At 42.7% G+C, this 576,716-nt stretch overlaps 2 protein-coding genes, 1 long non-coding RNA gene and 1 pseudogene across 37 annotated transcripts; 3 read left to right on the top strand and 1 right to left on the bottom strand.

Moving 5' to 3' along the window:
- Positions 1-146,010: 146,010 nt before the first annotated feature.
- LOC115838584 lies at positions 146,011-150,206 on the bottom strand. Its single transcript, XR_004033618.1, has 3 exons — positions 149,956-150,206; positions 148,121-148,230; positions 146,011-147,584 (listed from the first exon to the last, which is right to left on the bottom strand). It is a non-coding gene; the product is annotated as an uncharacterized LOC115838584 (long non-coding RNA).
- Positions 148,126-471,907, top strand: NCAM1 (neural cell adhesion molecule 1). Of its 27 annotated transcripts, none has more exons than XM_030829208.1 (23): positions 148,126-148,418; positions 397,106-397,180; positions 398,999-399,217; positions 400,235-400,378; positions 400,755-400,892; positions 401,976-402,093; positions 402,546-402,715; positions 409,053-409,195; positions 415,675-415,704; positions 425,987-426,137; positions 426,508-426,692; positions 427,055-427,151; positions 427,475-427,645; positions 429,645-429,776; positions 430,912-430,926; positions 435,207-435,254; positions 440,810-440,812; positions 450,311-450,435; positions 454,293-454,470; positions 464,323-464,530; positions 465,862-465,978; positions 467,053-467,868; positions 469,305-471,907. In XM_030829208.1, the coding sequence occupies exons 1-23, from the start codon at positions 148,367-148,369 to the stop codon at positions 469,423-469,425; spliced, it is 3,456 nt and encodes a 1,151-aa protein (XP_030685068.1). In that variant the 5' UTR covers positions 148,126-148,366; the 3' UTR covers positions 469,426-471,907. The 27 variants fall into 27 exon arrangements, with proteins under 27 accessions (XP_030685068.1, XP_030685067.1, XP_030685069.1 ...); XM_030829207.1 differs by having other exon boundaries at positions 454,290-454,470; XM_030829209.1 differs by lacking the exon at positions 415,675-415,704 and having other exon boundaries at positions 454,290-454,470.
- Positions 165,952-166,019, top strand: LOC115830527 (annotated as a pseudogene).
- Positions 471,908-495,889: 23,982 nt separating the features above from the next.
- Positions 495,890-557,651, top strand: TTC12 (tetratricopeptide repeat domain 12). Of its 9 annotated transcripts, none has more exons than XM_030829063.1 (25): positions 495,890-495,942; positions 496,560-496,668; positions 497,432-497,532; positions 497,722-497,794; positions 505,054-505,217; positions 505,770-505,791; positions 506,382-506,459; positions 507,296-507,417; positions 511,691-511,750; positions 522,910-522,981; positions 526,720-526,780; positions 527,234-527,422; positions 528,611-528,680; positions 529,778-529,866; positions 532,211-532,379; positions 537,981-538,073; positions 539,150-539,210; positions 539,982-540,119; positions 545,721-545,819; positions 546,292-546,360; positions 548,743-548,844; positions 555,090-555,189; positions 556,090-556,315; positions 556,700-556,829; positions 557,470-557,651. In XM_030829063.1, the coding sequence occupies exons 4-25, from the start codon at positions 497,737-497,739 to the stop codon at positions 557,536-557,538; spliced, it is 2,241 nt and encodes a 746-aa protein (XP_030684923.1). In that variant the 5' UTR covers positions 495,890-495,942; positions 496,560-496,668; positions 497,432-497,532; positions 497,722-497,736; the 3' UTR covers positions 557,539-557,651. The 9 variants fall into 9 exon arrangements, with proteins under 9 accessions (XP_030684923.1, XP_030684925.1, XP_030684926.1 ...); XM_030829065.1 differs by having other exon boundaries at positions 497,432-497,536; XM_030829066.1 differs by lacking the exon at positions 511,691-511,750.
- The last annotated feature ends 19,065 nt before the right edge of the window (positions 557,652-576,716 follow it).

The raw sequence follows: 576,716 nt of genomic DNA, 5'->3' as shown, positions 1-576,716 counted from the left end.
AAAGGATTATAGGGTGGAGGAGCAGAGGCTGAGGAAGAATTGGGACCTAGCTCAGCCTGGCGAGGAGGGGAGAGGTCAGATGGGTCTGTAGAAAAGGAAGATTAGAAAGACTCAGTGACGCTTGGGGTTGGGACTGAGGGAACAGGTGAGAGGGAAAGGAGGAAGATTTGGGATGAGTTGCATTGGGCACAGAGACTAGGAAGGGACCGATGTGTAAAAGAATGCCTGGACATCAGGCACCCCAGACCGTTTGCCTATTTTACAACAAGAATTATTCAGATCTTGCAGGATGGAAAAATTGAAAGTGCCATTTTCTGGCTATTTGGAACTACTGTCGAGTATGTATTGGAGTCAAGCGGCATTGCAGAAGAAAAGGCATTTAGGTTTTAGGTCAGGTGTGAGTTGAAGAGGTTTTAAGTTTTTGAGAACACAGGCTAAGGGAGAAGAAGGAGGAATGGAGGGTGGAAGGTTGCCTATAGTGAAGGAGGCAAGTTTAAAGAAATGGAAGAGTAGAGACACAGAGGGAAGTGGTTCGGGGGTTCTTACCCTCCAGAAAAGCGGGAAGGGGGTCGCGGCACAGAAACAAGAGGTTGGGGCATGGAAATAAGGGATCGGGGTGCAGAGATATGAGGTTGGGGTGTGGAAATAAGGAATTAGGGCACAGAGATATAAAAGGTCGGGGCATGGAAATAAGGGATCAGGGTGCAGAGATACCAGGTTGGAGTACTTGCCCCTCCCCTAGAAAAGCGGGACTTGCCGCTAAGGGTGAAGGAGAAGGGGTTGGGGGTTTCTTGCCCCCCAGAAAGGCAGAGAAGGGGTAGGCACATGGAGAGAAGGGGTTGGGGTACTTGCCTCTCTCCCAGAAAAGTGGGACTTGCCGCTGAGGGTGAAGGACCAAGGCAGGCATCCCTGCATGGTCTGACACCTTTGAAAAGTGGGTGAATAATCAGAGAGGTGTCCCTGCAATGATTAAACACCAAGGGAAGGCTGCCTTCCCAGTCCATGACCAGCGCCGGAGTTTTGGGTCCATGGATAAAACGTGTCTCCTTTGTCTCTACCAGAAAATGAAAGGAATTGAGATTAAGAGAAGGGAGAGATTGAAGTGTGGCGCCAAGAATGAAAGGAGAAAGAGGTTGAAGTATAGTGAGGAAGTTGGAGAAGAGAGTAAAAAGAGGCCGCTTACCGGATTTGAAATTGGTGAGATGTTTCTTGGGCTGGTAGGTCTGAGGACCTGAGGTTGTAGGTGGATCTTTCTCATGGTGCAAAGGGCAGGAGGACAGGGGATTGATCTCCCAAGAGAGGTCCCCTAATCCGAGTCATGGCACCAAATTTCATGTGCGTCCATATGAAGAGACCACCAAACAGGCTTTGTGTGAGCAACATGGCTGTTTATTTCACCTGGGTGCAGGGGGGCTGAGTCCGAAAAGAGAGTCAGCGAAGGGAGATAGGGGTGGGGCCATTTTATAAGATTTGGGCAGGTAAAGGAAAATTACAGTCAAAGGGGGTTTGTTCTCTGGTGGGCAGGAGTGGTGGTCGCAAGGTGCTCAGTGGGGGAGCTTTTTGAGCCAGGATGAGCCAGGAAAGACTTTCACAAGGTAATGTCATCACTTAAGGCAAGGACCAGCCATTTACACTTCTTTTGTGGTGGAATGTCATCAGTTAAGGTGGGGCAGGGCATTTTCACTACCATTTATTGACCATACACTATATTCCAGACATTGTTCATATTTACGTTCTCACCCTTATCACAGCACTGAAAGGTAAATAATATCATATCAGTCAGGATGCTCAGGTGCAAGTATGCAAAAGCATAATTCCAACAGGCTAACAGAAAAGGAGAGCGGGGTGTCGACTCATGTAACTAAAAACATCCAAATCCAGGGGACTTTTGGTGTCAAGTCCTTCTGGATTGAACTGAACAAATGATGTCATCAGGACATTGTCTCTCTCAGCTCTGCTTTCTCTTATTAGGAGTCACTCTGACAGCCTTCCTCAACTCAGTAGCTCACAGCAGCTCCAGGACTAAATCTTTCTGAACAATTTGAATCCAGGTCTTAGCCATAATTTCCATAGGCATAGATTGGGTCACATGGTCACTCATGAACTCACTGCTTTACTGGGAGACACAGTGGCCTAATAGGGCCATGCCTGAGTCACATGTCCATCTCCAGAGAGAAAGGGTAGGCATCAATGCTTCCTCCTTTACAAAGCTCCAGGCCTCCAGGCCAGCAGAGGGATTCTCAGCAGAAAACAGGGTTTCTGTTACAGAAGAAAGCAGAAGAAAGAGGAATACATGCTGGGTAGCAAAAACAATAAATATCCACTCCAGATATCATGCCTCTTTGTAGACAGGGAAAAACATGCTCAGAAAGATAAGTTCTTTATCTGGGGTCATGTAGCTAGTAAATGCAAATTGATATTTAAATTTAGGATTTATCATCTACAAAGCCACATGTTGATACAGACAGGAGGCAGGGAAATACTGGGTAGAAGAGGGTGGTTCCTCGTCAAGGGCCCCACCTTCAAGCCTGGAAACCCAAGGCCCTAAATGGGAACAGGCATTCCTGTTTTTGTGCCAAAATGTGGCATTTTAGCCTGCCACGCCACCCATCCTATACCCATATAAACCCCAAACCCCAGGCTCCACAAGCAGATGGACAGAAGGGCAGAGCAGCAGGGCAGCAGAGAGGTGCAGCAAAGAAAGAAGAAAAGGAGTGTCTGAACATCGAGAGGAGTTCGGATAGGGACGGTCAGAGAGGAGATAGCCATGGGACGGCCAAACTCCAGGGGAAGATCATCTTCCCACTCTATCCTCTTTCTAGCTCCCCATCCATCCTGCTGAGAGCCACCTCCATCCAGCAATAAAATCTTCCCCATTTACCATCCTTCAGTTTGTCCATGTGGACTGATTCATCCTGGACACGAGACAAGAACCTGGGTACAAAGAAGGCACTGAGCTGGTTAACACTTAAGCCATCTGCGGATGGCAACTGCTCAAAGAGCACTGTCACACACCCACTGGGGCTTTGGAAGTCACAGGCACCCACCCCAGATGCTACCGTGGGGCTGGAGCCCAAAAGCACTCTCCCCAGCTCCTGCACCTGCTTATCTACATGTTCCTCCTCCCATAAAGGGTTTGAGCATGCACAGCAGCCAAACAGATGAGCTACACCCCTGTTGGACGTCCTGTCAGGGGGGCCAGTGAGCTCTCCCATTTCAATATTATACCTCCTCCTTCCTCTTACTTTGACTATGAAGAGGGAAGGGAGATAGACAAGCAGGGAGGGTATTAAAAGCAGAAAAATATGTTCAAAAGAAAAAAAATTGCTGGCTTAGTGAAGACTGAGATTCCAAAATGCTCTGATATGGTGCAAATATGTCATGGGTGAAGGAGAAACCCATTAATCCAATGGAACTCACTACCTCATGATGGAAATAAATAAACAAGTTTAATTAAATGATTTTATATGCCAGAACAAGAAGGAATCTTGGGAGATTTGAAATCATCTGGGCTGACATAAGCCATCTGACACAGTTCCTTTTTGTCCCCTCCCTCACCTGCCCCCTCAACAGGTACAGAAGGCTAACTGTGATCTGAGTGGCAAGATCCCTCCTCTTCTGCCTTGAAGAGGTGTGTGTGTGTTTGCGTGTGTGTGTGTGCACCTGTATGTATGTCTGTGTGTATGTCAGTCTATGAGAAAAAATATCAGGGAATTGACTTTTATAATTCCCTGTGACTCAGTTATTATTTGGGCCACTGACGTCCCATAAGTATCCCCAGTTTTGCTTCAGTTGAATAATTCACAATGGGAGCTGGTGCTCCCTCAGGTCTGTCTCTATAATATGACTGCTATGTATCTCTTAGGGGTTATTTGATAGCAAGCAACAGAAACATACTCTGGCTAACTTAAGTTGAAAGGTATGGGGCAGTAAGAGAATTGAAAGAAAATCTGAACAACTAGGTTTCCAAAAGTAGAGGAAAGGATATAGGGGTTTCAGGGTCATCAGGGTACCTGGCTGACCAGGTAAATTAGGGTCGATTTAGTTTGCTGTCTGCTCACCAAGACTTGCCTCTCTGTAAGGGGTTTTGTCTGCCTGGAGAAAGGGTGACTTTTTCTTTGTTGAAAGATGCTTCAATTCCCTGAGCTCCATGTCTTTTCTAAGCATCACAAAGAGTTAGGAGTGGCACTGGAAGTAATCAACAATCTTCTCAGGGAGTTGCTGTAAAATGCATCAGCTCCAACAATTTCTGGCCTTGTGTAATTCTACTCACAGTTCAGATTTTAAGGAGAGATTGGCTAGCTTGAATCCCCACTAGAGAGTCCCAGGAAGACTTCACGGAATTGGGGGTAAAGTGGGGAAGGGAGAGTTCCCAGGGTAAAAACAACATTCTTAGCTAAAAGAATGAGAAGCATTCCTAGGCAGACCAGACCAGCAGGTGTTCATCATACCCTGAAGGCTGAACAGGAAGCAAATATTCTCCCTTACTCAGGGGTGCTATGTTGCCAAATGCCAGAACGAGTCCTCTACGTTGAATCCCATGTGTATGGTACCCCCTGCAGTTGTGCAATGTAGAAGCCTTGCCTTTTCCCTATATACTTCCTGCCTCACCAGTCTTTCCAGATACAACATTTACTAGGCTATGATAAATATATTCTGAGTCCTTTTGCTGAAGGGTCAGGTAGATCTCTCAGCCTAGTATGATGTAGGAAGACCCCAGGTGATAACTCTTCCTGTTTTGCTTGTTCCATTTTATCACCCAAGGAAAGGAGGCCTAGGTCTTCAGAAGAAATCTATTCCACTTGGATGAACCCCTGCATCCCCCTCTTTCAAGCCCACAAATCTGTATCACATACACGTCTTTCTAGAAACTACCCCTGCTGCACCTAAGGAAGATGTCTTCTCCTCCTTTGCTTTGCAAACTCAGAGCCTTAAGTTTAGTAGGATGCTAGTCCTACTAAAGGTTTTTTTTTTTTTCTATTTTTAAGAGGAATGGAAATGATGAGTGCTCTAATTTCAGTCCACTGATCTAGTTTCTTTACTAGTTATCTTAGAAACAAAAACACTAACACTAATGTAAGGGCTATTTTTCCCTCTATCTGACCTCATCTGAGGATAATAGAGCTTTTCCTTTAATGTGTCTTTGACCTTGCTCCTTGCAGAAAAATTACCCTTGAATTACTGTGCTAAACAACTTTTGACCCCTTCCTCAGCCTGACTTACATTACACGAGCCTCACATTAACCATGAGCAGCTGTGCCTGAGCCATCTGGAATGGCAGATACCAGCACCTATTAGATAATTTCCAATCCTCAGATCTCTTTCCTGATAGAAGAAAGCAGGAGCTGGTCTCAGTTCATCACCACACATTGTCCACTTAATTCTGGTTCACTCTGGTTTTGATTCTCCTAACTAGTAATCCTGCTATTCATTCCTCTCTTTTCCACCCTTAGCTTGGCCTTTAGACTTAGTTTATGGCACTGCTTTTGTACCTACTTCCTTGGTACCTCTCAATAACCGTTCTTCTTTTCCCACCTGGCCCACTAACGCTGGACCTAGATATCATCCTAAGGAATTTGTCATATTAGGGAGCTGTCTGGAAAGCAGGATGAAAGGATGTAAGAAAATGAAGCAAAGGATATGTATGTTTTAATGAAATGTAATTTCATCAAAATGTAAGGGTCCTGTTCAGAGAGCCATAAGGGTGGGGAGGTCCCTAGTCACCCTTGACCAGATGGATAGTATTAGGTGAGGCTGGGAGAAAAAGGTTAGAAGCAGGAAAGAACCATTAGAGTCAATTTCAAGCATAGAGCAGGCTGTGCCTAACCCTCTTTAACTATCAGGATTCACTATGCACTATCAACCCATCTAGGATTAAACCCCCACTGCAATATCAACCCAACAAGAAGAGAATTGGAGAGTGAGAAAGAGCTGGAATACTTGGGAATAGTGAAGACACAGAAGACAGTAATCATTTCCCCTGCATCACTGCTAGATCCAACAATTCTTTGCCATTTCTATGTCAGGAAATGTGGGGAAGGAGTTCTAGAGTTATACTGCTGCCAGTGGATCTTCCTGTGTAATCCCAAGGGGGCTATACTTGTGGAGTAGAAGAACTGGAAACATCTGGCTGTTATGGTTTGAATGTTTTTGTTCCCTCCAAAATTCAGGTTGAAACTTAATCCTCAATGTAACAGTACTGGGAGGTAAAGCTTTTAGAGGTGATTAAGTCATGAAGCCTCTGCCCTCATGAATGGGATTAGGTGCCCATACAAAAGGGCTTGAAGGAGAGACTCTGCCTCTTTTCACCCCTTTGGACCCTTCTGCCATGTGAGGACACAGCACTCATTCCCTCTGGAGGATGCAGCAACAGGTGCCATCTTGGAAGCAGAGACTGGGCACTTGCCTGCTGGTACATTGATCTTGGACTTCCCAGCCACCAGAACTATGAGAAAATACATTTTTATTCTTTACAGATTGCCCAGTCTCAGATATTTCATTATAGCAGCACAAATGGACTAAGACAGTGGCCTCACTGAGGATCAGAGAGATAAGCTCAGGTATAGCAATCAGGGATTTGATTCTACCCTAGAGACAGAGTTGGGCAAGAGTGGTAAGACGCTGAGCGTGGGCATGCACTGCACATGGACTCTTCTCCAACAACCACCACCTCGGGTGATCCTAAATATCCTTAGTATCTCAGTTGTTATCAGGATGCTCCAAGTGGCTTTTGTAGGCCCTATATCTCATACCCAACTGTGTATTACATATTTGCACCTAGGTATTCCATAGTAATGCGACACTCAACATGTCCCAAACTGAACCACACCCTGTCCCCAGGCCTTATGTGTAAATAACATGTCATTACCCATATCAAATTTTCTAAGGCAGAGATTTGAGTGCTATTCCTGACTCCTCCCCGTCCCTCAAGCCTCTTATATTTAGACAACCACTGAGGGCTGCCAATTCTGCCTCCCAAATGGGTATCAGATATGTCCCCTATCTCCATCCCTACAACTATTGTTCACATTCAGGCCACCACCATTCTTGCCCAAGCTACTGCATCAGCCTCTAGCCACCATTCACTCATCAGCTACCAATCTCACTTGTGTCAATCTCATCTTCCATGCCATTCCTGTGCTTTAAAGTCTGTCAGGAGCCCCATTTTGCTGAGAATAAAGTCCAAGCTCCCTTGCCTTGCCTATCAGACCCTCTGTGACCTACTTTCACCTTCCCCTAGCTTCATTCCTCACTAGTACCTGCCCCACATTTCATGCTTTACAAACAGAAACATACTTGTAGTCCTCCCTTCACACACCTTGCTGTATCTCACCTCCGAGTCATTGCTCCAAGTGACCCTGCAACCAGCAGTGCCCCTCCCCTGCTACTTTTACCTAACACAGACTATTCCTTGAGGCTTAGTTCGTGCAGTGCATCCTCCAGGAAGCCTTCACCATCGACTGCAGTTCACTTCCTCACTGACTAAAAAGGCTTAAAAAATATTTCCAAAAAGGACTGAGAGATTAAAAGATTCTGTCATGTTTTTACGGTACTATCATGTCTAGTACCATAGACCATACTAACTTTTATTATAGTTATCTGTTTATATTATCTCATCACTTAATGACAGCCTCTAAGGGAGCAAGAACAATATATGACATCCCCAAACCCAGTCCACAGTAGATGTTAAATAAACCATAAATAAATATCTTTATTAATAAATGATGAACAAAACCTTTGTTGATTTTCTTCTTCTCCCCCGCTTTTGAAGAAGCAAGACTGTTGAGTACCATCCTTCCTGCACTCCCTTCCAAGGAATTCAGTGCCATAGTTAAGATCATGGGCTCTGGATTCAGGCACAGCTGAAGCATCCTAGCTCTTTCATTTATTAACTGGAGGAACTTGGGCAAGTTACTTAACCCCTCTGAATTTCACTCTCCCACATATGCAAAATGAGGATAATAGAATCCACCTTATGTGGTTCTTGTGAGGCTTAAACAAGGTTGTGTATGGTTCTGTGTTTGGTACCTAGTAAACATTCCCCTAGAATTCTGGTTATGATTATTCCTCTACCCTACTCCTTTCTTCGATTCCAGCCTGTGTTGTCCAAAGTCTGAGGAGAAGGCATGATTAAGATTGGGAACGTGAAACAAAATCTTTTTAGTGTAACTTTAACCTGAAGTTTCTGCATTTGTTCCAAGAAATGTTAAAAGAAAAGGGACTTCGTTGTAATTCTAGCTGTCTTTATTTTTCTTCCAAGACAAAAGCATCAGAAAAATGCACAGCAGCAGCTAGCACACTGAGCCACCGCCAGTGAGCCTGGACCAAAGCAATGGTGCTGCTGCTCACGGCAGAGGGACTGAGCCACAGAGACAGAGCTCATTAATGCTAATGGCCTTTGTGCAGCTAATTAGCACCATATCACACTCAATATTTACCCTTGTGTGCCGACAAAGTTCTTTCTCCTTGGGAAGCAAGCTGTTTTTCTACCTGACCCACAACAAGGAAAACCTCTGATGCCAGACAACAGCTCCATGTCTGCCTAGAGAGATTGGCTAGAGAGAAGCTGAGGGCCTGCCACCCTGGGGAGGAAGGGAGCCTGTGGTTCTCATTCCAACCCTGGGTGAAGTATTGGGCAGCTGAAGTCTTCACCCAGTGAGGGTGCCATTTTCATGATTCAACCGTGCAGCTGTCAGCCCCAAGTGTCCTTCCACAACCACCATGTGCTTAGCCTCCTCCTCCTTGCTTTGGAGGAGGTGTTTCTCTGGGAGAAACAGGGCCTAAGAGAAGGAGATGAACCACTAAGAAAGGGATTTTGAGGGCCTGTCAAGGCAGAAAGCTCCGAGAGACCTGCCCATAATCCACTCAACCACCTTCAACAACCTTTAACAGAGCTCCTAAGCTGAGCCATGCCATATGCCAAGGGCTGGGGACACAAAGATGGGCAAGACAGTGGGAAAGTCCCTGTTCTTGGGAGCTCTTAATCCACCTGAAGACTGACCTGTAGCAATTATGATACAATGTGATAAGGAAGTTGCAGAGCTGAGTATGAGGAAAGGACCACTCATGTCAGACCAGGGGGATCAAGAAGGGCTGGATGGAGGAGGAATCACTAAACTGTTGAAGCACCTCGAGCCCACCTCTATCAGAGACCACTGGCACATTCCCTGTCCTCTGAAGCAACAGACTTGGAATCTGAGGATGTATCACAGCTCTGGTCTGGCATGAAGTGATGCAGACACGGATGCTGCTTTAGGTTATAGGATGTGCTTTGGAGACCAGCAGGCTAATAATTGCTCCATTAGCAGGAACCTGGGCTTGATTTTCTCAGAGGTCTCCCCTCTCAGCTCACTGCAGCATTCTTCTACGGTCCTTCCCAGCTCCCACCCACCATCTTGCTCTACAAGCAAATACTCATCATATAGATGACCGCAGGGCTGGTGGTTTCTCATCATGCCCCAAGGGATGCTGGCTTGAAGCCAGTCCCTCAACCCTGTAAATTGCTTGGTTGGCCAATGCCCAGCTGCTAAATGCATTGGCATTCCCCCCACGTCACCAACCATATCCAAGTTGAAGCTGTCTTGGGACCATCCATGTAGAGCACCAAGAAAGAGAGTCTGAACTCACCACCCCCTCCACCCCCGGAGATGTGGAGGATTGGGCAGTCTCTGCTTTAAGATAGGAGCTGAGGGCCAGGCGAGGTGGCTCACGCCTCTAATCCCAGCACTTTGGCAGGCTGAGACGGGTGGATCATGAGGTCAGGAGATCGAGACCATCCTGGCTAACATGGTGAAACCCTGTCTCTACTAAAAATACAAAAAATTAGCCGGGTGTGTTGGCAGGCGCCTGTAGTCCCAGCTACTCGGGAGGCTGAGGCAGGAGAATGGTGTGAACCTGGGAGGCAGAGCTTGCAGCTTGCAGTGAGCCGAGATCATGCCACTGCACTCCAACCTGGGCAACAGTGTGAGACTCTGTCTCAAAAACAAAAAAAAAAGATAGGATCTGAGACTGGATGATGGTATCTTGCTGCAAAGGTAACCACAACCAGTGGCTTCTCATCAAACACCAGTGCCTGACCACCCACTCATCACACTCATAGACACACACATACCATAGCCTCTTGTCAGCTTCTGTTCTCCAGAGCACCACTGAAGACTGTGGAGGTGGAGTTGTCCAATGAGGCCCCATGAATGGGCTCCGTGCTGGCCATTCCCTTTGAGATGAAAGGACTGCAGATCAAGCTGTATTGTCAGAGAAGGACTCAGTTTCAGTCACCACATTATGTGCTGCTAGATAGCTGAGGCTACACAAGGAAGTTGCAGGATCAATGTTGGGGCTGGCTTTTCCCCACTGGATCATTCCCATGGAGCTCTCCATAGGCCTGAACTGGCCCAAGGAATTGAATTAGACCACAAAAGGATGTCTGGCCCCACCTAGCCCTGCCAAGCCTGCTACCTGGAGCTGGCTTCTAAGTAGAAAAGAAGACTGTACAGTTGGCAAAAGCTGGTGCCTACTTCTAGGTCTCTGTTGCCCAGAAGCTGTTTCTAGGTTATCCCCACAACTTTCCTAGTCTCTATGCCTTTCATTCTCTCCTTAGGTGAGCCTAAGGGCATTGTTTCAGGACAAAACCAGACAAACAGCTGAGACAGAAACAGCCTTGGTTTCAGTGCAAGTCCTGCCCTCGTAAGTCCCAACCCTTCCCCACTGGCCTGGCCTGGGATGCACCCAGACTTACAGCAGCCACACACAAATGCCCAGCCTGACTTGGGCTGGGGCTACTTCCCCCACATATAACTGTCCTCTCCCCTATGACATACACACATAAACACAGACAGAGCCTCCAGGAAACTGCCTCAGCTTGCTCAGAAAGGGAAATGCACATAATTTTCAAATGTCAGAGTTGAGAAGAAATCTAGAAGTCATCCAGCTTAGCATCCCCTTGACAGATGGCTGGAACCAAAGCCTTGAAAGGAGGATCAACTTGCCTACTGTCACCTGGCATGTTCCTAGCACATCCTTGTCTCCTGATTCCCAGAGCAGTGCTCTTCACAGACCATCAGGTTGCCTCCTGACCTGTACCTTCAGCAACCACCACATCAGCTTCTGCTCAGCTTCTTCCTCTACTGCAGAGTTGGTCAGAAGCTGGCAATTATGACTGATAAGGAGTTTTGAGATTTAGCCTCCATCTGAAGAAGCTGGGCTATATATATCGTATGCTGGTTAGCAAAGGGAATCACAATATGCCATCCAAAGTATACCACTGAAGGCAATTAAGATGCACCAAATGCGGCAAGAGCTCTCTACCTTCTCTCTGCCTAGAAGCAGTGCATAATTTTCCCTTTGTGAAGGTGTTCCCCCTTCCCTGTTCTGTACAGTGAACAAGTCTTATATTAGAGACAAAACATCAGTGCCCACATGGGTCTACATAGGTAAACCTCACTAAAATAACTCTTATCTTACCTCAAATATTAGTTTTCCTTGTATATGTACCTTCCCACAGTAAACTGTAGCCCAGCCACCCCTTAACCTATTTCCCTTGTTCTCCACATTTTATTATCCTTTGTTAAGATGGTACATAAGCCCCAAATTCTAATACTCCTTTGAGTTACTCATCACAGAGCTCTCCCACATGTATGCCTGTTACACGTGTACCTAAACTCTATTTTTCCTCCTGCTAATCTACCTTTCGTCAGTTTAATTCAAAGGCTCCAGGCACTAAACATAAGATAGCAGAGGACAAATATTTTTCCTCTCCTACATTAGAAACCCAACTATAGCAGCACCTAGGTCTGAATCCCAGTTCAATCACTAAGTAGTGATATAACCTTGGCAGGTTACTTTACCTCTCTGGGTCTCAGTTTCATCATTTGCTAAATGGAATAATAATATAACCTACCTCACAAATTGTTGTACTTATTATTATTATTATTATTATTATTATTATTTTTGTTTTCATATTTTTTACTTTTATTTCAGATTCATGGGGTACATGTGCAGGTTTGTTACATGGGTATATTGCATGACATTGAGGTTTGGGATATGACTGGTCCCATCACCCAGGCAGTGAGCACAGTGCCTAATAGGCAGTTTTCCAGCCTGTGACCCTCTCTGTCTCCCCACTAGGGATCTCCAGTTTATTGTTCCCGTATTTATGTCCATGCTTTCCCAAGGTTTAACTCCTTCTTGTAAGTGAAAACGTGGTATTTGGTTTTCTGATCTTTTTTTTTTTTTAATTATACTTTAGGTTTTAGGGTACATGTGCACAATGTGCAGGTTTGTTACATATGTATTCATGTGCCATGTTGGTTTGCTGCACCCATTAACTCTTCATTTAGCATTAGGTATATCTCCTAATGCTGTCCCTCCCCCCTCCCCACACCCCACAGCAGTCCCCGGAGTGTGATGTTCCCCTTCCTGTGTCCATGAGTTCTCATTGTTCAATTCCTACCTATGAGTGAGAACATGCGGTGTTTGGTTTTTTGTCCTTGCGATAGTTTACTGAGAATGATGTTTTCCAGTTTCATCCATGTCCCTACAAAGGACATGAACTCATCATTTTTTATGGCTGCATAGTATTACATGGTGTATATGTGCCACATTTTCTTAATCCAGTCTATCATTGTTGGACATTTGGGTTGGTTCCAAGTCTTCACTATTGTGAATAGTGTGGTAATAAACATACGTGTGCATGTGTCTTTATAGCAGCATGATTTATAGTCCTTTGGGTATATACCCAGTAATGGGATGGCTGGGTCAAATGGTATTTCTAGTTCTAAGTCCCTGAGGAATCGCCACACTGACTTCCACAACAGTTGAACTAGTTTACAGTCCCACCAACAGTGTAAAAGTGTTCCTATTTCTCCATATCCTCTCCAGCACCTGTTGTTTCCTGACTTTAATGATGGCCATTCTAACTGGTATGAGATGGTATCTCATTGTGGTTATGATTTGCATTTCTCTGATGGCCAGTGATGATGAGCATTTTTTCATGTGTTTTTTGGCTGCATAAATGTCTTCTTTTGAGAAGTGTCTGTTCATGTCCTTCGCCAACTTTTTGATGGGGTTGTTTGTTTTTTTCTTGTAAATTTGTTTGAGTTCATTGTAGATTCTGGATATTAGCCCTTTGTCAGGTGAGTAGGTTGCAAAAATTTTCTCCCATTTTGTAGGTTGCCTGTTCACTCTGATGGTAGTTTCTTTTGCTGTGCAGAAGCTCCTTAGCTTAATGAGATCCCATTTGTAAATTTTGGCTTTTGTTGCCATTGCTTTTGGTGTTTTAGACATGAAGTCCTTGCCCATGCCTATGTCCTGAATGGTATTGCCTAGGTTTTCTTGTACGGTTTTTATGGTTTTAGGTCTAACATGTAAGTCTTAAATCCATCTTGAATTAATTTTTGTGTAAGGTGTAAGGAAGGGATCCAGTTTCAGCTTTCTACATATGGCTAGCCAGTTTTCCCAGCACCATTTATTAAATAGGGAATCCTTTCCCCATTTCTTGTTTTTGTCAGGTTTGTCAAAGATCAGATAGTTGTAGATATGTGGCATTATTTCTGAGAGCTCCGTTCTGTTCCATTGATCTATGTCTCTGTTGTGGTACCAGTACCATGCTGTTTTGGTTACTGTAGCCTTGTAGCATAGTTTGAAGTCAGGTAGCGTGATGCCTCCAGCTTTGTTCTTTTGGCTTAGGATTGACTTGGCGATGCGGGCTCTTTTTTGATTCCATATGAACTTTAAAGTAGTTTTTTCCAATTCTGTGAAGAGAGTCATTGGTAGCTTGATGGGGATGGCATTGAATCTATAAATTACCTTGGGCAGAATGGCCATTTTCACAATATTGATTCTTCCAACCCAGGAGCATGGAATGTTCTTCCATTTGTTTGTATCCTCTTTTATTTCATTGAGCAGTGGTTTATAGTTCTCCTTGAAGAGGTCCTTCACGTCCCTTGTAAGTTGATTCCTACGTATTTTATTCTCTTTGAAGCAATTGTGAATGGGAGTTCACTCATGATTTGGCTCTCTGTTTGTCAGTGATTGGTGTACAAGAATGCTTGTGATTTTTGTACATTGATTTTGTATCCTGAGACTTTGCTGAAGTTGCTAATCAGCTTAAGGAGATTTTGGGCTGAGACAATGGGGTTTTCTAGATATACAATCATGTCATCTGCAAACAGGGACAATTTGACTTCCTCTTTTCCTAATTGAATACCCTTTATTTCCTTCTCCTGCCTGATTGCCCTGGCCAGAACTTCCAGCACTATGTTGAATAGGAGTGGTGAGAGAGGGAATCCCTGTCTTGTGCCAGATTTCAAAGGGAATGCTTCCAGTTTTTGCCCATTCAGTATGATATTGGCTGTGGGTTTGTCATAGATAGCTCTTATTATTTTGAGATACGTCCCATCAATACCTAATTTCTTGAGAGTTTTTAGCATGAAGCGTTGTTAAATTTTGTCAAAGGCCTTTTCTGCATCTATTGAGATAATCATGTGGTTTTTGTCTTTGGTTCTGTTTATGTGCTGGATTACATTTATTGATTTGCGTATGTTGAACCAGCCTTGCATCCCAGGGATGAAGCCTACTTGATCATGGTGTATAAGCTTTTTGATGTGCTGCTGGATTTGGTTTGCCAGTATTTTATTGAGGATTTTTGCATCAATGTTCATCAAGGATATTGGTCTGAAATTCTCTTTTTTGGTTGTGTCTCTGCCAGGCTTTGGTATCAGGATGATGCTGGCCTCATAAAATGTGTTAGGGAGGATTCCCTCTTTTTCTATTGATTGGAATAGTTTCCGAAGGAATGGTACCAGTTCCTCCTTGTACCTCTGGTAGAATTCGGCTGTGAATCCATCAGGTCCTGGAGTCTTTTTTGTTGGTAAGCTATTGATTATTGTCACAATTTCAGAGCCTGTTATTTGTCTATTCAGAGATTCAACTTCTTCCTGGTTTAGTCTTGGGAGGGTGTATTTGTCGAGGAATTTATCCATTTCTTCTAGATTTTCTAGTTTATTTGAGTAGAGGTGTTTGTAGTATTCTCTGATGGTAGATTGTATTTCTGTGGGATCGGAGGTGATATCCCCTTTTTCATTTTTTATTTCATCTATTTGATTCTTCTCTCTTTTCTTCTTTATTAGTCTTGCTAGCAGTCTATCAATTTTGTTGATCTTTTCAAAAAACCAGCTCCTGGATTCATTAATTTTTTGAAGGGTTTTTTGTGTCTCTATTTCCTTCAGTTCTGCCCTGATTTTAGTTATTTCTAGCCTTCTGCTGGCTTTTGAATGTGTTTGCTCTTGCTTTTCTAGTTCTTTTAATTGTGATGTTAGGGTGTCAATTTTGGATCTTTCCTGCTTTCTCTTGTGGGCATTTAGTGCTATAAATTTCCCTCTACACACTGCTTTAAATGTGTCCCAGAGATTCTGGTATGTTGTGTCTTTGTTCTCGTTGGTTTCAAAGAACATCTTTATTTCTGCCTTCATTTCATTATGTACCCAATAGTCATTCAGGAGCAGGTTGTTCAGTTTCCATGTAGTTGAGCAGTTTTGAGTGAGTTTCTTAATCCTGAGTTCTAGTTTGATTGCACTGTGGTCTGAGAGACAGTTTGTTATAATTTCTGTTCTTTTACATTTGCTGAGGAGTGCATTACTTCCAACTATGTGGTCAATTTTGGAATAAGTGTGGTGTGGTGCTGAGAAGAATGTATATTCTGTTGATTTGGGGTGGAGAGTTCTGTAGATGTCTATTAGGTCCACTTTGTGCAGAGCTGAGTTCAATTCCTGGATATCCTTATTAACTTTCTGTCTCGTTGATCTGTCTCATGTTGACAGTGGGGTGTTAAAATCTCCCATTATTATTGTGTGGGAGTTTAAGTCCCTTTGTAGGTCACTCAGGACTTGCTTTATGAACCTGGGTGCTCCTGTGTTGGGTGCATATATATTTAGGATAGTTAGATCTTCTTGTTGAATTGATCCCTTTACCATTGTGTAATGGCCTTGTCTCTTTTAATCTTTGTTGGTTTAAAGTCTATTTTATCAGAGACTAGGATTGCAACCCCTGCCTTTTTTTGTTTTCCAGTTGCTTGATAGATCTTCCTCCATCCCTTTATTTTGAGTCTATGTGTGTCTCTGCACATGAGATGGGTTTCCTGAATACAGCACACTGATGGGTCTTGACTCCTTATCCAGTTTGCCAGTCTGTGTCTTTTAATTGGAGTATTTAGCCCATTTACATTTAAAGTTAATATTGTTATGTGTGAATCTGATCCTGTCATTATGATGTTAGTTGGTTATTTTGCTCGTTAGTTAATGCAGTTTCTTCCTAGCCTTGATGGTCTTCACAATTTGGCATGTTTTTGCAGTGGCTGGTACCAGTTGTTCCTTTCCATGTTTAGTGCTTCCTTCAGGAGCTCTTTTAGGGCAGGCCTGGTGGTGACAAAATCACTCAGCATTTGCTTGTCTGTAAATTATTTTATTTCTCCTTCACTTATGAAGCTTAGTTTGGCTGGATATGAAATTCTGGGTTGAAAATTCTTTTCTTTAAGAATGTTGAATATCGACCCCCACTCTCTTCTGGCTTGTAGAGTTTCTGCCAAGAGATCAGCAGTTAGTCTGATGGGCTTCCCTTTGTGGGTAACCCAACCTTTCTCTCTGGCCACGCTTAACATTTTTTCCTTCATTTCAAGTTTGGTGAATCTGACAATTATGTGTCTTGGAGTTGCTCTTCTCGAGGAGTATCTTTGTGGCGTTCTCTGTATTTCCTGAATCTGAATGTTGGCCTGCCTTGCTGGATTGGGGAAGTTCTTCTGGATAATATCTTGCAGAGTGTTTTCCAACTTGGTTCCATTCTCCCCGTCACCTTCAGGTACACCAATCATACGTAGGTTTGGTCTTTTCACATAGTCCCATATTTCTTGGAGGCTTTGTTCATTTCTTTTTATTCTTTTTTCTCTAAACTTCCCTTCTCGCTTCATTTCATTCATTTCATCTTCCATCAGCAATACTCTTTCTTCCAGTTGATTGCATTGGCTACCGAGGCTTCTGCAATCTTTGTGTAGTTCTCGAAACTTGGCTTTCAGCTCCATCAGCTCCTTTAAGCCCTTCTCTTCATTGGTTATTCTAGTTATCCATTTGTCTAATTTTTTTTCCAAAGTTTTTAACTTCTTTGCTATTGTTTTGAATTTCCTCCTGTAGCTCAGAGTAGTTTGATCTTCTGAAGCCTTCTTCTCTCAACTCGTCAAAGTCACTCTCCGTCCAGCTTTGTTCCGTTGCTGGTGAGGAACTGTGTTCCTTTGGAGGAGGAGAGGTGCTCTGCTTTTTAGAGTTTCCAGTTTTTCTGCTCTGTTTTTTCCCCATCTTTGTGGTTTTATCTACTTTTGGTCTTTGATGATGGTGATGTACAGATGGGTTTTTGGTGTGGATATCCTGTTTGTTAGTTTTCCTTCTACCAGACAGGACCCTCAGCTGCAGGTCTGTTGGAGTTTGCTAGAGGTCCACTCCAGACCCTGTTTGGCTGTGATGGCTGCGGTGGCTGCCGAACAGCGGAATTTTCGTGAGACCGCAAATTCAGCTGTCTGATACTTCCTCTGGAAGTTTTGTCTCAGAGGAGTACCTGGCCAAGCGAGGTGTCAGTCTGTCCCTACTGGGGGCTGCCTCCCAGTTAGGCTGCTCAGGGGTCAGGGACCCACTTTAGGAGGCAGTCTGCCCGTTCTCAGATCTCCAGCTGTGTGCTGGGAGAACCACTACTGTCTTCAAAGCTGTCAGTCAGACAGGGACATTTAAGTCTGCAGAGGTTCCTGCTGACTTTTTGTTGGTCTGTGCCCTGCCCCCAGAGGTGGAGCCTACAGAGGCAGGCAGGCCTCCTTGAGCTGTGGTGGGCTCCACCCAGTTCGAGCTTCCTGGCTGCATTGTTTACCTAAGCAAGCCTGGGCAATGGCGGGCACCCCTCCCCCAGCCTCGCTGCTGCCTTGCAGTGTGATCTCAGACTGCTGTGCTAGCAATCAGCAAGACTCCGTGGGCATAGGACCCTCTGAGCCAGGTGTGGGACACAATCTCCTGGTGTGCCATTTTCTAAGCCCTTTGGAAAAGCGCAGTATTAGGGTGGGGCTGACCCGATTTTCCAGGTGCCATCTGTTACCCCTTTCTTTGACTAGGAAAGGGAACTCCCTGATCCCTTGTGCTTCCTGAGTGAGGCAATGCCTCACCCTGCTTTGGCTCATGCACAGTGTGCTGCACCGACTGTCCTGCAGCCACTGTTTGGCACTCCCTAGTGAGATGAACCTGGTACCTCAAATAGAAATGCAGAAATTACCCATCTTCTGTGTCACTCATCCTGGGAGCTGTAGACCGGAGCTGTTCCTATTTGGCCATCTTGGCTCCACCTCCCCTGGTTTTCTGTTGTACATATTAAATGAGCTAATATTAAAGAACACATCACAGAGTAAGCACTATATGAACCTAGGCTATTGTTATTATTAGGGTGCTTATTATAAATGTGTATTCAAGTCCTCACCCTTAGAGAATCTGATTCAATACATCTGTGTTGGGAACCCATAATCTGCATTTTAGCAAACACCGCTAGTGGCTTTAATAGGAGTGTGGGTGTTGGGTGGCTCCAAGGACAGTATTAGGAGAACTCTTGCTTTCAAAGTTGGGGAAGTGTGTATTGATCCCATTCTGGTAGGTAAAAGGCTTTCAATGACCCTATTAGCTTTCTTGTCTGAATCTCTACACCCACATTTCTCAAAGTCATCTCCTGCCAGGACGGCTTATTAAAAGACTAATTATCAGGCTTCATCCCGAACTTCCTGATCCAACTCTTGAGCTAGACTTTGGGAAACGGCCTTTTAAATACTACCCTCCTGCCAAAGTGATTCAGAGGTGCACTGAAATTTGGGATTCGCTGACAAAGAGTGGGTTTCCATGGCCTGGCCCGGCCCAACATGTTGGAATGCTGACCACTGAAGATCCCTGTGGACTGGCACTGCTGACAAGTGAGCCCTGAGTTGTCCTTTACTCCCCCTCACCTCACCCACTCAGGCTGCCACTCCATAGATCTTGTTCCCAGCCTGGGTGGCATTTCCATGCCAGCCCCTCATTTCCTGCCAAGAACAGAGCCGGCCTCTCTGATCCACTGGCTCTCTGCCCAGCTAGGCAGTAGGTGGCATCAGTGAAGACCGCTTTGCCCTCTTCTCCCTCCAGACTGCGAAGCTGTGCTGCAGAAGGGGAAGAAGAGATCAGGAGCATCATTTAAGAGGCTGCTCAGGCCAAGCACAGGGAGCGGCCAGGAAGACAATCCTCAGCCCAGACAGCCCCTCCCACCCTGCCCAGACCTCTGTGTACTCATGTAAAGATAATTCAGTTACTGGGAATGCAGACCGGAGGGATAACCTGATTTAGAAGCTGAAACCATGTGAACAAGGGAGGGAGGCTGGGGTGCAGGAAACAGCTCTTACCAACCCAGGAAGGCTGAAATAGTAAACAGGGAAAGGGGGATTGGGTAGAGAAACAGTGGGTGGCTGCCTAGAAAGGATTATTGCTGGTTTGGGTGTTGGCAGGTGGAACCCCCACCCTCAGCCAATCCAAGGGTTCACTCATCCCTGTGAAAGCCTCTGTGAATTCACTTTTTCTAGAGTGTTCAGGTAGCCATCATCTGGCTTATACAGCCATCCAGGGAGGAGATAAGTAGAGAAACCTATAAAGTGTCAGGAAGAAAAAAAACTTTCCTAAGGTTTAATTTGAGTCATTGATCACCAACTACCCTGGGAACAAGTTATTTCAGTGTGAACCGTCATCTGTGAAAGCTGGTGGCTTGGCTGCTGCAGGATCCTCAGGGGAGGAGCGTTCTGTGATGCTCAGATCAAGGTCAGAGGCTTGGGGACCCTTCCTTCCCCACTTCTTCCTTCATATCAGAAAGCCAGCATCCCCTGGGCAAAGTCCAGAGCGGCCTCCCTCCTCCATGAGCCCAGCTGTAGCGCCTCTTCTATAGTCGCACATCCTTTGTTGCCTGGAAGTTCTCCCCGCAGTCTTGTTTCCACACACCTGCATCTTTGGAGGCAGATGCTCTGGTGGAAAGCAGGCTAGCTTGCCCCTGTAAAGAAAAGGAAGTGACTAAGAATCTTGGAGGGCAGTTTCTTCCATTTATCTCTGTCTACTCCTTCTCCTGGCATAGGGAGATCTTTCTCTGCAAATGATTTGTCTTTTTTATAACGTGACTAATTCCATAGCAGATGAGTTCAAGACAGTGAAGATCAGTCCTCAGACATTTTAGACTAGATTTGTACACTGAAACAACAGAGCAGGGACCCACCCACTCTGCAGGTGCCAGCTAGTGAGATGCATAGCCACCAGATTCACTGCGGGGCGTTGGGGCGGGGAGGTGGCTGCACCCTGCTCTGGGGAACAGCTGCCTCTGAGCGGCACTGGACGCTCCTACATTAACTAGGCAGAGGACAAACCAGTAATAAAGGAGTTAAGCAACAACCAGACACTCCCCACAACCCCCTCTCTCTGGACCCAGATGAATAACCAGTCAGTAAAATGACCCCAATGGAAGGAGTCCAGAATCGTCCACGCTGATCTCAGGAGGTGTCTGCACTACTCACAGCACAAATCAGATCACTCAGAGTGAAGGTGGGGGTGGGGGTGGAGGGGAGACCAGGCAGAAGACATTGCCTGAGCAGGGACTGGCCCAGGGCAGAACCTTCAGCTCCTGGGCCTGAACCTGGAATTTTTATTAGAAGAGAGAGATCTCTGATGGACCTGGCCCCTTTGAGTCTGCGTGTGTGCACTTTTTTCTTGAGAATTTGTTAGTGCTCAAGAAGAGGCGTTCCCTGTTGACTTGGCTTTCCCTGGTGTGGTAAGGCAACAGAGAGCCTTCTCCTGGCAGCTAATCCTTCACCGAAGGTGTCAGGATGAGATGAATTACTAGGAGGAAAAAAAATCAGATTTGCGAGAGCATCGGAAAGGCTGAGCCCCCAGAGTCTGACGGAAACCAGAGACCCCCACCTTTCCATTCTGGCGGAAGCACCCACTCACCCACTCAGGGGCCTTGACTGTCCCCACAGCTCCGCCCTCTCCCGGCCCCAGCTTCTGCCCAATGAGAGGAGAGAGCTGCCCCTTGGCTTCTTCCCCCAATGTCCCACGGGCTCCTCTGCCTGAGGCTTGGTCCCTGGGAAAGGCCTGCAGATTTATAGGCCTCAGCTGCGGACATTCCACCTTGCCATTCCTTCCCCTCATGGCCTCTGAGCAGCCTTCTGAGTCCCTCTCTCTCTCAGCAATGCCCACAGTGTCTGATGGGCATGGGGCAGGAAGAGGAGGCTGACCTCTGGATCCAGAGACTCCCAGCTTGGAGGGGTCACTCCTTCCTCAGGCTAGAGTGCCACACTCCTGGGACCTGCACTGCTGTGACCTGCTATTAGCTCAGAGGTGCCTTTCCAAAAAAAAGCAGGACTATTCTTTCATTACAGGCCCAGCCGCGGAGCAGGGGCCCTTTCCTCTCTAGAATATTCTACCCTGTAATAATCTTCAGGCTAAGCCTGCAGCGACAGTACTCAGGAAACCCCACCTCCTCAAACGAAATTACATGTCCCCAGTTTGAGAACAATGTGAGCTAAGTCTAATAAAGTTATAAAAATGTCAATGGGTTGTTTGTGTGGGAAGAGAATGGCTGGAGGTGGAAATGTGTTGTCATGAAAAAGGCTGCAGACTTGGAGTCAGGAGTCATGGATCTGGGCCTCATGGCTCATTATCTCAGCAGGGACCCAGGGCTGGGTTCCTCCTGACCTGGAAGAAGGCCGGGTTCCATCATTGGCTGCTGAGGTCTCTCTGATGATGAATTAGGGAGCCTCCTTGAAAGCTAAAGTCGTTGTTAAAATAATTGTTAAAGAATAATGGGTGTAGAAAGCAAATTGAGAATGAAGGGAGAGAATGAGGAATGAGAGATCAGGGACACAATCTGAGAGCTGGGAGCTGGCACCCAGCCCAGGAAGCAGTGCTGTGTTCCTAGGGCCAAGAGGCCCAAGAGTTCCGCCAGCCATCCTTACCCAGAGCCGGGTCCTGGAGAAGCACTTGGTGGGTGATGCTCCAGGGTAAGGCCAGGGACCAGGGAGCTCCCGATAGGTGCCTCAGGCTCCTCCCTAGGAAAGCTGCATCCTCGGTTGGCTCAGGGTCTGGTGGGGCTTGGCCACCTGACTGGGGAACCTGGCTATCATCATGCCTGAACTGTCCGACCTGCGTGTGATTTAGCTCAAACCTCCACTGGGTGGCAGAGCAGTTGGGCATGATGGAAAGAGCACCAGGTTAGCTGGGCACTCTTGAGCAGGCTGTTGACCCTTGTGAGCCCCAGCTGGCCATCTGAAAACATCGCTAAAACATCTGTACTTTGCAGAGTTGTTCTAAGGATCAGATGCAATGAATGAGGAGCACTGCAGACAGCCTTTAGCAGCAATGGGTAGTCATCTTGTGTTAGTTATTAGATAATATTGTTTATTTTATGCAGTCTCATAAACAGTATGAATAAATAAGGAGGAGAACAATGCCCACCCCTCAGGGTAACCGTTCTTCGGGTGCAGATGAGGCCAGGAGCAATGGTAGCTCCCTCTCCTGTCCAACTTCCTCCACTCTCTGCACCCCTTCCTCTCCCAGGCAGGACCCAGGAAGCCAGAAAGCGCAGGTGAGCCCAGCGGTGGATCCAGCTGTGTAAATCTGGAGGAAGCAGAGAGAGGCAGGAAAACTGAGGTGTCTTAGGACCATTCGTGTAAACTGTTTAGACTCTGAGGGAGCAAGGATTAATGTGAAAATCCCATTCCAAGAAGCTAGTGGCCATACATCAGCAGTGCCTTCAAGATTGGATACGAATCCGAGGTTTGGGGGAAAGTAAGGAATGTGCCGATTAACAAATCACGGCTCTGAGAGAGATGAGAGAAAAATCTCTCTCTCCTCTTCACTCAGTCAAGCCCAATTTACTGCTCATATTTCTGGCATAAGTGTCTGAGAGAAGCAGAGCCCCGCAGGCACGGAGAGTGGTCTGACCGGGGAGTGGACCTCTCTGGAAGGAAGGAGGAAGCAGACCTCTGCATTCATGGCTACAAGAAGGAGCCAGTGTGAGGGCAGCCAGTGGGCCCTGGCAGAGGGACGCCTTTGGCCGGGCAGCCAGAGAAGCTAAAAGTACTTCAATTGAAAGAAAAATGTCCTTATCCACCTAACTATTCTTTGAGACCAGGAGGAGAAATTGACAATGCTGATTCATTTAGCTCAGCAGTATTCAGGTCAAAATCAATCTTGTCAAAAATCCATCACCACACTCAATAAGTAAGAAAAGGGATACAGGATCCAGGGGGAATCAATCACACCCCAACAGGGAGCAGCCAAAAACAGATTTATCATGGCCCCTTGACGAAGGCTTCCATTACTTAACATGCTAGTTCCTGAATGCACCCTGGGGACCCCACCCAAGGTCATGGGCACCAACCCCCAGCAGCAGCCAGAACTAAGATGGGCCAAGAACAGGTGGTCACTCTACTGATTATCTCTCTGCTTCCCGAGCATCAACATTCAGCAGGCTGGCAAGGCCCAGCAGAAGTCATTTCATACATTCCTTAACTTCAAGAATCATTGTCACGTAACTCTCCTGCTGTCCCCAAATCACTGTGGCTGCCTCATATGTGTAGTAAAGGGAAATAATAGTCTAGCAGCTTCTCCACTGGACCAAGCTCAGGCTGCTTCAGTCCCCTGCTGGGAAAAGCAGAGTGGTCCCTGCAGAGCTCAGTCTTAAGGAATCACAAGATGCAGAAGTCAAGACTTGCTTCTTTGTCCCTGGGCCAGAATCCAGCATCTCCTGAGGGTCACATTATGGCAACCTTGACTCCTCCAGACTCAAAGGAAGTGTGTGAGTGGGGCCACAGAATGTTCCCTGGGAGCCCAGTGATGGCGAGGCCTGGGTCCCATCCCCACCATTCACTAGCTATGTGAGTTTGAGCCAAATATTAAATTTCCATATGCCTCACTTTCTCGTATGTAAAATAGAAATCATAACAATGCATACCTCTTAGGATTGTTGAAGATTCAGTGGAACTTCTCATGCGGAGAACTGACATACAGATAGTGCTAAGTAGGTGAAAACTCTCATTAGACAATGGTCCCTTCGGGCACTGGGTTTTTGCTTCTCTTCTCATCTTTCTACCACAAACAACTTCTAGAAAGTGTTCATTCATTTATTCATTCAGCAAGTATATATTGAACATCGACTGTTCTAGACCTGTTCTAAATGCTGGAGGGACAGTGTACACAGGAGGTGGCAGGGGACAGATAACCTATAATCAAATCAAATAATTGCAGATAATAATAAACAGGAAAATGAACTAGAGATTGACTGGGATGTCATGAGGGAATATTTAAAATTGATACACCAAAGGCCTCTCTGAGCTGGAGATACTTGAGTTGAAGCCCAAGTGCTAGGAAGAAGTCAGCCACATGGAGATCTGGAAGGGCGATGTTCCAGGCAGTGAGAATGTTGGGGGCTACTGGGGGGAGTTGGGGAGAGCTGAAGGAGGGAATGGCACAGAGAGGTAGGTGGGACAGATCAGGCAGGCCCGAGGAGGTCATGCCAAGACACCGTGTCTTTAGTCTAGATGTAATGTGAAGCTGCTGGAAGTGATGTCTGATAATGTATTTTCAAAAGCACATGAAAAGTGCTATTTGGAAAATGGATTGAAGCAGGACAAGAGCAGAAGGAAGATAACTTAGGAGGCTTTTGCAGAGCTCAGGGGAGGAAGGTGATAGTTTTGTTTCGGGAGGTAGTGTAAATAAGTACTAGGGTATAGGAAATATTTTGGAGGTGGAGACGATAGCACTTGCTGATAAATTAGATGTGGAAGATGAGAGATGACAGGAATCAAGGATTTCTCCAGTTTCTGTCTTGAACCACTAGATAGATGGGATGCTAATTATTGTTATGGGGATGACTCAAGGAACAGGTTGGGATGCGGAAGTGCAATTAAGAGCTCTGTGAGAGTTAAAGTGCGTATATTTTAAAATTTTATTATTATACTTCAAGTTTTAGGGTACATGTGCACAACGTGCAGGTTTGTTACATATGTATACATGTGCCATGTTGGTGTGCTGCACCCATTAACTTGTCATTTAGCATTAGGTATATCTCCTAATGCTATCCCTCCCCCCTCCCCGCACCCCACAACAGTCCCTGGTGTGTGATGTTCCCCTTCCTGTGTCCATGTGTTCTCATTGTTCAATTCCAACCTAAGAGTGAGAACATGCAGTATTTGCTTTTTTGTTCTTGGGATAGTTTGCTGAGAATGATGGTTTCCAGCTTCATCCATGTTCCTACGAAGGACATGAACTCATCATTTTTTATGCCTGCATAGTATTCCACGGTGTATATGTGCCACATTTTCTTAATCCAGTCTACCGTTGTTGGACATTTGGGTTGGTTCCAAGTCTTTGCTATTGTGAATAGTGCCGCAATAAACATATGTGTGCATGTGTCTTTATAGCAGCATGATTTATTATCCAAGTGGGGATGTCATGTATGAGTGGTGAGACTTGAGAGTCATTGGCTAATGGATGTTATTTAGAGTCACAGGACTGGGTGAAATCAGCAAGGCAGAGAGTGTAGCCAGAGAAGGGAGGAGGAGAAGTCTGAGTCCCCAGGAAGTTCATTTGGAGGAATTCTGATCCAAAGCCCCCATCCTTTTGGAGGTATATGGTGGCCAGAACAGAGTCACATGAGTAAGGGGTATGAGTAATGGGTTGGGATGGGGATTTGAGGCAAAGGATTCTTGGGAGAACACCACCTGGAAGAGAGGGATGACAGTTGCCTTCTGAACACACATGTAGGGGCACATGTTATGCTGGTCCAGCCCCATCCTAGAGGAAGGTGGGATGCTATTGTATGCAAACTTTGCTTGCTGAGCGAATATTCCCGAAAGGTAGGTGGCATCAGGCCCCTTATGCCACCAACATATGAATTTGGGGAAGAGGGGAAAATGGAAGGGGGATGGTGAATTTCCACTCTGAGTGCAATGTGGCTCTCTTCTAGGGAAACCCATATTTCCCCAGGCTTCCGCAGCCTATGCAAAAAGCAGGACACATTAACATGAATACCCAAAGGCTTGTTGATTTCCAGAACTGCAAGATCTCAGCCCCCTTCACCTGTAGCAACATCTTCCTTAGTTATTTTTGGGAGTCTTCAGGACCCTTGACTGTGCTCATGGTCTCTTCATATTGTGTCTATCATAGAACTCCCTGAAGCCACAAAAGGCAGGTAGCTCCCTTCTTCCAATGCATTCCATTCCTCCCTGCTGAGTTACCATGCCCCCAAAGCTGTAGCACAGGAGGAACCACCTTACACCCCCCTTGCTATGCTGGGGTCCACCTGAAATCAACAAGATTCTGCTTTTTCCTTCCATGTGCTGCTGTCACCAGGGGATGGGGGTGCCCACTGACCAGCAGTTCATCACATTCAGCCACATCTTGAGTCCCTTCAGGGTCTGTCAGATGACTGAATAACTCGAGGAACCACAATATGTTTACCCTTGTGTCCCCAGCACCTAACACAGGATCTGTCCCCCACCCGGCATCTGGTTAATTAATAGCTGACTGAGTGAACGAATGGACAAACAGCTACTAGTGTGTGTAAGGAGAGGAGACCTTTGGAGGTGGCTTAAGGAGTGTGTGGAAGTCCTTGTCTAAATGACAGCCATAGGGAAGAGAGAGATGACTGCAGAAGAACTCTCTACAGGAAACAGAGGGGTCCCAGGCAGATGTAGGGCTAAGGGGCTGCATGCGGATTATATCATGCCTCCACATACACCTGTTTTAGGAATGATGAGAGAACCAGTAAAGGGAGCAGTGAGGAAGTAGGTAATGATCTCAATTTCACAGCTGGGTGGGTTGGGATCATGCTGAGGGAGTTAGTTTCTGGGACAGCAAAGAAGCTTTGACTTTGCTCTGTCTTCCTATCTGGTTCATCCAGTCAGGTGCCAAGATGAGTCCAGCCAGAGAATCCAGGCTCCAGTGCCCTCCTGTAGACCCCTTCACTGCACGCAGCCTCCGCCTTCTCAGATGTACTCTGGTTCCAGACTCATGCCCCTCTGCTCCCCAATATGGCCTCTTGGAAAGACACATACGATGTTAATAACAACAGCCATCATTTATTAAGTTCTTTCTGAGTGCTACACACACACAGCCTCCCTCGTTTAGTCTTAATGTCAACCTCGAGAGGTGAGCACTATTTTTCCTACTTCACAGATGTAGAAACTGGGTTCAGAAAGGTTAATTTGCTCAAGGTTTTATAGCTAGTAAGCAATAAAGCCAGAATTCTAGCCACCTATGTCCAGTTCCAAATTTCATACTCCAAAGTATTTTGTTATATTAATTCTCAGAATAAACAAATCACCACACATCACATAAAGTAGCTAGAGAGGGGGAAGGGACACTTGACCCACAAGCCATTAGCCATGGTATAATCGGCATGCATGAATTCATGTGCCCTGGATTCTACATTGAGACATCCAGTCACAAAGGCATCGTCAGATACTGCCTCCTTTTCCCTTAGGTGTTGAACCAATTCTCCTCCTCTCAAGGCAGAATCTCCTGTCCAGCTGGGCATAGGAAAGCAGATGGACATTCTTCTCCCAGAGCTGAGATTTTGGATCTTATCAAATAGAGTTTCTCCTATTCTTCCCCCAAAGATAGGCAAAATGATTGCTGTGTAGAATGGAACTGGAAGTCTAGGTGCATCCCCAAAGGTTTGGAAAGGTTACCAAGTTCCAAGACCAGATCCTCAAATATCTCCAAAAAAAGAACCAGTCCATCTTCACGTGGCCAGTCTGGCCTCTCTCATCCTAGGGATCGGAGGCCCCCCAGAGCCCCTCCTGAGAACCTTTCTCAATCCCTGTGAGGCAAGTGCATTCAATCAGTCCCTACAGACCTCCTGGACCAATTTCTGCTGCCCTTTGTGTAGACCACTTTGTTCAGCCAAAGGGCAGTTGTGGTTCTTAACCCTGTACCCTGACTGGGATCCTGCCGAGCACTTTCCATTGAGGCCTGCAGGTTTCCTCTTAGTTGTAGTAATTTTCTGTTCCTTGGGGCACCTTTACCTTATCTCTAGGGGAGCTCCATGGATTATAACAATCTCTCTGATTTATCCATTCTGGAGTGCAGACTCCACTTGGAGACATCAGGGTGGGCACTTGCCTTCTGGAATCTTGAATCAAATGAATATGCTTAGAATCCTAAGAAAACCTGAGCCTGGGGTATGCTACCAGTCAGCATGCTTTAGAATGCATATTTCAAAAAAATCTGACTAGCCATGACTTAAACCAGTGCTTTTCAAAGTGTAACATGTATTGGAATCACCTGGAGGATCTTTTTGAAATGCAGTTTCTGATTCAGTACGTCTGGAGTGAAGCCTGAGAATGCATTTCTAGCAAGCTTCCAGGTGATGCTGATGCCTTAAACAACAAAGACTTAACTTTTTAAACATCAAGGATATGTATTGCTTGTTTACAGAAAGTCTAGAGATAGGTGACCCCAGGATTGCCACAGCACTCACCGATGTCTCTACCAGACTTTGTCTTCTGCTCTGTCACCCTCATCATCACAAGATGGTTGCCAAAGCTCCAAGCATCATGTCTTCACATATCGGTGTCTCAACCAAGAAGGAAAAGTGCAGGGGCAAAAAAGTAACTTTCCCCTTTATCTCTCTTATAATCAGATAGTAAAATCTTTCTCAGAATCCCCCCAGACTTTCACTTACATCTAGGCCGCAACAGGGTCTTATTGCCCATCCCTGGACCAATCACTGTCAACAGGGGTCAGATTGCCACCACTGGCTTAAACCAATTAGGATTCACTCCCTGGGGCTGGGAACATTTTCACCTGAACAAAAATCAGAATAATCTTAGCAAGAAAGAAAAATGGCTAACATGTAGGCAGCCAACAGTGGGCTTCCCAGATGTGTAGAAGCCATCTTCGACCCCACTGCCAAGCCTCTAAACCACTTTGCCCTTCCCTCCAGAGAAGCTTTCAGGCAAAAGGAGAGAGAGGAGGGCAGACCAGCAAAAATTAAAGATGGAAAAAATGCAATGTTTTAGGGAGCAGAGTGGGCCGCATGGGATCATGCACATAACAACATTTCACAGACAGTAAAATGCCCCAGGAATGCAAGCAGTTGTGGTGGTAGCAATTAGTATCACTCCTAGTCATGTGGAATGTGGGGAACAATGGAAGCAGAAAGAATGTCCTCCCCACAGCCTGTCCCCTAAGCCAGATGACCTCTGTGACTCTGGTGGGAATTTTCCCTGCTTCTAATTCTCTCCCTCTTTGTTGATTGTAACTGCCCAGTGATCAGCTGATGCTGCTGGCAGGGCCGGATGGGCTGGCATGAGGCTTCTGCCAGAGGAGAAAGAGGCATTTGTTGTGGAGGAAGGATTCCTATTCCCCAGTGGTGAGAAGTCAAAGAGCCAGAGGCTGAGGGTACACTGGGGGCACCATGTCTCTGCCAAAAGGCACGGCCCTTTGGGCAGAGCCCCTGCTGCCTAGGACTTCACACATACTGCTCCTTTCTTCAGAGACCCTCTTCCCAATATACTGCTCATGTCTGGCATCTGGCTCCTTCCCAGCTTTAAAAGAAATTGTGCCTCCCTCATCCAAAAATCTAAAATCCAAAGTGCTCCAAAATCTGAAACTTTTTGAGCACTGACATATTACCTAAAGGAAATGCACATTTGGAGCGTTTCAGATTTCAGACTTTCAGATTTGGAATATTCAACTGGTAAGCAGATAATACAAATATTCTAAAATCTGAAATCTGAAACACTTCTGGTCCCAAGCGTTTCAGATAAGGGATACTCAACCTGTATCCCCTCTGTAGAGAGGCCTTCCTTGGCCTCCAACTCAAAAGCAGCTCCTCCCTTTTCCTCCTTCACCTCCCCTACTTGTTACTCTCTCTCTGACAGTGGCTAATTTTTCTTCCTCAGCTTATTCACTACGATTCATAATTATTTGCTTGTTTATTGTCAATTAACCTGAAAATAAAAAGCATGGACCATTTTCCTCATGATACCACCTCCTCAGCCCAGGGTATGGCCCATAGTATTCACACAGAAAACATTTGTTCAATGAATGAATGAATACAATCAAAGCTGTTCTCAGCCTCCAGCATGGGAGAGCCAGAGCCAGCATTTAAATGAGGCAAAAGAAATTTAGTGTAGCTTCAAGAGGTGAACTTTCCAACCATGGTGCTAGACAATTTCTAGAAGGGATGGGCAAAGCACTGTGACCACACATATATCTGACATTCTGGATGAGGTGAGGAGGAGGCTCTAATGGTTGATTTCAGGTGTCAACTTGACTGGATGGAGGGATGCCCAGATAGCTGGGCAAAGCATTATTTCTGGGTGTGTCCGTGCAGGTGTTTCTGGGAAAGACTGGCATTTGGATCAGTGGACTGAGTAAGGAAGATCTGTCCTCACCCGATGTGGGTAGGCACCATCCAATCCACTGAGGGCTGGGTAGAAAAAAAAGCAGAGGAGGGGCAAACTCTCTCTCCTACTTCCGGAGTTGACACCCTTCTCCTGCACTTGGATACAAAAACTCCAGCTTTTCTGCCTTTGGAACTCTGGGATTCATATCAACAGCCCCTTGGATTTTCAGGCTGAGAGTTACACCATCAGTTTCTCCAGCTTGCCGTCTATGTGAGACTTCTCAGCCTCCACAATCACATAAGCCAATTCCCCTAATAAGTCCCTTTCATGTCCCCTATGTATCTATGCATCTGTGTATTTATCCATTCATTCATCTAGCTAGATAGCTAGCTAGATGAGAGAGCCAGTCTCTCTCTCTCTCTCTCTCTCTCTCTCCATCCATCTATCCATCCACATCTATGGATCTCATCAATGGATCTATCTATCTAATATATGTCTCTCCATCCATCCATATCTATCTATCTATCTATCCATATCTATCTATCTATTATCTATCTATCTATCTATCTATCTATCTATCTATCTATCTATCTATGTATGTATCTATGTATCCATCCATCCATCCTATTGCTTCTGCCTCTCTGGAGAGCCCTGACTAGTATAGAGGCCCACTTCACTTCATGGTTAGACAGCTTCCAGAAGGTGCCACTGGCCTAAGGAAGACATATGATGCAAGTGTCACCCCCACCAGCATCCCCATTTTTAACAGCAGTAATAAATTACCTCATGGTTAGCTCCTCTGATCCTTGATGTTCCAGCTTCTGCTTCCAGAAACCCCATCAGTTTTGGATGGGTGGGAGGGTTGGGTGGGATCAAGGCTAGGATCCTGGCTCTAGGTCCTGGTTCACTGGGCCATGTGATGAGTGGGAAATTGACTGGAATGCCAAAACCATGAACCAGAACAGTGAATTCATTCCCCAGCAAGATGGAAGCTTGATGACAGGGCAGAGCAGAGAGAAACACCAATTACTCATACCTGGCTTAAAGTTTTCACTTAGCTGTCCTGGTTGTAGCTTGAAAGAGCTCCTGGTGCATCCTGCCTGGTCCACAGCAACAGGAATAACCACCCAGGTCAGTGAGTGCACAGGAGCTAAATCAAGCAGCAAGTCTTAGAGAAACAATCAGTTGACCCCGACCCCTTTCCTGCTCATCTTTACTGGTGTGCAGAGAAATCATCCAGAAGCTTCATGTGATTCCACCATCACATTGTGATATTAGCCTATGCCAATAAGCACTGCAGAAAATAAGAGCTAAACGAAGCTGCAAGTAAAAGCACACTCTGTGTGTGTGTGTGTGTGTGTGTGTTTGTGTGTGTGTGTTGGGGTACAGGTGGGCAGCCTACACAGAGGTAAGTTAAAGGAACAGATAGGAAGGAGGACTTGTGTCAAGCAGTTGGATATACAATGGTTGGCTACTTTAGGGGAGCACTGTATTCATTCACAATGAAGGAAGAATTCATTCATTTATCCTTCATTCATTCCATGTGTTCTAAGCACACACTTTTCCCCAGGCACTGTGCCAGCTATTGCGTTTGAACAATGAACGCAGTCCCTGCCCTTGTGGAGCTTGTAGGGAGACTCAGAAATTAATCAAAGATTTCCAAATTAAAACTGTGGTAAGTGCCATGATGAGACGAGAGTGTGTAAAAGATGTCGGTCGGAGCAAGCTTTCTCAAAGATGTAAGGACAGAACTGACTCTGCAGGAAGAGGAAGAGTACGGCAAAAAGTATTCTGTGCAGCAGGAATAATATGTGCGAATATTCGGAGGTAGGAAGGAACAGGATGAAGGTGAATGATGACTTTGAATCTCTTTTGTGATCCAGGAGGATCCAGGGAAGGCAGGCATAAGCGGAGCCCTCCCCAGTGCCCAGCCCCTACTCCACCCCAAGGTGAGGGCTGGCCAACAGCTGACCAGGAACATGGAAGACCCTGTAGCCTTGGGTCTCCCTGGAGAGGGAGCTTTGAAGGGTCCCCTAGAAATGTGCTGTGCTGGTCTTGCTTATCCTATACTGTCCTGGGCATCACAAAAAGATATGGGAAGCCACACTGCTGGCTGACTGGTAATGTAGAGGGCAAGTTACCTGTCAGCATCTCCATCCACCCCCACCTTGCTAGGAAGGAAGGCACTGTGTGTCTTCTCCAGGATTCCCTGGCCAAGAACCAGGGAGCCAAAATGGCTTTTCTTGAACCAGCGTTCCAAGATTGCCAGGTGTTTGTTCAAGGCCGGACTTCACACTTCACAGGACCTCATAGGCCATGCTATGGATTTTCTTTTTCTTTATTCTTTTCTCCTCCTGCTTCCGCCTGCTATGTTTTAAATAAACTTTTTAAAAATTGAAGTGTGACTTACAGGAAAGGACACAAATCCTAAGCATTCACTTATTTTTCACAAAGTTAGCACACCCTAACATGTGAACACTAAAAGACTCCTGGAATGTTCCTAGCAACATCATTGTAACAGCCCTCAAACTGGGAGAAAAACCGCTGATCAGCAATAGAATGAATGAATTAAACATGGTATATTCATACAATGGAATACTATTCAGCAATAAAAGATGAAAAAACCACAGCTCCATGCAACAAAATGGATGAAACTTGAAAACATCATACTGAGTGAAATAAGCCAGACTCAAAAGGACAAATATTGTATGAGTCCACTTACATGAAATATCTAAAATAGACAAATTCATAGAAAGTAGTTCCTATCCTTGGCAGAAAATAGGTTAGAGAGGCTGGGCAGAAAAGGAAGGGGAATTATTGTTTAATGGGTATACAGTTCCTGTTTGGAGAGACGAAAGTATTTTGGAAATGGATAATTGCAACATTCTGACAGTCATGTATTATACATATGCACTATTTTATTTTATTTTATTTCGTTTTATTTTATTTTATTTTATTTTGTGATTATACACCAAGAACTGGAATTGCTGGGTCATGATACTCATACATGTAACTACAGACAGCTTTGCCACAAAGTTTTCTAAATTGGTTGTACCAATTTATACTCATATGAATATATGATATTATTCCTTATCTATGCCAAACCAACAACTGATGTCCATTTTTTTACAAATTTACTTAATTTTGTATGTATAGTGATATTTTATCATGATTTTAATTTATCCCAGATGACCAATTGGTTGAGCACATTTTCAGGTGTTTATTGGCCATTTGGATATTCTTTTTAGTGAAGTGCCTTTTCAAGCTTTTGCCCATTGGAGAAGAAGGGTGTCTGTCTCTTTCTTCCTTCCTTCCTTGTTTTATTTCTTCCTTTCCATTTCTTTCCTTCCCTTCCTTTCTCTCCCTTCCTCCCTCCCTCCCTCCCTCCCTTCCTTCCTTCCTTCCTTCCTTTCCTTCCTTCCCTTTTTTCCTTCTTCCTTCCTCTTGTCCTTCATCCCTCTCTTCCTTTCTTCCTTCCTACCATTCATTCTTTCATTCTTTCTTCTTTTGATGTTTTAAAAATATTCTAGAAAAGAATTTTTGTTTTATGTAAGTGTATGCTATAGAGAATTACTTAGTATTAATAATATGCTATTTATTTTAATCTTTTTTTTATGGTTAGTTTCTTTTGTGTGTCTCAAGAAATCATCCATATTGGGGTTATGAAGACAGTCTTCTATGTTACTCTCTAAATGCTTTATTGTTTTACATTTCACTTGAAGTCTATTATCCCTCTTGGGTAGGTTTTTGCCTTTAGTGAGAGATCGAATTCAAGATTCACTTACCATATACTTATCCAATTGATCTAATACCCTTTATTGAAAAGAATACTTTTGCCCTCTGCACAACAGTGTGTTTTTGCCATAGATCTGTGGGCAATATATATTTAGGTCTGTTCCTGGACTCTACATTCGACTTGGCTCATGCCATGAATAAGATATTACTTTAATTACTTTTGTAATAAATCTTGATGTCTAATCTTTTTCTTCTTCTTCAACTGTGTTAAGATTGTCTCAGCTATTCTTGAATCTTTGCATGTTCGTGTAAATTTAAGAATCAGCCTGTCGAGCTTCGCATAAGAAATGTTGCTGGCATTTTGGTTGGAAGCACACTAAGCTTCTAGGGCAATTCAAGGAAAAGTGACAAACTTATACAATTGAGTCTTCCAGTAAGAGAACATGTCACATTCCTCCATTACTTAGTTTTTCTATTTTTTTTCTCAGTAATGTTTTATAGTTTTCTTTATATTTGTTTCACTTATTTTAAGTTATTTGATAGCTTTAATACCATTGTAATAGCATCTTTCTTGAATTTCATTTCCTAACTGCTTTCTCCTGTTAAATAGAAATGCCAAGACCTTGCTAAAATTACTTATCAATTCTGATAATTTATTTGCATATGCTTCTGGATATTATGCCTAGCAATCATGTCATTTGTAAATAGTGACAGTTTTCTTTCTTTTCAATCCATATCCTTTTTATTTTTTCATGGCACTATTGCACCTGCTAGTATATCTAATATAATGCTGAGGAGAAACTGATAGCAGACATTCTTGTCTCATTACTAATCTCAGGAGGAAGGTTTCAATATTTCACCATTAAGTTGAAGTTTGGAAGAGAGCCTTTATTAGAAAAGCAAGTTCCCTTCCATTCCTAGCTTCCTAAGAGCTTCTTTTTTTTTTTATCATGAACAATTGCAAAATTTGTGAAATGCTTTTTCAACATAAATTGAGATGATTATATAATATGTCCCCTTTATGATATGAATATAATAGTTATGTTGTTTGACTTTCTAATATTAAAACATTCTTGAATTTCCAGAATAAACCCTGCATGACCATGATTTATTATTCTTTATATAAATATATTTCTGAATGGAGATTTCTTATCTTTTCTTTATTAGAGCTGTATCTATCTACACGAGAGATATTACTCTGTAATCTTCTTTTCTTGTAGTATCCTTATCAAATCTGACATCAAAGTTATGCCGGACTCATAAAATGGTTGAGATATGTCTCTTTTTTTATTTTTTGAAAGAGCTTATTTAAGATTGGCAGAGTTTGTTTTTCTAAAATTTTGAAATAATTTACCAGCGAAGTCATTTGGGTCCAGAGTGTTGTTTGCAGAAAGTTTAAAATAATTAATTTTTAGCAGTATGTAACAGTTCAGATTTCCTACTTTTTAATGCCAGTTTTGGTAAATTGTGCTTTTTTTCTAGGAATTTGTCCATTTCATCTAGGTTTTTAAATTTTTTAGTTAAAGTCATTCATAACCTCATCTTATTGTCTTTGTAATATCTATAGGGTTTGTAGTGATTACTCCTTTTTTATTTCTAATATAGGTTATTTGTTCTTCTCCTACTTTCCTGATCAGTCCAGCTAGAGCTTTATAAATTTTCTTAGGCTTTTCAAAGACTCAAAGTTTGGCTTTATTTATTTTTTATTGTACATTTGTTTTCTATCTATTGATTTCTCCTTTTTATTTTTTTCCTTTAACTTTCCTTGAGATTAATTATTGTTCTTTTTTTGAGGCTTCTGAAAGGGACACTTAAGTAATTGACATTCAGCCTTTCTTTTCTTACATGCATTTAACATTATAAAGTTATCTCTTCAGATTTCTAACCCTTAATGTCCTGGCTGCCTTGAGTGGTCTCTTATACTCCACATAGCCATTTTATAATTTTATGCAGGTTTATACTTCTCACTGGGAGTGTTAGCCTAATACATAATAGTCCATCAGAACAAGAAGTATATCATGGATTTTTAAAAAACATAGTCATAATGGGAAGGAACTGAAATGTTTTAGGTAGTAGATGTTCTAATACTGTTTTTAACTTAATAGACTTTATTCTACAAAGTATGACCACTGGAGACTTTTAGCAAAATGATCACATCTGCACTTAAGGATATTGATTATTAGTATAATGAACATTTATTGAGTAACTACTATGTTAGGAGGCAGGATAGCAGAGTCATTAGGTATAGACTAGGTATAGTGGAATCAAACTGCCTGGAGTTTAACACTAGCTCTGATACTTACTAGCTATGTAACCTTGGACAAATTATTTGAATTTTTTGAGCTTTCTAATTTGTAAACTAAGAATAATTATAATAGCTACCTCATAAGGTTATTGTGGGAGAGTGAATGAGATAATATCTACCACATCTTGGACAATGCCTAGAATATAGTAATAATAGCTAGCACTTACTGATTTCTTAATTATTATTCATTGTATTCAAGAGAGAAAGTGGGATTCAGAGAGGTAAAGTAATTTGGCCAAGGTCACACAGCTTATAAATAATAGTGCTAGGATTTGAATACAGGTCTAGATGTCTCTAAATCCAATGGCTTAGTGTGAATTAATGTAAGATGAATTGGTGGAAGAGAAAACCTAGCAGGTTGGCTCCTGCAATAGTCCAAGAATAAAGCCACAGGGACTTCAATTTGAGTAGTGACAGTGCAAAAAGGAAAGGAAGAAAAAGATCTGAGAGAAATGACAAAGGACGCACGGGACTTGATGACTAATTTTGGGATGGGAGGATGGAAAAGGAGAGTGAGGAGTCAGAGCTGAATCATAGTGTTAAGCCTGAGTGACTAGAAGGTTGATGAAACAATAGACAGAAATAGGAGAACCAAGAGGGGGAGTGAGTTTTGGAGGGAGGTGTTATGCTCAGTTTTAGCCATTTAGAGATGAAGTCGTCAGTTACAGATGCAAAATTGGAGCTCTCGATAGAGGGCAGGGCTGTAGAGATCATCCCTGGAGAAGAGGCAGTTAAGGCTTTAACAGTAGATATGATCCTCAAGTGAGCGAATGAAGGGACAGGAATGAGCCCCAAGGATGGAACTTTGGGACTGAGCCAATGTTTATTTATAGATGTTCTAGAAGGGAATAAATAGCCATGTAGATAAAGGAACTAGTGGATGTAATCTACTCAGACTTTCAATAAGCCTTTTGGAAAGATTCCATTTCAAACACTATAAGAAATCAGGGCATGATGAGTACAGGAGGAAAGTGGTTTTGTCAGGAGCAAGGAATGGGCTCAGAAACAGAAATAAAGGATAAGGATAAATGGATGGCCACTTCTCCAGGGAGATAAAGGATCAGGGCTAGGTCTTTACCTATGACCTTGATAAGGGCATTTCCAATAAAATCTCGATGTTTGCAGTTGACATTAAATTATTTCCAGGAGTAAAGTACCAAGCCAAAGAGATTAGACTACAGGGAAACCTTAGACATCTGTGTGGATGGGCAAAACCCAACAGTCTTGCTGGGTTCTCAACTCCTTCAGTCTCCCTCTCCCCATAACCAAGGCCTGAACCGTCATCTCAGTCCTGCTTTTAGGACCAATTACATCTGTAATCTGAGGAGTTTTAAGGAGTTCTAGTTCAACCTCCTCGGCCTCAGTATATAGTCAGCCCTCTTTGTGAGATCCAATGGCCATCCTGGGCCCCAACTCTGGTATCTGTGTTAGCAATTGCTTATTAAGCACCCTGGTGTGTTGGGTGCCATATAAGTGCTAGTACAGTCTCAGTCCTCAAGGAATTCACAGTTGAGAGTCCTTGCCTTTATTAACTTCTGGAACAAAATTCCTCATAGGGCAAGGAAACTACCTTGCTCTTTCTAGTTGTAGAGATAGTTAGTGCTTATATATAATATAATAAAATATATATACACACACACACACATACATATACGGATGCTCCTTTACATCTGCCAGCCTCTCTCTTGATGAGTTGGGGCCCTGTGATTAGCTTTCACAAATACACCGTGAGCTAAAGGAAAGGTTTTCACTTCTGAGTCAAGACCGTTAAGAGTGTGCACCATCTCCTAATTCCTCTGCAAGCTTTGAAAAGGGTCATCCCACCCTCACTAGACTCCCTGAGAGAGAAATAAACCTTCGATGTGTTTAAGCTACTGAGTTTGGGAGCTTTTGTCTGTCCCACAGCCAAGCCCAGTCTTTCTATACCAATTAACACACTATTCTGCCCCAGGAGCTGCAGTCCTGTCCCAAAAGTCCAGCTTACTGATTGGGCCACTGCCACCTGCAGTTGTCTTCAAATATCACCTTTTCTGAGGGTTACCATCTTTCTTGCTTCTATTCAGGAAACCCTCTCAAGGTCTTCTGGATTTATTGGCTGTGCCGGCTTCCCTAAACTGGATACTGGGTCTCGTCAAGCAGCCTTGTCCAATGGCAATTTCTGCAATGATGGAAAAAACCTATATCTGCACTAATATAGTAGCCACATGTGGTTATTGAGGATTTGAAAAGTGGCCAGTAGAAATGAAAAATGGAATGTTTAATTTAACTTAATTTTAATTAGCTTACATTTAAGTAGCCACTTGTTTTTTTTTTTTTTTTTTTTTTTTTTTGAGACGGAGTCTCGCTCTGTCACCCAGGCTGGAGTGCAGTGGCGTGATCTTGGCTCACTGCAAGCTCCGCCTCCCGGGTTCACACCATTCTCCTGCCTCAGCCTCTCCGAGTAGCTGGGACTACAGGCGCCTGCCACCACGCCCGGCTAATTTTTTTGTATTTTTAGTAGAGACGGGGTTTCACCGTGGTCTCGATCTCCTGACCTCATGATCCACCCGCCTCAGCCTCCCAAAGTGCTGGGATTACAAGCGTGAGCCACCGCACCCGGCTTGTGTCTACCATGGACCTACCTGTGGGTAGTACAGCAAAAGTATCCCCAGAGCAGTGCCCACCCCAGGGCTCCACTGTGCTTTCCCTTAATGTGCTCTGACACATTCTTGCTGATGGCTAATGCTTCCAAGTGCAACCAACTCATGAGAGTGGTTAAAAAAAAGTGATGGGTCTGTTTTAAGATAGGCAATGTTTAGGAATAAAAATTCTAGACATTTAAATAAATGGAAGGATTTGGAGCCAATTCCACGAAGCAACTTACATTCATCAAAGATTATTTCTGAGCTCAATGTCTGCTTGCTATAGCCTGAAGGATCAGCAAAATAGTGGGTACCTGAAACCATACAAAGAATTAGTGTTCCCTTAAACTTAAAAATTGTGTGATAATTCAGACTTTTTTTTTTCTTTTTAAGGGAGAAAACACAAGGAAGGGGAGAATTTCCACTAAAAAGAAAGCTGGAGGGAGGAGGAAAAAACTGCCACTTGAAGAAAAACTTAAACATTTCAAAATTCCTACAACCTAAATCCATATAGAAAAAAAAAAAACCCTAAATGAGGTTACCATAATATTCCTTTACCAAATTCTGAAATAAGACACCGAAAGGAGCGAATAAAACTCTAGTGTGTGGTTTTCAGAGGTGGAAAGGAACCTTGCTGGAGGACGTGGACCCACACAAGCTAGTTTTTAAAGGGGCTTAATATACAGACACAGTCCATTTCATTGACATACAAAGATAGGGCACAAGGCTTTGCCAGAAATCAAGGGACCAAAACTGGAATCTCAGGTGTTGAAATTGTTTAATCCCACAGGGCAGAATGTTCTCTTTCCCATTTGCTCCCTCTCTTCTGCTCTCTGCTTTCAGACTTACTTTTTCTCTGTATACTGCATGGTTTTCCCACAACATAGACTTATGTTTTCTGACCTTGGCTTTGACTTCCAACTCAATTCCATCCTTTCCATGTTCCCTTCATCATCCGAGTCAGTGTCTCAGTATCCAAGTCCCACACTTCTGGGAACAGACTCTGATTGACTCAACTGGAGTGAAGTGTCCCTCTCTGTTCCCATCAGTTTTGGTCAAGGTGAGCAGCATCTCAAGGCACAGAGAGCTTCTCCAAAGAGTTGTGGGTTGGTTGCTTCTCTAGGAAGAGTGTTCAGTGAGAAGGTAATGGTGATCGCATCTACCTTCCCCTTACTTTACACAGGAAGAAACCAAAGCCAAGGGAGTTTCAGTGGTTTACCTAAGGCCTTAATTCCTGTGACTTTTCCCACAGACACTCTTTGATACTTGTGTAATAATAACAAGAGTTATCACCTATTGAGAACTTACAATGTGCCATCACTGCTTTTAGAGGTGCTTACAAATATTATCACATAGGATACCCGTACACATTTTAGGAATTAGGTATCCTTATTCTCTCCCTTTTGCTTATAAGGAAACTGAAGTTCACTGAAGTAAAGTAATTAGACCAAAGTCAAATATCTAGTGTGTAGGAGAGCCAGGTTTCAACTGTAATATTTCTAAATCTTAACTACTATATGAGATTCCTTCCTACTTCACATAATGGGTAATAATTTATGGAATTTATCATTTCAGAAGATGATAGCAGAAAATATGAATGTATTTGGATAGCTGTTGAATTACAGAACAGCTAATAGACTAGGACTACCAAGTCCAGATAAGGTGAAAGACCCTGTCCATCATCGATTTTCAATGTTCGGCAAAGCACATATAAGGATATAATGCATATTTATTAATGGGGGGAAAAAGGAAGGAAGATGCATACCAGGGAGGATAGCTATGCCTTCTAACAATATGTTCCTTAAGTTGTCTGTTGCCGGCAGATAGATTTCTAGGCTGGGCAAAACCTGTCTAGAAATGCTAAGTTTCCTTTTGGGGGAAACTCGACATGCATTTGGGGAAACGGAAAAATAAGCAACAACCATCAAACACTGTGGAAGTGCAGTACTGGAGACATGCTCCAGGTATTCAGAAAGGTTCATCCAGCCAATGGCATGGTGGGATGAGGCTTCACACTCCAGGTAGTAGGATCAGTGTGGGCAAAGGTGGAGACACAGGCAGTGGCAGAGGGTATGTGGAAAGCAGAACAGGGGTGGCTGCAAGCAGTTCCATGTCACTGAGAATGATGGTTAGAGGAGGCCAGGGTGGGAGGTGAGTGTCAAGGGGTTGGCAGGGGGAGACCATGCAGGGCCCTTTACAACATGTTAAACAGCTTGGATTTTATCCAAGTGATTAAAGCAGAAGAATAACAGGGTTAGATTCATGTTTTAAAAATAGATCTTCCTGCTCTGAGGAGGTTTGATTTGAGGAGGAAAGGCCTAGGGGCAGGGAGAACCTATTGGGAATCCAGGCAAGAAATGATGAGGGTCCAAACTGGGGCAGAAGTTCCAGGGAGGAATGGAAGGAAGAATTTTGAGAAATTCTTAATAGGTACATTGGCAGGACTAGTAACTGATAACAAATAGAGGCAAGGGAAAGGAGATGAAGATGTGGGAGCTTCTGACTCGGAGCCTGCATGGATGGGAGAGCCAGTCACTGAGAGAGGAAAGCGAGGAGGGGCACGTTTGGGAGAGAAAACGTGAAGTCCTTACTTGAAGTGTTGGGGAGGCTAGGAGGCTGGTAGGAGAAGATGTCTAGAAGGAAGTTCAGGAGAGAGGCTTGGCTCGAGGATGCTGATTTGGGGGTTACCTGTTAGAGTTTGAGCAGGTGAGATCACCATTCAAGAGCATATAAAGTGAGGGCCCAGGACTGAACTTTAGAGAGGAGGTTGGGAAAAGGATCAAAAGGAGACAGATGCAGAACAACCAAGGAATAAAAGGCTAATAAGCAAAGAGGTGCAAAGAGCAGAGTTTCACCAAGGCTAGAGAGACCAACCAGCCAAGTGTAGTAGAAAGACCCAGTGAGGTAAGAACTAAGTTCATTCATTAAATTTGGCAATTAGCAAGTCATTGGTAATCATATTGACTCTAGTATCCATGAATTAGTGAATCATGGGCAGGCTTCATTGGATTAAGAAGACAGTGGGGGTCTTTAAAGTCAAAGGAAGGGAAGACTACCCTCACCCAGATTAACATTATGGCTATGACATCCAGATGTCCAAGAGGAGCCAAGTAGAAAGTGGTTTGTTAGAAATGATAAATATAAAAGTACCAGTGATTCTGCAGAGAGCACTTTCTCTAGAGCAGTGAAACAGAAATCAGATAACAAGTGGGAAAAGTTCGCTGGTGGTGAGGACATACAGGCTTAGTGAGTTGACTGGTAATTTGAGATAGAAAAGCATAAGAAAGAATGAAAGACAAAGGGAAGGCAGGGTCAAGGCAGAGGTCTTTTGTTTATATGTTTGAGTTTTTATTTTGCTTTACCTTCCAGTAGGCATAACCTGAATATCTTGGCAGACACACAGGAAGGAGAAAGTGGAGACAGGAAATATTGTGGGGAGAGTGTCTGATGAAACCATCTCAGGGGCAACAAGAGAAGGAAGGGCGAGCACAGCTAAGGATGTTTAGCCATGAAAGTTAGAAGAACTACTCTTTTTAGACAAGACAAAAGCATGAAAATAGAGATGGGAATGCATAAAAATGGAAGAGAAGAGCCTAGACATGGTGTCCTCAGCCTTCTTAGTAAAGAAGGAGGTGAAGTCACCTCTACTTTGGGGCAGATATGTGAGCTTAGAGACTTGAAGTTGGCAATGATGTCAAGAGGGACGCGTGAGGGAGCACTTGCAAGGTGAGGTAAAGCATCTGCTAAGCCAGAGGGGAGACTCACTTGAAATTAGACTGCAGTTAGTAATAGCATCAAAGGCTACAGAAAAGTCAACTCAAACAAGCAAATAAGACTTAGCGATCAAGAGAGACTGATCAAAATTCCTACACAAGATTGCAGGTACAAACAAATGGAGAAAAAGTAAAAGGCCCATTTACAGATAACATGAAGAGCTTAACGCTTTCACAGACATTTGACCTTCTTCCTTCCCTGCCCCTCCAACAAAAAGCTCTATGTTGGTGATTACACGTCATTTTAGGGAAGGGGTTGTGGGGATAAACGGAGTCAAGGTTTCTGATCTTCAGACAACACAGGTCAACTTTGGTAGTCACTCTCTGCTCCAAAGCTGAAAATGGCTGCATTGGCAGCTTTAGCCTGCCTGCCCTAAAACTGCCAATTCAATTCATTAAACATTATTAGGTACCTTCAAGGTATCAGCCCTAAGCTCGTTAGGGATGGTGGGGAAAACACAGCAAATGAGATGCTCTCCTTTGCTTTATGGTTTGGTGCAAGGACTTACAATCCAGTGCTCAGCCTCCTCCCAGAGGGGTCCCCGGGGCCCATTTTTAGTTACATCTACAGCCAGCCAATAAACACTAAACCTTCCCCAGACAGCATCAGGGACATGGGAGGGGCTTTTCTTCCTCTGGAACTGCCTCATAAGACCAGCCCACATAATAACAGTCTTTCATTTTACTGACTGCTTAAAATATCAGAAGACACGTCTATGAAGTGGATGAATCTGCTAATAATAAAGAAATACCCATGGCAGGCAGAAAGGCTGCCAAAAATAAATCAGTGAGTACAACCCACAGAGCTAGTTATGGTGAAGACTCTGAACCTCATAGCTATCTCTCTCTGGAAGCCTCTATGTGCCTCGTATACAGGCAAATAGGTTTCCAAGAGTTCTTACCACACAAACCATCTATGTCATTAGTTTTTCTTGTTACCCCAAAGTTTCCACAATTATCTCACACAAGAGTGAATCAGACAGAAAAGCACATGCAAAAATATATGCATATTTGTCAGGATTGATAGTTAATTACCATGACAGCTTATGTTCAAAATGCTTACTGAAGAGTGAGTATTTCCATGCTAACTCTGGAGGACTGGCTGCATCTTGGCCCCAGCTTTGTCTTCTCTAGCACATCCAAATAATAGCTACAAGCCATTCATTCCACCTTCTCGGTCTAAATCCTGCCCTTCCTCCAGAACTCACCTTTACCATGAAGTCTCCAATTACTTGAGTCTAGCTCACATCAACTCTGTCTGCCAACCTGGTGTAACATGTATACAATTAGTATCTATTGTGTGATGTTTTCTTTATTTCATTTACCTGAATTTTAGATCTCTAAACCAACTCAACTTCTGAAAGGCAAAAATTATTTCTTTCCCCCACCCCCCCCATGAGTTATGACTTAATGCTTCTCTTTGTCACTCATTCACTTGAACATCAATTATTCTGGGTAAAACATATTAGGAAGAAGATTGATCATTTGGTACCCACCTGTGACTTACCAAGAAGCCTGGTTAGACTGAAAGAAGCAAGCATTACTTGGTGAATAGATCTTTTAAGGTTTTTGTTGTTGTTATTGTTGTTGTTCTTACCACACAAACCATCTATGTCATTAGTTTTTCTTGTTACCCCAAAGTTTCCACAGTTACCTCACACAAGAGTGAATCTTGAATGATTCACTGGGATACAACGGTGAACCAAAAAAATCCCGCCCTCATGGAGTTTAATGTGAGGGAAAGGCAAGGAAATAAACCATTCTTAATGAAATGCATTAGGTATCAAGGTAAGGAAGTGCTGGGTGCTCTGGGGGCATTGATGACTGGCACCCAATCCAGTCTTAGTTTGTGTGGTCAACAGGGGGTAGTGATGGTGGGACCTCATGTAGGATGCACTGTCTGGGCTGAGTCCTAGGAGGGGAATAGGAATCATCCAATATCTGTGGTAGTGGGTGAGGGCAGGGGAGTCCCATGAGAAGGAGAATTTTTAGTGTTCAAAAATCCTCAAGTTGGTCCATTCTGGGAGACATATGTGATTTTGCAAAGGGGAAAAGTGAAATGGAGAGTGACAGAAAAGGCTTTGAGGAGCTGACAGTCTGATCCAAGAGATGAGACAGACCAGAATACAAGAAATGTGATATGAGCAGACTGGACAGGCACCTAACCTAGTTTGAGGGTTAGGGGAAGGTTTCTCCAGGAGATAACATCTCAGCTGAAACATCAAGGACGGGTAGTGTTTAACCAGGAAAGAAGACAAGCGCATTCCAGGCAGAGAGGGCTGCACAGTCAAGATCCTGGAGAGTCTGTGAGCTGCAAGGGATATAGCATTATCAGGATATTTTTTTCTTTTAGTCCCTCCTGATACATTTAAATCTTTGGCCTTTCTCTGGCTTTGTTGACCTCAGCTCCACAGCCAAACCACTTCAATATCTTCCTACTGGAGAGAGGAAGAGAAACCAGGAGAATGGTAAATAAAGAAAAAGTCTCCCTGGGAGGTGTGTTGGACCCCCGGAGTTGGGAGGAATTCTAGTGAGGAGAGGTTATCCGTTGGCTACTGAATTTTGCTCTCAGAGCAATTAGCAATTAGCAGCAATTAACCCCTTTAAACCCTCACCTTTATACTATGAGCTTCTTGAGGGAAGAGGCCATGATTTTTATTTTTTATGCTCAGTGCCTAACATATCACCTTGTATTATGTTATATAGGCAGCTAATAAGTGTTGAATGATTGACTGAACTCCTGGTTCGTATAAGACTCTGTCTCTTGCTGAGTATTAACCAGGATGCCTCTTATCTGAACAACAGCAATAACAACAACGACAACAACAAAAACCTTAAAAGATCTATTTACCAAGTAATGCTTGCTTCTTTCGGTCTAACCAGGCTTCTTGGTAAGTCACAGGTGGGTACCAAATGATCAATCTTCTTTCTAATATGTTTTACCAACTCAGATTACCTGGGACAGGTAAAACAGAGAATGATTATTTATATGGCCTCATATTTTTTGCTTTCACTAGTATCTATTGATACTCCTTTTTTTCCCATCTGGTAACTTGGAAGCGATATACTTTTAATTTTTAGTGATTACCTAGCTTTTCTTTTTTTTAACAAGCATGTTTATTTATACATTTTAAAACATATCTAAGTTATTTAATATTTATACTCTCTAAACATGTCTAGGACAGTAAAATATTTAGCAACTTACTAAACACACCTCTTCTTGCATCTTGTTATTGTCATCTAGAGCAGGGCTGGACAAAGCACAATCCTCCAGCCAAATCTGGCTGACAATCTGTTTTTGTAAATAAAGTTGCATTGAAACACAGCCACATCCACTGATTTATGTATTGTCAATGGTTGCTTTCACTCTACAATGGCAGAGTTAAGCAGTTGTGACAGAAACTACATGACCAAAAGCCTAACATATTTACTGTCTGGCTCTCTACAGAAAAAGATCACAGACTTTTGGTCTATAGATTTGACTTTACCCTTTTTTCAGTACAAAACAGAGTGTTTTGTTTTAAAATAGTTAATGGTTAATTAGATTAATTGCCATACTATTTTTTTCTGTGCTTACTATCTTTTCTAGTATTCTAGATCTTCTTTCTGGATTCTTCTCCTTTTTTCTTTAATAATTTCTGTATTATTACGGAAATAATGGTTGGTACATTCTTTTAGCTTTTGCTTAAAGAATGAAAGTTTAGCTGGATATAAAATTTTAAGTTGATGGTCAATTTGCCTTAGCACTTTGAAGATATTATTCCATTGTTTTTCTTTCTCTATAATTAGTATTGAGATAACTGTTGTTAGTTTAATTTTGTTCCTTATTGAATAGAATCCTATTTTCCAATAGACTTATTATTTTTCTTCATCTTTCATGTTCTATATTTAACTAAAATTTAACTTAAATTGATAAGTGTATGTTTATCTTTATTCTGTTGAGGTTAAAATTTAATTTTTTCTAAGTGTGTGTTTATCTTTATTCTGCTCAGTACTCAAAATGCATTTTCAATTGGAGGATTCATGTCTTTCTTTAATTCTGGGGGGAATAAATCTCAGCTATTTTTTCTTCAAGTATTCCTTCTCTACCATTATCTCTATTCTTCATTTATAAGATTCTTTTTTTTTTTTTTTTTTCAAGATGGAGTCTTGCTCTGTTGCCCAGGCTGGAGTGCAGTGGCACAATCTCGGCTCACTGCAAGCTCTGCCTCCCGGGTTCACGCCATTCTCCTGCCTCAGCCTCTCTGAGTAGCTGGGACTACAGGCACCCGCCACCACGCCCGGCTAACTTTTTGTATTTTTAGTAGAGTCGGGGTTTCACCGTGGTCTTGATCTCCTGACCTCGTGATCCGCCTGCCTCGGCCTCCCAAAGTGCTGGGATTACAAGCTTGAGCCACTGTGCCCGGCCCATTTATAAGATTCTTAAGTTCTTTTTCATAGCCTTCCCTTCTTTTTCCACTTCTGCCTATTTTATTTCATAACATTTGTTCATTTTTAATAAATGTTACTTCTTTTATCTGTGAAGATTCTAAGCATATTTCTTTTTAAAGCTTTGTTAGACAGATCCATGTAATTAGTTTAATTTGGAGTTAATTCATGTTCTGATTGCTTATTTTGTTGGTTTTTTTTCTTATTATTAGAATCATTCACATATTTTAAAATTTTACTTTCCAGGGATCATTTTTTTAGTGGGAAGTTTCTGTTTTGTTTTGTGTCTTACTTTTCTCCTTTGCTATCTAGTAGTTTACTGTTTTCCCCAACTTTATCTCCTGGGACCCAAGTACAGAACCAGGGTTGAATAATAATATTGCTGGCTCTGTAGTGATACTGAGGATATTGCAGATCCAGACATGAAGCCAGTGGGTGGCACAATGCTGTACCTGCTTACAAGGCTATGTCCATTTTCTTCCAGCTCCTCAGTCCACAGCTTCCTATTAAATGTGCTCCTAGAGCAGTAGCATCAGCTCCCTGGAAACCAGTTGGAAATGCAAATATTTATTCTGGACCTACTGAATCATACACTCTGGAGACAGGGTCCAGCAATTTGTATCTTAACAGAATCACCTCCTGGTGATTCTGATGCACGCTCAGGTTTGATAGACACTGCAACCATCCCCCAAGCAATGGTTGCTTTTTCAGCCTCTTTGCATCAAGGGGGACAATCACCCAAGTCAGCCCCATAATTCAAATAGTGAAACTCATCTGGTCCCCCATCTCATTAGTGTCAGTTTCCAGCCCCAGAATCAGCAACCTCCTTGTGTTTTCTTCTGGTTCTGGTCCACAGAAATGTTTGTCTTTTTTTTGAGCCAATTGGCTTCTTGTTGGCTTCCTCTTCTCATATATTTGTAATTTCTGTAGTTAAGGTAAAAGGCGTATACTGAATCTTGAAGTGACAGAGACATCCTTAAAGAAGTCCACAAGCATAATCCACACTCATCTCTTGGGTTCTTTAGCCACAATATTACTATATTCATTGTGTGCCATCTGATTGAATAACCAAAATATTAACCACCTTCGTATACCACATACATTTCACTATGCTTTGTGACCTAGGATAAGCAACTTGACCCTTATGAACCTCAGCTAATTCATTTGTAAAAGGACAACAATGATAACTACATGAAAGCTTTAATGTGAGCATTAAATCCAGTAATATATGTGAAATAACCTAGCATAGTGTCTGGCTCATATATTGGTTCTCAAGGGTTGTTAATCTCCTCCCTTTCTGAATCTAGAACTTGCGTTAAGTTAAATTTAACACTGTTAAGATTTAGACAACCCAGTTTCCAGCTCACTTACCAATTTGCTTCTTATCCAAACTCCTTTCATCACAATTCCAGTTCACCAGAACATAATGATATTCTAAAATAGAAATGTTAAGAGGCTCCTCCCCAGCTATAAATAGTGGGGGCCCATCCCCGTGCCTCCAGTGGCTGAAGGATTGGGGTGGTTAGCAATACCACTCTAAACAGCCTCAGAAGTGATGAATACTAACAGCTGGGGTCTCGAAATAGAAATTGGCTCCATGTGAATCCCCCAGATTAGGCAAAGAATAGCAATAACAATAATAGCAGGCACAATATGGATAATAATAATAAAGTTAATGTGTGCCAGGCACTGTTCTAAGCACTTTTGTTATTTCATTTTTCACAAGAGCCTGTACAGTAGATACTATTATTATCCTCATTTTATAGATAAGGAAATCTGTTAGAGAAAAGTTAAATCACTTGTCCAGGGTCACTCAGCTAATGAGTTACAGAGCTGAATTTGAACCAGGCAGTGTGACAAGGCCGTTAATCTACAGGGAATCCAAAGAAACAGGAATAATATCCCCCTTGGTCACTGATCTGGGTCTAACCCCCTTCATTTTGCAGCTCTGATTATTCACAGCCATCAGATCACATTTTCATTCAGTATCAGAAATTAGATGTTACTCAGGCTCTGTTTCCATCAAAAAATTGCAGCATTTCTGCAGGAAACAGGGAAGAACAGTTCTCTTAGGCAAAATCAGTGGCTCCTCAGGACTCCTCCCCGATGGAAGTGCGTGGCTGTCTTGATGAATGTCACTGGCTGCCTGTCCGTGCGTATTTTAGACCTCTTTGTTCCTTTCTGTCTGTTGTGGGTCTGTCTCTGCCTAGCCTTCCCTTGGACTGACTCTGTTTCTGGCAGTCTCCTCTTTTTTCTTTAGCAAAATTGCTTTCACAATGCAGCAACAACTTCCCACCTGCAGTGGAACCACATATTTTGAAAGGAACATGAGTTTACAGATAAAGAATCCTTTACTTTCACCAATTCTTGATTTCTTCCCCCTCAGGCACTTTTGTCACAGATGAATTTTTTGTCCATATTGCTGACAAGGGTGGTCAAGCCTGGCTTATAGGGTCAGGATTGGGGTGGCAGGAGTACAGACAGAGCTGCACTGGGTGTTGGGGTCACTAGCAACTCTGGGTTCCACACCAGACATTAGTGTTTCCAGCTGGGATAATTTCATCTTGCATTGACTCAAAAATTGCTGTGATTTTGGTCTATAAACAGCTCAGAGAATGGGTTACGGAAGAAAAAGCAGAGGCCTTTGATTCCAGCATTTAGAGAAGTTTCAGGCTTCCACACCTGGGACGAGGCAGAAAAATGAAAGGAAGATCACTCTCCACTCGGGCATAAATGAAGGCAGCTGATACCCACTCACTAGCTGTAACATCATCCCCTCCTTTTCCAAAGTGCTAATTCATTAAAACTAATGAGGCCCCTATGCTGCCTAAGCTGAATGCTGATCAGACTCCCGGCATGCACCTGCCGTCATGCTGGCTCTTAGTCCTCCCGTGCCCAGAGTGGGGAGTGACAGAGGCTCTGGGGCCTCTAGGGCAACGCGGAGAACTGGTGTGGACTCGACAGAGCCGGCACTTGATTTGCATACAATGACATGCCGCCTGGTTCATGTTGAAACGCACAGATGGACTTACCCTCATTCTGCAACGGACCTACTTCCCGCCGAGCCCCATTGTCCCGTCTGTTGAGCAGTCATCTGAGAACACCTTTCCTACACGTGGCATAGGTGCATTTCCAAAAGTCACCCACACTTCCTGCCTGATCATAGGTGGAAGGGAGGAGCACTGCTAGGGAGGAGTGGACTAGGGAGGTGGCAATTCATGTTTTGTCATCCTCAGAAGAGTGGAATTCCCATTGTGACCCTGTTTGAAAAGCGGGCATGAAGGCAGGTGCAAGGTGAGAAAAAGATAGAGGCGAGATATACCTGATCCTCCTTCATGTGGCAGCTTATCTCCTTCATCCCATAAGTGTTTACTGAGCACCTACAGTGGGCCAAGAAATGCTCTAGGCGCTGCAGAAATGTGTCAAGGGTGACAGCAGTGTCCCTTGTTCTCTCAGAGCTTATTCTCTTGGGTGAGATAGACAATTTAAGCAGTAAAATAATATGAAATTGAATAAGTTAGGGACATATACTGAGAGTGATGGAGGTGGGCAGTTCATGGAGGACAGCATCAGTCTGAGTGGTTGGGGAAGGCTTATCTGAGCTGACGTGAGAGCCACGACTGACAGAACGAGAAGTTTAGGTTTGCAGGAAGTGAATACGTACAGTGGGGGCAAGCCCTCAGGACTGAATACGCCCCCCTTTTTGAGCAAGGTTGAGGGTGGGCAGTAGGCGGGGGTCAGAACAGGTAGGTTTCCTAGGCCATAGTAAGGAGATTTTTATTCTTCATTCACCACATCTGCAAGGATGAAATCTTACAGCACATGGGATATGCATTCTAAATTGTCTTAAGACATCCTCCAGGGTCTCGCCTAATATGTTCTACTGTGGATAAAGTCAGGCCTTCCTGGTCTGTCCGCTTTTACTCCCCTCAGAGTCAGCACAGCTTCGATCCAGACACAGACCCTAAAATACCAGGAGAGTATAGTCCCCTCAAATCCCGGGGACCATTAATAGCAACATCCACCACCACTGGCTTCCAGTGTGGAAGAAAGGAAGTCTCTGCTTGGCAGCCAGTTCCCCTGACAAACTTCTCTATTTTGAGGCAAGGATTTCCAGCTCCTTTCACCAGAATTTTGAAACATCTTGCAGACAGAGGACCAAGGTTTCACTCAACAATGGTTAAAAGGGGACCTAGGAGCCTCCAAAGATGCCGGGCATGTCCCTGAATTTGCCTCCTGTCAGGTCAGCAGACAGCAAACAAGAAAATCATGGGGTTCGGCCCCTTTGGCTTTGGTCACAGCCTGTCCCCTCATCCCTCTTCCTTCCACTTCTAAGAGTCTGGCTTCTTCTGTATCTCCTCCACCTCCTTCAATCAGCTCCCAGAGGTTTTTGATTCTGTATCCATAACACCGTTGGTGTCTATCCTATTTTTTTCATGTCAGTTACAACTATCCAAGTTCAGGCTCTAGTTGATTGTCTCCAGACTAGTTTTTTTTTACACTTAACAATTGTTCTCTGCCTCCAGCCATAAACTCTTCACACCTGTGCTCCTTGGTGGAACTTCCTCCAACACAGATGTAATCATGTTACCTGCCCACTTAGGAAACCATGGAAGATTCCTCAATGTCTATGTTAAAGGATAAAAATCAAGATTCCTTGGCGTGGGGTTTTTTAATTTAATTTTTTTGTTTTTTTTAGGAACAGTGTCTCATTCTGTCACCCAGGCTGCAGTGCAACTGCACGATCACAGCTCACTGCAGCCTCCAACTCCTGAGATCACACATTCCTCCTCCCTCAGCCTCCCCAGTAGCTGAGACTTCAGGTGCAACCCACCACACCTGGCTAATTTTTAAGTTTTTTTTGTATAGTCAGGGACTCACTATGATGCTCAGGCTGGTCTTAAATCCTTGGGTTCATGCAATCCTCTCCTATCAGCCTCCCAAAGCACGGGGATTATAGGTGTGAGCCACCACACCCAGCCCTAGTTTTTAAATCTGATCCACCTCTCATTTCTAGTTTTACTGATCCCCACCCTCACACCCAATCCTTGCTACAGCCATCTATAATATTCCTACTCATTCCTTAAGTTCTAGCTAGAGTACGAGGTCCTCCATGTTTTGAGTGCTCTGGAAGTGGAACTGGTCTCAGCGATGTGCACATCCCTAGCGCATAATGTGGTGACTGGGAGCTACAGCCATGCCCATGAACTTGCTGTGTGACCATGAGCAAATAACTAAACCTCTATGACTCAGTGTTTCCTTTTCTGTAAAATGGGACAATAATTTCATCATCATAGAATGATAGTTAAGCATTAAATAAAATCCATATAAAGAAGAACGCCTTGCACATAATATGCGTTTAATAAAAATCTGTCAGTCAACAAATATTTATTCAGTGCCTACAATTTTCTAGCACAGAGTTGTATAAGACAGGCAGCATCCCTCATGGAACTTACAATAAACGTGGGAACAAATAAATCAATTAGATAAGTTTAGGTACGGACGAGAAAGGATAAAATAAGGATCTATGGTAGATAGTGCCTTTAGCTATGGGATTTGAGAAAGGCTACACTGTGGAATAACATTTTAGTTAGTTTTAGTACCTCTATCATAGTGCTTAATATAGTCAGCCTATGTTGATTCTGTTTAATGGGCCACAAATCGATTTCCCAAAAGACAATGCATTGATGTGGACAAATTGACTGCCTCCTCTTATATTAGAGGTTGTGGCAGAGAGTTCCAGTACTCACCTCATATCTGTTCTTCTACCCTCAGCTATATTAACAGAGCCCAGGTTTTATTTGGGGTGTCAGAGGGGTATATTTCCCAGCTTGCCTTGTAGATAGGAAAGTCAGTATAATACTATTTTTGCCAATATGTAAGAGGAAGTTCTAGTGTAAGACCTCCAGGAGAGCTCCCTAAAAGAGGAGGGGTGGATACAGCTGCCATGTGCTTTTGCCCTTTGCTTTTCCCTGTTTCCAGCCTAGGAGACAGATGTAAAGCTGGAGGTACAACAGGCATCTTGGGTCCACAAGGCAACAACATTATCCTATTCTGAATGAAAACACAGAAGGATTCTGGGTTCTTGAAGACATCTTGGAGTCACTATACTATCCCTGGACTCACCCCTTATTTCAGAATAAAAATTAAACCCCTAATTTGTCATTGAAAGCAATTCCAAATACAAAGGTATTTTTGCATCAATCAATTCTTCCCACTTACCTAGGCTTGCCCAAGAAGCAGGTCATACTACACTTTGGTTATTTTTGTAGGCCTCACTTTGCTTTGCATGATTCTTTCCCCGTAGCATATGTTTAAGAAATGCTTGCTTATTTATTTTTGTTGTGGTTGTTGTTGTTGAGACAGAGCCTCACTCTGTCAGGCTGGAGTGCACTGGCACGATCTCAACTCACTGCAACTTCTGCCTCCCAGGTTCAAGTGATTCTCCTTCCTCAGCCTCCTGAATAGCTGGGACTACAGGTGTCCACCACCGCATCTGGCTAATTTTTGTATTTTTAGTAGAGACGGGGTTTAGCCATGTTGGCCAGGCTGATCTCGAACTCCTGGCTTCAAGTGATCTGCTTGCCTCAGCCTCCCAAAGTGCTGGGATTACAGGTGTGAGCCACTATGCCTGACCTGTTTGTTGAATTTTAATGACAGGTACTTATGCTCAGATTTTTCATAAAATTTTCAAGAAGTCTGGACCTCTTTCATTATCTTTCACTCACAGGATTGTGGCCTGATGTTCTCGTGTCAGGGATAAGGGATTTCTAATACCCTTTCTGGCTGAAAACCCCCGTTCCATGTAGATGTCCTTCTCTCCAAGGTCACTGGAACCCCAAGTTTATTGTTTATGCTCCTGTAGCATGATCAGAATATTTGGACTGCTTTCATCCTGTGGCCTCAGATGAAAGTGAGCCTTGTGCCAGCTTCCCTGCTCAATCTCACCATCTGTATTCCTCATACAGTATTATATACATATATACATTCAGTAATACACATGAGCTCCCTGGGGGTACAGAGGTTCACCTGCTGCCCCTGGCAGGATGACCTGGATTCCACTCCTGGCTCTGGATCTTACATATTTTGTGACTTTGAGAAAGTTTACTTTCCCTCCCTGTCCCTGAATATTCCCATCTCTCACAAAGATAATGATTCCTTCTTATGCCACACCAGCTTAATGTGTGGGTTAAATAAACTTATCTTATTTTCAAAAGCTTCGGGTGTAAAATACTCAATAGTAAAAACAAACAAAACACTCAATAGTCGTGATACTCGGTGAGAGGATGCTAAGTGTTCCCACCACAAAAATAATAACTACGTGACATAATGCATTTGTAAATTAGCTAGACTGAACCATGCCACAATGTTGCTTTACATCAAAACATGGTATATGTGATAATTACATGTAACCTTATATCTGTCAATTTAAAAATAAATAAATGTAGCTTTGATTAATATAAGAAAAAAGTGATGCTCAACAGTTCATGTCATTTCCATTCCTCTTAATTCTGATTTCCTTTCCCCAAAGGTCTTAGCTTCTTTTCTTTAGCATCCTTGCTGCAGAAACTGCCTAGCACATTTTATTTCTCTATTATTGTCTTCATCATCATCTTACCTATCTAAGGCTTGGTTCTTGTAGTGGCAATTTTGCATTTGGTTGTGAATAACAGAAGTCCCAATTATTGTGCAGCATTTTAAAAAATAGGTGTTTGTAAGAGTCACTTATTAAGGAGCCTAGAGGTGGGCAGTCCAGGGCTTACACAGCCAATCAAAAGTGCCCCAGGAACCCAGGGTGTCTCTTTTTGCTCTGCCACTATACATGCAGATGGACTGCTGTGTGGTGGAGGTTTTGCACCTACAAGGCAAATGTCCAAACTACAGGAAGAAAGAAGTGGGAACAACAACCGGGAAAACGATTTTGTGCTAATGAAGAGTTCTCTTTTTATTCAAAAGGGTGAGCTCTTTCTAGATGTTCCTCCCACCAGTATCTCATTGACCAGAACTGTGCCATGAACCTCTTGCTTCAAGAGAATGAGGAGAAATGGATATTTTTAGCTGGACACATTGTCTTCCTGAATGCAGAAAGGTATTCTGTCCATAAAGAAGAAGGTAGAAATTAGGTAGGCAATTAGCGGTGTCCACCACGATTCTTTACTCAGTTTCAAAATGACAAAGCAACTCTACTCAGGTTTGAACTAGTCAAATGACTTAATTAGAAACACATGATCTTGGCAGAATTTTTTAAAAATAAACTTTATTTTTTAGAACAGTTTTAGAATCACAGAAAGATTGTGAAGATAGCATAGAGTTTCCTCGATACTTGGTACCCCATTTCCCCTATTGCTAACATTTTACATTAGTAAGGTATGTTTGTTACAATGAATGAACTAACATTGACACATTGTTATTAATTAAAATTTATAGTTCATTCAGATTTCCTCATGTCCTTTTTCTGTTTAAGGATCCCATCCAAGATACCACATTGCGTTTAGTTGTAATGTCTCTTTAGGTTCCTGTGGGCTGTGAGAGTTTCTCAGACTCCTCTTGCTTTTGATGATCTTGGCAGTTTTGAGGAATACTGATTAGATATTTTGTAGACTGTGCCTTAGTTGGGGTTTGTCTGCTGTCTTACAATTAGACTGGGGTAATGGGTTTTTGGGAGGAAGATCACAGAGGTAAAGTGCCATTTTCATCACGTGATTTCAAGAGTATATATTATAAACATAACCTATCACTGTTTAATCTTAACATTGATCACCCGTCTGAGACAGTGTTCAGGCTTTCTTACTCTGAAGTTGCTCTTTCTCTCTCCTTTCCATACTGTACTCTTTGGAAGGAAATTTCTATATGTGGTCCACAATTAAAGAGTAAAGGGATTTGCTCACCCTTCTTGAAGGCAGAGTTCACATAAATCATTTGGAATTCTGTGCACAAGAGATCAATCTTTTCTACCTTATTTATGTATGTATGTATATATTCAATTATTTATTTACATTAATATTGACTTATGAACTTGAATTCTATACCTTGCATTATCATCCAATATTTTCTTATTTATTTTCTTTCTTAAATTCTTCCAGCTATGGCTGGGACACACAGACACACAGACAGACAGACAGACACACGCACACACACACACACACACACATATACACACACACTATGGTGGAGGTAAGTCAAAGGGACAAAGGAGCCAACTGAAAGAGCTTAGGGGCTCTAACACTACAAGATGCTTTGGGATCCTTGTATATTCCTTACCCCAATCCTAGAATCAGCCATTTCTCCAAGGAAACTTCCTTTTATTGGAGAATATTAAAAACCAAGATCTGAGGAATAGATGTGCTGATTGTGCTCAGTAGCCTTTAATTACAGACTTCAGACTTCCTTCTCCATCTCTCAAGTAAGTAATTATTTTGCTCCTCTGCCCACCTGTGGGTTCTTTCTCTCTGACTACATGGAATTGAGATCAACAGGAATACTGGGCTCCCAAAAGTTAGGGTAGAATGAATATGAAAAAAAAGAGGCACGTCTCCATAAAAAAGAATTTGCTTGGAAAGACTTGTAAGAAATAATTTGCTTGGAAGAATGCTGAACTGAGAGGTTCCTGAATGTTAGAGAAATTTGCTAGCCCAAACTTTCACATTTCTCAACTCTTAAGAAGTAAAGTGATTGATCCAGGGTCATGCAACCAGTTAGTGGCAGGACCGTGGTTAGACTCTAAATCTCCAGATTTTTCCCTATTGCTCTCTTCCCCGAAACACTCTGCTGGTGAATTTCAATGATTTTTTCACCCCCCAGGTTAGTGCAGGTCTGGCCACTGCCTTGATGTGACCCTTACCAGGCAGAAACCTCAGTTTGCTGAGGGCAGAGCTGGATGTTGACACTCTGCACTACATTTTCAGGGCTGTGTGATAAGAAACCACAGAGATGTTAGACACCAAGCTAACCATGTAGAGAGCAACTCTGTGCCCGGGCAGGGGGGCAGCATCTGTCGTGCTGACAATGAGGCACCAACACAGGTGTCTTACCTCAGCGGTCCCCAGGGTCCCCCCTACCTCTGCCACTCCTATTGGAAGAAGAACACTGAGTTGGGATGTGAGGCTGTTTGCATGATGTTGTTTTTCTGATGTAACCTCTCTTGGTTTCCTACCTCCCTTTTCTCTGCCTCCTGCCCTCCCTCTTGGGAGCAATTTATGTGTCTCTGGCTCCTTTTAGACAGGGAAAGAGTGCTAATTAGCTGTCTGATTCATCCCAGGCCAGCTGTCCCAGGACACTTGACAGTAAGACCAGACTGGGTGTGGTCCTGAACACCAGGGCAGGGAGAGTCCCAGGGGTCCAAACAATCCCCCCATCTGACATTGGCCGTACATCATGTCACATGATGGGTGAGAAGGAATATTCTGATCCCAGAAAGATTGTCCCCAACACCCCATTTCCTGTACTCTAGTCACGTGGGCATGACAGATGCCGCCCCCACCCCCTGCCCATGTGGGGGCTTTTAATTCATTTCTCCCCTCAAGTGAAATTCACCCCCATAGGATGCCTCACCAGCTGATGGTTCTGGGGAGTGGGACAGCGCATTTGCCTACGGAATTCCCGCCCATTCAGTCCTCAGGGAGAAATCTCAGGAAAACATCTTGAAAGAGTTGTCTGTACTGATGGTAGCGACTCTCTCACCTCCCTTCTTTCCACATCCCACCAAATCAGGCATCCGTGCCTGCTCCCACCATGAAACTGCCCCAGTCGAGGTCTGAACAACCTCACAATGCCAGGCGCAATATCCCCTCCTGCCCTTCCCCTCACTCTCTCTGCAGCATTCAATGCCATTGGCATCTCCTTTCTTGAATCGTTGTTTCCTCCTGGCCTTGGGCACAACTGGCTCTCCTTCCACCTTGCTGTCTATTCCTTCCCCGTCTCCTTTACTGGTCCCCAGTCCTCTGTCGAGCCACTTCCCATCTCCATCTCTCTTTCTCATGAAATGCGATTTACCCAGCCCCATGGCTTAATACTGTCTATATGCTGAGGACTCCTCAACCTTTCCCCTGTGTCCAAATTCAAATGCCCAGCAATTTAGTATCTTTGCTTGGTCAGCAAGCCACAGGCCTGGAATCCCCTAATAAAATTTGGACTCTTGCAGTAATCATCGTTAAGCTAACGTAAACACCATGACCAGGCCCTAAGTAGATTTCTATTCTTTATATGACTTTGGATTACTTCTTATTCCTTGGGTTTCCTGTCTTATTATATATTGATTAATGAAAATAATAATAATAACAGCATCAACAACTAAGCTGTTAATTTCTTACTATGTGCCACAAACTGTGCCCAACACCTCATATGCACCAATTCATGTGGACCCACACGCAACCCATGAGGGAGATATTTTTATCCCCATTTTGCAGCTCACAACACTCAGGCTCAGAGAGATTCAAGTGCTTGTTTAGGTCACAGGACTGGAAGTAACAGAGGCAGAATTAAAACCTGTTTGCTTGACTCACTCTCCTTACTAACTGCCTCTTCTTATTAACCCATTCCTCAGCCACAACCAATTTTGGGCCCAAACCTGCTTTTTGAGGCCACTGGTGTGCCTTTCCAGGCTTGCTATGTCTTTTCACCTCTGAGTCTCAGCTTGGGAGTTCCTGTACATGTCTAATACAGTGTAGATGTCAGACAGTCTAATAAAATAATTTTTGCCCCCCTGATGAACTGAGCACAATTTGTGCAGAAGAGAAGGGGTAGAGGGCAATTATAAGAAGGATTCAGGAGAAAACCTAGGTCCAGAGAGTGTTGAACCCTAGTCCACCAGCAGTGAATTGCCCAGGGAACAGTCTGTCCAGATCTGTGCCATCAGAGCCACCAAATGTAATCAGATGTCAAAGAAATCTGTTAAGCTGAGTGAGGTGAGAGCCCAGAGAGGGCAGAGGACTTGCATTGAGATGGATATCTCACAGATCTCTCCAGAGAAAGTGTTTCTATCCATTCCCTTTCTTGGGAACAAATAGAGAAAATTTTATTCAGGTCCCTAAGAGCTCCTAATCCATAAAGATCCATAATCCCAATGCATCATCATCACGATGCATCTCAGAGAAAATGAAAAGACCTGATTCTTACTGTTTTCAATCTGGGTTCCATGGGGACCTGGGGTTCCAATAGAACCTGGAGACCTAGAGAGTCTTAGGCCTTCAAGAACATCCCTACTGTTATCTTTTGTATGTTGATGTTTCACAGACAATTTCATTAATTGATTAATTTATTTATTTTTATATTTATTTATTTGTTTATTTTGAGATGGAGTCTCACTCTGTCTCCAGGTTGGAGTGCAGTTGCAAGATCTCGGCTCATTGCAACCTCTGCCTTCCGAGTTCAAGAGATTCTCGTGCTTCAGCCTCCTGAGTAGCTGGGATTACAGGTGCACACCACCACGCCCAGCTAATTTTTGTATTTTTAGTAGAGATGGGGTTTCACCATGTTGGCCAGGATGGTCTCAATCTCTTGACCTCATGATCTCTCCCCCTCAGCCTCCAAAAGTGCTGGGATTACAGGCATGAGCCACCACACCTGGCCAAAATTAAAAAGAGTTTTTTTTTTTTTGAAGAAGAAGGATGAGTATAAAGACAATAGGTTTTAACATCAGAAAGGCCTAAGTTGGCCTTTTGATTCTGTAGCTTACTAAAGTCTTTAAGCCTCCATTTTCTCATGAGTAAAATAGGGATGATATCCTGTACATCCCCAAGTCATAGTGAGAAGCAAATGAAATAGTGTGTGAATGTGCCTGGCAGAACGCTTGCCATGGAATACATGTCCAGTCAACTCCACCCTTCTTCCTTGTCTTTTCATCCATGACATCCACCAAGGCACCGCAGAAATGGCCGAGGGTTTCAACGGGTGCAGGCTGCCCCTAAACAGAAAATGATGTTTCTGTGGTCTCTCTCAACATCAGTTCAATAAGACAGAAACATCCAATTTAATAAGCCAAAAAGCCTCTGAACACACAAAGCAGCCATCACAAAGCCTGCCTCTGTTAAACCCAGCAGCAGACCCCTTCAGGATGTCATTGAGGGCCTCACTGATTCATCTTGAACGTATCAGCTCAGGAAGTGGGTCTTATAGCTCCCAGCGCTCACAGCAGCACATACAGTAACAACCCAGCAGAAGAAAGGCAGCAAGGCTGTTAGAGATAGATATCCTCACAGCAAGGGCAGTGGAAGCTTATCTGACATGAAGAGAGGAGTTGGAGCAACTACCAAGCAGGTGCAGATAGATCACAGCTCAGTGAAATGATGATCAGTAACCTCTGTTTAAGGAGGAAGGAGAGTGTGTAATGTGTTTTTGAAAAATGTCTACTAAAAATGATTGATTTTTTTAAAGAAATGAGTTTGGCTCCTGAAAGGATAGGATTCCGTTATCGAGTTAGTTTGTGTAAATTCTAACTATGCACAGATAAATGAGGCGTCACTCCACTTAAACTCAGTCTCTAGACTTGTGGGGTCCATTCCAGGCAATGGAGTGAACGGGAACAAGACTATTATTGGTTGATCTCCGGCAGAGGGGAAGATGCCAGGCTTCTTGAAGAAGTTCCTCGCAGCAAAATCTAGCAATAGGGACCACCCTCTGGAACCGAGTGAGGGAAGGAGGATGGGGAGACATCCAAGCTTGAAATGGCAGATGGTTTAGTCCAGAGCAAAGTGTGATTCATTAAGTTTTATGTGAACAGAGATGGGAAGAAAGGTGCAAGTGTCCAATCACTCATTTAATTATTTCATAAACCTCTTCTGAGGGTCCTGCATGGTTGCAACATAGACTATCACGTATCCACAGGTGTGAAATTCCTTTGGAGCAGGGGCTTCAGAACAACAGTCAGTCCATGAGGACTGCTGAGGGTGTTAGGGTCAAAGCGTGTCCCCTGACTTCCCAAGGGGTGGAGCCCACACACCTGAACGTAGTTTGCAAAGGAGCCTTGCAGCTGCCCACACCCCTTGAGGTGGGGAGACCCAGTGGCTTTCTCCTAGACTTGGCAGAGAGCAATCTTGGCTTCCACCACTCTAGAAGAGCTGCCACACCACATTAGGCACACATTTGTCCCTTGCTGGGAACAGTTTGGGACAATAGTTCTTCTTTGTTTGGGTCCCACCCTAGTGAGAAACTAATCAGGGCTGGGGGAGGGGGACATGGTGGGATCTTGATCCAAATGTGTGAATGCCCCAAATTTGCATTTAATTTCAGGGAAGCCCCAATCTTCTTGAAGCCCTGGTCAAAAGGCCTTTCCAAGCCCAGCATCAAGGGCTTTCCAAGTCCTCTTGGCTTCCACTCTGACCAGCTTTCTGATTCCCTGTCCTGCCCTTGTCAAAGGCTCCTCCAGCTCCTGCCTCTTGCCCGGCAGCTGTGGTCTCCATACCCTTGGCTGAAACTCTTAACTGCTCATTAAGAATCTTCCACAGTGACATCTGGAGGGAACAGTGATTGCCGCCCTTTTCCTTACCCTTCTCCTTGGTTGAAATTCTGCGACACGTGGTTCTCTTCTTACAAGGAATGAGTCATTCTTGGGGAAACTGCCTAAGCCCCACACCCTTGCAGGGTCCCCAGACTCCCTGGTGGACCCTGAACTCACAGTGTAGCACTCACATACTCTCTTGCAGAGGGGTTTCACAAGAGTCATGGGTGTCCCTCTCTCCAGCCCCAGCTCCCCAGGCACTCTCGATAAAGCCAGGTGCCTGCAGCCATGTCAAACTCTAAGGGCCCTAGAGGGTTACCTGTGAGCATCGGTGAGCTATCTGCCCAGACACAGTGAGGCTGAGACCAATACACCGGGCATTCAACCCCACACCAGCTGTTCTCAGGCTCATTCATAAGGGGTTGTCACAAGCAATTTGTTACCTAAAGTGAGCACCAACATTTGCAAGTTGCTTGCTTTATCAAACACGGTTTGGGAAGCAGAATAGCAAAGTTGTTTTGAGCATACACTTTGGAGTCCAGCAAAGTCAAAATTCTGGCCCCGCTTTTGTGACCTTGGGCAAGTTACTTTACCTCTTTAACTCTCAGTCTACCTGTTAGTAAAATGGCATTAAAGTGTCTGCCTCCTAAGGGTTATTGTGAGGATTAAGTGAGGCAAAATGTCAAGTGCTCAGCACAACATCTAGCATAGATGCTACCAATAAATGCTGGCTAAAGTTAGTGTTTGCATTTATACTTGGATTCATATATAGATATAAATTCAGCAGTCTCCCTGTAAAAACTGTAGCTTCTTTCCCTTTGACAGGCTTTCCTACAGCAAAGAGAGCAAAAAGGTGAAATTGCAGGCTATACATAAAGAATTGAACCTAATAACAGCCTATCTTATTTTTTGTCACATCTACAAGTGAGTTATCATCACTGATGACTAATAGTATTTGTGGTGGTTATGGTTTATTATAATCCCTTATTTTTCCACAAAACAATTATAAATTATGAGAGAGAGAGAGCGAGAATGTGTGTGTGTGTGTGTGTGTGTGTGTGTGTGTGTGTGTGTGTGTGTGTGTGTGTCTTTCCTCCCTCATTGTGGCTACACTCAGAGCATGTGTCTCAGGCACAAGCCTCATCTGCCAAGGATGTCGGGCAGATGGAGGCTGACAACAGCAACACACCCGTGGTCTCTGTGTGTCCCTCTGTAAGGCCTGAGCCATGATGTCCTGCAGGTGGGGGCAGCAGGCTGCTCAGGATGTGGAGCGGGTAGCTGTCCCCGGCAGCCAGCCCCAGGCCCTGTTGGCCCCGGCAGAGCCAGGCCATCCCTCAGCTGCTGTCTCCCCTCTGATGAATATGGAGGAGGCTTCACCCGGCTCTGATTGCTGTTGGGCTTTGTTTCTCTTCGCTGCTCCCCTGCTCTCTGATCGGATGTCACTCTTTTTATTATTATTATTCCCTCTGTGTTGACAAGTGATTTAAACACTTCACGGGTGGGGAGAAAGGGTGGGGGTTGGTGGGGAATGTTTTCTTTGAATCCAGGGTGTTCATTTTTCAGATTAGCAGATAAATGACTATGGGTGTATAATTAAAACTAATAGGTTAATTAGAGAACATTTAGATCTTTCTGAAAAAAAAAAAAATAATGAGAGCCAATGACTGTCTCTTTCTGAGACAAACTGTGAGTGTATTAGGTAAAGCTGCATGAGGAGATGGCACACTTACAGTCTACTCTGTCCCTTCCTTCAGGACCACATGATCATTGTGAGTGGCTGGGTAACCCAGGCCAGGCACTCCCCACAGACCTGAGGAAGAGGACCCTGGGAAGCAGAACCAGGTCTTCCTCCAGGGAGGCTGGCAGCTGCTGGGGGAGCCAAGCTGTCCCTCTCTGTCTCTCTGAGCTCCAGCTCTCACTCTGTTCTCTCTCCTCTCTCTCTGCCCCTTTTTGCTCAGCTGTGACCGTCACTCAGCCTGAGCCAGTCTCGCTGTTCTCCAGACAATGGGATTTGAGAGAGTGTCTCTGCTGTGTCTATGCTGTGACAACTTTTTCTGGCAGTGGAGTAAGCGGACGTGAGGCGGGCAGCAGCGCAGGGAGGAAAAGCCCGGCAGATGAATTACGTCCGCTTCAGCAGGCTGACCCTCTCAGGCAGGAGGGCTCTGGCCTGGGAGAGTGGCCTTGATTAGAACTCTTAAGAGTGCCCCGCAGATCACTTGAGGTTAGGAGTTCGAGACCGGCCTGACCAACATGGTGAAACTCCATCTCTACTAAAATACAAAAATTATCCGGGCGTGGTGGTGGGCTCCTGTAATCTCAGCTACTCAGGAGGCTGAGGTAGGAGAATCGCTTGAACCCATGAGGCGGAGGTCATAGTGAGCCGAGATCATGCCACTGCACTCCAGTATAGGTGACAGAGTAAGACTCTGTCTCAAAAAAAAAAAAAAGGGTGACCCACATTCTACTCACCAAGCCCAAGATGTATGGGATGCAATGGGACAGGGATATGTGTGCAGTGTTTCACCCCCTCTGGCTGTGGCAGGGCCCCAAACTAGGCAATGCGGAGGGAAAACTGGCTGTCATGGACAGGGCCTTCTTCCTGGAATAGCATATCTGGAAGTGAGTTTGAGATGTGCCCTGGAACCCTGCTGGCTTCAAGGCCTGTTGTGATGGACAGCGGAAGGGCCCTGATATGGGTGGAATCATATCCCCCCAAAGAGGATGTGTTGAGGTCCTAATCCCCAATACCTCAGAAGGTGAACTTCTTTGGAAATAGAGTCATTGTAGATGTAATTAGTTAAGCTAAACTGAGGTCATACTGGAGGAAGGTGAGGCCCAATCCAATGACTGGTGTCCTCAGAAGAAGAGGAAACAGATACCAAGCAGATGACCATGTGATGATAGAAGCACAGATTGAAGTGATGTTGCCACAAGCCAAGAAATGCCTGCAGCTACCAGAGGCTGGAGGAAAAAAGAAAGAATCCTCTTCTACAGACTTCCAAGAAAGCACTGTCCTTTTGGCACCTTCGTTTTGGACTTGTAGCCTCCACAACTGTGAGACAGTAAAATTTCTACTGTAAGCCACCTGTTCTGTTGAAATTTATTATGGCAGCACCAGGAAACATACAAGCCTTCAGCAGTCACCTGAACTAGTGACTAGTAAAACCTCAGGTTCAGTCTGGAAGTGAAATCTCAAATCAAATACTTAGAAGAAAATCACTGGGTCTCAGAGTGATCACTCAGGCTACTATATCATGGAAGGTTCAAGAAGCCAGACCCCGGCCCCATCCTTGGAGTATCTCATTGTGCAGTTCGACACTCAGCAGATTTCAGATTCAGATACTCAGATTTCCTTATCTTCTGAGATGGACATTCTAAACCCTGAATGAAAGGGACTATCTCAGGAGTTCAGAGAAAAGGAGACAGATTAAATCTTTTTCTTTCATTGTTCCATTTTTACCAATAACAATTGTGATGCCTATGAATTATGGAGTGTTTACCATGTGCCATGCAGTGTCAAACACTTTATAAGGATTTTCTCATGTATGGCTGCCCTTAAGTGAGCCCTGAATCTCCTGGGGTCCACAAAAGAAGATGTCTACACATATCACAGGCACGCACCAACCCATGTTAACACTGAGGACGGTGAGCGCCGGGCCATGGAATTCAAGTCTTTTCAAAGTCTTACACAGGGCCTTGGAATTCAAGTTTATGCTGCCAGTATTTCCCTCCACATATATCCCTGTATTTGTCCTTGTTCTCATTTTCCATAGTTATTTTTTTAACTTGGTGTTACTTTTACAAAATTAAAACAAACAGAAAGCCTACCTGGCATGACAGAAAGTCCAGAAAAGACTAGAAAAGTACCAGGAACCCAAGGCACAGTCGCACCAGCTCAGCTGTTCAAATCCTATTAAAAATAAATGATCTAAGAAGTACTCTCTGGGGGACCCCTACGCAAACAGAGGGGGAAAGAGAGCAGGGAGTACAGGAATGTCTCTGTGAATAAATGACAAACATCGTCACCTTCCTATTGCTTCTGCAAGAGCGCTGACCAGAAGAGAAGAGAGAGGTGGGGACAGGAAACCTTCTTTCTAGTCATCACCCTCACTTGGCATGTACTGTGGTTGTCACCCCCTCAAGGCCTGTCCGGTGCAGGAACCACTCGGGAAACAGACAAACCCCACTCTTGGAGTAAGCAGAACTAACAGCTCCTGGAAACTAGGTCGGGTGTTGATTTTCTAGTCCGCAGAGGTAAACTTAGTAGACTGGCCTCCCTTGTCCTCCATATACATTTCCCCGCCAGCCACAGTGGTAGCCATACTACTACTTCATGTAAGGTGTCTGCAAGCTCCCTCTGCATTAGAGCTGTGGTCTCAGCTAAGTCATTTAACCTCCCAGCCAACGTTTTCCTTATCTGCAGAATGTAAAATGTGAAGCAAAAAAAAAAAAGTAAATTATGTCAGAGTTTTCAGGACAAATGAAAAATGCCTATTAATGTAGGATCAAAATTGTATACAGAATCATTATAATGTGTGAACTGTTGGAGGCTTCAATATGCAAATAGTAACAATAATTATTATCACCATAGACTCCCAAATATCCCTGCAGCTGCTGGAATAGTAAAGAACATTTCTAGGCTGCTAAGGGCAGGAAAGCCACTCATTCTAACTGCTAGTCCCTCCTAATTTGACAGCCCAGCCTGTAACCTACATTTTCAATTTGCAGAAAAAGAAAAATACAGGTCTAACCCCAGGAGAGAAACCAAAGTAAAAGAGAAGTGAACATAGGGGATTGAATTTAGATGGTTTGCTTTTCTGCCTTGAGTTAAAGGTGTCAACTCCAGAGAGCAGGTATATCAATGGTGGTTTTGTCTACCCAACAGAAAGATTGTGTTAGACCCCTATTGACCCGTAGCTAATCCCCTTCCCGGGCAGGTCTAGCGAAGGACTGTTTGTCTAGCGCTCTGAGCATTTTCTGCACCTTGAGGTTGCAGCACACAAGGACCAGACTAGAGCGACAGCCACCACCCTGCTCTCCCTGCCAAAAAGCTAGCAGGAAACGCCTAAAGGGAAGGGATTCATTAGCCTCGCTCTGCTGCCTGGGGAGCCAATCACAGGAGCCTGTTCGGACAGACAGCCAATCACATCGCTGGACAGGACAGGGCCCAATCGTCCTGCTCCCCCATCCCGGCCATTTCGTCTGGAGCCTCCTCCCTCGGTGGGCTTGTTTCCCAGCCCTGCCAGTTACCCGCGAAAGCTGCTGGGAAGGGGACGCTGCGAGCCCCCACCCGAGCCAGGCCAGCCTGGGGAGCAGACTCTGGCAGAAGAGCGGGACAGCGAGACTGATGGGAAACACCCAGGGCAGAGACCAACTCCAGTTCATCAATTCCACAAATATGTGTTTACTGCACACGATTTCTGTGGCAGGCACTGGGAAGAAGAAGGGCACAATCCCTACCCTCAAAGAATTCAGAGTCGAGTGAGGGAGACAGAAGTAAGGAAATGCAGTACTTCTATGAGAGTGTGATGACAGCCAGGCAAGAGAAATAAGATGTTTATGAGCAGGTGACAGGGCGACAGGGCGCTACCTAATGGGTCAGGAGACCCACCCACCCCCAGAGGAGGTGCAGTGACCCACAGTGGCAAATCACAGAACAAAAGCCCCTGCATGGGGGCTGGAGACCCTCACCACCCCCTACCCATCTGTACTAGTTGACTAGGGTGTCCTAACCAAGGACCACAGATTAGGTGGCTTGAACAAGGAAAATATATCTTTTCACTCTTCTGGAGGCTGCAAGTTGAAGACGAACGTGCAAGCAGGGTTAATTTCATCTGAGCCCTCTCTCCTTGGCTTGCCTTCCCAATGTGCCCTCACATAGCCTTTCCCTCTGTAAGCATGTCTTTGTCCAAATTTCCTCTTCTTATAAGGACACAAGTTATACTGGGTTAGGGCCATTTTACCTCTTTAAAATACAGTCTGTCTCTAAATGCAGTCACATGCTGAGGTATTGGGGGTTGGAAGTTCAACATACAAATTTTAGGTGGAACACAAGTGAGCTCATAACACCATTATTTTCCACAACTATTGTGAAGCTCCTATTTAGCCACTTCCTCCCCCAAAGACCACAGTGACCAGGGCTTTTTGTCTTCTAAATCTCCTGTACTAAGTGCCTGTTGACTCAGACTTAAACCAGCTCCTGTCAGACGAGAGGTGTGATGAAGCCGCATCTGGCTCTTGAGACAAATGCCTTATTGGTCATCTTTCCTTCCCAAAGCTGTATGTCTATTAGAGTCTTATAGCAACTTCTTTGCACTGCGCAACAGCCCTGCTCACTGGCCTCATGCCCAAGATATTTAGTACGGCATTTCATTCAAGATAAGGGCTGGTCTTTCCTAGAGGCCTGGCGGGGAGAGAGCAAGTGAAACAGCTGTTTATCAACTAGGGCCCACACAGGCAAGCCAGAATCCCCTGGAGGCAATGCCAGGCATCCTGAGTCTGCTGCTATGGGACATCAGGGCACACTCTGTGATCTCTGAGATTATAGGCAACACAGCAGGAATCTGGACGGTCTACATGACAGTGGGGGAGGCACCTGTCTGCAACCTACAGTTGAGTACACTGAAGATTTGTTTGCTGAGTATCCACTGGGTGACAGGCAGGAGCACTGTGCCGGGAGCTAAAGATGGAGATGCACGAGTCACAGCCCAGTCCTCAGGGTCTCCTGGGGAAGGCTCTACACACAATTTAACATAGGCCTGCCATCGAATTCCAACCCTGGAGCTGAGGGAACAGAGAGTTGAGACAGCTGGCCCTGCTTGGGGGTTAGAGAGGCCTCTGGAAGAAGCTGACATCTGAACAGAATCTGGAGAGATCCATGGAGTTAGGCAGATGATGGGGCAAGTGAGGAGAACAGGATGGTCCAAGCAGGGGAGTCATATGGACAAGAGGATGGAGGCATGAAGCATTGGATGCATGGGAAGAACCACATGCTGGTCAGAGTCACTGGAGCCTAAAATGTGAGAGAGAGAGAGAGAGAGTGGCAGGAAGTGGGACATGGGAGATGGCCCATGACTAGATTGCAGAGGGAGATGTAAACCCTGCTAAGTGGCTCCAACATTCCCTGGGAGTTTTCAGACTGTATTTGTGGGTGCACCTGGGCTCTTTAATGGTGCCTTGGATAAAGAGCAAGATTGACCAAACAAGACGCTCATCGATGTCTAAACTCTTACCTCTTTTATATTTGGTGTTTCACTTGCAAAAAAAAAAATGTTCTAAAGCTTAAAATATCCATAGTTACTATTGTCTTAGCTATGAGGAGTCTGTGTAGAGTTTTAAGCAGGGGATGATATGGTGGTAGTGTGGGGTCTGAAACTGAGGGGCACAGGCCAGGAGGCAGGGGCATCAGTGGGGAGACTAGTGTAATACTCAAAGTAAGGAAAATAGAAAGGAGTGGAGAGATTGAAGGAAGGATTGCCTGGTGAAACTATGGGACTTGCTAATAATTATTAACATAGAGAGTGAGGGGGGTACCCAAAATGAATACTGGGTTTATGGCTCGGATAACTAGGTGCACGCTGGTGCCATTAACTGGGTAAAGGACTAAAGGGGAAGGAACATATTTAGGCAAACAGATGAGAACTAGAATGTTGACCATGTGAAGTCTACTGTGCCAGTGGAACATCCAGATGGAGATACGCAGGTGGCCATTTGAGAGTCTGATACTTTGCAGTACATCCCAGCCTCCTAAATTTAGGGCCTTGCATATTGCAGAGAGGTGCCAGTAAATGTATTTTTTTTCCTTTTAAAATTTACAGTTAATGCCTTCCAGGTTCTCCACACTCTCTTCTGGATCTACCATTCACTTTTTTTCTGATACTTCTCACAAGTGTGTAAAATCAGAATTGGCTGACCTGCCCTGTCCACAGATGCTTGGCTCCACCAGATCTGCTGTGTTACTGGCCCTTAAACATGTGTCTCTTTGGAGCCTGGAATAGAGAGAGGATTGAGAGACATAAACTGATTATTCCCACATGGGATGCTTGTGGCATGCAAGATGAGCTACAATCTATGGTACCCTGACCCTCTGTTTCTGTGCGTGTCCCCCTCCCACTCCTCTGTCCATCTGATGTGAGTCACCCTCTCAAATCCAGTGCTAATTTCACTTTCTCCATGAATTGTTCTCTGCTCTACTCCCCTGAAGAAGATAGTTCTTTGGAGGAACTGTGAGTTCTGTAGGGAAAATTCATTATTTAGAATACGCCCTTGTCCAGGGCCCTTTTGCCTGGAGACCCACCGACTGGGCATCCTGGGCCTGCAGCATCTGGCACAGTTGCGCTTGTCCCTACAGAAGGGGAGTGCTGACCCAGCAGGGTCCCTTTGTCACTGTACTAGGTATTCCCAGAGCACTGGGGCCCCTCCTTCTGGATCAAAAGCAGCCTGCTCACGGAAATATCCTGGACTGTCTGTCTAGCCTCTGTCCAGCCTCTGTCTGTGTAGCCATAACAGGGCCTGTTTCTAACCTGTTTGGTGTGTTTCTCTGCCACATATCAGTATTACTGGGTTTCCGTCGCACACATGGGCTAAGCTTTCTTTCCCCTGCCTTATTTTTAGTCTTTTCCTTCTCTAGAATGAATTCTAATTCGCCAGGCTTGGTCAAATGCTTAGCAACAAAGCCCAGTAGCCCAGGGCCTCTTTCCAACTCTCCAAGCAGCACCTCTTCCTACAAAGATCTACCTCTTCAGTGAGCAGCAATGTCCCTTGTTCTAGTAGCAAATATGGAGGGTTCCCCTTAGTTCCACAACAGTGGTGGGTGGCTCTTCCCCACTTCTCCTCCCCCTTTTTAGTTCTCTACTTTTCAGGGTGCCCAGAGGGAACCCTGAAATGATTCCAGCTTTTTTTTTCCATGCACCGTCTTGCATCAGATCAATAGAGATTCCATCTACCCCTCCCAAATATAGAAAGAGTTACATAGCCCACATGGTATACTTGTAAAATACACATGAGGCCTGATAAATTGCACACTATTTATTATGCTACTAAAATGATACCCTTTGCTTAATTAAAGTAGCCATATGCTATAGTGCAAATCATTCTCATTCATTAAAATCCCCAAATATGTTTAAACAAAAAAAGAGAACAGTCAGCAGCAGATAGGAAGAATACAATCAGATCACACAGGTTTCAGGGCATAACTGCACTAAAAATAGGCTTGATGTTTCACTCTGCAGAACACCAAACATGTCCATCTATTCACCCATTCATTCATTCATTCACTTAACCAACAATTGTTGAACACCTACGCTGTGTCAGACACCTTATAGGTGCCAGGGACAATACCTGGCCCTTGTCCTCAAGGAGCAGACAGGCTAAGGGACAGACAGATAAGTAAACAAACAGGCAGTGTGCTTGTAATGACAGTGGTAAGCCCGGTGCCCTGGGAGCATATTAGAGACTTGTCTATCCTAGACTTGTTGGGTCAGGAAGACTTCCCTGAGGAGGTGCTATCTGGGTTATATCTCAAAGGATAGTTAGGTCTGGGAAGTATTCCAACTTACTCTTTTTTCCATTACCTTGTTTATTTTCTTCTTAGTGATTCATAGATCACAAATCTGGGATAATCTTCTCACTGATTTTGTTTACATGAATATTATCTGCCTCCCCCTTACCCCTACAGCTTGAAGGTAGGTTTCAAGGGAGTACAACACCATGTCAGGTATTCTTATCCCAGCATATATAGTAGTGATTAGCACATAAAAGAGGCTCAAAAACATTTACTGAATGAATAAATGAATAGTGACAAAACAATAGCACGTGCAAAGGCCCAGTGCTGAGAGAGCACATGATACGTTCTGAGAAAGTTAAAGGCTGAGATGCCACATCCCCCGGTGTTTCATCCGGTCCCCACCATTCCCTCCCCTTATCACCCGTCTCCCCTCTGTCCACCCACCCTTTCCCACAGGAACTGGTATTTCCCCACTGGCTAGAGTAAGTAAGCACATTTGCTTCTGGAACAACAATAGCTATGTTTTGCATGACCTCGGGGTTAATGGCCAGTGACTCCCGGTACCATCTGCAGTGAACCATGAAGGAGCACACTGGGCTATGACCACCCGACAGCCTCCCTGTCTCCCAGAGCCACCACTGAGGTCCCTCGCCCACACTTGCTCTTGGGAAGCCCTGTCCAATGTGGGAACAGCTCCGAGGTCATTGAACTAAACCTGGAGTTAAACCTAACCTGCCTGGTCTTAGGCAGTGGACTTAATCTCTCTGAGCCCTTTCTTCATTCTTAAAATGGATATAAAAATACTCACATCATAAAACTTTCAGGGATTAAAGTAGTCAATGTATGTGAAGTGCCTGACATACAAGAAACACTCAATACATGTAATTATTATAATTAGATGATACCTAACCCTCTTCCAGTTCTAAGTCATTTTCCCTTGCCACAAACACCCACACACAAGCAGTTTTCTCTCCATTACGTCACTGAATCCTCACAGCAACCCTGTGAACCATGTGCTTTTACCGTTATCTGCACTTAACTGATGAGGCCCCTGAGCCTTGGTGAAGTTGAGAAATGTTTCTAAAGCCACAACCTTGGCAGGGCTGGGATTCCAACCCAAGTGCATCTGACTGTAGGAGCCTCTTTCTCAGCCCCACGTTGTGTACTAACTTCCCAGGGAACCTGAGGTGGTTGCAGGCTGCCCTCAGCTTTAGCACATTCCCCCTGGAGGCAGAAGGCAGAAGGAAAAGAAGTGTGTGGCCAGGGGAACTTGCTCCAGGAACAAAAATGGAATGCCAAGGAGAAGAGGATTGGCATGCATGGGAATACAGGCAGGCCCACTGCATGCTCCATCATCCTCTCCTGCTCAGGCCAAGTTATTCTCTAGCACTTTTCATAAGTGGGAAGGAGGATGTCAAAGCTCGGTCCACCTTGGCCTAGATGGCCAGCTACATTAGAACCTTTCTGTCCAGCTAGATTATCCCCAGGTGCTTGCTGTGATGGAGGGGAGGAAAAGGAGAGCCTGTTTTGCCTATGTATCCTAAATATAATTTACATATGTATTAATATATGAAGATCTTGAAATGTATGTGAAATCCATGAAATGGATTGTGAAAATTTCTGTTTCTCAAAAATGGTCATGACAATGTTATCCATCCTGCATGCTCTTCTAGAACCTTGTCATTGCCCACCCCTAATCCCCATCAAAAAGCGGATTCCTTGTCTCCTCCTGAACCTGGATGGACTATCGATTTTAACTAAGTAGGATAGTTCCAGAGCCCATGTTTTTAACCACTATTAAAGGGAGTATTTGTAGGCCTTTTTGACAAAGCAGTGAGCCTCTGTTGGGAAGGAGGAAAAATAAGTCTGGAAGGATAGGTTGAGGCAAAATCGAGGAGGGCTTTGAATGCCACTCTTCAGTCATTCCCTTACCACTTAGTGGCTGTTGCCACATCCAAGTACCACCTGTATTATTATTTACATAGTCATTTTCTTTAAATCAAATTTAAAGCTACTCACTTTTTAACAACTTGGCCTCATTCTAAGAAATAACCATAACATTACAGGTTTTATATCCTATTAGTATTTATCTAATAATATAAAATAAGTACACAATTATCTTTTTAAAAATTTTTTTCACCAACCCTCTAATGTAATCTCGTATATACACCTGGGCATCTGTGCCCTGTTTCAGAATCAGCATACCAGGCAATGGAGGCCACCACATTGAGCAAAGAAAAGATCAAAGCAACCTCTTAGGAAAACTGACCTGTGACATTTGTAAATGTCAGCGAACACATCCTCAGACCTGCAGGTAAAAGGCATTCTAGGAGGTGCATGCAGGTAGATGGGCCACAGTTTGCATTACTGGGGTTCCTCTGGGCCGTGGAGCCTGGGTTGTGTGATAGCATGGGAGGCACAGGAAAAGTAGGGTGCACCTTCTTGGAGTAGAAATTTGACTCATTGGTAAGCAGTTTAAAATATTACAATTATATTATGGATATATTAACTTTAGCTAGCAAAAGTCACAGGCACATTTAATTAAAAACAAGCAAAGTCTAAGAAATTCTATGCTGGTTGTGGGCAGCTTTGGCCCATGCCCAGAGCAGAGGGGCTCATGGTCTTCTTGTAGCCCATGGTTCTCAACACTGGCTGCATTTCAGGGTCATCGAAGCAACTTTTAAAAATCACTCTGGCTCAGACTCTACCCTAAACCATTTACCCAGACTCCAGCCTCTGAGGATGCTGCCAAGGAGTCTGTATTTTTAAAGGGTCCCCAGCTGATTTTAATGGGCAGTCAGTATTCAGAACTACCATTTTAGGGATGCTTTGGTGGGAAAGTGTGAGGAACTCTGAAAGAGAGCACCAAGGGATTGAAGATAGGAAGCCTGGTGGGGACGAGATTCTCATAGTCTAAGGAAGAGTCCACACATTTTCCTTCATGTATGTTGGGATCTCTGTGAATGTATGGCTAGCACACCTACAACAGAGGCACACACAAACAATGGCAAATGCATGTGAACTGTTAAGTGTATATACATACGAGACATTTAAGCCAGGCTTTATTTGTCAAGCAAACAGAGCTTGCCTACACAATCTAGTCAATTCACTATAATGACTCCATAGGGCAAAGCCATAAGACCAAGAAATGGGAATCTAATTAGATTTAGGCTTCTATGAGGTTGGGTCAATTTCTGACAAATTTGGACTTCTAATTCTATTTATTAATAATCAAGAAGTCACAGAAAAAGGGGAATATATATATATTTATATTTATATTTAATTTATATATTAATTCATTCACAGGGTCACACATATTCATATTTATAGACAGGTGCACACATACACATACATACATGGGCTCATATTCATACACATGCGCATTAGGTTAGGCAGAACAATTCTCAAACTCTCATACCTCAAACTGCCCCGAGGGATCTGTGAGGGTTTTGTTACTACTACCTCTGGTCCCACTTCCCCAGAGACTGAAGGCCAGCTGGGAGCGGGCCCTCTGTCCTAGATCGGAGGGGCATTTGGCAGGGGAAAAAAGAAATTTCATCCCAGCTCTGGGTGCAGAGCTTTCCTTGCTTCACAGTTAGTTCTTGCACTCTGGGCCCCCAAACAAGAGGCCACTCAGAAATCACAGTTTGAGAACAAGGCAGCATTGTCCCCTGAGTCTGGGCTTTCCTGAGGCTTGGGTAAGAGAAAGAGAGATGAGAAGGCTCCCTGGGCTACAGAGGTCTGGAGAGAAGCTGGCACCTGGGAAGAACAATTTCCCAAGCAGCTAGCCAAGCTGGGGTCTTCCAAGTGGATGCAGAGACCTGCCCTGCTGCCCTCCCCATCCTCTGAGAGCACCTTCTCTGGGCCTTTGCTTCAAAGAGCCATCTTTTTCCACGTGGCACTCATCTTCCTTGTCCTTTGCTTTATGACACCTTGAGCATGTTAGAAGCATAGAAGGGGCACTGGGGTAGGAGCTGCAGTGGCACCACCTGAGGGGCCAGCTTTACCTCCCCCAAAGATCCACTGCCCAGAAGGGAAGACCCAGGGGCCTCCCTGGTGCCAAGGGCTGAGAGTATGCATCCAATGCAGCTAGGTCCTCCACACACTGTGATGGGGCCCCTCACCCTCAGATCAGCATCTTACTCTCAGTATTGGTAGCATCAGGTAGTGAGGAATTTCTGAGGATCAGTAATTATGAGGAAGGCTCAACTGCCCAAATTTTCCACTGAACAACCACAAAAATCTGAGGCTCTCCCCTCCAACCTGAGCCTGGGCCAATGGCCCTGCTGACCCTGTAGATGTCCACCATGCAATGTGCTCATTATCCTCATTTTAGAGGACACTCTCCTGGGTGCTTAGCATTCCTTCTGTTTTCTGGAACAGTGCTCTTTCCATCCCCACTCACCCCATACCAGGTAAGGTGCTTTTGGCTGCAAGTTACAAAACAACCAACTGAAACTGGCTTAAAGAACAAGGAAAGTGATGGGCTCAAGACCCAAAAAGGGCTAACTTCAGAGTTGGATCAGCACAGAGCTCTTGCTCCATTTTTCTGCCACATCCACAGTTGCACCCGCTTCCATGGGTTGGCTAAGCTCCCTCATTGTTGCAAAATGGCTTTAGCAACCGCATACCTCACAGACATATGGCCAATACCCAGAAGAGAGAGAGTTTCTTTGGGTGACACTTCATAGAGAACAAAGATACTTTTCTCCCAGCAAACTTCCTTTGGGGACTACTGGAGACTGGCATCTTCTTACGGTATCCTACCTTTGTTGTTAGTGATCGATTGAGGAGTGGATACCAAACCCAAAATGAACTAATTATAGAACGTAATCCCATCGGCCACATCATGGTCTGTGGATGGGCATATAACCCAAGCCCAGGTGATTATAATATTTTCTTAGGAATTTTCTAACTGAAGCCGGGGTCAAGAGACACCTCTCTTTGGTTGTGATGCTGTATGGATCTTAATCTGGGCTACTGCCAGCCACCAGCACCTCCTCATTGGAGAAGCCATCTGCGAGAATGATGTCAATAATCAGAAAGACCTAGTCAAGAGATAGAGACCAGACCCTGATAGAGTGTGAGTTCCAGGTTCTAGTGGTGCCTAACACCAGTTTCACCTCTTCTTTTCTAGTATTTTGCTTTTCTCAGAGAGTAACTCCCTGCTGGAGACTTCCCCTTACATCTCACACACCCATTATTAAGTCCATAAGTGCAAAGGGAAGAAAGAACGAGGACTGGCTCAGGCTAACCAGATCTGCCCCTAGAGTGGAAGAGGGGATCACCTTCCCTTAAGCCGCATGAGGTAGGGATGGGTTTCAGAACACATTTAGAATTCTATTACAGAAGAAGAAGCAGGCAGGGATTGGATGTTGAGTGAGTAACGCAGTGTCCACTGTAGCAACCAGATGAGTCCCGGGATCAGTCCATTATCCAAATGTATTTGGATAGTTCTCTCTGAGCGATAAAACAAAGGCTTCTGAGTCAACCCACTCTGGGTGCTCCTGTGGCATCTCATCCACTAGTTTCCAAAGACAGCCAAATTGGTTACATCCTTGCAAAGCACAAGCTCAGGGGCATCATTTACTACCAAGATGCCCTTTGGGGTTCAGCCCGTTGGAATCAGAGATATTCCAGCAAGCATGGGAAGAAGAGCACATCACTACAATACAGGAGGCTCGGGTGGCAGCCACGCCACCCAGAAGACATCTCACCTTACCTGCTGGAATAGGCCAGGATTGAGTCCACAACTTGAAGCCTTCTCTGGATCACAGATGGAAGAGGGCAAAGGGTACCCTTCAGCAGAGGGTCCTCATAGAAGGCTGGATTTGCAGCAGCTCCTTGTTTTCTCTTGTTTTTATTTTATTCATTTAGTCAACAACCATTTTAGGAACACCAGTAAGTACGTCTAAGAATATTTCACTTTTGTATCTTTCTGTACCATCCTTTTCCCCTCCTTGTTCATTTGCTACTTTCTCCCTAGCTGGTTAGTTAATCTACGGCTCTTTTCTGCAGTATCTTTTCCTCTCTGTTTCTTTCTTCTCTGCTTGATGAATTTCCCTGTGTACTCTAAGTTGTAGCTTCCCAACTTGTTTTATAAAATACCTCAAATCAAGAGCCCTAAAGCTCACTCCTGGGCATGGAAGGAAACAAGTGCAACAAAAAAGAGAAAGAAACAGGGCATTATCCTTAGAAGCAAGCTCCCTGTGAGCTGAAAAATTCTGTACTCAGACCTCTGGACAGGAGGCTGCTTCTGAAGTGACAAGACCAGCCACTGAAGTCCCAAACTCACCAGCTGAGAAAATAGTCTTCCAGAGAAGGTCTTTCCCAGGAACCAGCCATTACCATGCAGGGATGCCGTAGACAGTGAAGTGTTGGGGGCAGATATTAACTGTACTGAACATCCAACCAAAAGAGCAGATTGAACCACACTAATATGTGAAAGCTTGGACCAACTGGACCTATGTCAGTGTGCTTTGTTTTATTTTTTAAAAAACTCAATCAAAAGTGTTTGTTCATAGGTTTTTGGTCTTTTGGTTGTTGTTTGTTTGTTTTTGCCTCTTCCAAGGAAGGTCCTCATTAACCAGATTGAACTAGGAAGTAACCGTATGTCTTCTAAAACTTGATTGAATTGCGCCAAGTTCAACAGTGATCTCTTAATTGCCAAATCAAGAGCTTCTTTTGTTCTTTTGAGTCCTCATCTGCTTGCCTCTATAAAGCACTTTCCTTCCTTCCTTCCATTTCTTTTTATTTTTATTTCTTTTTATTTTTGTAAGGCATTTCTTTCTGCATTCCTACTTTCTTGAAACTTTCTCTACCACTGGTTTCTGAAAAAGAATACTTTTCTGGCTCCCTATCTCTTTGGTTTCCTTTTCTTCTTGGTGCTTTTCCTGACTTCTTTTTAATAGCCTTAGTCCCTTAAGTATTACTGTCCTTGTGCTTCCTCTTTTACCTGGTTTTCTTCTCACACAAGCTCTTCCATGTTCTCATCTACCCACTTGATTTTTTTTTTTTTTTTTTTTTTTTTGAGACAGGGTCTCAGTCTGTCACCTAGGCTGGAATGCAGTAGCACAATCATAGCTTACTACAGCCTCAGCCTCCCTGGGGTCATGTGATCCTCCCACCTCAGCCTCCCAAATAGCTGGGACCACAGGTGCATGCCACCACACCTAGCTAATTTTTTGCATTTTTTGTGGGGATGAGGTTTTGCCATGTTGCCCATGCTTGTCTCAAATTCCTGAGCTCAAGTGATCTGCCCACCTCAGCCTCCCAAAGTGCTGAGATTACAGGTGTGGGCCATTACTCCCAGCCACCACCCCCCCTTGATTTTTATTACCACCTGTGAAGATAATTCTTTATATAATACCACCAAATCCAGCCTTTTTCCCAAACTCAAGACCTACATTTCTGGCTGACCCCAAAACAACCTCACAGACATTTCAAATGTAAGTTGTTCAAAACATAACTCATTGCCCTCCTTCCCTAAATTTTCTCCTGTTGCAGTCTTCTCTAACCCAGTAAAAGGCTTCTATTCCAGCTGGCCATTAAAGCCTGAAAATTTAGAGTCATTCTGGAGCCTTTTCATTTACTGTCTCCTTCACCTACTATAGTAAATTAGGCATAACCCCTAAACTCTAAACGTGTTCACACTTACACTGTCTTCTTCAATCCAATGTCATTGCCTTCATCCAAATCCAAGCCAGCACTCTCCTCCATTAATTATAGCAATAGTTTCCTAACTGCTTTTCCTTCTTCAAATCAAGTCTCCACCCAGACCATCCTTAAGCAGGACAGGGCTATCTTTCTAAAATGCATACCTGATTATGTCACTATTAAGAACCTTCAAAGGTTCCCCTCATACTCAGAAGAAAGTTCAACTCCTTTATCATTGAATCATCACGCTGCTATATCCCATCTCTGGCCTTTTCACTCCCCTCGTGCATTTATACTGTAGCAGTTTCCTGGATGCAATACCTTCTATTGCCTATCTATGTCTCGGTTCATAATCATCCCTCTTCCTGGCATTTCTTTATCCACCAAACATAATTTTCATGTCTCCTCCACACACTCGCTGCAGTCCTTATCTTATCTACCTAACACATGGAAATTGTGATATTTTTGAATGAATGAAAACTTTAAAAAATTCATACTTTTCCTTTACATTTGGCTCTATTATCATTATCTCTAGAAAGACCTCCTTCTCTTACCCTAACAGAATTAGCATCCCTCTTCCTTGAATCCATAGTAACTTCTAAGTTTCTTCTTGCAGATTGCTTTAAACTCATTTTAATTTAGCTTATTTAATTTCTTTTTCTACCATAGGCTGTTAGCTCCTTGAGGACAGAAACAATAATTTTGTTTCTGTGCAACCCAAGGGCAGGTGAAGAATAGGTCCTAAACAAATATTTGTTGAAATAAAATGAGATTAACCAAACCAGTGTATCAAAATATTCTACAAATATTTCCCAGACTATTTTGTTCAACTTACATGCACAATTTTGGAATGAAGGTATATGTGAGGGAGGGAGAGCATCTGACTTCAGTTGGGGAGGGCTGAGTTGGCTGTTGGCTCTGAGAGAGCAAACAACAAAAGGGCTCCCACTTTGTCATTCTTAATAATGTGTAGGCAGCAATCAGGGTTTGACAGCAGCAGTTAGAGCATGTCCTCTTATGTTCTGTGTGCAAACTGGGGAAAATAAACAAACACAACAGTAGAAACCAACGCAGTCCCCCTGTTTCCTATTTAACAGCACCAGCAAGCAGCCCATTGATGCTAATTGCATAGGGGGTAAGGGGCCTTCCTGGTACCCAGGGAAAGGTGAAATAATGCTACACAAAAACCTGGAACTACAGGCTTACATGTCAATATTTATACCTTTTTAAGGGCAGGCAACAGAGTCATGAAGTGATAACAGAAGCAGTTTTGTGCCAACCAAGGAAGATGTCACCCAGGGTAAGCCAAGAAAAGCAGCTTTCTGTCAGGATGATCCTGTGCTTTGCTGCTGTTCAAAAGTACTGGCTTGCAAATGGTTATTTCATTCACAATAAGGGGACTGAATTCTTACAGGGTAATCTGGTGATGGGAGACCCAAGTCCTACCCAAGAAAGCTAGGTAAAGAAGAAGAATGAAGAAGAGGAGAAGGAGGAGGAGGAAATCAAGTGCTGGCTTTCTTGTTTGTCTGCTTTTTGACCTTGGCTAAAGCTACCAAGAAGGTACATACTAGCTTTACTCAGGAAAATTCTACTTGCAACCACGTACAGTAACTTTTACTTCCATCTCACACCAAGGAATATCAATACCAAATAGATGAGTCTGGTCCTGAAACCAGTGGCATCTAGGGAGTGAGTGATGATGTGGAGGGGATGGAAGGAGGAGATCGATGCTGAGAATTTTTAGGGAATTTGGTGGTCTCACTTAAGAACATGGTAGCTGTAAAGGGTTAAACTCAGAATGTGGCACAGGGGACATTCTCATGTGTTTTCTAGAGTTGCTTTGGAGTCGTGCACTAGAGATATTTTCATCTAGTAGTGACAGTCTAGAAACCGTTCTTTTCTTCTTTTCATTCGTTACATGCACTTCCTTTGGACCATTATTCATGGAGTGGGTAATGTAGTGGTTATGCACTGGGGCAATTATTAGCTTGTTTTGCTCTATAAAGCTTGGTCATAATGTTCTTACTGTTTTCCTTAGAGTACACCCATACAACAAGCAGATGGGCCATTGAGGACTGAGAGCTCCCAAGATTGGTTGGAGCTGAAAAAAGTGGGGATTCATGTAGGGAGGGCCAGGGGTGAGTTAAACAGTATTATGGCAAAGGCTGCCGCTACAATTTGGTATGTCAAAGTTTCTACCAGTAGGCCAGCTCTCAATGAAATAAACCCCCATCAGCCCAGATGTCCACAAACCAGAGATCTCAAATAACCGTTTTAACATAGAGTTTATTTACAAAGCTATAAAACAGCAAGTTAGAAAACTAATATCAGGGATTATGCAGAAAAGCACACTTCAGTATATAATCAAATACTATTATTCTTCTTTACTGTCTTGTAGAATCTCAGAACATCTAAATATTTATAATCAAAGACAGTATAAATACTATATGCAGCTTGTTAGTGTTTTATTATGTTTGAATTATTTGAAAACTTGTTGTCTATATAGCCAAATGGCACCTGCAAGCTAGTCCAAATAAATCAGAATACATCAAATAGAGAAACATAGTGTTATCTATGTGTTCTCTGCCCCACTGCTACTGCCCCCACCTCCCACTCCCGCTCCTGGCCTGTCCCCTTGCATCTTACTAAGAAGTGGTCCTTCCTTCATACAAAGATTGCCATAGAAACTGCTTAGGTAGGGCAGTAGTATCCACACCATGGAGGCAGTTGCTTGATTGGACTGTGGCAGGCACCCAGGCCCAAAGTCATCCTGCCAGAGCCCTTCTTGGGTTGTTTTTTAAACAGCTTTGATGAAATATAATTGATATACAAAAAGCTGCACATATTTAGTGTATACGATTTGATGGGTTTAAACATATGCATACACCCATGATATCTCACCACAATCATCGTGGTAATAAATGTATCTATCACCTCCAAAAATTTCATCATACCTCTTTGTTGCTTTGTGTTTGGATTTGCTTTTGATTTTGTTGTGTGTGTATATGGTAAGAGCACAATATGAGATCTAGCCTCAAAATTTTTTTAAGTAAACAACACTGTATTGTTAGCTCTACACATTCCTTTTTTTTTAAATTATACTTTAAGTTTTAGGGTACATGTGCACAACGTGCAGGTTTGTTACATATGTATACATGTGCCATGTTGGTGTGCTGCACCCATTAACTCATCATTTAACATTAGGTATATCTCCTAATGCTATCCCTCCCCCTCCCCCCACCCCACAACAGGCCCTGGTGTGTGACGTTCCCCTTCCTGTGTCCATGTGTTCTCATTGTTCAATTCCCGCCTATGAGTGAGAACATGAGGTGTTTGGTTTTTTGTCCTTGTGATAGTTTGCTGAGAATGATGGTTTCCAGCTTTATCCATGTCCCCACAAAGGACATGAATTCATCATTTTTATGGCTGCATAGTATTCCATGGAGCTCTACACATTCTTAAATGAAGAATTTCGAACCTTCGCACACTGTTGCTGAGAATGTAAAATGGTGCACCCACCATGGAAAACATTGTGATAATGCCTCAAAAAAAAAAAAAAAAAGAGACTACCATGTGATCCAGCATTTCTGCTTCTGGGTATCCAAAAGAATTGATACCAGTAGCCGGGCATGGTATCAACACTTTGGGAGGCTGAGGCAGGTGAATCACCTGAGGTCGAGAGCTCGAGACCAGCCTGACCAACATGGAGAAACCCCATCTCTACTAAAAATACAAAATTAGCTGGGTGTGATGGAGCATGCCTGTAATCCCAGCTACTCAGGAGGCAGGAGAATCGCTTGAACCCAGGAGGCAGAGGTTGCAGTGAGCTGAGATCGCACCATTGCACTCCAGCCTGGGCAACAAGAGTAAAACTCCGTCTAAAAAAAAAAAAACGGGGACCAATATCTCAAAGAGATATCTCCACTTTCACTTCACTGTTGCATTATTCACAGTAGTCTTTTTCAGGGTTTCTCTGACTGAAAACTGAGGAAGAGAAGATGATCTTTCTTCTGGTGCAGAGTCAAGAAAATAAGTTTAGTGATGTAGGCATCACTCCCAATGGGGGCAGAGTTTGAAAATACAAAGGATTGTATCCCAAGTTACAGAGAAAATATATCTTGACCTAAGAAAAGCCAGTTTTATTTCTGGTACGAAGAAGGAAACTCATGAAGTATTCCAATGACTTGTGACCCTAAGCATATCCCAGCACCCAGCACTGTATTAAATGTTTACTAACACAACATCAGAATGCATGGCACTCTCACTGGACATGGAAGTCTGCCAACCACTCTGTTCCAAAGAATCTGTCTGTCAACCAGGGCAGATCTGTCAATATCAGTGATCAATGTGATGATTATGGTCAGTAAAGCAGACCAGTATTGTTTAATGGGGATTTGTCCTTATGACCCTTGGTTTGGCTGACTTCCACCCCATGCAAGTGGGAAGACTGGACAACCTACAACTTTCAAAGGAGGCTGAGTAAAATCTTAGGGGTCTGACATCTGGGTCCTTTTCATAGCAGTGGGAATGCACATTCCCGACTTGGCCCAGGGGACACCAGAGACAGGGGTTTTGACAAAGCATACTAGAGAAATACTGGGTTTTCCAGTACATTCAAGGTTGGTATTTTTGGTAGATTGACTGAAAAAAATGGCCTCACTTATTCTTTTCCCAGAGTTTGTGACCTTGGCAATGTGACTTTGTAGCTCTTCCGGTGAAGAAGTGGAATCTATTTCCCCACCCTTGAATCTGGGCTGACTGACTTGCTTTGGCCTATTGATTATGACACGGTGATGGTATGTCAGTGCTGAGCCTAGGCCTCAAGAGGCACTTTATGCTTTTACTTGCAGTCTTGGAACCTCGACACCATGTGAACAAAGCCAGGCTAGCCGGCTGGAGGATGAGAGACCATGTGGAAGAAAGCCCACTCATCCCAATCAAAGCCATCCCAGATCAACCAATAGCCAACAACCACCACCCCCCTAAAAATGTGAGAGAGACCAGCCAAGACCCTCAGAGCTGTCCACCTGACCCACAGATGACTCCTAGTGAATAAGTGAGCCCAGCTGAGACCAGAGGATCCACCCAGCTGATCCATACTCAAAAGCCATAATACTTGCTAGTTCAAGCAATTCATCTTTGGGGTGGGTGGCTGTTATGCAGCAACAGCTAACTGAGACACTATTTTTTTAAAATGTTGAAGTCAGATAAGTGGCTCTGTGAATGAATTTGCTGAAGCTTCCTTAAATTACAGTATATCACACCTTAAAAGGGAAGCAGTTTCCGCTTCTACACCACATCGATCCAGTTAGACACCACAACTGCCCTCATGGGAAAGAAGTAAAGTCGTGTCTCCCTGGCTGCAGGCCACTTCCCATTTTGCCTTCCATTGTGCCTCTCACTCTGCTCTCTTTTTCCTAAGTCTTGCTCACTTCATACCTTGATTCCTTCTTTCCATCTAGACCTTTAAGTATAGAGACCTAAATAATATTCTACCTTGTCTTTATAGAAAGACAAAGAAATATGTGCTATATTCTAGAATAATTTTCATTGACATTGGCTAATATAGTAAAAGTTTTACTACTTAAAAGAGTAAGTTCCAGTCATTGGACCAGTGAGGCACCATTGAACCTCTCTGTAAAGCAACTAGCACATGGTATTCTTCCAATTCACAGTACATAACAGTGATCTGGAATGGGGCAACTGAGTACTGACTGACCTCCCATGTGCTTGGCATTATACCAGGTGCTGTGGGGAAGATACAAGAAGTAATGCAAACAGGCAAGTCAGTGCAAAGCCAGGAACCAAAGTGAGATCTCTGCCACATTCACTATTAGTTGGGCTCAAGGGATCATGTGAACCCATTTCTATCCCAAACACAGTCTGTTAACTTCAAAATCCCTTTCAACAACATTATGGAATATTTAGATGCCCTCTCACCACAGTCTCTGATTTCATAAACACACATCTTCATGAAATAGGGATGCTGTTTCTAGCTCCCTTAGGTTTCTGAGAAGGCAAAATTAAAATTCACTGATTTAAGAAATGGAATCTGCTTTATGCAAAAACACAAAGCCTGTCCCTGCACAGTCATGGTGTAGTGTCCCAAGGGAATATTCTATGTGTTTTTATTCAATTTTATGTGCATATCTGTGGTTGAATTTTCATGAGATTTTATTTACTTTTTTTTGCAAAGTCCAAATTCTCTCCAAGATACACCTTAATGAAAAGTAGCAAACCACTTATAAGGTTTATAAGATGCTCTAGTAATGGGAATTAGATGTCATTATCTTTTGTGAAGGCAGCAAATGGTTGTCTGAATTGAGTTGATTTTGGTGATACATATTATAATGGAACAAATTACTAATGAAGTGCTAAATTACTGGAAACATCCTTGTTACTTATGAAACACTTTAGTTAATTAGGATGGGAAAAATAAAGGGTTGAAGCACATTTTAATACCTCTTTTGAGGCCAGGTCAAAAGTGAACAGATGTGTAAACCCACAGCCCAGCCCAACATAGGCTTCCAACTACCTGTGAGAGATGCTCTAGGGAGGAGCTTCTGACCTTCCGAGTCCTGAGCAGACCTTGAAGGTATCAGCAGATGCCCTTCTCTGTCTAAAATTGGTGGCATTGGCCAATCTGCCTCTATCTATGTTTGTTTTTAATGAGCACGGAAAAATACAGCTGGAAATAAAGGAAAATGGAGCTGGCTGGTGGGGCGGCGGGGGGGTGGGGTGGTGGGATATGGAGATAGAATAATAAGGGGATGTTTAATATCGTCTATTTTGAAATCTCTTACTTTTCAGAATGCAACGTAGCTGAGAAGCAAGGATGTTACTTAAGCCGTCCCTATTCACAACGTCCCTCTTCCATTTTTCTCCATTTCGTAGCCTTCTTCTGGGTAACTGGCTTCTAGTCATGTCACCTGTGCCCAAGTTCTTCTATACTGGGTATACTTCTGGCTTATGAGTTTACAAACCAAGCTCACCCTGCCCCACCCCATAGGACAGTTGAATTTCAGGCCCCAGCCATTATGCAGTAAATGAGGTACAGGAACAAAGTCAGAAGATCCCAGCTGTAGCCCAGAAACTGCCGCTGGCTAGCCGTGTTGTTAGAGAAATCCACTTCACCTCTCTGAACCTCCATGGTCTACTAGGTATTGGTAATTTGAAAGATAAAAAACAGCAAGCTCCTTGCCCAAAAGGAGCATTGTAGCTGGGGAAACAGTCTTGAAAATACATAATTATTAAGTTATAGGATACATATTAATAAAGCCTTAGTCAAAATGTTATGAAAATACTGAGAACAGAGCAATTAACTGTGGCTGGGAGAGACCAAAGAAGAATGTATAGAGGAGATGTTTGAGCAATACTCAAGGGTGAGTGGCTGCTAACCAGGAAGTCAAGAACCTTCAAGGCAGATAAAATAAATCATGCCAAGCTGTAGGATAAGCAGGACTGCATGAGAGATGCCAGAAACTAAGCATGACCTTGAACAACTACACAAGTTACAAGTGGCTACCAGTTGGGTTCAAAGGTAGACAACATCTAAGTAAGGATGGGCCTCTTCTGTCAGGCTAAGGAGGTTGCATTTAACTTATAGATAGCAAAGACTCATCAAGGGTTTTTGAACAGTAAGATTGTCAGACGAGAGCAGTGCATACAGGAGCACTCCGACCTACCTATGGCACATGGGTTGGAGAAGTAGGCTGTGGAAGCAGGGAGGTCAATGAGAAGAGTACTATGATAGGGCAGTTAAGAGACAGAAAGTAGTGGTGGTGCAGGAGGCAGAGCTCAGAGATTCATAGAATGAAGAACTGGGAGAACTTGGTGCTTAATTAGATGCAGGGTGTGTGGGAGAAGCAGATGTCAGATTACCCACAAAGGTTCTGGTTTGGAATCGCTGATAGAGATGCAAGAGCTCTGCAGAAAAGACTGAATGGGAGAAGATGACAAGCGATTTCTATATGGGACCATTTGTGTTTAAAGTGCCTAAGAGGAAGCCAGGTGAAGATACCTGTGGGCTGTAAGAGATCCCACTGTGGAGCTGGGGATTCTGAGTTAATGGCACATTTGAGGGGCATCTGTGGAGGTGATGGTTGATGTCATAAGAGTTGATGAGACCGGTCAAACAGAATGCAGAGTGAAAAAAGAACAAGATCGAGGACAGGCTTATATGGAAGGGGTGGTATTTAAAGACTTGGTGAAAGAGGAACCAGCAAGACCCTGAGCAAGGGCTGTCAAGGAAGTGGGAGTTCCAGAAGAAGGGGGTCTCTGAAGCCTAAAGGAGAGTTTCCTAAGGAAGCAATGAGCAGCATCCAAGTGGCAAAAAATTCAAGCACTAACTGGGAAAGCGTTCATTGGTTTTGACAACTGGAGGGTTATTGATGACTTTGCAATGAGTGGTTTCTAGGAATGATACCTAAAAGATGGATTGCAGAAAGGCAAGGCAGGGTTACAGGCAGGCTGTGTGGTATTCGAGTCAGTGAGTATCAGCTACATTTCAATGTATTTGCACTGAAGGGAAGAAGACAATTAAAGAGGTGGCTGGAGAACAACACAAAGTATAGGAGATTTTTTTTATTTAAAGTGGAAGAGATTTTAAGCATATTTACAGTAAGAAGACTGGACACGGTGATGGCCAAGATTCCTTCCAACTCTCTTGTCCTTTGCTCCTAAGAACAGAGGGGAACCATCTCCTGTTACGGGAGGAATTCCAATACAAGAAGAAATATGAGCTGGAAAATGCCAAGTTACTCAACATGGTTACTAGTGTTTCTGCCTGCCTGACCCTCTCTCCTTCCCCAAACCAGGCCATTCTCATGAGCTGTGAGCACAATCAGTACTTTAGGGAGGCTCATCAGGGTCCAAAGGCATTTCAGCCTGTCAAAATTTACACCATAGATTCCTATCACATCCACCTTCTCATCCAGTATTGGCAGACGAAGGCTTCTCTGACCTCAAAGAGTCACCCAGAGTCCTGCCTGGTATTCATCCAAGGTCCTGAAAGCAAGTGAAACCATGACCAGAGTCAAATGGAAAGCAAGAAGCAAGAGAGTATGGGTGGGAGAAGGAAAAAGAGAAGAAAGCTCATGCAAAATTCATTTCCCTCTCTCTTATGAGTTTCCAGCAGATCTTACATTAGTTATCTCTGCAGCTTTTCCCCTCCTGTTAGGTTTAACATTCCCAAGAGAATACCCAGTTGAACATGAACAACAGAAGACTTAAGCACTCAATCTATTTTAATCCTTTAGCAACATAGCTCTGAAATAATTTTTAGAAGGCGTTTAGACTTTCAGGAGGAAGAATCTTATCTTCAGTGAATTACTATTTATTGAGGCTTTAATAAATGTTTTTTTTTTTTTTTTTTTTTTTTGCTGGCAGGCTGCTTTCTGTAGCTCATTAAAGTGAAGATTATCTCTGGAGGAAGAAAAGCACAAGTCTGGTTTTCAGCCTGGGTAACGGAGTGCTGGAAATACAAGTAAAAACTTCCACATGATCAGTTTTAATCTCACCTGCTGAGGTGGTTTTTGCTACTTAATGATATATTTCGGAAATGGATGTGACATCAAAGGTCATCCATAAATAGAGCTCAGAGTGAAGGGAATGAAAATCACAAATTAGATTCACTTGTTGTGCTAGATAGGGAAGTTTCCAATCTTCATTCAGTTGTGACATAGAGAATCAAGCAATGGTTCTGGAGCCTGCCTTCCGAAGAGGAGGCTTGGGGGAGGCTCAGTCATTTTTGTGTTTGCTTGTTTTCTCTGTCCAGTCATGTGAAAAAAGTTGGCTGGGAGGTTTTTTCTTTATTATTGTTGTCTATGACACAATCGCTACATTATACTGGAGGCTTTTGAAAAGCCGGTGTACAGCTCAATCGCCCCATTACCATTGTGCTTGAATGGAACACGGTGTAGCCTTAGGGAAGCCCAGGGTTCTCTACAGTGGTATGGGAGAGGGGCTGCTGTCTTCAGAATTTTCAGAGAATACGCCAAAACCTGTAACAGGCAACACAGAATTCTTAAGGGCCTCTGTTCTGTTTTTTATGCAAAGAATGAATCTCAGCTCTTGAAAATGCTGCTTTTGAAATCGCATAAATGATTACAGGCACCCTAACTTACAATGGTTCAATTTACTTTTTTTTTTTTTTTTTTTTTTTTTTTTTTTAACTTTACCATGGTGCAAAAGCGCTATGCTTCCAGTACAAACCATACTTCGAGTACCCATACAACCATTTTGTTTTTCACTTTTTATAGAGTACTTAATAACATTAGATATTCAGCCAGGCTCAGTGGCTCACGCCTATAATCCCAGCACTTTGGGAGGCCGAGGCAGGTGGATCACCTGAGGTCAGGAGTTCGAGAGCAGCCTGGCCAATGTAGTGAAATCCCCTCTCTGCTAAAAATAGAAAAATTAGATGCGCATGGTGGCAGGCGCCTATAATTCCAGCTATTCGGGAGCCTGAGGCAGGAGAATTGCTTGAATCCGGGAGGCAAAGTTTGCAGTGAGCTGAGATTGTGCCACTGCACTCCAGCCTGGGCAACGAGAGTAAAACTCTGTCTCAAAAAAATTTTTTTTAAATCATGAGATATTCAACTGTTTATTATAAAATAGGCTTCAGGTTGGATGATTTTGCCTAACTGTAGGCTACTGTAAGTGTTCTGAGCACGTTTAAGGTAGGCTAGGCTAAGCTATGATGTTTGGCAGGTTAGGTGTATTAAATGCATTTTTGATGCAATGATATTTTCGACTCGTCAATTGGTTTACCAGGACATGACTCCATCATAAGTCAGAGAGTATCTGTACACCCTGGGAAATAGTGACCCAAGAAGTTTGTCCTCTGATACATTTCTAGAACTGAAATAACAAAGGTGAGGATGTTACACCCCAAATGGAGTTCCTCTCTGCCCAAATCTTGGTAATCTTGATGTCATGGACAGAACACAGGCTTCCAAACCAAAAAGTTCTGGCTTAACTCTTGTCCATGACACTGGCCAGCTGTACTGCAGAGCTTTCCTGGCCCTGCTTACTCATCTGTAAGATGGGGGAAGGTAGGGCATAGCTCACAAGTGGTGAAAAGAATGACAGAAAACAATTCAAATGAATTTTCATTAACAAATCTTTCTTGAGTGCCTACCATGCATCAGGCACCAGGCACTGTTCTAGATACATAGGATACAGCAACAGTGAGCAAAACTGATTGTGGCCAGGTGCAGTGGTTCATGCCTGTAATTCCAGCACTTTGGGAGACTGAGGCAAGAGGATTGCTTTACCCCAGGGATTTGAGACCAGCTTGGGCAACATAGCAAGACTTCATTGCTACAAAAATCAAAAAACAAAAATTAGCTGGATTTGGTGGTGTGTGCCTGTAGTCCCAGCTACTCAGGAGGCTGAGGTAGGAGGATCACTTGAGCCTGGGAGATGAAGGTTGCAGTGAGCTGAGATCGTGCCACTGCACTACAGCCTAGGCAACAGAGCCAGACCCTATCTCAAGGCCAAAAAAAAAAAGGAAAGAAAACCAATGTATGCAAACTGCCTAGCACAGTGCCTGATCACTGAAATGACCAACAGACAGGTCTGAGCCCTCATGTCAGACTAGTGCTTTGCTTCTAGAAAGTCCGGTCTAAATCCATGATCTATCTCTGAAATCATTAGACTCAACCATCAAAACTTATTGAAAGCAATATAACTACAGGACTAAACCAAGATTGCAGTGCCTTACAGGAGTCTGTAAACTTTTCTGCTCTTTTGGGAGGAATAGTAGGCAGAAACTCTAGCCCATGTTGCTGAAAGATGGGTTGCATTATTGGGGTGTATAGGTTACAGGCAATGCCACCCCTAGGCATGATGAATCAAGGTGTTTGGGACTCTACCAGTAAAAGGAGCTAAGCATTGCTGAGTAATAATAGTGGAGGTCATCATCTGAGAGGGAAAGAGGTGACCTCAACATCTGCTCATAGGTGTATAGAAATCAGGCTGTGACTCATCTTCCTTAGTACCATTGAGCCAGTCACAAGAGGTAGGTTGTTCCAACATACACACAGCACACTTTGTATTTATGTTCCAAGCACTGTTCTAGATCCCAGGGATTCAGCAATCACATAAACTCTCTTCCACACCCTTGATATGTTTATGGGCCAGAACACGGTCTACAACTTTTTCTATAAAGGGCCAGGTAATAAATACTTTAGGATTTATGAGCCACCCCATCGTTGTTGGACTTCCTCAGCTCCATTCTTGTGTGGGGAAAAATGCCAGCCCTATATACTGTGTAAGTGATTGTGCATGGCTGTCATCCAATTAAACTTTCTTTACAAGAACAGGTGGCAGGCCAGATTTGGCCATCAGGCTTTAGTTTACTGACCCTTGGTCAAGAGAGGAAGACAAATATGTTACTAGATAAGGATAACAAAATGTGAAAAATGCTATGATAGGGATAAGCAGGGAATGGGTACTGCTATGGTCTGAATGTTTTTGCTCCTCCTCTAAATCCATATGTTTAAACTTGATTACCGTGGCAGCAGTATTAAGAAGTGGGGCCTTTGTGGGATGATTAGGTTATGAGGGTTCTGTCCTCATGAATGAGATTAGTGACCTTGTAAAATAGGCCTGAGGAACCTGTTTGGCCCTTCCAACCTTGTACCAGGTGAAGACAAAATTTGCCCCTTCCATCATATGAATACTCAGCAGGAAGGTGCCATCTAAAAAGCAAAGAAGAGGGCTTCACCAAATACTGAATCTGCAGGCCTTTGATCTTAGACTTCCCAGTCTCCAGAACTGTGAGCAATAAATTTGTTGTTTATAAATTACCCAGTCTAAAGTATTTTGTTTTAACAGCACAAATGGACTAAGAAAGGTGCCTAACCTGCCTGGGGGTTTCAGGTAGGGCTTCCTGTTGAGGAGATTGTCTTGCAGTTGAGCATGGGAAAAGGGGGGATGTTTCTCATTTCTTTGCCCTGTCTGAAAGAGCAGACCCTCTGAGGACCACTACTTTTCAGTTTGGAAGGCTACTGCAAAAGTCAGGGGAGAGAATATGAAGACCTGAATTGGAGCAATAATTTTAGGAATGGAGCAGAGGGGAAGATTTCAGGACTATTTTACAGGTAAAACGGACAGGTCATGGTGATAGAATATGGGGAAGGAGGAAACTGAAGTGTGTCAAGAGTGGTTACCATGTTTCTGACTAGGGTGGTTGGGCAATTTTCATCAAGGCAGGGAATTCAGAAGAAGTATGATTTTGAGGTAAGAGGATAAGGTTTTATTTCTTTGTGGAAAACCAATGTGGAAGAGTCCAACAGGTGGCTAGATATCCCTGAGTCCTGATGCTGTCAACCCAGCTATCAATAGAAACTCCTAACTGGCCTCCCTGTCCCCTCTCTTGCCCGCCTGATATCAACCCATCCTCACTCAGCTGCCATGATGTTCAATCTGAAACACCAATCTGACTGTTATTCCCTAGTTAAATATTCTTCAATGATTGTCCATCCTCTATAGGATCAAAATTTGATGTGTTACCTTGCCATGGATGGTTCTCTAAAGATGGCCCCTGCCAACCTCTTCAGCCTCATCCATCACTACCTGCTTCCCCTGAGTTCCTCCGCAAGAAGTCAGAGCCCGGCCCAGGCCCAGGCCAGGAGTGTGATGATTCAATGCAAATAAGGAGTGCTAAGTCTGTGCCTTTGGAAATTGGACCCTTTCAACATGAGCAGAATTAGAAATGCTTATCCTCAGTTGCAGAAATAGAATTTCAGTTTCAGCCCAGGAATCCTCAGCAAGGCTATAAAACTCAGCCTGGCAAACAGGTTATCACAGTCAAGCCCCGTCAACCACATGCCCTGCATCTTCCACGTTTCCAAAATTTGCAGAGGAAAGAAGAACACCATCAGGAGTGAAGGCTCCTCTCCCATTCTTTTCTACCATTAGATATACCTGGTGAACTCAAGCCACCAAGGACATAAAAATGAGCTCCTCCTCCCATAAACTCCTGGGACCCCATTAAACACAAACTGCCTAGCACTCACTTCACTGCTCCTGAAAAAGGAGTGGGATCGATTTTTCTCGGTTGGGGAGCAAAGGCTCACAGTCTGGAGCTGAGGTTTAGACTCATCAGACATCTCTTCAGAAGAGGATTCACTCTCTGTGAGGCTCCTGGCATTCACCGCTGACGTTTAGGTTGTCAAATCAATGCTGAGGGGAGCAGCATCCTCCTCAAAGATTATAGGTCAAAGGAACAAAAAGAAAAATTTTTAGAGAAACATTTACAGAAAGGATGAGCCCCGACAAGAGGCTTGTTCTAGCTGAGCAGAGACACACAGTTGAGGAAAAAGAAATCTTCTGGCCACCTGTGGAATGTTTCTACCTTTATTTTGCATGCAGGGAGGATTTGCCTGCTTGCCTGGAGGTTGAGTTACCAGCACTATGAGAGAAAGGGTGATTCCAGGCCATCTTTCATGGTTCAATAAACTGCAAATCTTTCTCTCCTGGTGTAATGATTCCAAAGAGCCTTTGCCATTCCCATTTGTTCAACATTAAATGACTTTTAGCAATGAGAGTGGTGCCCCTGGGATGAAAGCTGTTAGCTTGGCCATGGCTCCGGCACCTATGCTGGCCCTTCCCCTCCGAGGTGTTCCTTTTTCATAGTGTCTTTGACCTAGCCTTGACTCGAGGCACCACATGCCCACAAGTCTAGCCTCAGGAGAAATTGGTCTGAATAAAAACATCTGTTTCACCTTCACTCTCAGTCTCGGTTTTGTCCCTTTATGGACAGATGGGACTTACTGCCCCCAGACACTGCTGTCCTCAGCAGTGTGGGACATTCAGTAAGGCTTATTTCTTTGCATAAGCAAGGATTTTAGAATTCATTTCCCCAGATTTTTTTCTTACAAGAGCAATAAACATTTTTAAATGTCTGTAAAGTGCCAGAACAAATATATATCAGGAGTTTGATGATAACCTCTACTGCACTGTGGGTAGCTAGCAATTTTAAGGTCAGTGAGAGGAAACAGTGGAATTGGACACACAGATGTTTGCCTTCACACCTAATCTAAGTCCTGTTCTGCTCCTTGATGCTATGCCTTCATTGTTATTTCTTCCGCTGCCTTTCCGTGTGCTCTGGTAAATGTGTAGAAAATTCCAGGCAGCAGGAGGATTTTTGCTGCAGTGCACTGCGAGTGCCATTGCCTGGATCATTAATTATCTCTGCTAGTGAAAACATGGAATTGGACAATTGGTAAAAAGTAATTATTTACCATCTGTTATAGGTTCTCACATGTAGTTACTTAACAATGGAAGTGATTGTAAAGTAAAGGTAATGATAGCAGAAAAGTGAATGGCAGACAATACCAGAAAAAAAGATTTCATCCTTCTAACAGTGGACACTGCTTTTTCTTTCTTTCCTTCCTTCCTTCCTTCCTTCCTTCCTTCCTTCCTTCCTTCCTTCCTTCCTTCCTTCCTTGGTTATCTCTCTCCCTTCTTCCCTTCTCTTCTTCCTTCTCCTTCTCCTCCTCCTCCTCCTTCTCTCACATAGCTGAAGTACACTGACCATCCATTTGTTTGCTCAAACCTCCTCTTGAGTGAACTTTTCTAGAAGTCCCTGGATTCTCTCTTGTAGGCTACCCTAGCAATATGTGAGCATGTTTGTCTCTATTTGGGCATATGTCATGTTATATCATAATATTTTGTTTTCATGTCACAGCCAGGTCTCTTGTGCATCCCACTTACCTATCTGCTTACTCACTGAATCATGAATTCCTGAAGCAAAGAGATGTTTGTCTTTCCAGTGCCCACATGGTACCTGACATGAAACACACATTTAATAATTTTTTTAAGGAAGATATACATGAATTTCCCTCTCTGAGTCAAACCATTTAAAACCCAAATTATTCATCAACATAAAATATTGAAGTTGATCATCAGTGTTGATGGGAAATTTAATAAGTATTTCTAGAGGGAAAGACCCCTGTCCTTGGCTCCTTATCAACTAGAGCCCCTGGGTACAATTCCCATTGGTATTTAGGCTCCTTCATTGTACACAAATGGACAAGATTTATAGATCCAGGTACCAGAGTAGTTCTGAGGCTGTTGTAAGTGGGCTCCCTGACATACCTGTTTTCCCTTTATTTGTGTTATAAGGGGATGGATATGTAGAGAAAGGAGCTCCTCCCCAAAATATCATCATTCACTCATCCATTCATTCAGTACTTATTTCTTGAGTGCCTATTGTGTGCCAGGTACTGTGAGAGGTGATGATGAACACACACTTTGAAGTCTTTCTTTTCAATGCCTCAGTCTACTAAGGGAAACATCTTATTAAAATATTTGTAAATGATGGTATAGCAGCCTAACTTTGATACCTAGTAAGGTATAAGGTACTGGGAGAGCACAGAAAAGGAGAAAGATCTTGATTAACCGTATACTAAGCAAGCATAGCTGTGAAATGGATTGTAGGGTGGCCAGGCTGGACTTGGGAGGCTGAGGCTGGAATCCGTGCATTACCCGTGCATTATCTGTTCATAAAATGAACAGGTTAAATTTGTTAGGAAGCACCATGCGTGAGGCCAGACTGTAAAGAGAGACACAACTTCAGGGAAAGTTCCCTGGACTCCCAGGGCAATATAGCACAGCTGAGTTGGACATACTGCCTGGGAAATGTCCCTGCACCCCTTTCATTCAGAATGTCCAATAATGCCTAGCATGGTCACTAAGGACTACTGAGAGAAGGCTGCCAGGAGGGTATGTTTTATAGAACATCTTGAGCCTCTGGAGTTATTTTGGCCTCCCTCCCAATTCCCCTTTACCTTCCCTTCCATAGAAAGCTGCTGGTGATAAGCATTGGGGTCCAAGAATATAATTTAACCTGAGTTCTCAATCTCTCCAGCTTTCCGAAGATCCAAGTCAAGAAACGCTTTGCAATTTACAACCCCTACCTTGTGGTACTGCCAAATCTTTCTTAAGAAGGCTGTTTTATATTCCCTCTTGAGTTTAGTATGCCATGTTTTCCTTTGCCTATTAAAGGATGAAAATCAAGGTGATGGACATATTCCCTTAGTACCAGAGTCAGCTGCCAAGTTTCTCTGGCTGACTTTTTCTCCTCCTACAACACTTCATTGCCAGTATGGTCTTCACAGGGAGAACCTAGGAGAGTACATATGTCTCTCTCACTTTCATCACCTGGGAGGTGACCAGAAAAAAAGAAAGTGAAATTCATACACAAGTGGGTCCAAAATACTGTTGATTTTATAAGATTTTAATGCTGTACTGAACTGAGAGAACAAATTGTGTTTTATATTTAACTGTAGCAAGAGACTTTATGCTTAATAGGTTTTTTAATATAGTTTGACCTAGTACTGTCAAGAGAAAAACTACATTTGTTCCCACCTTACATTCAGGACATGATTTCTGCAGATAAATAATTTGCAACGCAGTTTCTATTACTAAGCCAGTGTTTCACACATCTGTTTTATGTTTCATTAGTGGTACAACAAATGAAACCACCAACCATCCTGCTTCTCTACATTAATTCAATGTATAAGAAAAATGTGTGATGACTCTAGACAGTAAGGCTGATTACCATGTCAGGGAAATCTACTAGTTTACTTATGGATCTGCGAAGGCTGCCAAAGCACAAATCACCACTCCAGCAAATGGCTATCCAAGTTCTCGTTTAAATTAAGAAGGAGCACCATGGTCTAATCCACAGCAGAGCAGTTTAGAACCCATTAAGTACTAATTTAACTTAATATCCAGTACCAAACTGATGATGAATAAGTCAATTGGAATGGGAAGTAATGGCAGGAGACAGGCATCCTGAGGAAGGTGGTGGAGCGGACTTCCCAACCTTCTTAAAAAGGAGGCAGTCTTGGGCTGGACCAAAGAGATCGTGTTATTTTCTGTAGTAATGAGTATAAGAGGAGCACGTTATACGCATCTCTCACGCTGCACAAGTATTGCAAAAGACCTAGAAGGATGGGGCACTCAGTTGGCTTGGGTTGCAAAGAAAATCAAGGGTTGGCTGGGTGCGGTGGCTCATGCCTGTAATCCCAGCACTTTGGGAGGCCGAGGCGGGTGGATCACGAGGTCAGGAGACCAAGACTATCCCGGCTAACACGGTGAAACCCCGTCTCTACTATAAAATACAAAAAATTAGCCGGGCGTGGTGGTGGGCGCCTGTAGTCCCAGCTACTCGGGAGGCTGAGGCAGGAGAATGGAGTGAACCCGGGAGGCGGAGCTTGCAGTGAGCCGAGTTCGCGCCACTGCACTCCAGCCTGGGCGACAGAGCGAGACTCCGTCCAAAAGTAAATAAATAAATAAATAAATAAATAAGGGGTTGAGCCAAGCGCTCAATTCTGAATTTAGTATGGGCTTGACCCGTTCTTCTTCATACACAGCCATGATGTCTCTGAGGTGCTCTGTAGATCATTTCCCTTGTATCTATGTTCCAACAATGATAATACTTTTGTACTAGGAAGGTCACATCCCTTCCTTCAGCTTTTCTTCTAACAAGAATGTGCACTTATTGGGGAGTTGGCTTAGACTATGGAAATGGAGTGATCTGGTTTGGACTGGGGGGACACAGCTCTGCAGAGAATATCTCAAGCCCACCCACTTCACTGGCTCCTTTTCCTTCAGTTCCCCTGAATAGAGCCTTTCATGATGCCTACTGCTGATTTCTAACATCCTGAATGGCTCTATGTGTGGTACTTGCCACCCACTGACATCCTGCTGACTCTTTTATCTCAGAATATTTTATAAGGTCCTTTGTGATTGGGTGCAGAAAAAAAGTCAGAGTCGCAGTTTTTACCTTCTTTACATTTGATTGCAACATGACTGTGATGCATAACATGTTAATGAGGGATGTTGAGAGGGAAGTGTGTGGATTTGAGTGGTAATGCTGGAGAAAAGATATCAGGGGAACCCAAGTCTAGATGAAGCTTAAGAGTTGACCTGCCAGAGCCAAGTGTCATAATATGCCAAGGAGCACAAAAGACAGGCATCAAATCTAACCTGTCCTGGGGGATCGTGATTAGGAAATGTTCCCAAGAAAAATACGATAGTTGGCCAAATAAGAAGTATGAAGGTTGGGAAGGTATTAAAGGCAAATATGATGGTATCAGAGAAGCATGGAGTGAGAAAGAGCATGCTGGGGCTGGGGGCCTCGAGTGTAAAGTTCAGGTAGGAAATAGCAAACATGGAGCCCAGAGGAAGAGAAGAGGTGAATTTGTGCAAGGCCTTGTATGCAGTGGTAAGGAGGCTGTGCCTTATTTAACAAGCAATAGGAAGTACTGACTGGGTTACATAGGGGAGTGAAGGAACAAGTGGAGTTTCAGGATGTGCTGGATGAATCTGGAGGAACAAGCCAGGAGGCAGGGAGAGTGACCAGGAAGGCGTATCCAGTCGTCTGGATAGGGGATAACGAGGGCCCAAACTATGGCTGTGAAGTTGGAATGAAACAGAGAATCATGAATCATTTAAGAGGATTGGGGTCCCCAGTAGGCTAGGAGGGGAGGAAAGGCATCTGGAACAGGCAAAGGCCATGGGCACTCCCTTTGTAGCAGGTCACTGAGAGATCAGAACTGGGATTCCAGGCGCTATAATAGCCAAGGCCCAGGTCAAACCAGCAATACGGAGGACCTGCTGCCCAGACAGGAGGCCTTCCTCCACCTCAGCCAGCCCTCTTTGCCCACTGCTGCCATGAGTTGGAGTTGGGCTGGAACCAAGAGGAGCTCGTGTTGTGGGAAGTGGTGAGGTCAGCAAGTCTGGGAGTAGAAAGCGAGGGAGGCCAGAGTCAGGAGAAAGAGGCTGGAGCTGCAGATTCAGGCTGCAGATGGTCTGTCACTTCTGTCTCCTGCTGCTCTGGAAGAGAACCCTGAAAATCAGCTCCAGTGCATGGCACCTGCTCAATGCCCTCCTCTGACTGCAGCACACAGGTTAGGCCTCATACACCCTGACTCCTCACCAAGGATGTCCTGGCAAAAAAAGATCACATGATGGTACCAGCAGCTAGCCCAGACCTGACTTTTTCAGAGACAATAGGGACTTGACCACTGTTGCCCCCAAATCTACAGGGATCATTCACTTGTGTTGTCATTCTCTAAACATTTACTGTGGCTTACAATGTGTCCAGCACTATGCCATCAGGCATTACAGGGTATGGGATGCCACAAAGAAGATTTGAATGTGGAACTTACCCTTAAGGTAGACTGCAGATATTACAGTCCAGTGGGGGAGACAAGGTAGGCACAGGAATGACTATGAAACAATGTTCAGATCCACTAGAGGGTGAGACATAAGTTACAGACATTCTAAGGAGGAAGCCGTGGAAATTTAAGGAGCTAAAGAGGTCCAGGGGAGAAAGGGCCATTGAACTGGCCCTTGATGAATAGGGAGAACTAACCATCCTGGTGGAAGAAAATGTCTAGAAAAGCATCAGAAATAGGAAGGCTCAGGGAAGGAACATTGAGTAGATGGGCTTATTTACTATGAAGGGCACAAAACAAAGCTGAGGGGAACAGGCTGAATGGTGGACCCAAAGGACCTGAAATGTCAGACTGCATGTCTGGACTTGATTCTGCCAGCAGCAAAAAAAAAGCCAGTGGGTCATTTTGAGCAAAGAATGATATTTTCAGGAGATACCCGGAGAAAGCTGGTTTTTTGCTCATGACTTAGCCCTAAACCATGAGAAATGTCCCACTCCTTAATTTTCCCCTGCTCTGGCTATAAACGCCAATACAACATTTGCCTGGCTATAAATGCCAGTACTCCTTTTAAGCTTGCAAAAACCCAGTTCTGCTTTGAGTATGGTGAGCTATTGACTGAATTAAGTATCTCCTCTTTTCTTTCACAAGAATGACTTTTGTGCCCAGCTGATAAGTCTAAAAGGACATATGCTCAGCAGGTGCCAAGACCAAGCCATATTTGGGGATGTAGAGCATTTGTGGAAATTAGAGCTCAGTAATATACATGAAGAACTGTTGTGTAACAAGCACAATGAAATATTCATCTCATTCATAAGGTTCAGAAAAATACAATAAAAGTCCCCCAGGGACAACTTGCAATATTGGAGAAATGTTAATGGTGTCTTCTGATCTCAGAATGCACACATCGGTCTTAAAATAGAACACCCTGAAGGTGACAGTGATCTTATAAGAAAAGGCAAAAGGAAAAGGACATGGGGCAGGGATTCCTAATACCTGACAACAAAGCTCCAGCTGTCACTGGGCTAAGAGGCAACCGCCAGGGTCAGGCCACGGATCTCAAAAACGGGAAGTGAGGAAGATGAGGACAGCTATTCCTCCAAGATCAGGTGAGAAAAAGGATTACATTTTCCTCCTTAAAGTTCTCTTTTTATTTATTGGATGAAAATTACCTTCATCCAGGATTTAGACTCCTTGTCTCTGATAAGATCATTTAAGCCTTTATCTGTTCAAAATTTCTTCCATTTATTCTATTCTTTCTCTGTAGTTAGGTGCCATGTTTGTAAACTGGATGCCCCGGCCTTACTGGACTGCATGTAGAAAAGATGTCTTATTAATCCTAACAGTATAAGACTCCCTGCTCATGTGGGCCTCCAGCCCTCCTGAGAAGTGCTCCAAGCATGTTTCAGAATCACCATAAACATGTGCTCATAAACATCCCTGTCAGCCTCCATCCCCTACCACCAGATACTCACACCAGTGTTCTCTGCATGTGAGGTAGCTTGAAGTCATACCCTTGCAAGTGCTAAGTAGACTTTTCAAAAAAAAAAAAAAGTTGAAGTCAAGGGTGCTGCTGTTAAATGATCCCCAAATCTCCATGCCTCAAGGCACCAGGTAGGTGCTAGGTAGCTGATATGGATTGGTTCTGTGTCCCCACCCAAATCTCATCTCAAATTGTCATCTCCACGTGTCGATGACGGACCTGTAATCACCACATGTCAAGGGAGGGAGGTGACTGGATCATGGGGGTGGATTCCCCCATGCTGTTCTCATGATAGTGAGTGAGTTCTCTTGAGATCTGATGGTTTTATAAGTATTTAACATTTCCTCTTGCCTGCTGCCATGTAAGATATGCCCATTTTCCCTTCTGCCATGATTGTAAGTTTCCTGAGGCCTCCTCAGCCATGTGGAACTGTAAGTCAATTAAACCTCTTTCTTTTATAATTAATTACCCAGTCTCAGGTAGGATTCTTTATAGCAGTGTGAGAATGAACTCATACAGTAGCACATCAAAGTGGGAAACATGGCCTTCCATGGCTCCATGCCCCCTTTTTCCTGCTCTACCTGTAATAACGTTGCTTATGCCCAAATAACACAACTTTCCTTCAGCTTCTCTCTTATCCCTTGTTCCCAAGGAGTAGGGTGGGGATAAGACAGGATACCATCCTATCCCATCCTCTGTATTGTCTTCATGTCTATAATCTCCCTATACTGTATCCTAGGTTAAAAACATTAAACATCAAGTTCATGAAAAATTTTTAAAAAGACATATACACTCAAATACACATGCCATCTCCTTCCTTCCTCCTTGTCTTAGTTTGTTTCTATATCAGAATACCTGAGACTGAGTAATTTATAATTCTGAGTTCTAGAAGCTGGGAAGTCTAAGACTGAGGTGCCAGTGTCTTGGGAGGGACGTCTTGCTGCATTATCAAGTGAAAAGGCAAGAGGCAGAGAGGGATAGTGTGAGCATGAGGGGGCGAACTTACTCCTATGATAACAGCCTTATTCTATTTATAAGTGTGATGCCCTAACCCAAACACCTCTTATTAGGCCCCAACTCTCAACACATTGGGGATCAAGTTTCCAACACATAAACTTTGGGAAGACACATTCAAATGATAGCACTTGATCTTCTACAAAAAAAAAAAAAATACGTATCAAGTAATGTAGATAATTGAGATCCAAAAGCCTCTCAGCTCCACAGTCAACTCTAAATTCCATGCAGGGCTCATCTAGGCTTCCCTGCTACAAGATCCCCCCACCTTGTCATAAGGCTGGTTTTCTATAATCATTTATAGTCTAAAACCAGTTTTCACAATTGGCACTCTTCTGGTATCAACTGTTGAAATCTGTTTGCCAAAACACTGCCTCATGCAAGGCTCCAATTTGTTGCTGAATTGCTGCTCTTTGTTGTGAAAGGACAGTTTACCAGTTTGGGCAAAGAACTGGGTTTATAAGTGTTTCTATAGCAATTTGTAGAATAGCATTTTAAGATGACTTCAGCAGTTAGCTGTCAGGACAATATTTGCCTTCTGCAGAGCGATGAATTGGAACAAGCATGAGCTTTGGTGTCAGATAGACATAGGTTTGAATCTCAGCTCCACCAGTTACTGTCTGTGAGAATTTAACTCTTCTGAGACTCAAATGTGAACTACAGCCAATAAAATATTGTCATGAGGATTAAATTAGATGACATATGTAAGGCTCTTAGAGTAAAGGGACTCTATAAATGGTGGCTACCATTATTTATGTTATTACTAAATCATATTGCCTAAGGCTACAGAAGAAAAACATTTCTAAACACTTAGGGCAAACCAAGAAGGTACATGGATGGCATTTATGCATCTGTCTCTACTTCTACACTCACAGCAAACATTATTAATTAATAACCATACTCTTTCCTGCTGAGGTGAAATGTGGCCTCGGAATCCTCAACACAGTGTCACAAGCAGCCACTAACTACTTCTATTTATTTTGTAAATAAAATACAGCAGGCCCAGTTACAGTTGAATGTTAAACAGTGAATTTAGTATATGTCTGTCCCTTGTAATATTTGGGATATACTTACACTAAAAATACACTAAAAATTATTACACTAACATTATTCATTGTTCATCTGAAATTCAAATGTAACTGGGAATCCTGTATTCTATTTGACAACCCTTATTATAGTCTGCACCTGAGTTGGAGTTGACTTGCCGTCTCTGACCTCTACATTAATCATCACTTCAGGCAGTCAAATGATTAAAACTCAGTTCTAATTAGTTTTAGGGGTAACTATTAGATTATTAGATTATGTAGCTTGGAATTACATCAGGCACTGATGGATTCAAGAGCTTAAACAATAGGGGAGGTCTCTATCCCTCTCTTCAGCCCTCAGTCCCACTTCTCTGTTCGCTTCTTCTACAGTCTAGCTCTTTCCACCTGACAAAGAGGAAGGCTCCCCCAATGGCAGATTTATTTATTCCCAACTTAACGATGAGGGAATTTCCTTCTCTCAACTTCTCTATAGGACTCCAGGGCAACTCTGATTGGCCTAGCGTGGCTTCTGCGCCCATCTCTAAACCTGTAACTCTTTCTATCAGGACAGGCCTGGACTGGACCATGGGTCTGTGCCTATGGTGGGGGTTGGATTAAGATACCTAGCTGGGTAGTCCCACCAGGATCATTTGGCATGGGATGGGTACCATCCCCAAAAGAAGCAGGGTGTCGGGCAGGAAAAAAACAACAAGGTCCATTTCCACCCTGTATTGTCTAATCCAATTAGAGAAAGACTTTAATATATAGAAGGTCAAAATCTGCAAATGAGAAACAAATATGTAATAAACCATAGTAAACCCAAGGTACTAGGGCATTTATGAAGACAAAAAAATAGTAACCTGTCATAACCAAATATCTTATTGCAAGAAAGATGCAGGCAGAGAGAGAGAGAGAAAAAAGAGAGAGAGAGAGAGTTGTTGTAAGTGATTCACAGAGACAGTAAGAATTGCTAGTAAATGCCCCTTAGGGAAACATTTCTGACTCAGTGTTGGTTTTCAAACAGTCTCAAAGCATGGGAAAAAATTCCAAGGTTTCCTCACACCATTGAAGCACCTGTCTGTCAGAACCCAAAAAGTTGACTATGAAAGGTACTTAAAGAGTCATTCCCCTTGCAATGTTTGTAGCTGTATAGAGAGTAAATGCAAGGGTATGCAGGATACTGTCAGGTTTTGAATCCCAGCTCCACCACTTGCCTGCTGATGAACTTGGACACACTGACTAATACATCCAGCATTTCTGCACTGAGGTGAGCTGCTGCTGGGACAAGGGCCCATCCTGGGGATAGGCAGGGATGTCTTGGGCAACAAGGTCTACAGCCAAAGAAAGTCTCCACAGAAAGGGGCTATGGGCAGGGCAGGAAATAAAACTTAAACAGACCACCTATTTAAGAAAGTAAGCTTACCCTATCCCCATCCCCATCCCCATCCCCATCCCCATCCCCGTCCCGTCCCCATCCCCATCCCCATCCCCATTCTTGCGTGGAATCCCAGGATCTCATGGAACACTTTTTATGCACACCATCTATAACAAAAGATAAGTGTCCCAAGAGGGGTATATTTAAGATGTTATAGGGAAACAGAGAAGAGATGAAGGTGGGGGAGAGGGGAATAAGGCCAGAGGAGTTTGAAGATGTGTTCACTGAAAGAAAAGATGAGATCTAAGTGTGATTTTGAAGGATGACTATGAGTCCCCCAAACAGAAAAGAGAAGCCACAGCCCAAGAAAACACAGAAGCATGAATATGCATGGCAACATCTTCCAACATTTTTGACTCTTAAATCTCACATGTTCACCTGTTACACACTCAAAGGCTCTTCTGTCCTGTTTTGAAAGAGAAAAATAGGTAAATAATTTTGTGTATTGATTTGTTTAGAAATTAGGAATTAAAACAGCAACCATAGCCTCTTCTAATGACATAAATCTCCTGGAGCATCATTGTGAATCCTGGAATGTCTGGACAACATGTCAAGAAGAAACTAGAGGAGCAAAAGGGGCCAGGGCTACGAAGTCTTATGTGTTATGCAAGGCATGTGGACTTTATGTGATAAACAAAGGGGAATCAAGGAAAGTTTTCCAGTAGAGGTTTGACAAAATGTGGTGCTGTGAAATGGAAAGTTACTTTTTCATAATATTAATAACTATAGCTGTGGTAGGCAGCTTCTAAGATGGACCCCCAGTGAAACTCACTCCCTTGTGGTCCACATTCCCCTTGAATGTGGTCTATACCTAGTGATTTTCTTCGGATAAATAGATTATAACAAAAGGAGTGGAATGCCACTTCTGAGATTATTACAAAAAGACCGTGTCTCCCATCTTGCTGGCCCTCCCGTGCCCTCTTGCTTTCTCACACTGATAAAAGCCAGTTGCCATGTTTGAGCTGCACAGTACAGAGGTTCACATTTCAAGAAATTGAGGAAGCCCTCCAGTCAACAGCTGGGGGAAACTGAGTCCCTTAGTCCAGCAGCCCACAGGGAACTGACTCTTTCCAACAATCACAAGAGTGAATCTGGAAGCAGATCCAACCTCAGTCAAGCCTTCAGATGAGACTGCAGCCCCACCAACACCTTGATTATTAGCCTTGTCAGAGACCCTGAGGTAGAGACACATAACTTAGTTGTACCCAGATCCTGTGCCACAGACAATACGAGATCATAAATGTTGGTTGTTTTAAGCCACTAAGATTTGGGAAAATTTGTTCCACAATAATATATAACTAATACAATAGCTAACATTATTTAGTTCATACTCCCTGCCAGGCACCTTGTTAAGCACCGTGTGTACATTAACAATCTCATCCAATCTTTGGGGGAAACTGTATGAGGTAGGATAATGATCTCATTTTATAGATAAGCATCCTGAGGCTTAAGCCTAGTTAAGAAACTCTTCCAAGCTCATATAGGTGGCTCAGCTAGGATCCTAATTTTAATCTTTCTTATCCCAGAATGCTAGTTCTGAACTACTACACTGTAGTTTGTCTTGAATGCAGCACAGTGTTGTGAGAGTGGGGAATCGTGTTGGGGATGGGGGGCAAGGGAGGCATTGACTTATAGAAAGTCCCCCATTGAGCCTAAAGAAAGTTGGGGGACAGTGACTAAGAGCTGATAATTTCATTGAGCCTAAAGAAAGTTGGAGGAGAGTAACTAAGAGCTGATAATTTCATTTCGCTTTTAAAGGCTATTAAACACAACATATTGTAGTGGAGCTAGGGACCTTATTAAAATATTTACTGGCACATTACTACTTGATAAAATTATGAGTTAATAAATCTTTTTACACCTGCAAAGGTATAACAAACCATTCATCTGAAGGAAAATCATCTGGTTGCACTGACAGACTCATTTCAGGATATATTAAAATCTCTAAAAAGCCAATGAGAGACTTTGGGAAGAAAGACATCTCTCTAAGCCTGCCAGTACCCTCTAATCCAGAAGCACATAGCAAGACATCCTTTAAGCCAGCCCACCTATCCACCCTTTCCTCTCACTCACCCTTCATCTGTTCCTCTGGCAGAGTGTTGGGAATGCCCTCTTTAGCCAAAAGTATCTTCAGCATCTTCACAGTCACCTGGGAAAAACAGGTGATTGATAGGGGTACAGAAATGTGAGAGATGAAAGCAAAGGAAAATTATCTGCCCTCTAATTTTGCTGGTACAATGCAAAACCTTCTTTCAGAGAAGACCGGAAGGCTGGGCATGAGAGGGAGACATCCAAGCCCTTAGCAGCAGGTGCAGATATACAGGCAGTGGGAGGAGGGGATGGGCATGTTCAAGATGGCTTCAAGATTATTAAAAAATATCGTGTCCCCTGTCTTGCTGGCCCTCTCCAGCCCACATATAGGCATCTCCTTTCTCAGTGAAAGAATATACTAGCCTTTATCAGCCTCTTGCTTGAATCCCTTCACAATCTCCTTTCTCCCACTACTCGTCCATTCCTCATTATCCTCCAACTTAGGAGCTCTTTGTTTTTCCTTCAGGATCTCTGACAAAATGGCTGTTAGGCAATTTTCCAGAGATACCCCAGAATCAGCCATGCATTGTAAATGAAAGGTACAAGGAACTTTTGACTGACTAGGATAATTAGAGAGAAGGAGGCGTTGGTTAAAACAAAACTAGCCAAAGCGTGGTACAAAATGTATAGGGATGTCAATTTTTTAGTTAAAATTATATCCAGCATTTAAGAACACATTTGTCATCCTACAGAAGTAGTCTAAATGTGTAAACATAATGCAATACTTTAAAAACACAGACATGTTATAAATTGCTTAGTAAAAAAAAGTGACCAAAAGTTTAACATCTGTTAAAATAATTAGTTGTTATTACTTCATTCTTAGCAGAATTCTCCTTTTTATGTCCCTAATGTTCAAGCTAGACCCAGGTTGGGCAGAGGCCTAGCAGCCCCTTCATGCTTATTCCTCTTCATCTCCTCTCATTTAAAACCAACAGCCTCACTGCTCTAACCCATCACGAAGAAATCAATAACTTACTGCAGAGCTAGAATTGGCTGCATACCTGCTACATGTCAGGTGGCATAATAAGACCATTACATGCATTTTTTTTTCATTGAGTCTTCATAATGACTCTAAGAAGATTTCCACATTTCAAAGAGAAAGAAACTGAGTCTTGGTGAGATTTGGTAGTTTACCCAGCTAGAAGTAACAGAGCAAGGAGTGAATTCAGGCAGTCTGACCTGCACCTGGTGGAGCTCCCACCCTGAGATGTGCCTACCTTTCATGTGCAGGGTGGTCCCTGTGTTCTCTCTCAGGGGAACTATTGGCAGAGGGATGGAGCCACACACATTAGGTTACAATCTCAGGGAGGGATCATTTGCTATTGTCTGCCCAAAGCCTAGCTCTGCACCTGGCTCTAGCTAAACTCTGACAAATATTAGTTGCAATAAATTTCAAACAATTGAGTTTATCTTAATTGTTCACAAATACTCTGCCAAATTTCTGTTTTATAAATTTTAGTCTGTAAACATGTTAATCCTCCCTTGAACAGCACGAAGGTGAATGGCCAGGTGGAGGTTTACTGGTCTTTGGCACTGTTTTAACCTGCGTTCCCTCCAGAAAGCAGGGAGTCTATTTTGATAAGTGATCTCAGGGAACAGGAGTGGGGAAATGGGGAGAGAGGGCCCCAGAAGAGGAAAACCTGATTCAAACGTGAGTTCTGGAGTTGGTCAACCTGTGGGCCATGCCACAGGGGCAAAATCCCACAAGGACTCTGGACAACCAGGTAGAATGTGCCTCAGAAATGCCCATGTGAAAGAAGAGGAGAGATTTACTAATGGGCTCCAGTCTCCCTGGGGCATTAAAGCACCCTCACTTCCAGGCTACACAGCATGAATGCCAAATGGATTCTATAGGTATCAGAGAAGCTCTGGGGAGAAAAGTGAGAGGTATGAACGCAACTAAGGTCAGGGGCTTTCAGGTTGCACCAGTGGGAAGCAGGTTGCTACAGTGCTCACTAGAAAAAGCAGAGGGGTGAGAGGATGTGAGGCTGGCCACAGAAAGTGTCCCATACATACCCACCTAGGCCACCTTGGTGCTGGGGGCTTGAGGGAGAGGAGAGGGACTGGTGAAAATGCGGGAGGGCACCTGAGGTCCAGCCTAGCTCTATTCCACAGGCCATTTCAAAAGTGCATTTCCTCACTCTCCAATCAACAAATTAGAAGCCTATTCAGATTAAAAACTCTCCTTTTAAAATGCAAATAAGAGAGAGGCCAAGGTTAATTCAACTGGTCATTCAAATCTACTGTGAAAGCTTTAATGGGATTGCCTCTTTAAAATCCTAGGAGGCATACTAAGAGCAGGAGTTTGGATGGAAAATGATGGGAGGGGGATAAAGGAAGGTAATGAATGACTGCCCGTATCTGATAAATGCGAAGCAGCGTGCTTTGTGCCTAAAACACTGGTCACACCATGTAAGGCATGTGTAATGTATCAGTGTACCGTGAAGCTGCATTGCTGAAGTGGCAACTCCATGTTAGCATTAAGCCTGTTTTTTGTTGTTGCTGTTTGTTTACCTCTCTTGTGAGACGTGTAAAAATACACCCACCAGAGAAATGGCAGATGACACATGTTTTACAATTTTAGAGAAGTTTCAGAATTCTCAACCGTGCTTATAATGAGGACTTTCTATTTCCCTGGGAATCATTGGGCTACGCAGGTAATTTGAAGTTTATCAAAATCATTACCTCTTGTTTTAGCAACTTGGTTGTTCAATGTGCGGTGGAGTGTGGGAGGAAGGGGCAACAGGACTTGTGGGAGGAGAGGACAACTGGCTGATGCTTATCTGAAAGGATTCTGCTGGAAGAGCTGTAATCACTGGACATATTAATGGGAAAACAACTGGCTCCTCCCACTCATAATAATTGTCATAATAACAATCATAGCAAACTCTAATAGTACATGGAATCGGTGCCAGGTACTGTTCTAAGCACTTATATATATAAACTACAGTGGCCCAATCATCCACAGGAGACCATCCAAGCCCCTCAGTGGATGCCTGAAACCATGGATAGTACCAAACCCTACATGTTCTGTTTTTTTTTTTTCCATACATACATACATACTTATACCTAAGGTTAATTTCTAAATTAGGCACAGTAAGAGATTAACAATAACTAGTAATAAAATAGAACAATTCTGACAATATGCTAGCATCACTACTCTTGTGTTTTGGGGACATTATTCAGTAAAATATGGGTGATTTGAATACAAGTACTGTGATACCATGATGATCGGATAACTGAAACAGCTACTAAGAGACAAATAGACAGGAAGTGTAGACAGTGTGGAAACGCTGGGGCAAAGGGGATTCATGTCCTGGGTGAGACAGAGGAGGGTGGCATGAGATTTCATCACACTACTCAAAATGGCAGGCAATTTAAAACCTCTGAATTGTTTCTTTCTGGAATTTTCCATTTCATACTTTCTGACCTCAGAAAACTGAAACTGTCCCAAGCAAAACCACAGGTAAGAGGGAACTGCTGTAATTATGAACTAGGTACTATCATTATCTATATTTTATAGGTTAGGAAACTAAGGCAAGGAGACATCAAGGAATTTGTCCAAAGTCACACAGTGAGTAATGGTAGAGCTGTAATTCAAACCCAGGCCACCAGGCTCCAGAGTCCAGCACTTAGGAAATGAGACCCAGGGAGACCTGTGTGAAGTCTTCATGGCTGAGAAAAGTCAGGGACTAGAAGGTAAACCCCTGGAAACCCATTGAGCCACAGGGCACCTGGGACAGGGGCTGAGGCTGGGGCAAAGCCCTCAGCATCCTGGCATTCATGTTTCCCCAAGGGAAGCCGATCAGAGAAGAATGCTGGGTTCTACTAACTGTGTAAAAGTAAGAACTGGAGGACATGTAAAAACCTGACTCCTCCTATCTCCCTAGTGTGGAATTGTAACCCGCATGGACCTACTGGACTGAACAAAGCGGGTGAACGCAGGAATAAAAGACAAGAGATAAAAGAGTATATTTGGAAGAAGGGGTCGGAGGCACCTTGCCTCTAGTGGACAAGGGCCCTGAGCTTTACACAGCCCTCCAAATTTATTAGGCAAAAGAGATAGTGAGAAGGGGATGGAAGAAGGGGTCAGCTGCTTGGTCCAGGGTAGGCTTGCAGGACTGCCTTCTCTAGATGTCACAGTAGATAACCTCTGCAAAGCCAGGGAGTAATTGCCTCCACCAAACCTTCCGTCGGCAGGAGCCGTCGTGAGTTTGCTCACATCCTGCATTCATAATAAACAGTTTGCTGTTTGATCATATAGCCTCCAGTGGAATGCTGAGTTGGTCATGTCCCATGGGCTTTGGCTCCCTGCATATCCCCCTTTCTGTTTATGAATTAATTGAAAGAATGTAAGGCCAGGCTGGGCAGCTCTTTCTCCGATTGGCAGTCCATCCGATTTTACAGACTATAAACAGAAGACAGAGACAAAACAACATTATTCCAAGAACTACATATAAGATGTTAATGTGGTGCCTTAGTTAGGTCCAAGGGTTGAGGCTCCCCAGGCCTTGCTGGAATTTGGTCCAGTCTTCTAAAGAAGGCTGAAACTCTTGAGTTTGCCTATTTAAATTAAGAATTTTGTTTTGTTTTATAATTCACCAATATCAAGGTGATGTTGGATGTGGAAGCTCCCTGAAAATGGGCTTTCACAAGGTCCCACGGATACTCACTTTGGTTATATTCTAAGTTGGTTACACAAATATGGGTGTGATTAAAATGACAACGCAATTGCTGCTGAAAGTGCAAGCTTTGTACTTTTCCTTTAACCATAGAATCGTGGATTATAATGTTGCCACTTCAGTTTGTAACTCAGTGTTAATTTTATTCTGAAGTAGCTATGCTTGGTTAGCTGTATGTGTCCAGTTCTCCTCGTACTGAGCTGTTTAAACAGAACTATGCAAAGCTACAGAAGATTTCACAATGGAAGTTATTAGTGTGGCCAAGGAAACAATAGCAAAAATTATCATGCCTAAGGCTCTACGGACACGATGATTAAGCTGAGTTAGAAGAAGTTTCACACAGTGCAAAGCAGGTGTGGCAGCTCAAGTCTTGGAAGGATTAACAGGAATCCATAGCCCACGGATGAGATCTAAAATAATCAAAGTAGAGATATTATGTGTTTGCAATGTGCTATGATTAATGCAGTGATATAACTGGCAAGTTTTACAGGTCAATTGGGTATTGTTTACCTGAAGCTGGTCCTTCTTAGTTGCCCAAAAGACATAATGATTAAAAACACAAACAGTAAATTGAGTGGTGATATTCTTTACAAATGTAACATTAGAACTGTGTCGCGACTCCAGTTGGCCTTCTCTCTGTCTTCGCACTCAGGCTCATCTGACTCATGGCTCGTACCAGAGAGACCAGGCCCATGGTTGGCCACCCTGGGTTCCTCCAGTCCCCCATTTCATGGTCCCATGCACCTTGAGGGCACCCACACGGCTTGTCCATCTCCTATAAAAACACAAGCTTACCCTCGTCCCCATGTCAGTAAATCCGCTGGACCTTTCCATTGTCCTTCTTCCAGGGATTTCCATAACACTTTCAGATAAACTTTCTTCTTTTCCTCTAACACTTGCCAATTTCTTTCTGCTGCAGTCTTACCATCCATACCAGGAGTCAAAAAATTTAAAGTAAATAAGGCTAAGTGTAGTTTTGACTGAGGTGGTAGTTGGCCTCCTATACCCTTTTTGTCTTTCCAACATGTGTTGTAATGTTTGATGTGCCCACTCTATAATGCTTTGTCCTCTAGTATTATAAGGAATTCCTGTTTTATGGGTTATAGACCAAAGCTGTAAGAAATTTTTTAAAGCATGACTAGTGTAAGAAAACTGTAAAATTTTGTCTGGGCTGGGTGCGGTGGCTCACGCCTGTAATCCCAGCACTTTGGGAGGCCAAGGCAAGCGGATCACGAGGTCAGGAGATCAAGATCGTCCTGGCTAACAGGGTGAAACCCCGTCTCTGCTAAAAATACAAAAAATTAGCCAGGCGTGGTGGCAGGCGCCTGTAGTCCCAGCTGCTCGAGAGGCTGAGGCAGGAGAATGGCCTGAACCTGGGAGGTGGAGCTTGCAGTAAGCCGAGATCACGCCACTGCACTCCAGCCTGGGCGACACAGCGAGCCTCCATCTCAAAAAAAAAAAATTTTTTTTTGTCTGAGGGATAGTGAAAGCAAAGGTTTTTTAGGCTGTAGCCTGGAGGCCTGCCATTGCTGAACTCAGCTTCTGTTTTACAAGTTGCAACTCTGCCCCTGCCTCTTTGGTTAATTGCTGCGGGGAATTTAAAGAAGAATCTCCTTGCAGGGTTTAACCTGTCTTTCCAGTTATTGATAGCAGGTTAGAGTCTCCTTATCGGAATTTTCCCTAAACCTTTTTCACTCTGATATCCCATGTTCTTCAATACTTTAAATCCTGGGTTATCAAAGTTTTCATTTGTAAGTCTCATATCCCATGCTGTAAGTAAGTCTCAACCCCATAAATTGATAGCTATATTTGCAACCTAAGGCTGAAAAGTACATGATTGTCCATCTGGACCAAGACAAGGTAAAATCTCAGCACTCTGTTGAACACTTTGAGCTGTTCCTACTCCCACTAAGGACGTAGAAGTTAATTGCAAGGGCCAGGATGGGGGCCAATTGTCTCTAGATATTACTGATACATCAGCTCCTGTATCCATAAGCCCATAAAATTTCTTTCCTTTAATTTGTACTACACAGGTGGGTCTCTTAGAGGCTATGGGTTGGGATAGATAGATTTCCCAAATCCTTTATTTCCTCACTTCTCCTTTCATGGAGAAGGGTGTAATTTGCAGGGAATAAGCAGTAATTGAGCAATATATTCTCCCGGTTCAAAAACCCAAAGATCTTGTGACATAAAAACTACTTGAATTTCTCCTTCATAATCGGAGTCAATCACTCTTGAAACTACAGTGATGCTTTGCAGGTTAAGACGGCTTTTGCCTAAAATTAGTCCCATATATCCTGCTGGTAAAGGTCCCCAAATGCCAGTGGGAATCTTGGTGGGTTTATCTCCCCCAACTAATGTAACCCTTTCTCTGGCTGGGAGATCTAATCCTGCACTTCCTGGTGTTCCTGGGGTGAGGGAATCAATGTGCCTCCAGGAACCTGTGCCTGAAACGGGGTTGAGGTCTGGACTGGGAATGCTTTCACTGTTTCTGGGGCCCAGGTCCAGGCCCCTGTCTCGTTTCCCAGCGTGGGGTGCGCAGGTGCCATTCTGATGAAATTTTGAGCGGCGCTGATTAGCCCAGTGATTTTCCTTGTTACAGCAAGGACAAAATCCTGGTGTTTTTTCCACTGGGTGGGCCTCTGCCTTGTAAGGTCCTTTCTGTCCTGAGATCTGGAGGCATTCCTTTTTAAAATGTTCAGTTTTTCCACAAGTATAACATTTTCCCATTTTAGGGTTTGACCCTTGGCTCCTTTTGGATTTGTCAACAGCTAAATTAGCCATTGCTTCAGCTAACATTGAAGAGTGATGACGTCAGGTCCTACATCCTGACAAGCTCTGAGAAAATTTCCCAAATTCTTTGTACACCTCACTGGAGCCAGTGCACATTAACAATCCACATTTGCATTCTCAAAAGTTAGAGTTAAGGTCAGCATTTCTGCAGCCGTGATATGAGGAATCTGACGCTTCACTGCCTCTTGTAATCTTGCAAGAAATTGTGTATAGGGTTCCTGCGACCCTTGCATGATATGTAAAAAGGATTGTACTGGGAATTCCTCTTCAGCAATTGTGGCCCAGGTGCGTTTAGCAGCCTGCGCACACTGCTGATAAGCAGCGTCTGGGAGTGCCATTTGACATCCCAGGTCTGAATAAGGGCCATTACCTATCAGCATATCCTCTGTAATGTCTGCAGGTCCAGCAACATGATTCTGTTTAGCCTAGTCTGCACACATTTCTTGCCAATTTAAATTCCATGTCAGATATGCACTGGTGGACAAGTAAGTTCACTCCAAGTGTTTCACGTCAAAGGGTAAAAGCCGCATAGCACCAAACACAGATTCTAGCAATCCTAAGGTGAATGGGCTCTGTATGCCATTATTTACCACACTCACTTTTAATTCCTTCAACAACTTAAACTCTAGTGGAGTATATTCTTGAATAAGCTGCTGTGGATTATTTGGATCAGGCCTTATGGAAATAGGAAAAGTGCAAGGTCCTAAGGGCTCTCCAGTTATGGCAGCAGAGTGTAAAATTCTTTGTATTGGGGTCTCAATTTCTGCTACCGAAGGAGGTGATACAGATGTTTCTGCAACTGGAGAAGGCGGTATAGACCAATTTTTATCCTTCCTCTCCTGTTTTTTATTTTCAACTGGAGCTGTGGGTGGGACAACAGATTCTTTCAGATTTTTAGATTCAGCCTGGTGTCCCACAGAATAATAAGGAGATAATGGCAGAAGTACAGTACAAACTAAACTCCAAGTGGAAAAAACTGAAGAATCAACTTTAAAACCTTCATGATGAGCCTGTTTTAATACTTCTCCTGCTCTATCCCAATTTTCCACATCAACAGTGCCTGCCTGCAGAAACCATGGGTTGTGCGTAATAACTTTTTGTGGCCTCTGCAGCAGGTTAGTTAGTGTCTGCAAATTAACCTGAGCTCCAGACTATCTCAGCAGAACTTTAAGCAACTGCACATAATGTTTGTCTTCAATAGACAAATTCTTCCCCTTGTTACCCTGACTCAGAAAGCTTCCTGTTCCCGGTACTTCTTTAAAGCACTTCTCCCAGTACCTCTTTAGGGCACTGATCAACACCTCTTTAGGGCACTGATCAGTACCTCTTTAGGGCACTCACCTTATATCCACTGCCGGCAGACTAGTCCCAGGGTCCCAGTTCACCTTGTCAATTTCAGCTCCTCTGCTCCAGCAGACCTTCTTTGTTCACGCCCTTGAAGTCCCGTATTTGGACCTTCCCTGTTCAGACGCTGTAACCCGCACAGACCTACTGGACTGAACAAAGTGGGTGAACGCGGGAATAAAAGACAAGAGACAAAAGAGTATATTTGGAAGAAGGGGTCCGGGGGCACCTTGCCTCTAGTGGACAAGGGCCCTGAGCTTGACGCAGCCCTCCATATTTATTAGGCAAAAGAGATAGTGAGAAGGGGGTGGAAGAAGGGGTCAGCTGTTCGGTCCAGAGTAGGCTTGCAGGACTGCCTTCTCTAGATGTCGCAGTAGATAACTTCAGTGCCAGGGAGTGATTGCCTCCACCAAACCTTCTGTCAGCAGGAGCAGTTGTGAGTTTGCTCACATCCTTCATTCATGATAAACAGTTTGTTGTTTGATTATATAGCCTCCAGTGGAATGCTGGGTTGGTCACATCCCACAGGCCTTCGGCTCCCTGCACAGAAGCATGGGGGTGTGTGCCTGTAGATGTGTCCAAATGCTCACTTCCATGCATGTGGCTACCTAGGCCCAAGTTACCACCAGCATCTCATCAATGGTGTCTCTGGTTTTATTCCTGCGCCCTCCTGTTTATGGTTTGTATCACAAACAAGATGATCTATTAAAAATGTCAAGTAAGTCATGTCACCCCTTTGCTTAAAATATTTTAGCGGCCTCCCATTGCATTTTTTTTTTTTTTTTGAGATGGAGTCTTGCTCCGTTGCCCAGGCTGGAGTGCAGTGGCATGATCTCAGCTCACTGCAACCTCCGCCTCCCAGGTTGAAGCAATTCACCTGTCTCAGCCTCCCACGTAGCTGGGATTACAGGCGCCCACCATAATGCCAGCTAACTTTTTGTATTTTTAGTAGAGATGGGGTTTCGCCATGTTGGCCATGCTGGTCTCAAACTTCTGACTGCAGATGATCCACCTGCCTCAGCCTCCCAAAGCATTGAGATTTCAGTCATGAGCCACCACACCCGGCTCTCATTGCACTTCGAATAACATCTAAATGTCTTTGCCATGGCCTACGAAGGCCTTGCATAATCGAGCTCCTACCCGCCTCTCCAACTTCATGTCTTGTGCCTTGCTGTTGAAAGGACAATCACACTGGCTGTCCTTCAGTCAGGCCTGTGGCCTACTGTGAGGCCCTCCAGAGGCTGCATTTCTCCCATTGCTCTTGATCTGGCCAGCTTCTCTTTCCCCTTCAGTTTTGTTTTCATCTCAGGGGCAGATCTGAGTCCATCATACTCTTAAGTTCATATCACACCATCGGGACTGGATCTTCAAGGCCCTTCCTTGGTTCCTTTCATTAAAAGTTGCTTTCCCCTTTTTCCCTCATCCTTGTTCTCATGTCCCCATCCCCACAGAGGGCATTGAGACTGGCTCTGACTCATCCTTGTTACATGCGTTGTGATGTTTCTGGTGTGTACTTTCAGTGCACATAAAGGCATTGCTCATTGAGTCTTATTCTGTGCCCTGCCTGTTTTTACTTCACATTATGATTTCTGGAGCTGCTATCCATGTTCCTGTGCCTCCTGTGCACTGCATCTTCATGTTCCGTGGTAATCCACAGCAATCATCCGCCCTTGTGAAAGACCCCTCTACCTCCCTCCTATCACAACATTGTCCTAAGAAACATTCTTACAGACCTAAGCAAGACCATCTCTGGTACATGTATCTACGAGTGATACCGTGGGGTTCCAGGGACACATATATTCAACTTTGGTAAATACTACAAGTTTGCTTTCCAGAATGGCAACAGCATTTTATAGTCCTTCCCTGAGCCTCAGAGAATCTTTTCCTAGACTTCAAACATAATTCTATCTTCCCTTATTCTATGTTTCAGTTCCTTCCTGCCTTCATAAAATGTGTTGCACTTTGTATCTGCTCTGTTTGCCTGTTTGCTTGTATTTTGATGGTCTTTTCCTCTACAATGTAAGCTTCTTAAGGTCAGGGACTTTGCTTGTTTTATTCTCTACTATAATTTCAGAATCTAGCATAGTAGCTGTCACATAATACGGACTCAATAAAAATATGTCAAACAAATGCATAAATAAAAAGTGTGGTATGGTGGGTAAATAATGGCTAAAATGTGCATGGCAAGTCCCATTATCAGGAGTAGCACTGTACTAGACCATTATGCTAAGAGTTCCTTAAACTCATGAAAGACTTTTCAAGTCAGGTGGAAGAATATCTGGGAAAGACATGAACCTTCAGCAATCTACATATATCCAGTGGATCTGGGGTTAAATGTATTTATGAGATATGCAAAGGCCTATGTTTGCATGCAGGGTATATTCTAGGCTTGTCTGTAGGACTGAGAAAGCTCTCTAGCCATGTTATTGCTCACATTCCTTTCTATGAAGCTGCCTTTTCCTGTTTCCAATAACAACCACAATCCCCTCTGCTATGTGTTAACCTCATTTCCCCTTCCCCTTTCCTAGCCTTGGACATTCTCCCCATCATTTACAATCTTCCAGCTCACCTAAGGTGGACTTTTCTCCCTTAGGCTGTTGTTCACCCAATGCAGGGCCAGTTTCTCTATGTAGGTAGCTCAGATCTGGTAGGAATTTAGCAGTAATTGTGCAAGAGAAGAGAGTCTAATTGGGATATTCGTGTTATTATTCTTAAAGGTCACCTTCCTTGTCCAAGTCATTGGAGCTTTCAGGGCTATTTCTAAAGCCTTGTTTTAATGGCATGACACTACTGGGGTCACATCCCTCTGTGTTGTACCCCGGAAAGAAGTCAGCACCGTCCCCTCCCCCTGCTTCCAATGCTTGGTTTTATTAGTTAGTTCAAAGTCTTCGTCTCAGCTCCAAAGTGCCATCTGGGAGTGTCTGCTGCTGCAGCTGCCCTGTGCAAAGTCACCACGTGGGCCTGGGATGCTGTGTCCACACCCTCCACTTGATTTCTTCAGCAGAACAACTAAGCTGACATGAAACAAGGAGGCTTTTTCTGATTTCTGGGACAGCTGCCTCACTTTGATTGAATTATATTTAAATAACTTAGGTTTTAGGAGGATCAAATGAAGAATGCTTTCTGAATGGGTTCAAAATCAACTTCCTTGAATTCCTGCTCTCAAAACTGTTTGCTTAAAGATTTACTGGGTGGCTCATCAGTCAGCCAAGAAGTTCTGGCCCAGATTTGGGTCTCCTTTTGAAAATATTTTGCAAACCCACAGCCCCTCACTAGATGATGCAGGAAGGGCCCATTTGTTCTTCACCACACATGTGTAGCCCGAGTTTTTCTGTTCCTGTTCATCATTTTATTCCCCAGGGGAAGCCTAAACTTCTTTACCAAACCCTAAGGTGTCAATTAGGTTGCCATAAAAAAAAAAAAAAGACAGTGCTGCCTGGAAATGATTTCACTTCTGATCTCTTTCATTTGTTTTTAAAGAGGTGCCTGGGTCTGGGACTTAGATTCCTGAAAACCTAACACCTGGCCCAAGGACCTACCTTGGTGAACTCATCACAGCTGCACTCGGATATGGCTGTCTTCAAGAAAAGAAGTAGAAGTCACTGCTTCATTCCATTTCCAGAATGTCAGTGAATGAAAACAAAGATAATGATGATTAAAGAACTAAAGTGAACTTGCTATGTGCCAGGTTCTGTATTGAGTTCGTATTATCTCACTTCATAGTCTAAGCATCCCTGGCATGGCTCAGCCGAAGCTTGGAGACCTTACATAACACACCCAAGTTCCCACAGCTGGTAAGTACTGGTAGCTGACTGTGGAATGAGGCCTGATTCCAAAGCCAGTTCTCTTAAGCCCTACACAGCTCTCTTTCCTGAAGTACCTCTGGAAGGCCCTCAGCATCCTTGATAAGCCCTTGCTAATTAAGACAAGCTTCCTTCCTATCTGCCATTGTTCCTAAGCTTCTAAGAAATAGCTCGTTGTTGTTCTTGGGAATTGGGAATGTTGGGCACAGCTTATGAAAAACAAACAAACAAACAAACAAAAAAAAACCAGCAAATAAATACATAACCAGATGACCATTGTTCTTTGCTTTAAGTGCATTTTAAAAATCTTTAAGCTCCTAGAGGAAGCTGCAGTGGCCATAATAAAATGTGTAAAGAGCTGGAATATTGAACCATGCAGAAGTAATCATTTTTATATGGTATGGCATCCAGGGATGAATTTAGTAGGGAAAATAACCTCCCATGTATAAAGGCAGATTTAAAGAAATAATTATTTACAAGTTGGTAAGAAAATGGAAAATTGTAAAAATGTCTAGTTCCATAGCTACTATGTTCCAAGAACATGGCTAATTTGTCTTCAGTTTCACTGTGTGAGGAAGACAGAAGCATAGACAGCCAGAAAATAGGGGGATTTTGGGTCAGCAAACTTCACCAGAGTTGAGACATTTTCTTTCATTCAATCAAAATATTGATTGACCATCTACTCTGTACCAAGTATTAGTTGGCGAACAACACAGAAATTGCTGCAATTTTAAAAAGTTTAGGATTAGGCCGGGCACAGTGGCTCACGCTTGTAATCCCAGCACTTTGGGAGGCCGAGGCAGGCAGATCATGAAGTCAGGAGATCGAGACCATGGTGAAACCCCATCTCTACTAAAAATACAAAAAAATTAGCCGGGCGTGGTGGCGGGCGCCTGTAGTCCCAGCTACTCGGAGAGGCTGAGGCAGGAGAATTGCTTGAACCCGGGAGGCGGAGCTTGCAGTGAGCCAAGATTGCACCACTGCACTCCAGCCTGGGCCACAGAGCGAGACTCCATCTCAAAAAAAAAAAAAAAAAAGTTTAGGATTACACCTGGTTTAATTTCACTATAATGAAACACAGGGGTGCAAATCTGAAACTTTATTCTTTTATAACAATTGATTTCAAACCTTATATCTTTTGGTGGCAGAAAACAATCTTGCTTATTCAAGGTAAAACTCAGTTTCTTCTGGATTAAAATACAGTCTCTTTGGGGCAAAAAAATCAGCTCAAGTTTTTCTCTTTTCCTTTTCACCTTTCCATGGGAGTAATTTAAGTTTTGGCCATTCTAGGGAAAAAATGGGGCCACATTTCAAACAGTCTGTTGTCCACACTGGCCTTCACTGGGTTGAATCTCAGCTTATTTTCCCCTTATCTTTAGGTCCTGGACTTCCCTCCTGAGGGCCAGGCTTTCACACTGGCCTTTGGACTCCAGACATAACCGCTCAGAGTCATCCTTGTCCCAAATCCAGACCGCTTTGAGTCAGCCCATATTCTCTCAGCGTTCTTCTACCCGTGGTGGGTCTGAGAACTTGTGTTTGCTTTCTCCTTTTTCCCTAACAGTAACAGTACTTCCCAAGGCTTCCCCCAAGCCCATACCCCTGTATCCCTTATCCGCCATTGCTCCCCTCTGTGAGGTTCTTCTATAAGCCTCTCAGTGTCTCTGGGTTTTTCCTGGGGAAACCAGGCATAAGTCTTCTCTGCTCTGGGATCTGCATACACTGACCAAGGCATTGGTCACTTGCCCCAAGGCAAGGGGCAGGATTCCATTTTTTTCCCTTGATTTTCCTCTCCCAATGCCCAGACTCCTTTTCTCCAGGCCAGAAAGAGGCTTTAATCTTGAGTAGTAAAGAAAACTGGCTCTTAAATCATCATGAATTCTTTCAAAGGTATTGTTTGTGGAATAAACTGTATGATTAGTTTCTTTGGCACTTAACTTTTTGATTCTCAAAACTCTTTTTGTAAATTGTTAAACTGAACTTTGTTGAAATTAAAAGCCTCTTCTTCTCAAAAGACAGTTAAGAAAATGAAAACAGGAATCACAGAGGCGGAGAAGATATTCACAATACATATATCTACCTAAGGACTTATCTCCAGAATGTATTTAAAACTTCTACAACTCAACAATGCAAAAACAAACAATCCAATTTTTAAAATAGCCCAGAAGACTTGAATAGCACTTCATAAAAGAAGTTATGTAAATGGCCAAAGAGCACATGAAAAGATACTGAACATCACCACTCAACATGGAAATGTAAACTAAAGTTGTCATTAGATATCACTTATCCATTAGAATGGCTAACATTTAAAAGACTGATGACTAAGTCAAGCAAAGATGTGGAGCACTAGGACTCTCTTATACTGCTGGTGAGACTGTGGAATGATACAACTACTTTGGAAAAGTTTGCCATTTTCTTACGAAATTAAACATACACCAATCCTATGACATCATCCTAAGAGAAATGAAAACATATGTCCACAAAAATCTTTGTATAAGAATGTTCATGGCAGTGTTAGACACAATAACTCACACCTGAAAATTTCAAGTATCCATTCTCAGAAGAATGAGTAAATTGCGGTGTATCCATACAGTGGAATACTGCTTAGCAATAAAAAAGAACAAATTACTCATACATGCAACAACATGGGCAAAGCTCAAAGACAACATGTTGAATGAAATTAGCCAGACACAAAATTACGATTCCATGTATATCAAGTCCTAGAACAGATAAAGCAGACTATTATGGTAGAATGAAATGAGAATAGTGGTTGCCTCTGGTTGTAGGGTCTAAAATGAGCTTTGACGGTAATGACACAAGGGTACTTAACAGAGTGAAGAAATGTTCTCTGTCTTCAACATGTTGGGGATTACCCAGGTGTAAATGTTTTTCAGAACTTAAAATTTGTACATCTTGCTGCGTGTAAATCCTGCCCAACTTAAAAAGAATAGGGGAACCATTTTTTTTCTCTCAAAATCTCAACTCTTGCAAATCAAAACTTTGGCTTTTGAAGCAGTTGTTTCTTGCTTTGATTTTTAAAATAAAACATTCAGAAAATCCATTGATTTTTGTTGTTATTCCAGACTGCATGTGCCCTCTCCTGAAGGTGGTTGGTAGCATTGTCTGTTGCTGGAGGGGGAACAGGAATAACAATTGCCCTACATTCTCACTAAAACTTCATATACTAATTCTTTGTGATTTTAGACATTGTAATAAGCACCTAGTCGTGTCTTATTGTGGTTTTATGAGGTCGATCATCTTTTCATATGTTTGTTATCTGTATATTCCTTGGCAAAGTATTTGTTCAAATCTTTGTTATTTGGTTGTCTTGTTATTGCATTATTAGAGTTCTTTATATGCTCTGGATCCAAGCTGTTTATCAGACATGTGAATTGCATTTCTTTTTAGTTTATTTTTATTCTCTTAACGCTCTTTTGGAAGAGTAAGTGTTCTTAATTTGATGAAGTTCAATTTGTTCTTTCATGGGTCATACTTTTGGTGTCAAAGAAGTCTGCATAACACTAAGTCACATAGACTTACTTCTATGCTTTATTCTTGAAATTTTATAGATTTAAGTTTTACCTTCAGGTATATAATCTATTTAGAGTTAATTTTTTTTACAAGGTGTCACCTTTTCTATTGCTTATGAGTAATTATTCCAGTAGCATTTTTAAAAAGACTAATCTTTCTCTACCGAATTGCCTTGCCTTAAAAAATTGGTAGATTGGCTGGGAGTGGTGGCTCATGCCTTTAATCCCAGCACTTTGGGAGGCTGAGGTGGGTTGATCACCTGAGGTAGGGAGTTCGAGACCAGCCTGACCAACATAGAGAAACCCCGTCTCTACTAAAAATACAAAATTAGCTGGGTGTTGTGGTGCATGTCTGTAATCCCAGCTACTTGGGAGGCTGAGGCAGGAGATTCGCTTGAACCGGGGAGGCAGAGGTTGCAGTGAGCCGAGATCATGTCATTGCACTCCAGCCTGGGCAGCAACAAGAGCAAAACTCAGTCTCAAAAAAAATGAAAAAAAAAAAATCAGTAGATCCCATATGTGTAGGTCTATTTCTGAATAGACCTCTATTCTCCATAACTCTCTATTCTGTTTCCTTGATCTGTTTGTCTACCTTTGAACTAGCGCTGCACTGTCTTAGTTACTATAGCTTTATAGCAAGACTTAAAATCAGGTAGTGTAAATCCTCTGTTATTTTACTTTTAACGTATTTGTGTTTTCATATTTAAAGTGTGTTTCTTGTTGGCCAAGTACAATTCTTGCTTTTGTATGTAATCTGCTAATCTCTGTCTTCTAATTGGAATACTTAGGCTATTTACACTTCATGTGTTTTTTTAAAATGTGTTTGAGTTTAAACTACCATCTTGATATGTGATGTCTAATTTGTCTTATCTGTTTTTCTCACTTTTTTTCTCTTTTCCTTCCTTTTAAGAAATTGAGTATCTTTATGATTATATTTTATCTCCTTTGTTAGTTTATTAGCTATAACTCTTTGTTTTATTACTGTAATGGTTGTTTTAGAGTTTATAGTATACATGTTTACCTTATTAATATCTACCCACAAGTGATATTAGACCGCTTCATGTATAGTATAAGATCTTTATGTTTGTATACTTGTCATTCTCTCCTTTTTTATGTGCTATTTTTGTCACACATTTCATGTTATGTGTTATAATCTGCATGATATTTTTTATTATTTTTGTTTTAAATGATCAATTATTTTTAAAGAGATTTAAGCAATAAGAAAAAGTATTTTTTGTTTACCTGAGTTGTCATTTCTGGTCAGCAACATTCCTTTGCATTGCTTCAGATTTCCTTTAGTCTCACTTCTTCTTGAAGGACATCCTTTAACATTTTTTGCAGCATAGATCTACTGGTGATAAATTCTTTTTTAAAAAATGCTTTATTTTGTCTTCCTTCCTGAAAAACATTCTTACTGGATATAGAATTTGGGGTTGACTTTTTTCTTTCAAAACTTTAAAGCTATTGTTTTACTGTATTTTGCCTTGCATTGTTCTGACTGGAATTTTGCTTTTATTCTTATCTTGACCCTCTCTAAGTAATGTGTCTTTTATTCTCTGTGTACTTTAACATACAGTAGTCCTCCTTTATCTGCAGGGGATATTTTCCACGACCCCCAATGGATGTCTGAAACTGTGGATAGTATTGAACCTGTATATGCTATGTTTATTTTTATACATACATACCTATGGTAAAGTTTAATTTATAAATTAGGCACAGTAAGAATTTAACAGCAATACTTAATAATAAAATAGAATAATTATAGAATAACAAAATAGAATAGTATAACAACATACTATAAAAAAGTTATTTGAATGTGCTCTCTCTTCTCTTTTTTCTCCTCTCTCTCTCAAAATATCTGAGTGCACTGTACTCACCTATTTTCAAACTATGTTTGACCACGGGTAACTGAAACCATGGAAAGGGAAACCACAGATAAGTGGTAATTACTGTATTATCTTTATCACTGATTTTAAGTAATTTGATTATGCTGTGCCTTGGTGATGTTTTCTTCATGCTTTTGTGATTGGAGTTCATTGAAAGTCTTTGAACAGTGGGTTTATAGTTTTCATCGACTTTGAAAAATGTTATATTTGACCATTATTTTGTCAAATATTTTTCTGCTCCTCCCATTTTGAAGACTCTAATTACATGTGTATTAGGCCATTTGAAGATGTCCTACAGTTCACTACTGCTAATTATTTTTAGTCTTTTTCTGTTTGTTTAACTTTGGATAGTCTTTATTGTTTTATGAATCTTTCTCCTGCAATATCTAATCTGCTGTTAATCTGCCCCACACCAGTGTATTTTGCTTACTCTGAGACATTATAGATTTTACCTTTAGAAATTAAAATTTGGGTTTTGAAATATTTTCTGTCTACTTAGCTATTCAATATTTCCTGTAGCTTCTTGAGTGTGGGGAAAAGAAAGAGAGATCAGCCTGTTACTGTGTCTATATAGAAGGAAGTAGACATAAGAGACTCCATTTAGTTCTGTATTTGAGATGCTGTTAATCTGTGACCCTACCCCCAACCTTGTCCTTGCAAGAGACATGTGCTATGGTGACTTAAGGTTAAAAGGATTTTGGGCGGTGCAGAATGTGCTTTGTTTACTGAGTAAGGAGAAAACCGCCTTTAGGAATAAGGTGGGGCTTGCTGGAGCAATACTGCTGAAAGGTTTATGGAGATGTTCGCATATACATCTCAAAGCACAGCACGGGTGATGGTAAAGATAATTATGAGTAAATACTAAGGGAACTCAGAGGCCGGGGCCGGTGTGGGTCCTCTGTAAGCACAGCACCGGTCCCCTGGGCCCCGCTTTTCCTTCTCTACACTTTGTCTCTGTGTCTTATTCCTTTTCTCAAGTCTTTCGTCCCACCTAACGAGAAGCACCCACAGGTATGTAGGGGCAGGCCACCCCTACACTTGAGTATATGGAACATGGTATAATACATTTTAATGTCCTTGTTTATGAATTCTATCTTGTGTGTTATTTCTGGGCCAGTTTAATTAATTGCCTTTTCTCCTTATGAATTCATATTGTCTTCATTTTTTTGCTGGCTTATTAATTTTTGATTGGATAGTAGGCATGAATTTTACTTTGTTGGGTGCCAGATATTTTTGTATCCCATACCTATTCTTAAGTTTTGTTCTGAGACACAGTAGAGTTACTCGGAAACAGCTTGAACCTTTTATTTCTTGCTTTTATTTTTTTTTTAGGTGAGGCCAGAATAGCAGTTTGTCTCCGATGAAATTTTACTCTACTTCTGAGGCATAATGTTTTTGAGTACACTACTCAATGCCCCATTAATTATGAGGTGTTTCCAATCTGGCTGATGGGAAAGGTAACTATTCCTGATCCTGTATGATCTCCAGTGATTGCTCCCTATAAATCTTCTGCAATGCTTTTCCCAGCCTCGGGCAATTTCTTCACATGCATAATCTGATCAGTTCTTGGCTGAAGACTTAATGAGACCCTTTGTAGATCACCAGAGCTTCCTGCAGTAGAGTTTACTCTTCTCCCATAATTTGTTCTAAGAACTATAGCCGCCTTGGCTTCTCTAAATTCCTGGCTCTGTCTATTCAACTCAGAGGAGTCCTTGTGCCATGACATAGAAATTAGTAGGGTAATAAGACAAAGTGACTGTAGAGCTCATCTCTGTTGTTTCCTATTTCTCAGAGATCACTGTCCTTAATTGCCTGGTATCTAATGTCTTAAAAATCATTGTCTCTATTTTGTCCAGTTTTTAATTGCTTCAGGTGGGAGGTTAAATTGAGTCAAGTGATTACATCTTGGCTGAAAACATTTCAATGTATGTTTGTAAAGATGACTTTGCTCTGTGGATAATAAATGGGAAGGCAAGTGAGTTTTGCTGGACATCAGGTTTAAAAAAAATCAGTAAAATATAGCCAATATAGGTAAAGCCTACCCCATATTGTTATTATGAAAATTAAGTTAGATAATACATACAGTATACAAAGAAGATCAGCTCCACTCTTTTCTTCATGGTATAAAAATGATAAATAATTTAAAGAATATTCATTTCATATCCCCAGATAAAAACACTTAATATATGTTTGTTGTTGGTAATTCAATCCCCTTGTAAGATGGCAAAATAATCTAGCCAACAATGACATCAAGATGTCAAGGTAAATAAAAGTGGTTAAAAAACAATAGCTGCATGGCCAGGCATGGTGGCTCATGCCTGTAATCCCAGCACTTTGGGAGGCCAAGGCAGGTGGATTACTTGAAGTCAGGAGTTTGAGACCAGCCTGGCCAACATGGTGAAACGCTGTCTCTACTAAAAATACAAAAATTAGCCAGGCATGGTGGCGCTCACCTGTAATCCCAGCTACTCAGGAGGCTGAGGCACAAGAATCACTAGAACCCAGGAGGAGAAGGTTGCAATGAGCTGAGATTGCCCCACTGCATTTCAGCCTGGGCGATAGAATGAGACTCTGTCTCAAAACAAAAACAAAACACAGTAACAGCATACGTATACCTATTACCCTGGTAAGTTCTTACAGGAGGGTCCCACCATGGATGGAGGAGCCCCAGATAATTGTAAAGGGACTCGAGAGATAAAACCGACAGAGATCTTTTACAAACAGTTCGCTTGTAGACTTGAAAGAAATCTGTAGGACAATAATGCCACCTTGGAACACCTGTGATGAACATGTTAGCAGAAATAATGCAAGCTTATTATTTCAGAGTACACAATGCCTCTAAAAGAAAACTTCCTCAAGAGGAACACATTTAAAGACATAGCTGTTTATTGTCAAAACAGAGGGAAAAGATAGAAATTGTCTGAATTTTAAAATTAGAGTCTTAATATTTATAGTTCCTGAGTATTTGAGCACACATGAAACCTCTTCTTTATTGCACATGAGAATTGATTCTCACTCCCCTGTTCCTTCTAAACAAATGGCTACAACAAAACCATCTTCATGTCCAGCTACACTGAAGAAAATTCTTGCTTTGTTCTTAGGCTATTTCATTTCCAACATGCACTGTCTTGAGCCAACTCTAAGATAAGCAGTTATTATTTGAACAGTTTGTCAAATAATTTCCAAGAGGCTTCCCTTTGCTGTTTATGTTGGAAAGTTGTTTCTGCCTGAGTTTATATTGATTCTAAGCAGTGTATGTGGTGAGAGTTCATGCTGATCCAATGCGGCTTACTCCAAGCTTTCACTTATATGAGAGCTCATTTTGGGTACATCTATATTTTTTAAACAAAAATAGCTGATTAGCAAATCCCACAGCAAGGTAAGTCCCCAGCTCAGCCCTCCAAATGTTTACTACTACTTTTTGGCTGCTGGAATATTTACCATAATAAGCAAAACTTTTAATCAAATCAGCAAAGGTTTTTCAATTGCAGTATTCAAGTTCCCTCATTCTGAATTCATGCTGACTGTCTCCATTAGCACTGATAACCGGATGCAAAGAACAAGGGATGGGATAAAACCCTTTTTTCACTGAAAAGGGAAGTTACAAATAATGATAAGTTTTCCTAGCTTTTGAATTTAACAGCTCAGCTAACAAAAATGAGCATATTGTTGTCTCTCTAACCAAAGTGATCTAATTCCCTGAAAATAGTTGATCATATCTGCTGAACTGGTGCTACTCTCTGACATATTTTCTATTTTGATCCTCATTTTGTTCATGAAAGAGCAACGATGATTTAGAGTGACATGTTGTTGCTATGGAATCTTATTTCTCTCTGCTTTTAGTCTATTGAGGACTTGTGAGCTCTTAAATGTCTTTGCATGAGTTACTGCTCAAACGCACTGATGCACTGATGGGCTGGGCAGCTGTTCAAACCCAAACTCAAACCAGGGATGGTTACAGAGTCAAAGGTTGGGTTTTGAGCTGTGTAACACATAAAATAAAAACAAGTCAAATGTTTAAGTCATGGCCTGTAACTATATCTTGAAGGATTTTGATGATTCGAGCATTACTGCTGTGGTTTGGGACTGTTTTAGCCCCAGCATTTACAGTTATTCTTTTTTATTCCATGTATGGCGCTCTGAGTTACTTCTCCTGCCTGATTTTCCTAAGGCAAAGTGGTACAGATTGACAAAGGCTCCTCCTCTCCTGGCCTGGCAACAGATATCTTTACATCTAAAGGAAAAATTCAGCTCAGTTGCTCTGATATCAAACATTGGATGTTTGTTACTCTGCTGAGGGGTTCCATAGGAAATTCACTGGAGTGCAGTCTTCACAAGGATAGGGACATTGTTTTATTTACTGCTGTCTAGCTAGCAGTTTGAATTGGAACTTAATCCAGAATAGGTAATCAATTAATATTTGCTTAAATGATTGAATGTAATCAAGGAAGCTTATTATTGAAAGGGAACTGAGCCCTGCTGATTCTATCTCCCAGTCACTTTAAGTGTCTCTTCTACAGAATGATGACTGCTGATCTATATCTTCTGGAACCCCTACAGCCACAAGACCCTTCACTACCTAAAAAGTAATCCATTCCATTTGTGGAGGTCTTCCATTATTCAAAAGCTTCATCTTACATCAGATCACAATCTATCTCTTTCTGTATTTCTTCTTTAATTCTTATTTTTTCCCTCTAGAAGGACACCTTCTTTCTCCTAACAATGCTTCAGATAGCAGGAGATAGGCCCCACATTCCCTGTAGAGCCCAAATGGCATAGAGTATAAGTGGCTAAATGGTGTAACCCGTAAAACCAGGAAGGCGCTCTCTTCTCTTACAAAACAGCTGATTTTTAGGACAGTTTTCAGATCTACCAATTTTAAAGGTTGCATGATACTAATAGGGTAATCAGGATTCATTACAGTATAAGAAATTACTGGACCTTAGTGGGGAAATCTCCATTTTAATTTTGCCTGACACAAAGCTTTAGGGAACTGAGATGATCAAGGAATTATATGTTAATTTTTGATTGGTAAAGACCTTGGAATTGAAATCTTAATTAATTAATCATCCAACTCTTTCTTAATTGAGCACCTACTCTGTGCCATCACTTAATTTTCCTATATTGAATTAAGGCTTTATTACTAAACCTTAAGATTTATTGAGTGCTATTGCTCTGCAAATGTTATCATACTGAATTCTCATAAAAACCTGTGATGATGATTCTATTATTATCCTCATTCTCATAAAAGGAAACTTAAGTTCAGCAAGGATGAGGAATTAATCCAAGGTCAATAACAGGAATGTCAAAGATTGAGGCTTCAAACTCAGATGTATCTTGGCACAAAAGTGCTCTTAATCTCTAGGCCATATATTTTTAAAGAGAAATAAATTATTGCAGGGAAAAATCCGGGTTCAATTAATTTTTGTATTTCTCATAGTGCCTTTCATAGTCAATGCTCAATAAATATACGTTGAGTAAGTAAACACATTTGGTGAATGTGGACCTTGGGACAAAGCATGAGCCACAACTTAACACTTTATGCCTCAAATTTCATCTCCATGAAAAGAGAGAATCAGGCTGAATCATCTAAGATTTTCCCCAGTCTTAAGCGTGTCTGCTGCTAGTCTAAAAATGAGGATGAAGTGGAGTTTAACAGCCACAGACAAGAGTGAAGAGCATTTCTAGAGGAGCAATATGACCTAATAGAGCATTCCTTCGAACAGAATGTCCCTCTGCCCAAAATACCCTTTCTCCACTTGTTCACTTGGCAAATGTCCAATGACCAGCTCAGCTTGCCACCCCTCTGAAGCTGTCCTTGACCTCTCCCTCAATACACATCTCCCCCTACCACACACACACAATTATCTCTTTTTGAGGGGCCCCAAGTACACTGTGCACGATTAGTCGTTATTTCACCTGCCTGTCTCTGTACTCTCACATCCTAGACCATGAGTTCCTTAAAGACAAAAACTGCATCATATTTCTCTCCAGGCCCATCACAGAGCCTGGCACATAAAGCAAGGCTTCAGTAAGTGTTTTTTGAGTGCCCATATGAATCAGCAGGGCATATGTTTGGGAACTGGAGGGGAACAATTTGACCTTAATAGAGGATTCATGCCAGGAAAGAGGGAGAAATCAACTTAGTAGGATAGGGTGAGGCTTGAAGTCCAGAAAGGGAAACTTGAGCTTGGTGCCCCAGGCATTAAAAAGCCACTGTACCATTCTTAGGGGAGAAGTGATGATAAAAACAAAATCCTATTGGGAAGATTAGTGTAAATATGGTTTCTCATTAAAAAAAAAAAACGAGTAAAGGTTATGAACTTACTTTCTTCCTTTACATACTGTTAATAAATCCACATCTCATTTACTATAGCTAACACTTGCACACATAAAAAACACAGGCTACCCTGGTTTGAAGGTGTTTTTCTTATTTTAAGTAAATGAATTTTTAATAAATTACTAACACAGTAAACAAACATCTTCACTAGGATGAACCAAATGTGAATAAGTCTAAACTGTTGTTATCACGTATGTAGCACCTAGCTCAGTGCCTTACACATATTAAGTGTTCAATGAGTATTTGTGGGATGTCGAGTTGATATTGCATTGTGGTTACTTTACTCTGGTTACTCACACAGATAGAGAAAAACAGCAGTCCCCAGATCTAAAACACAGTGATTATTTTAGAAGATTAAAAGATTAAAAAATAAATTAGGCTGGTCACGGTGGCTCATGCCTATAATCCAAGCAATTTGGGAGGCTGAGGTGAGCAGATCTCTTGAGCTCAGGAGTTCAAGACCAGCTTGGGCAACATGGTGAAACCCTATCTCTACAAAAAAATACAAAAATTAGCCAAGCGTGGTGGCGCATGTCTGTAGTTCCAGCTACTTGGGAGGCTAAGGTGGGAGGATCGCTTGAGCCCAAGAGGTTGATGCTGCGGTGAGTCATGAATACACCACTGCACTCCAGCCTGGGTGACAGAGCAAGACCCTGTCTCAATAAATAAATAAATAAATAATAAAATAATTAATTAATTAAAGATGGAAAGACTTTAGCCTTTGTGTTTAGAATACAGAACAAATCTTTTTATTCATATCAATGCTTGCCTTTTAATTCTCTAAAATGTAAAGTAATATTAAAATATGTGCATTGTTACGGCACATGTCAAATGACCACAGCAGATCGTAGCTCAAAAATGCATTCCATCACAGCAAGACACCCACCCCAGTGTAAGCAACCAAGTGGATCAAATTTCTCCAAAATCCAAACGGACCCCTTTATCCTCTGGTGTCTTGAAGAAGCTGGCCCTGGAAAAGAGTCCTCTCAGTTCAAGTGCATTGACAGAGGTGTTTTAGCCATCTTCCCCTGGGTAGTAATCCATATTACCATGTAGTTCTATCATTTTGCAGTCTTGGGATTTAAACTCATAAGCGGTTTCAGAATGTACAATTTTCTTCCTAACTTGAAGAGCAGAAAGGGGCGTGTGTGTGTGTGTGTGTGTGTGTGTGTGTGTGTGTGTGTGTGTGTGTGTTTTAAAGTAGGGAGGGCCTAAGAGGGCTCCTCTGTGATATTTGGTGTCTGATTTTGAGTAATTGAGCTTCTCAGTGACTAAGCACGGTGCTATTAGATGAACAATATGTGACGTTGCCTGATGTAGTGCATAATGATCTCATTTGGACCACCTATGAATCAACATTTATGCCTAGGAAAGGGTGAGGCTTTACCTTTTTTCCTAGATTATGATAAGGATTTCCATAATTTTGCAGCTCTACGGATGGCTTATCTCTATCTGTGTGGAGCTATGCAGCTCTTCCAAGCTTGGCTCTCATGCATATTTATCACTTTTAAATTTACAGCTAATTACTAGGATATTATGTCAGAAATAAATGGAAATCAACCGCAGTCTCCAGTAGTTTCATCTATAGTGAAAGGGCAAAGGAAAGAACTGAGGAAAGGTGGCAGGCTCTTTCCTTATACTTGGAAACCTTGTCACAACATAAATTTTAGCCAGAAATTTGCTATTGTATAACAGGTCTTTGAACCACGTCCTAGTTATTAAAATCCTAAAAGATCTCATGATAGCAAGGTCTCACTTCTTGTGTGTATTATTATAGGTGCTTATAAATTTGGAGGGTAAATCTGAATCATGTCAAAAAGGATCTCATTCCTCATTGATGTTCATGTATATTTCAAAGATAACTTATCTTCATTCCTGATTTTGATCTTTCTTTGGTATTGGCTTGTAGCTCTCTGGATTTATGTATCTCTGCCCCTGTCCCTTTTGAAAGTAGTTAATCTTCCCCAACAGTTGTGAATATAATGTACTGGAAAAGAATGTAGGCTTTGGAGCCTGTGGTAGTTATTAGGCTGTTTATTAAATATTTCTGATTCTCCCTCTGGGCATAATAGATTTTTACCTCCCTGCCTCCTTAAAGGTAGGAATATTCATATGGCTTGTATTGGTCAAGAAACTGGAAGTGTAAGGGATGTGGCCACTTCCAGATGGAAAGTTTAAGGGCCTACGTGTGATTCAACTCACCACTCTCCTTTTTAACTTCTGCTTCTATAATCATGGAATCATGGAGATGGAGCCTTCCTCAGATTGAGTCTCCTAGTGAGGACAACATAGAACACAACCCTCAACAAATAACCTTAGTTGTTTTTAAGTCACTGAGACTTAGAGGTTGGCTGTTACCCCTGCAGAACCCAGCTTCCACAGTGCCAAAGACAGTCCTAGACTCAGATCCTTGAACAAAGTATGGAATTTCTTTGACTCCCTTAGGGAGTCATATGAAGAGTAAATAAATGTATGTAAGTAGAATGGTTTGCCCCCAAAAATGCACATACCAATGTTGATTTCCTCTGTCCTCTTTCTTCCTCTTTATCCATGAGGAGAGAAAGGGTGTCCTGATTATCACTTGATTGTGCCTAGCATAAGCCCTGAAATGTAGAGGTGCTTAAACAAATAAGTAAAAGCATAGAACTATCTGAATGAACTTAGAGAGTAATTTTTTACATGATCCTTTAGCAATCATTGTGCAACATAAATATTCTTTTCTTTCTATCAATTTTCTCACGTCAGGTTTTCCAAGGCACATTCGGACAGTGAGACAGGTTGGATAGGAAGAGAGGTCTGTATTGGGATTTTAATTCCTGCATAACTAGTTGCAAATCAGAGTGACTCTGGACTGAATGGGACAATTTGTAGCATTCTGAGCTGAAGTGGCAATGGCTCCACTGGCCTCCACATTGACTGGACCTCTTTTGGAGAAATAAGCTCTGCTCTGAGCAACACATTGAGAATGATCTTAACAAACTAGAAAACACACAAGTAGCAGGTAAGGGGACAGACATTGTAGGCAGAGCAAGATGCTAAGAAGTTGGAAAGGTATTGTTTATTGCTCCAAACTCCCTCATGCTGTTGGGAGGTTAATTGAACACAGAAACTATTTGTATTCTCACTACTTTAGCAGACAAAGTGAGTAAAAATGTTGCCAGTGGATAAATTAGTCTGTACTGTGACCCAGGGACACAGAGTTTTTAAGAAGGGAAATAATGTCCCCATCCACTTGTTTAGAAATCATACAGGAAGAAAAGAAACCTAAAATTATCCAGCAAACAGAAAGATAGAAAATCATTAACACAGAGTTTTGCTGCCCTATTTCATCATGAACTGCATTTGCAAAGCAAAAAGGGACCCAGCATTAGACAGGAGGAAAAGAGGACAATGTGAAGAAGAGAGGAGGAAATACGAGCAGTGAGCCATCAGCCAGGACAGGTCTCTTTGCAGAGATCTTTTTGCACAGATCTGGGGGCTGCTAATCCAGGGTTTCAAGGAGGCACCAAGATACCAGAGGAAACTACTGTCGAGATGGGCATGGTGCCGGGGCACCTGAGCTTCATCAGGAGAAAAAGAATGACATTAGTGAGAAAATATAATCTTCTTGATTAATCTGGGATAGGAGAATCAGAACCATAAAAGATTGGTTTTAGAGACTGGCCTGAGATTCTCTAAGATTTTCTAAGACATCTTAAGATGAAATTCGACTTTACCTGCTAAACCTATAACTGTTGTCACCATTGAATGCATTTTTCCCTTAGCAACTCCTACATAGTTTTATTAGGTCATGCTCATGCTGCTAATGAAGACATACCTGAGACTGGGATAATTTATAAAGAAGAGGTTTAATTTACTCACAGTACTGCATTGCTAGGGAGGCCTCAGGAAATGTACAATCATGGCAGAAGGCACCTTTTCACAGGGCAGCAGGAAAGACAATGAGTGCTGAGCAAAGGGGGAAGCCCCTTATAAAACCATCAGATCTCATGAGAACTCACTCACTATCATAAGAACAGCATGGGGGAAACCACCCCCATGATTCAATTATCTCCACCTGCTCCTGCCATTGACATGTTGGGATTATTACAATTCAAGGTGAGATTTGGGTAGGGATACAGAGCCAAACCATGTCATTCCACCCCTGGACCCTCTCAAATCTCATGTCCTCACATTTCAAAACACAATCATGCCCTTCCAACAGTCACCCAAAGTGTTAACTAATTTCATTGTTAACTCAAAAGTCCACAGTCCACAGTCTCATCTGAGACAAGGCAAGTCCCTTCCGCCTATGAGCCTATAAAATCAAAAACAGGTTAATTACTTCCTAGATACAAGGGTGTACAGGCATTGGGTAAATACACTCATTCCAAATGGGATAAATTGGCCAAAAACTACATTGGCTACAGGTTCCATGCAAGTATTAAATCTGACAGGGCAGTCATTAAACCTTAAAGTTCCAAAACGATCTCCTTTGACTCCATGGCTCACATCCAGGTCATGCTGATGCAAGAGGTGGGTTCCCATGGTCTTAGGCAGCTCCATCCCTGTGACTTTGCTTTCCCGTCTCCACTGCTTTCATGGCTGGCATTGAGTGCTTGCAGCTTTTCCAAGGGCACAGTGCAAGCTGTGGGTGGATCTATCATTCTGGGGGATGGAGGATGTCACAGCCCCACTAGTCAGTGCCCCAGTGGGGACTCTGTGTGGGGGTTCTGACCCCACATTTCCCTTCTGCACTGTCCTAACAGAGGTTCTCCATGAGGGCTGTACCCCTGCAGCAAACTTCTGCTTGGAAATCCAGGCATTTCCATACATCTTCTGAAATCTAAGTGGAGGTTCCCAAACCTCAATTCTTGTCTTCTGTGTACTGATAGGACCAACACCACATGGAAGCTGCCAAGGCTAGGGGCTTACACCCTCTGAAGCAATGGCCTGAGCTGTACTTTGGCCCCTTTTAGCCATGGCTAGAGCAGCTGGGATGCAGAGCTTGAATATTTCCCCAGAAAATGGGCTTTTCTTTTCTACTGCATGGTCAGGCTGCAAATTTTCTAAACGTTTATGTTCTGTCACCTCTTGAATGATTGCTGCTTAGAAATTTATTCCACCAGATACCCTAAATCATCTCTCTCAAGTTCAAAGTTCCACAGATCTCTAGGGCAGGGGCAAAAAGCCACCCGTCTCTTTGCTAAGCATAATAAGAGTATCTTTTACTCCATTTCCCAAAAAGTTCCTCATCGCACCTGAGACCACCTCAGCCTGGACTTCATTTTCCATATCACTATCAGCATTTTGGCCAAAGCCATTCAGTAAGTCTCTAGGAAGTTGCAAACTTTCCCACATCTTCCTGTCTTCTAAGTCCTCCAAGTTTCTATGTAAAATTCCAAACTTTCCCAGATTTTCCTGTCTTCTGAGCCCTCCAAACTGTTCCAACCTCTGCCTGTTACCCAGTTCCAAAGTTGCTTCCATATTTTGGGGTATCCTTATCGTAGTGCCCCACACCCTTGGTACCAATTTACTGTGTTAGTTTGTTCTCACACTGCTAATAAGGACATACCTGGGACTGAGTAATTTATACAGGAACGAGGTTTAATTGACTCAGTTCTGCATTGCTGAGGAGACCTCAGGAAAATTACAAGCATGGCAGAAGGCATCTCTTCACAGGGTGGCAGGAGAGAGAATGAGTGCTGAGCAAAGGGGGAAGCCCCTTATAAAACCATCAGATCTCACGAGAACTCACTCACTATCATGAGAACAGCATGGAGGAAACTACCCTCATGAGTTCAATTATCTCCACCTGGTCCTGCCCTTGACATGTGGGGACTATTATAATTCAAAGTGAGATTTGAGTGGGGACAGAGAGCCAAACTATATCAATAGTGTAAAGGTAGCTTTTACCACATCCAAGGCAAGTGGTCTATGAAGAATTTATTGATGACATTATTTATTCATTCCATCATAAGCATTGAACACCTACTACGTGCCAGCCAACATGCTAGGTACTAGTGATACATAAAATTAAAGTCTGTCCTATAGAATTTCACTGGCTCGTGGAGGAGAAAGAGCCAGAAACAGACAATTAGATTGCAATGTGTGATCTGGGTGCCGTGATAGGGGGGAGTACAAGAGATCCTGGAAGCTTCTGGGAAGAGCACCCAACCCAAGGGAGGAGGGTAAGGAGCAAGAGGTGGGAAGGGAAGGGTCAGGGAAGAGATTATTCCATAAAAGCTTGGAGGATGAGCTGGAGTCTTCCTACACAGGATGGTGCTGGTGTGTGCTATTACTCAGGTCTACCATGTTACATAAGAAGAGGTGAGAGGTAAGACTGAGAGAGCAGGGGCCTGGTCCCTCAGAAGGCCTTCATGGGGCTTGGACTTCATTCCAGGGGGAAATGGGGAGCCACGACAGGGTTTTAGGTAGGGACGTGAAACGTTCAGCTTCTCATAATTATTCTTTGAAGGAGATGGCTCTGGGGGTTGGGGGAGATGGATTTGAAAAGGGGAGAGTGGAGGTGGGGAGATTAGTCAGGAGGCTTGGCAGCAAACTATGTGAGATATGACAAGTGCCTGAACAGCAGCCATGGGAGCTGGGGAAGGAATCCTGGGCCGAAGCCCCAGAGCAAAGGAACCTTGAGCTATTTGAGGGTTTGCTTGTTGATTCCATTCTTTCAACAAACATTCAGAGTGATATTTATGGTGGAACACTGGGTGGGGCAGTGACAGTCAATGGGAGGAGAGGTCTGGTGTTTGTCACAGTTCTCTCCTGCTCAGACTCACTGAGTAGAATCTTTCTTCTTGATTTCTTCTTTGCTTGTGCAAGGATAGATGGTGGTTGGCGTGGGAGCCTCCCATGCTGGAACATGCCTGGCTCACTCTACACTCCACGGTCCTTGCAGATGTATCAAGGAATTTCTTTTTCAGAGCATGTGACTGGAATGAATGCTGTGTCTCCTTGGAGCCCCTGGAAGCTGTCAGGCTCTATGGAAATCTTGGCACCCAAGGAGCAAAGGAGCAAGGATAAAAATGTCTGCCAGCCTTTGGAAGGCATAGGTGGGGATTCATTTATATCCATGTTGACTTCCAATTCTAAGCTCTTTAGGATTCTGTAACAATTGTAGAGCTAACAACATCATCTAGGCACTCTGTTTCCTCAGGATGGTGCCAGAGCATTGAGACATTGTGCCATGGTTGTGTCAAGGTTGGGGAAACAGTTCAGTTTTTTTAGCAAAGAAAGGGGGGAAGATGAGATGAATGACTTTGTCAGCCATAGTGAATAGCAGCCTTCTTGCTTCCTCCTCTTCCTATCTCTTTCCTCACTCTCTAGGGTGCTTGTGCTTAGGAGAAAAGGTGGCATGGGCTCCCTGGATGGGCATCTTTCTGGTCCCAAAGACATAGATGAATCTAGACAGACCTACATTTAGCCTTGGCTCTGCCTACAAGACCCCTCTCTTTGGTGCTGGGGCTGATGCCAAATGGTATTCTGATGCACACAAAGGGAAGCAGTACAATCACAGAAAGCACAGAGGAACAGTGGTAAAGACGATGGGCAGGATTAAATTGGAGAAATAAAGATAGCAGGGGAGAAACAAAAATATTTTTTCCTTTTCCTCCAAGTACTGATGTAATCAAATCTTCTAAAACATCAGTTGCCCACAACTGCTATGACAATTATTCATAGAAGGCAATGGAGTCCTAGCCTACTCCTTAAATGAAACCAACTTCTACTTGTGAATAGCTAATTGTCCAGTGCTGCACTCCTGTCCCTTGATGAGGCCTCACATGTCTTTCTATCATCACACAAGCTCAAATAAGGAAAAAGCAGGGACCTTATTATTGTTACTGTTATAGTTAACATCTATTAGGCACTCACTTTGATCCCAGAGAGTGTGAATTCATTCTTGTGAAGGTTCCTAATGACTTTCATGTTCCCATACCCAGTGGATTTTCTTCTCTGTCCTCCTTTTACTTAGCCTCTTAGCAGCATTCACCAGAGTGACACCTCCTTCCTTTACAAAACTCTCACTTTTCTTGGTGCTGAGACACTGCTCTCCTCTGGTTGGCCTCCTACTTCAATAGTGTCTCATCTCAGTCTTTTTGCTTGTTGTTCTTTCTCTATCTGAACTCATGATATGGATGTTTCTCAGAGTCAAAGCCTGGGCTTTCTTCTTTTCTCTTTCCATATTTTTGCCTAGGTGGTCTCATTTTTTCCCATGGTTTAGGTACTGTGAATGCTGATGACTCTGAAATTCATATCTGCTGCTAAGACTTTTCCTCTGACTTTGAGGCTCTCATATCTGACCATCATCTTTATGTCTCCATTTGGATGTCTCAAAGGTAGACCTAACTTGTCCCAAATTGAACTCCTGCTTTCCCCTCCCCTCCAAGCAAACGTACCCTGCATTTTCTACATGTTGACTTCTCCTCACTGCTCTTCACATCCATCTGCAAGCTTGGTCAATTCTGTCTCCACTTGTCTGCATCCCTTCCACCGCCTCCCCAGCCTCCACCATCTCTTTCCTGGATTTCGGCAGTGGTTTCTGATTGGCCTCTCCACACCCACTCCTGCCTCCCTACAAGATGTTCTCCACTCAGCAGTTGGAGTGCATATTAAAACATGTAAAATAATTCATGTCTCCAAACTGATATCCTATTTAAGAACTTTTGGAAGCTTAGCGATATTTATTTATTTTTTTTATTTTTTGAGATGGAGTCTTGCTCCATCACCCAGGCTGGAGTGCAGTGGTGCGATCTTGGCTCACTGAAACCCCCACCTCCTGGGTTCAGGCGATTCTCCTACCTCAGCCTTCCAAGTAGCTGGGACTACAGGCACCTGCCACCACACCTGGTTCATTTTTGTACTTTTAGTAGAGACAAAGTTTCACCATGTTGGCCAGGCTGGTCTCAAACTCCTGACCTCAGGTGATCTACCCACCTTGGCCTCCCAAAGTGATGGGATTACTGGCGTGAGCCACTGCACCCGGCCATGATTTTTACTTGTTAAACTAAAAGCCTTTACACACACACGCACACACACACACACACACACACACAGAGATGTCACTCTGCTGCTGAAAATCCTCTAGGGACTTTCTTTGAACTTTGAATAAAATATAAACTCCTTACTTTAGCCTTCAAGGTAGCTATTGTGCTTAGCTCATGCCTTATTTTGTGTGCTTCCTCCCCTTGCTTTTTCTATCCTGGCCACCCTGGAATTCTATTAGTTTCTGAAACCATCCATGCTTTTCTGCCCTCAGGATCTTTGCACACTCCTGGAATGCAACTCCACTTGCTATTTCCATGGCTGCGTATTTCTCATTACGTAGGTTGTAACTTACATGTCATCTCCTCCAGGAAGCCTTCCTGATCTCTGCTGTCATACTTTATCAAGGAATCCTGTTACTTCTTTCATGGATCTAGTTACAACTTAAAATTTTTTCATCTCTTTGTTTAGTTATTTATCTTCTTGACAAGTCTGTAAACATGTGTATTTTGTTCACTTTTTGTATTCCCAACTACTAACAGTGATTTGCATGTGATAGGTGTTCACTATATACTTGTTGAATAAAAGAGTGTCAGGCTTGCACTAAATTCTACATACCTTATTCTAATTAATGTTCACAAGGAGTCTGAGAGTTAGATGTCACACTAATCCCGTTTTATGGACAAGAAAAATTAGGTTTACAGGCGTCAAGGTAATATACCCAAATCCAGAGAGCCTACAGGTAAATAAGTTCGGATTTAAACTTGGATTGTCAAACTCCTGGAGCTGAACACTCATCCACATCACTTCATTGCCACTGGGGAGTGGGAGGATACACAGAAGGGAGCTAGGAAGTTATTGTGTCTTTAACATAAGTTCAGTCATGCTTTCTGATTTTTAAGATCTTGACATGGAGACCCTAGCTCCTTCCTCGTCTATTAAGTGACTGGTTTCGGAGGGTTTTGTTTGTTTCTTCAGGGACAAAACAGGGAGTTAGGCAGCCTGGAGTTTGAATTCAGCTCAGCGCCCAGGAACCATTTATAACTATCTCTCCCTTGCTAGTTCACTTTAACTTCCTAAAGCTGTGCACACTCCATGACCTGATTCTTGTGATTTGATTCTCCCTCATCCCTCAATATTTACATTGAAACAAATAGATTGCCCAAATGGTAATCTGTGAGAGTTCTCTGTGACTCAGTTTCCGTAACTCTGGAGTAACTTGTCTAAATATACTCATCTCTGAGATGTCAGCATGATTCTAACACTTAGTCCAAGTAACAACTCTGGTAGATTAGAAAACAGGACCCCTCAATTCCTATCAAAATCTCAATGATAGTTTATGTAGAAATAGAAAAGTACATGCTAACATTCATATAGAGGCTTAAGAGACTGCATATAACCAATACAGTCTTGAAAAAGAAGAATGAAATTGGAAGGCTCACACTTCCTCATTTCAAAGCTTACTACAAAGACGAAGTAATCAAAAGAGTGTGGTACTGGTATAAAGACAGATATGCAGACCAGTAGAATAGAATAGAGACTTTAGAAATAAACCCTTGCATATATGGTCAAACAATTTTTGACAAGGGTGCCAAAACTATTAAAGGAGAAAAGGTAGCCTTTTCTACAAATGGTATTGGGAAAACTGGATATCCACACGTGCATGAATAAATAAATAAATTTGGATCCTTATCTTATACCACATACAAATATTAACTTAAAATAGATCAGAATGTAATAACTAAAACTATAAAGCCCTTAGAAGAAAACATAGGGGAAAAGCTACAAGACATATATTTCACAATGATTTCTTGGATATGGCAATAAAAGAATAGGCAACAAAAGAAAACATAGATAAGTTGGACTTTCTTAAAATTAAAATGTTTCTATATGGGAAAAACACTATTAAACAGAGTGAAAAGGCAACCCATGGAATGGGAAAATATTTTCAAATCATGTATCTGATGAGAGATTGGTATATACCACATATAAATAATTCCTACAACTTAACAAAAACAGAACAAACAACCCAATTAAAAAATGGGGAATAGGCTTGAAAAGACGTTTCTTTAAGGAAGATATATAAATGGTCAATAAGCACATGGAAAGATGTTTAATATCATTAGACATTAGGAAAATGCAAGTCAACACTATAATAAATTACCACTTTACACTAAGTTACCACTTTACAACATTATAATATATTACCACTTTACACTAGGATGACTACTATCAGAAAAAAAAAAGGAAGAAAAGAAGACAAAGAAAATACAAGTATTAGCAAGAATACATTGCAAGTGGGAATGTAAGATGGAATGCAGTCCCTGTGGAAAGTGGCATGGAAATTCCTTGAAAAATTAAGTGTAGTTACTATATGTTTCAGAAATTCTACTTTTGGATATATACCAAAAAGAAGTGAAAGCAGAGACTTGCACAGATATTTGTATATTTGTATACTCATGTTCATAGCAACATTATTCACAATAGCCAAAAGGTGGATGCAACCCAAGTCACCATCAATAGATGAACGGATAAAGAAAATGTGGTACACACATACAATGAAATATTATTTAGCCTCAAAAAGGAAATACATTATTACATGTTACAACATGGATGAGCCATGAAAACATTATGGTAAGTGAAAGTAACTATTCACAAGAGGATAAATACTGTATGATTCTCCTTAGTCCAGGTACCTAGAGTAGTCAAGTTTATAGAGACAGGAAGTGGAATGGTGGCTGCTAGGGGCTGAGCAGGAGGAGGGAATTGAGAATTACTGTTTCATGTGTACGGAGGTTCAGTTGGGGAAGATGAAAAAGCTCTGGAGATGGATGATAGTGATGGTTGCACAACAATGTAAATATGCTTGATGCCACAGAACTGTACATATTAAATGGTAAATGTTATGTCATGTGTGTTTTATATTTTCCAACAATAAAACAAAAGAAAAGAAAAAAACCTGATGATATATTTGTCTACCTAGGAAACCCTAAAGGCTACTACAAAATCTCATAGAACTGATAAAAGAATTCAGCAAAGTTTCCTGATACAAAATTAATGTACACAAATCAGTAGCTCTCCTATACACCACCAGCAACCAAGCTGAGAATCAAATCAAGATCTCAACTCCTTTTACAATAGCTGCAAAAAAATAATACTTAGGAGTATACCTAACCAAGGAGGTGAAAGACCTCTACAAGGAAAACTACAGAACACTGCTGAAAGAAATCATAGATGACACAAACAAATGGAAACACATCCCATGCTCATGGATGGGTAGAATCAATGTTGTGAAAATGGCCATACTGCCAAAAAAAATCTACAAATTCAATGTAATTCCCATCAAAATACCACCATCATTCTTCACAGAACTAGAAAAAAAAAATCCTAAAATTCATATGGAACCCAAAAGGAGCCCGCATAGTCAAAGCAAGGCTAAACCAAATTTACTATTTTGAAGTATAGCTAAAATCACGTAGTGGGTACTATGCTAAGTTGTTCAAAGTCCCCCTTCAGGGCTGGAGGGCTTACTCCAGATGCTGGGGATGCCCTGCTTCAGCTGAAATGAATGACCTCTCATAAGGCCAGGTTGCATTCTTGGGGTGGCTTGAATCGGGTGATTGGTCAATGTGAGGATATTACAACTATTTTCAGAGCTCTCAAGGTGGGGCTCAGGCTTTGTGGTGCCTGCCCTGAGGCCCAATTTCCTCCTCTTTATTAGTAACCTGTTTATTTCCCTTCCCACACAGATGTCGATCCTGAAAGTAATTCCTAATAAACTTTCTGCACAATAAAAAAAAAGGAAAATGAAAACAGCACCTCTTCCTTGATGCTTTACTTCCACTGATGCCAGAAAAAAATCATCATAACAACCGTATAAATATATGACGGGTGGGATTTGCAAAACACTCCTTGAAGCTGTGCAGTGCACAACCGCACAAAGGAGCACTGGTTCTGTTAACCTCTGTCTCATTTCTCCCACGTTTGGGAGTCCCCAGCACCACTGAGCTGGATTGACTGATGAGTGCCCGCTAGTCCTTAACCAGTGCCTGAGCCAGCCTTGAACAGGGAGGAAGCACATCAGTTGCCCCAGCCCTGCCATGCGTTAGAGTTTGTAGGTAATTTCTCAGGTCAATCAGATTTGGAAGATGAGAAGCTAAGAGTGAGCTGGGAGGGTCCCGGGAGACTTTCACTCTTTAGCTTTGTGGGCTCAAGTTTACCTCCTGGTCCTTACACTTTCCTGGCTCATGCTCAGCTCTTTGGATAAGCCAGAGAATAAACAGATTAATTCTCAAAATTAAAAATGTTGCTATATGGAAAAAGCACTATAAACAGAGTGAAAAGGCAACCCACGGAATAGGAAAATATTTTCAAATCATATATCTGATGAGAGATTGGTATCTACCACATATAAAGAATTCCTATGACTTAACAGTAACAGAACAAACAACCCAGTTTAAAAAACAAAACAAAACAAACAAACAAAAAATGGGAAGAAGATTTTCAGCCTCTCTTAGCCTCAGGTCTTAAGTTGTCTTAAGACCCGTCTCTTGTATTGGTCTTAAGATGCTGTGTTTCTCAGACTCCATTTTGCCTGTATCAATAGTGAAATAAAGTTCTTAGGGTATCTGTGAGTCCTAAGATCACACCTGGGGTCTCCATTGTCAATAACAATAGGACAGAAGCCCTAAATTAGGGCACTTTATTCCAAGTTCATTTTTCAAGTTGTGTAAGTCAAGCTAGTGCATAAGGTTTTGGTGGTGCTGAGCAAGAGTTAACACCAATTTAATTTCCTTTATAACCTGATAAGCTTGCCTCTCTGTCATTATCCCACTACTCTTTCAACATCACACTGCTGGACAGAGTAGTCCACACCCCCGGCTTCTCTCTCCTCCCCTCCCTTTCATTCCTGGGACCATGATGTCTCCTTTCCCCTCCATTCCATGAATACTGTTCCCCCAGGGGCCACTAAGGACTTTCCAATGGTCAAATTCAGGAAATTCTTTTAAATCTTCCTCTTTTTGACCACCTCAAAGCTTTCTTCTTTAGGTATTGTGACATTGTCATGTTTCAGTTTTCTTTCTAGCTGTCTGTTTTTCATATTTCATTGGTAAGTCCTTCTGCCTGTACCTCAAACATTGATGTCCTCTGGGCCCTCTCTCTGTCTGCCTTCCACACATTTCCACTTGGACGTCTCTGAAACATGTCAGACTTAGTATGTGCAGAGCTGACATCATTGCTCCTTTGCTTATCACCTGGCCTGAATCTGCCCCTCTTCTTCCACTCCCTGTCAATGTTACCAGCAACTATTCAATCGCCCACACTGGACCCTTAGCAGTTGTCACTTTCTCAAGATCTCTATCACATACACCCATATAGCTCCACTAAGCAAAATGGTAATCCCTCTCCGTCCCAGACTCTCTGTCCCCTTATCTCTCCTTATTGCTTTCCTTAGCACTTATCACCATCTGTACACTACTAGATGTTTAAGGATTTATTCTCTGTCTTCTCCCATGAGGGCAAAGGCTCTACTTTGTCCACGGCTACATCCCCAGTGTCTAGAGCAGTGCCAGGACTTAGTTAGGAATTCATAAATACTTGTTGAATGAAAGAAAGGAACTTGGATTTCTTCCTCTGCCTCATACTTCCATCTTCACAACATACCCAGGTCCACCTGTTCTTATCTTATCTTGGAATTGCAAATCTGGGCCCCTTTTTGCTTCCTTTCCCACTGTCGCTTTCTTAATTAGGCCCTGTCACTCCATCCAGAGCTATCATGGCCTCCTAGCTTATCTCCTTGCCGTGGCTGTCTTCTTAGACCATTCTCTGCTTCCTCTCTAAAGAACTTTCTCTCTAAAGCACAGTCTGGAGTCTCCTTCCTCTGCCTCAATCCCATGGATGTTCACTTTGTAGATGCTCATTAATGTGTGCCTGACAGCCCGGGCCTCTCTCTGGGGAGAGAGGTCCAGTGAGGGCCACAGTTTTGTCCCATTTTAAAATGAGGATCAGGGAGGGATTGAAACGCAACACAGAGCTCACAGATGTAGGCACCAACTAGCGGAGATATACAGAATTAGAGACAAGTGACACATCCTGTTAAAAGAACTTGGGAGAGATACCAGGCATGTGGACTGGAATGACTGGGACAGCATTCTAGAATGAATCATCACAACAGAGATCAACAACCACACGGGGTAGGGAGCGGTTGGAGAGAGAGAGGGAAAAAAAGAAATTCAGTCATGCTTTAGTGAGATTGGATTTCCACACTTGTCTACATTGAAAAGCTAAAAATAGGGACATTTGGGGAGAAAAATAGTGAGGAGTCTTTTAATTCTACTGATATAGACTATAAGGAGGGAGGTTTTCAGGGAAGAATGTGTCTCTCCCTCTTAGGGGCAAAATTGGTAAAATTTTTATTTTGGGGGCCCCAAACTTCACTCTCCCCACTCCACCCCCTGCCTGTTTTCTCTATCTTTCCTCACCATCAAAACCTCTTTTTAAAGGAAAGAGTCTGATAACATTCATTTATATAAATCTATAATATTTAATGTGGTGATTTTAGATGTTAGAAGCAGAAGTCTGAAATCAAAGACACTTAAATACAGCAACCATTAAAAAAAGACGTATATAATTCACTGCATCCAGCACAGGGCTAAACGCAGTGGTTGCTCCACAAATATTTGTTGAAAGATGTTCAAAAAAGCATTATTTATATTATCAAACTCCACAAACAATATAAGTATCCAAAAATGGGGAAACCATTGCAAAATCATCCATATGAAGAAATATTACATAGCTATAAAACTATCTAGAAAGGCTTTTTAATGATCCAGAGGAATAAATGCTTATACTGATGTTAGGCAAAATCAGCAGGATTCAAATAGCTACTATAATATGTCAATTATAAAAATCATATGCACATACAGAAGACAAAATCTATGAGTATCTCTGGAATCTGTGGAATTTGGGGTTATTTTTAGTTCTTTCTACTTTTCTGTATTTTTGAATCGTTTATACTTGGTATGAGAGAAATAGCCCAAAGTAAACGTTGTGGAAGATTTACTTGGGGGAAGAAATACTTTTCAGGGGTTCCCGCTAATTACACTGTACTGGTGTGGCCCAGTTGGTCTATTATAGAGGAGGAAAGCGGGGAAAAGATGGGGCTTGTCCAGTAAGGAAGGATGGATGGTTTGCCAGCAGAGGATGGACTTTTAAAAACTGCTACAGCGGCTGGGCACGGTAGCTCACGCCTGTAATCCTAGCACTTTGGGAGGCTGAGGCGGGCAGATCACGAGGTCAGGAGTTTGAGACAGGCCTAATCAACATGGTGAAACACCGTTTCTACTAAAAATACAAAAATTAGCTGGGCGTGGTGGCACGCGCCTGTAATCCCAGCTACTCAGGAGGCTGAGGCAGGAGAATCGCTTGAACAAGGAGGGGAGGTTGCAGTGAGCAGAGATGGCGCCACTGCACTCCAGCCTGGGCGACAGAGCGAGGCTCCGTCTCAAAAAAACAAAACAAAAACAAAACAAAACAAAAAACAAAAAATCTGCTACAGGAGTGGGGAGGAGTGGGGAGACCTTTGATGAAAAAGGGAGTACCGGTAACATTAGTGCTTTAGTGCCTTTGAACTTACGCAGACTTCCTCTGTTAGAGGGTGTCAGCGTTCTGGGCTAATAGGTTAACCTGACATCTAGAACACCTTCCTCACATTAGTTCCTTACATACCCAAGCCTTCAGGTGCTGAGACTTGATTCGTTTCACCCTGCTCTTTCCACCTCCTACTTTTGAAAACACAGGTGGAATTTTAATTAAAGCTTATTGTGTTGGTACCTCAGTAATATTCTACATTAATATCTTTAAGAATTAAGGTCAGGTCCCCATGTAAGAAAATATTATCTAATGTCGCTTCTATATCATAATACCTATATAAAAGCCTTGGCTATTTTAATAAAGAGACCACAGATTTCAGAATTTATAAACAGGAAAATATTTTCTTCGGGTTATTTCTGGAAATCTCTTCCAAACATCGGAGTTTTCTTCTAACTTAAGTTCTTCCCACCTCCTTCCCAGGGGATCTGCTGAAGGATGTTGTATGTCTATCTGTGGGAGAGCAAACTTCACAGTCAGGATAAAACAAACAAACAAACAAACAAACAAACAATATCCAAACAACACCCAGCAACGGCAACCCCCATCCCTCTCCAAAGTTCTAATTCCCCGCACTTAAAATTAAGCCCTGGGCTATCCTTGTGTTGCAAGGATCTTAGAATCGAAATGGAGGGATTTGACAACTTTAAATACCTAACCAAATCTACAATTTTGCTTTTATTATTTACTAGTTATCAAAATATGCAAACTCCTGATTAAGGAAGGCTGGGTGGCAGGAGCGCCTGCGAAGGCGTAGGGTAGAAGTGTGAAAATAAATCCCAGATCTCCCCTGGAGACTGCGCGTGAAAGAGCCCGGCTCCCCCGAAAGCTCCAGGCCGCGTTTTGCAGGCTGCCGCATCTGCCTCCCCTGTCTCTCTTACCTCCTTGATGTTCGGCACTATTTGTGGCCGGCGTGGTGGAAGGACACAGTGAGGTTCTCACCCCCGCCCCCCGCTCCTCGCTCCCATCCCAGTTCCATCAAAACGAACCCGGGCCAGCGCAAGGATCTCCGAGTTGCGAGTGTGCTGAGGCTGGGACTGTCACTCATTCTCCGATCAGCGCGTGAACGCAGATCGGCTGCCGCTGGCAGGAAACAATTCTGCAAAAATAATCATACTCAGCCTGGCAATTGTCTGCCCCTAGGTCTGTCGCTCTGCCGCCGTCCACACTCGCTGCAGGGGGGGGGGCACAGAATTTACCGCGGCAAGAACATCCCTCCCAGCCAGCAGATTACAATGCTGCAAACTAAGGATCTCATCTGGACTTTGTTTTTCCTGGGAACTGCAGGTACATTTTTTTTTTTTTTAAATTCTCAATCTGGTTTGCTAATTACCCCTTCCTCCTACTCCTAGGAGGAACGCTATTATTTTGGGTGGTTTTACGTGGACTGCTAAGGCTGGTCATTTTCGTTTAGCTGTGAAAGGAGCGCGTCGCCCTTGCTGCCCAGCCGAACCCCGCTCCCTCCCGGGCTGCGCTGCACGGGGCTGCCTCCCCGCGCCGCCAGCGCCCGGCGCCCCTCCGGCGCGTCCGCCCTTCCCACTTTGTGCGCCCGAGGCGATGGGAGCAGAGCCGGCCGGCTCCTGGGGACTCAGCGGCCGCGCTGGTGATGGGCAGCGCTCCTTCCCCAAAGGCGGGCGGCGGGGCGGGGGACGTCGCGGCTCGGGTGGTGCCGCCGCACGGGCTCGGATTCCGAGGGGGAAGTGGCTTGTCAGCCCCGGCTCCGGGAAGAGTGAACAATAAGGCTAGGGCAGCCGCCCCAGATCGTTATATCCCTGGGTCTAATAAAGTCAGGATCGCTGCTTTGCCTCCCCCGCCCCAGACGAATAACGGTTTGCAAAATGGGGCAAAATGGGCAGAATCGCAGGGCTGTGTGGCCGTTGTTGCACCCCAGTCGATATGACGTTAGTTTTTCATTTGCCAAATTGCTGGTTAGTTGCAATGCCTACCCTCGGCCGCGAGCACTGAAGGATGGGAGGGTCGAGCGCCGCGTTTTGACAGGAGGAAGTGCGGAGGGGCGGAGGGCGAGGAGGGCGTGATCGGAGCTGCCTGGTGTGTGTGCGCGTGTGTGCGCGCGTGTGCCTTTACACGCGCCGCGTGCCCAGTGTTTCACGGGGCGGGAGAAGAATGGCAGGTAGCCGCCCGAATCACCTCGCCCTGTCTCCTTTCTTTGGGCGAGGTTCCCGATCCTGGCAAAGTGTGAACAATAGGGAGCTGGGAGGAAGACAGTAGTGATGCTGCCGCGGGTGGCGGGGGTTGCGCCGCCGCCCAGAGAACCTCGGCAGTGGGGAGGGAGGTGCATTTTATTTTGGCTATTTCCATCCCAGCCTCCCTGGAAAATTCTTCTGTGCGTGCCCACCCTCCCCTCCAGCTGTCATCCCCCCACCTCCACCCAAGGATTTGCGCTTTGGCTCTGATGGACGGGAGGGAAGGAAGAAAAGCAGGGGCCGCAGAGAGCTGAGTGGGTTGGGCGGACATTCTGGGCGGGGGGCGTGTGCTGGGAAGCGATCGAGGAAAGCCGGGCGGAGGGGCTGTGTGTCGCAGTCGCAGCTGCCAGGTGCCGTTGTATCTACCCTGAACGGCCGAGCCCCGGTTGGGGAGAGCACGGGGCGGGCCAGGGAGCACCCAGTGCGCCCCCTCCGCGGGCGGCAATAGAGCAGCGCTCGTCCGCCGCCTCCAGCCAACTCGGGTCCCTCCCATGGCGACCAATCAGCGCGAGGCTGGCTGGGCGGGAAGCCGCGAGAGGCTTTTATTGCGGCGCGGGTGGCGGCCAGGAGCTGCCAGGACAGTCTCCCGGTGCTCCAGCCTAACGGTCTTGCTCACTCACCGCCAAGAGAAACCCCGCCCTGCGGCCGGTCCCCCGCCTGCCCGGCAGTTTCCGAGGAAATAAAATGGAGACTAGGTGGTCACCGGGAGTGCTCCTGGTCCGGCCGCCCGTGCTCGCCCGCTCTTGCCTCTTTCACGCCGACTTGGAGCATCCTACCGCCCCCGCCAGCGCTCACTCTCGCGCCGCGGAATCCGGGCCTGAGCGCGTCGCCGGGGAGGGCACCCTGGCAGGCACACCGACGCGCGTGCGCTGACCCGCCGGCCGCGGGCCGGGGGCGCTACTGGCGGCGGGGCGGGGCCGTGGCAGGGCCCGGAGGGGTGGGGACCACGCCTAGTCCGCCTGGCGCTGGGTCTCCGCTGCCACCCTGGCGGGGGCCACCCCGGTTATGCCCCTTTCCGCGGTGCCCGTGAGTGCCGCGTCGCGACCTGTCGACATGGGGCGGGGGAAGCGGGGTGTTTTTGAGACCTCCTCGCCCCCGAGTGGGAGCGTGACAATGGAGCCCGGATATTTGGTGGGCCTTTTGGGTGATCGCCTGGCGGTCCTTTCCATCATCGTAATGGGTACAGTCATCAGTATTTGGATCCCCTGGAAGTTGCAGGCCCAGGAATTCCCGCTGGGATGTTCCTGGATGCCCAGGCAGGGGAGGCATTCTAACCAGTGTTCCCCGGAATGAAAGCGACCTCTTTCCTGGCCCGGTACCTTGAGGATGGGAAGAAGGCAGAACGTGAAACACATACAAGGTTGCTTAACAAAAAAAAGAAGTTGGATGGTTTTCCAAAGAGAAATAATTTCCCATTAAAATGTCTTTTGTACCATAGTTTAAAAAAAAAAATCAAAGAATTCAAGTCAAAGGGTCAGAATGAAAATGAAAATAAAACAACAGGTATATATACATATGTATATATATCTGAGGGGTTTTTTTTTTTTTTTTGGACTCAAATGTAGCATGTCCAGGGCAGTGGTAACTGAGTTTGTGTGCTCCGCTGGGTGCCTATGAAAATTTACATATAAAGCAAGCTAACCTTAATATATCAAGGAGTCCGATGGGCTGCCCCTCTCCTCTTTTGGTGTCCTCTGCTCTTTAGAAATATAATGAAAGGTTGTGCAATTGCATAGTAAATTTGAGTTTATTCTAGTATAAATTTTGGATGTTTTGAAGAATTGTTTGCTTGAACGATCTGGAATGGTTAAGTCACATGTTTACTTGATAATTTTACAGTCTTCTGCCAGTTAAACTTGCAAGAGTCAAGGAATGGATAGGACTGGGTTTCTAACAAGATACCACCGGTTAAGAACAAAGAGCTACTTTACAAAAGCTAATATTGAAATCAAGTAGTATATAGAATATCTCTCACTAAGCAAATTCAGGTGCGCCTCCACAAAGTTTACTGTGAGCACAGTTATAGTGAGCCATATATTTTTGTTGATTTTCATTTTAAGATTGAGAATGTGTGTTTTTAAACAGAATTTCACTGAATGTAATAAAGGCTATATAAGAATGTGGAAAACCTTTCACAACTCTAACCAAACCCTATAAAGATTATTTTCTTTCAATAAATACTAGCATATTTAAAAAATTAATAACTGATAATTTGTTTAAAATCCAACAGAGTTACTAAAAACAGGGAATATAATCTAGATATTGTAGACGTGTGGGCTATGATGTATGTAAGTTTTTGAGTTACTATTCCCTCTATAAAGATCTTAAAGATCTGCTAACCTAGCTAAGCTTTCATTAGTCTTTAATTGTTTTCTCAAGTTAATGCTTTATGAACTCCCTCCTTCTTTCCCTAAATTGTTGAACCTGATAACTTCCTACCAGATACCTTTATCTAGGATTTTTTTTTTAAATGGAATACCAGAAAACAGCAGGACATATTCTTGTTTAGTAAAGGAGGGTCCTCTAAGTCTTACTATGATAATTGATTAAACTAAGAATATGTTGATTTAACTGGTGACTGGTTTCTTGAGTTTGATAGTTCAAGAATTAAGATAGCAATTGCAAAGATTAAAAACCCCACATCAAAACTAAAAAAAAAAATAGTGTGGGTGTGCTATTTGTAAGGGATGTGGGTGTTTACTGAAGGCAGCAGTAAGAAGGAGAAATTAGTCTGTAGCACCCCCAAATTCCAGGTTTTGAACAGTGCTTCTGTTTGGAATCCATTTATCATTAATTGAATTCCTCAGATAGGTAATATGTAATTTAATGGAAGTAACCTATATCTGTATTTTTCTGTCACAAGGAACAATGTCTTAATTGCCTTTCAAAATAAATAGCACCATTTTGTCACTCAAAAGCTAATCTTTAGACATGTTTTTGTTCACTACAGAACCCAGTTTCTCAAATTATAGAGAGCATTTTGTAAAATTTACACTGCTTAAATAATGGACTCTGGAATTTCTGATGCAACCACTTAATTTTTCAAGGTGATGAAGCCTCTGTTAAGTATGAGTCTGATAAATTTCTCATAATTTTGTCTTTACTATTAAAGAACTGTGGCTGCTCTCCAGACTGAAAGTGGCTTCAATACTACTGGCAGACTTGCAAAGACATTTTACAGACAGTCCTTTCTGACTTAGTGTAAAATAAGTGATTGAGTACCTGTTGCTAAAGAACGGGTTGCACTTTTAGGATCTTGAGCTTGTGATGGAGAGCAGAACCAATTGGCAGGCCAGGGAGAGAAGGGATCGCACCTGCCCCCGTCAGTCTGCGGGAAGAGTCATAGACTAGGAGGCGACAAAGACATTTTATAAAGGCTCTCCTGCACCAGTTCAGCATTGCTTTTTTGAGCACACACATGTTTTCTGGTGTCAAGATAAATATTTTAGTGTAAATTCCATAATTGATCATTTTTCAGTTTAGCAGTTGTAACATATAGACTAAGGAATGTCTGGAACTTTAAAACAAATGGCAGCACATTACAGGGAACATTTTACTGATCTTAAAACTGGGTTACAAATTACACAAAATTGAAAACATTAATCATGTGGCTGTATAAAATGAGGTCATTTGAGCTTTTAATAAAAGTCACCAAGGTGAAAATTCCTTTGGTTAAAAAGAAAGAATTCTAAGTAAAATTCGGAAGAAGAAAATTTTATACGTTTCATAATATACTCAGTGACTCTGAGCAGTGCTGTAAGAGATGGCCTCTTAGGAAGAAGGAAATGTCCAAGGACCTCTCTGAATCCTAATGATTAGGTTTCTATGAGCTCCAGAGTTTTTACTATTTGAAAACATTGTAGTGAAGCTATTTTTAACAATACGGGTAGATATGCTTACTACTTACTGTAAGGTAATAGAATGCAGAAGTCAATCTGAAGGTCATAGTCCTGTTACCTCTAGCCTCTTTTGTTATTAACTCTTGGGGCCAAACCTTAAAACCATTTGCTGATGTAAAGGGATGTAAATTATTTGGCGTTGGCAGTGGTGCCATTATGCCCTTTCATTTCATGTTGTTGAAATACTGTCTCTCAGCTGCAGATGCTCATTAGGAGCACTGCCTTTTGATGTTGGTCTGGGTGCCAAATGGCGGCCTTTCAGGCAGTTTCAATACATTACATTTAAAACGTGCTCAGGCCATGTCTACATGCAGCCGCTGAGTTAACGGATTTTCAGTTGGGTAGACACACTTTTCCTTTCCTGCAGTATTAATTTAGCTTCTAAGCAATTGGAGACTCCAAGAGGACTGCACTAAAAGGATAAGCCATTTGGTGTATCTTGTGTATGTATGCTTTTGAAAAACAGATTGTAGTAAACCCATTATGCATTCTATTTTCTTCCAAATATTCACTTTCTTGAATTCAAAGATTGCATGGCTGATATGATTTAAAAGGCTTCTATGTAACCCATATTCCACTTCGTACTCTGAGGACTTTTTGATTTGTAGCTGCAAACACGGGTAACAGCTGATCTTCCGTTTTCTATTTGGCGTCATTCCTGAGATAAGGTGTAAAATGCCTTTTGTTGTACATTAATCTCCTCCTTTGGTATCTGATTACCTCATCACTTAAGAATATTCATAGTAATGTCACACTGTTTGAGATTGTGTTACATTAGGTATTCTCTTTAATAGTTGATCAAATATGTTTATTGAGTGCCAGCTTTTTATCATCTGCTCTGTGGGGAATTAAAAGGAGTGAGATGACACAATTTCTGCTGTCAGGGAACCTTGGGAGTAGTAGAGACTAGAGATTAAGAGAGGTAGATAACCCTGGGTTGAAACCCCAGACATATCCCTTACTAGCTGTCTGATCTTGGACAAATGATTTAACTCCTCCAAGCTTCAGTTTCTTCTTCCGTGAGATTGGAAAATTAGTAATGCCTACTTGTTAGAGTTATAAATATTTTAGAGATCTTAGGACTTCAGTGCATGTAAGCAGTGTTCATTAGTGAGCAAGAAGGATATATATGGATCTAGAAAAAATAATTATTTAGACATAGTGCCCTCTTTTTAGAAGGATTTTACAAAGGGTATTATGATAACATGACTCCTTCAGAGATTAGAACTAGGCTTAAAGAATTGGTCACAAAATTATGCTTGCAATTCCATGTTGGTTGTGAATACTTCAGAGAAAAAAATGGCCTGATTATAAGGTTGAAAACCGTCAGCACAAGGGTGGATCTAGGTTTTGTTGGACCTGAAGGGTATATAATTTTGAGGACCTTCTTTAAGGAAAATACAAAACTCTCTTGCTTTTGCAAAGTTTGGTTGAATACATGACCATGAGAACACATTGCCAAGTCCCAGTCCCCCAGAGCCTTGGAAGGAGTCCATGCAATTGAGGAACCCTGAAAACTTCTGGCCCTTCTTTAGCAACTATCCTTTGGTCCACTTGGACCCACTTGCTTGGGAATATAAACTAATCGTTCCAGTTTATTAAACGTGGACCTCATAGAGGTTGTTTGTGTAGTGCTTTGAAGATCAGAATCATATACTGAAGTCAAAGTCATTTTTAGAAAGAAGTATTTCACTTTTGTTTGACAGAAAATCTTAAATGAGATCTGAGCTGATTTGATATTTGTCACTGCCGATATTCTTGTAAATTACTAACTAGAAGAAAATAAAGCAATTGCTATTATTATTCAAATGAGTGAGACGTAAGTGCCCGATTGGCAGGGCAAGAAGTAGTTTTGCCAGCTAAAGGCATATGATATTGGAGAGGAGACTGAAGATTTTGTTTTAGCTATCTAAAAGGAGATAAACTGGATATATAATACCAATAATTATATCTTAATCATCACGTTATGGTTTACAAAACACTTTGATATGTGCTTAATCTTCACACTAATTATTTAGTAAATATTGACTGAGTACGTGCTCTGTGCTGGGTGCTGGGAATATAGCGGTGAACTAAACGTACATTGTCCCTGTTTTCATAGAGTTTCCAGTCTAGTAGTACAGAGAAATATAGACATTAAAAAGTAACACATACATTTATAATTACATATTCAGATTCAAGTATAAGAAAAACCCAGGATGAGAGGTTATCAAGAGGAATTGGGTGGTTGGGGAGGTGAAGATGTAACATTTAAACAACTGTGAAATAGGAAGAACAGATGGTATTCTCATTTTAGGGCATGATTGATTGACTACTTAGTTCAACAAACGTTGAATTACAACAAACATTCCTGAATTCCTTAATTCAACAAGCCTTTGTGAAGTCTGGAGAAGGTCAGATAGCTTCAGGAATCATGTGGAGTTTCACGTTATGAAGTCCAGGAAAATATACATCTGCCTTTAGAGCTTACCACCTGGAAGGAGGGGAGAGAGACATACTATACTTATAAATAGAGGCATGAAGTAAATGCTGTTGGGCTACAAGAAAGGAAGCAATTAATTCTGCCTGGGACTCCCTCGAGCTGGGCTTGGGGAAGAGTTGCTTTCATTAGATGGAGCAGGAAGAAGGGGTGATCTGGGCAGAGCAGACACCCTGAGCATTGGTTGAGATCTGAATCTGGTTGTACATGGGGAAACAGTGTGAGAGTAGTGGGGAGTAGTAGCCAGAGATAAGGAGCAAAAAAAAAATTCTGCAAGTCCAGATTGTAAGTCTTTAAATGGAAACTGAGACTGAGAAAGGTTAAGTGACTTATGCAGGTGGAGCTGGGACTGCAACTTGCATTTGTTGTCTGAATTTTATCCTTTTCTCAGGCAAGGATAATTTGAATATATATAGCATCTGAATACGTGCCAAGCAAACAGGAGTTCCTGTGGCTTCTGGACTGAGTCTGACCAAAGTGTGGGAGGAGTGATGGGGAGGAAGGGCACTATTCAGAGCTGTGGTCTGAAGGAACCATCCTGCCATTCTGCAAGTTGCTGTCGTTCTGAGCCTTTTTCCCCATCTGTAAAATGGGGTTAATGACACTTCCCTTGTGGGTCTTGGTGAGCTGAAATAAAACCACATATGTAAAGCAGATATGAAGTATGTACTCATTATGTGCTTTAAAAAAGTTCCCCGTGGCCAGATATTTTATTTGAAATGTTTGTCTAAAAAGATGTACAGTACTGTGAATATGATGTGCAAAGTTCTGTGCTAGAAGCTTAGAGGAAAAACAAAATAAATTTAAGGTTACTATACTGACCCTTTCAGGTGGTTGGAGAGGAAGCACTTTTGCTTAGTTCAAGCTGTGAAGAAATCATGAAAGATATTATATCAATAAGTGCCCGAATGAAACAGGCAGGTAATAACTGGGAAAATTGAGAGGCAAAAATCATGTCTATTGGTTTTAATGTCTGGGGAAAAAAAAAGGTATAGAAAAGCTAGAACGTGACCTGGACCTCCACAGATATGAAGATAAATAGGGAGAGAGGGCCTGTTTTCCTATAGGATGAGATGGATCTGGCCAAAGAATTGCTATTGAAGAGCAGTTAAAGGCTGGATCTTGGGGCAAGCCATAATTAAATCTTAAATGTCAGACAAAGGAGAGGAGTCCTGCTGGAGATGATAGAGAAATTAAACATACATATATATGTATATATATATGTTTAAGAGGATAGTTAGCAGAGAAATTTAAAAAAAAAAAATATATATATATGTTTAAGAGGATAGTTAGCAATAGCAACTGAGCGTGTGCTGCCTCAGGCTCTATGTTTGGGACTAGCTAGGAATTAGCAGAGAGTTAAGTGGGAACAAATTCATAGAGTTCATTGCAGCACTGAAAGGGAATTCTGGTTTTATATAGCATCCACTATGGTGGTCGGACAAAATGAAGGGCTAACGAAAGGATTTTTATTGCTGTGTGAAACATCAACTAGATGATACTAGGAGAAGGGATGCTAGTGAAGTCCAGTGAAAGTATCTTGCTTAATTAGTAGGAGCACTTGTATGTGGGGAAAGGATACCATCGGGCTTAGATTCAAAAGATCTGGTTCAAGAAGTTGCTCTGCTACTAACTAGCCAAGTGAATTTATATTAGTTATGTAACCTCTTTGAACTGTAACTTCCGCAATTGAATATAAGAACAAAATAAGATAATATATGGGAAATGCATTGTAAATGAAATATTTCACAGCTATGCATTTTATTAGTAGACATGTTGCTGAAAAAATAAAAATCAAATTTTATGTACTGCTAGAGGTGCTTGTTTGATTAAAGAAACCCAACTATGATATATTTTCTAAAGCAGGTAATTTTGGAAAGATACACTTGTAATGATTTTGGATAAGGATAAAAGGGGCATAGCTGAGATGTTAGAAATAACAAAGCAAGCAAGGGTAGATGATAGATCCCAAATGGTAGATGACTGAGAGGGAGAAAGATCTTTGAAGTTACAAACTCGAGAAAATTAAATAATCATGGTACTGTAAATATGATGGAGAAATTAAGAGACGGGTTAGGTTTTAGTAAAAGTTTGGGCCTCCTAATACCTTAGCTTGTAGGTCAGTATTTTTCAAACTATGGATGATGAAATCTGTTTAACGGGCTTCCATATACATTAAAAAAGAAAGAAGTAAGGGAGGAAGGAAAAAGGGGAGGAAGAAGGGAGAGAAGGAGGGAAGAAGTGGAAAAAGAGAGTGTGTTTTATATAAGGGTAAGTACTGCTTTGAATACCTCAATTTCTCTCTCTCGCTCTCTCTCTCTCTCTCTCTCTTTCTGTGTGTGTGTGTGTGTGTGTGTGTGTGTGTAATATGTAACTTGGTTGTAATGGAAAATACATTCTTTTGGCTCAGGTCAAAAGAGTTTGGAAGCTACTGTCATCGAAGGAAGAATGTAGGATCAAAGAGAGGGTGAAGCGGTCTGTAGTGGAGTGAGAGTACGTCAGAAGGTATAGAATAGAAACTGAGTGGGTTGTGAGGGAGGGGAGGAAGAAATGACAGCAAAGTTACGTATTGAGCATCTAAGCAGTCAGTTAACGACAGAGTGTGAAAAAAACAAAACAAATCAAACTCTAAATGTTATACCTTTTTTTGAAATGGTATCTCACTGTGTTGCCCAGACTGGCCTCAAACTCCTGGGCTCCTGCCTCAGCCTCCTGAGTAGCTGGGACTGAAGGCGCACATTACTGTGCCCTAAATATGGTACCTTGACCTTACAGAGCTTACTGGCTATTTGGGAATGAAAAGATAACTGGGAATACCAGGTAGCATCTACAGCCAAAATATGAGGCGCTTAACCTTTCAGAGTCAGGATAAATATTGCCTGGGAACCAGGGGGTGGTTACAGCTGTATATTCTATTAGTAGACATGTAGCTGAAAATTATATAAAAATCAAATTTTATGTACTGCCAGAGGTCCTTGTTAGATTAAAGAAACCCAACTGTGATATATTTTCTTTTTTTTTTGGAGACAGAGTCTTGCTGTGTCACCCAGGCTGGAGTGCAGTGGCGCGATCTCGGCTCACTGCAAGCTCCGCCTCCCGGGTTCACGCCATTCTCCTGCCTCAGCCTCTCCGAGTAGCTGGGACTACAGGCGCCCGTCACCACGCCCGGCTAATTTTTTTTTGTATTTTTAGTAGAGACGGGGTTTCACCCTAGTCTCGATCTCCTGACCTCGTGATCCGCCCGCCTCGGCCTCCCGAAGTGCTGGGATTACAAGCGTGAGCCACCGCGCCCGGCCCCAACTGTGATATATTTTCTAAAGCAGATAATTTTGGAAAGACACACTTGTAATGACTTTGGATAAGGATAAAACGGGCATAGCTGAGATGTTAGAAATAACAAAGCAACCAGGAAGGGTGGATGATGGATCCCAAATGGTAGACGACGGAGAGAGAGAAAGCTCTTTAAAGTTATAAGCTTGAGGGAATGAAATAAATATGCAGACACTGGAGAATTCACACAACTTCAGGTGAGACTTGAAGGAGACTTTGAAGGAAGAATTTATCTCCACTGAGAGGAAGGGTGGATGAGGTAAGTATGTGTGTTCCATGTTTGGGAGGTGACTGGAGGAAGCCCGGTTAAAGAGACCAGGAAGACTCAAAGATGGTAGTAATCTATATTTTTATATGTTCAGTGGAGAGAAAAACACCATGAGTTATGGTCAGTACTTTGCGGGGTTTTTATCACACCCACAAGTATTTATGTGGCAATGTTTATGTAGCACACAGAATGATATCTTGCCTATAATTCGGAAAGTAATAGTGAACAAACGAAGAGAACCAGAGCTTAGTGGTACAAAAGCCTAGGTTAGAAAAGTGTAATAAAGTGAAGTGAAAGAAAGTTGGAAACAAATAGTATATATAGGTATAATCCCAATCTTGTTAAAAAACATGTCTTTCACTCACCCTATAATCAAGACTGGAAGACGGTAAATCACTATTTATGTTGTCTGAGTTTTTGATAATGAGCACATATTGCTTTGCAAAACAAATAGTGCAGTAAAAACAAGGGCAGCAGTACTAAGGGTGGTTAAAAGTATAAAGAAGGTGAGAATTAAGTAGAAATGTGGGATTTGTGTCAGAGGAGAGTGGTGATGTCAGAGGGATTTCAGTTGAATGGTGAAATTCAAGTTCTTTACTTAGAGTCAAAGCCTGAGGAAGAGCTGATGTCCAGGACACTTGGCAAAGAAAGAAGGAAAGGAGGGCTGCTAGTTTGGGTGACGGCTTCATCATGAAGGTTCCTGGGCGCATTGAACTATGCATCACCATGGACAAGAGTCAGAGGGAGGGGAGAGGTGATGAGCAACCTTTGCAAAGGACAACAGGACAATTTTATGCCAGAGGAAATGAATAAAGTTAGGGGTTTTCCCCAGCGACTTCATTTATCATATGAGTTGATTATTTTTAGATTCAGTTTTGTCTTCTTACCTCATTGCCTGTGGTATTCATACATTTATTTCTAGACCTTTAAAAAATGTTTCTATAGCAAAATCTTTTGAAGCTTGTTCTGCATGTGACAAATTGGATGTGCTGTTTTTATCAGATCAGCACATGAGTGATTGATTACCTTTCTAATGTTCTTTTATTCATTTTCAATTTGAGTGTCCATTCTGTTCACATGAGAGGCTGCCAGTCACCAGTTAAGCTGCAATTGCTGTATGAGAATTGGACTTACAGTACACCATAAAGGTGTACTTTAAGCAGCCTTAAAGGCCTGTTATCTTGGGCATAAGAAGATGGAAATTCAATGAAAGCTCTTTGGTTTGCGTACATAATTGTAAATTATCTTTCTTTCTCTCTGAATTTAGTGTCTCCTTTTGGTGTTGGAGGCAGTGCATACTGCACAGGGTGCCCCATGGACCTTTGGTATCAAACCCACATTTCAAACCATGACTCTCCTGCTTTTCATGACCTTGAGCCAGTTATTTAATCTCCAACGGTCAGTTTATTTATCTGTGAATCAGGGATAATACCCAACTAATAGGGTTATTGTGAGGATGAAATGAGGTACTTTATACAACTGTCTGGCACATAGCGAGCTCAGTAATTTTTTCCCATGTCCTTTCTTTCTACTAAAGTTCACAGTGAAGGGGTATACAGTTCATGTTGGATTTAAGTAATGATTCTAATAAGAATCACATTTTCCATTTATTTTTCATTTTCTGAGAGTTCAGGATCATTGTGAATTGCAACTGAGTTGGAAATGCCATGCTTAATTGTGGAGCTGTTTCACCTCCCGTGAAAGCAAATCCTAGTAGATCTTGATTTTGACAAAAGTAATATTTAAAAAATTAAAAGTGGTTTATCTAGATTCTCCTTTCCATTTGCATGCGGTTAATATCAAACCTGTCAATTCACTATAATGGTTGAGCCATAAAATTTAGTATATTTAAATAATGGTTGCTGCTAAAGATCATATTGGTGACACTTCATTAATCTGGAAGTCACTTACCTGGCAACTTGATTCTTTGAAACATGAAGAATGAAGAAGTAAGGAAAAGAAGCCTCTGAAGAGCTAGCATAGCATCTTTTTCTTTCTTGATGCAGTATCTTTCATATCGCTGAGGAGTTACATTTCTCTTGCTTCTTGTCTCCTTTTGTCTGAATTCCTCTTTATTATGTTTGCGGTAGTATCTCCTTTTGTGTTTCATGTTGTTTCATTTAACTCCTTAAATTCTAATGACCCCTGGCTGCCTATTAGTAAATAGTGAGACCCTGAAGAGCTTTTGGGCTCAGTGTGGGGTGTCACGCTGAACGACTGTGCAGAAACTTGGTTCATTGGGTGGGGGACATCCATGTATATTCATGAGTACTTTTTCTTTTGGACTGATTGACTTAAGAGAATCCAGAATTTTGCAGCAGGCAGGGTATAAGTCCGACTACTATTTTTCTCTAAGCTGAATAGGAAGAATCGGATTGGGGTATTTTTTTCTTCTGTAGTCTAGACTTCGTTTAATTCTCCTATTTTCAGTAGGGTGCTTCTGCCCTCAACAAAGTCTAGTATACTCAAGGACAAAGTGCATCTGGTTCAATCTCTCTATTTATAAAAATTGAGTCTTCTGCTGGGATGAGGGGAGTATGGTAGAAGAGACATATGGCTGCCACCCTCCTGTAGCTTACAGTTTGTGTGTGTGTGTGTGTGTTTGAATTAGTGGTATGAGAGACTTTAATTTTGGAGCAGACTCAGAACCCACTGATGACCTATCTCCTTCAGGGTTTCTAATTGCTAAAGTCCAAAGCGGACTTTTAAAATCTTTTTTTGAAATCTTTTATCTTGCACGTTTTAGGGTAGGATCGTTGAGACTGAAAGAAGCTTGCAGTTCTTAAAGGAAAGGGGACATGCTCTAGGGGTGCATCAAAGGCAAAAACCCAAGCAGAGGAATGTTCAGACAACTTCAAGGGACTGACAATTTAAAGAGTTTTGAGGAAACTTTTCTGAACTGAAGCATTCTCAAGAGATTCCAAGGTGGCCTGAGATTCCACATTTCTTAGATAGAAAGACGTGGACTTGGCAGTGATTTTGCAAATCAGAACAGGAACAATTTCACAAACACATTGGCAAGTGGCCATGTCTCAGACTTGTTGGGTAGTTAAATGTTCACTAGAAACATTGACTTAATTCAGTATTTATGAAATAACTCCCATGTTCTATGTAGTTGGTCTAGGAATTGGAGGTAAAAGATGAATACCATTCAGTAGCTTTGTGAAAAATCCTTGACCACGTTTGGAAAGTTTTTGGTTTACACTTGTAATATTTATTCCTGTGGAATGACACAAAAGACAATCTTGAAATGTCAGAAAATGATAACTAAGTTATTTATTATTTTGTTTTTTTCCTTTTGTGTATGTAACTGAAAGTTACTCATCACATGTTTAAAATTTAAAGTTTTCATCAAAGAAGACAATCTGTCATAATGAAGTAAAAAAGGGACATTATGTGATTTTCTTTGAAGATGAGGGATCGAAAGTGAGTCAGTTAACTGCCCTAGATTACCATTTGAGGTCATTTTGAACTAAATTGGCTTTGGAATCAGAATTTAAATTACCAGTCAGACTCAATAAAGATAACTGGTCATGAAGGCAGTTCATTCGCCTACCTTCCTTCTCATAAAAAGAATATTTTTATTATTTGTATTCCTTTATAGCCAAGTTAGACATAGGCATTATTTTTGAGAATATAGGCATTTTGTGTCTGGAATTGGTGGGTTCTTGGTCTCACTGACTTCAGGAATGAAGCCGCGGACCCTCGCGGTGAGTGTTACAGCTCTTAAGGCGGCGCGTCAGAAGTTTGTTCCTTCTGATGTTCGGATGTGTTCGGAGTTTCTTCTTTCTGGTGGGTTCGTGGTCTCGCTGGCTCAGGAGTGAAGCTGCAGACCTTCGCGGTGAGTGTTACAGCTCTTAAGGCGGCGCATCTGCAGTTGTTCGTTCCTCCCGGTGAGTTCGTGGTCTCGCTGGCTTCAGGAGTGAAGCTGCAGACCTTCCCGGTGAGTGTTACAGCTCATAAAAGCAATGTGGACCCAAAGAGTGAGCAGTAGCAAGATTTATTACAAAGAGTGAAAGAACAAACCTTCCACAACGTGGAAGGGGACCCGAGCGCGCTGCCGCTGCTGCCTGGGGCAGCCTGCTTTTATTCTCTTATCTGGCCCCACCCACGTCCTGCTGATTGGTAGAGCCGAGTGGTCTGTTTTGACAGGGTGCCGATTGGTGCGTTTACAATCCCTGAGCTAGACATAAAGGTTCTCCACGTCCCCATCAGATCAGTTAGATACCCAGTATCCACACAAAGGTTCTCCAAGGCCCCACCAGAGCAGCTAGATACAGAGTGTGGACTGGTGCACTCACAGACCCTGAGCTAGACACAGGGTGCTGATTGGTGCGTTTACAAACCTTGAGCTAGATACAGAGTGCCCATTGGTGTATTTACAATCCTTGAGCTAGACATAAAGGTTCTCCAAGGCCCCCACTAGAGCAGCTAGATACAGAGTGTCGACTGGTGCATTCACAGACCCTGAGCTAGACACAGGGTGCTGATTGGTGTGTTTACAATCCCTGAGCTAGACATAAAGGTTCTCTACATCTCCACCAGACCCAGGAGCCCAGCTGGCTTCACCCAGTGGATCCTGCACCGGGGCTGCAGGTGGAGCTGCCTGCCAGTCCTGCGCCACGCGCTCGCACTCCTCAGCCCTTGGGTGGTCGATGGGACTGGGCGCCCTGGAGCAGGGGGCGGCGGTCGTTGGGGAGGCTGGGGCTGCACAGGAGTCCACAGAGGCGGGGGAAGGCTCAGGTATGGCGGGCTGCAGGTCCCGAGGCCTGCCCCACGGGAAGGCAGCTAAGGTCTGGTGAGAAATCGAGCACAGCGCCCGTGGGCTGGCACTGGTGGGGGACCCAGTACACCCTCTGCAGCCGCTGGCCCGGGTGCTAAGTCCCTCATTGCCCGGGGCCGACAGGGCCGGCCGGCTGCTCCAAGTGCAGGGCCGGCCAAGCCTACGCCCACCCGGAACTCCAGCTGGCCCGCAAGCCCCGCGCGCAGCCCCGGTTCCCGTTCGCGCCTCTCCCTCCACACCTCCCTGCAAGCTGAGGGAGCCGGCTCCCGCCTTGGCCAGCCCAGAAAGGGGCTCCCACCGTGCAGCGGTGGGCTGAAGGGCTCCTCAAGTGCCGCCAAAGTGGGAGCCCAGGCAGAGGAGGCCCCGAGAGCAAGCGAGGGCTGTGAGGACTGCCAGCGTGCTGTCACCTCTCAATTTCACACAATAATTGATTTGGGCATTTAAGGGTAGTTTTGTATCTAAATAGGAAACCAGAAAAATCATTCACTATTTGGTGTTCTAGAGATATCACAGTAGATCCTTTTGAAGTCACTGGGAGGTAAATCAATATATTACTGAGTTATATTTTTGCTACCCTGTGCAATATTAAGAGAATAGCTTTCACAAACAAACCCCAGTTAAAGTTATTTAGTCACAATAATAAAAGTATAATTGGACATATTTTAAGAAAACATAAATTATAAATATGTGCAGTTATTTTAACAATTTATGTATTTATTTCTAAATACTAAACTTTTTGTGATGAGTATAAAATTATATATACAATTATATACTCTTAACTTGCTCAACATGAGAGATTTAAAATGAGTTTTAAACTGTGAGTTTAATCTTCACTTTCATCTTTTTATTTGTTTATAGACCAGAACAGATAAATCAATACTTTTTAAATTATAAATTGTTAGTAATTGAAAATTATTAAATGTACAAAGGAGGAGAACTTTCAGAATTTAGAAGTACAAAGGAGGAAAACAATTTAAACCTACAGATGAATTTGGTGGGATTGGTTGTATGTCTGCGGCTGTCTGGAGAATCCAGGTGCTTAAGTGTCTTGGACTAGCTGGACGCTGGAACTTCACAGGGAAACAAAATGTCTTGAATGACTTGTTGATGTTCTTGAAATGATGCTAATATCTATTCTATAAAACCTGAAGGTATGTAGATATTATTGTCTGTTTCGAGTCACGTGTCTTGGGATTTGGGACTGTTGGCGAGAAGATCGGTTTGATTTAGACCATGATAGGTATTGATCTACATATATTTTTGAAATATTTTGGCTAAAATGCAATTTGATGTGGTAAGTCTTATCCATATCTAACATTTTATCTTAAAACTGTATCTATAGAAGTTGTTTCTAAAAAAGAACAGAAAAATCGGAGTTGCATTTTGATGTTTAATGCATTGATTTTAAAAAATTATATTCAAAGCAAAATGTTTGAGTTTTCCATGATTTTTTGCTTAAAACATTAGGTGCAAATGTCAGGTAATTCTATGATTAGAATTGTGTCATGATACTTTGTGGGTGAAGACAGTCCAAAACCAAAAATGATGAGACAAGTGAAATCTTTATTAAGGAAGGCCTAACAGCCATATCAGATAAGTTTGCTTTTTCTTGGAAACTTTGGTAAGAAAAAAAATCACCTAGGAAATAATGTGATTAGAAATGCTCCTTAAATGTGCATATGTGTTTAATCTGTTCTACAAAGATATTGTTTTCTTTGTAGCATTGTTTTATTGAACAAATTTTGTTAAATTTTCTTTTAAAACAGTCTTATAATGAATTTAATAACAATTTGGAAAAGTTGCAATCTTTATAAGTGTATATGTAAGTGAGATGGATTACTATTAAAATGCAATTTCTAGTATTACAGCTCTTATAGAATTTGTCTAGCAGAGTTTCTGGTTTTTGCCATGAAAGAAATGTCATTTCTTAGTCTTCATTTGGAGTTTATAAAACCATTTAAAAAATCACCACATTTTCCAAAAGTTCATGCCAGACACATCATTCACTATTTAAAAATGAAGTGCAATTTCTTAATAAAAAAGTATAGATTGAGTCTTGTCCCATATGAATGAGTTTCCTAGATTTGGAAAAAAAAATTAATACATTGGAATCGATAGTTGACCACAGACTTAAATATGATACAAAAGGTTTAAAAATCTAAACTGTCATTGTTTACAAAATATTGGCAAATTAGAGCTACAGCGCTTGGTGTTATTGTGTAGTCTTCTGTTTAAAAATAAACAGTGGAAATAATTGTAGAAACCTCTGGGCTTAGAAAGGCTTGTTGGTGGTTCTTCACATCCTACTAAAAAAGCAGGCTGTCTTTGCATATTAATCACTCTGTGAAAGGAAGCTTGCCTTATTTGCATTGTGCATGCACTAAGAAGCCCAATAGTGCGCCTGAGAAAAAAAATGGGGGGATTGTAATTGTTGTTCTCAAAAGGGTTTTTATTCCATTCAAGTGGAAAAGCTGAATACTGGAGAATTAGTGCAGTGTTTTGTGGAAGAAGAGTCCTTTTTGGCCACTGCATTGCATGTGGTGCAATCCCAGTGTGTAAGGATCCTGAACGTTGGGGTGAAGAGGAAAGTGACTCATCTTTCTATGATGCAATAGTCTATGTTCTTGTCCATCTCTATAATTTTGTAAGCATTTTCTCCTTGTTATGTATCCAAAAAGAGGTAGAATGAAATTCTGAGAATATATGCCATATTGGAAATCTCAGGAGAATTAAACATGAACCAAAAAATCTAAATATAAGTAGCTTGGGTTTGGGGAGTGGGGTGAGATGGGGACACACAACACAAAATTAAGCAAATTGTGTTTAAGTGTTATTGCTTTTAGAAAATACGTGATTCGGTTAATGCCTGGAAGATATTTGTCCCCAGGTTGATTTTAAATGATATTTTTGACATTATCTTAGTAATAATGGCATGTTTTTTTCTTCATTGTATTTTAAGACTCAGTGGTTGAATGTAAACATTGAGAATAAACAGAAGAAATGTTCTTAATATTAGTGAGGCTTTCTTTTAATAAGACTGTGTAAGATGAGCTTCTTATAGTGTTTCTCTTCTATGGTAAAACACTCTTCATAAAAGCTTTTCCTGATCTCCTAGTTCTAGCTGGCAACAGCCACATTAGCCAGTACAGTTTCCAAAACCTCAAAATGTACGTTAATTATTTTGGAGGTCTGTTACTTTGGACTGGTTTAATATACTTTCCATATTTTTAGCATCTTTTGAAAAATTCTGCACAGAATATGGCATTTCCAAGTAGATTTGAATTTCACAAGGGGGAAAATATGCCATTGTCTGTGTTCACATATTTTGACAAAATGATTGTGTATAATCATGGAGACAAAGGTTATTGTTTTAAATGATTTTGTTAAATACTGGAAAGTAGTTAACTGAGTTAAAAGGTTTCATACAGGTTTCCTAAAAACCACTTGGCTTAGATATATTTAACTGTCTGTGAAACTACTTGTTATTATCCTCTTTACTCTTGTATGGATTTGGTTGGATTTTGACTGTTGAACACAGATCCTCTGATGACACCATTTCGATTTTATTTGAATTGCTTTCTGTAATATTCAGCTACATGGAAATTGTGTTTAATTTGGGCTTATGTACAGTGGTCCATAGACTTTGAGTGTGTGTTTGGGTTGCTGTTCTGAAGAACAGAAGTAGCCAAGAAGTAGTCTGAAAAAGTAGGACCATAAAAAATTAGGCTGGTAGAACAACAACAACAACAACAACAACAAAAACCAAAAAACTATAATTTTTACCATTCAAAAGTACTTATATAGGTTTCATAATAAATTTTTTTCCAAAATATTACTGATGTACTTCTCCAAATGTTTATTATAGACATGTCAAAAGACAAAATTGCAACAAATTCAGTTATAAATCTAATTGTCTTTTATTTGTGATTCATAAATTGGGGCAGCCTCCCCGTTCAACAAAATAGAATGAGAGCTCCCACTGAGCAATGGCAGAACAGTGGGTTTGGAAAGTGGGAACAAGGAAACAACTATAGAAAAAAAACTGGTTAACATCTGGTTCCTTCCAGTGACTTTTTTGCAAGTTAAAGCAGAGGAGACTTTTTTATTGCACTGACTCAGGTTGACTGCAATCTCCTGTTTTCAGGAAAACCCAAACTGTTTTGGGGTCTATCTGCTTTAAAGTTTCAGTTTGATTATATGGCATTTAGCCTGAGTGACTCCATTTTGGTTTGGTCTGGTCTCTTGGGGTCGGGTGCAGAAGCTCAGTCTAAAACAATGGGCTCCCATAATTTTTGTTTAACAGACATAATTTTTAGGATTTATACTTCATTTAAATTTGAACCTTTTTATAAAAATCTGAAATGCATTACACATTTTTAGAATTGTGTAGACTTCATAAGTATGCAAAACAAAAACAGCTGGTATCAAACACCACGTGATCACCTCTAAATTCAGAAAACACACTTGACAAAATGCGACACCCCTTCAGGATGAAAACACTCATTAAACAAGGAATAGAAAGTACTTCCTTGACCTGATAAAGGGCATCTATGAAAAATCCAGAGCTAACATATACAAATGGCCCATAAGGACAAATGGCCAAAAGATGCTCAACATCATTAGTCATCAGGGGAAATGTAAATCAAAGCCACAGTGAGATACCACTTCACACCCGCTAGGATGGCTACAATCAAAAAGACAGAAAACAAGTGTTAATAATGTTGTGGAAAAATTGGAACCCTCAAACACTGCTGATGGGAGTGGAAATGGTGCAGCCTCTTTGGAAAACAAGTCTGGCAGTTCCTAAATAGAGTTACCATGTGAACCAGCAGCTCTGCTCTTCCAAGAGAAGTAAAAACATATGTCCGTATAAACATGTACGCTAATGTTCATGGAACATTATTAATAAGGGTCAAAAAATGGAAAAAACCTAAATGTCCATCAGTTGATGAATGGACCAAAAATGTGGTATATTTATACAATAAAATATTGGGAAAGAAAAAGGAATGCAGTACTGATACATACTACAACACGGCTGAGCCTTGATTCGGCAGTTTAGTAATGTGAGATCCTTAATTGTGTTAGCTGTTTGTTTGTTTGTAACCATGAAGGTTTATTTATTCATTTTTCAATAGTTTTGAGGGTACAGGTGGCTTTTTGTTTCATGGATAAGTTCTTTAGTGGTGATTTCTGAGATTTTGGTGCACCTGTCACTGGAGCAGTGTACATTATACCCAATATGTAGTCTTTTATCTCTATGAAGGTTTATTTTAATCCTAGCACTTATTAATATTTATCCTTAATTCTTACTAACTTTTAGATTATGGGTATTATATCTTCATGAGAATAGCTAAAATAATTTTATTTGGATATTCCTCAAAGAACTATTGAATGTGAGCATGCTAAGATTACCCCTGGCAAAATGGAAAATGCCTAGCACCTGGAAGCATCTGTTTCTGTCTGTCTTCTAGGAGACAGGAAACATTTATGTCTTCCATTTATGTGTTTTGACTGGGGAAAATTTTCCCTTTTATTCTGGGGGGCTGTTACTCAGGATAAGAGAATGTAGAGGAGAATCACCCCTTTCACATATCTAATAGCTTTACCATATTACTACAGTACTATCTTATGTTGTATGCATTGATTGTCAATCTCTTCCCCTCATCTGCACCATTTTGATAGCTTAAGGCTTATCATTCATTCTCTGTGCATAGAAAAAAAAACACGAAATGATGTTTCCCAGTATTTTGTAATCTTTCCTTCATGAATTGCAGAAGAAAAGAGTTTGGGTTTTGTCCCATTCATTATAAAGCGGTACACAATACATACGGTTGCATTTTAAAGCAAGGCTAAGAAGGATTTAAGATGTATTTCTTGTCATGTGAAACGTCCTCCTCAGTGGTCTTAAATAAAATATTAATTAGATAATTCTGCAGTGATTAATATGAAAATAGTTACATAATTCTTAGATGGCATGTATTGTGTTGGGCTAACACCACATTGCTTTTCTAGAATACTGGTAAAGAATATCTTATGGGACTGCCCTTTCACTAAAAGCACAAATCTTTACTAGTGGTCTTGAGCTAACTGCAACTGCTGTAGATCGCTTGCAAATTTTCCACGAGGATGCTTTGGTGTATTTGGTGCAACTATTCCCACAATCACTTAGAGTAGGCATGCAGAGGGAGCTAACGCATAGGAAATTAAGGAATTCAAAGAATCTTTGAAAGTTCATCTTATTTAACTTCTTTAAAACAAAATTTGCAGACATCTCAGATAAGAATTTGTCTTTAAAAATAAGACATCTTAGACATAGAGATGGAGGTTAAAGTTCAAAGGTTTTTTGCTTTCAAATAAAATTAGTTGTTGCCTTTCACTAGGTGGCTCTCTCTTTTTTTTTTAGAATGAGTTCAATATTTATTCAAGTAAACAATCAAGTTTTGATGTGCCTGTTCAGACAGACATCTTATTTTATGATACAGGTGGCACCAAGCCCATAATGTGATTTTTCTCCCCCAAGAAGTTTGTAACTTACTTTGGCAATGGGGATGCATTTCCCTGTAAGATGTTACATGTGGTGGTTTTGTCTGGATTAAGCAAAATGCAAATCTTCATATCCTCTACAGTGCCTAGCAAAGGGTCTTGCACATAGGTGCAAGTTGTCAAGAGTTGGCTCAGTTTCACTCTGAGCCCCTTGTAGGTAGCCTTTATTCATTCTTGCATTCTACATGTATTTATGCCTTTGACTGAGAGGTAAGATCTAAAAGAGGAATAGATATATCTGAATTCATTTGTAAAAAGGGTGCTAGCTGGGAATATATGCAAAGGTTTGGTGGCAGTGAGTAAACAAGAACTGGGGATGGCCTTGCTCATCAGATAGGGAAGTAAGGAGGTCATTGGAAGCAGTAGATTCTGGGAATGACTTGATGGGGGCATGTTTTGGGAAGTTGGATTTGTTGCTCTTCTTTTGGAAGCTGAGAGAGATTACAGTCTGGAAAACCAGTAGTCAGGGGGTAGGAGGAGCTACTGTAGAGGCTGTGTGAGGTGATGGGAGGTGGAATTGGATTTCTGATTGTGAGATGTAAAGGAAGGCATTATGCAGGAAATACTACAGAGGGAAGATTGATGAACTTAGTGACTGATTTGGATATGCAAGAAAGGAAAGAATGGAGATTATTTAGATTTCAGGTGAGGCATGTGGTAAGAGTAAATGTCACTAGCAACAGAATTGGGGAAGGGGAAAATAGGGACTTTTAATTTTTTTAAAAAAGGTAATAGTTTGGCTTGGGCAAGGTGACTCTGAGATTAAAGTGGACTGTCTAGGAAGAAAAGCCAGGTACACCGCTGGAAATAGAAGTCTACGTTTTTAGGAGATATCATGTTAGAGACATAAATCTGTAGTTATTTAAGTAGTAGATGGTTCTCGAAGGATAAGTCCATTTAGAGAGAGAAGCAGAGAAGACCAGGAACAGAACTTAGCCAACCACTTACATTCTGAAGATGGGCAGTTTTTATATGTAATAGTTATTAAAAAGCGGTACCAAGTCATTTAAGCAAGTTACTGTTTTGTATATTTTCAAGAAGAATTAAAACCACAGAGCTGCCCTTTTTATCTGGTGTTACTGCTTCGAATTCTTATTCTCTTTTTAATTCACTCTGTCTCTGTTTTAATGAAGAAGTTTGTTTGCAGTCCATACCAATTTCTTGTTGGGGTTTTTATCTGTTAGTGCTTTTTAATAACATAGCTGATACATGAAAGATTGTGCAGCTCTCATTGATTTCAAATCTTTAGGCATTAATGAAATTATGTTCCAGGATACCAGGAGAATTGTAAATAAATCCATAAACAGCTACAGAAATGATTTTGAGAAATCATGAAAATGAACAAAAATTCGGATTTTTTTTTTCAAGTGGAAAGAGGGTGAATTCTTCTCCCAGGAAGATGGGGGAACTTAATGCCCATCCTAGAAAAGTTTTAAGAACCAACAATTAAGCAGATGATATGGGAGTCCAGAGAAGAAAGATGGCATCTAATGTGGGTTCAGTAAGGACAGGTTGTATCAGAACTCAATTCTGTCTTTGGCAAGATTTCCAGACTGAAAATTGGGTTTATATTGGTTTATCATGATAGCGAAATGGAGAAATACAAGCTCGGTGCAAATAATTGGTCAAATGACCATGCTCCTCATCAACTTGGAATGTGTTGGCTCTGCATTTGCAGGATTTCCTTATTTATTTACTTATTTAATATTTAAGGTGTTAACTATGATGTTTTGATATACATGTACATAACAAAGTGATTACTATAGTCAAGCAAACTAACATATTCGTCATCTCACATAGTCACCTTTATGTATGTATAGTATGTATGTATGTTTTTATTGTGAATAGAGTTCTTAAAGTCTACTGTCTTAGCATATTTTCATCATACAATACAACATTATTACCTGGTCATCATTTAGGTCTCTAGACTTATTCATCCTCCACAATTGCAACTTTGTACCCTTTGACCTACATCTTCCCATTAGCTCCTCTCCTGACCCCTGCCCTGGTAACCACCATTCTACTCTGTTTCTATGTATTTAGTTTTGTTTGTTTTAGAATCCACATATAAATGAGATCATGCAGTATTTTCCTCGTGCGTCTGGCTTATTTCACTTAGTATAATGTCCTCTTGGTTTATATATATAAATATAATATATATATATATGAACTCATATATATATGAACTCGTATATATATATGAACTCGTATATATATATGAACTCGTATATATATATGAGTTTTAAAATTCATCTGTCAATGGATACTTAAGTTTTTTCTATAACTTGGCTATTGTGAATAATGCTTCAGTGAACATAGGAGTGCAGATATCTTCATGAGGTGGTGATTTCATTTCCTTTGGGTACATATCCAGAAGAGGGATATTTTCTGGGTCATATAGTAGTTCTATTTTTAATTTCTCTAGGAACCCCCATACTGTTTTCTACTGTGGCTGCAGCAGTCTTGCATGCCCACCAACAGTGTACAAGGGTTCCCATTTCTCTACATGGTTACCCACACTTGTTATCTCGTCTTTTTGACAAAAGCCATCCTAACGGTGTGAGACGCTTTCTCATTGTGATTTTGATTTGTATTTTTCTAATGATTAGCACTGTTGAGCACCTTTTTGTATACAGTATCTATTGGTTATTTTTATGTGTTTTTAGGAAAAATATTCAGATCCTTTGCCCATTTTTAAATTGGTTTATTCATTTTTTTTTGCTGCTCAGTTTGTGTGTTCCTTATGTATTTTGCATATTAACCCCTTTTCTGATATATGGTTTACAAATATTTTCTCCCAACCCAGAGACTTCCTTTTCTAGTTTTGATTGTTTCCTTTGCTGTGCAGAAACATTTTAGTTTGATGTAGTCCCACTTGTTTATTTTTGCTTTTGTTGCCTGTGCTATCCTCCCCGCCCTTTTTTTTTTTTTTAATCATTGCCAAGACCAGTGTCAAGGAGCTTTTCCCCTATATTTCCTTCTAAGAGTTTTATAGCTTCAGGTCTTTAATTCATTTTGAGTTGATTTTTGTGTATGGTGTAAGATAAGTATCCAATTTCATTCTTTTCCATGTGGATATTTATTGAAGAGACTGTCTTTTCCCTATTATGACTTCTTGGTGCCCTTGTTGAAAATTAGGGCATATAATGCCACATAATGCATATAATGCCACATATCCTTGGGTTTATTTCTGGGTTCTCTGTCCTATTCCATTGGTCTATGTATCTTGTTTTTTTTTTTTTTTTTTTTTTTTTTTTTTTGCCAGTACCATACTGTTTTGATTATTGTCACTTTGTAGTAGATTTTGAAATCAGATAGGGTGATGCCTTCAACTTTGTTCTTATTGCGTAGGATTGCATTGGCTATTCAGAGTCTTTTGTCTTCCATATGAATTTTAAGATTTTTTTCCTGTTTCTGTGGAAAATGTCATTGTAGTTTTCATAGTGATTGCGTTGAATCTGTAGCTGCATTGAATCGGTAGCTCCCTTTTGTTAGTATGGACATCTTAACAATATATTAATTCTTTCAGTCCATGAACATGGGACATCCTTCCATTTATTTGTGCCTTCTTCAATTTCTTTCATCAATGTTGTGTAGTTTTCTGTATACAGATTTTTTACCTCTTTAGTTAAGTTTATTCTTAAGTATTTTATATTTTTGATGCTATTTTAATGAGATTGTTTTTAGATTTCTTTTTCAGATAGTTTGTTTTTAGTGTATAGAAATATTACTGATTTTTGTATGTTGATTTTGTATCCTGCAGTTTCACTGAATTTATTTATTCTAACAGCCTTTTGGTGGAATCTTTAGTGTTTTTTAATATAAAAGATTATACTATCTGCAAATAATAACAGTTTAACTTCTTCCTTTCAGATTTGGATGTCTTTTATTTTACTTTTTCTTGTCTAATTGCTCTGGCTAGGACTTTCAGTACCATTTTAAACAAGTGGTAAGAATAGGCATCCATATCTTGTTCTTGATCTTAGAGGAAAAGTTTTCAACTTTTTAAGGTTAAGTATGGTGTTAGTTGTGGGCTGACATATATGACCTTTATTATGTTGAGATACAGTCCTTCTGTACCTAATTTGTTGAGAGTTTTTAATCACAAAAGAATGTTGAATTTTGTCAAATGCTTTTTCTTCACTTATTGAGATGATTGTGTGGTTTTTGTCCTTCATTCTTTGAATATAGTATATCACATTTATTGACTTGCATCTGTTGAACCATGCTTGTTTTCCAGGAATATATCCCCTTGATTATGGTGAGTTATCCTTTTAATGTGCTGTTGAATTAGGTTTCCTAGTATTTTTTTGAGGATTTTTGCATCTATATTATTTAGGGATATTGGCCTGTAATTTTCTTTTCTTGTAGTGTCCTTGTCTGGCTTTGATATCAGGGTAATGCTGACTTAGTAAAATGAGTTTGGAAGTGTTCTTTCCTCTTTAACTTTTTGGAAGAGTTTGAGAAGGATTGGTATTAATGCTTATTTAAATGTTTCGTAGAATTCACCATTGAAGCCATCAGGCCCTGGGCTTTTCTTTGATAGGAGATCTTTAATTACTAATTTAATATCTTTACTTGTTTCCTGTCCACATTTTCTATTTCTTCATAATTTATTATTCGTAGGTTATATATTTCTAGGAATTTACTTCTAGGTCATCCAATTTGTTGGCATATAATCTTCACAGTAGTCTCTTGTGATCCTTTGTACTTTCATGTTATCAGTTATGTCTCTGCTTTTATTTCTGATTTTATTTATTTCATTCTTCTCTCTCTTTTTTTAGTTAGCCTAGCAAAACTTTTGTCAATTTTTATCTTTCAAAAAAAACTAACTTAGTTTGTTGATTTTTAAATGTTTTTCTAGCTTACATTTTATTTATTTCTGCTCGGATCTTTGTTATGTCTTTTTTTAATTAACTTAATGTGCTTAGTTTTTTTCTTAATTTTAAGTTCTTTGAGGTATAACATTAGGTTGTTTACTTCAAACCATTATTCTTTTCCAATGTAGGCATTTATTGTTATAAGTTTTCCTTACAGAACTGCTTTTGCTGCATCCTGTAAGTTTTGGTAAGTTGTGTTTTCATTCTTGTTTGTCTCAAGATATTTTTTGATTTCTCTTTTGATTCTCCTTTGACCCACTGGTTGTTCAAAAGCATGTTGGTTAATTTCCATATTTTTATGAATTTTTCAAAATTCCTCCTGTTTTTGATTTCTGGTTTCATGCCATCATGGTTAGAAAAGATACTTGATATGATTTCAGTCTCCATAAATTTGTCAAAATTTGGCTCGTGGCCTAACATATGATCTGTCCTGGAGATTGTTCCATGTGTGCTTGAGAAGATTGTGTATTCTGCTGCTGTTGAATGGAATATTCTATGTATGTGTGTGAGTTGGTCTCATGTGTAGTTCAACTCCACTTTTTCCGTAATGATTTTCTGCCTGGACAATCTAGCCATTGTTGAAAGTGGGATATTGAGGTCTGTTATTATTATTGTATTGCCTTCTATATTTCCCTTCAGATCTATTAATATTTGCTTTATATATTTAGGTGCTCTGATGGTGGGTGCATATATATTCACAGTTGTTATATTCTCTGAATTAATCGACTTCTTTGTCATTATGTAATGACCTTTTTTGTCTCTTATTACAGTTTTTGACTTAGCTATTTTGTCTGATGTTAATATAGCTACCCCTGCTCTCTTTTGGTTTTCATTTGCATGAGATCTTTTTCTACCCCTTCAGTTTTATTCTATGTGCGTCCTTAAAGTTTCTGAAGTGAGTCTCTTGTAGGTAGCATATAGTCAAGTCTTCTTTTTTAAATTAATTCAACCACTTTATATCTTTTGACCTTTTGGAGACTGTAATGTATTTGCATTCAAGGTAATTATGAATAGGTAAGGAATTACTACGCCATTTTATTTGTTTTGTGAAGGCTTTGTTCCTTTCTACTTCTCTTGCTTTCTTCCTTTTTTAATTTGGTATTTTTTTCTAGTGGCATATGTCTTGATTTTTTTCTCTTTATCTTTTGCATATTTACTATAGGTTTTTGCTTTGTAGTTACCATGAGGCATACATAGAGCATGTTATAATTATGATAGTTCATTTTAAGCTGATGAAACAAACTTAACTTTGATTGCACACAGAAGCTCTACACTTTTATGCCCCACGTCCCAGCCTTATTTTTTTTGCCTATGTTTTTATGTCACAATTTACATCTCTTTATATTGTGTATCCTTTAACAAATTAATATAGCTATGGTTATTTTTAATAGTTTTGCCATTTAACCTTTATATTATAGATACCAGTGATTTACACAACACCATTACAATATTAGAATATTCTGAATTTGACTATTTACCATTATCATTGAGTTTTTACTTTTATATATATTTATTTTGTTAATTTGCTTTTTTTGTTTCAACTTAAAGAACACCCTTTGGCATTTTTTTTTGTAGGGCAAGTCTAGTGGTGATGAGCAGTCTCAGTTTTTATTTGTCTTGGAATGTCTTTATTTGTCATTCATTTCTGTAATACAGCTTTGCTGAGGATAGTGTTCTTGATTGGCACTTTTGTTTTGTTTTGTTTTATATCTAGCACTTTGAATATATTAACCCATTCCCTTCTGGTTTTAATGTTTATGGTGAGAAGTCCACTGATACCTTTATGGGGGTTTTCTTGTATGTGATGAGTTTCTTTTCTTTTGCTGCTTTCAACATTCTTTCTTTGTTTTTGACTTTCAACAGTATTTTTTTTTTTTTGAGATGGATTCTCACTCTGTGCCAGGCTGAAGTGCAGTGGCACAATCTCAGCTCACTGCAACCTCTGTCTCTTAGGTTCAAGTGATTCTCATCCCTCAGCCACCCAAGTAGCTGGGATTATAGGTGTGCACCACCACACCTGGCTAATTATTATATTTTTAGTAGAAACGGGATTTTCTGTTGTTGGCCAGGCTAGACTCTAATTCCTGGCCTCAAGTGATATGCCCACCTTGGCTTCCCAAAGTGTTGAGATTACAGATGTGAACCACTACACCTGGCTGACTTTTGACAATTTGATTATAATGTGACTCAGAATGTTCTTCTTTGGATTGATCTTGATTGGGATCCTTTGAGCTTCATTAATCTAGATGTGTGTACATCTCTTATCAGATTTGTGGAGTTTTCAGATGATTTCTTTAAGTAAGCTTTCTGGTCCCTTCTAGCTCTGTTTGCCTTCTGGAATTCCCATAACTTGTATATTTGTATGCTTGATGGTGTCCCATAGGCCCCTTATCCTTTCTTTGCTCTTTTTCATTATTTTTCCTTTTTTCCCTATAATTGGCTAATTTCAGATGACCTATCTATACTTGAGTTTGTACATTCTTTCTTCTGCGTGATTGAGTCTGTTGTTGAAGCACTCTTGAATTTTTCAGGTCTGTTGTATTCTTCAGCTCCAGGATATCTGCTTGGTTCTTTTTTATTTTATGTTTCTATTTATTTATTACATTTCTTATTTTTTTCATGCATTGTCTTCCTAAACTCATTTAGTTGTCTAATTGTATTGTTTTGCATCTCATTGAGCTTCATCAGTATGATTATTTTGAATTCTCTTTCAAGCAGTTATTAGATCTCCATTTCTTTGGAGTTGGTTGTTGGAGCTTTATTAGTTTCCTTTGGTGGTGTCATAATTGCCTGATTCTTTGTTATCCCTGTAGTCTTGTGTTGGTGTCTGCATTTGAAGGAGCAAACATACCTTCTAGTCTTTTTTTGAAAGAGTTTTTTAAATTATATGTTATATATTAGACAAAATTATTTAAAGCCAGTAAATTTTTATTCAAGGAATTTCACATGTGATTCCTTCTACTGTTCATCAAGTTTACTTTAATTCCTCTAAAGATGGAGTCAAGATTTATCTTCAAGGTAACCCTTTTAAAAAGAACTGAGGCTTAATCCACAATTGTCCTGTCAGCCCTGTCACAATTATTTTATTTTGCCTTCTTTTCTTCCAGTTTTTATGGGGTTGGAACTGGGTCATGTGGTTGCTACTCCTTCTGCAGTGGGGCCTGTGGGTGGCCAGCCTGTTACCAGGTGGTGTAGTGGGCATGGATCCTGCTGTTTGGTCTCTTGGTGGACTGGACTGTCTCCAGGACTTTGGTCTACAAGGCTAGTTCTGGGATGAAGGTCTGCTTTAGGGTCGGTAGAGAGCAGGCTTGATTACTAGGTTCATAGACAGTTGTGTTTTTCTCTGGGTTCCTGGGACATCTTCCCACTGGGTCACTGGTTGGGTACCTGGGCAAGCATTACTGCCCTGGTCTATGGTTGGAGAAGGCTGAAACTGAGTTGCAGGGTTGCTTTAGGGCCCACAGCTGAGACTAAGGTCAGCAGTGCTACCTGGAGGACTCAGGAAGGCATGTCTCCATCTTGTCTCAGTGCTGCTGGCATGACTTACCTCTGACCACCGTTGAGAGGGACTGTAGCCAGTCTGAGAGCCATTTCAGGGTTTTTTGTGGGACTGAGGTCAGCAACCCTGCTCTGGGGACTTAGAGAGATATATTTCTCTCTGGTACCCTAGTAGATCAGCTGGACTGATCTCTGACCACTGCTGAGAGGGACTGAAGCCAAGTCTCTTGGCCTTTTCTGATCCACAGGTAGAGCTGAGGTCTGTAGGTTTATCATCCATGGCGCGAGTGGGTGTGATTTTTTTCTGGGTCCCAGGGTGAATGGTTCTGATAGAAAGACAATGATCAAACAGAGCTGTAGCTGAGTCCACAGGAGTATGGAAGCCATTTTTGGGTCTGGAACTAGGGCCATGGTAGGAGACTCTGTCACCTGGGTGCAGTGCTGTCCTATCAAAAAGGTTCTCCTAGGCCTTGTGCTTCAATATTTTCTCCACTCCATTTTATGTAAATTTATACTATTACCTGATTTATCAATTTATCACAATCTCTTACTTGGCTCTTTAAGCTTCGCTAAAGGCACTTTTGCTGTAGAGGGCTCTGAAATTATTGTTACTGTTGGGAGCTACATGCATCTGTTCCACCATCTTGCTGGTGTTCTCTTGTGTTTTCTGCACCTGTTCTGCCATCTTGCTGGTGTTCTCTTCTGTCTTCTTATTCAACTTTTACATTAGTATTTTAGGTAGAATGCCATTATAAGTGGCATGGATTGGAACTGAGTATTAATATGATGGGTAATAAGTATCAGGATTCAGTATCTCAATAAGTTCGATTAATGAGCTAAACATGATGAAATTTAATAGGAATAAAAGCAAAATTCACACTTAGGTCCTCAGTCTGCTACCCCAGGACACATCAAATGATCAATTAAATAAACAAACTAGACTTTAGAGGCAGCACTTTGAAAAAGCCTCAGTAACTTCACTCAGGTTCAACAGTGTGATGTGGTTTATAGGCTATTATAGTTCATCTGACTTTCACAATAAGTAGATGTTAATGGCTATGAACTGGTTACATCCACTAAGTGATTTTTTGCTGTTAAATTTTCACTAGTACATGACCTGAAAAGAAAAAAAAAAAGATTGGAGCTGGCAGGTATTTTAGAGATTATTGAGTTTACCCAACTCACTTTACAAATGAAGAAGTGAAGTGAAGAAGAAAGAGGGCAGAGCTTACTTGACCAGGTTCACACAAATAGCTGCTCATTGTTCTGGGACAGCCTCTGGGACTCCTGAATTTTAAATTTTACTCTCAACATTAGTGATTTTGTATTTTTCATTTATTGAAGGAAGTGTTTTTGATAATAATTGTAGACATTTTGTACTATCATCAGTTACTAATTGTGCATAATGAAACATTTTATGATTGGCAATATGGTCTGTAAAAGTTGATACAGTAATTTAAGTTTCCATTTATTTTAATGACAAGTAATGTAACAGTTTACATCTGTTTCCTGCCTCGTTTATAAAAATTTTAAAGGAGAAATAGTCATTTTTATTAACTTTATTAAGTCTTTAAGGCATTAAATATATTTTTATATTATTTTTAGTGTTGAAGCATCTTTTATTGGAAATTCTATTGTAATTATGAATATCTCTTGAAAGGAACAGGGAAGAGGAAGCCATGGAGAAAATGGGAGAGAGGAGACCGTAGAGGATGATTCATTATTTGTATTCTTGGGGGACAACTGCTTCCTCCCAAGGCTTCATTTCTTAAAGAAGCCTGTTATTCAGTATGAGATTTTTCTTTATTTTTATGCATTTTTTCAATGAAAATTCATAATCATAAATTGTTAAAAATGCAAGTGAGTTTATGATGAAAAACACTAGTTCACTGATTACTATTTCCCATCTGAAGAAGAAACCACTTTTACATCTTGTAGTTGTTTCATTGGGTGGTTGCTTGCATATTGCTAAATAATATATTTTTATGTTTTAAACTTAATGTGTCTAATTGTTTTAAAATGTGACTCATTTACATGGTTCAAAAATGAAAAGCATAAAAATATATATACTGAGACATCTCTAAACACAGAAAAATCACCGAACTCTTTTTTTTCTTTCTTTTTTTTTTTGAGTCAGAGTCTCGCTCTGTCTCCCAGGCTGGAGTGCAGTGGTGCAATCTCGGCTCACTGCAAGCTCTGCCTCCTGGGTTCACGCCGTTCTCCTGCCTCAGCCTCCCAAGTAGCTGGGACTACAGGCGCCCACCACCATGCTCGGCTAATTTTTTTATTTTTGTATTTTTAGTAGAGACGGGGTTTCACTGCGTTAGCCAGAATGGTCTTGATCTCCTGACCCCATGATCCGCCTGCCTCGGCCTCCCAAAGTGCTGGGATTACAGGCGTGAGCCACCGCGCCAGGCCTGAAAAATCACTGAACTCTTATCTCTTCTAGAAAATATTTCATATTAATGTATAAGCAAATACAAAAATATTTTCTCTACTCCATTTTATGTAAATTTATACTATTACCTGATTTATCAATTTTTGTCCTTATGTGTTGACTTCATGCTATGATAAAAGAGGTGTATATCCCTATGTTAGCCTACCTCACCAAACTTTCATTTCCCAAAACAGGTCTGTCAGTATTTATGATTCCTCTGTTGGTTAAATTCTTAACTTTAAGCAGTCAGCTGATGCTTTGCTTTTTGTGTTGTTTTAGACCATTCTTACATTGCCATAACTATCTGGCACTGGGTAATGTATAAGGAAAAGAGGTTTAATTGGCTCATGGTTCTGCAGGCTTTACAGGAAGCACAGTACTGGCATCTGCTTGGCTTCTAGGGAGGCCTCAGGAAGCTTACAATCATGGCAGAAGGCAAAAAGGGAACAGGCATGTCACATGGGGAAAGTAGGAGCAAGTGACAGAGAGTTGGGGGTGGGGAGGTGCCATACATTTAAATGACCAGATCTTGTGAGAACTCACTATCGTGAAGATGGCACCAAGCCGTGAGGGATCTGCTCCATCATCCAAGCATCTCCTACCAGACCCCACCTCCAGCATTGGGGAATATAATTCAACATAAGATTTGGGCAGGGACAAATATCCAAGCTATATCAGTTGTCAACTATAGATGATGTCTCTTGATTCCTCATTTTGTGAGATGAGGATTAATAGCATCCCTGTACTCCCTTCAGCTCTCCTTTTTGTCATTCTTCTTCCAATTGTTAACATTTCTTTTAAAAATTTTTATATTATCAATGTCAATAACATCTACATTTTGTTCTTTATACATAATTAAGTTATCAGTGATTTCTTTATAGCTTAAAAAGTTGAAAACTGTACTTTTTACATTATGATGAACAAGTAAATATTGTTCACTGAGGAGCCAATTGGTATACAATTATTATATTTCCTTTCCTATGAAGAATTATTACAGTTTCTACTAGTCTTTTTTTCCCTTTCATTGTCTGCCTATGTGACCTTCTTAAGTTTTTTCAGTGTCTGCACTCTCTGATACAAACAGAGAGTATCAAATGTTGAAATCCCTTATTGAAGAGGAGTCCATGATTCTTCTGCCTGTCTGCTACTCTCTTCTGGGTTGATTGACCCTGGATCAGCTGCACAGCTGTCACCCTGGGATGACCTGTCGTTGATCTTCTTGCCTGAATCCAGTTTTGGCAATATAATGCCTTTTTCATTCTGCTTTGCCATCTAGCTTTGAGCAAAATTTCAAGTTATTTCCAAAGAAAGAGTGAATGAAAGGTAAACTTTATGCATTATTAGTCGATACATTTCTAATAATGACTTCCCATAGATATCTGATAGTATCTTTATTCTGTCCTACTGATTACAGGGTTAACAAGGTGTGACTTCTGGACTGAGAAGAATTTCCACATTGTAACTGGAAGGCATTTCTCATGATCTTTTAGCCTCTATGACTCTGATGAGAAGTCTGATGCCAATCTGATTTTCCATTTTTTGTAGATGACTTTATTTTTCTGTCTGGAAGCTCATAGGATCTTCTCATTATCCTTGGTGTTCTAAACATTTTAATGCAATCTAAGTGTGGACCTTTGAAAATTCATTTTCTTGTTTATGTGGTGGCTCTTTTCAATGAGAAGACTTATGCCCTTCATTTTGATACATCTTCTTGTGTTAGCCTGAGATCCAGAAACCTGGTAATTTAGCCCACAATGATGGGACAATGGGGAAGAAGAGTCAGCATTCTGCTCTGTAACTTATTTCTTAGTCCCCACTAATTAGTACCCATTGTTGTCAGCCCCTACATCATGCTTAGAGTACCCAGCAGTTCTGCACCTGGAGGCTATCATGGTTTCTGCAGGGCAGGTCAGCTCCTTACTAAGCTGTAGGTCCCCCAAAGATGTATTTTCTACAGAGTTTCTTTACCCTGCTTCTTTAGGCACTATTTTGTACCTGCTTTTGTAGAAATCTTTTGTCAATGGTTCTTCTTTCATTCTCTGCTTGTGTGCTTGTCTGCTGTCTTTATCCTTTTATGATAAAGGTATTGGAGACTTGGTGAGAAAAGAAATAAACTCATGTGTTCCGTCATCCGTCATCCCAAAGTTTGAGGGCCTCAAGTTGGTCACAAGCTCAATAGGGCTGTCCTATAGCCTTGTCTCAGTAACTGGAGGTAGGGACCTTGTCTTATTTATCTTTTTATATATCCTGGAGCTTGGCACATAGTCAACACTGAATAAATGCTTTCGTACCTACTGCTGAATTACAGTAGTTATAAAAGTTGAATTGCTGTATTTAGGAATGAATGTTAAACTGTACCCCACCCCCCGCCACTGGAATACATAAGCATTAAAAGGACATATGAAAAATAATGAGATTTATGGTGGATTTGATACACATCCACCTTACTTTGTATTAACAGGTCGGGTTTAGTAATTTCATTTTTTCATATCATAGTTGTCTGAGAAGTAGTTCTTCTAAATATATTTCTGTTAATTACCTAGTTATTTTTTGCAATTAGAAAGCTGTTAGAACTTGACACTCCATTTTAATGTAAGCTAAACTGAACGTTAACTAACTTAAGAATCTTGTGGTGGCATAAACTAATGTTTACAACAGTATTTTTTACACTATAAAGTGCTATGGACATTTGAGTTTTTGTTGATACTATGTAGGAACAGCCAGAATTGTTTTGTAAGCTGTCCTATTTTGAGCAGGGATTAAGGCACTAATTAGCATGCTATTGTTATCTATTCTTGTACTTAGGAGAAGGAGTGATTTTATAATGTGTAGTTGTGAACTGTAGCTAGCAATAGCAAAGATGGAGCAACTCTGCTTAGTTTTTTTATTATTTTCAGATGTAATTGGCTAGTATAGACACAGCTTTAGGGAAATATAGAGGAGTGAGCCTGCTGTGAAGATCTTTGGCCGTTTCTCATATATAAATGTAATATGGCCCCAGTGGTCAAAGTCTACTGACCCATGTCTGTTTCTGTTTGGCTGGTTCTGTTGAAGTCATCAATCAACTCTGCCTGACTGGATGGGAGTGTGGTGGAGCCTGACCACCGGCAGGGCTGAGAAATTGAGTTATCATTGAACATAAGAATCAAGCTCTTGTGCAAGTCAAAACTCCTGGTGGCATTTGTACCTGAGGACCTGTCTTCCTCCCCTTTGTCCACTATTTTGATTTTTTTTTTAAGTCATTAAACACTGAATCAATTTAGCAGAGAAAAGGGAATATAATTCATTTAAATCTCTGTTTAAAACATTATGTTTGCTTCCAATTTTCATCTGTGTGTTTGTACACTTTGCATTGTTGTAAACTGTGTACTATGATGTTTAACTTCTCCTACTTAGCATTATTTTATATATGGTTTATAAAACTATGTGCTTACATAGGTACTGTCTTCTGTTTTGTGGTAAGGACATTTAACATGAGCTCTACCCTCAACAACTTCTTTCAGTATACAATCACAGTATTATTAAGTATAGGTATGACTTTGTATAGCAGATCTCTGGATCTTAATCATCTTGCAAAATAAACTTCATGTGTACTGTTTTTCAACACTGGTAAGGCATTCACTGATAGGACATAATGTATTTAACCTTTCACTGTTATAAATTGGCTTGTTTCTAATTGTTTATTATCATAAACAGCATGATATAGGCATCTTGATACAAACGATTATTTTGCCTTGGGATTATTTTCCAGGAATTAAACCCAAAGTGACATTATCAGGTCTAATGTTGCATACCTCTTGTTTATGCAGTCATTTTGGACTCCAGAATGACAGGGCGGTGCAGTTGTTTTATTCTGCATTTCATCATTAAGGAGGCTAGGCATTTTCTCCTGTAATGATTTATCATTTGTCTTTACTTATGCAATGGGAGAGCCCATAGTTTGGTACTTTTAGCTGAATCTGATAATTACATAGAAAAAGTTGGAATGTGGGATAACAATATCATCCAAGGAACCCCGTCCCTTTTCTGGCCTGCTCATCATACAGTGGTTTTCTAGGGAGGAGATTTCTCCAGCTAAAATGCAGACATTACTGGTAAGGGTAACAGAAGTCAAGTTTTTAGCAGCAAACCCTGTGGTAAGGATTACTTTATCAGCTCAATTTCCAATGCTAACAGCTGGCTAAGAGCAGTGCCTCCCAACAGCAGGACATAGGACTGGTAGGGCAGTGGGCATGAGAAGCTTGGGTAGGATAGAATAATGAGGGAGTGGGCACAAGGAGGTACTAGGCAGGGTTCACTCCCTTTCCTGGGCTTCCTCCTGTTCGTGAGAAAGTTAATCAGAAAAGAAGGATAATTACTGCAGTGAGGAAGTGGGTGTTACTGAACACTGTCTGGGTCAGAGAAATGATTATTTTGAGAAAATAACGACTCAGAATTAAAAGGCTACTTTATTTCCACCAAAGTCAAACATAAAAACTAGTGATAATTAAAATGAAGGAACATAAATTAATTACATAGTATATTCACCACAAGAATAGATTTATAGGTGTTATCATGTCCTTTGTTTTTAGGGGGTGAATTTTCAAAAGAGAGGTTAATGAGACCACATAAAATGGTCATATGAAAAATGTTTTTGCCTTCTTTGGTAAAACTGCTCTGGGGACAGTGCTCATTTTTATTTTCAATTTTCCTTTTATAAAGATCCAAATGATATAGGGTCATGAGTTCAAGGCCAGGAAAAAGTTGATTTTTTTCCTGAATAGTATGATTTAATTTATTAGATAATAAGATACACGTTACCATATGTAGCCCCTTTCTCTCTTTCTTGCTTTCTCTCTGTGTGGCTGGAAGGTAAATGAATGCGTCAAAGGGAGTTAAGACCTAAAGAAATTATTTAGGGCTGCTGCTTCCTGGAATATCTCTCATAAGAACTGTAATTAAATAAAGTAATAAGTTATCCCCTTCAAAGATTATTTTCAAGTCCAAAGCAGTATATTTTGGTGGCAGCTAATTGATGATTCTGTTTCAAAGAGTTTAGTTTTGTGAATATTTTGTTCTCTTCTTATGAAAGCCTAAAAAATGATTCTTTTCCCATGAAGACACTTTTGCTTCGATCCTTTCCAGTGGTTTGCCAGGAGGTGGGTCGGCCTGCCTAACCTTTGCCTGCATGTCCGAGGGAAGGAAGTGCCAGTTTAGGAGCTCAGCAGAGGGCAGAGCTGGGGTTAGATTTCATTCTCAGGTCCTGGAGTTACTAAATGTTAGGGTTGAAAAGGACTCAGTGAGGAACTTGATACCCAGAAAGGGAAAGTGCTCATACATATGCACATAATTTTTAGTGGCCAACAAGAACTTTTGCCATTTGATTCTACATTCAGGCACTTTTATGGTGCCATGTGATGTTTTCATCATAAAAGAGGTTGAAATTGCAGAGTAATTTCTACTGAACTGTGGCCAGTTCACCAAGACACATGCCTGTAGGACTGGAGACCCACATGAGGTAGTGTCTGATTGAGAGTCCTGGAGGCTGTTAGACTTCTTTAAGGATGGATGGCAGAGAGATGGAGATTCCTGCTGAGTTAATCTGACTTTTATATTCTCTTATGATTGATTTAATAGAAGAAGTATTTAAACTTTATGTTCTACTAATAAATTGTGGTGTATCCTAGTTAGGAAAAAAGGAAAAAAAATCCTAGGTGCAAGCGTAGTCCCTGATCTCTAATTCTGCAAATAATTGCCCCACCCTCCCCTTGCCCCAGCTTATGGTCCCATCTGTCCTGCTTGTGTTCGCTGCCATTTAAAATACAAACATTTACTACTTTCCAAACACCTCTCGACACTAAGATGCTTTCCTTTTCTCCCAGCTTCGGTTACCACTTTTTAGTCAAAAACTCAAAACGATTATCTACCCTATTCTTACCATAAATTCCGAATGTCTTTCATACACACGCGTTTTAATTGTGTGTGCCCAGGTCTCCTTTTTACTTTCTCATCCAGAACATTACTTTCAAGGGAATTTCTCCATCAGTTAAAATGTTTTTTTGAACTTTTGGATTCTGCCAAATAAAGTAGTGTTAATTTTAAAAACAAAGCTAAAGAGTTTCCTCTATACTTCAAAGACACATGACCATCATAGTTTCATTCTTGATGGACTGAGCCAAAAATAAAAACAAAAACAAGACCCCTCCCCCTCTTTATTTCAGATGCTAATTAAACTACAGATTAGGTCCCACACACCTACCTCCTTCAGAGGGTGTATTTATAGTAAACCATCATGTTGGTATGAACTACCATTCCATTCAAAATTGGGAAGGAATTTAAAATAGTGTGATGAATTTTATAGGCCTCCCTCTGATATTGTATGGAATACTGATTATGTATGTTGTGGTAGTAATTTTATCAGAAAAGATTTCTCAAAAGGCCTTCACTCCTCTAAGTGGAAAATGTACTGCTAAAAATAAAACTTAAGGTATCTTCATTTTGTAGCTGTGTCAATGGCTCATCTTGGTAATTTTTATTCCATATTGTTCAAAGGGAACAAAAGTGCCACTGGAACATATCAGTAAAGTTAAAAGATGGTTCATGTTTTCCGGAATATTTACAATATCCCTACATTACGAATTTCTAGAGAATCTTGAAAAAAAACTATTTAAAATATTTTATTTGTTTTTTGCTTTTTAGCTCTCTGGTTCCTCATTTTCAAATTATGGAGCCTTCGAGTCTGTCTGCATTTCATGTTTTGCAGAGATTTTTTTTAAATAAAAAAATAGAGAAAAGTGGATGATGCCAATAACCCTAATTAAGAGGAAACCAGGTCCCACATGGATATTGTCTGATTCATTATAAATTACAGCTTTAGAATTTAGAAAATTGTGTAATAAATCATGATGTCATTTCCAGGTAATCACATTCGAGCCATGTTTCCCCTGAGACAGTGTGCCTGTTACAACAGCTGTGTCATCCCTAGGGCTGCCGGAGAGGTTTGGGCAATTCATAATTGTAGAATGAAGTGTATGTTGATTGTGTACTTCTTACCTTTGTTATTGCTCACTGTAAGAAGTAAAGTTTACTTACATTAAAACATCAGCTTATGAATAAACAAAGTTTGTTTAAGTTAAAGCACCATTAGTCACCATGGCAGTTGGTTGTCCTGGTACACTTTCTATTATAAAATAAATTCAAATTAGTGAAGACTCAGATAAATAACAGGTATTGTTACACAGATGGAAGAGTGTGCATCCTGGAGGTAGACCTGGCCTGATATTCTGCCACTGATTAATTAGCTATGACCTCACATATTTTACTTTACTTTTAAACTTAATATCACTATCTGAATGTTGGTTTACTTATTCATTCAGCAAGTATTCTTTGAGTCTGTCTCATAACCAGCCATTAGCTAGGTGCTGGAGATAACATGAGGAGTAAAAAGGAAGTAGTCCTTGATCTCATAGAGCTTATGGTTTAGCGAGAGAGCCAGTTGTGGAACAGAGAATCACCCAAATGATAAAATGACAGTTGTGATAAGTGCTGTGGACAGAAAGAATACAGAGCTATCTAGTAAAATTGGGGTAAGATTGCCTCTTTTTCAAGGTTCTGACACATAAAAAGCACAGTGAATGGTAGTAGTGATTGTTGGAAGTATTATTAGTATTATTATTGTGTCATCCTAAACCAAAACATGATCAGGTGAGGACAGACAGTATGGATAACTAGATGGAGGCTGTATCATGAGATAATTAAATATGGTGAATTCAGGTTGAAGAGGTATAATACATGACTACGTGAATTGAAATATAGCCTCCTAAGGTACAGATGGCATCTTCTAGGGGTCAGAGTGGCTGTTACATTGATGGATCTTTGGGTGTTCTGTGGTTAATGCCCTGTTCCTGGAAGGCTGATGGGTCAGGGTTGCTGTAGGAAGGTTGCATTCTAGTGGTTACTTTTTAAAAAATGCTTTTAAGCTCTTTGGCATTTGGAGGCAACCTATAGAATTCTATATACAGATATATGTATAAATACACACATACACACAAATATATATATATACACGTATATATGTGTACGTGTATATATATATGTGTATGTATATAGCCATGTCTTTCTCTACAGGATATAGGCACTTCGGTTATAATTATATGAAAGAAGGAATGTTTCCATGTCTTCAATGTGAATTTGAAAAGCATGCTGCCCCAAATCCCAAAATAGAAATTCTCTGAAGAGTTCACCTACAGGTGAGAGAATCCGTGAGCCCTCTGGTCAGTTTTCAGAACAGCCATTTTCTATGTGTGACCTGCACTTTTTGGTATAGCAGGGTGATGAGGGGAACCACTGTCCCAGGTGTTCTCCTAGGTCTGGAGCGATCACCTCTTTATGATAGTATGTACCCCACACAGATACTGTGAACAGCAAGCATGTAGACTCTGGGCTGATGAATAGCCATGTTTCCTGGAGCATAGAAGTTATTTCGAAATGCTTGCCCTAGTTCAAGGAATTACTGGATGTAAGAGAACTGAGTTCTCTACTCAAATGACATGAAATTGTGGGTGTAGAGCTCAATCAAGTTTCCCTTACTAATAATGGTCATGGTTTATTGGGCATTTAGCTAAGTGATTTTCATCTAGAATCTCATGTAATTCTTAAGACAAGGCTGTGAGGTAGGTACAACAATGCTCATTTTCTAGATGGAGACAATAGAAGGTTATATATCCAGTAAATAGCACAGCAAAGTCTGGAACTTGGGTGTGTCTGGTTGTGAAGCTGGCTCTTTCAACTGGACACTCTGTTGTCCCAGTTTGTTCTCTTAGTGTGAAAGCTGCACTGATACCTACTGACTTGTCTCATTTGCCATTGTAGGCCAAAGGCTGGTGTGCTGCCTAGCCTTGTGTTAGGTGTCTTAGTGCCCTGAGGTTGCAGGTGACAGAAAGAGAACTCAGACTGGTGTAAATATAACTCAGACTTTATTGGCACATTTAGATAAAAAAACTCCAGTGGTGAGGTGCGTATTTTAGACATGGCGGGATACAGGTGGATAGATGATGTCATCAGGACAGCCTTTCTTTCCATCTTTTGGCTGTGCTTCCCTCCACGTTGGCTTCATTCCCAGGCAGCTTCTCTCCGTGGAGAGGCAATTAGAGCAACCCGCAATTCTAGACTACTCAGCCCAGAAATAAGAGGTTGTCTCTCCTTCTAACTGTTCTAACAAAAACCCTAGGGGTGGGGGACTGGTTAGTTCGGTTTAGGCCAGATTCCCATTTCTGAAACAATTAGTAAGCTGGGGAGATGATGCCCCTAACCCCCGGAGTTGGAGGATAGAAGAGTCAACCTCACCTGAATCCCATGGGCTGAGAATGAGGGAGCAGTTATTTCCTCAGAGATACTGGCAAAGCAGAAACCTATGTTCATTGCAAAAGCTGTTGCATAAATATTGTCAAGTAAAGGAGTGAAGGAAGCAACAAATTTCTGCTCTGTTCTAGGGAAACTTCAGAGAGTACACAAATCTAAAACTATTTCCTGCTGGGCTTAGTGAAACAAAAACATCCTGTTTAATTGAATCTTATCAATTTTAGAAAATTGGGTTGAATTGAGGACAGCCAATACCATAAATGTCTAAAATATTAAAAATTAGGCTATTTATTAAGCTTGTAGTACCTTTTTACAAAATGAATATGGGAACAAATGAACAACTTTGAGAGGGAAGATTAGAATCTGTGTTCTACAGAAGAAGAAAATCAAATAAATGCTCCTTCTCAGAGTAATGCATATTTGAAGGGGCTTCCATCAAGTCCTTTCTGCCATATGTTCCTCTGCACCCCTCAGATATTGGGATCAGTATTGGGATAATGGAGGGAAAGGAAGTCCAGCAATGAGAGAATTATATTTTTCAAGTGGGTCCTCCAGCTAAGTCTCCTGTGGCAGAGAGGAATTGTAGACACCTTGAGGACTCCTGCAAAGGGAAAGTCAAGTGAAATTTCCTGGATGTCTCATGTTTTATCTTAAAAGTTTATGCAAATTTTGGATTCTGCTTTATGATGTTTACATACTGCTTTTAATAAGTTAATGTTTAAAGTTAATTACCATTGAGAGAAAAGCAAAAATTGTTCTCACTGGTCTTAGTGAGACAGAAAGATGCTGTTTAATAGAATCTTATCAATTTCAGAAAATTGGGTTGAATTGTGGAGAGCCAATACCATAAATCAGTTTCATAGTTCAGGCATTTCCTTCGGTCTCGGTTTCTCGGTATTTCAGATACCCAGATCCACATAAATAGAAACTTCATAATCATTTAGAAGAGAAGCTTAAAATATTGCCATGAGGGCATCACTCTTCCTGTTAAAGGAGTAAGTCATTATTCAGCGATCTCTCTTTATGTGTCGCTCTGTCACTCTGTGTGTTAGGGAAACATGTTCAAAGGTCTCTCCATACCAGAAGAGTACTGATGGTCATATGTGTCATTTTACCACTAATGCTTTTATTTGTTTTGTATGTGGATGAATGAAATGTCCCAAATAATTCGTAGTGCTCATGATCAGCACTCTTCATCCAACTCTCAAACTTCATTTTTATTGCAGTTGTCTTGTTTTGTGTGGCAAAAACACTCGGCTTGGTTGTTCTTTTTTTACCTTTCAGATGTTGCTTGAGTTTAAGTTGTTAAGGTAGCCTTGACTTTGTGAACCACTATATCATTAGGGTGAAGAGTGGATTTTTTTCAGCTTGTTCAGATTTATTTTATGATTATGGGATTTCCCCCCTATGTGGAAAAATAAGTATTAAACCCTTCATTCAAATATTTGGATTAGTGCTTTCTGCTAAGCCAACATAAAAGTCACTTACTTGTGCATTACAGATTTGCTATAGAAGTGTTCCATTTACAACACACACATATTAAAAGTAATTTTAACTGTCTCTTTGATTATGCCGAACCAATTGGGCATCAGACTCTTTGAGATCTTTGCAGTGATCGGGGAAGGGGCAGTGGCTTTGGCATGGGCTCTTGCTTCTGCAGTTTCTTTTTTCATAAATTTGTCCACGTTTACTCATGTATTTATATGTGTCAGTATCAGTCTTGCTAAAAACTCATAATTATATTTACGATTTCTTCACCAGGTGGTTTCACTTAAAAATTTTAAGGAGGGTTGTCTTCAGATCACATCTTCATTGTAAATACATCAGGGAGATGAGAAGATGACAAATCATTGTTGTGCATGCTTTCTTCCAACTGTGGAAAAGCAATTAGATGCATTTTAATATAGAACCAGCTATTTGAAAACTATTTTTCTCTTTCTAAAATGTTTTTGTTTATGTTCTTATTTTTCTTCTGCTGTGTATACTTACACACACATATATACGCTTACAAATGTTTTATTGCGGCCGGGTGCGGTGGCTCCCGTCTGTAATCCCAGCACTTTGGGAGGCCAAGGAGGGTGGATCACGAGGCCAGGAGTTCAAGACCAGCCTGGCCAAGGTGGTGAAACCCTGTCTCTACTAAAAATACAAAAATTAGCTGGGCATGGTGGCACGCGCCTGTAATCCCAGCTACTTGGGAGGCTGAGGCAGAGAATTGCTTGAACCCGGGAGGCGGAGGTTGCAGTGAGCCACTGCATTCCAGCCTGGGTGACAGAGCAAGATTCCGTCTCAAAAAAAAAAGAAAAAAAAGAAAGAAAATTTTTTTTGCTAGAATGAGGATCATGCCAGAATTTTCACTCACAATTTTGAAGGTGTCATTTCCTTGTTCTCAGGCTTCCAACGCTGATGTCAGGAAGTCATGTGGCATTCTGATTCTTGCTCTTTGGAGTGTACCCTATTTTCCACTCAGGGTGATATTTCAGTATCTTTTTTCTATCCTTACTATTCTGAAATTTCACAATTCTGTGGCTTGCTGTGGCCTCTTTGCCTTTATTTTGTTAGACACTCAATGGGATTTTTGCAGTCTGAAACACCAAACCCTCAATTCTGTGAAATTTTCTTGTACTCATTCTTTAATTTTTTTTTGTCTCTGTCTCTTCTCTAATTTTTAAAAATTTATTCTTGTCCTTCAGATTTGGGGCCTTCTGGATTGAGTTTCTGATTTTCTTATTTATTGTTTATCTTTTGTCCCTTCTGTTCTTAATTTGAAGAGATTTCTTTCAACTCCAGTATTGATTTACTTTAATTTTTGCTATCATATTTTTTAATTTCCAAGAGCTCTTTCTTGATGTTCTCTCCTCCCCCAAGCTCTTGTTTTATAGATGTAGTATATTCCTTTTTTTCTAGTGGTTTTAGCTGATGTTTCTTTTTCATTTTTTTCTTCTCCTTAGATAGTCTTCATTATCTGATATCCTTTCTTCTCTTAGTAGAAGAAAACTACTGGTCAGTTAGCCTAATTAGTAGTTTGGCTTCTCTTTCATGTGAGAGGCTTTCCCCAAATTTCTGGTGATCATTGGCTATCCATTCATAATCACAGAACATACCAAAAAGCCGCAGAGACCCTGTGTGGATGGCTGAGACTTACTGAAAAGTGAGCTTCGTTATAGGGTTGTAGGTGACCAGCTAGACTCCTCACATCCGTAGGTCATTTTTAGGGAGTGGTTTGGTTCCTCCTGGAAAAGATCTTCCAGTCTTCTGCCTGGGAAATGGAAGCTTTGCTGTGGTGTTTTGGCACTGAGTACAAGGAAGGCGATTAGTGGGGAGAGGTCTCATCATTCAGCTTGCAGACATTCACTTGATCTCCCTTTATGCATCTCCATTTCTGTTCATACCTTTTTCTGGGCCTGGTGTCTCCCATTCAGTTTCTGTTGACACTAGCTGTGTATCTTCTGTTCAGGAGGAGTAGTTTAACTGTAGTATTGAGATGGGGACCTCGCAACCTATCTGCTCATTTTATAGACTTTCAGACAATGCATCTATTTTCAGCGTCTGTCTCCAGCCTGATTTTCTAGTTTTTGAGACTTTTAAGTGTTTTTACTCTGCATTTTGAAAATAGAAGTTAAGAATGTCTTTCAAGCACATTAAAACATATCCTTTAAGAGTGTCATTCAACAATGATGCCTTTTTTCAATTTGGTTATTCTGATTTTTTTTCCCTTGAAACTGTTTTCACCACGTCTCCAGTTTAGAACTTCAACCAATTTTCTCTAAACATGCGAACTTTTCTTCTAAAGAGATTCTGTAAGCAGTCTCAAAGGCAGCTTTGAGCACTCTTCTTATTTGCTTGGTGGAGTTTTGTATCATATTGCTCCTGGCTAATACATGTCCTTTTTTGATTTCAAAAAATTCTGGCAGTTTCTCTTTTGATTTTGCATGATTGGTTTTATAAAATGTCATTCTAAAGTGAATGGCTATGTGTACTTCTTGGACGTATTTTCATGCACAAGAGTCATCCATGTGCTCCTCATTGGCATCTGCACATAATTAAACTCATATTTTAAAGACAGCCTTTGCCTTTTTGATTGACTACTGCTATTCACTAGGGATTCATTCATTGTGGTAAGGGGAATCCTACACTATCAACTCATTCTGAGGACTCTCAGGGACAATGAATTCCATGTCTCAGTCCTCAATACTTTCAGGTTGTTTTTAATTTTAATCACTCTCTTGCACATTTGCATGGTTTAGAAACCTCTATTTCTCATTTCCTGCTTGAAACCTACAATTGGTATTCACAGTTGTAAATATAATTTTTAAACTGTTGCACTTTAAACAAGTAAATAAATATCACACAAGTGCAAGCACCATGAGTTTTGCTACTTTTGTGCCATGGTGAATTGGATTTGAGAGTAGTTGTATGTTGGTAAAGAGAACTTTTTATCAGAGTCAATTATGGCAGAAAGTTGCACCAGTAGGTTTTTGTATAGTCAAAACTGAAGCAAGCAAAATCAGACAAAATGCTTCCTAAGGTGATAAGACAAACATAATTTTCAAAATAATAACCCTAAGGGGATCCTGGGAGTTCTGAGCTGTCACAGATTCCAGCCGTGGGACAGGTGGTGGAACAGCACTGGCTGTGGCAATTTCTTGCATAATATAATCTTATTGAAGTAGTGCACCATTTCCACTCTAAGAGCATAGCTGTGATATTTAAAGGATGATACATTTTTCAGTCTCTTCTGGCTTTCATGAAGAAACACAAAGACCCAAAACAAATTAGCCGCTATGAAAGAAGGCATTCTGCTAATCTTTGTGAGCATGACACACATTTTTAAGAGTACAGAAATTCGAAACCTGCTCCCCTTCCTTCCCCCTTCAGTCACAGATAGGAAGTGTTGCATTAATCGGGGCAACTTTCCAAATAATTACACTTCAGGTTAGTACCTATTGTCTACTTCCACATGAAGGGAGCAGGGGAATGTAAGACCTGTCTGTATCCTCTCTTTCTTTTTTCTTTTTTGTTTGAGACAGGGTTTCACTCTGTCACCCAGGCCGGAGTGCAGTGGGTGTGTGCTCCTGGCTCATTGTAGCCTCAACCTTCTGGGTTCAAGAGATCTTCCTGTCTCAGCCTCCCAAAGTGCTGGGATTACAGGTCTAAGCCACCATGTCTGGTCTGTCTATATTCTCAAATTGTTATCAAATAGTCTAAAAGCATCATGTGATAACTAGGAATAGATCTGCCCAAACAAAACAATGCAAATAAAACCACAGAATTTAAACCCCTAAAAGCCCTTTCTGCTTATCAATCAGCAGATGAAATCCAAGCTAAGGGATGTGCACAAGGTCACAAAACTGCCGTATTTCACTGATTCTAAGATGCCTACATTTCCATTTGAACAATTTTGAAAACGGGATGGCTTCTTTTAGCTGATGACATCTTACAGTTACTCAGAGCCACACAGTGGTTGTGATATAGTTGTGATTGCCTGTGCATGCATGAATATCCCAAGTACCAGCAGCGCAATTTACAAAATGGAAGAAATCTCAGAGACAACAGTGAAACACTCTTACCAGATGCTGCATTGCCAGTGTTCTTCAAGACTCAGAGATGGTATGACATGGAAAACATGGGCTTGAAAGGTTTGGAGTCAAAATATAATTCAAAGTTGGATTCTGAATGTGAAGAAGGGTTAGAGATACTGAATGAACTCATTGTTCTGATATTTTCTTTTGTACTTAAGCTTAAAAGTGATATGTGGTAAAAATATGTGTCTGTGTATAAAATAACTTCCATAATAGGTGGAAAATACAAAAATTTGAAGTAATAAGGCACTGTGTCAATTTAATTGACAGCTTTTATTTCTTTCTTAGTCCATAAAATAATGGTGCATCTTACAACACATGGAGACTTAGAGTTCACTAATTACGGTAATTAAGAGTTGCTGAAAGTCCCTCCTCTTGATAGTCTTATTCCAGTATGGCCTCATCATACTGGCCATCATATGGCCATTCCAGTATGGCATCATCATCATGGATTATGAATATAAGTTATGACACTTTTTGATAGAGGATCAGAAAATTTAGCCTCAAAGTTGGACTGTTCACGTTATGATACTCCAATACTGGCTTTCAGAATAATCACAGATAGGGGGGCAGGGGTCACATGGCCATTTCTATGGCTTTCTTCCTTGCAAGCTGAGGAGATCTCTCCAGAGCACACCTCAAGAAAAGGAAAGTGGGAATATATGGCTATAATGAATGTAGCCAAGACAGTTTCAGAGCAGGATTAACAATGACTCGTTTCAGCCATGGAAACACTGTATTGGTCCACGTGTCTAATTTTATTTCCTGCAAAACTCTCCCCATATATTAGTTGCAAATTATCCCCCTAAATGAATTGTTGGTTTTAAGCCAGTTAATATTGGAGGGCTGCTTCTCAAAATTATGGTTTTGATTTTAAAGTGAAGCCATTCTTCTTGATACTAAATAGTTCCATCGAGACACCAATTGTCTGTCAAACTAGTGAAACTAAAATCATATCATCTGGAGGTTACTCATCTCTCGATTTCTATAGTGATTTTAAATCAGTAAGTTAAAAGTCAGAAAGAAAGGGAACCAAACATCTTTCTGTTTTACACACTGAAATGTTTTCTGATCCCCTGGAGATCATTCTTACTGCTCTTCCTAAAACTCTGGCATTTGGCGATAGACACAACATCAGCAGTATCTGGGCTCAGTATGGCCTACTGAGCCTGAATAGAGCTGAGTCAAGTGCACAGAACGGAAGACCAAGGAAAGGTCAACACAAGCTGCAAACTGTCCTCTGTTTTTCTGACCAATCTCCCATGGGGCCCTCAGGGGTATCACAGCGGGAGAGTGCGATAACCTGGTCTAAGTCTTTTGCTATTCATGGAGAATGTTAGCCTGAGAAGGTGAGCCTTGAACTCAGTTTCTTTTTTTTTTTTTTTATTATACTTTAGGTTTTAGGGTACATGTGCACAATGTGCAGGTTTGTTACATATGTATCCATGTGCCATGTTATTTTGCTGCACCCATTGACTCGTCATTTAGCGTTAGGTATATCTCCTAATGCTGTCCCTCCCCCATCCCCCTACCCCACAACAGTCCCCAGAGTGTGATGTTCCCCTTCCTGTGTCCGTGAGTTCTCATTGGCCTTGAACTCAGTTTCTGACAGAACTCATAGACATTATATTTGGCACACAGTCATCTCAATTCATTTTTTTTTTCTTTTTCAACTAGGACAGACTCATATAGGACCACGTCGGTAGAATTATCAAAAAATTGGCAAACGATTTACCTGCTTAGTCAGACTAGACCTTGAAATCTGTGGTGGCAAGAAGTCTCCATTGGGCTGATTTAATTGGAAGGGTTTTTTCGTTTGTTTGTTTGTTGTTGTTGTTGTTGTTTTTATTGAGATGGTCTCACTCTGTCACCTAGGCTGGAGTGTGATGGTGTGATCATGGCTCACTGCAGCCTCAACCTCCTGGCCTCAGGTGATCCTCCCACCTCAGCCACCCGAGTAGCTGGGAATACAGGTGCCCACCGCCACGCCTGGGGAATTTTTTGTACTTTTTGTAGAGCTGGGTCCTCGCCCTGTTGCCCAGGTTGGTAATTGGAAGGTTTTAAACTGTCTCTGTACGTGACAGTGAGCACATCTAGCCATCCAGTGAGGATAGGAGTCTCCATGCAACCGAATGTGATTTAATGTTGTTCCTCTCTAGGACTCATCTCTAAACTCCACTCACAGGTCAGAAAACTTTTCCAAGACCATGTCTCCACATTCTGAGTTTGAAAAAATGAGATCAGGGTCTTAGATATGTTTTGGGATTGTAGAAGATAAAAGGAGTAATATGGCTTTGGAAGACCCTGTTATTCATGACAATGCAGAAGGGACTAGAGCAATGCTTTTTTTTGTGTGTCTGTGAAAAGGGGGCCTACTGAGAAGGGAATAAAGTCAACAGATGCATAAGAGACCAAGATCTTCAGGCACATGGAAGCTCATATTTATGCACCGTCTACAATTCCCAGTGTAAGCAGAGACCAGTGTACAGGCTAAGAAGTACTAAAACTTTCTTTGACTTAGGAAATTGACCTGCATCTTGAAAAAAAAAAAAGAACAGTTAATTCAGTTTAAAAAGGAAAAGCAAAACCACCTAATGAACCAATTTCATATTTTCTGAAAGTAGGAAACTGGAATAAAACTAGGATGTCAGGCGTTCTCACATTCGATCCTGAACTAAATTAGCTTTCTAGTTGATTCATGTCTTTGGCTATGATATGCTAATTGCAAACCCTTTTTATACATTTATTAAAGTAGGATCTCATCTTTAGCAATTCATTACCATTTGGTTTTAAAAAATAACTCTATACTTGAAAGAATTAAAATGTATTTCCTCAGAAATATTCTATAAATCAGACTTCTCTATTTTAGTCAGATGGGCTTTTAATAATGTGAATGTGAATTAGTGAGGCTTGATTTTAATTGCTTCATTTTCCTTATTTTGATGAATAACAGGATCCTATAGCTTTTCAATACAATAGCTGATAATAAAACCACCTCACTTGTAATTTATGAGTCATATTCTATTCTCCAGAGTGCCTTCAGCTAATGAGCAAACATCAGCTGTATCCCTGAAAGAATAATTGTTCTTATGGAAATAATTACTGATTGATAATTACTGACTTTTTTGAGATTGAAAGACCTGCTTTCTATTTTTCTTTTATGCTATACTCAACAGGAAAAGTCAGTTGGCGAGAGTACCAAGTATTTAATTACTCAAAATATTTAATTAATTTCAAGTAATACATATTGAGTACATAGTACTGCCTGTCAGGGGGACTCTGGTAAGATATGACCCACACACATGAAAAGTTACATGACAATAAAGTCAGGTTATCATTATGTGTCAAATGAACACTTAAGACAGTAGCTATTGTAGAATTCAAGAAGCGGAGGAGTCATAAGATCAGGAGTCACTGAAGGATTCATCATGGCGGAGGCCTTTCTGAGGGCCTTTAGTTGGGGTAGGATTTTTAAGGGGGTGAGGAGAAGGGTAGAAAAATAGAGAGATGGTAGTAGTGGTACCTTGTGTAGCATAAGCAGCCATAAAAGGAAATGACGGTGTTTGGAGGGGATCGTTAAGCAGTCTGCTTTGCTCTGCCAAACAAGGGGCTTATGCTCATCAATATTGTCAATGTCTTGAAGGACAAGGAAAGGCTGAAGAATTGATTCAGATGGAAAGAGACTAAGGCGGCATGACAACTAAATGCAAAGTGTGATTCTGGATTGGAGACTGGTTTGGAAAAAAAAATTTCCCTTTCCTTCCTTCCTTCCTTCCTTCCTTCCTTCCTTCCTTCCTTCCTTCCTTCCTTCCTTCCTTCCCTCCCTCCCTCCCTCCCTCCCTTCCTCCCTCCCTTCCTTCCTCTCTTTCTTTTTTTTGTGTGTGACAGATTCTCCGTCTCCCAGGCTGGAGTGCAGTGGCGCGATCTTGGCTCACTGCAACCTCTGCCTCCTGGGTTCAAGTGACTCTCATGCCTCAGCCTCCAGAGGAGCTGGGACTATAAGCATGCACCTTCACGCCTGGCTAATTTTTGTATTTTTAATAGAGATGGGTTTTTGCCATGTTGGCCAGGCTGGTCTCAAACTCCTGGCCTCAAGTAATCTGCCTGCCTTGGCCTCCCAAAGTTTGGGATTATAGCCTTTTCCACTGTGCCCGGCTGGGAAAAACATTTCTATTTAAGACATTATTGGGAAAAATTTCTGAAATTTGAATATAGGTTGTACACTAGATGCCAGTATACCAGTGTTAAATTTCCTGAACTTCATAAAGGTATTGTAATTGTGTATCCCTAGGTGTTCTGTAGTAATGCACCACAAACCAGGGACCTTCAAAAAACAGAAATACATTCTCTATAGTACTTGGGCCAGCAGTCTGAAATGAAGGTGTTGGTGGGGCCATGCTCCCCCTGACAGCTCTAGGGAAGTCTTTCTTCGCCTCTTCCCCACTTCCAGTAGTTGTTGGCAATCCTTGGCGTTCCTTGGCTGGCAGCTGCCTCACTCCAGTCTTTGCCTGTGTTGTTTCCTGGTGTTCTTCTTGTGTGCCTGTGTCTTCACATGGCCTTATAAGGATGCCAGTCATTGGGTTTAGTCCCCATGCACATATGACAGCATCTTAACTAATTACATCTGCAACGATCCTATTTCCAAATAAGGTAACATTCTGAGGCTCCAGGTGAACATGAATTTTTGGGAGAACATTATTCAACCCAGTCCAGATTACATATGAGACTGTCCTAGTTTTTAGGAGATAGATGCTGAAGTATTTAGGGGCAAAGGATAATGATGTCTACAACATACTTTCAAATGGTTCCTCAATAATAATAAAATTATGGTCATATTTATTGGAGAGGGAGACAAAATACAATATGGAATAATGTTAACAATTGATGAATTTCAGTGAAGTGTATGTGGGTTGTATAATTTTGCAACTTATCTAGAGGTTTGAAATTTTTCATAATAAAAATGTTGTTTAAGAAGCAAAAGAAGGCAGGGTGTGGTGGCTCACACCTGTAATCCCAGCACTTTGGGAGGCTGAGGCGGGCGGATCACCTGAGGTCAGGAGTTCAAGACCAGCCTGGCCAACATGGTAGAGACCCCATATCTTCATAGAGACCCCATACCTATGAAAATATCAAAATTATCCAGGTATGATGGCACGTGCCTGTAATCCCAGCTACTCGGGAGGCTGAGCTGGGAGAATTGCTTGAACCCAGGAGGCAGAGGGTTGCTGTGAGCTGAGATTGTGCCATTGCACTCCTGCCTGGGCGACACAGCAAGACTCTGTCTCAAAAAAAAAAAAAAAAAAGAGACTCGAAAGAAAAAAGAAAAATCCACAAAAATGTTGATCATATAACATTTTTCCTCTGAACATTGTTATGTCTGGAATGCTGCCAAAACTCTAACTCTATACTGCTTCGAGTCTAAGGAGGTAGCATTATCAACTAGTCTTGAAATTTATACTGTGTCTGTTCTTCCTCTATGGGAGATTTTTTAAAAATGGCTTAAACAGGTTTGACTCAGGATTTTAGTTTCTTGCAGCTGAAAACATCTTACCTCAAACAATAGACTACTGCAAGACTGTGTGTTATATTAGCCAGGTTAAAGTCAATATTAGCCAAGTTAATGTCAATATATTTCATTTATTTGAAACAAATAAAAAAATCCACTTTGATACTTTCATGCTTTATCTATATTTATAAAAATAGGTTAACTTTTAAAAATCAGAATTCCAAGGCAGTTTTCTTAAGTGAAATTTTGGCATTTTGCCCAAGATTTTGATACATGATACCTGTCCTAATTGTCCCTTTGAATGTCCCAGATAAAACTACATTTCTTAGAGACAAGTTAAAAAGTCTCGATTTTTTTCCTTGTGACTTTTTATTCCTTGTTTAGAAATAGCTCTCAGCAAGAATATTGGGCTTTAGCGGGGAAGGTACATTTCTAATTTTTGTAACTTTATGTATTACTACTACTGCAGATAAATGGTATACTACACAGGCTTGGGGAACACATTTAAAAGACATTTTGGTTTTTAGTTGAGAATACTTTTAGAATGTAAAATGCAATGTATTTTGCATTTCCTGAAATAAATAAAACAGAACTGTGCAAAATATACGGTGCAGCCCTTTGAAAAAAGAGATATCCTAGCTCAGGGCAAGCCGTTTGATGGAAATAGCATTTTCTCCAAGCAGATGGGGCTGGCTCCACCTAGTCCTGCAGAGGGCCAGGGGGACTTGTTTGTGTGCAGAGCCTTGGTCTAATGCCAGGAGAGCCAGCCTGTAAAGTTATTCCCATAGGGCTCATTCCCGTCTGCCCAGCATCACCCCGACACGAACAAAACAGCCATGGGCCTCCTTCATTTCTTTAAGATGAATGGATGCTGCCGTAAAGAAGGACTTTTATTGAACTGTGTGACGTGATGCAGAAAGAATGCTGTAATGAAACACAAAACTATATGTTATAAACGTCAACATAAGAGAAGTAGTTTGGGGTGCATTTTCTGATGTCTACCTTATTATAAGATGTTTTGACGGATAAGTTATAGTAGTAAAAGGCTGTCTCCATAGTATTGGAAATACCTGCTGGATTTTTCTGAGGTCATCTTGGTTGTAAGGACAGAAATACATTCAGGCTAGCCCACAGCTGAGACGTTAAGTGAAACATAAGCTCACGGAAATCTGAGATTGGGAACCAGGGGACAGGGCCTAGCAGTGCTGGGAGCTTGAGGCATTATTCTGGATCCAGAGCTGCTGATCTGGGGCCCAGAGCAGCAGGTGCTTCTGGATCTTGCACTCAAAGGCTGTGAGTGGATGTGGCCCAGCCACCGTCTGCTTGGGTGTGCCGCCGCCAGCTGGCTTCCAGCCTTCTGCTCTGTTTCATCACCTTGCAGTCTCCACCCCCTCACCATTTCTAGTTTCTCTTAATGCGCTCCATGCATCTCTGGCTCACTGCGGTCCCTCTAAACCATTTACTCCCTCTCATCCTTACAGCTTCTCTTCTTGCACCTCACCCTCTCATTCCCTCAGTATTTTCTAGTTCAGCCCCCTAAGGAGACAGACAGGCTTATGGCCCAGATTGTCTTTGTGCTCTGGGCCATGTCACTGTCCCTGACCCTCCCTGGTCCAGGTGGCAGCAGCTGGCAAGCCATAGGGGTTCAGTGGGACAGACAGTAGTCAGCCAAGGCAGCTTCCTTCAGCAAGAGCTTTGGACATAGACCTGATTGACACATCTGGTTCAACCAAATACTACAAAATAGTTTGGGTGTAACCCTCTGATGCCACTTTATGATAGACACTTTAAGATAGATGGTTTAGGTCAGGTATGGTGGCTTATGCCTGCAATCCCAGCACTTTGGGAGGCCTAGGTGGGTGTGTCATCTGAAATCAGGAGTTTGAGACCAGCCTGGCCAACGTGGTGAAACCCCGTCTCTACTAAAAATACAAAAATTAGCCAGGCGTGGTGGTGGGTACCTGTAATTTCAGCTACTCGGGAGGCTGAGGCAGGTGAATTGCTTGAACCTGGGAGGCAGAGGTTGCAGTGAGCCAAGATCATGTCACTGCACCCAGCCTGAGTGACAGAGACTCCATCTAAAAAAACAAAAAAACAAAAAACAAAAAAGAAAAAGAAAAAAAGATAGCATCACTCCTAATTTAGGATCTAAGATCTAGATATATAACCCCGGAGTAAGCATTACACTTAAACTCTTCATGCCGGTGTCAGTGCCTCTGTCTGTGGATGTTTGTCATAAAAGGAGGGAATAGAGAAGAACGTTTTCCTTTGAGACAGAGGTGGTGAGATGAGAGAACTTAGCTTCAGCAGCCTGATGTTATCAGGTGTCGAGTGGGCTTTGTAGGAGAAAGCAGGATCAGGGTGATGGTGGTGTGCCGAGTATTAAATATTTGACTAAATTGATTGGAATACGATAACAGCTTTAATTGGAAGAATCCAAGGACATGCCCATAAATGGTTCAATTTATGAAGCCTATTCATGGATCTACTTAGGAGGCTGAGTACATGCAAACAGTAACAGTAATTCTTGGGTCCTTACTCTAGTAAGTCAAGCACTGAGCCAAGAACTTTCACTGGCCATCCCATTTCATCCTCATGGCAGCCTTTTAGGACACTTATGCTTGTTGTCTCTATTTGACAACTGCAGAAATTAAGTTTTAGGGAGGCCAAGCAACTTTCTCAGGGTTGCAAGGTGATGACCTGGCTGAGATTTTGAAACTGGGTCCCATTTTTTCTGGTGCTGCTCTCATGCCACCTCCTTCCACCCAAGCAGCTTTTGCTTAGCAGTGACAATCCACCATCCAGCCTTTAGGGTTCTGTATAGTGGCTTAAGACAGGAATACTTGTCATGTGGTGCAGAACTTGCTGGGAAGAGCATCCAGGAGGGAAAGAGACACTTGGGGGCAGACACCAGAGCTTTGTGGGGTGTGCCAGTTGCCTGTTGTATGACAATCTCCTAAGAGACTTTACTGGTGCAAGCTGGTGGCCCTACACACTACCAGGTGACACACAGTGCTCAGCTAGAAGGAGGGAGACGGTGAGGAGGTCATTCTGTTCCTTTTAACCCTTCTGGAGGGTGTGTAGAGGTGTGCCCTCACAGTCAGGGCAGGTGAACCCTCAAATTTTATGAAGAGCTTAGGTGAGACAGGGGACATGTGTGAAAGCAGTCATGTCTAAAGTAGAAATTATTTCTGCGTGCACCGGCAAACCATTGGCACCCATAAAATCTCTGCTTTTTATTGCTGCTTCCTGACTGGTGAGTGTTTGTGAGGAGAGGGTGCTTCCAACCAATGTTTGCATTGAAGGAATTTGTTAGGTCTAAGAACATACTGAATACAGTGTTCTCAAGGTTTGGAGCATTAAGCCTTCTTTAATTCATAGTTTTGTCAATGTGTTGCAACAACCTATGAATCAGAGGATGACAGTTTGAATCCTTGACTCTTCAGCAGTTTGCATGAGGTAGAAGAAACTGCTCCACCTTCTCTCAGAGGACCTAAGAGACACTCTTCATTTACTACAGTTAGAGAGGTTTGTTGTTTGGTCTCTTGGAGCTGGAAGAGGTTTATGAGGCAGACTGGAAAAATAAAACAGTTATTATACAATACACTTGGATGGAAATTTAATTGTGTTTAGACATGAACAAACTTTTTTAAAAGGCAGACATAAAGTTATTATGCTTTTCAAGTCTTTAGAATGTATTTTTGAAGATTCTCCTTCTCTTCAACCTGTAAATAAGAACCAGTAGAAATAGTGCAACTTTTGGAGAAAACAATGGTTAGTATTCCCCTGATGTCACAGCCAGCTTATTTAGCAAGTGAGTAATTCCCAGGGCTGTGGTGACTTCATCAGTGAATCTGATGCACAGACAAAAACATCCTTCACTTCTGTCTAAAAAATAAAATGATTATTATACTTTTATGTTGATAATAAAATCAGCCATCAGTACTGTTGTTTGCACATGCATTCACACGCGCACGTGTGTGTGTGTGTGTGTGTGTGTGTGTGTGTGTGTGTGTCCCCAGGCTTTGAGGATTACTTGATTTGTTGTTAAATCCTAACCAGAAGCTTTGGACTTAAAGGAAATACACAAAGTGAATGAGGCTTTTTTCTTTTGATTGGTAGCAATGATATACTACATATGTTATATCATATCAGTATATTGAAAATTTTCCAATATTACATATTTTCCAATATTACAAAATTTTCCAATATTACATATATTTTCCAATATACACATTTGAATAGAAAGTGATCTTGGCCTATCTAATGCAAGTGATAGGACAGAATTTAAGTTAAACAGGATTCCTTTGATTCCTTCCAACAAACAATTGTAAAATACAGAATTCAAAAAGGAGAAATGAAACAAACCAAAAACTCTATTGACCATGTGCTACTATTAGTACCAACTGTAGTTGGAGTAAGTTTCCACTGGGCAAGGCATAGAAATCGAAATACTTCTGAGGTTTAGATCTTACTTCTCTTATGCTGTCCTGTTGGCCTATGACTTAGCCAGGCTTGTGGAATGCCATGGCGTATTCTCTGTCTTTAATTTAAAAAGTTTTAATTGTGGTAAAAAAAAAAAAAACACACACACACACACACATTACACAAAATTTACCATCTTCATCATTTTCAAGTGTGTACAGTCCAGTACTGTTGGGTATGTTCACTTTATTGTGTAACAGCCATGCCATTTCTCTTACTTTTACATTTTTTAAAAACCTTTTTTTTTTTTTTTTTTTTGCCAGAAAGAAGTGGGGAATGAAAAGGGATTTTTCTAAAAGGTGACTGCGTCTCCAAGGGAACTTATTTCTCAGCAGTATAACCTGTTGGGCCGTGTAGATGAATCTGTTCGGGCAACCTTCCCTTGAGATAATATTGTTCATGTGTGCGTTCCCCGTAGAGCAACATCTATTCTGCTTTTGATGATTCTTACCTTGGGGCTGTGGATGAGGCTACACAAACAAAATTACCCCATAGTTCACCTCATCTTAGTCATGAAGACCTAGGCCTTGTTCATTCAGTATGCCCAAGTCAGCCACTGCATAATAAACTTGAAATATCTGGCTCTATTATTGATTGATCATATAGATAATGGCCCCAGATTCAATCAGCCATCCGAAATATTGCTGTGGTTGTGCTTGGTTTTTAATTTTTTTAAGTCCTTTAAAACAGACATAGTCTTAAATGCTTTCTCTTGAAAATCTGATTTAATAGAGTCATTATAAAATTGCTAGGTGGTTTAGTTTTATTGGACTTTTATATTTGGTGGAGAATTTTCATTACAAAAATTACCAATTTTTTTTCCAGTGTTGGGCTTTTTATGAGGAATAGAGGAAAGTGCTTATACAGATTTATATAACAAACAAAGGTGAGAGAGTTAAGTTTCTAATTTTCTGGAACAGTAAAAGGTGGTTTATCCCCTATCTTTGCTCTGGTCATAGATGAGAGGATCCCTTCCATGTGAAATGCCCCAAATGAAGTGTAATAGTGATACTCGGTCATGGTTAGGGAGAGGTGATGCTTACTGTGTCATTATGCTGACAACTGTGTGTCGGGACACCTCTGCGCCATTCGATAGTCTGTGATCCCTCTGGCCAGCCCACCAAGAGCAAACCTTCATCCAGTTGTGTTGTTAATCACACAGATATTTAGGGACTTGGCTTTACCTTCAACAGTCTTCCAAGGAGTTCTTAGTTCTAACATTTGCGTGATTTCAATAGCTGATGATAAACTCTGTGCAGGCATTTAGGGACGTCGCTTTACCTTCAATAGCCTTCCAAGGAGCTCTTAGTGCTAACATTTGCCTGATTTCAATAGCTGATGATAAACTCTGTGCAGATGAGGTCTCTTTTTTGAAGACCTGCCGATTTCCACATTTATCTTTGTTTCCTACAGATACTGTCTCCTGAATAATTCATATTTTTCTTAGTTTCCTTTCCTGGCTCCTTTCCTCTATCTATCCTTAAATGCTGCTGCATCTTGGCCATCTTCTTTTCTTTTACACTGTTCTTGGGCCGTCTCTGCCACTTCTGTGGTGTCAGATACCACTAATAACATATGTATGTGTGTATACTTGGAACAGATAACATCACCTGAGTTCTAGGTCCCACATATTCCATTGCTTCTTAGATATATTACAATTTCTAGTCACCATAGACATGTAAGATTTCGTATGTCCAATACAGAACTCATTAACTTTCCCTTCACTTCCCTCCCCTGAACCAAATATAGCACATGAGTTCTCTTGTCTGTGTTCCAGATCTCTGTGAAAGCAGAAGTCTAGATGCCACCTTTGGCTCTTTCATTGCCATTATTCTGCATCTGTGTGCTAGTCTTTGTTAATGATGCTCCTGTTATTTCTGAAACTGTATAATAACACAGTATGACATCTGTTGCTTCACATTTCACTTCCCATTCTGTGATTATAAAGAGGTCATTTTTGCAAGGATGTTCAAGGCCGTCATCAGCTTCTCAAGGGCCCTCCAAGTCCTTCGGGAGACAGCCATGCAGTCCTCATCCCAGTTCACTTTAACCCCTTCCTTGTTTGCTGGTCCCTCCCTTGGCAACAACGTTTTTGTGATTTGAGCAGTTTTTCAGCACTCCTTACATTGCCTTTATGAAATCTTATATCTTTGTAAGATTTGTGAATATTTTCATTGCATTTGCTTTCTATCCTTGAATACCTACCTTATCTGACCATCAGGAAGAGGCTGGGTGAGGGTGCTGGGTTGATGGATGGAAGAGGCCCTTGCATGAGGCAGGGCTGTTTCAGTTGGAAGTCATTTCTCGGTACTCAGCTCACCCCTGAGTGTTGCATTCTTAAGGCACCATTCGCTTCCCCACCCACTCTCTTAACCGTAGGTCTTGGATATTCACAGACGACGATCTCTTGCATATTACCTTTGAACTGTCCCTTATATATTTTGTTATATTTTTACTTTAGAGGCTGTAAAGATTTTTCAATAGCAAAGGACGCGAAAACTCAGGGAGAGAGTGGCCAACTTAGTTTGCTATCTTGGAGCACAACATAGTTTGCTCCCAGAAGGAGATATAGGGACATATCTCTGTTGATGAAACCGTTCTTAGAATTTGAAAAGCAATTTTATGCCTACCATTTTATTGGATTTGTTACTTCATTTTGGGTAGCTGGTGATGTTTTGCTGTTTTTTATTATTATTATTATTATTATTATTATTATTATTATTATAATTGGAAGGGGTCTCACCCTGTCGCCCAGGCTGGAGTGCAGTGGCGTGATCTTGGCTCACTGCAACCTCCGTCTCCCAGGTTCCAAGTGATTCTCCTGCCTCAGCATCCTGAGTAGCTGGGATTGCAGGCATGTGCCACCATGCCCGGCAAATTTTTGTATTTTTAGTAGGGACGGGATTTTGCCATGTTGGCCAGGCTGGTCTCCAACTCCTGATCTCAGGTGATCTGCCTCCATCGGCCTCCCAAAGTGCTGGGATTACAGGCATGACCCACCGTGCCCAAGCTTATCATTTTCTTAATTGGTGGCTCCTACTAGTCAGCAACTGCTAACTTGTAGGGTAAGAAATTAAGAGTAATAATGGGAATAACAGTAAGACGATTGAGTGCTTACCACATGCCAGGCAGTATGCTAAGTGCTTTCCTCACATGTGAGCGTACGAATTGACTGAATGAATCAGATCATCACTGCAAAGGACCGTGAGTTAGCATGCTGTAGCCCATTCTCTGTCCATTTAAGTTCTCAGACCACTTTTATGGGGCATGCAGTGAATGGAATCAGTTGTTAGTACTGCAGGAGTCCGGGAAGTTAACATGAATGGAGAAGACATTATATAAATGCGTCTAGAGACATGTTTGGAAGAATAAAGCTATTATGACATCCTTTGGCTATTCATTTGGGTTTAAGTCATATAGTAGTTGGTATAGGAAAATGGTCTTAAGAGACAAACTGGAGTATGTTTGTTTTCATCCTTCCTAAATCTCAGAGACAATCAGCTTTGGTAATCCCTATGGATTTTTTCCATGCTTAAGAATGTGAGGAAAATATTTCCTATTTATACATCATATCAATTAAAGCCCTCAAAATATCTCTGTTACACGAAATGCAACTAATAATGCCACAGCGATTTTTCCATTGTCATGTCACTAAATAAGTTGGCTTATGCAGGCTTACACAAATTGTCATTTTGCGTGATTATAGTATTACAACAAATTTTTGTGGCTTTAAAAACCTGCTGTAGACCATTTGGCTTTGCTTGGCTAGCCTTTAGGATAATAATGCCATTTACTAAATTTTACTAAACCCCTAAAATAGCAAAGGTAGATAATTAAACTAAGCCACAGCTACTGCAATGGTTGTTTCTGTGCAATAGGGAGAAGATGGGAAGCTTGGTAATGTTTTGAACAGAACCAGCTCATCATTGAAATGCTAAGAATGAGCTGGAAAAATATTTTAAAATAGGAATTATATAGTCAACGCCAATGAAACCAACAGAAACTCATAACAGTTGGTCTGGTGTTAGTCCACCCACCCTAAATTTGAGTTTAAAAGATGCTTTGGGACTAAGCATATGTTGGAAGGAGTTGATTTAAGCCAACAGGCCTCTGACTTACTTCACTTAAGATAATGCGCTCAATACAAACACCTCATTTGGGGCACTCAGTCTAATTCTCTGGTTCATGGTTTAGAGAGCCATACTTTTATAGTTCTCAGAGATAAATGTTTTGCTTGTTTATGACTCTAGGGAAGAGGATAATACATTTCTGAACAGCACCATCAGAGCTGATGAGGTCTGTACACTTTTGTTGTTTCTATTCTGGACAGGGTAAATTCTTCTGATATTGCATAGATGATGGATCATCCTAAGATATCATCCTAAGATAATGCTGTGCTTGCCCCTTAGACTTGTGGGATGAAGGAATGTAGCCAGCAACTTCATATAAACTTGCCCAATAGTATTACGGATCCTACGCTTCAGAACTGAGTACAGATGGGTTTGAGAATAGAATCTGGTAGAGAGATGGCCAAGGAAGCACAAGTAGAATGCTGGTGTTAGTTAGGATTGGGTTTGGCCACATGTGAGCAAAAACTTAAAATAATGATGGCGTCAACAAGTAAGTTTATTTATTTATTTTTCATAAAAGAAATCCAAAGGCAGGCAGGTAGGTAGGTAGGTAGGTAGGCAGGTAGGTAGGTACGTAGGTAGGCAGGTAGGTAGGTAGGTACGTAGGTAGTCCAGGATTGTTATGGTGGTTTCACCATGTGATCGGGGAACCAGGATCCTAGTTTTCCACTCTCAATCTTTATTACTAGGATCTTACCTTGTGGCTCAACATGGCTGCTACCCTCCAGTCATCACATGACATCTGCATTCTAGCAAACTATAAGGAGGAAGTGACAAAAAGGATAATCTTTTCCCTATGAGGAAGCTTCTAGGAAGTTACGTATCTCTTTGGCAGAAACTTGGTCACCTTACCACACCCACTGCAGGAGAGGACAGAGAATGTAGGCTTTTAGCTGAGTAGCAGTATACCTCACTTAAAGTCCAGTGCTTACTACTATGTATTAAGAAACAAGTGAATATCGAGAGAAGAGTTGCAGACCCTGGCACAACTGCTAGATACTATACTGTTTATGCAAATATCAGAGCGGCACGAACTTTAAAAGATGGCACCATAAGTGTGGGTTATCTTTCTCACCATGGAGAAAAACAATATATGTGTTGAAGCTCTTATTAGAATACAAATATTGGGTAGTTGATTGAAATTGCCCATTAAAACATTGATTCCCTCTTAGTAGTCTGACAATTCTTATGCAAGCCAAAAGGAAAGATGTGGCCCAGGAACAGAGAAACGGAAATGATTAAATGCCAGCTCCATGACTTTTACAGCAGTTCATTCAGCTGCCTACCCACAAAGCACTTCCCAAGGAAGTTACAGCCAAGAATTAACTTGGCTGGGCTTGTCCATTTTTCATTCATTTCAATGACCATCTCCAGGAATAAAAAACATTCTGAAAGAAGAAAACCTATTGAAGGACTTGGGAAGTATGAAGAGAGTTTTCCTCTAAAAGAAAATTTTAAAAAGAAATAGCTTTAAACCACTTATGTTTGATTAGGAATTTTAGGGCCCCATTTTCCTCTGTGTGTTTGTGTTTGTGTATCTAAGTCACTACAAATATATACATATGTATTCAAGATCAGGTTATGAATTTCATAGAATTAGGAACCTTGTCTGTTTTCTTGTTTTAATGATGTTGAGTGAAAACAGAAAATAGGAGGACATCCTTTTAAAATAGCCTTGCCAAAAACCTGAGAAGGACTCTAGCATTCAACAAACTGTACATTTCTCCCCCATTAGGGGTCAATGAATGTTTAATGCATGGGGCAAGATTTTGGTCTGATCTGCAAAAAAAAAAAAAAGGAAAAAATAATGGTAAATCACAGACACAGGTTTAGAACGACTTCTTGGATAGATCCCGTAGCTCTCCAGTTGCTTTCAGGGATTTAAAAAGTTGGGTCCAGTTTTCTTCATGGCAGGTACCTTGATCACTTTGGAGGGTTCCCTTGGGGTATCCCTTACTCAGCTTGAGGTAGATGAGTGGGCAAGGTCAGAGCACTGCTTATGCTTGTGTGTTGCTTGTGCCTCAGAGAATCTACTAGCAACAACCTCTAGTCTCTTACAGAGGTATGGCTGGGCCAAGGAGCAGTTTCAGTATCTCAGGAAGGTCTGCGGTGATGTGTTTAAAGTTAGGGTAATTTGTAATCTACTGCCCTCGGTTTTGAACTTTAGCTAAAATTTGGAGCCAACAGGCAAACTTCCATTCCATATCCAGTCATACATGTAATAAGTTTTGTATTTTAGGTATTTTTTACTCTGTCATTTACTATTCACCCATTTTTGTAGTCTCCTCTCAATTCGTTGTTTGCTTCATTCTGTGTTTATTGGAATAGTTTATATGCTTATCTCTAGTATTTTAGAAGTTTAGTGTAATTTAGAAAAGGAGGTTAGTACCAGTTAATGTGTGGCAAGCTTTTAGATTATAGTCTTGCAGAAGGTTTTCTAGGCTTTAACTTATGCTGACAAGTTGTTTGCAAAAGTAACATAAGAATATATGTATTTTTTTCCGTCATTATGAAGTTTATATTTTTAGCAGTAAAATGGGGATTATGAAACTTCAGACTTATGGTATGGTGAAAAAAAAGAAAAAAAACTGAAGCCAGGGGTAATTTGCCACTGGTGTTGTGTTTTATGCCTATTCAAAAGAATCTGAAATTACCCCCCTCTATTTTTTTATCTAAAAACGCACCACATTAGGAAGATTGTTTGGGATATCTTCACTCACTGCTTAAAAAAATGTAAGTGAACTGCTGCAAAGTGGTAGGTGGTTTCAAAAACCTTAAGCAATTGCTTCAAATTCTGTAGTCTTCTGAACCATCTGTTCATTTGCCAGGTATGGACAATTAGGGAAAGTCGTTTGAACCAATGTTGAAATAATTTAAAACCTCATTGGAAGTAAATGGCTAACAGCTTCCAAACGGTCTCATCATTGATTCCAGGAAATGCTGTAGTCATTTGAAAATGCCTTTGTTGTTAAAATATTTGACCATTTAGTATGCAAATCACTGGAATTAAATAATTTGCTTAACTAATAATAATTTAGATATTTCTCAAGTCATTTTTTTCATCAAGATTTGTTAAACACTTAAAGTATACACAGAATTGTACTGGACATTTTATGAAATAGAAAATGGAAACAAGGTCTTGCTCATGTGTTGGGTTATAGCGTATTTAAATTAGTTATGAGACATAACTGTAGAACAACTACAAAAACAGCCATATTTATTCATTCCTTTCTTCCTTTATTCACATATTATTTGCCGAGCACCTACTTCTGCATTATGAATGCTGGGTTACAGTGGTAACCTATAAATTAAGATGCCGTTCTCATAGATCTGTTACTCTGATTGGAGGAGACACATGGTGTAAAGGTAAAAGAGTGAATGAATGAATGAATAAGATGTTTCAAATAGTAAGAATTCCTATGAAGAAAATAAAATGCTGTATGCTCCAGAGAGTAAGTAAGCAGAGAAGAGGGTGGGTGAATAAAGAAAGTGCCCTCTGATTGAGCCCAGGAGGCAGAGGCTGCAGTGAGCCAAGATCGCACCACTGCACTCCAGCCTGGGTGATAGAGTGAGACCACATCTCAAAAAAAAAAAAGCTCTTTCTGATATTGGAAATGAGATTGGAATGACACAAGGAGCCGATAGAGAGAGAGAGAGAGAGAGAGAGAGAGAGAGAGAGAGACAGAGAATTGTAAACATGTAAGCATAAAGTAAGAGAAAAACCAGCATGGGTTGGCTGCTTTATGGAAACTTTTTTTTGAGTTATTTTGTGGTTGTGGCCACCACACTATACATCTTGATGTAGTTTGCATATATTTTTAAAGTGGATTAACATCATCAGCTAATGCTTATTGAACTGTCAGCAAATATTTATGGAGAGCCTCCTGTGCTCAAGAACACTTATTAAGTGCAGAGCCCTGAATTATGAGTTATAAGGATTTTCAAAAGATAGAATTCTAGGGTTTAAGGGAAATATTTCAAAGGAATTACAAATTAATTTGAAAAAACTCCAGGACCTTCTTAGAGAAGCACTGTACATTCCAGATATAGCATCTAAAGCCAAAAGATTAAACCAGAAGGGCAATCGTTTTCTTTCTCATTAACCAACTAATAGGGACTGTGAAGATGGGCAGGGACTCGTATCTAGAGCCCACCTGAAGTCACAGTGGACCTAGAAAGAAGTTAACGTTGTAGTTAAGATTTTCACCAGCTACTTTGCTTCCCCAGGATTTTATATTTTTTGAGGAAACGGAATGTCTCTGTCATACACAGAGAGGTGCTGACTTCCTTGCATGCCGTGTAGACACAGGAGGAGTGGTCACAGAGGGGACATGTGCCATCAGCCTTCTTCTTGAGCTAGTGGCACCCTTAAGGATGCAGGCGGGGAATATCAATATATTATTTTGGAAAAATCAGAAGCAAACATTGTATAAAGTTTAAACAGTGGCAACAGAAGGCGCTGGACACTTTAAAATGTCCTTATGTGGATAAATATTTTGTATGGGAGAGAGCACAGGCTCTGAAAGCAGCCAGACACATGGTTAGATGGATGACTAATCATCTTGGAGTCTGCATCTACTCATCTTTAAGATGGTAGTAGTAACGATGATAGCTGTCATTTATTAAGCACCTGCTAGGCATTTAACGTACATTATAGCCATGCTGAACTGGACATTTTAATCTCTATTTTATAGCTGGAAAACAGGCTCAGAGTGACTAGGCAACTTACCTCATGCCAGATATTCAGTATGTGGCAGAGCTGGACCCAGACCCAATTCCCTCTCTTCCAAGGTCTTCCCACCCACACTGCAGTGTCCGTTGCAAGCTTGTTTGGAAAATTAGCAACCATGAATGCAAAGTGCAGCTAAGCAGGCTCACAGAGAAGCACAACGATGAGGCATGTTCCCTCACTGCTTTTTCCTCCTACATCCCAGGACCTGGGATCACCTTGAGATTCTCTGTGAACAAAGAAATCAATATGACTAAATATAATTCTCTGTACAATTACATTTTAAAATTGACAGCGTCTTTCACTGTTGCTTCACCAAAAAATAAATAAATAAAAGAAAAACCTAGGAATTATGTTTATGTGCTTTCCAACTGAAGAAAAGAAATTTGGGATCCTAAAGAGTATATAAAATATGTTGATGTAGCATGTAATTGGAAATGGCTAAAAGGTAGCAGAACATAACCAATGTTGTAGGAATTTAAAATATTAATGTCTTGTTTAATGACATAGATAACACACAACAATGGTGCTTTGCATGTGAAGTCCCATTATAGTATGATGAGTCTCAGTACAGGTATGGAAGCTGCTACTCAATATTAGGTTAATTTTGGTCCTCATCAAGACCTTTAAAGATGATTTCCTGGATTTTAGTTCTTATAATCACTGTTCTGCCTTCAACAAGGACTTGGTAATGATAAGTCCAAAATTGTTGGTGTAGATAAGTCATTGGCATGAAAGTTGATCTCAAACAGCTTCTTTCGGCATTTAATAATTACTGCAGTGAATTTTCACCTGAATGTGTAAGAACTGTCTCACCCTGAACTGTCAAATCTAGGAAATTATTAGATGAGACACCTCCAAATAACGAAAGACCTGATTCATATGACTCCCATGAGCTAACTTTTCTAAGAAGGAGTTTCTTTAATAAGATTTTATTTCAATTTAAGGTAATTTAAATGAAACTTTTTACATTCCTGGTCTTGATGCTAATGTAACTTACCAGAAATTGACTACTTCTCAGGGTTTTGATTCATATAGAATAGAAAGGAAGGACATAATGTTATGTGACACCAGCCAGGCACAGAAAGACAGCTCTTCATGATTTCACTCATATGTAGAATGTAAAAAAGCCGATCTCATAGAAGCGGAGAGTAGAATAGTGGTTACCAGAGGCTGGAGAGGGGAAAGGGGTGGGCAAGCTGGGAAAAGGTTGGTCCGCTTATATAGGAAGAATAGTTTTGGGTTTTCTATTTCATAGTAGGGTGACTATAGCTGACATCAGTGTATTGTATATTTCAAGATAGCTAACAAAGAAGATCTTGAAAGTTATGACCACAAAAAAATAAAGGTTTGAGGTGATGAACATGCTAATCACCCTGATTTGGTCATTATACAATGTATACATGTATTGGAACATCACACTGTACCCCATAAGCATGAACAATTATTATGTGTCAATTATAAACACATTTTTTAAACTTGTCAAAAAAAAGAATAGAATGGGAAGCCACCTTGTGTATTATTGGTATCAGAGGACATGAATCACACCTGTGTAAAAGACATTCTCTTATGATGGAAGGATGCACTGTTTATTCCTAAATTACCAGGAGGTGTGGATTTGACTCATACTGAACCAAATCCATGAAGTAATGTTTCCTAGAAAGTTGTCTCGAGATGGAAAAAAGGTGTCAAATCATGCCTACCTTTCTGAGTTGCTTTGCACTATAGCATTATAAGGTTATCTAGTGAATCAAACAAGTGTATATGCACATTTTAAGCATTCAGTGTCGATACTTTTGTGCAATATGAAGGTGATTTCTTTCTTCCTAAGTTATCTGGGTAATTACATCAACTGGCCATTTGGTTTTTACTTTATAAATATCGGCTTAAGTAAAATAGCGTAACAGTTGCTTAGAGAGTATTTACTTTACATCCACTTTTATTTTTCCTTTTATTCTCAGCAGCATGTCTAGTTTTTTTAGCCAAAGTCTAAACATACCACTTTAGTTCAGAAAATAATACCTCTTAAATAGAACTAGCAAAAATATTTCTTCAGTGTTACGAGGTCATCTCTTAATGCTAACAGGTTATGACATGAGCAGAACTGAGAATTACCCAGCTGACATTGCTCCTTTAGCATAGAACAGAAGCATCTTTTCTGTGACTAAAGTAAATCCCAAAAGTTAGTGTTTTTCAGGTATACAGAATAAAACTTGGGCAGTAATGATTGAATTGATGATATTGTCAGGCAGTGGTAATATCCTAGGTGACTGTTATCACAGGATTGGTTGGCAATCAATAACTGTATGTGTTTCTTGGGAGTTTTTTGGGGATGTGCTTCAGCAAAATAAGGGAGAAAATTAAGAAAAGAGGTGAGGAATTCAGGAAAAATCTATCTCCAGAGAGTGGTGAAATATTCCATTGAATAAATACATGCAATGGGGTTAAGAAGTCAAATAGTTAAACAGAAGGCTCTGTGTTAAAAAATAGTGGTGCCCTGTCCCACCCCTTCTCAGTTGCTTTGCATGTAGTATTACAAAGTTATCTAATGAATCAAACAAGTGTATATGCACATTTTAAGCAATTCAGTATTGATACTTTTGTGCAATATGAAGGTGATTTTAGAACTCAGCGGGGCTAAAGGGGAACCAACAGCAACAGGGGTAAAGGGAGAGCCAGTTCAGATGACAGCAGGAGGAGTCAGGGCTCCTGGAGAGTGGACTCTGGAAAACTCAAGAAATATCCATTTAAATAAAGTGTTTACAGATGTGGATGTCACTTTAGAAGAAAGTATTTTAAAGGCTTAAAGCATGCTTTGTTTAAACATAAGGCCTTCTGCTGAACTATTTGACTTTTTAACCACATTATGTGTATTAATTTAATGGAATGTTTCATTAAAAATAATGCCGCAATTAAAAAAAGTTAAACTGAGCTGGTAAGGCTGGTGGAGGGAAAACTTTGCCATTCTTATTAAGGATGCTTGACTTTGGCCTGGGCCTTGGCATTTTCTAGGGATGCCTCAGATATGGTGGAAAAAGTGTAGGCTGGGGACCCAAAGAGACTGATTGTCAGTCCTCTCCCTGCCCTACTAGTTGTGTGGCTGTAGATGATGGCAATGTTGTATTTCCTACACACCTGCTGTGTACCTTAGGGGTTGGTGTTATCTTTATTTGATAAAAAAGGGAGCACCAGAAGCTCTGTGACCCCAGGCAAGTTATTTAAAACTTTCTGCATCTTCGTTTCTGACAGATATGAGTAGTGCCTGTCTAATAGCATTGCTGTGATGGTCACAGATGTACTCTATGGGCAGCAGCTAGCCCAATGCCTGGATTATAAACACTAAACAAGTGCTTGTTATTGTTACTAAAGTGTATGGTTTCAGCCATCCTCCTGGCTAGGTATTTGACTTAGTTCCTCTCTTCTCTAAAAGATGAAAACAGTAATTCCAGACTTGTATTGGGGTGTACTTTAGGAGTATATATTGGAAGTTCTCTCAACTCTGTGATAAGAGGATCTAGCAGTCTAAGAAAAAAGATGAGACAACATTATCTACAGATACCATCTCAAACATGGTTCCTTCCAGAATGAAGATGTGATCTCTCATTGATGGTTAAGATGGAACAATTGACACGTAAATATGATGCATTTTATTGGTGAGATTATCAACCTCACTGGAAAGCAAGAAGGGTCTGCAGATGTCTGGTAAGGAAAGCATTAACATCAGTTGTACATTAGACTTATCACTTGCTTTCCAGATCTTGTTAAGGTATCAGGAAATCCCTTTATCCTTTGGTATACAAATTGTACTTGAATTCTTGCAATATATTTTGTACTTCCTGTTGCAAAAGGGAAGATTTAACTAATTTTTTTCTACTAGGGATTTGTAGTAGGATATGAGAATAAATAAAGCAGTTTCATTGACTCACTTGTGCAGCTGAAGTTTGTGAAAAACCCCACCTAGATATTTCAAGGAAGTAATAGCTAATTTTTTTTATCCCCTTATATATGAAACCAACATACATCATCTCCTACAATCCTCACAACAACTCTTAAGGATACTATCATAGTCAATGTGTGTTATTTTTGGTAATTACATTCTACACAGTCACCACAAACACCGAATAAGGGAACACTGAATTGTTGCTTCTAGTGAAATGCAGGATTAAGTTCCTGGGAGCCTCTGGCCACGATATTTTTGTCAATGGATCAACATGTTAACTTGTTTTATGTGTGTTTCTGTTTAAAGACACCTTACTTAATATTTATTTTTGATTAGTTAAAATTGAACTCATGGCTGTCAGCATGACTATTAATAATCTGTGACTGGATGAAGCTTAGCTAACACTTATATTTTCATTGTAAGGCACATCACAGATTTCTTGTACTTAGGAACACTAGACAGCACTTCACCACTACCTTGGGAGGCATTCTAAACAGCGACATCACCGTCAAAAGCACAAAAATGTGAAAGACCTGGCACTAAATAGACTGTAGAAGGCCAGGCATCGTGGCTCATACCTGTAATCTCAGCAGTTTGGGAGGCCGAGGCGGGCAGATCGCCCAAGGTCAGGAGTTCAAGACCAGCCTGACCAACATGGTGAAACCCTGACTCCACTAAAAATATAAAATTTAGCCGGGCTTGGTGGCAGGCTCCTGTAATCCTAGCTACTCGTGTGGCTGAGGCAGGAGAATCGCTTGAACCCAGGAGGCAGAGGTTGCAGTGAGCTGAGATTGTGCCACTGCACTTCAGCCTGGGCAAAGTGAGACTGTCTCAAAAAAAAAAAAAAAAAAAAAAGAAAAGAAAAAAAGGACACTTGTTTATAGTATGAGAGCTGAGGCAGGAAGGCAGAGCATCGCCTTGTTGAACATCAGCTGGGAAGGACAACGCTGTGCACACGACCAAGGAAGTACTGCAAGTATTGATTTGGGGGTTACAAATAAATTTCAGAGAGTAGGTGAATTTGTAAATGCAGAATCTGCAAATAATGAGGAATGACTTTATTACTGTATTATCATCATTTTGTTTGTTTGTTTTTGAGATGGTCTTCTTTGGAGGGGTCTCACTCTGTTGCCCAGGCTGGAGTGCAGCAGTGTGATCACAGCTCCTTGCAGCCTGACCACCTGGGCTCAAGTGATCCTCCCGTCTTAGCCTCATGAGTAGCTAGGACCACAGACGTGCCACCACACCCAGCCAATTTTTTATTTATTTTTAGAGACAAGGTCTCTCTATGTTGCCCAGGCTGGTCTTGAACTCCTGGGCTGAAGTGATCCTCCCAGAATTTTCAATTTCAAATAAAAAACTTAATTTGAGTGACTTGCCTAACCTCCACGCAGGTAATAGATGAGAAAACTGATGCCTATACTTTTGGACTTGATTTGTTCAGGGTATGCCACCTACTGAAACACTCCCTTCCAACCAGATCTCAGGGGCTTACCACAGGTCAGCAGGGATGTGGGACTGCAGCAGGCCCTGCTCCATACAGTCATTCAGGGATTCAGGCACCTCTGTCCCCCAGCCCTTCCCAGAATCCCCTGCATCCCGTCGGCTGACTCACAGGAAAGAGGGAGGGGCAAGGCCTGGATGTAGTTTGGGGACATTGCTGTACGTCTATCCACACTGCATTGCCCCCACTTACCTGCAAGGGAGCCTGGAGAATATTCTTTTCCTATGTTCCCAGGCGGAAAAAGGAGCAGGGTTTGGTGAGCATCGTGGCATTTTCTTCCTTCCGGGAGCACATAATGATGTTTTAATCCCATTCTTATATTCCTTACGCCATTTTTCTGTGTCCCTTTGAGAAGTGTTCAAGACTTACAGCTTCTACCTGTCGGGATTCAATTGAAGAAAAGAGTGGAAGTGGAGGTTTTGTTTTCTGTGCAGTAAGTTTCCTGAATTCCAGGGGAAATGAGCTGATTATTTTCTTATGCTTAGCTGGATATTTCAACAGAGAGTCTTTTCCAAAATTAAAAGAGTTTTCTAAATGAAATGACTTGATTTAAAATTAAAATAGATGCAGAGATGTGTTTTTCCCCCTCAATACATTTTCTGAGTCAGGTTCTTGCCTCCCATAATTGAAGGCAACTATAATAACGAATTTGATTGCATGGCTTTTACTATTACTTTTGAGATAATTGCCAGATTGGCATCCACAGTAATTTGTATGTGAGAGGTGATCAGATGTGAACATTTCCATTCAGTCATCTCCCTGGAATTCAGACACATCACTGCTTCTGGTTTTAGAGTTAGGACCAGTAATTGCAGCTGTGGGGTGAGCTGCGCATCTGAAACAGGCCGTGTTTCATGTGTGATAGTACCGTTACCAGACTTGCTTAGGGAGGCAGAGGTGAGCAGATTCCTATTCTCCTCCATATCCTAAAGTAGTAGTAGTAATAATAGTAGTAGTAGCAAGAGCAGCAGCAGTTGTTGTTGTTGTTGTTGTTATGAAAATACAGCAGGAAATGTGCAGATGGGGGTGGAGTTGGGGGTGCCCAGCTTCAGGATGTATTAAAACAAGCATGGAGACAGAATGAAGACTGATGAAAGATTAAGATGAAAATATGCAAGTTTCTTACTTATACTTTTAATCCCAAATTAGATACTGCGTTAGTTTTTTCTTCAGTAGAAGTGGAAACATATTTTTCCTCTACTATGCAAAGAGAATAGTGGCTATTCTTCAGAGGATTTAAAAAAAAATCATGTGAATTAAAGGTAAACAAGCCATATGGCTGTGGATCTACGCTTCCTTCTGGAGCTGTCTTTTAAAGGGATATGTTTTCCAGCTTCCTTACTCTTATAAAAAGCACTTTCATTCTCCTGCTTGTTTTTAATTAGTTAATATGCATTTGTTGAACTTCTGCTGTGTTCACAGCATTGTAACAAGCACTTCTGGTGGATAGTAAAGTCATGACTCAGACATTTAGATCAATCCTACATATCTTGTAGGGATTTATAAAGTTGGTTGGCCGGTAACATCTTCATGCTGCAATCCTGTTACCATTGTTTTAGACATACTCTGTTTGATATTCATAAGAGAGAGAAAACTGCTGAGAGTTATAATCTGCTTTTTTTCAAGTTCTGACTTGCAATTTGTTCTGATTTCTTTTAGATTTGGCCTAGTTTCTTTGAGGCTTGGGCCTGAGGTCCATGCTAATTTATATGATTGATGAGCTGTCTTTCATTTTGTGCTGTTGACAGAAAATGAAAATTAACCTCAAATCTAGTTGTGATAATGAGGCCACAGCTTAACTCACTCACATGTCCTGGGGGTCAGTTTCTTTCTCTGTCTGTTGTCCAGTCATGCGCAGGCAGGTGGCACATTAGTACCTGGGCAAAGAAACTCTTCCCCTGGGGATTTGTCCTTGATGACAATAGACTTTTTTTTTTTTTTTTCACTTTCACCTACCCTTTAGGGGCTGTGAATTTGGTACAGAGATTTAAAAGAAAACCCTAAATGCTTTGCTGTAGAGTATTCAATGTATAAACACACTAGTATTTGACCGGAGTCTTGGTGTTACCATGACTCTTTCCCTTTATTAAGAAAGGAAGCCATTTTTAAATTGTAGAAAAACTCAATATCCAGCCATATTCCAGAAGTAAGAGAATTCATCTGTACATATGAATTGCTTATGAGGTCTTGTGGTTATTTCTTTTCTTCTTTTTCTTCTTCTTGCACTGCTTCTCTTGAATGGCCCTGGTTTCTGTAGACCTGGACGACGTGTGATTGGGTGACAGCTCCAATCTGTTAACATCTCATGGTGTAGGATGGGACAGAAGATGAAGATGAAATATTGTTTTAATATACCCTTTCCTTAGCTGTCAGCAGCTTTAGGGATTCACAAATAGCTTGTGGTTTATAAATATTAAATCAAGGATTCATTATGGGGAGGCGTCAGCATGACTAGCCAAACCCCAAACCCAAGGGATCTAGCTATCATGATGCCATTTGTGATGAGAAATTCAGGGCTGAAAAATAGTTTCTGTTCTCCTTAGACATTTAAAAACACATGGGAAATATTCTGTTATAATAAAGTAGTCTGGAGTCTACGTTAAGAAGACTCTGTTAATAACCTTGAATCAACACTCTGGAGCATTTTATGGTGAAGTAGGCAATATAATAATACAACATTTACCTGGGGCGGTTAGACTTTTAACACCTTATTCTTTGAATTTGTAGAGACAAGAAAATGAAACACAGTAAAAATAACTAAGCACTGAGTAAAACAGTTGTTATAAAACCCATACATTCCTACTTAGTAGGAGTCTTACAGAAACACCCTTAGACCTTATAACTAGGGCCCATTTTGTTATAATTCTTCTATGAAAACAGCAATTCTGGTTTGATAAGTTTGACTCTCAATTTTTCCCTTGAAACTCTTAATTCAAGTTTATATGGACAACACATAAGACATATCTCACCTTGAGATGAGACAGTTGAGCAGGAGACAGCAGAATCACTAACAATAATGACATCGAGATCTTGGATCCCTTATTGAATGGGTGAGTAACTCTGCACATCTCACCACCCCTGAAGGCATTCTTGTATTATATTGTCCAGGATAATGACAGATTTTTATAATGATGACCCCAAGACACCAAGGAGATATTAAATTATGCTCAGCCTACTGGGGAAATGTATTGTTCTTTTTTAAGAGCATGCCACCGAAATATTTTTTAAAGGCCTTGGTATTCTAGGAAGAAAGCTTCATTACTGGGTGATTCCCATGTGCGAAGCCCATATCATCTAACAGAGCTGGATGAGAGAAGCACTGGAATATTGTCTAGATGAAATGTAACACTACCCCTACTCTCCATATTTGCATTTATTAAGTATGTTTGGTCCAAATAATTACTATGTGACTGTTATTTTATTATTACTGTGATCTCCTCTTTAGTTTTATTTTCCTTTTGACATCTGTCTTTCAAAGACAGAGGCATGTCAGGAAGGAATGTAGACCATCTCCACGCCTCCTGGAATATGCCTTTGGCTGGGAGGTCCGGAATAAAACATTTAGCATTTACCAGCCAGTTTAAGGGTGTGACTCCAGTCCCTGAGAAGTCCAGGTCTGTTTCAGAGCCTGCCTTGTCAGCCTCATGCCTCATGTCAGCATGGCCCAGTCACTTCTCTGCTCCTGTCCTGGGTGCCTGGGAGAAGTCTCCTATCTCAGGGAGACCTTGTAGCCTTGTCTGCTTGACTCCCTATCTCAGTCCCTACCCGGGCTCTTCCAAGCCATTTCCACATTCCCCAAGCCCCCAGCCCTGAGCCTGATCCTGACACTCTTAGTAAATAACATCACCTCTGGTTTGGAAGTTCTAATCTACCTGACATGAGCTGCTTCCTGCTTTTTATTCTGCCACTCCAACTTTTTGGAGTCTTTATTACCCTCTCTTCCCAGCTCAGTAGAAGAGCCACCCTTTTCCTTTTCCAGGCTGGACGCAGCAGCCCTCTCCGGCACTCCACCACCCTGAGCCATCAGCTTTCCCTTCTCTCTGGCCTGCCTGGCTCGCTCCTCTGCTCTCCTCTAGGGTGCCTCTCTCCTATTCCATTGCCTGAACCACCTGCCAAGCCACTGCTTCCGCTTGCCTTGCCCCTGCACTCACCTCCCACTCTCCCCTTTCTGTGTTGCCGTCACCCCTGCCCCCTCTACTTTATAGATGCCTTCCCTCCAGGTCATTGTCTACTCCTGGGTCCCCCATCCTTCTGCTGTTTTGGAGTTCATCCTTCTTGCCTGCTGTCTTTATTTGGCGCTTCTGACCACCTTTTCCTTCTGGAACCCTCTTTCCTTGGAGCCCTTTGCTATTATCATAATTCTCACTATCCTTGTAAACCGTTCTACCTTGCAAGGTGAGCTCCTACCCAGCCCCACCTCAAATATTTCAAGGAAATTGATGCCCTACAGATAGGCTAAGATTTCAGTACCATTTTGCATGTCTCTGTAGGTCCCGGGGGCACCCACATCTGAATTCTGGTGCCTGGGCTTCTTGATTCCTGGCCCAGTCTTTTTTCTAATGCCCACATTGGTTGCCAGGAACAGGTGGGCATTCATCTCAGTTCATTTCTTAGCTTTTTTCGCTGTGCTTTTTCCATTCATCCTTTCTTCTGTACCCATGACTTTAACTACCATCCTTATTAATACGACTTTGAAACTTATCTTTAGCTAGATCCTCCTCCTCCAGTCTTTATATCTGGATTTTTATCAGGTACCTGATGCTACACCAATGCCTTAGAATTAACACCCACATCAAATCACATTCATAAAGTATTTTGAGATTCACAAAGTGCTCCCACATTTTTTAGCTTATTTAATCCTCATTATAATTTATAATCGGTCACCTTTTTAAGATGAAACAACTGAAGCTCAGAAAAGTTACAGGATTGCTCAGAATGACACACAGAGAAAAACAAGAGGGCTGGGTTTGTGAGTTGTAATCCCTTTGCTCTTTTCCTGCCCAGGCCGCCTGGGGTCTGTTCCCAGCCTAGTTCAAGGCTGAAATTGCCATTGGCCCCCTCTCGTCTCCTTGATAACAGTAATAAAATAACAGAAAAAGGGTGCAAGCCATTAGCAGCCTCAGACTGGTGCTGGTATGGGAACGCCTTAGCTGCAGAGACCCTGTCTCCATCATCACTGGACCTCTGAACACAGGGTTTGTTATATAGGAGTTTATTTAAGAAGCATCTGCTGGTTTGGATTGAATTGTTTAGTGTTCAGTTCTTGTCTAATGCACCCAGACTCACAGCCTTACGGTCACGTTGGAGTCCCTCCTTACTGTTCTTCATTAAATGCATAAGTCCGATATATTTTTCCTTTTTCAATGCTGCGGGCGTTTCTATGTTGCTCTCACTTTCTCCTTCAGACACATACTCTGGTCCTCATGTTGACATGTCTCTTGTACTGTGCCTGTAGCCTCCTCCATAGTTCTTAGGCTTCCGGCCTCTGGCTCCACGAGTGCCAGATACATCTCCCGAAAATACAGCTCTCTTCCCGGACTCAGAATTTTTCTTCGAGTGTCTGGGAATTTTAGAGATTGTCTGGCCCAGCCTCCAAGGAAAGAAAAATGTCAAAACACAGTCCCAGAGGGCCAGGCTCACCCCTGCGGGTGGGGAGCACCACCTCCAACCAGGGGCTTCCCGACACCCAGTCCCGGGCTCTTGCCTCTGTGTCATTGTGCATCTTGTCAGTCCCTCCATCTGAAGGCTGCACCAATTCTCCCCAGCCTGCCAGAAATGAAGTCCAGGTTTCTTTGTCCAGCATTGAGGCCCTCTCCATGACCCAGTTCTAACATGTTCGAATTATCGCTCACTAATCCCTAAATCGATGTCCCAGCCAAAGTGCCCCGCTCATTGTTCTCCAGCAAGCCCACTGCTCTCTGGCCTCCTTGCCTTTTGTAGATAATTCTCTCTGCACAGAATCCCTTTAGCATCTTCCTCTCATGCCATCCTTTCCGAGGAAAGTTTCCTGATTATTTGTAGTTGAAAAGAAAGGGACTCTCCCATCTCTGAGAGCCCCATAGCACTTTGCTTCTTTAGTCCAGACTTACCTTGGTCTGACTTGCATTGTATTTATTTATTTATTTATTTATTTGAGATGGAGTCTCCCTCTGTCGCCCAGGCTGGAGTGCAGTGGCGCGATCTCAGCTCACTGCAAGCTCCGCCTCCCGGGGTTCACGCCATGCTCCTGCCTCAGCCTCCCGAGTAGCTGGGACTACAGGCGCCCGCCACTAGGCCTGGCTAATGTTTTGTATTTTTAGTAGAGACGGGATTTCACCATGTTAGCCAGGATGGTCTCGATTTCCTGACCTCGTGATCCGCCCGCCTCGGCCTCCCAAAGTGCTGGGACTACAGGCATGAACCACCACGCCCGGCCGCATTGTATTTATTTTTATGCTCATCTCATCTCCCTACTAATTCTAAGCATCTTTAGATCAAGGAAGAATTTCATTTGTTCACCACTGGTATCCTTTACCATCCAGCATAGTAGATCTGCTTGGCTTGGGGCTGGTACCCCGATTTGGTGATGGGTAGTTGAAGACATGACAGAGAGACGGTGTTGTGGAGGGCTTGGGCCCGTGTATTGGGAGCGTTGGATTTAGTTCATCTCCAAAAGAACTATAGGGTTTGACCTCCACTGAGTTAAAATTAGGTTAAAGTTTTGAAAACATCATAGAGATGTTGAGGGGGAGAAATGCTTTGCTTCCGCCATTTCTTGACCCCCCGCCAGTGGTTGCTCAGTGGTGAGAATCCGTCAGCTTTTATCACAGTCACACCTTTATGGCTGGTTCTGTGCTTTCCTGGGAGAAACAAATGTTGGTGTTCCAGGAAGGGGTATTATAGTTCCAAATACTGCGGATATGATGAGGTGAATAGACGTCAGCAGGGCTGCAGACTTCTCATCATGTATGTAAATGTCATCCATTTGTCTATTTATACGACATAGATTTACATGGAAAAAATATGCCTAACCAAAGGGAAAACTCACTGATTTAAAAAATGTATATGTACTCTAAATCTGTTAGCTTTGGGTGTTAAGTGAGGTCAATGTTAAGCAGAATATGTGTGAATCTGCAATAATAATTAATGCAGTTTGTATAATAGGTTGTATTGTCCAGATTTGTTTTTTGCAATTGGCAAACAGAGGCTCACTTGAACTTGGCTTTTCCTGGCGAGGTTTTTCTGCTCTTTTCTTCTACTCCTTTACTTATTAATGTGCTGCAGGAAACTTACTGGAGGTGAGAGTTTGCATTGTTCTTATCTCTGTAATGAGGGAAGATGAAAGGATGTAATTGGTCTTCACCAAAATTTATTGCTCCCAGGCAGTTTGATACCAGCAACTTACACTGTGTCTGTATGTTGACAATAATTGAACATTTTCACTCATTTTCTTCAGTCATCTCAGGAACCAAATTAACCAGACAAGTTGTACAATTTAGTGATGAAGCAAACCAAAAAGCAGACCAGTTACCAATCATTTGCTGTCTAAGTTCTGGGAATATAGCCTAGACACAGGATGTAAGTTGAATTATGTTATTTCAGCATCAGACCCTGGAGAAATATAATTTTCAGAATATTAGTTGTCTGGGACCTAGACTCTAGGCTACTTCCCTCCAGGAGAAATAAAATTAGAGCTTCATATGTATTTAAAAATTTTCTAGTAGCTGTGTTAAAAATAGAAATAGCTGAAACTAATTTTAATAATATATTCTGTTCAACTCAATATATCAAAAGTATTATCATTTCAACATGTGTGCACTATTTTAAAAATAATTGGCCAGGCACGGTGGCTCACACCTGTAATCCCAGCACTTTGGGAGGCCAAGGCAGGCAGATCATCTGAGGTCAGGAGTTCGAGACCAGCCTGGTCAACATGGCGAAACCCCATCTCTACTAAAAATACAAAACTTATCCGGGCGTGGTGGCATGCGCCTGTAGTCCCAGCTAGTTGGGAGGCTGAGGCAGGGAGAATTGCTTGAACCCGGGAGGTGGAGGTTGCAATGAGCCAAGATCACATCACTGCACTCCAGCCTGGGCTACAGAGTGAGACTCCATGTCTAAAAAAATAATAATTTTAAAATATATAAATAAATAAAAATAATTGATGGGATATCTTACCTTTTTGCTGTTGTTTTACTGACTCTTTGGAATCTGGAGTGTATTTTACACCCCTCAATTTGGGCTAGCTACAATACATTCCAAGTGTACCCTGGTCGCAAATGCATGGTGGCTGCCATATTGGACAGCACAGGTTTAGACTGGTTGGGATGTGATTGTCTGAGAAGGAAAACAGGTAAAGGAACAATTATATCATTACCCTTAAAAAGGGGACAGCAAACATTTTCAGTAATGGGCAAATTGTAAATATTTAGGTTTTATGGGCTGTGTGGTCTCTGTTGCTCTGCTATCATAGCACAAAAGTAGCCATAGACAATACATAAACAAATGGATATGGCTGTGTTCCAATAAAACTTTATGTACAAAAACAGATGGCGGGTGAATTTGACTTGCATGCTGTAGTTTGTCTACCCTGTTCTTAACTTTAAAATACGTTGCTCTCTCATATAAACCAAAATAATTTCTGTGTGGAAATGTTGTTTGTATTTTGAATAATTGTGTAGTTAGAAACCATAAATACAGCAAATGATAGCCTCTGTCATTTATTTCCTCTCTTATAAAGTGATGGGTGATTCTCACTATGTTATAAGTGTTGTTTGTTGGTTGGTTTAGAAAATGAAAGTGTTTTTACATCACTATTGATTACCACTTTTCTCTTTTTTTCCCTTTCTACTCTTCATCCCTTCTGGCTGGAATAACATTTCTGGATGGTTTGGCTACTGTATTCCTACTCATATTATTCTGTTACAATAGGTAAGACCCTTTTCTTTCCTTTTGAATTATTATTCTGCCTAAAGTTATAATATTAATATGTTTGGTTTTGCTTTTAATTTAAGTGTTCAAGGAAATAGCATGGCGTAGTTTCCATAAATTCTAAATTAAATTATTTTCAGCTACAAGGAAATGTCATTGGTACAGAGTATAAGATGAGATAGATTCCAGTCAACTGTGGAATATCCTCTTAAAATATTTTATAAAACATGGTTTACACTCAATACACAATCAAAAAATAGATATGTGCAGGATTTTACTGTCTTATTTTTTTCATTCTCAAATTGGATATAAGACAGTCATAAACCCATACACGCCTTTATGTTTGTTAATGCGGTTATGTTTAAACATTTTTTAAAGCTTTTTCTCACATTAGAAGTGCTGGCAAGAGATGTTTCTTTGTGTTATAGCCTTGGGTAGCATGCTGGTATATAGTCTGTGAAGTCAATATAATGAATTGACCATTTGGTTATGTAATGGGGACGACTATCTTCAGATTTATTTTGACAACTTGATGTGAACCAATGGTAGACCCGCTCATCAGGGTGTAATAGGAACATTTAATGAAAGAAGATATAATGAACATCTTTTGGTCTCTTCTTGTCATGCATTTTATTGTGTCTGGAAAAAAAAAATATTTTAAGATTTGTTCTCCACCATTTAAAACAACAACAGCAACATAACTCTGAACCCCTCCGGGGTGAGGTCTGACTGGTTCCACTGCCCCTCCCATGGGTGACCCAGTGACCACTGGTAGAATCCTCCCCACCCTCCCCCAGAAGTACTTTACCCCTTTACCTGTCCCTCTGTCCCTCTGTGGCTCTTACACATTACGAGGAAGAAACAGTGCTCTGAAAAGAGTCCCCTCAGCTTTTCTCTTCTCTTCTCTCTCTAAAAGACCTTCTTTTCCTTAATTCGCTTTCTCCTTCTTTTTAATTTCATGGAAAAAAAAATCCGTCTTTCAGAAGCTGAACTTTGCCCTTGTCACTCCCGCCTCCCCCCTCTGACTTCCTCTAGTACCTATTTCATCAGTTAAGCCTCGCCCTGTGGCATTTGATGTTTTTTCTTCTCCAGCAGATCCCTGAGCCCAGAGTCCAGCCTGCAGACATCACAGGGCTTCCTTGTGCCTGATAGGGACAGAGAATACCCCCTCCCCTTGCTCCTTTGTCCTTCCTTTCCTCACCACTTGTCTGAAGAGATGTTATCACCTCCTTTTCCTTCCACTCCTGACTCCCCGCCCCTGCCGCAGCCTTTCCACTAGCCATATCCTCCCAGACACGGAATTCAGTGGCGCCTTCTCAGCCTCGGCCTCAGGCCTCTGCAGCATCTTCCTCCCTCTGCCTTTGGCCTCCTTCCCTGTTCTCCTCTGGTTTGCCTTCTCCATTTCTGACTTCACCTTCCTTTTGTTCTTCTTGGTCTCCTTCACTTGTTCCCAGTCCCCGAATGCAGGTATTCTTGAAAGCCCTGCTTGTGATCTTTCCTCCTGTCCTCATTGACTCCTGAGCCATCCCCAGCTCTTCTCTCTCACCACCTGCCCTGCAGCCCACACTTCCAGTGCCTGCCTGGGAGTGCTTTGCATGGAATACACCCCAGACACATCCATCACCTTCCTTCCTCCTGTTAGGGCCATGATCATTTCCTTGGTCTCTTCCTAACCTGTCCTAGCTGTTGTTTGTGAAGGCCTCAGATCTGCCTCAGCCATTAACTTTTCCATTCCCTTCTCCATAACCAGTGTGGCCTTTGCAGGGTCACTGCCAGATTCCCCGGCTCGCCCCTTCACCCGTTGCTTTTAGATTCGTCTTCATAAAGTGTAACTCTCATCCCATCCCTCTCCTGCTCCAGAAAGTGTCCTTGACTTTTCATCATTACTTAGATTAGTGGCTGACATATAGTAAGTGCTCAGTCAATACCGGTTGATTTCCTTCTTCTCTTCTTCCTCATCATTTGTGTTCTCAAATTCTTATTTTGCCATTTAAAGCTTTCTGTGATCTAGATCAACCTACTTTTTGACGTTATTTCCCACCAGTGGAAATAGAGTGGGAAAGGGGGAACGGCAGGTGGTTCCTCCCCAGGGTGGGAAATGGGGGCCACTAGGAGATGAGGCTGGTGAGGGGGCACTGGGGACAGATCAGGGAGGGGGGCTCTATCAGGTTTTAGCACTTCATCCTGTGGGTGCCATGAAGGATTTCAAATAGAGGCGTGATATGCCTGTGTGGTCATCAGTACAGACCACTCATCCTGCTGACACACTGTCTGTCCCCTCTCCTGTGTCCCTAGTGAAATCCTATCTTTTTTTTTTTTTTTTTTTTTTTTGAGACGGAGTTTCACTCTTGTTGCCCAGGCTGGAGTGCAATGGCAGGATCCTGGCTCACTGTAACCTCCGCCTGCCCGTTCAAGCGATTCTCCTGCCCCAGCCTCCCAAGTAGCTGAGTTTATAGGCGTGCGCCACCACGCCCAGCTAATTTTTGTATTTTTAGTAGAGACAGGGTTTCACCATGTTGGCCAGGCTGGTCTCGAACTCCTGACCTAGGTAATCTGCCCGTCTCAGCCTCTCAAACTGCTGGTATTACAGGCATGAGCCACAGCGCCTGGCCTGAAATCCTACTTTTAATCAAAGGTGGATTTGCAATACCATCACTTTTAAGAAGTCTTTTGTTCTCTCTCCAGCTGGTAACAAGCATTCCCTCCTCAGAGTCTCCTCATTGCTGTGAGCACGTCCAGCTTTCCAGCTTGTAGTACATCTCCTTACGCCCCAGTCATATCTCCCTCCCCAACCTGCAGGGCCCCCGCCTGACACAGCCTCCAGGGCCGTGCTCCACCTAGCATTGTGTCATGTGCCCTGCAGGTGCTCTGCAAGTGTTTGTTGGAATGCAAATGTGCCTAGATGTTTTTGAGTAGTTTCCTTTTTTTTTTTTTGATTTCACAGCAGATTTATTCAGGCTCACTATTTTTAGTGATATTTGCATTATAATATTTAGCCCTCGGTAATGTTTGATCAATGTCAATAACGTCTGTTTAACTAGAGGAAATAAAACTTTGCTGGGTCAATGAGAGGTCTACCAAGTTTGAATCGTTTTTCCGCAGGCAAGGAGGACAATTTGCCTGGTTCCTTCCTGTTCACCTGTTCTTTTTCATGCCTTTCCATATCAGGCTATTGTCTGAACAACTTTGGACCCATAACTTCTTCAGGGCATGGCAGCATACCAGGATGGATCTAGTAACCTTCATTTGACTTTTGAGGGAGGATAAGAAAGTAATTATTTTTAGTTATTTGTTTCATTTTGCTGCACTTTGCAAATTCCTTCTGTGTGTGACACACCCACACACACATACACACATACATGCTGTAAAACATGATTTGTAGGCTGGGTGTGGTGGCTCATGCCTGCAATCCCAGCACTTTGGGAGGCTGAGGTGGGCGGATCACTTGAGGTCAAGAGTTCAAGACCAGCCCGGCCAACATGGCAAAAACCCATCTCTACTAAAAATACAAAAATTATCTGGGCATGGTGATGCAGGCCTGTAATTCCAGGTACTTGGGAGGCTGAGGTAGGAGAATCACTTGAATCTGGGAGGTGGAGGTTGCAGTGAGCCAAGATCGCGCCACTGCACTCCAGCCTGGGCGACAGAGTGAGACCTCTGTCTCAAAAAACACAAGCAAAACCATGATTTGTAGAACCTAGCAACGAAATGCCAGCTTGTGAGCTTTTTTTACTTTTATTGCTTTTTTTTTTTTTGAGACAGAGTCTCGCTCTGTCGCCCAGGCTGGAGTGCAGTGGCACGATTTCGGCTCACGGCAAGCTCCGCCTCCCGGGTTCACGCCATTCTCCTGCCTCAGCCTCCTGAGTAGCTGGGACTACAGGCTCCCGCCACCACGCCTGGCTATTTTTTTGTATATTTTAGTAGAGACGGGGTTTCACCGTGTTAGCCAGGATGGTCTTGATCTTCTGACATCGTGACCCGCCCGCCTCGGCCTCCCGAAGTGCTGGGATTACAGGCGTGAGCCACCGCGCCCAGCTCTTTGCTTTTATTTTTAAGGCATGGAAGGATGGCAGATATTTGAGCGAAAACATCCCCAGTTTTAATGTATTCATTAAACACAAATGAAATAAAGATACAAGTGTTTACAAGTGAGGAAGATGACAATTGGTTTATGCTATAAACATTCTCCCAGAACAAACTTGCTGGGTTTGTTTCCCCTGTCAGTAAGAAAACCAGCACTGGGTGGACTCCCTCCACCGTCATGGCCTTCCTGAGAAGAGAGAGAGAGGATGGCCGTTTTCAGGGGATGGAGTCACTGCTGGGCGGTGAGAACTTCTCAGTGGGTCACAGTCAGGCTTCGGCAGCTCGGCAGGTGAGGGAGCACCCACTAAGAGAGTAATCTTGGTAAAGGAAGGAAATACACTCAGACACCTTGGCGCCCTGGGAGAGGCAATTCCCTTCCCACTTTACTCCCTAAAACAGCCCCCTGGGAACCACATTCGCGAGCTTGCGGTGGGATCACGCACGCTGTGACTATAAAATGTAAAGCAATAGAACACACAGAACACATTGGAGCATTAATCTGAGGTTCTGAAATGCCATTATGCATTATTTATACTTCCTGATACGATAATATATCGCAAATGAATTTACATGAGAGAGATGATATTTCTGCTTTTCCCCGATGATAGATTTAGAATGGATAAATTTCTAATTTCTTTATTTTATTTCAACCTGTCTTCTAAAATAGGCCAGCATGTTATAGAAACAGGCTTTTCTCTTTGAGGTGAGTGAAGTGGCTCAACTCAAGGAAATTTTTCTTTGGATAAAAGAGGTTTTTTTTTTTTTTTTTAATTGGCTTTCTAACTGTGTTACATTATCTGCTGATCAGCTTTGGAAATGTTAGAAGTTTTGTCATTTAAAGCTCTGAGGTAAGATGAATAGAGCCACAAAGCTATAGGTAAATGATGAGAAAAAGATGAATTGTGGTATGTGTCTAAAGACTTACTCTGTTCCCTTTAACAGCATTTGGGGAAAATAACATGGGAGAGACAGCACAGTTTGATAATTGTCACAGGAGTGCTCATTAGCCTATACTCATTTGATTGCTGTGAAAAAAAAAAACATTAAAATACTCTGTAGAAGGCAGAGTCATAACATTATTGAGTGTCCAGTAGGTTTCTTACTTATTTAATTCCCTGGATCCAGTCTCAGAAGTTGGCATTAATATCACCTTGTTTCACAGTGAAACAAACGGAAAAGCAGAGAGGTCAGGCAACTGGCTTAAAAGCACAGAGCTCATAAGAGAGGAGGGTGGGCTTTGAACACAGGCAGTCCAATGTCAGAGCTTGAACTCTTAACTATAATTCTATAATTACCGCCTCCCCATCCCAAAACAGCACTGGCCTAAGGCACACAGAATCCATAACTTCCCCTTAATGTTTACAGACAACTCTCAGTTACCTTAAATTGAAACGTTGCTTTTACAGCCATAGATGAATAGGAGGTGACTGTTTTCAACAGGAGGGCCAAAGGTACCTGGCATGGAAGATATCCTGTCCACAACCATGAATGTTTTGATGTTAGCAACATTGCAGATGATAGATAGATAAAAGATAGATGAATGAATGGATGGATAAACACAATGATAGCTAGATGGATAGCTAGATGGATGAACAGACAGAAAGACAGACGAACAGAAAGAAAGGAAGATAGAAAGATAAATGGATGAAAGAAAGATCATAGAATAATAGATGAAAGAGAGAGAGAAAGAGAAAGAAAGAAAGAGAAAGAAAGAAAAAGAAAGAAAGAAAGGACATAGATGGACAGACAGAAGAAAGGAGGGAAGGAAGGGAAAGGAATAAAGGAAGAAAGGTAGATAGATGGTTAGATCAATGGATAAACAGCTAAATAAATGGCAGTTCATAGCTGTGGAAATACACTGGCTGTTAAAGTTCATGCTTCAAGCTTTGTATGTGTTAGGCTTTCATGGAAACAGCATTTGCTGATGGGAACAGCAACGTAGGCACTCAGGAGATTTGTGGCTTGATACTACTGGTATTTTTACTGGAATGCGTGTGTTCCCATAAGGCTGGTAATACAGGAGCTAACTTTTTTATTGTGCCATGTTTTTTTCTGAATAATAACAGATGAGCAAAGTAAATCCTATTTTCCCATTAGATTCCAATATTTATTTAACTAAATATTTATTGACTTGAGGAAATTCTCATCCTCCATGTAATAAAATCATGATGAAATGTAATATCACACTTAAAATAAAAATAAAATAAAATCACACTTAAAATATTTTAAAAACAACTTGATTATAAGCAATACTGTAAAATATTTGAAATATTAATAATGTCTTAGGCTCAACCTAACAAATAACAGAAAATAAAGCCTCTACTTCCCAGGCCATACCAGGTTGGAGGCAAAAATTAAGTTGTACTTATAGTCTCAGAACAATTTCCCTGTCCCACCTGCCCTGGGGTGACAGGGTTCTGCACTGTTCCTGGTGTCCCTGGAAGTCAACATCATGTCTTCTTGATCTTCATCCTCCGTTTTAGTCTATTCTAATGCTGCTATAAGGACATAGCCAAGACTGGGTAATTTATAAAGGAAAGAGGTTTAATTGACTCACAGTTCCCCAGGGCTAGGGAGGCCTCAGGAAGCTTACTATCATGGTGGAAGGGAAGCAAACAGGTCCTTCTTCACATGGTGGCAGCAAGAAGTGCAGGGGAACTCCCCTTTACAAAACCATCAGATCTTGTGAGACGTATTCACTATCATGAGAACAGCACAGGAAAGACCTGCCCCCATGATTAAATTACCCCCCACTGAGTCCCTCCCACAACACTTGGGAATTATAGGGAGCTACAATTGAAGATGAGATTTGAGTGGGGACATAGCGAAACCATATCACCCTCACATATTCTGGTCCTGATGGCTGCTGTCTTCCAAGGCTCCAGCTTGCTGCAGTAACACCTCTGCTTGCAATGAATCTCTCTGGGCTTCAGGTTCCATGTCTGAAAATGGGCATCAGAACAGTGATGGTGACTGTTGCTGAGACTTAAATAATCAGACACTCTGACATTGCTGTCCTGTTTTTTCCTGAGAAAAAGAGACAAAACTTAGAGCTTTAAAATATTGAGGAGGAAAATAGACCATTTGTTTGGATTGGCACTGCCATCTGTTCCAAGAATGTTGTTTGTGACAGAAACATTGAAAACTTTTAAAACAATGTTAAAACAATGGGTATTTAGGTGGTTAGCAAGTTATTTTTAACTCTTTACAATATTCCAGAAATGGTTTTGTGCATCACTTGCTATATTAGGTTTGCCTTCTAGTAACACCTCTAGTCCACCGTAGAATCCGTGCACACTTGCAGAGATCACCAGAAGATAAACTCCTGCCTGTGGTTGAATTACTGAAGAGCAAGGACTTCCCTTGTGGACAGGGATGTCAGCTCACATTTTGTTGGTAGCTTTACTACCCGTACTGATGATGCATCCATCTTGCGAGGCCTACAGTTTCTCTGATTCCCTCACTTCTCCCTGCTTTTGCAAAATGAGTAAAGGACTGTGCTTTGGACTTTAATTTTTCTCATCTGTAAGGCATCCATGGTCTAGTGTTAAGAAGTATGGACTTTGGGTTATCCTGCCTGGCCCCAGCCCTGGCTTCGACACATACCAGCTCAGTGACCTCAGACAAGGTGCTTCTCTAAGCTTCAGGTGTCCCCATGGAGAAGCAAATGAGATAATGTAAAGCTTCTATCACTTAGGTATGTCAGAGGGAAAGGGATAGTAGTTTACTAGCTTAGTACCAATTCCAGCTGCTTAGTACTCTGCTTGGTTTACAATCCTTCAGTATTCCTTGAAGGAGTGTTTCTTGGGGCGCTCTTGTGAGCTGAGTATTGTTCTACGGGCTAAGGGTGCAGTGATGAACCAGACCCCTGTAGTTCCTGCCCTGGGATTAGAGTGAGCTTAGACCTTTTGTGAACAGATCTCACTGTCAGACCTGCTTTTGAGCTCAAGATTCTGTGATCTGGGAGTGACAGCTTCATGGGTGCAGGGTTTACTTTTGGAGTGATGCAAATGTCTTGGAACTTGATAGAGGTGGTGATGGCACTACTAAATGGCACTGAATGCACTAAATGGCACTGAACTGTACACTTTAAAATGGTTAGTTTTATGTTATGTGAATTTCACTTCAGTGAAAAAAAAAAAGATTCTATGATCAACTCCCTGGCCTTCACTCCAAGCTGTGATTCATCCTGGGCCTGATTCATCCTGATCTTAGGTAATTTCTTCTCTGAAATTTTATTTCCCTTTATTTAGAAATGCCTTGGAAACTCATGGATCAAGGCCAGAAAGTAGCCTATGTAATGTGTCATCAGCTATCTTGCAGAGTGTTTTGCATATGTAATGAATTAATAATAATTAACTATATCTCCCAGGAATGCCTGCTTTCTACTTTTGCTTCCATTATTTGAGCCAGGGTGATGATTCTTTTCCCAGATACTCTTTGGAGGGCTCCCAGGGAAGGGAACAGAAGACCTGAAAGTGCTGAAGGTGAACTTAGTTTCAGCTTGAGTTTCCTAGGGCTGCCCTGCCACAAAGGGTGTAGGTCTTTGCGTTAAAACTCTGCTAAAGGCAGAACAGAAAAATAGCAGGGGCTCTAACAGAAGGCCCCCCAACCTTGTGCCAATGTCCTCCTTTCTCTACACTCCCCTGAGCTAGAACAGTTACAATCATTTCCCATAAAACTAAACAGCTATGTGTCTGTCCTATTGACAAAGCGAGCTTGAGGGCCATTCAGGTGGCATGGCTGAAGAAGGTCTGAGAGAAAGCTTGATTGAGTTAGTTGTCTTAAAGGGACACAAATCCACCATTCTAATGGGAAATCCATTTGATTCAGGCATTTGGCATGAGTCTGAATGCCTGAAAAAGAATGCCTTGGAGAAAGTCTGAAACAGACATTTGTCTCCTCGTGGCTGGTATGGCTGTCTCAGATTCAGTCAATTCTGTGGGGTTTTTCTATTCCATTTTTTGCTCTGTGGTGAGAACGCATGGTGCGGGGTGGGGGGCAGAAACAGAGGGTGGGGGGAATGAGTGACAGAGAGAAAGAGAATGAATGACTGAGAAAAAAAGAGTTTATATTTGGCTAGATATGATTTATGCTCATAGAAGCAAAACAGTACATAGGAGAATGTTGTGCATACTTAATGGTAGTAAATAAATCAGTCAGAAATAAGGCATTTAAGTGCTTATGCCATGTAGACCAGAAAGACTGAAAAACTACTGGCTCAGGCTCTGACTCAAATATTTAACTTCTAGTTTTTTGTCTCAATAGCACCAGATAATTTATTATAGGAGGTTTGAGAAATTCCACTCTTTCCCTTTATTTTCTTCAAAAAGTATAATTAACTTTGTTGAATATCAGTTGGTTGTAGATATGTGGCTTTATTTCTGGGTTCTCTATTCTGTTACATTTATCTGTGTGTCTATTTTTATACCAGTACCATGCTGTTTTGGTTACTATAGCCTTGTAGTGTAGTTTGGAGTTAGGTAGTATGATGCCTACAGAAAAAAAAATACACAAAATTCAAAACCCAGTACAAAATTTAATGTAAAAAAAATGTAGTTCAATATTCACTTAAATCACCCAGATGCTGCTTTCCCTCCTAGTGCAGGATTTTTTAAACTTGGGTTAATGAGCATCTAGGGCAGCCACTTTCATATTCTTTAACCCCAATCCATGGTGATAAATATATTTTATATCATTATCTAGAATACACAAGCAAATCATACAGTTAAATATTCCTGTGATATATTCAGATATTAAAAATAATTCCTGAGACAAAATTTTCACAAAATATTACCAACCCATCTTATATGCATGCTGTATTTTATATTGTTCTATTTGGTTCTTCTTTATTCTATTATTTTCTACCTTGTTCTCCAATTTCATGTCACAACGTACAGCATACCACACACTGCTGTAGGGAACCCATGGACTAGCTTTGGGGTCCCTTTGAACCCCTGAACCAATGTGCTAAATTTCTACTAGGTCATGTGCATTTTTCCAGGAAGAGCATTTGTGGTACTTGTCAGATATTTCAAAGGTAGCTTCAGTGACCCAGAAAAGCTGAAGAACTGCTACTATAGAGGGTCTTTTGATAAGTTACAGGTTATTTTGATAAGTTTGTAATTCATTTAAGTTCCAATTTAATTTAAGGTGATATTAATGCAAATAGTGACTTCAATTCTTTCCCCTTTTGGTGGGAGAGTTTCTTTTTTCCCCCAATATAACTTTTTAAGCAACACCATCACTTTATGTGAAATGAGGTGTTGGGTTAGATTATTCTTAATTCTCTCGTAATTCTAGCTTTACCTAAATACTTTGTTAGTATCAAAAAGTAATACATATTTTTTGTAGAAAATTTACAAACACAGATAAACAAAATAGGAAAATAAAAATTGCCCATTAAACTACCACCTAAAAAAAATAAGATTAATATTTTGGTGTCTATCCTTCAGGTCTTTTGTTTATGTACAAACATATATACTTTATGAACTACGTTTTTCATACTGTAGTATAAACTATTTTGTAACATTTTCCTCACTATAGCATCATTTCTCTGTGTCATCATATATTTTCTTCTGTATTATTTTTAATGCCTGAAGTTACCTATAAAATATTTAATTGTATAATTTAACCAATAGCTAACACTGAGCATTAGTTTACTTCAATTTTTCTCTCATAAGCAACATTACAATGACCATCCTTTCAGCTTTTTACATCTATTTGATTTTCATAGTCTAAATTAATTCATATAAATGGAATAGCTCGGTCTAAAGTTGTAAATGTTTTTGAGACTTTGATACCTGTTACAGTTTGCCCACCTAAAAGGTGTACTTAGCGTAAGTTCTAGGTACCGCACTGGTCTTCCAGATGCAATGCTCCTGTGGCCGCGTGAACCCTGAAAACTGTGTAGCATCCAGGTGCACCTTTAGGCAAGAGAGTCTTTTAAGTTTCCCTTCATACGGAAGTGTTCAATAACATGAGGATTTCATTTAGGACTGAATCTGTGTGGGTAGTAAGTTGTTTACCTGACAGTAATCGAATCCAATCCTTAGCTGAATTGGATGTGCTGGTGATACCTACCTAAGGGAATTGCTGCAAGTTGAGTCAATAAAGCAATTTCAAATGGGAGAAAACTCGAACTTCCTTTTTAACAATAAATAGACAAAGGACTTTTCTTTTGAAACATTGTTAATTAAAATGGAGTTTGAAGAACCCTTGAGCCGTGAGAAGCAGATTTGATATTTCTCAGAAATCATCTTTTATGAAATGTGACTTGAATTTCTATTTTCTGCCCAATCTGAACAGAAGTCTAGCAGCAGTCCCTCCCCACCCCTGCACCTCCACCCCTCTAGAGAAGTGGGTTTCACATGGGACTCAGGGTAAATGGGGAAGCCATGAGTACATAAGCTGGGAAATGCCATAGTGTGTCACTGAAAGGAAATTTAGTTAGCATGATTTACCTTGGTTTGATGATGGAAGTAGTTTCTTACCTCTCAATAACTGAAGCAATATTTTACCTTTCTCCAAGTGTAAAAAAATTTTGTGAAGTTTAGATTTTTTGTTGCTTATTATTATTTTTATTTTTAAGTTCCAGGTTACATGTGCAAGATGTTCAGGTTTATTACATAGGTAAACATGTGCCATGGTGGTTTGCTGCACCTATCAACCCATCCCCTAGGTATCAAGCCCAGCATGCACTAGCTATTTGTCCTGATGCTCCCCCTCCCCTTACCACCCACCCCCCGACAGGCCCCGGTGTGTGTTGCTCCCCTCCTTGTGTCCATACTCTTTGGAGGGCTCCCAGGGAAGGGAACAGAAGACCTGAAAGTGCTGAAGGTGAACTTAGCTTCAGCTTGCATTTCCTAGGGCTGCCCTGCCACAAAGACTGTAGGTCTTTGTGTTAAAACTCTGCTAAAGGCAGAACAGAAAAATAGCAGAGGCTCTAACAGAAGGCCCCCCCTACTTGTGCCTATGTCCTCCTTTCTCTATACTGCTCCCACTTGTTCAGCTCCCACTTATGAGTGAGAACATGTGGTGTTTGGTTTTCTGTTCCTGCATTAGTTTGCTGAGGATAATGGCTTCCAGCTCCATCCATGTTCCTGCAAAGGACATGATCTCATTCCTTTTTTATGGCTGCATAGTATTCCATGGTGTATATGTACCACATTTCCTTTATCCAGTTTATCACTGATGGGCATTTGGGTTGATTCCATGTCTTTGCTATTGTGAATAGTGCTGCAATGAACATATACATGTATGCATATTTGTAATAGAATGATTTATATTCCTTTGGGTATATAACCAGTAATGGGATTGCTGGGTCAAGTGGTATTTCGGCTTCTAGATCTTTGAAGAATCACCACACTGTCTTCCACAATGGATGAAGTAATTTACATTTCCACCAACAGTTTAAAAGCATTCCTATTTCTCTGCAACCTTGCCAGCATCTGTTGTTTCTTGACTTTTTAGTAATCTCCATTCTGACAGGTATGAGGCGGTAAAGAAAATTTTGTAAAGTTTGGGGTTATAGAAAAAAATTTTCCAAACTTTTCCCAGTATGAATAATAATGCTAATGATCCAGATGCCTCTGGTCTGTCCTTGCTTATAACTTCAGTGAGGGTCACACTGACAGTAATGATATTACTTATTCTTGCCCACCCACATACCACGATCTTAGCTGCAGAAAAATTCCCCTCAGTTCCTGGAAGTCCCTGGGGGCTTGTGAATGCCCCTGTGTTACCCAGAGCCCCTTATCAAAAAAGACTTTGGTTTTCCCATGTCAGCCTTCTCTTCTCAGGTCCCAGGCCTAAGCCATAGGTCTAGGCAGGGGTGGACTTGGGCCATCTCTGCCATGCTGTGTTCAGAATCACTGTTTGTCTCCAACTCTGGGTCAGGTTGGTGGCCCAGCTCTCTGTTACCTTACGATAAATTCAGTTGCTGGAAGGACCCCAAGTATCTCATGTACAAAAATATTTGACAGATCCCCTGACCCCAGGTCCACCAAATGTGCTCATAGATGTTGGAATCCAGATTCAGGCTACCAGCCGAGTGAATTAACCGAGGAAACAGGCACGTTTCTGGTGAGAGACTGAGGCCCAGAGAAGTGAAATGACCCACCCAACTAGTAAGTGAAGATTGCTCTGATCCTAATGTTCCATGTTCTTTTTAAAATTCCTGATACTTAACTGGAGTCCAGTGTCAGCCAGTATAGTGCCAGGGCTGGTGGGTTTACCAACTTAAAATAAAAATCCCACCCTCAGCATTTTAAACCCTTACCTGTGGCATTAGCCACCCTCTTTAGAACCTGGTCCTCCCCTCGAGGAAGGATATTTTTCCAATGGAATCCTCTGGGTGCAATTGAATTTCATTGGGTAGTCCCTGAAATTCTAATTGCAGATAATGGCTACACCTCAGAAATTACTCATAGCCCTAAAAGTTTACTGGAGAATTCTCTCCTTATTCCCCGATACAGAACTAAAGAGAGGCCTGAGAGAGGCTGTTTTCACTGTGAAGACGTTAACCTCCTTGGCTTTTTGGGGGCCAAATTGATCCAGTCTCCAAGTCTTTTTAGACGATTGCTAATAGCTGTATGTTTTTGATGGAAAGTCAGAAGTCATTTTTTTTCTTTTTCCCTCATCTGTAATGCTGCTTGAAAGGCATTTGGGGCCTTCTGCATGACTTCAGTGATTAATTCAAAGTCTGAGGGAGCAAGAGAGCTACTCAAAGGGGAAGCATAGCATTTATAGAGAGGATTGAAGCCCTTTAAAGGCAAGATATAGGAAGGTTTTGAGACAAAGTTATACCTTAAAGTGACCACGGTGTCATTGGCCATCTTAGGGCGACCTGGCTGGAGAATGGCAGGCCCCTCACAACTTTGTCACAGGCTGCCATTTGCTGAAGACGTGGTACAGCCCACAGGAACACATTTAAGGATTGCTGGCGCATGAAGCACATTCTTTATGTTTTGAAATGTTTTACTATACTTCCTTGACTTGCCTTATTTCCATAAATTTTGCTTTCTCTGAGGAAAATTTGAACACCTTTCACTTTTCAAATTTCAGTTTTTATGAGGTTGACATTTTCCTTACTGTATTGTTGGCCATAAATTATTGAGATATATTAAATAAGACTCTGCCTCCTAGGCCCCAAACATCCTATAAAATGGATGGAAAATAAATGATTTAAGAAGATTCTAGCTGATCTACAGAGCCCGTTACAAAAATAATGAAGCTCAAAGGAATGCAAAAGTAGAAAATGGTCAACGTTTTAAACTTGGTATTTGCACCCAAACCCTGAGTTATGCTTTACGGAAATTTTTAGTTATAGAATTCTCTAGTAACCTAAAAGTCATATCCAGGAAGGTAAAAAGATTAAGATTGTATGGTAATACTTGCACAGAAACATATTCCTTTTTTCCTTAACATATTCCTGCTGTTCTCAACCCACTCCTTGCTGTTTTAGCTACGTAGCCTTTCTGGTGTGGACCTACTCCAAGATGGCCCCTGTGATTCCCACCTCCTGGTCTTCATGCCCTTGTCTAATCTTCTTCCCTTGAAGTGTAGGACCTGTGATTTGTTTCTAATCAATGTAACGTAGCAAAGGTGATGAGATATCACTTCTGTGATTATATTACATAAGATTTTAATGTTTGATATGGAGGTTCCTCAAAAAAACTAAAAATAGAACTACCACATGACCCAGCAATCCCACTGCTGGGTATATACACAAAAGAAAGGAGATCAATATGTGAAAGAGATACTTGCACTTCTATGTTTAATATAGCACTATTCACAATAGTCAAGATATGGAATGAACCTAAATGTCCATCAGCGGGTGAATGGATAAAGAAACTGTGATATGTATGTGTATACACATATATATATGTATATCATATATATTATGTATACACACACCCAATGAAATGCTATTCATCTAGAAAAAAGAAGGAAATCCTGTCATTTGCAGCAACGTGGGTGGAACTGGAGGTCTTTATGTTAAGTGAAATAAGCCAGGCACAGAAAGACAAATATCACATGTTCTCACTAAAAAGTAGATCTCTTGGAGGTAGAGAGTAGAATGCTGGTTACCAGTAGAATGGTAGAGACTGGGAAGGGAGAAAGGGAAATGAAGAGAAATTGATTAATGGTTACAAAACTATAGTTAAATAGTAAGGATGAATTCTTGTATTCGATAATACAGTAAGGAAATTATGGTTAACAATATGTATTTCAAAATAGCTATAAGAGATGAATTGTAATGTTCCCAACACAAAGAAAAGATAAATGTTTGAGTGATGTATCTACCAGTTACCTTGATTTGATCATTACACATTGTATTCAGCCATCACGTGTACCCCTATCATAGGTACAACTATTATATATCAATTTTAAAAGACTGTCATGTTTATCTTGCTGACAAACTCTCTTCCTTTCTGGTCATGTTGGGAAAGCCCATGTGGCAAGGAACCAGGGGTGGCATCCAGCTGACAGCCCTCAGTTCAGCAGCCCACAAGGAAATGAATGCTGCCAACAAGCACATGAGCTTGAAAGCCAACCCTTCCCTAGATGAGCCTCAGATGAGACCACAGCCCTGGCCAACACCTTAATGGCAGTTTGTGAGACCCTGAAACTGAAGACCCAGCTAAGCTGTGTTTGGATTACTGACCCACAGTAACTATAAGATAATACATTTGTTTTGTTTTAAGCCACTACGTTGATTGTAATATTGTTGCACAGCAATAGATAACATATATTTTGGTAAAGATGTGTCCCCTGAGACTTACATTCTTAGAATCATTTAATTGTTTTTACACATACATCAAAAATCATAGATTGCATTTAATTATCCAATTATTAAAAATTCCTTGAGCATCCACTACAATGCCAGGCTTGGTGTTAGGTGCTAGAGAAACAAAGAATAAGTATGTCATAGCCTCTTGAAACTACATTAGTAATGATTGTTGTTGAAGATCCTGGAGACGTAGTGGCAGGAATAGTCCATGTTTCTTACAGGAGCAAAGCAGCAGGGGACCTAACCCTTCAGGTGGTGAAAGATGAAGAGTAATGTCAGGAATGACTTCCTAGCAGCAGAGACACTTGAGCTATGCCAACAGTGACGAGGAGATAACCAGGTGAGGTGTGAGAGGATGCAGAAGTGAGGAGCGCCCAGACAGGGAGGGGACAACATTGGCGAAGGCACTGAGGTTCTGGGAACTGCCAGCAATGAGGTGAGACAGTGAGGGGTGATGTACTGTACATAAGAGATGGGAAGGGTGAGATAATGAAGGATCTAGTATACACTGTTAAGGAACTTGGGCTTATCCTGTAGGCAAAGGGGACCATTGAAGAGTTTAAAGAAAAGGATGAGGACACATTTTTACTTTAGAGGGACAACTATGGCTTCTTGGAATTCTGAATTTGGTATCCAGCTAGTTCTGCTATTTTGCCATAGTCCACGAATGAGCTAACAGGTGTCTAAATTAGGACTATATTAGAATGGAGGAGAAGGACAAGTTTAAAAAATACATATGAGAGGAAATCTAGTAATTTGTTAGTGATTATGCTTTTTGGAGTGAGAGGCAGAAAGAAATCATAGATAACCCCTGGTTTCTTAGCATGAGTAACTGGGCAGATCTTGCAAATTAAATAGAAAATACAAAATAACAGGTTTACCATGGAGAAAGATAAATCAACTCACTTATGAACATGTTGGATTTGAGTGCATGTGGCACATCCAAGGTGAAGATTGCTGTTCAGTAGACCGCAAGACTTCTTATCTCTTGCCCCACTTTATGGCCTGGCAGTACAGAAGCTATGGAAGGATATGTAGATTTCCTTGATTGGAGCTATGGGGGAAGAGTTGTCCTCAGAGAAGAGCCTGGTTGTCATTAAGACATGGATGTGGGGTGGGTTTGGTGGCTCACGCCTGTAATTCCAGCACTTTGGGAGGCTGAGGCGGGTGTATCATGAGGCCACGAGTTCGAGACCAGCCTGGCCAACATGGCAAAACCCCATCTCTGCTAAAAATACAAAAATTAGCAGAGTGTGGTGGTGGGCACCTGTAATCCCAGCTACTCAGGAGACTGAGGCAGGAGAATCACTTGAACATGGGAGGTGGAAGTTGCAGTGAGTGCAGTGAGTCGAGATCTCGCCATTGCACTCCAGCCCTGGCAACAGTGCAAGACTCCATCTCAAAAAAAAAAAAAAAAAAAAAAAAAGACATGGATGTGGAGAGACTGTTCTATAAAATATAAAGGAGAAGGGTGGTATGTTTTCAATGAGAAGGAATGTCAGGGAGCCCGATAGAAAAGGTTGTGAGAGGAAGATTGATAGTGGAAGGCACACGTAAGCATTAGGAAATGCAGGGGTTTTGATTGAGATGAATGTTCTTCCTTTGCACAGAAGCTATGCCATGAAGCACTGACTTCTCCCTGCATGCCTGTATTTATAGACTCTTTATATTAAGGCATACAGGCCCAGCTTATTGAGTAGGATAATTTGAAATTTGCTACTTTCTTCAATTTAGAGTTTGACTTTCTTTCATTCTGTCGTTGTTTTGGACAGATGGTGCAGAACTGCTTCTTCTTGACCTTTAAAAGAACTATTAAGAGTAGAGTCAGTCGCTTGTCCGTTTCTGCTTCTTCACGCCTCTCAGTGATCCCACCGACTTAACTGCAACTGCTTTCATAGCCGGCTTAGCCTGGGGATGCACCATGGCCTTTTTCCTGAAGCCACTGGGAGCACGTTATACTCTCCTGACAGACACACTTTCATCTGGGGGAAGCCATTATTCATTCCTACAGGGTCACCTAAATTAGAAACATAACTATGATGAACTGAAATCTTTTATATCTGTTATTGGCTATTTTTTCTAGTCTGGAAGCCTTGGTTCTCCATGTATTTCATTAATACATTTGTGCTCTGGACAAACAGCTTGAAAAAGTAACTAGGAGAATGGCTGGACGGCACTAAAGAAGTGAGAGAACAGAGTTCCAGGCTTCTCCCCTACTTGCCTATGACAAGGTGATTGATACATTCTGCTATCCTGGGCAAACCATTTAATCTTGATGGGCCTCAGTTGCTTTCTTAGTCAAATAGTATAAATTATACTTTACCAAGCTTAAGATAGTGAGCTTAACCAAAATCTCTGTAAATCTTTTAAGGATCTAACATCCTTCCAAAGCCAAGCCCGTGGGACAGTGTTACTATTATCTACTGCTGTGTAACAAACAACCCTGAGATTTAGTGGCTTAAAACAGCCACCTTCTTTTCCTCCAGTTGTTGTGAATCAGGAGTTCAGGAAGGATTTAACTGGAAATTTTGTTCCTGATCCTCTTGGCAGTCATGTTGATGATTGGGGCTGGAGGATCCACTTCCAAGATGGTTTCTTCACTTGCACATCTGATACCTCCATGCTCTTTGGCCTCTCCCTCTATGTGCTGGCTCATCCTCCCAGGCCTTTCTATGTAGCTCAAGATTCTCACAGCCTGGGGGTCGCAGGTGGACACTTCTTACATGGCTGCTGGTTTCCAAGAGGCAGGAAGAAGAAGCCACAGGGCTCTTAAGGGCTTCACATATAACCAGCACCACATCACTTCAGCCATATTCTATCGGTCCAGGCAGTCACAGGGCCCACCTCTTGATGGCAACACCACATTACACAAGAGCATGTGAGATGGGGACATTGTGGCCACCTTTGGAAAGTATGACTTGTCATAGCCAGTGATTCCCTCCCAATGAATGGAGAAAAAGCTTGATTTTAGGGGGCATGTATGTAAAGCACTTGGCACAATAGCAAGTGTTTAATAAATAATACCTCTTACTAGTCCAGTGAAAACAAAAGACAAACAGGAATGAGAGCCAGGACCTCTCTCCCTCATACAGGGAGGAGGGTGTTTTGCTTAGGAGACAGAATGGATGCATAAGAACATAATACAGAAGATTGAATACTGGATGTGAGATTCTCAAAATAGACTGACTGAAATAAAAGAGTTGAATGTTTTTAAGATTAAATTATTCCTGACTTTATAATATTTGTCTCTAGGTTTTGTAAATCTTGGTTGCTTCACTTAAAAAGACAATTCAGAAACATTTTCAGACAAGATTTTCAATATGTGATGCATGTCCTTTCTGCTTTTGTGACATCATGGTTTATGATACCATAGTGGCTGATTCCAGGGCATAACTGAGATTGCTGCCTATTTTTTGACAGTGATTTTTTGCCCATTTTATGAATTAAATTTGGATATTTACATTCATTTGTATACAGTGTAGCCATCTTCACTTAAAAGTCCTAATTCAGGACATAACTTGGACCCTTTAATCAACACCTCTCCGTTTCCTACCTCATTTAGAAGGTATGTGTACATTTCTTTTAAATATTTTATGTCTTTGGTGATGTGTGAGGTTCAGCTTATGAAGAATTCTAGCTTTGAAGTTGGTTTAGAAAGATTGCCCCTTCTATGAATGCATAAAAATAGTTTAAATTATTTATAGTTCTGGAAAGGCTGTGTTATTTTATGTGGGACACAAATTATGGGAGATTCGGAAAGTTTCCCATTGCTTCCTGTCCAAAACTGAATCTCAAATTTTTTGGTTGCAGATTTTATTTTTAAAATTTTTATATTTAAACTTTTATATTTGGAAAGAGAATGCATTTATATCTTTTGCATTTCATTTCCTTGGTGTGCCCCAATGTTTTCCCTGGATATGCAGTTTTAGTTCTTGTCACTAGTCACTCTGAATTTTTTCTAGAACCGTGGAAAGGTTTACAAGATAGCGATCGAGATGTTGAAAGTAAATGGAAGAATATATAAAGAATGATTAGAAATACTTGACGTAAGATCTGCCCTCTTAGCCGAGTTTAAGTATATAATACCGTTTTGTTAGCTAGAGGCCCTATGCTCTGTAACGAATCTCTAGAACTTATGTATCTGGCATAACTTGGACCCTTTAATCAACACCTCTCCATTTCCTCCTCCCTACAACCCCTAGCCACTACCATTCTACTCTCAACTTCTATGAGTTTGCCTATTTTATTAACAGGTTCCACATTTAAATGAGATCATATACAGAATCGTCTTTCTGTGTCTGGCTTATTTCACTTAGTATAATATCCTCCATATTGTTGCAATGGGAAGGTTTCCTCATTTTTAAGGCTGAACAATATTCCATTCTATGTTAAAAAAAAATGGTTAAGTTACTGACCAGCCTCCTTGGTAGGAACATATGTACTTAACTGGAGGTTCCTTATAACTTTAGAGTCTAAGTAATATTTTAATTGAACAATTTCTTGCAATACCTGCCTCCCAGACCCGTGTTTTATGAGTAATTTCAAGAGTAGGTGAATTACGGAAGCGGTATACCAAATAAAAATGAAGCTCTTAGATAGTTAAGAGGAGCTTCTTTGTGGTTTATTGCCACTTGCAATGGGAATGACAGTCACAGAAGAGGGAAAGGAATACTGGAACAGAAGCCATCTCCTTCTGCTTTGAAATCTCCCATGTCCCGTTCCCCATTGGGCCAGCTTGGTTGGCTCGCACATGGGACAAATACATGGAACTCACATTCTGTCCCCCGTATGTGTAAAACAAATGAAATGCCACAAAGATCATTTATTCACGTTCTGCTTCTAATCGTGCAGCTTGTCCTGAGCTTGAATTGGCCCATGACAATTAGTATTGATCATGATAGTAACAGAAAAGAAATGATTGGTGTGCTGTAGTCTGATTTGACCATAATATTAGGAGACTGGAACTTGGGGTTCCATATTTGACTGTGTGTATTTACAACCCCCTGATTTTCCTTGGATTAATTAACTTGACAAAAGTAGATAGTCCATCTCGATGGTTCATTTTTTGAGGACCTAGTCTGTTGCTGTCACATCCAGAAAATGTGCAACCTGGCATGAGTCTTAGGAGAAGTACCCTACCTCGCAGCTGTCATCTGCCTGGAAGGTGGGGGACCATGTGAGCACAATGCATGCACATAGAAACTGATTGGTTTTCTATTGTGGTAAAATACGTGGAACATAAAATTTACCACTAGTGACGTTTAGTAAATTGACAACCTCATGCAACCATCACTTCTATGTAGTTCCAGAACATTTTCATCACTACAGAAGGAAACCATGTACCCATTAAGTGGTCACTGTCCATTCTTCCTTTCCCCCAGTATCTGGCACCACTGAGTGGTGTTCTGTCTCCATGGATTTGCCTATTCTGGACATTTCATACAAATGGAATCAGGCAATCTGTGACCTTTTGTTGTCTGGCTTTTTTCAGTGAGCATAATGTTTTCAGCCCGACTAATTTTTACTGAATGCCTGTGATGTGCTGGGAACTGGATCGACAGAGAAAAACAAAACCAACATGTTCTCTGCCCTCATGAATCTCATGTCATAGTGGTAGAATCAGGCCAAAAACCAAGTAAAGGAACTAGTAAGATGACTTTAAACCATGCTAAGTGCCAACAGACATCAAAGAGTGTGCCAATCAGTAGAATATGAGAGTGAGGAAGGGGTTTGCTACTTCAGAGAGGGGTCAGGGACTACCTCTCCAGGGAGATGACATCTATGTAAAGAATTTAAAGTTTAGGCCAGGTGCGGTGGCTCATGCCTGTAATCTCAGCACTTTGGGACACTGAGGCAGGAGGATTGCTTGAGCCTAAGAGTTCGAGACCAGCCTGGGCAACATATTGAGACTTTACCAAAAAAATTTAAAAATTAGCTGGATGTGGTGGTGTGTGCCTTTAGTCCTAACTACTTGGGAGGCTGACGTGGGAGGTCCACTTGAGCCCAGGAGTTTGAGGCTGCAGTGAGCCATGATCATACCACTGCACTCCAGCCTGGGCAATAGAGATTCCATCTCACAAAAAAGGAAGAAAACCAGGTCTGTGAAGAATGGAAGGAAGGAATGTTCCAATAGAAGGAATAACATTTGCATAAAGAATCTTCCAGCCTCCGAAAGAAGGCCAGGGGAGCTGAAGCAGCTGGAGGGACTGGAGTGGCAAGGAAGGCTCTGGGTTTTACTCTGAAGGTAACGGAATATCAGTGAAAGGTTTTAAGCAGAGGAGGATTATGAGTAAACTTACCTGGTGCTGTGTGGAACACTCAATGGCTGTTCCAGTGGTTTGCAGAGGGCAGATAGCCCTTTCCTGAGATTCATAACCATATGGGGTACACAGCTGGGTGTGGCCTGCTGTTAATGCTGAGATAGCCTTCCTCCCTTTCTGATTTAGACTCTGCTCTCTGCCTCTGCCTAGCCTGGCCTTGCAGTCATTGACAAGCCTTATGCTCAGAAGTCTCCATGACCAGAAGTCTCCATTGACATTCCACCCACTAGCACAGGCTATCTCTGAGCCTCATTCTGCCTCCTCTGCAGACCACTTAGCGTCCAGTGTTACTCATCTAGAGGGGTTCTGCTGAGTTCTTCGGATGAACTGCTTCATTTCAAGATGCCCAGTTCACGTGGCACTGAGGAGGCACACAGTGGGCCCACATAATTGACATTACTTGGATGGGGTTCAGACATTCTGCTCAGTTCCCAGAACCACTCACTTCTGATGGACCCATAAGCCCTTCCAACACACTCAAACCTTGTCTATGCAAAGAAAACATGATACTTTGGTCCATTATAACCCTGTTAGGCCATAGCCCTTGTAGAAACAATACAAAATTCGACTTAGTTTAAGTGAATGTTTAAATAATCTTTTAGAGCACCAGAATATGCATGAAGGACTCATCAGCATTAGCTTGAAATCAGTCCACAGAAAGCAGAATCTGTATTCTGTGAGACTAGTATGTCATTTGTCCCTTTGTAAAGAGATAATGCAGTTTCTTTGCCAAATGTAGTCATATTTCTTCCTTTAAAAGATGGAAGACATCTCTGATTATGTCATTCCAGATCTATATGGACAGGTTTTACAAGTATTGAGACAGTTCTAATCAACTGTAGGAATTGAAATTATTTTCTATGGGAAGTCTGACTTCCTTCCATTCAGTGGCCTGCCTGATATTGAATGACTGACATTCTGATGGAGTGGGGAGATGTGGAAATTGCAGTCCCACGTCTCATTGCTCTCTTTTCTTCCTCACTGTGGCGAGTGTTTTTAACCCGTTAATATCCCTTGAAATGGGTCATGAGAGTGTGTGTTAGGAAACCAATTTCTCAGTGCCTCCAGGCAGGAGTAACTAGTAAAATTATGACTGCTTAATCTTTCAAGAGGACGTATTTGGGGTAAAAGAATACATCTAAACCAATGTTTAGTTTTAAGTTAGATGGCAAAAATGAATACTACAGTCAAACATAAAGGAGTTCTAGACTTAAAATTATACCAATATACCTTTTCTTCTTGAAATTATTTTTCCTTAAACTATATATTTATTTTATTTATTATTTATTAAATGTTTATTGCACGTTAGATTCTGTTTTAAAAATTTAAATACATCTTCTCATTTAATTCTCTAGTAGTCCTTTGCAGTTCGTATCATTACTATCCCCATTTTTTAGGTCAGCAGACTGTGGCTTACACACTAACGCCAGATATATTTTAACGCACTCTTAAACTCTGAATTTCAAGTCAGCAAATTCTCTTGGATCACCCAGTGCTGGGTGCCATGGGGAATTTAAAATGTAAATGACACACTTTTCTTCTGAGGCACTTTTAAAAACTTAAAGGTGTTAATTTTTTTTCTGGAGAATCAACAAAATATAACAAAATACAGATTAAGATGGTTGCATATAGAATATTTATAGGTATGTGTATATACACAGGTTAGTATACATACATATATTTCTTTTCAGCTGAGAGGGCTTACAAGAAATGATACCCTAGTAGCAACAAGCACACCTAGCACCCATATCTTGGCTTCTGATGCTAGGACTGGTGGGGGCAGGAAGTATATACGATGAGCCTGGAGCATCTTGTGGTGCCTGAAATAAGGAAGTGCTACAAAAGAAAGGCAAAAACCCACAATGGTTGGAGTCTGTTAAAGGGACACAGAAGCTAAATGAAACAACCCCCAATGTCCAATGCTAAAACAATTTGAGCACCAAAAGAAATAAAAGTATTGGATTATAACCTAAAGTGAGAAATAAATATCCATGAATCCATACCAATACAAATAAATGACCGAATAAATTAATTTATTCAGGAGAAGAGACAAATTTCACATGCAAAAGAATTTTAAATAAATTATGTAGATACTCCATCCTAGAGAGGGGAGAACATAGCCCCCTCCTTAAGTAGGGCTTTGCATCATGACTTCCTTCCTGCAGCATAGAAAGGGGAGAAAAAAGAGTAACTTCACAGGGGAGAAACCTGGTAAATACTACCCAAGCCAGGTGACCAAGGGCAATTTCAGTAGTTGCAAACCATTGATAGTATGTAGACTTGAGATGATGCAATGAAAATGGTACTTCACATGTGTGCTCTTCCTACCCATGCCATCATCCCAGTCTAATTGTGAGAAAAACACCAGACATAGCCAATAGCAGGAAGGTCTGTAATATGCCTTACCAGTATTCTTCAAATCTGTCAAGGTTATCAGAAACAAGCGAAGTCTGAGAAATTGACACAGAAATTGACATATGGGGAACCTAAGGAGATGTAACAACAAATTATAATGTGATACCCTGGATGGGGTCCTGGAACAGAAGAAGGGTGTTAGGGAATAAAAGGAAATTTGAATAATCTGCATCAATATTGGTTCATTAATTATAACAAATATACCATGTTAATATAAGATGTTAATAATGGAGAAACTTTGTGAGTCGATGAAGTGTATGTGAACACAATTTTCCCTACAGTTTTTTAAAACAATCTAAAACTGTTTTAAAAACTAAAGTTTATTAATGAAAGAAGTGTGTGTGAACATTTTACTGTGATTCATGAGGCAGGGTCACTGGCTTGGTTCTTGCCCATTCATTTTCATAATTCATCTGTCTAATTTATCCTGTGAGTGTAGGATGAACATATGAATTTATTAAAGTGGAGATTGTCAGATAAGTAGTTTTTGTGAAAGGAAGTTGTATAAGGATCCCTTGAACCCATCCAACTTTAAAATATGAACAGTTCAGTGAGAAAAAAAAAAATCTGTAGGCAAATGATTCTCTAATGTAATTTTAACCTTGTAAATGTCCACATAAAAGTATTAAGATTGTTTATGTACAGAAATATATTTATTTTTGTAATAGTTGTTTTAATAGATTTTAAATTAGCTTTTGGTCTTTTTTATTTTGCTTCACTAATTATGTAAGGCTTTGACTATTAAATTAGGTTAATTTATCTCCATTGCATCCATCCAGGATTGGGTAAAAAAGGTAAAAAGGTCAAGAGTTTTCCTAGGATCACTCAGGATCAAAACCAGGCTGGAGGCATCTCAATTCCTGGTTTCTGTGTTTTGCCTACCATAAAGATATTGGTTGACTTTCAAATCGCATACTCCTTTAATCAGCTTTTCTTGTATAACACGAATTTTTATTTTCCCTTGTGATTTTACAAGGCAGATTTTATTATGAATGTACTTCGAAGTGAGAAATGTGAAGCCCTTTTCCAGTCTCTTTCTCTCTAAAAAGAATTAGATTGGCCAGGTGTGGTGGCTTACACCTGTAATCCCAGCACTTTGGGAGGCCGAGGCGGGTGGATCACGAGGTCAGGAGATCGAGACCATCCTGGCTAACATGGTGAAACCCCGTCTGTACTAAAAATACGAAAAAAAAAAAGTAGCAATTGTAGTCCCAGTTGCTTGGGAGGCTGAGGCAGGAGAATGGCAGGAACCCAGGAGGCGGAGTTTCCAGTGAGCTGAGATCTCGCCACTGCACTCCAGCCTGGGCGACAGAGCGAGAACCCCTCTCAAAAAAAAAAAAAAAAAATTAGATTGCAAAAACACAGTGGCATCTTCACTTTTTCTGTGATAGCACTTAACATAGTTTGTTGTTACATCTGATTGCTAGTTTCTTTCCACCACACTACGGGAGAGGCTGTGTTTCTTCCTTAGCGTAAGAGTTTGGCATGTAGTAGGTGGTCAATAAATGGCATTTCAATAAATAGCAAAGAGTGATTCAGTGGAATTGCCAAGTACTATAAGTTATTTGTTCTCCTTCAGCCTTTTACTATCAGGTTTCCCAGACTCATGTGCTTTATTGGAAGCCCAAGGTTTCACTGGGGGAATGTGAGTGTCCTAAAGGGAAGAAAGTGTGGCAAGACTGGAAAACCACATAAGCAGACACGGATATGACCTCAAAATTAGAAAACCGTGGCACCAATTAAGCAGTCTGTATACCTTTGCCTCTTTGACAAATTGTCTTTTTGAATTGATTTTGTGATACATGGGCTCAAATTGGAAACATTGGTGTTTAATTCAATGAATGGAAAATACTCACTTGACTCACGACTATTGTCACCATTGTTATGTCACCTGGCATTTGAGATTGTGACGCAACTAGCTCACTAGTTCTACCACCTGTAATGAATATTGCAATTAGCTGCTTTCTCTTTCCTGGCCTCAGTGGGTTCATAATCCCTTTAGTTATCATCTAAAGCCAAATTGCATTTTGCAAAACATGTACTCCCTGATAAATTACAAATGATTCCATTACAAAGGCTCCTGTAGTCAAATAAGTTTGAGAAATGTCGTGTTAACAAAGTTAAAGGGCTATCTCTACTGGGAGATTTCTGAGAGTCCTGACCCTATTAATGCATGCAGAACCCTCCAAGTACGGCATTCATATACCAAGTTTTCTTTTTTTTTTTTTTTTGAGACGGAGTCTCGCTCTGTCACCCAGGTTGAAGTGCAGTGGTGTGATCTCAGCTCACTGCAAGCTCCGCTTCCCAGGTTCACGCCATTCTCCTGCCTCAGCCTCCCGAGTAGCTGGGACTACAGGCACCCGCCACCATGCCCGGCCACTTTTTTCATATTTTTAGTAGAGACGGGGTTTCACCATGTTAGCCAAGATGGCCTCGATCTCCTGACCTCGTGATCCGCCCGCCTTGGCCTCCGAAAGTGCTGGGATTACAAGCGTGAGCCACCACGCCGGGCCTCATATACCAAGTTTTTAAGACTTGCCTGAACATGGGCTTGTTGATAAGTATGACAAGAATGGTTAAGAACTCTAGCTTTAGAGTCATATTAATCTGGATTATAGAGCCTTAGGAAAGCCCTATGATTAAGCATCGGTTTCCTCGGCTTTTAGGTGGGTATACTAATAACAGATGACCTTAAGGTTATTATGAAAATTAAATGAAATAATTTTGTATAAAACACTTGGCACAGTGCATGGCACCTGGGATGTCCTTAGTAAATGGTAGTTAATGGTGATATTCATGTCTTGGAGAATATTAGAGTTCTGCAAAATACAGTTTTGGAAATGCTGATCTGTAGTCATATAGGTTGTTCATTTCATCCAGTTTTACAGATAAGGCCAATATAAATTCCTGTGATTAATTCCACGGTCTAATCCCTGCTCTATCTCCAGTGCAAATGCCAGATCTTCAGTCTCACAGAACATATTGTGATGTAAACATTCTACCAAAAGGATCTCATTTCGAAACCAGGCCCTGCTTGTGACTGCTTTAGCAACCTTACCACTGGAATATGTGGGGTTTTGATGATTTGGTCCTAGAAGTGGGGTTTAGTCTATTCAGTTGTATTGTTATGGCCATCAAATATTATCTAGTACCCCTTAAATGAACATAATAATATGTAGTCATATCGGATCAAGGTGTAATATGTGGCTCACCAATGGAGAGAAGGGGTATCTGGCTAAACTTGATGCTTGTGCTTAATTTAGATGTGAGTAATGTTTGTGCTATCTTAACGGATGTCCCAGCACATGGTACTTTGTTTGTATTCATTAATTCATTTATTGATTCGCAGATATTCAATGATTGCCTCCTATGTGCTGGGTATGGGGACTGCAAAGATGAGTAAGAAGTGGGCCCTGCCTCCAAGGCTGTAGAGTCACCTTGTGGAGCTGATCCTGAGTGTGAATGATTAGAGTACAGTGGAGGGAAGTGTCCCAAGGAAGGACAGAGAGATGTCTAGAGAAAAGGAGGCACTCAAACTCAGGCAGAAAAGTCTCCAAGGTAGAGTAGAAATATGCCACACAGCTTATGAAAGAAAAGAGCTTTGGGGCCTTTCAGATGGTCTGGTATAATGCCAGCAGCAGTGGGCAGCAGGGAAGGGGCTAGGAGTGCCAGGATATGAGATGGAAGTGGAGACAAGAGGAGACCATGACGAAGCCTCAGTGACAGGGCAAGGGGTATTGTAGGAGTTTGGACTGTGACATACTGATTAGGTTGCTTTAAGGCAGATACCTGGAAGCAGTATTGAGAAGGACCCAGAAGGAACCAAAGTGGATGCAGGGAGAGCAGTTCAAAGAGATGAACCATTCAGGTCTGGGCTGGTGCATTTGTCTGCGTGCAGGACGAGGTGCATTTGTGTTTAGGAAAAAGAGGCAGGTGCCAGTTTTTAAAAACTCAAGCAACATTGTTCTAAGCACCTGAAGAGGGACTTATAAGGCAATGGCTATGGAGATGGAGAGGTGAGGAGAGGTTTAAGAGATTCTTAATATGCAGGATTGTCAGAATATGGAGACAGTTTATTGCTGGCATTATTTTGGTAGACGGGAGGGAGAAAGGACATCGAGGATGACTCAGGTTTCTGGCTTTGATGATTGGAGATACAGTAAGACCATTGACTGAGACCTGGAATGCAGTGGCCAGAGAGAAAGAAGCAGTGTGTTCCTGAAGGATGGGATCCAGTGAGTTGGAAGTACCTGTGAGGTATTCAGGAGGATTTGTCCAGTGAAAAATGCAAATATGGCCCTGGCACTCCCACAAGCTCTGGGTTGGAGATGTGAATACAGGATTCAGCAGCTTATTTGAAGAGAGGGGAAGTCATGGGGGAAGGGGAGTGGTTCAGGCTGAATTGGAGTGAGCCAATGAGAAGGTCATAGCTAAGATAAGCCAAGTGCCATTGCACGTTGATTCCTTCTCAGTCTTAAGAGCATCCTGGCTTGGGTGCTGAATGACGTGATTATGCTTGATGGAACCCTAGGACACATCACCATTTACAGGGAGAAAGAGAGATGGAAACTAATAGCCAGGGAGGTGAAAGAAAATAGCAAGAAGAGTGATGTGATAGCAAGGTGGGGAGTGTAGATAAAAGCTGGATGACAGTGCCTTTGGGATTAAAGGAAAGATGCGGAAACATCGTTCCTCCAAGAAGTTTGCCTAGAAGGAAAAAAATGCACAGGTAGCTGGAGAGAGGCACGGGGTTGAAGGAGAGCTGCTATTTATTTTAAAGAAGGCTCTACAGAACATTATAGTGGACTGAAGGGCATCAGGCAGTGTAAAGGGAAAGATGAGAGAGGAGAGAGAAATGATGGACGGGATCGCAGAGGAAGACAGGAGGAGATGAAGGGTACAAGTGGGAGAAGTACACCTTAAAGAGAAAGTATGGCTTTTGCTTTTTCTAATTGGAGGAATCATAAAAAGGATTGATAGGAATACAAATAAATTTAGAAGTAGCTGGGAAGCAGGCCTGGAAGCTGAGAAAATCGATTCTTCAGTGGCCTCTATTCTCACTATAAAGAAAGAGATAAGGTCATTTGCTGATAGACAGGGGAGAAAAGGCAGGAGCCAGGTGCTTGAGAAGGTGGTAAAAATTTGGATAAATGGAAAAGGGAGCTGACTGGATGCCTCCCTCACAGAAATATTTTTGGGGTGTGCTGAAACTGGAAATCACAAATTTATCGCTAACCCAGTCTGCATCATTTATTTTTCTTCTGCAGCATGTGGCAAGCCCTGTGCTGGTGAGACATCCATAGATGGTTGGGTTGATCCTATTCTGGGAATAGGCTGTGTGTGGTAGAGAGAAGAGGGCTGAAGAACTAAGGCTGAAGGTGAGCAAGCCCTATGGTGGAAAGTAAAGTCAATGAGGCCAATTGGAAGAAAAAGGACAGGAAGAGGAATACCAATAGATGGCAGGTGTTGGTATGACTGGAATAGATGAATGAAAAAGCGCAGGAATGTTAATTGATTGCTGTTGGATATAGGAGTATCCAAATTTAAGATTACAGAGATGGAACAATTCCCAGTAGCAACAAAATCCAGGATGTAGCCATAGGAAATTATTGCTTAAGTGAAGTAAAAACTGTTTGTCAAGTGAGTAACATGATATTCCTTGAAGCTTTTCACTTGAGCAACCTTTCCAATTTATTACTTTGGAATTTGCCATTGTTGGTTGGAATTTTTTTTTTTTTTTTTTTTTGAGATGGAGTCTCGCTCTAGCGCCCAGGCTGGAGTGCAGTGGCTCCATCTAGGCTCACTGCAAACTCCGCCTCCTGGGTTCACACCATTCTCCTGCCTCAGCCTCCTGAGTAGCTGGGACTACAGGCGCCCGGCACCGTGCCCGGCTAATTTTTTGTATTTTTAGTAGAGATGGGGTTTCACCGTGTTAGCCAGGATGGTCTCGATCTCCTGACCTCGTGATCCGCCCGCCTCGGCCTCCCAAAGCGCTGGGATTACAGGCGTGAGCCACCGTGCCTGGCCTGTTGGTTGGAATTGTACTGAGAACCTGAATCTTTCTACGACTGGCCTAGACAGAATGCTTTGTTGGCGGTAGGCAAACTGCAAGACTGTTTTCATTGGTAACTCTTGAGAACTTAAAAAGAATCTGAAGGTTGCCAGTTAGACACCATGGCTCACACCTGTAATCCCAGCACTTTAGGAGGCCGAAGGCGATGGACCATTTGAGGTCAGGAGTTCGAGACCAGTCTGGGCAATATGGCAAAACCCCGTCTCTACTAAAAATACAAAAATTAGCCAGGTATGGTGGTGCATGCCTGTAATCCCAGCTACTTGGGAGGATGAGGCAAGAAAATCACTTGAACCTGAAAGGTGGAGGTTGCAGTGAGCTGAGATTGCACCACTGCACTCCAGCCTGGGTGACAGAGCAAGAATACATCTCAAAAAAAATCATTGATAATTGGTCATTAATAACTTGTTCCTATAGTTGTGTTAGCTCTGTTGGATTTTGATTTGGTCAAGGGTTACACTAATTTTGAATAAGCTTATTAATAAAGACAAAAATTGAAGAATGAATTTGGAATAATCATTTGGAGGAAGCCAAAGGGCATTGTCGTATTTCAAATAAACAATGTCATCAATGAAATGGTAGTCTGAGATAAATGTGGTATAATGAATGCAACAAATGTTTATTTTCAGTTGCCTAGGGATTCAGGTCAGCATCCTGAACAGTGAAGATAGAGCATTTTAAAGGAGACCTTGTAGTGGTGCTCAGGATAACTAGAGAGAGAAAAAAAAGCCAAATAAATCTAGACTGGACCCATTTTGTTGAATTATGTTGTTTCATTAGTCATGTAGATTTCTCATACATTACCTAACCATAGAGGGTTAACGTTTTGGGACCAACCTCATCTGGTGCACATTTATTGTGTTACTTTAAATATAATCTGTGACTTGATTTACATGTTTATTGACTCAGTATGCATACTTGAGACACTTCCCAAGTTGGTTGCTATGTTGCTAGAGTCTTTTTTTTTTTTTTTTTTTTACTTTGCTGTAGTAAACTTTCTTACATGGATTTTAGACCGATAATCATGATTTCTAAGTATTTTACATTGTTTCTTTTATTTTTTTTTTTCATTTTTTTGACTATGGTAAACTATACATAACAAAATGTATCATCTTAACCATTTTTAAGTGTACAGTTAAGTAGTTTTAAATACATCCATAGTGTTGTTGTACAACTCCCATCACTACCATCCATCTCCGGAATTCTTTTCATTTTGTAAAACCAAAACTCTGTACCCATTAAACAATGTCCCCCTCCTCCCAGACCCTGGCAAGCACCGTTCTACTTTCTGTCTCTAGGAACTCAGTTACTCTAAATATCTCATATAAGTGGAATCACACAGTATTTGTCCTTTTGTGACTGATTTATTTCACTTAGCATCATGTCCTCAGAGGTCATCTATATGAACTTCTTTACTTTTTTAAGACTGAATAATATTCCATTAAATGTATAGGCCACATTTTTTTCTTGCCTTTTTTTTATACTGTTCTTTTTTTCTCCAGCTGAATATAACTGCATCTCTATGGGGAAAAAACAAAAAGGCCCTTTTTCTCAAAAACACATCTTTCTTCTGCTGAGTCCAAGATGTATTAACCAAACTAAAGAGGGTAAGAAAGAGAGAGCTATGTGTAGAAAAGTTATCTTTGAAATTTAGTTTAGGAAACGTTTCCATATCTCACAAGCCACAGGAGTGCCTCTATGGGAATGTGTCTGCCTTCATACCTCTCTGGCAGCTGCCCCACCTTCTGGCGTTCTCAAGAGTATTTTTAGCATGGCATTCGACTTACTGGATGATGTTTCTCAATTTTTTAATTGTAAGGTTATTTTATGTTAATTTTGTTATTTTAAAGAGTTTTGCTAACTTTTTTAATGTCCTGAGGCCATATGGAAGCATCTTGCTCCAATTTAAGCTAATGAAAAAAACCTTTTACAAAACCTTTAAATCCGCATCACACATTTTAGAACACCCGAGTCAGCTGGTGGTGTGGAGGTGGTGGTGGGGATGTGGATGTGTCAGAAATGAGGAACACACCTGCTGCTCTTATTTCTTCTGATCAATTCATTTGCAACCTCTGTGCAAAGAAAGTTGCAGAAGGAAATCTGAAGCACTCACCTGTAATTCTAGTCTTGAAAATGTGCTTGTAAAGCATCCACATCTGATATTTATGCCTCTGTAAGCGGCAGTGCCTAGCTGTTTTCTGAGTGGGAGTCAATTTCTGCTGTTGAGTAAATAGTAGGTGTCAGAGAAGCATTTGTAATAAAATTTAGAAGGAGAAACACGTCGGTGTGGAATTAATAATAGTATTTACAGGGGAGCACCTTGAAAATAAGGTAAGTTATTTTAAAATTACTTTTTGGTGCTGCTGCTGTGTCCTTCTCTCCAGATTCCCTTTGAGCTTGGCAGTATAAAGTCTCCATGGCTCCTAAATATGAGGGCATGTCGTGGAGCAATTGAAGAAGAAATAATAAATTTGGAGTCTTCAGGGTTGCGGTAGGGAGCTATGATCCAGGACAAGACATTTTAACATGCATTGTGATGTAAATTGTACCCCTGCATTTGTATAGCGTGGTGGCCCTGGCTGTGGCAGAAGGGTGTGCCTGGGGAAATAATCGTTTATTCAGTGGTGTGTTTTGGGCTTACTTGAAGTAACCTGAGTCCTTTCTGAGTTATGCCTAAAATTAAAATCTTGGGTCTCATGGTGAAAAAAGAAAACAGTCTAAGACAGCCCTGTCCAAATAGCACTTTCTTTGATGAGGGAAGTATTCTGTATTTACGCTGCCAATATGGTAACCCTTGTCACATGTGGCTTTTGAATGCTTGAGATGTGCTAGTACTACTGAGGAGCTGAATTTTTAGTTTCATTCAATTTTATTTTATTTTTTTGAGATGGAGTCTCACTCTGTCACCCAGGTTGGAGTGCAGAGGCATGATCTCTGCTTACTGCAACCTCCGCCTCTCGGGTTCAAGCGATTCTGCTGCCTCAGCCCCCCAAATAGCTGGGATTACAGGCCCATGCCACCATGCCTGGCTAATTTTTGCATTTTTAGTAGAGAGGAGCGTTCACCATGTTGGCCAGGCTTGTCTCGAACTCCTGACCTTAGGTGATCTGCCCGCCTCGGCCTCCCAAAGTGCTGGGATTATAGGCATCAGCAACTGTGCCCGTCTGATTTTACTCAATTTTAATTAGTTCAAATTAGAATGAAAACAGCTTCATGTGGCTAATGGCTACATGGCTAATTGGATAGCACCTGTGTAAAAAGCCACTTCCTGAGTTTCTGCCCGCCTGTGGTGGTGGTGGTCTGTTTGTTTGTTTTTGAGGCAGGATCTCACTCGGTCACCCAGGCTGGAGTGCAGTGGCACAATCATGGCTCACTGCATGCTGGACCTCCCTGGCTCAAGTGTGATCCTCCAGCCTCAGCCTCCCCAGTAGCTGGGAGTACAGGTGCACACAACCACACTCGGCAAATTTTTTATAAATTTTTGTAGAGATGGGGGTCTCACTATGTTGCTCAGGCTGGTCTCGGGCTCCTGGGCTCAAGAGATCCTCCCACCTTGGCCTCCTAAAGTGCTGAGATTACAGGCGTGAACCACTGCGCCTGGCCCTGATTATAAACCCTCTGCTTCCCACACATTTTAGAGGGGATAACGTTTAGCATAAGGAAAGCTGCGTATGGGATCTGGAAATGGTGTTTCTGTGTGGGATGCTTGGTCACTGGCCACCCTCTCATTTTCACGTTCCTTAGCTGTCTTTGGAACTCAGCTATTGATTTCCTTTTTGAATCACTAGCTGGGGTCCTTAGAAGAAGGCTCTCAGCTTTCCTGGGTTACCTCTACAAATATGAGTTTGAATAGGGCTACATTGGGAGAATTTTTGAGGCCCTAGGTAGGGCAAGGAAGCCAGGATTGAAGGAAACATGATGGGTTATTCATAAGAAATTACCAGCATCAAGTACCCATACTAGCCAGATGACCTGGAGTCATTCACATACCCTCCTAGAAACTCAGTTTCTCACATATAAAAGGGGAGGAATAATAGCCGTTCTGCCTACTTATGTGGTTGTTAGGAATCACTAATGAAACAACGTCAGCTGCAAAGTGCTGTTGAAATGCTTGTCATCATCCTTGGCCAATGGCCTGTGCTTACAGCTGTTTTTTGTATCCATTCATTCTGACTCCTTTCCTTGTTAAGTAGAAATAAAGCTAAAATGGAAGAAAAAGAATTTCAGATACTAAAAGAAATGCCTAAAACCATCAATGTCTTCACCATTGGTTCAAAGAAAAAGGCCTGATGTCTGTTGGGCAAAGGTTCCCAGTCCTCTTTTGAACTGACAAGTGTCTAGAGAGGCTGGGGTTCTGGCATGGCTAGGACTGGGGCAGTGTCACCAAACTCAGTGTCCTTGGTCAGAAGGCCACACACAGAGGGAGTCTTGGCCTTGAGGGGAAAGTTCTTGCTTCAGGAGAAAGAGGGACCCTTTTCTACTTTCTGTGACCCAGGAAGCAGCAGCAGTTTGCAGATTAGTTCTGCTCTTTGCCAAACAGACTCGCATTTGTCCATCCCTTTCTGGGTTCCAGTTTTCACTCTGCAGGTTGTGAAATCTGCTTGCTCATTTTCCTACCCAAATGCATAGCCATGGCCCCTCTAGGCCAATGGCAACACAACATTAGCTGCCTTCAGAGGGGAAAATAGTACATGAAGAAGGAGAGGAAATGATATCCTCATTTCTGCACAGATTATGAGCATTTCCTAGACCTAGACACTAAAAACATGGTTAGAATCTGCCCCAACTAAATAGTTGAGTGACTTTTTTCTTATATTCTATTTCTCAGCATCAAACCATTTATTCTAATGCTAGACTGCTTAGACAGCGGTCAAATCCAAAATATTCCCTCCCTCTAAATGCAAAATAAAATATTTATATGTACCTCTCACTTCTGGAAAAAAATATAACAGATTTGTTTCTAGGGTTTCAAAGGATTGTGCTTAGCTGAATTGAAATTGATAAATTATTACCTTTTGCTGCATCATGTTCAGCCCACTTTATTTTATATTTGCATTTAATGCTTTTGATTATGTACCTAGAGAGAATGTAACATTGGCATTGAATTACAACTGAGCAGAAAAGAGGAGAAAAAATTTCTATTTTGTTACAAGAATATGATTCAGTTTGATTGTGAATATGACTACTCTTAAGTATCTGACCTAAAAATATTTTAATACCTGATTATTATACATGTGTCAACATGGGATCTTGACTTATGAATAAATAATCCCAAGTCACTCATTCAAAAAATACTTTGCGCATCTCTTGTGCCAGGTACTAGGGATGCTAGGAAGTATCAGACACAACCCCTTCATTCTAGGAACCTGTAATTAGGTGGAGGAGGCAGAATTGTCAGCAAACAATGATAAAACTGCATGATTAGTGCTATTATAAAGGTATGAAGAGACTGATGGAGATATATAGAGGAAGAAATTACTAGTTTTCCAAGGGAGTCGGTCAGCAAAGTTTTCATGGAGGAGATTGTATTTTGATCTTGATATAAAGACATTTACTGGGCAAAGAAGGGAAGAAGAGCAAGCCAAGAAGTTCTTTCTCTAGGGCTTGGGTGAGTGCTTGGCTTATCCTAGGCACACTGCAAGTGTTTAACTTAACTGTGTACACTACTTCTCTGAATGTGATATGCCTGTCCCCAGGGATCCAGCTACAGCATATCAGCCTGCTTTGTCATGTTCATCTTTTATTTAGGCCAGTTTATTCTTGCTTACTGACCATACTGTATCATGAGGTTGGATGCCATCCCAGCCCATATGCCAAAATGTGTTTGTTGAATTCACCTTTTCCTTATCTCATCCAACATGTTCCTCATGTCCTGCATAGCTCAGAGCTTGGCATGTAGTGGGTGTTAAGGAAGTACTTGTTTTTTTGTTTTTTTTGTTTTTTTTTTTTGAGACGGAGGCTTGGCTCTGTCTCCCAGGCTGGAGTACAGTGGCACCATCTCGGCTCACTGTAACCTCCTCTTCCTGGGTTCAAGTGATTCTCCTGTCTCAGCCTCCTGAGTAGCTGGGATTATAGGCTCAGGCCACCATGCATGACTAATTTTTGTATTTTTAGTAGAGACAGGGTTTCATCATGTTAGTCAGGCTGGTCTCAAACTCCTGACCTCAGGTGATCCACCCACCTCAGCCTCCCAAAGTGCTGGAATTACAGGCGTGAGCCACCGCACCTGGCCTGGAAGTACTTCTTGAATGGGTAAACATAGTTGCTTATTTTAGAGTCCACATTTGTTTCCTAGAACTGTCATAACAGTTAGTACAATCTTGGTGGCTTAAAACAACAGAAATTTATTCTCTCCCAGGTTTAGAACCCAGAAGTCTAAAATCAAGTGTTAGCAGGGCTGTGGTCCCTCTGAAGGCTCTAGGGGAGAATCCTTTCTTCTTTCTTCCAGTATCTGATGGCTCCGAGAGTTCCTTGGTTTAGGGCTGCACAACTCCAGTCTCTGCCTCTGTCTTCACATGGCCTGTGTCTCTCAAATCGCCCTTCCCCTTTTCTTTAAGGACACAAGTCATTGGATTTGGGGCCTTTCCTAAATTCAGGATGATCTCATTGCTAGATCCTTAGTTACACCTGCAAAGACCCTTTTTTTTTTTTTTTTTTCAAATAAGATCTTATTCACCTGCACTGGGGGGTTAGAACATGCACATGTCTTTTGGGAAGGGTGTCACCATTCCACCAGCTACAGGATGCTTGCCAAGGCCTAAGGCTGAGCAGGGTATAGCAACTATAGAAAGCTTTGGTCAAATAGCTGTTTCGATTGCCATGTTTGGATGAGAGTGGAGGGTAGTGATGAAAAGTTTTTTAAAGATGTCTCATTATATTTCCCTCTTTCTTATCTGCCTCATTTTGAGGAAGAGTCTTCTGGAAGAGCATTTCAGTGAGTCATCTAGGCCATCCCATGTGGCTGGTCTATAGCTCCTTTGACCCCAAAGGCTATGCTGTAGTCCACAGTAGCTCACTTCTAATCACAGCTGACTTGAGCCAGGTTGGTGACCTGTCCCAAGGTCATCCAGTCTTCTAGGCTGTCCAGTGGCTCGTGGCTGATGGTCTTATTAGCAAATTGAGATGATCCACTTATATTTTTGCATGGCAACTTGAGTTTTGAAACTCAAGAGACTGAGTTAGTTGGTAGTGCACTCTGCAACTGAAAGGTCCCAGGCTGTTCCTCCCAGCCAGGCTGGCTACTGGGCCGAGGGTCAGCAGGAGTTTCAAGGAAGCCGGTCAGTAGGGAGAGCTGACTCAACCATGTGGAGAGAGCTGCAGAGGCACCATGATGGAGGGGCACCTGTGGCCTCTGAGAAAGACCAGCCTTGGACCTCAGCCACCTTCGAGTTTACATGAGGCTGTGATTTTGTGTTTCCTATTCTCGAAGTTCCATGAAATATAAAGATATACCTAATATTGTTGATGTGTTAAGCATGCGCTCCATATTAAGCTTTTTATGTGCATTATCCGATTTATTCCTCATTGAATAGATGCTGAGATGGAGGCAACAGAGAGTAAGGGACTTGTCTAGAGTCAGTCCACTGGTAAGTTGTAGAGTAAGCCTCAAACCAGGGATCCAGCTCCAGAGCTGTGCCCGTAGTGACCCTAGCACCTCCTTTGGTACCCGTGTTTCTGTCCCATCTTTTATAAGCCTCCCTGGTTTTCTCCCAAAGGAACTGGGTATGTCCCAATACTTATATCCCAGAGACAGATGCTGAATTGATTAGCCAAATTAGTAACAGACTAAAAACTTTGCCAAGTTTTTCGACGTACTCTTCATTGGGTTAATGTGAACATGAAGGTAATCTATGATAAGCCATGGAGATGTAGAGTTTTTGTGATACACATTTTTTGGAATGTATTTATATTCTTCATAATCCATTGTAGTTTTTAAAAAATTAAAGCAACCTTGTGTTTGATGGGTGTCATGCCTTGATACCCTACCACCTTCAACTCAATCAGCCAGTCTAGTTGTTCTGTTTCACAGTGGCTGAAAACACTGTCCTGGACTGTTTTCCTGGCCATTTTCCTGTACTGGGCAGACATGGACACTGTAATATAATAAAACTATTTCAAGATTGGCATATTAGGGAAATGTGCTCTTGCCTCAGCTTTTTCTTCAAAAGGAATGGTCTTCATTCTTTGGAAGACTTTGTGCACAAAGGTATCTTTAAGGGTTTAAAGTCCTAAAAATATTACAGCATATTATAATTTAGCTACAAAGTCTTCCAGGATAATACCGAAGATTCAAATTCTGAAATTCTACAGAGAACAGTCTGAGATATCTGATTGTGTTTCTAGAAAAGGGAGTAGATTTGGATTTGAATAAGGCGTGTGAAATTACAGGTTATCGTTTTTTTTCTATCATCCACTTATGTAATAATGAAAAGAGAGGCTGGCAGAAGATAATACACCCTATTGAGTTAGTAATATAGGGTGTGATTTTCAAGTGCCCACTACAGAAATGTGATTTACTTGATAATTTGAAACAGGTCCTCAGGTAAGCATATATCTTTCCCCAAAGTCTGAAATGTCCCTAAAGAAACACTGTTTCCTGATGAAAATTTAGGTTCGCAAAGTAAAAATCTGAAAGTATTCCATCTAAATCACATACCGATTGTCAAATCAAACACATAAAAACCTGAAAATTAAATGCTCTGAAAAGAGGAGTTTTTTTTCTTTTTTTTTTTTTTAAAGGCCTGCCTGTCAGTCAAGTTTGATGCGGGTGGTATTCGCATGCAGCCTTGCTTTTGTGTATGAGAGCAAGCATCTGCCCAACTGGGCATCTAATTGGTGATCAAGGAGTATTAAGTTAATTATTTGAATGGAGACTATAACTGATATAATTTCTAAAGCTCTGGATTATAGAACAGTATTTTTATAGTGATAGGAAGAAAAGGGACATGGCTGTGACTACATTGCCAAAACATTGGATCGTATAGATGGAGCCACATGTAGAGTCACATTAGTGGTGGTTTTGTTTTCCTAGGTGCTTGAAGGGCTCCTGAGTGCCAAGTCGTTGTATATGTAGTTACCAAGGTAAATATAAGTAATTAAGGGAACAGAGTGCAGTGGCTTCCGCTGTGCTATTTCTCACTTTGTTTTGCATATCGCTAGGATCCAGAGCGATATGATTGGCATTTGAGGGAAGATAAGCACCATACTTGTGTTGCTTATTTTCTTTTTAATTAAGTTGCCGTCTGACAATCATACTTTCTGACATTTATTTAGCCTTTCCATTTTATAAATTACTTTCACATATGCTGTTTCATTTAGTTCTCCCAACATCAAAAGGTAGTGTGATTTCTCTTCCAGAAGCTAAGTGGAGGGAGAGATGATCCCTGATAAACACTGGGGATGCCCGTAAGAGGGGAGGCTGGCACACTGTTTCCCACTGGATGACTGCCTACCCACTGCGCTTACCCTGGTGCTACCAGAGCAGGGGGAAGGAGACTTGCAGTGAGATGGCAGGACGGGGATCCCGTGAGGTAAAAGAGTCTAAGACAGCCTTCCATCCTCCAGTCAGCCAATCCCAGTTTCCGAGAAGTATGGCGGACGGTTCCCCAGTGCTTGCCGGTCCTGGAGTTGGGCATGAATGATAGAGGAAGTCAGGAGACACAGTCTTGCTGAATCCTCTGCAGCATGGTGGGCAGAAAGGCACTCGGGAAAGGATGCTACGTGCAAGGCTACAGCCAGGGGTCTGCCTGCAGATCTGCCACATGCCACAAGCGACCAAATACTTTTTTCTTTTTTTTGTTTCACTCTTGTCACCCAGGCTGGAGTGCAGTGGCACGATCTCAGCTCACTGCAACCCCTGCCTCTGGGTACAAGCGATTCTCCTACCTCAGCCTCTCAAGTAGCTGAGATTACAGGTGTCCACCACCACACCCAGCTAATATTTGTATTTTTAGTAGAGACAGGGTTTCGCCACCTTGGCCAAGTTGGTCTGGAACTCCTGACCTCAAGTGATCCACCCACCTTAGCCTCCCAAAGTGTTGGGACTACAGGCATGAGCCACCGCGCCGTCTTTTTTTTTTTTTTTCTTAAAGAAAATCTCATCTAGATTATTTCTGTTAAAGAACTAAACCCAACTCCAATAACGCCTTTACTATCTGCCTATTTGCAGTTATACTCAACTTGCACAAAATTTGTATGCCATATACAAATATACACACATTCTCTTTACACTATATGCGCATGAATGGAAATCTGCTGTACTAATATTGTCTTTTGATGTGTATGTTTAATGTCCTGTTTTGATTATAAGCATATCAAAAGCTGCAATTGCCTCTTTTTTTCTATTATTCTTCTTGGTCCAATATTGATTATAGGCTTGGTACATTTTATTTTAAGACCAGTTGGTACTTCAGCTCGACAATGGCCAGTTATAATTGATAACTGAGAAAAAATTGTTGGAAGCGAAAACAGACCAAGAACCATACAGATTGTTCCGACATACTCTTAAGGCTACTTGGTATTTAAATTGGAAAAGCTGTGATTATACAGTTTTTGATGTGCCTATAGACTTGTACGTGTATCTCCTGAGTTGCAGATTAAATTTTGAGAAAATGTTTCGAGCAATAATTTAATACAACGCTGTGGTAGTCTTATTGTAAAACCACAGGGCTTAGTGGAAATTTTTGTCGTATCACCATAGATACCGAAATCTAATTTGATTACTCTTGTGAATAGTTGCTAACTATAATCTGATATTGACTGTTACTTTTCATCAGCTGGAAGTAGTCTGCTAATTGAGCTGGAGGCAAGCCAGGGAAATCTTTCAAAGGAGTAGTTTTATATACAGCAGTTTTAATAAGCAATTCAATGAAACCTTTTATAAAAACAACAAAGGCAAGAAGGGTCTGGACGCTGTGAGCGTGCTTGACACATCTATGACTGAATGCAGGACAATGCCGGATCATGTCGGCCCCTCAGACCTGGCTCGGCAAGGTTAAATAAGAAGAGCTTAATTTATTCAGCAACTGTGAGTATCCTTATTTGCTTAACAACTCTGTCAAAAGCAACCCTCTACGTCCCTGGAGTTGAATAAATGAGCAAGTTGCCTCTTGCGTCATCAAATTATGCATGTCTGTAGCTCTGCGAGGAGGGCAGTTTGCTGCTTGATTTTTCAATCACAATTAAAGTAATGTCAGATACCTTTACTGGGAAGAGAGTTTTTTCAAAGAGGCAGCCATATCTTTGCCTGTTATCACCTAGGAGCTCCCAAAACACAGTGAATGTTTGTTTTTGTTTATTTTTTCTTGAAAACCAAATTCCATAGGGCAAATTGTTAGACCAGTTATTTGTGCTTGTTTAGTTTAACAAGTCTCTGCTCCTGGCCATGTGGTGGGGTGTGCTATATTTGTTGAGCTTTTCCTGCATGCCATACACTACTAAACACTTTACGTCCCTTCTATAATTTCATCCATATAACATACACTATCATCTCCTATTTTTGTGATGAAGAGACTCAATTTCAGAAAATTTAATAACTGACCCAAATATGCACAGTTAATATCAGGCTGTACGTCCTAGTCTTTAGTCATTTTAACTGTACTTCCTCCCACCAGGGCTTGATCATTAGATGGGAGGTGAGTATGACACTATTTGCAGGAAAAAGGTGTAAAAATGCTGTTTTATGGGGCTGAAGTGATTGGTGTACCACTTCTACTTGGGCCATTGAATGTAAATGAATTAACATTTATTTCTCTATATGGTTGCATGTAATGGAGATATGCCCTCTGGAAAGTACTTGACAGGTATTAGGTGCTAGTAAGTAGTCGTTTTTGTCATTGGAATTGCTTTTCAGTATGTTTGGCATGATTTTGCCTAGTCCTGTGCTTCTCAAAGTTACTGTGCTTTTCGGTCCCCCAAGAATCTTGTTAAAATGCAGATTCTGCAAGTCCAGAGCAGAGCCTGAGAGTCTGCAGTTCTAAACTGTTCTGAGCCAATGTAGTGCTGGTGGCCCCGGGATCACTTTTTGAGTAGCAGGGGCATTGTCTTTGAGTGCAGCAATGGATTTCCCATGAGATGGTGTGTAGTTTTTAACTGAGATACAGCAAAATCACCAGCCCAGAGCAGACGTTTGTCCTTGGTCTCAGTAAAAGAGTGAAGAGCCAGTTGAACTAACTAGGAATTAGGCATTTTAATAGAAATGAGAAGAAGCTGGGGAGGGAATAGAAATGAAAGGAATGCTCCAAGTCAAGGAAATACATCTTCCTAGGAAACACGAAAGTAGTTGGAAAAAGTTGCTCTGAAGTGTGAACAGGTTATCATGGAAAGATCTTGGTAGGAAACCCGCAAAGACAAACTGTCTCAATCCCACATTGCTTTCATCATCAAGGCCCCTACTAATGAGGCAATTAAGGTTGCTAGGATACAGACTTTAAGGAGGCACCCACTCTCAGGGCCCATCCTCTTTTTGCACCACCCTGAGAGTTAGTGCCTCATTAAATTTTGAGCCCTAGAGACTTTATTCTCCTCACCCCTGTTCTATCTATCTGACATTGTCAAACTGGAAGGGATCTTAGTAATCACCGTATTCAGCCCTCTGTTTTATAGATACAGAAACTGGGCTCCAGGTTAAATGACTTGTTCAATGTAAGTGAGAGTAAAATCATGTTTAATGGATTCCAAGATGCACATTTCCCCCTGACAGTTGAACTGACATCAGGATTGTCTTATCATTGATGGTTTTTGACTTTAGTGTCATAGTTTGATTGGCAGTGTTTCACCTTTCTTTGTGTTATAAAAATAATGATGGTGCATCTTACCGTGGATGGGTTCTTATGTACCATGAAACACAGTATTAGAGAGTCAGGTCCTCTGCCTCCTGATTCGGTGCTCCTCTGCTGCACACCTGGTGACAAGGTTATCCTGATGTCAGCATGGTTACTTTGGTGATTTTGGAGACAGCTTAGCATTGTGGCTGAGAGCATGGGCTGTAGAACCAGACTTCCCTCCCACATACCAGCCATCTAACTTCTGCCCATGTAGCTTACTTCTCTGTAACCAAAGGTGGCAAAAGTGTTAACTACCCAGTAGTGTCCTTGTGAGAGTGAAATGAATTAATCCACACAAATCACCTGGAACAGTTGCTGACCCATAGTAAGCACTCAGTAAACATACTGTTGTTGTTGATGACAGTCTCACTGACCAAGTCACCCTGGACCCCTGATGGTGTCTGTACAGTAACTTGAACCAAGTAGGTATTCCTCTATGCACACTGTATGAATGTAACTGTATTGAGAGTCCTGTTAAACCCTGGACAGGATTTCTGAGTATCAGCATAATTCACTTCTTATGCTTACTACCAAGGGAAACCATAGCATTTCCACCCATAAAGGGTGTTAAAAGTATAAATTGACAAAGATTGGCCTTGACTGATACAGATGTTGGCCTGTCTGCAAACAGAGCTGTACCAGGTGAGATTCATGACAGTTCTGTAATCTTCTGTTAAGTGAGACCTATTATTGTTTTAGTACTAATCCCACAATGGCCAGGGAGTTCTGACTAGATTGCAGTTGTTACGAGCCTTGATCAGATGAGACATGGTTGGCCACTGTGCCTTTACCCTGCCTCCAGCTCTGCAATTATCATTCGTATTAGCCCCCTTGTGTGATTGCCTAATACAGTCATCTTGAGAGTGATGGATATAGACAACATGATTGTTCTTCACACTTACTCACAAACTTTTCTCCTTATTTTTTCTTTCTTCTCTTGTGATCGCTGTGTTTAACTAGGTGATTGGGGAATCTGGGTTAAGCCTCTCCTAAACCTCTTCCCTTCACCAGGCAGGATACAGTTTCTCCTCCTGAACCCCCGGGGACTCTGCAGCTGTCTTCTACCATTTACCACAGGCTTCGGTTTATGTGTTTACTTGTTTTGTCTGCTGCTCTGCTGCTTGGTTATGAGGACCCTTAAAGAAGGAATCTTGGCTCACTCTTTATCATCCTGCAGCAGCTGACATAGTACTTGACGGTTCTTAGTAGACATTCACTGAATGGATACCTTTTGGGTTTCTGAGTAGATCTGGGATAGATTTATTTCACCCAGTTCACATATATTCTATAAATAGATAATAGCTCATCTGGGGTTATGCCAACCTCCCTAATTATCTGCCTTATAGAAGCAGGGCAAGTTATTCTCCCACCACATAGCAAATTTTATCCAACTTCCATAAGCTACATCAATAATAGCAGTAATGCTGTACCTTGGTAGATGATAATAGATGACTTCAGACCAATTTGCTTCTAACACCCAGATTCCATACAATGAACCTCACGTTGTCTGATGCTCAGTTGTCAGGGAGAAAATCTATTCTGTTGGTGGTGAGAGTTTCAAGGGGCTGAGCCTTAGAAGGCAAGTTGAAGGAGGCACTTACTTTCTGTGATGTAGCTGTGAACAAGAAGGTGCAGGCTGTGCAGGGTTCCTTGCCCCAGGGAGTCTAGCAGATCTCATGAATGGAATTTTGCTCTTCCAGAACTGACAAAGTAGGAAACACTTTTGGTGAACACTTTTGGTTTTTTGGTGAATGCTCTAAAAGACCCCTCAGACTTCCTGCCAATCTTCAGGTAACATTTACTAAGTTTGCAACGGATCTGTCTTCTTAAATACACTTTTCATTGATCGGTGGGCATCTATTGGGAAGGGCAGAGCAATCTGATATTGAAGATTAAACAGCTATTTCTATTTGAAAGGACTCTACAGTTCAGATGCTCAGGGATGTGTCTTGCTTCGAAGTTCTTGTAAACGTTCTTAAGGAAGGTAGGTGTTAAAAGTTCATTCATTACTGAGGCATTTCACTGTCTCTTATTTACGTCTTTCACCTCTAAAAGTGTCAGCCACACATTTTGGTTTGCCATGTTACTTTGCATCAGTTTAAGGTGAAAAAGGCTATTCCTAACTCAGTTGGGAAGAAGCGTGAACAGAGGACTGGATTAGGAAACTTAGACAAATTTCCAGCTTCTGGCAGAGTCTTTATTTGGTAACTTAAAAAAAAATAATACTTGCAGTGTTAAAAATTATCAGGATATAAATCATAATCTCAATAAAAGACAAGAAAAATAACAGGAGGTTTTATTTTTGATTATCTGAATAACTTCTCTTCAATTTTCATGAGTACTTGTAAGTTGACTGTACTTAAATCCCCTTTGTAACAATGCAAGGTAAGTAAATAATTAAAACATGGCAACTGTGCAGATTAGTTCAAGCCTACCGACATATTTTTCGACTGAGGCTTTAGAATCAATTTTTCTAAGGCTTAGACAAATGCAAATTTTAACCAGAGAGAAAGCACATAGTTGTATTCTAGTCATTCTTTCGTGAGGTGGTTTTTCTTTGCAAACAGGTAAACTAAATGTATAGTTGGTAACGCATATGAGAATCACAGAGAATCATTTTTCACAGGCCGGAGGACTTTTCTTCATATTCCTTTGCAATTACAGCTGGGGAAAGGTCATGAATGTATCTCCTATTTCCCTGTCTCCCCATCTTACCTCACTGTGCTTATAGCATTCATGTTATGGGCTAAAAATGGAAGGACTAAAAGGCAAAAGAGCCTAAAGTACAATCCACAGATGACCTCAGCTGACTTTGTTTTTGTTTGTTGTTTGCTTTTTTGTTCAAAGTGAACTTTTACATTCATAATTCTCTAGCTTCTCAATTCATAGTTGCTACAGATCTTTAGCAGTTTGCCATTCAGTCTCATTTTGTCTGTTCCTTTCTGAAGTTGTCCGCGCCTTAGTGACCCCAGAAAAACCCTTACTGATGGCATGCAGCTAACTTAAGGGTGTCAAACTTCCTATTGATAGGAGCTGTTGAACTTGACAGCCTCGATAGAGGGTGAGTATGAGGCATGAATAACTCAATTTGTTCTTGTTGATCACTCAGGGGGGCTTCATAGCATAGTTCTCTCTATTATCATCATAAAATAAATTTGCATGAAAATGTCTGTGCATTGCTCTTTTGGCCTTTTCGGAGAAAGCAGATTTACTCCTGCTTTAAGGAGCTCAGTCTCCACTTTCATTTGACTTGTGTCATTATAGAGGTCAGAGGACATGGCCTATCCTTAGCGGCTCAGATTGCAAGGCATTCTGCATGACTGTAGCTGGCAAGGTAGCATTTCAGGCCAGTGCAGTGTGCTTTTCAGGTGTCATAGTGATTACCTTCCAAAGCATTTGAAAAGAAAAGTTAACATTAACCACCATAACAAGTGGTAGCGTCATTCTATTGTTGAGATTGTTATTTCAACAAAACAAATGGTTCTGGAGTGATACTATATGCTGAAGAATCAAAGTTTAATGTTAGTCTTGAGTTTATTTGATTTTGAAGTTGCTTCATCAGAAATGAATAAATAGACTTAAGGAGAGAAATACCACAAGCTTTAAACATAAACACTAAGTAGATTGACATCTTGTCTTTAACTTCAAATCATAGTAAAATCAGCAATTCACAAAGGAATTATATATATTCCTCAGCCAATGGTAGGTGGATTAGAAGATGGTAATTCAGGCTAATGCAAGCTAATCAATAGCATTTTACTGTCCTTAGAAGACACTCCAATGGCCATTCTGTTGTAGTCATTATAAGAAACAACCATTTACCCAGTAGGCTTTATTCTGAGTATCAGAAGCTGAAACCATATGGTGGGATTAGCTTGATCAGTCCAAACTGACTGACCATGTTTTGTTTTGTTTTTTTTCCCCCTCAACCATTTGATATGGCATGGAGATCTCCCTGGTCATTGGGTAAAATAGTAGTACCTAGCTAACAGATTCATGTGCAGCTTGCAAAGCTAAACTTTATGGGCCCGTCTTCTGATGTTCTTATTTGGGCAGTGATATGATGCGAGTAACAAAAGACGGACTTTTATAGGCTACAGGTATATGTAGGAAATTTGTCATATTATTATATTTCTCTTACTCCTTCTTTTCTAGGTTGCTTTTAAATGTATCATTAGCATCTCTATATATTAATGAGCTACTTTTCGAAATCCAGTTCCTAATAACACCATTTTTCATAAGTAGATTATATCTTTATTGACTTGTTTTGCTGGAGTTTAATGGCAGTGTTGAAGGATATTATTTATTTTTTGATTTGGGCTAAGATAGCTATAATTGGCAACAGTGTGCATTAAAAATGTAAAATTAGCAAAGCAGTTGAGAAATCTAAATGTACCAGATCTATGCATTTCATTAAACTCTACATCTGGCTTAAAAATTATAAGGCAGCTGGGCGCGGTGGCTCACGCCTGTAATCCCAACACTTTAGGAGGCTGAGGTGGGCAGATCACAAGGTCAGAAGTTTGAGACCAGCCCGGCCAACATGGTGAAACCCCGTCTCTACTAAAAATACAAAAATTAGCTGGGTGCGTTGGCTCGCTCCTGTAGTCCCAGCTACTCGGGACGCTGAGGCAGGAGAATTGCTTGAACCCAGGAGACGGAGGTTGCCGAGATCGCGCCACTGCACTCCAGCCTGGGTGACACAGCAAGACCCCATCTCAAATAATAATAATAATAATAATAATAATAGCAATAATAATAATAAGTCTTTGGATCTTTGCCTTGAAACTAAAAAATAGAGTGGATTTGGTTGTTTTTTTTTAAATCAGAGCATAAAAGCTATTAAGTGTACATTTACTAAATTGAACAACCATGCTTAAGACAGTGTTAGGCTTAGAATTTTCTTTTCTTTATCAAGGTCTTGTTATGTTGCCCAAGCTGGACTCAAACTCCTGGGCTCAAGGGATCCACCCATCTCCACCTCCCAAGTAGCTGAAACTACAAGCACACAGCACCGTGCCTGGCTATGCTTAGAATTTTCTATCTTTCCTGACTTTAGGGTGGAATATAATTCAGCAGGATGTAGAATAAATGTGTTGCAAGAGTTTGGAAAAGTTAAGATAGCTGTGTGTTGGAGAAAAAGAACAGAATGTTTTACAAAAAAAGCAACCGGGGAGGCATTTTGGAAAGGGAGAAGATGAAGATACATAATAATGCTAATCATAACATGAAGAAAGTATATTTTTCCAAAGAAAGATTCTAATGCTTGTTGTTTTGATGAAACGAACCAAAGAAGTACAACCAAGGATTCAGATCCACTTTTCCTCCCAAAAGTAATTGGAAAGGTTCTTGTCTATAAGATTCTATTCTATTACAGGAGAAAGAAATTTTCAGTACATTCAACTTAATATTATGCAGAGTGAAATACATAGATTGATGAAAAGAGTATCCTCAAAGTTTGTAGGATTTTGTGTGCATTCAATAATTGGAGGTTTTCCAGCTATTCATAGATTGTGGTATTTCCAATTCTTTTTGTTTCATAATCTCAACTAGTAATTATGAGAAAATAATTTTTAACTCTCCTCTCTAACCTAATTAATATTACATTGTGCTGTGGACTACTAGCTGATAAGTTTGAAGTCTCTGACAGGAAAAAACTGTTGTTGGTTGTTTGTTTCAGTTAACATTCATGATGACTTTGTCTTGCATGAATTATTACTTAGAGTATTACTGACCCATGTTAATGGGATCAAGACCAATACATCTTCTGTAAGGGAGAAGTTTTGCATCACTGAACAATAAAGCAGGACAGCATAGTTTATGGAAAAGAAGATTTAGAACTACATAGTGCATTATTTCACTTTCTGCGACATAATTTGTAGTGAAATGCAGTGAACGAACTCTTGAACTTGTAGGGGATATATGCAACATTAAGGCCAAGGAAGTAATGATATTTTCCTCCTTAGATGCAATGCCTAATGTCACAATGCCATCGCATCACCACATCAGCTGAAAAAACATTTGGGGAAAGTCAGGTCTGCATGTCTGACTTGTGAATTACATTAACTAAGCCTAAACCTAATAGCCTGAGTATGCTAGAGGGAAAGGAGAAAAGGGAGAGTTAAAATCCCTTTGAATTAAAATTGGAAAAAAAATGAGAACCTTTGTAGAAACTTAAATTATCCCCAAAACATGACTGCCAAAAAGTAGCACTTCTAGGCGTAGTTTGATCCATATTTCATCATGACTGTCATTTGTTTGTTCAGCAAATGCTTACTAGCACCTACTGTGAGTCAGCTATTGTGTTAGGCACTTGGGATATGGCAGCAAAAGGTATGGGAAAGAGTCATTCTCTGAGTTCACATCCTAGTCGAAGATTTGAACAATAGACAGTAAACATAATAAATGAGCAAATGCTATAGTATGTTGGAAAGTGGTAATAGCCAGGGAAAAGGAAGTATAGAACAGAATAATAGTGACTTGGAGTATGTGTGGGATGAGCTAGTGTGTGGGCAGTTGTCACAAGTTTGATTTCCTAGAAGATCCAATCCATATCATGGCATCTCTCCCCCGCCACACACACTTTGTAGAATAAATCTATTTTAAGATATAAGCCAACTGCTTCTCAAAAAGGTTAAGTAACTTGCCCTAGATCAAGCATCTGTTAAGAGAGAAATCTGTTTACCCTAAAATATTTTTATCATACCCTGCTGCCTCCCAGCTCAGTGGCTCTCTGCTCCCCTGTTTGTGTTGCTTTCTGCCAGGGATATCTTTGGCTGAAAGGGTTATCTCAGGATGGTATGCTGCAGATGTTTTATCGGACACTTGCTTTTTCTAGGCCACTCAGGGTTCTAGTGCCAGACGTAGTTCACTGCTATAGTTATATCCTTGAGAACAGCAGCTTATAATAACTGGAAATTAGACATGCATGAGAGGGTAAGAAGGCTAGGATCGAAATGTTAAGATGTAGAAAGTAGGTTAGAGGCCAGAGCTGTATAATAGGTGAAGGGAGATAATTACTTAACAAGAAAATTGTGTCCAGGGTTGGTGCTGAGGACAGTAAATAAGGCATGACTCATAAAGGAAGCAAAATCACATGAAGAGTTAGTGCTGCTGGTTCTTAAAACTCACATGCAGTATCTCATTCAGTCCTTGGGGCCTGGAAAGTAGGGCTTATAGCCCCACTTCATGGATGGCTAAACTAAGAATGGAAAAAATTAGGTGGCTTGCCTAACAGTCATGAAGGCGGATGAGAATTCAAATGTTAAGTTCTCTGGTTGTAAAGCCTCTTTCTTTCTACTACACCAGAGAGTAAGATTAGAAGAGAAAGAAACAGAGGCAAAAGGAACAAATATAGCAATGTCTGCCCTTTGGTGTCCTCCACCAGTTCTTCCTTGAGTAAAGATTGAGTTCTATTCAAGTTCTGATTTAAGAAATATTGATAGAGAGGCAGCAAGATTTATTTCCACCCCGTCTACCAGTTTTCTGGGACAGCCCTCCTCTCAGTGGAAACTAACTCACAATTCTCATATTGTCTTTACAGCAACTTCTAGAGCTGCAGCTTTTAGCTTGCTGTGGACAAGAATAGCTAGCTTTTATTAAGCACTTACTCTCTGCCAGACAGTGTTCTAAATTTAATTCAATTAAACTTCATAATGTGCCTATGAAGTAGGGTCTGGTATTTTCTACATTTTACATATGAGCAAATTGAGGCATAGAGAAAGGATCTTTCCTGAGATTTCACAAGTAAAAGGAGGACCTGTGTTTTAACCACAATGCTATGCTGCCTCTCAACTGAAAGATGAGTAGCTACCATAAACTAATAGTTGCCAGTGCTTTGCCAGCAACTGAATCATTACAACAACTCTGGAGGCAGGTCCTTTTATTATGATGATTTTATTTTACAGGTGGGGAAACTGAGTCACAGGGAGGTTAAAGTATTTGCCGGCCGGGTGCAGTGGGTCACGCCCGTAATCCCAGCAGTTTGGGAGGCCAAGGCGGATGGATCACGAAGTCAGGAGATTGAGACCATCCTGGCTAACATGGTGAAACCCTGTCTCTACTAAAAAATACAAAAAATTAGCTGGGTGTGGTGGCAGGCGCCTGTAGTCCCAGCTACTCGGGAGGCTGAGGCAGGAGAATGGCATGAACCCAGGAGGCGGAGCTTGCAGTGAGCCGAGATCGCACCACTGCACTCCAGCCTGGGTGACAGAGCGAGACTCCATCTAAAAAAAAAAAAAAAAAAAAAAAAAGTATTTGCCCCTAGTTACACAGCTACCAAGTAGTGGAATTGGGATTCAAATCCCAGCAGAATTGAGCCAGTTCTTGATAAAATTGCAATTATATAAAAGTCTATTATTGGTCTTTAAATTCTTAAGATGTTAGTGAACTTGGAAGGTGAAGGGAATCTGATCATCTTTTTTCCATCCTGCTTGCTTATTAGTTGAGGGCTACAGAATCAAGATTGTATGGACTAGGTGGAAAACTGCTTTTTATCTCAGGCAAATAAGTAATTACACTCACTTGTGGAAGAAAGGAGTGAGATTATATGGTGTCTCTTATAACTGTCACTAAAGAATACCTCTGTGTTTAGCATCAGGAACTAGTACTGTCCCACAATTGCTCTTTCACAGCAGTGGTTCTCAAAGTAGGCACCCACAAAATACTAGCATTAAATGCTGAATATGAAAATACTAAATGCTAAAAGAAAATAATGGTAGGCCTAACTTGCAGACTACCATCAGAGTGAACAGGCAACCTACAGAATGGGAGAAAATTTTTGCAACCTACTCATCTGACAAACGGCTAATATCCAGAATCTACAATGAACTCAAACAAATTTACAAGAAAAAAACAAACAACCCCATCAAAAAGTGGGCGAAGGACATGAACAGACACTTCTCAAAAGAAGACATTTATGCAGCCAAAAAACACATGCAAAAATGCTCATCATCACTGGCCATCAGAGAAATGCAAATCAAAACCACAATGCGATACCATCTCACACCAGTTAGAATGGCCATCATTAAAAAGTCAGGAAACAACAGGTGCTGGAGAGGATGTGGAGAAATAGGAACACTTTTACACCGCTGGTGGGACTGTAAACTAGTTCAACCATTGTGGAAGTCAGTGTGGCGATTCCTCAGGGATCTAGAACTAGAAATACCATTTGACCCAGCCATCCCATTACTGGGTATATACCCAAAGGACTATAAATCATGCTGCTATAAAGACACATGCACACGTATGTTTATTGCGGCACTATTCACAATAGCAAAGAGTTGGAACCAACTGAAATGTCCAACAACGATAGACTGGATTAAGAAAATGTGGCACATATACACCATGGAATACTATGCAGCCATAAAAAATGATGAGTTCATGTCCTTTGTAGGGACATGGATGAAACTGGAAACCATCATTCTCAGTAAACTATCGCAAGGACAAAAAACCAAACACCGCATGTTCTCACTCACAGGTGGGAATTGAACAGTGAGAACTCATGGACACAGGAAGGGGAACATCACACTCCGGGGACTGTTGTGGGGTGGGGGGAGGGGGGAGGGACAGCATTAGGAGATATACCTAATGCTAAATGACGAGTTAATGGGTGCAGCAAACCAACAGGGCACATGGATACATATGTAACAAACCTGCACATTGTGCACATGTACCCTAAAACCTAAAGTATAATAATAAAAAAAAAAACAATTATGCAGATAGAATTTTCTTCATTGAGTATTTCTTTGTCATGAATTCTTGAATCTTTGGAGCCTGGCTTGTCAGCGAGTGACAATATAAATGAAGAACAAACACAGAGCATTAGAGATTGCCTGGTCGGCTCCAGCTATATTTAGAGTATCCAAGAGTGCAGTTTCCTATTACATTCATAACATGGATCATCACCTTTGGAGGTTCCTCTAGGAGCACCCTAGCTCCCAGATGGAGGCCATAAGGTCAGGCAGCCAGCATGGAGCAGGACATTTGATGGAAAATGGGTCACACAATCTACATGGCTTTTCTTTCTGGCATCTGGTTTAGTATAGACAAGGCCCACTCAAGGAAAGCTTGTTTCAAAGAAAAACGCTCAAGTAGGCGTTCAGAGAAGGTTTACTGTTGCATTGCGCCAATTGGAATGGGAGACTTTTTTTTTTTTCATTTTATTCTCAAACGTAGTTCACATCCTGGTCTTCCTCCCGCCCCACACCTCTCATTCAGCTGTGTTGTGAAGGTTCCACAACCCCTTTAAGGTTTATGGTCTTATGAAGCACAGCTGGATAGAGGTTCTTTATTCTTAAGCCTTTGGAAGGCTTCCCTTTGAAAGTTCACAAACGCCCCATCTCTTTTCTCTAGGTAGCAACATTAGGAGCAGACTTTAGTGGAAGTGAGGCATGCTCAGTGTCTACCAACACAATCAGGTACATGGAAGTCATTCCATTTCTGACTGCAGGGATTGTTTCCCATTCTTTTACTTAAAAGCAAGTAAGCAGACGGATTGGAGCAAATAACAATAGTCAAGGTCCTCTGCAGACTGGTGGAAGCACTCAGGAATGGCCTCCCATCCCTGTGGGCCATGAAGTCATTACATTCTCCTGATGCTCTGCCTTCGCTCTGTGGTCTTCCAGACCAGTTGGAAGCTGCAATGTGCTGTGCTTCTCTGCAGGAGCTCCCCTTCAACCCCCACCCCCGACACAAACACACCTGCAAGCTGCTTTAGTGGCTGTTCCATCTGTGGCTTTAAGAATAGATAAAACAATCAATAGCAGATAAATGGTATCATGCTGCTTCAAATACAGAGGGAAACATAGGGTCCCCTTTAGACAGTTAAAACGGCAGCTGCAAAAATGAACAGCAATGACTTGGGGGAGGGACCAATCTGACATCTGTTGACCATTTGGCCAGTAGGTAGTGGTGAACCAAAGAGGTAACTTAAACAAGTTCAGAATCCAAGAAAAAAAGGTTGAATTGATTTAGATCTAAGAATAGGGGAAAACATTCTATCGTTTGGCACCATTTTGATCAGAGATAGATGATAGACATCAGGCTGATTCATCAAAATCACTGTAGAGATGATGGGTTTTGTGTTTTTGAATAGTCAGCTTTGGGGTGCTTTGTACACCTTCACATAGCTGGCCAATTAACCTTCAGAGATTGAACTGCATTGTTCCCTTAGTCTTCCTCGTTGTCACAGAACAGAGAAGTTTTTCATTTGCTGTGCTTGTGAAATCTTAAGGCTTTTCCATTGCCCTGCCACCCTCAATCCTGCATTTCTCACTCCTCCTCTGGCAAAAGGCTTTTTGAGGCCCATGTTTGGGTGTCATTCCATGTTTCACAAGCGCTTAGGGCCTGTAATTAGCTGCTGTGGCCCCACACTCTTGTTAACTGCCCCCTGTCTGGGGTCTATTTTTCAGGCCAAGGCTCTACCAGTCCATGCTATTGAGCCAGCAGCAGGTGGGTCAGCAAGGGCGTCTGGGCTACCTGAATTGGAATTAAGGGAGAATAGATTTGTGTTGTTGTTGACTCTCAAACAACTCTGTCAGCTGTGGCCTAAGTCTTTTCTAAGTCACATTGACAAGAATGAAAAATGTCAAAAGGAAAATCTTTAATATTAAATCATATTTATTTCATATGCAAACAGCCATAGGTGTATTTTTATACGAGGGCTTTTATAAATAGGGAAAATAGTATCAGGTTTTGAATGATTAATTATTTTCTATTTCTCTTATTCAAGCTGCTAGACCGCTTACAGAAAATGAGACCTTCAAGTTCTTGCAGTTAAGATTTCCTCATAACCTTGAGCACTGAAAGAAACTCAACCTTGATATTTCATGGAGTTTTTATCAAAACTAATAATTTTGTAAAGAGAATGTGATTGAAGAGCAGCAGTATAGCTGATTCATCATAAATTAACATTAGCTAAGTGCTCATGAGGGATTTGTGCTGTGTCTTTAATTCCTTCCAAAACAAAGCCAATGACAACATTCTCAGCTTTGTATTGTCCTCTGATATAGCACTCACCTTGCTGTAATAGAATGTGTGTGTGTGTGTGTGTGTGTGTGTGTGTGCGCGCTTATGTAACTCATAGACTGAGCATCTAAGATCAGTTTACCCAGCTTTCAGCACAGTGGTCAATCAGTGGTTAATCAGTGCTGAGCAAATGAATAGCTACACAGTCCAGCAATTGCTTGGATGTGGTTCTTTTAACACAGGCAGCCCATATTCAGGCCAACTTTGTGAAAAGGCACTGGCTCCTCCCAGGGGTCCTGAAACATACTAGGGAAACCACGGGGGGACCACACCGAGCTAAGACTCGCCAAATCCCTTCTCCAGAAACTGGAAACAATCCAATTAATAGCAATAGCTGACTTTTTCTGAGTTCTCATTTCATTTTATCCTTACAACAATCTTACAAGGCAGATTTTATTAATCCCATTTTACAGATGAAGAAACTGGGTCTTAAGGAGGCTAAATTTAAGTTGGGAGCCAGTTGGATTAGCCTTGTGCTTTAGCCCCAGACATTCTGGGTTTACAGCCCTTGCCTCGCCTCCTGCTGACTGTGTGACCTTGAGCAAATTCCTGTCATCTGCCGGTGCCTCAGTTTCTGTATCTGTAGAATGGATAATAATAGCTGTTTTTAAAGATCTTCTGCAAGGATTAAATAAAATGACATAAATGGAATATCTAGCATAATGTCTGAGACAGGGTAAACATTTAGTGTTTTTATTATAATTAATTATTGCTGTTAGGCTCACAGGAATTCAGACACAGACCTGTCAGGCTCTGAAGGAGGTCTGTAAGCAAGGCTTGGCAAGGTCAGTTCTAACTTCAGGAAGTGCACTGGGGTCACAGAGCAAAGGATGGCCTGGCTAGGGATAGTTGTTGGCTGGGAGAGAAGTGGGCACTTACCTAACAACTCCAGGCTGAGCTGGGCCTCCAGCAGTGGGATACCAGCCAAGTGGGGGTGGTGGAGTTGAACTTGAGACACCTTTCTGAAATAGAATTGACAAAATGTGTTATCAGTTAAAGATAGGGAATGAGAGACAGAAAAAAGTTAATGACAAGGGAGCCTGAGGAAGGGAGGAGCTACCTTTAAGAAGCAGAATAAAGGAGAGAGAATTGTCAGGGTGAACGTGAGAGATGTTAATGTATTACTATGTTAATATGTTAATGTGTTTTGTATGGTAAAGGTATACACAGGGTTGTGTGTTATGTTCAGGTTAATGCGGACAGTGGGTTTGAAATGGCAACTGCAGCCCAGCTCTGAGGTCAGGGAATGCTTCTCGATGGAAATTGAACCCTGAGTATGTTTTCTAAGCACTCTTTATCACTTTCCTTATCTGTAAAAATGTGGCTTGGACAAGATCAGGTCCCTTCCAACTCTCTGCTTTTTCTGGATTTTTTTAACCTTCTGTTAATTATTTCAATGCAGTGGATCCCTTTTTAACTGGCATCACTGAAGACAAACCCCTGAGCCTGGGGTTCAGAGCCCTCATCCCAGACTACATCTTACTTTTCATTCTCCTGTCGTGTTGCCTCAGCCATCCTAATGTAGCTAACAGAGTGACCCACCATCCCCCAGATACACCCTCATGCTTTTTTTCCAGGTTCTGCTCACAATGCTGCCTCTACCTGGAGTGTCTTTCAGCTGTCTCTCCCCTGACAAGTTTGTTACACAGCAGGCACTACTCCCTGCAAGCTCCCTTCCATGCCAGACCCTGATTACCATTTGTTGAGCCCCTGCCCTGTGCCAATCCCATGCTTTGCAAGTATCCTATCTAATGCCTTAATGGAAAGTCTTGCAAGATGGCAGACTTCTTATCTCCATTTTATGTGGGACCAAACTGAGTCTGACATGTTAAGAAGCTTGCTGAATGAAGCCTCAGAGTTGAGATTCCATCTTGGCTCACTCTGATTCCAAATTCCAAGCCCTTTCTACTCCTTCAAGCTGCAGGCCTTGGGACACTTGGTAAATCTTTCTTATGGCTTTTATCTAATGTTGTCTTCTGCTTTAGTGGATTCAGCATATTTTTATTGAGCATCTTCTGTATGCCAGACATCTGCACAAATGTTAACCCATTTAAGGGTAGGTTTTATGTCTTACTTCTTATATTTTTCCAAGACTTAACAGAAAGATGGTACCAAGGTAGAAATTGAGTAAGTTTTTTGAGTTCAACTGAAATGAGTGGACTCACTCATCTAACATAGAGACCTATCATCAAATTAGGAGTCAACAAACATGTCCGCCTGTTAGCTGAATGACCTGGTTACCTGTAGGATGACGGCCAGCTTCCTTGGGAACTCTGTTAAATAGATCAGTTGAAATTTATAAGAGGTGACTTGGGCTTTTTTTTTTTTTTAACTCTTTGTCCTTAAGGTCTTAGTAGCTATTTTTTAGAACATACTTTAGATAATTGTTAGTGAAAGCAATTAAATGGTTCCTTAAAGGACAAGAGGAATTTATGTCAAAATAAATCGACATCATTAATGGACATGTATTTTGACATAAATAACTAAAATCACGGTGGGATTACTACTGTCGTCATCAAGATGTATTTAAGTTGAATTTGTACAAGCTTTTGTGTTAAGTGTATGAGAAAGAAAACTATAGAGAGACTTCATTTATCTCGTGTTGCAGGGGCAATGGAGCTTTCTTCATACGTAAATATTTAAGATAGCTGAAGCTTATGCTACCAAGTGCCAAGGTCTTTTATTTTAAACATAATTTATAAACATATTTCTTAGGCAAAATATATGAGAGCAAAATTTTGTAATATTCATGCATTGTCATAAAATTCATGACATGGAATGTATTCAACAAGCTGAGCCCACTTAGGATACTAAGTGATCTAAGTGCCAGGTGGTGATCTAAGTTCCAAGGATAAGGCAATAAATGACACACGTGCTTGGTCTCATGGAACTTCATTCTAGCAGGAGGAGCATGGAATCAACAAATAAGCAAACACAGTTGTCCCTCGGTATAGAGGAGATTGGTTCTAGGATTACTCCCCTTATCAGGATACCAAAATACAGGATGCTCAAGTCCCTGATGTAAAATGGCAATAGTATTTGCATATAACCTACACACATCATCCTGTATAATTGAATCATCTCTAGATTACTTATAATACCTAAGGCAACATAGATGCTTTGTAAGTAGTTGTTATACTGTATTGCTTTTTATTGGTATTATTTTTATTGTTTTTTTTCAAATATATTTGATCCACTGTTGGTTGAATCTGAATGCAGAACCCATGGATATGGCAGGCAGGCTGTAAGTGAGAAAGGTAACCTCAGATATAGTGATCACAGCTATGAAGAAACTACAACAGGATATTAAGACAGGGAATTATTTGCTTTGTAGCAGGGGCAGGGGAAGAGGCCTTTTTAAGTAGGGTGGTCAGATAAGGACTCCTTGAGGAGGGACATTAAATCTGAAACTAGAAGAATGACCATCATGTGAAGAACTGGAGTAGAGCAAAGGTCCTGAGATGAGGGGAGCACAGTGTGCTCCAGTTTGAGCTAGTTTGTTGGGCCTGAAGTGCTCATGAAACTTTCAGGAATATAGGTTGGGCAAGTCTATGACCATGGGAATCAGAAGCTTGGGAGAATGATGGCATAGGAGTTAGCACTGGACAGTCCTCAGATTCCTGGAGATAATTAAAACCATTGAATAGGATCATTGTTTGCAAGAACTATTATGGAAGTTGCTTCCCTTCTCTGACACGTCTCTCAGTGACAGTAGTAAGTCCTGTGGGGCATTATTCTAAACGTATTACAAATATTAACTCATTTAAACCTCGAAACAACCCTAGAAGGTAGACGCTATTACTTTCCTTCCATTTTTCAGATAAGGAAGCTGAGGCACAGAGATGTTCATTTTCCCAAGATCACATTTATTTAGTGGTGGAGATTAGAGGCAAACCTAAGTAGTTTGGTTGAGGAGTCCATGATTTTAATTGTTATGTCCTGCAGCCTCATGCATTATCCATCAAGATGGGATAAATAAGACCTTAGAGAAATCAGAGATAAAGAATAAAGAAAGCATAATGAGAAGATGGGAGGGGAGTTGAGTACAGTAATATATTCATTGTCTGCTGGGAAGTAGATAGGGTACCCATGTTTGAATTTGGTTCTCTTGAGTTTATCACTCCACGGTTGCATAACTGTTGTTCTCTCCCATTCGCCATATGCTTTCCTGGACCAGTAGCTAGAATAAACTCATTGTTTATAATAACCTCTTCAACTAGCTAACAGAGGAATGTGTGTGAACAACACACCATCCAGAAGCATGAAAGGAGCTGACAAAAATGAGCAACAGCAAAATCAAATGACCACCCAAAGCCATCTTTAGCAAAGAGGAAGAGCACTGGTTCCCCAGGCTGCTTTTGCGAAGCTTGCTTCAAGGGCTTTTTATCTATTTATTTTTTATTTATTATTATTTTTGAGATGGAGTCTCTCTCTGTCGCTCAGGCTGGAGTGCAGTGGTGTGATCTCAGCTCACTGCAACCTCCGCCTCCTGGGTTCAAGCAATTCTCCTGACTCAGCCTCCCGAGTAGCTGGGACTACAGGCACATGCCACCATGCCCAGCTAATTTTTGTATTTTTAGTAGAGACGGGGTTTCACCATATTGGCCAGGCTGGTCTCGAACTCCTGACCTCATGATCTGCCTGCCTCGGCCTCCCAATTGCTGGGATTATAGGTGTGAGCCACCGCTCCCAGCCCCAGGGCTTCTTATTTTTAAGAGGACACAAAGGCTGTTTGAAATCCTGGTCATGGAAAAATCCCACCTTCTTTTCAACCAGAGCCTAGCACCCTAAATTTTGCCTGTTGTACTTGGTAGAAGACACCAGTACTGCCCTCTCCTGTTATTTTCATCTCTTAACTCTTCCTGGGGTTTGTCGTTGAGACAGAAGAGTTCCTTGGTCCCCTTCACAGAACTTATGAGAGGGGTGTGGCTTGCTTACAAGGGGTGTGGTTCAAACCCCTTGTGGAAGGGGGAGCCCACAGGCAAGTGGGTGCCAGGGCTGGGGTGAGCACTTTTGGGCTCTGGCCCCACAGTAGCATCTAGGGTTGTGTTATTACAATTAATGCTCTTTTAGCAGTTGCTGTCTGTGGGTGGCTAAGTGTTAACCAGCTCAGTAGAGGGTCAGGATGACAGCCTTTTACACCTTGCCCTCTTGGTACCTGGGTCCTTGTCTGGCATCCAGGAAGAATCAGGTCACATGGACTTGAAGGATGGTGAATGCAGAGGTTTTATTGAGTGATGGAGGTGGCTCTTAGCTGGATGGAGAGGTGGAAAGGGGATGGAGTGGGAAGATAATCTTACCCTGGAGTTTGGCATAGCTGAACTCCTTTCCGTTCAGCTGCCTCTTCGACATTCAATTGCTTCTCTCTTCTCTCCTTCTCTGCCACGCCACTCTGCTCCTCTGCCAGTGGAGTTTGGGGTTTTTATGTGTAGAAGATGGAAGGGTGGGGGGTGGCACGTGGCAGGCCAGGATGGTTTTGGAAAAAGCAACATTCAGGCAGGAAAACAGGGATGTGAAGTTCTCATTTATGGCTGCGGGCCCAGACTTGTGAGTGGGGCTTTTGCAAAGGAGCTGCCCTCTTCTACCCAATATTTCCCTGCCTCCTGTCAGTATCACTGTGGCCACTCTGTGATGGCTTCCGTAGAATGTCTCTAGATGACCCATTCTGGTCCTTTACACAGCTCTGAGGTTGCAAAGGAGAAAGTGTCAAAAGAAGGACTTCCTCCTGTTCTGCTCAGTTCTCCTTGTCCCCAGAAGGAGCCTGGTTGTATTCAAATTAGGAGATTCCAGCTTATATTATGCCTGGAGGTGTAGCACTGCCCTTTTTTGGGAGAGTTAAGGAAGTTTCCCTGGTTTGCCTTTGACCTGGAAATCCCTCATTGTGATTGCTGTCACTCTGCCTTGGTGTACTCACTCACTTTCAGTGTATTCTTTGGTGACCACCTAGAGTTCCTATGGCCTCCACTATTGTGGCAGTGCCAGGAAATTTTAATGATTATTAAAACCTTTAAAATGAAATGTGAAAGAGGCCACAAATTCTTCTGTCACAGCTTCAATTCCCCTGTTAGTTGTTAGCACCGCGGAGCGTGTGACCTTGTTTTTAATAGCATGGTTATTTTCCTTTGTTACTTTCATACTCTGTTTCTTTCCATATTTAACTTTGCTCCTCTATGATCTATTCTAAATTATGGTTGCATTGTGTATTGCTCCTTAATTATAAATCCTGGTGTCACACTTTCTCCTGTTTTTCCCCCATTTGCTTTCTGATTATCTAATTTCTCCTCTTTGACTGGATTTATGCTCATTGAATGAACCATTTATTTTCTACTATCTCTTTACGTATCAAAGAAGTAAGATTCTTAAGAAAATGTGATCAAAACTTTAGGAATAATTTTATTAAGTAAGAATAGTTAACACCTGCAGTGTTTACATGGTACTAGGCTCTTTAATAACTCATTTAATCCAAACAATCAGGCTTTGCAATCATCTTCTCCATTGGGAAACTGAGGCCCAGAGAGTTATATAACTTAACAAATTTGGCCTTGCTATTTCCCAAGATGTGTTTCTCCAGTGATTTGTATTATTTTACGACATAAGTAAGTTGATTTTCTAACATGGTATTTCTTCTTTGTTTGCATATATTAGGCTATTTACATGATGCTCTGTTAGTTTTTTCTATAAATTGATTAAGAATACTGTTACGTTTGTTTTTATTTTCCCCTAAGTATGGATTAATACCTGATTAACAAAATGAAAGAAAATGTGGTTGTTTACTAATTCTGCAAACCCATTACTTGTTCAGAAGATTGTAATAAACTCTACCCTTGTATAATGTTGAGAATAATCATTACATTTTTTAGTCATCTGAAAAAGTTCTTTAGGATTATTATTTCATCCATGTTTAAGTTTTCGGGAGGATTTTTTAATGAAATGTAAGTTGTAAATGTGTTAAGGATTCTCTTACAGAAAAAAATGGAGGTTATAATCCACAGGAGGGCACACCTGTGCACAAATGCTCTCACACACTATGCACGTGTACTAGAAGCACGGTTGAACTATTACAGCTACAAAGGCAGTTGACCGTTTCACTCCATAGGAAACTTGAAATCAAATTTGCCGCAGACAGTGAGGTGAGGGTTGAGTGTCTTTAATCCGTATTTTTTCTTGCCTAATCACCAGTCTTGCAATTCCTTTAGCTGGCATGGAGGCTATGGAGGTGACATTTATCCCAGCCATTGTCAGATTGGAAGCCACCACTGGGATTACTGGCTCTTGGGCATATTGATATGCCAGGTGGACTTCTCATAGATTCCCCAGCCATCTGTACCTGTTTGCAACTTGGTATTTAATATTTACTTACTTTCTTTGAATGATTAAAAAGATTAAAAAGGAACTGAAGAGTTTAAACGTGAGCAACGTAGACCATTATTCTACTATTGCATTAAAAGGAGCCATGGAAAGCTGGCCATAGATTAGCAGTTTCACGGGGACGGTGAAAGGGACACCTAGGATTTTTCGGAGAAACATCTTTAAGACAAGGTGAGCTGGTAAATCTTTTAATTCTCATTCCAGACTTTGGAAACAGTTAGAATCTGAGTTACTTCCTTTGTTCCCTCATAAGAACAAAAACATACTTGCTTATTAGACACAAAATAAACCGGGTGACATTTAGATTATGAAATTTGGTTACAGACATGTTTCTGCGTGTTATTTTGTGATTAGGCAGAAGGTGCAGAGTATTGCATTCTCTGGTTAAGTACAGGATAGTGTTAAGGAAACATGAGTAGATAGGGAATGGTTGATAAACACATGCAATTAATGAAACTTTGGCATCATAGCACTTTGGCTGTTGTCAGTGAGATTGCTGGCCTCTGGTTTCTATTCATTATTTATTCTATTTCCCTAGTTGAGTCATTCCTCCACCCTCACACAGGCAACATTATTAAAGGGTGGATTGAAATGGAGTCCAAATTGATAAGAAGTAGTTATCCAGTGTTTCTGGATGTGTTTGTGACTTGAAAAAAGTTTCAAGCTAAATGGAGTGAAGACGATTTGAAATCTAAATGGATTCCTTGTCCTTTTTGTAGATAATTGTACTAAATGCTAATTTGTGGGCAGCTAATGTGTTCTTGTATTCACTGATAAGCTGTGTGGCTTGAAACAAATTTATAAAAGGGGACAAGTTGTTTGTCAGCAAAAACTCTCAACCCAGTCAACTGTGTATGTGTGATACTTTTCGTGCTTCTGTGAACAGGTATCCCATCTACGTTACCTGCCTCCACACGTGCAGAACTCCCCACTCACCTCCCCAGTGATAATGGGTGGGTTATCACTGGCTCTGTTTCTTTGAGATCCCTTTTAGAGATTTGGAATGAAATGTCCACTTAGGATAGGCTAGACAAGGGGTCCCCAGAGTTTATCTGTGAAGGGCTTGATAACAATTCATTTTGTCTTTGCAGGCCATATGGTCTCTGCCACAGCTGCTCAACTGTGCCTTTATAGCCCTGAAGTAACCATAGGCGATATGCAAATGAAGGGGCAGGGGTGTGTTCTAATAAACTTGCATTTAGAGGCACTGAAATTAGATTTTTATATGATTTTCATAAATCATGAATTATTGTTCTTCTTTTGACTTTCTTCCAATAATTTAAATAATTTTTCCAATAATTTAATTTTCTTGTAGCTACAGGGCCTTACAAAAACAGGCAGTGGGCAGATTCAGCTGGGGAACCCTGGGTTGGATGCGTCCTTTCTGCTGTGACTGTCCAAGTCCCCATCTGATATCTTCTCTTTTCAGCTTTCTAAACTCATCCCAGTACTGCCTCCAGGATCTTTGGGTTTTGTGGCTTTGCATGGAAAGAAGCCCTGACTAGGTTTTTGTTTTGTTCTGTTTCTCCTGTTGGAGAACAGGTGAGGAGGAGGTGGGGCGGGGCCTGGCGGGGGGTGGCGTTGGCAGTGCAGGGGAGGGGAACAGGCAAAGCTTTATTTGTTTACAGGAGTAGGGAGAACAGTAACAGTGATTTATACTGCCCAACTACAAGGGTGAAGAGTTTAGACATATAGCATCTGTGGCTGCTTCTGTGTCTATTTTTTTCTATTACAAGAAATGTAAATGCAATAATTTAGTTCATGAAAAAGATCATGATGATATATGTGTGAATGAGTATAATGCATTTGAGACTTACCTATTTGTTATTGTTTTTGTATTCCTTAAAAAAACACGCAGATCCAATTGTGAAAACACAACCAGGATTGACTGCAGTATTATTGGGCTCTGGCTGCCTTTCAGCTTGAAGTCCTTTCTAATAAGAACAAAGCTGAATTGGGGGTAATCGCTCATTGTCCTCAGGCACTAGTTAGCAAACCACCTCTGGTAATTTGGAGGATGCAAAACATTTTTTTGTCCTACATAGCTTTATAATTACTGATCTTTTGAACCTCTCGCTTTGGAATAAATTGGGTCTTATGCACTTGAGTCCTGTAATATTATTTTACTTGAGGGTGAAGAAGTTAATGTATAACCTCTTTGGCTAGTACTTCAGACACTTCGAAAATGCCTTTGATATTTAATCAACATAAAAACAAAGTAAATTTTAACTGTATGTCCTTTCCTAGGAATATTTTAATCAAATAGGCTGTTACTCTTTTATTAACTTCTCTGTTTATTTGAATCCTCTCTTTTCATTTGGATGAGGTGGTGTCACAGTCAAAGGGAACATTAATAAAAACCTGATTTGCCTATTGATCTGCTTGAGGCATTAGTGAGAGTACATTTTGAGGTCATTTGAGAAACACGTCAGTTTGGCTCAAACATCTCTTTGCACTTCATATTGGAGGAAACGGTGCTGAATTGGAGGCTTGTGGGTGGGATGTACAAGCTTTGCTCATCCTTGGCTATGTGCAGTTGAGGTTGGCAGACCTGTGGGGCCCCAGTAGCAGGTGGAGGAAGCCCAGAGGGTTCTGCTGCTGTGCAGCAAGACTGGCCCAGGAAGGGCATGGACCTCACCTTGCATTCCCATATCTGGCTTGTTCATCTCTGTAACCTGCTTTCTCACAATTCTTACCATTAAGACCTTTCCTTTCATTGGCATAACATAACGTATTTATTTCTTTGTCGAAGATTGTGATTTTCATAAAAAATGAGATGCTTGACATACAGCCAAGCAAAAACATGTACACAAATTTCATAGCAGCGTTACCCACAGTAGCTGAGAAATGGAAATCAAACAAATGTTCATCAACTAATGAATGGACAAATCAAAGTTATGTATTCATACGTTGAATATTATTATTCAGCCATAAAAAGGAATGAAGTACACATATCTTGCTACATGGATAAACGTCGAAAACATTATGCTAAGTGAAAGAAGCCAGATAAAAACGACCATATAGTGTATGATTCCATTTATATGAGATGTCCATAATAGGCTACTCTACAGACAAGAAGTAATATATTAATTGTTGCCAGAAGCTGGGCCGGGAGAATAAGGAGTGGCTGCTAAGAGGTGTGTTATGGGATGATGAAAATGTTCTAAAATTAGTGGCGCTGGTTGCCCAACTCTGTGAATATATTAAAAGCCACTAATCTTTAAAAGGCTGAATCATTTGAGATGTGTATTCTATTTCAGTAAAGCTGTTATAAAATGATAAGTTTGAAAAATAGAAAAATTACGTTAATATCGTTTTGTCATCACCAAAAACTAATTAGTTTTTTATATAACCAGTTACACAATTTGTAACATATATTTTTAAATAATTCATTTATTTACTTTTTATTTGACTAATTGGTATAGTAGTCAACTACCAAACAAATATCTGAAAAAAACTAAGTCCCGTCTTATGGATGAAATATTAAGTTTATTATTCAGTATATTGTGATTTCAGTAATTTCTAAATATTACCAGGTCTCATTTATGTGATGAGTACTTTGTGGGTGCAAAATACTCAGATATGAAAGAAAATATTTGGTTAGAGATCTGAATTCTTTTTTTTCTATAACAACAAACATCTTAACTCAGTAAACTTCTGAGTTCATGGCATTATGGTTCAAAATGTGGCCAACACAGTTTGTGGTTTGTATAAATTTTCCTTTCTGGGGAGTCTAACAGTTGATCACATAAAATGGGCAGTTTCGTGAGACATCCTACATAGGGTGGCTCTTGTATTTGCTGAAGAAGAAGATAAAAAAGCAGTTGAGTTGTCTCCTATCTTGATTTTCCTTTATTGTGACAGCTGAAGATAAAAAGTCCATTATATACCAAATATTATCATCTGGCATATCTGCCTCCACTAAGACAAAACAAAGATCAGGTGGCCTATAAGATTTCTTCAGCCAAAACACAAAAGGACATTGTGGTTTCAGATAAACCGAACCGTGGCTCGTGGAATGGGAAGAATGCTCTCTAGGCCCACTCAGGGGGTTATGATAGGAGCAGCAGCAGTTGTTTGTGGCAGGAGAAATTATTCAGAAGATTGCTATTTCTGCAATTCTGGGATGCTCCAGCTGCATAGGTTGGAACTGATAATACCCAGTCAGTAGCCCATCTGTTTCTAAAGAAGCCCGAAGAGAAATGTAAAAATGGCAGTCAGAACAGAGGCAGTTATGTCGTGTGGACTAAGACACACAGTCAACAGTTGCTTGTGGTCTCTCCTCCTTGATTTTCTAAGTAATGGAATTGGAATCAGGATTTTATCTATTTGTTTCACACAATGATTTCTGTTACAATATTTGCAACTTTCAATTCAGTTTAGTGAATATTTAATGATGAAGATGAGGATTAAGAATAGGATTGCATCTTGAAAAGAGACTGGATGGCTTCAACCACTTAAGCTCAGACCAGTAGAAGACAGAAATACTTGGGGGAGTGTATTCTTAATCCATTTTAAGAACCCCAGTATTTCTAACTTTAAAAACCAAACGTTCTCAACTACACCATATAACCACACTCCCCCAAGTATTTCTGTCTTCTACTGGTCTGAGTTTAAATGGTTGAAGCCATCCAGTCTCTTTTCAAGATGCAATCCTATTCTTAATCCTCATCTTCATCATTAAATATTCACTAAACTGAATTGAACTGGATTAAGAAAATGTGGCACATATACACCATGGAATACTATGCAGCCATAAAAAATGATGAGTTCATGTCCTTTGTAGGGACATGGATGAAACTGGAAAACATCATTCTCAGTAAACTATCGCAAGGACAAAAAACCAAACACCGCATGTTCTCACTCATAGGTGGGAACTGAACAATGAGAACTCATGGACACAGGAAGGGGAACATCACACTCCGGGGACTGTTAAGGGGTGGAGGGAGGGGGGAGGGAAAGCATTAGGAGATACCTAATGCTAAATGACGAGTTAATGGGTGCAGCAAAACAACATGGCACATGGATACATATGTAACAAACCTGCACATTGTGCACATGTACCCTAAAACCTAAAGTATAATAATAAAAAATAAAAATAAAAAAAGAAATACTGGGGTTCTTGTTCCTGCTCTACCTCTTCCTAGCTGTGTGCTTGTAGGCAAGACACTTAACATCTCTGTATAGTCTCTGAAGGTTCTCAAGGGGTTGAAATACTAATTTTATTAGGTGATGAGAATTAAATGAAATAATGTGTGCAAAGCTTCAGGCTTTTTGAGTCAGTATTCCATAAATGCTGTTGAGATTTAACATGAAGAAAGAAAAGACTACTACTGGAAATGTTATACCCCTCGTATTATCCCTTTTCACACTGCTAATAAAGACATACCTGAGACTGGGTACGTTATAAAGAAAAAGTGATTTAACGGACTCACAGTTCCAAGTGGCTGGGGAGGCCTCACAATCATGGTGGAAGGGGAAAGGCACATCTTATATGCCGACAGGCAAGAGAGAGAATGAGAACCAAGTGAAAGGGGTTTCCCTTTATAAAACCATCAGATCTCGTGAGACTTTTTCATTACCACGAGAACAGTATGGAGGAAATGGCCCCCACGATTCAATTATCTCCCGCTGGGTCCCTCCCACAATGTGTGGGAATTATGGGAGCTACAGTTAAAGATGAGATTTGGGTAGGGACACAGCCAAACCATATCACCCCTAGTGTTGACTAAATGGCATAAATTAAGGGAGGGTAGTCCTCTGCAGTAATTCTAGGACATAACCCAGCAGAAGTCCACAAGCAAACTGCAACTTCTGTGTTATTAAACCTGCATTATCCTTTTGTCAGAGATTATTATTGTTAACTCCTAGGTCAAGTTAGAATTTCCTGGAAATTCTATGGTCTGTTGGAGATAAGTTCCCCCAAGCTCCTTAGCAGTTAGAAAATAGGTTGTATTCCTTGAGTCAATTGAAGATGAATTAAACCAACGTTGCCCATAAGTCCCCAAATTTTAATATTGGACTTTAAAGATTAACTTATAGGAATTTGGCTCTGGCTTGATGAATTTTTTTATGGACCCTAGTGTATGCATAATTTTTAATAATACAAGCCTTAATATTTTCATCTGTAAAATGGGCTTAATTTACCTTGTGTGAGGGTGAGGTAAGCAAAGGCATGCAAAGCCACATATCAGGAAGTCAGTGAATGTTAGTTATCTCTGAACAGGGCGCTGGAGTGTGCTGTATCTTTGTTCTCCTAACTTTTAAATTTTTGAAACTTTGAAAAAGACAAGAGATGCCAAATTAGAATGAATATTGTTCAAAGCTCTCTGACTTTCGGTTAATTGCTTTCCCAGATTTAGAAAGGAAGATATCTCTACATACTTGATTTGCATATTCTTTCTTGACTAATCTGTTATGCAGATTGTTTAATTGATTAAAATGTGTAAGTTAGCTGTGATTCCTGAGAAGACTAGAGTATTAGTGTCTGGACAAAAAGTTCTTTGTTAACCTGAAAGCATATGGCAGACATATCATTTCTTCATACACTCATAAATCCCAATCTAAGCACTTTGTACTATCTGAAATAAGTTTCTTCTTTAACTTGATACTCAATTGCTTTTTAATTTTTTTACTGGGGTTGGGTCCAGAGATGCTATGAACTATCTGATACATCCCTTGAAGTTTTTTTTTTTTTTTTTTCAGACAGAGACTCGCCCTGTCGCCCAGGCTAGAGTGCAGTTGCGCAATCTCGGCTCACTGCAACCTCCGCCTCCCAGGTTCAAGCAAGTCTCCTGTCTCAGCCTCCTAAGTAGCTAGTATTTTTAGTAGAGGTGGAGTTTCACTCTGTTGGCCAGCCTGGTTTCGAACTCCTGACCTCAAGTGATCCGCCCGCCTCGGCCTCCCAAAGTGCTGGGATTACAGGCTTGAGCCACCAGGCCTGGCCCCTTGAAGTATTTTAACAAGGTTTTAAGAGTATTGAGGAGGCCAGGCGCAGTGGCTCATGCCTGTAATCCCAGCACTTTGGGAAGCCGTGGCAGGTGGATCACCTGAAGTCAGGAGTTTGAGACCAGCCTGGCCAAAATAGTGAAACCCCGTCTCTACTAAAAATACAAAAGTTAGCCGGGTGTGGTGACATGCGCCGGTAGTCCCAGCTACTCAGGAGGCTGAGGCAGGAGAATCACTTAAACCCGGGAGGCAGAGGTTGCAGTGAGCCGAGATAGCACCACTGCACTCCAGCCTGGGTGACAGAGCGAGACTCTGTCTCAAAAAAAAAAAAAAAAAGGAGTGAGGAATTGTTAGGAATTGGAGATTAGAATATTGCCAAAGACATATTCCTGAGTCATATATTCTGGCCTGTGCTGCTAGTGCTATCTGATGAGAGCAAAAATTGATGATTGTATTAAAATGGAATCAAACATTGATTTATTTTATTCTGAAAATGTATATTAATCCCCAATTTTGGACAAAGTGCTATCTAAGCTAGGCACTTGGGACAGGGAGATTACACATAAGAATTGTCCATGGGCTCTGCTTTCAAGGAACTTTTTGTTTTGTTGTTCAGAGAAGATGTATATAAATAATGAATCCAAGGTAGAAAAGAGAAAATTACTGTTTCTAGTGCAGGGAAACTGGGAAGAGCTTGATGAAAAAGTGACTTTTGTGCTGCATCTTGAATGGTGAGGTGTGATCTTGAATGTGGATCTTGAATGTGGAGATAATGAGTTTTTTAGTCAAAGGGACCATCTCATGCTGTTCCGGAGGCATCAGATAGTGTGGGCCTGATGTTTGGGAGATCATTCCCCTGAGATTTCTCAATAATGTATGATCCGTGAACATTTTACATACATACATATATACATACATATATACATGCATACATATACATGGAGACATACACATATGAATGTGCATGTATGTGAATTAACTGTAATTCACTTGCGGTTATAATGTGTTTTTTAGCTAAAGTGCATGAAGCTAATAGTCCTGTTTTTAATATATGTATATATTTGGCCAAAGATGGCAGGCATATTTTTAATTCAATTGCCATTTATTATAAAAATCCTGGATCAGTTCAGTGAATTATGAACTTGTGTCAAGGATGAGAATTAAATGAGATGTTCTATTTTAATCAAAACATTTGGGAGCTTCCCAGCAGAGATAAATAGACTTACTCACTTCCTGGCATGTATTATGGCCTTGGGAAGATAAAGGTGGATCATATTTGTTTTTTCATAAGCTCATGTCACCCCAGAGTCTCTGACAACTGAAAACCTGGCAGAGATGAATATCTATGATTGCTTGGCCTCTTTATGCACTGATCTTTAATGTTATGCTCTGGTTTAAATTTGGCTAGCTTTATAATTGACTATCCTCATCTCCCCTAAATTCATGCCCTATTGTGGTATGAATAAAGGTTATAGGGTTTGGATCATTCACATAGGGGGAGAGGAGAGTTAGACAAATACAAATGTATATTTTCACTAAAGGATCACTGGGTTCTAAATAGTAAGAAAATATTGATTAAAGTTGTAAGGGTGGTTGGTGTTTATTATTACTATTCCCAAGGTAATGATTTCACTGAGAAATCATAACAAAACACTAAGAACTTTATTGTGAAGAAGCAGAAGTTTTAAATTTTCTAAAATGAAATGTCTTATTCTTTTTTTTATTATTATTATACTTTTGGTTTTAGGGTACATGTGCATAATGTGCAGGTTTGTTACATATGTATCCATGTGCCATGTTGATTTCCTGCACCCATTAACTCATCATTTAGCATTAGGTATATCTCCTAATGCTGTCCCTCCCCGCTCCCCCCACCCCACAACAGTCCCCGGAGTGTGATGTTCCCGTTCCTGTGTCCATGAGTTCTCATTGTTCAATTCCCACCTATGAGTGAGAACATGCGGTGTTTGGTTTTTTGTCCTTGCGATAGTTTACTGAGAATGATCATTTCCAGTTTCATCCATGTCCCTACAAAGGACATGAACTCATCATTTTTTATGGCTGCATAGTATTCCATGGTGTATATGTGCCACATTTTCTTAATCCAGTCTATCGTTGTTGGACATTTGGGTTGGTTCCAACTCTTTGCTATTGTGAATAGTGCCGCAATAAACATATGTATGCATGTGTCTTTATAGCAGCATGATTTATAGTCCTTTGGGTATATACCCAGTAATGGGATGGCTGGGTCAAATGGTATTTCTGGTTCTAGATCCCTGAGGAATCGCCACACTGACTTCCACAATGGTTGAACTAGTTTACAGTCCCACCAACAGTGTAAAAGTGTTCCTATTTCTCCACATCCTCTCCAGCACCTGTTGTTTCCTGATTTTTTAATGATGGCCATTCTAACTGGTGTGAGATGGTATCTCACTGTGGTTTTGATTTGCATTTCTCTGATGGCCAGTGATGATGAGCATTTTTGCATGTGTCTTGTGGCTGCATAAATGTCTTCTTTTGAGAAGTGTCTGTTCATGTCCTGCGCCCACTTTTTGATGGGGTTGTTTGTTTTTTTCTTGTAAATTTGTTTGAGTTCTTTGTAGATTCTGGGTATTAGCCCTTTGTCAGATGAGTAGGTTGCAAAAATTTTCTCCCATTCTGTAGGTTGCCTGTTCACTCTGATGGTAGTTTCTTTTGCTGTGCAGAAGCTCTTTAGTTTAATGAGATCCCATTTGTCAATTTTGGCTTTTGTTGCCATTGCTTTTGGTGTTTTAGACATGAAGTCCTTGCCCATGCCTATGTCCTGAATGGTATTGCCTAGGTTTTCTTGTAGGATTTTACTGGTTTTAGGTCTAACATGTAAGTCTTTAATCCATCTTGAATTAATTTTTGTATAAGGTGTAAGGAAGGGATCCAGTTTCAGCTTTCTACATATGGCTAGCCAGTTTTCCCAGCACCATTTATTAAATAGGGAATCCTTTCCCCATTTCTTGTTTTTGTCAGGTTTGTCAAAGATCAGATAGTTGTAGATATGCAGCATCATTTCTGAGGGCTCTGTTCTGTTCCCTTGATCTATGTCTCTGTTGTGGTACCAGTACCATGCTGTTTTGGTTACTGTAGCCTTGTAGTATAGTTTGAAGTCAGGTAGCATTTTGAGATTGAAAAGTAAGCCTGTGGCCTGGCTCCATGCCCCTGACACCACTTCCCTCTGCCTATAGAGGCAGAGAGTCCTTTCTTATTGGGATAGGTCCTTTCCTATTGGGATACCTCCCAAAGCCTCAGTAATGATAGTACTAAGAATAGCCAGATAAATAATACACACAATTCTAGTGCTAAATTTTACCAGGCGCCAGTGACCTAATGCATGACCTCATGTAATCTGTATAATGACTTTGCGAGATGGGCACTATTTTAACCCCTAGTTTAAATATGAGGACATCAAATCTAAAAGATGATAAATAACCTGCCCCGTGTCACAAAACTCACAGCACAGCTGGGAGGTTTGCCTTGGTGTAGCTGATCGTCCATTGCCTTTCAAGGTTTGGGTGAAGTAATATTCCACAATTTAAATATCATACACAGCATTTGTGTGTGATATTTAAACACAGTATTTGTTTTCATCTGTGCTTTCATGGCTTTATCTACTTCCATAATGGCCTGTCACAATTAATTAAATTTTTACCTTTGTTTTCCTAAATTGCAAAAGTAATTGTGTTTGTGGTAAAAAAATTAGAAAATATAGATGAGCAAGATAACAAGAATAAAGAAATCATCATGATCTATAATCCCTATTCTAGGAAAAAAAAGTGCAAATCAAAAGGATATTTACTGTCTGATTCCATATGTATGATGTTTGAGAATAAGCAATACTACAAGGAACGAAAACAGATCAGCAGCATCAGGACCTGGGGTGGGAGGTCTGGACCACAGGAGGACACACAGGAACTGTTTTAGAGTAACGGAAGCGTTCTGTATCTTGATTGTCGTGTGGTTATATGACTGTATACATTTGCTGAAACTCAGGATTGTATACAAAATAGGGAATTTACTGTATGTAAATTATTCCTCAGTAAACGTGACTGAAAGTATAAGCCAATGTTAATACCTTGTTGTGTATCCCTCCACACATTTTTCTATGAATATCCATTACAAATATGTATCAAATATATATATCTTTAAAAGAGAGACTGTCTTGTAACCTATTTTTTTACTCAAAAATGCATCAAAAGCATAATTTCTGATCAGTAATCATTCATCTCTATCATTAAAAATGAGCATGATTATTTGAATAAATGTATTCATTGTTCAAATTAGCTATTGTCTGGATTTTCTTATAGCAGATCTTATGTTTAAGCTTTATTAGCACATGTTTACTATGCGAAAAAGAAAATCTTTCTCCCAGAACGTGGTTGCTTTAACTGAAAAATAATGAAGGTGGTTGGTTGCCTAAGGTAATGTCTTTGTGGACGTTCTATCTGTTGTTAGACTGCTAGTGATTAGGTAGCTGAAGGCTCCTTTTCAGTACATTTTCTTTGACCTTGAATTAAAGGTAGGGCTAAGGCAGGACCAACCTGTGTGAGTGAGCAGTCACAAGAAGCTCTTTTTACCTGATGTTAGTCTTTTGTAATCTTACTTTTAAAAACAAACTTCTCTTTCTTATGTTTTGCCAGTGGAAATATTTACCATTCGAAACTTACTCTTTGGGGAGTCTAATGAATGTTATTTCATTTAAAAGGTACAATAAATATTTTCCTTCTGACCTCTAAAAGTAGATGGCAGAAAATAAAATCGATTGTTTTCCTCATAAATTTAAATAGACATATTACCTCAGTTTCAAAAGTGACATCAGCTAGATGACTTCCCAGGCTAATGACAGTTTTCCTGCCAGACAGAACACTTGATTTACCATTGTCGTGAAGTCACTGTGCCACCGTGTTTCCCATTCCCATTGCGTGCTTGAAGAATTGTGATACTTAAGGTTTCCTATAATGAAAAATAAGAAAAAACTGAACAGGGCTCATTGTTTTTACCATTATGTAGGGAAAGATCTCTCCACAGCAAACATTATGAGAGTGTCTTCATGGGTCTTGCTGAGCGTGGCCAGCCTTCTCTGTTCCCCACCCTGTTAACACATTGTCTGCCTCTTCTATGTGGATTTTTTTAAAGTACATATTAGTTTCATGAAGGTCTTTCTGCCTGGAGAAGTGGAATTCCCCCAACTTTTGGAAAGCCTTTTAAAGTCTCCATGAGTCCAGCCAGGTATGGTGGCTCACACCTGTAATCCCAGCACTTTGGGAGGCCGAGACAAGTGGATCATTTGAGGTCAGGAGTTCCAGACCAGCCTGGCCAACATGGTGAAACCCCGTCTCTACTAAAAATACAAAAATTAGGCAGGCATGGCGGTGTGCACCTGTAATCCCAGCTACTCAGGAGACTGAGGCAGGAGAATTGCTTGAACCCAGGAAACAGAGGTTGCAGTGAGCTGAGATGGTACCACACTGCATTCTAGCCTGGGGGACAGACCGAGACTCTGTCTCAAAAAAAAATAAAGTCTCCATGAGCCCAATTAGCTACCATGTTTCATATCTTTTCTGTATCTAAAATTGTTATCCTCTGACCTAGTAGAAAGGGTCTAAACCTCTGCCTTCTTTTTAGATAAACCTATAGACTATTTTGAGGGGTGGTTGTGAGGTTTTTTTGCAAATTAGATAATCAGTAAGTCCCTAGTGCCATAGACTGGGCCAGACGCACTGGGCAATGTAAGGAAATAAGCAATGTCCTGCCCTATAGGAACTTGCCATTGTTCATTTGAATTTGTTGACTTTGTTTCTCTCTGGAATTATATATAATTCCCTGTTTGCTATGATCCTTACCTTAAAATAAACCTGCAGTATTATCCCATTCACTCCTTGGAATGTTCTGATTTATGACTATTCATCAGTTCTGTCCCATCAATAGGCTCTCAAGAATGTCCTAAATTGGCAATCTGTGGACTGGTGGGTTCCATCTAGAGCCTGATAGGGTGGAACCACTAGGCAAATGGAGAGTGTCTTTTGTTGTCGTTGCTTGTTTCAGCATCCCTGGAAGGATAATTTACTTTCCAAAGCTTCGTTAGCTAAATGAAACCCAAGTCTTGGCTCTTTAGTTTAAGACAGGTTCTGTTAAAAAAAAAAAAAATCATGATGTATCTTAGATAGATAATCTCTTGGATTATCTTCCCTTTTATATGATCCGGGGCTTTAAAATCACCCTTGTGTTTGACATGATTAATGGATGGAGATCCAGGAGGAGGATTGGTGCTTTAGGATTTCACCTCACATTGCTGCCCTCTGCAGAGCCTTCTCTTCCAGTTGACATGCTGAAGGACTTGGAAAGGGCTAACAATCTGCTTTTAAACTAGCGATGTATTCTGATGCCCAGTGCTTCAAGCTGTTTCCCTTTTTAGGTTTAAGTTTGCCTGGAGAGGAAAGTGGAGACCTTGAATATTAAACTCGTTTTGCCTTGTGTGATTTGATGGTGGTTTTGTGGAGAATTATTTGTCCTTAGGTGGAATCTCAGCCCAGTTTGGAATGAAGTCATCATAGCCACTTGTGCCAGGCCCCAAACGACCCATATAGCTGATCTTTTCCCCGGAGTCAGAGACACAAATAGAACTGTTTCAGAGCATTGCAGAGGGGAAATCTAGAGAGGTTTGGCCGTGGCCGCTCTCCTTTCTGCTTTTAAGATGAGGTGCATTGTGCTTGGACTGACTCCACATTGCTAACCAGGAGACTAGCAGCTCTAGAAGATGTTGCTCCTAGGGCATGGGGCGTCTCTGCCTATCTGCCTTAGGACATTTAAGCAGCAGGAAAAGAAAGGTCTGTTTTGGCTTTATCTAGCCATGTCACTGAGTATAATAACCCCACGATTTCTTCTTCTTCACATTCGTTTTGATGCCAATTCTTTCTTGCTGCGCTTGGGGATTTTTGTTTTTCCTCTTTAGGCACTTCCCAGGGTTCTGCACAAGTGTCCTCTGCAGTGGGGTGGCGTCCCTGCTCCCTCTGCTGGAAGGCCTGAGCCACAGTGCTCTGAGAGCACCTCACTCACTGCAGTGAAGCAAAAAATCCTGCCTAGCCTGTGTGGCGCAGCGTTCTATTTTGCAGTCATAACCATTTACTCAGCTAGTCAACAACAGGTATTCTGTGACTGCCCAAGGCTGGAGAATCAACAGTTCCTATCTCATGGAGCTTGTATTGCAGACATGCATCAAAAATTTTGTATCTGAAGTGCAAATACCAGAAATACATAAATTAAGACAAGCTCTCCTCTCCCCCACTGAAAACAAAGGAAGTCTTACTCAATTCTTGGGGGGAATTGCACCCAACTCACCAATGTTTTGTAGCAGGAAATTCAGAAATTCAGTAAAGACCGTTATAAATCTTAGGTTATTTTTCAAGAGACATAGCTAATAAATAGTACCTGGGGAGGCCCCTGGACAGTCAGTGCCCCCCAGCTGGTAGCATCCTGGGAGCAAGGTGGCTGTGCCTTTTGAGTTCCTGAGTTGCTGTTACTTCAGCACTTTACACATTGCCCCACCAACCAGCTTAAGTGCAGAAGCAGTGCAAAAAAAGTTACTTTAACCCAGATGTCCGTCAAAAAACATACGAAACAGCTTGGAAATAGGTACTGTGTCAAGGAAGCTTGATTATGATAATATTACTAATGGAAAGACAAAAGTTGAATCAACATATGTTGCCTCCACATTCCTGGTAAAGGTTCAAAACATAAGCACAGAGTTACTAATGTGTGAGCTGTCTTTTCCCCAGTTCTGTGCTAAGGAAGTGAAATTGCCATCAGTTTTAGTTTTTATAATTTCTGAGCATCCACGTGAAATAGCAAGAAAGAAAATACCCTACCCTCCACCTCACTGGCAAGGGTGCCAGCAGTGTCTTTTAGATTCTGTAAGGGACACGGTGACCAGAAAGTCAGGACGAATGGGTTCTACCATTAGCCAACCAACAAAATGAATTTTCAGATTGTTCTAGACATGAGAACAGAAGATCAGAGAAGCCACAACAATGAGATACCTGTTACACATGTATTCTTGGGTCTCCTTCTTCCACTCTGTGAATGCTCTGAAGGAGGCTTTATTTACATGCACTAGTTGAGAAACAGTTTTTGTTGAAAACAGATAACAGTTACGAGAATCTGGCCAAGCTTAGACTCGCAGATTCTGCCCAGCTAAATGGTGGGATGTCTCTTTCTTAGTTTTTAATTGTGGGAAAATACACATGACATAAAACTTGCCATCTTCACCATTTTTAAGTGTACAGTTTAGAATACGGATCTCCTTTAAGGAGGAATTAGGCTGCTAACAGAATAAAAAGTTTAATTCTTTCTCTCATAAGTTTAAAGTGACTTCTCTAATTCCCAAATAGACACAGGTTTACTGCAAATACAAAAATCTAGGCTTAAGGTGACAAAGCAGAAATAGATTATGCAAAAATTCATGGGAATAATAAAGGTATTCTTGTATGTAGTTGATATCTGATCACCTCCTTCGCCTAAGTGGTGAGCTTTTGACAGTAAGGGCTGTCTCATATTAATTCGTATCTTTGTAGCACTTAGCAAAATGCCTTACTCAAAAGTACTCTAAAACTATTTGTTGCTTGAGTGCTACCTATTTTTTGGTAAATAATCTTTTTTCCATTCAGGCAACTGCCCTGAAATTTTGCTGTGTTATGCCTTCATTATAGAAGGGAAAGAAAAGGGTGGTGGACTAGCAGTGCCAGGGCGCCGAGGCTGCAGCTCTTTCTCCAAGGGACCATCACAGCACTGCAAAGCCACTAGAGAAATGACAGCCCAGCAGACCTGGTGGACTTTAAACAAGAGCTAAGCTAGTTCAGCTGGCACATATTTTCAAGTGACTCCAAAATAAAATGTGTATTTGCATCAAACGATTGGAATCATTTTAGCTGTGGAGTTATTTAAATTTATTGACAGGGAGAAGAGCTTCTGGTTTTTTCTATGGGTTTGTCCCGTCAAACATTAGTCTGCTCATTTCAAAGAGCAAGACCGATCAATAAGGTGCCCTAAAAGCTGCCTCCAGACAAGGCTGGCAAAGAGAGTGGTACCTCTCGTGGTTTCTGCTTGGAACCCATTGGCATTGCACATTGACATTCTTCAGGAGGCTCTTTCTGTGTCGTTTCCGGCCTTTTGAAAAGGTGCCACTGTGTTTTGGGAAAGGGTCCAAAGAGTAGATTAAGATCTAGTATTATGACTGTAACCTTTCTAACAAGGTGAGATTTCATAGAAAAATGTGTATAAAAATATGCCTCTTTATGAATATCAAAGATTAAATGTTCTGTAGTTGGTGAGCTCAAGTGGGCACTCCCAGTAGAATGAATTCTATATCTTCCACCTCAAATCCTTTTGAATAAGACTGGAGTAGACATAAATTACATGTTTCTCTTTGCAAATTGGCCTTCAATATTTCATGTGCCAAGAATATGTTACAAAATTGGGGCAGCATTAATATCTGTTTCCTAATGCTCTCTAAACAGATTTTTTTTGGTATTTCATCTCATCTGCATAAACCATTTAGTGGCCAGCAAAAACTGTTATGAGGGAGCAAACTAATACATTGGAAGCAAAACCCAAGATATATTTAGTGCTCAGATCTAAGTTATTCACAATTTAGTGTCCTTTCCACTGCAGGGGTCTTCAGACAGTGTTCTAGGAAACGTGGTTTAATAATGTCATGTCCTGCCTTCAGGTAAGTTACACTGTTGTTAATGAACAACGCCTTCCCCTCCTCTCAGCATTCTGCCTGGGGTACACAGAACCTGAACCTTCAAACTCCTACCTTCCCGTCCCCCTCTAATCCCCCCAACTCAGACCAACTATTTGTGCTGTGAAAGGTCTTACTGGCATTTTTGCTTTAAACCTAACCAAAATGACTACAAAAATTTTGGTGACCATCCAGAAATGTCTTTGGATTGTAGACTTCAGGGATAATGAAAATTATTGATTTACTCAGCAACTTTGTACAGCTGTATTGAGGGAAAACGAAATTGTGTATGAGAATTGAAATTGGCAAAACAACCTAAATCCTTATAAATTTCATACCAGTTATAAATCTGTGAGACTTCTTAGCCTTTTAGTTTAAAGCTGGAACAGAATATGAAGACAATGACCTATGAAAGTCAAGTAAACATGCATCTTTTTATCATCACAGCAAACTGCTTGACATTGTCTGGAATTTTGAGGGGAGGAGGAAAAAGGAAGACAGATTTTTAAATACACAAATTATTACAAACTGGCATCTCAGGCAGTCATTTGGTCTCCATTTGCAAGACCATCCTGGGCCACTTAGACCTGAGAGTGAAGTGATTAATAGCACGGATTGAAAGAAGGTATTTTAAAAAGTGCATTATCAGCTTTTATTTTCATGAGGTTTAGGGATCAGGAGGTTACCATGATACTTAGTTTTATTATTTAAATAACCCACTATAAATAAGAGTTTGTCATATTTTTCCACTTGAATCATTTTTTTCTCTGAGGTTTCTTTTTTTAATCATAGTATCTAGGTATTTAGAATCTAAAAATAAGATGTTAAATCTTTTTACTCTTTTGTGCTCTCAGAGGACACTCATAAGCATTTGTTCTTCAGCTGTGTCTGTCTTGGAGAGGAGTCGTGCTTCTGTTCAGCTGTTATTTTAGCCTGACAGGGAGATGAGCCCAAATGAGATGCATGTAATTGACAATTATGCCTATTAATGATATCTCAGGAAAGGGCCCTGCCTTTCTTGAGAAGGATTTTCTTGGACTTAAGAAGTTTTAGCTGGGCCAGTTTCTGTGGCCTAAAAGCACCTGCCTCCTTCACAGCCCTTGGTGCTTTTGAGAATGAGAAGGGGAGCCTGGACCATTGCAGGGCCTTCTTCAGGGAACTCCAGGCTCTGTGTCAGGGGTGGGGGCTAGGGCTGGGGTCTTAGAGAAAAGAGGCAGACAGGCAGAAGTGGAGGGCTAGCGTGTGAAGAGACAGTGACAGAAAGAGCGGTGGAAGATGCAGAGTGCATGGAGGTCAGGCCAGGGGCAGACAGGGGGAATGATAGCAGGTACGAATAGTAAATTCTCCATGAATTTGTGATTGATTGGATTAGAACGGGGGTTTACATTAAGAAGTGATTGTTTCCCAAAGTAGATTAAGTTTCTCGTCTCTTGCTCCCTACTTATCACCTAACATTCAACAGATATTACATGGACACAGAGTTTGACGGTAACTAACTAAATAAATAAATACAACTTTTAAAAATCAGGAAACTGATCTCAGCCACATAGCCGCTGGTTACTACTTACATTTCTTACTCTTCTCTCTCTTCTTATAATGTGTTCCTTAATTCGTTTTTAAAAATCACTCCCTGATCATTTCAGTGAAATATTTCAGGAAACTGGTATATTAAATTTGTATTAGTGATTTCTTTTCTTTCTTTTTTTTTTTTTTTTTTTTGAGATAGAGTCTTGCTCTGTCACCCAGGCTAGAGCACAGTGGCATGATCTCAGCTCACTGCAACCTCCACCTCTCAGGTTCAAGCGATTCTCCTGCCTCAGCTTCCTGAGTAGCTGGGATTACAGGCACCAGCCACCACGCCCAGCTAATTTTTGTATTTTTGGTAGAGATGGGTGTTCGCCATGTTGGCCAGGCTGGTCTCGGACTCCCGACCTCAAGTGATCCACCAGCCTCAGCCTCCCAAATCTCATGCTGGGATTACAGGCATGAGCCACCGTGCCCGGCCTGTATTAGTGATTTCGAAGGAGACCATGTTATGTTGGGGGTGCTGGGGTGCAGAACAAATATGTGCAGGTAGGAAACTTGTCCAATTTTTAGAAAGTAGGTCGATCTGTAATTTCACAATGATGTTGATTATATGGCCTCAAAGTTATTTGTGTTCATAAAGGCACATATTGCTTTGTTTTAAGTGGTGGTCCTTTTACGGAGAGACTCTCCATAGTGGCGTTTTAAAGGTATAACTAGTCATTGATCTTGGAAATCTGATGAAAAGTGCTCAGAAGTCATGAGTTCACATTCTTCCAGAGTAATGCATAAAGAGAAATATCTTAAAAACCAGATTATGCCATTCTTCTGCTTAAAACCTTTTAATGACTTTCTAATAGTCTGAAGAATAACATCTCAGTTCTTTAGAAAAGTCTTGCACGCTCTGGTCCCTGCTACCTGTCATCTTGTCCTGTCTCTTCCTCTCCTTTTGCTAGACCCAATCTAGCAAAACTCATGTTCTTTCCAAGTTCCGAGAAAATCCAAGCTCCTCCCTGCCTCAGGGCTTTTGTCCTTATTGTTCCCTGCCCTGAAGTTCTCCTCATTTTATACATTTTAATGTATAAAATACTAATTTAATGTATGGCAGTTCCCTTCATTTCTCAGGAACGCATCTTCTTGGAGAGGCCTTCTCTGTTGGCCTGTCTCAAACAGGCCTCCTGCTTCTTCACTCACAGTGTGCAAGTCTTTTCTTTGTAATGCAGATCATCTCTGATTATTTTGTGTATTTATTGTTCACTTATTTGTCGTCTGTCTCCCCTTCTAGTATGCTTGTCTCATGAAACAATGGATTCCCCAGTGCCTGGCCCGATTCGTGGCCTCTCGAGGTGTTCAGTAAAAAAGTTTCGGTGAATAGAATTGAAGAATGGGTTCAGAATTGAAACCTGTGAGTCTATGGAAGAGAAAGGAATCTGTATAGAAAAAAATTCAGAAGCTGGACTACTGAATTTTAGTATTCATTAGAGGCATAGAGAATGAAAATGAGCCATTAAAAGACAAACACAAGGAAAGAAAAGACCTTTATATTCAAAACAAGTCAAGGATAGTGTTTAAAATACCAAAATCTAATGATTACAGAGCACAGACAAACAAAAATCAATTGTGTTTAATTCCTTTAAAAATGTTTTTGGAAGGAAATAACAAATATTTAAATTACCTTCAAATTAAGAGAAGAACATTAAAAGATTTATCTTTATAGCTAGTTTTCAAAGAAGGTAAATGGGAGGAAGGGGAAGAGTTGGAAGACAAAGCAAAAGAGGGGAATGGGGAGGAAGGATAAAAAAGAATATAAAAGGAAGTAGAGGTGACATTAGGCAGAGAGGAAGGGAGAGAAAGATGCTCTGAAAACTCAGGCCACTTAGAGGGTTGGAGAGTTCTCCCTGCCCTGTGAAATGCTATTAGTTGAGTCATCACAGTTGAGAGCCCTAGACCTGCCACATGGGAGGGAAAACTGCTTTCAGAGCTGCAGAACTTCTGTCTGGAACAATAGCCGATGATATCCATGGAAAAGATGAAATAAAGCCAGAAGTCAGACTTGGCCAAGGGGATAGAGGTTTCACACACTGTTTTATCAGCCACTGGTTCTGTGATCTGGAAGCCCTTATGTCATCTGCACAGTGGCGTGGAAAATGGCACCATTCACAGTGAATTGTCTTGTTTTTGTTGGAATGGCTGGTAGTGGTGCCCTAGACCCTGGGACTGACCTAGGGGCCACTGTGATGGAATTTTGGGATGTGCAAAATTTGCTTGCTGAGACTAATACAGGTTCCAACTTTGGTGGAGGAAGTGATATTTAATATCACATAAAGCCAAAATAAATTATTCTCTAGGGAGTTGTCTGGTTGGCATTTCTTTCCTATTTTTCTTCTTTCCCAGGCCAGCTCAATTCTATTAAAAATTCTGTTAGCTAAATGTCAATGGGTTCAGCATGTCTCCTCTCTGTGCCACACGTTGAAATTTTCCTATAAAATACTATTTTAATGTATTAGAGATAAACAGAATTTTATTAATGTCAGCCCCATAGATCTACACACAACCCAACACCCTGTCTGGGGTTACATTTACCAGGGCCAGTTTATTATTATTCTCAGTTCATGATGACAAAATACTTATTTGGAACACAGAAAAATGAAAGTGGCTTTGCTACTTAAACTAAATTGCTGGAAGATGAAGATTTGCATTTAGTACTCTAGCTGTTAGGCTTAATTAGGCTCCACGGTTTTCTAAAAGAATTGAATATAGAGTGTTCTCTCAGTTGTCTAAGAAGAATTAGCCAGCCTTGACTGTACCAGGTTGGAAAATTTACTGGTTTATGAAGAAAAGGCATTTTACAGAAACCACGCCAAAGGGTTTTAAGCTATGCTAGCACTTTTGTTTTCCCCAGTTAAGAATTGGTGGTGTTAATGTTTGCTCTGAGGAACTTCCCTGGGCCATTAGCACCCTATGGGCTGACATTATCCAAGGGTAGTGTTAAAAGTGAACTCATTTTGCAAAGTTGGAAGGTTTCCGGTAGAAGTATATCCTTATCTTTTTTAGTACTCAGCCATTTAAAAGTAATGACCACCATCTATACCACTCTACCTTATACACAGCCAACAGCCTAGCCTTAATGAAGGACCTTTAGCTGTATTCAGATATAATCATCTGACACTAAATAAAATTATGACCCAGGCTCATTAGGAATACCACAGGCCCCTTGCAGTGCTGCTGTGGCCACGCTTTGCACTGATTCACGCCTCAGATTGATTTTATTATCCGAGGATATAAGGCTTGGCTTGGATGGAATCAGTGAAAGAGGCAAACACCATGGCTACAGAAAGGGGGTGATCTCCTTTCTCCCCATCATAAGGGATCACGGCTGACAGCCTTGTAACAAAAGACAGGTTAACAAGAGAAAAGAATAACAAATGGATTGCATGCACATATGTGCACAGGAATCATACAAAATACGAAAACTCGAAGAAAAGGCCAGGAGGTTGATACTTAAATCCCTTAAATGCCCTCTTCATTGGGGAGAGGGAAGGAGGGCAGCGAAGGCTGTAAATGAATGAGGCTGAAGACCAGTCAATGGTTTGTACATGATGCTGTTCGGGAATTGAATGGGACCTGAGAACAGAGGATGGTTTGGGATGATTAGCTAGGCTCTAGGTGTGATGTTTAATTTTCAGTCTCTTCCTCTGTGATATGAGTTGTCATCTTTCCTGGTTAATGAAATTTCAGGGAAGGGATTGAAGGCAATTGTGTCTTTCGGGGTCCAATTTCTGGGTAGATAAGGAAACTTCAAAGGACTGTGTGATCCTGTGCTTTGGGAGAGACAAAGGATTAGGGAGGTGGCCTCCTTAGTTCAGCATGTTAAAGTGCCATATTTTGGGATATCATTTTCTGAGCCCCAACCCACCAATCTTTTTTTTTTTGGGCGGGGGGGACAGTCTTGTTCTGTCACCCAGGCTGGAGTGCAGTGATACGATCTCGGCTCACTGCAACCTCTGCCTCCCAGGTTCAAGTGATTCTCATGCCTCAGTCTCCCAAGTAGCTGGGACTACAGGTGCATGCCACTACACCCAGCTAATTTTTGAATTTTTGGTAAAGACGATTTCGCCATGTTGGCTACGCTGGTCTCGAACTCCTGACCTCAGGTGATCCCCCTGCCTCGTCCTCCCAAAGTGTTAAGATTACAGGCATGAGCCACTGTGCCTGGCCAACACCACCAATCTTACAAAAAAAAAAAAAAAAAGGCACTGTACTCCAGAAAGGGGCTTTTGAGAAGAATAACAATGATCCTCCTCAAAAAGGAGACAGGAGTAGAATTTACTGTGGATTTCAGAGTCATCATCCCCAACACCCCAGAGGCTCCTTCTTGTCTTGGTCAGACTTCATGAGTTTCAAGATTCCTCCTGCCTTCTCGGTCTCTCAGGAGGCAGAACAAAATCCTTCTCCAGGAAAGTAGAATCAAATCAGAAACTAGGAATGGAAACAAAATCCATTCCTTCGGGTGCCTATCCAGAGATTTTTGAGTTGTCTGTAAATGTGGACCTATTTACTGTGTAATGTCTTTTGCTCTGCAAGCAACTATTTAGAAAATATGGTAGTGCTTTCATTGGCAAATGTAAAGCAGATCTTAAATTCTTATCTGGTCCACATCACAGCTGTGGTCATGCTTTGCACTGATTCCCGTCTCAGGTTGATTTCATTATCCTGAGGAGATAAGGCTTGGTGTGGATGGAATCAGTGAAGAAAGCAAACACCATGGAGGCAGAAAGGGGGTAATCTAGTCTATTTCAGCCGATTCCAAGTGCCCTTACACATCTCTCTAAGCCCACAACAGTTGCCTGGTGTCATCGGCTTGCCCTCAGATCCCATCCCCTCCTGTTCAATCTCTAGGTCCTTTTGCAGAACTCAGTGTTTTTGTGAGAGCAAAACTTTCAGAAGTTATTTAATCTTTGAAAGCTGTTGAAACTGGTTTATTGATTAGTCTGAACCCGGTAGAAGTTCAGTGGTTTTATTTTTCTCCACTCAGTGTATTAACTGCACTGTATTAAATCTCTCTTCTCCATAAGTAACAGGAAGGCTGGGATCTTTGTTTCATTCACTAGTGTCATTGTCACTCAAGTGCCTAAAGTAGTGACTGACACATGGTGGATCCTCAAAAAAGATTTATTAAATTGAACATTTTTGGTGGAACCTCACTTGTTTTCATTAATTAAAAAGAAACTCGCTGGGCCTGGTGGCTCATGCCTGTAATCCCAGCACTTTGAGAGGCCGAGGCAGGCGGATCACCTGAGGTCGGGAGTTTGAGACCAGCCTAACCAACGTGGAGAAACCCCGTCTCTATTAAAATACAAAAAATCAGCCAGGCGTGGTAGTGCATGCCTGTAATCCCAGCTACTCGGGAGGCTGAGGCAGGAGAATCGCTTGGACCCAGGAGGCAGTGGTTACAGTGAGCCGAGATTGTACCATTGCACTCCAGCCTGAGCAAAAAGAGCAAAACTCTGTCTCAAAAAAATAATAATAATAAAAAGGAACTCAGGTTTGTCTAGTTTAAAGCACCATTTTAATATTCTTTGTAAATCTCGTGTTTTCCATTCCCTCCAGCACCTGCCTTCTTTAGTTTTAAAAGGACTTGGATGGACCTGGAGGTCATTCTGTTAAGTGAAGTTAAGTCAGGGACGGAAAGACAAATATTGTATGCTCTCACTCATATGTGGGAGCTAACAAATGTTGATCTCAGGGAGGTAGAGAGTAGAATGATGGTTACCAGAGGCAGGGAAGGGTGTGTATAGGTGGAGGAGGGGAAGAATAGGTTGGTTAATGGATACAAACATACAGTTAGGTAGAAGAAATAAATCTTAGTTTTGGATAGCACAATAGGGTGATGACAGTTAGCAACAATATATTATATATTTCGAAATAGTTAGAAGATCTGAAATATTCCCAACACAAAGAAATGATAAATGTTCCTGGCGATGGATAATCTAAACACCCTGGTTTGATCATTACATATTGTATGTATGTATCAAAATATCACATGTACCCCGTACATATGTGCAAATATTAATGTATCAATTTCAAAAATAAAAATGAAGAGACTTGGATCAGGGGAGACAGTGCTTACTCTTTCCATCTTCCTCCCCTTCCCTTGCCTTGGAAAAGGGTAAAGGAATTTGATTTAGTTCTGGGACACTCTTACTCTGTCCTTCTTCTCATTCTCCTTCCCTTCCTGTATTTTAGGGTGGGGAGGAGACAGTGTCTCTCACACCACTGGCCATGGCTACCATCCTCTCTCTGGAGATGTGCCTGCTTCTCTGGTACCTCTGACTGGTGGTGGGTGCCTGCCAGATGGGAGACATCCAAATACTGGCCTTTTCATGGTACTCAAGGGAAGTCTCTTTAGAGCTCCTTCAGGGGACTCTCCCTATCCTGTGGTTCCTGGCTGTAGGAGATACGATGTCAACCCACCTTTATCAAGCCACCCTTCAGCTCCGCTCCTGGTGGTACAGCCCACAGCCTTTCCTTCCTGAGCTCCCTTGACATGCAGGCTGCCCCCTTGAGTAGGACCCTGGCAAGGGGATGTAGACCCACTGGTGCTTGGGAAACTCGCTCATCCTGGCCTTTGCTAGATGGCTCCTGACCCCTCTTACCCTACCATTTCTCTCCAATTCACTTTTTGCCTGCTCGGGGTGGTTGGGGGACTCAGGGCTGATGAGCAAAGCGGCTGACCCCGCAGTCATCCAGCTGGGAACCAGGATGCCAGGTTCTCCTTCACGCTGGCTCCTCCAAAGTAATTCTCTTAGGTAGTCACCTTTCTCTTGCTTTAGTTGAAAGAAAGGATAACAATGCCAGGGAAAGAAGAAGGGAAAGCTGTAGCTACTCTCACTAGGCAGAAGACCCCGAGCTAATTCCACCTGCTGTCTTCTTTGTCTTCTCTAGACTGGGAAGGAGAAAGGAGGGGCAAGTGGGGAGTGCAGTGTCGCAGGACTATTCTACCATCTCCCTAAGCTTTTCCGGAGGTGTCTCTTCTCAGTCATTAGTACTCTGTAGACTGCAGTGCACTTGCCCATCTCTTTGACCTTAGCTTTGCTTCCTTGGTCACCAATATAGGGCAACAGAACAAGTCCTACTCAGGACTCTGCTGAACAGCTAAAGAAACAGATCTCCACCTCTCTTTTCTGACATCTTTAAATCCAGCCAAGCAGGGGCTGACAGCACCATAGCTAAGTCCCTCTCTGTACAGTAGAGTGGCTGTTGTGTGTTTACAGTCACAAGATATTTCCGAATTCTTTGCTTTTAGTCTTGCGGTTCATTACATATGGGAAACTGAGGTGTATTTAATTCTTCGGCATAGCTCCTGATGATAACTATTTATTTTGGAAGAGCTTTCCTTGGATTATAACTTGTCAAAAGATACCAGAGCAATAAGGTATAATACTTCAAGGAAAAAAGAATTCCTATTTTTCCTGTGTGTGTTCATTTGGCTCTCACTACAGCATTCAAGTTAGTATAAGACACGTTTACTGACAGCTGGATTACTCCGGGTCTGGCAAAAGAGCATGAATCGACACTTCTGCTAAATATCTCAGCAGTACATTGAATGTATATTTAATGTGTGTCATAAAAATGTGTGCAGATTGCTTGAGGCCTTCCGTTATTAAAGGCCTGAATGTCTACCATTAACCATCACACTGGTGGCACCTCCAATATAATTGAAAAAGGTTTAGCAATATATGAGCATATGTGATGTTTGTCATTTCTATTAGTACTCTAATTAAATCAGGCTTCTAATCAGACAACTTATAAAATCTTAAGTAATATGATTAGAGCAATATAGGATGCCACCCTCGTATTATGAAGCACAGTTGGGTGGTAACTTTTTGATATTGTTTTGATGAATAGATGGCTTTGCTCAGTAAGCAGGTAGTCCAGTGTTGAGATTCTGACAAAGCTGGCTTTCTCTGAGTTCTCTGAAGATTCCAGGCAAGGCGGTTTCCATTGTTATACCTATTAAGGAATGGACCACATTTCCTCTATAATGATTGCAGCAGTATCTTAGAAATTCTAATCCCTAACACCATTTCCTCCAGAAAAATAACAGCATATTTCATTTATAAGAAAAATGGTTGTAGATAAATCAATAGAAATCTCAATTATATTTATTAACAAACAGGATTAAGTTGGATTAATGTTTATCGCCCTTACGTTTTGATTATATCAAAACTGCAGCAGAGATTGCAGCTTGGGTTGATCCAAGAGTGGCCCTTTACACGCTATTGGCTTTGAGCAGACAAAATTGTTCAGCAGCAGTGGCTTATACTATATTAGTCTAGAAACCACTGTTTGAGTCAGCCAAAGGTGGGCGGTCTGCTCAGAGCCCGCTGGGCAGAGTGCAGGATGCCAGGTCACCAGGTTGGATGTGAGGGCAGACTTTCAAAGCCTCCAGGCCACCCTTTGGAATTAAAATATTGATTGAGTTCATCATCTGTGGAATCTGTGCAGCTGGCTTTTGTCCCACACTGCAAAGTGTGATCCTAAATCTATGAGTCTTTCCTTTCTTACCCTTAACAACAATAACAACAAAAAATAATAATAAAACCTGGCTGGGTATGCTGGCTCACACCTGTAATCCTAGCACTTTGGGAGACTAAGTTGGGCAGATCACTTAAGGTCAGGAGTTCAAGACCAGCCTGGACAACATGGTGAAACTCCATCTCTACCAAAAAATACAAAAATTAGCCAGGCGTGGTGGTGCATGCCTGTAGTCCCAGCTGCTTGAGAGGCTGAGGTGGGAGAATCCCATGAGCCTGGGAGGCAGAGATTGCAGGGAGCCAAGATCATACCACTGCACTTCAGCTGGGTGACAGAGTGATACCCTTTCTCAAAAAAAAAAAAAAAGTAGTAAGAATAAAACCCTCCCCTACCCTTAACAACACCAACAAATAATAATAATATACAGTAATATAATAAAAACAGTAAATAGTTGCCATTTATTCAGTGCCTCCCGTGTGGCAGGCCCTGTGCTGTGTGCTTTCCAGTATCAGCTCTGGTCTCTGTGCCACTCGGAGAGTATTGGGCTCAGTGAGTGTTTACAGCTTGCTTAAGGTCAGACAACTCATCCAATGGTAAAGTCAGGACTTGAACCCAAGGTACAGAATTCTCCGTGTTACCTCCATCCCAGGGTGGGCCTACCCCATGTGCTCATGAAACAGACTCAGATGTGTTTATAGCCATAGTTTCTGACGCTTATCACCATGCTCTTTTATTGCTTAGTCTTTAAGCAACACAAAAAGATCTATTATATCATTACAGTTCATTTTTCTCATAATTGTATTCTCAGCGGATGCAATTGACAAACTATCGAGTTTCTCTTGTCTCCCTGACATTCTTACTTAGTTTTGAAATTCTTTTACTTGAACGGTTCTCATAAAAAGAAACATTGTTACTTTTCAATAGGAATCCACTCAAGTCCCCAACCCCCACTGCAAACACAATGCAAATTTGCCCACAACACAGAGAATAAGCAAATTCACAGCAGAAAAACTCATCCACTTTACAGGCCAGACTTAGGTAGAATTGCCATAGTGCCCATTTATCCCAGGATATCCACCACACCTCCTAAGAGTGTGCAATTTCAGACCAGCCAGACAGACCTTGGTGCAAGGGACACGGCCAGGTTTAAACTTTCTCTAGAGGATAAATCCTCCCTCCTGTTTGTTTTCTGTGCCTCTTTTCTGCCTACCACAGTGGCAGCCTATATTCCAACATCGAACTAAGAGAAGATAGTGATGTTTGCTGATTGTCTGAACAACACTTTGTCCCTATTCTATTACCTCTTATGTATTAGAATTGTGATTCCCCAGCTTGGTTCTATAATAGACTCATTTGGGAGCTTGTTAAATACACATTCCAGGGCTCTACCCCAGAATCTCCAGGAGTGGGGTTTAGAAAGCATTTTTACAAAAGCTCTCCGGGTAATTCTTTTGGACAGACACTGCCGTAGAATAATAAATGGAATTTACAATAAACAAGAGCTTATCAGAACTCTGCAAAACCTCCATGTCCACTCCTGCCTGCCATAGGGAGCTACAAGACTGTGTACAGAAAACTGTTTCAGGAGTTACCAATGTTTTTGTCTCTTTTCTTCCAGAAGCCATTTAAAATAAAGCTTGCATCGTACTGTTACTGGTCTAATTGCTCCTGTAAAAAGAAAGAAATGAAGATTATAATGGAAGTATAAATGCAACACCTTTTAAGGCAGGAACTATCTTTTAGGGATAGTATTTTTAAACCCCCATTGCTTTTAGCAAAATTGGTGATGGTTAAGTAGTGATGAGAGGATAGAAATTTTTAAAAATTGATATTAAGGGTTGCAAGGCATTGAAACTTGGTAATTTAATCTCCACTAAAAAAAAAAGGAATTATAACAATAAAAAGCTTAAGCGATTAGTGCCCAGTAACAAAAATCAGACAGCTGCTCAGCCGTGTCCCTTCCTACAAGAGAGGGAAATAGTCCAGTGGTTCTCAATTGAAAGATGGGCTGCCTTTCAGCAGGTCGGTTGTATGTTGACTATGTGGAACTCAGAACTTATTTGCCCTTAGATACAAAGTAGCCTCACTTTTGTGCTGGGTACCTGTCCCACAAAGGACTGGGCACAGGAGATTTCGGGAGGGTGGCTGCTTATCACATGGGGCGTGGCTGAGTAATCATTTTGACAAAATACTCCCTGTGGCATGCTCACCAGACTGCTGGGGCCGACAGTGTGGTCCCTCTGTCTATATAGTCTTGGCCTGGTCTTATATTTTTCCTTGGCTCGTGTCTGTTTTATTAATCTGTGCACCATTCACCCCAATCACTTCTGGCAACCACACTTTCTTTCCAACAGCATCTAATATGCTCAGCATCGTCCATTTACTCAGTAGCTCTTCACTGCTCGGTCTTGCGTGCATCACAGAATGGTTTGGGAGCAGGCAGACCCTAGCTTTGCATCTCAGATGTGTCACTTATTAGCTCCGTGAGCTTGGGTATGCAATCTCACATCTCCAGGCCTCTGTTCTTATGTGAAAGGGGAATAAAAGTACTCTGTGACTTATTAATCAGTGCACTCAGGTATTAGAAAATGTCCTGCACATACACTTCTTCTCCAGGAGCTTTGGATACAAGAGTCAGTGGTAAATGGTTCCTCCCCTCCATGTTCACAGTCTAGTGAACGAGACATTTGTACAAGAAGAAAAGTCACGAAAAGGGGTATATACTCCATGGTGACAGTGGTGACAACGAACTCGGCTTTTATCCCTTCCCACAGCAGCGTCCTTTCCCTCTGCCCCCTTCATAGGCATGCCCCCTCCTTTAGTCCTTTTTATTCTTTTTTTTTTTTTTTTTTTTTTTTTTTTTTGAGACGGAGTCTCGCTTTTTCACCCAGGCTGGAGTGCAGTGGTGCGATCTCGGCTCACTGCAAGCTCCGCCTCCTGGGTTCCCGCCATTCTCCTGCCTCAGCCTCTCCGAGTAGCTGGGACTACAGGCGCCCGCCACCACGCCCGGCTAATTTTTTGTATTTTTAGTAGAGACGGGGTTTCACCGTGGTCTTGATCTCCTGACCTCGTGATCCGCCCTCCTCGGCCTCCCAAAGTGCTGGGATTACAAGCGTGAGCCACCGCGCCCGGCCAGGGATGACTTACTCACATCTCTGTGCTTGGCTTACAGGTTGAAAGTTAGGCCTTGTATTTCTCATTTTATTGGAGACTCTTTTTAGCAGGATCAACTTGGATTCCAAAGAGGAAGAACTAGTGGAGAGATAGGGAGGAGAAGCTGCCAAGTGGGCATGGGCGTGGGGGTACAGGTGGTGTTTGTCACTGGGGACAGCTGGAATTGTTGACATTCATGACCGGCAATTGGAGAGTAACTAAAATACTTTGTGTGTGTGTGTGCACGCGTGCATGCGTGCAGGCACACACACACGATATATTAAAAATTAATCCTTGGGGGAGATTATATACAGCAAAAAAGAGAGCAGAAACATTAAACCCATATTTATTTTATCTGGGAGCTGTAGAGTTTAAGGGAGGGTTTTTGTCTTCTCACTGGACAAAACCTGATAGATGAACTCTGGGAAGAGCCACCATGGAATAACAGCTTTCTCCTTTCACTTCTGGATTGGAGAAGTGTAAGGCCAAATCTCCTTTGAATTTCACATGGGGCCTCTCATTTCCCTAAGAGGACTCTTTGGGTCTGACAAATGAAGATATTTTCAATAAAAATCTCTTATTAGCTTGGTATCTTAGGGCCAAGTTTTGCTTTTGAAGATTAAACTGTTGCCCTGGCAGATTGGTTTCTGCATAATTTTCTGTGCATGCGGAGCTGGAGCTGTACGTCTCCACTGGCTACATCTTCACTCTAATGAGATTCTTTTTGGGTGTGTTTCCTAGGGACTCTATAGACAAGGACCTGTATTTTTTTTTATGCCAGTAACAGTGATCAAGACGTATGAGCATCCATCATTTGCTCTCTGAAATGCCCACTCAGTCACAGCTGTGAGATGAACATAGGGATGAACTTGGTCAGGAAGACCAAATCCTGTTCATTTCATCCACTGATTAAATATGGCATTATTCTGGAAAAACTCCTTAGAACTGATCTTTCTCTATTCATGCCATAGGAGCCCAAAAATGTCAAATGAATACACTGGCACCAAGATTGCTAGGAGAGAGGCAGGAATGTGGATTTCAAGATTTCTTATGAGACTGCACAGTTTTGTGAACATCCTGAATAAAGAAGATATGTGTTCAGTGACAAGGGTGAACAGCCTCAATTCATCCTGCCCTTGAGGTTCTTTTCAGCCCCTTGCTAATTAAGTAAATAGGCCAGCAATTTAGCAAAGTGGTCTGGTAGCTTCAGGTTTTGCTGTATTAGACACACATTTCATGTAGGACACACAGGCTTGCCCTTTTTAATGTTATTATCACGTTTTTTAGCAGCACTAACAGCACTTATGGCCCTCTGGATGTACACGTGGCTGTCTAAGGGCCCCCTTTTTGGTGATACCATTAATTCAAATAAGAAGATGGCCACGTAGAAGACAGGCTTTGCCCACTACATCTTCCAAATGTCAGTGTCTTGTGTTTGACAGTAGAGATCCTTATAAATTTGAAGGCTTGCTCCGTATTCACATTGGCGAGCAGCCTCTAGCTATTGTTGGCAGAGTGTCTGCAAACAATATTTTTAGGAGCATGGGAATTAACTTTTTTAAAAATTAATTTCTGGTTTTAGAAGCTTGTCATGGTTTTCCTTTGCTTGACAGATATTTATTATGCATCTTCTATGTGCCTAGCACGGTGCAAGACACGGGGGCACAACGGTGAACAAAACAGAGAAAATTCCTGCCTTCATTAAGCTTATTAAATACATTCAATGAGTCAATTAAACAGTATGCCACAAAGTGATGTATGTTAATAGGGAAACAAATCAAACAACTAGGGCAACTAGGGCAACGAGGATTGGGAGTGCCAAGGAACAGTGGTGTTGGCAAAGTAGGTGAGTTTGAAAAGCAATTTGGATACAAATAATAGGCTGAATTCTGCCCAATGACTGGGCTGTAGATACCTTTGTGACATCATTTGTACCACTGTCTTGTTATTTTATTTGATCTTTCATGCTATGTCCTGCTTCTGTTAGTAGTTTGTAAGCAACTTGAAGACAGGAATGATAAATCATAAGTCCTGGCTTCCCCTACACTGATTCCAGTGTAGTACACATTGCAAGTGCTCCCCACCTGTGAATTAAATGCATTTATACCTCCCCATCAGCAAAAGATAAGTGTGACCTTGTGCGTGGCTATTTCCTAAACCTGTATCAAGTGTGTGCTGGGCGTGTGTGTGATATTTAGGATATTCTTCCTAAGGTGGAATGGTGGTATAGTTGCAGTCCTTCGTCGAATTGTTCATAGTAACTGTCTCCTTGCAGCACAGGTTGGACTATAGGGAAAACTACTAGAGACCTTTTCTTTTTCTGTTCCCCCTCTGGAAAAATTTGCTTCCTTAGCCTAAAAGTCACAGGACAGACGGTTAGTAACAGCTTGACCTAAACCAACTGGGAACAGTTGCCTCTGTATTCATATTTAGCTCTGAAGAGCTTCAGACCTTGTGGTCTGATCCAAGATATTCCAGCTGCTGTCAGGAAATTCTTTTTTATGTTCTTTCTAAATTTAATTGAAGCCTATTTGTCTTTTTTCGAGGTAGGCTGTGGAAGAGGCAAACAAACTAGTTGATGTGATTAGCAGTGAGCCCTGTCAGGGCCTGTCAGGAGCCTTTCTCTTGATGCTTTCCGCCCTCTGGGCTGTGTGAGGGATGACACAAAACCACCTGTCCTGCCCCAAAAGATCGTCCGCTGTGCCTCGTCACTGGGCTTCCAGGACATTTTCTCCAAGCCCATTTTACTCAGGGATTCATTGATTGTAAGGAGCAACACACATGCAGAAGAGCTTAAAAGAGAAAGTGGGAGGTGTTGGAAGCACACAGATGTATCTAATGGAAGCTAAACCTGGCAGTGTGCCACCCTTGCAAAGGGTTTGTAAGTGAAGTCATCATAACAGGTGAAGCCTCAGACCTCAGTGGCTCAGGACAGCAGGGGGTTGATGTCTCGTGCTCAGAAATTCCCATAGCTGGGTGGGGCAGGCTGTGCTCCACACAGTCATTCAGGGGTCCAGGATGTCAAAGCTCTGCTGTCTTCTCCCAGACGTCCCCAGCCAGGCAGCTGATAGGAGAGGAGAGATGAGTGGAAGATCGAGCAAGTGGTTTTAGGGGCCAGTCACAAAAGTGGCATAAATTATTTCCACCCATAATCCACTGGCCAGAACTCAGCCACATGGTTATGGCTTACTTGTCGGGAGACGAGGAAATGAAGTCTAGCGTTTGCCCATTGGTAAAGGGAAGTAGGTTTGGAGAACAGTTAGCCATGTCTGCCATAACCAGGAGGTTGAAGTCCGTCTGGAGCTAGGTGAGCCACTTCCTTTGCCGTGGCAGAAAGCTGTGTGTCTTCTGTGCTTGTTTCTGTTCAGATGAGGAGGGGGACAGAAGATGGTTTTTAGTGAGTAAAGAAACGCACATCCTCTCCCTCCTCCATGACTTTGCAGTCCTCTGTGTGGACACTGTTTCAGCTTGCTGGAACACCATGCTGGGGTTCGGGAAGGCCCTTCATCACCCCTTGCTCTTGGCCAGGGGTCAAAGGTCAACTGAGTTGTTAGCATATTCTGTGCAGGCTCATCTCAGACAGCTAACAACAGGCACTGAAATAATGTCTGTAAAATATGTGAGCAAAGACAGTTCTCCCAGGAGACTCTGACCTAAATTTTGAGCCAGGCTCTGCAAATTTGCCTCTTTAACTAGGAAAAGATGAAAAAAGGGACAGGTTCCTTCAATTCACATCTGTTCAGTCCTGCCTCAACTCTAGATAATGTGTGTTCCTTAATGCCCCCAAGGGATAGGGGGCTTTACCTTCTCTCCTTTCGGGGTTTCTACACTGTATTTTCTCCTCAGTATAGCAGTCAACACAACTCCCAGCTCCTAGGCTCAGCTGCACAGCTTTAAGGGGATTCAGATGAGTTTGGGATCAGGCATATATTAGGAATCGTGTGTGTGTGTGTGTGTGTCAGAGAGAGCAGGGGTGGGGAAGCTGGACAGAGAGAGCGTGTCCAGGAACCGCTGGGGAACACTGCCATTCCCCAGTGAACACTGTCCATTTCCCCTGTTTAGTGTTTGAGGCAGTAAAGCTATTACAGGAATAGGAAGGACAGCCTGACCCACCCCATAGAGGTCTGTCCTACCCCTATTGAGACTGGAGAATTGTCACCACCTTCCCACACCAGAGGCCTCTTCCACAGGGCCATGTATACTGTCTGTTTTATAAGCCGCATCTCAGAAATGTTAGGGAATATGGAAATGTTGGGGCCAGTGCCATGGTTGTACGTTGAGGGAGTAAAACTCTCTTCTCAGGTTCAGGAGAAGGTATTACAAGAAGAGGAACCCGTGCCCAGGCAGCCCTGCTGTTGTCCTGCATTGTTGAGGGAGGAATTATGTCCTATGTGTTTGTAGTAACAGAATCCACAGCTAAGAAAAGACAAGCTCAGGAGGGAAGTCCTTGGGTAGATGCTAAAGAGCCTTCTCTTTGTTCTTTGTGCCAGAAGCTATAGGTTTCTAATTATGATGGCAGGAGAAGTGTCTCTTATGAAGTGTGTCGCTGTGTATAAAAATATCTCTATGTTTTGTTATTGCTGTGTTCTTTGTGTGATAGATGTTATTAGGAGCACACTCTGTCCTTCTTTCCAAGGACATAATCTAACTGTTTTCTGTTTCCTCTTCTCTTTTACTTTGCTTTCCAACCTGGTGATGTGCTGCTGTGTTCTGTTGCAATGAAATTCCTTCATCTGTTTCACATCACAACAAAAAGGTAAGGAACTGCAAACCATATTAACATGCTGAAACAGCACCAACTTATATAACATGCAAAAGGAGATGCATTTTAATCACTGGGAATTTTTTTACTTTAAAAGATGATGGATTGTGAGGACCTCAATTCTCGTATTGATGTTTGGCTGATGGATTTCACATCTCCTGAGGCCTGGTGTTGAATGAGACTCAGGTTTATGTGCGTGATGGGGGAGAAAGTCAGGGGGGAATCTTTGCATTTATGAGTTTTTGTCAGCAGCTCACAAACTTGGAGAGAAATTCACGGACATTTCACAGTTAAGCTGTATAAAGACCAAAATATTAAATAAAAAGGTGAGAGGGGTGTTAATATTGCTTTGGCTCCAGACTTTGAAGCAAAAGTAATTCAACTAATAATGAGTTCATTAAATATGTGTCATGATAGGGGAGAGGCCATTTAGGTTCTTTGCCAAATGAGAAAATTTGTAATTTTGTATCTGCTAATCACATCCACCTACCATATATTCTTTTTTCTCTCTCTGCCTTTTTTCTGTGGCAAAAAAAAACATATAAAATTGACCATGTTAACCATTTTTAAGTATACCCTTCAGTAGCGTTAAGTATTTTAACAATGTTGCGAAATAGACCTCCAGAACTTTTTCATCTTGTAAAACTGCAAGTCTATACCCATTAAAGAACTTTCCTTTTCCTTTCCACCTCAGGCCCTGGCAAACACTCTTCTGCTTTCTGTTTGTAAGAATTAAACTACTTTAGATACTTCGTATAGGTGGAATCACATAGTATTTGTCTCTTTATGACTGCATTATTTTACGTAGCATGATAGCCTCATGGCTCATCCATATTTTCCCATGTAACCAGATTTTTTTTCCTTTTTTAAGTCTGAATAATATTTCATTGTAGATATAGACCACATTTTGTTTATCCATTCACCCACCGATGGACATCTGGGCTGCTTTCACTTCTTTGCTACTGGGTTGCTGTGAACACGCGTGCAACTTTCCCACTGTATCTTTTGATTGGTTGAATGGATGTGTATATCTATTCCAAAAGTCAATTTTCACTGTCTCTTATATTATTAAATTTTCAACACAGCCAAGCCAAGCATTAGTGGCTCCTTAAGGCTGAACACTCATCTTGAGGCTTAGTGGCTGTCAGGTTCCTATTCCCTGTCCTATAACCCGGCATCCTTTCTCTTCCCTACTTCTCTTTCCTACAAATTCGGGGCAGAAGGCTGTGGAAGCACATGTTCCCCCTGCACTCCCCATCACCCTTACACTGGGATGATTGTCCTTTGTGACATACAGTTGCAAGTATTTTCGTAATGTGTATCATTTCATGTAAATGATGTGAGCTCAAGATTAGTCATGAATTCAAATCGTGTTGCTTTGTTGCTTGGAAGAAGCTTGTTTTATTGCAGTAATCCATACCAAGAAGAAGAAAGCACCCTATGATCCTGAGTAGCAGACGGTTTCTGTTTTTCCTCCCATTCATCACTGGGGCACACTGGATCAGGCAAGGGAGAACAGTACCTGAGCTATAGGGCTATGGGAACAAGACCTTACCCGTTACTGACCTGAGGTTCTGATGGTGAAAATGGGCTGTTTTCCCAAAGTTCTCTTGGGTGCTGCTAACTGTGTGAGAATAGTGGAAAGGGTGGGAGCTAAGGAGGTGAGTGGGTAGGGAGATTTTGGTAACGCTGGAGCTTGTGGCAACCCATGTGGCTTCACTGCAGTCCCAGATTTTCTCTGGGAGCAGCTTCTATAGGCAGAGGTGGGGTTTACCTTCAGATAGCCAAGTTAAGAAAAAAGTAACAACCATTCTCTGATGTTTTTTTAAATGTCATTCTGTAAAAAAGCATCAAGAATGTGCTTCTTAAGTGGTAATATTAGCAGATTCGAGAGTACGTCCTAGACTGGGTACTTGACACAGAAAACAGACTTGGGCAACAGGGTCTGCAGAGATTGAGCATGGGAAGTGCAATGTGTTGAGCCCTTGTGAGGCTCCAGAGCAAGATAAAGATGCTCCGACTGTTCAGCTTCCTAAAATACACCAGCTGGGTGGTGTATTCCCTAGGTAGGCAGTGAACTTACTCCTTAGATAGGCCTCCTGATTCAGGATGTTTAGTGTTAGTGGCACTTTAAGCCTTTGAGAGCTGTTTGGGAGCTATTTTGCTTACCAGTGCTTTTGTGTACGTTCCTCTGTGTTCTGCATGGGAAATCAAGGAAATGCTGGACTGTGCCACTGCCAGAGCCACCTGCAATGCCATGGAGGCGAGGTGATTTAACACCCAGAGTTCCACTTACTGATTAGACTGTTTGCTGAGAAAGCCAGGGCCAGCTATTTCTTGAAGATCAGTAATGGGAAGGTTGGATAACAGGTTTTCTGGCATGTTATATGGGTCTAGGGAGTACCTTTTTTTGTATGTGCCCCAAAATTAGTATCATTGATAAAATGCAAGGAATCTCCCTTGTGGTTTCATTTACTTTTACATTAATTTGCAGGCACGGGTGGACATTGGACATTTAACTTGCTCAGGATTTTTATTTTAGTGCACTTTAAATTGAAATTAAAAAGTAATACAGGCTGAGTGTGGTGACATGTGCCTGCAGTCCCAGCTACTTGGGAGGCTGAAGCGAGAGGTTCGCCTGAGCCCAGGAGTTCAAGGCCAGCCTGGGCAACAAAGCGAGATCCTGTCTCTAATTTTTAAAAAGTAAGACATAGCATGAGTGGCAAGAATGGGACTGCTGAGAAAGGAGACAGTTTGAGACATGGTAGTCTTAGGAAGTCCGTCACTGCAAAACATGCAAGTAGAAAGAAATACACAGCCGCCTTAGATTTTGGCTAGAGATATTATTCATATTGGGAATTATAAATGAGTTATGGGAGGAGAAAAGGAACAGGTGTGTGGGGCTGTGGGGTGGGCGAGAGGCAGTGAAGGGACCCTGGCTGGGTCCACACTCTCCAGAGGGCTCTCCTTCGCCGTGGTGCAGGAGCAAGGTCCTCTAATGAGACAGGGCTGGGGAGTGAGGAGAACTTAAGCAGACTGGGAAACAGAATAGTTCCTGTGGGATCTGGGTCAGGAAGATGAGGAGGCATGCGTGAAGCGTGTCTGAGCACCATCCATGCTTCTCAAAGTTGGTGGTGTTTGAATCAGTAATAAGCCAGCTTTGCAAAAATTTGTCTTCTCTCCATGTTAGTGATCTGTGACCCAGGCAGAGGAATGGGTAGAATGGATGATGGGAATAGTCTGAGGCCAGGAATTGGCTTGAGGGGTTTAGGAAAATGCTAGCAGTACAGGAGGCTGGGCTGTGGAGAGGGTGGCTTCCAATTCCTTAATCCTGAGCCTTGGAATGGAAAGGGAAGGTTGGCAATAGACAACAGAGGGACAAATGGTCCCAGTGCAGCAGGAGGAGCTGAATGGAGTGGAATGGTGCTGTGGGCATGGTCAGACTGGGGACATGGAGAGAGGATGTGTCCAGGGGAAGGCCAAGGCTGACACTGACCAAACAGAGGGCAGCTCTTGCCTCTTCTGAGGAAGGAGGGAATGTGGACAGTATGCTTAGAGAGAGTCACATTTCAATTAAATCCAAGAAGGGAAGGAAAGATTTAAAAATAGGTATGGGATACAGAGTAGCTTAGTAGTCCTAAAGCAGGGCGTAGCAGGTAGAGGTTGTAAAGGGGAATAAACCTTTCCTTTAAAAGGAGGTAGGAGCAGGCAGTGGCCATGGTTTCTTTCCCCTTCAAGACTAGCAAATAAAAGAATATGAGTAAAATATAGAAATAGCTTAAATAACATGAATATTTTATGTTCTCCATGTTATCTGGAAACCCAGCTGTTTGCTGACCATTAGAAGAAGACAGTTATAGACCTGGTAGTAAGTTATTTAAAAGGAGAACTCAGAAAATATATTTGTTGAAAGATGTTTCTTGAGTTGAATTCTCCATTATGCTTTTGGCCTTTGCAGAAAGAAGGAAATCACATTATGTACAAACGTTGTTAATTACTCATTAATCTGACATTTTGATGGCATTAAGCAACAAATATTAATTTGCAACTCAACATTGTGATTGTATCTAAAATGTATGACATCTCCAAAAATATGAAACCTACATGTCAAAATTACTTTCTTCAAAGACTGACTGTGGCAAAACTCATTATTAGAGCCTTCTGTACTTTAAAAGCTTTAAATGAAACACTGCAATTTACAGAATTCATTATGGTGCACAACTAATTAGAACTTTAAAGGAAATCACAGTAGGGAATTAGACATTTTAAAGAGCATTTTCCTGAGCTGAAATGTTCTTCAGGATAAGGGTTGTTTTGCAGTAAACGAGACACTTGGATTTTACATACAGATATAGACACACACTGAAGTACTCATGCTTGACTAGTCATGTTCGGAAATCATTCTTGTTCTCTGTTTAGACAAAAGGAAAAAGTAACAAAGGCGACAAGGGAGGGACAAGACAGAAATGCAAATTAGATGCCCGTAGCATACTCGGGGAGCCAAACAAAAAGTGCAGACTTATCTAATTGGTTTCCAAAGCCAGCTTTACCCTAGGAAAAAAAAAAAAAAAAAACAACATTCTCGTCTAAGAAAACAGCAGTGCGGGCGGTGAGTCCCAGGTGTATGGGTGATTACAGCAGAGAGCAGAGAAAGCCACTGTTGTTAGGCTCAGCTGCCTCTGTGCTACACAAATGTGCTTACAGAAAGAATATAAAATCGACCATGGATAACTCCCTCCCTTTCCCCAAACTGATTAATTTCTCGACGTGCTGGCAGGTTTTTCCATGGATGGGGATCGGGTTTGAGAGATGAATGTGTAAATCAACAGCAGGTGGGAAGTTGAATTTGTCTGGCCCAGCTGCTCTTCCCCGCATTTCCTATTCTTTCTGGTTATCTCAGTCCGGCATCTGTCATGGAGCAGGACTCATGGGCTTCTGTCATCTCAGGCCTGGGGAGCCACAGTGTTGCCTTTGTCTTCCAACAGCTCAGTGCTTTCAGATAGCAAACAGCAAGAATGACGACGGCCCCATCACTATTAGTAGGAACTGCCAGAGAATTGAGGAGGGTATTTTTTGTATCACGTGTTGAGATTTCTCTTGATATGGACACATGCCTTCCACTTCACCTTGCATTTGGATACTTGCTTGATCTGGGCTCTTTTTACAATACTTCCTTTCCCCAATTTATTGCATAATAACACTCATGTTTGAATGTGATTTTCTTTGTATTTTAATCTTGGTGATTGCACAACAGCGATAAAAAATGACCTGCTTTCTTGCCCCTTAGATTAAGTTTTGAAGGAAAAATGTATTTTCCACACATTCCGGAAATCTCTGTGGAATTTAATCATCCAGCCAAAACACAATTTCAGCATTTCTTAACATCATACAGTTTTAGTGTTGGGCGTAACCTTCAGAGGTCAACTTCTCTACTCTTCCAATGTAGGAATCCTTCTGCCTGACTCATCACAGATGGCCCTCCAGTCTCTGCCTAGCATAGGTGGATGAGGTTGATTTTGATATGGAGGCAAATGGCCAATGCCTATCTTTGACAGCACTTCACCATTGGGGCATTATCCTAGTAATATTTAGCTTACCCTTCTTAGACAATAGGGTTGCTGTTTCTCCAAGGCTTTCTTTGAAAGAGCAAACAGACTGCCTTGCTTGCTTGCAATGTTGCTTGGATAGATCTTATCTTCTAAATAAAATTACAGTTACTAATGTCATTTAGAAATGTTCTACAGAAAATATTGACTGATTATTACTGGCAGAAAGAAAGTCAGATCTTTGATATTTATTATAAAAGAGATGGGTGACATTGTCTTAAGTTTAGCTACAGCACAAAATATTACACTCAGTGCTACAGCAGGATGTGATCACTGAACTATTTAGCTTATGTATATTGTTTATTTTCATTATTTGGGTATTGATTTTCTCTACCATTTGTTTCCACATGAAGTGTTTTTTTTTTTTTTTAACAGAATCTAATTTCTCATAACAAGCAGAAGTGCTTTTAAGGAATTATTCTTTTTTGTCCTGTCAAGTTGCAGGAAACATCAAATATTGACTGTAAACTGTTATAAATTTCATATGTGACAAGGTCTGCCATCTCTTCATATACACATATTTTCATGGCCCTTAATTACTGTTTTATTCTTTAAACCTTAGCTAAAGTATTTGGTATACTACATTTGTTTTTATATAGTTATTTGTAATCTTTTGGGTAGAGAAAAGTAAAACCAAATATTATTATCTACAGCTTTCCAACAGAATTGGCTTCAAAAATCTTTCTGTACATTTTCAGCAAAAAAAAAAAAAAGGTCATCAGAAAGGAGAAAAAAGATTTAAAAGAAAATCCCAAATTATTTGGAAAATTGATAGAAATAGACTATCACCCATAGAAATGTGGAATGTTCAATTAAAAACTTGTAAAGAGGCTCAACATTGTTTTCTAGTGATATTTTAATTTGTCAAGGAAAAGATTATATGCAGATAAAAAATTGTAACATCTTAGAGTTGGAAATTCCCTGGAGATCAAACCCTTGCAGCCTCTTCATACCTCAAGGGATAAGCAGTTTGTCACCATGATCACAAACATTTGCAGAGCACAAATTAGATGCCAGGCAATGTCTCCAGCATGGTTGCAACACTGAACAGGACAAAGATGAAGAAACAGCTCCCACTGTCATGGAATTACATTTGCGTGGACTATCTGCCATGTACAACAAGCTGAGTTGTTTAAATATTGCTCCTCGTATCATCCAGACCCAGCCTCCTGTGTCCTCAGGGACTCATAGAACTCAGAGTTAAGATTGTCTTGGAGGTCTTCTAGTTCAGCCTTTTACAGGTGTAGGAAACTTCTCTGTGGAAGCCATGGTTGAACACTGTCCCATGGATGGGCTCAAATAGGTCAGTGTTTCTGGTAAAACCGAGCATAGCCTTCCACCTGTGGTCCAGCATTATGAAGTGAAGCCATTTCCTCTCTAGTTTTAGACACTAGACATCCCCCAAGGAAGGCAGCCTGAGATTTTGTTAGCTGCTGCACATAGTTACTTGGCATAAAGCTGATGGTCAGCTGTAAACCTTAGGCCTTTTATAACATGCATTGCTTTGGAGTCAATCCTCCCACATCCTGTACTTGCATATTGGATTTTTTGACCCTGAATATAGGACTTTGCATTAATCTTGTTTATGTTTCATTATGGTTAAAATTGACCCACATTCCAGCTTATTTTGAGCTTTATGAGTCTTGATTATTTTCTCCAAATGGTTTTGATTGATTACTTCATTTGTAAGTAACTTTTGCATGTTCTCCTTCCATATATGTGTATTTATTATTTTATAAATTATATGTATGTGTCATTAGCTAATACCTCAAGGCATAGTATATACTAAAGGCAAGATACAAATAGTGAATTAAATTCATATTTCACATCATCCTGAGGATTTCAGTTTTTTTGTTTTTTCCCATCAGATGTTATTAAATCATTGTTGTTTTTATCTGGTAGGACGAACATAGTGCTCGTACACGAATAGTAGAACTATCCGTTCTGCTATCTTCCTGTTGTTCACGTATGCTTTCATTATTAGTATTATCTTCAATACACTATGTTTTTGTGGGGATCTTTTTTGTAAGCCAGCTGTTCATTTAGGGAAGATTGGTTTAGTTAAAACCAGAAAATGTATTGCATAAATCCACTTAACAGAGCTCAACTAAAAGGCTGTGTGTGATAATACGGGAAAGAGGAAAACAGATGAGAGAAGGCCCTCCAGTCCTCTGCTGTGATGACCTACTCTGCCCTCAGACTCGTATCCCTGGCATGACATGCCATCCTCCCAGTTATAGACCAGGTGGCAGTATCACTGTGAGTCAGTGCATTTAAAATGTTAGTGAAGCTGGCCGGGTGCAGTGGCTCACACCTATAATCCCAGCACTTTGGGAGGCCGAGGTGGGCAGATCATGAGGTCAGGAGATCTAGACCATCCTGGCTAACATGGTGAAACCCTGTCTCTACTAAAAATACAACAACAACAACAACAAAAATGGCTGGGCACGGTGGTGTGTGCCTGTAGTCCCAGCTACTTGGGAGGCTGAGGCAGGAGAATTGTTTGAACCCAGGAGGCGGAGGTTGCAGTGAGCTGAGATTGTGCCGCTGCACTCCAGCCTGGCGACAGAGGGAGACTCCGTCTCAAAACAAACAAACAAAAGTTAGTGAAGCTTAAGGGATTTTAGTTTAAAAATAGACAGAAAGTGCTCAAGTACTGCCTTCCCACATCGTAGTGAGCCACCTTGCATACTTCTCAGGGCTGTACTCACCCTACTTTAGTGATCTCTCGTATATCAGTTGTCTGCAATTTTTTTGTCATCCATGTTTTGACAGCTCACTTTTAGGTGTTCATTCCAGTCATATATAAAAGTAGGAGTTGAAAGAAGGATTAAGACAAATTACTGGAACACTTGCGACCTCTTTCTAGGTTGACGTTGATCCATTTATCAACCCTCTTGAGGTACAGTTTTTTAACTAGATGGGAACAAGCCTAACTGTTTTGACAAACAGCCCCTAATTTTTCCATCTGGGCTAGAAGATTGTCATAAGACATACAGTCAAACACACTGATTCTAGTGGTAACTGTGACTACCACTTACTGGGTGCCTCCCCAGTAACAGGCTTAGTACTAGGCTCTTTACAAATGTTATTTCATTTACTTCTCATGGGGAGCCTATGAGATGGGAATTTTATTCCTGTGTTGGGAGGAATAAGTTAGGAAACTGAGACACGGAAGGGTAAATTTGGGGGGCAGCTGTAAGTGTCACATGAGCAGGCTTTTTGACATTAGAGTATGTCATTAGGAAATGTACTAGGGCGTGTCCACCACATAAATCCCTAGAGTGAACAAGATGTCTTCAAAGGATGCAGAAACGTAAGTTTTAAACCACTGTGTTCTCTGAGTATGTAACACTTTACCCCCTTTTGAAAATTGGGACATCTGCGTGTCTATAATATGCTAGCCTCCCTCTTCTCTTTGCCACACTGCCTAGGGGACAGCTACCAGTGTGTTTGTGGTTCATATGCATGCTCCTTTAACAACCCAGGTAGAGATTGCCAGGACCTGGACACAGGAACTTGTGCAAAGTAGCTGGGTGCCCTCTTATTCTATCCTCACCTACCTTTACTTGCAGTCCCTGTTTGCTGTGTTTATCTTTGCTGGTTGGAGAATCAGTCGAGGAAACAGAGCTGTTTTCTCTGCCATCTGCTGCTGTCTTGCCACCTTCCGGAAACAGTGGCTTTCTGTTCTCTGGAGGGTGTGTATAAACCAAGCAATTTAGAGTTAGGATACGTATCATTTGAAATGATACGTTAGTTATTTTCAATTTTTGCTGTAAATTTTCAAACGAATTTTAAAAATTGAAAAAAATAGTACAATGGATACCTATTTACCAACCAGGTAGATTCAAATTAATGTTTTCCATATTTGCTCTTTCTATACTTCTTTTTCTGAAAATTTAAAGGGATGCAGACATCATGACACCTAACTCCTGAGTAATGACTGTATCTCAGAGTTGTATCTGCTAAAAATAAGGATATAATCTCTAAAATAAGGTCATTTGCCTACATAACTGCAATGCCATTTTCATACATAAGAAAATTAACACGAATTCTCTAGTATCGTGTAATACCCAGTGCAATTATCCCTCCGAAATGTATTATGTATTTTTTTCCCCAAACTAGGATTCAATTAGGTTTCATACATTGCATTTGGCTTTTATATCTCTGATAATTTTAGAATTTAGGCTTTTGTTGTGACAGAGGTGAGAATAAAAGATCTGGATGATTTTCAAAAAAATATTTAAATCCCATCTCACATGAAGGATGACTTTTCAGATTAAATAGACTATTGATCTAGATTGTTCCGGTGGTTTTTTACTTGGTAGTAAATGGTGCCGGATATGTTAAAGTTGTAAAATATAGAAATCTCTAAAGTGTGTACATGAACCACATCTTAACAGAGGCAGTCCATCAACTGTAAATGTACATGGGACCTGAGTACTTTCATGCTGTTGAATGTGTGAAACCATCTCATAAGCAAATAATGCATCAAGTGTTTTGGCTCAACACTGATAATGGATTATAATAGATTGAAATTAAATATGATTTAAGTGACAGGAAAATGCTTGCCAGCCAAGTAAATAATTGATTAATCATCCCCCAGTTAAACCTGGCAAGTTAAATTGCAGGGCTGGAATGGAATGCTTGGTAGAAGCTCCTCTCCACATTTTAGTCCTGATAAAAACTGTGCTGAAGAATAAAAGAAAAACCAGAAACTGTTCAGAGAAAGGGCCTTTCCCTTGCTGTGTCTTATTTGCAGCATGGCATTGTGTGTATTAGTAGCGCTGTGGTAGTAGTGATAAGAAAATGAAGATCCAGGAAAGAGCTGTCACAGAAAACATAAACAAGTAGAGATCCATGGTTGCTTGGAAATCAACAAATTTAGAAGGCAAGTGACAGCATATCTTTCCTTTTTTCATTTTGTTCTGATTGTATTAAGTAGGATCAATACGACTTAGCATAGCAAAACTGGTCCCAGTGTGTACGTATTGCTGTGTGGCTGCCACTGGACGGTCAAATGACCTTGGCTCAGTCACTAGCCTGCCAGTAGTCTGGGTGTCTGGTTTCTAATCTGTAAATAACAGACTTAGATGGGAGATCTCTGAGGTGCCTTCCAGCTCTTCAGATCTAAGATTCTAACAGCCAGAAATCTCTGTAACATAGTGCTCTCCTGATTTCCTCGTGTAATTATAACTGGTCTTTGTCATGATGACCCTTGGCCGTTACAGTCCTCCATGTGTCTCCCGAGTCATCAAAGAAAAATTAAGGTGTGCACTTAGTTTATATGAAGCATGTGATTTTGTTCTACTTCTTAAAGATAGCAGTATTCCCCTAACACTTTATTAACGAGAATGCTTTATGAATCAGAATAGTCCATTCTGTGACCATGTAGAATAAGAGAAATTTTATCGTAATTAGAAAAAGATGTATATATTTTAAAAAATGGAATAACCACTAATACATTAAAGTTACTGCTTAAAAGCCCTTAATTTACAGTAATGCAGCAACCTAAGAGAAAAAGAGCTGACCCTACTCATTACCCAAGGCGATGTTATGTTGGATTTTAATTATAAAGATTGGTTCAGCATTTGTATTTTCTGGGTCAGCAGAATATGTCCTGTATAGCCTTTAACAAACTTTTTAGACTTTTAAAGCTATGATTTCTCCACCGTAAAATGGGAAAAATACAGTACATGTGTCAAAGAGTAGTAAAAGGATGAAAAGGAATCACAAATCGTGTATGTAAAGAGCCTGGGGCATAATAGGTGTTGACAAATGTTAATGATCATAGCCATTGTGGTATCAGTGAGTCCTTGGCAATTGCATTCAGGGTGGAGAGTCCTCCAACCAATCTGCATGATCAGGAATCAAGACTCATTATGTTATGTCAGTCATCTTAATTGGCTAGCAACATTGGATTGACCTTACAGCAATTCACTGTCTAACTCGTAACCTGAGAAAGATAGATACCTCTTCTTAGCTTAATATGGAAAATAAGAATTAGTTATACACTGATTCAAGCTACTTGAACATATTGTCTAGAAAAGATTGACATTCATTCATTCACTCTTTCCATTTTACTGACCCCAGAAATGCCAATAGCAGCTGCCTTATCTTCAAATGTAAACATATAATAATATGAACAAAGAATTCACAAAACAGACCTTTGTTGTAAAATGTGATGATTATTCTTTGTATTTGAATCTGAGCTAGATCAAATCACATTTCCCTAAATATAAAAAGCACAAATAGCAAAAACATGAAAGAATTCAGGAATCATGCTCAACACTGGCATTACAATACCCATTCACTACATTATATTAAATGATTTAGTATTTGTTTCTGGAACAATAGCAAAAAGGAAAAATCAGAATTTCCCACTCAGTCTTTCATCTTAGAAACTTTAAAATACTCTTAACCATATTAATGAAGACAACTCCAACATTGTGAATAGTGGGCAAGTGAACACTATTATCCTGTCTTATTGGCTCTCTCCTCTTCTTTTTAAACACCTGTCTATCCGTGGTCGTCTTCATTGCTATACAGTTGGAAAAAGGTTAGCTTTTAATATTTTCCAGGTCCATGTAAAGAAGGGGGTCTATTTTCACTTCATGTGTGTGTTAATTGAGGTCAGAATGGCATTATCCTTGTGTGATTGGGAGCATGGACCCCACCCCACCCCCACTTTCCTCCACCCCCTGAGAAACAGGCCGTGAAGTGGTAAGAGTCTGTGATAATTTAGGCACATCTAAAAGCAAATAACTGTCTCCGGAGGCAGTTTCTTGAGGCACCAGCATCAGTATTTATTTTTCTGGAAACAAGCATCGTCACAGAAATTGACTCTGGTGACACTCCTTTTTTGGGTTGGAAAATGTCGGAGTCTTTGGTTTTAATCAAAATTGCTCATAATCTGGCTTAATGATGCTATAAAGGCCTTGGTTTACTCTGCCCCAGGTGAATGAAAATATTTGCTGTGAAAAATAGATTATTAGTTTTATAGCTCTACCTACTTCAATGCCTCTTATCAAGAGAACGAGAAGAGATATTAAATTTCAATTTTTAATAAAATTGTTGACATCATTGGGGAGCTTTATAACACTTGACATTTGCTTTCAGTGTTGGGGGAAGAAAGCGAAAGTAAATTGATTTGATATTTATTTCCTAGGTTGGAGTACAAGTTACTTTAAACCTAAAATATGTGTGTTGCCTTTGCATACAATGAGCAGAATAGGTTGTTGGTTCTGAAAATGAACATAAATTTTAAGATAAAATGGGTAATGTAATGATAATAAGGTAATCTGATTGCTAAATGAACCTGTTTTATTATATTCCTCATTGGATTCCTGTTGCCACCTAGACACTCTTCCAAATTGATATATTGTTTGGACCCAGAACACACAGCTCAGGAGTGAAAATACAGATCACATAAGGAAGTTAACTTCAGTAATGGGCTTTCAGTATTATTTTTTCTACAAGAGTTTAAAACAAAACTTTCAGAAAATATCTTTGAATGGGAACTTGCTTGCAGACACTATCTGTCTATTTTCCAATGGAATTTGCTTCTAGTGAATGATTGTGAGATACTGGGGCTGGGGCAGCGATGGAGTTGATGGCAGTGGTTGCTAGGCACAGGCCATCAGGGACTGGACAAGACCTAGCGAAGGCTTATGTGGGATAGAGGGAAGCTAAGGGTCCTCTGTTACTACCTTAGCAGGTCGGTTTGCCTATCACTGGCTGGTTCAAATCCCAGATAATCAATATGGAAAGGTTCCTAATACAGTGGGATAAGTGAGGGGTCTGTGTCTTAGGAAAAAAAAAAAAAACCTGCGTATTAAAGCGTCAACCCTTTAACACCATTTGTCACTGGCCTCTAAAGGGAGCTGTTCAGGAATGGGCAGGCCTTTTTGAAAACATGGGATCCATTTTCCTGAAGAATGATCTCAATTGATGAGTTTCCTAGTTGTGCCATTATATTGCTACCAAATTCTCTTGAAAATATGCTGGCTTCCGCAGTGATCACTTGCATTTTCAGGAAAAGGCCTACAAAACTTGTATAAAGGCCAGCTGCAATTCAGTTTATTTTATCTGTTCCTACACTACGTGCAACAGACTGTCTGAATTCTTCTTTTCCTTGCCTTACTAAAGATGATGCCAGCTTATTTACCCCAGCAGTGTTCTTAATGTAGATGTTAAACTGCGCGATAGATTTTTAAATGAATTTTTAATTACTTTCTGCTATTCTGAGCTCATTGCAATCAGCAGCCATCTTGCTTGAGGATAAAACAAAACAAAACCGGCTAGCTCATGGGAGGAGCAAAGGCCTTTGCAGGAGTGGAGGACAGAAGCCCATTGTCAGCGACAGCTGCTGAAAGCTTTCCCCAAGCACAGGCTCAACTGCCAGAGGGTTCTGGAGGCTTTGAGTTTTCCACTGATGGTTCCTCTTCTCTAATGAGGTCACCTCTCAACACAGTAGGTGGGACGACTCTGCTAATGGGAGATTCAGAAACGCAGATTGCAATTACAGTCTTTGTTTCCAGCCATCTCCCATAGTTTCTGAACAACCCCAGAAGCTTGTAAGAGGGACAGCTCCTCTACAAATACGTAACGTAGCCAGATAGGACATATCGTTTATTGGGCATCACCTCGGTGCCAGATGCTATACGGTGAGAATGACGCTGGCCAGGAATTTACATGGTGCCATTTTTATAACATTTAAAGCTATGCCATTTACAGTTTCATATAGTCAGGCAAGTCTTTATCATCCACATTATGCCATGAAAAACACGTGGTTCAGAGGGTATAAGTTGTCTGTCCGTGGCCACTACTCCAGGCTGCATATTCTGCAAAGCGGGAATAATACAATCACACCTGTGCCAGTTGTTAGAGTTTTATAAAATACTACGTGTGAAAACACTTTAAAAATGGATGAATGCTCTAAAAATATCATGTCTTACAACAATTAATCCTAAAATACATATTTTTTGAATACCACACAGAGAATGGAAGCAGATAAACATCTTCTCTCTCCCCTCCTTTCACTTTCCTTAATGGAATCTGAGGAGGAGCCCGACCTAGGGACCTAGGGACGACACAGCCCTGGTCATCAGGACTGGGGCAGTTTGGACGTGCAGGTGTGGCTCCCAGCAGCCTCCTCCATCTCTGCTTTCCCGTCCCAGGATTAGGATGCTCATGTCGCCATGATGAGAGGCCGCTGCCCTACTCCCAGCTGGCCAGATCAGTCGCCTGGGCCAGTTCTGGCCGGGTCATTTTTTTGTTTGCAGAGCTTTTTTTTTTTCTTTTCTTTTTTAAGTTAACTAGATCAAACTCCATATCTCATTTGGATTTTTCTGTCCTCTTAATTTCTGTATATTTTTTGGATCTGATTGTAAATTAGTAATCTCTTAATGAGGCAGAATGAAGGGTAGAACACCAAACAAGATTCTGCTTGAATTCCAGTCCCAAAGTGAGGAAGTGGGCATTCATCCAAGTGAAAATTTTTGCTAATGTTAGGTAAGGATTCAAAGGCTCTGACCCAAAGCTTTAGTACGTCTCCTTGTCTTAGATTGAATTGATGCATAACTGTATGAATGTTTTTGTCAGGCATCACCATAGGTACTTTCAAACCTGCTCACTCCATTCCTGCAGCAGTTTTGGGTGGAGGGAATTATTGTCCCCTTTGTTCACAGTGAAGACTCTTCCAAGTCTCAGGAAAGCTGCTTGGCTCCAAGGCAAGGGCTCCTCCACTCTGCTGCGCCGCTTCTCTGCACAGCCATATGAATGGGGCTCTTCACTCTTCTCAGAGAGGTCAGTGGGCAGCAAGATAAGGCAAAAGCCAATGAGTGACTGTCTCACCTCCTCACTCTCCTCCTTGGGCTGAGAGCTCCAGCATCTCAGCACCTCTCTAAAAGGATCCTACAGTAACCAAAGTGGAACATCACTTTCTGGTCTTCCAAGACCAGACCAACTAGTCGGGGACTTCCAAAGGAACAAATTGCCTATGCTTCCTTCAGACCAAGAATCCTGAAAGTCATTTGAAGTTGCCTGGACTACTTTGGATGGGAGCTAGTACCTCTGCTGCACCCTGGGTGGGGCCTGCCAGTGGGGGGGCCTTCCTCCAAGACAAGGGTGCACATTCCCACAGCAAAGCCTGGCTAGGGCTGTGCCTTTCTGATGTGATGGGCATGTGACATCTTGCTGATGAGAACAATGACAAGAGTAAACCTATGTTGAGGGATTCATTGGAGCGCCACATGCATAGTGATATTAAGGAAGAGATTGGATTCAAAAAACCCACTGGGAAACCATTATAATAATCCAAATAAGGGAAGGTAACATCTGGCTGAGGACGGGGCAGAGGAAGTGGGAGAGTAGATAAATGGAAGAAATAAGATGAAGGAAGGATCAGAAGGGCTGGTGGCTGAGTTGAGGAGGTAGGTGTAAAACTTGCAAGATTTAGAACTGGGTGCCAGTGACGAGAAGTCTTCAAGATCTCTACAATTTCTATTTCCCTGTCTGTCTCTAAATAAAACTGTTTTTCTTTAATTACGAACAACTAGGAAAAAATTATTTTTTTACCTTCACTTTTTAGTGTTTCATTTAATTACTTATACTGTTACCATATTGCTTTCTGCTACTTTTCATTGCAGATGGATTAGCCAAACTTTGTTTCCTAGCCAGAGAACAAACTGAATTACTATTTATAATGCAGTTTCTATGGAAAATGAATTATAAATTTCAAACAGCCTCACAAATAGAATTTTGGAATACGGAGTTGTGGACTTCTTTTATTGAATTTTATTTGAAAAAGAGATATTCTCGTAGTAGATGTGGGATTGACTCTCAGAAGAAAGGTAAAATTGGGCAGCATATATTTGGGAGTCATTTGCATAAAAATGAGAATTTAAGAGGATGAAAATGATTCAAAAAGTGGGCAGCAGAGAAAATCAAGGCAGCAGTGTACTCCATTTGTCCAGCTAGTTTAGAACTGAAAGGAAAATGAATACAAGGTCTGCTTTATTTAAAATAAATAAATAAATAAACATTTCTATGGTAAAAATCAATTGCAAAAAATAAAGTTAAATCACTTTTTTAGGAAAGACAATTTGTGGTGAATTTATCTTTGAGTTGTAAAGAATATTAATTAATATATCAAGCAATGTAAATACTCTTTGAAAAAAATGGATTGAGCCATACATTCTAGTTTAAAATGATTTATGATTAATTTATTTGGCTGAGGCAAAGGAATGGTTTGTGGCAAAGGGCTGGTGGTGGCCCTGTCTATGTGGAAACTGCACGAGTTCCTCGGGTTCATATGCATGCCTCTCTGAGCTGTGACACCAGCCTGCTCACTTGGGATTTCCTGTTGAGAGTATACTTTTTCATCCAAGTTGCTATATTTAATTCAACTCAACGAGGCTTTATTAAGCATCTTTCATTCATATGCCAGCACCAATATAGGCACTGGGAGGAGTCAACAGCATAGGACCCTTTCCCTGCCATTAAGAAATTTGTAACTCATTTGGGGAGGCAAGACAAACTGACATCAGCCAGTTAGAGTTCATAAAAGATGGAGTATCTTTCTGTTCCAAAACTGTTGGGCAGTTTTTATTGCAGGGACATAGAAAAAAAGAGAGAATGAGAGAGAGAGAGAGAGAGAGAGAGCGTGCTCTGGAAACTGAAGCAGTATCAGGAGACCTTGTGAAGGAAGAGGGAGTTGGGAAGAGTTTGAGTGGATTCAGGATAGAATATCATCAGACTAGGAAGAAGGGGAAAGATGAGCTGGGCGAGGAGGAAGGGATGATCAAAGCCTCATCCTCATTATCCACATCAGGAATTATGGGAGAGGAAGCCCAGATAGTTGAGGTGTGGTCAGTTAAAGTGTGAAGACCTGGAATGCCTGGCTAATGGATGTGACCATGGTCTAATAAGTAGTAGGAGCAGGATATGGCCAGTGAGACAAAGCAGTATTGAGCACAAAACTATACAAAGCCAGGTAATGGTGCTGGTGCTCCTCAGTGGGACCTCATGAGCCACGTTGACATTCTGAGATGACAAGCCTAAGAATAATGAATCTGTCAGTCCTCTGGCTCTTAATGACCTGAATCCTAAATGTACAAGGGGAATGGTCCTAACTTGAAAAATCCCAGCTGCAACCAAATGGAAAGAAGTATAAAGTCCGGATAGAAAATCTCTTGCAAAAGAGAGAATGACGCTGTGGGACCCTTGTCAATTTTCAAAAGCCACAACCCAGTCAGGCAGCACATATCAGAGCTCAAGAGAGAAAATATGGCCACATTGAATTGACCATCTTCGTGATCCTGAAAGCATTGCCTGTAAGTGAAAATATACTCACTCCTGGGGAGGCTGAAAATGACTAGTCAATTGGATATGGTCAGGACACATTCCCCTACTTCCGAAATTCAATGAATTTTTCACATTTAAGGCAGGTTTGCCATTGTGTAGAAAAAGCCATAGAACTTCCTGATTGGTGCACACATTCTGAGAGCCCAGCATTCCACTCGCTATTGCGTGAAGTTGAAATGATAGGAAAAAAGGAATCTGCAGCTGTCTCTTTTTTCCTGCCCTTCCGCTTCTGTCATCAGTTTTCGTGGAAAGCTTTTAATGCAGGGGCAAGGTTTTGCTAGCAAAGCCAGGCCCATACCAGCAGCTCTTAGCCTTCAGTTTTCTGAGCTTTGTTACTCATCGGTTATAGTGGTCTGTTCTTATCCCCAGTGTAGCAATTTCTAAATCTCATCAGCTTACCAATCCACTGGGCTGAGCAGCTGACTTGGGAAGGATGGAAAATGGATGTAGGAGTGAACCACAGAGCAGAAAGATCTCCAGCAGAGCTGCAAGCTTGGGGGTGGGAGGGTAAGGGGATGGAGGAGGCACACTGGGCATTTGATCATCTCTAAGTACATAAAACATGCCTGTGACACACCCTAGAATGGGTCATTTAAGTGTACATTTGCAGTGGGTTCCAGAAAAATATAAGAAATGGTTGAAAGCATCCAAAAATTTAAGAATCCTTTTTAATGAGTTTTAGGAGGGCATCTCTCATGGGAGCCTGGGGTGCTGCAAAGTTGCTGTTGGAACTTCAGCATCACAGCTCTGGTCTTACTTCTTTGATGTACCCCATGTGTGGGGCATCACAGGCCCTGCCTTTGCAAACAAGACCCAGGTGTAAAGGCTGCAGAAGTCTTGCTGTGGATGGGCTGTGTTTCCACCGTACTGCATCTGTGCATTTCTGCTTTGGGCATTATGGTTTCCATTTCTTTTAATAAGTGGAAACTACAACTGCCACAATCCCCTTGGCAACTTCTCTTTTCCAAGCCAACATATGAAACAAATCAGTATAATATGCTCTAAAAATATCCATGTGATGCTTTAAAAATGCGTATTTCCAACATGTTCTCCTTCAGAGCACTTTGCCTTGGCAGGCAAGCACTACCTTTACATGCTTTTGCTCTTTATGGACTAGGCCCATCCTTAGCCAGGTTGATTTTGCTTTTATTCATGCGCTTTACAAACTTGGCTCAGATAAAGCAAAATGGAGCATTTGTAACTGTTACTTATTCATTTAATCAACAAAACTATATTGAACATTCATTGCTGTCCATTGTTCTAGGTGCTGAACATAAAAAGATTAAAAATTTGGTCCTTCCTTCAAGGATCGTGAAAGGAAACAAGCAAGTACACAAATATTTGGCACATAACGTGGCATATCCTTTACAGAAATCATAATGCACAGTAGAAGCTCCAAAGAGAAGTGTTAAGGATCAGGGAAGACTTTGTTGAGGAGGGTGGAGTTTGCAGTATGTGTAGGAGTTTGTAAGGAGGACTATAGTGTGACTGGAATGGAGATTGGAAACATAGGCAGAATGAAATTCTAGAGGTCTTTGCATGCCGTATTAAGAGCATTTACTCAGTTATTTCATTGGCTGGGATAGCAAGCCATTGCAGTGTTAAGAAAGGCAGTGACATCCTCATCTTTGTGCTTTATAAAGATGACTCTGGTATAAGAGGAGAATGAATTGTAGAGGGTCAAGCCAGACAGATTGAATTGCTGGCAGTTCAGGTGAGGTTTATATGAGCCTAAACTGCAGCAATGTCTGTAAGTATTATTATTATTATTATTATTTTGAGACAGAATCTTGCTCTGTTACCTAGGCTGGAGTGTAGTGGTGCCTTCTCGGCTCACTGCAACCTCCACCTCCCGGGTTCAAGTGATTCTCCTGCCTCAGCCTCCCGAGTAGCTGGGACTACAGGCACCCACCACCATGCCCAGCTAATTTTAGTATTTTTACTAGAGACGAGTTTTCACTATGTTGGCCAGGCTGGTCTCGGGCTCCTGACCTCATAATCCACCCGCCTCGGCCTCCCAAAGTGTTGGGATTACAGGCGTGAGCCACCACGGTCAGCCGCAATGTCTGTGATTTAAAGGAAAGGATAGATAGAGGAGATGTTTACAGAGAATTGACAGAAAGTTGTTACTGGGATTTGGCAGCGGGGAGGGGGGACACAGAAAGAGAGAGAGAGAGAGAGAGTGAGAGAGTGTGTGTGTATGTGTGTGTGTGTGTGTGTGTGTGTGTGTATGTGGCAAATGTGATGGCAAGATATTTGTCATGATTCTGGCTTGGCTATGTGGATAGATGGTGACACTTTTAAGAATATGAATGAAAGAACTGGTTTGACTGCAAAAATAATGAGTTTTGTTAGAGATAAACTTTCAGGTAGAAACTTAAAGTGAGCAGTTATATGTCTGAATCTGAGGTTAGGAAGAAAGGCCTGGGTTAGATATGTAAATCTGGGAGTGTGTTTTGTGTGTACAGGTTGCAGTGAGGGTAATGGAAGGAAAAGGATCACAGAAAGTGGAAAGCTCACAGGTTTGATCATTGTTTATGGATTTGAATCCTGGCTCTGTAACTGTGCTTCCTGTATAACACATTGAGAAAGTTGTGTAACCACATTGAGCCCTACTTTCTCATTTATTAAATGGGGATGGAAGGATTGACCTTAAGGCATTGTTTGGTTATTTATTCAGTCATTAATTGAACATATATTTATTGAGCTTCTACCATGTGCTTGGATCTGGGAATGCATATCTGAACAAAACAGAGATAGTCCATGTTCTGAGTTGGCTTTCAGCCTTGACAATTACTGTAAGGGAAAATAACAAGAAGAATTGCGTAAGAGAATAAATGTAGGACACTTGCCACAATTGTAATGCACAGAATAGGCCCTCAGTTCCAGCCAAAGTTATAACCTTAATGGAATGATGCAGATAGACTCCGGTTTCTGGTGGTTTGAGGAACAAATGAGAGATGAGAAATTGGCAATAACAAATAATGATTACTAGTTCAAAAGTTTGGCAGTTAAGAGGAATAAGAATTTTGAGGGCTATATGGAGAAGACTGGTGGTTGAGGACAGATGTGGGGTTTTTCAAGATGTGAGTCTTGAGCACGTCGACATGCTGAGGGACAGGAGCCTAGTGGAGAGGATGAAGTTAGAAGAAAGAAGCAGAGAGGTCTTTTGGGAAATAAGCAGATGCAAAGAAAAGCCCCTTTTCCTGAAATAGTAAAAGAAGCATGTCAAGGGGATTAAATGAGATAGTGCATTACAAAGTGCAATGAATGGCATTTGGGGTACTTAAAAATTGTGTTGACTTTGGCTGTGAGCATGGATACACACCTATCCATATTCATATCCGTGTACTAGTGTCTATAGTTACACACACCCGCCACACACGAACATACAGAGTTAAACGTTTTAGTTGAGACTGAAGGAGGAAAGCTGAAGTTCATACCTGGTCACCTTACTTTCTTGATAAAGGAGGAAGGCATCTGCTGAGAGATGGGACAGAATTGTAAGGTCATGAGGATAAGAGTGATGGCTTAAGCTGGCCTCTAAAGGAATGAGAGAAAGAAGAAGGTGCATCTAGAGGAGAACCCCTGAATGACACTGGGGGTCTGCTGGAGACTGGAGATTGGATATCACATGTTATAGACACTTAGGGCTGGGGATTTCCTGCAGCAAGCCCCATTTCCCTCAGAACCTTTGGGGTTGGCTGGGAAGCTGCAGTGTAACAAAAAGCAGGTGAGAGAGCAAAGGATGCTCAGGACAGGAAGTGAAGCGGTGGACTACAGGGTTTGAGTGCATAGAACGAAAAGATGCAGCCAAGGAGATCCCAGAGAGGATGACACTAGATGGCTCCATAAGATCCCAGAGCAAGTGCATGGGCAGTGAGGAAGGAGAGGAACTGGAAGAATTGAAGATGGTCATTAGGGAGTTGTATACTGGAATTTCAATTTTTAAAAAGGGAATGGCTTGGCCAGGCATGGTGGCTCACGCCTGTAATCCCAGCACTTTGGGAGGCCGAGGCGGGTGGATCACTTGAGATCATGAGTTCAAGACCAACATAGTGAAACCCCGTCTGTACTAAAAATACAAAAGTTAGCTGGGCGTGGTGGTGGGTACCTGTAATCCCAGCTACTCAGGAGGCTGAGACAGGAGAATCACTTGAACCCAGGAGCCGGAGGTTGCAGTGAGCCAAGATCATGCCACTGCACTCCAGCCTGGGTGACAGAGTGAGGCTCCATCTAAAAAAAAAAAAAAAACACGCACACACACAAAACAGTCTTAGAATGCCTCCTAGGTAAGGAGTTGCTAAGGTAGAGTACAAGTGATAGCCATAGGAAATTGAGGAGCTTCAAGGCTGCTCCTGTACCCTCCACCCACACTAGTGAACTGAATCTTCTTTCTGCAAGGTCCCAGTGGTCTTTAGTTGCCCAGTTATATGTCCTTTTCTTCATTCTCAAAATTTTTGACTTGTCTTAGAGTCCTTTCCTGTTGACCAACTCCTTCTTCATGCCCTCTGCTCCTTGAGTGTCTGGCACATGTATGTATTCTTGGTTCTCCTCTCCTTCCCCTTCCTTCACTCTCCTCCTCTCAGCCCTCAGCTTGCTGTTGGAGACGTTCTCTGAAGACTCTTCTGTCTCCACATTCATGATCAGAGTTGCACTGTAACAAAGGTGTGCACAAAAGATTGGTGGAGGGAAAGAGGAGGCAAGCAGACCAGTTACAACACTGGTTCTGGAGTCTGAGCAAATGACACACAAGCCTGAAATTGGAAAGTGGCTCTGGGAAAGGGAAGAGAGATGGATATGGAACATATTTTGAGTTGATAATGAAAGTCAGCAGGACTTGACAACTGGGAGAAACACTTATATGGGGAAATGAAAACAGAAGGACAAAAGATGACTAAAATGTTGAGACTTACTAAGAGAAAGACATTGACAGAAGGAGAGAACATGAGAGGACAGAGGCTTGGGAGTGAGGATCAAGGGAGATATTGGGTTCTGTGTGGGGCATGTTGAGTTTCAGGTAGTAGCAGCCCATTGAGATAAAATGTACAAAACATAGATGAAAATTGAAATGGTGACCCAAAGACAGCGAGATGAGTACTAGAAATATATATTGGGGGTTAATGACCCTAAGTTAGTTGTGTGAATGACACACTAGAGCAGAGGAAGATAATGTCAATTGAGAACTAGTAGGAAGAGATGATAGGAGAGCCAAGTAGAGAACCTCAGAGACAGCTATATTAAAGGGGTGGCATGAGAAAGGCTCTCAGAAATACAGATTTGTCATGACGTGGGCAAGAAGCAAGCAGACATAGTGAAAAGAAAAGAGAAAGCAATAATCTTGAGGTCTAGGGAAGACTTAGTAGAAAGACGAGAATTTTTGTGGTTCAGGGGAAGGACAAAATAAGGAAGAGAGAGAATACAAGCAAAGAGCTACTTGTTGGATTAAGCTGTAATCAAGGAAGACCACAGCCGTGTACCCTTATTCCTCTGAGGTGGTAGAGAAGGAGGAATATATGGGCAAAGAGGGAAATGTTGAGATGGAGAAACATGGCAGACTGGTGGTCTTCAACATTCTTGTTAAAGGAGAAGGTAGGCATCTCCACATGGAAGGCTTGGAGTAGATGCTTTAGGGAATGGAAGAGGCACTCATTAGACCTGTAGGTGATGGCCTGGGAAGAAATTGAGTGATTGGATGTCCTGGGTTGCCCAGGACAGTCATGGTTTACACATGTCGTTCCAGCATAATTATTTTAATTGTACCTCTTGTTACTCAGTTTGGAATATATATTGCAAGGTCACCCTAGAGAGAAGCAATGAAGACTTAAAGACAAAAGATGTTTGTTTCCCTAAGAAAAACACACACACACATACACACACACACACACACACACACACACACACACACACACACACAAAGTAAGACCCCTGGCATGTTCTGCTTAAAAAGCTGAGACACACAGCATGTCGTTTGCACTGTTGGGTCCAACAGAGAAATGAATGGCTCAAAAGGCTACAGAGAGCACCTAGGGCATTTGAAATTTAGTTCACTAGAATGTCACTGCTGAGCAGATGCCCACACCCAAGTTGAAAATGTTGAAAGTTTATTCCCACATCAAACAAACCAAATAAACAACAACTTTTTCTTTGTATTGGTTCTATTTGGAGCAATTGTCAATGCATTCTTCTGTCCTCTTTTTTCCTACTTTCTTGGTACATAATACACATACTAGTCAGACAGTGGCATTAGGTTGTTTGGAAGTCGTACCTTTTTTAAAATCACCATCTAGATCATTAGCTGTTAAGTGTTTTTGGTTCAGGCTTCTCTATACTCCTGAACATGACTGAGGACCCCAAAGATCTTTTATTCTGTTGGCTCTGTGAATCGATGATTATAATTATGGAAAAACTGAAAAACTTAAATATTTATTTATTAACTCACTTAAAATAGCAGTAATACATATGTTATCACAAATAATATATTTTATGAAAAACCAATAAATTTTTCAAAACAAAAAGTATCAAGAGGCACTTTTTTATTTTTGGAAATTATTTTAATATCTGCCTTAATAAAAGACAACTGATTCTGATATCTACTTCTGCATTCAATCTACTGAGTACCCTTCAATAGAAATATATGAAGAAAATCCAGCCTGACACAGGTATGAAGGGAGGAATATTTTAATAGACTTCAAAGGAAATTGTGGATATTCTTTAATACTACACCAACATTTGACAAGCAGAAGTTTATTAAAAGTTGGTTGCAATGTGGAATCTGAAATCATCTATTGGTCATTTAGAAAATATTGGTTCACTGAATTATACAGTGTTGACAATAATAATACATATAATATCTAAAAATTGTATACATTTGTATCACCACAATTTCATCAGACAAGTCTTTAAGTATTGGAAAATTGTTAAGCTCATGTTGGTAGATACTACGAGTTTCCAAAAAGCAATTTTTCACTTGAAAGCTTGAATTTTATTGTTAGCCACAAATGCTACCAAGTTGTTTCCTTAAAATGACAGGCTTACTTCATTCATTGTTGGGAAAATGTCTTCCAGAGACCCAAGTCTGGATAACTTTGTTTCTCTGTCAGTAGTTATTTCATGAAAAAATGTGAATCCATGAAAAACGTGGCTAGTTGAGCTCACTACTCAGTTGCATGAATGTTTTTCCCCCGGAGACTATTGTACTTCAGTGCACAGCAGAAGTGCTCTATTCTCCCTTCCCCTTTGGTCACACAGAATTTTAAGAAGATGTGTATGTTCTCATGACATGCTCCCACCTTTCTCTCCTTCTCTCCCCTTGTCCCTCCATCTTTCTTGCTCCTGTAATAAGGCAATCCGTGTGCATTGTACATTATCCTGGTTGCTTTTTAAAACTATCTCCTTAAGTTGTGGTTTTTCAAGCCAAATTATAGAGTTCACCCAGGGGCACAGCTCAGATATCATTCCTTCTCATTAATTAACATGTTTTGCTGAGATGTATAGTAGACATGCTGTACATAGTTGTCCAGTGAACACTGGATGAATGAAGTGGATGAGAGCCTCTCCTATTTATTGGGTTAAGTAGGATTGTTGAGGGCATATTTTTGCTCAATTGAATTATTAAGACAAACAACATCACCCAAAACAGCAGACAGCTTAATAACTGTGTTTATCTAAAACATGAAGTTTTGTGTTTCAGACATGTTTCTTTAATAATAAATAACAACACACTATTTCTAACAATAGTTATTTCTAGAGACCTGTGCTACCAAGTAAAAGGTAAAGCTCAGCATCTCCTTTGATGCAAGATGAGGGTTTTTAGATTACAGTGTAGACCTTTATTGAGTAGAGTGATTTAATCTTTCTAAATTACATACTGATGCCTGTGAGAGTTGCACAAGATTAATCATCTAACATCATCGATAGCTTGTTGCAGCTTATTTGTAAAAGGTAACAAGGTAATTTAAAAAAAAACTTACATTCATCTATTTTCTCAAATTTGATAGTCAAAAATATTGCAGTTGATAATTAGGAGTTACACTCTGTGTTTCATATATTTAAATTGTATATATTTCTTAAATGAGATGTTTAAGTATTCTAATAATTCACTTTTTTGTGTGTAAGCACCTGTTGGAAATAAAATAATACTAGATAATTAGGCAATATCTAGAATTGCAGAAATGTTTACAGTGGCAAGTAAGTCTCCATTTTCAGTTCACCCGTCTCCCTCAGAACTGCCGCTCTGAGAATCCACTGCGTAGCTGGGTGAAACTTACTAGATATTTTGAAGAAAATAAAGTCTGTGGTGTAGCCCTTACAGTTGAGAATTAAACTATCCTTTCAGAATTTTTCTGCATATATAAACATGTATTAGAAAGAGAATTATTTCTATTACATGCATTTTATTTATTTTCCCTTTTATCATTTTCTTTATAGTCAAAGCGAAAGGGGTGGTTCATCTACAGTGATTCTTTTTTTTTTATTATACTTTAAGTTTTAGGGTACATGTGCACAATGTGCAGGTTAGTTACATATGTATACATGTGCCATGTTGGTGTGCTGCACCCATTAACTCGTCATTTAATATTAGGTATATCTCCTAATGCTATCCCTCCCCCCTCCCCCTACCCCACAACAGGCCCCGGTGTGTGAGGTTATTACATGCATTTTAAAAGTGAGAATGTAGTTGTAGCTTTTACCAGTGTGATTTGTAACATATCATTACTCAGTGTTCATTACTTTATGTATTCATTACTCAGTGTTCATTACTGTATATAGCTCCTTCCTTCCCACTGTGCCTGAAACTAGGTTTCACGTGTACCTGCTAATACCATGTAGACAGAACCATGTGTGCCCCATGCCTGGAGAGACTGTAGCCAGCAAGAAGGCTGGTTTGCAGCTGATGTTATTCCTATCAGCGCCTGAGGTCACACATGGGGCAGGCCCTGCTGAGCTTCCTAAGGCAGTCTTTGAACACCAAGCTTAGGAACGCAGCCTTGGACAATCTCTCACCACATTGGAGTTGACAGCATGAATGCAATCACGGAGCTAAATGGTGTTTCAGAGAATGAGATTGTACCTCCCCTTTAGTTCTGCTGTGCTCCAGGTTACCAACTGCCCCAGTTTCCATGGGACTGTTCTAATAGCAAGACATGAAGTCCGAGGGCCCCTTTTATGTTGCCCAATTTTCCTGGCACTGGTACAAAATCCCAAATCATGCGCAGTGGGAGTGAACTTGGAACTGCAGAGTTTTGCAGGGATTATGAAAGAATCTGACACAACCCATGTTACTGATCTTCAGTGAAGAGAAACTCCAGAGCATTTCTTCCCCTGAACTGATTTTACTTTTTGTCAACAGCAGCCAATACAAAGCCTCAAACCCACTTGGCATTCAGCACTTTTGCATTGGAAACTGCCTGTGTTATTGTGCCAGTGGTTGCCCTAGGTGTTCATCATGAGCACATAAAATGATTGCTTTTGCAGTTGCAGATGGCTGTACCAGTTCCAAACAAAGAGGGTCACTGAGGGCTCTGCTTATAGAGTGCAGTTTCTGGAAGGAATTCACCACAGATTGTACAATAAAGCCCAAGCTCGCTGGACTCTGCTGGCCCAGGGAATTTTTACAAGGTTAAGTCAGCCATAAATTCTGTCTGGGCCTTGTCTGCTCCCTGATAGTTCCTCTAGGGCTTTTTTGAGAGTTTAAATTAAACTATCTTCTTGTCCATTGAGATGCACAACTCCCACTCCCTATGGATGTGTTTGTGCAAGCTCCATCACAAGAATATGTGGGAAGTTGGGCTCTGTCTTTACTGCCATCTCACAGAGAAGAGAGTTGAGGGACAGTACTGAATTACACATGATCGTAATCTACACAGACCATCCGTTTTAGAAAAAAAATGAAAATCTCTGCCACCTAGGAGAAAAGAGAGTAAGGAATCAAAAGAGCCCCCCAAGAGATGATTACTTTCATCTTATAAAATGAAAATTATAAACTACAGGGAGTTTCTTTGTAGATTAAAAAAATCTTATTTCAGAACAGTTTACTTCTTGCCTCAGAACGTTTCATTTCTGCTCCTTACATCTACATAGTATTTTTAAATTGGTGCATGTCATACCTTGGACTTGGAATTCTTTTCTTTTTTTCTTGTTATTGCCAAACCCTGCGTCCCCGAAAGAGTTCCAGGTGTTCATAAGAGGCTGCTGGAGTGTATTCTTCCTGTCAAATGTGCAATTACTGAGTTATCAAAAATACGTGGGCTCCCTTATCCTGATTCTGTTCTCATTTTTGGACAGTTTATTCCTTAGACTGATGAATCTTGTAATCAGGTTAAACCTCTTATAAAAAAATATTTAGTGCTTTTATCATAGATAAACACACATAAAATCCCCCTGCCTGTTGAGTATGGTCAGTATGTCATGCTAGTAAAGAAAGTCACCGTGTTTCCTGTTAAGCATGAGGATGTAGTAAAAGAAACTCTTGTTGATTTGGCTTCCCGCCCACCCCCTTTGCCCATCATTCAGCAGAACCTGGAGTGTGTAGGTTTTTAGTGGCTTGCAGCAGAACTGAGGGAGAAGAGAAGGTAGAGAAGCACTGTGGTTGAGCTCCATAGAGTAGGCTGGGCTTCTGCAGAGCCTTCTATGCCAGGGAGCAGCTGGTCATTTTTGTCCATCCCCTGAAGTGATTTTTTTTTTCCCTGAAACCTTGGCTTGGATCGCTTCCTGCAAACAACGTGAAATCTTGCATGTGTGCCAGGTGAACTGCTATTCGAGATATTTTCAGAATTCAAGGGTGTTATGCTAGGAAGTCAGGATCGTTTAAGTAAAGCAAACAAACAAGCAGTTATGGGGTTTTATTTCTGTATAATCTGTAATTTTGAGTTGTAGTTCCTCGAGGGGAGGAGCAGCCTGAGATGGTTATGGTGTGTTACGAGGCAATTGCTACAGGAAGAAGGCCAGGGGCCTGCTGTAATTTAGCCTTTGCAAACAGAGCTAAAAATATCAAAACATGATATTATGGCAACCCCTTTGTCTTTTCGGTTTCCAGTCGTTAGAAGCATGTTCTTTGTCTTGTCATTTATTTGTTTAAAAAAATCCCATCTCAGGCTCCAGGTACCTGCCGCAGTGTAGGAGCAGGGTCCTGTGCATAATGAAGCTGCCCTTGCTGGCTGCTAACATAGAAGCCAGGAGACCAAGGCGCCTGCTGTTATCTTAGAGATTGTTTTTGCAGTGCTTGCTTCTGGCCTAATAACTACTACTGGAGATGAAAATGGAAGAATCCATTTTTCTTTTCTAAATTACATGGAAAGCCAGCCCATGATGTCACTCTCCTAGAACAAATAATGGTTAAAAAAAAAATTGTTTCAATGGATTTTTGAGATAAATATGAATTGCTGTGGAGGGATAGCGGTGATGTAATGGAAAAAGAAAAAAATGAATGTGGGACTGTCTAAATGTTTGTCTCCACCAGGAATGTTATTGGATTCTGCCCTGTTTGTTCTTCCTTTGTTGTTACGGTCACGGGGCATATTCTCAGCGGGCAGACCACAGGACACAGGCAGTGGAGATGCGATTTCATTAATGATTCAACACGCCACCCTAGTGGCCACCCGAGCACATATTCCACATGGAAATTCGAAATGGACGTTCGGTTCATTGCTTTGGCTCTCTGGGAAAGAGGCTCTCAGCTTGGGCTGCATGGGAAAATCACCTGGACTCATAACAATTACTAATGCCCTCTCCATCCCCGCACACTCAAATTCCCCTAGTCACAGGTAGGGCTCAGACTTAAGTATTTTTCAAGCTCTCCGTGCAGCCAGGGTGAAGAACCACCGTCTTAGAGGAAAGCAAGTTTGGGCGAACCCAAGGGCAGCCTCATCTGGCAACCTCAAACTCTGCTGACCTTCTTCTGCTCAAGAGAAGATTTCTTCTTGCCCTCCAGAAAAAAGGCAGAGAAGACCTTTGGGAATTGGAGTCAGGGTTGTAATTTTCTTAGTCTGTGGCATATCTTTTTCTGTCTATAAAATAAATACCGCAAAAGTGCTGAAAAAGTCTGGAAAAAAAAACCACCCATGCCGCTGTTTTGCATCAGTATTGGCTCAGCAGCTGGGTCAGCCAGGCAGATTTAATGCCTTTGTTATAATGAAAACCTTTTTCTTCTCCCAGGGGAACAGGATGTCACAGTTTTGACCTCTGTGGGTCTCGCTATTGAACTGGTCCTCAAAGCCAGAGAGTTCAGAGCTAGGTCTGAGGTTCTGAGGTTCTTCTCCTGAGAATTGTCAAGAGTGTTATGGAAAGTAATTTGTCAGAGATGAGGCATCTCTCCGGTGAATGGTGATACTCTGAAAGGAAGAGATGTGTCCAGCCTTGTCTCAGGCCAGTAGGGAGTGCCCTTTGCTGTCTGCCAAGAGGGAAAACCATATGTTGAGGAGCGTTCTGCTTGTTGGATAAGAAGTGAGCATCTAAAATGGAGTTAAAGAAAAGTTTTGCTCTAGACCTGGCTAAGATTGAAGGGAGAAAGTGTCAGGGTTCAATTGCCCTAAAGACTTAAGTGTCCAGGCAGTATGCCCAGTGCTGCGGGTGCCAGCCTGTGCAAATGAGAGCTGGCCTCAACACCCTAGAGTATGCAGTCAAGGGGAGAAGAGAGTGAGTGAGCAAGTGTTGGGAAGAATTTCACAAGGGAGGTGCTGGGTGCCATGAGAAGAGACAACTGTAGGACCCTACCCACTGGCATGTTCCCAGATGGCCACTGGATGGGATTGCCAAACACCACATTATCTTGCAAGGTTGGATGAAGCATCTCCCTCCCCATGTGCAGATGTCATTGCAGGTAGACCAGATGCCTCTGGGTACATGCTCTGCAGTCTGCATTTAGCACTGCACTCTGAACTAAGGGTGGAGAAGAGGACTCCATGGGGGTACGGGCTCTGCAGTCTGCACTTAGCACTGCACTCTGAACTAAGAGTGGAGAAGAGGACTCCATGGTAAGAAGCACAAACTGACTTGTTTTCTCCTACAATACCCATACTCACTTTCAATACTTCACTTCTGACATGAGATGTTGGGGCAGGGGCATTCCCACACACCAAGCCATTCTCCATTGAACACTAAATATGGTGTCCTATAATTTAATTCATTTCTGACACTGTCTACTTGGACTTAGAGTCAGATCCCACAGGCTAAGGGCTCAGTCCCATGAGACCGCCCTCACATCACATTTCAGTCGCAAGTCCCAGGTTGTGACCTTTGCTTCTGACCCTCCAGCCATTAATCAGGGTTCCCACAACCCCCTCCTTAGGTTCCGTGGTTGCTAGGATGGCTCACGGAACTCAGGGAAACATATTTACTGGTTTATGATAAAGGATAAGGATATTACAGAGGATATAGTTGAACAGCCAGGTGAAAAGGTACCCAGGGCAAGGTGTGTGGAAAGAGGTGCAGAGCTTCCACGCCTTCTCTGGGTGCACCATCCTCCCAGAACCTTTGCCTGGTCAGCAGCCCAGAAACCCTCTGAACCCTGCACTTCAGGTATTTTTATGGAGGCTTCATCACGTAGGCAGGATCCATTATTAACTCAATCTCCAATCCCTCTGCCCTTCTCAAAGGCTGTAGAGCGGGGCTGAATGCGCCAACCTTCTAATCATGATTTGGTCTTCCTGATGACCAACCCCAGCCAGGAGCCCACCGAAAGTCAACTAATTTGAACAAAAGACTCTCCTATATCCCCCAGGAAATTCTAAGAGAGTAGGGGCTGTGTGTTGGCAACAGGAGTCAAAGACCAAATATATGTTTCTAATTTTGTCCCGGTATCACAGGGACCCACTAACTGCTCATTGGCAGCAAGCGCCCAGCATGACAGTGGAAATGTGTCTGTGGGGAGAACAGAAGTTAGACAAAGGTGGCTGTGAAATAGCCTGTGGCATTGTAGAACCCGCCTTTCCATTACTCAGGACCCTCCACAAGGTAGAAAGTGACTTAGAAAGAAAAGGAAATTTAAGTAAAACCACCTCTGTCCACTTAGGTGGATTTGGAAAAGGCCAATCGCTTTCTGATGCACCTGTTGAAAAAGATAATTTCTAAGGCCCCTTTAGAGCTGAGATCCAGAATCTCCACTGGGTCTCTGGGCTCCGAGTAGACTCACTCAGTCTGTTTTGATTCAGCCTCAGGCCTCCTGCTTGTCTTACAAGCAGAGAATGGGAAGTTTCTCTTGCTCCTTAATAGCAAAACTGACTGATTTTTTTTTTTTTTGAAATGGAGTATCGCTCTGTCACCCAGGCTGGAGTGCAGTGGCATGATCTTGGCTCACTGCAAGCTCTGCCTCCCGGGTTCATGCCATTCTCCTTTCTCCTGCCTCAGCCTCCTGAGTAGCTGGAACTACAGGCGCCCGCCACCATGCCCGGCTAATTTTTTTAAATTTTTTTTTTTTATTTTTAGTAGAGACGGGGTTTCACCGTGTAAGCCAGGATGGTCTCGACCTCCTGACCTCGTGATCTGCCCGCCTCGGCCTCCCAAAGTGCTGGAATTACAAGCGTGAGCCACCGCGCCCGGCCAAAATTGACTGATTTCTTTCCACGCCTGTTTATATTTCCTGCCTTCTCCCTGGGAAAGGTGATAATGATCAGAAAAATAGCAAAAAGGCAGCAGCAGGAAGACAGAGGAGGGGCATGGGGCTGGATCTCAGCCATGGTCCTAGCTGCCTTGCAGCATCATTGCTAGGGGCAAGATCTGTGAAAGGGATTTGCAGATGAGGGACTCTGAAAATCGTAGGAAAACACAGTAATAAAGAACCCACCAATGGGTGCTACCTGTCTCCACGTCAGTGAGCCAGCCAGAGGCACTGCTCTACCATTACAAATCCAGTGGAATAGCTGTATGACCTTGGGTGAGTCATTTTAACCTTTCTCAGCCTCAATTTCCTCACCTGTAAAATAGGTGCATTTTACTTAAAGCACAGATTGTTTAAAGATTGAGGTGATAGGAATATTACAGGACATGGCGAAGTACAAGGAATAATAAAATATTGGTGGGAGATATTATTATGCCCATACCTTGCTAAGTGATGATAACAAATAATGACTTTGTTAGATCATGAGGGAGCCTTTCAGATCCTCAGTTCACGACAGATAACTTGTCGTAGAAGGAAGTCTGGAGCTGTCTGTCAGGCAAGTATAGTTGTCACTGCGACACACACACACACACAAAAACGCTGGCTCTATCTACCTACTGTTTGTCAACTTCATAGTGCCTATCTCTACATAGCCAAGAAAAATGAAATACAAATATAATCATTTTAAGCACTTTTTAGTAATCACAAATTCAGCTGGGTTAGGTCAAATTTCAGATTTAAAACTAACTTCTTATAGAATCACTCACTCGTTCACTCCTTCATTAAGTCAGCAAAAATTTGATTTCTGGCTCTTTGGGATTTGGTGTAATGAATTTTCCCTTGCATTTAAAGAGGGCTGCTGTATTCATAAACATGTTGACGAACACACAGGATATGCCACTCTCACTACACTGACTACAAAGTACGCAGTCTGGATCCTTCCATAATCGGAGGAGCTGTCAAGCAACACAGATCTGCCAGTGTAAAGAATCCAGAACCCTGAAGCTTTTACTGTTCATCACTGGCCTTGAATTTGCCTCATTTCTGGAAAAGGCTCAAATGTCCTTTGTATGTGTATATATCTTTCTAAGCTTCATCACTCCCATTCTTGGAAAAAATACCATTGTTTCTGAACGGTTTACGAGCAGTGTTATAGAGCCCTACAGTCTGGGGTGCCATGAGGGAACCATCTTCCAGAGTCTGCTGCCCAAAGCCTCCTGATATGGTGCTGACTTGGGTCACCCACAGTGGCTCAGGCCACTTCTCCACAGGCCTTCCTGGGAAGGTGGGTGTCATTTACTATAGGGTCAGTTGGCCGCTGTTTCTGAATGGCAGAAACTGTTTGGTTTTTTTTAATTAAAAAAAAATCACCAAACTCTTAGCATTCAGAAGTCACTGAAAAGCTTCAATTCCAAATTTTGCATGTGGGCCTGTTGGGGTTGAGTTAGTGGCGTGCAGAAGTCTGCAGGAGGCTCCCTGTGGGGAGAAGTGAGGTCCCACTCCAGCCTGGAGCCCGGGTTCTATGCATTCTCATCACGTGGTTCACATAACTCAGCTCAAAATGTGAGCGGCACTTAATTCCTGGCACTTTGCCAGGTTGGCAGGCAGACTTTTCTAGAATGGATCCAGTGTGACCAGTTTGCTGTGGCTTCATAATAGCAAGAGAGATGGCGGGGGTTGGGGGGCAGGGTGTATTATTATTGTTGTTGTTTTTGTCCGACAGCTTGGTTTTCTCTTCTCTCCCCAAAAAGTTGATCCACATCTTTACATACCTGTTCTATAACTTCTTTGGAAACTGTATGTATGTTAGGGTGTGACTGGATTCTGAAGCCAGAATTTCACAGTACACATTTTTCCACATCTGAAAGGAATTGGAATTGAATTCCGAATAGCATTTAGAATTGAATCGGACAAGTAAGGCCTCTTCCGGGTTAGGCTGGATAATCGAGTTAATTCAAATCCATGTGAAGGATGTTCCTTGAAAAATGTTGCCTTGTGGAAAGGTGCTATATACACAGTGAATGCATCATCTGTCTGTATTCTGAGAACTAAAATCTTGTGGTCTCGGTCCTATTTGTATTTGGTGTCTTGTTTGTTTGTTTGTTTTTGTTTTTTTGCCCAATTCACTTTTACTGCTTTTGTGAACACGGGTTTGGAATTCCAGCTCACAACTGTTATTCCAAGGGAGATGCTAGATGGTCGCCGTCTGGTCGTGGCAGCCTCCCTGCTAGCTTGCACGGTCGTGACTAGCTCAGTTCTGAAGTTCAACATGTTTCCACCTAACGTGCCTTATGATAAAAGAAGGGCAGCGTGTGTCCTCCCAGATTGGGTTACACCCTGCATCACTTAGGCATGTGTAATTGTAGTTCGTTGCAGTGTTGATATCCATTACTTAGTAATTAATGTACTTTCTTCCACTTCTGTGTGAGATGTGTTATTAACTTCTCAGATCTGTCCTGCTGCTCCTGGTTTAATCTGTACACAGTAGGAAGAAATTCTGTTTCTTACCAAAAATTGCAGAGCAATTTGATCCAGTTTCTTTTGTTGAAACGCTGAGCTAATTATATTTAACCACGGATGATAGTAAAGTTGCACTAACAGCATTTTTTAATCAATGGGAAATGTTTAGCTTGTGTGGGGTGGGGGAGCTGGGAATCCAGATGTGGGGGAGGCCAGGCAACCAATTCTACAGAAAAACGTTAACTGTGTGATTAAGCATAAGCTTTCTAATGGAGTTATTACAGGACTAAAGAGGCCTTTATTGCATGAACGTGGAGGCAGGATGTAAATGTGCTTGTGTGCGTGTTAAAGAGGAGAGAGAAGATCCCCTCTCTTCCTCTTTCTCTGTGTGTGTGTGTGTGTGTATGTCTGTGTGTGTGTGTCTTTGTTTTTTGCACATCTCCAAATTGCTTTGTAGAAGTAACAGCCAGCTTGGGAAACCCAGGACAAGATTGACCCAGCTGATAGCAACCATATCCCAAAAACAGAAACCTGGGACAATTGTTTATGTGGTTTAATGGGCAGCTAGACAAACGTGTTTGCCCACGTTATGAGGCTAGCAGATCATTTCAACTTGCCTTTATTGGTAGAACAATTAGGGTTGAACTCTCCCCAATGTAAAATCAGTACCGCAGATTAGCTCCACATTAATAATGCAGAGAGAAAAGATGTTTGCTTAGAAAAAGCTAGAACGTGAACTGTGATTTGCCTTCTCCTGACCCTGTGGCAGCTCCTCAAAAATATAGTTTGAGCTGTACCTCACATAGGGGAAGAGATAATACATGTTATCACTTGTCATCAATTCTCTGATTTTTGTTTAGGCTCTTGAGTGTAAGATGACAGTAGGTTCCATGAATACATTGGTCCTGGTAAGCTTGCATTGCTTTTTCAGTGTGGGATGGCAGACTTTTCAGAGTTGGGTGGGCGTTTTTTTTTTTTTTTTGGAGACGGGGTCTTGCTCTGTCACCCAGGCTGGAGTGCACTGTTGCGATCTCGGCTCACTGCAACCTTGGCCTCCCGGGTTCAAGCGATTCTCCTGCCTCAGCCTCCCGAGTAGCTGGGATGATAGGTGCCTGCCGCATGCCCGCCTAATTTTTGTACTTTTAGTAAAGACGGGGTTTCGCCATGTTGGTCAGGCTGGTCTCAAACTCCTGACCTCAAGTGATCCTTCCGCCTCAGCCTCCCAAAGTGGAGAGATATTTTTTACAACTGTGTTTCATTTGTTTGTTTGATTGATTCTTTTTTTCAAGGGACATGAAATAACACATCCAGAACCTTCCTCTGATTTCCAGGCATCTTCATTTTCATGTGTCTCGATTCCTACAACTCTTTTGTAGATCAAAGCTACCTTTTCTTGCAAATTATATTTCTGTGGTGCTTTTCAAATCATTTGAAAATTGCCAGATTATTGAGAACTCATAGTAGCCTGAAACCAAAGAAGGCAGATTGCTAGGATTGTCCTTTCATGGAAGAGCAAGCAGAGATCAGAGGACATGCCCAGCACTCCATGGCTAATAGAGGGAGAGGGTTCCAGGCCTCATACCAAGTCAATAAACCTCTTCCCAATAAGGGTCACAGCACTTTGCTCTTGATTTGATTTTTGGCAAACAATTTCTTCCCACCATTAAAAAATTCTACCCACTCTTAAAATAGAATCGCTGTCTTTTGGTCATACCCAGTCCTCTTTGGTTTTCTGTAAAGGCAGTGTGCAGTGAAAGTGACGAGTACCTGACAAAGGGCAAAAAAGCAAGGGAAAATAGAAATGCACTGGCTAGATGTTAAGAAGATACAAAAAATGCAGGCTTATGTCCTCACTATTTGAAAAGATATCCAAAGATCAAAAGGCTATGGAGAATCGTGTTGAGGAATTGGTCTTCGGGAGGGAAGGGAGGGAAGTGAAGGAAGAAGAGAGTGATTTTTGTTGTTGTTATGTGTCTTGCTTTGTTTTTTCTTTTCATCTCTGGGCTGCTTGTTTAGGTTTCATTTTTATGTCTCCCTGGCCTGGTTGGTTATTAAACAGAGGGCCTAAGAAAACTAAGGGCAAAAAGGTGTTTCTCTTTCATACTACGTGGAATAGACATTGGGAGTCATGAATTAGAGTTCTCTTTGTTGGAAAATGAAAAATCATTAAGCTTGTCTTCCAACACCACTAAAAGCTAATTGCATTAAAATAATTATTTATGCTGTTAAGTAAGGGCCAGGTAATCTGAGCCGATGTTGGTGTTGCATTGTATTTGTGTTAGAAATCTGCAGTAGTATAATTAAAAGTAAAATACAGTGACTCGATCTTCAGGGGTCTTGCTTTCTGTGGGAAGTGCAGGGTTCAAGAGGGAGCAGGAGAGAGACAGGGAAAGTGGATTAATGAGTGCTGGTTGCCTCTGTGTGCCATAGGCTGTGACCTTATTTATTCATGTTATCTCATGTAATCTCCACTACAAAACTGTCAGGGAGATGTTATTATCTGCATTTTGCAAAGATGGAAACAGATGTTCAGAGACGTTAAACAATTTGTGCCAAAGCATACAGCTCTTAAGTAAGTGGCAGAACCAGAATTTGAACCCAGGTCTCTCTGATGTATTCCTTCATATTGTTTCCGAAAGGATAGTTTGGGGAGGCATGTGGCTTGAAATGCTCATGAAAAGGGATAAGTTTCCCGGGCATGGTGGCTCACACCTGTAATCCCAGCACTTTGGGAGGCCGACGCTTGATCACCAGAGATCAAGAGTTCGAGACCAGCCTGGCCAAGATGGCGAAACCCCATTTCTACTAAAAATACAAAAAATTAGCCGGGCTTGGTGGCACATGCCTGTAATCCTAGCTACTCAGGGGGCTGAGGCAGGCAGAATTGCTTGAACCTGGGAGGTGGAGGTTGTGGTGAGCCGAGATCATGCCACTGCACTCCAGCCTGGGTGACAGAGTGAGACTCTGTCTCAATAAATAAATAAATAAATAAATAAATAAATAAATAAATAGAAGAGATAACTTATTGCCCTCCTGAAGCTAACAATGAATAGATTTTCTGACCACTCACTTTCCAATTGGGTAATTCATTGCTTTCCTACAAAATATGGGTTGAATTCTGTCCTCCCCAAATTTCTATGTTGAAGTCCTAATCCCTAGTATCTCAGAATGTGACCTTACTTGGTAACAGGGTCATTGCAGATATAATTAGTTAAGGTGAAGTTCTACTGGAATAGGGTCAGCCCTATCCAGCATGACCGGCGTCCTTATGAAAAGGGAAAATTTGGAGACAGACACACTTGGAGATCAGAGTCATGCTACCACAAGTTAAGGAACTCCCAGAAACTAGAAGAGAAGCCTGGGACAGTTACCTGGACAGTACCATAGTACCTTCTGAGGGAGCATAACCTTGGGGACACTTTGATCTTGGATTTCTAAACTTCAGAGCTGTGAGACAAGGAATTTCTCTTTACCCTGCTCAGTTTACGCCAGTTTGTTTCAGTCAGCCCTAGAAAACTAACACAGTACATCTCATCTCTTATTTCCATTAGGTCCTTAGTTTTGTCCCGTCAGCCCAGGCTGGGTGGTGGTACTTCTTCCAAGCTGTCTGTTCACATACTTTTGACAGGTTCTAGGAGCTGCCATCAAAACCATTTTGTCTTGTGTATTGCATGAAGCTCATCCCCTCTACATTCCAAATAGCCGTCCTCACCTGTATTCCCAGCAGTCCCCCTCCCCTCCAACTTATCCTCATTGTGTTCTGGAATTATTATTTTCTGTGCCACAGTGGATTCCATAAGTACTCCTTGGCTGGGTGTCAGGATATTACAGCTTGAGGATTGATCTTGGTATGTTCTTTTGTCTGGGTCTTTTATTTTGCCTTATATTGTTTATTCACAGATTTTAGAAGATTGCACATTTTGTTTAATTATGTTGGAGACAGACTGGCATTTTAGCTGTTACAGTCTGTGGGAGAGGGGTTGATAGCAAAAATTATGTGGAGTTTAAAGTGTGTTCGGTAAAGGAAGTGGAAATGAATAAAGCTGTTTTACCATGAGAAGTAGGTATTTTGCCTTGGATCTTAGAATGGGTCTTTTTTTATTTTTTTTCCTTCTTAGCTGGAAATGTTCTAAGTGCTGCATTGTCTATTTCGTTTGCCTTTTACAAGTCTGACTGTTATAAAAAGGAAATTTGTATCTGTATTTGCAAATTTGAGCCTGGCAGCTGTGTTTTGAAGGCTTAATCTGGGATCGAACTGAGATGCAAATGATGTCGAATAGTTTTTCCCATGATGTTGTCAAGTTTTACTTTTCAAAAATACTGCTCGTGGCAGCTCCAGCCTCCACACAGGGTCTATTGAGTTTTAGATTTTTAAGTAATAGGCAATTTTGAACTGATGTTCACTCAGAAAAGCAATGGCTTCTCGTTGTACCCTCCCTACACAATGCCTGCGCAACTGCCGTGGGGGTGAGAAAGAATCCCTTCTCTGCTCTTATTACATTAGCCATGTTTTTGATTAGTTGAGGGGAAAAAAGAAGCCCTCGCAAAACCACAAAGCTTTTTGTCTCTCATGTCTGTCAAAATGTGGCTGATTTAATTTGAATGAAATTTTAATTAGAAAAATTCTGCCAAGATCTAGCCCTGATTTGAATATTTATAGATATGTTAAGAATCTCCGTAAACCTGGGGTCTAATTTGAATTACTTCCCTGGACCTCAGCCCTAATGGTACAGTAAGCGGCATGGGTGCTGCGCGATAGGGCAGATTACCCACACACTGGGCTAGAATGGGGGTCCGGACAGGGAAGCGGCCACGTGCGTGGTCTCTGCTGTTTTAATGGCAGCAGTTTATCCGGAGATGTTTTTCAGGCTTGTGAGCACTTCATTATGGGAGTGGAAAACATATGACTAATATTAGCATGTTACTTGGAATATATATATTTTAGAGGGTGCAGGGTATGTCTGAAAAACCATGGGGGTTGGGAGAGTCAGAAAATCCCTATCCAGGTTTATTCTTGCCTAGTTCAAGGCTTGTGTTTCTGGACTTAACCTGCAAAGCCTCAACATCTTGATCTCTAGAATAGGGAAAATAAGATGTGCGAGGCTCATAGAAAAACCATACCAGCCGCAGGAGTCAGCACGGCAGGGCTGGTGGCCTCGGGCAGCAGGTTACTGTGGTTTATGAGTAAAGATGGTGGACTTGGATTGTTGTTGCTTCTAGCTAGCTCAATGCCAGAGGCCACTTGTTCCAAATCATCCCTTAGCCCTGATGAATGTGCTTGATGTTAAAAAAAAAATTTCCATGGCATGTTACCTTGGTCATTGTGTATTTAGAATAAATGCTGTGTGTCCAGTGCAGCAGAATGAAGGCTTTAACTAGACAATGGAGTTGTTATCACAGTCTGCCTTCATCTAGGAGATTAGAAGTGGAAAATCCTAAATATATGCAAATATAAATATATATCCCCTCCTGAAGATTTCCTGGCAATCCTGTTCTTTTTAACAGAGCTACAGAAAAGACCCACATGGGACTTAGTTTCTCTGCAGTGAATCTGCAGACTCATAGCCCCTCAACACTCCCTGAGTGATTGCTGGGGTTTCAGCCCTTACTGACATTTCTCTTTCAGAGATAAGACTCCATTTCCCTGACAAACACCAGGTATTTCTAAGCAACCTCAATTTCATTTAGTAATGTTGGTGCAAAAGTGCACAGGCAATGCAGCAAGTTTCTTTGTATATGGCAAAATAAATTGGCACGGTTTTAGTGAAAAAAGAAAAAAATCTGTAACAGTGATTTGCTCCGGTAAATATTGTCAGCAGATATGGCTGCGACTCCTGGAATAGGGGTCTTATGTGCACATGAGCTAGTCATTTTGCACGTTGGTCCCCTGGCTTCTCCTGAGCCAGAGACATGGAATGTCCCCACCTGGCTCATCTGACCACCCGTGGCTAGTATAGAGTTTAACCTTATTGCAAATTCAGGAATGTGAAAAATTCATATACAGTATGCTTAGTATTTTTTCCACTTGCAAGTGGCATCAAGAAATCAGGCTTCATTAGGATTATCCTTGAGGCTAAGAAAGAGCAAGCGGTGGTAAAGAGCAGGAAGCAACATGGAAGATGGCTTAGGGTAGGAGGGATTCCTGCCAAAACCCTCTGTGTGCATCCCAGAGGAGACTTTTGGGGAGTACAAGTATTATGCTGACACTTACCTTCACTCCCACCAACAACTGTATCTCCATCCTCAGGGAATAGTCCTTTATATCTGCTGGAGAAGGTTGTGTGTATGTGTGGAATTTGCACACCAACTATGGGCCAAAAGACTTCCTCCATGGAACTCCTACAAAATAAGACTCCAGAGGTGCCTTGGCAACTGAGGTTGCTGGGTGATGTCATGCCCTTGTGGGAGATCTGTATTTCTTAGATTAACTGAAGCCTTTGAATGCTAACTTTGATGTGTTATGTTAACCATCTGGAGACATTTTACAGTTGTTGTCAAAAGGTTGACTGAGGTCTCTAATGCAACACGAGGAGTTGATGGAAGCTTAATAGAGTTTACCAGTTTTGCTGATTTGTGAATGACAGCACCACAATAACCCTTGGCCCAAGAGATGGCGGCTGTGTGTACTGTTTGAATGAAGGTGGCAAGGGGTAGAATGTGAATCGTGCGTTTCGTAACAATTTGGAAAGCAGTTGAATTGGGTACATCCACCCTAGTTGGGAAACTTTGCCCTGTTGGTTACATATATGTCATTGATTTATTCACCACTTATTTGCCTTGTAGAAAGCCCTCTTGGTTTAGGAGTTTTGCACATCTGCCCTCATTCCTCAATAAGAGGTGTGGTATATTTCAATATACCTTATGTGTATATTTGGTTTTAGATCAAGGCCTGGCCTAAGCTTCCAGGGTATTGCTAGTAAGGCTGTTATGATACTGAGAAGAACGAATCTTTGAGCTTTGCTTCTTTTCTTCACATGGAGAAATAGTAGGACATCTTTGTTTTCCTGTTTTTCATACCATTCACCATTGTGGAAAAACATTAATCATACTCTCTACATATCTGAACATATTTAATACTGTGTCCCTATATTTATAATCCCAACATATTTATGCACGTGTATAATTATGCATATAAAAAAAATACGAGACAGAGAGGAGAAAAAAGCAAAAATAGTGAAAATGGGGATCTTACTTAAATAAAATGGAAGCAATACAGAAGTTGATGAGTGGGTAGAAGAAGAAATCATGATAAGAATGTGGGTGGCAGTTACCCTGATTTGATTATGTGAATGTATGAAATCATCGCATGTACTCCCAAAATATGTATATGTATTATATATCAATAATAAATAAATAGTGTAAAATAAAAAATGTGGGTAGTTGGTCAAACAACCACCAGATGCTGGTGTTTTGATACAATGTAATGTGTCTTAGGGGAACAGGGTTTAATCATCAGACACTCTACTGTTGAGAACACCAAGCTGGAAATCCAAAGATTAGAGTGTGTTCATTCAGGTCCCTTCATCAACTGCATGAACTCCCTGATCTATGCCAGGAATAGGGCTGGTTCTAGGGATGCACAGAACAAGGACAAGCATGCCCTCTTGGAGGCTAGTAGATTTAGGAGGAGTTCTCTGTCGCCTTTTAAAAGCAAAGGTATATGGTAAAGATGGCTTATGTTACTCTAAATTAGATTCTGCTTTGATGTGATTTAATATAAGGAAAGGTCCCAAGGTCAGAAGGGATGCTAGGTATTCTAGAGCCCATCAAAATTGTGTCATCCACAGTTGATTGAATTGTATTCTATAAGAGATTAGGTGAAGGTCCATTTGACTACCATCTAATATTTAGACATTTTGAAAAACCGTCTGGTCTACTCTGAGGTCACATCCCCACCTCAGAGAACACCCACTAGTCTGGGAAGAATAAACAAAAAACACTCCATGGTTTTCAAAGGAGGTGTTATGGGTTTTTGCAAAGGTTTCTTTCTTAGTTACATCCTAAGATATGAGACATCTGTAAATCCTCTCATTGTTTGTTTTTTTCTGTGTGTTTAATTTATGCGGTTTTTTTTTTTCTCTATGGCTATGGGATGGAGCCAAATTTAGCTTAACAAATTCCTAAAGGCAAATACAAGAAATGCTTTCCAAATGTTTCCACTGTACCATAAAAAAATACACCACTTATTTCCCAGCCTGTTGAGAAAAGCTGGCCCATCAGCTTCTTATGAGGACTGCATCCTTGATGAAAAATTAACATGCAGAAGGGCATATGAGAGTGATATGCTACACTGGGTTTACCAGGAATGATAAACTTGGCTTTGCAAGGTTGCAATTTCATAACCTGCTTCATCTTCTCCAAACTCCTCAATAGACTTTCTTGCCTGACAATGTGGCAGGGGTCATTGGCAAGATCACAAAATGTTATCTCAGGCATATCCTGGGATGTGTTTTTTCTGGCTGCCTATGAGTCACACATTGCATATTTTAACATACCCCTGGTTAGAATGTTCTCAGTGCTGGTGTTGATCACACTTATGCACAGAGTAGACCCTCATGTGAGCTGCTGACCACATGAGTGGCTTGAAGAACATCAGCTCTTCCAGCCTCTATCTTCCCCGATCATGCTAGGATGCTGCTGCTGCTGCCATCCTACCTTATGTAGGCTGAAATTCCACCAGAAAGTAAGGTGGGATATGTTTTCCCCAAAGAAAACCACTATTAAAAGTCACCTAGGAAAGACAGCATTATGTATTGTCTTGTTGTTGTTGTTGTTGTTGTTGTTGGAGTCTCGCCCTGTCATCAGGCTGGAGGGCAGTGGTGCGATCTCAGCTCACTGCAACCTCTGCCTCCCGGGTTCAAGTGATTCTCCTGCCTCAGCCTCCTGAGTAGCTGGGACTACAGGCGCCCACCACCACGCCCAGCTAATTTTGTATTTTTAGTAGAGACGGGGTTTCATCATGTTGGTCAGGCTGGTCTCAAACTCCTGACCTCAGGTGATCCCCCCCTGCCTCAGCCTCCCAAAGTGCTGGGATTACAGGCGTGAGCCACCGCATCTGGCAGAGAGCATCATGTCTTTCCTACAGTTTGTAGCCCCTGTCATGGGCAAGCTCAGATTTCAATAGAGCCTGGAGCAGCTGAGGTGGGACTGTCCCTCCCAGCACTTCGTTTCTGCTTTCTCTCTTTCCTCTTTGTCTCTCTTGCTTGTTACCGTCACATTTTCCCATGGCCTCTCCCTTCACTCCCTCAGAAGGAATGCCTACAGCAGCAGTGAAAGAGGAATTCACTAGAGGAGAGTGGGTGGGAGGAATGCTATTTTAGAAAAGTAACTAAATAAATGGATAGTCAAGCTCTAAAAAAAACTTCCTTAAAGACTGTGTGGGATTTAACATCCAAGAAACGAACATGAGATAGACCATACAGATGAAATAAATGCAAATACGGTCCCGACATCACAAATTTCCTACTTTCTTCTTTGCCCCATTCTCCGGGTGCCTCCATTTTAGAAGAGAAAAATGAAGAAGGAGAGACAAAAAGTGAACCTGAGAGCAGAAGAGAGGCAGGGAGACAGAAAAATGGGGGCCAAATGGGATAGAAAGACATCGGAGAAGAGTAAAATAACTTAGGACGGGGACACTCTCACGTTACACCACATCCCTGATGCATTAATGTGTTGACATAAAAAAGGCTACAGGGGCTCATCTCCCTGCAAAAGGTCTACCTTTCTGCCCTGAGAGATGATTTGGAGTTCTGATATGTATTTCATTAGCAGATTGATGAAACGTGGTGGCACATGTCAACCGTCTGGAAGTGTGACAGTGCATCAGGCTGGTCTCGCCTGATATCCGTGGGACTCTGACGAAGCGCCTTCATCCGGGAGGCCAATTAGCAAACTGTTGAATGCTCTACTTTTTTGCAAGTTTCTGACAAACAGCCTGGTTTCTGGCAGATGCAGGGTAACCAAAGCAAGCCTGCTTGCTGGGGTCAGGAGGAAAAGCTCAGGGCAAAAAGAAAGAAGATGAATTTCTCCCTGAGTAAATGGCACATAAGCTCCCTGGTTGATGTCAGGACAGAAAATGTTTGCTGGGTTTCTGAAGAGTGAAGAACCTGGGACTAGATTACAGCGTTCGAAGGCCAACCTTTGAAGAGTCCAGGTGCTTTAGTCTCATTTGCATCAGCTCACTCACCTGCTGCTAACACCAGGCTGGAAGAAGCAGGCTCTTGGTGACCCACTTTTATTTCAGAGCCCAGGACTAGGGCTTGAATGTCAGGCAGGACAGTATTATGCCAGAGCTGCTCCACTGGTTTGTGAGAATCAACCATACACATCTCTTCGCAGCTCTGCATTTGCTAATACCATGTTGGTAGCTTGAAATTTCACGGTGGGAGGATTTACACCACAGATATGGGTGAATGCTACAAATCAGGACTCCCCCACCACCAAGAGCCTTTTGATAAATATTTACCAGCATGCCACTGGGCAGGAGAGAGAGATGAAGAAACTGTCATATACTTTTTAATTATACATTTTAACAATTTTGAAGCCTAGTCTTGTTTTCTGTGACAGTATATGATTATGTGTGTACCCCCAACTTGTTGATTCCTAAGTAAAGAATTTGCTCTCCTTTTGCTATGGAGCAAAATGAGAGCACATTTCCATTTTCAGGGTTTGTTTAAGAATTTTGCAACAAGTTGAAGGAAATCATGTCTGCTCAGCTAAGCAATTTGGTGTCTGTTGATAGCCAAACAGCCTGGAAAATTATCTTCGCCTCAGCTCACCCACTGTGCAGGGAATTATGCTGACAAGCTGGCTGCTTCCAGAGGCCTATTGTGTGGCAGCACAGTGGTGAGGGAGAGGCAGGTATGTGATTTAGCCATCTCTTGCTCTGTCTGCTCTGCTTAATAAGTGAACACAGCCAGACTGTCTTTGTGTGCCTTTTCTATCAACGCTTGGGTCATTTCTTCTCTCTCATCCCCCGAAGGCAGGATAAAGTATAGACAATCACCAAAAGATTTTGGAAAGCATTTCCAGCAAACACATGGAAATTGCTAGAGATAGGAGGATGTCTGAAACCTCCTTAGCATGAAATGCCAAGATTTCTTTTGCTTTTAGAACGCATGTCTTAAAATATAGAGACACATGGCTTTTGTGACAGTATCTTTAAGAGGCATCTTGGTTAATAAGAGACAGTGGATGGGGAAGGATTCGACTCATTAATATTCTAGAGTCAAAGAATGTTCACACTCAATCTCTATGATTTTGTTAATGTAGAAACTGGGGACCCTGGGGTTATACGACTTTCCTAAGATGGGCACACAGAACAAGACCCCAGATTCCCGGGCAACCCAGGAACAGCAGCAACATCTGCCACCACCGCTGCAGCTGCTGCTCCTTCTTTTCTCACTACTGTGATTTGTGGACAACTGACTGGCAGGCTCTGTGCTGAGCATTCTCCTGGCTTCTCGCTTCATCTCATAGGCATTGAACAGCTGCTGGGCACAGGTATGACTGAGCACTCAGAGGATGCAGAGAACAGTGAGATATAGCCCCTGTCTGGAAGAGGCTTATAGTCTTATCCTGCTTATTGGATATGGACTACCCCAATAAAGAGTGAGTTTAGTGCTACAGGGGTATTGAAAGGCAGGAGAAAGTACATTTGATTGGGCTTATAGGTATCTCCAAGATTCCTTCTTGGGAAGCATTAGCTGCAAGATGAAAACAAACTTTTAGAGGTAAAAACTACAATGTGAAGTTTTTCTTAGCATGACACTTGATACTAAAAGAATTATAAGGCATTCTCTGGAATGAGCCTTCATAAAGCCTGATGTAGGAGCCCCTATCCCTGGGCAGAGCACATATAAGGGAAACTCCGGATCTCTGTGAGATGTGCAGGAGGCCGTCTTCCTGTAGCACTGAGTTTTTCTTCCACTCTACTCTGAAGCAAAAACAGCAAGGACTTGTACTTAGAGTAGAAAAAGTAGAAGAAATCTCTCCTCTGAGGCCTCACTGCATTATTGGGGATGGCATAGTACAAGAGAAAGGAAATGGACTTTGGAGCAGGATAAATCCAGCTCCCCAGCTGCTAGCCGTGTAATATTGAGCAATTTATTTAACCTCTCTAAGCCTCCGGCTCTTCATCTGTATAATGGGTGGGTGGATGTGAGGTTCAACCATTCAGTCAATGAGTATGCAGAGACCATGCTGCGTCCCAGAGATGTTGTTTGTAAAGCATGTGGCCCACAGTTAAACGCTTGGGTGTTGATGGGAGTCTTGCGTCTGGGATGAGGACCTCATTCATATTGCAGTTTTTGGTACAGTATCAAGCAAGAATAAAAATATCCCTGATCTGAAATAGCAATGCTGACTCTACTGCTGGGGCTTCTTTATCATGTTCTCGGTTTCACTAAACTGTAAAGATGAGTTCCTACAGCCTAGGCTGGGAGAATCCACTTAGAGTAATTTGCTACTGATTTTAAGAGGGCTCTGAGATCTGGTCTGCAGCTGTGGTGTGGGAGAGCCCTGGGCAGCCTCTCGGGCCCTGCCAGCCCTGTGGTTCCAAGCTGCCCACTCTCCAGCTGCCCAAGTCAGCTTGGCATCCTGAGCTTTATTTGGTAGGATGCAGGCTGTTTGGCCTTGGCAGGTGCAGGTTCTGAGGTCTAAATACCTGCTTTGAGTGTGAGTAGGCTAACAAATGATGGCCAGACTTTTCTTAAGAAAGGGGTTTACCAAACACTGCATGTTCTCACTTGTAAGTGGGAGCTGAACAGTGAGAACACATGGACACATGGGGTGCAGAACAACACACACTGGGGCCTGTTGGAGTGGAGGATTGGGGGACGGAGAGCATCAGGAAGAATAGCTAATGGATGCTGGGCTTAATACCTAGGTGATGGATTGATCTGTGCAGCAAACCACCATGGCACATGTTTACCTATGCAACAAACCTGCACATCCTGCACATGTACCCTGGAACTTAAAATAAATATCGAAGAAAAAAAAGAGGGGGTGGTTACTATGTGGTTGTAATCCAGATGGTCTTCTCTCCCCTCTTCCGAAAGAGGACTGGACCTCAGAAGCAACCAGGGGTCCTGGTCCCATCTCTTTGATTGACAGCCACTCAGGATTAGATTGAGGGACCCCACTCTGTTTTTGACATACAAGCCTCCAGAGTTTAAAAATTCTTTGAATGAGACCACTTAGGCACTTTAGCTTCAAAAAGTATTTTTTGAAATTAGCCCCAGGGGTACATTCGGAATAAACACGTCTAAGTAGCTTACTGCTGCATATACCCAAAGGAAAGAAGAAAAAGACAAATCAAGACAGTGATTTTTTTCTCTAGCTCCTTGGTTTTATTATAGCCCTGGTTGGAATGATGTTATTTGGTAAAACACAACTTACTGTCCTCAGAGGTATTCATATCTCTTCCCATCAGTCCATAGGGATTGCTTAACACTTGAAGAAACATCAAGCTTTTTGACTGTACCCCAAGGGAAGTAAAAGCCTTGATAGAAGAATAGTCTGTCTCGTTCTCTATTTCTCCAAGCTCACTCTCCTACCAGATGGCAGTGTGTCCAGAGACGACTGGGAATGCATTACAAAAGCACAGCAGGCCCAGCTTGTAGAGTTCTTCCTGCCGGTCAAGCAGGAGGTGTGGAGAGTGGATCTGTTCCTTCCTTCACTGTCCTCTGTCAGCCTGGCCCGGATGCTTCTCTTCTGGGCCCTGAACGTGATGTAATTAACAGCTGTCTAGAACATGCCTTTTTGTGCCTTGTATTATGGTTATGATGATTCCCCTTTGCAGAGTGCCTCCCACGTACTAGGCACTCCACGTGTCATTTTGCTTGCTCTTCATTGCCACTCTGTGATGCAGACAGTGCTGCCATCTCTGTTTCACCAAAGAAGAAAAGCTGGGAGTAGCTGGTTCCTCCAGAGCAGCAGCAGCAGGAGCTCAGAGTGGCGGCAGAATCCCCCCAGAGTTAGGGGCGGCGCTGTGTTCTGGGTGGACTGTCTGGTTTGGACTAGAACTTCAGCCAGCAGTGGAGAGTCGAGGGAGCAGAGCCCCCGGCTGGGGAGCGGGGCTGCAAGAGGTCAGCACCTCCCAGATATTCCAGGACCTCAGGCTTACAGCGGCAGCCCTCGCTTTACCCAGGTGGCTTGGGACCTCTGATGTGCTGCCAGCATCAGTGAAGATTGGCTCAGAACTGGGTGGGCCTGGGCCGCAGATTGGAGCCCCACTTGGCAGGACTGGGGTGAGCCAGCCCTGGAAGAAAGATGAGAAAATTGGGAAACTCCTTGATAAATTGTCAGTTGGGCCCCAGTTGTATGACTATAGAGGTGAAATGAGTGTTCAAAATCAGTTAGTCCAACCCCTTCCTTTCTAAATGAGTGAGCTGAGACCTTCCTGGCAAGATACAGTAACGCCTCAAATCCTGTGGGTGTTTGTAGGGGCAAGACCAGAACAAAACCCCTGGTTTTCTGGTTCCTTTTCAACTGCTTTTCCCACTTTGCCACCCTCTGCCTCTTTTATCCTAGTTCTACAGCTGGGGCACCAGTGCCACAGAACCCATGAGGACATTAGAAACCAGAATCTGGATGCCCTGCCACGTGTGCACAGCAGGCCTCTTTCTGTGGGACCTCTCTGTCTCGCTCCTCCAGACTGACCAGGCATTGCCATTGAAAACAATTTCAAAATGCATTTTTTACCCAGTAATTTAAGAAACAATATTCACCTTAGGAAATACACACAAATGAAAGAGGGTTTGCTGTCAGACAGTGGAGAGCATTTATTGGAACCTGCTGGGTATAAAACCAACTACAAGACACTTTGAAATTACAGAAATGACCTGACCCCACTCTAGGTAAATTATAGTCTGGCTTCTTGGTGTGATTTTTTTTTATCCTCTCTTTTTCTCCAATTAACTACTTGAGGCATCTCGTAAATATTGTTATCAATTTCTAATTTGAAGACCAAGAAACTTTCAGCAGCAAATTATTTAACCAGCTAGAACTCACATGTCCGGGGGCTTCTTCGTGTTCATGAATACCAACCACTGGGAAAGCAAATGACATCCTCATCTTGGGACCAGGAGGCTGCTTTGAATCTTGTGGGTCAGTGTCCTCAGGAGAGTGAGCTGGGGTATGACACTTCTGTGTCATTTGACTTTCTCTTGATCGTTTAAAATAGGGAAACAAAAAGATTGTATAGGAAAATGTCCTTATACATTTTCTTCTATATTTTCTACATGTAGGCAATGTCTAGGGAGTATGTAAGCTGTAGAGGTCCATGCTGAATGATCAGAAAGATGTATCATTCCAATGGGAAGGGCATCTGCACTTGTGCAGTGGTTATGAATTCCCAAATTCAGGGAAGAGCTAACAAATCACTGAATGGCTTTTTCTTTAAAGCGAGGCAAATGTTGTAGAGAGAAGGGAAAAAAATCAATCAACAAGCATAGAGATACCAGGAATAAATAATAATCTTTTACATATAAAAAGAGCATCTGTCCTTGGGACTCCACAGCTTTGAAGGAAAGATGAATTCAGCTAGGAACTGAGGGAAACAATTGAAATTTTTCTTTTGTCGGGTTCAGCAGGGGTTTGGGAATCCTAGTTAATGCACCTGTAGAGTTTAAAATTCATCAGTATAACAGAATAAAGGTAAGAGGCAGGTAGTTCCTTATACCATGGAACAGAAAGCTTTCTATGCTCAAAGTCTGCCATTTAGTGCCAGCTATCCTTTTAACTACCATTTTGAAGATACAATAGCAGTAATTCATCTTGTTTTATGATTTATAGGTAACTCAGAATTTCTAAAGACTTTTTATTTCAGAACCCCAAAGTCTCATTTTAGGAAGGCAGTGTCTGATGCCTCATGCATACCCACACCTTTCTTTTTCTTATGTTTAACAAGAATCCGCTCTGAGCTTCTAGAATACTTCTCACACTATCCACCTAGTGACCAGCACATTCGTCTGTGGGAGCTTTGGACATGACTCACACAGGGAATATGTCAGGCCGACCTGCTTAGCAAATCAATAGAAAGATTGCCCAACTGATCAGCTGACCCTTATGGAGACCTTCCACTTGTAGTGTATGAGTTGTCATCCTGGGCTAGGTGGACCAAGGATGTCAAACTGTGTGCTAAGGGCAGTGGTGTCCAGTCGTAATGAGAGGTGACAGTGTGCTGGCAGTCCTCAGAGCCCTCGCTCGCTCTCAGTGCCTCCTCTGCCTGGGCTCCCACTCTAGTGGCACTTGAGGAGCCCTTCAGCCCGTCGTTGCACTGTGGGAGCCCCTTTCTGGACTGGCCAAGGCCGGAGCCGGCTCCCTCAGCTTGCGGGGAGGTGTGGAGGGAGATGCGCGGGCAGGAACCGGGGCTGTGCACGGTGCTTGCGGGCCAGCGCGAGTTCCGGGTGGGCGTGGGCTCCGCGGCCACGCACTCAGAGCGGCTGGCCAGCCCCACCGGCCCCGGGCAGTGAGGGGCTTAGCACCTGGGCCAGCAGCTGCTGTGCTCAACTTTTTGCTGGGCCATAGCTGCCTTCCCGCAGGGCAGGGCTCAGGACCTGCAGCCCGCCATGCCTGAGCCTTCCCCCACCTCCATGGGTTCCTGTGCGGCCCGAGCCTCCCCTTCGAGCGCCGCCCCCTGCTCCAAGGCGCCCAGTACCATCGACCACCCAAAGGCTGAGGAGTGCGGGCGCACAGCGTGGGACTGGCAGGCAGCTCCACCTTCAGCCCCAGTGAGGGATCCACTGGGTGAAGCCAGCTGGGCTCCTGAATCTGGTGGGGACATGGAGAACCTTTATGTCTAGCTAAGGGATTGTAAATACACCAATCGGCACTCTGTATCGAGCTCAAGGTTTGTAAACACACCAATCAGCACCCTGTGTCTAGCTCAGGGTTTGTGAATGCACCAGTCCACACTCTGTATCTAGCTACTCTGGTGGGGACTTGGAGAACCTTTGTGTGGACACTCTGTATCTAGCTAATCTGGTGGGGATGTGGAGAACCTTTGTGTCTGGCTCAGGGATTGTAAAGGCACCAATCAGCGCCCTGTCAAAACAGACCACTTGGCTCTACCAATCAGTAGGCTGTGGGTGGGGCCAGATAAGAGAATAAAAGCAGACTGCCCGAACCAGCAGTGGCTTTACAAGCCGTGGAAGGTTTGTTCTTTCGCTCTTTGCGATAAATCTTGCTGCTGCTCACTCTTTGGGTCCACACTGCCTTTATGAGCTGTAACACTCACAATGAAGGTCTGCAGCTTCACTCCTGAAGCCAGCGAGACCACGAATCCACCGGGAGGAACGAACAAACTCCAGACGTGCCACCTTAAGAGCTGTGACACTCACCACGAGAGTCCGCGGCTTCATTCTTGAAGTCAGTGAGACCAAGAACCCACCAATTCCGGACACGGTAACGTCCTGTCTTTTATATTATATCCATTTTGATGGCAAGTCATATTTACTTTTAGAAAAATATGACGTTTTCATGTATATTGATGTACTAGTCTGGGTTCTCCAGAGAAAGAGAACCAATAGGATATACATACACACACGCATGTAAGTGTGTGTGTGTATATATACATTTTATATATGTGTGTGTGTGCATATATATATATATATATATATATATACATATATATAGAGAGAGAGAGAGAGGGAGGGAGAGATTTATTATAAGGAATTGGCTCACACAGTTATGGAGGCTGAGATATCCAAGATCTGCAGTTAGACTGCTGAAGCCCCAAGAGAGCTTATGGTGTAGTTTGTATCTGAGTCCAAGAACCAAGAGAGCGGATGGTGTAAGATCCAGTCCAAGTCCAAGTCTGAAGGCAGAAGAAAACCAATGTCCCAGTTCAAAGATAGTCAAATAGACAGAAAGAATTATTTATTAATCAGCCTTTTATTTTACTGAGACCTTCAACTGATTGGATGAGGCACACCCACATTGGGAAAGTCAGTCTGCTTTACTCAGTCCACCCAATTTCAATGTTAATCTCATTCAGAAACACCCTCACAGACACAATCAGAACAATGTTTAACCAAATATCTGGGCACCTTATGGCTCAGGCAAATTGATGCATAAAATTAACCATCACAATCAGTTTTAGTGTAGCATTGTACTTCCTAAAGTGTTACAGGGACAAACTTGAAAACAAATGCATGAAATGGGAGTTTCTGCAGAGCTATGTCACATTGCTTAATGTAATACATGGCCAAGTAGGCAGAACATTAGAATGATTGTAAAAATAAGCAATTCCAGGAAGGGGCTTGAAGAGTTTAACTGAGTTTAATGGTATTTGCAATTCGTCAGTTATCCCAGGTAGGTTATTGACTAAGCCAGTGACCCGCCTCACCTGGCTATTTATAAAAATCACTTGAGGAGCTCTTTAAAACTAGAACCACAGTGGCCCTACCACAGAGGTACTGATTCAAGATTTTCAGGCTGTAGCAAAGAAATCTAGTTTTAACAAGTTCTGGAGGTGATTCTTAACCAGATAACCTGACCCTGGTCCAGGGCCTGCTCCCGCTGCATTTGGGAACCGTTAGACTGGTGTGAATCTCAGAAAACAATGGTCACAGCATGATTTTCAGGTTATTTCAGCAACTATCTTTTAAGGCATTGCCAGGCACTATGCTGGGTATTGGGAATGCAAACACTCAGTCCTTACAAAGTTCAGTCATTTAGACCAGGGGTCCCCAGCCCTGGGCTGCAGACTGGTACCAGGCCATGGCCTGTTAGAAACCGGGCTGCACAGCAGGAGGTGAGCAGTAGGCCAGTGAGCATTACTGCCTGAGCTCTGCCTCCTGTCAGTTCAGCGGCAACATTAGATTCTCATAGGAGCGCATGCGAGCGTTCTAGGTTGTATGCTCCTTATGAGAATGTAATGCCTGATGATCACAGCTGAAACAGTTTCATCCCAAAACCACCTCCCAACCCTCTGCCAGTCCATGGAAAAATTGTCTTCCATGAAACTTGTCCCTGGTGCCAAAAACTTGGGGACTGCTGATTTAGACAGATGATAATGCATTATATTATAACACAGTAAGAGCTTTGATTAAGGCACAAGCTAATTGCTATAGGGACACAAAGGAAGAATTGACCTTCCTACCTCTTTACCTTCATTCCACGGTCTTGGAGAACCCTTGGTCAGATTTTGACAGTTAAGATCAGGAGATGGCCCCGCGTCGGCACTCTGGGGGCCTGGGTTGGTTTTTCATGGGAGAAAGAATCCAGAAGTATCACATTTTGAAGCTTACAAAGGGTCGCCCTCTATTCTGTTCAGTCTAGTGTGTCCCAGCCCTCTGGCAGCTGGTGAGAGTCTCATGGAATTTCCTAGCACTAGCCTGTGAGTTCAGAGCATGCAACAGGATATTCACACACAGCAGAGGTGCGAAGCCAGTGTCCCAGCTGGTGTTTCTGGAATGCTGTGAGAAGCAACAGAATTAGCATAGAGGGTGGCTTCTTGCTCAGGCTCCTTAGGGGCCATGAGTGACACTCACTAATGTGTCCTCCAGTTAGTTCCATCTCTTTTTGTTGCCATAATGGTACTTTCCTTCTCAACTGAAGTTCTTAGCTCCCTTTCTTGACTAATTCTCACCTTTGCAGGTTTGCCTCCTGTAACTGGTATCTAAGGGAGTTCCCCAGGTAAGAAGAAGCCTCATCTCTGAGCTGAATAGCAAGGCTTTTTGCTAAGATGCAAAAATAAGCCAAATTCATGTTTGACTGCAGCAGATTTTGCTCTGTGAGGAAACTAGACCCGACCTTCTTGACTTCAGGCTTTGGTCTCTGGGTCAGTCTTCCTCGTGACATTACAAAGGGATCTTGGTCCAAGACAAGGGCCAACCCTAGACTTCAATTCATTTTGGGCATTTGATGGCCTTTGCCAAAGGGTTCAGGGAAGGTACAGGACACAGAGGGTAAGAAGTCTTTGATGTGGTGGTTATTTTTGTTTGTTTGATTTTTTAGCCTTATAACTTACCTAGAAGTTTTGGAGAAAAATTTGAGTTTATCATCACCTCTCCTCACCTAGGAAACAGGCAAATAACTCACAGTCCAGTGAGTTTTGAGTCTGATATTGTGTACACTGGGGATCTGTGTGTGTGTGTGTGTGTGTGTGTGTGTGTGTGTGTGTGTTTTGGTATTAAGATCTGCATAAGCTATTCAAAATGTGTCAAACTTGCTTAAATGGACTCAGTGAGAAATGCCCCATGAAATGTGAAGCTATGTGTAGACCCCACACTGAAAAAGAGGAGTAGACAGTAGTCATTTATACCTCCAGAGAGCAGAAAGAAACTCAGCGACAGATTCGTTGTACCAGAGGGAGTTTGAGGACCGCTGCTGGGATTGTGTGCTCTTTTTTCTCAGGCCACTTATTCTAGCAACTCTGGCCCTTTAGCAGACTTGGTTGTCAGGTTGTTACCATTTAATAGCTTTCTATAAGATACTGGCATCTTTAAAGGCCAAATAGTGTTGCTGACAGCTATGACTTTATAGAAATAAAGGCAGCTTGCCTTGTTATAAAATAAGGTACATTGCATGAGCAGGAGTATGTATTCAGATAGATCAGTGCCTTTTCTTTTTGACCAAAGTTTGTTGCTACTGTTGCTGCTGTTGGGTGTGGAGGACTTCTGTCTGCCTGCCAGTCCTGTAACATATTCAGAAAGCTCACCCTGGGAATTTGAGGGTGTGAGGAGAAAGAGAGCCAAAGGGGAATGAAGGTAGGGATGCCGTTAGACAAAAAACGGGCATGTTGGGGAGATCCCAGCCCTTGTGAAACCAGCAGCCCATTTTATCACCATCGTCTGTGGATGAAAGCCTGAAAGCCACACCTCATCCTCTATGATGAGACCCTGAGAACCTTAAAGGGGCTCCTCAGTCACTCCCAGGACTCCATATCTATCTAAGAGCAGACAGATGTGTTACTGTTTCTACAGCAGCAGAAATTACAGCCTTGGCTGTCTGAAGCATTAGAACCATTCAGCATGGAGTTTGTTTGGGGAGGTTTCTTATAGGAATAGAAGAGAACTGAAACTTGAACCTCTCAGCATTACATTTCAAAACATCCTGCATAAACTCCTAATTTAAATCTGTTCAGATTGATACTAGTTAGTCTGAGGGCTTCTCAGTTTTAGAGCTGTCAGTCCAATTTGGAATAGGAACTAGTTACTGCACCCCATATTTAGCTACTGTTGAGGTTGATTCTATTTTTAAAGAAGAAAAATTCAGTGACTGGTGACCTGGGTTCTTTTAAAGGAACCCAGTTTTGCCTGGTCACTGTGACTTGACACCACTTTGAAAGTTCAAAGTTGTCAGCCCTTTGAGAGCCTTGCCTCAAGGGTTTAGGGAAAAAGTATAGGACACAGAGGGTCAGAAGCCTATGATGTGGTGGTCAGTTTTTTTGTTTGTTTGTTTTGGGGTTTTTTTGTTTGAGCTTTTCAGCCTTATAATTTACCTACAAGTTTTGGGGGAAAATGTGGGTCTTATCACCACCTCTTGTCATCTAGGAAACAGGCACATAACTCACAATCCAGTGACTTTTGGTCACTAACATTCCCAGGAGGGAATTCACCGTCCAGGGAGACAGGGTGAGGAAGGTGGTTTGTGTATGTGTGTGAGTGTGACTGTGTGTGTGTGTGTGTGTGTGTGTGTCCCGTGTGTGTATGTATGTGATTTTTTCCCATTGTCTCACTCACATCCCTTATTTAGAGTTGGTGCTGGGATGCCAGGCAGAGTCACTGTGGTCACTGTAAACTTCCACCTCCAGAAAAGGCATTTGTTCTCCTGAAGATTGGAGGAAGTTTTCTGCACACCTCCCCTGAGAAGAGTTTGTCTTCTCTGTAGGCTTTTCCCTTTCATTTAGACAGTAATACCAGTGATCCACGAATAAGGAAGCTTAGTTACTTGGTTTTAAAGTTACAAATAACTAGAATTTGTCACTTTGGCGGGGAAGTTAAGAAGCACAGCCTCGGCCGGGCACGGTGGCTCGCACTTGTAATCCCAGCACTTTGGGAGGCCAAGGCAGGCAGATCACAAGGTCAGGAATTTGAGACCAGCCTGGCCAATATGGTGAAACCCCATCTGTACTAAAAATGCAAAAATTAGCCAGGCATGGTGGCGTGTGCCTGTAGTCCCAGCTACTCAGGAGGCTGAGGCCAGAGAATCGCTTGAACCCAGGAGGCAGAGGTTGCAGTGAGCCGAGATCGTGCCACAGCAGTCTGGCCTGGGTGACAGAGCGAGATTCTGTCTCAAAAAAAAAAAAAAAAAAAAAAAAGAAAAAGAAAAGAAAAGAAGCATAGCCTTTGTGAAATTCTTCCTAGAAGGAGACTCAGCTGCCATCTGATTAACTTGGTTTATGTTTGTTTCTCATGGGTGAGCCTCGTTACTTGTCCCTGACCTTTGAATTGGTTCCTTGGGACTCCATTCCGATTTTAGTCCTTGAACATCAAAGCACATTATGACATTGTGCCTTGGGGGTGGGGGCTGTCTTTAATGTTTCTGTCTTTGATTTCACAGATTGGGATTCAAAGGCTCTCTTGCCTGTTGGATGAAGCAAAGTGAGTTTGTCAAGGACAGTTGGGTTTGGATTGAGGGAGGAGGAAAGTCTAAGAAAATTGTGAAAGAACTTAGTACTGACTGCTTAAATAAAAATGGTACCATAAAAACAAAACCCAAACAAACAAGCAAAAAAAAAAAAAAAAAAAAAACTATGCTGGATGAAAGGATCTCATTCCATATTCAATTTGTATGACTTATTAGCAGTTCTTTTCGGATGTAGCATTATTCTGGGCAGGAAGACAGGAGCATAATTAGCACATGGGGGAGGTCCCGGTGACCAAGTTTGTGTGTTTGGTTGTGTTCCCCCAACCTCCCTGCTCCTACCAGTGAACCATTTCCCCAACCCTCCCAACTGATTCCACCTAAATCTTTGATTTATTATAAGTCAGAAAAAATGGATAGCAACCTTGAGAGCAGCCAGAGGCCCTTGCTGTTCTTAGACGTACAAATCACAAGGTAGAAGTACCAAGAATGAAGACAGAATGTCGGTAACCAGCCTGGGGGTTGGGGAGGGATTTTGAGACTTTTCTGGGTCTCTGAAATTACAGCGTGTGAAGACTGGAGGAGGCCATCCACAAAGCCCAAAGACTGTTAACTAAGAATGAGAAAGTAATGCTATGGGTAATTCTATGGATGGATGCATCATGATGTTGCCAGATGTAATACTGCAGACTCACAGAAGAAGAATGTGTTTTGGATGTGCCAGCACCACCCCATGGCCACCATCTGCTGCTGCCCCTTCTCCTCTCCCCTCTCCACTCCCAGCCCTAGGTTGGGCTACTCCGGGTTCTGAGTTCCTGATAAGCCATGGTCATGATGATGTGGCATTTCCTACCCTGATTAGTGGTGAAAAGCTGTGGGTTCCAGGGACAGCTTCTCATTTGTTCCATAACTCAAGAAAGCAAAACAACGATGTCCCAGGGTATTCTGTTTGGCAAGTTATTATTCAAATGGATGGATTTTCTTCTGCTCTACCTCCTTCAAAATTTTGTATAACTTAGTTTATGTATTATCTAGCAGGTCAGGCACCATCTGATCTGGTGTGACAGTGGTTGTGGGGGTGGGGAATGGACTCTCCATCCAGTAGAAGAGTGTGACCTCCGACAGGAATCCCTTTAACGTGGACACTCTACAGATGACCCCTTAAGGAGAATGGCTGCTTGGAGAGAGCAGAAGTTGAGTGGCTCTATGAATAATCTGTTTCAAATGCATACTCTGCAGGGAGTGGGGACAGAAGCAGTCACAGTTTATGGATCATCAAAGGATAATTTTATTATCAATGTTTTAATAAGGGAAAGTATGGCTTATCCAGAACCCAAATTGGGGGATCAGGAGTAATCCATAGATGGGAAAATGAAAATCCAACTAGCAGCCCCTGACCCCATCCCTGTTAGTGTCCACCACCAATGCTGAGAACTGAACTGTAGAGACAGAAGGGAAGGGCTGCAGGTGGACATAGAGGCTGGACCCACTGGTGGTGAGGAGCAGGGTTGAAGGGAATTCAGTTCAGAGAGGAAGGAAGGTCTACGGCAGGGAGAAGAGTGTAGCCAGGTGGGCTCGGGAATTCCAGCAACCTGTTTCCATTCCCTGTTTAGACTCAGTATCTCTCTGGGCCTGAATCATATAGCTCCTAGGAGATGGTGTTTTTCTTTTCTTACGTGCCTGCCTGCCAGTTCACCCAGTAGAAAATCAACTTCTTTTTCATCAGAGTTAATTGTGAGATTGACTTTATAGAAATACATACTTAAGAGCAAGGGCTGTGGAGCTGGATCTCCCTGGGTTCATATGTTGGCTTTACCGCTCACCAGCCTTGTGGCCTTGGGCTGGTTACTTAACCTCTCCATTCCTCAGTTTCTTTGTTTATCAAATAGGATAATAACAGTACCTATCTTATAGGATTGTTGTGTGGATTAAATGAAGTGCTTTGTACAGTGGCACAGAAGATATAGATAGATAGATAGATACACATATACATACATATGCACACACATGTGTGTATATGTATATATACATATATACATATACGTGTGTGTGTGTGTGTATATATATATATGAATGTGGAATTTTCCATTTGATATAAACCAAATTTAACAATTCTTTGCACTGGTTGTTGGAGACATTGTAAGCCTTTGTATCTTCAATAGCCCAGATGTGCTTAAAGCAATGAACACATAAGGACATTATTGAAAGGCACGGGCAGGATCTAAAATTCTCAGGATGAAGTTGCATGCTAGCATTCTCTGAATTTCTATTTTCTGAATGTAAAGAATACAACATCTGCAAACAACAGCTGGACAAATATTGAAAGATATAATTCCAACTTCTTGCCATGTTGGCAAAAGCAGTTGAGAGAGAGGGAAATGCTTCGCCTTGTATCAGTACCTTTTTATAGCTGGAAGAAAAGAATATCGACGAGTCATTTTGTCAAGGTTTCAGGAGAGCAGACCGAAGAAAACATTGTCTGGAGCCTCCTGGAAGCAATCAGATAGTGTACAGCCATTTACTAAGAAGGCCTGTCTTATCAGGGCAGATTGATGGATTGCGCTCTGTTTATCTGGAGAAGCTTAGCTGAGTTCCAAACATCAGTTTGCATCCTTGCTCTACATTTTAGTAATTCAGTTTCATGCAAAGTGCTGGCCCACAATAAGGGTCTGCTTAGACAAGAGAGAGAACAGGAAAGGTGGCCTGAAAAGGGAGCAAGAAACCTGAGCTTCTGTTAAGAAGTGCCCCTGGGGTTGGTGGGAGGCACTGGAGGGATTAATCAGCTTGCCACAGAACTAGCAGAGCACACACCATTTGTCCAGCTTATTTAGCTGTGCTTAATAGAGCTATTCTCTCCATTTAATGAGAGAATGGCTTTATTGGGATGGAGGTGAGACCGGGACAGAGCAGGCAAAGAGGAAACAGTTGAAGAAATAACTACTGAGGACACAAAAAGAAAATGAGACACAGAAGCAATAGAAAATCCCGGGTCAAGTGTCAGCACAACTGCCAACCCCGTGGCTTTCAGACTTTGCTGCAGGCATCCCAGATTTCTGCTCCTGGTGTTTTCCTACCTATAAAATGAACGGGTTGGAGATAAGCATCAGGTCCTTTCCAGCTCTAACCTCCTTTGTTAGTAAATGGCTCTGCAATCCTGGCCATGACTCCAACGTAGTAGAAGATGGAAAAGTTGTGCTTATCATTAGGCCAGTTTCACCCCTTCTTGGCAGACCCCCACACCCTTGGCTGTCTGCTCCTCAGTGCATGAGGCTGCGAGACATTCCTGCCTTCACCTGTTGTGTTCTATAGAAGACTGGGCTAATGTCCACTTGAAAAGGATTTCACTCCTGGCCTGGAATCTGGCCCTTTTGGAGCTCTATGAAGATACTTCTGATTTTTTTGCTGCTTTGGTAGGAAGCAGTAACATCTGGAGAGCATTCTCTTCTTTTATGAGACTCTGTTAAAACTAGAAAACAAACAAGCAGGCGTGTATCATCAAGTCAGGCGGGAGTCTCTCCTGGCTATGTGCTTGATCCGCGGCTTTGGTCTAGGACATGTCTGTCTCCTGCTCTTGCTTATGCTCCCTTTGAGTCATTTCTTCTGACTGCCCATTAAGATGCTCCAGCGGGCTCCAGGTGCGGTGGCTCAAGCCAGTAATCCCAGCGCTTTGAGAGGCCGAGGCTATTGGATCACCTGAGGTCAGGAGTTCGAGACCAGCCTGGTCACCATGGTGAAACCCCATCTCTACAAATAATACAGAAATTAGCAGGGCATGCTAACTGGTAGTGTGGGCCTATAATCTCAGCTACTTGGGAGGATGAGGTGGGAGAATCGCTTGAACCTGGGAGGCAGAGGTTGCAGTGAGCCGAGATCACGCCATTGCACTCCATCTTGGGCAACAAGAGCGAAACTCCATCTAAAAAAAAAAGGAAAGAAGGAAGGAAAGGGAGAGAGAGAGAGAAAGAAAGAAAAAAAAGAACTGGGTGCCTTTTGGGGGCTGGGAATTGGTGGTGGGAATGAGAGCCTGGGAACCACATAATTCTATTACTTCTGAGGAGATCAACCAACATGTAGATTTTCTTGCCCTATAACCAGAAGCACAGGATGCTGTGACGTGAAATTAGTCACGTTTTCCAGCAGCTAGGTGGTTTGTAGGGGCAGCAACCATGGTTTGAAACCACTCACTTCTTTCTATAAAACTAAATCGGACCTAATGAAATGCTAATTTGACCCAGGGAACTCAGGAGGCCGAGAGAACTGAAGCTGTTATCTGGCTTGGCTCTGTGTTCTGATTTGAAGCCAGCCCCCATGGAACAGAGCCAGTCCCCAATTATGCCTGATTCCCAGCAGCTCATATAATTTATTATGCTAAGAAATAGAGCCTCCTGCTTCTGGCTAGTTGGTTTCTGTTGTTTGGTTACTAGAGTTGCGTAGGACAGAGTATTTATGGTAATAAAATATTGGATAATCATCCGGGGCTCAGTTGTGAAGGGATATTCAATATCTTTTCTTCCTTACTGTAATATTAGAGTATCAATTATGATGTCATATTAGACAGAATGCTGAAGAATTCTAAAGCCATATTCACCTTCTCTATCCTTTCCCCCTTCACTCTGTCTGGAAGAGTCATAGGATTTGGGGGCAGGGATTAAGGAGAATTTTTACTAGGACTGCTTGCTGCATGGTTTTTGTGTATGACTCAATACCCAGTCCAGGTAGATTTATTAAAAATGATAGATTTTGGAAACCTGCTTGCTATATGAGTGTAAAGAGCCCAAGTGTCTCCTTCAAGTGCATTTGGTTTAGAGATGTCTATATATTTTCTGAAAGTTGTCTGTATGGCTCGTCTTTATACCAGGAAGCTCCGTTCTCTTTATCCTGTGGCATAAAAAAATGAACCTACCAAGAGTCATCTTTCCCTCCTCCTTTTGTCTCAAATTCTGCTTTCACGCCTCTGCTATGCACTAATGTTCCTAGCCAGAAAAGACTGCAGCTTTCAAGAGGGGTTTCCTTCATTCTCTAGGCTGCTTTATGCCTCAGGAGAAACCCAGGAGTCCAGGGGCCTGTGGGGACTTTAGACAGAGCATTTCCCAAGGGCTTGTTTATAAACTTATCTCAGTTGACTTGGAAACCCAGCTAGATCACTTCTAGATGTTTAGGTTTAAATAGGAATTAGATAGAATTCATGGGATTTATATAAGAGGACCCCAACTACGCTGACAGAAGGACCGGCAGTACTAAGTATGACTTCTAGGTGATTTCAGTTGCTGTTGTGAGCCAGCTTTAAGCCATGAGGATACTTCCAGTGGCAATTAATGTATGGTCTGCCATTATGAAGCCATTATACCAAAACAGAAGCCAAAATCTGTACAAACACATATTTTATAGTCTCTTTAAAATGGCCTCTAGCTTTTGGATTAATATTTGAAAGTTAAACAGTCTACCTCATTTTCTTCTTCCACCCAGTTACTATCAACAGTAGCTTAAGCTGGAATTGTAGGACTCACATGTTAAATATAGACAAGACTGCTCTGTCATCCCTAATAATGTATTGGTTCTTCTTTCTGCCAAAATGAGATACATTTACTTATGTCCAGCTATTTCTTGCAACAATATCAACCTGACAAGTTCCATTATTCTATTAATACACACATATATTTTTATGGGCTCTCAATGGATGTATCCACACATACACAAAAATGTAAATACACACCACACACACACACACACACACGTTAGCAGATTTTTTTTTTTTTTTTGAGACGGAGTCTCGCTTTGTCGCCCAGGCTGGAGTGCAGTGGCGCGATCTCAGCTCACTGCAAGCTCTACCTCCCAGGTTCACGCCATTCTCCTGCCTCAGCCTCCTGAGTAGCTGGGACCACAGGCGCCCGCCACCATGCCTGGCTAATTTTTTTGTATTTTGTTTAGTAGAGATGGGGTTTCACTGTTAGCCAGGATGGTCTCGAGCTCCTGACCTAGTGATCCACCCGCCTCAGCCTCCCAAAGTGCTGGAATTACAGGTGTGAGCCACTGCGCCCAGCCACCCCTTAGCAGATTTTTAGACAGGCTGAATTCAGTAGTATATAAGAGGCCCCTGCTATCTCATTCTCAATACATGTGTCATTGGGAATTTTGTTTGTTTGCAGGGTGTGTGTGTGTATAAGTTCAAAGTACTGTCATGTGTACTGTCATTTAAAAACATACACACGGCTTGACCTTGTGTTTGGTACTTTATGTACATTACCTTTCTAAATAATTTCAATATCTCTTTGAGATGAATAGGATCATTATATTCACTTACGATGAGGAATACAGGCTCTGAAATTCATCTGAGAACTCACTTAGTTTACTAACTGTCAGAGCTGGAATTTGGACCCAGATCTCCCTGACTGCAGATCCTGAGTTCCTAATCACAACCATCTCCTGCCTATTTGATTCTTGTGACAATGCAATTGCATTCGTTCGGTTTTTACAGACAAGAAAACTGAGACCAAGGTGAAGTTACTTGTCTGGAGCCCCCCATGGTATGATTTTTTGGCTGTGGTTAAATTTAGTCTTTTATATCTGTAATGTTCTGACCAGCAAATAAAATGCTTTATTTTAATGTAGAGAGTAGAACTGGGCCACGTGACCACAAACTAGATTATTCTGGAAGGTTGCTTTATCTTAAACCATAAAGGGAAAACATTGCTCCCCTCAGAAATAGTAACCGAAATAATTTCTTTGGGAAGGGTTGTTACTAGAGGTTAATTAATAATAATACACAACAGGTATTAAATGCTTATTATCTGCTTTACATATGTCGGTTCATTTCATCTTTTCAAAGCCCCATGAGGATGGTTCTGTTTTTCCCTGTTTTACAGATGAGACACTGAGAGGTTAAATAACTTGGCCAAGATTACAAAGCTAATAGGTGGCAGTGCTGAGATTCAAACGCAGGTAGTCTGGGCTGGTGTCCTTGGCCTTAACCACTCTGCAGTGTGACCACATTCGTTTCCACTTCACTTTCACTGATTTTGTAGGTTTAGTGGTGAAGAGACCCTTTATTTTCCCTCCAGTAGTTTGCTGATAATGAGAGCAAGCCTTCTGTATTAGTCTGTTATTACAATGCTGTAAAGAAATGCCTGAGACTGGGTAATTTATAAAGGGAAGAGGTTTAATTGACTCACAGTTCTGCATGGCTGGGGAAGCCTTGGGAAACTTACAATCATGGTGGAAGGGAAAGCAGCACAGACCTTCTTCACGTGGCAGCAGGAAAGAGAAGGGTGAATGAGCAAAGCAGGAAGAGCCCCTTATAAAACCACCAGATCTCTGAGAACTCACTCACTATCATGAGAACAGCATGAGGGAAACCTCCCCCATGATCCAATCACCTCCCACCAGGTCCTGCCCTTGACATGTGGGGATTATGGGAATTACAATTCGGGATGAGATTTGGGTGGGGACACAGAGCCAAACTATCTCACCATCCCAGGCAAGTGGCACTGCTTCCATTCTTACGCTCCTGGTCTGAGCATCTGGATTTCCCACAGGTATAACCAAGTGAAAGAGACCTTAGCATTCAGTTACACTTTGAAAAATACAAAAACAATTCTCCATTACAGTGGTTATGTTTAGCAATACTTAAGGCTCATTTCTAGAATGATAGCCAAGAAGACAAACATATAGCTGTAATTTAATGCCTTTTTCAAAAGTCCATGGTCATTATTAAATAGATTATAGAAAACTCCCTTATCTCATCATAGTCACCGATGAGATTTATCCTCTGTGTTTCACCCGTCCTTTAAATTGGTGATCAGAGCATCTTGCTCGGGTGTGTCTACATTCCTGGGCCCTGAACATCTATAATTTCTTCCTCAGCCTCCAGTGTCTTTATAACATCTTGACAAGAAAGTATTTTGAATTAGCCATGGGAGAGACCTTGGTTCCCTGTCTGCCGTCAGCCCCTCCCTCCTCAAGCCCATTGGAATCTGAAAAGAAAACCGATAAAATAAAACTACTGCAAGAAGTTGCTGATTCAAGTGAACTCTCTTTGAAATCAGAACAAATTATTCTCTGTTGCTTTGCCCACCTCTTCTGATAAGCACCTGAGCATCTTTTAGGAACTGAAATTTTAATTCACTTTTCTTCAGCAGCTAAGACTTTGTAGCCTACTTCTGCTAGGGAGTTGGGAGTTACAAAACATCCATCTACACCTGAAGCCATTTGCTAAAAGAGTTGGCATTCCTTTCAGAACATGGCATCAATTAAAAAAAAAAAAGACATTTAAACAGAAAACACATTTCAAAATATATCAGTCTCCCATGGGGCTATTTTACTCAACTGAGGTTGGGAGAGGGAGATTGTTCGGTTCTCAAAAGAGAGAACCTTTTTTTCTGTCTGTGAACAAGGGCTATAATAGTGTGGTAGAAATGGCCGGACTTGGGACTCCAACCCAGGCTTGAATCTTGACCCTATCATTATCATCACTTACTGCTCTGAGCGTCCCTTACCCGTAGGTAAAATAGAGGCTATAATGCTGTGATTTTCTATGAGCAAAGAGGCCAGTTATAGTTAACCAGCAGAGAAATGACGACAGCAACTTTATGTTAGATTTTTTTTTTTTTTTTTGAGGTGGAGTCTTGCTCTGTCACCCAGACTGGAGTGCAGTGGCATGATCTTGGCTCACTGCAACCTCCGCCTCCCAGGTTCAAGCAATTCTCCTGCCTCGGTCTCTCGAGTAGCTGGGACTACAGGTGTGTGCCACCACATCCAGCTACATTTTTGTATTTTTAGTAGAGACGGGTTTTCACCATGTTAACCAGGATGGTTTCGATTTCCTGACCTTGTGATCCGCCTGCCTTGGCCTCCCAAAGTGCTAGGATTACAGGCGTGAGCCATTGCACCCGGTTGATGTTAGATCTTTGTACAAAGACTGCTCTTTCTAGCCCATGATTTGGAAAGAGTATAAATGGTAACTAATAGGTTATAATAAACCTATTTGGAGACGGACAGAAGGTAATAGTAGTTGAGGGGTTTAGGGGAAGAGCTCAAGCCTTAGAAGTAGATGATTTTTAATCTTGGTTTTAGTGCTCATTAGCTAAGGGACCCTGAGCAAGTTATTTTGTTTCTCTGAGCCCCAATTTCCATGTCCATACAGTGGAGACAATAATATTGGCCTTTTTATCACTCAGAACTGTTTGATGAAATAATGAAGTGTGTTTGTAAACTGGAAAGTGTGAACTGTCTACAAAAGAGGCCTTGGGGGATGAGTACTTCTTGGAGGCGTGGGAAGCACTGTTGGAAGCACCTCTCGTCCCTGCCCCTGGGTCCTGCCCAGCCCAACACCTAGGTTCATAAGCACATGTCTTTGAATCCAGCTAAGATGATGCAGTATTTATGCAAGGAGTGTTTATGGAAAGCAAGAGATGGGATACTTCGTCTGTGAGAAATGTTTACATAAGTGCCTTTTAAGGTAGGAGTTATGCCCAGTGACGAAATTCCACTTACATATGCAACTGAAAAAAAGGTGAAAGTTGAGGTAGGAATTTTTATTGGGAACCATGAAAATAGTAACAGAGTAGGAAAGGACCAGGCAGCAAGCAATGGAGGGAAGGAGTTTTGAAATGAAAGCAGGATTTCCACTTACTATCATTAAACCTAGTATTTCAACGCTTCGTGTTTGGGGAAGAATAATCAGCCATTGTGCTGCAGTGGAAAACATCCAAGCATTGATTTCCAGAGAACCTGGGGTTCCTCTGGGCCAGCTTTGTCTCTGGTGTTTTGAGGGAGGAATCACTAGCTTTTCCATCTGTGCAAAAGGCCAGGCGTCTAAATGGATATCTCTTCCTTTAAAAACTTCTGTGATGATAAATGTGTGCGTGGGATCCTGTTAAGCAGGGAATTCCTTTGAAAGCCTTGTTTCCCTTTTCTCTCCATGGCCCAGAGATAGATCCTGGCCGCATTTGGATATGAAAATTCCTCAGCCTTGCCGTGTTCTCCTGCCCCTTGAGAGTTGTGTTCTGTTTGAAAGGAGCTGAACAAATGAAGGCTGTTTTTTCACTTGGGATAAGAATATCTTTCTCAAAGCAGTAAGGGCTGAACGAGGGTAACAGGATCCATATGTTGAAGCTGGCTGCTAATACTCAGCATATGGTCCAGCAAACTTTCTCGGGAGGACTCAGCTTCTCATTCTTTAAGGAATGCCCCAGTGAACTCCAGAATAGATCAGGACTTAGGTGACTGTGGCATAGACACAGCTTCTGGGCTTCATAAGCCTGTTGTTCCCAGAGAATGAGAGCCACAGGAAGTGGCAAGGAAGGTCCTGGCTGGCCTTAGCATGGATAGCACTGGCCTGCAGCTCTCTTTGTAAGGCTCCGTGCTCCCCAAGATACAATGGGCCCTTATCAATTCATGGGCTCTCTGTGTTCTGTTAAGGGATAGTGAATCCAAGGTTGTTACTTGGGGTCCCCAGATGGTGTATTCTAGTGAATGGAAACATTTTGCCCCCTGTGCAGGGGCAGCATTGCATCATGGAAAGAACACATTGCATCATGGAAAGAACACCTACCTAGAGCCAGGAGGCCTGGGCTCTGGGGCCATGCTAGCCCTAACTAGAAGTGACCATAGGGAAGTCACTTCACCTTTTCCTCATCTGGAAAATGAGGAGGCAGGACATGGTGATGTCTGAGACCCCTTTGGGCTCTCACAGTGTAGAATCGAGTGGCACCTGAACTCCATCCCAAGAAGAATGATAGGAGAAAGCAGCCACAGCTAATCACACTTGCACCTGCGTGCAGTGACACCCTCCCCCACCCTCCGCCCGCGGCATAGTATTTCAGCACAGCTCTGTGTGCTGCAGCCACATTAGGGAGAGGCAGGGGAAGAACTTTTATTGCTCTCAGGCAAGAATTCAGTCCTGAGCCTCAGGGAGCCGGCAGCGGTGGTCTGAGCAGGGGAGAAACTAGCTGCCCTAGATTACTCTATTTCTTCCAAACCAGTTTTTGGAAGTCTGGGTTTTCCCCTCTGATTTTCACAGAGGAGAGCTCAGCATCATCCCCCTGCCTCTGCCCAGGGCCCCATTTCTCTCCTTATGCCCTCCTCCTTCCCTTTTCCATCCTTGTCTCCACCACATCACCTCTTTCTCTCTGAAGCCTCTGCTGGGTTTCTCCATGACCTGCCTTGTCTGTTGCTGGCATGGTTAGGAAGGCCGCACCCCCTTTCCAGCCCCAAGCAGGCCCTCTAATCCCTGCAGTCGGCTGAGGACAACTGTAGTCTCTCCATCAAATAAGCATAGACCAAGACCTGCAGCAGCTCTGCCTGCGAGCTGGTCACCATGGCAACGAGCATTACCTCCATTCTACTGTGAAAAGAAAATGGCTGTTGGAAGGAAGGGCTCACTGAATCTCCATTCCCCAGCCTGTTTTGTTCAAGCCCGTCCCTCCTATTGGCCTGAAGAAGCCCCATGCACTGAACCAAATACCTGTTTGCCTTTAGATTTGGGGTTTACTTAAGAGGAGGAGAGGCAGAAAGAAGTTGAATTCAAAGGAATAAAGCATTTTTCCACCTCAAAACTCTATTTTCATGAGGAATGGTTATCTGCTCCCAGCAGATAAACGAGGAGCAGATGAACACAGGGATCTGTGAGATCTGGCGCAGTGTATTTTGTCTTATCGGTGCAGTGGAATGACAGAGCATATGGATGTTCAAATAAAAATTCAGGGAAAGTAGCCAAGGGACCCAGGGACTTCTGCAGGGCACGGGCTACAGAATTTCCAAAGGGTGTCTGACTAATTGGGGTGGTGATATGTGATGTTGGCTCCTGTTATGGAAAGAGGCGTGTTGGTCCTGTAGTCGTGAGGGAAGGTGAGCGTTTACCCTTACCATCCCCACTTCAAAATCAGTGTGAGCCCTCCTAGTGATTGTGTCCGGACAGCCTGGGGAACTGGCAGGAGACCCCTGAGCTTGATTCTGGAGTGCAGGCTTCCTGCACTTGACACAGCTGTGGAGACACTTCAGATGACATCCAGAAGGAACTGGTTGGGTCACCATTTCTGTGAATCCCACGATGTTGCTGTTTTGGAGCAGGATCATAAGTCTTCTCAAGGGGTTGGAAACATTTAGGGCAGAGATCACCCAGAATCTCCCAGGGCACCTTGCACTCTCTGATGGGAAATAGCTATTCCATAGGAGAATGGTCTGGGCCATGTCTCTTCCTGGCTCCACGTGGCCCTGGCTGTTGGTGGCACAAGTTCTCGAACTCCACGCAACCTCCTCCCTTCACTCTTAAAGTCAGTTGGGAAGCCTGTTTTTGAATGGAAGATCTGGGTTTCATTCTTGAAAATTGGAATGTATGTTTGAACCGAACTTTTTTTTGTTTTGTTTTTTCAGTTTCTCTGCAGGTGGATATTGTTCCCAGCCAGGGGGAGATCAGCGTTGGAGAGTCCAAATTCTTCTTATGCCAAGGCAAGTGCCCAGTGTACAGCTGCATTTTAGAACTTGTTTCAGAAACTCACCAGGTAGAGCAGGAGCCCCCAGGCCATGTGAGCTGGCTGGTCACGCCACACCTAGAATTCTTGGCATTGCTCTATTACAGGGTCAATAATAGTATGGCCATTTAAGAGCCAGGGCCTCTTCCTTCCTTTTACAAAAAGCTGCCTCAACATAGCAAATCTGTTGTCTAGACTTCACCTTGACTACAGAGGAAGTCTAGGAGTTTTCTTAGGAAAATCAGCACAACTTCCAGAATAGTGAATCATGGCGCACCTCCTATTCTGTATACATTCAGAGTTCTCTAAATGACAATGGAGAACAGCAGTGGCTCAGAAACAATACTCCAGTGGATCTGTTTAAGGCTTATTGCTTAGAATTCCCCAGAGCCTGAAAATCTAAGTCTAAAACTTGCCTGTAGGTAAATAGAATGCTGGTATGGCTTTTGTTGTGAGGACATATATCCTGGGTTTACCAGGTCTATTGTGAATATCGATATTCTGTGCCATGGTCCCCGCCAGAGGTCTGAGATATGCCAGACCTGGTGACCTTGTTTTACGTTTAGAAAACATGCCCCATTTCCACAGCCCAGATAATTACCAGAAAATGTCGTGGAGGAAAAGGCTTCAAATTAAGCCTCGGATTCTCTGTATATGACAAGACTGGGATTCAGAACATGGAAGAACCAGGAAAGAGCTGAGCTAGGTGTAAACAGTGACATTTAGCAAGCAGCTTTTGGCAGGGAGGGGCCTTTAAATGCTGTCAAGATTTGCGCGGATGAGGTGGCTTGTGGCCGTCGGATGTGTTCACTGCAGCTTTGCCTTCATTACAGCAATTTCAATGATCTGGAGACGCAGCCGTGGAGCCCACAGCACATCTTGCAAATAGCGATATTTATTGAAAACATGATGGGCCCTGAAAGGAAGACTGCTTCATTTCCATACTAAGCATCTGTGCAGGGCTGGGTGGTGCAGGCTGAGAAGGGCGCCACGCGAAGAGGCAGGGCCCCATGCAAACAGGCAGGGCACCACCACGTCCGCCGGATCTGAGCGCCCTTCCAGCTCAGTGTCAGTGTCAGAGCCCTGTTCCAGCTCCGTGCCAGGGGCACCTCAGCCACTGCAATCTGTTCCTCCTCATTGATGCCTGGGGAAAGGAAGAATGGGTGGTTCTGGCCACCTTCTTTGCAGCATGCAAGGAAATGAATTTGTCTGAGCAGGGGGTGATGAAATGACAATCATGCCTGTTTGTGCAGGCAGATGCTAGAATAAACATGGCTGGAAAAAATAAAATAAAAAGTGGTTGGAATCTGCACTCCTATTCTAGCCAGTATTTCTCACCTTCAGCTCAGGAGACCCTTTATCCAAGGCTTCGAAAACAAGCCGATCAGTCGACTCAGACCGGTTAGGTTCTGGCACCTGAATCCTAAATACACTAATTCCCTTGGTTACCCGTTCTGTGAGGCATGTGTGTTCCTAGCTTAGTGCCCAGCACACAGTATGTTCTCAACAAGTATCTCTTCTCTTCCATCATTGGGGATAGGACCATGATAACAACTAGCACAAGTGGTTGTTGAGTTCTTTCCAAATATTGTAAGAGGTGTTAAGTATATAATAGTTAAATGCAGAGGCCAAAGAAGGGCTGCACATCATTCTAGCAGCCATACTCGCCCCTCTCTAATGTCCAAGCCTTGACTGATCTATTGTCCAGTAACTCTTACTGATCAGCCATTGTCAGTCTGGGGGGGACTTAGTCTTTTCAACTTCAGTTGCTTAAAAATAATCTCTTCCTCTTTAGTGGCAGGAGATGCCAAAGATAAAGACATCTCCTGGTTCTCCCCCAATGGAGAAAAGCTCACCCCAAACCAGCAGCGGATCTCAGTGGTGTGGAATGATGATTCCTCCTCCACCCTCACCATCTATAATGCCAACATCGACGACGCTGGCATTTACAAGTGTGTGGTTACAGGCGAGGATGGCAGTGAGTCAGAGGCCACCGTCAACGTGAAGATCTTTCGTAAGAGCCTCTTTCTTCTTCTGCATTCTCTGGCCTCTCCTTGCCGAGGAGACATGTGGGTAGTGGAAAGGTGGAAATGATGATAGAAGGACCAGCTGAGGGCCTAACCAGTCCCATTCTCTCTCCCTAAGTCTTTTTTGACCTTGGCCAACCCAGAACTCACAACCCTGGTTCACACTGGTCACAGCTACTCCCCCACAGGCGTTCATTCTCAAAATTCAAATTACACAGTTCCCAGAGGGCTGTTACAAGTTTCTCTATCCTTTCCCCAAATGTTGGCTGACTGTTCTGCAGTTTGGGTTCTTCTCCCTTCTTATTTCCGTCTCCCCTGCTGGTAATGGAGCCCAGGGCTCAGTGGGGTGGGGGATCATTATCTGAACACTCTCTGCCACTCAGAGCAGGCAGTTCCTATTGCCTCTGAAACCCCATCTGTAGGTGGCATCTCGTTACCTTGTTATTAATATCACGCATCCATCCTAGTGGTTGGAGTAATGGTGGGTGACGCTAATGGAACAATATTGATTGCACGGTATTTATTGCCATTCCATGTGCTTTTTTTCTGTTCTTTTCATCAGCATTCTGTCTGCCGTAGGAAAGTTGGGGTGGGACTGGGCATAGCAGTTCGAGTGGGAGACAAGAAAAGGACTGATGACTCTTACTATTCGTTGTGGAATGGATGTTCCACCAGTTCATTCCACCTATAACCTGTGCTTCACTGGCATCATCCTGCATGACAAGGAACCGTTGGTGAAGATATTCCTTTCGTTCTGTAGACCCTTTTCTGCACAAAATGTGATAAATTTAGCACTCAGTGAGCAGATATTGGTTGCCAAGCATTGGTAACCTATGCTTGGGCCAGCTTCTCCGCCTGACGTCTATGAGGGTGCCCCTCTTATACAACTGTACATCAGGATCGAGACTTGCCCAAGACTCAAGTCCAGGTAGCATGGCTCTAGTGAAAGGGGATCTTTGTGGGAGAAGCAGCTATTTTCCCTCACTCTTCTGTTCATTTTCCAGAGAAGCTCATGTTCAAGAATGCACCAACCCCACAGGAGTTCCGGGAGGGGGAAGATGCCGTGATTGTGTGTGATGTGGTCAGCTCCCTCCCGCCGACCATAATCTGGAAACACAAAGGCCGAGATGTCATCCTGAAAAAAGATGGTGAGACCTGAATTTCCTGGCATCTGCCTTTTCCCCAGGCCACCAAGTTCCCTAGCTTTTTCACCTGTACTGAGGCATTCCAATCCAAACTCCAATTCATGTGTGCCTGAACCCTCATGTGGTTTCTGGGTCCTGAATAGATGTATATCTGAAGTTGGTATACTTAGGTACTTGATTTTCTCTCCAGTATGAAAGACAAATTTCTAATAGACATTTACTCTTGGCTGTATTTCAAAGCCAGGGACACATTTTCTTGTTTGGGCTTAAAACCCCACCCTATAAGACTGAAGTTAGGAAAAAGGAAAGAGACTCAGCCACCTGCCTGCAGATGCTCTCTGACTGATTCTTGGATGAACCTGCCTCTTATCTCTTCTAGTCCGATTCATAGTCCTGTCCAACAACTACCTGCAGATCCGGGGCATCAAGAAAACAGATGAGGGCACTTATCGCTGTGAGGGCAGAATCCTGGCAAGGGGGGAGATCAACTTCAAGGACATTCAGGTCATTGTGAATGGTGAGGAGATCCCGTTCTTCCTGATCTCTGCATTGCTACAACCTTGGTTCTCCAAAATCATTCTCTTTAACTTCCTCTTTGGTCTGTAAGTTAAATCCTGTCCTGACTCAATCATCCATCTCAGCTAAATCCCCTCCCCACCGTAACATCTAGATTTCTCTCTTTTTTTTTTTTTAATATACTTGCCTATTGGATCTTCCCTCAACTATGAGGGATTTTAGTGTAGCAATTGAATGTCCTTCACCATTCTGCAGCACTAAAAACTTTCCCCCTGCTTACCTCTTAATCCTCATTGTCCTTGGTGTTACCATAAATGTGAAGTTAGTCCGCTGCTTAAATGTTCAAAGAAAATATTACAGTCAACTCAGGCCTCAGAATAGTCAGAATCATGGTCCATAGGCTTATTAATCTTAATTTGCAGTGTCAAATAAACACACCCATGGAATTGATCTGACATTTACAAGATGTTTACAGGAAATTATAATGTCGGTACTAAGAAAATAAGTAAATCAGAGTTGAATTGTTTTGACTATTGACACATATTTTTTTGCCAAACTCTCCCCCTCTCATTCCTTTGGTAAAAAACAGTTTTGTACAAGGTTGTTTATCACAGTCCCAGAGAAACGGCACTCTTTTTTGTAGCTGATGCATTCGAATTGGTGTTCACCATTTAACCACTGGGAGCAGTAATGTCCAACTTTTTCCAGTATGAAGAGCCCCTTTTTAACATCAAGTTTCACTGACCTCAGTAGTTAGTAAGTTTAGTATGCCTTGACTGAGAAAATATATAATGAAAAATAGTGACTATAAATTGAATACCATCTTAACATGAATAAAATGTATTATTATAGCTTCTCAATTAATGAAAAACAAAAATGCATGTTTGTAGGAGAACCGTCTATTCAGTCTGCAGAAGTTATTTAGTACACACATGAATTTCGATTCCTGACACTAACTCTGTAGCTGCACAGGACGTTTGTCCCACAGGCTGAGAACTCCTGACCTGGAGCCGTGTCTCTTCTCCAGGCCATTGGGTTCTTCCAAATTTTCACAACCACCCCGTGACACCCTTTTTTCCTTCAGTGCCACCCACCATCCAGGCCAGGCAGAATATTGTGAATGCCACCGCCAACCTCGGCCAGTCCGTCACCCTGGTCTGCGATGCCGAAGGCTTCCCGGAGCCCACCATGAGCTGGACAAAGTAAGAAACTGGCTCATGCCTTTTATCATGGACTAGAGGAGAATGGGGCATCATAAAGTCTGCTCCACGTTAGTGTCTCAGTGGAATGGATGTGGGCTTCTTAGGAATATCAACCCCAGGAGAAGAATGGACTCTTCTATAAGATTCTCTTGCTTGTGCATTGATTATTCCTTCAATTTCAGCCTTGTGGGGGCAGAGTCAGAGCCAGAGGATGTGGTCTTGGGAGCCCACTTTGAAACCTTTGTGGGTACAGTTGCAGCCCTTGGATAGTCAGAGGATGGAATAGAGGAATAAGAGGTGTATGTGGATGTTCAACCTGGTGCCTTAACTTTTTGTGAAGACCGAGGCGTCTTTCCCATTGACTCAGTCTGCATTCTATGGAACCTAATTAAAAATAAATGTCGTACTTCTGTGGTCAAAATCATACTACTTTGCATTTCTACACACTCTAGGGATGGGGAACAGATAGAGCAAGAGGAAGACGACGAGAAGTACATCTTCAGCGACGATAGTTCCCAGCTGACCATCAAAAAGGTGGATAAGAACGACGAGGCTGAGTACATCTGCATTGCTGAGAACAAGGCTGGCGAGCAGGATGCGACCATCCACCTCAAAGTCTTCGGTAAGGGCAGTGGGGGCCCAGGTCACTGCTCTGCCACAATTCCCCTTCCTCTGCACATTCAGTCCATCAGTAAGACCCTGGCCACTCTCCCTCAGAACATAACCCAATGCAACCATTTCTTGCCAGTTCTACCACCTATGCGCTAGTCCAAGCCACCATCATCCTCACCTGGACAGTCTCATAGCTGGCCTCCCTGACTCTCCCTATTGGTTCACTTCATTCCCTTCTGCTCACAGTAGCCAGAATGACCTACGTGCCACCCATCTGTTTGAAAGCCTCCAGTGGCTCCCTATGGCAACCGGAGTAAAAGTCAGACTCCCTGCAGTGGCCTACAAGACCAGATATGAACTAGCTCTTGCCTTCTTCTCCAGCCTCACCTTTCTTTCACTTTGCTGCACATGCAAAGTTCTCCAATCACACAGGCCTTCTTCATGTCCCTCAGACATACCAAGCTTGTTCTTCATCTCGGGGTCATTGCCATTGGTTTCTCTTCTGCTTGGAATATCTTTCCCTCCGATCCACTCTGAGCTGCCTTCTTCTGATCCACCATTCAGATCTTAACTCAAACTCAGCTTCTCAGTGGCTCCTTCCTTCACTGCCCTGGCTAATTCAACTCCCCCTGCACTGCGACCACCCCCACGCACCTCCACTCCTCTCTCTTTCGTGACTCTTACTGTATCTTCTTTGCTGTACTTAACAGTACCTGAACAGATGTCATTTGCATATTTGTTTTGGGGATTGTCTGTCTCCTACCTCTACTAGTGTGTAAACTTCCAGATAGCAGAACCCTGGCTGTCATACACGGCGTTATCCCTGTGACTCCAAACAGTGCCAGACTTGGCATAGGCCCTTGGTAACTTTAGTGGTCGACGGGCTGTCTGCTTTGCCTTGTTTGCCTTCTTCCCTGGCCTGTGTGAAACAGTGTTATGGAAGAGCCCCCACCTCCCTGCTCACTTCATCTTCATAAACTCAGGAAACTTCCATTCATTTCAGAACTGAAAAGCATTTTAACCTGATCTTGAAAAAAGAATTGGTTGCAGAGAAACATTTAACCTAATGGTCCTCAAGTCTCTCCGCATGTCTGTTTAGAAAACACAGATAAACTGGTCTACTGTAGACAGCACTGCTGGGGAGGTGCCAGTCTGAGGGGCAGCTCTTGTGCATGGAGCCCCCAGGTCATTAAAATGTACACCTGGGAATCAGGGTTGGGGCCTGCTTATCCAGCCTGATAAGGAGAACTGTTCATAAACACAGACCTTTGAAAATCAAGACTTTATATGCAAATGACCTGCTAGTTATTCAGTAGTAAACAGCTGGGTTTAGAAACAGGCTATCAGTTTGGTTCAAGTTAACTGTATGTATTTGAGAGTGAAAGCTAAACTTCAGGAAAAATATTCTTGAAAGTCTTTTTTTGAATTCAGACTGATCTTCCCTAATCACTTTTGTTTTAGTAAGTTTTTCCATATTATAGAAAAAGATAGATGCATTTGTTAATTAATCCCTTCATTTAATAAATATGTATGGATCACCGTTGTTGCTGGACACAGGGGCTACAGAGATGAATAGGATATGATCCCTTGACCCTGGGAAGCACAAAGAGGGAGATAAATGGATAAGCATAACGTTATAGTAGTGTCAGCAACATTTGAGTGACTGCTGTGGACTCAGTCATTGCCAAGTTTACAAGATGAGTAACATGGACTCTGTTCTCGTCGGTAGGTTCACAGGCTAATGTAGATAGTCAACGCTGCAATTTGAAATGAAGACACATTATTATGGCTTCATAATAGCAATATGCACAGTGTTTTATAGGAAACAAGTTCTCTGGTCCTGTGCGATGTAAGTTAGAGAAGTCAATAAAATGTACTATTTCATAAGGAGGAATTACCCAGCTGAAGGAGTGGATGAGAATTTTTGACAGCCTGGGCACAGGCACAGAGGCAGGAAAAGCACAGGCTGTGCTGAATGGGAGCTTCTTGTGGACAGGGGCTGTGTCTGTTTTACTCACAGATACATCCCCAGCACCCACATACAGTAGGCACCAGATTGAATAAATGAAGGAACTGTCATTAGTTCTATGTGATGAAGCAAACATACATATGTGGCAGGGAGATAAGCCTGGAAACACGATCATCACCTGTCTTTGGGAAATTATTTTAGACTTTAACTCCATAAAGTAATAATAATATCAAACACAAGCAGAACACCTATAATGTGCCAAGCATTCTGTGAAGTGCTATCCGTAAGTTAACTCTTTTAATCCTCATCACGCCCCTATGATGTAGATTTTATTATTATCCCCATTTTACAAAGGAGGAACCTGATCACAGAGGGATGAGGTGCCTCTGGATTCAAACCGAGGCAGGTGGCTCCTAAGTCCCTTCTCTAATCTAACAATGATGGTGGTTAACTCCAGGAAACCCAACAGAACACAAATTGTATCTGAATTATATAGGGAGTGTCTGGCAATACTAGAATCAGTGCACTCTGCCTGCACCACCAGGTAGCTCATGGTTTCTCTGTAAAAGCAACTCAGCCCTGACTTGGCTGGGCATGAACAGATCTAGGCTTCTCTTCCAGGCCTCTCTGGTGGTGATGGCTGCCCCAGAGTAGTGAGTTCAGGGCCATGTGGGACCGTGGTAGAGGGAAGAGAGTGGGTCAGGTCGACGGGAGGCAGTCACAAGGCAGGGAGAGTAGGGCGGGGAAACTGCTAAGACAAGATATGTCTTCCCACCCCTACCTTGGACACATACACCCCTCTTCATCACAAACACACACAAACACATATACACATATTTCACAATTTCTTTCCCGAGACTGCAGCTGGAAGAATAGGGAGCACAGTGGGGCAAACAGAGAAGAGGTGGCCAGGGTCCTGAAGAGACAGGGCAGGAATCATCGATTTGTAGAGACTGAGTCCATGCAGAATGGGAATCCTCCCCTGTCATAGCCTGAGGAGCGTTCATACACCCTCCCTGAAGGAACCTGGTGCCTCCTCTCCACCACCTTTTCCCATCCATCCCCCCTTCTCATCCTCCTTTCTCTCCTCCTCCACTGGCCTCCCCGTTGGTTGAGGAGACTGATACAGGGCTAGGGAGACACCTGAGGAGGGACCAGCTGGTTAGGGCTCCTTCTCCTTCCACTCTTTTATTCCCTTTCCAGCCCCTTCTGACTTGCCATCGTGGACCATCACTGGGGGAGAAATGGGACAGGTTCCCCAAGTGGGAGTAGAGTCTACAGCAATGAGGTAGAAAAGGGAGGAAACCTGTAGCTTAGATAGTGAAGAAAAGCCCAGAAGTCCTGTGGCTTCAAGAAAGGATGTCCATCAGTATGTATGGGACATATCTCAATTAGGGACTTTATGACGTAATTTGCATCATTCTTTCCTAAGAAAAAGACATGTTCTAGCGCATGTTGCCTTAGTTATTAGCTAGATGCTCCTTTGACTAAGTAGGTGCATCCTATCGTCCTTTAAATTTGGCAGTGGATTCTCATTACTGTTGTCCCCATGCGTGCCTCTGAAGAAGAAGTTTTGTCTCTATTGATTCTTAGGATGCTCATGTACATGCTCTTGAGGTCTCATGCTGCTGTGGCTGAGGCAAGTTCACCAGTGGCCAGGAGCCCTGTGTCTCAAGCAGCCCCTGAGGGTTACAGCTAAGGACAAGCAGTGGCCTGAAAGAAGGTGCATCTGGTCATGCCCCATAGCTTAGTGCCCAACTTCTTTGTTCAGGGATGCAGGGGCCTCAGGGCTCTTCTTCGGCTAGGGTTGTAGGAGCATGGACTGGAGTGGGAGTAGACAAGGCTGCCTCTTAGTGGCAAGCTTTCTTGGAAAACTCACAGGAGGAAATATGGGGAAAGGTGCAGTGGAACAGTCTGAGGCACTAAGGCCCATGGACGCAGGTGGAGAATAGAACAGGGATCCAAAAGCCAAGAACTCATAAGAGAGGTTAATTAATAGAGGGCAGGGGGTGTAGGAAGATGAAACCCAGAGAGATCCCTCTAGATGCTGGAATGCAGAGGGAGGGAATCTTTTGAGTAGGGTGACCCAGCATCTGTCCCTGTTTGCCTACTAATGCCCTTTGTCCTGGTGTAATTATTTAGAGCCTCTCATGTCACTCTCAAGAGAGTCCCAATTTAGACAATAAATTATGTATATCACTGTCTTGTTCTAAGGTGGCATCTGAGCTTTGTGAGTTAGTTCTGACAGTACTGCTTCTAGAGTAATAGAGAATTAAGTTATCAGTAGGAAGCTTGCCTTCCTTCCTACAGCACTCTGTAGACTATACAAAATTAGCCATAATCATGTTTGAATAAGAATATGGTTTGCCTTTTTTCTAAGGAGTCATACAATGCACCTTCTGTAGCCATCTGGGAAATGGAGCCTCCAAGGCCAAATATTAATAGATGGCAAATGACCCTTGCCTGTCTTCTGTTAACCTTCGGCTGCCGTGACAAAGTACCGCAGGTCAGGAGAAGGTCAGCAAAACACTGTCCAGATCTCAGAGTCTGACAAGATTTTAAGAGGCCCCAAATTCAGCCTTCCTGGGATTGTCTCCAGACCTCAAAACAACTGTTGAGTTTAGCGAATTCAGTTGTATGGCTGAATTTTTTTTTTAATTTTTTATTCTGTGACTTTTACAGTATAGAGATTCAGCTCTTATTTTACCTTTATTTTATTTTATTAACCTTTTTGTTTTTCATGTTTATTTTATTTTACCTTTATTTTACTTTACCCTCTCAAACTTCCCTTTCAATGGCACTTAGCACGTATTCCTTCCAATACGAGTTGTAATATTCTCGAAAATCGTACTTATTTAGGAAGACACAATAGGGAAACCTATGAGGTTTAACCTCATTCATGTGGACTCCATCAACTGAAATCTATGAACATTTGGCCAAATTGGATTGAGATGTGCCTATGTGCTATCCATCAAAAAAGGATTTGCTAAACAGGCTGTCAGTATGCATTACCTTTAGGCAAATATTTGAACTATATAGGTGATTTTATGTAGAAGCAGGTTATTTGCAGCAAAAAGTATATAGTTCTATTATTGTTTTCTATTTATTAAAACAGCATCAAAGACCTCAACATGGAGAATATATATAGGCAGTTGTTTATTTGCCTACTTAGGGTTACTGTATGAATTTGAATATAAAACAAATGTAGTCTTTCAAAAACTAGCTATCATTCTCTTGGGGTTTTTTGGTTCATTTGTTTGTTTCCCTAGCCTGGCCTTTTCCTATATTCACGAAATAAGTTGAATTTGTGCAGTGTTATCTTTTCTCTTCCACACAAAGTTCAGCAATTTCAGAGCATAATTGTTTTAAATTGGGAAAATTCAATTTTCTCTAATGTTTTAACATTTAACTTAGCTTTGGAATGCTTGCGTTTTTTTGCATTACCCAAAACATTTGGAAAATGAACTCATCTCAACTCATCTCCTTCCCATCCTGAGCCCACCCCAGAGCCCCCATCCAGTTCCTTGCCTGATTTCTTCATTTGAGTTAATGCTAACACCATTCTCCCAGTCGTTGAGACTCCAAGTCACTTGGACTCCTTCTTATTGCTTCTTTTGGTTCTTCTCACCCCTCCTTGCCCTCTGTTCAGTTACCACTTACTGAATCTTCCTTCAGCATCTGTCTCAAAGCTGCTCTTTGCTGTTTCCCCTCGAACGACCTCGTTCAGGATCCAACGTTACCGCATATCTGGGTCATTGCCAGGGCTTCCAAACTGGTTTTCCCACCTCAAAGTTTTCTCTTGTCCAGTGCTTCCTGAAATGTCCCTAGATTAACCTTCTTGAAATACAAATGTTTTGTGCCCCTGATTAAATGCTGTCTGTGGGCCTCCACCAGGCACCAGGTAAAATTCCAGCCATCCAGCCTCACTTTCCTGTGCCTCATGCCACACTGTTCTCTTCCCAGCCATCTCTTTATGTTTTTTGCTTTTTTGCTTTTATTCAGTCAGTTTCCGACACTTCAAATGACTCCATCTCCACCCTAGAGTTCCACCTGCTGAAAATCTCATGGCCCAGCCCCAAAGCCGTTTCCTCTTGAAGGCTCCATCCAGGGAGCGATCTTCCGCTGCATCATGCCTCCTGCATTCCTTGCCCTTATCACTCTTACTCTATAGAATATTTCTTATTCTTATGGTTTCTGTGTTGTCACATGCCTACATCATTGTAAGCCTTGGAGAGTCAGGTCTGTATCTCCTAAAACACCTAGACTAGGGTCTTATACTTAGCAGATAGATAACCTTTGTTGGATAGGTGCATGCCATCATTTAAACCCAGAAAGCTCAATAATTAGATAAACCCAGAGAAATATTTTGTCTTTTCAGCAAAACCCAAAATCACATATGTAGAGAACCAGACTGCCATGGAATTGGAGGAGCAGGTCACTCTTACCTGTGAAGCTTCCGGAGACCCCATTCCCTCCATCACCTGGAGGACTTCTACCCGGAACATCAGCAGCGAAGAAAAGGTATCATGCTGCCCAGGAGTTTCAGGGCCTTGGAATGCAGACTTAAAGCAGATTGAGTCTGCTCGTGCCCAGTTCTCTTTGGTGAGCTGGGAGATGGGTTATGGTCACCAGAGGCCACAGCCAGATCCCGGGGCCTCCCTCCCCAGTCCTGCAGGACATGGCCTGCTCAGCATCCCCTTGCGGTGGAATAGACACAATTCCTTGGATAGGTTGGCAGGGGCGTGATGTATGCGCATGCTTAAGTTAGATGTTCTGGGGAGGAGGCGGTGGTGATTTTCAATCCCAGAGTTATGGAGCTGTGAGGGAACAAAGAGAAGGCAATATCTTGGTGCACCAGGTGACATGTCATCATCTCAAGAGCACCCTGGGAAAGATCTCCCAGAAATAACCAGGCTCAAAATGAACCCATTAATTCTTTTTCTTGTGTTTGTATACTCATGCTATACATGCACTTATGCACAAATGCCTGGTTGCCATTGTGTCTGCCTGTATTCTTGGTCACATTCGGATACCATTTTGTTTTAAAGGCAAAAATATTTAGCAGTTTCTAAATCCTGGTTGTTCAATATATTCATGGAGGGTTTAAGAACATTGTAGCAACCTTCCGGGCAAATTAAAATGGTGGGAAAGATTGAGCTTTAAAGTCCATGGATTTATAGGCCACCAGAAAGCTAACTTTATTGTTGACAATATATAAAAACTGAGGTGACCCCACATCATACAGCCCTTGATTATTGAGTGGGCCAAAAGTAGGAGGAAAAAGCTTGGTTTTAATGCAACTTAAACCCTCTTATGGTACTTCTCCAATCTCATCTTGTATATCCTGTAGTAATGGGCTTTGTTTTAGTTAGCCCAAGTTTTGTCACCTAGTCAGGAGTAATGGCCTTAGCTTTATGGAACATTTATAATGGATTGCTTATTGATCAGAATGTCAAAAGTGATAGATTTTCCACTTTTCTGCCTGCCTAAAGGAAATCTCTAGAGAGAGTAAACTCAAAGCCAGAAAGGATAGTGTGAAATACCAGAGTTAAATTTGGGATTTGCATTTGAGGAGCTGATTTCTATCCCACTAATAGAAAACAAAACTGCATCAAATGGAACAGAAATTGCTCTTCCAAATAACCGATTATTTTTTGCAACTTTTACCTGCAGAGTTAAATTCAGCTTGACAAAAAGTCAACTGAGGAACTGCTAAATATTTTTGAAACCCACATATGCTGTTTGATACTGTGAAAACCAGCTAGATTAAGAGATATGGTGTTTACTTGGATACTTGCTTTATCAACATTAGAATTAAACCCTCAGCTAAGATTTCAGCCCCACTCATGTGTGTTATGTGGATTGAATGTACATTTCAGGGCTTAAACCACAAGGCTGCTGCTTGGCCGATCTTTCTACATCAGCTTAAAAGTAGATTTTTGCCCAGAGTGACCCAGTGTATATCGTTGACCTATAGTGAAGGACAGAAATAATATCTATCTCAGATGAATGATACTTTTGAATTCTATATCTTTTGTAGGAATAGCTCAACAGTCAAGCTAGACCAGAAAAGTTATCAAGATTTGTGCCTACTGAGGTTCTTTAATAGGTTGGCACTTCTGGTTTGTAGCTATGATTTCATTTTTATAGAATGAGAATAATAGCCAGGAACCAATACACATTCATACTTGCTAAATATGGAGACCAGTGTCCAGCAGAGACTGTCTTCAAGCCTAGTAGTGACTACTTTTTATATAATTCTGCTATCGCTATAGATCATTTGTCTTAATCTTAGATCGCTATTTCAGCCCAGCCACATTGGTTGTATTGTATTTCTTTTACTTGCCTTCAAGTTCACTTTATTGGAACATGAGTGAATCGGTGTTAAAACAAGTCCTCCAAATCAGCTAGTGATGTGACACCAGACTGACATATTTGCCTAAGTGAAACCCTATATAAGAAAATTTGCCATCTCTGTTAATTATATATTGACATCAAAGAGGCATATTGTCCATCGTACACTGTGGATAGCTAATAATTAAGAAAACAAATATAGGCTGTTCGTGAACTGGTTGGAGTACAGAAAATAAATTTCACTTTTACTTTGGCAGCCTCTCCTCATGTTCTCCTCCATCCGAAGTTGCATTCTATATAATTAGGAATCAAGATTACTAGCATCACTATAATTGTAGGAGTGGAAAACAACCATTTTCTTTTTAAAATCAGGGTGATATGCTAAGCAAACAAGAATAGATGATTGTATATAATTGGTCAGGTAAAGAAGCCTCCTGAGATTCAGAGCACATAAAATGCTAAAATCATAGATGTTCGGAAGGCACCTTTTGAGGTCATCCAGTCTCACCTGGCACCCTGGCCTAGCATCCTTGCCAGGAAGCCAGTCGGTCCCTGTCTGAAGCGTGATGGTGTCAGTCCTCTGCAGGGGAGTTGGCCAATGCTGAAGAGCAGAAAGAGCTACTTCCTTGCCCCTTCCTCTACTCAGTCCTCCCAGCCTCTGCCACTCAGTCCTTTGCATGAGAGCCATTAAAAACTCTCCGACTTTCCTCCAGTCCACTCCTCTTATCTTGAACACACCAGTTATTTTCACTATTTCTCATATGTCATAGTTTCCATACCTTTTATCTTTCTGGTTGTCTTATACTAGATAGTTTCAGTTCACTAGTGCTCCCCTAAAATTTTGCTGTGCTCAGTGTAATTAATGCAGACTTCAGGAGGGCTATTGCCTCTTTGATCTGGATGCCATCATGCAGAAGAAGGCGCATTAGCTCTTAACAGTCTCCTTACTCTTTTGCCTCATATTGAGCTTGTGGTCAACTAAAACTCTGAGGTCTTTTTTTACATGAACCCCATTTAAGCCACATATCCCCTATCTTGTTCTTATGCATTTGATTGGTTAACCAATATTGCAGATTTTTATGTTTATTTATGTTAAAAATTGCATTTTGTTTGTTGCAGCCCAGTGCTTCTCAACAGGGTCATGGTGGCAATTTGGGAAGAGGCTTCCTTCCCTGGGACTGTACTGTGCATTGCAAGAAACAGCATCTCCAGTCCCCTTCCTGTTAAATGCCAGTAGCCACCTCTAATTGTTACTAAAAATATGACCCATACAAACACCCTGTGGCTTGAGAATGACTGTTTGAGTCCATCTTTCTAACCAGTCAGGACTGACTTTCATTAGAAATTCACCTTAGAAGTCTGTGTGTCCAGGGCACTTCAACCCATGTGTAGATTAAAAGTAAAGAAGTAGAGCAGTCAGTGGAGATCCCAGCCTAAGCATAGAGCCCAAGAGCAGGCAGTCCAGTAGCCTTCCCAATGCAGTCGTCGTCTAACATTTGTATTAGCTGTTGCTTCCAATCTTGTATGAACACTTATTTGCAATCTCTTTGTCCAAGTCACTGATAGAAATGTTGACTAGAACAAGGTCAAGTACAAAGCCCTTAGACTGCCACAATGGCTTCCTTCTAGCTCGGTGGCTCAGAAGGTAGGCCACTTGATGCCATGGTGCCACAGTGCGCTCTCATGGTTTGTATGACTTTAGTGGAGGGTTCAATGATTCCTTTAACAAAGTTAGTTACAATATTAGCAAGTTAAAGCAGTTTTGTGTTTTGCTTCACTGCTGAGTTTAGTCTAGTATTAGTCTTCTTAAGGGAAGAGGTGGAAAAAAGGCATTCAACCATAGACATATAGTTATTGACTTTCTAATGGAATACCAATGTTCTTGTTAATTATAAAAGAAGGGGGGAGATAAGCAAAAACAAGTACAATGAGCCTGAATGTCATGCTCTACCTTTGATCATGTCTCTGTATTGAGTCTAGTTACTCATTTGAGAATGACCATTACCAGTCTGTTAAGCTTCAGCCAGTTGAATTGGTTTAGCTCAACAACCGATAATAGCTAGGGTACCTAATTGTTTGGATCATTGAGATCATTAAGATAGATCAGCTGTCCAAAAGTTGATTCATTTCCTAGTAGTTACTATTACATTGACCAAAAAAATTGACCATCATAATGAGTCAATTTGATCATCTGTATGAAAGTCATTGTGATACCTCAGAAAGCTTCTGCTTCCATGTTATTTCATTACTCATCCTGCCCAGATTCCTTTTAAATATTGCCAGGTGTTTGAGTGAGTGTTGCTAAATTCCAGGTGTCATTTACTTACTGACTGAGACCCGTGGATGATGATTTACATACTCTATCCCTGGCAGAAAAAATCCATCATATGCCTCTTTGAACATCTCTATGCCTTTGAAATGACTGACAAAGGCCTATGAAGCCTTATTAAGGAAAGGAGAGCAGTGAAGAATTGAGATCAGAAGAGACAGGAAAAATGAAAAGCATTCTGTGAACCTTGAATCTTAGGCCAACAGAATATCCCACGAGTAAGAGAGAACTTTTTTGAAGTTCTGGATTCTTTGGAAGCTGTAGTTTCCTTTTCACGAGAAAAAATTCCTCATTCAGTACAAACCCAGGGCCTGCTTTTAACCACTGGAAAAGATGACTGCATTGAGCAATCAGCCTGGTTCATCCAGCGTGTGGGCACATGAATAATGGAATACCTAAGAACATTATAGAAATGCTTCACTTTATATACATGTTCCTGCAGACTTGTGTGTAAGACAATAAAATATGAATATCAAAACAACCTAGAACAATTTTTGGAGGATTACTAATCATACCCTGATTTATTTCATAAGTGTGTACATTTGCATATCAGGTTGTCCTAATGTGGGTCACACATTCAGCAAATTGTTAGGGCCAGGATATTTCCTATCATTCCACCAGATACAAAAGTAGAAGGTTATGTTACTGGAAGCTTTGTGTTACTAGCAACTACTTATTCGAAAAGCCACAGAACCATAGTGATTTGGGAGAGACACAAGAATAATCAGATTTGAAAAAACACACAACTCAATGGGATAGAGTCTCTCAGAAGAAAGATCTTGATTCCTGCAGCTCTGGCATGTAACCGACAAGCTTCTAAGTGATGTGGAATTGGCAAGGACATTTGACGTGTTGGCCTACTGTTACTTTGGTCTCTGCATGTTCCTCTGTTCTCACCTTCTTCATTCCCACATCATGTGACATAACGCGAAATTTCCATCTCATTTCTCACAAAAGTTCCTTGCATTTAGTGGACTCTTACTAAATGTTTGCTAACTTATTTGCATTCCCTGGATTGCGTTGCTATGATTCTGGCATCTTTTCTATCCTTTTTCCATCTGAACATCAGAGACAATCAGGCAGTCTTGCCATGTAACAAAAAGAACAATGCAGCTATCATGTCTTTGAATCCTAGTATGAAAAACAGATAAACTGTAAGGAGAATAGATTTCCAAGTGCTGGAAAAATAAAAAAATCTAGATGTGGGTGGAAAATCCCTCTAACCTCTGTGTCCCTTGGTTGGCTTGCAAATGCCAACTTGTGAATGGAATGCCATGTTTGATGGAGATGGTACATGCTGGAGCCCACATACCATCTGGGCATTCTCTGCTGTTAAGGACTGGAGCCCTCCGTCAACCACTCCCATTTGGTATCCTCAAAGCTTCCCGACTCCTGGTCTCAAGGACTTCATACTTCTCATTCCTAGTGTACCTCTCTGCTCCTTGCTTTGTTCCTTTTTGGCAATAAAAATTTGATTTTAACAGAATGCATGCAAAGAGTTATAAAATGCATGAGCATTAAATGGCATTAGTATATCGATGATAAGCTGCCTTATAAAATCAAAGGAGGAGACCTCTCTCTCTCTCTCTGTTTTTTTTTTTTTTTTTTTTTTTTTTTTTTTTTTTTTTTTTTTTTTTTTTTTGGAGACAGAGTCTCACTCTGTTGCCCAGGCTGGAGCGCAGTGGGTGCAATCTCGCTCCCTGCAAGCTCTGCCTCCCGGGTTCATGCCATTCTCCTGCCTCAGCCTCCTGAGTAGCTGGGACTACAGGTGCCTGCCACCACGCCCGGCTAATTTTTTTTTTTTTTTTTTTTTAGTAGAGATGGGGTTTCACTGTGTTGGGCAGGATGGTCTCAATCTCCTGACCTCGTGATCCACCTGCCTCGGCCTCCCAAAGTGCTGAGATTGCAGGCATGAGTCACCGCACCCGGCCGGAGGAGACCTACTCTCTAAGTATCTCTAGATAATGTGGTTAGAACTAGTCATGTCACCAAATACTATGAGCAATATTTAAGGTATTTTGGAACAAGAGCAGTCTGGTCCTACTGGTATTCATAGCTAGGTATACCAAAGATTAGGAAAGCCTGAACCTTTTGAATTATACATTTTAATGTGCCTAAGGGGGAAAAAAAGCTGGACATAAGCTAAATCCTAAATTAAATTATGTAATAAACACACCATTGAAAGTGGGCCGTGGAAAAAGTTCTGAATTAAAGAAAAGCTGCATGTGCACGGAATGCAGTGTGATACATTCTCTAAAGCAACATGTTGTAAAATTTTACTGCTTTCTTGTTGTGTTTTATATCTTGTTTTCTCCAGGCTTCGTGGACTCGACCAGAGAAGCAAGAGGTATAGCTTACCTGACCATTAGCCAGTCTTTAGTTTTGAAAGCATTACAGTTTAACTCACCATTGCAGTTTAATAACCAGACATGCTAAACTAATTAGTAATTTAGTTAGATTAAAGAATAGGTCGATAGTGGTAGACATTACTTAGCAATAGTATCGTTTTAGGATGAGCAAGCAAGCTGTGTTGGGAGTGGATGAACAAATCCATATTATTTCCCAAAACTGGATCTTATTCTCTTGCTGGTGCTGGTAAAATCAAATCCAGGTAATTACACCAATAGAAATAAATTGCCCCCAATTCCCAGGCCAGGCATTTTGAAATGGTGAAAGTTTTTTGACTCACATGGTTGATGTGGCTCTGGACCATAAAGTCACAGAGTTAGTGATCTAAAAACCACTCCTCCCTTTCCTTTCCAGCTCAACTCATCTTGTTGCTCACTTATTTTATAATGATCGGTCTTGGTAAATTATCACATCACGTTTCATCTCAAAAGCAATGCAAATGACATCTCTCGTTGGTTTTCCCAAATTGCTAAACATATCTCTGTTACTTTTACAGAGCATTAAATTTATGAGATTAGAATGATGTGGTACAAATGGTTTTATGTTTTTTAAAGCCAGTAGCATTTAGCCTTTGAAATTTCTCTGACTCATTGCTTCAGTTTGGATAATGTGGGACTTGGTTTGAAAACTGAAGCTAAATATTAATCTTTAGACCTTGATTGCCACATCTCAAGACCCTGCTTATGATCATGTCTATAATTTTTTACCTGATTTATATGAAGTGACATACAGTGAAAATAAAACCAGTAGACTTCAGATGAGATTCAAGGATCTAATCTCTAAGGACTTTTTTTAAGTAGCCTTTGCCTTTTATCCAGATGGGCCTTTGATCGTGTAATGCTGTAAATGCAGAACATGATGATCCTATAGATTCTGTATTTTAATTTGGTAAATCTATCCTCTTATTCTTTCAGAAATGATAATTATTCAGAACACAGAACGCATGTGTTCAGGTCAAGGCTATACATATTTATATGCTGTTTAATATTTAAAAGTTGACTGCCTGTCCCCAGGCACTGATCTTAGTTTCCGCACATGAACAGGCTGCCACTGTCAACTTCAGTTCATTATAAACTTCCTGTGTATAAGACCTTCCTCCCTGTCATTGGGATGACTGTTAAGCGCACAACGTCACTGAGATGCTTCCTGCCTGTGGCACAGGAATGACTTAGTGCTATCACAGGTTGGGTGCTTTATTGTCCAAAAGTCATGGACCCACTGGGATTGGGGAAGAGAGAGAATGGTTAATTATCAGCCACTCTTAAGCAGCTACAGATCTCATTCTGCTTGGCCTCATACAGCTTTCCTTGTCATTCTCATTTAGAGCTGGTTGAGGAGGAGCTGAGATTTATCAGGGAGCATTAAGGAGATGTTAAGAGAATTATTATTGTAAGTGGAAGTCATAGGTTTACTCCCATGAAAGCAGACACCTCACTCCGTTTTTCAGAAGTGTCCTTATCATGAGTGTCTTACTTTGGACGTAATTGACTTTCAAGTGAATGCTGCCCCGAGAGCTCAAAAGTTCCATTCTCTCCTGTTTGTCTCATTCGGAGATGAAGACCATAAGTTCAGATGAGTGCAAAAGAAGGCTCGGGTTATGGCCAATTTCATTTTGTAAGTTCTAAAAGTGTTAGCACTTTTACCTGGAAGGAGGGAGACAAAAACATTTTGATGAGAAGAATAATTATCATTACCCTTCATACTTTTGGGGAAAAAGGGAGTTTTCTTGTCATCAGTATCTTTTCATACTTGCCCAGAGCTCATCTGCTCCTTCTGCTGCAACCTGGGTGGTCAGCATGACTTTTTGTCTGGATGGCTGGTAGGTTGCACACCCTGAAGTTGTGCAGGAGCCATAGTAAAAGCATTTCAGGGGAAGACAGTCTAATGCCACTGGAGTCTATCTGTGTATCCTCAAAGGGAGAACTGGGCATCTGGCAGATAATTCCATCATCAAATCTGTAGTGAGCCTACTGCAAAATAAGAATTCTCTGTAGAAGGCTGGTCTGTGGACATCATTAAACAGGAGAAATTTCCACATGGAGAAATTTCCTGAAAGAAACTAGATAAGAATTAAAAAAAAAAAGTATGGCTGTCCACGCAACTGTTCTCTAAGCTTCTCTTCAACCATTTTCTAGATTATTCTGAGTAAAGAGTTGGAATATCCCCTGCTTTGTTGTCGTTAAGGTCCTGTTCTTGCCTACATTCATTTCTCTGCCTCTTTTGTTACAACATCTCTTCCTTATGGAAATGTTCTCTTGACTTCCAGAAGAGTATGGTTCAATTTCCAAGTTTCTGTGTGGCAGCCCCAGGACAAGTCTGGTCTGTGTTACAAAGAATTTTAGTTCAGTTGCTGGTTGATATCACAGAGATCACCAGAAAGGCCAGGGGTTGTCCTTAAGTTCCCTCTGCCTTCAGTCCTGCTTTGTTTTGGACAAGTAGGAGTGACAAGCAGGTCAGCACAGCCCTTTAGAGATACCTGCAGGGATGGCCCCATGCTCTCAAGGCCACTAGTCTAGACTCATGGGTAAAGACTTGTGTATGATGTATGAAAATAGCCCTGGAGGTAGGGGCGGTTCCAAGATGGCCGAATAGGAACATCTCCAGTCTACAGCTCCCAGCATGAGCGACGCAGAAGATGGATGATTTCTGCATTTCCAACTGAGGTACTGGGTTCATCTCACTGGGGACTGTCGGACAGTGGGTGCAGGACAGTGGGTGCAGTGCACCAAGCATGAGCCGAAGCAGAGCGAGGCATCACCTCACCCGGGAATGCACAGGGTCAGGGAATTCCTTTTTCTAGCTAAGGAAAGGGGTGACACACGGCATCTGGAAAATCGGGACATTCCCACCCTAATACTGCGCTTTTCCGATGGTCTTAGCAAACGGCACACCAGGAGATTATATCCCACAACTGGCTCAGAGGGTCCTACGCCCACGGAGCCTCACTGATTGCTAGCACAGCAGTCTGAGATCAAACTGCAAGGTGGCAGCAAGGCTGGGGGAGGGGATCCTGCCATTGCTGAGGCTTGAGTAGGTAAACAAAGCGGCCGGGAAGCTCGAACTGGGTGGAGCCCACCACATCTCAAGGTGGCCTGCCTGCCTCTGTAGACTCCACCTCTAGGGGCAGGGCATAGCCAAACAAAAGGCAGCAGAAACCTCTGCAGACTTAAATGTCCCTGTCTGAGAGATTGGAAGACAGCAGTGGTTCTCCCAGCATGCAGCTTGAGATCTGAGAACGGACAGACTGCCTCCTCAAGTGGGTCCCTGACCCCCGAGTAGCCTAACTGGGAGGCACCCCCCAGTAGGGGCCCACTGACACCTCACATGGCCGGGTACCCCTCTAAGACAAAACTTCCAGAGGAACGATCAGACAGCAGCATTTGCTATTCACCAACATTCGCTGTTCTGCAGCCTCCGCTGCTGATACCCAGGCAAACAGGGTCTGGAGTGGACCTCCGGCAAACTCCAACAGACCTGCAGCTGAGGGTCCTGACTATTAGAAGGAAAACTAACAAACAGAAAGGACATCCACACCAAAACCCCATCTGTACGTCACCATCATCAAAGACCAAAGGTACATAAAACCACAAAGATGGGGAAAAAACAGAGCAGAAAAACTGAAAATTCTAAAAATCAGAGCGCCTCTCCTCCTCCAAAGGAACGCAGCTCCTCACCAGCAGTGGAACAAAGCTGGACAGAGAGTGACTTTGACGAGTTGAGAGAAGAAGGCTTCAGATGATCAAACTTCTCCAAGCTAAAGGAGGAAGTTCGAACCCATGGCAAAGAAGTTAAAAACCTTGAAAAAAGATTAGACAAATGGCTAACTAGAATAACCAATGCAGAGAAGTCCTTACAGGACCTGATGGAGCTGAAAACCATGGCATGAGAACTATGTGACGAATGCACAAGCCTCAGTAGCCAATTGGATCAACTGGAAGAAAGGGTATCTTGATGGAAGATCAAATGAATGAAATGAAGTGAGAAGAGAAGTTTAGAGAAAAAAGAATAAAAAGAAACGAACAAAGCCTCCAAGAAATATGGGACTATGTGAAAAGACCAAATCTATGTCTGATTGGTGTACCTGAAAGTGACGGGGAGAATGGAACCAATTTGGAAAACACTCTGCAGGAAATTATCCAGGAGAACTTCCCCAATCGAGCAAGGCAGGCCAACATTTAAATTCAGGAAATACAGAGAATACCACAAAGATACTCCTTGAGAAGAGCAACTCCGAGACACATAATTGTCAGATTCACCAAAGTTGAAATGAGGGAAAAAATGTTAAGGGCAGCCAGAGAGAAAGGTCAGGTTACCCACAAAGGGAAGCCCGTCAGCCTAATAGCTGATCTCTCAGCAGAAACTATACAAGCCAGAATAGAGTGGGGGCCAATATTCAACATTCTTAAAGAAAAGAATTTTCAACCCAGAATTTCATATCCAGCCAAACTAAGCCTCATAAGTGAAGGAGAAATAAAATACTTTACGGACAAGCAAATGCTGAGAGATTTTGTCACCACCAGGCCTGCCCTACAAGAGCTCCTGAAGGAAGCACTAAACATGGAAAGGAACAACCAGTACTAGCCACTGCAAAAACATGCCAAATTGTAAAGACCATCCAGGCTAGGAAGAAACTGCATCAACTAATGAGCAAAATAACCAGCTAACATCATAATGACAGGATCAAATTCACACATAACAATATTAACCTTTAATGTAAATGGGCTAAATACTCCAGTTAAAAGACACAGACTGGCAAATTGGATAAAGAGTCAAGACCCATCAGTGTGCTGTATTCAGGAAACCCATCTCACGTAAAGAGACACACATAGGCTCAAAATAAAAGGATGGCGGAAGATCTACCAAGCAAATGGAAAACAAAACAAGGCAGGGGTTGCAATCCTAGTCTCTGATAAAACAGATTTTAAACCAACAAAGATCAAACGAGACAAAGAAGGCCATTACATAATGGTAAAGGGATCAATTCAACAAGAAGAGCTAACTATCCTAAATATATATGCACCCAATACAGGAGTACCTAGGTTCATAAAGGAAGTCCTTAGAGACCTACAAAGAGACTTAGACTCCCACACAATAATAAGGGGAGACTTTAACACCCCACTGTCAACATTAGACAGATCCACGAGACAGAAGGTTAACAAGGATATCCAGGAATTGAACTCAGCCCTGCACCAAGTGGAGCTAATAGACATCCACAGAACTCTCCACCTCAAATCAACAGAATATACATTCTTCTCAGCACCACACCGCACGTATTCCAAAATTGACCACATAGTTGGAAGTAAAGCACTCCTCAGCAAATGTAAAAGAACAGAAATTATAACAAACTGTCTCTCAGACCACAGTGCAATCAAACTAGAACTCAAGATTAAGAAACTCACTCAAAACCACCCAACTACATGAAAACCGAACAACCTGCTCCTCAATGACTACTGGGTACATAACGAAATGAAGGCAGAAATAAAGATGTTCTTTGAAACCAACGAGAACAAAGATACAACATACCAGAATCTCTGGGGCGCATTTAAAGCAGTGTGTAGAGGGAAATTTATAACACTAAATGCCCACAAGAGAAAGCAGGAAAGATCCAAAATTGACACCCTAACATCACAATTAAAAGAACTAGAGAAGCAAGAGCAAACACATTCAAAAGCTAGCAGAAGGCAAAAAATAACTAAGATCAGAGCAGAGGTGAAGGAGATAGAGACACACAAAACCCTTCAAAAAATCAATGAATCCAGGAGCTGGTTTTTTTGAAAAGATCAACAAAATTGATAGACCGCTAACAAGACTAATAAAGAAAAGAGAGAAGAATCAAACAGATGCAATAAAAAATGTTAAAGGGGATATCACCACTGATCCCACAGAAATACAAACTACCATCAGAGAATACCATAAACACCACTACACAAATAAACTAGAAAATCTAGAAGAAATGGATAAATTCCTTGACACATACACCCTCCCAAGACTAAACCAGGAAGAAGTTGAATCTCTGAATAGACCAATAACAGGCTCTGAAATTGAGGCAATAATTAATAGCTTACCAACCAAAAAAAATCCAGGACCAGACGGATTAACAGCCGAATTCTACCAGAGCTACAAGGAGGAACTGGTACCATTCCTTCTGAAACTATTCCCATCAGTAGAAAAAAAGGGAATCTTCCCTAACTCATTTTATGAGTCCAGCATCATCCTGATACCAAAGCCTGGCAGAGACACAACAAAAAAAAGAGGATTTTAGACCAGTATCCCTGATGAACATCGATGCAAAAATCCTCAATAAAATACTGGCAAAGCGAATCCAGCAACACATCAAAAAGCTTATCCACCATGATCAAGTGGGCTTCATCCCTGGGATGCAAGGCTGGTTCAACATATGAAAATCAGTAAAAGTAATCCAGCATATAAACAGAACCAACGACAAAAACCACATGATTGTCTCAACAGATGCAGAAAAGGCCTTTGACAAAATTCAACAGGCCTTCATGCTAAAAACTCTCAATAAATTAGGTATTGATGGGACATGTCTCAAAATAATAGGAGCTATTTATGACAAACCCACAGCCAATATCATACTGAATGGGCAAAAACTGGAAGCATTCCCTTTGAAAACTGGCACAAGACAGGGATGCCCTCTCTCACCACTCCTATTCAACATAGTGTCGGAAGTTCTGGCTGGGGCAATCAGGCAAGAGGAGGAAATAAAGGGTGATTCAATTAGGAAAAGAGGAAGTCAAATTGTCCCTGTTTGCAGATGACATGATTGTATGTCTAGAAAACCCCATCGTCTCAGCCCAAAATCTCCAGCTGATAAGCAACTTCAGCAGAGTCTCAGGATACAAAATCAATGTGCAAAAATCACAGCATTCTTGTACGCCAATCACAGACAAACAGAGAGCCAAATCATGAGTGAACTCCCATTCACAATTGCTTCAAAGAGAATCAAATACCTGGGAATCCAACTTACAAGGGATGTGAAGGACCTCTTCAAGGAGAACTACAAACCACTGCTCAATGAAATAAAAGAGGATACAAACAAATGGAAGAACATTCCATGCTCATGGATAGGAAGAATCAATATCATGAAAATGGCCATACTGCCCAAGGTAATTTATAGATTCAATGCCATCCCCATACCAATGACTTTCTTCACAGAATGGGAAAAAACTACTTTAAAATTCATATGGAACCAAACAAAAGCCTGCATTGCCAAGTCAATCCTAAGCCAAAAGAACAAAGCTGGAGGCATCACACTACCTGACTTCAAACTATACTATAAGACTACAGTAACCAAAACAGCATGGTACTGGTACCAAAACAGAGGTATAGACTAATGGAACAGAACAGAGCCCTCAGAAATAATGCCACACATCTACATCTGATCTTTGACAAACCTGACAAAAACAAGAAATGGGGAAAGGATTCCCTATTTAATAAATGGTGCTGGGAAAACTGGCTAGCCATATGTGGAAAGCTGAAACTGGATCCCTTCCTTACACCTTATACAAAAATTAATTCAAGATGGATTAAAGACTTAAATGTTAGATCTAAAACCATAAAAACCCTAGAAGAAAACCTAGGCAATACCATTCAGGACATAGGCATGGGCAAGAACTTCATGTCTAAAACACCAAAAGCAATGGCAACAAAAGCTAAAATTGACAAATGGGATCTAAAGAAACTACCATCAGAGTGAACAGGCAACCTACAGAATAGGAGAAAAATTTTGCAATCTACTCATCTGACAAAGGGCTAACATCCAGAATCTACAAAGAACTCAAACAAATTTACAAGAAAAAAACCAACAGCCCCATCAAAAAGTGGGCAAAGGATATGAATAGACACTTCTCAAAAGAAGACATTTATGCAGCCAAAAGACACGTGAAAAAATGCTCATCATCACTGGCCATCAGAGAAATGCAAATCAAAACCACAATGAGATACCATCTCACACCAGTTAGAATGGCCATCATTAAAAAGTCAGGAAACAACAGGTGCTGGAGAGGATGTGGAGAAATAGGAACACTTTTACACTGTTGGTGGGACTGTAAACTAGTTCAACCATTGTGGAAGTCAGTGTGGCGATTCCTCAGGGATCTAGAACCAGAAATACCATTTGACCCAGCCATCCCATTACTGGGTATATACCCAAAGGACTATAAATCATGCTGCTATAAAGACACATGCACACGTATGTTTATTGTGGCACTATTCACAATAGCAAAGAGTTGGAACCAACCCAAATGTCCATCAATGATAGACTGGATTGAGAAAATGTGGCACATATACACCATGGAATACTATGCAGCCATAAAAAAGGATGAGTTCATGTCCTTTGTAGGGACATGGATGAAGCTGGAAACCATCATTCTCAGCAAACTATCCAAGGACAAAAAACCAAACACATATGTTCTCACTCATAAGTGGAATGAACAATGAGAACACTTGGACACAGGAAGGGGAACATCACACACTGGGGCCTGTTGTGGGGTGGAGGGAGGGGGGAGGGATAGCATTAGGAGATATACCTAATGTAAATGACGAGTTAATGGGTGCAGCACACCAACATGGCACATGTATACATATGTAACAAACCTGCACGTTGTGCACATGTACCCTAAAACTTAAAGTATAGTTAAAAAAAAAAGAAAAGAAAATAGCCCTGGAATGTATCAGCACTGTCAGCCCTCAAAAATCCAGTATCTCCAACAAACTGGGTGCCACGAGGCTTTCTAGTGAAGTGCTCCACACCTGTTTGTTGTCATCTCTCATTAATGTGTGGCATCTCCTGGGATGCATCTTTCAACCAACTAGCATCCCAGATTTATAGGTCAAAGCAGAGGATCAGAGAACTCATCCCAGGGAGGAATGGCACTTGCAGAAATGGGCAGCCATGACTTTGCTTGGCTCTTCTGTCTTCTTGCTAGAGTTGTTTTTTAGCTTCCAGACATGAAATTAGTTGGGGCTCAGATGACTGGAATAGACTAGATCTGTCAGTGATGGTCCAAGGGACTTCTCATTGGTAAATCTGCTGAGGCTGCTGAACAAGGCCAGTGATGCCTTGCTTGTGAGCTTCCTAATCTGGCTGCTGTATGACATTGCAGTTCTGGGCTTCAGGGTCCCAAACCAGCATATCCAAAGGACCTGAAGCCAATTTTTCTGTCATTCTTTAAAGACCCAACGCATGGGATGGCAGATGCCAGGTGCAGAATATAACCTCCTGTCCATCCCTACATAACATCATATACTGGAGACAAGAGGGCCCAGCCTACACAGAACAAGACCCTTTCTCCAGATCACTAACTTTCCTGAGGATCTGAAGTTAGGCCACATGCCTAGACACTTCCTGGGCCAGCAACCATTTTACTTAGAATGTCAAGGGGAAAATCCCCTTGGAAATACTCCAGTTCCCATTGCCTAAGGACCATGTGCTTATTCTCTTTTTGACCAATCATTATAATTCCAGAGATTTAGGAAGCCCATTGCTGTATCAAGGACTGTAAAATGGTGGTGGCCAAGGTGTCAAGGATCCCAGACCTGCCTAGGACTCTCTGGGCAAGCCTGTCCCTGGAGAGAGAACCCAGTTACTCTTGCTTCCAGTGCAATGGCTCCTGATCTTTGAGTTGTCTGGCTTGTTTTTACATGGGATTATTTCACTTTTAAGCATCCAGGAAAGAGGCATCTGCAGAAATAAGGATTTCTTTAATAATTTCTTACGTTGGGCACTTGGAATGTCCTGCTACAGGTACATGCATCATGGAACTGGCAAGTGGGCAGACAGAAAGGACAGGCTGGCAGTGCAGGTTTCCCAGGATCTCAGGAGGTAGGGCTGCTGCTGCTGCTGCTGCAATATCTGCTGGCCAGAGGCTTTGCTTCCATTTTAGACATCCCAAACGAAGTCATCTTGGGGGACCTAGCACCAAACCAACCTTGGTACTTACATCAGGCTGCCTGACATAACTGAGTCTCATTTTCTGTTTCGGATACTCCCAGGTTCTCATGCTGCTTCCCAGTGCCTCCCCCATTAGATGGTACCTAAAGTAAGAAAGCCATTGACACAGAGAGGAGAGAGGAAGTGAGATGGGTCACAGACAAGTGATGGCCTAGTCTCCCAGCCCCCATCCTGCCATAGCACTGTTGCCCTCCACCCTGCCTTGGGCTCTGACACACTCCCTCCCCCCCCACCCCACCCCCGGCAGACTCTGGATGGGCACATGGTGGTGCGTAGCCATGCCCGTGTGTCGTCGCTGACCCTGAAGAGCATCCAGTACACTGATGCCGGAGAGTACATCTGCACCGCCAGCAACACCATCGGCCAGGACTCCCAGTCCATGTACCTTGAAGTGCAATGTGAGGAATAAATGGGGAAGGACGTGGGGGAGGGAGGGGCAAGACAAGATCAGGATGAGAGAGGAAACAGCACCAAGGACCTACGTGCACCCTATGTGTTCTGCTCATGTTCCCTGCAGCTGGCCCTGGGCCATTTCAGAGCTCTGTTCCCAAGCCACCCCCTACATACCATCTCCAGGCTTCTTACAAGGCTGCTGTGCCCTTGAGTCTTCCCATGCTATGCACAGGAATTCTAGAATGGCCCTGACCTCCACTATACCAGGCACTGGCTCTCCTTTGGAGCACACCTGCCTTCCCAGTGCCAGGAGACAGGATATGGGGGCTTCATGATCATGGCAGTCATCCTGATAGTCATTGTTATTTATTGCAGATGCCCCAAAGCTACAGGGCCCTGTGGCTGTGTACACTTGGGAGGGGAACCAGGTGAACATCACCTGCGAGGTATTTGCCTATCCCAGTGCCACGATCTCATGGTTTCGGGATGGCCAGCTGCTGCCAAGCTCCAACTACAGCAATATCAAGATCTACAACACCCCCTCTGCCAGCTATCTGGAGGTGAGTCAGGATGGGGGTGGGGCAGAGCAGAGAAAGCCCAGTTTGACTCTAGGTGAGCTCCAAAATGCAGCTCAAGTCCTCTCTCCTGCTTCTCTGGCACATCCTGAGCAGGGAAGCATGGGCTAGAGAAGACACTGAGCCTCTTTTCAGCTCCCCTTCGCACACTCTACCAGTCCCCTCCCTGAATGTGCCTCTCCCATGAGCCCCTCTGCTATTCTTTTCTCTTGTTTAAGGCTGGGCTGGAGCTAATGATTTATACTTTACTACTTCTGTTTTTTACTAACTTAATCCAGTAAATAAAGATCTGAGTCTGTGACCATCCCATGGGACACTTGTAACCCAATAGCTTCTTCCTTCTAAAGGTGACCCCGGACTCTGAAAATGATTTTGGAAACTACAACTGTACTGCAGTGAACCGCATTGGGCAGGAGTCCTTGGAATTCATCCTTGTTCAAGCAGGTGAGTGTCCCTTACAGCAGCTACCACAACCCCCCACCTACCCCTGCCAGCCCAATTTGTGTACTTGAGTGATTCCAGGATATTGGGAAGAAGAAAGGGCCAGGGTCAGCAAAGCCAGAGGGTTGGGAAGCTGGGAGCCATTGGATCAGTGCATGGGGCATGTTGGGGGAGAAGCATCTGGTGAGATGGGCCAGGAGGACAGGATACAGTGACAGGATTCCCGAGAGTGAGCAGAAATGACAGAGATGTGCCTTGTGACTGAGAGTTAATGGTCTTGGGCCAAACTGGGCTCACCTGAGTCTCCATATGTGTCCTCCCCACAGACACCCCCTCTTCACCATCCATCGACCAGGTGGAGCCATACTCCAGCACAGCCCAGGTGCAGTTTGATGAACCAGAGGCCACAGGTGGGGTGCCCATCCTCAAATACAAAGCTGAGTGGAGAGCAGTGGGTGAAGAAGTATGGCATTCCAAGTGGTATGATGCCAAGGAAGGTGAGTTGGATGAGTTGGTGTTTCCTTTGGGATCATGAGTGCCTCGGTACTCAGATGTCCCCACCTGCCATCCTGGGCATGTTCCTACAGAATCGGGAACTCCACCTCCAGAATTAGGTCAAAGTCACATCTGCCTGTAGAGTTGTTGCCCCTGTTGCCACCCCAACCCACGCTCTGTGCTTCAGAGCCTGGTTCTCATGACCCTTCCAGGATGGATGAAGGCATCTCTGCCACATGCCAGGCAGGAGCCTTGCGTAGGTTCTGAGCATGGCCAGATGAGTCCAATGCATAGGTTCTGAGCACGGCCAGATGAGTCCGGTGCATAGGTTCTGAGCACAGCCAGATAAGTCCAGTGCATAGGTTCTGAGCATGGCCAGATGAGTCCGGTGCATAGGTTCTGAGCATGGCCAGATGAGTCCAGTGCATAGGTTCTGAGCACGGCCAGATGAGTCCAGTGCATAGGTTCTGAGCACGGCCAGATGAGTCCAGTGCATAAGTTCTGAACACGGCCAGATGAGTCCAGTGCATAAGTTCTGAACACGGCCAGATGAGTCCAGTACATAGGTTCTGAGCACGGCCAGATAAGTCCAGTGGATAGGTTCTGAGCATGGCCAGATGAGTCCACTGCATAGGTTCTGAGCATGGCTAGATGAGTCCAGTGCATAGGTTCTGAGCATGGCCAGATGAGTCCAATCCACCCTACTCTGCACGTTTGAGTTACATGTGCTGCAGGTTCTCTGCCGACACTCGGCCAGTCCTGCTTGGATATCTGTACTCAGGGACTGACTGTCCTGTAATTGTGATAGTAATCAAATAAGCACAGCCAGCAGGATAAGTCTGCCCTTAAATCAGTCCTGTGCTAGCTTTCCAAGCTAAAGACTAAAAGACTGACCCTTGGATTACTGCAGTGTGAAGATTCTGAGCCCAGATCATCTGAGGATGGTGTGTGCTTATGTTGGACTCCCCCTTTTGGGTTTAATTGGAATAACTCAGTAAAGTATGTTTTGTTTCTGTACAAATTTTTAATCCTGGTCTCGTATGTGGTAATTCGAGTGGAATTGGAAGTGGGCTGGGATATCAGTATCACGGGCATTCAGAGACATAGTCCAATGCAGTTTTACTCAGAATTAGTTCTGCCAGAAAGCTTCCATCACTTCTTCAGCTTCTTGGGGGAGCCAGGGGGCCACGAGGAGCTGCTGGGTAATCAGGATTGGAGCCAGAAGAAAGCAATCACTTCGCCTTCCTAACTTCCCTCTGAAATCTCATACCAATTTTGTGGCAGGTTGATCTCATGTCACTATCTGTCCACCAGACTTTTTTTTTTTTTAAAGATCAATGCTAGTTATTTTTATTGTAAAATATACATAACATACATTTTACATTCCATCATTTTTAAGTGTACATTTCAGTGGCATTAAGTCATAACCATCACCACCGTCCATCTCCAGAACTTTTTATCATCCCAAACTGAAACTCTGTCCCCATTAAACACTAACTCTTCATTCGCTACCTCCCCCCAGCGCCTGGCAACCACCATTCTTTCTGTCTCTATGTAGTTGGCTATTCTAAGTACCTCATATAAGTGGATTCATATGGCATTTGTCGTTTTGTGGCTAGCTTATTTTATTTCACTTAGCATAATATCTTCAAGGTTCATCCATGTTGTAGCACGTGTCAGAATTTCCTTCCTGTTTAAGGTGGAATAACATTCCATTGTATGTCCATGCCACATTTCATGTATCCATTCATCAGTCAATGGTCATTTGGGTTGTGTCTGCCTTTCGGCTATTGTGAATGATGCTGCTGTGAACATGGATAGCCAGGTATCTGTATCCATTTGGTCCCGACTTTCAATTCTATGAATGTGCCCAGAAATAAAATTGCTGGACCAAATGATAAATCTACAGTTAATTTTTTGAGGACCCTGCCTCCTGTTTTCCAGAGCGGCTGCACGATTTTAACAATAGACTCTTTTGTCATCCTTCCCATATTATAACAGCCAGCATGGAGGGCATCGTCACCATCGTGGGCCTGAAGCCTGAAACAACGTACGCCGTAAGGCTGGCGGCACTCAATGGCAAAGGGCTGGGTGAGATCAGCGCAGCCTCCGAGTTCAAGACGCAGCCAGTCCGTAAGTAAAGCCAGCTGCCCACCTTTTCCCAGCCCACCCTCTTCTCCCTGGGGGCAGCGGGGGACCCTGAGCTGGCCCATGTCATTGTTCAGACCACAGCTTTTTGTCTTTCAGATCCCTCTGCTCCTGGAGGCCTCACCTCCTAGTTCTCTGGTTCTCAGTGACAGCTAACACACGGTCCCTTCATTCTCTCTTTCTCCAAGGGGTTGGGGACACTGTCCTAGTAGCCGGTCCAGCTTGTCAGAATAACAGCCGGGAGGGAGGCACCAACACACTATTAAAGGAAGTGGGGAGAAAACCAGGAGTGAGTTGTCAAAGGATCTGGGAAAGTTGCTTTTTGACAGGCCACAGAAGCCCTAAGCACCCTGTGACTTGCAGGAAGAGGGTAAAGATGGTGACAGTTCACATAATGCATTGTGGGATCTTTGATGCAGCAGAGATATTAAGTCAGAGACAAATGGAAACTGCTGTAGAATATGTGAGCAGCAGCAGAAACCCAGCAAAGCCAAGGGGAAGAGGTGGCCCTGGCCTTGGCCTTCTCTGCTCCTCTCCCTCCCATAGCAAGAACGTTCCTCACGGCCTCTTTCAAGACAATTGCTTCCCCCTGATTCCACTCAGGGATGTATCTCTAGGTTTTCCTCTGCCGTTCCCTCTTTCTTTAAACTACGCCTATCCCACTTTGCCCTCCCTTCCCACCAGCAGCCAGGCTCTGGGCAAGCCCTGCTCCTGTCATACCCCTTTGCAGACAGAGATACTACCCTGGGAAGCTCCTGAGTCCACCCAGATAAAGAAGATACCATAAAACTAAATTTCTGAGTGTTCACAGAGTTCCCTGGGCTCTCTGACCCCTGGATTTAAAATGTACCTGGGAGAATCCTTTGCTTCCTTCTTTTTGAAGCCAGGGGCCTGCAAAGGGACCCATTACCCTTACGTCTTCCCAGAAATAGGAAAGCCTGTCTTATCTTCCTTCTACAGGAGTGGCTTCTTTCTCTGGATTTGAAGTAATTTGATAATTTGAGTTTCCAGCTCCATGTGCTCTGCGGATTCTATTCATTTCTTTTACATCTTATTTTTTTTTCTTGGGTCTGTCTCTTGTCTTTTCTTTTCGTCTGTGTTCCATCCATGGGAAATGCAGATAGCCCTCCTCCACGTAAGTGCCTCTTCATACCTCATTACCTGTTTCCATAGCGTTAACATCTGCTAGTTCTAGTTCTTAATTTAGTTCCGGTCCCTTTTTTGTCCCTTAGAGGCTGAAGTAGATGATATTGTCTGGGCCCTAACCACACTGACCTTAGTCTAGTTGTGCTGTTGTTAACGTCTGTAAGTTACTCCAAGAGGCTAACACTCTTCCTGTTTTAGAGCATGCAACTTCTGTGTCTTTGGAAATTGTTGCTTATTTATTAATTTTTGTGTGTGATATTACCCCACGGCAAAGATGATGTTTGCTGAGCCAAGCATGGTGGAAGTCTGCAGATGGGCCCTGAATAACACGCTATAGCCCCGCCTCACCTTCAGCCAGGATGCCGGGAAAGTGACCACAGCCCCACCAGGCTACTATTCAAAATACCTTGAAGGGAAAAAGAACCTGAAAGGATTTTCATATTTGCTTTTAGGAGATAAAGGAATTGAGCTCAGTTGCTTCCTTGCTTCTTGTCTGTCAGCTTGGTAGCTGGAGGGGAATAGGAGGACTGGCCAGGGAGGCTCCTGCAGCAGCTGCCATAGTCAAAACATAGCATGAACTTTGGTTCCGAGCCATGGGCATGTCCCGCAGGCAGCCGTTGCAGAGTTAAATCTCTAGTTCCGATCAGCTCTGTTCTTTAGCATGTAGTTACTTGCAGTGTGCATTTCCTTGTTTGGGGAAGACTAACCAGCTAATGTAGGAACTCTTCTGCCATGCATGGTAGGGAAGGGGAGATTCCCCACTGGAAGGACACCCCTTAATCATGTAAACTGTACATAGAGGACACAGGGAACAAGGGTAACAGAGAGATGAACTGTGGTTTGACCCCATTGGCCTGCAGAGATGCCTCTCAACTTCCCTTCTCCTGAGATTTGGTTCTTCCTAGGCTGAACCAGAATAGCGGAGGGAGGTGTTACCCAGGCAGACACAGAAGAAAAGGTATTCAGGGAGCTGTACAGTCTTTTCATAAAAAGGCTCCCAGCTCCTGAAAGGTACCCAAGGAAGCTTATCTTTTTAACATTCAGAAATATTGCAGCAACAGCAAAAACTAAGTAGCTACATGTAGGCGTTCTGAGATTTTGAGCAAGTGCCAAATCCCCTACCTCAGCAGAGTTGGTACCAGGATGAACCAGCTCTCGAAGGCATCAGAGTTGGGGGATGGAGCCATCAGGCCAGACTGACAGGTACCTGCTCTGGGCGTGCAGCTATGCCCTAAGCAAGTTCGAGAGGAGCCACTCTGGGCATGAGGGAACCTTCCTTCTGGATCTTCCCCTGATCTTTAACTTGTGGTTCAACTGAGTCTCCAGGTTTCCTCTGGTCTGGATTTGATCAGTAAATGAATGCTGGCTTAGTTACATTAAAGAGAGGAAGGCTGGGATGAGGCCCCCCTCTGAGTTTCTAACCAGTAACTGGAGTTTGAATACTGAATCAGAGTAACTGGGTCTTGGACTTCAAAGGCCACAGTGGTTTTCATTCATTGCCAGCTCAGTTCTTGCAAAGGTGAGACTATATATATATATATATATATCAGAAGCTATATTTTTAAAGTCAATGTTAAAAATGAAATTTTAATTTTAAATTTAAATTTAGATTTTTAACTACAAAAAAGAGGTCTCCAGACGTTGTTTATTGTCTGATAGTATCAAAATGGATAAGTAACCACGACTCCAAGAAGCCCTTTGGAAAAGGATGGTGTCATCTTTGCATTCCAAGTAGGTCATGAATGGTACAACAGTAGGCATTGTTAGTGGTACAAAAAGTCAGTTTTTCTCAATCATATAATAAAATTAAGGTTTGAAGAATCAAAAGGCAAACTTCTTTTAGATAAGTAGAACCATGGCATATTCTTAGAGTTGAGCATGCCTTTTGCAAGAACTTTAGCAGGATGAGGCGGTGAACATATGGGAACATCATATTATCACCAAAGATAACTTATTATGGTCTTTCTTTGTGCCCTGATAACCTTCCCAGAGTTGCTGAAGTGAGGACTTAGCCCACGTTGTATCCTGCTGCCCCTAGACCCATCCTGAAAACAGATATCATTGGGAGGATACTGCCAGCAGTTACCACTGCTATGACAGACCCACCCTTTTGCTGCTAGGAACTGAGGATGAGCCTTAGGAAGGACCTTCTCTGAATTCTTACTCCCATTTCTTGGAAGACACAAAGGTTGTCTGAACTTAGGTAAACAGAACCAACCACCAGTTTAGCCGTGTGCTTGCACTGAGCCCAAGAATCAGTGGCATTGGTTTCTGATGCCAGCTTATGGCACCACTGACACTGCACCCCTGTCCTGTAATACTGTTGGGATGCAGATGCACAGCAGGATCTCATACCACTGGAGTTGTGCCCTAGTTATACCCTAAGCCCCAAGGAAGAGAAGGCACAGAGTCAGCAGAGGCCAGTGTGCTGCACAGGCAGGTGTTGCTGCCAGACTCCTGGGCTGCCAGGCGTCAGGTGAGACCAATGCATTTGGCACTGACTCATCACTTGAAGTTCGTTGAGATGTCTCAATAATGGGGTTGTTTTCTTGGTTCTTTAATAGACCTTTCCATGTTTAGGGACATGGATATATCAAAGCAGGGATGAGCAGGGGGAGCTAGTAAAAGCCACAAACACTTAGTGGACTCCTGCTTTCAAGCTGCCAGTTAGTAAGCATGGCTTACCTGTTTGGAGGTTCCTTTGTGTGTAGTTCATGAATGTGCATGAAGGTAATGAGGAAGCTATGACTCCAAACCAACAAATAAAACTCTAACCTGTGAGAATGTGCCTATTTCATGTATGTTTTAAGCCAAATGTCTGCATGCCATCAAGACACTCAGGAGGAAAGCTCAAAACCTCTGTTTGCCTTGAGAGGGGCTACTTGTGTCAGACTCCTTACAACTAGCTATGAATCTTCCCCTCCATGACTGAGCTACCCACCTTCATAATTTCATTGCCCAAACATTACCTCTTAATTTTCTTCTGTACCTTGAAGCAAAATAGATTATTTCTTTTTGAATATAGAGATCATGAATGATCTCTACTTTTTAAAAGAGTCATCTTGAGATTTTTGTTTTCATATGTTGTCCCCCAGGTGGCACATTGCAAGTATAAGTTAAATGGATTGTCGTATATGTGGTTAAAGCATGTAAAATTCCATCTCTTTGCCAGAACAATATGGACAACTATGCAAACAATTCAAGCTAAACAAAGAAAAGAGAGGGAAGGAGACCTGAATTAACCAGACCATCCAATAATGATGAGTTACGATTCTTTGTTGCTTTGATTCCAGTGACACTGTACTCATGGTTTAATGAGATGCCCTCATGTGGAAGGTAAAGGAAGACAAAACCATGAGTATTAGATATTAAGGCAGTGTCGGAGATACGCTGAGGTTTTTCCAAATTTTCATCTAGCTCTCGAAGGGGACTTTGTTTTGTGACTGTTGATGGGACTACTTCCAAATATTTGCCAATGAAAAACCAAAGATCCATTCAGTGTCCCAGTATCTCAGATGCACAACTAACCATCCTCTACACAGAAGATTGGCTAGAATTTCAGTCCCAGTCTCTTCAACATTTCTATTCCCTGGAGGAGTGAGAATAATCCTGAACATTATTTGCATGGCTCTTATGTAGCAGCCTCCAAATAACCACATTCTGTAGGGGAGTTTTTGGAAGACAGTGGTGGTTGCAGCGTCGTCTATATGATAAAGCATCATGAACTTCATACAGTAGTACACATTAGGTAGGACAGCCATTTCTGTCTCATTCATTCAGATGTTGAAATGAGTGAGGCATATAGGTTTTGCTATAAAGTCATATATGGAAATAACATACCTATATAGAAACATATATAGATGTGTAACATGAAAAGCCAATGTCTATTTTCTCCTTCACTGGTTCACCTTAAACTGAGGTCCAAATTCCCTTTCCTCCTATACCTCTGGTCCTATGGAGACAGCTGGTCCTGCTGAACTGGATATTTGTTTTCAGTCAAGGTCTGAGGTTTGTGCAGCTGTTCCTGGCCCAGACTTTACCTGAACTGCAGGGTCTGGCAGGCGCACAGCCTCAAGGTTTGATGTTAGAGAGACCCCTGCTCCTCGCTGGTGCCCTGGCCACCTGTTCACGCACGGTGTTGTTCTTCCCACTTTAACTCACTTCAGCTCCTCATACTGATGCCCCAGGGTTGTTGCTTCCATTTTTTTTCATTCAATATCTGTGTGCCTCAATGATCTTTCTTCCCCACCTTCATTTTTCTTTCTTCAGCGGCATCTGCTAGCTCGTCTACCCCTGTTCCATTGTCTCCACCAGATAGTGAGTATCATTTTCTTCATCTATCTCTCTGCAGGTCACTTTCCACCAGCCACAGTTTGTTTTGCCTCATGTTATCTCCTTCACCAGCTGATAATTCAACTCAGTTGGTGGAAAGCAGCGTCGGGTTTTAGAGAAGCAGATGAGAAGAGAAACAGGCATAAGGGTTCTCAGATCCATGAGGGGCAGCCTTCCCTGAAGGAGAGGCGAGGAAAAAGCATTGCTCTGGATAGAAAACCCTGCAGGCAGGATCCCCAAGGCGGCCGCCCTGGGGCCAGCCCTGTCCTCAGGATTCTGAGTGGGCTGGATCAAAGCTCGTATTTGGAGAAGCCAAAGGAATTGACCAAGAAAAATGTCTCCTCTGCAGGGTCATAGAAAATGTGTTGGAGTGTTTTGTTTTTACCCTTCATTTTAATTGGCACAGTTGGATACAGACATTGAAATTAGATAGGGAGGCCTGTAGCTTTCACTTTATCCATAAATGCATACTTTTCTTGTAAATATTTGTGGGAAAATAAACAGTGTCTGGCAGTGTCTGGCAGATGTGCCTGGCAGTAGGCGCTTAGGCAAATCGTTTAACCCTTCACAAGTGAGCCTTGTTTATCTCCTCTGTAAAATAGGATGAGTAGTCACCCACGTCCCGCCACCCTAAAGAAAATCACAAACATTTTAATGTTTATCAGCTCCGCTTTACCTACCTGGGATCATTACCACCAAGCCAGCAGTAATGTCTGCTGGTCGCTCTCAGATTTCATCATCCTGGCTAAGCCTTGCTCATTTCTGATCTAATTAATGTTGCTATCCTGTCCTTTTGTGCTCCTGAATGTGCAGGAGTAGAAGGGGCTCCAGGCCTGCCACTATTTGGAGTTTTGAACCTAGCTTTCCAGGGAGGAATAGCAAAGTAAGACCACAGCTCAGTAAGACACAGGATGCAATGCCAGCATCTGCCCAGAGTGGCAGACAGCAGCAAATGGGCAGGCAGGGTGGTGCCGCCTGGCTGGCTTTATTCTCCTTGATATATCAGAAGCCCCTGTGGTTTGGGCTCAGACTCAGGAGGTGAGTCAAGCCTCAAGCCTCAAGCTCAGAAGCCCTCTGTCACCATCTGTTGACTCAGAAGCATGCCCATCACCCCATGCGGTGCTTTTCCAGGCACCATCCTGTAGCAGACGGAGTTCAGGCTTTGGAAGTAGACAGACCTGGGTTCAAATCACAGCTCCACTTCTTCCGCCTGAAGCTCCATGACCTAGGATAAGCTGCTAAGCCTCCCCAAGTCTCGGATTTTTTATCTCTCAGGTGAAGGATGGATTCCACTTACCTTTTCAGTGTTTGTGAAAATTAAAGATTAAATGTGAAGAACACAAAACATACTGCTCAGAATTTAGCAGCTGGAATTAATAAAATAAATGAGAGTTATGTTATCTCTTGCTGCGTGAAAGTCATTTGTCAGCAAAATCTCTGATCATCTCTTTTAAATATGTATATTAAGGGTCTTTTAAATATGTATATTAAGGCCCAACATGATGGCTCAGGCCTGTAATCCCAACACTTCGAGAGGGCCAGGCGGGTGGATTGCTTGAGGCCAAGAGTTCAAGACCAGTCTGGGCAACATTGTCTCTACTAAAAATACAAAAATTAGCCAGGCGTGGTGGCATGTGCCTGTAATCCCAGTTACTTGGGAGGCTGAGGCAGGAGAATTGTTTGAACCCGGGAGATGGAGGTTGTAATGAGATGAGATCACACCATTGCACTCCAGCCTGGGTGACAGAGCAAGACTCCATCTCAAAATAATAAATAAATATGTATATCAATATTGGTAACTCAGAGAAGAGAGAGAATACCTCCTTCACCATCTTTATAATGATGCCTACATATGTATAATATATACTCACCCATGTATATATACATATATAGCTATGAGTTTAATTTATCTCCATTCTCTCCTTCACCTTTCTGTGCCTTTTCTGTCTGTCATGTTTCCCTAGCAACCTGGCCTCTTCCTGCCCTTGCAACCACAGAACCAGCTAGTGAGTACAGGGCTGAGTTGCTCTCGGCCAGACCTCTGATCGCTTGTTGTAGAGCCGACTTCTGGATTACAGCACTGCCTGTTGTTTTCCCTTTTATTAAAAGCAACAGTTGTGAATGCATGAAGGCTCCTAGCCTGGTGTGGTTTCCTAAGCATGCCATCCGCTTGGCCAAGAGAGCAAACCAAGCATCAGCAAAAGAACGGGGTTGATTATTGGAAGACTACTCCGTGCATGAGGAGGCCTTTCCAAATCGACTCTCTAGTTAAAAATAGCCAAGGATTAGGCAAACGCTGAGGACACAAAAGAACAGCATCTCCTTCCCGGCTTTCGCTTTGCTGTCCCTCCTGAAATACACACGCTCATGCGCGTGTTAATTTAGCAGTAGCAAAAAGACGGAGAGCTGAGAGCAAGGGAAGGAATAGAAGAAAATGGCTGCTTGAGGAAAGGGAGAGGGTGATGCCGAGAAGGAAGGAGCTGCTGCTTCCTGACAGCATGCCCGGCTTTGTCTCCCCGTACGCAGAGCTCAGGGGAAGGAGAGAGCTCCTTCCTGCTGTCTCCTTTCAGGCTCCCGCCTCAGTGCTAGAAAAATGATGGGCAGAAAAAGCCTAATCCAGGCTCCTCCTGGGTTGAGAGTCGAGATGAAAGTGCTGGAATTTATCTCTTGACAATAAAGTCAAGAGCCAGACTGTATCCTCTTTTTTCATCGTAGAAAACATTGCACAGAATCACCGCTGTAACGTGTTCCAAGCTGGTCTTTATAATGCTCTAATGAAGTAAGATGCGTGTGGAGGACTTGAATCCCCTGAAGAATCCATATGAGTATGCGTGCATGTTTATAGTGTTCAAGCATCAAAGCTGTGTGGGAGTTTTAGATTTTATAATATTTCTGGTTGCACAGAAAAAAAAATGGCATACATCCCATCAAGCAGAACAAGAAGGCAGAAAGCAGGTATGCAAAGTATAACTCCAGCTCCCAGGGCCAAGCTTTCCAATACATAATTGAACAGAGAAGAAAAGAGTTTCCTGGTTCTGTGTGTTGCATGAAATGGTTCTTTTTTTTCTTCTGCAGAACACAACTAAGGGTCTGCTTTCTTGGTGTTCCCTCTGAGTGTGTGCTGCGATGAATTTTAATTCCTAATGCTTTTGAGGTTTCATTTTGTCAGCAGAGCAGAGCTGGTGACAATAGGCTGTGCTCACATGGGTTTAATTCAGATTATGAGGGGTTTTTTTTTCACATTTGGAAAAGGAATGCAGCTAACAGACCCCTTTCTTATTCTACAGTGTCGCTCCTGCCCTTTTTCAGCCTGGTGCAATGTGTGTCTAGGCACAGTAGGAGAAAGCTACATAATGTATTTGTACAACTGTGTCGTATTTCAGGTGGCTTACTGTAGGTTGGTCCCCTCTGTTAGTGAAACACAATCTTGGCTCCAGATTTTGCCTGAAGAAGGAATTAGGTGTCTCTCCCCTGACATGTCTTTAATTTTTAAACATCAGACATTTCTGCCCACAGACAAAATGCTTAGTTGTGACATCCAAAGGGAAGAAAGTTTGAGTCATTTTATTTTGAGCCACTTGACTACTGACCCAAATTGTAGGTCCCAGTGGATACTGAGATAAAGGAAAGATGCTCACAATTGGGCAGCAGCCTGAGTTTAGCATGAACTTATTTCTCACTAGTAAGATGAAATGTAGCACATGTGAATTGCAGTGGAACTAATAGCAGAGTAGCTATCAGCGTGTGAATATCCATCGATCATCAATCCATCAGTGGGGTTGAAAATAAATATCTCCCAGTTTTGCCTCTGTGCGTGTGTGTGTGTGTGTGTGTGTGTGTGTGTGTGTGTGTGGACCCATTTATAATTATGAGGGAATAAAGGTATTCTAAATAAAACCAAAGGAGCAATTGCTTAGTTGTATATAATCCCTGCAAGGCCCCTTTGGTTGGAAGGTGCCTGAATCTGTGTAATGCCAGACAATAAGAAAGAAGCACACATTCTATCAGCTCAGAGTGGCGAGGGAAGAGGTAGCCTGGTTAAAACATTTCTCTCAGGTTATTTTTAACCAGCGGTGTTCTTTACACAGAAAGGTGTCTTCATCTCCCTTCTTTACCCTTCTCCCTCAGCCTCAATTGGCAATGGCCAAAACTTTCCCTGGCCTCTTAAATTTAAGGTCAGAAACCCAAAATGCCTTTTAACAAGTCAAGATCACTCAGTCACAACATAGGACCAAAAGGAATGCTTTTACATCCACACAAGAAAAGTATTTTTTTCATTGTAAATCTCAAATTTATGTCTTATCAGCGCAACCACAAGTCTAAAGATATAACTTTAACCACATCAGGTTGGGTGCTGTGGCTCAAGCCTATAATTCCAGCACTTTGGAAGGCTGAGGTGGAAGGACCACTTGAGCCCAGCCGGGCTAACATGGCGAAACCCCCATCTCTACAAAAAATAGAAAAATTAGCTGGGCATAGTGGCACACGCCTGTAGTCCCAGCCATTCAGGAGGCTGAGGCAGAAAGATTGCTTGAGCTGGGGAGGTCAAGGCTGGAGTGAGCTATCTTCATGCCACTGCACTGCAGCCTGGGTAATCAAACACAACCCTGTTTCAAAACAAACAAAAAACTTTAACCACAAATGGCCAAACATGTGCTTAATGTCAGACTCTCAGCACAAGGGGCCAAAGGTACAGTTTCTGCTGTTTACTGTCAACATAGCCATTGTCTCAACCATCGGAAGGAAACTCATTCCCTAGTCTGCCCTGGCCTCTTCCTTTATATGGGTCTTAACTTTAGGGAGGCTTACTGAGGTCTCAGGAATAATATGGGTTTGTGGAGAAAGAAGTGAGATAAGATCTTCAAAGCCACCATCTCTGGCATGCATCCACCCAGCCTCATTCAGCCCATGCTCCCCTCCTCCTTATACCATAGGAAAAATGAAATGACTCTTAATAATACAATCTTTTGTTCTTCTAGGGCACACAGTCTTCACCTTAAGGCTCTCAGGACTTTTCCTTGATGACCCGTATTCTGTTTCATTGCCCTTGTTTCCCAAGGATGCTGAGACATTTCTGGAATCTGTGGATAATAACTTGCTTTTTTCTTTTCCTTTAACAGTCTCCTGGATTGACTTTGACATCTGGGTCCTGACAGCAACACCTCCCCATTTCAAAACAAGTTTACATGCTCCTGATGTGGTATTAATATGTAGTGTTGCAGCCGTAGCTAATGCTTATTGGTGTTGTTAACCAAATGCTCTTTATGATTTATTATTCTTCTATTTCTGGGCAGTTTCGCTGCCCTCCCAATGTTTCCTATATATGCTGCTAATTTAATTTGATTTCTCCTTTTATTTAGTCTGTGATTTTGTTGTTGATTTTTCTCCCTGCCCATTGTTTACATCAGTTTTTAATTTTTTTGTATTTTCCATGTGACCTCCTCCACTTTCCTTTCAACCAATATCATGTGCGTGCGTATCATGTGACTTTGTCATGTGGCTTGCATGGTGCTGATGATGTCGTCCACGCTGGTGAACAGAAGGTAAAACTCTTTGTTCTGATTAGTGAAATAAATCTGGGACCATGGCCTGGCACATAGGGCACACTCATTTCTTCCTGTCTCAGATTTCCTAAGCAAAGCCATTTGAGAGATTTCCTCTTGTTCACAATTCACATCCAGAATTCATCATTCCTTGCAAACTTGACATGACGATTTGATATCACGACAACCTTTGGTTTGGTATTTTGCTTCAAGAAATTTGGTCACACAAACTGTTCTCTACAGTCAACCCACATTAGCCACAGCACAGTTTGCAAACTTGGATTTTTACCAGATGGTTCGTAAAAATTATTTCCCAGAAAGGTGTTTGGCAAATTAGCTTTATAGCATTGTTATTTAACTTCATCCGGTAGTTCTAAACACCATAGTTGTTCTAAAGTGAGTCACATTCCTGTGAAAATGTTTACAACCTTGAAATGCTACAGAGTGAAATATATCAATTGCAAAGGTTGTATTTGTTCAAAACCCAGTGAGAGTGCTTCATAAAATTCATGCACATTGAGGACTTTCTGAAATAAGAGATTTAAGAATTTGGATTAGAGCAGTTTGGCTGTGATTACCAAGGAGTCACTTTTTAAGAGTGGCCCTCCCCCAGGGAGGGGGAGAAAATCAAAGCAAAAGTCACTTGGAAATTACCATGAATGGAGATCTCCGTGTAATCAAGAAACACATGATTGACCCTTGCAGCAAAGGAAATAAAATTATAGCCTAATTAAATGCATAGCGGTGACAAAATAATTAGTTAATATTGTGACTGTCACAACCTCGTTAAAACATTTCTCGCTTACCAGAAGGAGAGAAGCAAGCCTCTGCTCACAGCTTCCCTCACTAAAATCAAACACCTATTCAGAACCTGCCCTTTGAGTTATAGGCATTCAGTTTTCTCCTAACTGAAATGTTTTACTTTAAATCACACCCTGAGACATGGGCTACATGGATCACGAAATCAAAACTAACTCCAGTAACCCCCCGGTGTGCCCGTGCATGCGAGGGGTCCCTGTTTGACCTCACTTCTCTGAGAACTGATTGGGCGACATCCACACAGACAAAACCATCAACAGCTGGTCTCGCATGTCCTTTGTTCCTGGTCTGCTCTTGTGTTTTGTTCTCCTCCTATGTGTTAGCCCTGTGTACCTTCCCTCTCGTTCACCCTCCACATTTCCCATCTCTGAGCCCCTCAGCTTTATAGGGATGTCAGCTTGGCCCCAATGTAGTCCCATTTACAGCCAGACTCCTGGACTTGCCTATGAGCCATGCTCATTTCCAAAAAGGCGATATTGGGTGTGTACATTGTATGAAATAAGGTGGGAATGTCCCAGAAGCAGAAGAACATCTGATGCAGTCCATGCCAATAAATTGGGCTTACCTTTAAAAATCATCTGAATATGCAGGTCTTAGGCAGAGAATATAGAGAGCTTAAGATTTTCTAAACTACAAGTCCCACCCAAAATATTGTATTTTCATGATTTCCCAAAGGTTGACCATCAGCAAGACTAGATATTTTTCAGACTTATGATGACTGTTCAGTAGCTGATGTTCTGGAAAAAGATCTGGGCCTTCACCATGAAATCTTAAATGTGAGCAGTTACTGGATGCTGAATTTGAAACCTATTCATTTCTTTTTTTAAAACAAGCTTGGTCATTTCTGTGCAATGCTATAATTCAGAACGAAACAAAGCACACGATGTTAGTAAGGTAGACACTAATCCACTCCTCTAAAGAGAGCTCTCTTCCAGACATTTTAAGCCAGGGCAAGAAATGTTTAAAGATGTTTTCTGCAGTTGCCGTAGAAACACTCCTTAGCAGTCATCTTGGCTGTTGGTAAAAAATGTGGCCATTACCTAAAAAAAAAAAAAAAGAAAGAAATCGCTGAGAGCCTTAGAGAATTCCAAAGCTATGATTACCCCCTCCTGGAACCATGTCCTCATCCATGACAGACCCTCTCCTGCCATCTGCAAGGGGGCAAGCTGAGGACTTACTCAGGTGAGCCCCGCAAGCAGCAGGAATTGGCCTTTAACAATAAAATTTAAGGGAATGAAGAGGTCAGGGCCAATAAAATTCATGGAGGAGAGCAATAAAGCTTAGTTAAGGACAGTTATCACCTCCTCTCCCTGGGTAGTAGCAAAGATTTAAGCTGAATTGGGCCTAAATGAGAAAAGTGAGAGTAAGCTGGGGGGTGACGGGGGAACTTCCTGCTGTCAATGGGTTGTACACCCAACAATTGGTGACATCTGATGTTCCCTGTCCACCTTGCACTCCCTCAAAAAAAGAAAACTGCCTGGGATATGCATAACCTAAGCTGGATGCTCCATCTACCCTGAGTTCAGTGGGCAGTGTTTACAGAATCCAGCAGCACTGCGTGAAGTATGGCGACTCAGAAGGAGAAGGGAGGTTATAACAGGGATTGAGCCCCATCCTTTATGGTTACTTGGCTCCTGAGCCTACAGGGCTTGGCCTGTAGAGGACTGTGACAGATAAGCTTAGACACCTGTCCCAGGAAAGAAGAAGTGAGGATGCAAACTTTGATTTCTAAGGTCATAGCATCATGTCACTGCAGGGCTTCCTCCAATGACTCCAGGGAGCCATGGCTTTGTCCACCAGCTACTGAGGACTCTGTGTAAATGGGACTCCCCACCAGCAGCATGTGTGAGATGAGAAGCCCCCTGCACCCCTCTGTCCGTGTGCTGCATGTCTGAGCATGGCTCCCTCCCCAGCCATTCATAATGATATTTTTTTTCTTTAGCTACTGACACTGACTCGTACTAGGAAATGCTGATTCTGATGAGCTAAGCTCTTTAACACCCACTCTTCCTTCTTAGATTGAAAACATCACTAACCACCCCTTCCACTCCCTCCTTTATTTTTTTACAGCTGTGTGTCTGGATTGCCACGATCTCTGGCAGGTCGACACAGACTTTTCACCAGGGTTTCTGCTCTAATTGCCTTTATCTCTAAGGATTCCCTGCACTGGAGGTTCCCAGGGTAGAGAGTCAGTGGGAAGGGGCTGAAGAAAAAGGCAGTGAGGTGTGTCAGCCCGAATCCTGTGGGCAGGGACTGTGGGCTGCTGCTGGCCTTGGAAACTGCCAGTTCCCTTAGGGTCACCAGTATGAGGGTTGAAACTCCCTAGGAACCACATTCTTCTTCATAACCAGTCTAATGTCCATGAAATAGAGTTGAAGACGGGCACAAGCCCCCCTTGTGGCCTTGGAGGCAGGAGCCGAGTTAACTGTTGATGATAGCAGTTATTTCTGTCATAACTTCCTCAGCCTGGATCAGCCCCATAACCACAAGCCATACCTTCCTGGTCATATTTTCTTTTTAAGATGATGAAACAAAGATAATTGATCAATTAATCTGTTGGTGTTTTCATGACACCCGCGAGAAGGGAACTGGTATTTTTGTGGTTCAGTCTGTCAGAGCCCATTGCTTGCTGTTTAATTTGTACTTCGTGCTGCTGTTTGCCACCCCACCCCAACACGTACTCTCACATTCATAATTCCTCAGGAGACTGGTGCTGGAAAGGATTTATAGACCAGATGCCTTAGTGAGTGTGGCCGCAGGGAGCTCAGCATCCTTGCTCTGCAAGCTGGGAACTGGCCATGCCCGCACTCACTCATTGTGTATCCCGAGGCTCCCTGGAGCCAAGGACTAGGATGGCAAAGATTCTGGTCACTCAGGCACAAGCAAAGCCTTGATGCTGAAGAGAAAAGCATCCAGGGGAAAAAAAAAAACTTTACCCCAAAAGGTTGATCTAGCAGGAACAATGCCTAAGACAAATTAATACCCACCCTTACACTGCCAGGCTGTTCTTTGGGATTGTCCGAAAGCCACTCAACATCCCTAGAATAGCCAGGTAGGTTATCAAAAGAGGCACCAGGGAGAGCCATGAGGATCCAGGAATGTATGCAACATGGATCACATCTGATTCTTTTGTCATCGAGGGCTAAGAGCTTTGTTTCAGGAAAGAGAATTAGTGGTCTAATAATGCTAAATCCTGATTCCCTCAGATATTTTGCTGATCCCCTAAGGACCAGCCACATGTCTAACCTCTGGATATAATTGTAATGTTTCTGACTTGGAAAAAGTAAATAGGCTTCATATTTGAATAGCTAAGTCATACATTTTGGACTTTTCCAAAAACTAAGAGTAAAAAGGTATATATAACACAAGTTTCAAATTGCTTGGAAGAAATAATCAACCAAAGGAGACAGGAGTTATGATAAACAAAAATGAACAGTATTTTTAAAACTAGACAGTCTTATTTGATAGGAAAAGTGAAAGATTGTAATGCAAGCCCCACATTTATCATGGGTTTATGCTCAGACACCTGAAACTTTGTGCAGATCTGTATGAGAGAGAACACAAAGTGGATGAATAGAGAACACAGATGGAGGGCTTTTTGTTTTGTTTTGGTTTGTTTCTTTTGAGGCTGAGTCTCGCTGTCACCCAGGCTAGAGTGCAGTGGTGCGATCTCTGCTCACTGCAACCTCCACCTCCCATGCTCAAGCAATTCTCCTCCCTCAGCCTTCTGCGTAGCTGGGATTACAGATGCATGCCACCATGCCCGGCTAATTTTTTTATTTTTTTAGTAGAGATGGGGTTTCACCATGTAGGCCAGGCTGGTCTTGAACTCCTGACCTCAGGTGATCCACCCGCCTCGGCCTCCCAAAGTGCCGGGATTACAGGCATGAGCCATTGTGTCCAGCCCTAGATAGATGCTTTCTTGAGGATGTCTGTTTGGCACCCACCCCAGCCTTTCATTCAGAAGACACAGCTAACTCTTGGTGCTCGGGCTCCTTTGAGTGAGAAATAGAATATTGTTTTCCTGCTAAAATTCACCAATGCTGTCCAAGTACCCTGGATTTGCTATAATTTTTGTTGTGGAATTCAGATATCCAGCGGAGTTTTCTAACTCCTGGGGCTTCTGCTGATGAGAGGAAGGGCATGAAACCGATTCAGATTTAAGGGTACAGTAGCACAGTAATTACAAACAGAGAACCTGCAATCGGCATGGCCAGAAATATACATTTCAATTATGGTTTCTAAGGGAAACCAATTTCATAGGACCTGCCTATGATATATCTGACTATATGTGGCCTCTATGGTACGTTCTTATTTTCTTGAGTTCATGATTCACATCCTGCTAGAAAATACCAGAACTGCACAATACTTTATATTTGTTATTGGCAAAGTTTCTTTTTAATGTTCTGTTGGTGTGGTCTTTACATAATACTTTTTGGGGGGAACATTTGACTCATGGCAAAAGCGAAACTCCAAGGGTGTAATTAACCCCAGGGGTCTTCTGGGAGCAACCTGCCGATTGCTGCTGAATCGCAAACCAACATTTACAAATAATTACAATATTGGTTTTACTGAAATTACTCATGATGATTTCAATCAGGGCAGCCATCTCAGAACACAGTGCACATCAGGACTCTCTCAGGCATTTCTTCTGCTAATGTGCTCGATAAAGCAGTCAGCCTCCTGAATGGCAAGGTCCCTTTTCTCCCGCCACAGCTCCTCCCTCATCAGGCTTTGAGTAGAAAGCCTAAGAAAGTTTCTCTAACCCCATTTCTAATCTTTAAGAGAATTTGCTGACAGTGAACACTGGAAGATAAGACACTTGATTAAACAAGTGCTTTTTCCGTATTTTCATGTACTCACAGCAAGTTACAGAGCCACCAAGTCGGTCAAAATCTCTGTGATATTAGTTGAATATCATCTTCCTGTAGAAATACTGTCATAGGCTGGGTGCAGGGGCTCACACCTGTAATCCTAGTACTTTGGGAGGCCAAGGTGAGAGGATAGCTTGAGCCTAGAAGTTCAAGACCAGCATCAGTAACATAGTGAGACCCCATCTCTACAAAAAATTTAAAAATTAGCTGAGTGTGGTGGCATGTGCCTGTGGTCCTAGCTACTCCGGAGGCTGTGGTGAGCGAATCGCTTGAGTCATGGAGATTAAGACTGCAGTGAGCTATGATTGTGCCACTGCACTTCAGCTTGGGTGACAGCAAGACCCTGTCTCAAAAAAAAAAAAAAAAGAAAAAGTCATAGGAAGCATTATGTATCTGTCCAAGGGCCTCATCATCATTTAAAAGAATTAATCATAACTTAGTTTTTCCATTTGGCAAACAAATTGGTGTCTTATTTACCTTTGAGACTTCAGCGCCTAATAGACTACCTGGGACCTAGTAGATATTCAGTACACATCTGTTGAATAAATCATAGGTAAAGCACTCTAAATAATAAACCTAAATATTATTTCATTTTATTTTTGAGACAAGGTCTCACTCTGTCACCCAGGCTGGAGTGCAGTGGCACGATCTTGGCTCACTGCAACCTCTGCCTCCCGGTTTCAAGTGATTCTCATGCCTCAGCCTCTCGAGTAGCTGGGATTACAGGCACATGCCACCACGCCCAGCTTTTCTTTTTTTGGGGGGTTGGGGGGTAGAGACAGAGTTTCACTATGCTGGCCAGGCTGGTCACAAACTCCTAACCTCAAGTGATCCACCCACCTCAGCCTCCCGAAGTCCTAGGATTACAGGCGTGAGCCACCGCACCCAGCCAATATTATTATTTAATATAAAATGCTCTAAATTCTAAGAGAAAATAATACACACATATCAGAATACTATGATAGTCACTCAAATAAAATGATACAAACTATAGTGTTCTAACTCTGTCAAATGTGTTCTAACTATGGTATAGATTTGGATGGCTTTTCTCTGATTCAAATTACGTTTTTTCTGAAACAAATCTAAAGATAAGAGAGTACTTTCATCAGGGAAGTTGGTGTATGCAGGATTCCCTAGAGAGATTTTTATTCTTAGGTCTTTGAAGAGACTTGGGGGTCTCTTTTCAAAGATAAAACTTTTGAGATAACTTTTTCAACATTTTAAAGCAAAAAGTTGACAACTTTCTGCCTTAGAGATGTGAAATTGTTGACCTTGAAGTGCATCTCCCTAAAATTGGCTGAAAGTCATGTATTTTGTGTTCTGTTTCCCACAATGTCATGAGAAACAGCCCAGGTGTAGTTAGTAGTCTGTGCTAGTGCAGTGGCTGTCACTGTTTCACATGACAGCAGAGCTGGAAGGAGCCCTAAAGAGCATCCAATTCAGGGCCCATATTTTGTAAATGTGGAATGAAACTCGATCGAGGCAACAGACTCCCCATGATGCAGAGTTCAGAGACAGTATTTTGCAGGATTGATTCAGCCTTGAAAACTCACACTGCTCAATTTCAAGAGGAACTAATTAGGAATGTGCAGCCAGAGAAGCCCCAGTGGACTGATCCCTAAAAGGGGGCCTTGGGAGAAGGATGCAGTCCTTGACTAGTGGGCGTGTTGGAAGGGCCACTGATGCTGCCTATAAAAATCCCCTCCGTGGTAGGGCGGGTCAGAGTCAGCACAGAATCAGTGTCGTGATTCTAAGTGAACAAAGTTAAAATAATTTGTTCATTTGCAGTAGGTCTAGGGTCATCAACCATTCCAGTTTGCCTGGGACTGAAGGCTTTCCCAGGATGTTGAATTTGCACTGCTAAAACCTAGAATGTTCCAGGCTAACCGGGATGAGTTGGTCAGCCCAATTTAATCAGAGAATACAATTTGTAAAGTTCTCCTGTGTCTCCTATTTGTTCAGTGTTTCTGAATCTACACAGAGCTCCTGCCTTGATCTAAAATCTATGCCACTTTGAGTCGCTTTTTAGTGCTAGATATATATAATGATGTAGACATAACTGATGTATTGTCTAGGACTTGGGACAGTCCACAGGAATTTGGAAAGCCTAAATACCTTGACGTGTCTAAACCAAATTTCTACCTATTTTGCACTGAATAGTTGTGGCCCGGGGCTAGATAGTGGCTTTAAAACAGGACAGGTCTTTGCCTGAAGTCCATTCATCTTTTTATTCCTGTTTTTATTTGTCCTTAACTATTGATCTAAGAAAACGAATAATAAGCACAACTTTTCCTAAATATCCTCCAGACATTATGCATCCTCCTTGTTGTAGCTTTTAATCTATCCCTGTTACTGCTACTTCTGAAACCTAAATGTGCACACAGATCACTGGAAGGATCTTGTTACATTTCTAACAAGCGCCCAGGTGATCCGCATGCTGCTGGCCCTACGATGATAAGTAGTGGCTCTTCCTCAGTCTTCTGTCTGGTTCCTCCTTGTATCAAAGGAAGGTGGTTCCCAGAGTAGCTGAATGAGAAGTGAGGCATGACACTCGCTGTGCCTGTAGCCGTCTCATAAATGGCCAGTGGTGTAGTTTTAGGTGCTTAGATCCAAGCCCTGGTGACAAGCCGTTTTGTGGCTCTTCTGTCACATGTCTGTGATTCTGTTTTCCAGAGAGCAAGCCAGAGTGACCCACCCAGAAGGTAACTGTTCTGTAGCCTCTCCAAGTTTTCTCTCTGAGGTTATGAAATAGATGCAAAGATAGCTCCTCACAGAAGTGCAGGATTCCCCAGTGTGTTAAATCTTAATTTTAACTTTGTATATCAGATGTCCTCTCACCTTATTACTTTCAGCATATATTAATGCACTTGTTTCTTTTAAAGTAAATTAGTGCCTTACTCACTGGAGAACCATCCTAGCCCTAGCAGTTTGTCACATGCAAGTTCATCTTCCTTCTCAACCTTGGATTCACAGTGCTACAAGCTGAGTGTATACTGCAAATCAAGAAACAACTTTTTTTCTGTTGAGAAATGCTAAAGACGTTTTTCTCTCTCTCCTCTCACAAAGAAGACTGCACTGATTGTTACTTTAACACATTAAATCTTGAGGATTAGCACTCACTCATTTGAACCATTAGTGGATACTTACAGGAAACTTGCATAAGAGCCATAAGGATACTTACAAAAAACTTGCCTGGGGCAAGCTGTGCTTTATTTAATCACAACCGGAAACTTCTTATTTTTTAAATGAATCTTAAGTAATAAAATGTCGTTCATGAAAAGCCAGTCCCAAAAATGCAGCATTATTTATTCCCACTAGAGATCAGGCCTCCTAGCCCCCAGGGGTGAGTGATATGTCCCGGCCAGAAACCGGGCTGTTTTGCAAAATAATTTTATAGGTGGGAGTTTCCTACTCAAACACTTATATTTTCTCCTATTTCAGGCTGTTCCTCAAGATGTGTCAGGCTTATAAAAATTAAATCTTCAGTTGTAAGACCAGCTAAAAGGAAACATAAGTACCAGTGAGACAGAAAAAAAAAAAAAAAAAACCTATTCCTAAAATGGTGAAAGGACCCTGCTCACAGCAAGGCTATTTACCAGCACATCCCCAAGAGGCACTCTCAGTTTGGGCTCAGTCTGAGGCATCTACCTGGAATTCAGTTTTATATTTATTGCTTTTTAACCATTTGAATTTCTGAGAAAGCAAGAAAAGTGTCCAGCCCCACCCTGTCACTCCATCCCATTCGGATGTGTTGGATTTTCATTCTGTGGATGAGAATTTCATGTGAATTAACTGGCTGTTTCAGGGGAACCCAGTGCACCTAAGCTCGAAGGGCAGATGGGAGAGGATGGAAACTCTATTAAAGTGAACCTGATCAAGCAGGATGACGGCGGCTCCCCCATCAGACACTATCTGGTCAGATACCGAGCGGTGAGTGGCCTCCTTCTCAGGCTTCACCAGAACCCTGCGACCTTGACACCCAGCTTGCTAGGGAAACAACAGGGGCAGCCCAGGTGGGGCAGAGGTGGGATGGGGTCTTATTCTGTGTCTGGCAGGTGGCCCATGGGCCCTGGCCATGGCTTTAAATCCCAAGACGGCCCTACAGCTGTTAGGTCATGTTCACACTGGGTCCATTTGGAAACGTCGTAGATGACTGTGGTGGTGACAAACCCATACCATGGTTGGTTTTTCTGTGTCTTGAACTTTTCTACAAAGTTATTTTGCCATTATCTAGTACTTCTTGTAAATGCCATACTAATATATAAGAATCACTACCTTGGATAACATGTGTACTGTAGGCTGGGCACCTGCACTGTCACTGTGATCACATGCATTTTCTCTGCACAAGAACCCTGTGCAGTAGGTCTTACCATTATCCCCTCTTTACAGATGAAGTAAGTGGGTGTACAGCAGTCAATAACTGCCGGATCTCACGCAGCTGGGTGAGGCAGTTTGAATCCAAGCCTGACTGAGAGACTGGGCTCTCCCCACTGCCCAAGGCTGCCTAAGGTCCTCAAACAATGCCAGTTCCCTCACCAGCCCTTCACCTGGCCACCTGAGCTGTCCTAATCCTGCTAACAGCAAGTTGGCTCTGAGCCATCTTCTCCTGGTTTGCTCACCACCCACTTAAGATTCCCCTCATTCCACCTTTTATCGCAACCCCCACACTGAAAATCACCCTTTCCATTTTGGTTTTAGAATGGCACTTGGTCATCTTCAACTATAACCAATGGCTGAGAGATTTAGAGGCCACATCTGAGCACTGAGAATAACCTCTTGCTGGGGTTTCCTAGTAGAGAAAAGAATGAACCAGGGAGCAATCTCCTTTCTTCATATAGCCCCAAGGAAGACTTTTTCTGGGAAGCTGAGTTACTTCCTCTCTGCCTTGTGATCAGGTCCTGTGGAAGTGATAGGTCTTTAACTAGCTAGCCTTCTGGAGAGTGGGTTCAGCACAGGGCCCTGCAGGCACACTTCTCAGCTGCCGAGGCCTTGTTCCCACTTAATTTGTAAGCAGGTGTGAGCTGAAATAGTAGGAAAGGCCTGTCACTGCCCTGAGGCCCAGTCCAGAGATCCCAGTGAATGAGAGGTCCTCATGGCTTCCTCACTGCCAAGTAGGGTGCAAGGATTAGGCAGGTGGCCCCCAATATACCCCTGGAAGCAGAGATATGGTAGGCTGGGATGCCTTTCCAATGGTTATCCTGATGTGGCCTCGTGGACAGAACATAGGTTTTAGAGCCAGACAGACATGGCATCCAATTCTAGCTTTACTACTTTATTCTGGAAGAATAGGTCACCTAATCTTTCAGAACTTCAATTTCTCCATCTGTAAAATGGGGATAAAATAGCTTATCGAGTTGTTATAAAGATGCATTATAATATATGCAAAGAACCTGAAATGTGCCTGACACTTGGAAACCTTTATAAATGGTCACTATGGTTACTGCTAAGAGGCGGGCTCAGGCTGGAACCATCTCCCGTATGACATCTCCAACCACGTCGGATGTCAGTTCGTCTGAGGAGCCACTGTGGCAGCAGCAGGCAGCTCTGCATTAGAAAGACACGACTGGGCACAACACTGAAATATGTTAGATTTCAACAACCTTAACCACCCTCTCTCACTTCAAAACCTCATTCATGTTTGCTAAATATTATAATTTTATATTATGGATAAGTATAATATAACATTTTCTCTAGATTCTGGTTGTCTCTTGTATAATGATGTTTGCAAGGAAGACAGAGAAATGAAGAGGAAAGATACCTGAATTGCTTTGTTTTAAATGAAAATGGAGCCACATAGTGATATAAACACATCCTAGCTTACAGCATAGCCAGACTGGTTAGACTCTAAGGAAACTAGAATTCCCCTTCCAGCACTACTGGCATTTGCCCGTAGAGCATGAGCACTGTCACATTCCTAAAGGCATCTCTTTGGCTAGCGCAAACCCTTTTGCCTGGGAGGACTGCTTTGCTGTAAGATAACTCCTCATCCAGCCTTAGCCATGGGCCTACAACAGTTACTAGGCCACCGTCCAGGTGACAGTGCTGTTGTGTTCTGCCCTTCCAAGGAGCAGCCTGTCATGCAATAAACATCTATCAAGACTTCTGTGTGCCCAGCAGATACCCCAGGGCATCTGCCTTGTGAAAAGCCCAAAGATTGCAAAGAGATGGGCTGCGCAATTGTGAAACCATCTGAAGACTTCTCAGGCCTTCCATGTCTTCTTCCACAACTGTTTGGTGAGGGAGGTGGTTACCTAATTACCATTCTTTGTGGGCCCTTTGAGCAGCCCACTGTTGGACTTGACAGCAGAACGTAGTCCTGAGGTACCTCCATCTATTTGCTGCAGTTGTAGAGACCAGGCCACACTGCATGGAATAGAAAAACCTTATTCAGTCCAACAGATGTTTGTTGAGCTCCCTACTATAGAAAGGAAAGATCATGAGAGGAGGAGAAGACAAAGAGAGACTGATTGATGGGAACAAATACAGTTTGATAGAAGAAATACAGCCAAGTGTTTGATAGATCAGTAGGGTGACTGTAGTTCACAATTACCTACTGCATATTTCAAACTAGCTAGAAGAAAATAACGCAAATGTTTCTAGCCTAAAGAAAGGCAGATATTTAAGGTGATGGGTATTTCAATTACACTGACTTGATCTTTACAAATTAAGTGAATGTATTAAATTATCACATGTACCCTGAAAATATGTATAGCTATTTTGTATCAATTAAAACCGTTATTTTCAAGAACATGATTAAGAAAAAAAAAAAAAAAGGAAAGATCATAGTTTTGGGCCCAAAAGGACTTAGCTCCAGCCTTGACTGCAGTGTGATTTTACGTTAGTCACCTTACATCTCCCTCACTTCCCCGTCATTGGGTTTAGTAAGAGCCTGACAAAACCCCACAGGCATGTTGTAGGAATACAACGAGAAAATGTGTGTAAAGCTTTTGTAGTGCCTAGCTCTTAGTAAGGGCTCAACAAAAATAGTTTCCATTTTTAACGAAACTGGAATCTACACAGTATTCACACATCAGGAAGGTGAGTCACCCACCTTAACTTAAGCAGCATCCTGAAATATGGCAAGAAACGTACTTGTTTTATTACCCTTCTAGGACATCCTTATGCATATGTCCCCAGCACCAGAGTGTAGCCTGGGAGACAGGGGTGGTGCTTGAGTCTCTGCATGCCCTGAAGGTGATGGGACCTTGGCGGGGTTGGCCCAATGCCACACTGGCATCTGCTGTTGCTTGTGTTTGCCAGCATGCAAGCTTGACCTCCTGACCTGTGCAATTTTTCAGGCTGGTAAAGAATAAAGACCATGTCCCATCATTGCTTTTTTTTTTCTTTTTTTTTTTTTTTTTTTGAGACAAGAGTCTTGCTCTGTCACCCAGGCTGGAGTGCAGTGATACGATCTCTGCTCACTGCAACCTCCACCTCCTGTGTTCAAGCCATTCTCTTGCCTCAGCCTCCAGAGTAGCTGGGACTACAGGTGTGTAGCACCACGCCCAGCTAATTTTTGTATTTTTAGTAGAGATGGGATTTCACGATGGTGGCCAGGCTGGCCTTGAACTCCTGACCTCAGGTGATCACCCGCCTCGGCCTTCCAAGGTGGCTGGGATTATAGGCGTGAGCCACCATGCCCACCCCCATCATTGCTTCTTATTTTCATGATTTCGCGCCAAAAGTTATTGAGTCCCGTAAGTTCTGCCTATTATCTTGTCTTACCAGTACTTTTATCTAAAGCTTTTTTGGTCTCTTGTATCCTTCTTGCCGGTTTCTCCCAGAAGCTCTCCTCCGAGTGGAAACCAGAGATCAGGCTCCCGTCTGGCAGTGACCATGTCATGCTGAAGTCCCTGGACTGGAATGCTGAGTATGAGGTCTACGTGGTGGCTGAGAACCAGCAAGGAAAATCCAAGGCAGCTCATTTTGTGTTCAGGACCTCGGCCCAGCCCACAGCCATCCCAGGTATGGCTGCCTCTGCTTTCTGTTTGTTTCCCGCTTTGAATTAATGCACAAGTGCTGCACCTCCTAATGCGCCTGAACAACCCTGACAACTTGCTTGCTTACAGCCATCCTCATGACTGGTTGCCCATGCAAAGCTTAGTTTTGCCTTGTATCTATCTGTGCAGTGGGGTGAGATGTACTGGACCCCCAGGAAGGCTTGGCCAAGCATCCTGGAGAAAAGGTCCTGTCCCATTTGGCCTTGAAGGACTGATGCCAATCAGTCCATTGGACCCCTCAGATGGGAAATGCCCCAGCTCCAGCCTAGCCTTGGAAGTTGGTTGAGTAAGGATCCTTTTTTGAGACCTTATCTGCCATCTGCCACATCATACTTGGACCACGTAGCTGTTTCTAAGCACTTTCTGTCTGATGCTTGCTTTATCAGCGCAGCCATTGTCCAAATCTCTTCTCTGTGTTGACCCTAAGAGAAGGAAGAGATGATGCCCATTTACTTATAAACCCTATCTACCAAAGGCCTCTCAATGGGAACAGATTAAATCAAACCACTTGTAATAGAACAAGTGGAGAAAATAGATGCTGGAAAGCACCATCAATGAAAGCAATCCGGTCTGCTAGAGACTGTGATGGCAGCAGTTCTCCTAGGAGATGCAGATCTGTCTCCAGGGATCCAAGACCTAACCTTGCCACTGATGGCTGGTCTCCTTTTTGGCCAAATCCCTCAGAGAAGAAGGAGCTCTTCAACTGATCACTCTGCTTTTCCAGACCAGCCAAATGCCAACCACAGGCAGGAGAGGTGGGCATAGAACATACAGCTGCAGCCTGTTGGGGGCCCCATATACTCTGCCATGTTCAAGTGTGGTGGGAAGACGGCCTTGGGCGGCCCCCCTCACGCCTGCCCTGTCTTCAGTGCTTTCCCGGCTCTTGGCTCGGTGGTCATGATTGCTCCTCCCAGGAGGAGACAGGCCAGAGGGCTGTGGGCTGCCTATGATGCAGGGATGTATGTGCAAAAATGGGCTAGGAGAGCAGCAACAAAATGGGATCAGTGTGTGGTTCCCAATGGTTGTTTGTACATGGATGCGTGTGTCTGGGAGACGTGTGCTGGACCTCCAGTGAGTTGGCAGGTGAGTTTTAAACTGTAGATCAGAAGCATCAATTGGTCCCCCCTGCATTGTCAGGAAGGCTCCCCAGTGCTTGCTGGGGTGGGTGTTTCTCCACAGTCTCTGGTCAGATGGTCGGTGCAGAAGGCAAGGCACGTGGGCAAGGCTGCAGGAAATGTCCTGATTATACCTTAATAGGATGTTCAAATGGAGATTCTCCTTGCTTTTCGTCTGCCCCTTCTTTCTCTCCATTCTTTGGTCCATTCCTTTACAATCGACAGCTCGGAGTGAATGTCCAGATCTGTCCGGCCTTCATGGGACACTTAGGAGGTGAGATCAGGTGAGGCTTGAGTAAGCCCTTTGCAGCAAGACAGATTCCTTATGGCAATTGCTCCCTGGGGTGAGACTCACTGGGTAGCCCGTTTGGACCTGCTGTGTTCACATGCTGGGTAATCCTAGCAGCACTGGCTTCTGTGGTTTTCGTGTCAGAGACCGAAATTCCGGGTAGACTTTGTCCTCCAGAGTTGTGCCTGCTGGAGACGTCAGAGTCCTTCTTGTGAATCGCCCAGGTGCCCACTTAAGCCAGAGAGGGCTGGGGGATTGCTCACCTCACTGGTGATGGCTCTGTGGCTCTCCTACACAGGTCTGAGAAGGTGGTGGCTGTGTTCTTGGTTAGACTTTACTGGCCATTGAATTGGGATCCAAGAATAAAACCTCTCTGAATTACAAGTTGGACATTTGTGGTTGAATTCTGTGGTCAGCAAGCAGGGTAGAAGGTGAAGAGGGATGCAGAACGAGACTTCCTTTAACAGCACTGTGGTGTGGGACTTGTGCCATAGGAAGAAAAGCCTGCTTCATCTCTGACAAGGCCATCCCCAATCCCTATGCACAGTGTGCTGACTCATAGTGCAGCGATCCAATGCATCTCCACCACTATGGGTAAAACATGCTAGACACTAGAAGACGATACACTTGCTGGCTGTATCTAAGAGGCTTCACCTAGTGAAAGGTAACACTCTCCTAATCAAACTCTTGTATTTTAGCGTGGAGGCTTCTGTTCTCTCACTTTAATTTCATTTGCTCGCTGATCCCTAGCCCCCAAATTAACCCTGCTGTGCTGCTTCTGGCATTGCTGAGCTTCTGAACTGGCCTTATGATATTGATACTGCACTGAACCCTCTCTAACCTTTGTCAATTTAATTTACTAAGTTGAATTAACCTTTGATTCTGTGTTTTCTATAGTTGACCTAATTTTTTTTCTTTTTATCTATTTTTTTCTCTGTTTCTGTCTCTACCTTCCCTTTCCTTCTCTCCCCCTCCCCTTCCTGTGTCTGTCGTCACACTTGTCACCTTGGACGTCACTGGGACATCCCCACTGCCACATTTGTTTTTAAACAACCACATTATCTCTGGGGACCCATTGCTTGACACCTGCAGCAACCTTGGGAGGCAATTCTGCATCCTACACCTTTGTCTCATTGCTTTTCTCTGCAGTGACTCTTCTTTTGCTCTGTTAGGAACTTGAACACAAAAATTAAATTTGCTTAAAAGCCCAGTTCCTATGAAAAAGATCAGTGCCCCCTTTGGAAGAACCTGGCAGGACCACCATGGCCACAGCTGCTGAGCAACCATTCTGTGTGGAAGAGAAGGTTTTGCGATTGGAAAAAGCTTTACCTCCAGACATGTCACCACTCACAGATACTTTTGTGCCACTTCATAAGGAGTTTGCCCCCTTTTTAATAGCAGTAAAAAGAATTTGAGAGCTCTTTCTTTAAATGCTATTTTTTAAAAACCATCATGCTAGGTTTACAGAGAAGTTTCTGTATATCTGCTACTTGTTGCATTTTGTGTTCAAACCTAAATATGATATAGCAGAGGAAGAATTCTAAGTACCTTCTAAAGCTTGTGTCAGGTTGTTAAAATCACCACGCATTCCCCTCATTCTAACTCTGTGCTCCTTGTCCTCCCTTCAGTAAGTAATTGGCTTTGCTTACAATTAAGCGTTTAAGCGCCCATGTTAAGAGAGCCAGACCACACTGATTCACATGAGCATTTTGCTGACATGATGGGCAACTTAAGTCACCCCTGTTGCCCATGCACTGGAAAAAAGTTGAATTTGTTGGATATTTTCTGGGGCTGATGAACGTTCTGGGATGTGCTTTCAGTCCTCGTATTACGGCCAGCACCTTACACTGTCTCTGTGAACGGGGCCAAGCCGTGATGTGCCAACAAGTGTCAGCTTTGAAAGGTGTTTGTCTCCCAATCGGGGTGACTCCCCTGCTGCCTGGCAGCATGTCACAGATCAGCACAGAGTGGGGCTGTGGTTCAGCAGTGACCCACAGAATGGCTTTGAGCATCAGTCTACAGGACAGGTTGGAAGCATCCACTGTGAACCAGGCATTAGTCACCTACCTGGCCTGTGTGTGCTCAGTAGAGAAGAAGGGGAGGGACAGGCCACTCCCAGACTGCCCAGTCCAGGAGGGTTAATAAATTGGGGCCAAGTCAACCTGTCAGCACTTCCTGAATGCCCCAGCCTCTGTATTGGTGGGTTGATTCAGTGACATTTTCTAAACTCTCCTGAAAATCCAGCTGCTCCTCCCTGCTGCTTGGGAGTTCACCCAGGAGAGGAAATGGGTGTGTTTTGTTAAGGTCCCTCGTGCAGACTCAGGGCTGAATCCTGCTTGGTAATATCAGTGTGTGTGCTTGGGGGCGGACCTTCTACTGAATAAAAACTCCCTCCCTCCCCCCATTGTGGTCACATATCATTCTACATATCTCATCTCTGAGCATCTCCACGGAAGCTTGATTTTTGTTCTTTTTGGTTTCTTTATGTATTTTTTTCTGTTATTATTTTTTAATGTTCAAAGACTAGCCTTTCCCTTTGGGATTCCAAATGATCCCATGCTGTGGTCTGAGGGGCAAAGCCACCTATGTTGGCACTCGCCATTAATCCCCAGCGCTCAGTTTAGAGGCTCACGTGCAGACATCAGAGGCTCCATGCTGGCATTAGCTCAGGCAGGGTAGTGCCTCTCACCCCAGCCACAAAACTCTCCCCGCTGGAGTCCCAGATGGCGCTTCACACCAGGGCAGTGGAGGCAGGCATGGTTTTTGGGCACAGGGCAGAGCATAAGGATCACAGGTCAGTGTGGGAGAGCTACTGGCTCTTAGGATCACCTTGGGCAGAAGTCACACGGCTTCACCCTAGGAGGGCCCAGCTTGGGAGTCTGCCTCCCCCTGATCCCAGGACCACCCACAGGAGAGGGGCAGTGTCCATCTTTCTGAAGGGACCCTTTGGAGATCTCGTCCTAAGTGTGGAGAGGACTGACATGGCCCTGTCACCTCAACACATCCCAGGGTCAGGCAGGCCTCAGCTGAAACAATGTCAGGGTCCTCGAGGGTCCCATTTAGACAGACCCATGGCTTGTAACAGTGCGCTCTTCAGGAGGCAGCACTAGCGCATACCCACTCCCCGCGGACACTGAGTTCTTGGTGACGGCTGCAGCCCCAGCCCCGCCAGGAGTCCTGGAGACAGCAGCCCTCAGAGACCCTCCAGGACTGAGTGCACCCCACCTTGCTCAGCCACACCCCACTCCCCTGTGCCCTGTAGTTGTGCTGCCCACGCTCCACACACCATGGGGCTCCTCTGCTCATTTTTGGACTATTTATACAGCAGGTTTGGATCATGTTTTTCTACTAATAAGAATGCTAACATTGTTGTGTAGATAATCAGTGAGGCCTTTATGAAGTTTACACCTTTGCATTATTAAAGGAAATAACCGTTCATGTGAACTCACCAGCGTGGCTTGATTTTATTCAATAGTTGTGTCTGACACAGCATCAAAGACCCTTTCCCTCCACCTCACGTGTACCGGGATAGACTATTACCTAGAGAAATAGTAGCCTGGTGAATGGAATACTTTTTCTTCCTAACGGGGAGCAATCTCTTTTTCCCAGGGATCCTAAGAGCTGTTAAGAGGCATTGCTGCCTTGGAGTCCCCAGCAGGCAGTGGGAGGGGAAAATGCCTTTGCAGAACTGAAGAGGTGGTCACTATGGGGATGGGCCACACTCTGAGCCACCAGATGCACAACTCTGTGGCAAGGTCACCTGATGACACAGCAGCCTTTATACTCTCCCTAACAGAGGCTGCACAGAGTGAGCTTGTGGAGAGGGAATCTGAGAGAAGATTCTCTTTGCAAACTGTATTCTATTCATAATCACACTTAACTCAGACACATCCTGCAAGCCCCTGAGACCAGCCATCTGTTTAGCTGATTCGAAAGAGCAAGCAGACCCGTAAGGGGCTTATGAGTGAACCAGAACCCCAGCTCAACAGTTCCAGGAGTCTAACCATCTTCTGGGAGTCTTGGGGGTGAAAAGGGCATTTCTGCTGCACCAGGGTCTCATGCCACAAGGGCTCAGGCCCATCTGGACATTTGTAAAATGTGAGACCGGTTTTCCTATATTAAGGCGTACAAAAATAGGCATCTGTGGGTCTCATTCTTGGAGCAAGCCAGTTCCCTCTTTAGTGCCAACCCCTCCCAAGCCAGGAATCACAGAAGATGGACAGCTCCAGCTTCATAATCTCCCTGTCCTGGGCAGCTCTGACCTCGAGGTTATGGGGAAACCCTTCCCCAAAAGCCTTCTTTGCATCCAAGGTGCATGGGTGAGTTAGTCAAGGGAGGGCCGAGGGAAGACCATAGCAAAGACAGACCCCTGGAGATTTGTATTTTTCCTTTTATGAAATATTACACGAGAGGTGGGAGATGGCCTTTGTTCTTCTAGTTATCTTGGACTAAACAATTCTGTGATATGCACTGAGAGGGAATGGGTGTTGGCTTTTGCCTTCAATACCCTGCTGCCCATTGCACAGCCTGTCCCTTCTTCATAGCCTCTTTTTTGTAAAAGCCACAAACATTCTCTTCCTAGCATAAAGAGCATCTCACCTGCTTGAGGAGTTTAGACTCAGTGGTGGCAGACAGTGTGGTCGCTTTTCCTTTGGGGCATACTCTTTGTTTTCTCTTGATCCACTGAATACCTTAGGTCAAGTTTGTTTTCAGGGTCACTGGGTGAGACAGCACAGTGCACCCTGGGGTAGCAAATCATGGGATCCACCTGCTCCTCTTTGTGATGCAGGGGAGGGAAGACCTAGGAGCGTGGTCCTCATAAGAATCACCTGGGCTGCTTGTTCAACTCCTAATTCCTGAGCCTCACGCCCAGTGATTCAGATCCCATAGAATTGGGGAGCCCCAGATTCTGAATTTTTAACAAACACGCTAGGAATTCTGCTACACGTGGAGATACATTGAGTTTAAAGGTATTTTTCATGCAAAAATAAAATCACAAGGATCAGTGATGAAAGATGGGACCTACCGAGCATTTTAGTCTTCCGGGAAAAAGTCTTTCTCAGTCCACGCTCTGGAGACTGGCATTAGGGAACCTGTACCGTGTGCCAGGCAGTGTAGAATGTATGACTTGGAATGACAGGCTCTTGTGGTTGAAGAGACACTCTCCACCCATGCTCCTGCCCAGTGCAAGAGCCTCATCCACAGCCTTACAGCATCCCTGCCAAGGAGTCTCTGGCCTCTGCTCGAGTGCCTTCAGCATCAAGGAACTCACCTCTCAGAGCAGCCCACACTATGTTGGATTAGCCCTGTTTATTAGTCCTTTCTCAGATGGAGCTAAAATCTGCCACCACCATAATTTCCACATGTTGGTGCCATATACAGTAAGACTACTTCTTCCTTCTGGTTATAACACCTTTAAATATTTGGAAATAGCGTTCTCATCTCCAGACTAAACACTCATCCATTTGTGCAACAAGTATTCTTTGAACATTTTCTGTGAATCGGGATTGTCCTGGATGCTGGGGAGATACAAGAGAGAGAGGCAGGGTACCTGCTGAGATGTCCTAGGGGGGATGGCTAGATCATAAGCATGTAAATGAACAGAAAGTGGCAGATAGTAGTAAGAAGAGAATAAAACAGGCTGGCAGCATGGTAGGTATTGGCTGGAGGTGCCACACTAGATAAGAGATCAGATAAGGCTTCTCTGAGAAGGTGACACTGGGACTGAGGCCTGCAGGACAACAGAGAGCCACCCCAGAGGGGGTGTTCCAGGCACAGAATCATCAAGGCCCTAAAGCGGGATGAGCTGGGTGTGTTCAGCAGGCAGAAGGGAGGCTGCCGGTTCATGCCATGAGGCCCCACGGAGAAGTGGGCAGAGTCTGCAGCAGATGGTGGGCCTTTTAGACCGGGAGAAAGACTTTGAATTTTATATTCACATGAAAGGGGAGGCCGCTGCCCTACTTGTTTATGCCACAGTTCAGAAGCCTTTTCCCTGCCTGGCCCTCCCCTGGATGTGCGCAGTGCCAGTGCCGCCCTCCAGCTGGGTCTGACGAGCACAGAGCAGTTGTCCCAGCTGCTGTCCTCTCAAGCACATAGAGCAGCTTTGCAGGAGTTTATTTTTCCTCTTTAGAGATATGATTAGTTTCACAAAATCATATTTACACATAAACCTCAGAAGATATAATTAGTGCCATTGAGTCCAAAAATCCAGACATATTCCCCACTGTCATCAAAAAAATACTTTCAGCTCTTTCTTCAGGGAGTAGGCACTTCACCCCTATCGGGTACTGATGTCCGGAGGCTGCAGTGGCCTGGAGCCCTGTGTCACGGAATGGAGAGAAAACCCAAGGCTAAAGTTTCTTCCCTGTTCGGGGAAACAGCTTTGGGATCCTGAAGACCAAGAAGGCCTGTGTCTCCTTTGCTTTTTGGGTGGAATGTGTGAGGACTCTGGGGAAGTGGATGGTTTTGTTCTTATGAGACTAACCAGAAATACCTCTGCATTCATGGCTGCTAAGAAAATGACCCATTCTAGCTGACAGCTGAGGCCAGTGGCCAGCTTCCTGCTACCAAAGCCCAGAGACAGGTGGCCAGAGCTGGGTTCTCCAAGCGGAGTTCTTCGCCATCTCAAGCCTTCCTGGGGGAATGTGCTAGGATCCTCAGTGCGAGGTCGGCAGGGACCAGCCAGAGAGCCTGAGGAGGAAGGGCTGGGAGGCAAGCCAAGGTCCCAAAGGGACTAAAAACGTGTGCGAGCTGCACCCAGGGGTCTCAGGAGTCGTTTGTGAGGGATCCTCTCTGGCATGCTAGGCTGATGGCCTGTTCCCCAAACTGAAGTTTGAAATATGGACCAGTAGAGAGAGACAGCCACCAGAGAAGCACTAGAGTGCCTGGACAGAGACCCCTGGGGCACACAGAGCCATCAATACCACCACCCTCCTGCAAATACAGGCTGCATGAAAAATGAAGAATGTGTGGCCCAGCTCTGGTGCTGGTTACTCAGTTACATGTTCCTTCCACTATCTATCTGGCATAATACATGGCTCGCAAGCTGCTGAGCCTGGCCTGGTGCTTGGCAAAGCGTAGTGAGCTGGGTTGGGAGTGAGGTGGCTGGTGGGGTGAGCCCCAGGTAGTGCTGGCTACAGTTCCCATCTTCAGTCTGCAGTCCTGGGTGGCTTCAGTTGGCCCTGAGAACACAGGAAGCTTTAGACAAAGTCTACTGGTGGGGCAGGGCTACCAGTTACGGAAGCAGGTCATTCTGGAGGAAAGATGAATTAGAAGTGCCAATATTTCAGTCAAGGGTGATTGTTCCCACATGGACTTAATGGCAGAGCTCCACATGGGTCCTTGCTTCCTGCATCATGACCACTGTCTCCCAGACACTGATGGGAACCACCAAGAGGTTAATTGGTCCATCCCAGGCAACTAGTGTCAATCGTAACCATGGGTTGATCTCCCAGGGGCCCCAGAGAGCTGAGTCTCTCTGTGAAACTATCAATAGCCAAAGACCCTGGGGGAAGTAAGACACAGGCTGAGTCTTTCAGAGTGAGTCCAGTTAGAACCAGGGTGCCAGGTGCTAGAATGTGAGAGTGCATGCCTGTCTGCATGGGCATTTATCCTGCGTGTGAGTGTGCCTGTCTGTGTGTGTGTGCACCTCTGAGTGAGTCTGCACTCACTTCAGGTTTTCCTGAAGTCTGGTCCAAGCAGGCCTGAGCTCCTAGATGGTGAGTATCCCCAGACCTTTCACCTTGCCCACTGGGCCTGGGGCGGCCTCCATGTCTCTGGAGTCACCCGGGCTTCACTCGTCTTCCTGGGGTGCAGTGAGGAGGGTAAATCATGAACCCAGTGTGCTCTAATGCAGGGCTCCTTTGGGGTCATTCCTAAAGAGGGAAAGAGGAAGTGGAGAAGTATAATGGGGATGCTATTGTGATGGACAACCCAACAAGCCCCAAGAAAGCCCCAGGAACCCTCCACCACCCCATTTTGGGCCCCTGTCCCTGAGCACTCCAGGAGCCACAGCCCCGCCTGAAATCAGTGATCACTGCCTACCTGTGCTGTAACGCCTTTTGCCCTGGTCCAGGGGAAACACAGCAGCGCCCTCCAACTGCCTCATTATCCAGTGTTCTCAGACAGGCAGGGCTCAGTCTGTTCCCAGGACTCACGGGAGGCCAGCTGACCAGGCTCACCCTCGTCCCCCAATCTGTGAGGTGATGTTGTCATCCCTCCCTCTGGAAGGTATAGAGAGACCCTGTTTTCTCAACTCTGGGGCATAGAAAGGCCCCAGGAAGGTGTCACTCTGGGCATGAATGCCATGACTCTGTCCTCTGGGCCCTCCCCACCCCCAGGGGCTTTTGCTGGCAGGGTCTGGAGGTCTCGCATCTCAGTCTGTTAACCACCAGCCATCTCTCTCCCACTCAAGCCAACGGCAGCCCCACCTCAGGCCTCAGCACCGGGGCCATCGTGGGCATCCTCATCGTCATCTTCGTCCTGCTCCTGGTGGTTGTGGACATCACCTGCTACTTCCTGAACAAGTGTGGCCTGTTCATGTGCATTGCGGTCAACCTGTGTGGAAAAGCCGGGCCCGGGGCCAAGGGCAAGGACATGGAGGAGGGCAAGGCCGCCTTCTCGTGAGTGCAGACCTGTCCATCCTGCTAAGGTTTGGGCTCTGCTCCAGCCCAGGGACCCAGCAGCTGCACCACCCTTCGCCAGCAGCTGGTGCCTGTAGTGACCTTTCCTTACATTGCACGATCTCCATTTGGAACCCTGAGGGGGGAATAACATTAGAGAAAAGTTTCTCAAAGCATGGTCTTTGGGGGTTACCTGTTTGAAATGTAGACTGTTGAGCCCAATACCAGATCTCTTGTATTAGAATCTCCCCAGAGTGTGAAAATCCCTGTACAGGTCAAAATGAGGGAAATTGTAGGAACTAAACCTGGGGAGGAGCTGCCATGGGTGGGGCAGCATTAGAGGGAGACACTTGCCTTGCTTTCGTACATTGTTTATTTATTCATTCATCCATCACTCAACAAATATTTCTCAAGCAGCTGCTGCAGGCAAGGCACTGTTCCCAGGCACATAGGTACAACAGGGAACAAACAGATAGAAATTCCTGTCCTTATGGAGCTGCTGATCCAGATACTGTCCCTCCAACAGCATCTTGGAGAAACAGATCCTAAGCCAGTTAGCAGGAGCCTTCGAAGACCGTCACTGGGTGGAGCACAGCTGGAGCAAGCCAGAAAGGGACTCAGCAAGGAAATAAGTTGTTTAGCACCACCACATGCCAGGCACTGTATATGCATATACATGTATGTGCACATACTTAGAAATGTATGTATAGGGGTGACTCATGCCTGTAATCCCAGCACTTTGGGAGGCCGAGATGGATGGATCATTTGAGGTCAGGAGTTGGAGACCAGCCTGGCTAACATGGCGAAGCTCCACCTCTACGAAAAATACAAAAATTAGCCAGGCATGGTGGCATGCTCCTGTAATCCCAGCTATTCGGGAGGCTGAGGCTGGAGAATCTCTTAAACCCAGGAGGCGGAGGTTACAATGAACCAAGATCGCGCCACTGCACTCCAGCCTGGGCGACATAGCGAGACTCTGTCTCAAAAAGAAAAAAAGAAAAGAAAAGGAAAGAAGAAATGTATGTATACCTGTGTACAGAGGTAGATGTATGTATTTGAGCAATGATCTGTGTCAGGCACTGGGTTTACCACTTCCCATGCATCCTCTTATTGAATTCTCATAATAACTAGGCAAAGTAACAGTGTTTTTGCCTCATTTTACAGATGAAGGAACTGAGGCAGGGTGATTAAATCTGAAGCTCAAGGTCACACAGCTAGCAAGAGTTGGGCTGACCCACCATGCCAGCCTTGGGTTGAGTCATAGCTGCTCTTCCGTGGGAGCCCTTCCCTGCAGCTGCCCTAGGGTCTAACCAGCAGTGCTGTCTCCACAGGAAAGATGAGTCCAAGGAGCCCATCGTGGAGGTTCGAACGGAGGAGGAGCGGACCCCAAACCATGATGGAGGGAAACACACAGAGCCCAACGAGACCACGCCACTGACGGAGCCCGAGTACGTGGGCTGGGAGGGGCTGGCACCTGCTCTGTAGAGACCCCCACACCCACCTCCCCACCCTACCCCCACCTCCCATGCCCCTACCCACAGCTCCTGGCCAAACAGTTCAGGCCAGGATTCCAAACCCTTGGCTACAAGACCTGCTTGGCTAAGAAATGCCTGACCTCACTCCGTCCTCAGAGAGAAGGCATTTTTGGTTCTATTTCGGTGGCTGTGGGTACCCTTAGAAGGCTCCTGTATAAGTGGGGATCCCTGGATCCCTAGCCCCTGTTCTCAAGTTATACACATATTCTGGAAATGGCTTAAGGTGGCAAAATCTCACTGAGAGGCTCAGCAGAGTCTGCTTAGGATTTCTTGAAATTCTAGGGTTTTGTGTTTTCCCCCTGAAAGGATAAGGGAAGCTGGGGACCTGGTAAAGTTCTTTGCCCCTCCTCTGTTCAGAAACCTCGGGGACCCACAGAGCCCCAGACCAGTTGTGGTTGTAATGCCTGCCTAGCTGTCAAGGATCCTATGGGCTTAAAGGGAATGGAGTTTCAGGGAACCACAAAATCTGTGGCTGGAAGAACCCACAGCTCCTAGGAGCCATTCTGAGGACTCGTGATCTGCCTTATTCGTGACTTTTCCCATCGGTGCCCTGGGGAGCCCTGCAGGGCAGCTGGGCCCAGTTCCTCTGGGATCTGGGAAGCCTAGAGCAGGTGGATGCTGAACAGAAGCCTGCCCCTCCTTGAGTCGAGATCCAGGGCAGGGATCAGGAAGCCCTAGGCAGGTCTGCAAGGACTTCAGGAAAAGGGAGCTCTGTGCAGACAGCTGGAGGGACATCAGCAGGGAAGGGCTAGCAGGTCCCTTTTGAGACCGCCACATTCTCTGTCGTCTCCTGTGTCCTCTTCTGCCCACCTGGGCGTGTGCTTCCTCTCAGCATCCTTCTCTCTCTGTGGGCCTGTGTCCGTGCCTGTGCCTAACTGCATGCCCCCACCCCCATGGTCCCTGTCCTGGGCTTCAGCCCTCCTCCTCGCTTCTCTGTCACGTCTCAGCTTCATTGTCTATTCTCTTCTACTTCCTGTCCTCCCACAGGCTGCCTGCCGACACTACGGCCACTGTCGAGGACATGCTGCCTTCTGTCACCACCGTCACCACTAACTCTGACACTATCACCGAAACCTTTGCCACTGCTCAGAACAGCCCCACCAGTGAGACCACCACCCTGACCTCCAGTATTGCCCCGCCGGCCACGGCCACGCCTGACTCAAACTCTGTACCAGCTGGCCAGGCCACCCCTTCCAAGGGGCCCAGCGCCTCTGCCCCCTCCCCGGCCCCAGCTTCAGCCCCCAAGGTCGCCCCCCTCGTTGACCTGAGCGACACCCCGACCTCAACCCCTGCCGCTAGCAATTTGTCTTCTAGTGTCCTGGCTAACCAAGGGGCTGTCCTCAGCCCAAGTGCCCCAGCGAGTGTCGGGGAGGCCTCTAAGGCTCCTCCAGCCAGCAAGCCCACCCCTGCAGCAGTCCCCACCCCCACTGGGGCAGCCAGTCCTCTAGCAGCAGCGGCTGCCCCTGCCACAGAAGCCCCTCAGGCCAAGCAGGAGGCTCCCAGCACCAAAGGCCCGGACCCGGAGCCCACCCAGCCCGGAGCCGCGAAGAGCCCGGCCGAGGCAGCCACAGCCCTTGCTAGCCCGAAGAGCGAGGCTGCCTCCGTGAGCACCACAAACCCTTCCCAGGGCGAGGACTTTAAAATGGACGAAGGGAACTTCAAGACCCCAGATATTGACCTTGCAAAGGATGTTTTTGCAGCCCTGGGCTCTCCTGCTCCCGCCGCTGGGGCCAGTGGACAAGCCCCTGAGCTTGCTCCTTCCACTGCAGACAGCTCTGTTTCGCCTGCGCCAGCAAAGACCGAGTACGGCCTCTCTTTGTCTGCTGTCATCGGGTTGTGTCCTGTGGTAGTGTGCATTTGTGCTGTGCCGTGTCCTCCTTGTTAGATGTGTCTTCAGCCTCATCCAGGGCTTCTCTGAGGCGACCGTCAACCAAGGGGCTGGGATAAGGCAGAGAGAGCAGGACAGGCAGCTGGGCCCCAGGAGCAGCCGCCTGCCGGCTAATTAGGCCATGTTAATTATGTTTTATCCTTATCATCCTAGCAGCGGCTTCTGTTTTCCCTGGGGGAGCCCTTGCAGTCAGGCCACTGATGAGAATAGCTTGGGAAGCAGGCTAAGAAGGCCAAGGTGCCCTTATCAGCCACCCTGGGGCCCCCAGTCAGTGTGTTATTCACTGCCAGGCTGAGTCCCCACCAGAAAGGCACTGATGTGCAGGAAGAAAAGAGGTAGGCCCCAGGCCCGTGGCAAGGGAGGGTGCAGTCCAGAGGCCCCCTCACACTGTGGCTCAGGTGCTCACCCTCCCCTCCCAACCCTGGCCCCTAGCCCACTCTTGCTTCTCCTGCTCTTAGAGTGGCTGGGAAGACTCGGGGCTCCCCAGCATCAAATGGCTGCTGGGTCTCTAAATTCAGGAGAAAGTCCTTAACCTTTCAGGTTTGTAAGTGTCTTGCCAAAATTCAGTGGCACCAGCTGAGGCTGGGGTCTGTGCCTGTCCCCATGCATCCTCAGACCCGACTCCCCTTCCTGGAACTGACGGAGGCCGAGTCAGACCTAGATTTTTATAGAGGCTCCTGTGGCTGCTCCCCAGATAAGCTGCCACGCCCACTCAGCTGCCCTCAACTTTCGCATAGCCACCAGGCCCACTCTAGCACCCCACCGGGCTGCCATGAAAAGCTGCCTCCATCAGTGTTTTCTCACCCTACCCAGGCAGGCCCTAGAGGCATCATCCTGCAGCAGCACAGGGTGGGGTGGGGAAGGGACAGGCAAGAGTGGGTTGCAAAGGGGCCCCTGAAATCAGTGCTGGGAGCCCAGCCCAGCCCAGCAGGCTGCATTTACATCCAGCTGAGCTGTTGCCACTGCAGCTGGTCAGGGTGAGGAGGCGCTGCCTCTGCTGCCCCCTTCCACCACCCCAGGTAAAAACACAGCCTCTGGCATCAACTTAGGGCTGGAAGAGGAAAGAACTCGTTCTTCTGACTCAGTGCTTCTCAACTATGGCTGCACATTAGAGTCACTTGGGTGCTTTTAAAAGTCACCGTGTCCAGACCAATTAAATCAGGATTTCCGGGAACACGGCCCAGGCATGGGTGATTTTTAGTGCTCCCAGGTGATTTGACGGGCAGAGGTTGGAGCCGGGTGCTGTCACTGGAGAACCCCCCTCCTCCCCGCTGTCACCAGGGCCTGGATGCAGGGGCGAGATGTCTGCAGACTGTGGTCTCAGTGGTTCTGTTTTCCTGATTCTCTGCAGGAAGGGCCCTGTAGAAGCAAAGCCAGAGTGCCAGGAGACAGAAACGAAGCCAGCGCCAGCCGAAGTCAAGACGGTCCCCAATGACGCCACACAGACAAAGGAGAACGAGAGCAAAGCATGATGGGTGAAGAGAACCGGGCAAAGATCAAAATAAAAAGTGACACAGCAGCTTCACCAGAGCATTTCCAACACCACAGACACACACACGCACGCACACACACACACACACGCACACATACACACATCTCATTTCTCTAGTGTCTTTTGCCTTTAAAAAAAAAACTAAACAGATAAAACATGGGAATCTCCTTTTTGTAGGTTTATAGAAAGGGTCCCTTTGTTGCGCACTCACTTGTAAGAAAATGAGACAAAAAGGTTAAACCCACAGCCAAACTAGGACACTCCGTTCCCTGAAACCATTTAAAAATCAGACAAAAGGACCCCAAATTAAGAATCTAGGAAGCTCAGAAACGAAATCTAGGTTCAGGAAGACCACACTTGGTGTTACCCGATTGGCACAGACCAGTTTCAGAGAAATACTTTCAGGCACTAAGACTAATCGAATGAACAAAGTCCACAGTTTATTTTTATACTTTCAGTCAAGTTTGAACTCTGTAAAACCTCATAAGTAAGTTATAATTTCTGTTCACTTTGTATTTGTTCAGTATGCAAAGTGTGTCACCCTTTCTAGCTGAATTCAATTCCCACGTAGACTCTTATTTTGTAGGAAGAATGCCAAATTGCAGCTTCTGGGGGTAGATCTCAATTTGCAGTATTCAGACCTCTTTTTCTTTCTTTTACATTCTCTTTTTTTTTCTTTCTGCCAACTTTGTTTTCCAGTGTTTACAAGGTGACAAATGTTCGACTTTGGGTTGTGTTTAAATGTCCATGTAAAATAGCTGCCTTTTATTTTTTAAGGTAACAAATACCACCTAGAGGTAGGTAGGATCATCCCACGCTTGCTTTAGCACAGGCCAACTTTACAAAACATGATTGTTTACAGCTGCTCTTCCCCTCTTTTCTGATCTGCAGTTTTTGCCTGGGTGCCACTCAGGTGAAAATCCATCTCATTCTGGAATGGTTTTGCTTTTGAATTTTTGGTTATTTTTGTGTTTCTTTGGGGGTTAGACCACTTTCTGATTAGCTGCCACCTGCCTGCATCTGTGAAAAGGGATCTGCTCCCAGGCGTTCTCACCCTTCTTTTGAAGGACTCCTTAGGCTTTGTTGAATGAAGCAGAGAAGATTGTATAGTTGGGGCTGGTCTTGGTGAACACACATTATTACCCCACACATCCCCTTTGTGTAGAAAGCCAAATAAAATATATACATACCATTTCCTTTTGAGCCCAGAATCTAGATTTGAGCGGAAGAGCATGTGTGCTTCAGGGAATTAGTGTCTTTTTTTGGAAATCTGTTGAAGTAAAGTAACATCAGCCTTCTGTTCACTTAGGCAGCATTTATAGAAACAAAAGAAGAAAGAAACAACCTACTGTCTGGAGTCATAACACAACTTTCCTGGATTGGAAACCAAGTGGGGGAAAAAATACAGAAACTTTAAGGGGGATGGGAGGGGGGGAGAAGGGAAAAGCCAGCCCTTTGTATAGAAATTTTGCTTTTTTTTTCCTCATTCTACTTTAGAACTGCAAGCTTGTGCACTGTGGATGCGTGAATATTTTAGTGTGAAACGTGTTTTTGTCATAGTATTGAAATAAAACTTCAACATAGTTTGGTTGTGGAAGGTATAGCAGATAGTTCAGAAAAAAATATTCAGGAAACAAAAATCACTCTTAAAAGGAATCGAAGCCTTTAAACAAAGAAAATGAAATACAAATGATGATGATGATGATGATGATGATGCTAAGTAAACAGAAATCAGTACTCCGCATGCGCTCCTCTCCTAAGGTACAAAGCAGCAAGAGGTTAGGGTGGCAAGGCTGCCTCTGGGTCCATTCTGTGGGCCACTCTCCCCAACGTTCTGACACTTCTGCAGTCCGATCAGTGGCGATGCTAGATTATAATTTCAAACTGTGAAGAATAACGGTCTTGTCATTTGCTCAATGTGGGGTTATGTTGCATTTTCTCAGCTCCTGGGGATGGAAATGGAGGATCCCAGAACACACAGCCCTGGCCCCTTTGATTCTAGGGCCTGCACAGATCTCTGGTTCAAATGCACAGGCCCTCAGAATAGAGGAACATGAAGAGAGATCTTAGAGCACACAGTAGAATGTGAGAGCCTGGGTGTCTGAGACCGGGAGGGCCCAGCAGTGAGGGGCAGGCTCTTCCGGTCACCAGGCTGTTCAGTGGACTCAGTTCTTCATCTTGTAATGTCGATGGCTTTGCCACACCAGGCCAAGCCCATGCCGTACCTTGTCAAGGCTGTCAAAGTGGTTGTGGTTAGGTCAACTGATTTTGGTTCTGATGGTTAGGAAGAAACAGGTCAGCCCTCAGATCACCTGGCCCGGGACAGCTGACCCCCTAGAACCCTGGCTCTGCCATTAGCGCTAGGACCTAAGACTCTGCCCACATTTTGGTCTGTTCTCTCCCATTATGCATAGGTTTGTCTCAGCATGCAAGAGTTTTCCTTTAAAAAAAAAAAAAAAAAAGCAATGCTTTCTCTAAAATCAAAGAGGGAGTCATTTTATTCCAAGATGTTTTATCTTTTATGTTAAGAGATCCAAGCTTATAATTTTCTTTTTTAATTTTTGAAGGAGGGATCAACTCCACCAGTTTCCAATGTCTATGTGTCTATGTGTGTATGCGCCATACATATGTATTCACATGAAGACCGGCATGGCCAAGTTCTGCTGGAGGAGCACTCAAGTGTGATGAGCAGGGCCACTGGACCCTGCAGGGCTGTGGTGTATATAGTGCAGCTTTGGAGGTGGAACTCTATTTTCACACTTTTCTATGGAGCCTTCCGAGTCCCAGGTTTTCACTCGAGGCTGTCTGTCTGGATGGCGGTTTTCAGACCTCCATTAACATCCCTACCCGGCATTCTGTACTTCGGGGGCCTTCTCTCTTGTTATAAAACTTTTTACCAAGTGAAACATCGATACCACCTTTGTTTCCATTCTCACTGGTGTAAATACTGAGTACTAACTGAGAATTTTGACTTTGCATTCTGTCGGAATACTTGTGTTCAATAAAAATTGAAAGAAAAAAGCTATTATGATCATACTGGGGTTTATTTCAATGCAGTGAGTCTGTTATGTGCATCAAATGCGGACATGCATGTGGTAGTTCCTTTAGGACCTTGTGTGCGAGGAAGGTTAGTGAAGTCTCAGTGTCTTGAGTTCATGTGTTGCCTGAATGATGCTTTCTGTATTGTTTCTCACAGGCTGATGAGAGTCCTAATTTAGAGGGGGCAGACATCAGATTCAGAAAGGTTTCCTTCAAACCCTGGTTCTGCTGCTCCCTGGTTGACCTTGAAGAGTTGCTTAATCTCCCCAAGATTCAGTTTCCTTTTCTGACATACAGGAAATACCAAGAAAAGAGAGTTAGGGTGCTGGTCGATGAATGAAACAATGTACCTGAAGGCCTAGTGTCTGCTTTCTTGGCACACAGTGGGAACTCAATCAGTGGGAGCTGGCGCTGTTGGCATCCTGGGTGTGCGATACCATCAGACCTAATCGTAGTAACAGTCAACACCTGAGCTTCAAGATTTCAGCAATAAGGTAATGACATGGAGCTTATTCTAAAATAAGTAATGCCTCCTTCTTACTGCTTTGGCCTATCTCTCAGCATTTAGAGCCGTCATTCAGCCCCTGGAGTTTATTATGTCTCTAAGCTAGACAAAGAGTGAATAAAACTTTGCCTCAGCTAAGCATTCTCTTGTATATGTTGCTGTCTGGCTGTGTCTGAAGGAAACGGCTGCTAGAGTTGGAGGTGTCCATTAGGCTGTGGAATTGGGAGTTCTTGGAGGAGACCTGCTGTAGAATCAAGGCTAAGGTAAAGCAAGGGAGAATCCTAGGGCACAAAACGTAAGGAGGTGCCCACTCTCGGGGCTGACCCTGCACTTACATGAATCTGAGAGTGATACATCCTTCAATTTTGCATCCTTCAATTTCATCTCGCTTGCCTGTAATAATAACACAGAGCCACATGCATCTATGTGATTTTCTTTGTCCCAGATTTCAGCTGCATATGACAGGCTAAGGCTAAAACATATTGTTTACAAGATTTGGAGAAAACGTGAAATGATGACACTCTCCATTGGTCCATGAGGGCTTGCTTCCAGAGCCTTCCGCCTTCAGGCTAGTTTTCTCTTAGATTCATTCAGTATTCACAGAGCATCTCCAAGGTGCTTGGGATACTGGGATATGGCAGTGAGCAAGGCAACTCTTTCTCATGTAGGTTACATTCAAGCCTGGGAGTGGGGCAGACAATAGACATGTAAACATCCAGTGTGCTGTGGTGGTTCTCCCTTTCTTCCTTCCAGACACATGGTGGGATTCCCCTCACTTAAAGGTAGCGTGGCCAGATGACTTGCTTCAGTAAATGGAATATGAACAGAAGTAGCATGTGTCACCTCCAGGCAGAGCCTTTGTCATGCCCCTTTCCCCCACACCCCCTGCAGCAATCAGCAATGCTTCAGGTGGTGGAAGTGCCATCACCTGGGCTCAGAGTAAGAGATGTGAACAGGTGCTCCATGATGGACATGGAGTGTGTGAGAGGGATGAGCCAGTGGTTGTTGGTAAATGTTTAATGGCCAGCTCTCCAAGGGAGAAGGGCAACATGTGTGTGTACACACATGTATGTGTTTAACTTATAAAGGATGCCACTGACAAATAATAAAATATACAGTGTTCTACATTGAAATTGCATCTATCCAACTGATACCCACAGAATGCTTTGGTTCATTTTTTGCTGAAGTCTTGTATCCGTAATCAGTTTATGGTTCCTGTTTACAAAGGACTGTAGTTCCAACCTGCATGTTGGCTAATACATTCATGTATGTTAACAAATAAGATAAAACAATAACGACATACGTTAGAACTTCACTCATCCATCTATGGTGTGAGTGACTTCTTTGTTGAATAGGGGATAAGTTTTTGAATACTAGAGAAATACTGCCTCAATTTTTTGTGCCATTCGTTCACAGTGTAACAGCTGCAGACATGGCACACTTGTAAGTTTAATCTGCATCATAAAATATTTCCCCATTACTTTCATAAGTCTAGACAAGCACTAAAAAAAATAAATCAAACCTTGATTTGTAGCATTTACTGACTTCAGCAGTGTGTAAGTACTCTCAGTATGGCTGATTTCAATATGGCATCACCAGACGAGGAGTTAGATAGAGATGCATCGTAGCATGTCATTATATAATACTGTATTTCCATCAGGCAGATACAAGAGAAATAACATCAAGTGCATAGGTAATAGTAGTATGTAGTAATAAAAAAAATTTTAATATATTAACAGTAGTAAAATAAGTAGTAATATAATTAAGAAGGGATGCATTTTGAGTATTTATTGCCTTTGGTTTTAATATAGTTTAATTATAACTATGTAATTTAACTTTTTATAAATTATATATGTTTGCTTAACACCTGGCTCACAGATTTCCTGAAAAGTTAGCAATTGGCTCTCTGGAGCCAGTACAAGCTGGCGCCAGCATATCACTGGAAAACCCTTTATATTATAAACCACTTAAATTTGGGATTTGTAATCTTACCATTATGTAGCCTATCATAGCTAACTCAGGGAATGGTAAGTGCAGAGGAGAACAATGCATCTAGGTAAAGGGGTTATGGAGTATTACTTTATATAGGGCAGTCAGAGTAGTACTCTCTGAAAAGGTGACATTTAAGCAGTGACCTGAAAGAAGTAAGGAACTGAACTGTGCAGATATCTGAAGGAAGATATTTCAGGCAGAGAGAACAACACGTGCAAAGGTCCTGAGGTAGGGACTTGGCTAGCGTCTTTGAGGAAGAGCAAGAGGCCAGCGTGGCTGGAACAGAAAGCAAAAGATGGGGTGGGGCAGAGAGTAAAGAGATAGGAGATGACTCAGAAGTATCTATGAGCTAAGTTGCACAGGATCTGTAGACTGTTGTTAGAATTTTGCCTTTTCTTCAAGTGGGATGGAAAGCCAAGGGATGTTTTTGCCGGAAGCCTGACATGACTTGAGTATTAAAATGAGCACTCTGGTAGCTGGGTGGATAACAGATCACAGGAGGGCAAGAGCAGATGTAAGGATACCAATGAGGAGGCGATGATCCAGACGGGACAGGATGATGTGCTTGCAGCAAGCTGCGGCTGGTAGAAGGCTGAGCAGTGGCCAGCTCTGGACATGTACTAAAGGTAAAGCCAGCAAGATTGGATGATAGATTGGATGTGCGGTTTCAAAGAGGAATCACTGATGACTTTCAGATTTTGAGTCTAGACATTTGAAAGGATGGAGTTGCCATTTACTTTTGAAAAGGAGTGCAGGAGAAGCAGATTATTTGGACGATGGAACATTTGTCTCGGGATACTTGAAGTGTGGGATACCTGTGAACACCTGGGCAGAGATTTTGGGTAGGCTAAAGTTTGAGAGGTCCAGATTGGAGACTCAACGTAGGAGCTGTCCACATAATGCTTGTACTTCAAACTCTGGGACTTGGTGAGATCACCATGTGATAGCTCCAAGTATGTAGATTAAAGAGAGAAAATAACTAAGCAGGGGACCCAGGAAGGAAAATACACAGGCAGCTCCATCTCAAGGAGAATTGTCAGAAATTCCTACGACACCATTTGCAACCTCACCTTGGAGGGCAAGGTCAGCAGAGGCAGTGACTCAGTGTCTCCTTTCCAGGGTGGCCCCCTCTTCCCAGTCCCTTAAGAGAACTTGCGTCTACCTGTCCTGTTGCCTGGAAGGCATGGGTATACTCTGGAGTCTAGAAAATAAATTTGTCTTGTAGCTAGAAAAAGATTTCCTGGGATTCTTGTTGCCCTGGGTTTTGCCATGATCACCACAACTCTGTTGAGTGTCCCCCATTGATTTCCAGACCCTCATACCCCCTTCACCTGATTTAACCCTGGTGCTACTGGGGCAGGCAGAGTAGGGTGACACCTGATCCAGCTTGCGTTCTGCTGTTTTATGTTGTGTTGAGGGCCAGTTACACAGCTGGCCCATGCCGGTTTGGTCATATCAGGTTATTAAAATATTGAAATGCTTCTTTGCTGTTATAAGTAGCTGCTGTCACCCCAGCCCCTCACAAAGGAATTTGTAGGTGGCTCTACCTGGCCCAGAGAGGATCTCCAGGGCTTTTCTCCAACACTATGGCTGGTGTTCACAGAATACAGTCTGTAAATATTTTTAACGTATCCTAAGACCTCATGCTTTGTTTAATCTCTGATTTGTTTCTCTTTCTCACTGATCTCTGAACTCCTCCAGGGCAAGTTCTGTGTCTGTCTTCATTACTACTTTATCCCAGCACCACATACAGCACCGACTACAAAGCCAGGACTTGATATTTGTCAGTCTTATGAATGACAGAGCGAATGAGTGCATGAGTGAAATGATTACACGTGCATACCAGCCATGGTTATCTGCCCGTGTTCATCAGTGTGTGCACAAACAGGGCCTACAGCTGGCCAAGAAGATGCCTTTGACAGCCACACAGCAGTGCCCACTGCCCAGTACCCTGGAGGAAGTCCACACCTCCACCCACAAGGCTCACATGGGCCTAGAGAGGTTCTCTGCTCTGCCTGCCCAGCCCCTAGTCATGGGTCACCACCTCCTCCTTCCTCCAGGCTGGTGGCAATGTCCAGTCAGTGAGCAGCACCTTCACAATGAGGAAGAGCTGGGAAGACTTGAGTTAGAGGACCTTGAAAGGCAGGAGCATTGCTATTGGGTCTACCTGTGTGTCCCAAAGCTGTGGTTATCTGAGGCCCGAGGCTGACCATGCAAAGCCTTGGAGCCTCCTTGCTTGGAGTCTCCTCTCTAAGGGGGCAAACCTCTGGGTTGAGAGACTGAGAAAGAGCAAAGAGGAGGCCAAGTGTGATCTGGGAAGGGTCTACTGGTCCCCAGGTCTAGATGTCAGTGACCAGGGAGAGCACTGTGCTGTTTCTCCTTCCTGAAACTGAGCTTCCAACCCCAGCTCAAAACATGATAACCCACAGGGGTCTGTTTAGAGTGCTTCCCATGGGGATGGTCATACACAGGCTGATGGAAAGGTGGCTGTGAGCACGAGGAAGCAGGCTTGCAAGATCGCTCACACCAACAGGTGATGAATCTTCCCTAGGGAGCCTCAGTTTGGAGTGCAGGAATCTAGCCCACAAGCCCTGCTGTAGTCCATGTCCTGATGCTGAAGGAGGAAAGAAAGCCCGTCCTCTGAGACATGGAGAAGGTCTGTCATGGGCAGGCCCAGGCTGGGACGCAGCAGCAGCTCTCCTCCCCATCACACTTGGCCAAGGTCCTCCATCATCCCCTACATCACCCTTCTGAGTCTCCCGAGGCACTGTTTAAACTGCACGTTCATGGACTCCAGCCCCAGAGATCCATACCTTGGCTGTGGCATGGGACCTGGAAGCCGTACCACAAGTGTGATGACTTGGGTCTGGGGCAGGAAGATTCCATTGCATGTGGTCCTTAGGCCGCACATAGAAAAACTGGCAGGTGTGCGGCTGGGGAACGTCGCCACCATGAAACGCCTGGCCTGAGGTCCTAGCACCATCCAACTAAGGCTGGGGAAACTCTTTCAGGAGTTTCTGTGGTTCCATGTAGACAGACAGGAAATGCTGTAGACACAGCCATGTGTCTGGATGTTGGCAAGACACTTCTCAAAACTCAGTACACTTCACCACACACGCTGGACAGCAGTTAGCACCCCAAAGGAGCTCAGCTCAGCTGTGTGGGGAAATAGAAGCTGAGATGATGTAATGCCACAGGGACAGATGGAAACTCCTGCACGCTCTCAAAAAATCCAACCACGAAAGTGCACGCTGACAGCAATGGGGCTCAGCAGCAGAGAATATTTTAAATAGAAAAATAAAAGACTCTGGGGTCTAAATGGACTATAAACTCAATATGAGAGATGATGCATTGCAGATGGTCAAAAATACTTGTGATATTGAAACTGACAGTTTGATTTATTTATGTTTAACACTTATATAACACTATGTCTGGCCATGCTCTAAGCACTCCACAAATATTTATTCATTTAGCACTTAGAACAATTCTGAGTAGATACTATTATTAACCCCATCTTACAGATGAAGAAATGGTGGCAAGAGAGGTTCGATCATTTGCTGAGAGTCACACAGCTAGGAAGAAGCAGAGACAGGATTTGAACCCAGTCATGAAGTCTCCATAGGGAGCAATGTGTAAGCCAGCACTCTACCCTGCTGTGGTGTAGCCTCCAGGTCCCATGCTATACCCAAGGAGAAGTGCTGGCCATGGGGCCCGTCCAGGGCAGGAGCACTGGAGGCTGAAGGAACTCATAGCCATGTCTGATGAGGAGCATGTAGAGGAGTTGAGTATGTTGAGCTTGGGGAAGAAACCGTGAAAGCAGGTGGGAGGGTGGGAGGAAAAACATACACGTTGAACAGCTGTCTTCACGTATAGAAAGGCTGTTGTTTAGAAAAGAGGGTGGACTTAATATTTAATATTCCTGAGGGCTCAAGTAGAACAAACATTGTAGGGAGGTCTGTTTTATACACATGAAAAACAGACCATTCTGCCTCTTGGAGTGGCCCTAAAAGTGAACAGTCAGTGCCCTTAAGCAGAGGCCAGGCAGCCACTCTTCAGGCCTGGGGAGAGGAGACTGAGGCATCGATGCACAGACGACCCTGTTCAGATTCTAGATGCCTTTGATAGCAACAGCCCTGATCTCCCACTGAGACCTGGGGCACTGAAGGCAGAGGAAGCAAAGGGTCAACACAATCACAGCCATTGTGCCAGGTCACCTTCCAAGTACAGGCAGTGAGCTGAGTTGGCAAAGGTCAGAACGCACAGAGGGGCTGGAGCGTGCAGGACGTGGTGTGCCGAGGAGCAGGAGGGCCTAAAGAGGGAGGGGAGAGTTTCCAGTGGCAAAGCCTACCTGCCCTTTACCCCCATTTTGCCCCCAGGGAAGACCCAAGTCCAAACACCCTCCAAGATAAGAGAATGTGGCATTTTTAGTTACTCATTAATTCAGTATTTACTGAGGTGAAATGTTTACTGAGCACCTACTATGTCGGCACATATGCGTTGAGTAACGGGGGTGCAGTGATGAATACGATAGACAATGTCCCTGTCCTGATGGAACTCAAGGTCCAGCACATTGGAAAGATCATAGGCTCCAAAAAAGCAACATATCTTGCATTGGAATCTAAGCTCTGGTGCTTCCAAGTTGTGTAACCATGGGCAAAGTACTTAAAGTCTCTGAGTATACTTGCTTCATCTCTAAAATGAAAATTCCTACCTCACGGAAGTGTTTGAATTTTAAAGAGACCCTATCCTTGGCATGTGAAACATCAGCATTCGTATTCATATTAGCCCGGGTTCTTAGCTGCAAGCACCCCAAGCAATTCTGGCTGATTAAACAAAACAAGGAGTATATTGAAAAGATATTGAGTGATTCACACCATTGTGGGAGGCCAGGAGAACAAGCGTTAAGACCAAGCTTTCAAAAGTCATGTCCGTCACAATGCCGAGCACTCAGTCTTACTGGAACACCACTGCCATCCATGTCCCCATTCAATACCACCTCTGGATCGAGAGCTTGACCTCCCAACCGCTACAACCAACTTCCCCTCCCCACCCCTCCCCCACTAGAGAAAGCCAGATGCCTCCGCAACCATCTTTGCCAGCAAAATGGGTACAGGAAAGAACCTCTCTCCTCCTTCAGTCTCACCTCTGGACAGAAGACTCATGTCGGTGAATCGGTTGCGTTGCCTGTGTCTCACCGACGCCGGTGATGTAAAGAAGCCTGGGGAATGCAGGTCTCAGCATCAACTATGGGGAGGTGGGACTCCGAAAGCCAGACCATCCTTCAGTACAGCACCGATACTGGACAAGTGCTAGGCAACATGACAAATGTTCACTGGAGTCCCCGGCCCCACCTGCTCACCAAATACACACCCAACCTCTTGCCAGTCCTGCAAACCCTTGGTGGAGATGCCCAGACTGGCCAAAACCTCTCTTCCCCCTCCTTGTGACCCTGGCACAGCACTGAAATCCTTTATATGCATCTACCCACATGTGAGTGCCCCCATCCCCAGCGTAAGGGACAGAGCTGTGGTATGCAGAGGGGTAGGGTCCCTGAGGCTCTCAGGGGAAACCCAGATGAGCGGCTGGGCCTGGCTGGGAAGGGCACAGTGGGCTAAGACTGCCACCAAGTGGCCGTGCCAAGAACCACAGGAAACCAGGCTTTTCCCCCCAACCTGGCCACCCAAATGGAAAGCCGCTGCCTGCCCCTTGGGCCTGAAAATGGAGGCTTCTCCTCCCCTCTGCTCCTGAATTGAGCTGTCCACATCTGCTGAACTACAAAGGAGACAATGAAATGTAGCATTGATTTGCTATCCTACAGCTTATAAAATGCTTCATAGAGTAAGAATAATTACATGATAATATTAAGTATTGTTGCAACAACTTGCATTAATTGAGGGCTTGCTACATGCCAGAAACTTTAAAATATCATCTCTTAATCCTTACAACAAATCTGTAGCAAACAAATGCATTTATCCAGCGGACATCCATTTTCCTTCCTTCTCTTAACAGTACTTCGATTTTTCTCCACGAATGTTCCTTCCACTCCCAGGACTTTGTGGCAATGACTAGCAAGAAAGAAGCTCTGTTGGAACTCAGAGGAAGAGAAGTCTTGAGCTTCCAGGTGCCACCCCAAGGGAAAGGCTGCCTGAGATTGAAACCAACACACAGGAAGCAGAACAGATCTCAGCGGCATTGGAGTCCCATGGACCAGCTGTGCCTGAAAAATGCCTGGGCTTTTCAATTCCCTGAACCAATATATTTCCCTTTACTGAAGTCAATTTTCATGGGATTTTTTTTTTTTTTTACTTAAAATTAAAAAGTACTATTAATTGCTATGTAATTTAAAAAATTAGCTTGTGGAAGTAAGCTGTTATAAGTAGTAGATCCAAAAATAGAGAATCGTATGTCAAGGTCGGGGGTGGGGGTATTTATTCATTACCATGTGCCACTCCCTGTTTGCTATAAACTGAATGTTGTTATTTACAATTCATTTGTCAAACTCCTAACCCCTAAGGGACTTCGGGAGGTGACTAGATCATGAGGGTGGAGCCCTTGTTTAATGCCCTTCTGAAAGAGACCCCAGAGAGCTCCCTCGCCCATTCCACCATGTGAGGACACAGTGAGAAGAAGGTCTATGACCCAGGAAGTGGGCCCTCACCAGACACCATTTACTAGTGCCTTGATCTTGGACTTCCAGCCCTCTCAACTGTGAGAAATACATTTCTGTTGTTAATAAGCCACCCAGTCTATGGATTTCAGCCTGAAGGGACGAAGACACTGCTCTAGTGCTAGAGATTCAGTAGGCACCAAAATGGATGTGATCCATGCTCCCGAGCTAACTTCCTGATGGAGAACGCCACCATAAACCACTGAGAATGCAGCAGCTCTGCAGAATACTGAGCAGAGTGGTGGGATAGAGTGAGGCCACGTGGCTTCTTGAGGTTGCATGGGCAGGGACAGATGCAATTGGAATGCGCTCGTCGACATGTTTGCTGGCAGTCACGTTTCCTAGACCCCCTTGTTTGTATGATTCCAGTTAGAATTAGACAAAGGAAGAACTCACTCATGTGTGATTTGAAGGCAGAAGGATGTGGTGTCCATCATGCTTTTAAGGACTTATAGTCTCCTGCAGTGTCAGAGGAATGTGGAGGTGCTCATGAGTCCTGCACACCTTTGATCTCCTCCACGCAAGTTCAGCTGACCGTCAGCATCCTTCTGACCAAGCTCAACCTCAGGTCCACTGCCAGACATGTGGCCACGGGACACACAGAGATCATAGTCTCCTGTGGATCTCTTTATGAAATTCCCCTTCACACGTACATGGAGTGGCTCACGTGAGGGAGGAAGCAGCAGCCATGGAAAGAGAACAAGTTCAAGATCTGTGTTGGAAGTAGGCTTGGCAGGACTTGCTGGTAGGTTGGATGGAAGATGTGGCTATAAAGGGGGTCAGGATGTCTCCTGGGCTTTGTCTTAAGCAAGAAAGTTAATGTTTGAGGCCGTTTCTTGAGATAAGAAGGAGCCTATCTAGGATTGGAAACAAGAGTTCTTCTTTGGCCATTGCGGTAGGTTGAAAAAAAAGACAGTATTGTGGTAGATTGGGGATAAACTGGTCACACACACACATACACAAACGTCTTCAGCAACTCCCAATCGTAATCATAAACTTACATAAAAAATGCAAATGCAATGGAAAGATGTTTCTTTTTCCTGAACACTTGAAAGTAAATTTCTGAGCAGATGCTCCAGCACCTGTGAATATTGTACTATTTCTTATAAGCAAGGACCTTCTCTCCCCTACATAATCAAGATCAAAATCAATGTCATTGCTACCAGGACTTCTCAGTGGACACACACACACATTTGCTTTGGTGCATGCACAAGAACATGCATGTACCTTCCTCTTCATCTCTTTTCTCCATTGCCAACTCTCCTTTCCAGTGCACCTCACCATGTGGACGCCCTCCTCACCCTGCTTAGAGTTTAATGTCCCATGCCAGGCCAGGCCACTCCTTTATGGGAACACTCTTCTCCCGAAGTGGGGCCACTTCCTGCCATACCCTCGTCACTCTGCAGAAGCTCTGATATCCTGCACAGGGCCATCTTTCTGCCTAGATGCCTTTCGCCTCACTTAGGCTCCTATGGCCCACATCAACCCTCCCCCCAACCCCATGTTGCATGGGCGCTCTTCAGCCTCCTTCTGCCCTGGCACTCTATGCCAGGCCACCCCACACCTTGAATGGGTGCTCTTGCATGCCACTTGTGCTGCGATTTCTACAGACAGGTTTTCCTCCTCCATCTCACCCCCGTCCTCCACCCACACCTTCCTCCCTGGGACACTGATTCACTCTTCCCAGCTGCCTCTCTCTGGGAATGCCTTCTGACCCTATTTGGCCTCAGACATCCTGCTTTGGGCTGCAGCAGTCTGCCTATCTCTAATGGCCTTAGCACTGAATTATTCAGGAAGAGAGGTGATGGGTAACAGTCCTTTTGAAGTTTTAAGAAAGCTGTTTTACTAGAGAAACTTCAAGTCTAAAAAGTAAAAATAAAAATGGCTTGTGATTGCTGAAGCCCTAGGCCAATGTAGATTCCCTCACTCCAGCGCCGTGGTTGCCCCACCCATACCAATAGGAAATGAGCCACTAATGTGGGGCGCAGACCCCAGGAGGGAGGAGTCCTCCCATGCCTTTCTCAGAAGAGGGCAAGGAGCGGAAGTGACAAGGGCTGGCATTCCAGAGAGTGTGACAGGGCATCTGAATATCTGACACTTTGTTGCATAGAAAGAGCATCCTTGAGAATGAAACAAGCAGAGAATAGCAGGGCTAAGCAGTGGTGGCATAACCTCAGCCCTGATGATATCGTTTGATTCTGACCACAACCAAAGCCAGATATAATTCCAGGACTTTCATTTCATCAACAAGCCAATATGTTCCTTTCTTGTCTGTTTTTTTAAGAGACAAGGTCTTGCTATGTTGCCTAGGCTGGATTCAAACTCCTGGGCTCAAGCAATCCTCCTTCTTCAGCCTTCCAAGTAGCTGGGATTACAGGTGTGTGTCACCATGCTCAGCTAATTCCTTTTTTAGGTTGAAGTGAGTTTGCAATGGATCTGTTACTTTCATTAAAAGAAATCTAATACTAATTCCTTCATGAGCAAATTTTCACCATTTTACAGATGAGGAAACTAAGACTCAAAGAGGTTGAGTGACTTGCCTAACGTCATATGAATGACGTGATGGTTAGTTTTATGGGTCAATTTGGCTAGGTTCTAGTATCCAGTTATTTAATCAAACACTAACCTAGGCATTTCTGTGAAGGTATTTTGTAGATGGGGTTAACATCTGTCACCAATTTGCTGTAGGTGAAGGAGATTACCCTCATTCAATCAGTTGAAAGGCATTAAGAACAAAAACTGAAGTTTCCTGAAGAAGAAAAAAAATTCTGCTTAAAGACTGCCTCAACCTCTACCTGAGTTTCCAGCCTGCTGACCTGCCCTGTGGATTTTGGACTTGCCAGCAGCCACAATTGTGTGAGCTAGTTCCTCAAAACACACCTTTTATAGATAGATAGATACATGGTGTATTATTAGTCTGTTTTTATGCTGCTGATAAAGACTGGGTAATTTATAAAGGAAAAGAGGTTTAATGGACTCACAGTTCCACGTGGCTGGGGAGGCCTCACAATCATGGCAAAAGGCATGTCTTACGTAGCAGCAGGCAAGAGAGAATGAGAGCCAAGTGAAAGGGGAAACCCCTGATAAAACCATCAGATCTCGTGAGACTCATTCACTGCCATGAGAACAGCATGGGGGAACTGCCCCCTGATTCAATTATCTCCCACCAGGTCCCTCCCACAACACATGGGAATTATGGGAGCTAGAATTCAAGATGAGATTTGGGTGAGGACACAGCCAAACCATATCACATAGATAGATAGATGATTGATTGATAGATAGATGATAGATAGATAGATAAAGATAGATAGATGATAGATAGATAGATAGATAGATAGATAGATAGATAGATAGATTTTATTCTGTTGGTTTTCTCTGGAGAGACCTGATACAAATGGGACATGGCAGAACTAGAACCTGAATCCAGATTTATCTTACTCTACGCCCAGAGTTCTTTATTTTTCTCAGTGAAAACTGGCCTAAGAGGAAGAGACACGTATGTGTATGGATACATAGGTGTACCCTATTGTCACAGGATACTAGAAATATGCTGATAACCTCACATCTTTATCCTCATCCTAAATGGTTCTTCCAAAGTCTGGACGGACAACTGTTTCCCAGGCACAATGAATTCAACCCACCAAAGCTTCTCATTATCTCTTTCTTCATCCCTCCTCCTCCAACTCCACCCCCTGCCCCCACCTTCCTCTGTTGCCAATCGTAGAGAAGGGCACAGCCATCCATTCGCTTCTGTAAGCTGAATAGCTGGCATCATCATCAGAATCCTTCCTTTATCTCTCCCTATTTCCAATTTGTCAATGTTTTCTATTGATTTTCTCTACTGAACGTCTCTTATATTCATCTCCTCCTCTCCAACCCAGCAACTGCTGACTTGGTCTCTCAATGCCTCCCATTTGTGCTTTGCAATTGTACGCACTTCCTTGCCCATAGCCAAAGGCCTGGTGGCTGAGCACTGGCCACAACACTAAGAAGTCAGCAAGTGAGAGCTGAGTAAAGGACATGCATGTATAGTCTGTGGAGCTGTCTCAACAAGGAATTGCACAATCCGAGGTTACATCGATGCTCTAAGGCAGGGAGGCAGAGAAAAAGGATGGGGGTGTGCAGGCAGTGAGGACCAGTCCAGGGAGACATAATAGAGGAAGGACTCAAAGCAGAAGGCAAGGCACAGAGCCTGGGGTCATTCCTCTGTCCATAGCCGGAGAGCCTCCACCTCGTCCTGTTTCTTTCTTATCTTTCTGTAGTGCAAATCTGTGACTCGCTTGCTTAGAACACATCAGTTGTTTACCTTCACCTACAGGACAAAATCTAAATCCTTGGAATATCCCCCCTGCCTCCCTCTGTGCCTCACTGAGTACAACTTCCCCTTGTATAACTCACTCCTATAAGATGGAACTACTGACAGTTTCCTGATGACACTGTGTTCTCGCACCTGTGTGCCTGCACACCTGCTCATCATTGTGCCCACAGTGCCTTGCTCACCTGGCGAAGTCCTACTTCTCTTCCCTCTCCTATGCTTGTGTCACACACTGCACAATTCTCCACTGAAGCATTCATGCCACTGTATCATAACTGTCCGCGGGTCTTGCAGATTTGCAGGAAAGACCATGAGCTCCTTGAGGCCACTGTCTTCACATTGTCTCGTCATTGTCTTCATGCCCCTGCTCCATCCCCATGCCACCAAGTTGTTGCTCAGTACATTTGTTGAATGGATAAACAAATGAATTCATGAACTAGAAGTTGAGAGGAGAAAGTGGTTTAGGACAAGAAGTTGTAGGGGGGTTTTCTTTAAACTTTTAATGTGGAATAATATTAGATTTACAGAAGAGTTGCAAAGATAGTATGAGGAGTTCCTGTATACACTTAACTCAGGTTCTTCTAATGTTACTCCCCTTTGATTATATCTGATATAGCCAGAGAAGTCTTACCAACTAAAGAATTAGCATTAGTAGAGTGAAACTAACTAAACTAAACATTTTATTTAGATTTCACCAGTTCTCTGCCAATGTCCTTTTTCTGTGCCAGGATCTCATCCAGGGAACCACAATGTACCTAGTTCTCAGGAGCCTAGGTTTCTGCTTAGTCGTCTCCTTAATATTCTCCAGGCTGCAGTACTTTCCCAGTTCCCTTGTCTGTCATGACCTTGACACTTTTGAAGAGTACTGGTCACGTATTTCGTAGAGTGTCCCTCCATTTGGGTTTGTAATGATTTCCCTCATGATTAGTATAGGGTTATAGATTCTGGGGGAAAAATGTCAGAGGTGAGGTCCTTTTCTCATTGCATCATTTCAGGGATTATGACATCAACGTAAAAGTTTACTACTTTCCCCTTCCAGACTCTGTTCTTTAGAAGTGAATCACTAAATCCAATGAACACTCAAGGGGAAAGGAACTGAGCTCCACCCCTTAGAAATGGGAGTACCTACAATTATTACCTGGAATTCTTCTGTTGGGGATATTTATTTTTGCTATAATCCAGGTAGTCAAGTGAAGCCTATGGACCTAGTCTCAGAATAATATTTTAAATTTTAATGTATTGATTTTTTGAAATGAAATACATAGGATTATAAAGGAAAACAGTTGCATTGATATACGAGTATTAAACTATTTTTAAAAAGAAATTTGTGGCACGGTAAACAAATTTGTGGCACAGGAGTTAAGAAGAAATTACTAAGGCAGATAGTGAAGGTACGGGAGTCCTCAGTAAGGTTTTCCTTTTTAATGGAAAGCAGCCCCCAAATCATTTTCTAACAAAGAGCAGCCTGTAAAATCCAGACGCAGACATAGACAAACAAGTTAGAGGCTTGCAGGAGTGAACGCCAGCAGGAAAAAGCTACCTGAGACTAGACATATTCAAAATGGCGGCTCCATCTTCCCTTCTCTTTGCCAGCGAAGTGTACAGTAAGTGCTCATTTATCAGTTCTTCAAAACACAGGGTCTGGCAGCATGTGTAAGTGCTTCCGTTGGGAGCTTCTACTGTAATTTCAAAGTGTTGCTGAGCATAAGTGACATCACAGCTGATGCTAATACCACAGTGGGTTGTTGCCTATACTAACAGTGAAACTAGAAAGTGAAGCAAAAATATTCACGGATCCTTTGAAAGAAGTGGCTTTGCCACTGCAAATTCTGTGAGACAGGCAAAAAACGGTGAGTTCCAAAAGTGTGAGAGGGGGAAAACCGGCCTCCGAACACACATCCTCACTGGGGTACCTGAAAATCCAGATTACAGAAGGATTTAAACTTACCTAGAGCTGAAATGGACTTAGTGCAAAATATAAAAGTAGAAGCAGCAAGAAGAAGAGGCTTGCAGGCACTCTTCCTCTCCAACTCAATCCCAGGGAGGCCAACCCTGACTATATCTCATAGGAGCCCTTGGGGAAGGCAGCCGGCAGAATTTGGGAGGGGTCACAGGGTGAAAGAAGCTTCCAACTGAACTTTGTAATAATTTCAACTGTGCACAAACTCTCTTGAGCAGAATCCAGGGGTGAATGACAGTGTGGGCAGATGGGGAGGGGTGTGGCTTGAAAGTCTTGCTCGTTTTCTCAGCAGGGAAGCTTATAGCCTGGGACAAGGTCTGAGTCCTGCCTGCAGGCTGCCTGGAGATAAACTCAGCGCTACTAGTGGAGCACACCAGGAGAGATACCGGCCTCACCAGGCAACCGCCTGGGAGCTGGGTGAGGCCTATCCCTACCGGCTTTCCCCAACTTCCGTGATGACAGAGGCAGCCATAATCCCCTCTGGAACATAACCCCATTGACCTAAGAACCACTCCACCACCATTTCTCACAGTAGCCTGGGCAAGCCCTGCACAAGGAGAGTCTGAGCTCAAATGGGCCTAACCCTGCCCCCACCTGTTGGTATTTCTCTACCACCCCAGTAACCAATCACATAAGACAAGAAAGACTGAAAGGAAATACATCAAAATGTTAATAGTGCTGTTGGGGTAAGGAGGTCATGAAAGTTTTCTGTCTTTCTCTATATTTTAAGTTTTAATTATATGCTTTTAATATACTCTTAAACTGTTGAAATAAAAGAAGCAAAGATGTGTTCTAGAAATACATATCTCAATCTTTCATAGCAATTGAGATGGGATCTATACCAGGACAGCAAGTAACTCTGGACTCCTATAATTCTCTGTGTGCCTTCTTGTCCCCAAAACCTTGGAGGCAAAAAAGCCCCACTGCACAAAACTAATGCATCACAATTGTTCCCTTCCCTTCCCTTCCCTTCCCTTCCCTCCCTCCCCTCCCTCCCTCCCTCCCTCCCCTCCCTCCCCTCCCTCCCCTCCCTCCCTCCCCCCTCCCTCCTCCCCTCCCTCCCCTCCCTCCCCTCCCCTCTCCTCCCCTCCCCTTCCTCCCCTACCCTCTACTCCCCTCCCCTCTCCTCCCCTCCCCTTTCCTCCCCTCCCCTCTACTCCCCTCCCCTCTCCTCCCCTCCCCTTCTTTTTCTCCCCTCCTCCCTTCCTTTCTTCCTTCCTTCCTTCCTTCCTTCCTTCCTTCCTTCCTTCCTTCTGAGATGGGGTCTCAATCTGTTGTCCAGGCAGGAGTGCAGTAGCATGATCTTGGCTCACTGCAGCCTCAAACTCCTGGGCATAAGCAATCCTCCTGATTAACTGAAACTACAGGCACATGCCACTATGCCTGGCTAATTTTTTTTTTTTTTTTTTACTCTTTCAGAGATGGAATCTTGTTATGCTGCCCAGGCTGGTCTAGACCTCCTGGCTTCAAGTGATCCTCCTGCCTCAGCCTCCCAAAGTTCTGGGATTACAGGCATGACCCACTGTGCCTGGCTCTGTCTTTATAATTTCTGAGTGGTACGAATCACCCCTAAATGAATGACCAAGTACCCTAAATAAATGATGAATAAGTGTTAAACATTCTCTGGAGCCTAAATTGTTGACATCATTTAATTCACTATCCAGAGAAGCGATCACAGCAGCAGTAGCAGTCAGAGGCGGCTAGCCAGGTATGAGACACATAGTAGGTGCTCAGCAAACATTAAATAAATGCATGAACGGCTGACTGCTCATGGGTCCCAGCCTTTCTCTGCCACAGTGGTTGTCCAGGCGCAGCCAGTCTGCCACACGGTGGCAGTGCTGTTCCACACTAGGCAGGGTTGGTGGCACCGGTTCCACCTGGCACTGAATGTCCAGTGCTTTTCTTTTTCAGGCAGAGAAGTCCCACGATCTCCAGAAAGGATCCAAAGACGACATTGGTGGAGACACGCTGCCTTTCTTAATGGAGTGGGGGGCATGCCCCTCTGGCTATAGTTAAGATGTATCCTTCACCTTTGCAGGGGTGGGCCAGCCTGTGAAGTGGAGGGAGCAGTCTATAAGGAGGCTTCTACATTCACAAGGCCCAGCAAGGCCCAGAGGCTCCTGGAGTGATCACTGATGGCCGGAGTTTAAAACGGGGCTCTCTCAAGAAAGTATATCTGAGGCAGTGTGCTGCGGTGGGGTAGCCTGAGCTCCGGTGGGACACAGACCAGGGCTCATATCTCGGCTCAGCCTCTGACAAGTCACTTCACCTCTCTCACTGCATTTTCTTGTCTTTGAACTAGGAATAAGACCTTGTAAGGCTATCAAGAGCTTTAAACTAAATAATGCCTATAAAGGACTGAACACAATGCCTGGAACATAGCAGCTCATTGAGGGCTAGTTACTACCATCACTGTTGTTGTTGTTAATAATTGTAGTGTCATTCATTAAGTATAGAAATCTCAAGGAAGACTTGGCCCCTGTGATCACACAGACTAAGTCTAACTGGATCCTGAAATTATTTCTACGTCTATGGTAGAATGCTGTTTTTTTGTTTGTTTTTAGTTTTTTGGTTTTTTTTTTTCAAAAGGACATAGCTTTGGAAAAAAAATCAAATGTGACTTTTGAATTCTCTTTAGGGAGGAAAAAGACAGTGCTAAATTCCTCCAGCTTCCTCCTTCTCTAAATCTTGAACCCAGGCGGTGGAGGTTGCAGTGAGCCAAGATCACGCCACTGCACTTCAGCCTGGGTGACAGAGCGAGACTCCATCTCAAAAAAAAAAACAAAACAAAACAACTCCATAACAGGATAGTATTCCAAGTGTGTATGGGGAGATATAAAATGGAAAAATGACTTCAAGGAGAAAAAAGAATAACATAACCTTCTTAATTTCATGATCTCAGTATCAAATTGCTCCAATGTTTAAAGTTTATTGGATGAGATGCATTTAAAAATTAACATGTGTTTCATTTTAAAATATCAACATTTTGATGATGCTAGTATAACATTATTGTGCTCCATTTTTAAATATCAATATTTCTATTATGCTAGTATAAATTATTATATGGACTTATGATGAAAAATTAGATACAAACATTAAGAGAGTGTTAGCTGAATGAATGAATAAATGAATGAAGAGTGCTTTCTATATCAGTTAACATTAGGTTTGACTGGGAGTGACAGAAAACCCAAGAGAGCAGAATCTTCAATAAAAGTCTTTTATTTCCAGCAACTGAAGTATATCTTGTTGGCGTTCAATGTCTTGCTCATATAGAAATATGAAGTTGGGCAGTCCAAAGCCCGTGAGGCAGCTCCATGATCTCAGGAGCCCGTCTCCTTCTGGATCCTCAACACAATGCTTTTATATCATGGTCCAAAATGGCTGGCCCAGCTCCAGCCATTGGGTCCCCATTCCAATCAGCAGAGAAAAGGAGAGGCAAGGAAAAGGGCATCCTTTTGGGGACACTTCCCAGAAGTAGCACCTCCACCTCTGCTTATATCTAATTGGTCAGAACTTGGCCGTGTATTACACAAGGAAAGCTGGGAAACACAGTCTGTTCTAGGTGTCTTGGGCCTTGCTAAAAATTGGTAGATCTGAAGAAGAGGAAAATAAATATTAAGGGACAATTACCAATTTACTCCACATCTACACTGGGATAACTCATGGGCATTTTGGAGTGGATATCACAAATCTGAACTCATCTTTTCTCCAAATGTGATTCTCCAATATTCTCTGGCTCAGCCAATGGAGAACCTTAATCTGGTTCAAGCTGGAAACCTAATATCATTATTGATACTTTCCTGCTGTCAATCCTTCCTCCAAAATACATCTCAAATTCATCTCTATTCCTACTGTCAATACCCACTATCAACAACCTCCTAACTTGTCTCCCAGTGTCCCTCTCACCTCTTTCCAGATCATTCTCTGCATTGCAGCCAGAATAACTTTCTAAGAAAAAAATAAAAATCTGAGCATGTCACTCTTCTGCTAAAACCCCAAGAAGGCTGCCCATGGTGCTTAGGATAAAGACCAAAAACCTTTACATGGCTTTCAAAGGCCTTATGTGATCTGGCCCTTGCTTCACCTTGCACTGCTTACCTTTTGCTTTCCATGCAGCAGACAAACTTGGCATTCTGCTGGTTCCTCCTTCATACCAGGCTCCTTCCTGACTGCCCGTGCCATTCGCTCTTTTTCCACCTCCCTCTTTAACTGTCCAATGCCCACTCACCGCCCCCCAAGTCTCTTCTTAAACACCACATCATCAGGGAAGACTTCCAGTGTTTGAGACTAGACTTTCATGGCATCCTGTGCTACCTGTGCTTTTCACCTTTTACTTCTTATAGCACTTATCACGATGAGAATTTACATGATGATTTTGTTTATTGACCCTTATTCCCCTTGGATGATAAGCTCCTTGAGTCTGGTGACTAGGTACCACTGGGGCTCTGCTGCATCCCAGCATTTAATGAAGTGTCTGCACTTTGCTACTCAGTGTGGCCACAGCCCATATAGGGGTGTCACTGCAGACCTCAGCCCCTATGCCTGTTTAAACAAGATCCCCAGGCAATTTCTACAAGGTTCGGAGGACGTGGTCTAACATATACTAATCATAGTAGTAGTAATAGTTAATAATACTTACTAGGTATTGATAATGCTCCAGGCATTGTTCTAAGCATATTGCCTGTATGAACTCATGTACCTCTCACAGCAACCCTATGTGATAGAGAATCATGTAACAACCCTATTTTACAGATGAGGAAACTAAGGCCCACAGGGATTAAGTAACTTGCTTAAGGTCACACATCTAGCAGTAGCAGTAGCAGATGCATAGAACCAACAGACTGTATGCCCACCGTGTATAACAGACCAGTTACATTGAGACAACAGGATGTGCAGCACAGAAAGAATCAGATCACAGGGCACCAAGTGAGGGGGAGGAGAGCTGGAGTGAGGAGGAGCCCCTCAAATCTATCTCCCAGTGGAGTGCTGGGCTGGGGTTTTTAAGGAGATCATGGAGGCGAGGGGCTAGAAAACTGGGGTTGTCCATTGGTGGGATAAGGGGGATGAAAGTATCAGGATTTGGGAACTGCATTCTTTGGTGGGTCAACTTCTGGTCAGCTACAGTAGGAGACCTGGGGGGGCCAGCAGGACAGGGTCATAGTGGGGCCCTCAGACCAGCTGGTGTCAATGGGTCCTTCAGAACAGCTGACATTAGTAATTTCACTGGTATGCAGGACCTGAAAGAATACTCCAAGTGGAAAACGTAATGTTTTATGTTCAAGTTGTTATCTATAGAGCAGTTAAGGGGAACTATAATCTTGTAACTGGGTCTACGTGATTCTGAGATAACAGACACCAAACAATTATGAAGAAGCAGGCCAGAGAACAAGCTGACCTCATGGTTCATGCTGAATGTGCTGCAAGCTGGGCTTATTTTATTTCTCCCCTTCCCTGCTTCCCTGATTAATTTTATAAAGTTTGTAAGGAAGTTTTCAGTAGTGTTAGTAATAAAAGAGGAGGAATATGATCCCCAGTACCTAGCACAATAGAAGGTGCATAGTAGGTGCTTAAAGACATTTTAATGAATGCTAATAGGTGGAGCTGTGAGATTTGAACCCAGCAAAATGGCTCCAGAGCCCCAGCTCTTAACCACCTAGCATGTGATGATATTTGTCAAGTGCACCCCAGGGGCCTTCTGCTGCATCTAGCACACTATAGACCACTCACATTAGCTGAACGAATGTGTGAGTGAATGGTTATGTGGTACAGTCAGTTGTGGGCAGATACCTCTGGAACCTAGGAAAGGAGTTTAGTGAAAAGAGTAGTAGGATAGGAAGTAAGTGATTTGGAACCAGCGGCCTCAAAGTGATAAGAAACACCCTGAGGTTGGGGACCATAGGCATATAGCCTTCGTGCGTTCAAGGCCTGACAGGCCTAAGAGGAAAATGGGGTGATACTAATGGTGATAACCAAAACATCACTGGTTCTTGTCTCCATCAATTCCCACAGGCTGGAAGGTCACTGTGAAGTACCCCATATCTTTCTGAGGATCCCTATGGTGTGCCTGGCCTGTGCTCATCAACGTCCTTGCTCCTGCCAGGCACCTACACTGTCTGCTACTTCTCCTGAGGCAGCTCATTCCCTTGGGACAGTCACTGTGACCATGTCCTGCTGGGACCCGCAGGTCTCCTGCTGCAGTTGATGAGCCAAAAGACTCACTCTGCTGATGCTGTACCCATTCAGCTGCCAAGAGGAACAGAACATCCCTGGGCCCTTTGTGTTATACTGCATTAGAGGGGTACCCAAGCAGGACGGTATGTGTACCAATGCATCACAGAGACTTCAGTCAAACAGCTCTTCTGTTCTCTACAGGACACAGGCATGCATCCTGTGGGGCCTAGCCCACAAGAGAATCAACAGGCTGTACTTGGAATCAACACTAGAGCTAGCTGGCCATGCCTGGATCCCTCTCCCCTCTGGCGAATTCCATCTCTAGGGGCTCCTTTTTCCCTACCAAACAGGTTTCCATAAAGCCCTCATTTGCCAAGAAGTTCCAGGTGTTTCTGACCATGAACTTAAGCTCAAGTTTCCCCTAAACCTGCTTTTTTTCCATTGGTAACCCTGCACATAATACTCTGAGATTTTGTTTAGAAAAACAGACTGAAATTTCTTTAGGGTTGTGTGCATGTATTTGAGACATGAATGAATGTGCCCATTAGCTCATTCTGCTCTAAACCCTATGATTCCCCAGATGTCACCTGCCACATGTTCCTACTGACTAGGTACCAGGCACTGAAACCACCACTGCAAAATTATAACTGAGATGGTGAAAGGGATCTGACCTAACCGACTCCATCTTGCTTCTCATCTCCAAGCTGTCTTTGTTCATTCCTAGGCACAGGCCAAACTAACTTTCGGAGAAACTTAGTTTATAGTTTAGCTTTGATACAGAGACAATACCAGCCCTTTCCCAAACAAACCCCTTCTTGCCTGGGGACTAGACTGCCTTTTCAGGACTAACAAATTAGCCACAAAATTAGAAATTATGATTTAGGAGTCATGCAGCTAGAGGCTGCAAGATTCTAAACCTCAAATTGCTCCTGGGGATAACATCAACTATTGTAAAACCTAAGATCAGTGCTTAAGATATTTCGCAGACACTGCACTCGATGGATCAGCTGACACCACCGAGATGGATAAACTGGCTCATCTGGTCTTATGGCCCCCACCTGGCAACTGACTCAGCACAAGAGGACAGCTTTGACCCCCTGTGATTTCATCTCCTATCCTACCAATCAGCACTCCCGACTCACTGACCCCTACCCACCAAATTATCCTTAACTCTGATCCCTGAAAGCTAGGGAGACTGATTTGAGTAATAATAAAACTCCGGTCTCCCTCGCAGCCAGCTCTGTGTGAATTACTCTTTCTCTATTGCAATTCCCGTGTCTTGATAAATCGACTCTGTCTAGGCAGTGAGCAAGGTGAACCTATTGGGTGGTTACAGCACTTTAACCATAAACCTTATGAGAAAGTGCTATTTCTCCATTTCATAGGTGAGAAAACTGAGGATTAAAAAGGTTACTCAAATAAGTTTCCTAAGGATAAATGTATGAGTCTTCTAACTCACACATTTATCAATAAACAAAACCGGATTCACAAGTACACTGGAGACTTTACATTTTGGGCAAGGATATTAAGCTAATGGGAGTGAGACACCTCTTCTTCAGTAGAAAAAAGGCGAGCAGCAGGCGCTGCTTTAGAGACCAGCACTTTGCTTCCTCGGTCTCCCCGCGCCAGGCATCAGGCAGCCCAACCTCCACTTTGGCCTTGAACTTGGCGCGCTCCGGAGCTAGAGCTCTGGGGCGGCGAATCTGATCGCGGGTCCATGCCCGCCCCCGGTCCCGCCCCCTGGCCTTTGACCCCGTCCTTGGTCCCGCCCCGGGCCCCTGGCTCCTGGCCCCGCCCCAGCCCAGGCCGGACAGCGCGCCATTTCCTGTCCGAAGCTGGGCGAGTCAGGTTGGTGCTGCGGGGTACCCCGGAATCTCCCCTGGGAGCTGGTCTTGGACTGGCCTTCCGAGCCGAGCAGAGGACGCTACTTTGGGCCCCAGAGCATGGGAAGGTCTTGGCTGCGGTCTGGGACCTGCATGGAGGGCCCGGGACCTGTGGACGCCTGGGAGCGGTTGCCGGGCAACAGTGCGTGCGGCCTGGCCTCTTTGCGCCCGGCGGGCAGCGCGCGTCTGGGGCGGGCTCCGCGCGGGGCTCGGGCACAGGTCCCCGCTGCCGCAGCCCTACCGAGTGAAACACCGAGCGCGGCACCGCTTCGCCATCACCTGGCTCTGGCCCTCTCACCCTAGCTTGGGGAGGCACTGGTCAGGCAGTGAGGACCCTGAGATCCATGCCCTGGGAGACACAGGCTGTTTCCTGTCCATGCAGGTTCCTGGGTGGCTTGACAGGTTTATAACTCTTAGGAAAAAAATGTAATTGAAATTAAAAAGAAGGGTATTGAGAAGCAAGTTATAGCCTCGGGGCCTTATTTTCTGGCTGTTAATTGGTATCAGAGAAACTGTTAACATTCTGATAGGAATTCAGGCTGACTTCTAACCCTGCCTTCTAACCCTCATACCGTTGGGCAGCTTAATTCACTGGACTGGGGCTCTGTTCCGTGGGAGTTGAAAAGATTTGACCTGGAAGAAACCCTAGCGATCATTCAGTTAAGCCGCAACCCCACCCCGTTTTATATAGGTAAGGGTGCTTCACGGTGAGGACTTGTCGCGTGCCTGGTGCTTTACATCAGTCCCCAAAATAGTCGTCGTAGTTTCTCTCTTACTGTTCCCATAGTATGGGTGAGGACTCTGAGGCTCAGAGAGGTTGTGACTTTAGCCAGAATCACACAGCTTGTAACTGGTGGAGATAAGGACACTGAGACTCGATTAAATCGCTCGCAGTTTGTTGGTGGCAGATTACGTGTTAGAAGGGTGTTACACTACTACGAAACCTGGCTGTAAATCAGAATCACCTGGAAAGTGTTTAAAATCTACATTCCTGGCTGGGCATTGTCACAGGTTTACTGAATTGAAATCTCGGGCTAGGGCTGAGATTTTTATATTTAAAATCTGTACATTTAACAATCTTCTCGATGATTTTTATGATCTGTGGATGAACCACTGAGTACTGCTGGGTACACCACGGGGCCTTCTCGCACAAAAACAACTGTAAAATAATGTCTAAGGTACCTAGAGCAGAAGAGACGCTGGTGAGCATGGTAACATCTTGTTCTAATCCCTTCAGCCAATTTGTACCCTTTCTTCACTCTTCAGAAACAAGCCAAAGGCATATTTTAAACAAGTGTGGACATTTAGATGCAAATTGCCCCAAATTTGTTACCTGTCACACATCCACATTTAAGCTTCTGACTAGACCATCCTGTCATGATCAAAGTCAGGTGTTAGTGTATTTCTTTATCCTTGGCAACCTGTCATCTGCTCTCTTCTCATCTCCATGCCAGGTCCCTAAATCGCCGGGGTTGATGTTGGCTTTGGAAGAACTTTGCAGAGCGTTTTCTGCACTGGAAGGAGGGCTGGAAGCTTTCTGGAAGCATTGCCGCACGTAAGTGAGTGCCTCTTGGCCTTAAACAGCAGTTGGAATGAAAGGGATCACCCTACTGTTATTCATTGACATAAACAAAACTGTCATAAAAATAATCACTTGGCTCTTAGTTTTAGAAGGCTAATAAGCCTGACTGTTCTGTTTAGTGCTTTATTATTATTAATTTCATCATTATGCTGCATCCCTTAGGGATTCCGGTTCACAATGGATGCTGATCAAGAGAAAGATTTGCAGAAATTTCTTAAAAATGTGGATGAAATCTGTAAGTACTAGTAAATCATAAATTAATTTCTGCTTTAGAGAAATGGAGTAAAGAGAAATGATTACTCTTAAGTTCCTGGGTGGCTTGACAGGTTTATAACTCTTAGGAAAAAAATGTAATTGAAATTAAAAAGAAGGGTATTGAGAAGCAAGTTATAGCCTCGGGGCCTTATTTTCTGGCTGTTAATTGGTATCAGAGAAACTGTTAACATTCTGATAGGAATTCAGGCTGTTTTCTTCCATATGTTGTATCCTTCTATGTGGAATCCGGTCAAAACGAGCTGCTGTTTCCCCATTGACAATGAACCCAGCTGTTCCCTTCAAGGGTCAAGAGCCTTATTGATCAGTGTGAGATTCCTCCCATTTTAGAGTAGAGCCGTTTCTGTTTTAGAGCTGCAGAGGCAAAATCAAATGGCTTTCCTTTTAGGATCCATCAAATTACATGGATGGCTTATGATCATCATTCCCTTCTCCCTCTCTAGATAAGAAAGTCCTTTCCCAAGTTCAGGCAGGTTGGATCTCAAAGAATATGTACTCTGATCCCACAGATCACATTTAGGAATTTCCAAACCTGTCAGTCCCTGTTCAGGGAGCTTGCTTGAGTATAGAAACAAACAAATCAACAAGTAAACAGACCTTACACAGTAAATACAGGCAATATGCTGAAATTACTGCTTCTAGCAGATTGTATGGGTTCAAGGAATAAAGTGGTTTTAAAGCTAGTTTGGGTGACATCATAAATGATACATGAATAATGCTCATCCCTGAATGCTGTTCCATGGAGCTCTGGCCTTGGCCCACTGCCACCTTTCTCTTCAGCTGGTCTAAACATGTAGCTTTACCTGCCACCTGTTTGCTCATGACCCCCACATCTACATGGACACTTAGCCTTCTTTTCTGAGCCTCTGCCTCTATGGTACTGTCATACCTACTGTATCCCACAAATAACTCAAACTTAAATGTGTCCAAAATTAAGGCATCATCTCTTTCCCTCCCCTTTGCCCTCCCCCTCCCAAATAAAACCTGCTTCTCCTACCCTCCCCTTCATCCTGGTCTCAGTTGGTGACACCACCATCCAGAAATTTGCAAGTCATCTGGGACTCCTCCCAACTCATAACCCTGCATCCAATTAGCCATCTAGTTGGTTGGAGAGCCATCCTCTCCAACCCTCCCTTTGTTCTGGTTCCTCTCACCCAGACTATTTCAACAACCCCCTGATTGCTTTTCCTGTCTCCAGGCTTATACTTCCCACAGAGTAATGTATCTAAAATGCAAATCTGACCCAGACACTTCTCTGCTTGGATTCCTTTTGCAGTCATAATAAATCCCAAGCTCTCATCAGGACTTAAGTCCTCCCATGACCTTGTCCTTACCTCTCTCATATCTCCCTACCTCACGCTTGAGCAGCAGTAAACTGCTGATACTTTCCCACACATACTCTGTGTTTCACACTCTGCACTGGGTCTTTGCCATTCCCACTGCCTCTTCATCTTTTTTTAACCTGGCTAACTTTTATGCATACTCAAAGTTCATTCAGGTATCATTTATACAAGCGCTGTCCAATAGAGCTTTCTGTGATGATGAAAATGTTCCATAATCCTCTCTGTCCACTATGGTAGCCACTAGCCACATGATTATTGCGCATTTGAAATGTGGCTTATAACTCCACCCTGTGGTCTAGTGCTTAGGGTTCTGTGTGTTTGTGGCTGCAGCCCAGGTTTGAAATGTGGGTTGTTTCAATTAATTTGAATTTATGTAGCCGCATGTATATAGATTCTGTACATTTACTTCTTGGGCTCTTGCTATGTGTTGAGCGTTGGTAAGAGCTAGAGAATACAGTCAAAGAATTACTCTTTTCATGGTATCAATAGTCCAGTGGAGAAAACAGATATTAAACAGTAATTTCAAGTGTGCAATGTGAGCCACAGAATTATGAAGTGTAGGCATCTAACCCAGCTTTGGGAGGTTGTATTAGTTGGCTAGGGCTGCTGTAACAAAATAGGCTGGCTGGCTTAAATGACAAAACTTTATTTTCTTAGAGTTCTGGAGTTTAGAAATCTAAGACCAGGGTGTGAGCAGGTTTGGTTTCTTCTGAGGCCTCTCTCCTTGGCTTGCAGATGGGCACCTTCCCGCTGTGCCCTCACATGGTCATCTGTCTGTGCGTGCATATATTTGGTGTTTCTTTTCTTACAAGGACACTAGTCATATTGGATTAGGGCAATAATTAGTTCTTTAAAGGCCCTATCTACAAATACAGTCATACCAGGAGTTACAGCTTCAACATGTGAATTTTGGGGGCGATGCAATTTAGTCCATAACAGAAATTAAATCAAGTTTTCCTTAAGAAGTGAGATTTAGGCAAAATGTGAAGAGTGAGTAGGAGTTGGTCACTGGGGAGATGACAGGGGAGTATTCTGGGTGGCAAGTAAGGAGGCAGGAAAGCTAAGAGTGAAGAAAGAGTGTGGTGCTTTTGAGGAACTAAAAGAATAAAAAGCCCCATATGGCTGGAAAGAAGAGATCAAGGTGAGAAGAGTCCCATCTGAATATGGAGGGGCCAGATTAGGAAAGACCTTGGAAACCATGGTAAGGAATTTGTGTTTACCCTGAGAGCAGTAAATCAATTCCATCTAATTTATGTAGTGACTCTTCCCTCAAGGAGGTGGAGCATCTCTACACCTTAAATGTAAGTTACATTTAGTGACTTGCTTCCAAAGAGTACAGTATGGAAAGGGAGGGAAGAAAGTAACTTTACAGTGGAAAAGGTTGGCAAACACAATTTCAGACAGATGATCAAGGTTAACCTCCTGATAAATCTCGCTGATGGCATGCATCCTTGATACTTCATAATGTGCCATGGTCTTTTTCCCCAAATCCTGTAACCCTAGTCTAATCATGAGAAAAATACTGGATAAACCCAAATTGCAAGGTATTCTATGAAATACCTGATCAGTACTACTAAAAACTGTCAAGGTCATCAAAATAAGGAAAGAGTGAGAAATTGTCACAGCCTAGAGAAGCCCAAGGAGACATGACTAAATGTCATATAGTGTTCTGGATGGGATCCTGGAATAGAAAAAGGACGTTAGAAGAAAAACAATGAAATTAGAATAAAGTGTGGAGTTGAGTTAATAAAAAAATGTTAATTAAAAGACATGAAAGAAGAGCTCAATAAATGGAGACATATTTAATCCTAGGAAGACTTATTTGGTAAAGATGTCAATTTTTAAAATATTCTATACAGTAAATACAATTTAGATCAAAACCCCCCAAGGTAGTATGTACTAAAAGTCAGCAAGCTGATTCCACAGTTTACATGGAAGAGCAAAGGACCAAGAAGAGGCAAGAAAACTCTGCAGAAAAAAAAAAAAAAGCAGGACAACTCTCCCTACCTGACGTTCAAGATTTATTATAAAGCCATAGTGATCAATGCATGGAGGTTTTGGTGCTGGAAAAGACAATCAGGGGAAAGGAATGAAGAGCCTGGAGCCGATTTGCATACCTAACAGGGATGATGAGACACATTGCTGGCAGGGACTTCTCAACAAATAATGCTCCTGCCCTACATGAAAGTCAACTCTAGGTGAATTACATACCTTAGTAAGAAAAAAAACTTTAAAACTTTTATAAGATACCATAAGAGAGTATATTTATAATCTTTTTTTTTTTTTTTTTGAGACAGAGTCTCGCTCTGTCGCCCAGGCTGGAGTGCAGTGGCACAATCTCAGCTCACTGCAAGCTCCGCCTCCCGGGTTCATGCCATTCTCCTGCCTCAGCCTCTCCCAGTAGCTGGGACTACAGGCACCCGCCACCACGCCTGGCTAATTTTTTGTATTTTTTAGTAGAGACGGGGTTTCACTGTGGTCTCGATCTCCTGACCTCGTGATCTGCCCGCCTCGGCCTCCCAAAGTGCTGGGATTACAAGCGTGAGCCACCGTGCCCAGTCTATATTTATAATCTTACTGACACAAAAGGCCTAAATTGTAAAGGAAAAGATGGTATATTTAACACATTAAAATTAAAAAAAATCTCTTCAACAAAATATTCCATAAAAACAAATGAAAAGACAAAGCATACCCAAGGGGAAGATGTTTGGAAATACATGTAACCAGTCCAGAATATACAACTGATACGGATAGGAGATGGGAATAGTGGATAGAAGAGGGTGGTTCCCTGGCAAAGACCCCACCCTCAAGCCTGGAGATCTGCAGTGCTAAGTGGGAACAGGCTTTCTGTTTTCGTGCCCAAAAAGTTGCCTTTTGGCCTGCCATGCTCCCCTATCCTGTGCCCATATAAACCCTGAACCCCAGGCTCCAGAAGCAGACAAGCAGGTGAGGAGATGAGGACACAAGCAGACAAATGGCAGAACGACACAGCAGAGAAAAGAGGAGGAATGTCTGACCGCTTAGAGGAGTTTGGCTGGGAGCAGCCAGAGGGGAGTTTAGCCACTGGATGGCCAGGCTTCAGGGGAAGACCATCTTTCCCCTCCATGCCCCCTTCCAGCTCCCCATCCATCCCGCTGAAAGCCACCTCCACCACTCAGTAAAACCCCACATTCATCCTTCAATCCTGTGTGTGAACCGATTCTTCCGGGGACACTGGGCAAGAGCTCGGGATACAAAAAGCTGTCACTTCCCTCTGCCCTTGTGAAAAGGCAGAGGTCCGTCAAGCTGGTTAACACTCAAGTTGTCCGCAGATGGCAGGGCTAAAAGGACACACTGTAACTCGCCCAGCTGGGCTCCTGCACTTGTCCGTCTGTGTTCTCCCCCTCCCTTCAGGGGTTTGAGCCATGGTGGTGACTGAACAGGCAAGCCACACCCTTTCGAGGGGGATCAGAGAACTCCCCTGTTTCACAATCAGATCAACCAGGCATGGTGATGTGTGCCTGTAGTCTTTGCTACTCAGAAGGCTGAAGCAGGAGGATCGCTTGAGCCCAGGAGTTCAAATCCAGCCTAGACAACATAGCAAGACCATCTCTTAAAAAAAAAAAAAAGAATTTTTTAAAAAAGAAATTATGTTAACTAATAAGAAAGAGACAATGACCCAATAGAAAATTGGCCAAGGATAGGAGTAGGCTCTTCGTAGAAATCCAAATGGGTGCAAATCAATAAGAAGATGCTCAATTCAATCGAATTCAGCAAAATGCAAATTAAAACATTAATGAGATACCATTCCCATCCATTATATTGACAACAATTAAAAAGTTTAACCTAGCAAGTGATAAGAATGTAGAAGAATGGGAACTCCCTCTTGTTCTCTTTTGTAGGAGTAAAAGTTGGTACAGCCATATCCTAAAGGATATGTAACATGTGCACAAGGAAATATGTACATACAGGTATTCAATTCAGCATTTATTTACTTTAGAAAAAACTAAAATTAAAAACCACCTGGCTATCAATAAGAGAATGGATTAACTATGGTATATATTAATGGTTTAAATGAATCAGCTGGAACCATGTGTATCAAGAACACATCTCTAAAGCATCTTAAGAGAAAAAAGTAGGTTGCAAATAAATGCACATTTTATACAACTATTTTAAAAAATTGTTTAAATATTACATACACAAATATTCTGGTAGATTGCAAGAATGGTTATAGATTCCTTTCTTCCCATCAAGAGTGGAGCCTATTTCTCTACCCCTTGAATCTGGGTTGGCCGCATGCCTTGCTTTGGCCAAAAGGATGTTTGCAAACATGACACAAGCAGAGGCTTGAAAAGTGCATTGGAATTGGGGCTTGCACTCATACCACTCATGAGAAGGTAAGACACACTTAGCCTGGTTGCTCGCATTTCTCAAGCCAACAGCCAGCAGACTTTCTAAAGCAGAGCCACTTAGATGACTGACAGTTGACCATGGATATATGTGTGAGTCCAGCTGAAACCAGAAGAACTGGCCAGCTGAATCCAGCTCAAATTGTTGACATAGAGAATTGTAAACTAAGCCACAAAAATGGTGGTTTGTTTCAAACCACTAAGTTTTGACGTGGTGTGTGATGCAGCAAAATCTAAATGATACAAATACTAAGTATTAAAGCATGCTGGAGAAAAGATACCATTAACTTATAAATGGCATAATAACAAAAATATTATATTACTTTCTGTATGCTTGAAATATTGTACAATTAAAAATTTCAAATTTCCTTGAAAAGTCAGTGGGAAATGAAGAAATTGGAACAGGAAAATGAATTAAGTTTCATTGTGAAGGGGAGGAGACAGAGCATTAGGAGAGATTTAAAGTACATAAATACATTTAGGAGGAAGCTGGTCGAATGGAATAGGTTGAAAATATTGCGCAATAGGATTATTAATTGGTGATGCAGGGTTCCTGATTATGCAAAATATGACAGTGGAATCCTGGGCCCAGGATGAGGGACTAACCTTACAGAAGAATGGGCACCTTTTCCTGGTAGGAAGGAAGGATGGATGTAGGTATAGGCAGTTTTGTAGTTTTAATAGCAGGAAGTTGATGGCCTCTGTTGCCTCTCTGAATTGATAAATAAGGTCATCTTTTTGAGATGGTCAGGTTTAGATTGCAAACTGTTAAAAGTCATTGGGGGAATGATAGGATATCTTGCCCAGCATAACAAGGATTGCTGGGCATCACTGAAGGTCCAGTTGAGTTTGGACCAGTCCCCCAGGCATCTATCTGTCTCCCTCAGTACATAGCATTCCTAATGCAGACTGAGAGAATTGGGTAATTGGAATTATGTAGAGCTGGAATTTTGTCTGTTAGGTGGGATAGCAGGGCAAGGGAGTTGAGTATATGGGCAGGATGGCTGCTGAGTGATTGACGGTGGAATCTAAGCTGGAAAAGCAGTAAAGTGAAGACAGGTGAGGATAGGGTTAAGGGCTGTTGTTTTGCGATTTTGAGCTGCCTGTACTTACATGTTTGTCTCCCACACAAGTTCATAAACTCTTCAAAAAAGGATCTGTTTTTACTCATCATTGTTATCTATAGCATCAGCATAATATCTACCTCATAATGAGCTCTCCATAAATTATTGTTGAATTGAATAATGGCTTAAAACTCTGTTCCTTAAAGCTAATAGCTATACTCACCTGCAACTTTTTCTAGGCAAAAAAAAAAAAAAAAAAAAAGATTGTTAATTTTTTCTCATTGGTTCTGCTTGCTTTATTTTGCTTTCTATTGCTTTATTTTTTTCTTTAAGATCTTTCCCATGCATTTTATGCACCATCCTTTCTAGTAAATAGAGTCTTTTGAATATCTTGTTTGATTAAGTCACATCTGATTTCTTCTCTAGCCAATTTAATTCAGGAGATGAATTCTGATGACCCAGTTGTGCAACAGAAAGCTGTCCTGGAGACAGAAAAGAGACTACTGCTTATGGAGGAAGACCAGGAGGAGGATGAATGCAGGACCACCTTGAACAAGACTATGATCAGTCCTCCACAAACTGCTATGAAGGTTTCTTTTTCTATTGAGAAGTTATATAAGTACATACAGTGAGAAGACCTACACCTAGGCAGTAGTTTAATCTCAAACTGTCCAGCAAGGCTGAAATGGTCTTTTGTTTCTTAGATTCATTAGATTTATTTTTTATAAGAAAGTATGAAATTTGATTTTTTTTTCCTTTGATCTTTCTGGATTATCTTTAAACAACCCTTTGGATCTATTTTAATGAAAATTTCGCCTCTCCACCCCCTGAGCTTGTGTGATATATTTAAGCTGTACTTTTAAGGTAATGTATTCTAACTTATTTCCAACTCATAAGCCACAGCTGAGGTCCCTTGACCTGAGCAGCCTTATTTTGCAGACTCAGTCCCATAGCAATTGTGCCCATAATCAGATCTGCTGATTTAAAGCAAGCCCCATGAATTCTGAGCCCTTCAGTTTTGATGGTTAAAAGAAATGACCTCTTGTTTGTAATTGATTTGCCTTCTTGGTTTATATACATACAAATTAGAGAGTGGTTTTTCAAATTTGTTTCTTTGTTTTTATGATAACCTATGTCTACAGAGTGCAGAAGAAATAAACTCAGGTAAGGACAGCATCTCTCTTCCCAATTTTCATTCTTTATATAGGACCAGTTTTGATTGACTGTAGCTCCCAGACCCTTAAATTATTGCCTTTGGGCTTACAAACAACCTGTGAACAAAAACCTACTGATCATCCGATTCTGTTACTAGTGATCAGCGGGAATGTCCCTGAGAGGTTTTTCTTTATTTTCTCTTGGTCAACCTTTTGTAAACTCAATTCAGTTATTCTGTATCATCCAATTTACCCTGTTCAAGGGATCCAGATAGTTTCTCTGTTGTTCAGCTCAGAAACTCATTATGCTAAACGGAACAAAAAAATCTCTCTTCAAAGAAAAACTCTTTTAAAAGACATAATTCAAATTTGAAGCACAGTCATAGCCATCATGTATAATAATACATCACACAGATTACCATTTAATGTCAAATTAAGAAAATGTCATTTTAGTTGCCTCAGAATGGTGTGTGTGCGTGTGTGTGCCTGTGTGCATATGCATACGTGTGGCTCTAAAGTAACACTTCTGAATTTGAGCTAAAGAACTGATTATAGTATTTGGATTTTTCTTTTTAATATCTGACATTACCCTGCTGTCAGAGGCCTTCTTGGCATCTGTGGAGAAAGATGCAAAGGAACGAGCCAAGAGAAGAAGGGAAAACAAAGTCTTGGCGGATGGTAATTGTCAGTCCTTAATTTTCAGTGGCTGGGATGATTTGTGCTAGAAAGAGCATACGAAAGCCTGTATGCTGACGTTTGAGGACATTTAGATTCCCAGTGGTGAGGTTTGTGATGGGCTTGAGGCAATGGGACCTGGCCAGAAGGAAATCATTGGTGGTCTGTTCTCTGTTCCTGCTGCAACAAACGGGGTAGGATAAAACGACCTCCAGTGAAACCTCTTTCTAAAGCTTCCCTGTGCACTTAGCAGATCAAAGTGAATCGTACTAAACAATGCTCAGGAAGTAGTGGGGGGTGAGAGTGAGCTGCCACTGGCTAGCCTAAGGCATAGATGAAGAAGTGGAAAAGAAAAATAAAACAGCTGTGAGAAAGGAGAGGAGACATCAAGGAAAAGGAGGGGATGGGATTGTGTATGTTGCAGGGAGATACATATGATAGAAGAATGTTTTCACTTTTATTTTATATCACCCAGGGCTATGTGTGCTGCAGGTCTGAATGATTCCATATTTGTTGGGGAAATTAATTATTTGACCCTCTTTATGAGATACCGAATGCACAGATTTGGTCTCTGTGGCAAGCTTAATATGGTTCTCAGCCTCAGTGCAGAAATATTTACTTTTTCTGAGAATCTACTTAGAAGACATGGGTGGATTTGGAGGAAAAAATTACTTGAAGAAGCTGGTCCTGAAGTATCTGCAGAGAAAAACAAGTGTCAAGTCCCTTTAGGATCAATAGAAGTGAAGACCTTCGAAATAGAATTGGAAAATCGGGGGAATAAAGTCAGAGATTTTCTGATGTGTGGTGAGAGCTCACCTGTGTAACTTATATTCCCACAGCCCTAAAAGAAAAAGGGAATGAAGCATTTGCTGAAGGCAATTATGAAACAGCTATCCTGTACTACAGTGAGGGTTTGGAGAAGCTGAAGGACATGAAAGTGCTGTACACCAACCGAGCCCAGGTCAGTGAGGCAAGGATGTGTCCATGGGGTTTTCTCAGGGAATAGTTGCCACTAAACCTGGGAAAATAAAGATAAAACTAGATGTTGGGCTGGGAAATGTTTATAAGAACTGGCTCTTGTTTTGAGTGTGGGAGGAGCTGACTTATATGTAGCATTTACCAGTTTCCATGATGCAGATATTCTCACCATGATCTAATTTGGAATCCCTGCAGGAGGACTTGGGAAGAGCTGTCCATTATCAGCTCTCTCCATAGTATAAGTCAGCTCCATCATATCACTGATTGTGACCATGCACTTGTCCCTGTGGATAAAGGAGAAAACTAGTGGAATGAAATGACCTATGGGACCTTAGAATTCTGCTACGAACAGATTTCTTCAGCCTCCTTTTTTGGTACTAGTCTTAACTCCTAGGGGATGCCCTCCTGTTAGTTTCTCATTCATTGTATCAGTCTCTCTTTAAGATTCTGCAACAGGGATAAAGTGGATAGCCCACGGTCCTAGAGCTAATTTCCTGGAAATTTTGGGTTTCTGAAAGTTTTTATGCGTCAGTGTATGTCACAAATGAGCTCAGTTTCCTGGAACACCAGGTAAAAACCACCCAGATGTTTATTTACTACTTAACGAAGGGATAGGCTGATAGCTCTCAACCGAAACAAAACCATCACCTGTGACCTTATCTTTGAAAAGTAGTTCAGTTTTTGTGTGGTAGAGTTCTCTGCTGGACAGGCCTGAAAAATTGGCAGATTCATGGACATGATTACCCCATGGTCAGAATATGTCAGCAGGACCTGTGTGAGGTGGACTTGATGCCTTGTCATTTGCAAGAGGGAGAGGCTGCAGCAGAGTCCTCATCAGCTCCAATTTCCCTAACTCGAGATTAAGAATGTCTGGCTCTGAGATGTTGAGGAAGAGGACTGGAAGCAAGAAACAGGACATTCAGAGGCCGAAACATCTGGGGTGTGACAGTGACTTAATGATAAATAAATCCAAGCAGTATAATCTCACTAGTTTAGCAATTTGGATATGTTAGACTAGAGTTGAAGTGTCATTTAAACTATCCCAATTTTGGAGAAAACTTGTTATAAGGAAGTGAATCAGTAAAAAAGATGGCCAGAGGTTGATTTAGCAGTATATTGCATTACCCGAACAAGATTATAAACTTTTTGAGGGCAAAAACTGCCATATACTTTTTCCCCTAATGCTTTATTTATAGCAGATGTTCAATAAATCCTCTTTTAGTTACATAACATTAAAAGTACAATAAGTCCAATTAAGGGAGTTAAGTTTCTGTTGACAATTCAGAGGCATTGCTTAAATGCAAGCAATTAATAGAATAATTATAGTTCCCTCTTATTTATTACCAAATTTGGTCTCTAAAAACATCTGCCTACTGATGCTTGTTCAGTTGGGTTACTCTGAAGTTATTTGAAAGCAACAAAATTGAATTGCTTTAAAAAGGTTATATAATTCAGACATATCTAATTCAGACTGTCTATACTCTGATTCATCTAAATTAGTTATATTTTCACTGCACTCATTTTTAAGCAGCACTTTGATTAGTTCTGAAGAATCACATTAAGAATGAATGTGGATAAATATAAGGAAATGTAATGAAAAGGTTTGAGGGAGTGATTCCTCTCAGCTTTCCCAAGGAGAAAGCTTATGCAGAGACAAAAAAAATGGACAGTGTGCTCCCTGGTGTTACAAACCATTTGAACCATTGACTATTTTTAAAATGCTTCCCCTGTATGCATGCAGTGTCAGAAAACACTTAATAAGGACCCTGTAAAGTGAGTGTTGCTTGCTAGAGAGAAAACCTAACCTTTCATTGCTTTGTTTTTCCCCTGGAGTTAATGTTATGATCAATAGATTGCCGGTATAATTTAGATAAATCTGGAATTTAATTGCTGTTTGGAAAAAGTAATTCCTTTTTAAAATGTGCAAAAGCAAAAGAGATTGAGAAAGTTATAGGGTGTCTAATCCAAGCCTTAAGAGAGGAAGGAAAACAAAAGTAAAAGGCTGTGTAGAGAAATTGTTGCAACCCATAAAGACTTCTTCAGAGTCTGCGTGTATCCTAAATAATAGTGCCATGAAATCATGGCCACAGCTGTCTAGAATGATGCCAGCTTCCTCCTCACATCCTCTAATTTTCAAATGAAACCTGAGACCCTGGAGAAAAGGATGATGCTTTACAGAACAGATAGCTCAAAGAGTCGTCTTCTCTAATTAGTACAGAACGTGAGTTAATGAAAGCACCACTTGCAGCTTCCTTGCTATGGGAGCCAAGAGCGGCATGATTTCAATTCATTTGCTGGCTGTTGCCTACTTCTTCCTCACTTGGGTTGGATACTTGAATTCCCTGTGAGTTGCAACATTGACCCCACAATTGGCTTGTCCATGTAAATATCTCATGAGGTTCGTTGTTAAGAGTGTTGCAGTGCCCTGGTACAGTTTTGATCATGGACAATCCTATGTGTAGTACTGGCTTTATTATTGGTGACTGATGGAACCCTGGAAAAGCCACCACTCCTGGTGCTTGGCTGTCCTTTCGTACAAATGGGATGATCGGTGCTGCCTCTCAGGGAGCTTTCCAGAAGAAGAGTGCTTCAGAGCTACTTAGTGCAATTCGATAAGACTTTATTGACCACTTACTGTGTCCAGTAATTAATAGAGAGGTTATAGTAGCCATTGTGCTTGTTTATAGTCTTTCATTTGTTTATATTCCTCTAGTTCTTAGAAACATTGAACTAAGTTCTCAATCAGTTCAGTTTGAATGGATCATGGAATTCTGAGTCAATTCTTGATTTTCAAGATTTTCCCCAATTCTAGGGGATTCTAAAAGAGTGCCCCAGGCATTTGATACTAAGGGTTCATGGTGATGCTCTCACTCTCATATGTCACTCCACTTCTTTCATTTTTTTTCTGCTGTGCTCCGGAGGATAGAAGCAGAGCTTTATTATCTTTTGATAACAGTGTTATTGAGATATAATTCACATACCATACAGTTCACCCTTTTATAGTATACAATTTAATGGGATTTTAGTATAATCACAGAGTTGTGCAGCTATCACAATCAATTTTTGAACATTTCATCATCATCCCCCCAAAAAACTCCATCTTTAGCTGTCAACTCCCCCAGTCTTCCCATTGCTACTCCCAGCCCGAGATAATCACCAGTCTACTTTTTGTCTCTATACCTTTGTCTGTTCTGGACATTTTGTATAAATGAAATCATACATTTGTCCTTTTGTGACTGGCTTCTTTGATTTATCATAATGTTTTTAAGATTCATCCATGTTATACTATGTATCAACTCTTCATTTCTTTTTATTGCTGAATAGTTTTCCATTGTATGGATGTACCACATTTTATGTATCCCTTCATCACTGGTGGACATTTGGATTGTTGCCTTTTGACTATCATAAATAATTCTGCTATGAACATTCATGTGTAAGCATTTGTATGGGTGTATATTTATATTCTTCTTGGGTATATACCTAGGAGTAAAATTACTGGGTCATATGGTAACATATTTAACCTTCTGAAGAACTTCTGGACTATCTTCCAGATGGGCTGTGCCATTTTAATTCCCACCAGCAGTGTATGAGGGCTCTAATTATCTGTCTTTTTTATTCCCTTTATCATTTGGTGTTTTTCTGGAACATTCACAGCAGGGTAGACTCTAGAATCCAGCTCTTCCTTCTTGGATGTGGCTAGTGAGCTGGGTATTTTCTGTGTCCCTCTAGATCCTTCCTTGCCCTGTGCCCTGGAGGGCTGACCTGTGTGGACTGGCTCCTTGGTTTCCCAGCCCTCTAGCTTCCATTTGCATTCAGCCAATAAAATAAGAAGGAAAGAGGAAAAGTGAGATTGGGGTATTTATTCTCCTGGCCTTTGGCTCTGGTGAAGGCGTCAGCTCATGTCAAGGCAGTTCTTTTCACAGAGCTGTCCTCTCCCATTTTGTTCATTGCTCCCTCCTTCTGCCTCATCCATTACAGCAGTGGTAATGGCTGTCCACTGTTGCTAGCCCTGGGATTCTGTAGCATCCCTTGTCAGGTTCCCTAAGCCCTGCCTTCACCATGGAAGAGGTCCCTGTATTCAACTCTCCTCAGTTGCCCAGTGCAAGTGTGCCATCTGTTTCCTGGCAGGGCCATGACTGATCCAGGTAGGGGATAGTTCTAGCTGACATTCTACTGTTTGAATGTTCTTTCTTTGTGAACTGAAAACTGCCTAACGCAGAGTTGTGTGTGAATATCAGCTGTTGGTTTCATTACAGGCTTATATGAAACTTGAGGACTATGAGAAGGCACTGGTGGATTGTGAATGGGCTCTCAAGGTAAGAGAGTATTTCTTTTCCCACATGATGGTGTTGGGCTGAAGTAGATAGAAGGCAGCTGCCAGTGTATCAAGATAGGAAAGGGTATAGCCTCTGTAGCCAGAGCTTCAGTTTCCTCATCAGAATGGGATAGAATAGAATTGTTAGGAGGGTCACGACAATGCACAGAAAGTGCCTAGTTCCTGGAAAGCAATCCAGGGAGCTGCTGCTATTGAATTTTCATTGTCCTATTTTACTACAGCTCCTTCTTTACTATTTTCTTATCAGACACTTTGTTCTATGTGATAGTGGAAATGCCTCCATCTCTCTTCTAGAGCCAGCCATTGGAGCTTATTTCTGCAATGCTGTTCTTCCTTGTCATTTTGTGTTTTTTTACCTCCAGCCCTAATAATTTGGAAATATAATATCCTCTATTTGTAGAGGAATAATCAGAAGAAAGAATTCCTATTTTTCAACTTTAGTGAGGCCTTGGGCAGATAAAATAATTCTACGCATGGCATTTCCTCTGAAATCTGCCGAAATAGATGGTCAAAGATGCATAGACGTAAAGACTATTGGTGGAAATGTTAAGAGTTACTAAAAGAGAAATAATACGATCACTTTTTAGGGACATGACCAAATATTTAAGTAACCCTTAATCCACATTCCCCTAAATTACTCCGTCATGGGGGTTTTAACTAAGTAACCAAAACTAGTGCTTCTCAGACTTCTGCACTATTCTGCTAACAGCAGAGGAGAATGAACATGAGCCCCTCGAGAGGGACTAGAAGCAGAAAGCATGAAATTTCTTATTTTTATTATTATTATTATTATTATTATACTTTAGGTTTTAGGGTACATGTGCACAATGTGCAGGTTTGTTACATATGTATCCATGTGCCATGTTGTTTTGCTGCACCCATTAACTCGTCATTTAGCATTAGGTATATCTCCTAATGCTGTCCCTCCCCCCTCCCCCCACCCCACAACAGTCCCAGGAGTGTGATGTTCCCCTGCCTGTGTCCATGAGTTCTCATTGTTTAATTCCCACCTATGAATGAGAACATGAGGTGTTTGCTTTTTTGTCCTTGCGATAGTTTACCGAGAATGATGTTTTCCAATTTCATCCATGTCCCTACAAAGGACATGAACTCATCATTTTTTATGGCTGCATAGTATTCCATGGTGTATATGTGCCATATTTTCTTAATCCAGTCTATCGTTGTTGGACATTTGGGTTGGTTCCAACTCTTTGCTATTGTGAATAGTGCCACAATAAACATACGTGTGCATGTGTCTTTATAGCAGCATGATTTATAGTTCTTTGGGTATATACCCAGTAATGGGATGGCTGGGTCAAATGGTATTTCTGGTTCTAGATCCCTGAGGAATTGCCACAGTGACTTCCACAATGGTTGAACTAGTTTACAGTCCCACCAACAGTGTAAAAGTGTTCCTATTTCTCCATACCCTCTCCAGCACCTGTTCTTTCCTGACTTTTTAATGATGGCCATTCTAACTGGTGTGAGATGGTATCTCACTGTGATTTTGATTTGCATTTCTCTGATGGCCAGTGATGATGAGCATTTTTTCATGTGTTTTTTGGCTGCATAAATGTCTTCTTTTGAGAAGTGTCTGTTCATGTCCTTTGCCCACTTTTTGATGGAGTTTTGTTTTTTTCTTGTAAATTTGTTTGAGTTCATTGTAGATTCTGGATATTAGCCCTTTGTCAGATGAGTAGGTTGCAAAAATTTTCTCCCATTCTGTAGCTTGCCTGTTCACTCTGATGGTAGTTTCTTTTGCTGTGCAGAAGCTCTTTAGTTTAATGAGATCCCATTTGTCAATTTTGGCTTTTGTTGCCATTGCTTTTGGTGTTTTAGACATGAAGTCCTTGCCCACGCCTATGTCCTGAATGGTATTGCCTAGGTTTTCTTGTGGGATTTTAATGGTTTTAGATCTAACATTTAAGTCTTTAATCCATCTTGAATTAATTTTTGTATAAGGTGTAAGGAAGGGATCCAGTTTCAGCTTTCTACATATGGCTAGCCAGTTTTCCCAGCACCATTTATTAAATAGGGAATCCTTTCCCCATTTCTTGTTTTTGTCAGGTTTGTCAAAGATCAGATAGTTGTAGATATGCGCCATTAATTCTGAGGGCTCCGTTCTGTTCCATTGATCTATGTCTCTGTTGTGGTACCAGTACCATGCTGTTTTGGTTACTGTAGCCTTGTAGTATAGTTTGAAGTCAGGTAGCGTGATGCCTCCAGCTTTGTTCTTTTGGCTTAGGATTGACTTGGCGATGTGGGCTCTTTTTTGGTTCCATATGAACTTTAAAGTAGTTTTTTCCAATTCTGTGAAGAAAGTCATTGGTAGCTTGATGGGGTTGGCATTGAATCCATAAATTACCTTGGGCAGTGTGGCCATTTTCACGATATTGATTCTTCCAACCCATGAGCATGGAGTGTTCTTCCATTTGTTTGTATGCTCTTTTATTTCATTCAGCAGTGGTTTGTAGTTCTCCTTGAAGAGGTCCTTCACATCCCTTGTAAGTTGGATTCCTAGGTATTTTATTCTCTTTGAAGCAATTGTGAATGGGAGTTCACTCATGATTTGGCTCTCTGTTTGTCAGTGATTGGTGTACAAGAATGCTTGTGATTTTTGTACATTGATTTTGTATCCTGAGACTGTGCTGAAGTTGCTAATCAGCTTAAGGAGATTTTGGGCTGAGATGATGGGGTTTTCTAGATACACAATCATGTCATCTGCAAACAGGGACAATTTGACTTCCTCTTTTCCTAATTGAATACCCTTTATTTCCTTCTCCTGCCTGATTGCCCTGGCCAGAAGTTCCAGCACTATGTTGAATAGGAGTGGTGAGAGAGGGCATCTCTGTCTTGTGCCAGTTTTCAAAGGGAATGCTTCCAGTTTTTGCCCATTCAGTATGATATTGGCTGTGGGCTTGTCATAGATAGCTCTTATTATTTTGAGAAACGTCCCATCAATACCTAATTTGATGAGAGTTTTTAGCATGAAGGTTGTTGAATTTTGTCAAAGGCCATTTCTGCATCCATTGAGATAATCATGTGGTTTTTGTCTTTGGTTCTGTTTATATGCTGGATTACATTTATTGATTTGCGTATGTTGAACCAGCCTTGCATCCCAGGGATGAAGCCCACTTGATCATGGTGTATAAGCTTTTTCATGTGCTACCAGATTCGGTTTGCCAGTATTTTATTGAGGATTTTTGCATCAATGTTCATGAAGGATATTGGTCTGAAATTCTCTTTTTTGGTTATGTCTCTGCCAGGCTTTGGTATCAGGACGATGCTGGCCTCATAAAATGTGTTAGGGAGGATTCCCTCTTTTTCTATCGATTGGAATAGTTTCAGAAGGAATGGTACCAGTTCCTCCTTGTACCTCTGGTAGAATTCGGCTGTAAATCCATCAGGTCCTGAACTCTTTTTGGTTGGTAAGCTATTGATTATTGCCACAATTTCAGAGCCTGTTATTGGTCTATTCAGAGATTCAACTTCTTCCTGGTTTAGTCTTGGGAGGGTGTATTTGTTGAGGAATTTATCCATTTCTTCTAGATTTTCTAGTTTATTTGCATAGAGGTGTTTGTAGTATTCTCTGATGGTAGATTGTATTTCTGTGGGATCGGTGGTGATATCCCCTTTTTCATTTTTTGTTGCATCTATTTGATTCTTCTCTCTTTTCCTCTTTATTAGTCTTGCTAGCGGTCTATCAATTTTGTTGATCTTTTCAAAAAAACAGCTCCTGGATTCAATAATTTTTTGAAGGGTTTTTTGTGTCTCTATTTCCTTCAGTTCTGCTCTGATTTTAGTTATTTCTAGCCTTCTGCTAGCTTTTGAATGTGTTTGCTCTTGCTTTTCTAGTTCTTTTAATTGTGATGTTAGGGTGTCAATTTTGGATCTTTCCTGCTTTCTCTTGTGGGCATTTAGTGCTGTAAATTTCCCTCTACACACTGCTTTGAATGTGTCCCAGAGATTCTGGTATGTTGTGTCTTTGTTCTCGTTGGTTTCAAAGAACATCTTTATTTCTGCCTTCATTTCATTATGTACCCAATAGTCATTCAGGAGCAGGTTGTTCAGTTTCCATGTAGTTGAGCGGTTTTGAATGAGTTTGTTAATCCTGAGTTCGTTTGATTGCACTGTGGTCTGAGAGACAGTTTGTTATAATTTCTGTTCTTTTACATTTGCTGAGGAGAGCTTTACTTCCAACTATGTGGTCAATTTTGGAATAGGTGTGGTGTGGTGCTGAAAAAAATGTATATTCTGTTGATTTGGGGTGGAGAGTTCTGTAGATGTCTATTAGGTCCACTTTGTGCAGAGCTGAGTTCAATTCCTGGATATCCTTGTTAATGTTCTGTCTCGTTGATCTGTCTAATGTTGACAGTGGGGTGTTAAAATCTCCCATTATTATTGTGTGGGAGTTTAAGTCCCTTTGTAGGTCACTCAGGACTTGCTTTATGAATCTGGGTGCTCCTGTGTTGGGTGCATATATATTTAGGATAGTTAGCTCTTCTTGTTGAATTGATCCCTTTACCATTATGTAATGGCCTTCTTTGTCTCTTTTGATCTTTGTTGGTTTAAAGTCTATTTTATCAGAGACTAGGATTGCAACCCCTGCCTTTTTTGGTTTTCCATTTGCTTGATAGATCTTCCTCCATCCCTTTATTTTGAGTCTATGTGTGTCTCTGCACGTGAGATGGGTTTCCTGAATACAGCACACTGATGGGTCTTGACTCCTTATCCAGTTTGCCAGTCTGTGTCTTTTAATTGGAGTATTTAGCCCATTTACATTTAAAGTTAATATTGTTATGTGTGAATTTGATCCTGTCATTATGATGTTAGTTGGTGATTTTGCTCGTTAGTTGATGCAGTTTCTTCCTAGCCTGGATGGTCTTTAGAATTTGGCATGTTTTTGCAGGGGCTGGTACCGGTTGTTCCTTTCCATGTTTAGTGCTTCCTTCAGGAGCTCTTTTAGGGCAGGCCTGGTGGTGACAAAATCACTCAGCATTTGCTTGTCTGTAAAGGATTTTATTTCTCCTTCATTTATGAAGCTTAGTTTGGCTGGATATGAAATTCTGGGTTGAAAATTCTTTTCTTTAAGAATGTTGAATATCGGCCCCCACTCTCTTCTGGCTTGTAGAGTTTCTGCTGAGAGATCAGCTGTTAGTCTGATGGGCTTCCCTTTGTGGGTAACCCGACCTTTCTCTCTGGCCTCCCTTAACATTTTTTCCTTCATTTCAACTTTGGTGAATCTGACAATTATGTGTCTTGGAGTTGCTCTTCTTGAGGTGTATCTTTGTGGCGTTCTCTGTATTTCCTGAATCTGAATGTTGGCCTGCCTTGCCAGATTGGGGAAGTTCTCCTGGATAATATCTTGCAGAGTGTTTTCCAACTTGGTTCCATTCTCCCCATCACTTTCAGGTACACCAATCAGACGTAGGTTTGGTCTTTTCACATAGTCCCAAATTCCTTGGAGGCTTTGTTCATTTCTTTTTATTGTTTTTTCTCTAAACTTCCCTTCTCGCTTCATTTCATTCATTTCATCTTCCATCATTGATACCCTTTCTTCCAGTTGATCGCATCGGCTACCGAGGCTTCTACAAGCTTCGCGTAGTTCTCGATACTTGGCTTTCAGCTCCATCAGCTCCTTTAAGCCCTTCTCTCCATTGGTTATTCTAGTTATCCATTCGTCTAATTTTTTTTCAAAGTTTTTAACTTCTTTGGTATTGTTTTGAATTTCCTCCCATAGCTCGGAGTAGTTTGATTGTCTGAAGGGGCCTTCTTCTCTCAACTCGTCAAAGTCATTCTCCGTCCAGCTTTGTTCCGTTGCTGGTGAGGGACTGCGTTCCTTTGGAGGAGGAGAGGTGCTCTGCTTTTTAGAGTTTCCAGTTTTTCTGCTCTGTTTTTTCCCCATCTTTGTGGTTTTATCTACTTTTGGTCTTTGATGATGGTGATGTACAGATGGGTTTTTGGTGTGGATGTCCTTTCTGTTTGTTAGTTTTCCTTCTACCAGACAGGACACTCAGCTGCAGGTCTGTTGGAGTTTGCTAGAGGTCCACTCCAGACCCTGTTTGGCTGGGTGTCAGCAGCAGTGGCTGCAGAACAGCAGATTTTCGTGAGACCACAAATTCAGCTGTCTGATAGTTCCTCTGGAAGTTTTGTGTCAGAGGAGTACCCGGCCATGTGAGGTGTCAGTCTGTCCCTACTCGGGGGTGCCTCCCAGTTAGGCTGTTCGGGGGTCAGGGGCCCACTTTAGGAGGCAGTCTGTCCATTCTCAGATCTCCAGCTGCGTGCTGGGAGAACCACTACTCTCTTCAAAGCTGTCAGTCAGACAGGGACATTTAAGTCTGCAGAGTTTCCTGCTGAATTTTTGTTTGTCTGTGCCCTGCCCCCAGAGGTGGAGCCTACAGAGGCAGGCAGGCCTCCTTGAGCTATGGTGGGCTCCACCCAGTTCGAGCTTCCTGGCTGCTTTATTTACCTAAGCAAGCCTGGGCAATGGCGGGCGCCCCTCCCCCAGCCTTGCTGCCTCCTTGCAGTTTGATCTCAGACTGCTGTGCTAGCAATCAGCGAGACTCCGTGGGCATAGGACCCTCTGAGCCAGGTGCCGGACACAATCTCCTGGTGTGCCGTTTTCCAAGCCCGTTGGAAAAGCACAGTATTAGGGTGGGACTGACCTGATTTTCCAGGTGCCGTCTGTTACCCCTTTCTTTGACTAGGAAAGGGAACTCCCTGACCCCTTGCACTTCCCGAGTGAGGCAATGCCTCGCCCTGCTTCGGCTCGCACACAGTGTGCTTCACCGACTGTCCTGCACCCACTGTTTGGCACTCCCTAGTGAGGTGAACCCGGTACCTCAAACAGAAATGCAGAAATCACCCATCTTCTCTGTCGCTCAGGCTGGGAGCTGTAGACCGGAGCTGTTCCTATTTGGCCATCTTGGCTCCACCCCTGAAATTTCTTTTAAGATGTTTGTTTTACCTTCAAAACCTTGTTAATTTTGCACAGCACTTCATAAATGTTATCTGTTTGTTTTGATATAATAGCATTATTTTCAATAACTTTGAAGTAAAATTGAGGTGCCGGGAGAATGTGCCAGGTTTATCCTGTGGCTTCAATTCTTAGGTACAGCACACCTACCCTAGCCTGATGAGTATGTCCCAAAACAAGAGGACACTTTCCTAGCAGCATACTGGCCCTGTCTGCTTTATTTCTTATTAAGAGGGTAAGCAAAGGAAACAGAGATGAATGAGAAAGTCACCTCTGCTTATAATCATTCATAAAACACTAGGGAGCCTCTAACACTGACATCTGGAGTGTCCAATTTCTTTATCCCTTAGAAGATACAGTGTGTGGCAAATTTTGTCCCATTGCACGGGTATAGTTTTTAAGTTATAAGAGTTGCCCAAAGCTGATGATGTCAAGCTCCTCACAGCTCCATCATAGATCCACTAATCTGCCTTGTCACCTTGCTTAATAATGGTTTCTTTTTCTACCATTATTCTGCAGGAGAAGAGAGAGGCAAGGATGTTTTCCTTGGTTTTTCCGGTAATAACAGCAAACAACATCATTTGCTGCATGCTCACAAAATTCTATTCTTTTCTGTTCAGTGTCACTATTTTCTCTATTTTTCTGACAAGGAAATCAAGCCTCAGTGATTAAGTAACTTGTGCAGGATCGTGAAGCTAGTGTCTGTCTAACTCTAAGCCCTTGCTCTTAAACCTCTATAAAGGGCCTCTCCACTGCAACTTGAAACCCCATAATCCCTGGGTGTGAATGTCATTCCCTTCTGTGGAAGAAACATGATCTCCTCACAGGTTCACCAAGAGTATCTTTTCTGATCTGAAAAAGGCCAAAGGGGCAGACATACCATCATGCTGATTCAGGATAACACACTGGCCTGTTCCCAAATGTTAATTGAAGTACAATGTAATTAACAGTGAAACCGAGGCCAACCAGGCCCAATGGAGCTGACATTAAAAAACGCTGACACTCAGCAGCCAATCTTGTTAAATACCCAGCGAGGCTCCCAGTTGAAGAGGTTTGGGTAAACACTTGGAGAAATGAGAAAAAAAAATGTACAAAGAGTTCTAAAAACTAATAATGATTTGTTTTATGTTGCAGCTGTGAATTAAAAGAAAAGCTTTTGCTGTCTTTAAAATTAACGTATCAATAGTGAATGTCACTGGCACTCCATTACTAATAGTATTAGTACTTTCATTCCAATTTAATCTTTTTTGAGACTTTTAAATTGGTAGAGACAAGCTTATGTGATGATATTTCAAGACTGATGTTTCTTGTCAAGGAAGATAAGGCAGCAAAGCTGGTTTCAATTAGGACCAGAATCATTTCTTTCTCAGCAGAACACTTCTTGCACAATGAAATACATCTTCCTCTGAAGGCAGGATTCCTTTAAAGGGAAGCTGGGGTTCACCCAAGAAAATTCTCGTGAGGGTTGACACATGATCAAAGGAGAGTGGGCCTATTAGTGAGAAAAATCCATTAGCAGCCTTTTGCGTCATTGTCTGAGGAAGGCAAAGTCACAACTATCCGCACTTCATGGTGACACACGATAGGCTGGGGACAAGGCTTTAATGCTTGGGGCTCGGTTTCCCCCGCCTGCTGTAACCCCGGTGCTCTGCCAGTGAGTGCACTATGAATATTTGGCTTTCATGAGCTGAAGTGCTAGAGTTTCCTCTTTTCCCTTTGGCCATTCCTTTCCTGCTTCCTCAGTTTTATCCTTTGTGAATTCATGAGGGGTCACCCCTCTGCTCTCCGTCTTTCGTCTCTCTACAGTTACTCCCTAACAGCTCTCTTCTCCTCTCATGAGCTCAACTCTCATCTCTGCAAAAGGCTCTCAGACCTACTTCCCCAGTCTCCCCTTCCCCAGCTCCAGGGCTGCATGTCAGCTGCCTCCTGCAGGTGCCTTTTGATAGTCTTGATGTCATCTGAAACTCGGTATGTCTAGAAGCCAACTCTTCATCTTCTCACTCAGCCTTTCCCACTCCCTGCCCTAGCTGACTTCTTTCTGTTAATGACACACCATGGCTTTCAGGTATCTAGGCCCCTGGTTTTGACTTCACATCCTCCATAGCCCTTATCATTGACAGTTAGTTGATGCTGGTCAGATCTTTCTTTGACATAGCTCTGGCATCCTTTCCCTCCCACTGTCACCAGGACTTCAGACATTAGCCCTTGTTCTAAGTGATTGGTCTGGTCTCCTTACTCATCTCTCATTGTTCAGCCCACCATACCTCTTGTTCAGCCCTTCCCTCCTCTGATCACGTCTGCATGCCACCTTCCTACCAGCTTACCTCCACATTGCCATTGGTGACTCACCCTCCTCCAGTGTGGCATGCAAGGCTACCATATGGTGTTGCCATTTAGCTCAAGATGGGGTCTTCTCTCCACCCAGCACCTGCCCCTCAATCCCAGCTGGACCGTCCCCAGAGCCCCCTATACTCTGCTCGCTCAGGTTCTTGCCCAGCCCACTCTCCCTCCATCCTCCTCTCTTCACCTCTCTGTGTCACTAAGACTCAGCCCAGATCCCTCCTTCTTTGCATGCCCTTTTAAAGACTGCATTTTAGAGCATATTTTCTTCCACTGATTTTTTTCAGTAGCATTTTCTATAGCATTTATATGCTTTTTTCTGTAGCCCCTTTCTGAAGGAGATTTGGTGTCATTTTTAAACCCTTGAGAGTTTAATGGCCAGATTTCAAATTCCAGCTCTTCCACTTGTTATCTGTGTGACCTTAGGCCTCTCCAACCCCTAGTTTTCACATCTGTAAAATAGGGATAATAACTGTATCTGCTTCATAGAGTTGTTATAAAGCTTCTATGAGATCATCCATATGAACCATAAAGCTCAGTGCCTGGCACATGGTTTGGGCTGAACAATCATGCACACTTATTTTTATTATGACTTCCATTGACTTAGCAGTGAATTGGGAAATGATATACACAAAAGTGTATCTCTAAAAGCTTCTCCAACAATTATTGTTCTCTCTTTTATTATTGTTGTTATTCTTCTTTCTTTTATTATTATTGCTCTTTTATTAAATTTAGATTTTCTCTTTTGCTCTGAAATGAATTGCTGCTGATATAACTGCGGCAATAGCAGCTAATACTCTGTTACCCAGAGCCACACCAAGTGTTTTAAATAATTTCTTTCTCACAACAACCTGAGAGAGACACTATTATTGTCTTCATTTTCTAGGTCAGGAAAATGAGTGTCAGAAAAGTTAGGTGGCCTGGTCAACAACACGCCACTTCTGCTGAGTAGCAGAACAAGGATCCACCCAGGACATTTTAGACTCCTGAGCTTGAACTCTTAACCTCTTCATATCTAAACCTTTGAAGGGCATCTGATTTGGCACAATGTCTTGCATATAAAAGAAGTTCAATAAATGTTCATTAACTGGATGTCTTAGATTTTAGTGTATGTCTCTGTCAAATCATTCCCTGTGGAGTGATAACGACTAGGGGCAGGCAGGTGCAGGGCCCCCTGTGTTAATGGTCTAGTTTCAGCCATAAGTTTCAATCCTTCCTTTTGAAGGGGGCATCCCTATTGATCTTAGGTAATATGAACAGAAGGTCCCAGTACACATGTTGTGGTTTATTTGGGAGGAGGGACTTCCCAGGTCCACTAAGATATAATGGTAACCTCAGCTGTTTTCTTAGAGTAAGTTCTCTTCTCTTCTAGTAAACCAGTGACTCTCAAACTTGGCTGCACATTTACCTCGCCTAGAGAGCTTAAAAAATTATTGATGCCTGGGTCTTATCTCAGAGTATAATGTAATTGACATGGCGTGCAGGGCCGGCAGGATATTTACAAGCATCTAGATGATTCTAATGTTCTGCCAGTGTTAAGAGCTCTTCTAAACTGAGGGTTTGCTTCCTGATTGCATCTCATTAAATGGAAATGAAAACTGGCAGGTATCATTAATTAATGTGGTGAAGAGCTTGCTGCTGCATCCAGGCTCCTTGCAGGCATCAATTAGTTTGGTCACAAATGCATAAAAAAGTTTTGTCAACTCTGGTACTTGCCCTGAGAATCAAAGTTTCGCCTTAACTCTTTTAGCTGTATAGTGAGGGGAATGGCTAAAGACTTCACATCTTCTAAACCTTCTGATCAGTCATTCTCTTTTATGCAGTGTGATGAAAAATGCACAAAAGCATATTTTCACATGGGAAAAGCCAACCTGGCCCTGAAGAACTACAGTGTGGTAAGTTCTTAGAGGAATGTAATTGACATGTTTGATCACAGACTGATGCTCCCAATTGTGCTAGAGGAGAACCATGATTCTCCAAGCTGATTAAAGGAAAATCCATCCTTTAGTATTTTCCAAGGTAAAGCTCAAGATCTTAAAGTTGGGAAGAATTTTGGGTGTCAGTTAGTTCAACTCCACCAGCTGTAGGACTCTCTTCTGCAACATCCTCTACCAGGGTTTGTTCAGTCTCTGGAGAGAAAAGACCTGAGCAAAAAGATAAAACAAAATTTGCTGTAACCTCATCACCCAAAAGTAACCATGCAGATCAATCAACCTGTCTACCTATCTATCCATACTATTATATATCGTTAAAAGTAGCTTTATTGAACTATAATTCACGTATCACACAATTCATCTGTAGAATATACTAAAAACTATATGATTCAATAGTTTTTAGTATATTCACACAGTCAGGCAGCCATCACCACAATCAATTTTAAAAAATTTTCATCCCTTCCTAGAAAAACCCCATACCCATTAGCAGTCAGTCCCCTTCCCCCAACCCCATCTCAACGTTAGGCAACGACCAGTCTTTCTGTCTCTATACATTTGCCTGTTCTGTAGATTCCATATAGAGTCATACGATCTGTGATCTTTTGTAACTGAGGTCATTCACTTAGTATAATGTTTGCCTGGTACATTTATGTTGTAGTGTGTATCAGTTCTTCATTCCATTTTATTGCTGAATAATATTCCATTGTTTGATACCATATTTTATTTATTCATTCATCAGTTAATGGACATTTGGGTGGTTTCCACTTTTTGCCTGCTATGAATAACACTGCTATGAACATTCACGTGCAGGGTTTTCTTTTTTATGTTTACAGTCCTCTTGGGTATATATCTAGAAGTGGAATAGCAGGGCCATATGGTAACTCTACGTTTAACCTTTTGAGGAACTACCAAACTGTTTTTGAAAATGGCTGCAGCATTTTACATTCCTACCAGTAGTGTATGAGGGTTCCAGTTTTTCCACATCCTCTTAAATACTTGTTACTTATTTTTTTATTATAGCTATTCTGGTGGGTGTGAAATGATATGTCACTGTGGTATTTGATCTGCATTTTTTTGGTGACTAATGATGTTGAGGATCCTTTCATGTACTTATTGGCCATTTATATATTTTCTCTGGAGAAATATCTTTTTTTATAATGAGGTGTAAATGTTATTTATATATTCTGAATACAAGTTTCTTATCAGATACATGATTTCCAAATATTTTCTTCCACTCCTCGTATTGCCTTTTCATTTTCTTGATGATGTTCTTTGTTACACAAAAATGTTTAAGTTTGATAAAGCCTCAATTACCTATTTTTTCTTTGGTTGCTTGTGATTTTGGTGTTATATCTAAGAAATGATCATCTAATCCAAGGTCAGGAAGATGTATACCTGTATTTTCTTCTAAAAGTTTTATGGCTTTAGCTCTTAAATTTAGCTATCTCTAATCCATTTTGAGTTCATTTTTTGTATAATGTGAGGTAAGGGTTCAACTTCACTCTTTTGCATGTAGATGTCTACCTGTCCCAGTACCATTTGTTAAAGAGACCATTCTTTCCCCCATTGAGTGATTTTGGCACCCTTGTCAAAAATCAATTGACCATAAATATGTGGGTTTATTTTTGGACTTCCAGTTTTATTCCATTGATCTACATGTCTGTCCTTGTGCCAATACCACAGTGTCTTCATTTTTGTAGCTTTGTATTAAGTTGAGAAATGAGAGCCTTCAACTTTGTTCCTCTACTTTTTCAAGATTGTTTTAACTATTCTGGTACTCTCAAATTTCTATGTGAACTTCAAGATTATTGTGTCGATTTTTGCAAAGAAACCAGATGGAATTTTGATGGGTATTACGTGAATTCATAAATCAATTTGGCAAGTACTGCTATCTAAACAATATTAAGTCCACCTATCCATGAACATAGGATGTCTTCCCATTTATAAGATATGTCTTTAAAATAAATTGCTTCATTTTATACATTTTTTAAAAGTTTGTTGGACTTTAATTGTAAATGTAATACAGGCTTATTGTAATAAAGGCAAATAAAAGAAATGTGAATAAAGAAAATGTTACTCTTTCCCTGTCCATCAATTTTTATTTACTCATTCAATTCATTCATTCAGCAGATATTTATTGCATGCTTTCTATGTGTCAGACACTGTTAATACAGTCAATAAAGAATACATCAGTGAAACTAGACAAAGTCCTTGGCTTCATGGAACTCATGTTCTTGGGGTAAGGGTGACGAGGAGACAAAAAACAATCAAATAGATGTGTACTGTGTTACATGTACTATGTTAGGTAGTGGTAAGTAGTATTGAGAAAAATCAGGAAGCAGTAAAGATGAGACTGGTTTTATATAGAGTGGTAAGAAAAGGCTTTCTAAAGGAATGGAGGGAGTGAAGTGAGCAAACCATGTGGACATATAAGAGAATAAATTCCTGGTGGAGAGATAGCCAGACTGCCGCCAGCAAGAGGAGAGCAACAGGAGATGAGGTCAAAGGGTAGAGAAGGGGCTGATCCTGTAGGGCCCTACAGGCTTTTCAAAGGACTTTGGCTCTTACTTTGAGTGATCTTCAAGCTTTATTGGAGGATTTTGAGTAAAGGAATGAAATGATCTGACATATTTTGAAGAATTACTCTGACTGCCATGCCGAGCATGTGTTTTGTTGTGGTAAGATAAGAACAGAGAATGAGTGATAAGGCTATTGCAATAAATATCCAAGCAAGAGGTGATGATGGGGACCAGGTTGGTAGTGATGGAGGTGGTAAGAAGTGATGGGATTTTGGATATTTACTGACAGTGAAGCCAACAAAAATCATTGCTAGATTAGATCTAGGGTTGAAGAAAAGTTGGATACAGGGTCACTCTGATGTATAGACTTCTGTTCCTGCGACACTGTTCTCTACTTTAATGTGTTATTGTTTTCCTTCCGTTTGTTTCTTAACTCTAGTCTTCTAGACGAACGTTGAACCTTCAAGATTGTCTCAGAACTGTTTTTTGTTTGTTTGTTTGTTTTTCTGAGCGTTTTCTCTAGGTGACTGGTTAGATTATACTCTGGGCAGTTCTTATATTCTTGTGAGAAATATTGCCCTAAGCCCAGGAATCCTATGAACTAGAATCTTCCTTTTTCTGGTAACTTTCTATCTAGCAGTTTCCTCAATGAGAAGCCCTCACTCTTGAGTTTTCCAGCTGACTCTTATGTGGCCAATAAATGGATCCCTTACCGGTTCTCTTCACAGCCTGTACATTTAACTAGGCAGTTCTCTTTTCCTATTCCCATGTCTCTGTCAACATTGCCTCTAGCTTCATTTATTTCCTAACTCCCTATGGACATATTTGACAGCCTCCTTTATCTGTCAGTGCAAATATCATATCTAAGTTTTGCGTTTACTTTATGATTATTTCTCTCCCAGACAGACATGATCCACAAGAATTTAGGACTGGATATTTTTCATCATGAGCATCTAAAATTCTTTAAAACGAATTTTGAAATAATTCCTGTTGCCCCCTAGAACTGGAGAAGCCTGAACAAAAATGTCAAATGCACACTGTGTTCCTATCCTGCCTCCTGCACTGGGAGCAGGAGGAGGCAAGGAGAAAATAATGAAGCAGCCAAGCCCAATGACACCCAGTGTCTTTCTCATAATCACCTTTACCCAAACCACTCTAAGGTCTTGTTTCTTTTTTCCAGTCTAGAGAGTGTTATAAGAAGATCTTAGAAATAAACCCCAAGCTGCAAACCCAGGTGAAAGGTGAGCACGTTCCTGCTGAGGCCCTTCGTCTGAACTCCACCTCCCTTTGCCTCCTGCCTTAGAATGCCTTCCGTGCTTTCACTGCCTTTGGCCACTAGGCAGCAGCGGATCCTCTTTCCTGCACAGCTGGGTCCTCTGTGTTAACCGGCCCACTCTGCTCCTCGGTTTGCTGTGCTCCCTTGCAAATGTTAATATTTTCCTTCTTCATTTTCTACACCATCCTCCCTTAGACACTTTTAGACTCCCTTGAATCCCCAACAAGGTTTAAGATTCTGGTTGTAGATTTAGACTGTTTCTAAAATTTTTCTTGCTAAAGAAGAGTTTTAATTATGTTAATGCTTTATGCTTCTCAAACTCCCATCCTCAAAAGAAAGGAAAAAAAAAAAGGTTGCTTCTTCTGTGGTATTGTTGATTGTTAGGGTTTTGTTTTGCTTTCCTTTCTTGTTTTTCTAGATTACCTGAATCAAGTAGATCTTCAGGAAAAAGCAGACCTTCAAGAAAAGGAAGCCCACGAACTGCTGGATTTAGGAAAGAACACAGCTGTGACCACCAAGAACCTCCTGGAGACCCTTTCCAAGCCTGACCAGATCCCCTTGTTCTATGCAGGGGGGATTGAGATCCTGACTGAAATGATAAAGGAGTGTAAGCCAGAGATGTATGTGATCTCATGCGTGCTGTCAGTGTGAAGGGACACGTTCAGAGGTCTGCCTTTACCAGGCCAAGAATCCCTCCCTTCCTTCCACAAATATTGATGAAAGATGTATGCTAATGTAGCTGCTAAAAGCGGTGCACAGAAATGTCCTCCCACCTCTGCTCCATCCTCTCTACAGAGCATGCGTACACTCAGCACACATGCAATAAACATACACAACACAACACATACACATGGCATACACTTGATATATACTTACATACACCACACATGCACTCAGCTTTCACTCACTTGAATATATCCTTATATTACACACACACCACATACCACACACAGCACACTCACACCATAAGTACTCACATCAGTCCACATATCCTGCGCACATTCCACCCTCACATTTTCTCCACACACCCCATGCACATCCTGCATGTACTCCACACATACACCCACAGACACCTCAAGCATCCCATACCACCTTGTATACCTTCCCTCCACTGTGGAGGAATGAAAGACAGAATTTTGTAGGTTAAACTGTAAGGTTCACCCAGTTACAGTTAATGGCTGCTTAGGATGTGAAAATGGTTTCAGAGCAAACATCAGCTCTCCTACTAATGAAGACCATACTGTTCTCTTTTACTAGCTCTTGTAAACGTTGTTACCAAGGCTTAAATCATCTCTATACTCAGTGACAGCATGTTGTTTGTACAAATAGATGGAGTGTCTGACTTCTCTTTAGTGTACAATGGAGGGCACACAAATATCCCCTTAAGCAGTTTCTTGGAGATTATAAATTCCTCTCTAGAACCTGGAAGTAGCTTTGAAATAAATATTTAAGAACAGATGGATATGCTGGTACTTCCCATAGGTTAAGCAGCTCTGGGAGGCTCTCTAAAGATTACAGAATGATGAGCTGTGCAGATAGCCCTCGGGGCCACCCCAGCTCTGCTGTCCTTCTCTAAACAGTCCCTCTGCCTGAGAGGCACTGAGGCCTCTGACACTGAGAGGCTGCTGACCATTGTATTTTTCAAAATGTAAAGTTTATTTGTTCCTGCCAAACCATTCTTGTGGGCACCGTGACATTCCATATTAGGTTTCTCATTAGCAGGTGACTGTGTTGCAGCTAGACACCAGCCAGCCAGTTTGGGAGTCTGAAGTGGTTTTCTCTGTATCTGTTTCAGGCACAGAACAAACTTTATTCAGAACGCACAATGGATTTAGTATCATCAGTGACAACGAGGTCATAAGAAGGTAGGGATGTTCATAAAGACAGCCCAGCATCAAAGCAAGGGAAGATAAGCACTGCTTATGAAATCAGACACTAGGCACATAGACAGTCATGTTTCTGAACATTACCACCCTTCAGTCAGTACTGGGGGGCTCTCCAGGAGTGCAAAGCTGCTACACGAACATCTCTGAGTGCTGACCCTCAAGACATTGGAGTTACACTGCAGTTAACAATTGAGACTGGGCGCGGTGGCTTATGCCAGTAATCCCAGCATTTTGGGAGGTCAAGGCGGGTGGATCACTTGAGGTCAGGAGTTTGAGACCAGCCTGGCCAACATGGTGAAACCCCGACTCCACTAAAAATACAAAAATTAGCTGGGCATGGTGGCGGGCACCTATAATCCCAGCTGCTCAGGAGGCTGAGGCACGAGAATTGCTTGAATCTGAGAGGCGGAGGTTGCAGTGAGCCGAGATCATGCCACTATACTCCAGCCTGGGCTATACAACCAGATTCAGTCTCAAAAAAAAGAAACAATTGAAGAGAGAGGAGCAGCAGCACTTCCCAGGGCTCCTCTAAGCTCTTCAAAGTCAGAGAAATTATCATTCTTGCTGCTTTCCCACCAGTTTTTGCAAGGTTGTCATTTGTTCATTTCTTCGTTTGGAATTTGCTGATCATATCAAGAAATGATATAAATGGGCCAATCGCATTTATAATTTCATCTGAAGAAAGACCTGTATGGTAGGATGCAGTTTGCTAAAGTGACTGTATTTTCATTTCAGTTGTTCTGGTGTGCTTCCTGAGGCTTAGGATACCCGTGTGGGTTGGAGTCACCCATACATGTCTGTGTGCTCAGCCACAGTTCATTGGTCCCAGTGCAGCTGTCACCCATGGCCCTGGCTCACTGCCCAGCCTCTGTGCAGCCCTGGCTTCCTCAGTCTGCATCTGTGGCCTGGGACTCATAGTTCCGTGATTGATCCTGGTGGCCCATGGCTCTGGATTGTAAAACTATACTTTCTCAAACCTGTATTTGGTGAATCTAGGGGTGAAATAAAACCAAATGGAAAAGAAAATCGAGACTGATTTTCAGACTTTTAAGATAGCTCTCCTTTGTCCATTCTAGGTGTTTTTCTACAGCAGGAAAAGATGCAGTTGAAGAGATGGTCTGTGTGTCTGTTCTCAAGCTCTGGCAAGCAGCGTGCAGCGAGAACGGTAAGCCTGGGTAATCACCGTTGATCGCCATTAATGCGCTGCATGCAGGAACTCCACTGTTGGGCGGACTGTCCTCCCCAAAGGCCAGGCCCTGGAGAGCTGATGTCTAGACTTCCCCACACACCCGCTCCCTCCAGGAAAGCTTATGGATCAAAAGCAAGGTAGACAGATGAGGGGCAAGGTTGGTGAAGGGAGGAGGTTGTCAGCATAATGAGTAGTCTCCTCTCTCCTCTCCTCCTGCTCTTTGCAGACTCATGACTTCTGTTCGCGCACTGGCAATGAGGTAGATGGAGTTTTTCTTTTCTTGTCAGCCTAAAATATTGTTCCTTTTTGCTAACCACAGTACCTTTCCAGCATCCTGAGATTTACAGTCATCCCCGCCAGTATCTTCAGACGCTGATTAGCATCTAGTATTGAGAGAGTAGAATGCCACGGGCATTTTATTTACTGTGCTAACTCTTAGGCTTTTACATATTTGCATCTTCCAGAGTTCATTACGTTTTTATATAATCTTAATCACTTTTGTAACTTCAACATAAATACAAATTTTACTTACTTCTGTCATTTTTAAAAAGTGTTTCATAGGAAAAAGTTTGACCCTGGACAGAAACACTGAAAATGGGAATAATGATAGCTATGTCTCCTTTTCACAGGGCTACTGTGGGGAGCCAGCGATAGAGCTCGTGAATGCAGTTTGCATACTCTGAGATGTTAAGTAGGAGATAATACCTTTTTTTTTCTTCTTTGGTAGAGTAGCGGAATCAAGAACTTAAGAAATTAAGCTCTTAAAAATCTAAACAATCAGGGGGCCTATTTCCTGACAAGAAGTAAGGGGAGTTATGCCCAGGCTACTGTCATCATTAAGGTGCCTTTCTACTCTGTGTAAGACCCTGCACCAGCTTAGGGCAGTGTTTTTGCAAACTTCCCTACGGGAGGGTGAGGAAGGCAGGACTTGGCGATGGTATGTCTACTCAGTGTGAATCTGACATATCAATCTATTTACTCTATTTCTGTGAACCTATTTATCGTTTCTGTGAACCTTAAAGTTACATTTTTTTATCATCTGAAAAATATTTTCAGATACCTGTGATGTAAATGCTGTATCACAGGTCAATAAAATCTTGATATATCTAACTCAATAAATGCAAAGCAGTTTTTCAGAAGGGCAAGGGAATGCTTAAAAGTAAGGACATGAAAATATGTCAGTGATCTATTGTGGAGTTGGGAAGAGAAGCCAATTACAGGGTAGGATGTATAATATTTTACACATTATTTATATGAGGGGTGAATAATAGCTCCTTTGGGGAATGGGCTTACCTGGAGGGGGTATCAACTAACTCTGTGTTGTTTAAATTATTTATATCAAGCTACTTTTCTAGTATAAGAACAAAATATATAATCCACAAGGACCTTTCCATTTCAGAAATCAGTAGATCCTATCTTACATGGACAAGAGTAATTATAGGTGAAGTATAGGGTTGAGATGTAATGTTTGCAACGAAAACGTGGTTTGATATGTGGGCTACACATAGGATCCTGCAGTCCTCCGGCTCTTTCAGGGCTAGAAGGGACCTGGTGTGTGTCTTCTACTGGATGCTGTGTGCTGTGTGTAAATGGGCAATTAGCACAGGAGGGAAGAAAAACAAGGGTAATGAGGTCCAAGTGATGGGGCCCACCCCTTTGAGATCCAGTTTGCTCTGTTTCATAGCTTAGCCTCATACTGCAGTCTGTACCCTGCAGTTTCAAACAAATTCATGTACCTGGTCAGAAAATGAAGCAGATGAAAGGGGATAAATCTACTGCCACCATCCTGGAAGAGCTTATGTTCTAGGAAGGAAGGCACACTTTATTCGTTAGTGCTCTCACGTGATACTCTAGTTTCCTGGATAACATTTCCTCAAATGACTATTCTAGCCATTGTATGAATATTGATGGTCTAAAGACATTCCGCAATTAAACTGATTTATTTCCCTTTGCTACTGTCTCCAGATACAACACACCAAGGAAGTTTGACAATAATGACATAGTTGATTTATGGGTGCCAGTCCCTGTCTGGCACAGTCATGTACTAACTTATTTAATCCTCATGACATCCCTGTAGGTAGGAACATAATCCTCATTTTACTGATGAGGAGACTGAGAAGCACAAGAGTTTGTTGGTAAGATTGCTCCCCTGGGCATTCGGACCCAGCAGTCTGGTTCTAGAATCCACACTCTTACACTTCATTATCCTGCCTTCAAATGAGTGGGCACCAGTTGAGTTTCCCATTAGGATAGAGGGTGACAGAGCTAGTTTAATTGCCATGATGGCATGCACAAGACACACAATCCCTGTGTTTTGCAGAGGAAAACCAGCGTGTGCTAGTGATGCACCATGACAGGGCCAGGCTGTTGGACGCCCTCTTGTCCTCCAAGGTCCTGGCCATCCGTCAGCAGAGCCTTGCCCTGCTGCTGCAGCTTGCCCAGACTGAGAGCGGACGGAGCCTGATCATCAGCCACCTTGACCTGACCAGGTAAGCCTCTGCTGGCAGGATCTTCCTGGGACATCTCATGTCATCACTTGGCAAGTTCAGGCATGCCTGTCTCCCCTCATATCTCTGTTGTGTGACTTGAAGGATCAATAACAGAAAGAGCCTTTGACAAGGGTGCTCTGTCATGAGGACCTCTGGGACACACTCCTGTCTGAACTTGGTACCATGGATGGTTTCAGTTCTCCTGAGCAACTGGCTCATCCCCATCCCACAAATGGTGCAAATGGCAGCCCTTTCATAGCCAGATCAGGAGCCCCACCTTAAAATAGGTCACTTTCTTCTGCGCCTTTGGCCTTGGTCCTATCTCTACCCTGTTCCTGCCCTTCCTTTTCTTCTTTCATTCTTATTTGAGGTAATCCTATCTTATTCTACTTGTCCTTAAACCCTTTCTGGAACAAGATGGAATGTGAAAAAATAAAACATTTCAAATACTGTCGCGTGGAGGTCTTTCCAAAGTGTAAGACTATGGGCATAGAATGTGTATCCCCTAAGTGGACTTTCTAGAAAGATTACTGAACCACAGTGATTCTGCCCAGTCCTTTATAATTTATTAGTTTACTTTTTAAATAATTTATTTGTTATTTTGCTTACTTGTTTTACTTATTTATTTACTTTTATCATACTAAGTTTTCAGTTTATTTATCTTTACATGATTAGTTTGAACATATGAAATTGCCCCTTATTAGATCTAAAAGGTTGCATGCCAGCCATTTCATGTGGTTCAATCTAACAGAAATAGTGGCAATTATTGTAGCTTGCTTTATAAATGTTTCTCACAATCTAAAAACAGGAGATTACCCTTCTGAGTCTTTTTGTTCACTGCTGTTTTGTTTTATCTCCCCTCATCCCGCGGGGTAGGCAAGGTACGCTTTATTACCTCATGTCATTCATGGGGCAGGAAGAACTGCAGCAAGGAATCATGGGAATCTCACCCAACTAGCCTGGCCCCCAGGTACTGTTTTGAGGACCCAGCTCCGCAGTGTGTTCCCAGTAGGAAAAGGAGCCAAACCTGCTGCAAGTGGCTCCTGTTCCTTTGAGATCTTTTTGGGACCCCGCTGAGCCCTCCCACGTTGTCCAGTTTGGTATGTAGGTCCATGTGTGCCGTGACAGGGTGGCTATTAAGCCTTGCCTATGGCTCCCCTTCCAGGCCCAGTCGCAGCCTCAGCGGCTCCCAGGAAAGGCTTTGGCAACCCACTGAAGCTCGGGCTGCACGGCAGATGCAGATTGTTAGTGGAGTTAAATTCCCCAAAAGCACATTTTGCATTTCAAATGACTCTGCAGTCATTTCCACAATACCTTCATCGTATTTTTTTTAATATTGTTTTTGTCTCTTTGAGTAAATGTAGCTATAGCTATCATGAGCTTTTCCCCTCAAGCTCCCTTTGAATTGCTCGAGTTTCAATGTGCATTTTTCCATTGTCTTGGAGAGGGCGTTCATGATCATCTCAGGTGGTCCTGCCTACTCTCTTTAGACAGTCAGAGAAACCTCAGCTCTTTACTTTTATGCCCACTAGCCTCCTTAATGTTCATCTCCAGTTGAACTAGACAGAATGGGTTCTCTGTGATGAAACGAGGCAGTTTGAAGCAAGACAGGGCTGTGCATAGCCCCATGACCGTCACGGCAGCACACGTATCACATTCCTCCCACAATGTTTTTCCTCAGAGAAGAGGTTGAAGGCATGAATGTGTGCTGGCCAAGGGCCAGTGTCATTTTGTAAAAAGTGCTGGGTTTTAGTCTTAAGCAGTACTGAGTTTCAATTCCCTGCATGTTTCTGCTTGTGTGACCCAGGAAAGTTACTTAGCATTGACGGGCCCTGTTATCTCATCTGCATCACTCACTTATGATGACACTTACGGGGGGTGATGCAGTTGAATTTTTTCTGCTGCATTGTGCAGAATACTTGAGCAAAAGGAGCTTAAGCAAAATAAAGCCTGGCTTGTTTTGTCACCTAATAAAATGAGACTAAAGATAGCAGCTATTGGTGCAGTGGCTTAAAGATGTTGAGGTCAAAGTCTCTCCCCTTCTCTTGACCTTCCTCACATGGTCATACCTTCCCTCTTGCTGCAACTCCAAGCTTCACATCCTTCTTTAAGACAGGTCAATACCAGCTGGATCTGTCCCTTTTATCAAGAAAACCTACTGCCTATTTCTCTTTGGACAGAATTGTGTCACATGCTACCCCTAGTGGAAAAAAAAATGGTCCCAACTTCTGTAGTAGAGTTAGGAAGAATAGAAGGGAATGGAGAATATCTGTGAGGTTAGCCAGCAAACAGCATCTGCTACAGAAAAAAAAAAAAAAAAAAAGCAACTAACATCAATTAAGCCTGACACATGGTATGATAAGGGCTCAATCATATTTTTATAATCATTTTCTCTTAGGGTATATTGTTCAGGGTCCTAAACTGAAGTAACCGTGCATTTATTGGTTACATGAAAGCATTTTCTGACCTGTGGTTCACTCACAGAGACAGTTGCTTACCAGCAGAGCAGAAAATCTGCCACCAAAAAAGAGGGTATGTGAGGAAATAGAAAGGGACACACCATTCTCTCTAGGTGCTGAGCCCAGTTAGGATGTGTGCATTGTCACATAGTGAGGGGGCCTAGCTGCTTATGTCTCCCAGGACAAAGCCAAGATGGTCTTAGACTGTTGTCTCATCTGTGCTATTCAGTTTCATTAGCAGTCATCTTCAAGACCGAAGAAAATAGGTTTAAATTGGTGAAGGAAGAATCCGAACTAACCGTAAAACATAAATTATTTTTGATAGCAGGAGCACTGTAATCTATTCCTGAAGATGTTAGGGATTTGCAGAAGCTTGGTGTCACCTGGGCCCTCAGAAACTATCCAGTCAAGCCCCACTCAGCATAGATGTCCTCTGCATACCCCCAAACAGCCTGTGCATGATGCCCTCCAGGGGAGATGCCAGCAGTTTTCATTATTTTTATCTCCATTTGATTCGGGATAGGCACTAACGCAGCTAACAGACTGGGTGGAGGAAGTCTTTCCCCAATTAGTGAGAGTCTGTGATCTCACCTCCCAAGGTAGCCAACTGTCCATTTCAGGACAGTTCTGATTGATATAAATTATCTCGTACACTGTGCACAAGTTGCCTGCCCCATACTATTCTGGGGCCGATTCTGCCTCCATACACTGAGGCCCAGGCCCAGACTCCTCCCAGCTTTCCAGTACTTTAGGTATCTGAAAATACCGATATATTCCAGGTTAAGCATCCTTGTTACCTCCATCATTCCTTTGATGATTTGGCCTCCAGACCACTCCTAGAATAAGTGGCTAAATAGATCCAGCACCATAGATGTGGGTGACTGGAATTCATATTCCCAAAAGCCCAATCTGATGCCCTATCATCTGTCTTTCTTAAAGATGTCAAGGTCAAAGTCCCTGCCCTTCTCTGCCCTGTGGCATTTGGTCCTATTGATCACTACTCTTCTGGAAACTCCATCACAGTGATTGTCAGGACACCATCCTTCCTGGCCCCTCTCCTACCTCCTGGCTATTCCTTTGTGGTTTCCTTTGCAAGCCTCCCTATGCTATCACCCTTCCAAGTCAGGGATCCCAGGATCCTACCCTTGGCCCTCTTCCCATCCATGGCTTTCGTCAAGAGGCAAAGGGTGTAAGTCTCACTCTGTTGAGTGTGAGATGAAAACGCCCTTCTGCCACTGGACATCTCTATCACAACATCCACAAGTATCATTGACTTAGTAAATCAAAATGTGGTGTTCACACCGGTTCATCTACCTGAATTTCCTGTCTTCATAGAGGGTATCTCCACCTATCCAGTCACCTAAGCCAATGTCCTGGAAGTGACCTGGCTCTCCCTCACCACATCCATAAGATAGTATGCTGCCAGCTCTTTCTCCTTAGCATTTCCTGAAATATATTTTCTTCTGGTTCTCCTCTACTGTCTCCAGTCATTTCTTCCAGGTCTTCATGAGTGTCTCTTTGTGTTTTTACTGTACCTCTTACTCTGCTGCTGCCTCAGTCTGGTCCCTTAGCCTTTATTTCGGGACAATCACAGTTCTCCCCTGGTTGAATTCCTGCCTCCTGTACTACCTGCTCCAATCCAGCCTCCACCGTACACCGAAGGGATTTTTCTAAAATGCACATCTGTTCTGCTATTTTCCTACTTAACACACTGAAATGACTATTCCTTGTAAGGCTGGTTCTCCAATTACTAGGAAATATAATGGCTAGGAATCGCATGAGGACTTTATGAAAAAGCAGCCTCCTGGAGCTTCCTCCCACTCAGAGTGACTGAGGAATCTGTCCCAGAGACCCCCACCACCAACCACACGTTGGAGAACAGGGGCCTACAGGGCAAAGTACAGACTTTCCAGCAGGCCCTAGAAGGCCCCCAGGATCTGGGCTCTGTCCAGCTCTCTAACATCCCCTGTTCTCCCCTCACATCCTAAGCATTAACTGCATGCCAGCAGTCCCTAAATGTGTTCCTGCAATTCTATGCCCACATAGTCTGTGAATGCAGACTGCTTTGCCTGACATGCCTCTGTACCCGTCCCTGTGGGCCCAACACTGGCCTGCAAGCTGCCTGGAGCCAGGACATTGTCTTGTTTCATCATTATGACCTCAGAACCGACCACATTGCCTGGTACACAGTCAGTGCTTGTTCATTGTGATTGGTCAAATGGATAAATGAATGAATAGCTAACACTACACTTCAAGAGACACTGAAGTGTCATCTGTCGAAGGCTTCTTCACTTCCATCCCCACACCTCCCACCAGCGAGACTCTGGTCCCCTCAACATGTGTCTGTCTCTAACACATCACCTAAGACAGTTTATCTTATTTATTTACATGTGTATCACTGTAGGAGACCAGGAGCTCAGTACTGAGGACAGTATACTTCGCACCTTGTAGATGCTTAATGCAAGTTTGCTGAATGAACAAATTACTCTTACTTCCATTGTCGTGGTGCCAGTAAGTCCGTTTGGGCAGCCTGAGATTGCATCAGGTGTTTTTTGGCATCTGTGTTAGACTGTTTGCTCATTTTATGTTTGTAAGTGGCTAAAAATCCTTAAATCTTTCTCATATGAACCAGTTATAAACCAGGTCTCACAATTCTGTTACTTATGCAGAATTTCCAGCTCTAAGTGGAGGACTTTGAGCTTAACCCTATTAAATTTAATCTAATATATTCAGCAGCCTGTCACAATCTTGTTAAATCTTTATTCCATCACCCACCTTATTAGGGGGCCCTCCCACTTTAGTCATCAGCAGATTAGTAAGCATGCCATTTAGATGTCATCTAAGTTAATGAACTTGACTGAGCCAGAGTCACATGGCAGAGTCACAGAAACTCCTTTGGAGCTGGCGTCCGATAATCAATAAACTTTGGTTAAGAGTATTCAGCATTCTGGGGATTCACATTAAGTGGTGGAGCCAACCACTTAAGAGTATCTGTCTCTGGGTGGGCAGGGAGCTAGGCTTCCTAGGAGGGCATGGCAAGGCACCCTTTCTGCTTATTTCAGATGCTGACTCCTTTTTGGTTTCCTTGCAAGGTTACCCTGTTGGGATGTTGTTAGTTGGAGGTTATTATGGTTTTTTGCAGATTATTGGAAGCCCTGGTGTCATTTCTTGATTTCTCGGATAAGGAGGCCAACACTGCTATGGGACTGTTCACAGACTTGGCTCTGGAAGAAAGGTAATTTTTTATTTATAGAAATTGACATTTCTTCTTCAGTCTTTGTTGAACTGTCTGATCTTTAAAAATGTGCCGTATTGAGAGAGGCTAGGCCAAGTCTCCAAGTGAATATTGCAAGATTCACTGAGTAGGAGGGCTGATGCCTCCCAGGGGGCTGTGGCCACCCACTCCCATTCTAGTCACCTGCATAGAGGCTGATCCGGGCCTGCATGGGTTTGGAAGCAGCAGCATACTTAAAGCAGTGCCTCTGACAGTAGGCAAGCCTCCCAGGTGTTGGGAACCTTCCTCCCTCCTAATCAGTGCCTGGTACATTGGAGCTGCCCAGCAAATTTGCGTTGAATGAACCTGAGCGAGCCAGCGAGCCAGCAAGCAAGAATGAACAGTCAACTGCAGCCTCCTCTGGGGTTGCCAGTGACATTATGAGTAATGACCTCCTTCTGCTCCATGGCTTTGTGTTGTTTTGTTTTGTTTTGTCTAGCTGCTGGGGATGATAGTAAGGGTCTTAGTTTTCATAACTTTTCAAATGCTTTTTTTTAAAGTGCATCTTGTGTTTTAAATTTCCTCACAAATTTTAGGACACCTTGCTTAGAGATGGTAATAGGATGAGAGAGCTGCTTGTGCTCACAAGCAGGCCAGCCAGCTGGCATGGGCCGGGGTATGGAACAGTGGCTATAGAGTGTGGAGATGCGCATGTATCCAGGCCCTCCCAGTGGCTCCGATGGGTAAACATGCTTGCATGGTATTTGCCTTCCGCCCCGCACACACACGCTGTAGACTCAGAGCAGGGGTTGGGGGTAAGTCAGCTTGGCAGAAGCCTAGAGATTCCAGCAACTCCTGCTTAAGCGAGCCACCATCTGAGATCTGTTGTTTAACATCAAAGGCAATTCTCCAGACTCAGAAAAATTAAAGCCACATTACATACACAGTGACATGCTTTTTTCTTTTTTTGGTTCTGAATTGTCCATGCACACTCTAAATTATATGGACCTAGAGTCTACAACATTATCTGAGACACTATATTTATGTTATAGTTTATGCAATGTAAAAATAAATCCTGGCTGATGGTTTCTCAACAGATTCCAAGTCTGGTTCCAGGCCAACCTTCCAGGTGTTCTCCCTGCACTCATAGGCGTTCTGGTGAGCAAACCGTCATTTTCATCCTCTGTAACAGACACTCTTAGGAGCGTGAATGGGGCTGTTTAAACACTATTTACAATCCAGAACAACTATTGTCTCTCGGTTGATTAATCATTTATTCACAGCTGGAATTTACACAATTCTCAGTTATTGAAACAGCTATAGGAGGGACAGGTGGAGGTGGCATATGGATGGCGCTGGTTACAGGGGAGGAAAAGCTGGATGTGGGTGGCATCTTAAGTGAAGGTGGATAGAGTTCATCAGTCTCCATCAGTTCCCTGCTGACACTAAGTACGACGTGCAGCCCTGTTCCCAAATGGAAGTCATCCTGTCAGGAAGACCATTGTAGCAATTTGAGCTGATAAGGCAGTGAATAGTGTGGGGGGCAGGGCTTCTCCTCGGAGAGTGTGTTGCAACTGGAGCCTGTCCCTATTGAACCTTAGAAGTTTCAGGGGCCCTTAGAGAGCATAACCACACCCCAGCATGTCACAGCTGTGGAAATGGAGCCTCTGAGCAGGGAAGGGATTTGCCCAGGTCCTCCCAGCTGGTTGGTGGAGGAGCTGGGATTAAGCCCTAGGCCAAGACCCTTTTGGGTTTACCCCTCTATGTGCCTCCATCCTGTTGCCAGTGAGACCCCAGGGATGCCTCCATGTGACATGAAGCTATCTGGTTGGTTCGCGGGCCTTTTGATGAGTGAGGGATGCACCTAGAGATCATGCGGCATCCTTTGCCTGCTCTCTGAGGCTCTGCCTTCTCTCGATTCTCATTTAGAAGACAGATCCCAAGGTAAGCAGCTCCTCGGCTCTGTGCCAGTGCATTGCCATCATGGGAAACCTCAGTGCTGAGCCTGCCACCCGAAGACACATGGCGGCCTGTGAGGAATTTGGGGATGGCTGCTTGAGCCTCCTGGTATGTTAGCTTTTCTATTCAAAATTGGTCTTTATCCTCTTTGGGGGCATTAGCTTCTTCTTAGTTATCTGGCTTTTCCAAAAATTCTGTTTCTGTGGGTGCTGGATGGCGCCAGTGGCTTATCCCTTCTGTAACCATGGATTTTATGCACTGCTGGCCTTAAAGAGCCCTCCAGATCAAGTCTCATTCGCCCTGGGGAGATATGAAGAACTTTTTTTTTAATTTTTAAAAAGTATTTATTTATTTATATTTATTATTTAACTTCTAAGTTAAGGGGTACGTGTCTAGCTTTCTTATATAAGTAAACTTGTGTCATGGGGGTTTGTTGTACAGATTATTTCGTTACCCAGGTATTAAGCCTAGTACCCACTATTTATTTTTCCTCATCCTCTCCCCCTTCCTCCCACCCTCCAGCTTCTGGCAGGCTCCAGTGTGTGTTGTTCCCCTCTATATGTCCACGTGTTCTCATCTTTTAGCTCCCAGTTACAAGGAAGAACATGTGGCACTTAGTTTTCCGTTCCTGCATTAATTTGCAAAGGATAATAGCCTCTAGCTCCACCCATGTTCCTGCAAAGGACATAATCTCATACTTTTTTACAGCTCTATGGTATTCCATGGTATATATGTACCACATTTTCTTTATCCAGTCTATCACTGATGGGCATTTAGGTTGATTCCATGTCTTTGCTATTGTGAATAGTGCTGCAGTGAACATATATGTGCATGTGTCTTTATAATAAAAAGATTTCTGTTCCTTTGGGTATATATCCATTAATGGGATTGCTGAGTCAAATGGTATCTCTGTTTCAGGTCTTTGAGGAATAGCCACACTGTCTTCCACAATGGTTGAACTACTTTACACTCCTACCAACAGTGTATAAGTGTGCCTTTTTCTCTGCAGCCTTGCCAGCATCTGTTATTTTTTGACTTTTTAATAATTGCCACTCTGACTTGTGTGAGATGGTATCTTGTGGTTTTGATTTGCATTTCACTAATGAGATCAGTGATATTGAGCTTTTTTGCATGTGCTTGTTGGCCATACATATGTCTTCTTTTGAGTGTCTCTTCATGTCCTTTGCCTACTTTTTAATGGGGTAGTTTATTTTTGTCTTGTAAATTTTTTTAAGTTCTTTATAGATGCTGGATATTAGACCCTTGTCAGATGCATAGTTTGCAAAAACTTTCTCCCATTCTATAGGTTGTCTGTTCACTCTGTTGATAATTTCCTTTGCTGTGCAGAAGCTCTTTAATTAGATCTCATTTGTCAGTTTTTGCTTTGGTTGCGATTGCTTTGGGTGTGTTTGTCATGAAATCTTTGCTCGTTCCTGTGTGTAGAATGGTATTGCCTAGGTTATCTTCCAGGGTTTTTATAGTTTTGGATTTTACATTTAAGTCTTTATTCCATCTTGAGTTAATATTTGTATATTGTGAAAGGAAGGGGTCCAGTTTCAATCTTCTGCATATGACTAGCCAGTTATCCCAGCATCATTTATTGAATAGGGAATCCTTTCAATTTCTGTAGGGTCAGTGATGATATCCCCCCTGTTGTTTCTGATTGTGTCTATTTGCATATTCTGTCTTTCCTTCTTTTTTAGTCTAACTAGTGGTCTATTTTATTAATTTTTTCAAGAAACCAGCTTTAGGATTTATTGATCTTTTAAGTGGGTTTTTGTGTCTCAGTCTCCTTCAGTTCAGCTCTGATTTTGGTTATTTCTTGTCTTCTGCTAGCTTTGGGATTTGTTTGCTCTTAGTTCTCTAGTTGTTTTAGTTGTGGTGGTAGGTTGTTAACATGAGATATTTCTGACTTTTTAGTTAGAAATATCTGTTAGGGCATTTAGTGCTATAAATTTCCCTCTTTACCTTACCTATGTCCCAGAGATTCTTGTATGTTGTATCTTTGTTCACATTAGTTTCAAAGAACTTCTTGATTTCTGCCTTAATTGGTTTATTTGCCCTAAAGTCATTCTGGATCAAGGTATTCAATTTCCATGTAATTATGTAGTTTTGAGTTCATTTCTTAGTCTTAATTTCCAATTTGAGTGTTAAGATTTCAGTTATTTTGCATTTGCTAAGGACTGTTTTACTTCCAAATATGATTGATTTTAAGAGTATGCACTATGTGGCGATGAGAAAAATGTATATTCTGTTGTTTTCATTTGGAGAAATCTGTGTATGTACATCAGGCCCATTTGGTCCAGTGCTAAGTTCAGGTCCTGAATATCTTTGTTGATTTTCTTTCTCAATGATCTGATATTGTCAGTGGAGTGGTAAAGTCTCCTGCTATTATTGTGTGTCAGACTAAGTCTCTTTGAAGGTCTCTAAGAACTTGCTTTATGAATCTGGATGTTTCTATGTTTGGTGCATAAATATTTAGGATAGTTAGATCTTCTTGCTGAATTGAACCCTTTACCAATATGTGTAATGCCCTTCTTTGTCTTTTTTGGTCTTTGTTGGTTTAAAGCCTGTTTCATCTAAAACTAGGATTGCAACACCTGCTTATTTCTGTTCTCCATTTGCTTGGTAGATTTTTCTCCATCCTGTTATTTTGCCTATGTGTGTCATTGCTTATTGGATGGGTCTCTTGAAGACAGCGTACCGGTGGATCTTGGTTCTTTATCCAGCTTGCCACTCTGTGTCTTGGGACGTTTGGCTCAATTTGGCTCATTTACATTCAAGGTTAGTATTGTTATGTGTAGATTTGATCCCGTCATCATGATGTTGGATGGTTATTTTGCTGACTTATTTATGTGGTTGCTTTATAGTAACACTGATCTGTGTACTTCAATGTGTGTTTGTAGAAGCTGGTAATGGTCTTTCCTTTCCATATTTAGTGCTTTCTTCAGGAGCTCTTGTATGACAGGTCTGGTGGTAATGAATTTCCTCACCATTTGCTTATTTCTCCTTTACTTATGAAATTTAATTTGGCCAGAAATGAAATTCTGGGTTGGAATTTATTTTCTATAACAATGTTGAATATTGACCTCCAGTCTCTTCTGGGTTGTAGAGTTTCTGCTGAGAGGTCTGCTGTTAGTCTGATGGGCTTTCCTTTGTAAGTGACCTGACCTTTCTCTCTAGTTGCCTTTAATATTTTTTCTTTCATTTTGACCTTGGAGAATTTGATGATTATGTGTCTTGGGGGTGATCTTATGAAGTATCTTACTGAGGTTCTCTGCATTTCCTGAATTTGAATGTTGGCCTCTGTAGCTAGGTTGGGGAAGTTCTCATGGATGATATCCTGAAATATGTTTTCCAAATTGGTTCCATTCTCCTCATCTCTTTCAGGGACACCAATTCTCCTCGTCTCTTTCAGGGACACCAATTAGATGTGGATTGGGGCTCTTTACATAATTCTATATTTCTCAGAGGTTTTTCTCATTCCTTTTTATTCTTTTTTTATCTACTCTTGTCTGACTATCTTATTTCAGAAAGCCTGTGTTCAAGCTCTGAGATTCTTTCCTCTGATGGGTCTATTCTGGTATTAACACTTGTGAATGCATTATGAAATTATTGTAGTGTGGATTTTCAGCTCTATCAAGTTGGTTATGTTCTTTTTTTGTACTGACCATTTTCTCTGTCAGCTCCTTCATTGTTTTATTATGATTTTTGGCTTTCTTGTTGTGGGTTTCAGTGTACTCCTGTAGCTCAATGAACTTCATTCCTATTCATATTCTGAATTCTATTTGTGTCATTTCAGCCATGTCAGCCTGGTTTAGAGCCCTTTCTGGAGGAGTGTTGTGGTTGTTTGGAGGAAAGAAGGCATTCTGGCTTTTTGAATTACCAGGTTTATCGTGTGGATTCTTTCTTATCTTTGTTGATTTCTCTACTGTCAATCTTTGAGATTGCTGACCTTTGGATAAATTTTTTTCTTTTATCTTATTTGATGACCTTGAGGGTTTTATTGTGGTATAAGGTGGATTCAGCTGACTGGCTTTATTTCTAGAAGATTTTAGGGGGTCAGTATTCAGCTCCCAACTTCTGGACTGGATGCTGTAACTCTGAGGGACTTGTATTGGGCCTCAACTTTGTTTTCTGGCTCCTCTAGGTTAAGAATACACCACACTGGGGGAGCCAAGGTGATCCCGAACCTCTGGTCACTACACTCCAATGGGTGGTGTTAGCCCAAGAATTTCATAATGTGGTGACAATGGGACTTAACTTGTTCACTCATGCCAACAGCAGTGGAAGACCTGTGGCACAGTGCTAGCAGGTGTCAGGGTGCCTGCCTCCCTGCGGGTGTTTGCCACAATGGCAGAGGCAACGCAGCTCGGGGAGAGGGTCCCTGCTGATGACTGTGTGTGTGGTCATGCTGAAGATTGTGCCTTCTCTGTGCCTCACAAGCCGAGGAGGTTGCTCCTAGGGGGAGAAGGATCTGCTGTACTCTATGCCATGCTAGCACAAGGGCAAGGTGCTGGTAGGGGTGGGGCTGGCTATGCCCATCAAGACTCCATCTGCAATGGTGATCAGCGGGAAGAGGAGGGGCAGGACTGCACTCCCATGCTCTCTGGCAGGGCAAGGAAAGCAAAACCTGCCCGATCAGACACTCACCAGCAAAGTGATGTGGGGAGTTGCCCTGGGCCCAGGGGAAGCTGTGGTGTGAGGAGGGAGCATGTGGGCTGGTGCATGGTGATAGGGGTACCCTGCTGGTGCTCTCCACTGGTCAGGCATGGTCTGCCAGTGCAGAAGCTATGGTGTGGGCCCCCAGAGCCCCCAGGACTGATCAGCAAGCAGGTGTGGCCTGGCTGGGGCCCCAGTAGAGGCCAGCAGAGCAAGGGATCCTCAAGTTGGACTGGCCCTGTTTGATGGGCAAGACCACCCTGCAGAGTTCAGGTCTGATGATTCCCCGAGGGCTAAAGTCTCCTGTGGGAGCAAGTTGAGCCTAATGGGGATGGCTGTCCCTGGCCATGCTCCACTACAGACACTTCTAGCCTAACCCTCTGGGGTCCACATCAAGTGGCTTGCCACCCCTACCACTTCTCTAAGCAGCTCTCCCTGACAAGTCGATGAGCGTCTGTGCTGGTCAAGGAGATTTCTCCTGCCGGGGTTCCAGAGGCCTATGGTGAGATCAGGTTGCTCTTTGCCAGTTCAACTCACCCATTCCCCAAGAGCCTTTGGAGACCAAGAACAATCCTTTGTACATAGGCTTGCATGCAGCATTCCCAGTTAATCCCCTTCCGCATCTTCCCTTCATCTACTCAGTGCCTTCCCTTTGAAGATCTGTTAGGAGCATGTCAGTCATCTCTGTCCCCCAGTGGGAGCTGTTCCACCTGGCTGCATGTAGTTAGCCATCTTGCCTGATCTTGATTTGAAGGATTTTTCTGGTGGAGTTGAATGATCACCCGTCTCAGCAGCTCACTCTTCACTTTAAACCCAGGACCAACCTGAGCCATAGTCCCAAGGCAGAGGCACCAGAGACTCCTTCCAAGTCTCCTGGACCAACACTAACTCATGGAACTGGTCTCTGATTCTCCACCATCATTTAGGTTCATGACATTGGCAATTTAGGGAGTGTGGGGAACTCTGAGACCCTTGTCCAAGGGAAAAGATGACCATAAAAAGCTGTAAGGCAGAAAGGTCATTAATCACCTTGTTTTGTTTCCCAAGGCCAGGTGTGAGGAGGATGTGGACCTGTTCAGAGAGGTTATCTACACACTCCTGGGACTCATGATGAACCTTTGTCTTCAGGCTCCCTTTGTCTCTGAGGTATGGCGTTCTTGTCTCCCTGCCTGGAACCCTGGGACAACCTGTACACATTCTGTGGCATAAAACCATTCTCATGTTCACGAAGAGACAGAAGCATGTACAGTCACACACTGGCCATGGAATGGGAAAAGGCTGGAGGGATGCGCCCTCCCTTTGCTCTGCTGAGGGGTGGATGGATCACTCAGTCATGTATTCACTCAGAAAACAGACTGGGTATCCAAGGTGTGCCGAGCAGAGTATGAGGTGCTGCGTTTACAAAGTCAAATAAAAGGTGGTTCTTGCTATCAGGGTAATGCCCTGGAGTTAGGGGAGACAAACATGGGGAGGAATAAGAGCAGTAAAAGATGGTGTTGTGAGGGAACCTGGGCACAGTGTGGTGGTACTAAAAAGGAGAGGGTGCTTAGAAGAAGCTGTGCTGAGAATTCAGATTGTCAGAAAATTAAAATCTGCTGGCCTCTCCCTATTGTTGTAGGTTTGGGCTGTGGAGGTGAGCAGAAGGTGCCTGTCTTTACTAAACAGCCAGGATGGAGGAATCCTGACAGTAAGTTTCTCCCAGGGAAATCCAGAAGCAGCTTCCATTGTTCTTGTTTTGTTTTGTTTTATTATCAACGTAATCTTTTTGAAGTGGCCACCTTTGAGAATCTGCTGACTCTGAGATATGGTGTGGATATACTATTCAGAATAATGTACACAAGCACATAAATACCAGGTTTTGTCTACAGTTTCAGGGATTTGGTGACCTCCTTGCCGTGTCCGTCATCTGTGGATCCCCTAGAGTCCAGGAACCCAACTTAAGAATCCCCCTTCCATATGGTCTGAAATTTAACCAGCTTAGAGGATATAATCGATCTGATCTGTCCCATTTCAAAATATCCTGTGCAAATTAGACAGAGTGTCCAACTTATTTAGAATCCCTTTTTTCCATAAGAAAAAAAAAAAGCCAAGCCCTTATTTTAAGCCAGTGATCCTAGAGGTTGTTTGTGCATAATAGTTTTACCCTCTTTTTAAAATACATGCTCAAATGGCTTTCTCAATTCTGTGTCTGACATTTGAATAAGAAAACTGAGAAAAGCCTATATGTTAGCACAGTGCATCAGGAGAAGAATATTAGTATGATTGAAGAGGCTATTTGCCATCACCCTAGAACGTATTCTTGACTCACATTAAGTGATCGCCCCTGTTTTTCTCCCTGTCAGGGCAGGGCCCTAATGCCTAGAGAAGCAATTAGGGCCACATCTAGGGTGGGTCTGGGAAACCAGCCTTTCAAGGGTTGCAGACTGAGGACTGGCTCCACAGTTTAAAAAAGGTTCTGAGTAGATCCAACATACCCTGTTTGGGGGTAGCACTCTCTAAACGTCCCCAAAGTCAATTCAGACAGGATAGGGCAAAGGTTTTGTGCGTGTGCATTTTCACAGACGGGGCATCGTAGCTTTCATCAGATCCTCAAAAGAGGTCCATGACCTCCAAAGTGGTAAGCACCACCATTCTCGGATGGTCCAGACCTAAAGGTGGGCCTACACTAGTCCCTGAGTAAACCTTTAGGAGAGCTCTTGGGCCAGATTTCCCCAGCATTCCATGTGTGCCACGTTGGGTGCTTCCCAGCTTGCTGAGCAGGGCAGCAGCTTCACCATGGGCATCTGGTCCTTGTCTAGCACAGTCTCCACTGTCCTTGGGCCTGAAAGGGGATCCGTGGTGTCAACTATAGCAAAATTCTAGGATCTTTAGGAAGCAGATTAGGGAAACAAGATTGATAATACACAAGTTTATCTTTTCTCCCTCTGGAGACCTCATTAAAATGAGATTAAAGCCATGGGGGCGGGGGAAACAAAAAAAGTAGAGACATACATTGACAGTGAACAGGCAATGGTTACCAATGGGTAAGTAATTTTAACAAGTTTCGTGAAGATGGATAACAACTGCAAGGGTGGAAATTAATGAGGCAGGGCTGAGGAAACCTTCGCATAGAGTACAGATGGAGGAGCACGTAGCTGGGCAGTAGTAGGTTTGCCTTATAATACGCTGGAGAGGATCAAGATTTCAAAACTCCCGATACAACAGAGAGCAGAAGTACAAGGCAGTGGAGCTGCGTTTGCTGGCAGGCATCTATCCTCCAGGCATAAAATCAGAACACTTTTATCTCTAAAGAACTGAAAACCGGGAGAAAACATTTTTCTTTCTAGTATATGGGGGTGCCACCTCTATCTTTCTATACTTCCCATAAACTTCCCATAAACATAGCATGCCCAAACATATTTTATTGCTTTTTGCGTACATGTCATTGGGCAGGTAAGGGTCAACCAGACATTGCAGGAAAGCCACACACATCAATAGGAAAACGAAGATAAACATAAAAATTGATCCAAAGGAAATAGAGATAATATAGGAAACAGAAGAAAAAAATATTATCAATCATTTGTATCCTGAGAAAGATTTAAGATAGTTGTATCCTTAAAAGAGTAACAGCTTGCCATTTATTTAAAAAAAAAAGAAATAAGAGCTGGGAAATAAGGTAAATGAACTATCCGAGAAACTAGAACAAAAGACAAAGATTCGAAAAGATAAAGATAAATGACACAGAAGACCAATCTGGGAAATCAAACATCCCCTAATAAAGGGCCTGCTGATATCAGAGCTCTGGGAGGAATCACAAGGGAGAACTTCCTTTCTCAGAATTGAACTGGTTGATCCTGTGTGAAGCTGAAATAATATGGGCCTCTGGGTGGCAAGGGGCTATGATTACAGCTCCTTGACAGCTTTGTTAAAAAGAACGGTGCTTGCTATTATTTGGCCATCATATTTTTTTATATTTTGCTTCCAATATTAATGATGATTGCTTTTGCCTCACCAAACTCCCCATTAACTGTTAAAGGTTGTCAGCATTTCTGAAAAGGACACTTAATTATCCTCTTTCTGCTGTACTCAGAGAGCTGCTGGTGTTCTGAGCCGGACCCTTTCTTCCTCTCTGAAAATTGTTGAGGAGGCCTTGAGAGCTGGAGTAGTAAAGAAAATGATGAAATTCCTGAAGGTAAGATCACTTTATTTGTTACAACCCCTGAAATGTACAGAAGTCTCTTATTTTATTCGGGAAACAGAATTAGGGTGGGCTTTGTTTGGTTAGTGTGCTGCCATTTCTTCCTTGCTAGATTTTAAATTTCTTGGATAGGTATATGCTTCTGCCTGTCTACCCAGACCATACTCTGAACATCAACAACAGATTGTTGAATAAATAAGAAAATTGTTCATTAGATACATCTATAAAACCTGCTTACCCCTCAAGCCTGACTTTATTTTTTTTTTTTGCACACAAAACAAACATTTTCTAAAAATACATACAAACAAAAAGATGCATATCAAACATATTAGGAAGGTTGCACATGGGAAGACGGGGAATAGAAATGGGGGGTGGGAATTAAAATAAATGAGAGAGGGACTTTGTATGGATCAATGATAATAACTCAATCCTCTATTTGACAAAGAAGAAAGAGAAGGAAGAGGAAGAAAAAGAAAGGAAGTGAGGAGCGCCTCTGCCCGGCCGCCCCGTCTAGGAAGTGAGCGCCTCTGCCCGGCCACCCCGTCTGGGAAGAAGTGAGGAGCGCCTCTGCCCGGCCGCCCCGTCTGGGAAGAAGTGAGCAGCGCCTCTGCCTGGCGGTCCCGTCTCGGAAGAAGTGAGCAGCACCTCTGCCCAGCTGCCCCATCTGGGAAGTGAGGAGCGCCTCTGCCCGGCCGCCCCGTCTGGGAAGTGAGGAGCGCCTCTGCCCGGCCACCACCCCGTCTGGGAAGTGAGGAGCTCCTCTGCCCGGCCACCCATTGTCTGGGAAGTGAGGAGCGCCTCTGCTCGGCCACCCCGTCCGGGAAGTGAGTGCCTCTGCCCAGCCACCCCATCTGGGAAGAAGTGAGGAGCGCCTCTGCCCGGCCGCTCCGTCTGGGAAGAAGTGAGGAGCGCCTCTGCCCGGCTGTCCCGTCTCGGAAGAAGTGAGCAGCGCCTCTGCCCAGCCGCCCCATCTGGGAAGAAGTGAGGAGCGCCACTGCCCTGCCCGGCCACCCATCACTTCCCAGGACGGGGCAGCCGGGCAGAGGCGCTCCTCAATTCTTCCCAGATGGGGCGGCCGGGCAGAGGCGCTCCTCACTTCCCAGACAATGGGTGGCCGGGCAGAGGCGCTCCTCACTTCCCAGACGGGGCGGCTGGGCAGAGGCTCTCCTCACATCCCAGACGGGGCGGCTGGGCAGAGGTGCTCCTCACATCCCAGACGGGCGACCGGGCACAGGTGCTCCTCACTTCCCAGACAGGGCGGCCTGGCAGAGGCTCTCCTTCTTCCCAGACGGGGCGGCCGCCAGAGGCCTCCTCCTTCCCAGACGGGGCGGCCGGCAGAGGCTCTCACTTCCCCAACGGGGCGGCCAGCAGAGGTGCTCCTCACTTCCCAGACGGGGCGGCCGGGCAGAGGGCTCCTCACTTCTCAGACGGGGGGCCGGGCAGAGGGCTCCTCACTTCCCAGACGGGGCGACCGGGCACAGGGCTCCTCACTTCCCAGACGGGGCGGCGGGCCCCCGCCGCCTGGCAGAGGCTCTCCTCGCTTCTTCCCAGACGGGGCGTCCGGGCAGAGGCTCTCCTCACTTCTTCCCAGACGGGGCGGCCGGGCAGAGGCACTCCTCACTTCCCAGACGGGGCGGCCGGGCAGAGGCACTCCTCACTTCCCAGACGGGGCAGCCTGGCAGAGGCTCTCCTCACTTCTTCCCAGACGGGGCAGCCTGGCAGAGGTGCTCCTCACTTCCTAGATGGGGTGGCCGGCAGAGACGCTCCTCACTTCTCAGACGCGGGGGCCGGGCAGAGGCGCTCATTTCCTAGACAGGGTGGTGGCTGGGCAGAGGAGCTCCTCACTTCCTCCCAGACAGGGCGGCCGGGCAGAGGCGCTCATTTCCTAGACAGGGTGGTGGCTGAGCAGAGGAGCTCCTCACTTCTTCCCAGACGGGGCGGCCGGGCAGAGGCGCTCCTCACTTCCTCCCAGACAGGGCGGCTGGGCAGAGGCGCTCCTCACTTCCCAGACAGGGTGGTGGCCGGGCAGAGGTGCTCATTTCTTCCCAGACGGGGCAGCCGGGCAGAGGCGCTCATTCCTAGACGGGTGGTGGCCAGGCAGAGGAGCTCCTCACTTCTTCCTAGATGGGGCGGCCGCACAGAGGCGCTCCTGACTTCTTCCCAGACGGGGCGGCCTGGCAGAGGCGCTCCTCACTTCCTAGAAGGGGCGGCCTGGCAGAGGAGCTCCTCACTTCTTCCTAGATGGGGCAGCCGCACAGAGGCGCTCCTGACTTCTTCCCAGACGGGGCGGCCTGGCAGAGGCGCTCCTCACTTCCAGAAGGGGCGGCCTGGCAGAGGTGCTCCTCACTTCCAGATGGGGCGGCCGGGCAGAGGGCTCCTACTTCCCAGACGGGGCGGCCTGGCAGAGGCGCTCCTCACTTCCAGAAGGGCGGCCGGGCAGAGGTGCTCCTCACTTCCAGACGGGGGGCCGGGCAGAGGCGCTCCTCACTTCCCAGACGGGGCGGCCGGGCAGAGGCGCTCCCACTTCTTCCCAGACGGGGCGGCTGGGCAGAGGCGCTCCCCACTTCTTCCCAGACGGGGTGGCTGGGCAGAGGCCTCCTCACATCCCAAACAATGGGCGGCCGGGCAGAGGCGCTCCTCACTTCCCAGACGGGGCATCCGGGCAGAGGCGCTCCTCACTTCCCAGACGGGGCGGCCCGGCAGAGGCGCTCCTCACATCCCAAACAATGGGCGGCCGGGCAGAGGCGCTCCTCACTTCCCAGACCATGGGCGGCGGGCAGAGGCGCTCCTCACATCCCAAACAATGGGTGGCGGGCAGAGGCGCTCCTCACTTCCCAGACAGGGCGGCTGGCAGAGGCGCTCCTCACTTCCCAGACGGGCGGCTGGGCAGAGGCGCTCCTCACTTCCCAGACGGGGCAGCGGGCAGAGGCGCTCCCCACTTCTTCCCAGACGGGGCGGCCGGGCAGAGGGCTCCTCACTTCCCAGACGGGGCGGCGGGCAGAGGCGCTCCCCACTTCTTCCCAGACGGGGGGCCGGGCAGAGGTGCTCCTCACTTCTCAGACGGGGCAGCCGGGCAGTGGCGCTCCTCACATCCCAAACAATGGGCGGCCGGGCAGAGGCGCTCCTCACTTCCCAGACAGGGCGGCCGGGCAGAGGCGCTCCTCTCATCCCAGACGGGGTGGCCGGGCAGAGGCGCTCCCCACTTCTTCCCAGATGGGGCGGCCGGGCAGAGGTGCTCCTCACTTCCCAGAAGGGGCAGCCGTGCAGAGGTGCTCCTCACTTCCCAGATGGGGCGGCCTCGCAGAAGCGCTCCTCACTTCCCAGATGGGGCGGCTGGGCAGAGGCACTCCTCACTTCCCAGACACAGCAGCCGGGCAGAGGCACTCCTCACATCCCAGACGGGGCGGCCGGGCAGAGGCGCTCCCCACTTCTTCCCAGACGGGGCAGCCGGGCAGAGGTGCTCCTCACTTCCCAGACGGGGCGGCCGGGCAGAGGCGCTCCCCACTTCTTCCCAGATGGGGCGGCCGGGCAGAGGTGCTCCTCACTTCCCAGACGGGCAGCGGCAGTGGCGCTCCTCACATCCCAAACAATGGGCGTCCGGGCAGAGGCGCTCCTCACTTCCCAGACAGGGCGGCCGGGCAGAGGCGCTCCTCTCATCCCAGACGGGGCGGCCGGGCAGAGGCGCTCCCCACTTCCCAGACGGGGGCCGGCAGAGGCTCACTCCAGAAGGGCAGCGCGCAGGTGCTCCTCACTTCCCAGATGGGGCGGCCTCGCAGAAGCGCTCCTCACTTCCCAGACGGGGCGGCTGGGCAGAGGCACTCCTCACTTCTCAGACACGGCGGCTGGGCAGAGGCACTCCTCACATCCCAGACGGGGCGGCCGGGCAGAGGCGCTCCCCACTTCTTCCCAGACGGGGCAGCCGGGCAGTGGCGCTCCTCACTTCCCAAGTGGGCGGCCAGGCAGAGGCTCTCTCACTTCCCAGACGGGGCGGCCGGGCAGAGGCCTCCTCACTTCCCAGACAGGGTGGCCGGGCAGAGGCGCTCCTCACATCCCAACAATGGGCGGCCGGGCAGAGGGTCCTCACTTCCCAGATGGGGCGGCCGCGCAGAGGCGCTCCTCACTTCCCAGACGGGCGGCCGGCAGAGGCGCTCCTCACATCCCAACAATGGGCGGCCGGGCAGAGGCGCTCCTCACTTCCCAGACGGGGGGCCGGGCAGAGGCGCTCCTCACATCCCAACAGGGCGGCCGGGCAGAGGCACTCCTCACTTCCCAGACGGGGCGGCCCGCAGAGGCGCTCCTCACTTCCCAGACGGGGCGGCCGGCAGAGGCGCTCCTCACATCCCAAACAATGGGCGGCCAGGCGCCCCCCCCAGGGGGCAGAGGCGCTCCTCACATCCCAAACAATGGGCGGCCGGGCAGAGGCACTCCTCACTTCCCAGACGGGGCGGCTGGGCAGAGGCGCTCCTCACTTCCCAGATGGGGCGGCCTCGCAGAAGCGCTCCTCACTTCCCAGATGGGGCGGCCCGGCAGAGGCGCTCCTCACATCCCAAACAATGGGCGGCCGGCAGAGATGCTCCTCACTTCCCAGACGGGGCCGCCGGCAGAGGCGCTCCTCACTTCCCAGACCGTGGGCGGCTGGGCAGAGGCGCTCCTCACATTCCCAAACAATGGGCGGCCGGGCAGAGGCGCTCCTCACTTCCCAGACGGGGCGGCCGGGCAGAGGCGCTCCTCACTTCCCAGACGATGGGCGGCCGGGCAGAGGCACTCCTCACTTCCCAGACGGGGCAGCCGGGCAGAGGCACTCCTCACTTCCCAGACCATGGGCGGCTGGGCAGAGGCGCTCCTCACTTCCCAGACGATGGGCGGCCGGCAGAGGCGCTCCTCACACCCCAGAGCGGGCGGCTGGGCAGAGGCGCTCCTCACTTCCAGACGGTGCGCCGGCAGAGGCCTCCCACTCCCGACATGGGCCGGCAGGCGCTCCTCACTTCCAGATGGGGCCGGCAGAGGCCCCCTCCCAGATGGGGCGGCAGGGCTCCTCACTCCCAGACGGCGGCAGGGCTCCTCATTCCCAGACGGGGCCGGCAGAGGCGCTCCTCCTCCCAACAGGGCAGCCGGCAGAGGCACTCCTCACTTCCCAACGGGCGGCCCGGCAGAGGCGCTCCTCACATCCCAGACGATGGCCACTGTTCTTGTTAAAAATGATCTGAGTGGCATTCTGTAACATTTCTCAGGCACGTTGTTTTGCTCAGGTTTTGCTACTCATGATGCTTTATACAGTTATCTGGAGAGCATTGGATGGAGCTCCATCTATGAGACATGTAGCCTGCAGAATTACCATGTGACCAAAGGATGTTGGGATTGCCCTGAGTGAGATGAGTGCGGTGAATGTAAGCAAGCCAGTAGAGCAGTTATCTGGATTCACCTGCAAGGGTGAAGGGGATTATTATACTAGGCTGCCATCTCAGAATCCCTCCTATGATGTGTGTGCCCATTAGGTCCACACACCCATGTTAGTGTGGTGACACATGGCTTTTATTCATAAAGCCTCAGGCTGAGTGGTGCAGGGAAGCATGCTCTGCGGGCTACTGCTGGGGCAGGGGTAACACTGAGGGGGCAGCACAGGGTGTCTGAGTTTAGGTTGCCACTTGAACAATGACTGTCTGTCATTCATTATAACTTTTGCAAACCCACCAAAAGCTCCTGATGGCGTGCATACCCATGCATCATGCATGCATACGTGCACACATGCCTTTTAAAGACCCCATATGGGTGATTGCAAGGGCTGTGTTTGACAGTTGTCATCTCTTAAAATGAGGTAGGTTCCTGAAGTTCCTCATACAGGACTGTCAGCCTGACAGCCTTAGCAAGTCAGTCCTCGTTCTCAATTGGGAAAATGACATGGGAGGGCCTTTTCCTCCCTTTTTGGTAGATCTGCCATTCATCAGTATCATTCTCTTCTCAGCCACTTGCTTATAAAGCCTTCCGGAGGCAATTACTCAGGTGTACATGACAGGTCTGCATTCCTGTCAGGGGTGTGGGCTGGGTTAGAGAGGATGCGGGTGACACTCTGTTCCAGCAGGGACCATGCCTGCCCACCAGGAAGCACATGCCGTTCTCAGTAGAATTCTCTTTTCAGAGTTTAGGAAGCCACTAGCACTATAATAACTGCTCGCTGTGGTTTGTGGTCAAGAGCAATCATAGCACTGATATTATTTTCCTAATTTCATTCTGAAATCTAGACAGGAGGTGAGACTGCATCACGTTTTGCTATAAAGATACTAGCTATCTGCACGAATAGTTATCACGAAGCTCGGGAAGAAGTAATAAGACTGGATAAAAGTAAGTGATGATTTCCTTAAGGGAGCCCTCATCCCAGAGGTTCATCCACCCTTGAATCTGCAAAGGGAACTGTGGTCGAGGAGGAACTTAGCAGCAATGCTGTTAACGTCTCCTAGACTTCAGCAATGTTTACAGATGTTTCACATCCAGGTCTGAAAGCATTTAATTAGCCTTTTGGTTGCACACAGGTAGAATGCCCAGGCTGGCACCCAGCTGACAGATGGCTCAAAGATAACAGGGTCAAAGCTAGGAAACTCCCTCCTCTCACCAAGTTCTGTTCTCTGCCTTCACAGAAGGAGGGGGGGAAACACCTTCAATGTTTAGTGAACAAGGGAAATATCAGAGTCTGAGCCTAGCTTTAGTCCAGTACCTTAAACCAGCTGTATTCACAGCAGGCTTCCCAGGAGAGGCAGCCTGCTAATGTTCTTCTTACCAACTCCCTGGAATGCACAGAAGGTGAACTGAAGGAGGCTCCACCATGGAAGCAGCAGCCTTTCTCCTGGATACTGTTTCATACCCTGCAGGAGTAGGTTGCCGGCACATTGCCTCCACCTGGGGGCTGTCAGATGGGGCCTCTCACCCTGGCGCAGTGGGAGGTTAAGAACAGGGGCTTTCAAGAAGACAGACCTGTCTGACATGTAGCATTCATTCATCTAACAACTGTGTTGTGCTGGGCACTGTTCTGGGAAGCCGAGATACTTCCGAGATTCAGCAAGGAGTTGAGGAGGTTCATATGCATTCAGTGAATGTTTGCTGATGAGTGAGTGAGCAAGTTCTGTTGCAGAGTTACTGGGGAAGCTTGGTGTCCGCTGACATCTCCCTGCGCCCCTCATGTCCTGTTACCAGCCTCCTATTTTGGGATTAAAAGGAGCTATTGCTTGTTCTCTTCCTTCCCTGCAGAGTTGAGCATTATGATGAAGCTGCTTAGCTCAGAGGATGAGATTCTGGTGGGCAACGCTGCCCTCTGCCTTGGTAACTGCATGGAGGTGCCCAACGTTGCGTCTTCCCTGCTGAAGACAGACCTCTTGCAGGTCTTGTTAAAGCTCGCAGGCAGTGACACACAGAAGACGGCCGTGCAGGTGAACGCAGGCATTGCTCTGGGGAAGCTGTGCACAGCTGAGCCAAGGTATGCTGTGGACACGGAGCCAGGCTGACCCATTGCAGAAAGAGCAGCTGAGCTGAGGCGCTGAGTTTTGGCTGGGACTGCGTGCCACACAGAACGCTGTGGGAAGCCCTCATGCTTTCTTTGCAGACCTAGGTTGAGCCCAGTAGCTTCTTCTCTGAAGAAAGCCTTTCTAGAGGAAACTGGGGAGCTCTTGGTCTCCAACCAGAGAGGGAATCGGCTTGTCTGACGGGGACTTGCTGCTCCCACTTGCTGCCGTTGCCTTCTCTCCATTCCACTCTCCACTGTTCTCCATCCCTCTCCCTGTCTCTTTATTCTCCTTCTTCCCCTCCGTCCCACTCCACCTCCCCTTCTCTTCCCTCTTTTCTCTCTTCTCCACTTTTCCAGAGACAGACTCCCACTTCATGTTCTTTGCCTCAGCCTAAACAAATGGAGGAATGGCCAGCAAGGGTCACATGTTCATGCAGGAGAAAACAGTGGAGAAGCAGAGACGCAGAACAGCACATCGAGGTCCCCAGTGAGCGAGGGCAAGAGATGTGGGCTGTAACTGTGCCCATGGCTTCTCTGTTAGCTCAGACCTCCACTCTGCTCTGCTTCTATTCTGATGTGCAGACGCACCTCATTGCACGTGCTTCTGGAAGGTGTCCACCTGTGGCTGAGCAAAGGAGCCCTGGCATAGAGCAGGGGTAACCCAGGGGGCTGAGTGAGAGAGGCTCCTTCCCTTACATCCACATACCTTTAATTCCTCCTCTGTAGATTGAAGGGGTTGGCCTCGATAATATCTAAGGTCCTTTGAAGTTCTGTCTGGTTGTTCAAATGGAAGGAATAGTTAAAATCTTTCTTTTATAGAAAGAAAGCACATTAGCTAGGATGACTTCAAAGTGGCAACCTACGGGGGAGTTCTCTAGAGCAAGGTCCTGTCTGATCAGCCTGACACACCTGCCACCTGCAGCGAGTGTTTTCAGTGCTTTGTGGGCCTCCCTGAGGGTCTTACCCCTGTGTCTTTAGGGTACCCCAATGCCACAGCCACTTCCTGTTTCCACCCAGAGTGATAGGACTGACATTCTCAGCCAGCTTCCATCTGAGAGGGTGCTGGCTCTGGGATCCAGAAGCCTGAACTGTGGCACTTATGTCCTGGGTTGTTTTGCTTGTGACAGGTTTGCTGCTCAACTGAGAAAGCTTCATGGCCTAGAAATTGTCAACTCCACGATGAAATGCATCAGTGAGTCTTGAGAGATACGGTGTTTGTGTGCATTTGGGGAACACACAGATGCACACTATGTGTTGTTCCTATGCTAATAAAGACCTTTCATACATCCACTTCAGAATCAAATACTCATGTTCACAGTGTTTGCATTTCGGGTCTTCATGGGTAACAAGATAGTGGGCATTAGCTCTGTGCACTGGCTTACTCGACTTCCATTGTACCCTCCTTTGAATGTTCCTTCCTGTTCTGTAGAAGCTAGAAACCATCTCACAAAAAGCCACATTGCCCAGACTCCCTTGTAGCCACGATTCTAGATGGGAACTAGTGGCCAATCTAATGCCACTTCCTACCCCTTTTGCTATTTTCTGGGGCAATATGCTAGAAACATCAGATTTGTTGGTAGCAGCATTTCAGCATCCGTTTTCCAGCTGTGGAGTGCTGAGAGAGTTGCATTGGCGTCATTGGTGGCCTGCAGCTGACTCCTGGCCTGCAGCCACTGCCTGTGCTCTTAAATTCAGTGGGGTGAGTGGTAGGTGGTGTCTCCCCTGTTAGGAGAACTCTGCGTGAATCATTCTGGGAATCATTTCTGGGGCTCCCTCTGGCACCCTCCTCCAGCCCGTCTGGTGGTGCTATAGGCACCCTGTTCCATGGGTTAGATTGTTCTCTGCTTAAGGTGCCAAAGTGCAGGCTTCTCTTTCTGCAGTGAACCCTGACTGATGCAAATGTGTTGATTTCCCTAACCCACCTTGTACTCTCACTCCACCCCCAGAGGCAACGCTCCCTTCCAGTTGCCCCAGGGTCACTCTAAACCAGGGTCACCTGTGGACTGCAAGTCCCTAAGTGAGAAGTCCAATAAGTGGCACTATCTCTGCTCCTCCTTACAATCACATAATCATTTTAGAGTAGGAGGCAGGGTCTTCATGGTACAGTGAATGTCAGGAGTCCCAGACCAAAGTTCCAAAGACTTTTGGTCCTGCCCTGCTACCTGCCAGCCTTATGACTTTGGGCAAGTTGCTTAACCTCTCTGAGCTTTGGCTACTGCTTCTGGAAACACTAATACCTGCCCAACCTACCTCCTCCATTGTTGTAAAGGTTAAATGAAGTTTTGGAGGTGAAGGCACTTTGGGAATTATAAAGTGCTACGCAAATATAAGAGATTACCAGACTATCTTGAGATTGAGGGTGTCAACTATGACATCAGTTGGGTTAAGTTTGAAGGGTCTGGGAAAGGGTGAAGCTCATATCCTTTAAGGAATCAAAGCTGGCCATTTTCTCAAGCATGTAGGAAAGGAAATTCTCCTCCTCCAGGGAGATTTTGTTCAACACACCCAGAGAAAGTGTTCTTCACAGGTAAGGCAGCTGTTGGCTTAAATTAAGAACTTTGTTTCTGAAACCGAGATAAATAATTGGCATTTGGTGGCAGGGGTTAGGCGGTGGAAGAAAACTCATGGCCTGAGCCCCTCACTCAGATTGGTGTACTGCATATGGCTGGAGGGAGCTCACTGGGGCACTTTGTTGTGGTGCCCTGGGTGGCAAGCAAGTGACAGGCCACTGTAGAGAAGCCAAGACCTGCCCATCAGTCCTATCATGCAAACAAACACCCTTCAAGAGGCTACTGAATTGCAAAGGGAGAGCAGCTTGATGCTAATCAGAGCACAAAGAAGAAAATTAGAGGGTGCAAAAGTTGCTGTTTTCACGGAGAATTCCATGGAGCTTTGAAAACGGAAAGGCTGTTGGTGTTCATAACCACCAGGCCTGTCTCCTTTGAAGTTCAGGCCCCTCCTTCCCCTGCTCTGGCTGCACTCCTTGGCTCTTGAAAATGGCTATTATAGGTGTATTCTCTTCCCCAAAGAGTGGAGAATGTCAAATTATGTTGTTATGATTATTGTTCCAGAGTGCCTGCTGAGAGCAGTCATCTCCAATTTGGAGGAGAGTCTGCTGTACCTGAAGCTCTGTCTCCTCGCAGGTGGGAAGAGATGTTTCACATGCTAGTGTTCTCCCTCCCCAGTGTGGATCCACCCCCGCCACTGCCCCAAACTTGTTACCCCTAACACATGCTACCATGCAAACCTTCCGGGCAGCATGGAAAATACCAATGCCATCTTTAAGAAGGCCTCATCTCGGCCGGGCGCGGTGGCTCACGCTTGTAATCCCAGCACTTTGGGAGGCCGAGGTGGGCGGATCACGAGGTCAGGAGATCGAGACCACGGTGAAACCCCGTCTCTACTAAAAATACAAAAAAAGTTAGCCGGGAGCGGTGGCCGGCGCCTGTAGTCCCAGCTACTCGGAGAGGCTGAGGCAGGAGAATGGCGTGAACCCGGGAGGCGGAGCTTGCAGTGAGCCGAGATCGCGCCACTGCATTTCAGCCTGGGAGACAGCGAGACTCCGTCTCAAAAAAAAAAAAAAAAAAAAAAAAAAAAAAGGAGGCCTCATCTCCACTTGCCAGGAGCCCTGACACCACCCTTGGAGACACGGCTTGTTCCAGGTAATCAGAGTCTTCTGGTTCAAGAAGCAGACGAGCTGGGATTTTCCATCCTAAAGAGGATGTGGCTGGGATGGAACTCCATCACCATCCTGAAGCCACAGCAGAGGTGGCAGGTAACAGACAGTCCAGAGCTGCTCACTGTCTTCATACATGACGTGAGGATGGCGGTTCCAGTGCGCCGCAAGGTGGGACTGAGGTTCAGAGTTCAGAGGAAACAATACGAAGGGGCTGAGATGCTGCAACAGGTCACGGGCTGCTATTGTAAACACTTTTTTAAGGATCGGTTCAAATAAGAGCTTCTTGGCTTCTTGAACTGAGGGAAAGTACGACTAAGAAGTATCAGGTTGGTGCAAAACTAATTGCAGTTTTTGCCATTGAAAGTAGTGACAAAAACCGCAATTTCTTTTGCACTAACCTAATATTCTGAGGACAGAAGACATTTAATACCACATGACTTTTTTTAAGTAAGAGGTCTCATTTTCTAAATAACTTGAAAATAGAGGCGAGATCTCCAAGGGTTCCGTTAAAGGAGAGAATAATCAGGTGAAGAAAACCCATTTAGAACTGCCTCCCTTTCCCATGGAATGAGCTTTTGGTCCTCATAGACTGGCATCCTGCAGACACGCAAAGAGAAAGAATAAATCCTGCCTGTGCATTGTTTGTTTGTTTTGAAACAGAGCCTCACTTTATCGGCCAGGCTGGAGTGCAGTGGTGTGATCTCAGCTCACTGCAACCTCTGCCTCCCGGTTTCAAGCGGTTCTCATGTCTCAGCTTCCCATAGCTGGGATTACAGGCATGTGCCTGTATCCCAAATTTTCATATTTTTATGAAATATGGGGCTTCACCGTGTTGGCCAGACTGGTCTCGAACTCCTGGCCTCAAGTGATCCACCTGCCTCAGCCTCCCAAAGTGCTGGGATTACAGGCGTGAGCCACCATGCCTACCGCCCCCGCCACCACGCATTGTGCCTTTGCTCTGCACTAGGCACCCTATCAAAACTTGAAGATCCTGCCCCAACACAAGCCTCATAACGACTGTGAGGTGGGTATTATCTCCACTTTACAGGTAAATAAACTAAGATAAAAAGAGAATAGTACTTTCCCACCCAGGATTACATAGCCAGGAAGCAGGGGTGTCAGAATCTGACCCCAAGCTGTGTTCTTAACTCTTCCTGCATGTAAAACATTCCTCTCCTTAATAAGTGTGACCTGCAGAAAAGTCATCACATTTCTCTGAGCCTCAGTTTCCTCTCTATAAAATGGGAGCATCAACACCTACTTCTCCTTCTGTGGTTTGGATATAATATACATGAAGTACCTAGCATAGGTGACTGACTAATAGAAAGTATTTACTTAATGGTGACTCTTTTTGAGAACGGAAATGACCATGAGCCCATTATCTGCCCCCTCCCGCCCTCATGGATCTGCTCATCTTCTTTGGTCCTCCATCTCACTGAAGGCAAGCATGTATTTACCTTTCCCTCTCTCCTGTGCCTGGTGGCAAACATGAAGATCCCCCAAGAGCCAGCTGCCAGCCAGCAGCCTGCCTTCTTACATGATCCCATGGCAGCAGGGCCTGAGAGCTCTGGTCTTGGGTGGGATGGGGTTCTGAGCACACTCAGCGCTCAGGGTTAGGATAGCAGCCCTCTTTGTCAGGGCCTGGGGCTGGGGGTGCATGGGCATCAACAGGACCCAGTGTGGAGTGGAAGGTGCTAGGATCAATGATCTAAAGTCCTCTTTGCAAACAGATACTCCTCTGTTACTTGCAGTTTGTCCTCAGTTTATAATCAGGAAAACCTGTTGATTGCAATGACTGTAGCTCCAATCATGTATTCATCAGGATGTCATTAGTTCTTTTCTCCTAAAGTCCCAGAGCTGCATCCCCCTACCCTCCCTGATGCCCTAGAAAGAGTAGTGCTAGCCCAGCGGGACATCCAGTTGCCCACCACCTCCTCTAGCAGCTCCCGGCTCTGTGGGTGGCCACATGCCAGCCAAGCACTGGGCTTCTGTGACCTGAAGCTGCTGGATGACTTATTTCGTTTTAATAAGACTTCTAATTTGATCTCAATTTCAAAAAGGCAAAATGATGAAGGAGTTCTCCCTGGAGACATTCTGCCCTGTGGTCTGATTTTGCCCCGGGGCTGGATCAGGCTTTCCCGGCTGCTCTGAGGCTCAGCCCTGGCTTAGGTAGGAAAGAGCCTTAGGGTGCCGGCAAAGCAGGGAACAGTGGGCTGCCGATCACCTCTGCCAGCCACCCCAGCCTCAGATCTCCCCAGTTCTGGAGCAGGGCTCCTGTCACCAGTGGGTTGGAAGGAACTGCTTTAAATGAGAGTGGCTGCCTGCCAGATGTGCTGATTCAGCTCAGCCTGAGCATCACTCCATTGTCACATCTGTCCCCAACTTTACATTTGGGCTTCTTACCTTCAGCAGCTATGGATGCTCATTTAGATCCCTCAACTCCCCTTGGGCAACAAGCACACACATACACACACCCCCACACACACGGAGTTCATCTCGCTGCTGATGAGAGATGAATTTGCACATTAAAATAGGTGAGTTAAAGTGCAAGGTGATTTAGACTAGATCAAAGGCACAGCAAGATGGTGAGAATTATTGAACAAGAGGCTGAAGAAAAGGCTCCTAGATAGACGGGAGCCAAGATGGCTGAATAGGAACAGCTCCGGTCTACAGCTCCCAGCCTGAGTGACAAAGAAGATGGGTGATTTCTGCATCTCCGTTTAAGGTACCGGGTTCATCTCACTAGGGAGTGCCAAACAGTGGGTGCAGGACAGCCGGTGCAGCGCACTGTGCGCCAGCCAAAGCAGGGCAAGGCATTGCCTCACTCAGGAAGCGCAAGGGGTCAGGGAGTTCCCGTTCCTAGTCAAAGAAAGGGGTAACAGACGGCACCTGGAAAATCAGGTCAGTCCCACCCTAATACTGAGATTTTTCCAATGGGCCTGGAAAACAGCACACCAGGAGATTGTGTCCCGCACCTGGCTCGGAGGGTCCTATGCCCACGGAGTCTCGCTGACTGCTAGCACAGCAGTCTGAGATCAAACTGCAAGGCGGCAGCGAGGCTGGGGGAGGGGCGACCGCCATTGCCCAGGCTTGCTTAGGTACACAAAGCAGCCAGGAAGCTCGAACTGGGTGGAGCCCACCACAGCTCAAGGAGGCCTGCCTGCCTCTGTAGGCTCCACCTCTGGGGGCAGGGCACAGACAAAAATTCAGCAGGAACCTCTGCAGACTTAAATGTCCCTGTCTGACTGACAGCTTTGAAGAGAGTAGTGGTTCTCCCAGCACGCAGCTGGAGATCTGAGAATGGACAGACTGCCTCCTAAAGTGGGACCCTAACCCCCGAGCAGCCTAACTGGGAGGCAACTCCAAGTAGGGACAGACTGACACCTCACTCGGCCGGGTACTCCTCTGAGACAAAACTTCCAGAGGAACTATCAGACAGCTGAATTTGTGGTCTCACGAAAATCTGCTGTTCTGCAGCCACTGCTGCTGACACCCAGCCAAACAGGGTCTGGAGTGGACCTCTAGCAAACTCCAACAGACCTGCAGCTGAGGGTCCTGTCTGGTAGAAGGAAAACTAACAAACAGAAAGGACATCCACACCAAAAACCCATCTCTACATCACCATCATCAAAGACCAAAAGTAGATAAAACCACAAAGATGGGAAAAAAACAGAGCAGAAAAACTGGAAACTGTAAAAAGCAAAGCACCTCTCCTCCTCCAAAGGAATGCAGTTCCTCACCAGCAATGGAACAAAGCTGGACAGAGAATGACTTTGACGAGTTGAGAGAAGAAGGCTTCAGACGATCAAACTACTCTGAGCTACGGGAGGAAATTCAAAACAATAGCAAAGAAGTTAAAAACTTTGAAAAAAAATTAGAAGAATGGATAACTAGAATAACCAATGGAGAGAAGGGCTTAAAGGAGCTGATGGAGCTGAAAGCCAAGTTTCGAGAACTACGCGAAGATTGCAGAAGCCTTGGTAGCCGATGCGATCAACTGGAAGAAAGGGTATCGCTGATGGAAGATGAAATGAATGAAATGAAGCGAGAAGGGAAGTTTAGAGAAAAAAGAATAAAAAGAAATGAACAAAGCCTCCAAGAAATTTGGGACTAGGTGAAAAGACCAAACCTACGTCTGATTGGTGTACCTGAAAATGACGGGGAGAATGGAACCAAGTTGGAAAACACTCTGCAAGATATTATCCAGGAGAACTTCCCCAATCTAGCAAGGCAGGCCAACATTCAGATTCAGGAAATACAGAGAACGCCACAAAGATACTCCTCGAGAAGAGCAACTCCAAGACACATAATTGTCAGATTCACCAAAGTTGAAATGAAGGAAAAAATGTTAAGGGCAGCCAGAGAGAAAGGTCGGGTTACCCACAAAGGGAAGCCCATCAGACTAACAGCTGATCTCTTGGCAGAAACTCTACAAGCCAGAAGAGAGTGGGGGCCGATATTCAACATTCTTAAAGAAAAGAATTTTCAACCCAGAATTTCATATCCAGCCAAACTAAGCTTCATAAGTGAAGGAGAAATAAAATCCTTTACAGACAAGCAAATGCTGAGTGATTTTGTCACCACCAGGCCTGCCCTAAAAGAGCTCCTGAAGGAAGCACTAAACATGGAAAGGAACAACCGGTACCAGCCCCTGCAAAAACATGCCAAATTGTAAAGACCATCCAGGCTAGGAAGAAACTGCATCAACTAACGAGCAAAATCACCAACTAACATCATAATGACAGGATCAAATTCACACATAACAATATTAACTTTAAATGTAAATGGGCTAAATGCTCCAATTAAAAGACACAGACTGGCAAACTGGATAAGGAGTCAAGACCCATCAGTGTGCTGTATTCAGGAAACCCATCTCATGTGCAGAGACACACATAGACTCAAAATAAAGGGATGGAGGAAGATCTATCAAGCAAATGGAAAACAAAAAAAGGCAGGGGTTGCAATCCCAGTCTCTGATAAACTAGACTTTAAACCAACAAAGATCAAACGAGACAAAGAAGGCCATTACATAATGGTAAAGGGATCAATTCAACAAGAAGAGCTAACTATCCTAAATGTATATGCACCCAACACAGGAGCACCCAGATTCATAAAGCAAGTCCTGAGTGACCTACAAAGGGATTTAAACTCCCACACAATATTAATGGGAGATTTTAACACCCCACTGTCAACATTAGACAGATCAACGAGACAGAAAGTTAACAAGGATATCCAGGAATTGCACTCAGCTCTGCACAAAGTGGACCTAATAGACATCTACAGAACTCTCCACCCCAAATCAACAGAATATACATTTTTTTCAGCACCACACCACACCTATTCCAAAACTGACCACATAGTTGGAAGTAAAGCTCTCCTCAGCAAATGTAAAAGAACAGAAATTATAACAAACTGTCTCTCAGACCACAGTGCAATCAAACTAGAACTCAGGATTAAGAAACTCACTCAAAACTGCTCAACTACATGGAAACTGAACAACTTGCTCCTGAATGACTATTGGTTACATAATGAAATGAAGGCAGAAATAAAGATGGTCTTTGAAACCAACGAGAACAAAGACACAACATACCAGAATCTCTGGGACACGTTCAAAGCAGTGTGTAGAGGGAAATTTATAGCACTAAATGCCCACAAGAGAAAGCAGGAAAGATCCAAAATTGACACCCTAACATCACAATTAAAATAACTAGAAAAGCAAGAGCAAACACATTCAAAAGCTAGCAGAAGGCTAGAAATAACTAAAATCAGAGCAGAACTGAAGGAAACAGAGACACAAAAAACCCTTCAAAAAATTAATGAATCCAGGAGCTTGTTTTTTGAAAAGATCAACAAAATTGATAGACCACTAGCAAGACTAATAAAGAGGAAAAGAGAGAAGAATCAAATAGATGCAATAAAAAATGAAAAAGGGGATATCACCACTGATCCCACAGAAATACAATCTACCATCAGAGAATACTACAAACACCTCTATGCAAATAAACTAGAAAATATAGAAGAAATGGATAAATTCCTCGACAAATACGCGCTCCAAAGACTAAACCAGGAAGAAGTTGAATCTCTGAATAGACCAATAACAGGCTCTGAAATTGTGGCAATAATCAATAGCTTACCAACCAAAAAGAGTCCAGGATCTGATGGATTCCCAGCTGAATTCTACCAGAGGTACAAGGAGGAACTGGTACCATTCCTTCTGAAACTATTCCAATCGATAGAAAAAGAGAGAATCCTCCCTAACACATTTTATGAGGCCAGCATCGTCCTGATACCAAAGCCTGGCAAAGACATAACCAAAAAAGAGAATTTCAGACCAATATCCTTGATGGACATTCATGCAAAAATCCTCAATAAAATACTGGCAAACCGAATCCAGCAGCACATGAAAAAGCTTATACACCATGATCAAGTGGGCTTCATCCCTGGGATGCAAGGCTGGTTCAACGTACACAAATCAATAAATGTAATCCAGCATATAAACAGAACCAAAGACAAAAACCACATGATTATCTCAATAGATGCAGAAAAGGCCTTTGACAAAATTCAGCAATCCTTCATGCTAAAAACTCTCAATAAATTAGGTATTGATGGGATGTATCTCGGAATAATAAGAATTATCTATGACAAACCCACAGCCAATATCATACTGAATGGGCAAAAACTGGAAACATTCCCTTTGAAAACTGGCACAAGACAGGGATGCCCTCTCTCACCACTCCTATTCAACATAGTGCTGGAAGTTCTGGCCAGGGCAATCAGGCAGGAGAAGGATATAAAGGGCATTCAGTTAGGAAAAGAGGAAGTCAAATTGTCCCTGTTTGCAGATGACATGATTGTATATCTAGAAAACCCCATCGTCTCAGCCCAAAATCTCCTTAAGCTGATTAGCAACTTCAGTAAAGTCTCAGGATACAAAATCAATGTACAAAAATCACAAGCATTCTTGTACACCAATCACAGACAAACAGAGAGCCAAATCATGAGTGAACTCCCATTCACAGTTGCTTCAAAGAGAATAAAATACCTAGGAATCCAACTTACAAGGGATGTGAAGGACCTCTTCAAGGAGAACTACAAACCACTGCTCAATGAAATAAAAGAGGATACAAATAGATGGAAGAACACTCCATGCTCATGGGTTGGAAGAATCAATATCGTGAAAATGGCCACACTGCCCAAGGTAATTTATAGATTCAATGCCATCCCCATCAAGCTACCAATGACTTTCTTCACAGAATTGGAAAAAACTACTTTAAAGTTCATATGAAACCAAAAAAGAGCCCGCATCACCAAGTCAATCCTAAGCCAAAAGAACAAAGCTGGAGGCATCACGCTACCTGACTTCAAACTATATTACAAGGCTACAGTAACCAAAACAGCATGGTACTGGTACAACAACAGAGACATAGATCAATGGAACAGAGCAGAGCCCCCAGAAATAATGGCGCATATCTACAACTATCTGATCTTTGACAAACCTGACAAAAACAAGAAATGGGGAAAGGATTCCCTATTTAATAAATGGTGCTGGGAAAACTGGCTAGCCATATGTAGAAAGCTGAAACCGGATCCCTTCCTTACACCTTATACAAAAATTAATTCAAGATGGATTAAAGACTTAAATGTTAGACCTAAAACCATTAAAATCCTACAAGAAAATCTAGGCAATACCATTCAGGTCATAGGCGTGGGCAAGGGCTTCATGTCTAAAACACCAAAAGCAATGGCAACAAAAGCCAAAATTGACAAATGGGAGCTAATTAAACTAAAGAGCGTCTGCACAGCAAAAGAAACTACCATCAGAGTGAACAGACAACCTAGAGAATGGGAGAAAAATTTTGCAACCTACTCATCTGACAAAGGGCTAATATCCAGAATCTACAATGAACTCAAACAAATTTACAAGAAAAAAACAAACAACCCCATCAAAAAGTGGGTGAAGGACACGAACAGACACTTCTCAAAAGAAGATATTTGGGGGTGGAGACAAGATGGCCAAATAGGTACAGCTCCAGTCTACAGCTCCCAGCCTGAGCAACACAGAAGACGGGTGATTTCTGCATTTCTGTTCAAGCTACCGGTTTCTTCTCACTAGGGAGTTCCAAACAGTGGGTGCAGGACAGTTGGTGAAGCGCAGTGTGTGCGAGCCGAAGCAGGGCGAGGCATTGCCTCACTCGGGAAGCGCAAGGGGTCAGGGAGTTCCCTTTCTTAGTCAAAGAAAGGGTTAACAGACGGCACCTGGAATATCGGGTCAGTCCCACCCTGATACTGCGCTTTTCCAACGGGCCTGGAAAACGGCACACCAGGAGATTGTGTCCCGCACCTGGCTCGGAGGGTCCTATGCCCACGGAGTCTCGCTGATTGCTAGCACAGCAGTCTGAGATCAAGCTGCAAGGTGGCAGCGAGGCTGGGGGAGGGGTGACCGCCATTGCCCAGGCTTGCTTAGGTAAACAAAGCAGCCAGGAAGCTTGAACTGGGTGGAGCCCACCACAGCTCAAGGAGGCCTGCCTGTCTCTGTAGGCTCCACCTCTGGGGGCAGGGCACAGACAAACAAAAAGTCAGCAGGAACCTCCACAGACTTAAATGTCCCTGTCTGACTGACAGCTTTGAAGAGAGTAGTGGTTCTCCCAGCACACAGCTGGAGATCTGAGAACGGACAGACTGCCTCCTAAAGTGGGACCCTAACCCCTGAGCAGCCTAACTGAGAGGCAACTCCAAGTAGGGACAGACTGACACCTCACTCGGCCGAGTACTCCTCTGAGACAAAACTTCCAGAGGAACTATCAGACAGCTGAATTTGTGGTCTCACGAAAATCTGCTGTTCTGCAGCCACTGCTGCTGACACCCAGCCAAACAGGGTCTGGAGTGGACCTCTAGTAAACTCCAACAGACCTGCAGCTGAGGGTCCTGTCTGGTAGAAGGAAAACTAACAAACAGAAAGGACATCCACACCAAAAACCCATCTCTACATCACCATCATCAAAGACCAAAAGTAGATAAAACCACAAAGATGGGGAAAAAACAGAGCAGAAAAACTGGAAACTCTAAAAAGCAGAGCACCTCTCCTCCTCCAACGGAACGCAGTTCCTCACCAGCAACGGAACAAAGCTGGATGGAGGAAGACTTTGACGAGTTGAGAGAAGAAGGCTTCAGACGATCAAACTACTCTGAGCTACGGGAGGAAATTCAAAACAATAGCAAAGAAGTTAAAAACTTTGAAAAAAAATTAGAAGAATGGATAACTAGAATAACCAATGGAGAGAAGGGCATAAAGGAGCTGATGGAGCTGAAAGCCAAGTTTCGAGAACTACGCGAAGATTGCAGAAGCCTCAGTAGCAGATGCGATGAATTGGAAGAAAGGGTATCAGTGATGGAAGATGAAATGAATGAAATGAAGCAAGAAGGGAAGTTTAGAGAAAAAAGAATAAAAAGAAATGAACAAAGCCTCCAAGAAATTTGGGACTATGTGAAAAGACCAAACCTACGTCTGATTGATGTACCTGAAAATGACGGGGAGAATGGAACCAAGTTGGAAAACACTCTGCAAGATATTATCCAGGAGAACTTCCCCAATCTAGCAAGGCAGGCCAACATTCAGATTCAGGAAATACAGAGAATGCCACAAAGATACTCCTCGAGAAGAGCAACTCCAAGACACATAATTGTCAGATTCACCAAAGTTGAAATGAAGGAAAAAATGTTAAGGGCAGCCAGAGAGAAAGGTCGGGTTACCCACAAAGGGAAGCCCATCAGACTAACAGCTGATCTCTTGGCAGAAACTCTACAAGCCAGAAGAGAGTGGGGGCCGATATTCAACATTCTTAAAGAAAAGAATTTTCAACCCAGAATTTCATATCCAGCCAAACTAAGCTTCATAAATGAAGGAGAAATAAAATCCTTTACAGACAAGCAAATGCTGAGTGATTTTGTCACCACCAGGCCTGCCCTAAAAGAGCTCCTGAAGGAAGCACTAAACATGGAAAGGAACAACCGGTACCAGCCCCTGCAAAAACATGCCAAATTCTAAAGACCATCCAGGCTAGGAAGAAACTGCATCAACTAATGAGCAAAATAACCAACTAACATCATAATGACAGGATCAAATTCACACATAACAATATTAACTTTAAATGTAAATGGGCTAAATGCTCCAATTAAAAGACACAGACTGGCAAACTGGATAAGGAGTCAAGACCCATCAGTGTGCTGTATTCAGGAAACCCATCTCATGTGCAGAGACACACATAGACTCAAAATAAAGGGATGGAGGAAGATCTATCAAGCAAATGGAAAACAAAAAAAGGGAGGGGTTGCAATCCCAGTCTCTGATAAACTAGACTTTAAACCAACAAAGGTCAAAAGAGACAAAGAAGGCCATTACATAATGGTAATGGGATCAATTCAACAAGAAGAGCTAACTATCCTAAATATATATGCACCCAACACAGGAGCACCCAGATTCATAAAGCAAGTCCTGAGTGACCTACAAAGGGACTTAAACTCCCACACAATATTAATGGGAGATTTTAGCACCCCACTGTCAACATTAGACAGATCAACGAGACAGAAAGTTAACAAGGATATCCAGGAATTGCACTCAGCTCTGCACAAAGTGGACCTAATAGACATCTACAGAACTCTCCACCCCAAATCAACAGAATATACATTTTTTTTCAGCACCACACCACACCTATTCCAAAATTGACCACATAGTTGGAAATAAAGCTCTCCTCAGCAAATGTAAAAGAACAGAAATTATAACAAACTGTCTCTCAGACCACAGTGCAATCAAACTAGAACTCAGGATTAAGAAAGTCACTCAAAACTGCTCAACTACATGGAAACTGAACAGCCTGCTCCTGAATGACTATTGGGTACATAATGAAATGAAGGCAGAAATAAAGATGGTCTTTGAAACCAACAAGAACAAAGACACAACATACCAGAATCTCTGGGACACGTTCAAAGCAGTGTGTAGAGGGAAATTTATAGCACTAAATGCCCACAAGAGAAAGCAGGAAAGATCCAAAATTGACACCCTAACATCACAATTAAAATAACTAGAAAAGCAAGAGCAAACACATTCAAAAGCTAGCAGAAGGCTAGAAATAACTAAAATCAGAGCAGAACTGAAGGAACTAGAGACACAAAAAACCCTTCAAAAAATTAATGAATCCAGGAGCTGGTTTTTTGAAAAGATCAACAAAACTGACAGACCACTAGCAAGACTAATAAAGAAGAAAAGAGAGAAGAATCAAATAGATGCAATAAAAAATGAAAAAGGGGATATCACCACCGATCCCACAGAAATACAATCTACCATCAGAGAATACTACAAACACCTCTATGCAAATAAACTAGAAAATCTAGAAGAAATGGATAAATTCCTTGACAAATACACCCTCCCAAGACTAAACCAGGAAGAAGTTGAATCTCTGAATAGACCAATAACAGGCTCTGAAATTGTGGCAATAATCAATAGCTTACCAACCAAAAAGAGTCCAGGACCTGATGGATTCACAGCTGAATTAATTCTACCAGAGGTACAAGGAGGAACTGGTACCATTCCTTCTGAAACTATTCCAATCCATAGAAAATGAGGGAATCCTCCCTAACACATTTTATGAAGCCAGCATCATCCTGATACCAAAGCCTGGCAGAGACATAACCAAAAAATAGAATTTCAGACCAATATCCTTGATGAATATTGATGCAAAAATCCTCAATAAAATACTGGCAAACCGAATACAGCAGCACATCAAAAAGCTTGTGCACCATAATCAAGTGGGCTTCATCCCTGGGATGCAAGGCTGGTTCAACATATGCAAATCAATAAATGTAATCCAGCATATAAACAGAACCAAAGACAAAAACCACATGATTATCTCAATAGTGCAGAAAAGGCCTTTGAAAAAATTCAACAACCCTTCATGCTAAAAACTCTCAATAAATTAGGTATTGATGGGATGTATCTCAAAACAATAAGAGCTATCTATGACAAGCCCACAGCCAATATCATACTGAATGGGCAAAAACTGGAAGCATTCCCTCTGAAATCTGGCACAAGACAGGGATGCCCTCTCTCACTGCTCCTATTCAACATAGTGCTGGAACTTCTGGCCAGAGCAATCAGGCAGAGAAGGAAATAAAGGGTATTCAATTAGGAAAAGAGGAAGTCAAATTGTCCCTGTTTGCAGATGACATGATTGTATATCTAGGAAACCCCACTGTCTCAGCCCAAAATCTCCTTAAGCTGATTAGCAACTTCAGTAAAGTCTCAGGATACAAAATCAATGTACAAAAATCACAAGCATTCTTGTACACCAATCACAGACAAACAGAGAGCCAAATCATGAGTGAACTCCCATTCACAATTGCTTCAAAGAGAATAAAATACCTAGGAATCCAACTTACAAGGGATGTGAAGGACCTCTTCAAGGAGAACTACAAACCACTGCTCAATGAAATAAAAGAGGATACAAACAGATGGAAGAACATTCCATGCTCATGGGTAGGAAGAATCAATATCATGAAAATGGCCATACTGCCCAAGGTAATTTATAGATTCAATGCCATCCCCATCAAGCTACCAATGACTTTCTTCACAGAATTGGAAAAAACTACTTTAAAGTTCATATGGAACCAAAAAAGAGCCCAGATCGCCAAATCAATCCTAGGCCAAAAGAACAAAGCTGGAGTCATCAGGCTACCTGACTTCAAACTATACTACAAGGCTACAGTAACCAAAACAGCATGGTACTGGTACCACAACAGAGACATAGATCAATGGAACAGAACAGAGCCCTCAGAAATGATGCCGCATATCTACAACTATCTAATCTTTGACAAACCTGACAAAAACAAGAAATGGGGAAAGGATTCCCTATTTAATAAATGGTGCTGGGAAAACTGGCTAGCCATATGTAGAAAGCTGAAACTGGATCCCTTCCTTACACCTTATACAAAAATTAATTCAAGATGGATTAAAGACTTAAATGTTAGACCTAAAAGCAGTAAAACCCTACAAGAAAACTTAGGCAGTACCATTCAGGACATAGGCGTGGGCAAGGACTTCATGTCTAAAACACCAAAAGCAATGGCAACAAAAGCCAAAATTGACAAATGGGATCTCATTAAACTAAAGAGCTTCTGCACAGCAAAAGAAACTACCATCAGAGTGAACAGGCAACCTACAGAATGGGAGAAAATTTTTGCAACCTACTCATCTGACAAAGGGCTAATATCCAGAATCTACAATGAACTCAAACAAATTTACAAGAAAAAAACAAACAACCCCATCAAAAAGTGGGTGAAGGACATGAACAGACACTTCTCAAAAGAAGACATTTATGCAGCCAAAAAACACATGAAGAAATGCTCATCATCACTGGCCATCAGAGAAATGCAAATCAAAATCACAGTGAGATACCATCTCACACCAGTTAGAATGGCCATCATTAAAAAAATCAGGAAACAACAGGTGCTGGAGAGGATGTGGAGAAATAGGAACACTTTCACACTGTTGGTGGGACTGTAAACTAGTTCAACCATTGTGGAAGTCAGTATGGCGATTCCTCAGGGATCTAGAACTAGAAATACCATTTGACCCAGCCATCCCATTACTGGGTGTATACCCAAAGGACTATAAATCATGCTGCTATAAAGACACATGCACACGTATGTTTATTGCGGCACTATTCACAATAGCAAAGACTTGGAACCAACCCAAATGTCCAACAACGATAGACTGGATTAAGAAAATGTGGCACATATACACCATGGAATACTATGCAGCCATAGAAAATGATGAGTTCATGACCTTTGTAGGGACATGGATGAAACTGGAAAACATCATTCTCAGTAAACTATCGCAAGGACAAAAAACCAAACACCGCATGTTCTCACTCATAGGTGGGAATTGAACAATGAGAACTCATGGACACAGGAAGGGGAACATCACACTCTGGGGACTGTTGTGGGGTTGGGGGAGCGGGGAGGGACAGCATTAGGAGATATACCTAATGCTAAATGACGAGTTAATGGGTGCAGGAAATCAACATGGCATATGGATGCATATGTAACAAACCTGCACATTGTGCACATGTACCCTAAAACCTAAAGTATAATAATAAAATAAAAATATTAAATTTAAAAAAAAAAAGAAGACATTTATGCAGCCAAAAAACATATGAAAAAACGCTCATCATCACTGGCCATCAGAGAAATGCAAATCAAAATCACAGTGAGATACCATCTCACACCAGTTAGAATGGCCATCATTAAAAAGTCAGGAAACAACAGGTACTGGATAGGATGTGGAGAAATAGGAACACTTTTACACTGTTGGTGGGACTGTAAACTAGTTCAACCATTGTGGAAGTCAGTGTGGCGATTTCTCAGGGATCTAGAACCAGAAATACCATTTGACCCAGCCATCCCATTACTGGGTATATACCCAAAGGACTATAAATCATGCTGCTATAAAGACACATGCACACGTATGTTTATTGCAGCACTATTCACAATAGCAAAGAGTTGGAACCAACCCAGATGTCCAACAATGATAGACTGGATTAAGAAAATGTGGCACATATACACCATGGAATACTATGCAGCCATAGAAAATGATGAGTTCATGACCTTTGTAGGGACATGGATGAAACTGGAAAACATCATTCTCAGTAAACTATCGCAAGGACAAAAAACCAAACACCGCATGTTCTCACTCATAGGTGGGAATTGAACAATGAGAACTCATGGACACAGGAAGGGGAACATCACACTCCGGGGACTGTTGCGGGGTGGGGGAAGGGGGGAGGGACAGCATTAGGAGATATACCTAATGCTAAATGACGAGTTAATGGGTGCAGCAAAACAACATGGCACATGGATACATATGTAACAAACCTGCACATTGTGCACATGTACCCTAAAACCTAAAGTATAATTAAAAAAAAAAAATAGGCTCCTAGAATGTCCAAGCTGTAAATTATTCAGGGATCATGTAATCCTCTACAGTCATCCCATTGTATCCACCAGGGATTGATACCACAGATACCAAAGCCCTGGGATGCTCAGTTCCCTTATATAAAATGCATCATATCTGCATATAACCTACATACATCCTCATATACTTTAAATCATCTCTAGATTGCTTATAATGCCTAATACAATGTAAATGCTACGTAAATAGTGGATATACTGTATTTCTTAAAATTTGTATTATTTTTTCTTGTTGGAGTGTTATTTTTATTGTTTTTTCCACAAATATTTTCGATCTGCAGTTGGTTGAATCTCCACATTTGGAACTGGAGGGTACAGAGGACCGACTGTATCTGCTTTGTTGGAGTCCCTCTGATTCATGGTCTAAATACAATTAATTGCTCCAAAATGGCTAGTCCATGTCCCCTTATTTTATAAATAAGGAACCTGAGACTTAGAAAGGCCAGGTGAGGTATCTTCAATGTCCTTACCTTTGTTCAAGAACCCTCTGAACTAATGGTGCAGAGTGGGGCAGGGACTCCAATGAGACCTGGGGATGCAGGAAGCTCAGTGGTGGGAGTGCAGGCCCAAAGCCCTCCTCCACCTTGCTTTAAATTTCATAACCTCGTTTTAAGTTTTAAGTTTGATAACCTTAGTGAGTGGCTTAGCCCCTCGATTGCCTTGTCTGTAAAAGACAATAGGAGAGATATGATACCCACTTCTTGGGTTTGTTGTGGGGATTAAATGAGATGATTTCTATAAAGCTCTCATCACTGTACTTGGCACATGGAAGCCCTGAGGAGATGGGCACTCCTGTTGTGGTCGTGTTGGTTGAGCATACTTCCACAGATGCCCCCTCCCGGCCATCCCTATATGCTCTTTTCTGGGGTTCTTAAATATGAGGATTTTTATCAGGGTTGGAAGGGTTTCTATGTGACTCTACCCTAAAGGTGGTGGATAAAGAAGTAGGCCTCCAAATGGCAGGCTGAGCTGGCAAGGAGGGCTGAGAGAATCTAGGTGGAACACAGGGCAGGCACAGGGAGAGCATGAAGGATTGAAATGTGCATTCCATGTATTAGGCGTTGCTGAATTCTGCACTATATTATCAACATCAGGGGAAAATGAGAAAAAGACAGGCGCTGGATTTGGTTAACTTGACTTATTGCCATAGTCTCCTTGCTGATCTCCCCATCTCACTCCACCTTCTAAGCCATCATGCACACTGCAGCCAGGAGAATCCTCTGAAACATCACTTTGATTATGCTGTACCCCTTCCCAGGCACCTTCTCACAATTGTCTACAAGATAAAGGGCAAACTCATTTGCTTAGTGTGTGTGCATACGTGCATGCGTGTCTGTAGGGGGAGTAAGACCACAGAGCTTTTTAAATTCTCTGAAGTTTTACTGATAAAGCACTCACATTATTGTACTTTAACTATTGTAGGCTATAGATGCATTCCGTGCACTGCATATGAGTAAGAGCTATGATTCATATGTTGCAGGTATAATTTAAAATAAGCATATCTATTATTATCCCTCAAATTATTTTTCTTTATAAATAATAGTGATAAAATTCTACATGGCCTTTGCACATAAACCATCCAATGTAATCTCAACAAGCCTTAATGTAGGCTTGGTTTTAGGGTCATGTTCTTGTTCCCAGTTAGGCCAGCCAATGTTGGGCATCAACCCTGGG

Source organism: Nomascus leucogenys, chromosome 15 (assembly GCF_006542625.1).
Source record: "Nomascus leucogenys isolate Asia chromosome 15, Asia_NLE_v1, whole genome shotgun sequence".
Classification (NCBI taxonomy): Eukaryota; Metazoa; Chordata; class Mammalia; order Primates; family Hylobatidae; genus Nomascus; species Nomascus leucogenys.
Note: the sequence above shows the minus strand (reverse complement) of the source record. Positions and strands in the feature narration are given on the sequence as shown.

Bases quoted from the DNA above. Each gene is read 5' to 3' on its own strand.
- TTC12 (XM_030829063.1), top strand. From the start codon at position 497,737: ATGGATGCTGATCAAGAGAAAGATTTGCAGAAATTTCTTAAAAATGTG. The intron at 526,781-527,233 runs GTGAGCACGTTC...TTGTTTTTCTAG, and splicing joins GCTGCAAACCCAGGTGAAAG to ATTACCTGAATCAAGTAGAT. The intron at 539,211-539,981 runs GTGAGCAAACCG...ATTCTCATTTAG, and splicing joins CTGCACTCATAGGCGTTCTG to AAGACAGATCCCAAGGTAAG.
- NCAM1 (XM_030829207.1), top strand. From the start codon at position 148,367: ATGCTGCAAACTAAGGATCTCATCTGGACTTTGTTTTTCCTGGGAACT. The intron at 400,893-401,975 runs GTGAGGAGATCC...TTTTTCCTTCAG, and splicing joins CATTCAGGTCATTGTGAATG to TGCCACCCACCATCCAGGCC. The intron at 467,869-469,304 runs GTACGGCCTCTC...GATTCTCTGCAG, and splicing joins CCTGCGCCAGCAAAGACCGA to GAAGGGCCCTGTAGAAGCAA.